Source organism: Hyla sarda, chromosome 5, assembly GCF_029499605.1.
Source record: "Hyla sarda isolate aHylSar1 chromosome 5, aHylSar1.hap1, whole genome shotgun sequence".
Classification (NCBI taxonomy): Eukaryota; Metazoa; Chordata; class Amphibia; order Anura; family Hylidae; genus Hyla; species Hyla sarda.
In genome coordinates, this window is record NC_079193.1 from 359,448,318 (window position 1) to 360,018,317 (window position 570,000).

Consider the following 570,000-nt stretch of genomic DNA (forward strand, 5'->3'; position numbering starts at 1 on the left):
GGATAGGAGGATGGGATAGGAGGTCGGGATGGGAGGACAGGATGGGAGGACGGGATGGGAGGTCGGGATAGGAGGTTGGGATATGACAACAATATATGAGGACAGGATATAAAGTCAAAAGCTTCCACTGTTGATTTTCCTCCACAACAAGGATTAGGAAGGAATAACCGGGCAACGCCAGGTACTCAGCTAGTATATATATACAAAGTTTGTTAGTGTACGTGATGATTATAAAATGCTGTAGCCAGTACCCATAGGGGGAATGGCCCAATGGAAATACAGATTTTTTTTCTTCCTCCTATATAAATTGGGTATCATTGTAACCGTATGGACTTACAGAATAAATATATGGTGTCATTTTTACATAAATGTGCACTGCGTAGAATCGGAAGCCACTAAAACTTACAAAATGGCATTTTTATTTCCAATTTTGCCCCACAAATATTTTTTTTTCAGGTTTTGCCATAAATTTTTGGGTGAAATGATTGATGATGATTGATGTCATTACAAAGTACAATTGGTAGCACAAAAAACAAGCCATCATATGAGTCTGTAGGTGCAAAAGTGTAGTTATTTTCTGTCTGACCACAGTGCTCTCTGCTGACACCTCTGTCCATGTCAGGAACTGTCCAGAGTAGGAGAGGTGTGCTATGGGGATTTGCTCCTACTCTGAAAATTTCTGACATGGACAGAGGTGTCAGCAGAGAACACTGTGGTCAGACAGAAAATAACTACACAACTTCCTGTGGAGCATACAGCAGCTAATAAGTACTGGAAGGATTAAGATTTTTAAATAGAAGTAATTTACAAATCTGTATAACTTTTTGGCACCAGTTGATTTTAGAAAAATTGTTTTCCTCCAAAGTACCCCTTTAAAGGACAACTGCAGCGGTATGACACTTATCCCCTATCCACAGGTGTGCATGCTGCAACGTCATGCTGCGGCCGGCACGCCCCCTGCACGGGACAGCCGCGGCCCCGTACAGGAGATCACAGGGGTCCCAGCGGTCGGACCCCCCGTGTGTTCGCTCTGGGTCTGATTACTGTCAATCACGCGGCCGGAGCATTGTGATGTTACGCTCCGCCCCCTCAATGCAAGCCTATGGGAGGGGGCGTGACAGCTGTCATGCCCCCTCCCATAGGCTTGCATTGAGGGGGCGGAGCGTGACGTCACACAGGGGCGGAGTCGTGAAGTCACGATCTTCCGTTCCCATGGTCAGGAGCCAGAACCTCCCGCACTGCTGGAGGCAGATACAAGTGGGTGCTGCATGCTATATTGCGGGGGTCCCCAGTGGCGGGACCCCCACGATCAGACATCTTATCCGCTATCCTTTGGATAGGGGATAAGATGTCTAGGGGTGGAGTACCCCTTTAAGGGGTTAATTTAAGGTTATACCAGATTTCTCCAAACTATGGTCCTGCAGATGTTGCAAAACTACAACTCCCAGGATGCCCGGACAGCCAGGGGCGGACAAATCACATGTGCAGCATGTTCAGCTGCACAGGGGCCCGCCACTACACATGGGCCCTCAGGCACTGGCCAAGGGCCCCCTTGAGAGAGAGGTGCAGCTGGTGAGGATCCAGGACAGTTGTCCCGATCCTCACTCAGACAAGCGCTATTTGTTTTTTTTTACAATCCCTGCGCTGCTCCTGCTCCGGTATCATTAGGGAGACAGGCAGTAGCGCAGGGATGAAGTCACCTGATTCATGGCTCCGCCCCCAGCACAGGAAGAGGACGGAGGCCGAGAGCTGAACGGCCTCCCAGGAGCACAGCGGCTGTGAGGGGAAGTGATGTCCCCTGTCCTGCCTCTCTTCTCACTAGCAGTATAACCTGGGGGGTAACAGCCCAGTGGGGTCACTTTCCCTGCTCCGGGGTCTACAGGTCGCCTACAGGTCACATTACAAGAACAATTTTTGGGAAAAATTGTGGCAAAAATGGCGCGGTTTTTACCATGATTTCGAAAAATCGCAGTAAAACTGCACCATTTTTGCCGCGATTTTTCAAAAAAAAATTCTTGTAATGTGACCTGTGGGTGACCTGTAGACCCTGGAGCAGGGAAAGTGACCCCACTGGGGCCACAACATGTGAACACACTGCTTGTTTATTTATCATTACTCCATTAAGGCAGTGTTTCCCAACCAGGGAGACTCCAGCTGTTGCAAAACTACAACTTTCGGACAGCTAAAGACTGTCCGGGCATGCTGGGAGTTGTAGTTTTGCAACAGCTGGAGGCACACTGGTTGGTCAACACTGAGATAGATTGACTGGGCATAGATCAGTGTTTTCCTACCATGGTGCCTCCAGATGTTGCAAAACTAAAAAACTACAACTCCTGGGCCTTTGGCTGTTGAGGTATGCTGGGAGTTGTAGTTTTGCAACAGCTGGAAACACCCTGGTTGGAAAACACTATCTATCTACCTATCGATCTATCCATCCCACAGGGTGCCTCCAGCTGTTGCAAAACTACACCTCCCAGCATACCTCAACAGCCAAAGGCCCAGGAGTTGTAGTTTTTTAGCTTTGCAACATCTGGAGGCACCCTGGTTGGTAACAAGATATCCATGTCCTATCATCTATCTTTCTATCTACTGTATCTATCTTTTATCTATCTATCTACTGTATCTATTTATCTATCTATCTATCTATCTATCTACTGTATCTATCGCATATCTATCTCTATCTATCCAGGTACTTGATGATTACCCTTATAAATTGTGTGATGTGCACATTGTATACTGAGCTTGAAAAAGACCAGGGAGCTGGTTGAAACGTTGTTCTGGACACCCTCACTGTGATGGAATAAAACGCATTTTTGGATTTTATCATTCAGTGTGCTGCGGATATTTTTTTTTTAGCTCTATCTATCATCTATCTAGCCATCTAATATCTTTCTATCTATCTCATATCTATCTATCTATCTCATATCTATTTATCTATCCATCTCATATCTATCTATCTATTTTTCTATCTAATATCTATCTATCTATTTCATCTTTCTATATCATATTTTTCTATCTCATATCTATCTATCTATCTATCTCATATCTATCTATCTAATATATATCTATCTCATATCTATCTATCTTATATCTATCTCATATCTATCTATCTATCTTATATCTATCTATGTCATATCTATCTATCTATCTCATATTTATCTCCTACCTGAACAATTGATGTATGGGGAGCCAGGCACGTTCTTTGCACAGGGGCCCTATGCTGTCTGTGTCCGTCCCTGTGGACAGCCAGCGGCTGTCCGGGCATGCTGGGAGTTGTAGTTTTGCAACATCTGGAGGACCATAGTTTGGAGACAACTGCGATATATATATATATATATATATATATATATATATATATATATATATATATGTGTGTGTGTGTGTTATGGCAAATGTCCAGGAATGCTTGGAGTTGTAGTTATGCAACATCTGAGGGCCACAGTTTGGAGACCACTGCGCTTATACATATACGGTACGTGTCCGGGCATGCTGGGACTTGTAGTTCTGCAACATCTGGAGGGCTGAAGTTTGGAGACCACTGCGTTATACATATAGGTTACGGTGTTATTTATAATGTAAGCCAATAGAAAACCGATCAAATACCGCAGCATACATTCTTTCTCCAGTATACTTTTTTTATTCCCCCTAAAATCATATTATGCTTCACGTGAATTCACCCTAACTGGGGAACCTGAATAATGAAAACTATAGGGAAGAGATTTATGTTTTCTTCAGAGAATAAGATTTTTACCTCAGAGAATAATTATTTTTTTTTTTTTACCTCAGAGAATAACTTTTTACCAGAGAATAAATGTTGCAGCTAAATTCTTATTCTCCCCTAAACCATACGGTACATGAAGGTAATTATTCCCATAAATGTTTCTTATTTCACTAAGCAGTCGCCATAACATCACTTCAATACCGTAAAATCCCGTAAAAAAAAGTCCCGCACTCCCCACGTGATGACCGCGCGCTGTCACACTCCCCTCATACAGCCTCCCATTCCCGCCTTCCCCGCTCGCCCCGCCCCCTCCCGTGACATCACATCGCACTACGGTTCTATGCGCTGAGCGAGATCTGGCCCGACCACTCCCATTGGCTGCTTCATCCATAGCGTGAGCTCTGCTCACCCTAGAGACGGTTTGCCATTGGCTAAAAATGGGCGATGGGCGGGACTTGGGAAACTTGCGCCCCGGGAAGCCACGCCTTCGCAGGTATCGTAACCACCGCCCCTGTGAGGTGACGTGTACTGGTTGCCGGGCAACCCTCGCCGCCGAATGCTGCTGAAGCTGAGCGCTGGCTCCGCCCCCGAACCTCTTCTCGTCCATCCTATGAGTGTGAGCGTACAGCAGGGGGGTAGTGGCCTGCAGAGCTGGTGATCCGGTGTGAGTGTGAGTGCACACCCCCTGCCTGTAACATTACCCAGCGCATCCAGGTGTCAGCTGTCACACTGCACCGTATCCTCACCTGTGTGCAGCTCAGCGCTTCTGGACTCGAAGAATCCTCCTTGTTACTAGCAACTCATTCTTAATTGGAAATATTTGGATTATTTATTTTGAATTCAGTTATTCTTTTTTTATATTGGTATTTTTTGCAGCTTTATTTTTATATATTTCTCTAGCTTTTAAAAAAATATATATATATTTTTTATTTTTTGCTATTTTTCTCCAATACATTTTTGCATATTTTTCCTTTTTTTTTAATTTTTTTTTTAAATTATTATTATTATTATTTTTACCTTGAATCGTTGGATCTCCAAAACGATGTGGACCTTCCTGGGGGTGGCCACCTTCACCTATGTATATAAGAAGTGTGATGAGCTGCTGAGCCCCCCCAGGCTGGAGGTGCTGCTGGCGCTGCTGGGGGTCTGCATTATAGGCCTGGTGCTGTCTGTGCTGCGATACCTGGGGAGAACCGGGGCACAGAAACAGGGGAGACCGGGGGTCATCCCCAGGATGCTGAACCCGGATGGCGGCCACAAGGATGTGGGGAGAAGTGGCGTGAATGGGCTGAGACAGGTAGGAGCCCGGTCCCCCCCCACCCCCCGGGTACAGGGTGTACTGTGAATGGGCTGAGACAGGTAGGAGCCCCCCGGGTACAGGGTGTACTGTGAATGGGCTGAGACAGGTAGGAGCCCCCCGGGTACAGGGTGTACTGTGAATGGGCTGAGACAGGTAGGAGCCCCCCGGGTACACGGTGTACTGTGAATGGGCTGAGACAGGTAGGAGCCCCCCGGGTACAGGGTGTACTGTGAATGGGCTGAGACAGGTAGGAGCCCCCCGGGTACAGGGTGTACTGTGAATGGGCTGAGACAGGTAGGAGCCCCCCGGGCACAGGGTGTACTGTGAATGGGCTGAGACAGGTAGGAGCCCCCCAGGTACAGGGTGTACTGTGAATGGGCTGAGACAGGTAGGAGCCCCCCGGGTACAGGGTGTACTGTGAATGGGCTGAGACAGGTAGGAGCCCCCCCGGGTACAGGGTGTACTGTGAATGGGCTGAGACAGGTAGGAGCCCCCCGGGTACAGGGTGTACTGTGAATGGGCTGAGACAGGTAGGAGCCCCCCGGGTACAGGGTGTACTGTGAATGGGCTGAGACAGGTAGGAGCCCCCCGGGTACACGGTGTACTGTGAATGGGCTGAGACAGGTAGGAGCCCCCCGGGTACACGGTGTACTGTGAATGGGCTGAGACAGGTAGGAGCCCCCCGGGTACAGGGTGTACTGTGAATGGGCTGAGACAGGTAGGAGCCCCCCGGGTACAGGGTGTACTGTGAATGGGCTGAGACAGGTAGGAGCCCCCCAGGTACAGGGTGTACTGTGAATGGGCTGAGACAGGTAGGAGCCCCCCGGGTACAGGGTGTACTGTGAATGGGCTGAGACAGGTAGGAGCCCCCCGGGTACAGGGTGTACTGTGAATGGGCTGAGACAGGTAGGAGCCCCCCGGGTACACGGTGTACTGTGAATGGGCTGAGACAGGTAGGAGACCCCCGGGTACAGGGTGTACTGTGAATGGGCTGAGACAGGTAGGAGCCCCCCGGGTACAGGGTGTACTGTGAATGGGCTGAGACAGGTAGGAGCCCCCCCCGGGTACAGGGTGTACTGTGAATGGGCTGAGACAGGTAGGAGCCCCCCGGGTACACGGTGTACTGTGAATGGGCTGAGACAGGTAGGAGACCCCCGGGTACAGGGTGTACTGTGAATGGGCTGAGACAGGTAGGAGCCCCCCGGGTACACGGTGTACTGTGAATGGGCTGAGACAGGTAGGAGCCCCCCCGGGTACAGGGTGTACTGTGAATGGGCTGAGACAGGTAGGAGCCCCCCGGGTACACGGTGTACTGTGAATGGGCTGAGACAGGTAGGAGCCCCCCCGGGTACACGGTGTACTGTGAATGGGCTGAGACAGGTAGGAGCCCCTTGGGTACAGGGTGTACTGTGAATGGGCTGAGACAGGTAGGAGCCCCCCGGGTACAGGGTGTACTGTGAATGGGCTGAGACAGGTAGGAGCCCCCCGGGTACAGGGTGTACTGTGAATGGGCTGAGACAGGTAGGAGCCCCTTGGGTACAGGGTGTACTGTGAATGGGCTGAGACAGGTAGGAGCCCCCCGGGTACAGGGTGTACTGTGAATGGGCTGAGACAGGTAGGAGCCCCCCGGGTACAGGGTGTACTGTGAATGGGCTGAGACAGGTAGGAGCCCCCCCGGGTACAGGGTGTACTGTGAATGGGCTGAGACAGGTAGGAGCCCCCCGGGTACAGGGTGTACTGTGAATGGGCTGAGACAGGTAGGAGCCCCCCCGGGTACAGGGTGTACTGTGAATGGGCTTAGACAGGTAGGAGCCCCCCGGGTACAGGGTGTACTGTGAATGGGCTGAGACAGGTAGGAGCCCCCCCGGGTACAGGGTGTACTGTATGGCGGGTGTACTGCTATGTATTGCAGTGTTTCTCAACCAGGGTGCCTCCGGCTGATGCAAAACTACAATTCCCAGCATGCCCTGTAGTTTTACGGCAGCTGCAGGCACCCTGGTTGGGAAACACTATATGAGTATGTGTACAATATATTTATGTTTCCACTCCAGGTCACATATACAAATGTACATATATATATATATATATATATATATATATATATATATATATATACCTATGGCTCTACAGTGGTTGTAGATCTAGTATAGCCAAGGAGCCTCAGGTGGGGGAGTGCTGGTATATATGTATATGGATGTATATAAGTGTATATAGATGTGTGTGACCTGCGTCCTGTCTGTAGTCACCAGAGCTAAAGCCGATCATGTTCTCACAGCGAAGATTATTCTAGAAATCAGAAGTCGCTGGAGATTACTGAGCTGAGAGCTTCACCGCATTGTATATGTGTAACTACAGGCTCATATTATCTATCTCCTATCTATCCATCTATTTATCTATCTATCTATCTCATATCTATCTATCTATCTATCTATCTTTTATGCATTTATCTGTCTTAAAGGGGTTCTCCGGTGCTTAAACATCTTATCCCCTATCCAAAGGATAGGGGATAAGATGCCTGATCGCGGGAGTCCTGCAGCTGGGGACCCCCAGGATCATGCACGTGACACCCCGTTTGTAATCAGTCCCCGGAGCGTGTTCGCTCCGGCACTGATTACCGGCGACTACAGGGCGGGCGGTGTGTGACGTCACGCTCCGCCCCTCAATGCAAGCCTACGGAAGGGGGCGTGATAGCTATAGCTACAGGGTGCCGCGTGCATGATCCCGGGGGTCCCCAGCTGCAGGACTCCAGCGATCAGGCATCTTATCCCCTATCCTTTGGATAGGGGATAAGATGTTTAAGCACCGGAGAACCCCTTTAATATTTCATATGTATTAATCAATATATCTATTATCTATCTCATATTTACCAATTTATCAATCTGTCTATCCATGTCATACCTAGCTTTTTATCTAATATCTATCTCATATCTATCTATCTCATATCTATCTATCTATCTATCTATCTATCTACCGTATATACTCGAGTATAAGCCGAGTTTTTCAGCACGATTTTTCGTGCTGAAAACACCCCCCTCGGCTTATACTCGAGTGAACTCTCCGCCTTCAGTGGTCTTCAACCTGCGGACCTCCAGATGCTTCAAAACTACAACTCCCAGCAAGCCCGGGCAACCATCGGCTTGTAGTTTTGAAACCTCTGGAGGTCCGCAGGTTGAAGACCACTGCGGCCTTCGACATCATCCAGACCCCCCACCCTCTCATCCCCTTTAGTTTTGTACTCGCCTCCGCTCGGCGGGACGTTAGGGTGCGCTGGTCCGGTGCTGCAGGACTGTCCGGTGGGGAGGTCGTCCAGTGGGATAGTCGTTCCGGGCTGTCCATCTTCACCGGGGGGGGGGGGGCCTCTTCTCCACGCTTCGGGCCCGGCCCCTGAATAGTCACGTTTCCTTGACGACGACGCACAGGGACTTTCATTAGCAACGTCCCTCTGCGTAGTCGTCAAGGCAACGCCTCTATTCCGGGCCCGAAGCGTGGAGAAGAGGCCCCCCCGGTGAAGATGGACAGCCCGGAACGACTATCCCTCCGGACGACCTCCCCACCGGACAGTCCTGCAGCACCGGACCAGTGCACACTAACGTCCCGCCGAGCGGAGGTGAGTACAGAACTAAAGGGGGTGAGAGGGTGGGGGGGGGCTGGATGATGTGGAAGGCCGCAGTGGTCTTCAACCTGCGGACCTCCAGATGTTTCAAAACTACAACTCCCAGCATGCCCGGACAGCCGATGGCTGCCCAGGCTTGCTGGGAGTTGTAGTTTTGAAACATCTGGAGGTCCGCAGGTTGAAGACCACTCTATCAGACATTGACAAGCGGTGATGATGATGAAGGGGGGGGGGGGGGGCTGATGACATGTGTTGATGATGACAAGGGGATGATGAAGGGGGGTGTGGGATGATGACAGGGGGATGATGACAAGGGGATGATGAAGGGGGGTGTGGGATGATGACAGGGGGATGATGAAGGGGGGTGTGTGGGATGATGACAGGCGGTGATGATGAAGGGGGGATGATGACAGGGTGATGATGATGAGGGTGTTAATGATGGGGGTCTGGATGATGACATGGGGGGATGATGTATTTCCCACCCTAGGCTTATACTCGAGTCAATAACTTTTCCTGGGATTTGGGGTGAAATTAGGGGCCTCGGCTTATACTCGAGTATATACGGTATCTATCTCATATCTATCTATCTATCTCCTATACATCTATCTCATATCTATCTATCTCATATCTATCTATCTCTAATATTTGACAGTCACAGTTCGGCCTTACAGTCTCCTCCATCTCTCGGACCCCCTCTTGTGTCTTTCATTCACTGTGCGGATCCTCAGGTCCAGGAATCCTTCTTATAATGTATATTCACTTTCTTGATAATAAATGTCACAATATGTCGGGTGACGTCTTCTGCACGCAGACCTGTAGAGGGCGCCTCCCCTCCTGGTTGTCAGCTGCTCCTATGTTGTGTGAACGATGGGGCATAAGGCCATCATGTACCTTTAACCCAATGGTTAAAGGGGTACTCCCCTGGAAAACATTTTTTTTTTAAATCAACTGGTGCCAGAAAGTTAAACAGATTTGTAAATTACTTGTATTAAAAAATCTTTATCCTTCCAGTACTTATCAGCTTCTGTATGCTCCACTGGAAGTTCTTTTATTTTTGAATTTCCTTTCTGTCTGACCACAGTGCTCTCTGCTGACACCTCTGTCCATTTTGGGAGCTGTCCGGAGCAGGAGAGGTTTGCTATGGGGATTTGCTCCTTCTCTGGACAGTTCCTAATATGGACAGAGGTGTCAGCAGAGAGCACTGTGGTCAGACAGAAGGGAAATTCAGAAAGAAAAGAACTTCCTGTGGAGCATACAGCAGCTGATAAGTACGGGAAGGATTAAGATTTTTTTTTAATACAAGTAATCAACAAATCTGTTTAACTTTCTGGCACCAGTTGATTTAAAAAAAAAAAATGTTTTCCAGTGGAGTACCCCTTTAAGTCTAATTCTAGTAAAAATAATTTCCTTGGTAGCTTTGGTGGTTCAAGATGTAACTGGAGCAATGCGGCATGTTTAGGATGGACTCTATGGCTCAGTTAATATTTGTTCTTCTCTTTATAACGATTTCGATTGATTTAATGGCAAGAATAGTTTTGCAAGTGGCAGCAAGTGATTCTCTAACAGTTTGTATGTAAAGCAGTGCTATATTACTAGCTAGGCATCACTGAAGCCAGGGGTTAAAGGGGTTCTCCACCATAAGGTGATTTTAGTACGTACCTGGCAGACAGTAATGGACATGCTTAGGAAGGATCTGCGCTTGTCTTGGGGCTAAATGGCTATGTTGTGAGATTACCATAACACTGTGGCTAGCTTTTTGTGAACTTGTATTTCCTGTTTGACTTTTCTTTTTTTTTTACAACAAATCCCACAATTCCATTTTCTCCCTCCCACACATCAGCCACCCCACCCACTGAAACATAAATGAGCTGCAGACCTGTGGTTTTCAATCAGGGTGCCTACAGCTGTTTCATTAGTTGCAGATTGATCGCTCCACCCATTGAAGCAGACAGGCTCCCTGTCATCAGCTGACTAGTGATGTAATGTCTCATCCGCATTGCAAGCTGGGAAAAATCTGAGACAGCAGTCATTTTGTATGCTGATAAAAATAAATATTGGGGTGAAAGTCACATAAGAATTGTGAGAAAACCATCGCCCACAGATACAGACATTATATTATGAACTACACTAACTTTACAGCCCCTGTAGCATAGTCAAATGAAAAAAATTCCTGGAATACCCCTTTAAAGACTCAGATAGAAAGAATTAATTCCCACTATAAACAATGCTGGCTTGCTACAGGGTTTCCCAGCCAAAAGCAGAATGTTTTAAGCAGCACTGTGGCTAGGGTGGTTGCCTGGCTGTGGTCTAAGGTGAAAATCCCACCAAGTTTGTGAATTTAGATTGTGAGCCCTAATGTGGAACAGGACAAATTTGAGTGATGGCAATCTCTGTACAGCACTGTGGAATATGTTGGTGCTATATATAGAAAGAACCTATTATTATTATTATTATTAGTTTGGGTGAGTTCACAGTATGATTGTGCACTTCTGAGTCAGAGTACAAACACGTATATTTGCGTATTATTGCCCGAATGTAGTCACTGGCTGACTACATTCATGCCACAAGAAGCCAATGGGGCCTGTACCTTTCCATGCATAGATATGTTAGTTTATGTGCCAGGGAAGCCATAATCCTGGTGTGAACCTACCCTTTAACTTGTGGAATCCTTGAAGTGAAATATTTGGTTGTGTTGTAGTTGTATAAAGGGGTTATCCAGGAAAAAAAATGTTTTAATATAGCAACTGTCTCCAGAAAGTTAAACAGATTTGTAAATTACTTCTATTAAAAAATCTTAATCCTTTCAGTACTTATGAGCTTCTGAAGTTAAGGTTGTTCTTTTCTGTCTAAGTGCTCTCTGATGACACCTGTCTCGGGAACCGCCCAGTTTAGAAGCAAATCCCCATAGCAAACCTGTTCTAAACTGGGCGTTTCCCGAGACATGTGTCATCAGAGAGCACTTAGACAGAAAAGAACAACCTTAACTTCAAAAGCTCATAAGTACTGAAAGGATTAAGATTTTTTAATAGAAGTAATTTACAAATCTGTTTAACTTTCTGAAGCCAGTTCATATATAAAAGAAAGTTTTTTCCTGGAATACCCCTTTAACATGTTTTGTGTCTCTTTTTTTTTTACAGAGGAAAACCGAAAACCACTTGGGGTCATCCACTGACAGTAATGGGGCCACTGTTTCTGCTACAAGAACTGGTGATGGCCCTGATGTCCTCATTGTGGGCTCTGGGGTCCTCGGCTCAGCTCTTGCTACAGTGTTATCCAGAGATGGGAGGAGGGTGACCGTCATCGAAAGAGATCTAAAGGAACCAGATCGTATTGTGGGGGAGTTACTGCAACCTGGGGGGTATCAAGCCCTGAAGGATCTCGGACTTGGTGGTAAGTGATGACACCGGGATCAGATATTGGGGAGGTCAGAATTGCAGTGGAAAAGAAAAGATCAGTGCTTCCCAACCAAGGTGCCTCCAGCTGTTGCAAAACTACAACTCCCAGCATGCCCGGACAGCCAACGGCTGTCCGGGCATGCTGGGAGTTGTAGCTTTGCAACAGCTGGGGGCACCTTGGTTGGGAAGCACTGATCTATGATATTCACAGTCCAGGCATGCTGGGAGTTGTAGTTTTGCAACAGCTGGAGGCACCCTGGTTGGGAAGCACTGTCATAGATTTAGTTACAGTTCTTTTAGTTGATGTTGGAAGGAGGAAAAATGGGCAAGTGTAAGGATCAGAGCGACTGTGACAAGGGCCGAATTGTGATATGTAGACCAGAGTTCACCAACCCGATCCTATTCTCTGGTCTATTCCAATGGAGTATCTGAAAAAATCAAAAATTTTGGAGGGCTTTAAAGGGGTACTCCACTGGAAAACATTTATTTATTTATTTAAATCAACTGGTGCCAGAAAGTTAAACAGCTTTGTAAATTACTTCTATTAAAAAATCTTAATCCTTCCAGTACTTATCAGCTGCTGTATGCTCCAGAGGAAGTTCTTTTCTTTTGGAATTTCCTTTCTGTCTGACCACAGTGCTCTCTGCTGACACCTCTGTCCTTGTCAGGAACAAATTCCCGTAGCAAACCTATTTTGCTCCGGACAGTTCCTGAAATGGACAGAGGTGTCAGCAGAGAGCACTGTGGTCAGACAGAAAGGAAATTCAAAACGAAAAGAACTTCCTGTGGAATATACAGAAGCTGATAAGTACTGGAAGGATTAAGATTTTTAAATAGAAGTGAGTTACAAATCTGATTAACTTTCTGGCATCAGTTGATTAAAAAAAAAAAAAGTTTCTCGGTCACTCTTCATTGGGGGACACCTATACTGATGGGTATATGCTCTTGCCTCCTCGTTTTCCAGGGGAGTACCCCTTTAAAGACTGGGTCGGGGGCCACTGGTCTAGATGAATAGCTCAGGCATCGCCCAGAATGGCCGGTCTTGTTGGATGGTCCCGGTATGTAGTTGCTAGTACCTACCAAATGTGCTCCAAGGGATGGCAAATGGTGACAGGGTGTTAGGTGCCTGTAATCTTAATGTACAGTGGTCCCTCAACATACAATGGTAATTCGTTCCAAATTAACCATCGTTACTTGAATCCATCGTATGTTGAGGGATCCGCACAATAATAATATACTAAGTTATACTCACGTATCCCCGCCGATCTGGACCGTCACCGCTGCCCTGGATCTTCGCTGTCATCACGTCCCCGGGGTGTCCTCGCCGCTCCGGACTGTCACCTCTGGCCAGGATCGTCGCTCTCCTTCGCCGTCATCACTTTGCTGCACACGCCGCTCCTATTGGATGACGGGACGGCGTGTGCGGTGACGTGATGACGACGAAGAAGAGCGGCGGCGATGCAGCGGAGCTTGAAGAGGACGGTCCGGAATAGGGCTGGGCGCTATACTGGTTCATACCGAATACCAAAATTTTTGTGCTGCACGATATGAATTTTAACCCATACCGCAATACCGGTTTTGCCCCTTCCCCTCGGGAATGAATGAATCAGCCCAGCGCTGCGCTGTCCCCACATAGGGGAACTAATCATATGTGACCTGCGAACTCTGTTCTGCTCCCCCCCCAATTAGTCACCCGCATGCGCTGCCCTCCTCGTCCTGTTTGTTGCGGCCGCCGGCGCTGACACTCTATACCAGTGGTCTCCAACCTGCGGACCTCCAGCCGTTGGCTGTCCGGGCATGCTGGGAGTTGTAGTTTTGCAACATCTGGAGGTCCGCAGGTTGGAGACCACTGCTTTATATTGTGCGGTATCCCTATGCCCGGGCGGCAAAAAATAAACTAAAAAAAACTATAACTCACCTCCCGTTGGTCCGGTACCGGCCTCACTTGTTTCCTGGGGACGGGAACATCGGACAGCAGTCAGCCTATCACCGGCCGCAGCGATGTTCCTCCTCGGCCAGTGATAGGCTGAGCGCATTGTCATGTAAGGAGCCGGCTTCTTACATGACAGTGGGCTCAGCCTATCACCGGCCGAGGCGGAACATCGCTGTGGCTGGTGTTAGGCTGACAGCTCTCCGACGTTCCCGTCCCCAGCGTAAGGCCGACGTAGGTGCGTTAAAGTTTATTTTGTTTACCTTCTGCAGTCCGGGCATAGGGATACCGCACAGTATAGAGTGCCAGCGCCGGTGGCCACAACAAACAGGACGAGGAGGGCAGCGTTGCTGGTGACATATGAGAGTAGTACCCTGATGGGGATGTGGGCTGATAATTAATATGGGGGGGGGGGGGGTGGAGGGGAGGGAGGAAATACCGTTATATACCGTGGAACCGCAAAAAGTAAAAAAAATACCGTGATACACATATTTGGTCATATCACCCAGCTCTAGTCCGGAACGGCCGGGACAGGTGAGTGATACTCACCGGACCACACAGGGCACATTAAATGGCTAACCGGTGGTAGCTGAAGCAGTCTGCGCTGCCGGATAGCTGTTTATGCGATGGCCCCGACATACAAAAAGCATCGTATGTTGATGCTGCCTGAGAGGCCATTGTATGTTGAAATGATCGTATGCCGGGGCCATCGTAGGTCGGGGGGTCACTTGTATATGCATATCGTTCCCTGGTAGATGCTTTCATGATGATCCGGTCTCTCTTCAGATGCGGTGGAAGGTCTGGATGCCCATGTGGTTCACGGATATGTCGTTCACGATATAGAAAGCAAAGCAGAAGTGGAGATCCCGTACCCTGTGAATGAGGAGAAGCAGCTGCAGTGCGGCAGAGCTTTTCATCATGGTCGCTTTATCATGGGGCTCCGTAAAATGGCCATGGCAGAACCCAAGTACGTGTCTCTGTTTATTCTCTTATGACGGCTTAATGGGGGGGGGAGATCTCTTGACGTGCGCTTCTACCTGGGTCTGGGAGCAATGTGGTCATGTGTACAGTGTTGGGGGATATGAAGACTTTCTATAACATATGGGGATTTAAATAAATATGAAGAACAGTACAGAGGGTGTTAAAGAGGCCGATAACTGTTCAGACCCTGACTCTTTACAATGTGGCTGTCTGGGTATTCTGCCAACTTCATTCAAGACAATTATTGCTTGTTTTACAGCGTGCAGTACATCGAGGGGACCGTTCTGCAGCTGATTGAAGAAAATGACACTGTCCTAGGAGTCCAGTACAGGGACAAAGAAACCGGAGATGTAAAGGTATCTAAATGGCTGTCTGTATCTCTATCTCATATCTATCTCATATCTATCTATCCATCTCATATTTTCTATGTATTTTCTATCTAATTTCTATCTATCTTTCTCATATCTATCTATCTATCTATCTATCTCATATCTGTCTCATATCTATCTATATCTATCTATCTCATATCTATCTATCTATCTATCTAATGCAAATAAAAACGGCACTACCAATATCCAGAGTAAAGAAGAAATTCGGGGTGCCCGCATATCTGGAACCTGGGTCCGCTGGTTCTTTAATCCAGACAAAGCAAATATGATGCAGCACTCCACAGATAGCAAAGAAGGTGGTTTTATTCCATCATGTGCATAGACAACGTTTCACCAGTCTCACACTGGCTTTTTCAAATCTATCTATCTCATAATTTATTTATTTATATAGCGCCTACAGATTCCGCAGCGCTTACAATTATGGGGTACAAACAAAGACAAGTATCAGACATAATATTACACAATAACTATTCATAATCTAATCTATCTATCTATCTCATATCTATCTACTTGAGAAAGCCAGTGAGAGACTGGTGAAACGTTGTCTTTGCACATGCTGGAATAAACACCACCTTATGCATTATTGTGGAGTGCTGCATCATCTTTACTTTTCATATCTATCTATCTATTTATTTCTCCTATCTATCTAATATCTATCTTTCTCCTATCTATCTCCTATCTATCTATCTCATATCTATCTATCTCCATCTATCTATCTGTATCTATCTATCTATCTCATATCTATCTATCTGTATCTATCTATCTCATAATCTAATCTATCTATCTATTTATTTCTCATATCTATCTTTCTCATATCTATCTAATATCTATCTTTCTTCTATCTATCTATCTCATATCTATCTTTCTAACATCTATCTATCTATCTATCTATCTATCTATCTATCTATCTCTTATCGATCTATATATCTTTCTTTCTCCTATCTATCTATCTATCTATCTATCTAGCAACAGAAGAATGCAGCAGCACACTGCCAGCACAAGGATATAGGTGCAACATGAATATGCAGTTAAAACATGGAGAGCTATACAGCTATGGTGTAATAGATGCAAATGTGAAACTATGAAATAGTGAGGCACTTAGCTCGCAAATTTGTCTCCGCCGGCGGTCAAATAGCTTGGACCGTCCCACCGCGATAAGGTAGCCTCCTGGGACGGATCGCGGTGGGACGGTCCAAGCTATTTGACCGCCGGCGGAGACAAATTTGCGAGCTAAGTGCCTCACTATTTCATAGTTTCACATTTGCATCTATTACACCATAGCTGTATAGCTCTCCATGTTTTATCTGCATATTCATGTTGCACCTATATCCTTGTGCTGGCAGTGTGCTGCTGCATTCTTCTGTTGCTGTATATCTAGCCTAGTAGCGTGCACCTGTAGGCCAGGTCCATATAATAGTTTGGTATCAACTAAAGTGCTGGCTGACTTATTCTTTGTCTGTATCTATCTATCTATCCAAACCAGTATTTTCCAAACAGCGTGTCTCCAGCTGTTGCAAAACTACAACTTCCAGCATGCCCGGACAGCCTTTGGCTGTCCGGGCATGCTGGGAGTTGTAGTTTTGCAACAGCTGGAGACACACTGTTTGGAAAATACTGATCTAAACACTATAGGGAAGATTTATCAAAACTTGTGTAGAGGAAGAGTTGTGCAGTTGCCCATAGCAACCAATCAGATCGCTTCTTTCCTTTTTAACAAGGCCTCTGCAAAATGAAAGAAGCGATCTGATTGGTTGCTATGGGCAACTCAGCAACTTTTCCTCTGGACAGGTTCTGATAAATCTCCCCCTATGTCCCAGATTTATTAATCTTTCACAGACAAAAAAACCCATCTGATTTTGGCCCATACCAACCAATCGCAGCTCAGCTGTCATATCTTGATGAGCTCCGGTAAAATGAAAGCTGAGCTGCGATTGGTTGTTATGCGCCAAAATCAGACGTTTTTTTGCCTGTGACAGGTTTATAAATCTCCCCCTATGAGCCTATTCATCCGGAGATGGAACCAGCCACCTCCTTCCCCTTGTGAATGTCGATAGGAAGTTTGTATTCTCTCACAGAGGGTCCAGCATATTGATTATTGATATATAAATATATTTTGCAGGAAATCCTCGCCGCTCTTACAGTCGTTGCTGATGGAGTTTTCTCAAAGTTTAGGAAAGATCTCATTTCTGGACAGGTCACTGTGTCCTCCCATTTCGTGGGTTGTATTTTAAAGGTAAGTACTTCAGATGTCAACAGGGAACACATAGGGGGAGATTTATCAGAACCTGTTGCTGAGTTGCCCATAGCAACCAATCAGATCACTACTTTCATTTTCAAAAAAAGGCCTCTGAAAAGTGAAAGAAGCGATCTGATTGGTTGCTATGGGCAACTCAGCAACAGGTTCTGATAAATCTTCCCCCGATAATGTTAGTTGAGCTGTTTCAGAGATTTGGGGGCCCTCCGACCAGAGGGGTTTTCAGACCCATCACTAATCGCAGCTTCTTATAATAAGAATTGCTGTACGTCTCATAAGACATCCTGGGGGAAATTTAACAACTGGCACGCAACTACGAAATTGCGCGCACAGTGGGGGAGATTGATCAAAACCTGTCCAGAGGTAAAGTTGCCCATAGCAACCAATCAGATTGCTTCTTTCATTTTTCATAAGCCCTTTTAAAAAAATTAAAGAAGCGATCTGATTGGTCAACTTTTCCTCTACACAGGTTTTGATAAATTTCGCCCGGTGTGCTTTCTTTCTGCTCATTGACTGGTGCCAAAAGTATCATCAAATTTTGCGCTATTTTTATGCTGTCATAACATTTTTGCATAAAATGGCCCTCATTTACTATTGCAAACCCAACATGTTTTGTCGGGTTGTGCGCCAGATTCTGTCGCATTGCGCCAGAAACTGTGTCTGCATCTGATTTTGCTCCAGAATTGAAAAAACCCCGACTAACTCTCCATTTTGCTAAGAAAACCCGAAAAAAGGGGCGTGGCCCACAGTGAAATTTCCTCAATTTCCGCACAAATTCTGTTAGCAAAGCTTGCTTAACGGAATTGTGGAATCCCGCCGAAATTCATGTTCCGATGACTTCAATAGGATTTTGGTGCGGAATTCCGCAAAATCTAAGACTGGTCTTACCATATTTTTCGCCGTATAAGACGCACTTTTTCTTCCCCAAAACTGGGGGGAAAAAGTCGGTGCGTCTTATACGGCGAATACACCCCTATCGCGGCGGTCCCTGCGGCCATCAACGGCCGGGACCCGCGGCTAATACAGGAAATCACCGATCACGGTGATGCCCTGTATTAACCCTTCAGACGCGGCGATCAAAGCTGACCGCCACGTCTGAAGGGAAAGTAACACTAACCCGGCTGTTCAGTCGGGCTGTTCGGGACCGCCGCGATTTCACCGTGGCGGTCCCGAACAGCCCGACTGAATAGCCGGGTTAGTGCTTACAGGACACCGGGAGGGACCTTACCTGCCTCCCCGGTGTCTTCTCCGTTCAGGGATCCCCTGTATGGCCGGCGCTCTCCTTCCTCGTCATCACGTTGTTGCGTACGTGCGTCAGCGTGCGTAACGACGTGATGGCGGCGACGGAGAGCGAGGATACCCGGCCGGCAGCAGAGACGTTCCGGAGCGACAGGGACACGGCGACAGTGATGGAGCGACATCCAGGGCAGCGGTGACGGTCCGGAGCGGCGGGGACATGTGAGTATTACCTCCTATGCAGTGGTCTTCAATCTACAGACCTCCAGATGTTGCAAAACTACAACTCCCAGCATGCCCGGACAGCCCGCAGGTTGAAGACCACTATTGGGTTCAAAATCTTTCTTTTTTTAGATTTTGCACCTATAAATTGGGTGCGTCTTATACGCCGGTGCGTCCTATAGGGCGAAAAATACGGTATATCTTTGCGGAAAATGGAATTTCCTCGCCGGAATGCCTTCCGCGAAAATTCTGCTGTCAGAATGTGACAGCAGAATCCCATTGAAATCAACGGGCAGTACATTTCGGCGTAATTCTTCCGCAGAATTCTGTACGGAAATTCCACGGCCTTAGGTAAATTTCAGCTCGTTCCGCTAATACTTGCCCCGTGTAATAGGGGCCCTAAGTGTGTTTGCACTAGGTGGTAGCATTATTTACGGATGTTTTCAATGGCAATTTTATTTAGGACAGTGTTTTCCAAACAGTAAGTGCAAAACTACAACTCCCAGCATGCCCGGACAACCAAAGGCTGTCCGGGCATGCTGGGAGTTGTAGTTTTGCAACAGCTGGAGACACACTGTTTGGAAAACACTGATGTAGGATGATAGTAGGGGATAGGGGGCGCTCTCTTTGCTAGGTTCAAAAACACTATTTTACTGTTTTAATTTTCGATTCTAGGACTCTCCGCAGTTTAAGGCCAATCACGCCGAGCTTGTTCTGGCCAATCCCAGCCCTGTCCTGATCTATCAGATATCGTCCAATGAGACTCGGGTCCTTGTTGATATCAGGGGAGAAATGCCCAAGAACCTTAAAGAATATATGCTGGAGAAGATCCTGTCGCAGCTTCCTGGTGAGGACCACATTCCTAAATTATCATGTCCTAGATATACAGTAGCCACCCTGCGAGCCCTAAAACGGGCGGAAAACGGAAATATATGGATTATATTGAAGTATATCACTGCTATATTTATTAGACATAGAAATGTAAGGTTCTTAAAGGATTAGAAAAATGCTTTTTTATTTTTTTTGCAAAAACAGCACCACTCTTGTCCACAGGTCATGTGAAGTACTGCAGCTCAGTCCCATTAAAGGGGTATTCCAGGAAAAAAACTTTTTTATTTATTTATATATTATTTTTTTTTATATCAACTGGCTCCAGAAAGTTAAACAGATTTGTAAATAACTTCTATAAAAAAAAAATCTTAATCCTTTCAATAATTATCAGCTGCTGAAGTTGAGTTGTTCTTTTCTGTCTGGCAACAGTGCTCTCTGCTGACATCTCTGCTTGTCGCGGGAACTGCACAGAGTAGAAGAGGTTTGCTATGTGGGATTTGCTTCTAAACTGAGCGGTTCCCGAGACACGTGTCATCAGAGAGCACTTAGACAGAAAAGAACAACTCAACTTCAGCAGCTCATAAGTACTGAAAGGATTAAGATTTTTTAATAGAAGTAATTTACAAATCTGTTTAACTTTCTGGAGCCAGTTGAGATATATATATATAAGTTTTTTTCCTGGATAACCCCTTTAACTTTAATGGAGCTGAGCTGCAATACCAGACACAATCTGTGGACAGAAGCGGTGCTGTTTTTGCAAGAAAGAAGCAGCATTTTTCTAATCCTGGACAACCCCTTTATTTTTTTAAAATCAACTGGTGCCAGAAAGATAAACAGATTTGTAAATTACTTCTATTTAAAAAATCTTAATCCTTACAGTACTTATCAGCTGCTGTATGCTGCACAGGAAGTTGTATTTCTTTCTGGAGTTCTTTTCTGTCTGACCACAGTGCTCTCTGCTGACACCTCTGACTGTATCAGGTACCGTCCAGAGCAGGATAGGTTTGCTATGGGGATTTGCATGTACTATGCTCAGTTCCTGACATGGACAGAGGTGTCAGCAGAGAGCACTGTGGTCAGACTGAAAAGAACTCCGAAAAGAACTTTCTCTGTAGCATGCAGCAGCTGATAAGTACTGGAAGGATTAAGATTTTTAAATAGAAGTAATTTACAAATCTGTTTAACTTTCTGCCACCAATTGATTTAAAAAAAAAAAAAATGTTTTCCAGTGGAGTACCCCTTTAAACTACGTGAACCTGTCTGTCCCCACAGGGCAATCTCATTAGTCAGGATCTTATACAAAACCCCACACTTGCACATTTACCTCAGTATTGTCCGGATATGGCGACTATGTTTGTTTCTTACCGTATATACTCGAGTATAAGCCGACCCGAATATAAGCCGAGGCCCCTAATTTCACCCCAAAAACCCAGGAAAAGTTATTGACTCGACTATAAGCCTAGGGTGGGAAATACATCATCCCCCCCCCCCCCTCTGTCATCATCCAGACCCCCTTCATCATCACCGCCTGTCAATCCCTTCATCAGTGGTCTTCAACCTGCGGACCTCCAGATGTTGCAAAACTACAACTCCCAGCATGCCCGGACAGCCATCGGCTGTCCGGGCATGCTGGGAGTTGTAGTTTTGAAACCTCTGGAGGTCCGCAGGTTGAAGACCACTGCGGCCTTTGTCATCATCCAGACCCCCGTCATCATCACCGCCTGTCAATCCCTTCATCAGCGGTCTTCAACCTGCGGACCTCCAGATGTTACAAAACTACAACTCCCAGCATGCCCGGACAGCTGTCAGACAGACATGCTGGGAGTTGTAGTTTTGCAACATCTGGAGGTCCGCAGGTTGAAGACCACTGAGAAGGGATTGACAGGCGGAGAGTTCACTGCATAAGCCGAGGGGGGGGGGGGGGTGTTTTTAGCACAAAAAAATCGTGCTGAAAAACTCTGCTTATACTCGAGTATATACGGTAGATTCTTAGATTTTTAATAACCCGACACTTAATGTCACCTGCTGTTTACCCTCCGACAAAGAATGTACAGAAGAGGCTTCTGAGTTCAGTGCAAATTCACCTACCAAAAGAACAAGGACGTGGCACTAGGAATTATTAACCTGTCACCGGGTTTAACCCCATATATCTGGTGGTGACACTTTATATAAGTTAAATTTAAGTTTTCTCACTATGTCTAGATAGAAAATCAGCTTTAAAGGGGTACTCCGGTGGAAAACTATTTGTTTTTTTTTTAAATCAACTGGTGCCAGAAAGTTAAACAGATTTGTAAATTACTTCTATTTAACCTGTTAAGGACGCAGGGCGTACAGGTAAGCCCTTGTGTCCCGGTCCTTAAAGGACAAGTATCATGTAGAAAAACTTGTCCCTTAGGGGATAAGTTTTAGATTGCGGGGGGTCAGAGTGCTGTGCCCCCCTCCCCCATGATCTCCTGTTTAGAGCCCCGGCTCTTCTATACAGCAGCGCGTCACAATCCCTGCCCGAAGCGGGGGACTGCCACGCCCCCTCTATATAGTTCTGTGAGGGCCGTTCGGCAATCTTCGGTTCTCTCATAGAACAATATGGAGCTGATCATGATATACAGCTTGCCATTGTTTGGCTGAAAATTGACTCCCCAAATCCTTTTCCCATTGTACTTGAAAATGAAGACTAGGTGTACTCATGATAAATCGCAATTGTGTATAAGCTTCTGAGATGCCACCTTACCTGGGTGCGGTGCCGATTATGTAGATGCCATATTTAAGATAAGAAAGCAGGTTATTTAATTGGATATATTTATTGAATTCATTTGATGATATAAAAGGGAATTAAAGAGTCACTAAAGGGAATTAATATGTCACCCTGAGATATGTCTGTCAATGAGGCAATAGCTTAAAAAAAATTAAATATATATATATATATATATATATATATATATATTATCTATCTCTCTCCATATATATATATTTATATTATTACATATATATATATTTATATTTTATAATATATATATTTATATTATACATGTGTGTGTATATATATATATATATATTTATATATATTATACATATGTATGTATGTGTATATATTATATATTAGTAAGAAATAATTGCAGCACAGCTCTGTTCCAATGCAAGATGGGTGCCAGCGTCCAAACTTGATCAGGGTCCCTTGTAGATAAAAAATTCCAATGGCGCAGCACTCCAGTAAACGTTTCAGCTCCTATGGAGCCATTATCAAGCCTTGATAATGGCTCCATAGGAGCTGAAACGTTGCGCTGTATTGAGATATGTGTGAATAAATGCACTTTTCTTTACTGGAGTGCTGCGCCATTGGAATTTTTTATATTTATATATAATATATATATATATATATATATATATATATATATATAAAAATTCTGTAATACCCCATTATCCTATTGCAGAAATTGGTGGATATCACTGTGTAGCTCGAGACGCTTGTATAACCTGATGTTACTGTATTACAGAACATTTACAAGATCCTTTCCACTATGCTGTTGAAAATGACCGCCTGAGGACGATGCCGGCCAGCTTCCTCCCACCTTCACCAGTCAACAAGAAAGGTAAGAGTACAACACAAAGTATACTAGGAGTCAGTGTTACTCAGTGTTTCCCAACCAGTGTGCCTCCAGCTGTTGCAAAACTACAACTCCCAGCATGCCCGGACAGCCGAAGGCTGTCCGGGCATGCTGGGAGTTGTAGTTTTGCGACAGCTGGAGGCACCCTGGTTGGGAAACATTGCTTTACTCGCTGCATACATGTATAGTGAAGAATAGATGAAACCATCATTTCTCATGCTTGCTGGTTGCAGGAGTGCTGCTCCTGGGAGATGCGTACAACATGAGGCATCCGCTGACCGGCGGGGGAATGAGCGTCGTCCTGAATGATGTGAAGATTTGGAGGAGTCTCCTTCAGGATCTGCCAGATCTGAACGAACACTCAAAAGTACTAAAGGTGAGACCCAACTATTCTCAATGTAGACTCATTAATCCCCTGCAAAGGATGGTGGGATTTTTTTTTTTTTTTTTTTTAATCAATCCCAGCATCCTTTTGTGAGACTAGGAAGATAACTGGCCAATAGATATCCTGATTATAGCAGGGGTAAGGGGTCACCATAAAACATTTCGGGAGATTAATCAAAACCTGTGCAAAGGGAAAGTGAAGCAGTTTCCCATAGCAACCAATCAGATCGCTTCTTTCATTTTCATTTTTAGAAAGGTCTCTAAAAGATAAAAGAAGCGATCTGATTGGTTGCTATGGGCAACTGCTTCACTTTTTCTCTACACAGGTTTTTATAAATCTCCGCAATAGAGACACAAGTAAGTTAATGGGGTACTCCAGTGGAAAACAGAAAGTTATACAGATTTGTAAATTACTTCTATTTAAAAATCTTAATCCTTCCAGTACTTATCAGCTGCTGTATGCTCCAGAGGAAATTGTGTAGTTATTTTCCAGTCTGACCACAGTGCTCTCTGCTGACACTAGAGATGAGCGAACTTACAGTAAATTCGATTCGTCACAAACTTCTCGGCTCGGCAGTTAATGACTTATCCTGCGTAAATTAGTTCAGCTTTCAGGTGCTCCGGTGGGCTGGAAAAGGTGGATACATTCCTAGGAAAGAGTCTCCTAGGACTGTATCTACCTTTTCCAGCCCACCGGAGCACCTGAAAGCTGAACTAATTTACGCAGGATAAGTCATCAACTGCCGAGCCGAGAAGTTCGCGACAAATCGAATTTACTGTAAGTTCGCTCATCTCTAATTGACATCTCTGTCTGTGTCAGGAACTGTCCGGAGTAGGAGCAAATCCCCATAGCAAACCTCTCCTGCTCTGGACAGTTCCTGACATGGACAGAGGTGTCAGCAGAGAGCACTGTGGTCAGACTGAAAAGAACTACACAACTTCCTCTGGATCATACAGCAGCTGATATGTACTGGAAGAATTACGATTTTTAAATAGAAGTCATTTACAAATCTGTATAACTCTCTGGTACCAGTTGATTTAAAAAAAATAATAATAATAATAATTGGAGTACTCCTTTTAACATTTACAAAGAATCGTAGGGATGCTATTTGGGCTCCCAGAAGCCCTGAGGCTTTGATGAAACCAAGAAATGTACAATGACAAAAGCTTGTGTATGTAAGATGCTGAGTTACTGATGCAATAAGGCAGATCATTGTTGGTGACACGCTTTTTAGACATGCATAGTTTGGTGACACATTCCTCGCTGTATCGCCGGTTGCACATATCACATTATGCGTCCTACGTTGTAGGAGGGGCCAACAGTAAGATGGCTACACCGTGCCAAAATAGTAGATTACATATGTCATATCTTAAAGAGTACCTGTCAACAAAAAATGTTTTTATATGTTGTTGATTATGTTACAAACAACTTTCTAGAAGAATGTCATAAAAAAAAAAAAGTATATTTATATCTTTAATTTCACTTTTAAAAACTGACCACTAGGGGGTTTTCCTACATGTCCCTGCCTGGCATGAGTCCGAACTCTCATAGCGCAGCCGGGACACTGACAAGCACAGCGCAGCTCCCTGCCTGTCAATGCTGTGCTAAAGAGAGAGGAGGAGACTCGGCAGCTGCCGTGTGCTGAGCCTCTATGCACGCTCCCTAGAGGGATCGTAGCAAAGCGAAAGAAGAAGGGCGGATGTGGGCCCAGGAAGGCTTCAGATGACATTGTGCCTGCCGGGCCACACCCCCTTCTGCCCTCACACACGGACAGCAGCATGAGCAGCCATACAGGGACAGGTTAAGGTGTTTAAAATGTGTTTTAGGGAAAAAAAACGCAGGGTTAGTTTCAGTAAGAGTCAGGGACAGATGGGGGGGGGGGGGGGTAGGGAATTAGGGGCAGTTTAGTTCATTATAGGTACTCTTTAAGTATCGGTATCAGCATTACCCCCCCCCCTGTGTCATTTAATCAACCCTCTTACTCACCCCCTGTGCCTATTTATCACTCCGTGTAATTTCATCACCCCCTGTGTGATTTTGTTACCCCCTTCATCACTCCGTGTAACTTTATCACCTTCATCACCCCCTGTACCATTTCATCACCCACCTTCATCACCCCCTGTACCATATCATCACCCCTCTTCATCACCCCCTGTACCATTTCATCACCCCTCTTCATTACGCTCTGTGCCATTTCACCCCAATCCCATTTCATCCCCCTCTTCCTTCCCCCATGCCATTTCATCACCCCTGGTGCCATTTCATCCCCCTTCATTACTCCCTGTGCCACTCCCCTCCCCCTCTTTGTTACCCCCTATGCCATTTCATCTAATTTAAAAATCCCACCCCTGGCCTGTGTCTCTCGGTCCGGCTCTGAGAGGCCCAGATGCAGGATCAGCGGCTCCTGCTGGCATCTAACAAGTGATGTCCTCTTTTTCCGCTCCTTGGGCTCGACGATCAGAAGCGTCACTCATCAGAAGTCCCGGCAGCCACCGCTGCTCACTGGCCATGGCCTTTAAGAACAGTGACCGACATAGGTTAAATCAGTCCAGGCAAAAAGTCCAGTCCAGGAGTTTTAAAACCTGATGACAAATTGACCATCATCTTGTTGCTTGTAGTGACGTCTTCTAATGCTTTTCAGGCCAAGCAGCAGTTCTACTGGTCAAGGAAGAAGTCGCACTCTTTCGTAGTGAATGTTCTGGCCCAGGCGCTCTACGAGCTCTTTGCTGCTACTGATGGTAAGTGGAACCGTAGAGGCACAGGACAAAGAATGATAGCAATAGGAAAAGACACTGGAATCAGGAGACTGAATGAAACCATATTGGATTATCTGGTCAACCTGCAAACCATTGCCATTTATTTATTTTTTGCAGTACTGAGGCTTTACAAAGTACATAAGGGGGAGATTTATCAAAACCTGCCCAGAGGAAAAGTTGCCCATAACAACCAATCAGATCGCTTCTTTCATTTTTAACAAGGGCCCTGCAAAATGAAAGGAGCAATCGGATTGGTTGCTATGGGCAACTGGGCATCTTTTCATAGGGTTTACTATAACCCCACCGGTCCACACGGTGTCTATCTACCCAGTAAAACGGCCTTAACCCGCTGCTCTTATATTATATTATCTGATGTTTATTTAGATGCTATTAGCTTAAAGGGGTTCTCCGCCCCTAGCCATCTTATCCCCTATCCAAAGGATAGGGGATAAGATGTCAGATCGCCGCAGTCCCGCTGCTGGGGACCCCCGGGATCGCCGCTGCGGTCATTACTGCACAGAGCGAGTTCGCTCTGCACGTAATGTAGGGCAATACAGGGGATGGAGCAGTGTGACGTCACGGCTCCGCCCCTCGTGACGTCACAGTCCGCCCCCTCAATACGAGTCTATGGGAGGGGGTGTGGCGGTAGTCACGCCCCTGCCATAGACTTGCATTAAGGGGGCAGGCCGTGACGTCACCAGGGGGGCGGAGCCATGACGTCACGCTGCTCCGTCCCCTGTATCGCCCGTCATTACGCACAGAGCGAACTCACTCTGTGCAGTAATGATGGCGCAGTGTCGCAGCGGGGATCCCGGGGGTCCCCAGCAGCGGGACCGCGGCGATCTGACATCTTATCCCCTATCCTTTGGATAGGGGATAAGATGTCTAGGGGCGGAGTACCCCTTTAAGGGTACATTCACACGAACATTCTCCTGCGCATATTTGATGCGCAGGATTTGAAGCTGCAGATTTCAGATTTGGCTTGTTTTGTAGCTCCAGATTTAGCTTCTTATCTCACAGGTTCCATGGCCTGTGGCATGCTGTAGCTCAGCGTTTTCCGACCAGTGTGCCCCCAGCTGTTGCAAAACTACAAATCACAGCATGCCCGGACAGCCTATGGCTGTCCGGGCATGCTAGGAGTTGTAGTTTTGCAACAGCTGGAGGCACACGCACACTGGTTGGGTAACATTTATACTCTACTGCTTAGCAACTCCATAGGAGCATTGCTTCTAGGGGGAATACAGTGCTTCTTGCAGGCAGCGCTCACAGAGACATGGAGGGTTCACTGCGCCCACCATATGCCGGAATCCTTACAATTCCACAGTAATGATGCCACATTTCATTAGTTTCTGGCTGCTTAATTCCAAGGACTGATAGTAACTAGAAAGTGACAACAGAAGTACAGTTTTTCCCAACCAGGGTGCTTCCAGCTGTTGCAAAACTACAACTCCCAGCATGCCCGGACAGCCGTTGGCTGTCCGGGCCTGCTGGGAGTTTTAGTTTTGCAACAGCTGGAGACACCCTGGTTGGAAAAACACATTTTAAAGGGGTACTCTGGTGGAAAACGTTTTTGTTTTAAATCAACTGGTGCCATAAAGTTAAGCAGATTTGTAAATTACTTCTATTAAAAAATCTTAATCCTTCCTGTACTTATTAGCTTCTGAATACTACAGAGGAAATTATTTTCTTTTTGGAACACAGAGCTCTCTGCTGATATCATGACCACAGTGCTCTCTGCTGACATCTCTGTCCATTTTAAGAACTGTCCAGAGTAGGAGAAAATCCCCAGAGCAAACATATATGCTGCTCTGGACAGTTCCTAAAATGGACAGAGATGTCAGCAGAGAGCACTGTGGTCATGATGTCAGCAGAGAGCACTGTGTTCCAAAAAGTAAAGAATTTCCTCTGTAGTATTCAGCAACTAATAAGTACTGGAAGGATTAAGATATTTTAATAGAAGTAATTTACAAATCTGTTTACCTATCTGGCACCAGTTGAATAATAAAAAAAAAATAATAATAATAAGTTTTCCACTGGAGTACCCCTTTAAGTAGCGTACAGTTTCCACTAATATGTATACCTTTTGTTCTCAGATTCCTTGTACCAGCTGAGGAGAGCCTGCTTCCATTACTTCAAGCTTGGAGGAGAATGTGTCGCTGGCCCCATAGGACTATTATCTGTGTAAGTCGTCACATTCTGTCCATGATACACTATCAATAAGGGAGCGTCATAAGTCGGCCTTCTTGTGGTTCCCCAGCTGTGACAAAAAAAACATAATTCCCAGCATGCTTTTATCACATCGGTAGGGTTGTAGTTCCAAAACATTACTGTAATTTAGTAATTTGCCACTGTATGTAAAGGAGTAGTGTAGCGGTTGTTTTTATGATCCCATTGTGCCTGGGCTGCAATGCAAAAAGTACAAAAACAAACATAACTCCTTCCATTGCTCCCCTGTTGCACCCATATAGCTCTTCGGTCCTCTGTTCCTGGTCTTCTTCCTGCATTCGGCCACAGCGATGTTCAGCCATGGCCGGTGATAGGCTAAACGCATCGTCACATAAGGAGCCGGGGCCCCGCCTTCTCCCTGCTGCCCGGGCCTGTTACATGACACTGCGCTCAGCCTATCACCGGCTGAGGCGGAACATCTCTGCGGCTGGAAGCAGGAAGAAGACCAGGAACAGAGGACCGAAGAGCTATAATGGCGCAACGGGGGGAGGGGCCGACGGCATGTTAAAGTTTGTTTTTTTACTATTTGCAGCCCGTGCACAATGGGATCATAAAAACAATCGCTACACTACTCCTTTAATATCAAGGACGCAGTACTTTACTTGTGCAACATGTGGTCCTGGGCTGTAAAGTCATGTCACTATAAATGTGCAGTGAGCTTTTAAGGGCCCATTCAGATGGTGAAATAAACCGCTGAAATTCTGCCATGTGCACAGTGCAGCAGAATCCCATTGAAAAGAATGTGAGGCTGCTGCATCAGAATTTAAGTGGAATTTTTTCCTGTGTTCTGCTCTGAAATTCTGCATTGTGAATGAGCCCTAAAGCTCCTGCCATGTAGCAGAAATATCTAAGAAGACAGGAGTAAATAGCCACTGTTGGTTTCCTCTACTGTTACACAATGTTCATCAATAAGTGCTACCGTATATACTCGAGTATAAGCTGAGTTTTTCAGCATGATTTTTTGTGCTGAAAACGCACCCCTCGGCTTATACTCAAGTGAACCAAAAAAAAATAATACCGGTGGGGGTGCTTTGGGTTTTGGTGGGCCGGGCTGTCCATCTTCTCTGCAGGAACCATCTGCTTTCCGGTGGGGAGGGTGAGCCGGTCCGGGCCATCCTTCTTCACCGGGAGGCCCTCTTCTCTATTCCAGGCCGGCCCCGCACTAGTGACGCTGCATTGACGCCGCTGTGCTGGGACGTCCGTGCGCAGGGACGCACCTGACGTCACGGACATCTGATCCGCACGTGCGCATAAGACGTCCGTGACGTCAGGGGCGTCCCTGCGCACAGACGTCCCAGCACGGCTCGGGTCGGCTTATACTAGAGTATATACGGTACAAAGTCAAAAGATGCTGCAACACTGTCGCTGCCTATTTTGGCCCAGACGATCATGTGATCACCAAATGCCTCCCCCCCACCTGGCATTGTGGCAGAGATACTGGGTCCAAAGAGACCTGGATCAGCTCTGCTAGTGACTCATCTGATCACAGGGAGCCTGCCTTGTATCTGCTTTCCTCCCTATCTACAGTCTGTGTAAGCTTCCCTTCATGTATGCTGTCCCAACTATCCACTCTATAAGCTGTTGTGCATGACTTCTTTCCCCTTCCTGTTATCTATAATATAGAAAGCATAGAGTGCTGCTGTGCACTTCATATGCTTTTTTTCTGTGATTGCAGCAGGTCTCAGGAGTGAGACTCAGAGCGATGTCATTATTTTTCCCATATCTGAACAACTTCTCAAAAGTTTATTCAAATGAAACATTCAGGAAAATTAAACCAGTAAAAAGCTGTGCCTGGCTTTAAAGGGGTTAATAGAGAAGTTAAAGGGGTACTCTGGCCCTAGACATCTTATCCCCCTATCCAAAGGATAGGGGATAAGCTGTCTGATCGCGAGGGGGCCCGCCTCTGGGGACCTCCGTGTTCTCGGTTGCCGCACCCCAGACTTCGCTCCGTGCTGGATGACTGGCGATGCGGAGGCTCGTAATGTCACGGTCACGCCCTGCTCGTGACGTCACGGCCATGCCCCCTCAATGCAAGTCTATGGGAGGGGGCGTGCATTGAGGGGGCATGGCCGTGACGTCATGAGCCTCCAGTGCTGCACTCGACGCTCTAAACGAATGCTGGGTGCGGAAGGGAGATCACAGGGGGTCCCAGCACCGGGGCCCCCCCCGCGATCAGACATCTTATAAGATCTCTAGGGGCAGAGTACCCCTTTAAACTACCAGGCATATACCAGAGCAGTGCATCCATGTATATTATGTTTATAATTGACATCCACTGTCTCCTCCTGCAGATTGTCCCCGAGACCCACGCTGCTTATTGGACATTTCTTCGCCGTCGCCTTATACGCCATCTACTTCTGCTTCAAGTCCGAACCCTGGTTGACCAAGCCCCGCGCCCTTGTCCGAAGCGCCGCCGTCTTTTACAGAGCGTGTTCCGTCATCTTCCCTCTCATATACTCGGAGATGAAGTATCTAGTCTACTGAATCCAGACACTGAACAGTTAAACCTTGCCACAGAGGCTACAAAATAGGCTAAGAGATACGTCATGGAGCCACGGCCGACTCGGGCTCCACCTGGTCACTGCTGGTTCACAATGATCCTAATCTATACAGGAAGAATGAATGCCCAGTACGGCACGACGGGCACGGGATCAGACCCGTTCTACGACTGCGCTAAAGATAGTGTTTTACTATCTGAATCCTTCGAGAACCATTAATGCCTTTATGTGCATTACTATAAATAAGAAACCTTCTCCGAGCGAGGAACGGACGCTTCTGGAATGAACCAATGATAAGACACGTCACCGGATATAGCATTCTCGTACATTCATAGATGGTTCATTCTCCGTCATGCAGCACTTATTGGTTTCAGTATTTATTTAATCCAAGACTATAGACAGAATACATGAGCTGGTGCAGTACCCTTTGGGTTCACTATGAGCACTTGGCAAACTGAGCGGGTATCATATACGCCCACCCTCTGCGTGCATTATTTATTAGACTGGTTCGCCTGTACGTGCCGCCATACGTGGTCTGTCTTATGTAGCCACTGCTCTAACGTCCTGGGGCCAGACGCCTCCAACCTGCCTGTAAAATTAATCGTAATATATTGTTAAAAGGGTACTCCACTGGCCAGCGTTCAGAACAGCTGTGCATGCGTTTTGCGAGGGGGTCAGCCATGCCCCCTTGTGACATCACATCCCGCCCCCTCAATGCAAGTCTATGGGAGGGGGCATGGCCCCCTCCCATAGACTTGCATTGAGGGGGCGGGATGTGACGTCAAGAGGGGCGTGGCTGACGCCCGCAGCGCATAGCGTTAGGAACTAAATGTTCCGAACGCTGGCCAGTGGAGTACCCCTTTAAAGGGGTACTCTGGTAGAGTATCAATCAACTGGTGCCAGAAAGTTAAACAGATTTGTAAATTACTTCTATTAAAAACAAATCTTAATCCTTTCAGTACTTATTAGCTGCTGAATACTACAGAGAATTTTTTTTTTCCTTTTGGAACACAGTGCTCTCTGCTGACATCACGAGCACAGTGCTCTCTGCTGGCATCTCTGTCGAATTTAGGAACTGTCCCGAGCAGCATATGTTTTCTATGGGGATTTTCTCTTACTCTGGACAGTTCTTAAAATGGACAGAGATGTCAGCAGAGAGCACTGTGGTCATGATGTCAGCAGTGAGCTCTGTGTTCCAAAAATAAAATAATTTCCTCTGCTGTATTCAGCAGCTAATAAGTACTGGAAGGATTAAAACTTTTTAATAGAAGTAATTTACAAATCTGTTTAACTTTCTGGCACAAGTTGATTAAAAAAGAAAATACAAAAAAAGTTTTCCACCGGAGTACCCCTTTAAATACTGGCGCCTTAAGCTAGTATTGTGCCTGGGCAACAACCCAAATGCATCTCACACCCCCCCCATTCCCTGTGCCAGTGTGGACTTATCAGTATCCCTCTGAGCCTGAGTTGAGTATCGGACTGAGATGTAAATGGTTAATTTGCATAGATTATGTTGCACATTGTTTCACGATTTTGAAATTCGCAACGGTGAAATAACATGAAATGTCTGACAGCGGCAGAAATAGAAAAGGCGTCACTGAAGGCATCAGTGGCCTATATGCAAATATTTTTGTACAGTATAATACATGTATTGTGGAAATGTTCTGTTTTTATATTTTATATTATTAAGAAGAATTTTATGTAAAAAGAAAAAAGTGAACTCGCAATTTAACAGAGTTGTTAATTTTACAAAATAAAATGTTTTTGTGAATGGTTTGTTGGTTGGTGTCGTAAAAAGATGTCGGTACCTCTGCAGCTCTGGAGTTTATCAGCAGTGACTCCACCAGCAGAATAGCGAGTGCAGCTCTGGAGTATAATACAGGATTTAACTCAGGATCAGTACAGGATAAGTAATGTAATATATGTACACAGTGACCTCACCAGCAGAATAGTGAGTACAGCTCTGGGGTATAATACAGGATATAACTCAGGATCAGTACAGGATAAGTAATGTAATATATGTACACAGTGACCTCACCAGCAGAATAGTGAGTACAGCTCTGGAGTATAATACAGGATATAACTCAGGATCAGTACAGGATAAGTAATGTAATATATGTACACTGTGACCTCACCAGCAGAATAGTGAGTACAGCTCTGGGGTATAATACAGGATATAACTCAGGATCAGTAACAGGATAAGTAATGTAATGTATGTACACAGTGACCTCACCAGCAGAATAGTGAGTACAGCTCTGGAGTATAATACAGGATATAACTCAGGATCAGTACAGGATAAGTAATGTAATGTATGTACACAGTGACCTCACCAGCAGAATAGTGAGTACAGCTCTGGAGAGAGGTTGGGTGTGTCTGAGCTCCTGTTACTTCCAGACTCTTCCAGTGAAGCAGTGATTTCCATCCGCCCCTCCCCAGGTGTGTGGCAGATACCTGGGTAGAGGGTTTTCCTGCTATGGAGCCCCAGGAGGCTTCATCTTGCACTCCCCGTACCCGGCCGGCGGTGGGTGCAAAGGAAAATGCGACGGCCAGCAGCCAGGATGGGGTGAGACGATCCACCAGGGCCCATCGCCATGTGGGGCCCCCTCCCCCATCCCCAGCTGGGAGCTGCAAGGCTTCCAGCAAAAGTTCCTCTGGGAAAAGAAGCTCATCCAGGCAGAGGAGTGGAGTGAAGGCTTCTACCTCAGGCTCCTCAGAACCCCAGCAATGGGGGGTAAAGGAGCCAAGGGAATCCCTGGAGACTTTTGGTTCAAGAATCCAGGCAAAGATGGCCCAATATGAACGTCTTGGGAAACAGCTACGAGGTCTAAGAGAAGACATAAAGTTCACAACTTACCAGGCGGATACAGCAGCCAAGGGCAAGAGAGCAGCGTTCACTGCAAAGGTGAGAGCACTAAAGAAAGAGGTGGAGGAGATTGTGCAGCTGAGAGCGGACATTGTGGCTGGAGCCGGCTTCTTCAGTGAGAAGATTCTTAATGAGGAGAGGTTCCCCAAAAAGGGGGTCTCCAGAGGTGCAGAAAAAGAAAGTCACCAAGATGAGAGTGAGGAGGAGATGGAGGGAGGTGAGGAGGGGGATGTGAGTGAGGGGGATATGGACACGGGTTCTGTTTGTACCACCACCACTGTTACCCCAGACCCCCCACTTACCCTCAGTGTGGACTACATAAACCCGGCTCAGGTGGCCTTACCTCCCTCCAGTGAGGACGATGAGGATGGCAGTGACTGTAGTGATTGCAGCGGCTCGGCAGATGGGGGTCTCCTGCGGGCGATTGTTATGCAGGAGTCCCCCACCCGTCTGGAGAACTTCACTTTTGGTGATGATTTGGGCCCAGAAGAGAAGGGGAAGAGGAAGAAAATGAAGGGCAAGAAGAGGAAGAAGGCACAAGGAGTGAAATTTGTATTTTCTTCTTTCCAGCAACCTGGGTCGGCTGAGAAGTCAGCTCAGGGTGCTGGGTCCCCCAATCTGCCAGACCCCGTTTCTGTAGTGGAGCGGGGCCAGCATGGGGGATACAGTAGTGCACCCAAAATGGCCGCGGGTGCTATAGAAAAAAAAGGGCACCCTCCTGTGAGGGGGGAGGGTGTCCAGGCACCAGAAAATGGCGGCAGTTTCTCCCGTTCAGGGGGCGGTCCCCGGGTTGAAGTGAGCGGTACAAGTCCTGGCGCTGCAGGGCACTCCCCTGTGAGGGGGGGGGAGTGTCCGGGCACCAGACCTTGGTGGTTCAGGGGGCGGTCCCCTATGTGCGGTTGGTACCATTTCTGGCGCTGCGGGGCACTCACCTGTAAAGGGGGAGGTTCCCTGCACGTCAGCTGCAGTAGGCGGGGCAGGAGTGCGTCCGGAGGGACAGCTCCTGCCAAAATCCATGACTTCGTGTGAGGGGGCGGTGCCATCCATATCAGAGGCGGAGCCTGTGTCTGCACCCCAGAAGACTGGAAATGCAACCTTAGTCCTGAAACCGGCGACCCTTATACATAATGCAATAGACCCAGCCAGCCCAGCCTGTAATATACAGAGTGTAGGCAAGAGTGAAAGTGAGAGCAAAAATGTGTGGAAAAATGGTAATGTCCAGAGTGTGAGTTATGGTAGTGCGCATGGGAGGAGTTGTAGTAGCAGTGTGGATGAGGGGTGTGCAAGTGGGGTGCAAGAGAGAGGTGCAAGGGGAGTGCAAGAGAGGGGTGCAAGGGGAGTGCAAGAGAGGGGTGCAAGGGGAGTGCAAGAGAGGGGTGCAAGGGGAGTGCAAGAGAGGGGTGCAAGTGGAGTGCAAGAGAGGGGTGCAAGTGGAGTGCAAGAGAGGGGTGCAAGTGGAGTGCAAGAGAGGGGTGCAAGTGGAGTGCAAGAGAGGGGTACAAGTGGAGTGCAAGAGAGGGGTACAAGTGGAGTGCAAGAGAGGGGTGTAAGTGGAGTGCAAGAGAGGGGTGCAAGTGGAATGCAGGTGAGGAGTGGTAGTGGAATGCCAGAGAGAGGTTTGACTGACACCTCAGCTAAGAACAAGGGTCCTGGTTTGGGATCTGGGTCAGGTCCTGGTTCGACTGCCCCCCCGGTAGTGGCTGCTTCTCCCAGAAGCTATGCCAGAGTCACTGCCGGGGGATCAGGGGGATCCCCATCTCCATCTGGCTCTGGGGGTCACTTGCAACAGCGCCTCCTGGAGGCTCTACGTAGGGGAGACAGGTCAATCCATGTAGAGGGGAGGGGTGAGGTTGACCTGTCTTTTTGGATAGAAAGACACGGCTTAGGCGCCTTCCGAGAACAAAACGGGGAGGTGGTCTGGTCCCTCCCGACATCCGGGCAGGAAAGTGGCCGTAGGAATGTGGTCCGTTTAGTGTGGAGGGGCGAAGATGCATGTCCGCCTCGGGGTAAGGTGGTTGAGCTCCTCCTCCGGATGGAATTCAGGGCAAGTGACATCTTTGCCCTGATCCACCCCTACGGTACTTCCGAATTTGACATCAGCTTCGTTCGGCCGGAGGGTTTGGAACTCTTCTGGTCGAACTATGAGGTGGTGAAGAGTGAGCCCGGCTGGCGGGATTTCGCCGTAAAGGCGATATCCCGTCAGAATCTGGCCAAGAAAGTGACCGTATTGACACGTAACGAGTCACTATCTTGCTATGACATCATGACCTGGCTCAGCCGATATGGGGATGTGACGGACATGCCAAAAAAGAACTATGACGAACATGGGATCTGGTCTGGGGCCTGGACGTTTTCCGTCAAACTGAAGCGTTCGGGGAGCACTGTTGCCCACATCCCATCAGCTGCTTTTCTTGGGAGAGACAGAATCCAAATTTTCTACCAGGGGCAGCCCAAGGTCTGTCACAGATGTGGCAGCCCCACCCACTTTAGCGCAGCTTGTACCGTGCAGGTCTGTGCACTGTGCGGTGGGGTAGGTCATCTTGCCGCATCCTGTAGGCAGATCAGGTGTCATCTGTGTGGTGTCTTAGGACACCCTTTCAGCCGTTGTCCTAGCGCCTTTGCCCGGGCAACTGTCACCTTGGCTGGGGAGAGCAGTAATGTTGCCTCAGCTGGGGAGGGCACGAGTGCGGGTGAAGGTGCAACAGGGTCAGTGAAGAGGAAAAGTCCCGCCAAGCTGAGGCGGGAGGCTAATCGCAGAAGGAGCAGGGAACTGGAGAGTTCCCATGTGGCAGGGGTAGCTTCTGACCCTGCTCCAGAGGTTAGTCCTGAAACTGCTGAGGCCCTGGAGGAAAATGTGCTGGAGGAGGAAGCGAGGAGAATCTGTGGAGAAGAGGGCAGCAAGGCCGATCTTTCCGATTCCTCCCACTTTGAAAGTGTGGATGAGGAGGGTGAAGAGCGGCCAAAAAAGAAGGGCAATAAAAGGGGAAAGAAGAGGTCGGAGCCCTCTAGTCCTCGTGCTACAGACCAGGTCCCAAGCGGAAGCCTACCTGCCCCCCCTCTGATTGATCTGTCTAACCGGTTCTCTGTCCTTGATGACATCTCCTCCCCCTCTTTGGAGGGGGTGGTCGAGGATGGGGTACCTGAAGTGGGGGAGCCTCCGGGGGGAACTGGGCCCTGTCCTGATGGGGCAATTTCCTCAGGGGATGGGGCCAAACCAGAGCCAGACGGAGATGGGGATTCAAAAATGGACCAATCAGAGTCTAAAAAAAGGCTAAAAGAGAAAGAAGCCTCCTCGTCTGGGGATGAGGGGGTAAAGAAAAGACAGAAGTGAGGGGGTTAGGGCCGTCTAACTCAATCACCCATGATGGCGGCACTCACCCCATTGACGATGGCATCTATTAACTGTGCCAGTATAAAGTCTGATACGGCTAGATTCGCAGCCTTTGATTTTCTCGGCCGTGTTGAAGCCGATATTTTGTATCTGCAGGAGACCAGGTTGTCAGATCTAGCCTCCCTGGTAAAAGCCAGGAGAGAGTGGAGGTGCGGGCTTTCCCACTGGTCTCTTGCGGCTGAGCCGTATAGTGGGGTGGCGGTCCTTTTTACCGCTCCGGTTGAATGCAGACGGGTTATTGAGTTAGAAATGGGGAGGTGCCTGATCTTAGATGTCCTCATGAAGGGACAGGAGCTCCGGCTCATTAACATCTACGCCCCACAAACCAAGTGGGGCCGCAAAGATCTCTTTATGAGGATCAAGCCCTTCCTTTTTACTAGCCGGCAAGTGATCTTTGGAGGGGACTTCAATACTGTCACAAGGTCCCAAGATAGGAGAGGTTCCAATGGTCCGCTGGCTTACGATAGCATAGCTCTCAATAATATAGTTAGGGAAGCTCGCCTAGAGGACGCCCACATCCGGAGCCCCTCAGGCCACGCGGGTTTCACCTATCATCGAGGTAGCTGCAGGTCTAGGATAGACAGGTTTTATTTAAAGGAGGAAGCCGTCTCTTCCACAGTGTCCGTGGTTGAGGTGGAGTTCTCCGATCACTGTATGATTTTGTTTTCCTTGAATGTTTCAGAGACCCCCCGGATGGGTAAAGGTTATTGGAAGCTGAATTCGTCCCTCCTGGAGGAAGCGGAGATAAGACAGTCCTTTGAGGATTTTCTTCAGAGTCAGGTACCTTTACTGGACCTTTGTAGTAGTAAGTCAGAGTGGTGGGAGATATTCAAGAAGCGGGTTGCGGGGTTCTTCCGCCAGCTCTCGAGCCTCAGGTCCCTGAACAGGTATCGCTTGTATCAGGGTCTGAGGAGGAAACTCGAGCTTCTCGTCTCGACTGGAGGTAGCCGGGAGGATATCTCCAGAGTGAAATCCTTGCTGATGGGGTGTCAGTATGATAGGCACGCATCTTTGGTTTTTGAGAGGGATTTTGGGAAGTACCGCTCGCCCGACCCTTACAGAAACTGCAAGATGTCAGTGAGTAGTAAAATCATCTCAGGACTGATTGATAGTACGGGATCTCTGAATCGGTCCAGATCAGGGATCCTGGAGGTCGTCAGATCCTTCTACTTGCACCTCTTGGGGAGGAAGGATCTAGATCGGGACAAGATGTCGGCTTTCCTGGCTGAAACCATTCCTGAGCCAGGGGTAGACCCCTCTCTTGGCGTTTTGGCAGAAGAGATTAAGGAAGAGGAAGTGAGACTGGCGATCGAGGGGCTTGCCCCCAAGAAGTCGCCAGGTCCGGATGGCTTAACATCCGAGTGGTACAAGACCTTTAAGGAGTCTTTAGCTCCCCTCTTGACTGTGGTATTCAATGAGTGTCTCTCCTCGGGCACTCTGCCTAGGTCAATGAGGAGGTCAGCCCTGATTCTTCTCTCAAAGGGTAAAGATCCTAGCCGGATAGAGAATTGGAGGCCCATAGCTCTTCTCAATACGGACAGGAAGCTTCTGGCCAAGATACTGTTTAATCGGTTGGTGGATTTTGCACCCCGACTCCTTTCGGGGGCCCAGCACTGCTCTGTTCCAGGCCGAAGCACGTTAAGTGCTGTCCTCAGTGTCAGGGAGGCAGTGGAGCGGAGCAGTGCAGGTCTCTGGAAGGGGTACTTACTGTCCTTGGATCAGGCAAAAGCATTTGATCGGGTGAACCATGACTACCTCTGGTCCGTCCTTCTAAGATATGGCTTACCGAGTACTTTTGTTAATTGGCTCAAGATCTTGTATGCAGGGGCAGAGAGTTTCCCGCTGGTGAACGGTTGGTCTGGCCGCTCTTTTGAGGTTGGGTCCGGAGTCCGTCAGGGTTGTCCTTTGAGCCCGCTGTTATACGTGTTCGCAATCGATCCCTTCGTCCGGAGGGTAGATTGTGGACCGTTGGCGGGAGTCGGGATGAGTCTGGCGGAGCCGGATGTCGCCCAGAGAGTTGTGGCGTATGCTGATGATGTCACCATTTTCGTCTCCTCGAGGGGGGAGGTCGATGTGGTGATGTCAGAGGTGGACCGCTACTCGGAGGCTTCCGGGTCTAAGATCAACCGGGATAAGTGTGAAAGTCTCTGGCTGGGAGGGGGGGATCCCACATTTGATCTCCCGGACACCCTTCCGGGGCCCCAAGAATCAGCAAAAGTTTTGGGCATCACATTCGGCCAGGATGATTATCCCACCAAAAACTGGGATGGTAAGCTCCAGGATGCCACTCAGAAGGTGAACCAGTGGAAGGGTTGGTCTATGATCCTCAGGGAAAGGGTACACCTGATCAAATCGTACCTGCTCCCCTTGTTTATCTACCTGGGCAGTGTATGTATCTTGCCAGAGGCTTACTACACTAGGGTCTACAGCCTGTTTTTCCAACTGTTATGGGGGAACAGGATGAACCTAGTCAAGAGGGAGGTTACGTACCGCACGAGGAGACTAGGGGGTTTATCTATGGTAAACCCTGTGGTGTTCTTAACAAACACCTTCTTGAAAGCCAACATCTCAAACCTCTGGTCAGAGAGGGCTTTTCCGTGGGTACTCTCCTGCAGGGAATGGTTTCGGCCTTTCTTCCAGGAATGGGAGACAGGAGGGCAAGTGAAGGACCTCCGTACGCCCCATGGATATCTTCCGGCTTATGCTACCCCGACTCTGAAGGCGATACGTCGGTGGGGTCTGGGAGTGTGGGAGATCAGGACCCAGTCAAGGCAGTTCCTTGACAAACGGGTTCTGTTGACCCACTTCCAGAAGCCTCTGGCGCTCAGGGACTGCCCAGGTCAGGATCTGAGGGTGGGGTTGTTTCTTTTAAACATGAAAAGGATCCCCCAGAAGTTTTGGGACTTGGCCTGGCGCTGCTTTCAGGGGAAGCTATATGTGAGGGACAATTTGAAGTGTAGGAGATCTGATGACCGGGACTGTCCCCGAGAAGAGTGTGTGGACACGCTGGAAAGCATGGACCATTTCCTCCTTCATTGTCCCTTTTAATATAGGGGTTTACAACAGGGTGGGCGCTTCCATTGGCTGGAGTCAACTTGCCGGCCTTACCTACCCGGAGTGGGCTTATGGGGCATTCAGGAACCTGGGTGGTCGAGACCGGGGCACTTTATTCTTAGTTAGCTTAGTGATTAGGTACCACACGTGGAACGCACGGTGTTTAGTGTCTACGCAGCGTAAAGTCCTCTCCGAGGTGGAGGTCTGTAGGAATATCACCGGTGACCTCGGGAAGATCAGGTCTTTGGAGTATGGCAGTCTTGGTACCAGTAGGGCTTCTCTCCTATGGAGAGGGTTTTCTTTTGATGTGCCCTAGGTACTAGACCTTCTGGGTAGAGTACCCTTGTTTTGGTTAGGGACAGTGATGTAAGGGGACAGGGTTAGGGTGATAGTAGGGTCAGTTTCTATTTTAGGGATAATGGTAGGGTGAGAGGTAGGGAGGTGTTAGGGAAAGTATGTAAATTTTTGTATGTATCAGGATTGCCATCCTTCTTCCTGGTGGTGGGCTAATGCATGTGTACCATAGCTTTTTGTTTTGTTTTCCGATGTTTAGGTTATGAAGGGCTTACAGGCACCGAACTTGGGCCTAGTGTGGGTTATATTGTTTATGTATGTTATAAAGTTGGTTATGGTTAAGTTGGTTGGGAGGAGTTCTAGGTTGGGTGGGTGTATTTGGTGGGTGGTGGTTTTCTTTTGGTGGACCTGGCAGGGGTCAGTCGTGGCTGGACATTGAGAACTGTGGACTTTGACCCATGTACAGAAGGGCGGGTGGTGTGGGTGAAGGGATAGTTTAGAGTAGGATGTTTTATTGTATATTTAGGTGTGTTTCCTGTATAATAATAGGTGTGTATATAGTGTATATAGTTTATATGTATAAATTGTGTACATTACATGTAATTACTATAAAAATATATATATACATTTTTTTTTTTTTTTTTTTAATCTTGATTTGTGAATTATATATTGTTTATATTGTGTTTATAGTAGAGATAGATATGGCAGTCGAACCAGATGTTATTTTTGTAGTAATTTTTGTATCCAGTTGTGGTTTAGGTCTTGTGGGATAACATAGAAAACTAATGTATATATGTGTGTGTGTGGAAGGGGAAAAAAAAAAGTGTGTGTGTGTGTGTATATATATATATATATAACATTTGGTGTGCAGTGGGAGTGTTTTCGGTTTGTAATATGTGATTTTTCCCAAGTTTGGGTGTTTTTTGAGTTGTAGATTAATTTATCTTTATGCCTTTGTAAAGTTATGGATCTGTGATGCATGTGTGTGGCATAGTATTATTATTATTATTAGTGTTATTATAAAAAAAAAAAATAATAATAATAGTTTACAAAAAAAAAAAAAAACATAAAAAAAAGGGGTGTGGTGTGTAGTGGGAGTGCTTGTTGTGTTTTCTGTGTGTTTGTGTTTTTCCCAAGTCTGGGTGTTTTTGAATTACAGCTAAATAGTGCTATTTTTATGTTTCTTTTTTGGTTATGTAAGTTGAGTATGCATGTGAGTGTGTTGTTAGATATTAGGTTATGTAAGGTGTGTTTCTTTTTGTTAGGAAAATTGGGCTGGCCGGTTAGGCAGGATTTATGTTCTTTTATTTTAAATGTAAAGTTTTGGTTTATGTTATTTCATGTTGCTGTTTTCAGTTATGGCCAAGTTGTGCTGGTTTTGTGTTTTTGTTATGATTTATATTTTTCTAATAAAAGATCTACAGGATATAACTCAGGATCAGTACAGGATAAGTAATGTAATGTATGTACACAGTGATCCCACCAGCAGAATAGTGAGTACAGCTCTGGAGTATAATACAGGATATAACTCAGGATCAGGACAGGATAAGTAATGTAATGTATGTACACAGTGATCCCACCAGCAGAATAGTGAGTACAGCTCTGGAGTATAATACAGGATATAACTCAGGATCAGTACAGGCTAAGTAATGTAATGTATGTACACAGTGACCCCACCAGCAGAATAGTGAGTACAGCTCTGGAGTATAATACAGGATATTACTCAGGATCAGTACAGGATAAATAATGTAATGTATGTACACAGTGACCTCACCAGCAGAATAGTGAGTACAGCTCTGGAGTATAATACAGGATATAACTCAGGATAAGTAATGTAATGTATGTACACAGTGACCTCACCAGCAGAATAGTGAGTACAGCTCTGGAGTATAATACAGGATATAACTCAGGATCAGTACAGGATAAGTAATGTAATGTATGTACACAGTGACCCCACCAGCAGAATAGTGAGTACAGCTCTGGAGTATAATACAGGATATAACTCAGGATCAGTACAGGATAAGTAATGTAATGTATGTACACAGTGACCCCACCAGCAGAATAGTGAGTACAGCTCTGGGGTATAATACAGGATATAACTCAGGATCAGTACAGGATAAGTAATGTAATGTATGTACACAGTGACCCCACCAGCAGAATAGTGAGTACAGCTCTGGAGTATAGGTTCAAACCACTATAGAGCTTCATCAAGAAGTCCCACCTCAAAGAGATACTTGGAAACTATATGATATAACCTCTGTAAAATTTTATTAAGAAAACAGTATTACTTTCTGGCGCAAAAGTCATTTAGAGATGAATATCCAAGGATGTATAAGTGCTATTGAAGAGATGTTCTTCTGTAGAGGGGTCTACAAGGGTTAAAGGGGTACTCCTGTGGAAAACTTTTTTTTTTTTTTTTTTTTTAATCAATTGGTGCCAGAAAGTTAAACAGATTCATAAATGACTTCTATAAAAAAAAAATCTTAATCCTTCCAGTACTTTTTAGGGGCTGTATACTACAGAAAAGAGGCTTTAATTTTTGGATTTCTCCACCACCACAGTGCTGACATCTCTGCTGACATCTGCTGTCCATTTTAGGATCTGTCCAGAGCAGGAGAAAATCCCCATAGCAAACATATGCTGCTCTGGACAGTTCCTGAAATGGATAGCAGAGGTCAGCAGAGAGCATAGCAGAAGAGAAATCCAAAAATTAAAGCATTTCCTCTGTAGTATACAGCCACTAAAAAGTACTGGAAGGATTAAGATTTTTTAATAGAAGTAATTTACAAATCTGTTTAACTTTCTGGCACAGGTTGATTTAAAAAAAAAAAAAAGTTTTCCACGGGAGTACCCCTTTAATCAGACTACCTACTGGGAGACGCTGATGTTCTTTAGGACAGGAGCGGTACAGAGGCTGGTCACGGGCCTGGGCCGCTGTATGGTCACGGGGATCGGATGTAAGCCTCATAGTCTTCCTGGCTCTCAAAGGATTGTTCTAAACTCATCAAAGATGAAGCTAGGCACATGAGCCTCCACCACCTGCAAGAGAAATAGACACTGTTCACCAAAAACCATCAGTAAAGGTGTAAGCAGGGGGTCCAGGCTCCTATTTCAGGGCCCCGTATGCAGTATAAGAAGCCTTCAGTCTATGCACGAAATTACTGTAAAACTGTCCTGCCCCTAGACCAGTGGTCTCCAACCTGCGGACCTCCAGATGTTGCAAAACTACAACTCCCAGCATGCCCGGACAGCCGTTGGCTGTCCGGGCATGCTGGGAGTTGTAGTTTTGCAACATCTGGAGGGCTGCAGGTTGGAGACCACTGCTGAGGGTGGGTTCACACCACGATTTTTCTATACGGTTTCATAAAAAAAAACGTATGCAACCGTACAGAAAACCGCGCCCATAGACTTCCCATTCAAAACCGTATGCACCATAATGTATACGGTTGTCTCCGTTTTTCAAACCATGCGGTTTTTTACTTTTTTTTACCGGACAGAAAACCGTGGCCTACCACTGTTTTTGGTCCGGGTGAAAAACTGTATTAAAAGGGGTTATCCAGGAAAAAACTTTTTTTTTTTTTAATATCAACTGGCTCCAGAAAGTTAAACAGATTTGTAAATGACTTCTATTAAAAAATCTTAATCCTTCCAATAATTATCAGCTGCTGAAGTTGAGTTTTTCTTTTCTGTAAGACAGGTGTCATCAGAGAGAACTTAGACAGAAAAGAACAACTCAACTTCAGCAGCTCATAAGTACTGAAAGGATTAAGATTTTTTAATAGAAGTCATTTACAAATCTGTTTAACTTTCTGGAGCCAGTTGATATATATATATAAAGTTTTCCCCCGGAGTACCCATTTAAGTTTAATTTCTTATATAGTGCATCTAGTATTACTAGGATTATTATTTTATTTTTTTAACTAATTAGAACCAAATACCTAAACATGTTATTTTTTACTAATCTGTTTCTATTCATTTCTATTCTGCTATTAGCTCAGGCAAGGCATCACCACATGCCCCCTTCATTGATGTCTATGGGAGGGGGCGTGACAAACGTCACGCCCCCTCCCATAGACATCAATGGAGGGGGCGTGGCACGACGTCACGTGGGGGCGTGGTCGTGACGATGTGACTGCGGACGCTACTCCAAGCCTTCTGAACCGAATGTTCAGAAGGCTGAGGCACGGGAGTACCCCTTTAAGTTTGGAACATCTCCAAATTCTGTGACCTTTGTAGAGGTTGTTCTAACGGAAAGGGGGAGGCTTAAGTCCTATTGTCTTTTCTATATACTGGGGTCACCTTTCACTGTCACGCTTTACACATTCCCTTTAAAAAGGCAGGATTTGAGGTTAAAGGGGTGGTCCAGAAAAAAACTATTTATCCACCTTTCCACAGGATGGGAATAAGTGTCTGATTTTAGGGGGCCCAACTGTTGGGACCCCCAGCGATCTCCTGAACGGGACCCGACTCTCTGTGAGCAGCATGTGCTACAGACGACACGCGCTCCATTCATTTCTGTGGGAGCAACAGAGATGCAGCACTCGGGTCCCTGCGGTGTTCCCATCGAGAATGAATGGAACACTTGTCATCTGTAGCACAAGCTCCTCTCAGAAAGTCGGGTCCCGTTCAGGAGATTGCGGGGGTCCCAACAGTTGGACCCCTGTGATCATGCACTTATTCCGATCCTGTGGATAGGGGATAAATAGTTTTTGCTGGACCACTCCTTTAAAGCGTTCCTCTCCGATCAAACAAAAAAAAAAAAAAAACATAAAAAAAGTAAATATGTTATTCAGTACCTCGTGCTGATAATGTACATATATTTTTCTCTCTCTATCACCCATATTTCACTAAAAAATAGCGTATTATAGCTGCTCGCTGTCTTTTCAATCCCTCTTGTGGAGGGGACGTGTCCTTCTCTTGCCTGCAAACCTGGAAGTCAGCCAATCACTGCACTCTGCTCTGTAACCCTTTCCTCTCTGGTTGTATGCTGTACATGTTAGGCTGGGTTCACCATGGTTTCGACTCCGGTTTAAAAACCGTACTGCAACCGCATACTTTTTTTTTTTAACATTGATGTCAATGGGAAACGCACATGTATACGGTTCCATACGGGAAACTGTATTAGGTTTCTACTTTGCACATGCATTTGCATGCTGAAGTCCCCACGGAACCGCATGCACTTTTAACCCCTTAACAATGCCGGACGTAAATGTACGTCCTGGTGAGCTGGTACTTAATGCACCAGGACATACATTTACGTCCTATACATAACCGCAAGCATTGCGATGCTCGGGTCATGAGCGGCAGGTCCCGGCTGTTGATAGCAGCCAGGGACCCGCCGGTAATGGCGGACATCCACGATCGCGCGGATGTCCGCCATTAACCCCTCAGATGGCGTGATCAATACAGATGATCAGATTGCCCGCAGCGCTGCCGCGGCGATCCGATCATCCAGAACGGCAGACGGAGGTCCCCTCACCTGCCTCCGCTTCCTTCCATGGGTCTTCTGCTCTGCTCTGTGATCGAGCAGACCAGAGCAGAAGATGACCGATAATACTGATCAGTGCTATGTCCTATGCATAGCACTGAACAGTATTAGCAATCGAATGATTGCTATAACTAGTCCCCTATTTGTTCCTTTGTCATTCATGTGTCATCCTTAGTGTGCAGTCCTGTAATGTTGGGACTTGTAGTTTTGGAATAATTGGAGGTACAGTGTTTGGATATCTCTTCTGCATCAGTGTTGCTGCAGGCTGTGTGCCTACTGCTTTTGCAAAACTACAACTTCCAGCATGCCCCAACATCCTTTGGCTGTCCAGGCATGCTTGGAGTTGTAGTTTTGCAACAGCTGGGGGCACATGATTGGTAAAACTCTGTGTAACAGCAGTGTTGCTGCTGGCGGTGTTCCTCCTGCAGCCTTGTCAATCAGTCATCTCGTGTCCATGACCCTTGGACAAGCTCATGCTGCTGTGGGACTCATTAGTGTTCCAAGAGGTATGGGGACCCCTAGTGGAGTGATTTTTAAAAGCAGTTTTCTTTAATAAAAAGGTGAATATTTTATAGAGTATAAAGAAAAAAAGTATAAAGTATAAAGAAGTATAATAGAAAAATTATTGTTTTGCCAAGATGTACAACATATAAATTTTTTATTAACTGGTGCCAGAAAGTTAAACAGATTTGTAAATTACTATTTAAAAAATCTTAACCCTTCCAGTACATCTCAGCTGCTGTATGCAACAGAGAAAGTTATTTTCTTTTTGAATTTCCTTTGTCTGACCACAGTGCTCTCTGCTGACACCTCTGTCCATTTTAGGAACTGTCCAGAGTAGGAGCAAATCCCCATAGCAAACATATGCTGCTCTGCACAGTTCCTAAAATGGACAGAGGTGTCAGCAGAGAGCACTGTGGTCAGACAGAAAGGACATTCAAAAAGAAAAGAACTTCCTGTGGAGCATAAAAACAGCTGATAAGTATTGGAAGAATTAAGATTTTTAGATTTTTAAATAGAAGTAATTTACAAATCTGTTTAACTTTCTGGCACCAGTTGATTTTAATTTTTTTTTTCCAGTGGAGTACCCCTTTAACCCCTTAAGGACGCAGGACGTAAATGTACGTCCTTGTGAGGTGGTACTTAACGCACCAGGACGTACATTTACGTCCTGTGCATAACCGCGGGCATCGGAGCAATGTGCGTGTCATGCGCGGCTGATCCCGGCTGCTGATCGCAGCCAGGGACCCGCCGGCGTCCGCCATTAACCCCTCAGGTGCCGGGATCAATACAGATCCCGGCATCTGCGGCAGTTCGCGATTTAAATGAACGATCGGATCGCCCGCAGCGCTGCTGCGGGGTTCCGATCATTCAGAACGCCGGACGGAGGTCCCCTCACCTTCCTCCGTCCGGCTCCCGGCGTCTCTTGCTCTGGTCTGTGATCGAGCAGACCAGAGCAGAAGATGACCGATAATACTGATCTGTTCTATGTCCTATACATAGAACAGATCAGTATTAGCAATCATGGTATGGGGACTATTCAAGTGTAAAAAAAAATGTAAAAAAATGTAAAAGTAACAGTAAAAAAAAAGTGAAAAATCCCCTCCCCCAATAAAAAAGTAAAACGTCCGTTTTTTCCTATTTTACCCCCAAAAAGCGTAAAAAATATTTTTTATAGACATATTTGGTATCGCCGCGTGCGTAAATGTCCGAACTATTAAAATAAAATGTTAATGATCCCGTACGGTGAACGGCGTGAATGAAAAAAAAAAAACAAGTCCAAAATTCCTACTTTTTTAATACATTTTATTAAAAAAAAAAATTATAAAAAATGTATTAAAAGTTTTTTAGATGCAAATGTGGTATCAAAAAAAAGTACAGATCATGATGCAAAAAATGAGCCCCCATACCGCCGCTTATACGGAAAAATAAAAAAGTTAGAGGTCATCAAAATAAAGGGATTATAAACGTACTAATTTGGTTAAAAAGTTTGTGATTTTTTTTAAGCACAACAATAATATAAAAGTATATAATAATGGGTATCATTTTAATCGTATTGACCCTCAGAATAAAGAACACATGTCATTTTTACCATAAATTGTACGGCGTGAATACAAAACCTTCCAAAATTAGCAAAATTGCGTTTTTCGTTTTAATTTCCCCACAAAAATAGTGTTTTTTGGTTGCGCCATACATTTTATGATATAATGAGTGATGTCATTACAAAGGAAAACTGGTCGCGCAAAAAACAAGCCCTCATACTAGTCTGTGGATGAAAATATAAAAGAGTTATGATTTTTAGAAGGCGAGGAGGAAAAAATGAAAACGTAAAAATTTAATTGTCTGAGTCCTTAACCCCTTAAGGACATAGGGCGTATCCATACGCCCCTGTTTCCAAGTCCTTAAGGACCGAGGGCGTATGGATACGCCCTGAGCATTTCCGGCCCCCACCGCTAGCCGGAGGGGAGCCGGAGCCGGATGCCTGCTGAAATCGTTCAGCAGGCATCCCGGCATATCGCCCAGGGGGGTCATTATGTCCCCCCATGTCGGCGATCGCGGCAGATCGCTGGACAATTCAGTCCAGCGATCTGCGGCGATTCCGGGTCAATTGGGTCTCCAGTGACCCGGTGACCCGGAATTACTGGCTGATCGGGGCCGTCTCTGACGGCCCCGAACAGCCAGAGTCTGCAGGAGTGAGGTGGCACTGGTGCCACCTCACGATCGCCCTGATTCGTCGGCCGGATTACCGGCCGACCAATCAGGGCGCCTGCTGCGGGTGTCACTCCCGCAACCCGCTCCGCCCCTCTTCCGGAGGACGTGAGCGGGAAGACGACCCCCGGTGCTGGGGACCCCGATCCCCGGCGTCCCTGTTGGGATCGGGGCCCCAGGAGCGACGGCGGCGGCGAGGGACTGACCTGTGCGGCGCCATCGTGGAGCATCAGCAGGAGGTGAGTGACAGCCTCCTGCTGTTGCTTATAGCAACAGCTCCCAGCATGCAACAAGGGCATGCTGGGAGCTGTAGTTATGCAACAGCAGGAGGCAGACCACCACAACTCCCAGCATGCCCTTATGGGCATGCTGGGACTTGTAGTTTTGCAACAGCTGGAGGCACATTCTTTCTATGGAAAAGTGTACCTTCAGCTGTTGTATAACTACAACTCCCAGCTTGCACAATCAGCTAAAGTGCATGCTGGGAGTTGTAGTGGTGCATCTGGTGGTTGCATAACTACAACTCCCAGCATGCCCGTTGGCTGTCGGTGACTGCTGAGAGTTGTAGTTTTGCAACAGCTGAAGGCACACTGAGTTAAGTAGTAAACCAGTGTGTCTCCAGCTGTTGCATAACTACAATCCCCAGCCAATGTAGTATGCCTCCGGCTGTTGCATAACTACAACACCCAGCATGCCCTTCCGCTGTCCGTACATGCTGGGGGTTGTAGCTTTTGCAACAGCTGAAGGCACACTGGTTGCAAAACACTGAGTTTGTTACCAAACTCGGTGTTTCACAACCTGTGTGTCTCCAGCTGTTGCAAAACTACAACTCCCAGCATGCACTGATAGACCGTACATGCTGGGAGTTGTAGTTTTGCAACAGCTGGATGTTTCCCCCCCAATGTGAACGTACAGGGTACACTCACATGGGCGGAGGATTACAGTAAGTATCCGGCTGCAAGTTTGAGCTGCGGCAAATTTTCTGTCGCAGCTCAAACTGCCAGCGAGAAACTACTGTGAACCCCCGCCCGTGCGACTGTACCCTAAAAACACTACACTACACTAACACTAAATAAAATAAAATAAAAAGTAAAAAACACTACATATACACATACCCCTACACAGCCCCCCTCCCCAATAAAAATGAAAAACGTCTGGTACATCACTGTTTCCAAAACGGAGCCTCCAGCGGTTGCAAAACTACAACTCCCAGCATGCACTGATAGACCGTACATGCTGGGAGTTGTAGTTTTGCAACAGCTGGATGTCCCCCCCCCCCCAATGTGAACGTACAGGGTACACTCACATGGGCGGAGGATTACAGTAAGTATCCGGCTGCAAGTTTGAGGTGCGGCAAATTTTCTGCTGCAGCTCAAGCTGCCAGCGAGAAACTACTGTGAACCCCCGCCCGTGTGACTGTACCCTAAAAACACTACACTACACTACCACAAAATAAAAAGTAAAAAACACTACATATACACATACCCCTACACAGCCCCCCTCCCCTCCCCAATAAAAATGAAAAACGTCTGGTACGCCACTGTTTCCAGAACGGAGCCTCCAACTGTTGCAAAACAACTACTCCCAGTATTGCCAGATAGCCACTGACTGTCCAGGCATGCTGGGAGTTTTACAACAGCTGGAGGCACCCTGTTTGGGAATCACTGGCGTAGAATACCCCTATGTCCACCCCTATGCAATCCCTAATTTAGGCCTCAAATGCGCATGGCGCTCTCACTTTGGAGCCCTGTCGTATTTCAAGGAAACAGTTTAGGGCCACATATGGGGTATCGCCGTACTCGGGAGAAATTGGGCTTCAAATTTTGTGGGGTATTTTCTGCTATTACCCTTTTTAAAAATGTAAAATTTTTGGGAAAACAAGCATTTTAGGTTAAAAAAAAATTTTTTTTTTACATATACAAAAGTCATGAAACACCTGTGGGGTATAAAGGTTCACTTAACCCCTTGTTACGTTCCCCGAGGGGTCTAGTTTCCAAAATGGTATGCCATGTGTTTTTTTTTTTGCTGTCGTGGCACCATAGGGGCTTCCTAAATGCGGCATGCCCCCAGAGCAAAATTTGCTTTCAAAAAGCCAAATGTGACTCCTTCTCTTCTGAGACATGTAGTGCGCCAGCAGAGCACTTTTCACCCCCATATGGGGTGTTTTCTGAATCGGGAGAAATTGGGCTTCAAATTTTGGGGGGTGTTTTCTGCTATTACCCTTTTTAAAAATGTAAAAATTTTGGGAAATCAAGCATTTTAGGTAAAAAAAAAAAAAAATTCACATATGCAAAAGTCGTGAAACACCTGTAGGGTATTAAGGTTCACATTACCCCTTGTTACGTTCCCCGAGGGGTCTAGTTTCCAAAATGGTATGCCATGTGTTTTTTTTGCTGTTCTGGCACCATAGGGGCTTCCTAAATGCGGCATGCCCCCAGAGCAAAATTTGCTTTCAAAAAGCCAAATGTGACTCCTTCTCTTCTGAGACCTGTAGTGCGCCAGCAGAGCAATTTTCACCCCCATATGGGGTGTTTTCTGAATCAGGAGAAATAGGGTTTCAAATTTTGGGGGGTATTTTCTGCTATTACACTTTTTAAAAATGTAAAATTTTTGGGAAACCAAGCATTTTAGGTAAAAAAAAATATATTTTTTTTACATATGCAAAAGTCGTGAAACACCTGTGGGGTATTAAGGTTCACTTTACCCCTTGTTACGTTCCCTGAGGGGTCTAGTTTCCAAAATGGTATGCCATGTGTGTTTTTTTGCTGTTCTGGCACCATAGGGGCTTCCTAAAGGTGACATGCCCCCCAAAAACCATTTGACGCTCCTTCCCTTCTGAGCCCTCTACTGGGCCCGCCGAACAATTAACATAGACATATGAGGTATGTGCTTACTCGAGAGAAATTGGGTTTCAAATACAAGTAAAAATTTTCACCTTTTTACCCCTTGCAAAATTTCAAAAATTGGGTCTACAAGAACATGCGAGTGTAAAAAATGAAGATTTTGAATTTTCTCCTTCACTTTGCTTCTATTCCTGTGAAACACCTAAAGGGTTAATACACTTACTGAATGTCATTTTGAATACTTTGGGGGGTGTAGTTTTTATAATGGGGTCTTTTATGGGGCATTTCTAATATGAAGGCCCTTCAAATCCACTTCAAACCTGAACTGGTCCATGAAAAATAGCGAGTTTGAAAATTTTGTGAAAAATTTCAAAATTGCTGCTGAACTTTGAAGCCCTCTGGTGTCTTCCAAAAGTAAAAACTCATAAATTTTATGATGCAAACATAAAGTAGACATATTGTATATGTGAACCCCAAAAAAAAATATTTTGAATATCCATTTTCCTTACAAGCAGAGAGCTTCAAAGTTAGAAAAATGCTAAATTTTCATTTTTTTCATCAAATTTGGTGATTTTTCACCAAGAAAGGATGCAAGTTACCATAAAATTTTACCACTAAGTTAAAGTAGAATATGTCACGAAAAAACAATCTCGGAATCAGAATGATAACTAAAAGCATTCCAGAGTTATTAATGTTTAAAGTGACAGTGGTCAGAATTGCAAAAAACGCTCCGGTCCTTAAGGTGAAAAAGGGCTTGGTCCTTAAGGGGTTAAGGCCAAAATGGGCTGAGTCCTTAAGGGGTTAATGTTATGCTAATAATAAGAATAATATATTCCCTCCTTACCCTCCTTGGCAGCTTAGTGAAGTGAACATAATCTTCAAGGAACATGAGAGCACTGACCACATCCGCTGGCATCTCTGGAATCTTCTGGCTGTCACCAAGATAACAAACAAAGAATAATGAGGCCTGTATAAATGAGGTAATGATACTTCTAGTCATACAGACTACGGCTCTAGTTGTCTCACCTAGTGCTCTGCTCCATGGAAGAGCGAATGAATTGCCCAATAAGTGCCAGAAACTGCTCAGTGTAGCGGGAATGGAACTGCTTCAGTAGCGTCAGGAGGCCAAGGACCAATGGCGGCCAATCAATGGCATCAGCCGGCTTCCTGCACGTCATACCTGGCAATAAGGAACAGTCCTATCAATGTCTGGAGTCATTTACTATTAGGAACTCTACATTTATGTGTGATGTCTGTAGGGGAATGATCATCCACACTGAAACCTGAGCAATGAAATCAATGACACGTTCCGCTCACTCCCTATCATGGACCCAATATCAGCCTTGATACATTTACAGAGGAACCTTTTATGGTTTGTGTGGGGCATTAAAGGGGTACTCCAGCGCTTAGACATCTTTTCCCCGTATCCAAAGGATAGGGGATAAGATGCCTGATCGCGGGAGTCCCGCCGCTAGGGACCCCCGTGATCTTGCACGCGGCACCCCGTATGTAATCAGTCCCCGGAGCGTGGGGACTCCGGGTTTGATTACCGGCGACCACACGGCCGGCGGCGTGCGACGTCACGCCTCCGCCCCCGTGTGACATCACGCTCCGCCTCTCAATGCAAGCCTACGGGAGGGGGCGTGGCAGCTATCACACCCCCTCCCATAGGCTTGCATTGAGAGGCGGAGCGTGACGTCACACGGGGGCAGAGGCGTGACGTCACACGCTGCCGGCCCGGTGGTCGCCTGTAATCAGACCCGGAGCGAACACGCTCCGGGGACTGATTATAAATGGGGTGCCGCGTGCAAGATCACGGGGGTCCCCAGCGGCGGGACTCCCGCGATCAGGCATCTTATCCCCTATCCTTTGGATATGGGAAAAGATGTGTAAGCACCGGAGTAGCCCTTTAAGGAACACCGATTGGGTATCAAAACTCTCTATGTCAGACATGTAAGACTCCATTTTGCCTCTGACAAGTCATCTTTGTGTAAAGTGTAAACTGCTTCATTGAAAGATCAGCTTTAAAATACATTAAATGGAGTTGCCTGAAATATGCTGATGCCAATTCCCACATGTTCCCAATTCTACAATAACAAAAGGCCGATAATGATAAAGTTCCAAAACAATCTAAAGGTCACAGCCAAATCTCGCGGTAAATGAGACCAGGTGGCCGCTACCGTCTAACAAAACCAAAATATATGAATATATGACTGTTGTTGATATACTGGTAGAAGTCACACGTCTCTCATTATATCTGTGTGGTCACTGGTAATTTTCCTGTAGACGGGTACTGCATAGCGCCATCTGCAGGGGAATTGGCACAATGCTGTCAAGGGGGGGGGTCTTCCTCTGTCCTATGGAGGCCATTTATTCCCATTGGTTAAGAAGTCCAGGGTCTACATGATTGACAACAAGAGATCATAAAAGCAATAGGGGATAGGAAGTGAGGGCGACTGATGGGAACAGAGGACACCAGTAGATGTCATGAGGTAGTAAGACGTCTCCACCCGCTCCAAGGGGGGGCGCATGCCAAGATGAAGGCCCTGAGAGACCGTCCCAGGAAAGATACCTGGTAACATTATAGTTATGTATTATGTCTTTTCCTCTTTTCTTTGTTCCTTTATACAATAGCCATTTTTTGACATGCAACTGGTAACAACAAGTTAACTTCTTAGATGATAAGAATCAGAGTTAAGAGGCGGATGTCATTATGGATAATGAGATAGCAAATAGATATATTAAATCTCCATTTAGAGATTGTAGTATGTTTAGTATATGGCGATCATCAAACTTTCATCTGCAGAGAAATGGGGCATGGCCTATGCATATCAATGCATCAACATTAGTGCACATTTAAAAAAAAAAATTAAAGAAAACACTTAAACACCACAATGTAACTCCGAGTCAATGACTGTGAATCCCACTGTCCACTCAGGAAGAACACTGATTGACAATCAATTTCACATGCTGTTGTGCAAATGGAACAGACAACAGGTGGAAACTATGGGCAATTAGCAAGACACCCCAATAAAGGAGTGGTTCTGCAGGTGGTGACCACAGACCACTTCTCAGTTCCTATGATTCCTGGCTGATGTGTTGGTCAATTTTGAATGCTGGCGGTGCTTTCAGTCTAGTGGTAGAATGAGACGGAGTCTACAATCCACACAAGTGGCTCAGGTAGTGCAGCTTATCCAGGATGGCATCAATGCGAGCTGTGGCAAGAAGGTTTGCTGTGTCTGTCAGTGTAGTGTCCAGAGCATGGAGGCGCTACCAGGAGACAGACCAGTACATCAGGAGACGTGGAGGAGGCCATTGGAGGGCAACAACCCAGCAGCAGGACCGCTACCTCTGCCTTTGTGCAAGGAGGAGCAGAAGGAGCACAGCCAGAGCCCTGCAAAATGACCTCCAGCAGACCACAAATGTGCATGTGTCCACTCAAACGGTCAGAAACAGACTCCATGAGGGTGGTATGAGGGCCCGACACTGTGCAGGACATGTTTGGCATTTGTCAGAGAACACCAAGATTGGCAAATTCGCCACTGGTGCCCTGTGCTCTTCACAGATGAAAGTAGGTACATACTGAGCACATGTGACAGACGTGACAGAGTCTGGAGACGCCGTGGAGAACATTCTGCTGCCTGCAACATCCTCCAGCATGACCAGTTTGGTGGTGGGTCAATAATAGTGTGGGGTTGCATTTCTTTGGGGGGCTCCCAACCAGTCCTGGCCGCAAGCCCTTTTTATAGATTTCAGACTCATGCTGGAGTCCTAAATCTCAGACTGCAGCTGGGACACAGACAAGCTCAGCTGGCAGCTCTGAATCTTCTCCTTTCTGTTTACAACTGCATGCGCAGAGAGAAGAAAGATCGGAGCTCAGATAGTAAAATTAATGAGGGTATGCAATAAGGCAGATTCAGGAGTATGCTCTGCTGTGCTATGAGCACAGTGCTGGCTCCTGCCTGTCTGATTGACAGGCAGGGAGCAGTGCTGAGCTTGTCTGTGTCCCGGCTGCAGTCTGAGATTTAGGACTCCAGCATGAGTCTGAAATCTATAAAAAGGACATGCGGCCAGAACTGGTAGGGAGACCTCTGGTGGTCATTTTTTCAAAGTGGAAAATTAAATAGAAAGAAGCATATTTTTTAATAACATGCAATTGGAAAGTTATTCTGCATACATTAATCTATAATATATTAAAAGTTTTTTTGATGAAAGGTACCCTTTGTGAAAATAAAAATAAAACACCATAAATTACCCTGACTTTTGTTATACTGCAACTTGGGCAACTGAACAACCAGGAATAGAAAGTTGACAATGGGAAAGAAGGACAGCTGCTTTGTGGTGATGTAAATCTGAAAGAAAAGGGAAATTCTGAGGTCAATGATAAGAGGTAGAATCGGACCAGACCGATCATAGTAGCACAATGTTTCTCACCCAGGGTGCCTCCAGCTGTTGCAAAACTACAACTCCCAGCATGCCCGGACAGCCGAAGGCTGTCCAGGCATGCTGGGAGTTGTAGTTTTGCAAAAGCTGGAGGATCTCTGGTTGGGAAATACTGGACTAGAAAAAATAATCTGAATAAGTAGACTACTTGTCACCTTGTTCAGGGGGTTGTGAGTACCGGCAGCTTCTAGGTAGGCAGTGATCTCATACAGGAGAGTGTTGTCCTCTTTGAGGCAGGGCAGGGAGGGGTCCTGGTAATGGGCCTGTATGTCCGATAGAATGGCTCTGGAATAGACAATAGCATCAATAAGTAAGGATCTAACATATTAACAATTCCTCTGCTCCCACCCTGACAAGCATGTGCCAGCTCAATTTACACACTTAGAAAGTGACTAAGACAACCACAACACCATATAGTTAAAGGGGTACTTTAAGGGGTACTATTTTTTTTTTTTTTTAAATCAACTGGTGCCAGAAAGTTAAACAGATTTGCAAATTACTTCTATTAAAAAAAATCTTAATCCTTCCAGTACTTATTAGCTGCTGAATACTATGGAAGTTCTTTTCTTTTCGGAACACCGTGCTCTCTGCTGACATCTCTGTCCATTTTAGGAACTGACCAGAGCAGCATATGTTTGCTATGGGGATTTTCTCCTATTCTGGACAGTTCTTAAAATGGACAGAGATGTCAGCAGAGAGCACTGTGTTCGTGATGTCAGCAGAGAGCTCTGTGTTCCAAAAAGAAAAGTATTTCCTTTGTAGTATTCAGTAGCTAATAAGTACTAGAAGGATTAATATTTAAATAAAATAAAATTTAAATAAAAAAAAAGTTTTCCACCGGAGTACCCCTTTAAAGAGTACCTGTCATCAAAATATTTTTTTTTAGATATTGTTAATTAATGTATTAGAAACAACTTTCTAATACCAGGTCATTAAAAAACAAAACAAAAAAAAAACAATTATATATATATATATATATATATATATATATATATATATATATATATATATATATATGTTTATTTATTTGGACTTGTAAAAACTTGTCTCCCTGCATGTCCTGGCCGCAAGTCTCTCATGCATGAACTCTCGTAATGAAGCTGGGACATTAACGAGCACTGCGCACAGTTCTTAAAATGGACAGAGATGTCAGAAGAGAGCACTGTGTTCCAAAAAGAAAATAATTTCCTCTGTAGTATTCAGCAGCTAATAAGTACTAGAAGGATTCATATTTTGTAATAGAAGTAATGTACAAATCTGTTTAACTTTCTGGCACCAGCTGATTAAAAAAAAAAAAAAAGTTTTCCATCAGAGTACCCCTTTAATGGTCGGAAGGTATAGTCATGATGCAGTCTTTATGGGTGTTGTAGAAACAGCAAGAGTAATAAGGCTTCGCTATTTCTATTATGGCTCCCATAGAGTTGTATAGGGCAGTGTTTCCCAACCCAGTCCTCAAGGCACACCAACATTCCGGGTTTTTTCACTTACTCCATTGGAATAGAACAGGGAAAAATAAAAATCCTGGACTGTTGGTGTGCCTTGAGGACTGGGTTGGGAAACACTGGTATAGGGCACCAGCATGCAGCTGGACTCTCACAATTACTCTATAAGTCCTAGAAGCAGTAATACAGCATTTATTTTGGAAATGTTGAATCAAATGATATAACACAATATATATCTATGAGCTCAGTGTCTCCCCATTGGCCTATACTACCCTCAGATAGATCCACTTTTACCATTCATTTATGATAGCTTCTAATGCAATGTCTATGCAAATAAAATCTCATTACTAAAATGAACCATCCAAACTCTGACGCTTTGTCATTTGTGAAACCTGGGCTGGATCATGACTCTGTCCATAACTATGGCTTGGCTCAGGATATGTCATGTTTAATCACATGACTTCCCCTTTTCTTACTCATTGAAGTTTTCCAGAGCTGCTGCAAGGTGTTTGGAATCAAATTTACAGGAGTAATTCAATTCGTTTGCAATTTGCTGCCGTAGGATCTGCATCTGCCCAACCTGCAATGACAAAGCAGAAGTTAAACCAAGACTATGAGTGGAAGACAAATGATCTTCTTACCAGCATGCTGGGTCAATAAACTTTCAACAAACTTTTCAGAATAAGCCATCATGTGTGTGCACGAGGGACAGCACTATTTCTAGCCATTGTATACAGCATTTTTCCCCAGTTTTTCCCATATGCAGGCACTATCTCATTGTTGTCTATTTCTAAGCTAGTGGGTGTAAACTAGCCTTTATGATGTTCCCCATACACTGCAGACACAAAAAAGACAATACTGCTCCCTTATATCTTTATAGCATACCCTCAGAAGCAGCAGCACAATGGAGGACATTATAGAGCAGTACTAAGCAGTGAACACTGAAGGGAAAGGGATACAATTTATTACTTAAAGTGTACCTGTCATTATAAAGAAACTTTTGATATGTCATAAAGACATGACATAAAAGTTTTTATTGTTTAGACCCCGACTGATCAGTAGAAAGCCAGGAGAAGTGCATCCACTTAGCACACTTTCTCCTCACTCTGTGGCACGTGGCCAGGATGGACATATAATGTAAGTCTAGGGAAACATCATGCTCAGATAGACACAAAGTGGAGAGAGAAGTGCAGATCAGTCTGCAACCTATGTGATTTCCCAGCATACCTAGGCAGCTTTCTTAGTATTTGGTAAGACCAGAAAGGGGGAACGGCAGAAGAGAGCTGCCAACTCAGAAACCCCCTAATGGTAGTGACTGCAATAAGGAAAGCCACCTTCCAGGAAAGGACACAAAAAGAGAGATGTCCCGGAGAGGTTCAAATGGAGCACCGTGTACCAGGTTCCGATCCCACGGCGAAGTGGGGATCTGTACAGTGGAGCCGCATGAGCTACACCCTAAAGAAAAGTGAGGATGTGAGGATCGGACGCCAGGGTGCGCTGAAAGAAAATAGAGAGAGACGACACCTGACCTTTAAGAGTACTGAGGGCCAAGCGTTGCTCCAGGCCAGACTGTAAAAAGGAAAGAAGACGCGGAAGGGGAAAAAACGACTGGTGAGAAAGATTGAGACTCACACCATCGGAAATACGCCCGCCAAGTACGGGGATAAATCTTCGCAGAGGAAGGCTTACGAGCCCTGATCATTGTTTGGATCACCTGGGGAGAAAAGCCCCTGGCCCTTAGAACCGCGGTTTTAACCGTCACACCGTCAAATGCAGCGGCAGTAAATTGGGGTGGCAAAGGGGACCTTAAAAGAGCAGGTCGAGATGAACTGGGAGACGCAATGGTACATCGGCTCCGAGGCGTATTAGGTCGGCAAACCACGCTCGTCCAGGCCAATCCGGAGCCACGAGAATGGCAGAGACGCCCTCCGCTTTGAGCTTCCTCACAACCCTGGGAAGGAGAGGAAGAGGAGGGAAGAGATAGGGGAGAACGAAGTGTGACCAGGAGATCACTAGAGTGTCCACGGCTAGAGCCTGATGATCGCAGGACTTTGCGACAAAGCGAGGAACTTTCCGGTTGTGGCGCAATGCAAAGAGGTCCATGTCTGTAGTCCCCCAGCTGTTGCAGATTTCCGCAAACACCGTCGGATGAAGGGACCACTTGCCGGGGTCGGCCGAGGAGCGGCTGAGGAAGTCCGCCTCCCAATTGTCCACCCCCTGGATGTGAATCGCCGAGATAGAGGGAACTCTGCGTTCCACCCAGAGCAGAATCCTGGAGACTTCGGCCATTGCCGAGGGGCTGCGAGTGCCACTCTGGCGATCGACATACGCCATGGCTGTGGCGTTGTCCGACTGGACAAGAACAGGATGGGATCACAGACACGCCCCGGACTCGAAGGATTGCAATCACCGCCGCCATGACCTTGGTCAAGTCCCTTGGGGCTGTGGCTAGGCCAAAGGGAAGAGCCACAAATTGAAAATGGCCCTCTGGGACGGCAAAGCGGAGATACCTCTGATGAGCCGGAAAAATCGGGATGTGAAGATACGTGTCTCGGATATCCACGGAGGAAAGATCCTCTCCCTGATCTATGGACGCCACCACAGAATGGAGAGACTCCATGCGGAAAGGTCACAGGAGTAAGTGGCGGTTGAGGAGCTTCAGATCCAGGATAGGGTGAACGGAGCCCCCCTTCTTGGGGATGAGTAATAGATTTGAGTAGAACCCCAAAAACCAGTGGGAGCAGCCTTAGATGAAGGTGAGGCTGACCTAGGATGGAGAGCCAGAGATCTTGGACGGTGACCAGGGGAGTGGCCCATAGGACAAGGGTGCTGCGGGGTGCTTGGGAAGAGCGAGACCCATGGGGGAGCGCCCGTCCCTAGCTCTTGACTCCAGTGGCAGCAAGATATACCCATGGTTTCTGTGTCCCCCAATGGAGCCGACCGAGAAATATATACATATATAATTTTTTTTTTCTAGCAACAGCTACACATCTGTACATGGAATGTGTCTATTATTGCATATCTGCACTAGTCAATAAATTAGTGAAATGCTGCAATACTAGCGACCATGCATGGACAATATTGCCATGGTTTATCCTTTTATCGAATCATGTGCAACCCCTTTAGACACACAGATCAGTAAATTAAAAAGCAGGTGATGGTTGCAATGTCATGTAAGAAAGTACCAGCGGCCTCACTTACCTTCATTATGGAATCCAGATATGGGGCCCAGATTTTTTGGGTTTTGGCAATAGCAGAAGAATAGATTTTGGCAGAATTTGCTGCAAAGAAACAGAAGAGGAAATTCTGACTACTTGCATTATTTTCCTGGTCATATTTGACAAAGAAATTATTTGTTGATTTTTTGGGTGAGAGAACAGGTCAGGAAGTAGAATTATGATACTATTTTGCATAGACAAGGGGTGATATGTTTTATTAGCTCAGGCTTATTTAGGTTTGCAAAATGGAGAAACAGATATCGGCACAACTTGCTCTGCTCTTATATGTGGGAAACTTTAACAACGCTTAGGAGTGGTTTGGTAGACTGTGAAGAAATAAAACATGGTGGTGCTCAAATCCCAGATGAAAAAAGAGGTGACAGCAAATGCATGGAAAAAGATGTCGGGAGGCCCTCACCATACTTCAGGTAATAGCAAATCTTTATTCTTCTTATACGTGCATTGAAAGAACAGCATGGCCAGGTACAGACACAGCAGACAGGGCTCTGTAACTACAGCTGTTTCACTCCGCCATGGAGTTTCATCAGGTTACGTTGTCTCACCTGTGTGACGGAGGTTAAGAACCTCCTAGGTCACGTGATCCAGGTGAGAGGCGCGTACAAACAAAGGAGATACCACAATCCATTAAAAACATAGAAAACCTCAGTACAAAACTTAAAAATGCAATTGTAAAATGAAGAAGGTGTTCAAATGAGCAAACTCAGATCAGATCTATCATTTAAAACCTAGATTACCTAATGCTCCCGTTTGGATAATCCAACAGGCTTCCTGCTGGAGTAGTTGCTTACGTCTGTCTATGCCTTCTACTGCATTAACTCTCTCAATGCCGCACATTTTTAAACAGTTATGATCGTTATTATGTGTTTCTTCTAAGTGTGCAATAAATCGAGGGGCACCTTTCTTTGTCTTCAGTGAATAAACGTGTTCTCTAAATCGAGTATGTAGAGCACATATGGTGCAACCAATATAAAAACGTTTGCATGGGCAGTAGATGGCATAGACTAGGTAAGAAGTACGACAACAGATACAATCTTTCAAGTTAATTGTAATTCCTTCCAGATTTAGGGTTTTACCACTAAAGGGCCACCTCGAGCAAGATCCACACTTTCCTTTTGGAGTAGCTTTATCCAGCTATGTTTTTCCAACATCTTTGTTGGAAAATTTACTGCAGATTACTACGTCTCCTAAATTTTTACATTTTTTAAAAGAAATGAAATGTTTCTTACTGTAAATGTCATTAAGATCTGGATCATTTTGAATGATGAACCAGTGTTTGTGGATAGTTTCTTTGATTTTATTGGCCATGGGACTGAAACGGAACAAAAAAGCAAGGTGTTTTTTCCTTTTCAATACTTTTGCTTCTGCATTTTTTCTGAAGCAATGACACACGATTCTTATAATGAGCTTTAGTCAGAGCTTGATCAAGGACCTCGGCAGGGTGGGGGGGCGGGGTAAGCCTCTGTCATGGAACTGATCATATAGATCATTGGCTTGCTTCAAGAATTCATTATCTGTGTGGCTGATCCTGCGAAGATGCAGAAACTGGCTATAAGGGACAGAAGATTTGGTGTAAAAAGGGCGATAGCTTTGATAGTGGAGAAGGGCATTACCGGCCGTGGGTTTTCTGTATCCTGTCACCTGAATACCTTCCTACTTTTTAGTAAGTAGAACGTCCAGAAATTCTAAGAAATGAGAACTGGTTTTATACGTAAATTTTAAATTCATATTGTTATTGTTTATGTGGTTAACAAATTCCTGAAAATTCTTTTCAGTATCAGTCCATATTATAAAAACGTCGTCCACGAAACGAAAATATCTGTGGACATGATGTAAATATGGAATACTAACGCTAAAAACTAATTTCTTCTCGAAAATGGTGACATAAAATTGGCGAGGGTACACGCAACAGGTGTTCCCATCGCCACTCTGCTAGTTTGGTCATACCAATCATCACTGAATTGGAACATATTGCAAGACAAATTCCAGGGAGTTGCAAACAAAATTAATGAAATCTTCACTCTTGCCTATGTCGACAAGGGGATCCCTAATACACGAGACCCCCAAATCTTGGGGGATACTCGTATATAGGGACTCCATATCGACAGAGGCAAGAATGTATTTACTTTTTTGTTCTGTTTCAGTCCCATCATTCAGAATGAACCAGATCTTAATGAAATTAACAGTATGTTAATAGTTAGTAGTTATGGAGCCCGGTCTGCTGTGTCTGTACCTGGCCGTGCTGTTCTTTTAATACACGTATAATAAGAATAAAGATTTGCTATAACCTTTAATCTCTTTTTAAAAAATGTCAAAATTTAGTCGAGTAATCCGCAGTACATTTTCCAACAAAGATGTTGGAAAAACATGGCTGGATAAAGCTACTCCAAAAGGGAATTTTAAGTGTGGATCTTGCTCGAGGTGGCCCTTTATGTTTAGTGGTAAAACCCTAAATCTGGGAGGAATCACAATTAACTTGAAAGATTGTATCTGTTGTCATACTACCTTACCTAGTCTATGCCATCTACTGCCCATGCAAACGTTTTTATATTGGTTGCACCATACGTGCTCTACATACTCGATTTAGAGAACACGTTTATTCTCTGAAGACAAAGAAAGGTGCCCCTCGATTTATTGCACATTTAGAAGACACACATAATAACGATCTTAACTGTTTAAAAATGTGCGGCATTGAGAGAGTTAATGCAATGGAAGGCATAGACAGACATAAGCAAGCAACTACTTCAGCAGGAAGCACGTTGGATTATCCGAATGGGAGCATTAGGTAATCTAGGTTTGAATGATAGATCTGATCTGAGTTTGTTCATTTGAACACCTTCTTCATTTTGCAACAGCTTTTTTGCATTGAGGTTTTCTGTTTTTAATGGATTGTGGTATCACCTTTGTCTGTACACGCTTCTCACCTGGATCACGTGACCTAGGATGTTATTAACCTCCGTCACACAGACAACGTAACCTTATGAAACTCCATGGCGGTGTGAAACAGCTGTAGTTATGGAGCCCGGTCTGCTGTGTCTGTACCTGGCCGTGCTGTTCTTTTAATACACGTATAATAAGAATAAAGATTTGCTATTACCTGAATTATGGTGAGGGCCTCCCGACATCATTTTCCATGCAGTTATTTAGGTTTGCACTGGGCAAATACTGTATATACTCGAGTATAAGCCGACCCGAATATAAGCCGAGGCCCCTAATTTCACCCCAAAAACCCAGGAAAAGTTATTGACTCAACTATAAGCCTAGGGTGGGAAATACATCATCCCCCCTGTCATTATCCAGACCCCCGTCATTAACACCCTCATCATCACCCTGTCATCATCACCTATCACCCCCCCTCTTCATCATTACCCTGTCATCATCCCCCCTTCATCATTACCCTGTCATCATCCCCCCTTCATCATTACCCTGTCATCATCCCCCTTCATCATTACCCTGTCATCATCCCCCCTTCATCATTACCCTGTCATCATCCCCCCTTCATCATTACCCTGTCATCATCCCCCCCTTCATCATTACCCTGTCATCATCCCCCCTTCATCATTACCCTGTCATCATCCCCCCCTTCATCATTACCCTGTCATCATCCCCCCCTTCATCATTACCCTGTCATCATCCCCCCCTTCATCATTACCCTGTCATCATCCCCCCCTTCATCATTACCCTGTCATCATCCCACACCACCCCCTTCATCATCACTGCTTGTCAATGTCTGATTTAACAGTTGTCTTCAACCTGCGGCCCTCCAGATGTTCCAAAACTACAACTCCCAGCATGCCCGGACAGCCATCGGCTGTCCGGGCATGCTGGGAGTTGTAGTTTTGAAACATCTGGAGGTCCGCAGGTTGAAGACCACTGCCCGGGCCTTCGTCCTCATCCAGCCCCCCCCCCCTCCCCACTTTAGTTTTGTACTCACCTCCGCTCGGCGGTACGTTCGGGTGAGCTGGTCCAGGCCATCTGTGCTGCAGGACCGTCCGGTGGGGAGGGATAGTCGTTCCGGGCTATCCCTCCCCACCGGACGGTCCTGCAGCACAGATGGCCCGGACCAGCTCACCCGAACGTCCCGCCGAGCGGAGGTGAGTACAAAGCTAAAGGGGGAGGGGGGACTGGATGATGAAGAAGGCCCGGGCAGTGGTCTTCAACCTGCGGACCTCCAGATGTTTCAAAACTACAACTTCCAGCATGCCCTGACAGCCGATGGCTGTCCGGGCATGCTGGGAGTTGTAGTTTTTAATCACCTGGAGGTCCGCAGGTTGAAGACTACTGAGGGCGGAGAGTTCACTCGAGTATAAGCCAAGGGGGGTGTTTTCAGCACGAAAAATCGTGCTGAAAAACTCGGCTTATACTCGAGTATATACGGTACTCAGAGGCTTTTAGGCTCCAGTGCTAAATATATCAAGAGCCCCACATCTTATTTTGCAATTTTAAACAGTGGAGTCTTTTTACATAGCAAGGGATATCCGGGCCTCCTCAGTCATAATACGCCTAGTATCAATGTTACTTCTGCCGCCCCCTATAGCTATGCCCCTGCAAACAATCATATCTAACCCTGTACTATGTATTTGGGCCAGGTTGTGCTGTGCCTTCCAATCAATCAAAACTTGTTCTGAAATGAATGTGGAATCTATGCTTTTATTCTGTCCAAATTGGAACCTTTTTAACATGACAACTGAACCCCCCCATCCCCCAACTGACTTCAACAGGAAATGGCTTTTTCCATGCACACAATTCTAAAAAATCTTAATAATTAATTCTTTACTCAAAATAGCAACATGGGTTTTTCAGAGCCAAAAATAAAGTCACTTTTCAGAGCGCGTCACTTGGTGTGAATATTTCCCACTATAATCAATGGGAGCTTTTCAATCTGTTTTGAAGCCAATTCATTTTCACATGGTTTTTAAAGCAGATCTGCATGCAAAATCTATATAAAATACCATGCTTAAAATCATTGGATTTCGAGGATGAAGAGGCCTCTTTATTTGCTGTGTGAACATTCCCTTGGCATGTCTGTACACATTAGATGAAAGTCAGCCTAACCACCAATCCTTTCTCCCTGCTATAGATAATCTGCTGCCCAGAGGGTATGGAATGGTTTGTCCTGCCCACAGCTATCTAAAAAGTGTATGGAAACCATCGGGTTTTCAGTGGTATTCCAACTTTACACATCTTATCCCCTATTCAAAGGATTGGGGATAAGATGTATGATCGTAGGGGTCCCGCTGCTGGGGACCCCCGCGATCTCGGTTCAGCCCCCGGTATTCTGTGCTGGGTGCTGCCATTGAGAAGGGGACGTGACGTCACGGCCATGCCCCCTAGTGACGTCACTCCACACCCCCTCCATTCATGTCTATGGGAGGGGGCATGACGGCCGGAATACCCCTTCTAATTTGACAGAACTCTGGGCTGGATGTCTCGGCACTTACCTATAATCCCCTTTATTGGGCTGACCACTTTCTGCAAGGCTCTGAGTGGTTCTTGAGCAGTTTTATCCTTCAGAATGACCCTCTGATAAAACCGGAGGAAGTTCTGGAGAAAGAAATTATGCAGAGTCTGGGTTACGTAATGTTGCATATTATATCTATCTATCTATATTAGAAAAATTGGAAAAAATTGCAGCACAGCTCTGTTCCACAAATACTGGTGCCAGCGTCCAAAAACCTGATCAGGGTTTCAGTTAAATAAAAAATTCCAATGGCACAGCACTCCAATAAAAAGTGTAGGTTTATTCACACATCTCTCATTACAGCAACGTTTCTGCTCCTATGGAGCCATTTTCAAGCCTCAGGCTTGAAAATGGCTCCATAGGAGCAAAAACGTTGCTGTAATGAGATATGTGTGAATAAACCTACACTTTTTATTGGAGTGCTGCGCCATTGGAATTTTATATATATATGATATATATATATGAGATATATATATATATATATATATATATATATATATATATATATATATATATATATACATACACACAACTGGGTTTCCAAAACAGCATGGATAGAGGTGGTATATCTGAGATATAAGTGAATGACCGTGGGCGCAGGGTATTTTCTGGACTTTCTTACATTCAAACTACTGAGCAACTTCACAGCTTGCTCCTCCAGGTTGAAATTTCTGATAGCAGAGAATAATAGGAAGCATTCACACTGTTCCATTGAAAGGCTCAAAAAAATGTTTTCTCTTTACCTGGAGTTCTTTCACAATCATGAAGCACAGTAACCTGTCCAGGCCATTTAATCCAAATGTCCCCAGAGAGTCTTGGATCTCAGAGAAGAGATGGTTGTTGATCACCTCTTGGTGAGTTCTTGTGTCGTACCAGGTGTTCATCTGGTTTATGTAACAAGTTACCCTAATATGTACGGACAAGACGGAATATTAGCAGGACACTAGAAGTTGAGTGCACAGAAAAAAGGTGTATATAGCTTTAAATAGAATGTGTAATTTTGATCAATTTGAACAACCAGGAATAAGTGCACAGTAGGGCCATCCACTACCAAGCTTGCAGCAATCTCTGTCCAGTTTCTTGGGCCTATAGACTTATAATGGGGCTGGAGGACAGAGATCGAGGAGTGAAGTGCATTACTGAGCTCTTTTACCCGCTCGTTGTCATGATCGGTAGGGGGTCTCAGCACTAAGCCCACCGTACATATTGTATCTGTACTTCCCTTTGATTTAGCTACATAATCAGAAACGTACACTGCTTACACCAAGGAGGTTAAATAAATATTTCAGCACTATCCAAAGAATAGGCGATAATTATGAGATTGTTGTGGGTCTGACTGCTGGGCACCTCTGCGATCTCCAGAATGGCTCCCTGACTCCTTTGTTTTGAAAGGAGCAGCAGGTTTACAAGGCCGATGGAGATTGCCAAGCGCTGTACTGAGAATAGGGCATAACTTCAGTCAGCATACCCCTTTAAATATGTCCTGACAAGGGTTTGTGTCAATATGGAAGAGCTGGGGAAGTCCCATAAGATTGATGTGCACCCATGTATGGAATAAAAGAGAACTCCGCTTCTGATATCACATACAAACTTATCTGATATCAGTTTACAAACTCCTATGACGCCATACTTCTGACTTACTTGGGATCGGTTATTCTCAAGATTTCACGACACAGCCGGCCAATGAATGTCACAGACTCGTCTACAGGAGGAAACTTTGGAATGGGGATGTGTGTGGACTGGTACATGCTCTGCCAATCCTGAATCTGAAAGAAAGAACAAGTCATTGGGTTACATGGGTTCAGAGAAAACATTGTATGGACAAGGGGGCAGCAGAAAAGCAGATTCAAGGGGGTACTCCACTGGAAAACATTTTTTTTTTTTTTTGTAAACCAACTAGTGCCGGAAAGTATAAAGATTTGTAAATTACTTCTATTAAAAAAATCTTAATCCTTCCAGTACTTATCAGCTGCTGTATGATCCACAGGAAGTTCCTTGCCTGACCACAGTGCTCTCTGCTGACACCTCTGTCCATTTCAGGAACTGTCCATAGTAGGAGCAAATGCCCATAGAAAACCTCTCCAGCTCTGGACAGTTCCTGACATGGACAGAGGTGTCAGCAGAGAGCACTGTGGTCAGGCAGAAACGAAACTCAAAAAGATAAGAACTTCATGTGGATCATAAAAGCAGCTGATACGTACTGGAAGGATGAAGATTTTTTAATAGAAGTAATTTACAAGTCTGTTTAACTTTCTGGCACCAGTTAATTTAAAAAAAATATGTTTTCCAGTAGAGTACCCCTTTAAAGGGGTATTTTGGCCAAATACATCTTATCCCCTATCCAAAGGGACCCCCTGCGATCTCTGTGCAGCACCCGCATTCTAAGCGGGGCTGTGTCACCAGTCTCGGAAACCTCTTTGTTTCCGGGACTGGAGACGTGACGTCACGCCCCCTTCATGATGTCACGCCAGGCCCCCTCCATTCATGTCTTTGAGAGGGGGCGTGACATCATGTCTCCAGTCCCGGAAACAAAGAGGTTTCCGAAACTGGAGATGCAGCCCCGCATAGAATACGGGTGCTGCACGGAGATCGCGGCAATCAGGCCACCAGCAATCAGATTCTACTTCCAGCCTTCTGAAGGGTCAGAATATTTTGCAACGGGGAACTAGTGATGGACTAACACAAGCCAGATGACCACAGATCTAATACAGAATGTATGTTTACACTGTGTAATCCCCTCAAAGACTTAAAGGAGATATCCAGTGCTGAAAAACTTATCCCCTATCCTAAGGATAGGGGATAAGTTTCAGATCGCGGGGGGTCAGACCGCTGGGGCCCCCCGCGATCTCCTGTACGGGGCCCCGGCAGCCCGCGGGAAGGGGGCGTGTTGACCACCGCACGAAGCTGCGGCTGACATGCCCCCTCAATACAAATCTATGGCAGAGCCGGAGCGATGCCTTCGGCAATCTCCGGCTCTGCCATAGCGATGTATTGAGGGGGCGTGTCGGCCGCGGCTTCGTGCGGGGGTCGACACCCACTATCTGGCCAGTGAGCAGGGGCTCCGTACAGGAGATCGCATGGGGGCCCCAGAGGTCGGACCCTCCGCAATCTGAAACTTATCCCCTATCCTTATGATAGGGGATAAGTATTTCAGTACTGGACTACCCCTTTAAAGGCATCACAGCTGTAGCCAGGAGTACTGTACCTTGGTGCGGAGGAAGTTATTGCACTCTTGTTCCACGTTATAGTTCACAATACGAGACACTTCTTCCTGCCAAATTTTCAGGCCATAAATGCTGACATAGTCCTGAATGTATTCAAAGGAGCGGTGAAATCCATCCATGGTGGCCGCCATTTCCTTAAGCTTCGGCAGCAGCTCGCTGGGCTAGATTAACAGAGAAGACAAACATAATCTCACCAGACTCCACAGGGGGATACAGACCGACTATAATACACGACTCCAACATCTGAATCTGACGCCACATAACATAGAATACTGCACAAAGAACGGTTTTGTAACTCTATAAAATACTTTGATTAAATATTTATCTACAGGTTAAAGGGGTACTCCGCCCCTAGACATCTTATTCCCTATCCAAAGGATAGGGGATAAGATGTCTGATCGCAGGGTCCCGCCGCTGGGGACCCCCGGGATCTCGGCTGCGGCACCCCGCTGTCATTACTGCACAGAGCAAACTCGCTCTGTGCGTAATGACGGGCAATACAGGGGCCAGAAACTAGTGATGTCATGGCTCCACCCCTCGTGATGTCACGGCCCGCCCCCTCAATATAAGTCTATGGGAGGGGGCGTGGCGGCCGTCACGCCCACTCCCACAGACTTGCTTTAAAGGGGCGTATCGTGATGTCATGATGCTCTGGCCCCTGTATCGCCCGTCATTACACACAGAGCAGAGAGGATAAGATGTCTAGGGCGGAGTACCCATTTAAGAAACTCAGCTTGGAGTAGGTGAATGGAAATATTCACTGTTTATATTAGACCAGTGTTTCCCAACCAGGGTGCCTCCAGCTGTTGCAAAACTACAACTCCCAGTCTCATTGTAGCTTTGCAACAGCTGGAGGCATCCTGGTTGGGAAACACTGCATTAGACTAAAATCTGTTCTGACCAGACAAGCCTTTCCAAACCAGGGTGCCTCCAGCTGTTGCAAAACTACAACTCCCAGTCTCATTGTAGCTCTAGAGGAGCCTCATTGTAGCTCTAGAGCAGTCTTTCCCAACCAGTGTGCCTCCAGCTGTTGCAAAACTACAACTCCCAGTCTCATTGTAGCTTTGCAACAGCTGGAGGCACCCTGGTTGGGAAACACTGCATTAGACTAAAATCTGTTCTGACCAGACAAGTCTTTCCCAACCAGTGTGCCTCCAGCTGTTGCAAAACTACAACTCCCAGCCTCATTGTAGCTCTAGAGCAGTCTTTCCCAACCAGTGTGCCTCCAGCTGTTGCAAAACTACAACTCCCAGCATGCCCAGACAGCCTCCGGCTGTCTGGGCATGCTGGGAGTTGTAGTTTTGCAACAGCTGGAGGCACCCTGGTTGGGAAACACTGCATTAGACTAAAATCTGTTCTGACCAGACAACCCCCTAAGTTTCTATCCAGTGACAGCAAACAGAGATGCAGATACACGTGTTTATGATTATGTTGCATAACATTTCATTATGCAGAGACTATGTTTATCTGAATAAAATGGTTTTAGGTTTTGTTCAAATAAAGCTTCATCTCTGCATTATGAAACGTTCGGCAAATTTCTAAATGTATTTCTATAACCATTTTTAAGATCAATTCTTGATGTTAGTGAACGGAACCAATCGAAATTCTTATACTTCTCAGAGATGAAGGTTTGATACAATTGTATCCAACTCTAAGCTTAGATCAAGAGTTCCCAGCCTCTCAGATGACCTATGGACTGCAGTATAGTGATGTAGGGTCAGGCAAGGTAAAGCTGACCCTAAAATGTACCAAACCCTCTAAGGCTGGGTTCACACCCCATTTTTGTAATAGAGTTCCCGTATACGTTTTCAATTTGAAAACCATATGGAACCGTATTGAAAACCGTATGCACTGACTCTCCATTGAAAACCGTATGCCAAAAGATGCATCCGGTTGCATCCGTTTTGCGTCTAGTACGACTTTGTCCAGTTTATACCTGTATCCAAAACCGTAGCCTACCACGATTTTTGGTCCGGGTAAAAAAAACGTATTGAAACCATATACATTTTTTTTTTGTTTTTTTTAACATGGGAGTCAATGGGAACCATAGAGAACCATATGTGCGTCCGGTTCCATCTGGTTTGCATCATACAGTTTTTGACTTTGCACAGTTTTTTTTCTTGGAATTTCAATCAAACAAGTGAAACTTTATTCATAATGGAGTGAAAAGTTAAAAACGTATGTGTTTTTTTCTTTAAAAAACGGATGCAACCGGACATCATTTTTCAAACCGTATACGGGTTATAATTTGTACACACGTTTTGATACAGTTTTGAGGAATACGTTTTTCATCTAAAACCTGATACGGGAACTGTATTGCAAAAACGTGGTGTGAATGCAGCCTGACATGTGAGGAGGGTTTCTGGACTCTCCTCTAATGGCAGATGTCATGGAAGAACATGGCCGCCATGTTGGATTTCAACATATTCAATAAACTTCTGTCAGAAGTCTGGTAGTGGCCTTCTCTTCTCCCTCCATTTAGAAACAGAAGCTAACCAAAAGCTATGAAATGTATGGCCAGCTTTATATACAGTAAGTACCTTTGCTCTGGGGTTGAAGATAAGACCTTTGTGTAACGCTAATGCCACGCGTCTCACCAGCTCCTTCCGTATCCCGTCTTCCAGAAGCTGCTTAGGATCCACCTGAAAAAAAAAAAAAAACAATCCTAAAATTACTAAACTCTTAAAGGGGTTATCCAGGGAAAAAACTTATATATCTATATCAACTGGCTCCAGAAAGTTAAACAGATTTGTAAATTACTGCTATTAAAAAATCTTAATCCTTCCAGTACTTATTGGCTGCTGAATGCTACAGAGGAAATTCCTTTCTTTTTGGAACACTGATGACATCACGAGCACAGTGCTCTCTGCTGACATCTCTGTCCATTTTAGCAACCATGCATAGCAGATGTATGCTAAGGGCAGCATGGTGGCTCAGTGGTTAGCACTGCTGCCTTGCAGTGCTGGGGACTTGGGTTCAAATCCCACTAAGGACAACAATAAATAAAGCGTTATTATTATTATTATAATAATAACGTCAGCAGAGAGAACTGTGCTCGTGATGTCATCGGAGAGCATTCCAAAAAGAAAAGAATTTCCTCTGTAGTATTCAGCAGCTAATAAGTACAGGAAGGATTAAGATTTTTTAATAGAAGTAATTTACAAATATGGTTAACTTTCTGCCACCAGTTGATTTAAAAGAAAAAAGGTTTTCACTGGAGTACCCCTTTAATCCTTTCAGTACTTATGAGCTGCTGGAGTTGTTATTTTCTGTCTAAGTGCTCACTGATGACACGTGTCTCGGGAACTCTCCAGAGTAGAAGCAACTCCCAATAGCAAACCTCTTCTACTCTGTGCAGTTCCTGAGACAGGAAGAGATGTCAGCAGAGAGCACTGTTGCCAGACAGAAAACAACAACTCAACTTCAGCTGCTGATAATTATTGATAAATATTTTTTTTAATAGAAGTAATCTACAAATCTGTTTAACTTTCTGGAGCCAGATGATTTATCGCAGGAAGATATCAGGCCAGGCTCCGATTTTGCTCTTTATAGGTGCACAGTAATGACAGTCATCTTTGCCCCCCCCCCCTAAAACAGGCTCCAAGCTGCAATGTGACCATACAAAGCAGGGGGACAGCAGGTGTATATATCACTGATTCACTACACTTCCCCATCGGGACGGTTTTTCTCTACATACCTTGATTATTCCAACCAGGGTGGTCTTCATCATGAGGATTCCTTCAGTAAAGATGGAGATGGCATGAGTCAGCCTGGCCACCTGAGGAGGAACACAAGATTAAAAAAATGTCCTATTTTCCAAAAAACTAAACAAAACGCCATGTGGTGAGTACTGTCCTTTTTTTTATAGTTTTTTTTTTTAATTACGGTATACTTTGCGTTCGTTTTTAGCCTCATGGAGACAGAGGTTTAGATCTGTAGGGGTTTTGCTGAAAACGGACAATACGGAAAATCTAAAAGCCTCGTCTCCAGGAATCAAGAAGAGATGGGCACTCAGCTGTTCATTTTCGTGATTGACAAAAGTCTCAGTACCCAGATCTCCCATTGTTTCTATGAAATCGTGAACGTTTTTTGAAAGAAGAGTTACACTTTAAAGGAGATATCCAGTGCTGAAAAACTTATTCCGTATCCTAGGGATAGGGGATAAGATTCAGATCGGCAGCCCGCGGGAAGGGGGCGTGTTGAGCACCGCACGAAGCGGCGGCTGACACGCCCCCTCAATACAACTCTATCCAGAGCGCTGCCTTCGGCAATCTCTGACTCTGCCATAGCGCTGTATTGAGGGGGCGTGTCAGCCGCCGCTTCGTGCGGTGCTCAACACGCCCCCTTCCCCCGCGCTGCCGGGTTCCCGTACAGGAGATCGCAGGGGGGCCCCAGCGGTCGGAACCCCTCAGCGATCTGATACTTTGGGATAAGTTTTTCAGGATTGGACTACTCCTTTAATTATAAGTCCATTGTAGACTCACAACTCACCTCATATCTGCCCCCGAGCTGAGCATAGTCTCTTAGTTTATCCTTGTCGAGGCGAGTGGGTACTTCTATTATATCGTGGGTTTGAAGCTTGATAATTTTAGCAAGAGATGTGAACATGCTCTCCGGAATGATCTGAAGAACCTGTGGAAATAATGCATAAAACGTATTCATTGATGCAGGAGTGAGTGTGTGAGTGTGTGTGTGTGAGAGTGTGTGTGGGAGTGTGTGAGTGTGTGTGTGTGAGAGTGTGTGTGGGAGTGTGTGTGTGTATGAGAGTGTGTATGAGAGTGAGTGTGTGTGTGAGAGAGTGTGTGTGTGAGTGTGTGTGAGAGTGTGTGTGAGTGTGTGTGAGAGTGTGTGTGTGTGAGTGTGTGAGAGTGTGTGAGAGTGTGTGAGAGTGTGTGTGTGTGAGTGTGTGTGTGTGAGTGTGTGTGAGAGTGTGTGTGTGTGTGAGTGAGTGAGTGTGTGTGTGTGAGAGTGTGTGTGTGTGTGAGAGTGTGTGTGTGTGAGAGTGTGTGTGTGTGAGTGTGTGTGTGTGAGTGTGTGTGAGAGTGTGTGTGTGAGTGAGTGTGTGTGTGTGAGAGTGTGTGTGTGTGAGAGTGTGTGTGTGTGAGAGTGTGTGTGTGTGAGAGTGTGTGTGTGTGAGAGTGTGTGTGTGAGAGTGTGTGTGAGAGTGTGTGTGTGCGCGAGTGTGTGTGTGCGCGAGTGTGTGTGTGCGCGAGTGTGTGTGTGCGAGTGTGTGTGTGTGTGAGTGAGTGTGTGTGAGAGTGTGTGTGTGAGTGAGAGTGTGAGTGAGAGTGTGAGTGAGAGTGTGTGTGAGTGTGTGTGTGAGAGTGTGTGTGAGAGTGTGTGTGAGTGTGTGTGTGAGAGTGTGTGTGAGAGTGTGTGTGAGAGTGTGTGTGAGAGTGTGTGTGAGAGTGTGTGTGAGAGTGTGTGTGTGAGAGTGTGTGTGAGTGTGTGTGTGTGAGAGTGTGTGTGTGAGTGTGTGTGTGAGTGTGTGTGGCGCGGTATCAAGGCCTAGCTGCCTAGTCCAGTTTTAAATGTCCATTTCAAATACACCGGAGAACTCTGAGATAATAGAAGTGGGGTAGCGGGGGTCTTCTGATCAGAAACCTCATTTTTTGGTCAGATCAGAAGGTGGTTATACAGAGCATTTTTTTGCTCAGGAGAATCTGTCCTATATTACACAGAGGACCCATTGATGTGACTGGAGACTGTTTAAAGGAGTACTCCGCTGCTCAGCGTTTGTAACAAACTGTTCTGAACGCTGGAGCCGGGAGCTCGTGAAGTCATAGCCCCGGCTCCCTCATGCCGTCACGCCCCTCCCCCTCAATGCAAGTCTATGGGAGGGGGCGTGACGGATGTCACGCCCCCTCCCATAGACTTGCATTGAGGGGGCAGGGCGGGGCGTGACAGCATAAGGGGGCAGGGCTATGAAGTCACGCGCTCCCGGCACCGGCTCCAGCGTTCAGAACAGTTTGTTACAAACGCTGAGCAGGAGAATACTCCTTTAAAAGGGGTACTCCAGTGGAACACTGTTCTTTTTATTAACTGGTGCCAGAAAGTTAAACAGATTTGTAAATTACTTCAATTAAAAAATCTTAATCCTTCCAGGACTTATCAGTTGCTGTATACTACAGAGAAGAGAAAGTTCTTTTCATTTTGAAGTTCTTTACAGTCTGACCACAGTGCTCTCTGCTGCCACCTCTGTCCATGTCAGGAACTGTCCCGAGCAGGAGAGGTTTGCTATGGGTATTTGCTCCTGCTCTGGACAGTTCCTGACACAGACAGAGGTGTCAGCAGAGAGCACTCTGGTCAGCCAGAAAAGAACAACTTAACTTCCTCTGTAGTATACAGCAGCTGATAAGTAATGGAAGGATGAAGATTTTTTAATAGAAGTCATTTACAAATCTGTTAAACTCTCTGGAACCAGCTACGAAAAAAAAAAAAAGTTTCCCACCAGAGTCCCCCTTTAATGATCACTGGAGGTCCCAGAAGGAGGACAATTTTTAATCAGCTTATGGTCTAAACACATCTTTATAACAAAATAGGGATTGTTATGTGACTACATATTAAATCCACATCTCAATGTAAATTGAGGAAATAACATTTTTTTGCTGCCAATCTACAACTTCTGCAACAATACATTTTGCATCGGCAACATAAACTGACATGATGTGGATTACAATTCTGTGCAGATTTTTTCCCTGCAACATGAGATTAAAATCTGTTAAAATCTCATCCTCTCAGCCGGTGCTGTAATCCATTGAAGATTTTCAGTGCGCAAACCCACATTGTATAAGCCTTATGTGAAAGGGCTCTTAAAAAGGGGTTATCCAGGCAAAAACACATTTATTTTTTTATTTATTTTTTATATATATATCAACCGGCTCCAGATAGTTAAACAGAATTGTAAATTACTTCTATTAAAAAATCTTAATCCTTTCAGTACTTATGAGCTTCTGAAGTTGAGTTGTTCTTTTCTGTCTAAGTGCTCTCTGATGACACGTGTCTCGGGAACCGCCCAGAGTAGAAGCAAATCCCCATAGCAAACCTCTTCTACTCTGTGCAGTTCCCGAGATAAGCAGAGATGTCAGCAGAGAGCACTGTTGCCAGACAGAAAAGAACAACTCAACTTCAGCAGCTGATAATTATTGGAAGTATTAAGATTTTTTCATGGAAGTAATTTACAAATCTGTTTAACTTTCTGGAGCCAGTTGATATATATATAATAAAAAAAAGTTTTTCCCTGGAATACCCCTTTGAGACGATTTAGTTGCTTGAATTAAACGAACGGGCTGGTTTGATAACTTACCTTCCTGACATAGGAGACCAACTCTCCAGAGTAATACTGAGAGACGCTCAGGAGATCAGGGCTGTTGGCCTGGTTGATACGCAATAAGGGTAAGTCAAGGGCAGATGCCAGCTGTAAAGCAAGACAAAAGGGTGTAAAAAAAATATTGGACTGCAGATCACACATTCCCAGTCAGTGCAAAAACCACTGCGGAAATGATGTGACTTTGCGCCTTACCACCATTTTTTCTCATGCAACAGAAAAATGAGTGACTTTGTGAAGAGGAGATTGACTAATTGTAGACAAAAGGGGCAGAAAATATTGTGTCAAGGACTAAGTGAATAATTCATGAGAGCAGCTTCTCACTTCTGAAATCATTACTGTTATAGGATTAGTTAAAACAATGGCTCCACCTGTGGGTAGATATTATGTACTGCAAGGGGTGCAGGCTCTTACCTTCAGGAATGTGGCTCTCAGTCTGGTGACCATGGCTGGATTGGCTCTTATACTCTCCTGCATAATCGAGGTGAAGCTAGAAGAAATAACATGTCACCATTTTACTCTCATGGAACAAGCAATGTTATATTAGTCGCAGGGTTGTAGTTATGGCGAGTGCAGAGGTAGCGGTCACACCTGGGAACGGGTGCCTAAGGGGGCCCAATACTCGTTCTACCAAATGAGTAAACACCAGTGTCACAAATGTTATATGGCAGGTGGGGGCCTTACTACAAATTTTATATTTTGGGTCCAGAAGCTTCAAATTACACCTAAAATCAACTGTGCTCCCCCCAGGGATGGATTCACTTGCCAGGGTTTATTTTCTACTGAATTCAAGTACAGAAAACAGACATTGTCGCATTTCCACAATTTGTATTTTGATCTAATTGCTTCTCAGCATAAACTCAAAAACTAACTGGTTGTATACATTTAGATAAAAAATTACAAGCCCACTCGCCACGTCAAGGCCACCTATTTAGAGTAAGTCCCTAATGTCCCTAGCATAAAATGGCGTAGCACCGGGTGGCGACCCCCACCGCCGCAACACCAATGTCCAAAGGGGGAATGACCCACTGGCAGAGCAGCCCCAATACCACTCAAACCAGTCCCAGGGCTGCGCCTCCCCACAGATAAGGCGCCGCGGCAGCAATGGACGCCGCACAGCACCACACCAGTGTGAACAAGGTGTAATAGCTCACTTACCATGTGCTCCCAGTCAGACTGGGAGGCTGCCAGAAAAGAAAGGGCCCTGAGCAGCTTCCTGATCATTTATATAGGGTTGGGCTGAGGGGGTGGGGTGGGGCAGAGTGCAGACCAAGTAAAAACAACTAAAAGTTTATTTTCTACTATTTCTCCCCCACGAGTGTTCTGTGTATGTAACTGCATTTTATATCTATTCTTTAGTTGAAAGGTGTTTTTTTTAGTCTTTCCTGAGGCTTGAACAATTGCGGTCAGAGGTCCCCAGAGGACACTCAAGGGACAAATCCTAGGTGTATAATTTCTTATTGAACCGCTCTGTACTATAGTAATAGAAGAAAAACCTATTATATCTATGCTTAAAGGGTTACTCCTCTGCACAGCGTTTGGAACAAACTGTTCCGAAGGCTGGAGCTGGCAGCTCGTGATGTCATAACCCCGCCCCTCATGACGTCGCACCCCACCCCCTCAATGCATGTCTATGGGAGTTGTCACGCCCCCTCCCATAGACTTGCATTGAGGGGGCGGGGCGTGACATCATGAGGGGCAGGGCTATGACCTCACGAGCTCCAGGCGCCGGCTTTAAGCATTCGGAACATTTTGTTCCAAACAGTGAGCAGCAGAGTACCCCTTTAAAGGGGTATTCCAGGAAAAACTTTTTTTTTTATATATATATATATATATATATATATATATCAGCTGGCTCCAGAAAGTTAAACATATTTGTAAATTACTTCTATGAAAAAATCTTAATCCTTCCAATAATTATCAGGTGCTGAAGTTGAGTTGTTCTTTTCTGTCTGGCCATAGTGCTCTCTGCTGACATCTCTGCTTGTCTTGGGAACTGCACAGAGTAGAAGAGGTTTGCTATGGGGATTTGCTTCTACTTTGGACAATTCCTGAGACACGTGTCATCAGAGAGCACTTAGACAGTAAAGAACAACTCAACTTCACCAGCTAAAAAGTACTGAAAGGATTAAGATTTTTTAACAGACGTAATTTACAATTCTGTTTAACTTTCTGGAGCCAGTTGATTATATATATATATATATATATATATATATATATATATATATATAAAAAGTTTTTTTCTGGATAACCCCTTTAAGTACATACATACATAAAGTGTCGCCATTGTACTCTCATCCTCCATCTTTTTGACATGCTCAGGAAAACAAGCCAGGATAACCTGCAGGAGCCGCTTTACTTTCCGGCTCTCAGTGATCTTTGTCTCGCTGCTCCATTATACATCTATAGGACGGTGAGACAAAGATTGCAGAGAGCTGGGAAGTAAAGCCACCGTGCTCTTATAAAACGTCTGTGACATGTCAAGAGTTTTTTTTTTTTAAATGACAGTGCCAAATTAAACACCAAAATACAGTGGTCCCTCAAGTTACAATATTAATTGGTTCTAGGACGACCATTGTATGTTGAAACCATTGTATGTGGAGACCAAAACTCTATGGAAACCTGGTAATTGGTTCTAAAGGCACCAAAATGTCATCCAAAAAAAGGAAAAAGTGAGGATTAAAGAAAAATAAGTAGATAACTAATATAGATAAAGCAAATCCTTATATATAAAAGTAAGTAGGATATGCTGGAAGCTGTAATCACTGTATATGTCAATGTTTCCACAGCAGGGAGCCTACAGCTGTTGTAAAACTACAACTCCCAGCATGCCCGGACAGCCAAAGGCTGTCCGGGCATGCTGGGAGTTGTAGTTTTGCAACAGCTGGGGGCGCCCTGCTAGGGAAACACTGGTCTATGTAGAGGACTGGAGCTTGTTCAGGGTACTATACAGTACAGACAATGTCCTAAAAAAGTAACATGGAGCCGTCCTCACCTGGTGTCCAAAGGAGCAGCTAACCCTGGCCCAGGTAAAGAGTACAGAACATGTAATACCTCCCTGTACTGTAGGGGGCACTACCAGACACCAGTCAGTGCATGCACTTCAGTAATACAGGTGTGTTACCAGTGAAATGTCCATTCTGATTGGTCAGATCTTCCAGCCAGTGACATGTTTCACAGATCTGGACTGTCTGTAGCATTGAATGTTGAGTCTGGTTTCAAGTTACAATGGTCCATAAAAGACCATTGTATGTTGAAACTATTGTATGTTGAGGCCATTGTAAGTTGAGGGATCACTGTAGATCAGGCCATCCTTCTTACCTGTCTATCAGTTGCCAGGCGTAGGACAGGTCCCCCACGATCTGCATGGTGATCAGCACCTCCTCTTTGATGTTTATTGTGCGAATCATCTGATGCAGAAACTTCCTGGAGTCTGCAAGGAACTGGCACACCTGAAGGTTACTCTCCAGCTGGTGAAATTCTTGTACCTGTAGAAAGGTCATAGTGATCACTTATGGTATAGTATAAAGGGAAAGATGAAGAGTTCTGGGATATATAGTTTTCTATGTATACAACAGCAAAAGGAAAATGCTCAACTCACCATCCACTACGTAGCATATTATGGACCCCCTTGCGGGGAAAACCCTACTAGAAACCCCCCGTAAAAATTAACTTCTTTATTAGTATTTCAATATAAAAACAAAAACCCTATAAACACTCTTTAAAACTATCAGTTGTGTCAGTGGGTAGAGAAGGAGAGGGTAGCCTCATGAGAACCATGAGGACAAAAGGGATCCAGCTCACAGGAATGAAGAGGGTAATTAAAACGTAGCTTTTACTAGATCATGTTAAAAGCATCAAAAACAACCACAAAAAGGGAAAAGGAGGAGGGGGACACACACCCCTAACCATAAAAACCGTACACCGACGCGTTTCGAGCTACTGGAGAGCTCTTAGTCATAGCTCAGAGACTAAGAGCTCTCCAGCAGCTTGAAACGCGTCGGCGTACTGTTTTTATGGTTAGGGGTGTGTGTCCCCTCCCCCTTTTTGTGGTTGTTTTTGATGCTTTTAACATGAGCTAGTAAAAGATTACCCTCTTCATTCCTGTGAGCTGGATCCCTTTTGTCCTTATAGTTTTCTATGCCTTGATTCAGTATTTTTATGTACAAAACTGTTTAGATAATAGATTGATAGAAAATGCCTGCAAGTCCAGTTTTTTTCCATCTACTTCTAGAGAAAGACTGTGAGTCTTTTTATCCTGGATAACACATAGGCTGGCATTTATCATTGTGTTTACCCTTTTTTTTTGTCTATATTTGGCGCTATTTTGGCGCAAGTGTCCTTTTTTTGGTGCCTTTTGGTTTACACATTTCTGCTGATTTTGAGTTGCAATCCTCTGGATTTTGGCAATACGCATGATCTGGACAGGTTTTGTGAACGGCGCCTTTTTGTGAAAAAGTCTCTAAACTACACCAGCCCAGACTTAAAGGGGTATTCCAGAATTTTTTTTTTATTTGACTATGCTACAGGGGCTGTAAAGTTAGTGTAGTTCATAATTTAGTGTCTGTACCTGTGTGTGATGGTTTTCTCACAATTCGTCTGTGATTTTCACCCCAATATTTATTTTTAACAGCATACAAAATGACTGTTGTCTCAGATTTTTCCCAGGTTACAATGCGGCCGAGACCTGACTCACTAGTCAGCTGATGACAGGGAGCCTGTCTGCTTCAATGGGTGGAGGGATCGCTTGGTGAGAGAAAGATCAGTCTGCAACTAATGCAACAGCTGTAGGCACCCTGATTGAAAACCACAGGTATTTTGAATGGATGCAGCTAATTTATGTTTCAATGGGGGGGGGGGGGGCTGATGTGTGGGAGGGAGGAAAATGGAATTATGGGATTTGTAGGCAAAAAAGAAAAACTAGAACAGGAAATACCAGTTCACAAAAAGCTAGCCACAGAGATATGGTAATCTCACAACATAGCCATTTAGCCCCAAGACAAGCACAGATGCTTCGTAAGCATGTCCATTACTGTCTGCCAGGTATGTACTAAAATCATCTTATGGTGGATAACCCCTTTAACTTTGCTTTTTGGTGTGAAGAGTGAAATTTCAGAAAATGTGACCTGCACAAAATTTATCAAATGCTCTTTGGTGCTCCTACACACTACCAGGACACAAAAAAGTGTAGAAAAATGCTTCACTTACACCTACAATGATGAATGCCCCCAATGTAATGGACATCACAGGCACTTTCTATCAGGAGTTGCAGGACTAACAGCATTTTACTATAAGTGATAAGGGGATGCAGGACTCCCCAGCTGTGTTAAACAAATCAGTAAATAATAACAAAAAAAAAAAAAAAAAAAAAAGCCACACACAGCAGATGAGACAATCTCAGGAGAGAGGACACAATAATTCATCTCCAGACTGAGACATCAGAGAGATCTTACCTCTTCCAAGGCTTGTATGAGCTGCACAGTCTTCCTGCCTGCAGCTGTGGAATCATCATAGTTTAAGGACGTGATCTGTTTGGAGATTTCCCGAAACCAGGCCTGCAGGTTTTCTATGGCGGAATGGGAGAAGGTTACATTGTGAAGGCTGAATCAGCAATAAATCCACTGTAGTTCATTGCTAAAATGGGAACTGTGACTTAAAAAAATAAAAAAATAAATAAAAAACTATCGATACGTGGAGAAATGATCGCCAACTGATCGCTAGGACGAGCCGAGAGAAAAGCGCACTAAACATATTCTCTCTTTTTATTAAGTCACAGGTACACTTTAATTCACCACTAACATCTCAAAAAAGAAGATTTTTTACGCTGCTGATCCGCCAATGACCGACCTTAGAGTGAGCCCCTGCCTGTGCCAGTGTGTCTGCTCATAGCACCAATCCGCTGCTAAGAGCACATACACAGGGATCTGCGCGACTGTACTAAACTGAGCAAGGCAGCGAGCGGCAGTAAACTGTGCATGTGTGTGCAGTTTACTACAGTCGCGCAGATCCCTGTGTGCTTGCTCTTAGCAGCAGATTGCTGCTATGAGCAGATACACGAGCACAGGCAGGGGGCTCACTCTAGGGTGGGTCATCGGCGGATCTGCAGCATAAAATACGCTGTGGACCCGTTACGTGTGACCCTACCCTTAAAGGAGTAGTGCAGCAAAACATAACTTATCCCCTATCCAAAGGATAGGGGATAAGTTACAGATCTGACGGCTGGGACCCCCCGCGATCTCCTGAATGGGCCCCAGCAGTCTGCTGCAAGCAGGATACATGGAGGGGCCGTGTCGGCCTCCGCTCTGTGAGGGGGTCGGCATGTCCCCTTCCAGCAGACTGCCGGGGCCCCGTTCAGGAGAACTTGGGGGGGTCCCAATGGTCGGACCCCCCGCGATCTATAACTTATCCCCTATCCTTTGTATAGGGGATAAGTTTTAGTACATAATTCCTTTAAAAAAGGAGATTTTTTATGCTTACCGTAAAATCTCTTTCTCGAAGGATCCATTGGGGGACACAGACCATGGGTGTATGCTGCTGTCACTAGGAGGTTCGACACTATGGCAACAAGAAAAGTCGGCTCCTCCCAGCAGGGTATACCCGCCCACAGGCACCTGAGGTAATCAGTTTTAGTCCCAGAGCAATAGGAGAAGACCGACAGGTCAAGAGAAAAACCCCAAACTGTCTGAGCAATCAGAAGAAAAGGCAACTGAACACACCCTCGGACAGATAACTGAAATAGGAACACCAGAAAAAAAGGGTGGGAGCTGTGTCCCCCAATGGATCCTTCGAGAAAAAGATTTTATGGTAAGCATAAAAAAATCTCCTTTTCTCTATATGCAAATACAAGAGGTTCTGAGGTGGCACCGCTTTCAATGAAATGCCCTACATCAGCAGTACTCACTGATAGTATAGCGAACAGACAGGTGTCCTTAGTGTAAAGTATAGACTGCGTGCGGAGGTGCTGGGAAAAGAGAAGGGGAAGTACCATTCAATGCATAGATTATGACACTGAGGCCAAACAGTACCCGCACTCACTGCTAATCAAGCGTCTTCAAGTTCCAAACGTGGACATCACACGGGGCTTGAAGACGCTTGATTAGCCCGTTCCAGGCCGGGACGGGTGGTGCTGAGGAAGGAGGCGACTGCCAGCGGTTTCACGCTAAGAAAAGCGCTTCATCACGCTAAGAAAAGCGCTTCACCTCCTTCCTGAGCGCCCCCCGTCCCTGCCTGGAGCCCCGCCGGGTGATGTCCACGTTTGGAACCTGAAGATGCTAGATTAGCGGTGAGTGTGGGTACTGTTTGGCCTCAGTGTCATAATCTATGCATTTAATGGTACTTCTCCTTTTCTCTATCGGCTCCATTGGGGGACACAGATCATGGGACGTACCAAAGCCATCCCTTGGGTGGGGAAGGAATCAGACAGGTGGACGGTGGGACCACCGCCGTCTGCAACATCTTACAGCCCAGAGTAGCATCAACTGATGCGAAGGTATGAACCTGGTAGCTCCTTGAGAAAGAGTGCAAAGATGACCACGCGGACGTCTTACAGAACTGCAAGGCCGAAGCCACATAGCGGAGGGCCCAGGATGCCCCAAAAAACGGGTGGAATGAGCCAAAACCCTGAAGCGTGGGATCTTCCCCTTGCAGCAGTAAGCTTCCCGAAAAAGTAGACCGGATCCACCGAAAAATAGTGGTCGTAGAAGCAGGTTGTCCTGTCCGACAACCTTCCGGGAACAAAAAAGGGGGAGTCACACTGCCGAAAGGAAAGAGTGACTGAGAGATAAGTCCGAACAGCCCTCACCACAACCAGATTTGGAACAAACGCTTCCAGGATGAGAAGGGGCCAGACAAAAGGGATGGTAGGACGATGTCCTCATTGAGATGAAAATGAGTGTCCTTATTGGATGGAAAACAACTTGTCCTGGTATACAACCAGGACGGGAGAACGGCATAAGAGAGCTACCAGCTCTGACACCCTCCTAACAGAGGTAATAGCAATAAGGAACGCCACCTTCTGGGGAAGGAGGCGAAGAGAAATGTCTCAGAAAGGTTCAAAAGGGGGCGCCTTGCAGGGCACCTAAGACCAAGTATAAGTCCCAGGGGAAAGAAAGGGACTAATAAGGTGGGGCAGCTTGTGCCACTCCCTGAACCAGGTTCGGACATGATAATTGAACGCCAGAGGACGTTGAAAACAGAATGGAAAGAGCCAAACCTTGACCCTTAAGGGAGCTGAAAACCTACCCTTGGGCCAGCCCCAACTGGAAAGGGGTCGGGAATGGAAAACCACGACCGGAGAAAAAGGCTGAGTTTCACACCAACAAAAATAAGACCGCCAGGTATGGTGGTAAATCTTGCAGAGGAAGGCTAGTGAGCCCTCAGCATGGTGTGAACCACTTGGGAAGAGAAAACCGCGGGTCCTCAGAACCGCTGTCTCAACCGTTGTCAAAAGCACAGACGGTAAATAGGGGTGGCACAGGAGACCTGAGATAAGAGGTCTGGACGATAGGGAAGGCGCAGCGTTAAGTCGTTCAGGAGCCTGACCACGACGACTTACCACGCCCACCTGAGCCAGGCTGGGCCACGAGAATGGCGGAAACGCCCCACTGTGAGTTTCCTCAGGACCCCGAAAAGAGATGAAGGGGAGGAAAAAGATAAGGTAGGGCAAAGCCCGACCACTAAACAGATAAGGTAGGGCAAAGCCCGACCAAGAGAGAGGAACGCTTCGGTTGTGGCGGGACACAAGAGACCCACGACTGGAGCGCCCCAGGGGGTGCAGATCACTGCAAACATCCCTGGATGTAGGGACCACTGGCCTTGGATGACTGAGGACCGGCCGAGAAGACCACATCTCAGGGACAGCCGGACTGAAGATAGCTGAGATGGCCGGAAACCTGAGTTCCGCCCATAAGGGAATTTCCCAAGAAGCAAGCAAAGAAATAATTGCCCTAGGCCCCAAAATGTTGAAGGGGAAAAGGGCTTCTCGGGGGGCCAAGACCCCAGACCGGCCGGTCCCTGAAAACACCTCCCCAGCCCAACAGACTGGCAGGGAGGGGCAAGAACTAGCGTTCCCAAAAAAAAGCAGGGGGGAACTAAGCCACCATAGAAGGGACCGACAAGACTGACAAAAGAGAACAATCTTGCGGTCGAGAGACAATGGAGACCTGCCCCACCGGAAGAGAATCACCAGTTGAAGAGGTCGGTGATGAAACTGGGGAAATGGCACAGCCTCCACGGCCGACGCCAACCGACCCAGGACATCCATGCAAAAGCGAATGGAAACTGGAGCAGGGTGCTGAAGTCATCGGACTCTTGATAAGAGAGTCAGCCGATCGGTCGGCGGAGTCGAAAAAGGGGGCAGAGGCCGCGTTGAACTGGAGCCCCATGAGAGCGGTTGGACTTGTCCCAATTGACCATCCAACCAAAGTGAGACAAGTTCTGGAGGTTAAGACAAAGACTCTCCAGGATCTGGGCCCTGGCTGGGGCTCTGATCAGGGGGTTGTCCAAGTAAGGAATCACGGAAACAACTGTTGTCCATAAAAGGGCGATCACAGGCGCCAGGACTTTGGTAAAGGTCCGCGGAGAAGTGGCCAGACCGAAACGGAGAGCCACAATAGAAAACGACCGTCCGGAAATGCAAAGCGGAGGTACCGCTGATGACCGGGAAACAATGAGATGTGGAGGCAGGCATCCTTGAAGTCCACCGAGGAACGAAAAACTCCCCTTGAACCATGGACGCCAGCACCGAACGGAGAGACTCCATTCGGGATGGGAAAGCAAGACGCTGGCTGAGATACCCGAGAACCAAGACTGGGCGAACAGAAACGCCTTTCTTGGGGACCACAAAGAGGTTGGAACAAACCTCGAAAACGTTCCCCTGAAGGAACCGGGACAATTACTCCCTGGATTAACAAAAAAAAAAAAGAGGAGCTGCATGGTCCAGGCATCCCGGAGAGTAAGAGGCGACCAACCACCCGAGAAAGGTCGGCGGGTGGGGGCGACCCTTCAGGCCGAGGAAGGCCTACGGGTGCCTGATGGGGCCGCAAAACGGCCGGAATGGATAGCCGACCTCTGGGAGGACCGGGCTCAGAAGGAGGGAGCCCTCTTCCCGAGAAGGCGCCTGGCTGGACCCTCTGTTGGTACCCTTTGTTGGTACCTAAGGTCCGCAGAACCGGAAGGAGGACTTACGACGGAAAGCGGTTCTGTGAGCCTTATCCAGAGGTAATAAAGCACTCTTTTCCGCCCACCGCATCACTTCCTGAAGGTGGCGTCCACATGCCAGGCTTTAAGCCACATGGAGGGACAGTGGCTACTAGGTAGCTTGTGGCAAAGGCAGCACAGTGGCTGCGCATGGAAGCAGAACACAGAAAATCTCCATCTGCGGAGCATTGGAGAGCCAGATTAAAGAAATACCCCGGAGGGATCTTGAAGACTACCCTGGCGGAGTTGGGAGACCATACTGAAAGGGCTTGACACCCAGGCAGAAGCAAAAACAGGAAGAACCTGCTGCCTCAAAAGGCAAAATTTGCCAAAGCCTCCACCTTCATGTCCGCTGGATCCTTGTAGGCAGCCGCATTAGCCAGCGGCCGGGTAGGCGCCTTAGAAAGGCAGGAGACCGGCGGATCCACAGTTGGAGAGGAGGTCCATGGCGAAGGAATACCACGCTTGAACCTTCTTCGTTTCCTGAAACTTCTTGTCAGGGTGCCTCCAGGCGGATACCAGCAGGACGTAAAATTCAGCTTGAGAGCTGAAAGTCTTGGGTGCCGGTCGGGCACAAAGAAAGGAGACTTCTGGAGCCAAGTCCGAAGTTCTTGGGTCCTTTAGATGGAAGGTGTCTCTTATGGCCGCAACCAATGAGTACACCACATCAGGCACATCCGTGCGGTCATCTGAGTCGGAGACCGAATCAGAAACCTCATCCACAAGTTCTCCAGGTGAATGGGAACGAGGTGAGGCAGCCCTGGAAGAGGTCGGGCACGATGAAAGGAAACTTCTGGACCACTTCCGAAGTTCCTGGGTCCTCTAGCTGGAAGGTGTCCCTTATGGCCGCAACCAATGAGTACACCACATTAGGCACATCCGTGCGGTCCTCTGAGTCGGAGGCCGAACCAGAAACTTCTTCCACAAGTTCTCCAGGTGAATGGGAACGTGTGAGGCGGCCCTGGAAGAGAGAGAGACGGACCTGGTACGCGGGTCTGGAGAGCCAAAGCGGCAACCCTGGGAGCATTCTCTAGAAGGAGTGACGCTTGCTACAGGTCGGAGTAACGGGGCGATCCTGCGAGGGGAGCACCCGTGCCTGCCAGAAGACTCGTGACATGAGTCAGATGACACACCCCTATGATGCTGAGAGAGCGTCAGAATAGGGGGAGAGCAGGGCCCTCCGGAGGGCCGGTGTAGGGAGGGCCTCTCCAAGGCAGTCACCACATAACGGGAGACCTGAGCCATGTCGGATATAGACTGGGAGAGGGAGGGAACCCAGGCTGGAGGGGCGGCCGAACCCACCGGGTCTGGAAGAACAACCGGGGTAGAGTAGCAGGGGGGTCTGGGGGAGCAGTGGAGCAGGCAGAACAAGTGGTTCAGCAGAACCAGACAGTTTAGAGATACAGTGTTAACAGATTAAAGGAGTGGCTAACACTCCAGTTAACTGTTTAGAGGGAGGCCGTTCTGGGCCTCTCTCACCCAAGACTGTGTTCCATTCCACTGTGTTGCTAATACAGTCTGCTTATCTTACTGTTTCACATGCCTTGAGATCCCCATAGACCACAATGGGCCTATTTTAAAATTAAACCACAACACTGTAACACTCTGTCCCACCCCAGGACTCGAACCCGTAGTGGTCTCCAGGCTGTCAGAGAGGAGAAATGCCGGCCAATAGCAAGGGAGGGGCGTGTTAGGAGCAGAGGGCACAGCTGATTGGCCCCTGCCACCATAATCGTGCGCACAGCGCTGATTGGTGGTCGGTTCGGGCCCTAAGAAGCTTCGGCGGCCCTGGGTGGGCGGAGCTAAAGCGCACCGGGCCGCCGAAGTATTAACAAGGAGTCCCGTAATGGCGCCCGTTCCTTGCCCCGAGCGCACACGCGAATGCATGTGCGCTCGCGGGGAACTGAGCGGACTAGACGCTGCCGGCAGCAGCCGCTGCTGAAAGTGAAAGTAAGCCGGCGCTCAGAGCGCCCGCATAGAAGAACGCTGCGGCTGTCAGCCGCTTCAATGTAAAAACACACACACAGTCGTTTCCACACACACACACAAACACACACACACACACATATATATATATATAATAAAGTGTAGAAAGCTGTGCCCCATCCAAACTGCCACTGCCACTGAAAGGTGGGCCAAAAACTGAGGGTCTCCAGATGTTGCAAATCAGCACCTAAGGGAGAAAGGGAAATATACTCACCTCAGTCAGAAGAACTTACCTCATGAAGTCTTCCTATGAAGTCTTCAGCCAGCTTTTATCACCTGCATCATGCCGAGCTACCATGAGGGAGCAAGGAGATAGGGTGACCCGGACCCATGAGGTACAAACCCAGGCGCTGACCGTTGGCGAGAGGGGGTGAACAACGCATATACGCAATGTCTGTGCCCCCTCAATCGCAATGGGGAAACAGTGAGCCGCAGTTCCTGAGTCCCCACCTGAAAACAGGAAAGAAAATGGAATAAAAAAATCTAACACATCCCTAACTCGGAAAATAATAAAACATAAGACCTGGTCTGGAGAAATCCAGACCATGTCCACCTCCTTCAGACACTAAGCTAAAACTGATTACCTCAGGTGCCTGTGGGCGGGTATACCCTGCTGGGAGGAGCCAACTTTTCTTGTTGCCATAGTGTCGAACCTCCTAGTGACAGCAGCATACACCCATGGTCTGTGTCCCCCATTGGAGCCGATAGAGAAAAAATTATTTTCATATTTATATACAACAGACATCTGCAGGGGAAACTTTCACTTATCTTCCTATGTTCCCCCGGAGCTCCGCAACAGCTGATTGGTTGGCCGGGCTGTCTACTACCTGTTTCCCTTAGCCTGATACGTCACACGGCGCTTCAGCCTATGACCGGCCAAGGCGGGACATCGCTGCGGCTGGTGATAGGCTGAAGCGCCGTGTAACGTACAAGGCTAAAGGGAAGTAGGTAGTAGACACCCGGCTGACCGATCAGCTGTGGCGGAGCTCGGGGGAATGTAGGAAGATAAGTGAAAGTTTGTTTTCTCTTTTTTTGCAGCCCAGGCAGGATGGAATAGGAAAAGTCTGCACTAGACATCTCCTTTAAGATAGTGGTCAGTGAATGGAAACCCATTTATGTTCATTGACGCAAAACCAGTAACGTAAAGCCGAAAAAGACCCAATACTGAGACATTTTCTACAGTTGTTTCTGTTCCCTGTACCCACCACCCTGAGATGATTGGTAACAGTAACTTTAGCGCCATCATACCATTCTTCTCCACTCTGGTGAGAGGTTTAACCCCAGAGAACACATCTGCTAGTTCCGTCATACGCTCTGAGCCTTCTTTCTTATAGTTCTCCCACTTGGTCTGTTTTTCTGACAACATTTGCTTAAACATCTGAAAAAAAAAAAAAATAATAATTAAATGAAGACACGTCCTGATATTTAGCAATAGCAGAAGATGGAGGTAACTTCTCTTGTTGGTGCTTGCCAATATGGTAGGCCAAGACTCCGGATATTCCAACCAGTAAGCTGATCTACATGGTCTACAGCAGTGTTTCCCAACCGGGGTGCCTCCAGCTGTTTCAAAACTACAACTCCCAGCATGCCTGGACAGCCAAAGGCTGTCCGGGCATGCTGGGAGTTGTAGTTTTGCAAAAGCTGGAGGCACCCTGGTTGGGAAACTCTGGTTTACAGCTTCACCAAACACCTCAACCTCTTCATTGTGCCATACATTTTATAGTGGCTGCATCTGGTACTGCAGCTCACTGCTGCTCCGACCCATTTTTAATTAACTGGTGCCAGAAAGTTAAACAGATTTGTAAATTACTTCTATTAAAAACATCTTTATCCTTCCAATACTTATTAGCGGCTGTATATTACAGAGAAAGTTCTTTTGTTTTTGGATTTCTTTTTTTTTTTTCTGTCCACAGTGCTCTCTGCTGACACCTCTGTCTGTATCAGGAACTGTCCAGAGCAGCATAGGCTTGCTATGGGGATTTGTTCCTGTTCTGGACAGTTCCTGACATGGACAGAAGTGTCAGCAGAGAGCACTGTGGACTGAAAAAATAAAAAAAGAAATAAAAAAAAAAAGAAAAGAACTTTCTCTGTAGTATATAGCAGCTAACAAGTACTGGAAGGATAAAGATTTTTTTTAATAGAAGCAATTAAAAAATCTGTTTAACTTTCTGGCACCAGTTGATAAAAAAAAATAATACGTTTTCCACCGGGAGTACCTGCACACGTGGATATTCCCACATGTCCCTCCTTGTCATTTATTCTTGGAAAAGCTTCTGTTTTTATTTTGTATGGACTGGGATACTCCGCTGGAATTTTTATCTTTTTTTTTTAAATCAACCGGTAGCAGAGAGTTAAACAGATTTGTAAATTACTTTTATTAAAAAATCTTAATCCTTCCAGTACTTATCTGCTGCTGTATGCTCCACAGGAAGTTTTTTTCTTTTTGGATTTCTTTTCTGTCTGACTACAATGCTCTCTGCTGACACCTCTGTCCATTTTAGGAACTGTCCAGAGCAGAAGCAAATCCCCATAGCAAACCTATCCTGCTCTGGACAGTTCCTAAAATGGACAGAGGTGTCAGCAGAGAGCACTTTGGTGGGCAGAAAGGAAATTAAAAAAGAAAAGAACTTCTTGTGGAGTATACAGCATCTGATAAGTACTAGAAGGATTAAGATTTTTAAATAGAAGTAATTTACAAATCTTTTTAACTTTCTGGCACCAGTTGATTAAAAAAAAAAATATATATATATATTGTCCAGTGGAGTATCCCTTAAGGATCAATACAATTACGCCTGTATGCTCCTTAAAGACCAAGCCTGTTTTTTCAAATCGGAGATGTACGACTTTATCAGAGAATAACTCTGGTAACAATTTGCAAATCACGATAATTCTGCCATTGTTTTTTTTGTCACAAGTTGCACTTCACGTACATAGTTAAAAGTAAGCCGATATCATTTGTAGTTTTTTTTTTTTTTTTACAATGCAAAAAATCATAACATTTTCCAAAAAAACAAAATTTGTTTTGCTATTTTAACACTAACGGTGCGTTCATACTGCGGAATCTCCGTTCGCTGACTTCCGCGAGCAGAGATTCCGTCTGATACTTCAGTGCTAGGGCAGCAGGGCACTGAGCCATCACCATTGATGGCTATTCAGTGCTCGCGGAAATCGGGCAAAGAATGAACATGTTCTTTCTTCGCGCGGAACAATTTCAGCGGTGGAATTGTCCACCGCTGAAATTCAGCAGTGTGAACGGCTCTCGCGGAAACCCTTTCACACTAATGTTAAGTTCACTCATGGAATTCTGTAGTGTGAACGCACCCTAATAGTTTATGAAACTGATACTTTGAGATGTATACTTTATTTTGACAGCATTGATTTATTTTTTAATTAACATTTTAAATGAATCAGAAGCCTAACAATTTTACTTGAAACTTTAAAAATTTTAAAAGTACTGTACATCTATTTTTGATTGTGCTATGCAAGGTTTGCAAAAACTTAGAGGTGGTAGAACATAGGGACACCCCCCCCCTTAAGGTATTCACTAGACCCCTTAAGGTATTCACTAGGGGGTACAGTGAGTATTTTAACACCATAGTTTTTTGGCAGGAATTATTACAAAGTCAGTGTTAAAAATTAGAAATTAGCTTTTTTTTTTTTTTTCACACAAATGCTTTATTTGTTGGACATATTTTTTGTACATTGCTTCTGATATTGAAAGAAATGCACTCTATTGTTTTTATTGAGATGCTTGTCCTGTGTTTGGAAATGTCCCCTGCTAAGGCCATATTTGGTTCCTTGGCCATGTGGTAGGACCCAGAAGGAGAGCAGCGCCATTTGGCTTTTAGGCCGAATGGATTATAGGCTGCACTTCATGCCTGCAAAGGGTTTTAGCTGCCAGAACCATAAAGGACCCCCAAAAGTGACCCCATTTTGGAAACTACACCCCACAAATTATTCGCCTAGACCAGAAGTGAGTACTTTGAGTCCTTTTTGTGTAGCTAGAATGGTTACAAAGTCAGTAGAAAAAATGAAATTAGTTTTTTTTTTTCACATATGCATTATTTGCGGGACATAAGGGGAGATTTATCAAAACTAGTGAAGAGGAAAAGTTGCTGATCGCTTCTTTCATTTTTCAGAGGCTTTGTTCTAAATGAAAGAAGCGATCTGATTGGTTGCTATGGTGCAACTGAGCAACTTTTCCTCCTGACAGGTTTTGATAAATCTCTCCCATAGTTTTTATAAATTGCATCTGAAAAGGCGGAAATGCACCCTATATTTTATTACGCTGTTCGTCCCATATTCGGCAATACCTCCACTTTGGCCATATTTGGTTGCTTTGCTACATGGAGGGACGAAGAATAAAAGGAACTCCATTTTGATTTCAGATTACCATTATAAAAATGATAGTTCCCACTCCATGCCTTCAAGGGATTGAAGCTGGTAGATCCATACCGCACCCCCACAAGTGACCCCTTTTTAAAAGGGCATTCTTTGAGGCCTTTTTGTGCTGATGAAATGCACTCCAAATGTTCTTACACTGCTTGTCTCATGTTAGGGAGTACCCCCCCCCCCCCCCCCCCGCCTTTGGCCATGTTTGGTTGCATGGCCACATGGTGGGACCCAAAAGGAGAGGAGCACATTTGGCTTTCAGGATGTCATTGTACAAATTATAGGCCGCATTTCATATTGCAAACCATTCTAGCTGTCAGAACAATACCACCCCCCCCCCCCCCCGAAGGGACCCCATTTTTGAAACTACACTCCCTTAAGTATTAACCTAGGGGAAAAACTAGATTTTTATGCTTACTGTAAAATCTCTTCCTCGGAGTATCCATTGGGGGTCACTGAGACCGTGGGTATATCTTGCTGCCACTAGGAGGCTGACACTAGGCAACAAAAAGAAAGTCAGACCCTCCTAGCAGGATATACCCCGCCTACAGACTCTGAGCTATCAGTTTTGTCCTAAAGCAGGAGAGGACCGACAGAGAAAGAACCAGCAGGTGTCCGAAGGAACCAGACAAAAAAAAAAAAAAAAAAAAAAAGAACCCAAATCAACCCCTCGGACAGAAAACCGACCCATAGTAACATATACCAATGGGTGGGTGCTGTGTCCCCCAATAGATCCTCTGAGAAAGAGATTTTATGGTAAGCATAAAAAAAATCTACTTTTCTCGATCGGTTCCATTGGGGGACACAGAGACCGTTGGACGTACCAAAAGCAGTCCCCGGTGTGGGAAAAATACCCAAAACAGAATCAGGAAGAAGACTGAGCCACTGCCGCCTGCAACACCTTGCGACCCAAACCGGCGTCAGCAGAAGCAAAAGTGTGCACCTGGTAGAATTTAGTGAAGGTGTGACGACCCAGTGGCCACTTTACAGACTAGTAAGGCTAAAGCCCTATTGCGTAGCGCCCAAGAAGCCCCAACGGAACACGTGGAATGCACAGTAACTTGAAAGGGTGTGACCTGCCTTTTACGACGGTGCAATTCCGAGATGGCAGAACGTATCCACTGTGAGATGGTCGCCTTGGAGGCCGGAAGACCCTTGAGACCACCCTTCGCAATCACAAAGAAGGAGTAACCCTGCCGGAAGGAGGAGGTTACGGAAAGATAGATCCGAACAGCTCGAACAACATCCAGACAATGTAGGGAATGTTCCGCAGAGTTGGATGGAGCCGGACAAAATTAAGGGAGAACGATCTCCTTGTTCACGTGAAAGGAGGAAACTACCTTGGGCAAGAAAGAGAGAGGCGGCCGAAAAACAACCTTGTCCTGATGAAGGATCAAGAAGTGAGAGAGACAAGAGAGAGTCGCCAGCTCGGAGACCCTCCTAATGGAGGCAATTCCACAAAAGAACCCGGAGAAGTTCGAACGGAGCCTCCCGCAAGGCGACAAGCACCAAGTTGAGATCCCAAGGAGGGGTGAGAGACCTGTAAGGCTGCGACGCGTGGGAAACGCCCTGCAGGAAGGTGCGGATGTGAGAGTTGGAAGCTAACGGCCGTTGAAACTGGAGGATAACCGAAGAAACGGACTGAGCATCGCACTACCGGAAATAGGCCCGCAAGAGCGATGGTAGATCCTAGTGGAAGAAGGCTTACTAGCCCGAAGCATGGTGCGAATCACCACGGTAGAAAACCCCTGAGCTCTCAAAACCGTGGTTTCAACCGCCACGCCGTCAAATGCAGAGACAGTAAATTGGGGTGGCAGAGACGACCCTGGGAGAGCAGATTGGGACTAATTGGAAGATGAAGAGGTAAGTCTGCGAGCAGCCGAATTACTTCGGCAGACCACATGCATCTGGGCCAGCCCTCTGCCTTGAGTTTCCTCAGAAACATGGGCAGGAGAGGGAGGGGAGGAAAGAGGTAAGGAAGGCTGAAGGATGACCATGGAATCACAAGTGCATCCAGTGCCAGAGCCAGAGGGTCGCGGGACTTTGCGACAAAGCAAGGAACCTGTCTGTTGTGGAGAGACGCAAAGAGATCCACGTCCGGGGTTCCCCAAAGATTGCAAAGACCTCCGGATGGAGAGACCACTCCCCTAGATCCGCAGAGGAGCTGTTGAGAAAGTCCAATTCCCAATTCTCCACTCCCCGGATGTGGATCGCCGAGATGGAGTGAACTCGAATCTCGGCCCAAAGTTGAATCTTGTTGACCTCCGCCATCGCTGAGCGATTGTGTGTGCTACCCTGGCGATTGATATACGCCACCGTGGTGGTGTTGTCCGACTGGACTCGAACAGGACTACCCTGTAGGAGTGTCTCCCGATGGAGGAGGCAAAGAAAAATGGCACAGAGCTCCAGAAGATTTATGGGGAGGAGAGCCTCCACAGAAGAGACTGATGAACGGAGGGGAGCAGAAGAATCTGGCGATTCAGCTGGAGAGGGCAACACAGGAACTGGGCAAAAGCAACTGCCTCCATGGCCACCACCATCCGGCCCAGCACCTCCATGAAGAAGCGAATTGGAATTGGAGAGGGGCGCAGTAAACGACGAATGCCCTCCGAAAGGAAGCGTCGCTTGTCCAACGGAAGAAGAACTTGTCCAACGGAAGACGAAGCTGTCTACCATATCAGAAACGGCAGAGTGGTCCTCATGATCCGAGATGGATTCCAACCTGTTATCCGTTAGTTCCCCGGGAGAGGTAGTGTTAGACTGAGGAATATTAGATCTGGAACGAGGAGTCTGAAACCTGGCATGGTCACCGGGAGGAGTAGCCCCTAGAGTGGAGGTGCTGCCGGTGAGCTGGAGACGAGGAGAGTGATCTATGGGAAGAATGTCTAACCCGATTACGCGACTCTGGAGAAGAGCCTGATGAAAGCACTTTAGGGCGCTTGTGAGAGTGCTGGAAGAGGGGTCAGGGGAGACTGAGCGGGACTCCCTGGAGGTCGTGTGGAGGGAAGACCACTCCAAGGCGGAAGCCACTGATCTTGAGACCCTAGCCAGGTCGGAAATCGACTGGGAAAGGGAAGAAACCAACTCTGGGGGAGGGGCAGACAATGCACGTTCCAGGGGAACATCCTGAGAAGCAGGCAGAGGAGGGATGGTGCGCGTGGTGGAGCAGGCAGAACAGATGGATTCAGTGGAACCACCAGGCATTTTGGTCTTGCAGCCCACACAAGAGTAGTAGGTGACTAAGGCTGCGGCCGCCTGTCTGGGGGGAGGTTCAGGTCTGGGGTCGGACATAGGTGCTAGTAAGAAAGAAGTCAGCAAATAAAATGGAGCAATCTCACCCAGGTCCTGTGGCTAGAGCTGGGAAGCAGACTGTATCTGTGCTATGTCCCGGCCGGAGCTGAAGAGGCAGGTAGCAGCTGAGAGGGGGGGGGGGGGAGGTGCCAGTGTCACTGACGCCTCAGAATCAGAAAGGTGTCCTATTGGAGCAGGGGAGGAAGGCACCCAGAAAATTACCCCCCAAAGCGCGAGCACCGACCTGATAGGATAATCAGGGACCCCTGGTGCGCGCACAGAGAGACTATTGGCAAAGTAAGGAAAAGATGAGGAGGGAGGGGGGAGGTGGAAGAGGGAAAGATATTCCCCCCAACATCCAGCACATACTTATCTAAGATGACTTCAGCCAGCTATGGTCACCTGTGTCATGTCAGGCTGAGACAGCAGGACGAGCAGGAAAGATAGGGATACCAAGGTGCAACCACAGGTGCTGGCTGTTGGCGGGAAGGGGTTAACGGAGCATACTCTATGCCCCATGTGCCTTAGCCGCATATGGGGGAACAGGTAGCGCCATGCTCCTGAACCCCCACCTCAAAACCAGAAAAGAAAAGGAGAAAGAACCTAAATACAGGCACTAACTAGAAAACAAAAAAAGAAGACAAGGTCTGGAGAACTCCAGACCTGTGTCTGCCTCCTACTGACACTAAGCTAAAACGGATTAGCTCATGGTAAGTATGCTGGGTATATCCTGCTAGGAGGGGCCGACTTTCTTTTTGTATGTGCCAGCCTCCTAGTGGCAGCAATATATACCCACGGTCTCTGTGTCCCCCAATGTAGCCAACCGAGAAAATGGGGATTTCCAGAACAAAGCCGATCCCTTGTACATGCCAGGTACGATAGATAGGCTTTGTTCTGGTAATCACCACCATTTGTATTTAGTGTACAAATGCGAGCACTGTCCTTTATACTATTGTCATGATTAAGAGCTTTGTCTAAGCTCGAAACACGTCGGCGATTGTTTTTAATGCACTTTAAATAGTTTTGCTGCTCCGTGTTTTAATCGGGATATATTGAGTCAAGTCTTTACAGTGACCTACATGCTTGAGAGCTGGACAACCATTCTATTAAAAACAGAAATTATGAAAGATGGCTACGCCCGTAATAATGGACTGAAATTAAATAAAAAAAACAACAGAAAATATAACCAGATTAGATAAAAAGAACAGCTGTATCTGACTTTAAAGTGGTACTCCGGCGCTAAGACATCTTATCCCCTATCCAAGGTCCCGCCACTGAGGACCCCTGTGATCTTCCACGCGGCACCCAGTTAGAATCAGCCCCCGAAGCGTGCTCACTCCGGGTCTGATTACTAGCGATCACTGGGACAGAGCATAGTGACGTCACGGCTCCGCCCCCGTGTGCCGTCACGATCCGCCCCCTCAATGCAAGCCTACAGGCTTGCATTGAGGGGGCGGATCGTGACGTCACACTGGGGCGGAGCCGTGACACCACTATGCTCCGCCCCCGTGATGTCACTATGCTCCGTCCCCGTGATCGCTAGTAATCAGACCCGGAGCGAGCACGCTTCGGGGGCTGATTCTAAAGGGGTGCAGCGTGGAAGATCACGGGGGTCCCCTGCGTCGGGACCCCCGCGATCAGGCATCTTATCCCCCTATCCTTTGTTTAGGGGATAAGATGACAGCGCCGGAGTACCCCTTTAAATCAGTAACAAAAAAAATCTAAGCAATAAAATACATTTCTAACTAAAACAGTTCTATAAAAGAAAATACATCCAGTTAGCCCAACCTGCTTCCCAAATAAAGCTCCCTATAGCGATCAGCTGATCCAGTCTTCTAGAATGGCTCTGTGCTCGGATAATGGGATGGAACCTCCTCTATAATGTCCATTTAAGAAAAATGAAATGTATCCAATAAATGGGAATGGTGTTCCTGATGTGTAACGAAATAGGCTGAAGTATTACAGGAACGTTTAGTTACTAACACAAATACTGAAGATACAGTGATAAATCCTCATAAGGATCACATTACCTCCTTCAAGAGGAATTCAAACTGAGCCGTGTCTAGCAGCAACTGGAACAGCATCTTGGGGTTGTACTTGGATTCAGCCAGGACTTGGTCTTTTACCTGTCGGAGTCTCTTATTATTTGGGTCATAAGCTGGAAGAGGAAACAGCACTTGGTTATTTAAAAATATAAAGAAGTTTCACGTTATGATGAACATAGAAACACATGAACATACGGCTTATAATATTAGAAGGGTATTCCAGAGAGCAAATCTCTACAATAAACATCTCCTGCTCTGCACAATTCCGGACACGGACTGAGGTGTCAGCAGAGAGCACTGTGGTCAGACTGGAAAGAACTACACAACCTCCTCTGTAGTATACAGCAGCTGATAAGTACTGGAAGGATTAAAGGGGTATTCCAGGCAAAACCTTTTTTTTATATATATCAACTGGCTCCGGAAAGATTTACAAACAGATTTGTAAATTACTTCTATTAAAAAAATCTTAATCCTTCCAATAGTTATTAGCTTCAGAAGTTTTCTGTCTAACTGCTCAATGATGATGTCACGTCCCGGGAGCTGTGCATGATGGGAGAATATCCCCATAGGAACTGCACAGCTCCCGGGACGTGAGTCATCAGAGAGCAGTTAGACAGCAAACAACAACTCAACTTCAGAAGCTAATAACTATTGGAAGGATTAAGATTTTTTTTATAGAAGTAATTTACAAATCTGTTTAACTTTCCGGAGCCAGTTGATATATAAAATAAAGTTTTGGCCTGGAATACCCCTTTAAGGTTTTTATATGGAAGTAATTTACAAATCTGTATAACTTTCTGGCACCAGCTGATTTAAAAACATTTTTTTTTCTGGAGTGCCCCTTTAAGAGAAATTTCTTCTACGCATCAGTAGGTACTATAATCTAAAAAACAGAAGTCAGTGAAAAGGTTATAGGGATTATTTTGCTTTCAGATTCCCTATACTGACAGGTCCCAGGTAAGTGACCCTTGATGTCCCCTCGCATAATCCGTTACTACCGACACAGGGGATAACGCCACACACCATTTGTACTCAGCATCCGATGTGACCTCTATTTGCTCCCCTAAGCCTCTGCCACCTTACAGTACTTCCTCATGCTCCATTTTTGATTCATATTTGTCCCTCTTTGCAAAAAAAAGCAACAAGCAGCCATACTGGAAGATACTTTTGTAATAGTTCTTTAGAAATTGTGATTTTATCAGCATATTCAGTCAATAACAAAGACAATTATCTCATCTGTCATTATTGTATGTATTTTGATACCAGAGTCTGCAGTGTGCAGCATCAGCCATCGGATGGCGACGTTACAGTCTCTAAGGCAGTTCAGCAGCTTGGGAATATTATCCAGTACAAATTCCTCTCTCAGGAATCCCTCCTTCAGGAACTGCTGCACTTGAGGGTGTAGACGTTCCATGATGGCAGCATATCGGCATGCCTGGTGTAAAAACAGACAAACGTACTGCATATGTTAATATTCTTTGAACATCATCTAAAGAAAAATCTATCAAAATCAGTGAATTCCGGACTTTAAAGGGTACCTTTCATCAAAAAAGCTTTTGACATATTATAGATTAATGTATGCAGAATAACTTTCCAATTGCATGTTATTAAAAAATATGCTTCTTTCTATTTAATTTTCCACTTTGAAAATGACCACTAGAGGTCTCCCTACCAGTTCTGGCCGCAAGCCCTTTTTTTTTTTTTTTTTTTTTTTATAGATTTCAGACTCATGCTGGAGTCCTAAATCTCAGACTGCAGCCAGGACACAGATAAGCTCAGCGCTGCTCCCTGCCTGTCATTCAGACAGGCAGGAGCCAGCACTGTGCTCATAGCACAGCAGAGCATACTCCTGATTCTGCCTCACTGCATGCCCTCATTTTACTACCTGAGCTCCGATCCTTCTTCTCTCTGCACATGCAGTTGTAAACAGAGAGGAGAAGATTTAGAGCTCCCAGCTGAGCTTGTCTGTGTCCTGGCTAGCTGCCAGCTGAGCTTGTCTGTGTCCCGTCTGAGATTTAGGACTGTGGCCAGGACTGGTAGGGAGACCTTTAGTGGTCATTTTTTCAAATTGAAAAATTAAATTGAAAGAAGCATATTTTTTAATAACATGCAAATGGAAAGTTATTCTGCATACATTAATCTATAATATATCAAAAGTTTTTTTGATTAAAAAGGTATCCTTTAAATCCACCAGGGGGAACATCTGCATGCAGTGTGTATGTCCTTTCTCTGTATGCTATGGCTTCCCCTGGGATCTTAGTTCTCCTATAGCAGTGTTTCCCAACCAGTGTGCCTCCAGCTGTTGCAAAACTACAACTCCCAGCATGCCCGGACAGCCTTTGGCTGTCCGGGCATGCTGAGAGTTGTAGTTTTGCAACTGCTGGAGGCACACTGGATGGGAAACACTGTGCTATAAAGCTGACTGCATGGCAGTCCCATATGGAGCCAAGTTATAATACCCCATACAGCCTGACGACGGGTGTTTGACCACTGGGACTCCAGCCATCTCCAGAATAGGGCCGGGTCTTTATTATAAATAGAGCATCGAGTTTTACATGCTGGCCACTGCATTATTTATACTTCCATGGGAGCTTCTGAAGGTAGCCAAGCATTGTAATCAACTATCTGTGGCAGCTCTACAGACAATGACTGCAGCAGCGGCGCAAATGCTCGACTTGCTGCTCCATTCATAATAAAAGACCTGACCCAATTCTGGAGATTATGTCCATGGCGTCACTATTTAGTCGGTGCTTCTCATTCATGTGGGGTTTTGGAGGAGTGACTGAGGTAAGCCCTTGCCCTCATCATGGACACAAGCAGCAATGGTTGTTCCCATCTTGTTACTATCCAAAACACTTTTTTTTACTCCTTTGGACCCCAATGTAGTAGTCACTATTAGTGCCCCACACAGTAAACAGATATTGCCCAACAAAAGTAGTTAAATTAAGTAGTTAAATAAGTATAGTAGACAGCAGCCAAATTGTGACTCCCACAGTAGTAAAATCCCTCAGTGGGGCCTTTAAAAGTTATTAGGCCCCCTCCAGACTTGTGCCTTCAAAACACTAAGATCCTTAAAGGGGTACTCCGCTGCTAGACACCTTATCCCCTATCTAAAGGAAATGGGATAAGATGTCTGATCGCAGGGGTCCTGTGGATGGGGCCCCCGCGATCTCCCGCACCACCCGGCGTTATACACGTCTCACCACACCCCCTCCATTCACGTCTTTGGAAGGTGGCGTGTCAGCTGACATGCCCCCTCCCATAGATATGAATGGAGTGGGTGTGGTGTGATGTCACGAGGGGGCGTGGCCGTGACGTCACGATTTCAGTCTCCTTCTCCAAGCGTTCTGAACAAAATGTACAGAACGCTGGAGCACCGGAGGACCCCTTTAAGTAACGTCCCTCTTAGGCCATGATCACATATTTACTGCCCATTATCTTTAATCTGGGTTTCTACTGCCCTATTCACACAGCAGAAATTCTATGTTCTGTAAAATTATAAGACATGCAGAATTCCATTTAGAGCCCTATTGAAGTTAATGGGACTCTGAATTCGAGCAGAATCTGTGTTTTAGAAGCACAGAAATTCCGCTCAAATTAAGCAAAAGTACAAAAAATCTGCAGTCTGCTTTTCTGCGGCATGTCAAACGTTTTCTATAATGATGCTAACTCTTTAAATGTCAAGCTTCTGGTATACTACATCTACCAATGGGGGATGTAGTAAAGAGTACCTCTCATGATCTTGTAATAATCCTCCGATTCACTGCCCCATCATGATAATCCACCCCCTACATTAATTTTTTATTATTTTTTTTAGTTTTCTACCTTGATATCGCTCTGTATTTTCTGCTCAGTCTCAGTCAGATTCACAGACTGGGAAGAGACGTTCCCCAGCAGGCGTGACATCATCTGAAGCCATACAGGGGAGAACTTCCTCCCTCAATCTGCTACACACAGCCCAGAGCAGTTCAGTGTGAGATGAGCTATGATTGGCTAAGGCTGCATACACCCTCTCAGCACTCCAGACTGCATTTCCTGTGTTTGGACTTCTGCCAGGCCAGCAGGAGTCCCAAGTATGTGCAAGAGATTGGGGAGAAATGTGCTTTGAACAAGTAGGGAGACACCTAGTGGCAGCTTTTTTTTTTTTAAACACAAATAAAACATAGAAAACTTCATTTTTTTTAAACAAAGTACATTAGAAAGATTTTTTATTTACATAGCAAACATTAGTTTTAATGACAGACCCCATTTAAGTTTCATTATTGAGTTTAGGGTATAGACACTATTCAGTCAATTCCCCCTAGTGGTGCCTGTAGGTGCCCCCTAGTGGTGGCTGTAGGTGCTGAAATTTAGTAATTTGCATCTCTGTATCATAAAATTTTCAGCCATATTAACAGATATACTAAAAGAATAAACTAAAACAACTGAAATACAGAACACGTGGAGAAAGCACAAGAGCATAGCAAACCACTGTACCTGCTCCTTGATGTTGGGCAGATCCAGAGTGTAATTCAGCGCAGTCTTTGCAGCTTTGTAGGGTTCCCAAGCCTCCATGAGATTGACTGTGATCCCCATGTAAATACTGATAACCTGGAGGCAAGACAAACGTCAGAAAGCTACGATGAATGGTGCAGTAAGCATCTCAAAGAAGATAGAATTTTCTAACATCAATGCTCAGAATAAACAAAAAAAAAATAAAATAAAATAAAGTCACTCAACATTCACTTTTATTCCTGAGTTTTAAAATTTTCGGAAACTTTCTAACATAATTTTTGTGTTTAGGTATTTGCAAGATTTATACTTTATGCTATTCCTATACTTGCTGACACTGTAGAGCAGTGTTTCCAAACCAGCGTGCCTCCAGCCGTTGCAAAACTACAACTCCCAGAATGCCCGGACAGCCAACGGCTGTCCGGGCATTCTGGGAGTTGTAGTTTTGCTACACTTATAGTTGATTTAATTTTATTTACTCAATGTGAATTCAAATAGAGAAAACAGACCTGGTCGCACATCCACAACATGCACAATGATCTAAGGCTTCTCAGCAACATTTATTAAACTAACAGGTTGTTATTGTACTGTATGATCATGAAGCGCAAGCCCGCTAGCTACGTCATGGCCACCTGTAAGTAGTGGGTCCCTAACATCCCTAGCATAAAAATGGCGCAGCACTGAGCGGCGACCACCACCACAACACCAGTGCCCAATGACCCACTGGCAGAGCAGCTCCAATGCCACCCACAACAGTCCCAGGGCCACACCTCCCCACAGACATGGCGCCGTGGCAGCAATGGACGCCGCACAGCACCACACCAGTGTGAACAGGTGTAAAAGCTCACTTACCATGTGCACCCAGCCAGGGACCGGGAGGCTGCCAGAAGGAATGGGGCCCTACGCAGCTTTCTGCTAATTTTGTGGATGTGCGACCATGTCTATTTTCTCTATTTGAATTCACATTGTGTTTTATATCCCCCTCTTTTTTTTGTTTTTACTTGGTAAGCACTCTGCTCTTCCCCCTCAGCCCAGCCCTATATATATTTGGCAGGAACCTGCATAGGGCCCCATTCTTTCTGTCAGTCTCCCAGTTTCTGACATGTTAAGTGAGCTTTTACACCTGTTCACACTGGTGTGGTGCTGTGCGGCGTCCATTGCTGCCGCGGCGCCGTGTCTGTGGGGAGGTGCGGCCCAGTGACTGGTTTGAGTGGCATTGGGGCTGCTCTGCCAGTGGGTCATTCCCCCTGTGGGCACTGGTGTTGTGGCGGTGGTGGTCACCGCTCAGTGCTGTGCCATTTTATGCAAGGGACTTTAGGGACCCGCTAATTACAGGTGGTGGTGACGTGGCTAGTGGGCCTGCACTACATGATCATAAAGTACAATAACGACCTGTTAATTTAATATATGTTGCTGAGAAGCCTTAGATTGTTGTGCATGTTGTGCGACCAGGTCTGTTTTCTATATTTGAATTCACATTATAATTTTATTTACTCTGACTCTCTAGAGCAGCGTTTCCCCAACCAGGGCACCTCCAGCTGTAGCAAAACTACAACTCCCAGCATGCCCAGACAGCCAAAGGCTGTCTGGGCATGCTGAGAGTTATAGTTTTGCAACAACTGGAGGCAGACTGTTTGGGAAACATAGTAACATGTGGTAACATAGTGACATAGTTCATAAGGTTGAAAAAAGACCAAAGTCCATCAAGTTCAATCTATAACCCTAATGAGTCCCTACTGAGTTGATCCAGAGGAAGGCAAAAAAAAAACTCATACTAGAGGTAAAAATTCCTTCCCGACTTCAAATATGGCATCAGAATAAATCCCTGGATCAACCTTCTGTCCTTATAAATCTAGAATCCATAACCTGTAGTGTTATTATTCTCCAAAAATGCATCCAGACTTTTGAACTCTTTTACCGAGTTCCCCATGACACCTCCTCAGGGAGAGAATTCCACTGTCTCACTGCTCTTACAGTAAAGAACCCCCGTCTGTGCTGGTGTAGAAACCTTCTTTCCTGTATACGTAGAGGATGCCCCCTTGTTATAGATACAGTCCTGGATATAAATAGATCATGGGAGAGATCTCTGTACTGTCCCCTGATATATTTATACATATGCTGGAGCTCTTCTTTATAAGCTTACAACTCACACCCTAAAGAGCAATGCGGCACTCACCCAGTTGTCAGGGAAATATTTGTCCACTATTTCCCTCATCTTGGCTTGATGAATATGTAGGGTAGAGGGGTGGAAATAAAGGATGACATACAGCATGGCTGCTTGTGTGGCAAGGGCAGTGCTCCGGTGTTCTGGTAAAGGGTAAGCCGACACCTAGAAAGGAATATTAAAAACTCTTTTAAACTGACTTACAACTTTTTTCTTTGCTATAATACATAAAAAAAACAAAAAAACTTTTCGCATTGTTTCAGGGATACATCAACATTTTTTATCCGTCAGGGTATGAGAGTTCAGACCCCGACTAATTACTAAAATGAGCCCACACTTCTACTACCGCTCGGTGTCTGTGTGACCGAGGCAATCCGGTAGACTTACATCATGTGACCGTATCGGTGAAGTGAAACAGAGACGGAAGAGAATGCACTAAAGCGTTCACTTCTCCCAGGACAGTCTACTGATTAGTCAGGGTCTGAACACTCAGACCCTGACTGATCAAAGTGTTTCATATGTTTCTCACTTTTTAAAAGTTTTTCTTTATCATGACAGTCCCTTTTTAAAGTTAGATTTTAGTGTGTCTAATCATTTAGTTCAGTGGTCTTCAACCTGTGGGCCTCCAGATGTTGCAAAACTACAACTCCCAGCATGCCTGGACAGCCAATGGCTGTCCGGGCACGCTGGGAGTTGTAGTTTTGCAACATCTGGAGGTCGACAGGTTGAAGACCACTGATTTGGTTCTTGGGGAGATAAGCCAGGACCAGAGATGTCTGGTGGTGTTTTTTTTTCCCCTCTCCATATTGAGAGCACATGCATTCTCAGTCAAGCTGATCATGAATGAAGGAGATCAGCATAGATGGCAGTCAGCCCATGAAACATTTGTTCGGCAGCAATGTAATATATACGACCAATTTAAAGGGGTACTGTGCTGGAAAACATTTTATTTTTTTTAAATCAACCAATGCCAGAAAGTTAAACAGATTTTTAAATTACTTCTATTTAAAAATCTTAACCCTTCAAGTGCTTATCAGCTGCTGTATACTACAGAGGAAGTTGTGAAGTTCTTCCCAGTCTGACCACAGTGCTCTCTGCTGACACCTCTGTCCGTGTCAGGAACTGTCCAGAGCAGGAGAGGTTTGCTATAGGGATTTGCTCCTACTCTGGACAGTTCTTGAAACGGACAGAGATGTCAGCAGAGCACTGTGGTCAGACAGAAAGGAAATTCAAAAAGAAAAGAGCATACAGCAGCCGATAAGTACTGGAAGGGTTAACATTTTTAAATAGAAGTCATTCACATATCTGTATAACTTTCTGGCATTAGTTGAATAAAAAATATATATAAAAATGTTTTTCACCGGAGTACCCCTTTAAAGCTGAACAGGTGTTTTGTCTCTGAATGCGACAAAGAGTGTTGCTATCATCTGACACATTGAAAATAGTGGAAAATTAAAACACTAAGGTCCCATAATGTATCAAGTTTTCTACCCTTTTTTCTAGAAGATTTTTTTTAGGGAAAATGTATTTAAATTCGAATTTCATATACCAGTCTTAAAGGGGTACTCCAACCCTAGACATCTTATGCCCTATCAAAAGGATAGGGGATAAGATGTCTGATCGCGGGGGTCCCGCCGCTGGGGACCCCCGCAATATAGCACGCAGCACCCACCTGTTACTGCTCCGGCAGCGTTGGAGGGTCTGGCTCCCGACCACGGGGACGGAAGATCGTGACGTCACTCCTCCGCCCCCCTGTGACGTCACGCCCCGCTACGCCCCCTCAATGCAAGTCTATGGGAGGGCCGTCACGCCCCCTACCCCGTGGTCGGGAGCCAGACCCTCGAGCGCTTTCGGAGCAGTAACAGGTGGGTGCTGCATGCTATATTGCAGGGGTCCCAATTAGCGGGACCCCTGCAATCAGATATCTTATCCCCTATGCTTTGGATAGGGGATAAGATGTCTAGGGGCGGAGTACCCCTTTAATACAAAAAAAATGCACCAAATTTAAGATGTACACGCCTCTTATTAAATATGGGGCATCTATTACTATATGAGCGCAGCACACCTTTTGTTATAATTCATGACAATTTCCTGGTATAAATAATGGCGTTAATGTGCCGGGCTGTGTGAGGACACGGCCTTCCACTATGTTGGACCACTTTTTTTTTTTTTTTTAAATAAAAGTGGCAAGGTTTAAAAATGACAGAAAAATTCCAAAATAATTCAAAAGAGCCGAGATGCTGCTGTAGGAACTAGTATTGTATAAGTTTTTCTCCTGAATATACTACCACTATTTTCCATCTTAGATACATGGTGTTAAAGGGTACCTGTCTCTTAGGAACATGTCAGAAGTTTTTGATCAATGTGGTCCAGGTGCTGAGACCCCCACTGATCCCTAAAATGAATAGGCAGCAACACTCCGATAAGTACATGCAAGAAGCATCTTAAAGACACAGATATCACTTTAACTTAATAGTAGAGAGTCACATGACTAATCATGGTCACTTGACTGTCTGAGGAATGCAATACTATGGACTATATCCTATACATAAAAAAATACTAAAAAGTGGACAACCCCCTTTAAAGGGGTATTCCAGGAAAAAACTTTTTTTTTATATATCAACTGACTCCAGAAAGTTAAACAGATTTGTAAATTACTTCTATTAAAAAATCAGTACTTATGAGCTTTAGAAGTTAAGGTTGTTCTTTTCTGTCTAAATCCTCTCTGATGACATCTGTCTCGGGAAACGCCCAGTTTAGAAGCAAATCCCCATAGAAAACCTCTTCTAAACTGGGCGGTTCCCGAGACGTGTGTCATCATAGAGGATTTAGACAGAAAAGAACAACCTTAACTTCAGAAGCTCATATGTACTGAAAGGATTAAGATGTTTTAATAGAAGTAATTTACAAATCTGTTTAACTTTCTGGAGCCAATTGATATATAAAAACAAGTTTTTTTCCTGGAATACTCCTTTAAGTTTGAATTACACCTTCAAACACTGTCAGCCAAACAATCATTCAGCTGGCAGAACACCCTTCTTATCCCCCATACACGTGCATGCTTTATTCAGCAGAGTGTGCATGATTTTTCAATGTGGAGAGGGAAATATCTGGAAATAAAGTATTGGGCATGGTCAGATACAGGAGGGAAATAGTCCTTGAAAAAGCAAAGATTGATGTCCAGCGCAGCTCCCATAAAACTTAGCTTTTATTGCATATTCATCCACAGGTACATAGACAGTGTAGACCGGTGATGCATTTCGGTTCGTCAAAGAACCTTAGTCATTAGGTTGAAGAACCGAAACGCGTCACCTGTCTACACTGTCTATGTACCTGTGGATGAATATGCAATAAAAGCTAAGTTTTATGGGAACTGTGCTAGACATCAATCTTTGCTTTTTCATTTACTTCACGGTGTATTCCACACCGGTCCGGGCGCACGGTGCTACGGAGGGGAGCTGGACTCTTTGTATGCTATCTCGGAAATAGTCCTTATATATTGAAATCACAAAAGAAAGGGTGCGGAGCAACTCACCCAGTCAACCGGAGACAGCGAAGTAAATCAGGTCACGATCAGGCGACGTAGAAGCGGGGAGGTGGCAGATGGAACGGGGGAATCAGGCCACAGACGTATCACACCGTGGGGTTCTTCCTCAGGCCCCTGCGGGCCTGACGAAGCACCACACGGTGTGATACGGCTGTGACCCAATGCCTGATTCCCCCGTTCCATCTTCCGCCTCCCCGCTTCTACGTCACCTGATCGTGACCTGATTTACTTCACTGTCTCCGGTTGACTGGGTGAGTTGCTCCGCACCCTTTCTTTTGTGATTTCAATATATAAGGACTATTTCCGAGATAGCATACAAAGAGTCCATCTCCCCTCCGTGTCACCGTGCGCCCGGACCGGTGTGGAATACACCGTGAAGTAAATGAAAAAGCAAAGATTGATGTCCAGCGCAGCTCCCATAAAACTTAGCTTTTATTGCATATTCATCCACAGGTACATAGACAGTGTAGACAGGTGACGCGTTTCGGTTCGTCAAAGAACCCTAGTCATGAGGTTGAAGAACCGAAACGCGTCACCTGTCTTCACTGTCTATGAGGTTGGGTCACAGCCGTATCACACCGTGTGGTGCTTCGTCAGGCCCGCAGGGGCCTGACGAAGCACCACACGGTGTGATACATCTGTGGCCTGATTCCTGATTCCCCTGTTCCAGCTGCCACCTCCCCGCTTCTATGTCACCTGATCGTGACCTGATTTACTTCGCTGTCTCCAGTTGACTGGGTGAGTTGCTCCGCAGCCTTTCTTTTGTGATTTCATTGCATCTGGTATCGCCTAGTGTGTAGCACCACTCATAGGAGAACACAGACTGCAAACGCTGGCTTTTCTATTGAAGATATCAGCAGGTTTAAAGGGACAGTACTGGATTTTTTCTTTTGTGACTACAGTCCTTATGTAATGATAACAATCTCACCTGGTTATAAATATCATCGGATCTCAGTCTGCCGATCACCATACTGATGAAGGTCTCATTTATAGGCACCCGGCTAAAGTAGCTCTCTGGATAGTTTGGAGGCCGCTTAGATCCCGGCTGGCTGGAATACCCTGTGCTGCGCAGCAGTTTGCAGATATCATCCATATTAGAATCCGCTGAAGATCTGGCGGCACTGAATAACGAAGAACAGATTGTAAAGGAGTTAATAAATTTGTAATGCAGGACAGATGAAAGATCAAAGACACCAATATCTCCAGGGTCCTGGCTTCCTAATCACCATCTTTTGACTTTATTTTTATTTTTTATTTATCTTTATTTTTTATTTATTTTTTTTGGGAGGAGTGAACATGTTTAAAGAAATTGTGTATTTAAAGTTTAAAGCAGTTGTCCAGTGAAATAAATAACCTGTGTATGGTGTCAAAGGGGGAGATTTCTCAAAACTTGACCAGAGGTGAAGTTGCTGAGTTGCACATAGCAACCAATCAGATCGCTTCTTTCATTTTTGAAAAGGCCTCTGAAAGAAGAAAGAAACAATCTGATTGGTTGCTATAGGCACACTGTCACACTCTATGAAAGCAGTCTGCTATGTCCTTGCTCCCGCCTCTACTTTTGTGTGCTGGGGACCAGACCATTAATGTAAAGAGGTGAGCTTATATTACTGCTTATTAGATTTTAAGGCAGCAAGAAGCTTATTTTCAGTCACAGTTTCCTCAGAACAGGCCCACTGTTTTCTAATCTAAGAAAGGCTCCCTGCTATTTTACAATCAAATGAGCAGTTATAGGAGGTCCTCTGTTCACATCAATGGTCTTATCCTGAGCAGACAGGAGGGATGGGGGAGCTCTGATATGATGTCACAGCTACAAGGGAGAATGTAGATCTAATAATGGAAGATCTGTGCAGTATGGCTAATAACATTATATTAGTAAGTTGCCTTATAATACTTTTTTGACACCATACATAGGATGTTTCTTTTGCTGGACAACTCCTTTAACCCCTTAAGGACTCAGCCCATTTTGGCCTTAAGGACCCTTAATTTTTACGTTTTCATTTTTTCCTCCTCGCCTTCTAAAAATCATAACTCTTTTATATTTTCATCCACAGACTAGTATGAGGGCTTGTTTTTTGCACGACCAGTTGTCCTTTGTAATGACAGCACTCATTATATCATAAAATGTATGGTGCAACCAAAAACATTATTTTTGTGGGGAAATTAAAAAGAAAAAACAGAATTTTGCTAATTTTGGAAGGTTTCGTTTTCACGCCGTACAATTTACGGTAAAAATGACGTGTGTTCTTTATTCTGAGGGTCAATACGATTAAAATGATACCCATTATTACTTACTTTTATATTAATGTTGTGCTTAAAAAAAATCACAAACTTTTTAACCAAATTAGTACGTTTATAATCCCTTTATTTTGATGACCTCTAACTTTTTTATTTTTCCGTATAAGCGGCGGTATGAGGGCTCATTTTTTGCGCCATGATCTGTACTTTTTTTGATACCACATTTGCATATAAAAAACTTTTTATAATTTTTTTTTTTATAAAATGTATTAAAAAAGTAGCAATTTTGGACTTTTATTTTTTTTTGATGTTCACGCTGTTCACCGTACGGGATCATTAACATTTAATTTTAATAGTTCGGACATTTACGCACGCGGCGATATCAAATATGTCTATAAATTATTTTTTTTAACGCTTTTTGGGGGTAAAATAGGAAAAAACTGACATTTTACTTTTTTATTGGGGGAGGGGATTTTTCACTTTTTTTTTACTTTTACTTTTACATTTTTTAACATTTTTTTTTACACTTGAATAGTCCCCATAGGGGACTATTCATAGCAATACCATGATTGCTAATACTGATCTGTTCTATGTATAGGACATAGAACAGATCAGTGTTATCGGCGATCTTCTGTTTTGGTCTGGTCTGCTCGATCTCAGACCAGAGCAGGAGACGCCGGGAGCCGGACGGAGGAAGGAGAGGGGACCTCCGTGCGGCGTTCTGAATGATCGGATCCTCGCAGCAGCGCTGCGGGCGATCCGATCATTCATTTTAATCGCGCACTGCCGCAGATGCCGGGATCTGTATTGATCCCGGCACCTGAGGGGTTAATGGCGGACGCCCGCGAGATTGCGGGCGTCGGCCATTGCCGGCGGGTCCCTGGCTGCGATCAGCAGCCGGGATCAGCCGCGCATGACACGGGCATCGCTCCGATGCCCGCGGTTATGCACAGGACGTAAATGTACGTCCTGGTGCGTTAAGTACCACCTCACCAGGACGTACATTTACGTCCTGCGTCCTTAAGGGGTTAAGTATCACCCCTTACATCAGATCTCAGGACTGATGCCCAGTGCAATCTAAACTTTTGGCATGTCTGGACAACATGTCTAATATGTATACAAATGACAGTAATTATTTAAATGCTTTCCACAGGTAGAGTGGGGAGAGGGGGAAGCTGCGAGTAACTTCAGGAAGAACGATCACAGCCTGTTACTGTCATCTCTCCCCTGTACAGCCTCCAGTGACCTCAGGGAAATATACAGGAACTTTTTTTTATCAGGTTATCGCCTCTCTAACCAATCAAGGAGGATATATACCTAAGACTCTAATAAAAGTGCTGGGTGGCATTTTCACATGGTGCTAGGTGTGTATTTTTGGGAAATATAAAACAATGGGGTAGAATATGATTTCTCTTGAATTGGTTCATTGTATAATTTAGAATTTATTTATGACTGCCCTGACAGCAAAAGATGCTCAAAGAGAGAAACAAAAATTCAGGCTTCTAGGCGCTGATCTGATTAATTAATTTGATGAGGACACAGGAATATTGTCCTAAAAACGGGTTTATTTGCACAAAAGCAGCTCATTGCCGGTCCGTAATTGACCCTTCGCCAACATGCACCTGCCTGACGAAGGGTCCATTACGGACCGAAAACGTGTTGCTTTTGTGCAAATAAACCCATTTTTAGGACAATATTCCTGTGCTGCATCAACATATTTCATCAGGTCAGTGCCTAGAAGCTTGAATTTTGTTTCTCTCTTTGAGCATCTTCCTAACGGATCAGCGCTGCTGACACTGGACAAGCCATGGCTGCAGATCCAAGCATATTTAACCAGACCTCTTCTGAGGTGTTGTGCTCTTAGCACAACCCCACATGGTAAGTGAAAATGCGCTAATCATTTATTACAAAATTACTTTGTACATTACACTAGGGGTGCGTATCCCTTTCTTTTGTGTATTTTTCTGTGGCTGACAGCAAAAGAGTCAATACAGAAATTAATCTTCTGTTGCAGGAAATATGACACAATACTAGCGCTGCAGTCCAGACGATGAACTGTAGTAGAAGAATTGTGTCCCTACTAGGGATCGACCGATATCGATTTTTTAGGGCCGATAATCTGTGGAGGTTAGGGCCGATATTCCGGTATAAGTTATCGGCTATTTAGCCCCCCCCCCAACAAAGATCATTGATTTAAAGCGGGCACTTTAAATAAATGAACTGCAGTGGCTTTTGCGGTGCCATAGGCCGCCACCGCCATCCGCTCCTCTCCCCCTGCCTGTCCAGGGGTCCTCCTATCACCGCGACCGCCACCACCGCGCCGCACCCACCAACGCACCGCCCCGGCCCCATTGCCTCCCCCATCCCCGGTTTTATAATTACGTGTTACCGGGGTCCAATCTACATCTGGCTCTGGTGGCGTCCTCCTGAGCTGTCACTGTGCGCACTGACGGTGACGTCGCGTTGAGGACGTCACTCGTCATTGCGCACAGCATAACGCAGGACGCAGCAGGAGCCAGAAGTAGCGTGGACACCGGCCCCTGGGAACAGGTAATTATAAAACTGGGGATGGGGGAGGCAATGGGGCCGGGGCGGTGCGGTGGGGGGTGCGACGCAGTGCTGTGGGGGTGCGTCGTGGTGCGGTGGGTAGTGCGGTACGGTGGGGGCGGTGCGGGGGCGGGGCATTATCGGATTATCGGCAAGGTAATTGCCGATACCGATAACGCCGAAAATCGTGAATATCGGCTGATAATATTGAGCAAACCGATAATCGGTCGATCCCTAGTCCCTACAAAGAACAGGTACTTCGTAAGCCCCCACCCCGTGATACAGAAATCGATAGAAGTTACAATGTACAAGACAGTAAGAAGACTTACACTGAAGGACACAAATTTACATTCCTGCAGGTCACAGGTAAATATAAAGCTGCGTATGTATAAGATGTACATACCTGTATCTGTAGTAAGAAACCAACATCCTCTCCCGCACTTCTCCCTCAATTTTTTGATCGATCACCAGCAGCATCACCCCGTACAGGTATAAGGCTTCACACTGTGCAGGAAGAATCAATGAGAGTTCACTCCCTAAACTATGTTATAATGTCTGACAAACAAAGGTTTTCTTAATACACCTTAATACAATCACCATCCATACCAATGACCACACACAGTCTAAATATATTTAAAGGGGTACTCCACCGCTAGACCTCTTATCCCCTATCCAAAAGGATAGGGGATAAGATGTCTTATCACGAGGGTCCTGCCGATGGGAACCCCCCGCGATCTTTCCTGCTGCACCCCCTGTCATTTGGTGCACGGAGCGAGCTTCGCTCTGTGTCTGATGACTGGCGATGCAGGGGCCGAAGGATCATGATGTCACCACCCCGCCCCCTTGTGACGTCACACCCCGCCCCCAATGCAAGTCTATGGGAGGGGACGTGGCGGCCGCCACGCCCCCTCCCATAGACTTGCATTGAGGGGACGGGGCTGTGATGTCAATATCTTCTGGCCCCTGCATTGTGCCAGTCAGAAATGGAGCGAAGCTCGCCCCGTGCACCAACTGACAGGGGGTGCTGCAGGAGAGATCGCGGGGGGTTCCCATCAGCAGGACCCTCGCGATCAGACATCTTATCCCCTATGCTTTGGATAGGGGATAAGATGTCTAAGGGCAGAGTACTTTAAGTCAATTAGACAGGATTCAAGGATCCACATCATGGTCCTTAGGACACAGGTAAACAAACAGAAAGTTCAGTCCTGGGGATTCAGGACAAGAGGAGCCACATGCATTGGACCTTAGCAGAGTTACGTTTTTTTTTTTTTTTTTTTTTATGCAGACACGTCAAAAATGTTTTTGATCGATCAGAGACCCCCACCGATCTCTAAATATAGCTAGAATCCGATTTGACTGGCTCCACTGACTTATAATGGAGCCTTTATCCTGCTGTGTGACTGAATGAGCACTGAGGTGAGGAGTGAAGAATCCTGCTTGTGCACATCTCCTGGCTATATCTAGAGGTAGGTGAAAGTCTCAGCACTAAGACCCTGACCGATCAAAACTTTTGACATGTCTGCGTAAAATGTCAAGTTATTTTTTCTTTTCAATTGACAGTAACAATTTAACTTTAAGCACTTACACCATACAAAAAATTAAGATGGTACTTTTCATATATGTTATTTACACTAAAGGAATGTTTAAATAAAAAATTATATATATTATATAAATAAATATAAAGGTATAACTATTACTCACTAATAGTTGCTTCCCATCTTCATTGAGAAGTACTGTTTCAAGAGTTTGCTGAATATAAATTCCTTCATTAAGATCATCCAAATATCTGAGAAGAGAATATACACAAACACCAGGATTCATTGGAAATGTAGGCAGGATTAGGAAATCATTTCTGTGATTCTATGTGCAATGAGTATGGCTGAAATCTCATGCCTGCCAAATCAGCTAAAACAGGTAAGCAAAAGGCATACAAAAGAACCGCTACATTATTCTATAATAATAGCCTGTACTGCACTATATGGAAAGAAAAGATAATTGAAAGAGTTCTTCTTTAGAGGCTGCAATATAATTGGACAGCACATACCTGTTTAAGTCGAGAATGTATTTGTGGACACTTTCAAAGGCCAAATAAAATCTTGTGAGGATTTCAATGTTGTTTTCTCTGAATTCCTCATCTAGATCTTGAAGTTCTGGTTTGGCCTCCAACTTCCCCTCCCAATTATCAGGGCCCTGTGAGGAAAAGATACATTCATGTGTATTGCTGGAAAAATGTTTTGGCATCAGTCCTGATTTTATATCTAAAGGCCCTGAACTACGCAGATACTAGAAAGGAGAGTGGGCACTGCTGTAAGTACACAGGGGAACTCTATTCTGACTATTTTGGATGCAAAATCTTAAAGGGGTACTCCAGTGGAAAACTTTTTTTTTTTTTAAATGAACTGGTGCCAGAGAGTTAAACAGATTAAAAAAATCTTTATCCTTCCAGTACTTATTAGCAGCTGTATGCTACAGAGGAAATTCTTTGCTTTTTTAATTTCTTTTTTGTCTTGTCCACAGTGCTCTCTGCTGACACCTGATGCCTGTATCAGGAACTGTCCAGAGCAGCATAGGTTTGCTATGGGGATTTTCTCCTGCTCTGGACAGTTCCTGATAGGGGCATCAGGTGTCAGCAGAGAGCACTGTGGACAAGACAAAAAAGAAATTCAAACAGAAAAGAATTTACTCTGAAGCATACAGCTGCTAAAAAGCACTAGAAGGATAAAGATTTTTTTAATAGAAGTAATTTACAAATCTGTTTAACTTTCTGGCACAGTTGATTTTAAACAAAAAAAATTCCCACCGGAGTACCCCTTTAAGGACACCAGCTCCTCCTTAAAAATCTCCTCCCTCAGATTTCTTTCTACATAGCACCATTGCCAAAATACAGTAAAACAACAAAGCCCTGATTTACTGGTGCAAGGTTAGGAGAGGCACCAAGTCACAAAAACCCAAAGAAACTGCAGCTCCTGTGGATGTCCATGTAGTTGTAACTATCCATAGAAACATAGAATGTGTCGGCAGATAAACCCATTCAGCCCATCTAGTCTGCCCAAAATTCTAAATACTATCAATAGTCCCTGGCCCTATCTTATATGAAGGATATCCTTATACCTATTTCTATCTTATATGAAGGATATCCTTATACCTATCCCTATCTTATATGAAGGATATCCTTATACCTATCCCTATCTTATATGAAGGATAGCCTTATACCTATCTCTATCTTATATGAAGGATAGCCTTATACCTATCCCTATCTTATATGAAGGATAGTCTTATACCTATCCCTATCTTATATGAAGGATATCCTTATACCTATCTCTATCTTATATGAAGGATAGCCTTATACCTATTTCTATCTTATATGAAGGATAGCCTTATATCTATTCCTATCTTATATGAAGGATAGTCTTATATCTATCTCTATCTCATATGAAGGATAGCCTTATACCCATCTCTATCCCTATCTTATATGAAGGATAGCCTTATACCTATCTCTATCCCTATCTTATATGAAGGATAGCCTTATACCTATCTCTATCTTATATGAAGGATAGCCTTATACCTATCTCTATCTTATATGAAGGATAGCCTTATGTCTATCTCTATCTTATATGAAGGATAGCCTTATACCTATCTATCTTATATGAAGGATAGCCTTATACCTATCTATCTTATATGAAGGATAGCCTTATACCTATCCCTATCTTATATGAAGGATAGTCTTATACCTATCTCTATCTCATATGAAGGATAGCCTTATACCTATCTCTATCCCTATCTCATATGAAGGATAGCCTTATATCTATCTCTATCCCTATCTTATATGAAGGATAGCCTTATACCTATCTGTTCCTATGTTATACACTGCTCAAAAAAAATAAAAGGAACACTAAGATAACACATCCTAGATCTGAATGAATGAACTAATCGTATGAAATACTTTCGTCTTTACATAGTTGAATGCGCTGAAAACAAAATCACACAAAAATTATCAATGGAAATCAAATGTATCAACCCCTGGAGGTCTGGATATGGAGTCACACTCAAAATCACAGTGGAAAACCCCACTACAGGCTGATCCAACTTTATGTAATGTCCTTAAAACAAGTCACAATGAGTCTCAGTAGTGTGTGTGGCCTCCACGTGCCCGTATGACCTCCCTACAACGCCTGGGCATGCTCCTGATGAGGTGGTGGATGGTCACCTGAGGGATGTCCTCCAGGACCTGGACTAAAGCATCCGCCAACTCCTGGACAGTCTGTGGTGGATGGAGCGAGAAATGATGTCCAAGATGTGCTCAATCAGATTCAGGTCAGGGGAACGGGCGGGCCAGTCCATAGCATCAATGCCTTCTTCTTGCAGGAACTGCTGACACACTCCAGCCACATGAGGTCTAGCATTGTCTTGTATTAGGAGGAACCCAGGGCCAACAGCACCAGCATATGGTCTCACAAGGGGTCTGAGGATCTCATCTTGGTACCTAATGGCAGTCAGGCTACCTCTGGCAAGCACATGGAGGGCTGTGCGGCCCCCCAAAGAAATGCCACCCCACACCATTACTGACCTACCGCCAAACCAGTCATGTTGGAGGATGTTGCAGGCAACAGAACGTTCTCCACGGCATCTCCAGACTCTATCACATGTGCTCAGTGTGAACCTGCTTTCATCTGTGAAGAGCACAGGGCGCCAGTGGCGAATTTGCCAATCTTGGTGTTCTCTGGCAAATGTCAAACGTCCTGCACGGTGTTGGGCTGTAAGCGCAACCCCCACCTGTGGACGTCGGACCCTCATACCACCCTCATGGAGTCTGTTTCTGACTGTTTGAGTGGACACATACACATTTGTGGCCTGCTGGAGGTCATTTTGCAGGGCTCTGGCAGTGCTCCTCCTTGCACAAAGGCGGAGGTAGCGGTCCTGCTGCTGAGTTGTTGCCCTCCTACAGCCTCCTCCACGTCTCCTGATGTACTGGCCTGTCTCCTGGTATTGGCTCCATGCTCTGGACACTATGCTGACAGACACAGCAAACCTTCTTGCCATCCTGGATGAGCTGCACTACCTGAGCCACTTGTGTGGGTTGTAGACTCCGTCTCTTGCTACCACTAGAGTGAAAACACCGCCAGTATTCAAAAGTGACCAAAACATCAGCCAGGAAGCAGAGGAACTGAGAAGTGGTCTCAGTTCCTATGCTTCCTGGCTGATGTTTTGGTCACTTTTGAATGTTTCACATTTGCACAACAGCATGTGAAATTGATTGTCAATCAGTGTTCTTCCTGAGTGGACAGTGTGATTTCCCAGAAGTGTCATTGACTTGGAGTTACATTGTGGTGTTTAAGTGTTCCCTTTATTTTTTGAGCCGTGTATGAAGGATAGCCTTATGTCTATCTCTATCTTATATGAAGGATAGCCTTATGTCTATCCCTATCTTATATGAAGGATAGCCTTATACCTATCTCTATCTTATATGAAGGATAGCCTTATACCTATCCCTATCTTATATGAAGGATAGCCTTATGTCTATATCTATCTTATATGAAGGATAGCCTTATACCTATCTCTATCTTATATGAAGGATAGCCTTATACCTATCTCTATCTTATATGAAGGATAGCCTTATGTCTATATCTATCTTATATGAAGGATAGCCTTATACCTATCTCTATCTTATATGAAGCATAGCCTTATACCTATCTCTATCTTATATGGAGGATAGTCTTATACCTATCCCTATCTTATATGAAGGATAGCCTTATGTCTATATCTATCTTATATGAAGGATAGCCTTATACCTATCTCTATCTTATATGAAGGATAGCCTTATACCTATCTCTATCTTATATGAAGGATAGCCTTATACCTATCTATCTTAATGAAGGATAGCCTTATACCTATCCCATAATGCTTAAACTCCTTCATTGTATTTGCAGCGACCATCTTAATGAATTCTTCACCAGAGGGATAACAGTGTCAGTGGTATCTGCTGCCTGTTCACCTTGAAGTAACTGAAGTCAAATATGATTTCGCCATATTTCTGCTGGTCCGCCTTGTCTTTCAGCCTGAAGACCCCCGGTACAAACTCAGAGAGTCTTAGCAGTTCAGCGATGATAGCGTTGCCCCGGGAGACGATGCGCAGGACGGCCTGTCCACAAAGGTTGTTCTCAGCCAGGAAGTCCACCATGGTCACGTCCTAGAGCCGGAGCTATAGCTGCGGGGAGAAACACTATACAAGTAAATCTTAGAAAGTATTAAGAGGTTCTGCAGCAGATGAGGTGTGTATTATAATGTTCTGCAGCAGCTGAGGTGTGTATTATGAGGTTCTGCAGCAGCGGAGGTGTGTATTATGAAGTTCTGCAGCAGATGAGGTGTATTATAATGTTCTGCAGCAGAAGAGGTGTGTATTATGATGTTCTGCAGCAGATGAGGTGTATTATAATGTTCTGCAGCAGAAGAGGTGTGTATTATGAAGTTCTGCAGCAGAAGAGGTGTGTATTATGAGGTTCTGCAGCAGAAGAGGTGTGTATTATGAGGTTCTGCAGCAGATGAGGTGTGTATTATGATGTTCTGCAGCAGATGAGGTGTGTATTATGAGGTTCTGCAGCAGATGAGGTGTGTATTATGAGGTTCTGCAGCAGATGAGGTGTGTATTATAATGTTCTGCAGCAGATGAGGTGTGTGTTATGAAGTTCTGCAGCAGATGAGGTGCTGTAGATGAGGTGTGTATTATAATGTTCTGCAGCAGATGAGGTGTGTATTATGAACTTCTGCAGCAGAAGAGGTGTGTATTATGAAGTTCTGCAGCAGATGAGGTGCTGTAGATGAGGTGTGTATTATGAAGTTCTGCAGCAGCTGAGGTGTGTATTATGAGGTTCTGCAGCAGCTGAGGTGTGTATTATGAAGTTCTGCAGCAGATGAGGTGTGTATTATAATGTTCTGCAGCAGATGTGTGTATTATGAAGTTCTGCAGCAGATGAGGTGTGTATTATGAGGTTCTGCAGCAGATGAGGTGTGTATTATAATGTTCTGCAGCAGATGAGGTGTGTATTATGAGGTTCTGCAGCAGATGAGGTGTATATTATAATGTTCTGCAGCAGATGAGGTGTGTATTATGAGGTTCTGCAGCAGATGAGGTGTGTATTATAATGTTCTGCAGCAGATGAGGTGTGTATTATGAACTTCTGCAGCAGATGAGGTGTGTATTATGAGGTTCTGCAGCAGATGAGGTGTGTATTATAATGTTCTGCAGCAGATGAGGTGTGTATTATGAGGTTCTGCAGCAGATGAGGTGTGTATTATAATGTTCTGCAGCAGATGAGGTGTGTATTATGATGTTCTGCAGCAGCTGAGGTGTGTATTATGATGATCTGCAGCAGATGAGGTGCTGTAGATGAGGTGTGTATTATGATGATCTGCAGCAGCTGAGGTGTGTATTATGATGTTCTGCAGCAGCTGAGGTGTGTATTATGATGTTCTGCAGCAGCTGAGGTGTGTATTATGATGTTCTGCAGCAGCTGAGGTGTGTATTATGAAGTTCTGCAGCAGATGAGGTGTGTATTATGAGGTTCTGCAGCAGATGAGGTGCTGTAGATGAGGTGTGTATTATGATGATCTGCAGCAGCTGAGGTGTGTTTTATGAAGTTCTGCAGCAGATGAGGTGTGTATTATGAAGTTCTGCAGCAGATGAGGTGTGTATTATGATGTTCTGCAGCAGCTGTGGTGTGTATTATGATGTTCTGCAGCAGCTGAGGTGTGTATTATGAAGTTCTGCAGCAGATGAGGTGTGTATTATGAGGTTCTGCAGCAGATGAGGTGCTGTAGATGAGGTGTGTATTATGATGATCTGCAGCAGCTGAGGTGTGTTTTATGAAGTTCTGCAGCAGATGAGGTGTGTATTATGAAGTTCTGCAGCAGATGAGGTGTGTATTATGATGTTCTGCAGCAGCTGATGTGTGTATTATGAAGTTCTGCAGCAGATGAGGTGTGTATTATGATGTTCTGCAGCAGCTGAGGTGTGTAAACTGGCTACTACAGCTGCTGAAGAACCTCTTGGAGTGGTATACACAGATATCTATCACCATTTCACTATATCCAAAGCATAAGCCATTCAACCTGTGACTCTGAGGCGCTGACAGGGCCTGCTGGGAGTTGTAGTCCCGTCCCTTCCATACCTGTCCCAGTGCTGCAGCCTTGTCCGGGGGCCTCTCTCCACCATACACCGCTCTCAGCACAGACCCCACAACAAGGAAACCGCTGTCATCTCTGCCGTCACATGACCCTCCATCCCCGCTGTCAGGTGATTGCGGCGCCCTCGGATGACGTCACGCACACCGCGCCATTTTCCATAGCAACAACCAGCCCAGTGGCAGGGGCGTGGCCAGGCGTGAGGTAAAGCGGCGCGCGCTAGTTCTGGAACAACGTGTGACGGACAGGTACGCGAACTACAAGTCTCAGCATGTTCTCCCAGCCTCGTCCCGCAGTAGCTCTAGTAGAGTTGTGGTGGCGCTGTTTCTGTGTGACTGATGCATTTTGTCACCCAGCTTTCCCTGGCTCCTGAATGTCAGGCTTGTGTAGTCTGTGCTGCCATGGTTTGGTAAAGAGTCCTATATCCACATCAGCTGTCACAGGGTCAGATAACTATTTCAGTTAAGAAACCGCTTGGGCTCTGTTCACACACACTAAAGTTTTCGTGGATTTCTGTGATGAAATCCTATTAATTCTGTTACAAACCGCGTCCTGTAGTGTCCAGCAGGAATGTTTGCTGTAGTTCAGGGTTTCCCAACCAGTCTGCCTCCAGCTGTTGCAAAACTACAACTCTCAGCCTCACTGTAGCTCTGGGACAGTGTTTTCCAACCAGGGTGCCTCCAGCTGTTGCAAAACTACAACTCTCAGCCTCATTGTAGCTCTAGGACAGTGTTTCCCAACCAGGGTGCCTCCAGCTGTTGCAAAACTACAACTCTCAGCCTCATTGTAGCTCTAGGACAGTGTTTCCCAACCAGGGTGCCTCCAGCTGTTGCAAAACTACAACTCTCAGCCTCATTGTAGCTCTAGGACAGTGTTTCCCAACCAGGGTGCCTCCAGCTGTTGCAAAACTACAACTCTCAGCCTCATTGTAGCTCTAGGACAGTGTTTCCCAACCAGGGTGCCTCCAGCTGTTGCAAAACTACAACTTTCAGCCTCACTGTAGCTCTAGGACAGTGTTTCCCAACCAGGGTGCCTCCAGCTGTTGCAAAACTACAACTCTCAGCCTCATTGTAGCTCTAGGACAGTGTTTCCCAACCAGGGTGCCTCCAGCTGTTGCAAAACTACAACTCTCAGCCTCATTGTAGCGCTAGGACCCTCGTTGGGAAACGCTGTCCTAGAGCTACAATGAGGTTAAGAGTTGTAGTTTTGCAACAGCTGGAGGCACCCTGGTTGGGTAACACTGCTGTAGTTTATATGGTGCAGACCTTTCTGATGGGGACACGATGCCTGAAAAAAACCTAAAAAGCACCATGTCACTTGTTTCTACCTGGAGACTGTGTTGGGTCACCACAATGTGTGTAAGCGCCAATTTATGGGTGTAAGGTGTATCCAAAACTGCGGCAAAATCTGTGTCAGAAATCCTAGAGCAGTGTTTCCCAACCAGGGTGCCTCCAGCTGTTGCAAAACTACGGCTGTCCGGGCATGCTGGGAGTTGTAGTTTTGCAACATCTGGAGGCACCCTGGTTGGGAAACACTGTCCTAGAGTATGGCGGAGAAGACTGAACTCATCCTATGTACTGTTTCCAATAAAGCTGGAGGCGTTCATCCGGGGCTGACAACTTGCATTTGACGTAATGTGACATCACTGCACAATGTGACATTATATGATTAGTGATTAAAGGGGTACTCCGGTGGAAAACATTTTTATTTTGATCAACTGGTGCCAGAAAGTTAATCAGATTATGTAAATTACTTCTATTAAAAAAATCTTTATCCTTCCAGTACTTATTAGCAGCTGTATATTACAGACCTAGTTCCTTTCTTTTTGGATTTCTTTTTTTTTTTTCTGCCCACAGTGCTCTCTGCTGACACCTCTGTCCGTATCAGGAACTGTCCAGAACAGGTTAGGTTTGCTATGATGATTTGCTCCTGCTCTGGACATTTCCTGATACAGACAGAGGTGTCAGCAGAGAGCACTGTGGTCAGAAAACAAAAAGAAAAGAACTTCCTCTGTAGTATTCAGCAGCTAATAAGTACTGGAAAGATAAAGATTTTTCAATAGAAGTAATTTACAAATCTGTTACTTTCTGGTACCAGATGATTAATAAAAAAAAAATTTCTAACGGAGTACCCCTTTAGGGTCTATTCACACGGCAGAATTTTCGCTTGCGGAATTCCGCCTCAAATTAAAGCCCATAAAGCGGAATTTCAGAAGTGTGAATGGGAGTGCGGAATCCCATAGAAGTCTATGGGATTTAAAGGGGTTATCCAGGAAAAAACTTTCTTATATATATATATATATATATATATATATATATTGTATATATATATAGCCACTGGCTCAAGAAAGTCAAACAGATTTGTAAATTACTTCTATTAAAAATCTTAATCCTTTCAGTACTTATGAGCTGCTGAAGTTGAGTTGTTCTTTTCTGTCTAAGTGCTCTCTGATGACACCTGTCTCGGGAACTGTCCAGAGTAGAAGCAAATCCCCATAGTAAACCTCTTCTACTCTGTGTAGTTCCCAAGACAAGCAGAGATGTCAGCAGAGAGCACTGTTGCCAGACAAAAAAGAACAACTCAACTTCAGCAGCTGATAATTATTGAAAGGATTAAGATTTTTTTAATAGAAGTAATTTACAAATCTGTTTAACTTTCTGGAGCCAGTTGATATAAAAAAAAAAGTTTTTTTCCTGGAATACCCCTTTAATTTGAGGCGGATTTCCGCAAGCGGAAATTCTGCCATGTGAATAGACCCTTAAAGGGATACTCCAGGGAACTAAACCCATAGCCCATCCTTTCCCTCTCACCGACCTATGTATTTGTCTAAATATCATTCATTAGCTATATAGAGCAGTTTCCCTCTTTCAGCTGTCACTTAGGCTGGGTTCACACTACGGTTTGTAATTACGATTCCCGTATACGGCTGGGAGGAGGGGGCGGGGCTTAATCGCGGCGCCCGCACTCAGCCGTATAGGGAACCGTATTTAATGTATGTCTATGAGCCAACTGGAGTGAACCGCAGCCTCCGGTCGGCTGCTTTTTCGGCCGTATGCGGTTTCCCGACCGCAGGCAAAAACGTGGTCGACCGCGGCTCATAAACATACATTATCTACGGTTCCCTATACGGCTGAGTGCGGGCGCCGCGATTAAGCCCCGCCCACCCCTCCTCCCAGCCGTATACGGGAACCGTAATGACAAACCGTAGTGTGAACCCAGCCTTACATGCAGGGAGTGAGAGAAAGACCTCATAATCAGATCCTGCTTGTCATTGTGTAAACCCCTCACTGAGACCTAGCCCCCACCCACCTGGAAGACAAACACCATGTGATTTCTGGATTCACAGCCACAGCTCCCCTCCCCGTGTGAGGATCTTGCGGGAGAGAAGCCTAGTGAAGATTCTCAGTCACAACTCAGCACATAACACTGCTCTTTTCCTGCTGTAGCTCTTATGGGTGCGTTCAAACTGAGTAATTCAAGAGGAATTTACTCGAGTAATTCCTCTTGAATTCTCCGCTAAGAAATAATTAACATCTGCTTTGCCATTGACTTCAGTGTATTTTACTCTGCACTGTTCACACTGCGCAAATTCCGCTCGCGGAATTTCGCTGCGGAATTCCGTTCCACTAGAAGAAAGAACATGTTCATTCTTCTTGTGGAATACACGAGCAGAAGTCCATTGAAGTCAATGGTATAAATGATTTCCTCTTGAAAACGTTTCCTCCTATATTTCGTGGGAAAAAAACGTATATTACGCGGCAGAATTTTTACGTGAGGATTCCTCAGTGTGAACGCACCCTATCACTGACTGCTGCCATTCAGAGTATAGCATGATTTATTGCTTGGGGGAGGGAAAGAAAAGACATGTACAGTGTGTGCTGCAGACAGTAACACAGCATGCACACATATAGTAAAAGCAATTGGTTGGCAGCCATTACTCAGAGCCACACTGACTGCTGGGAGTTGTAGTCTGGGCTGAAAGCGAGAAAAAAGAATATTTAAGAGACAACAGGGGCCATAGGAGCTGGCAAAATCACATTTTGTGGTGGCTTTGGGGCATTTTTATTTTTATTAACTTTCTCGTAGCACCCCTTTTAAAGGACATCTGTAGCAATAGACAACTTATCCCCTATCCACAGGGGGGATAAGTGTTTGATCGTGGGGGATCCGGCCGCTGGGACCCCCCACGATCTCCCCCCTAACCCACGACCCAGCCCCCCGCCCCGCGCGATCTCCTGCACGGGGCCACGGCTCTGTGCAGGAGGGCGTGCTGGCCACAGAGTGTCGACGCTACGCACATTAGCCGCTCACATAGAGCGGCAATGCGGGGGCCCCGTGCAGAAGACCCCCCCCACAATCAGACACTTATCCCTCATCTTGTGGATAGGGGAGAAGTTGTCTTTTGCTGCAGATGTCCTTTTATGTCTCCTCATCTCCCCCCCCCCCCCCCCATGTGTCACAGTCTGTGTCAGTTATTACTGTCCCCTCATCTCACTCCCTGTGTGTCACAGTCATAAGTGTCCCCTGTGCGTCAGTTATTACTGTCCCCTCATCTCACTCCCTGTGTGTCGCAGTCATAAGTGTACTCTCAACTTTAAAAAGAACAAACTGATTTAAAGGGGTTCTGCAGCCAAAATTAACTTGGCACACACTCAATTAATTTCTGTGGAAGTGCCGATGATGCCCGAGCTCTTAACTTGGGTCTCTACAGATCTCCCATAGAAATCAATGGAGTTTGTGCTCTCAGAACATTGCAACACAAAAAGAATACCAAACTTGTAGGACGAAGTAGAGTTCAGGGAAAAAAACAAATGATGCGTTTCGGAGAGTTTCCCTTCATCTGATTGGCTCATACAATGGGGGAGGTTTACTTTTCATATGCCGTATAAAGCTTCCAGTTTGCTGGATTTACTAAGAGGCACACGCTCCTTATTTAATGTCTCAGCACTGGCTTCTCTCTGTTCACCTCATTGACTCACAGTTGTGATCACATCTGCAGCGTCAGTGACTGGTAATAATGAAGAGGTGCCAGCGGCAGGGATAAGTGGCACAGTGCTGCAAAAGTGGATTGAATTTCTTTTTTCCCAATAAACTTGTGCTCCCCCCCTTTCCCCTGTGGTGCTCTAGGTGTCTGTCTATCTTATCCTGGGTCCTGCTTTGGAGAACCCCTTTAAAGAGAATCTCTATTGGCTTCAGACACTGTTGGCTAGCTGATAGTCCATACTGCTGAATCTCCACATGGAGATATTCCTAGTGGAGATTTTGTCTGGAGTGCGGGCGCCGGCAAAATCGTTGACAGGACTGTGTCAGTGTGCACCATCTTCATAGATGGCAATGCAGATAACAGAAAACCCCAAAACATATGTACCTAGAATAGCCCCAGTCCCCTACAGCTCTCGTTCACCTACATCCCACTCTTCGATATTCTCTCTTCTTTCTGCTTCCAAGACAAGCACTTGGAGCAGGACCTGCGCGCTCCGAATCACTAGCTGAGACGGCACCACAAATTGATAGGTGTCCGATACTCATCAGCCCTGCTGATCAGTTTAAGCATACACAGCGACTAGAGCCGAAGGGAGACAGCGCCATACATTGCGTAGTGGCCATGCACAGTTAGGCTAAGTTTCCACTTGGTTCTTTCTCTGGCAGTTTTCGGAAAACTACCACTGCAGTTTTTGAGCCAAAGTCAGAAGTGGATCCATAAGGGAGGAGAGGTGTAAGTCCTTCCTTTATATTTCCAATTCCTTTTGAATACATTTCTGGCTTTTGCTCAAAAACTGCATTGGTAGTTTTCCGAAAACTGCCAGAGAAAAAAACAAGTGGAAACTTAGCCTTACTGCAGCTCAGCTCCCATGCACTTCAATTACAACTGAGCTGCAGTAACCCTGCATAGCCACTACATCATGTATGGCGCTGTCTACCTCCAGCTCTGTTCTATGTATAAGCAGACTCCACAGCTGGAAAATAGTTGGTTGGGGGAGGTGTCTGGCGTCTGCCCCACTGATCTGATCGTGATGATCTATCCTGAAGATAAGTCATCAATAAATTTATTCCAGAAAACCCCTTTAAATACAGGCCTGCTTAAGATGTCTATAAGCATTTAGGAAAGCTGGCGAAGAGCTAACATATGGCACTGCTGATTGGTGGGCAGATCGTAATGGGCATCTTGTAGATTGTGTATATAACAATAACTTCCTTTCACCCTGCCGCCCTATGTGTAGTTGTATTTCATGCAGTATGTAGATAACTGTGTCCTGGGGACAGAAGGGAACACAGAATGTAGAGCTGCGTCATCACAGAGGGGGATGTGGGGGGTGTTTTCTCTCATTTATTTTTACTGCTTTTTTTCCCCAATTGTCTGTGATTTTATTACTGTAGATCATCTTAGTGATCAGTATATTTACTGTGTGTCCTTTCTTAGCTGGGTATCAGAACATGGCCGCCTCTCACAGTGCATCGCTGATCTCTGCCTCTGCTGTGGAGACCTCCCTGTCATCCCTCAAGAACTGCCAGGCTTATATCGACACCGGGATGGAAATCACCACTGGAGTCGCCCTGGATTTTATACAGAGTGGATGTAAGACGTCTTCTGATATTATTACATTCTTTTAGAACAGCTCCAGTCTACCTTTAAATTCCTCTCTTCAGGTTCAATGTTATTTTCCATTACAGGCAATAATATAGTAGTTATAAAAATACAGTAGAAAAACAACATAAGTGGCCTCTAAAATTACTGTTTTTAATGGAATGAAATAAAGATTTACATTTTAGAGGTAAGTGCCACTTTTGCCGTTTTTCTACTGTATTTTTTTTATTGTTTCATACTTATTTTTCCTGGCATTGTGCACCTCTCATTGTATGTTTTTGTATGGCATTTATTTCTGCTCTGGGTTTATTTAGTAGCTCTTCTTGCTTGCGTTCCACCAGTGGTGCCACCACAATCTATCCTCTATCGTGCCTAATATATAGTAGTTATTTCTCGGTCGCTCTTCATTGGGGGACACCTTACTTATGGGTATATGCTCTTGCCACTAGGAGGCGCTGACACTAGGGAAAAAAAGTCAGCTCCTCCCTGGCAGGATATACCCGCCCACCTGCAGTGAGATAATCCGTTTTAGCTTAGTGTCAGCAGGAGGCAAGACACAGGTCTGGGAGCTCTCCAGACCTGGTAATTTTTATTATTTTCTAGTAAGGGCTGTTTAGTTAGGTTCTTTACTCCCTTGTGTTTCCTTTTTTCAGGTGGGGGTTCAGGAGCATGGCGCTACCTGTTCATCCCATAAGCGGCTAAGGGGCACGGGACAAAGTATGCACCATTAACCCCTTCCCGCCAACGGCCAGCGCCTGGTGTTGCACCTAGGATCCCCCTATCTTCCCTGCTCGTCCTGTCTGTCATCATGGAAAGTTTGAAGTAAAGTTAAAAAAAAAAGTAAAGTTAAAAAAAAAAACAAAAAAAAAATTATATATTTCTTAGTCACTCAGACCATTTGGTGTAGGGATCGACCGATATCGTTTTTTTAGGGCCGATACCGATAATCGATGAAGGTTAAGGCCGATAGCCGATAACTTATACCGATATTGCGGTATAAGTTATCGGCTATTTATCCCCCTGCGACACCGCTGCAGATCATTGATTTAAAGTGGGCGCTTTAAATCAATGAATTGCAGTGACTTTTGCGGTGCCATAGGTGCCGCCGCCGCCACCCGCTTCTCTCCCCCTACCTGTCAGGGTGGTCCGGGCCATCCATCCTTCCTGTAGTGTCCGGCGGCATTCCGGGTGGAGGGTGAACCGGTCTGGGCGGTACTTCTTCTCCGGGGTCCTCTTCTCCACTCTGGGCAGGCTCCGGCCTAGTAACGCAGCATAGACGCCGCTGCGCAGTGACGCCCGTGCGCAGCGATGCACCTGACATCACGGCGTAGCGGCGTCTATGCAGCGTACTAGGCCGGAGACTGCCTGGAGTGGAGAAGAGGACCCCAGAGAAGGACAGCCCGGACCGGTTAACCCTCCACCTGGAATGCCGCCGTACAATACAGGAAGGATGGATGGCCCGGACCACCCCCATTACGGGTAAGTTTAATTTTTTTTATTGACTCGGGGGAGGGGCCCGACCGGTATAGCGGTATGGGCAAAAATCCATACCGTGGGAGAAAAAAAAAAAAACGGTATCCGGTTCATACCGGTATACCGCCCAGCACTACGATGGGGGGTGCGGTGGGTCGGGGGGGGGGGGCAGTCGCGGTGCGGGCGGGGCATTATCGGCTTATCGGCAAGGTAATTGCCGATACCGATAATGCCCAAAATCGTGATTATCGGCCGATAATATCGGCCATACCGATAATCCGTCGATCCCTAATTTGGTGGTGTTTGGCACCCTCTTTTGGCCAATACAGTGATCCCTCAACTTACAATGGCCTCAACATACAATGGTCTTTTCTGGACCATTGTAAGTTGAAACCAAACTCAACATACAATGTACGGACAGTCCAGATCTGTGAAACTTGTCAATAGCCGGAAGAAACGACCAATTAGAATGGGTATTCACTGGTAAAATTCCTGTATTCCTGAAGTGTATGCACTGACTGATGTCTGGTAGCGCCCCCTACAGTACAGAGAGGTATTACATGTTCTATTCACTTTACCTGTCCCAGGATTACCTGCTCCTTTGGACACCAGCTAAGGGCGACTCCATGTTACTTTTTTAGGACATTGCATGTACTGTACAGGACCCTGAAGAAGCTCCTGTCCTCTACATAGACCAGTGTTTCCCAAGCAGGGTGCCCCAGCTGTTGCAAAACTACAACTCCCAGCATGCCCGGACAGCCTTTGGCTGTCCGGGCATGCTGGGAGTTGTAGTTTTGCAACAGCTGAAGGCTCCCTGCTTGGAAAACACTGACATAGACAGTGATTACAGCTTCCAGCAGATCTTTATTACTTTTATATGTAAGGATTTGCTTGATCTATATTAGTTATCTCCTTATTTTTCTTTAATTCTCACTTTTCCTTATTTTTGGATGACATTTTGGATCTTTAGAACCAATTACCAGGTTTCCATAGAGTTCTGGTCTCAACATACAATGGTTTCAACATACAATGGTCGTCCCAGAACCAATTAATATTGTAACTTGAAGGACCACTGTACTTGTATTGGAATTTTATTTCTGTTGCAGCCTTAACCAGCCTTATCTATTCTAATCCAGCATTTTTGCTCCCTCTTGTGGAACATATGCAAACCGCTGTGGCGGATTGTTACCAGGGATTCAAGTTCCCTTGGAACCTATCGGGGTTGTATTCCACCAATCGGTTCTCTTCTACCACTGAGTACCATACAGTGCCATACAATGAGCAAGCTCTTTTGCGTTCCTGGCAGACACTCGGGTTTCTTTTAAGATTCCTCATCTGTCAGATCTGCCGGCTACCCATCCTGGGGGGTTCTTGGCATGTCGGGCTATGGGATTACCTTCTCCACAGGCTATCCCATCCGCGGCTAGTGCTACAGATCCCCTCATCCAGTGCACGGTCCTCATGGGAATATTCCTGCGTGGGCATGGATTACACCTAATATTATGCCAGACAGTAGTCTCACCTGTTTCATTTCACAGCTGCCGTGTCTGTGGCTGACACTCCGGTACCCCACTGCTGGTGTGAGGTTTCCGAAGGAATGACCAGTAGTATACTATGATCCATACCAGTGAACCACACAGTGGTCTACTCTGCATGGTTTTCTCTGCCGCCTGTCTCTCATCACACAGCTGATGTACCCGCGGCTGGAGTTCCGGTACCTCACTACTGTGTGAGGTGACCAACGGAATGACTTATTGTCTACTATGGACCCATACCAGTAAGTCAGACAGTGGTCTGCATGGTTTCCTACACCGCCTGTCACACGGCTGATGTATCTGTGACTGGAGTTCCGGTACCCCGCTGCTGTGCGCGATATACGTAGAACTGACCCAGCGGGTCCTACGGACTCTATACGGGATGACAGGGAGGCATTCCATGGTTCCTCAGCCTCCCCCTATCTCCCAGGGGGGCGGAGTCTCTATCCATGTCTCCTAGGTGTCCCTGTCTCCCATCTGTGACAAAGGGACACAGTTATCCCCTATCTGACTGTCCTCTTTTCGCCAGCACATGGAGGTATTCTTGTTCAGCCAGACTGTTGTCTGCACGGTTTCTGCCGCCATCGGTCTCTGATCTCAGGGCTGCCGTGGACATAGCCAGGTTTGCCGTACCTCACTGCTAGGGTGAGGGATCTAGAGGAGTGTCCCTATTGGTGCATGGGATTGATGCCAGACAGACAGTCCTTCGTCTGTTTGGTCTTTCACTCCACCAGGTCTCCCGTTGGATAGGCCGCACTTCAGTACCCCACTTTCTGTGGGAGGTTAAATGGAGTGACCCTGTGTGCTCAGGAATCATTTACCAGTAGGCCAGATGGTTCCCCGCATGGCTTATACTACGTCGGGTCAACTACCATACTCTTTCCACATCGTGGATGGTAGTTCAGGTAACCCTCTGCCGAGGTACAGTTCCGAGTAAGTCACCCCATGGGCCTTATACAATGCACCACATTCTGGTTGCAGGGTTCCTGGCTTTACCAGGACCCTCTCTGCATGCCTGCTACTCGGTCAGAAGGCTGATATCTCTCTTCACTGTGTATTTCTGTATGTGGGACTCAGCGTGGCCATGGTCCTATGCCATATAGCCAGACTGTCTAAATGGTTTGCTAATCCACCAGCCACCTTCCTGTTTCAGGCGATACCGCGGCTGCAGTTCGGTGTCTCTCTTTCCACGAAAATTTCCGCAAAGTGTGTTTCTGGGGGTTCAGGGGACCTTTTTTTCTCCCTGTACATCAGACTGTGTCGGCATTAGGGATCGACCGATATCGTTTTTTTAGGGCCGATACCGATAATCGGTGGAGGTTAGGGCCGATAGCCGATAACTTATACCGATATTCCGGTATAAGTTATCGGCTATTTATCCCCCTGCAACACCGCTGCAGATCATTGATTTAAAGCGGGCGCTTTAAATCAATGAAGCAAAAATGAGGAAAATCCGGCTCCCAGGACTGGATAAAAATAGTAGCTTTAATGAATCATATTAAAATCCAAAGTAGAAAAAAAAGAATGGGGTAAAAGCACAAACGAAACGCACCAACGCGTTTCGACTTGTTAACAAGTCTTAATCATGGTCAATGCTAAAGACAGCAGATATACCTTATATACTATTCCAAATGGTGACGTCACCCTCTAAGGTCAGGTGAACACAAGGCAAGAGGTAAAACAAGACATGGATATTACTTCACAGATGGTATATACTGGAGAATCATTATACAAAACAAACGTATACTTAGTAACCTCTAATAGATGTAGCTCAGGTCGTGTCTGAAATTAAGTCCATACGGGAAGCGAGTATCCAAAACCAAAATCCAATACGCCTCTCGTCTGAACACGGCCCTACTCCAGTCACCACCCCGTGATGGTGGGCGTACCCTCTCTAAGCCAGTCACAGTAATTTGGGGAATAGTACCTGCATGTTTATCAATGATGTGTTTCGTAAAACCTGACGTGGATCTGTTTGTGATCTTGTTACTGTCAGGTATATGGAGATGTTCTTGAATTCTAACCTTAAGTTTCCTGCTCGTGCAGCCCACATATTGTAGATTGCACAGTACGCAGGTAATGCTATAAACTACATGATGCGTTTGACAGTTAATAAAACTTTTTATATTATGTGTCTGCCCAGTAGTACATGAGTGAAATGTAGTTTGATTGGTCATATACTGGCATATAGAACATCTAGAATGGCTGCATTTATAGCTCCCTTTACAAGTCAACCAAGTGTCCTGTTTGGGTGAGGAGCTAAACTCACTGGGGGACAAAATGTTATGAAGTGATCTTGCCCTGCGGGGTATTACTCGGATGCCATCCTGAATAATATTAGACATGGTTTTGTCATAGTGAAGAACTGGTAAATGCTTGTAAATTATTTGCTTAATTTCATGAAATTTATCTCTCATCTTTACTTGTAATATTTCACCTGACCAAATTGATTTTTTGGATATTACTCTAATAGGAGATCATGAATCTCAGAGCATACATACTAAGATGATCCGTAAATCTTGTGCTGGTAATAGTCTTCTCCATTCATCCAGTTGACACCCAGAACATGTCACTCGCAATCTGCCCATAGGAGAATTTGTTAGGGCCAGACGTGCCTCATCAGATCATCATACATACACTCATACCTGTCTTGACATTAAAAAACGTCTTCGAGTCAGAGGTTATAAACCACAAGTCATAAATAGGGCTGAGAATATAGTTAATTCTAAACCTACTGGCCACTATTTACAGGACAAACAGAATGTCACATCCAATACACAGGTTTTACCCACATTTACCACACCATTTTCTGAACAATTTCATGAAATTAAGCAAATAATTTACAAGCATTTACCAGTTCTTCACTATGACAAAACCATGTCTAATATTATTCAGGATGGCATCCGAGTAATACCCCGCAGGGCAAGATCACTTCATAACATTTTGTCCCCCAGTGAGTTTAGCTCCTCACCCAAACAGGACACTTGGTTGACTTGTAAAGGGAGCTATAAATGCAGCCATTCTAGATGTTCTATATGCCAGTATATGACCAATCAAACTACATTTCACTCATGTACTACTGGGCAGACACATAATATAAAAAGTTTTATTAACTGTCAAACGCATCATGTAGTTTATAGCATTACCTGCGTACTGTGCAATCTACAATATGTGGGTTGCACGAGCAGGAAACTTAAGGTTAGAATTCAAGAACATCTCCATATACCTGACAGTAACAAGATCACAAACAGATCCACGTCAGGTTTTACGAAACACATCATTGATAAACATGCAGGTACTATTCCCCAAATTACTGTGACTGGCTTAGAGAGGGTACGCCCACCATCACGGGGTGGTGACTGGAGTAGGGCCGTGTTCAGACGAGAGGCGTATTGGATTTTGGTTTTGGATACTCGCTTCCCGTATGGACTTAATATCAGACACGACCTGAGCTACATCTATTAGAGGTTACTAAGTATACGTTTGTTTTGTATAATGATTCTCCAGTATATACCATCTGTGAAGTAATATCCATGTCTTGTTTTACCTCTTGCCTTGTGTTCACCTGACCTTAGAGGGTGACGTCACCATTTGGAATAGTATATAAGGTAAATCTGCTGTCTTTAGCATTGACCATGATTAAGACTTGTTAACAAGTCGAAACGCGTTGGTGCGTTTCGTTTGTGCTTTTACCCCATTCTTTTTTTTCTACTTTGGATTTTAATATGATTCATTAAAGCTACTATTTTTATCCAGTCCTGGGAGCCGGATTTTCCTCATTTTTGCTTCATCCTTTGTACCTGGGAACACGGCCCTTGCTCATTCCGTGGCTTCCGCTGGAAGGTGTGCTGAGTTCATTGTGATCTGGGTCTGCATGCTGCTTATGGTGAGCTGAACCTTTACCTATACTTTTTTGGGCTTTAAATCAATGCATTGCAGTGGCTTTTGCGGTGCCATAGGCCGCCGCCGCCACCTGCTTCTCTCCCCCTGCCTGTCCGTGGGTCCTGAGACCTATCACCGCCACCGCTCCCCCCGCCGCACCGCGCCTAGGGGTGCCTCCAGCTGTTGCAAAACTACTAGCGGCTTAGCGACGTCTATGCAGCGTACTAGGCCGGACCACCCCCATTACGGGTAAGTTTAATTTTTTTAATTGACTCGGAGGGTGGGGGAGGGGGCCTCTCCCCCACCCTCCGAGTCAATAAAAAAAATAAAACTTACCCGTTTAGCGGTATGGGCAAAAATCCATACCATGGGAGAAAAAAAAACGGTATCCGGTTCATACCGGTATACCGCCCAGCACTACGGTGGGGGGTGCCACGCGGTGCGGTTGGTCAGGGGGGGGGCGTGGCATTATCGGCTTATCGGCAAGGTAATTGCCGATACCGATAATGCCCAAAATCGTGATTATCGGTAATCGGTCGATCCCTAGTCGGCATGTTTCCTGCTCCACATATATTCTTCATCTCTTGAGTCTGCGCCTACAGTCTTGGTGTGTGCCACCATTAGGAGATGGGGTGTGGGTTTTTTCTGCTTGTTCCAGGGACTTTCTCAGCAACAGCAACATTACTCTGTTCTCCTTTCTAAGGTTGCAATGTGGTTCTACTAGGGGTATACCTCCCTTCCTATCGGTTTCCTTTGTGTCTGCAGTATTGCTACCCCACTTCTATCATGAGATACCCATGTCTGTGTTACTACATATGCTGAGGCCGCTCTGTAAGTGTAGAGCTCACCTTTCCTTCTGTCTGGTGTGCCTCGGGATTTTTACGGTCTAGGCTTGTGTGCTTACTATCCACCATTGCTGTCTGGCTCTCTTTTTCAGTTTTTTTTTTGGTTATCTTCTGCTGCTAACGCAGCCTTGCCTCTCTCCTTTGTTGGAGGAGTCTCTGTAATCTTGTATGGCCGGCGACAGATGGTTTAGCCACTGTCTGTTGTTCTGGTCCTACCATTGCTTTTCTCTCCCTTGGCGCAATCTCCCTGGAAGGGTGTGTTCTTCCTTCCTTTTTTGTCTGTGTCTGTTGTACTGCGCTGACTCCATGGTCTTCTGCAGTAACATTCCAGCTCCAGCTGGATCCCCCTTTGTTTCCCCCTTGTTTCCCCCTCCGTTTCCGTTCTGGCGGGGCATTCCTTCGGAGTGCTCTGGTCCGCTGGACTCCTGGGGTCCAAGTCCGGTTAGTCTCCTTGGCTTGGACTCTGTCCTAGGATGCTGTGGCGTACCTTCTTTTCAGGTGGCTCTTCCAGTTCTTTGGGCCTTGGTAATGGCTGAGGTCTCGGGCATGTATAGTGATCCGGCCTAGACTCCTCCGCGATCCCATTTGGTGGGGCGGTCTTTCTGTCCTCCACTTCTTCACTTCTTCATGTTTCCACATTGAAGTTGGTCGTCCGGAGAGTTTTCACGGACGTTTGTTTTCCTTACTCTTCAGGGGTTCGTCTTTCAGGTGACTCTGCCATCTCGTTTCCATGTCGGTCTTTCCAGTATCCGGGGTGCCCCCTTATTCAGGGTGTTCCGCTGCTTTCTTCCTTCGAGGTCCATGTCCTCCCGAGTAAGAGGGCACTCAGGTAATCCGGATTACACCAGTCAGGCTATTGTCGCCTTCTGGGTGCTCATGGCTGGCCCCTGGGACAGGTTGTTGGGTCTGCTGCTCTTCAAGTCTTTGTTCTCACGCACCAGACCTCTTTGGGGCAGATTTCCGTCTTTCCTTTTTTCTTGTAGTTTCTGGTCTCCACCTCCTGTGCTCGTCTTCTGCTCAGGAGTACACTGATCTCCCTGCTGGGTTCCTGAGAGTTGTTTCCTATCTGCTTCCGGGATGGTTCCGGCCTGTCTGGCTTCCTGATCGACCTTTTTCTTGTGTCTCTATATGGCCCGGGTGTCTTGAGTCACTACAGAGGAAGGTCTCTTCCTTTTGGCGTCCTAGTCCATCTCCATGGACAGGGATCTTCCGGGAGCTCAATCTCTGGGCCTGGTTTGTCTCTGGCCTGGGGTCTCGTCCGCAGGCCTTGTGGACACGTGAGTTTGGACTCGGGATTGATTCCTTTCCTCTGGTGGTTGTTTTTCCCACTCTAGGGGACTGCTTTGGTACGTCCCATTAGTAAGGTGTCCCCCAATGAAGAGCAACCGAGAAAAGGAGATTTTTTTGTTCTCACCGTAAAATCTCTTTCTTGTAGCTTTCATTGGGGGACACCTCTGGTAAGGCCAGACGAAGCGGTTTAACCGCAAAACTAGTCGCTTTCCCGCAGCCTTGGCTGCACTCTCTTCCAGTTCCCTTCCCACTATGGGCCTGCTGCTATTCCGATTGTGTATGCTGTTTCTGCAATAAACAAACCTGCTACGATCCTGGTGAGTGCTGGAGCTTTATTTTCTACCTTCCATTTACATTTACTGTATTTTCTGGCTTCATTTGCACCCCGGATCCACTGTACTTCCACCGCACCTGTAACTTATTGGATTACAAAGATATCGGACGACTCATACTGTAGTGGTGCAGTCTCGCTCTTTTCTCTTGCATGCATTATAATAGTTATATTCTTGTATATAGGAGCAGTATTATAGTAGTTATATTCTTGTACATAGGAGGCAGCATTACAGTAGTTATATTTTTGTATATAGGAGCAGTATTATAGTAGTTATATTCTTGTATATAGGAACAGTATTATAGTAGTTATATTCTTTTATATAGGAGCAGTATTATAGTAGTTATATTCTTGTATATAGGAGCAGTAGTATAATAGTTATACTACTGCTCCTATATACAAGAATATAACTATTATACTACTGCTCCTATATACAAGAATATAACTACTATAATACTGCTCCTATATAAAAGAATATAACTACTATAATACTGTTCCTATATACAAGAATATAACTACTATAATACTGCTCCTATATACAAAAATATAACTACTGTAATGCTGCCTCCTATGTACAAGAATATAACTACTATAATACTGCTCCTATATACAAGAATATAACTACTATAATACTGCTCCTATGTACAAGAATATAACTATTATACTACTGCTCCTATATACAAGAATATAATAGTTATATTCTTGTACATAGGAGCAGTATTATAGTAGTTATATTCTTGTATATAGGAGCAGTATTATAGTAGTTATATTCTTGTATATAGGAGGCAGCATTATAATAGTTATATTCTTGTATATAGGAGGCAGTATTATAGTAGTTATATTCTTGTATATAGGAACAGTATTATAGTAGTTATATTCTTGTACATAGGGGCAGTATTATAGTAGTTATATTCTTGTACATAGGAGCAGTATTATAGTAGTTATATTCTTGTACATAGGAGCAGTATTATAGTAGTTATATTGTTGTATATAGGAAGCAGTATTATAGTAGTTATATTCTTGTATATAGGAGCAGTATTATAGTAGTTATATTCTTGCACATAGGAGTAGTATTATAGTAGTTATATTCTTGTATATAGGAGCAGTATTATAGTAGTTATATTCTTGTATATAGGGGCAGTATTATAGTAGTTATATTCTTGTATATAGGAGCAGTATTATAGTAGTTATATTCTTGTATATAGGAGCAGTATTATAGTAGTTATATTCTTGTATATAGGAGCAGTATTATAGTAGTTATATTCTTGTATATAGGAAGCAGTATTATAGTAGTTATATTTTTGTATAAAGGAGCAGTATTATAGCAGTTATATTCTTGTATATAGGAGCAGTATTATAGTAGTTATATTCTTGTACATAGGAGCAGTATTATAGTAGTTATATTCTTGTACATAGGAGCAGTATTATAGTAGTTATATTCTTGTACATAGGAGCAGTATTATAGTAGTTATATTCTTGTACATAGGAGCAGTATTATAGTAGTTATATTCTTGTATATAGGAAGCAGTATTATAGTAGTTATATTCTTGTATATAGGAAGCAGTATTATAGTAGTTATATTCTTGTATATAGGAAGCAGTATTATAGTAGTTATATTCTTGTATATAGGAGCAGTATTATAGCAGTTATATTCTTGTATATAGGAGACAGTATTATAGTAGTTATATTCTTGTACATAGGAGCAGTAGTATAGTAGTTATATTCTTGTACATAGGGGCAGTATTATAGTAGTTATATTCTTGTATATAGGAGCAGTATTATAGTAGTTATATTCTTATATATAGGAAGCAGTATTATAGTAGTTATATTCTTGTATATAGGAGACAGTATTATAGTAGTTATATTCTTGTACATAGGAGGCAGTATTAAAGTAGTTATATTCTTGTATATAGAGGCAGTATTATAGTAGTTATATTCTTGTATATAGGGGCAGTATTATAGTAGTTATATTCTTGTATATAGGGGCAGTATTATAGTAGTTATATTCTTGTACATAGGGGCAGTATTATAGCAGTTATATTCTTGTATATAGGAGACAGTATTATAGCAGTTATATTCTTGTATATAGGAGCAGTATTATAGCAGTTATATTCTTGTATATAGGAGCTGTATTATAGCAGTTATATTCTTGTATATAGGAGACAGTATTATAGCAGTTATATTCTTGTATATAGGAGCAGTATTATTGTAGTTATATTCTTGTATATAGGAGCAGTATTATAGTAGTTATATTCTTGTATATAGGAGCAGTATTATAGTAGCTATATTGTTGTATATAGGAGCAGTATTATAGTAGCTATATTGTATATAGGAGCAGTATTATAGTAGTTATATTCTTGTACATAGGAGCAGTATTATAGTAGTTATATTATTGTATATAGGAGCAGTATTATAGTAGTTATATTCTTTTATATAGGGGCAGTATTATAGTAGTTATATTCTTGTATATAGGGGCAGTATTATAGCAGTTATATTCTTGTATATAGGGAGTAGTATTATAGTAGTTATATTCTTGTATATAGGAGCAGTATTATAGCAGTTATATTCTTGTATATAGGAGCAGTAGTATAGTAGTTATATTCTTGTACATAGGAGCAGTATTATAGTAGTTATATTCTTGTACATAGGAGCAGTAGTATAGTAGTTATATTCTTGTACATAGGGGCAGTATTTTATAGTAGTTATATTCTTGTATATAGGAGCAGTATTATAGTAGTTATATTCTTATATATAGGAAGCAGTATTATAGTAGTTATATTCTTGTATATAGGAGCAGTATTATAGCATTTATATTCTTGTATATAGGAGACAGTATTATAGTAGTTATATTCTTGTACATAGGAGGCAGTATTAAAGTAGTTATATTCTTGTATAGAGAGGCAGTATTATAGTAGTTATATTCTTGTATATAGGGGCAGTATTATAGTAGTTATATTCTTGTATATAGGGGCAGTATTATAGTAGTTATATTCTTGTACATAGGGGCAGTATTATAGCAGTTATATTCTTGTATATAGGAGACAGTATTATAGCAGTTATATTCTTGTATATAGGAGCAGTATTATAGCAGTTATATTCTTGTATATAGGAGCTGTATTATAGCAGTTATATTCTTGTATATAGGAGACAGTATTATAGCAGTTATATTCTTGTATATAGGAGCAGTATTATAGTAGTTATATTCTTGTATATAGGAGCAGTATTATAGTAGTTATATTCTTGTATATAGGAGCAGTATTATAGTAGCTATATTGTTGTATATAGGAGCAGTATTATAGTAGCTATATTCTTGTATATAGGAGCAGTATTATAGTAGTTATATTCTTGTACATAGGAGCAGTATTATAGTAGTTATATTCTTGTACATAGGAGCAGTATTATAGTAGTTATAATCTTGTATATAGGAGCAGTATTATAGTAGTTATATTCTTGTATATAGGGGCAGTATTATAGTAGTTATATTCTTGTATATAGGGGCAGTATTATAGTAGTTATATTCTTGTACATAGGGGCAGTATTATAGCAGTTATATTCTTGTATATAGGAGACAGTATTATAGCAGTTATATTCTTGTATATAGGAGCAGTATTATAGCAGTTATATTCTTGTATATAGGAGCTGTATTATAGCAGTTATATTCTTGTATATAGGAGACAGTATTATAGCAGTTATATTCTTGTATATAGGAGCAGTATTATTGTAGTTATATTCTTGTATATAGGAGCAGTATTATAGTAGTTATATTCTTGTATATAGGAGCAGTATTATAGTAGCTATATTGTTGTATATAGGAGCAGTATTATAGTAGCTATATTGTATATAGGAGCAGTATTATAGTAGTTATATTCTTGTACATAGGAGCAGTATTATAGTAGTTATATTATTGTATATAGGAGCAGTATTATAGTAGTTATATTCTTTTATATAGGGGCAGTATTATAGTAGTTATATTCTTGTATATAGGGGCAGTATTATAGCAGTTATATTCTTGTATATAGGGAGTAGTATTATAGTAGTTATATTCTTGTATATAGGAGCAGTATTATAGCAGTTATATTCTTGTATATAGGAGCAGTAGTATAGTAGTTATATTCTTGTACATAGGAGCAGTATTATAGTAGTTATATTCTTGTACATAGGAGCAGTAGTATAGTAGTTATATTCTTGTACATAGGGGCAGTATTTTATAGTAGTTATATTCTTGTATATAGGAGCAGTATTATAGTAGTTATATTCTTATATATAGGAAGCAGTATTATAGTAGTTATATTCTTGTATATAGGAGCAGTATTATAGCATTTATATTCTTGTATATAGGAGACAGTATTATAGTAGTTATATTCTTGTACATAGGAGGCAGTATTAAAGTAGTTATATTCTTGTATATAGAGGCAGTATTATAGTAGTTATATTCTTGTATATAGGGGCAGTATTATAGTAGTTATATTCTTGTATATAGGGGCAGTATTATAGTAGTTATATTCTTGTACATAGGGGCAGTATTATAGCAGTTATATTCTTGTATATAGGAGACAGTATTATAGCAGTTATATTCTTGTATATAGGAGCAGTATTATAGCAGTTATATTCTTGTATATAGGAGCTGTATTATAGCAGTTATATTCTTGTATATAGGAGACAGTATTATAGCAGTTATATTCTTGTATATAGGAGCAGTATTATAGTAGTTATATTCTTGTATATAGGAGCAGTATTATAGTAGTTATATTCTTGTATATAGGAGCAGTATTATAGTAGCTATATTGTTGTATATAGGAGCAGTATTATAGTAGCTATATTCTTGTATATAGGAGCAGTATTATAGTAGTTATATTCTTGTACATAGGAGCAGTATTATAGTAGTTATATTCTTGTACATAGGAGCAGTATTATAGTAGTTATAATCTTGTATATAGGAGCAGTATTATAGTAGTTATATTATTGTATATAGGAGCAGTATTATAGTAGTTATATTCTTTTATATAGGGGCAGTATTATAGTAGTTATATTCTTGTATATAGGGGCAGTATTATAGCAGTTATATTCTTGTATATAGGGAGTAGTATTATAGTAGTTATATTCTTGTACATAGGAGCAGTATTATAGTAGTTATATTCTTGTATATAGGGGCAGTATTATAGTAGTTATATTCTTGTATATAGGAGCAGTATTATAGTAGTTATATTCTTGTATATAGGGGCAGTATTATAGTAGTTATATTCTTGTATATAGGAGGTAGTATTATAGTAGTTATATTCTTGTATATAGGAGGCAGTATTATAGTAGTTATATTCTTGTATATAGGAGGCAGTATTATAGCAGTTATATTCTTGTATATAGGGAGTAGTATTATAGTAGTTATATTCTTGTACATAGGAGCAGTATTATAGTAGTTATAATCTTGTATATAGGAGCAGTATTATAGTAGTTATATTCTTGTATATAGGGGCAGTATTATAGTAGTTATATTCTTGTATATAGGGGCAGTATTATAGTAGTTATATTCTTGTACATAGGGGCAGTATTATAGCAGTTATATTCTTGTATATAGGAGACAGTATTATAGCAGTTATATTCTTGTATATAGGAGCAGTATTATAGCAGTTATATTCTTGTATATAGGAGCTGTATTATAGCAGTTATATTCTTGTATATAGGAGACAGTATTATAGCAGTTATATTCTTGTATATAGGAGCAGTATTATTGTAGTTATATTCTTGTATATAGGAGCAGTATTATAGTAGTTATATTCTTGTATATAGGAGCAGTATTATAGTAGCTATATTGTTGTATATAGGAGCAGTATTATAGTAGCTATATTGTATATAGGAGCAGTATTATAATAGTTATATTCTTGTACATAGGAGCAGTATTATAGTAGTTATATTATTGTATATAGGAGCAGTATTATAGTAGTTATATTCTTTTATATAGGGGCAGTATTATAGTAGTTATATTCTTGTATATAGGGGCAGTATTATAGCAGTTATATTCTTGTATATAGGGAGTAGTATTATAGTAGTTATATTCTTGTATATAGGAGCAGTATTATAGCAGTTATATTCTTGTATATAGGAGCAGTAGTATAGTAGTTATATTCTTGTACATAGGAGCAGTATTATAGTAGTTATATTCTTGTACATAGGAGCAGTAGTATAGTAGTTATATTCTTGTACATAGGGGCAGTATTTTATAGTAGTTATATTCTTGTATATAGGAGCAGTATTATAGTAGTTATATTCTTATATATAGGAAGCAGTATTATAGTAGTTATATTCTTGTATATAGGAGCAGTATTATAGCATTTATATTCTTGTATATAGGAGACAGTATTATAGTAGTTATATTCTTGTACATAGGAGGCAGTATTAAAGTAGTTATATTCTTGTATATAGAGGCAGTATTATAGTAGTTATATTCTTGTATATAGGGGCAGTATTATAGTAGTTATATTCTTGTATATAGGGGCAGTATTATAGTAGTTATATTCTTGTACATAGGGGCAGTATTATAGCAGTTATATTCTTGTATATAGGAGACAGTATTATAGCAGTTATATTCTTGTATATAGGAGCAGTATTATAGCAGTTATATTCTTGTATATAGGAGCTGTATTATAGCAGTTATATTCTTGTATATAGGAGACAGTATTATAGCAGTTATATTCTTGTATATAGGAGCAGTATTATAGTAGTTATATTCTTGTATATAGGAGCAGTATTATAGTAGTTATATTCTTGTATATAGGAGCAGTATTATAGTAGCTATATTGTTGTATATAGGAGCAGTATTATAGTAGCTATATTCTTGTATATAGGAGCAGTATTATAGTAGTTATATTCTTGTACATAGGAGCAGTATTATAGTAGTTATATTCTTGTACATAGGAGCAGTATTATAGTAGTTATAATCTTGTATATAGGAGCAGTATTATAGTAGTTATATTATTGTATATAGGAGCAGTATTATAGTAGTTATATTCTTTTATATAGGGGCAGTATTATAGTAGTTATATTCTTGTATATAGGGGCAGTATTATAGCAGTTATATTCTTGTATATAGGGAGTAGTATTATAGTAGTTATATTCTTGTACATAGGAGCAGTATTATAGTAGTTATATTCTTGTATATAGGGGCAGTATTATAGTAGTTATATTCTTGTATATAGGAGCAGTATTATAGTAGTTATATTCTTGTATATAGGGGCAGTATTATAGTAGTTATATTCTTGTATATAGGAGGTAGTATTATAGTAGTTATATTCTTGTATATAGGAGGCAGTATTATAGTAGTTATATTCTTGTATATAGGAGGCAGTATTATAGCAGTTATATTCTTGTATATAGGGAGTAGTATTATAGTAGTTATATTCTTGTACATAGGAGCAGTATTATAGTAGTTATAATCTTGTATATAGGAGCAGTATTATAGTAGTTATATTCTTGTATATAGGGGCAGTATTATAGTAGTTATATTCTTGTATATAGGGGCAGTATTATAGTAGTTATATTCTTGTACATAGGGGCAGTATTATAGCAGTTATATTCTTGTATATAGGAGACAGTATTATAGCAGTTATATTCTTGTATATAGGAGCAGTATTATAGCAGTTATATTCTTGTATATAGGAGCTGTATTATAGCAGTTATATTCTTGTATATAGGAGACAGTATTATAGCAGTTATATTCTTGTATATAGGAGCAGTATTATTGTAGTTATATTCTTGTATATAGGAGCAGTATTATAGTAGTTATATTCTTGTATATAGGAGCAGTATTATAGTAGCTATATTGTTGTATATAGGAGCAGTATTATAGTAGCTATATTGTACATAGGAGCAGTATTATAGTAGTTATATTCTTGTACATAGGAGCAGTATTATAGTAGTTATATTATTGTATATAGGAGCAGTATTATAGTAGTTATATTCTTTTATATAGGGGCAGTATTATAGTAGTTATATTCTTGTATATAGGGGCAGTATTATAGCAGTTATATTCTTGTATATAGGGAGTAGTATTATAGTAGTTATATTTTTGTATATAGGAGCAGTATTATAGCAGTTATATTCTTGTATATAGGAGCAGTAGTATAGTAGTTATATTCTTGTACATAGGAGCAGTATTATAGTAGTTATATTCTTGTACATAGGAGCAGTAGTATAGTAGTTATATTCTTGTACATAGGGGCAGTATTTTATAGTAGTTATATTCTTGTATATAGGAGCAGTATTATAGTAGTTATATTCTTATATATAGGAAGCAGTATTATAGTAGTTATATTCTTGTATATAGGAGCAGTATTATAGCATTTATATTCTTGTATATAGGAGACAGTATTATAGTAGTTATATTCTTGTACATAGGAGGCAGTATTAAAGTAGTTATATTCTTGTATATAGAGGCAGTATTATAGTAGTTATATTCTTGTATATAGGGGCAGTATTATAGTAGTTATATTCTTGTATATAGGGGCAGTATTATAGTAGTTATATTCTTGTACATAGGGGCAGTATTATAGCAGTTATATTCTTGTATATAGGAGACAGTATTATAGCAGTTATATTCTTGTATATAGGAGCAGTATTATAGCAGTTATATTCTTGTATATAGGAGCTGTATTATAGCAGTTATATTCTTGTATATAGGAGACAGTATTATAGCAGTTATATTCTTGTATATAGGAGCAGTATTATAGTAGTTATATTCTTGTATATAGGAGCAGTATTATAGTAGTTATATTCTTGTATATAGGAGCAGTATTATAGTAGCTATATTGTTGTATATAGGAGCAGTATTATAGTAGCTATATTCTTGTATATAGGAGCAGTATTATAGTAGTTATATTCTTGTACATAGGAGCAGTATTATAGTAGTTATATTCTTGTACATAGGAGCAGTATTATAGTAGTTATAATCTTGTATATAGGAGCAGTATTATAGTAGTTATATTATTGTATATAGGAGCAGTATTATAGTAGTTATATTCTTTTATATAGGGGCAGTATTATAGTAGTTATATTCTTGTATATAGGGGCAGTATTATAGCAGTTATATTCTTGTATATAGGGAGTAGTATTATAGTAGTTATATTCTTGTACATAGGAGCAGTATTATAGTAGTTATATTCTTGTATATAGGGGCAGTATTATAGCAGTTATATTCTTGTATATAGGGAGTAGTATTATAGTAGTTATATTCTTGTACATAGGAGCAGTATTAAATTACATTTTTTTGTACATAGGAGGCAGTCATATAGTAATTATATTCTTGTAATAAGAATAAGAAAAATAAGAACTGTTGTCGGTATTGACTACTACTCCTAACCTTATAGAGCCGGCTGCGTTTTTTGCTTCTGAAGGATATTATATTAGTTATTTTTCTAATGGGGTGGACTGTGCATTAATGGTCACTTTTGATGAAAATTAGAGTTATGGAGCTCAAAAATGCTCTGTTATGACAAATTCTGAAAAATATGTTTTCTTGATTTTTTTGTTGCTCTGCTTTAATGATTTCTTTTTTATTGTTTTCACATCCTCCGAGAGACCTTGTGAGAAGGTATCACACTCCTATAGTATTGATAGAGTATTGTGGTATATTAGATCCTTGCAGGGACAGGTTTATCTGTCAGTATACACACTGAAATCCTCTGTGGGTTTAGACAACAGGTTTTGTTTGCATTTATTTGTCCAGCATTTCAAGTGGCTTTCCCATAAAGTCTATTGGGTGTCTTTGTGAGGCCCATAGATATTCAATCGAGGGGAGAGCACTGCTGCTCTATTCAGATGCCTTCACATCATAGCAGTGTGGTGAGGGGGAATGGAAGATTCAAGGGGGGTCTCAGCTCTTTATTTAAAGGGGTACTCCGCTGCTCAGCATTTGGAACAAACTGTTCCGAACGCTGGAGCCGGCGCCAGGAGCTCTTGACGTCATAGCCCCGCCCCCTCATGACGTCACACCCCACCCCCTCAATGCAAGTCTATAGACTTGCATTGCTGGGTGTGACGTCATGAGGGTGCGGAGCTATGACGTCACGAGCGGCCGGCTCCAGCATTCGGAACAGTTTGTTCCAAATGCTGAGAAGCGGAGTACCCCTTTAAGGTGTACTTTTTGCAATGAAACCTTTTGACCTGTTTCTACAACATGTCAATACTTTTTTAAAGGGACAGTGCCCATTAAATTTTATATTTGCTTTTGAGGATACTGGCCAACATTAAGCTAATGCATTACTAGAGTTGCCACCCATGGCTTTTAGGTGTCCTGAGTGTGAGATTACTATAACACTGTGGCTAGCTTTTTTTGAACTGGTATTTCCTGTTTGACTTTTTTCTTTTTTGATTGCAAATCCCATAATTCCATTATCCTCCCTCCCACACATCAGCCACCCCACCCATTGAAACATAAATGAGCTGCATCCATTCAAAAGACCTGTGGTTTTCAATCAGGGTGCCTACAGCTGTTGCAGTAGTTGCAGATTCATCTCTCTCCCTCTAAGTGATCGCTCCACCCATTGAAGCAGACAGGCTCCCTGTCATCAGCTGACGAGTGATGTCAGGTCTCGGCCGCATTGCAACCTAGGAAAAATCTGAGACAACAGTTATTTTGTATGCTGTTAAAAATAAAAATAAATATTGGAGTGAAAATCATAGAATTGTGAGAAAACCGTCACATACAGGTACAGACATTATATTATGGACTACACTAACTTTACAGCCCCTGTAGCATAGTCAAATAAAAAAAAATCCTGGAATACCCCTTTAAGCTAATACTTTACATGGGTGGCCACCTATGGCTTTTAGGTGTCCTGACTACCTGACCCTGTTGTCAAACAGATTCCCTTTATGAAGAGTGGCAGTCCTAGATTCCTTTTTATTGTCTTAGAACAAAAGTGCCCATCTTATTGTCTCCAGTGCTTGTGCTTGACTAATTTCATCTTTGTAAGTGGCCTTTTTTTAGGGGTAGAGGGCAGTGCATGACCAGGGAGGGGAACTACAGGTTGTTTGTTCATGGCTTTGTAGGTGGTATGGGTTCTCTTATAGCCATATCTGTTCTTTGGGCACTTGTATGTGATTTGAAGGACACTATTATATTATGGATAGTTCTGGGTTGGTCTATATTACTGGGTTGGCAACTTGGCACTACTATTTTACTGCGTTTATTCACATGCTCAATGCTTGACAATATCTGGTTGTACCTGTCATATTGCTCCCCAGCTGTTGGGGATCAATGGTATAGGTTCCCTGTAACCCCTGTGTTTTTGATCTGCTATGAGCGGGACTATTGGTAACCATTTAGAAGTGTCACTAGCCATGGGCATTAAAGGGGTACTCCGGTGGAAAACTTTAATTTTATTTTTATGAACATGGTGCCAGAAAGTTGTACATTACTTCTATTTAAAAATCTCCATCCTTTCAGTACTTTTTAGCAGCTGTATGCTAAAGAGGAAATCCTTTTCTTTTTTAATTTTTTTTTTTGTCTTGTCCACAGTGCTCTCTGCTGACACCTCTGTCCGTGTCAGGAACTGTCCAGAGCAGCATAGATTTGCTATGGGGATTTTCTCCTGCTCTGGACAGTTCCTGATACGGGCATCAGATGTCAGCAGAGAGCACTGTGGACAAGACAAAAAAGAAATTCAGAAAGAAAAGAATTTCCTCTGTAGCATACAGCAGCCAATAAGTACTGGAAGGGTAAAGATTTTTTGATAGAAATAATTTACAAACCTGTTTAACTTTCTGGCACCAGTTGATTTAAAAAAAAAAAAAAAAATGTTTTCCACTGGAGTACCCCTTTAACTGTATTGTCTTGATTAATGCCTTATTAATGTATATGTTGACTTGTCTATTGACTTCTGTTAACAAAACATTTAACATATGCACCCGCTTTGGTCTGTTTACGTTTTTGCTCTTTTTTTTCTTTGGATGCAAAATCTTGTCTGACTTCGATTATTTTTGTTCCAATTCAAAATCTAATTTAAAAGTATCCTTTTTTTCTTTTTTATACATTATTATATTGTATTGAAGGGTAACATATGTTTATATTTATTCAGAGAGTAGTGGATGCATGGAATAGCCTTCCTGCAGAAGTGGTCGCTGCAAATACAGTGAAGGAGTTTAAACATGCATGGGATAAGCATAAGGCTCTCCTTCATATAAAATTGGGATAGGTATAAGGCTATCCTTCATATAAGATAGAGATAGACATAAGGCTATCCTTCATATAAGATAGAGATAGGTATAAGGCTATCCTTCATATAAGATAGAGATAGGTATAAGGCTATCCTTCATATAAGATAGAGATAGGTATAAGGCTATCCTTCATATAAGATAGAGATAGGTATAAGGCTATCCTTCATATAAGATAGAGATAGGTATAAGGTTATCCTTCATATAAGATAGGGATAGGTATAAGGCTATTCATCATATAAGATAGGGATAGGTATAAGGCTATCCTTCATATAAGATAGAGATACGTATAAGGCTATCCTTCATATAAGATAGGGATAAGCATAAGGCTATCCTTCATATAAGATAGGGATAAGCATAAGGCTTCCTTCATATAAGATAGGGATAGGTATAAGGCTATTCATCATATAAAATAGGGATAGGTATAAGGCTATCCTTCATATAAGATAGGGATAGGTATAAGGCTATCCTTCATATAAGGCTGGGTCCACACTACGTTTTGTCCCATACGGGAGCGCATACGGCAGGAGGGAGCTAAAACCTCGCGCTCCCGTATGTGACCGTATGCGCTCCCGTATGCCATTCACTTCAATGAGCCGACCGGAGTGAAACGTTCGGTCCGGTCGGCTCATTTTTGCGCCGTATGCGCTTTTACAACCGGACCTAAAACTGTGGTCAACCACGGTTTTAGGTCCGGTTGTAAAAGCGCATACGGCGCAAAAATGAGCCGACCGGATTGAACGTTTCACTCCGGTCGGCTCATTGAAGTGAATGGCATACGGGAGCGCATACGGTCACATACGGGAGCGCGAGGTTTTAGCTCCCTCCTGCCGTATGCGCTCCCGTATGGGACAAAACGTAGTGTGGACCCAGCCTAAGATAGGGATAGGTATAAGGCTATCCTTCATATAAGATAGGGATAGGTATAAGGCTATCCTTCATATAAGATAGGGATAGGTATAAGGCTATTCATCATATAAGATAGGGATAGGCATAAGGCTATCCTTCATATAAGATAGGGATAGGTATAAGGCTATTCATCATATAAGATAGGGATAGGGATAGGCATAAGGCTATCCTTCATATAAGATAGGGATAGGTATAAGGTTATCCTTCATATAAGATAGGGATAGGTATAAGGCTATCCTTCATATAAGATAGGGATAGGTATAAGGCTATCCTTCATATAAGATAGGGATAGGTATAAGGTTATCCTTCATATAAGATAGGGATAGGTATAAGGCTATCCTTCATATAAGATAGGGATAGGTATAAGGCTATCCTTCATATAAGATAGGGATAGGTATAAGGCTATCCTTTACATAAGATAGGGATAGGTATAAGGCTATCCTTCATATAAGATAGGGATAAGCATAAGGCTGTCCTTCATATAAGATAGGGATAGGTATAAGGCTATCCTTCATATAAGATAGGGATAGGTATAAGGCTATCCTTCATATAAGATAGGGATAGGTATAAGGCTATCCTTCATATAAGATAGGGATAGGCATAAGGCTATCCTTCATATAAGATAGGGATAGGTATAAGGCTATCCTTCATATAAGATAGGGATAGGTATAAGGCTATCCTTCATATAAGATAGGGATAGGTATAAGGCTATTCATCATATAAGATAGGGATAGGCATAAGGCTATCCTTCATATAAGATAGAGATAGGTATAAGGCTCTCCTTCATATAAGATAGAGATAGGTATAAGGCTATCCTTCATATAAGATAGAGATAGGTATAAGGCTATCCTTCATATAAGATAGAGATAGGTATAAGGCTATCCTTCATATAAGATAGAGATAGGTATAAGGTTATCCTTCATATAAGATAGGGATAGGTATAAGGCTATTCATCATATAAGATAGGGATAGGTATAAGGCTATCCTTCATATAAGATAGAGATACGTATAAGGCTATCCTTCATATAAGATAGGGATAAGCATAAGGCTATCCTTCATATAAGATAGGGATAAGCATAAGGCTTCCTTCATATAAGATAGGGATAGGTATAAGGCTATTCATCATATAAAATAGGGATAGGTATAAGGCTATCCTTCATATAAGATAGGGATAGGTATAAGGCTATCCTTCATATAAGGCTGGGTCCACACTACGTTTTGTCCCATACGGGAGCGCATACGGCAGGAGGGAGCTAAAACCTCGCGCTCCCGTATGTGACCGTATGCGCTCCCGTATGCCATTCACTTCAATGAGCCGACCGGAGTGAAACGTTCGGTCCGGTCGGCTCATTTTTGCGCCGTATGCGCTTTTACAACCGGACCTAAAACTGTGGTCAACCACGGTTTTAGGTCCGGTTGTAAAAGCGCATACGGCGCAAAAATGAGCCGACCGGATTGAACGTTTCACTCCGGTCGGCTCATTGAAGTGAATGGCATACGGGAGCGCATACGGTCACATACGGGAGCGCGAGGTTTTAGCTCCCTCCTGCCGTATGCGCTCCCGTATGGGACAAAACGTAGTGTGGACCCAGCCTAAGATAGGGATAGGTATAAGGCTATCCTTCATATAAGATAGGGATAGGTATAAGGCTATCCTTCATATAAGATAGGGATAGGTATAAGGCTATTCATCATATAAGATAGGGATAGGCATAAGGCTATCCTTCATATAAGATAGGGATAGGTATAAGGCTATTCATCATATAAGATAGGGATAGGCATAAGGCTATCCTTCATATAAGATAGGGATAGGTATAAGGTTATCCTTCATATAAGATAGGGATAGGTATAAGGCTATCCTTCATATAAGATAGGGATAGGTATAAGGCTATCCTTCATATAAGATAGGGATAGGTATAAGGCTATCCTTTACATAAGATAGGGATAGGTATAAGGCTATCCTTCATATAAGATAGGGATAAGCATAAGGCTGTCCTTCATATAAGATAGGGATAGGTATAAGGCTATCCTTCATATAAGATAACGATAGGTATAAGGCTATCCTTCATATAAGATAGGGATAGGTATAAGGCTATCCTTCATATAAGATAGGGATAGGCATAAGGCTATCCTTCATATAAGATAGGGATAGGTATAAGGCTATCCTTCATATAAGATAGGGATAGGTATAAGGCTATCCTTCATATAAGATAGGGATAGGTATAAGGCTATTCATCATATAAGATAGGGATAGGCATAAGGCTATCCTTCATATAAAATAGGGATAGGTATAAGGCTATCCTTCATATAAGATAGGGATAGGTATAAGGCTATCCTTCATATAAGATAGGGATAGGTATAAGGCTATCCTTCATATAAGATAGGGATAGGTATAAGGCTATCCTTCATATAAGATAGGGATAGGTATAAGGCTATCCTTCATATAAGATAGGGATAGGTATAAGGCTATTCATCATAGAAGATAGGGATAGGCATAAGGCTATCCTTCATATAAGATAGGGATAGGTATAAGGTTATCCTTCATATAAGATAGGGATAGGTATAAGGCTATCCTTCATATAAGATAGGGATAGGTATAAGGCTATCCTTCATATAAGATAGGGATAAGCATAAGACTATCCTTCATATAAGATAGGGCCAGGGACTATTTTTTGACATGTGAAAAAATGGAGCAACTCCTTCTTGTTTGAATTCCAAAACTTTATTTTTCCTGGAAAATATAAAAACATGAAAAACGTATCCAAAATTATTATTTTTTTTAAATAAAAATGGACAAAAACATGTTAAAATTTACTGATTTATATCTGAAGAATACGATTTTTCAATGCATCCGATTTAGATTTTTAAGTATACGACTTGAATACAATTTTTAGACAGTTTTTTTTTTTAATGTACACGTTCGACATATGGAATAATCGTGACGTGATTGAGGCCTAACAGGAACCTGTCAGCAGTTGTATGCCCCCTAAAAGGCTGTATTTTTAAGATACGATAAGATGCGTGTAGGTTTATAGTTGTCATCCTTCTCGGGCTGTATGGAAATGAACAGAGCAATGTATGCAGGATGCACCTTAAAGGGGTAGTCCTGTGGAAAACGTATTCTTTTTTTTCTTTTTTTTTTTTTTTTTCTTTTTTTTTTTTTTAAATCAAAAGGTGCCAGAGAGTTAAACAGATTTGTAAATTACTCCTATTAAAAAATCTTAATCCTTCCAGTACTTATTAGCTGCTGAATACTACATAGGAAATTATTTTATTTTTGGAGCACAGTGCTCTCTGCTGACATCTCTGTCCATTTTAAGAACTGACCAGAGTAGGAGAAAATCCCCATAGCAAACATATGTTGCTCTGGACAGTTCCTAATATGGACAGAGATGTCAGCAGAGAGCACTGTGGTCATGATGTCAGCAGAGAGCACTGTGTTCCAAAAAGAAAAGAAAATTCCCTCTGCAGTATTCAGCAGCTAATAAGTACTGGAAGGATTAAGATTTTTTAATAGAAGTAATTTACAAATCTGTTTAACTTTCTGGCACTAGTTGATTTATATATATAGATATATAAGCTTTCTACCAGAGTACCCCTTTAACCCCTTAATGACCAAGCCCATTTTCACCTTAAGGACCAGGCCAATTTTATTTTTGCGTTTTCGTTTTTCCTCCTCGCCTTCTATAATCCATAACTTTTATTTTTCCATCTACAGACCCATATAAGGGCTTGTTTTATGCGTGACCAATTGTACTTTGTAATGAAACCTCTCATTTTACCATAAAATGTACAGCGAACCCAAAAAATTTTTTTTTTAGGGAGGAGAGTTAAATAGTAAATAGTAAAAATATGTGTTCGTTCTTGTGTGGGTCAATACGATTAAAATGATACCCATGGCTAGATACTTTTATATTTTTGTACCACTTAAAAAATCTAAAATCTTTTTGTACAAAATCAGTAATCTAAAATCGCCCTATTTTGACCACCTATAACTTTTTCCTCCGCCATGCTGGATGATCGGATCGCCGCGGCAGCGCTGCGGCCGGTCCGATCATCCAATCAAAGTACCGCAATGCCGCAGATGCCGTGATCTGTACCGATCACAGCATCTGAGGGGTTAATGGCGGACATCCGCGCGATTGCTGATGTCGGCCATTACGGGCGGGTCCTCGGTTGCTGCTAGCAACCGGAACCTGGCGTGTATGACGTGAGCACCGTTCCGATGCTTGCGGTCATACACAGGACGTAAATGTACGTCCTGGTGCGGGAAGTCCCGCTAAACCAGGACGTACATTTACGTCCGTGGTCGTTAAGGGGTTAAACAGCAAAGTGCCTTAGCAGTAATCTGGGGTCTAATCCCTTCAAGCTTCCTCTGATTCATTCTCTAGCCTAGTGTTTCCCAACCAGGGTGCCTCCAGGTGTTGCAAAACTACAACTCCCAGAATGCCCGGACAGCCTTTGGCTGTCCGGGCATGCTGGGAGTTGTAGTTTTGCAACAGCTAGAGGCACCTTGATTGTTAATTACTGTTCTAGTTTTAGGCTACAACTCTGGCAGAAGCTCATTTTAATTTCACCTGCAGTTGATACAAATGTCCACAAGGTGGTGACAAAGCCTTATACACGAGCCGATAGAAGTTGTTTCCTAGTAAGTTTCCTTGACATTTCCACCTGGCTGCGGGAATATCAGACCTCAGGTATTTCGCATTCACTAGTCACTGAACTGTGGTAAGTCCGGGTGAAATTTGCTGAGCCGGTGAGACTCTCAGATGTTGTTATAGCTGTGCCGCGTCATGGATACTGCACTTTGCGGTCTCATAATTCAGAACACGTTAGGAATGTTGGATAGTGCCGTCCTCTGTTTTGGCAGAAATGTGAGAATTTCTGGATACACATTTAGTATGCGGTTGGCAAATTGAGTAAATTTCCAGGATTTAACTATTCATAGAAAGATTTCTGATGATCAATAATTACTAGCCTATTGATTAAGTGTCAGAGCCAGTTGAATTCTTTTACTTCTATACCTATTAAGGATGTGACTTTTCTTTGATTGTCCGATTCCCTAACACTTATATGTGGGAAAAATCTCAACTGCCTGCTGTCGCCACTAGGGGTCACTGTAGGGAGCTGTAGATGTATCCTATTTACCTGAATCACAGCTGCCTACAGATCACTCCCCAATAGTGGCAATTAGAGATGAGCGAACTTACAGTAAATTCGATTCGTCACGAACTTCTCCGCTCGGCAGTTGATGACTTATCCTGCGTAAATTAGTTCAGCCTTCAGGTGCTGCGGTGGGCTGGAAAAGGTGGATACAGTCCTAGGAAAGAGTCTCCTAGGACTGTATCCACCTTTTCCAGCCCACTGGAGCACCGGAAAGCTGAACTAATTTATGCAGGAAAAGTCATCAACTGCCGAGCGGAGAAGTTCGTGACAAATCGAATTTACTGTAAGTTCGCTCATCTCTAGTGGCAATTCCCAGAATGCATTGCAGTACTCACAGTACTTCCATCCTGCCTACTCCCCTCCCACAGCACTCCTGCCAGTTGTTCACCCAGAGCAGAACATCGCATTTCACAGTGGATGATCAGTGAGGTTTCAGCACCTGGTATTCATTCCCTGTCTGCTCCTCTGTCTGTTTCATTGCTAAGCACAAGGCAGCATGCTGTAACCACACCTCATTCTCCCCTAACTGTCCCTATAAGGGTATGTGTATGTGATAGGGACATGGTGATGTAGCTGTAGGGCCTGGTCATAGGTGATGTTATCACTCAGGCGGCGGGTCTAGAGTTCAGAGACAAGATTCAGCCACTCCTCCTGAGAAAGCAGAGGAAAATGCGTTGTCTCTGGAAAGATGGAGGAGTCTGGGAGCTGCTGAGACAACACCACACTGACCATGAGAGGACTGCACAACTTCCTGCCCTACACTGGCTGATCTTAAAGTGGTCTCTTAAATGTCAAGACAATCCTTGCTTCCTGACCAACTCCCCCCACACACACACTCCCTTGCACAGGCTGACAAAATCTGAATTTCTTACAAAGTGCTTGATGGTTTGGACTGTGTCATTGGGCTGTGTGCTAAGCTTCGGCAGGCTCATTGGCCGAGACATGGTAGTGGACGGCCGGGCAGTGAAGATGGTCATAATGTTTAGGTCCCTGTATGTCGGTGGCCAATAAATTAAATCTGTAATGGTTGTGTCCATATATACATAGATTATTATGATTCGGTGTCTTCGCTGTAGATTTCAGGTTCTCGTGTAGTATGTGTTAGTTACATCGCTCATTGTAGCCAGCTCTGCGCTTACATTTTAGAAACTTTAAGAAATAAAATGGTATGATATGAATCATAGAATGTGACTTACATGCCTGTTTTTGGGCATAAGTGCTCCATATAAGAGATTGCAGAGACAAGTTGAAGGATGTTTTTTGCTTGTGCTTAGAGCTGTTCCTTAGCAGATCCGACCAAAACTAATGTAAAAAAATGAAATCCATAGCTTACACTCAACTTTGAAAGAGAACCTGTCATCAAACCATATTTTCTAAACTAACTCCTATTATATTCCCTAACTACTCCTAACACCTCTGCTGCCTTAAGAAATATTTCCGAGCTTTAAAAAGCTGTGTATCATACCTTTTCCCCTTACTTAAATTTTGTGAGCACCTGGCTGGAGAATGTGGGCGTTCCTCAGCAGGCGTGACATCACTGAAGCCTGTGAGAGCTGTGCCTCCCCATGCCCCACGCGCACTTCTTGAGTTTGGTCTTCTGCCATGCCGAGAGGAGACCGAACTGTTTGACCTTGCGGCAGGGAACAGAACAGAGCCACCTAGTGGTCATTTTTTCAATCACTTTAAAAACATATAAAGGTTGAGAATTTTAACAGCAAAGTGTCTTAAAGGGATACTCCTGTGGAAAACTTTTTTTTTTACATTTTTTTTAAATCAACTGGTGCCAGAAAGTTAAACAGATCTGTAAATCACTTCTATTAAAAAAATCTTAATCCTTCCAGTACTTTTTAGGGGCTGTATACTAAAGAGAAATCCAAAAAAGGAAATGCATTTCCTCTGATGTCATGACCACAGTGCTCTCTGCTGACCTCTGCTGTCCATTTCAGGAACTATCCAGAGCAGGAGAAAATCCCCATATCAAACATTATGCTGCTACTGTCCATACGCGCGTGGCATTTATAATGCCCTTATGCTCGTGGCCAATTCACAGATCATATCTTCACGACATTCATTCCTCATACGATATTGTTCACATGCTTGTAGCATCTATATTGTTCATACTTTTCTCAACAGTTACTGGCAATTACTCGTGGCTTCGTGTTGTTCACATTTATGGTGTTTTTTTTGGTCTTGCGATCAGGGTATTTACACTGTTCATATGCTCCTGTTTCTTCATTCACTCATTCGTTGCGCTTGTGCGTTGGTTTCAGACACTTAGGACATGCATTACGCGCATGGCATTATACAGTTTATACGCATATAGTATGACGGTTCTTTTCCCAAGCATACCTTCCAATTCTGCGGGGGGTAGGTCGACACGATGGTTCTTTTCTCAAACATTTGCAGAGCAACAGCGTCATGACACATGGTGTATACCCCTCATATCTGCCACGACTGCAGAGGGATACATTGCATAATCGTTGCTACTGGCACGTTTCAGAGTGACAACATCACAACATGTACACTTTTTTTCCCCCCCAGAACAACATCATCACGTCACATAGGTGGTTGTATACCCTTTGTACCTGCCACGTCTGCAGGGGAATGCACCACGCTGTTGTTGTGTAGTAACACGTTTTCAGAGCAACAATATTTCGACACATAGGGGGGGTATCTTTCGTACCTGCCACATCCGCAGGGGGATACATTGCATAGTTGTTGTATACCCCTCATATCTGCCATGACTGCAGAGGGATACATTGCATAATCGTTGCTACTGGCACATTCAGAGTGACAACATCACAACACATAGGCGGTTGTATACCCAGTATACCTGCCACGTCTGCTGGGGATACATTGCATGTTGGTTACTGACATGTTTTTTTCAGAACAACAGCATCACGTCACATAGGTGGTTGTATACCCTTTGTACCTGCCACGTCTGCAGGGGGATGCACCACGCTGTTGTTGTGTACTGACACGTTTTCAGAGCAACAATATTTCGACACACAGGGCATGTATCTTTCGTACCTGCCACATTCGTAGGGGGGATACATTGCATAGTTGTTGGTACTGATGCATATTTAGGGCATCAACATCATGACACACAGGTGAGGGTGATCCTTCGTTCTTGACACCTCTGCAGGGGGATGCACTGTGCAGTTGTTGTTACTGATACGTCTTCAGAGCGTCAACTGCATGACAGTTATGCGGTGGTATTCCCATTATACCTGTCACCTCTGCAGGGGGACCCATTGCATAGTGGTCATTACTGACACATTTTTCAGAGCGACAACATCATCACACATAGGCGTTGTGTATTTAATTCGCTGAGCAGTTGTAGTCATTGTCGTCTTCAGTTCAACAACATAACGACACATAGGCGGGGGTATTCCCACCATACCTGCCACATTGCAGGGGGATACGTTGCACAGTCGCTGTCACTGACCTGTTTAGAGTAACTACACCAACGCACATAGGCGGTTGTATATTGATCATACGTGAATCGGCTGCAGGGTTAATTCATGGGGCAGTTGTCATGGTCATATCTCAGAGCAATAACCTCACAACACATAAGCGGGGTATTTCCATCATACCTGCCACGTCTGCAGGGGATACACTGCACAATCATTGGTACCGATACGTTTTCAGAGCAACAATATCACGACTCATAGATGGTAGACATAGATGGTACACACATCACAACTGACGCACTCGCAGAGGATTGCACTGTGCAGTTGTTGTCACTGTCACTTCTGCAGGGCAACAACCGCACGACATGCAGGTGACTGTATACTCTTTGTATCGAACACGGCTGGAGGAGGATGCACTACGGAGTTGCTGTTGATGACACGCTCTCTGAGTAACAATGGCATGGCACATTAGGGTTGTAGTCCCCGCATACTTCTCACTCCGTAGTTAGTGTCACCAATACACTTCCATAGTTCTAGTCCCATGATAAAAATAAAAAAAATGATGGTTGTGTTGGGCCTGTCACATGTACAGGCTTGAGGGTGCGCAAAAGAACTATCACACAGATACATTGATCACGAAAAGACCTGTCTTTTTTACAGGCACGTCGGTTACGAATAGTCCTGGTAAAGGTTCAGGTATGGTGGTTCTCAAATAGGACTACAGGTTCGAGGGTTACACAAGGCATTGTTACGGTCCCAGGCACAATGGATAGGAAGTTTTCTGTCAATCGCGGCAGCACGTCACCCCAGAGTTCAGTTTTCAGGCAGAAGTTTGGAGGTTTGAGGTTGGCACACTGTCTTAGCTAGTATTGGCCTGTCTACAGGCACAAGGGCGATGCAAGGCTCGATTACTCACAACAGGCCAATGCTTTGAAATACAGTGGATGGGTAGTTTATGGTATGGTTGTCGGACAGTGCGGGTAGTTTTCAGGTAAGTTCTCAAGCTTAGTCCTGGTTAGGTAATGAACTTATGAGGTTACTGTGTGTCTGTGGGCCAACAGTTTGGGGTCTTGGCCTTGTGTACAACTTGCAACTAGCTGTTCCCTCGGTTCAATGTCACACGTCAGGGTGTTTGGACTGTACGCTAGCATGGTCTAGGGTCAGGAGTGGTCCATTCTGCAGTGTAGATATAGTGGTTATAGCTATCCATCACTAGGTAGAGCCTTAGTGCAAATTAGTTTGTTGATTCCTCTGTTATAGGGTCTGTTTCAGGGGGTCAGGGGTAGTGAAGCTAGGGGGTGGGGTTGTCCACGAGGTTATGTATTCTACTACTTAACCTACCAGGTCAGGTTTTGCCCTCTAAAGGCCTGCCCTCGGTCGCGATAGGGACACAGTTCAACTGCTGTTTGTAGGGTAACCTTCCATGCAGGTCCGTAGGAAGTTTGTGACGTGAACTCTAGGGGGAAATTTACGCCAATCACGTTTCAGTTTGTTTCTCACAAAAGGTCGTTTAGCACCACTTTGGGAGATAATCATCGGGAATTCTCAGGTCACCCTTTCGCATTGGGGCAGCATCGACAGCGTCACGACACAAGGCTCTTCCGCACTTTATACAGTAGTTAGGCAGATGGAAGTAATACTGCATAGGGATCGACCGATTATCGTTATGGCCGATATTATCGGCCGATAATCACGATTTTGGGCATTATCGGTATCAGAAATTACCTTGCCGATAATGTCCCGCCCCCACCGACCCGCCGCACCGCGACCGACCCACCGCACCACGTCGCACCCCCCACCGTAGTGCTGGGCGGTATACCGGTATGGATTTTTGCCCATACCGCTATATCGGTCGGGCCCCTCCCCCACCCTCCGAGTCAATAAAAAAAATTAAACTTACCCGTAATGGGGGTGGTCCGGGACATCCATCCTTCCTTCCTGTAGTGGCGGCATTCCGGGTGGAGGGTGAACCAGGCAGGCTCCGGCCTAGTATGCTGCATAGACGCCGCTACGCCGTGACGTCAGGTGCGTCGCTGCGCTCGGGCGTAACTGCGCAGCAGCGTCTATGCTGCGTTACTAGGCCGGAGCCTGCCCGGAGTGGAGAAGATGACCCCCGGAGAAGGACAGCCCGGACCTGTTCACGCTCCACCCGGAATGCTGCCGGACACTACAGGAAGGAAGGATGGCCCGGACCACCCTGACAGGTAGGGGGAGAGAAGCGGGTGGCGATCAATCAATGATCTGCAGCGGTGTCGAGGGGCCCTAAAAAAAACATATCGGTCGATCCCTTCGTGCTATGCTACTTATGTACCAAATCCCCACAATAAAATGGCTGATGTTTTTAGGTACTTGGTATTGTAATTCCTGTAATTATTTTATTTCCTGCACGGTTTTGCTTTTTGCCCACTAAAGGCTAACCCTCGGTCGCGGTTTTGGGCACAGTTCAACCGCTTTACAGTGTTATGCATATGGGTTGAGCCCCGACCACAAGCCTTTTTTCTTTCAAAGACCTCTTTATGTTTGTCTCTAGGTTGGATGTGGTCCTGCAGCTCCGTTCCATTGAAGTGAATGGAGTCAAGTTGTAATACCACACCCAAAGTGGAGTAAAGAAATAATGCCTGTTTTTTGATTCCTGGAATACCCCTTTAACCAAACCCAGTATTGTCTATCAGACACCAGATAGAGAAGTGGGATCCATCATTCTGTAGAACGTTTCCTCTGCTCCAGAGTCCAGTGGTGGCGACTTTACTCCCCTCCATCTGACACTAGATTTGTGCTTGGTGAGGTAAAGCTGGCATGGAGCTGATCAGCCATGGAAATTCAAGCCATAAAGTTCACGGTGGGCCCAATTTTTGTGCTCATTTTATTCCAGAATGAGAAGAGCGATGGTGACTTTTATGCACTTTGCTCCTTAGCATTTGGTGGTCCTGCTCTGTAACATTACGTGGTCGCTGTGCTTCCTAAACGCTTCTACTTCTCAATAATACAAATCACAGCTGATGGAGGAAGATCTAGGAGGGAAGACGTTTCAGGATCTGCCTTATTGCAGTGGTCTCTCCTAGTACAGCACCGCTCTGGTATCAGCGAGCGCTATAGACCAGCCCATTCTATTACTAAGGTCTGTAAAGGCGACTGCAAGGTAGGGACTGGAGAATATACCCCTGAGGCAATGGAACTGCATGAAACTTAAGTTCAATTAGTAGTTGGGCCCCATACATCATTGTTACCAGTTCTCACAATTGTTTAGTGTGATTCCTGTTGTCTTATGGAATGTGACTCTCAGGATGCACAGAATCAGATTACCCTAAAGCTTCAGGTAATTACAGCTTTCTATTATTCTATTGTTTGTCTATCTTACTTTTTTACTATACATTGTTGCTTTAGATGTCAGATCTTGGTTCTTACAAACTAGTTGCATCTAATGTCATCCTCAAAGTGAATGTCCACCTTTTATAAGGATGTCACATGAAGGCCACGTTTACAGTAAGGAGATTCCATGCGGATTTCCTTGCAGCAGCCTCCCATTGATTTCACCGGAAATTCCACTGCTGTTTTCACACGTCAGAAGTTTTCTGACGAAACTTCCAACGAGGAATTGGATTCTGGCAAGAGATTGAACATGTTTTTCTGTTTAGGCAGTGATTTTCTCCAAATCGTGGCAAAAATGATGCCTACTTACTGTAAGTGTGCCGCATAGCTTCTAGGCAATCTCATCAAAAACACAGTCAAAACTTGGTGAAAATGAAGCACACTATGAATAAGAAAACGTGCCACGCCTGCATTTAGTGTGAACGGACACCAAACCACTCAGCAGTTTAATCTAGCCAGGTGATTAGGTTGGTCTCATTAAAGGGGAACTCCAGTACAGGATGATGTGGATAGGGGATAAGTGATCGCAAGGGGTAGGGTGTCTGATCGCTTTGACTTTCCCTATGCACAGAGAGACCTCCGCTCCGTGCATAGATTACTATAGACAATGAACTCTCTGCCTCTCCCTTAGAGATATAAGAAAGGATGTGTCAGCCACTACTACTTGCGGTGGTCAACAGTAATCTGTGCACAGACTTCAAGTCGCTCCGTCCATGGGAGAGCCAGAATGTTGGGTAGGAGATCGCGGGGGTTCCTAGCGGTCGGACACCCTGTGATCAGACACTTTCCCTCTATCCACAGGATCCTGTGGATTGTGGATAAGTAAGAGAACTGCAGTGATGAGACTCCACACCTGCCCTCTGCAAAGCTAGAGGATTCATAAGAATTGTAGACAGGGTGAGAAGATATTTTCTGTTTTGAAATAGAATATTACTGAAAACTCTATGCCTGCCACATCAGCTAGAACAGGTAAGCACAAGTCATACATAAGAACCTCTTTATTATTCTCTAATAGTCTATGCTGCACTATATATGCAAACATATCATTCATGTAGTGCTTTAATACAGTTCGATATTATCCGGATCTTATACCTCATGGCTGTTGACCAGATTTAGCAAATTCTACAGCGTCTACTGAGATTGACATTGAGAGTCTCATATAAATGACGGCTGTCAGTGAATGGTGGGAGTTGTACTTTTGCAGGAAGAGAGCTACTAGTTGGGAAATGCTGCCCTACACTTAGGTATAATCTTAAAATATCACAGCCCCCCCCCCCTTTTTTTTGGCTTCTACCTTTTCTATGTACTATTAGAGCCTTTGGGCTGCACACCATGATATGCCATTAATAGACCCCCCTATGGTTGAGGTGTCTGTATAGCGGATGTATGTGTTTTAGTTTTATTTTTTTCCCCCCTGTGATCCATAAGATGAGCGAGGAGGACGGAGTTGTTCCCTGCCGCTCCCGTCGCCTGACAGCTCTGCCGCATTAATAGACCCTTTTTTCTCGGGGTTATGAGTCACCTCCATAGAACCAAACCGCTAACTGTGATATTTTAAGGAAGTTCTAATGATTTATAGAGAATGTTCTGTACTTTAGAAATGTCAGGGACGCAATGTCACATGATCGATTTATTCATCCGCTGAGGTAATTTGTATCCTCTTACACCTCCGGAGAAGAACGGCTACAGAGTGACACTTAAATTCCCAGCCTGACAATGCTTCATGTCATGTAATGGCAGATAATGATGATGTTCACCGCCTGTCATTCAAAAGCTTTTCTTATCTTTAAAGCAGTGTTTCCTATTCAGTGGGCCTCCAGCTGTTGCAAAACTTGGCAACAGCTGGAGGCATGCTGGTTGAGAAATACTACTGTGCAGTTTGCATTGTTACCTTTCAGAAAGCCCCAGCACCCATGATCATTTATAATCCCCTAGATACACTTCCATCTGACTGATACTTGCATTAGGGCATGTTCACACAGCTAAAATATGCATTGCTTTGGATACATAATCCGCTCTGACTTTCATGTTTAAATTATCAAGTTTCTGCATGAAGATAAAAAGAATTCTTTATATATCGCACACATATTCTGTAGGGTTGTACACAATTATATCATATGTCTGTCTCTGTCTTTCTGTCTCTGTCTTTCTGTCTCTGTCTTTCTGTCTCTGTCTTTCTGTCTCTGTCTTTCTGTCTGTCTGCCTCTCTCTTTGTCTCTGTCTCTCTCAATCTATCTATCCATCCATCTATCTATCTATCTATCTATCAATTGAAAGGAGAGCAGCACCTGAACAATCAGGAATTGGTGCACGCAGAGTCCAGACCCGGGTCAGGGATCCATATATAAACAAAAATTGGAAATATCCGCAGCACACTGAATGATAAAATCCCCCCAAAAAATCACATCTGGAATAAAGCTTTTTTTTGGGGATTTTATCATTCAGTGTGCTGCGGATATTTCCAATTTTTATCTATCTATAGACAAAGAATAAGTCAGCCAGCACTTTAGTTGATACCAAACTATTATATGGACCTGGCCTACAGGTGCACGCTACTAGGCTAGATATACAGCTATATCTACGATCTACGAATAAGCACTCTGTAGTGCGCAAACGCGTCAGATCCTGTCCTGTGTTGGGCGTTGTGAATAAAGCCATACAAAGATTTTTACCTGCAAACACCTGAGTGCCGGACATTTCTTTCCTATGATATATATATATATATATATATATATATATATTTTGTACATCCTTATAATATTAATAGGTTGGAGGCCATTGACTAAGACCCTCCCCATGTCCACAGCGAGGCTGATCAGTGCAGGGCAGGCTGTTTACACAGAGCTTATCCATATCATATTCTACGCTGCGGATATGCCAATGGCAGTCAGGGCAGCAGATTTCCCGCTGTAGCAGCAGATTTCCCGCTGTAGACACAGTACCTTCTTGTAGCAGATGCGCAGCAGTAAACAGAGAGAAACAAACAGATCTGCCCAGCTCCAGCATGGAGCTCGCTCTTGTGACTGTCGTCGGCGCATCCGCAGCGTTAAATACGCTGCAGATGCACTCAGTGTGACCTACCCTCAAAACAACATTATTAATAAATTTTCACCATTGTGTTATGCCTAGTGCATAAGGGCCAAAGAGATAATACCTGTAGCATGCCCTGCCCACGTAAGGCCCTGTACTAGACATAACACAGTGTGTCAGTCTTACCTGGAGAACCCCTTTTAAACATCACGATTGTCAAATGTACAATCCATTGTTCATATGAATTCTTATAATCCATAAGTATCCAGCACTGGAAAGCACCTAGCGATGGCGGAGAGTCATCCTTCCTGCCATCCAGTGCCAGGTAAGGAATGTCCTGTACTTGGAGATTATGGGATTTGAGACAAGACAAAAGTATTGAGAGGTTTTTTAGTACAGACAGAACAATATCTGCACAGGATTCAATGACAGATGAGCGTAGACGTGTTAGAAATGTGTCTGGCACAAACAGATGACAAAAACTTCCACCATATCCTGGCGGTGTCTCCTCCTGCCATCTGCTGCCACCGCGCCAACTGTCTGAGCGCTGATCAGAAATCAGATTGTGGAAGCCATTTGTTATTCATCATTCATTTCCAGGAACATGTGAATGTGTTACAGCGATGCAATATATGTTTATACATATTATCAAAGAGAGTTTGCAATCCGAGAGTGCGGTCCGAGTGATGTCCTATCTAGGATGTTTCAATGGTAGATTTCAACCGACTGCAAAACTGTCGAAAAACTACAACTCCTAGCATGCCCGGACAGCCAACGGCTGTCCGGGCATGCTAAGAGTTTTAGTTTTCCAACCACTGAAGGCTCCCTGGTTGGGAAAAACTGTTATAACCACCAATGACCTATAGAATAAAGATAGGACAATAAATAGTATTGTGGGTGTTAGGATCTGTTTCTCCCTGTGATCAGTCAACTCCAGCCATGTTGATTAGCAGACAGATTTAATGCACATTCATCGATACAGGTGGATGTTCTCTTTCATGCAGAGAAACAGCTCCGCAGAAGAAAATCGTACCCCAAAATAGATTACAGCCTATTTATATGGGCAACACTCTTAAATGAAAACTGTCACATATTTTCTCCCGCACTATCCACAGGTATTGGTGGATAGTGCGGGACACGCTGATTAAAACGAGCCCTACCTTGGTCTGATCCGCGCCGCCGTTCGCCCGCAATTGTAGTTTTAATCTCTGTGTATATCCTGCTGTAACAGGCAAAGGCGGGGCTTCTGCGGGCTAATGGACACTGACATCAGCGCCGCTGATGAATATTCATCCCTCCTGTTCTCCCTCTCTTCGCCGCTCCTAACCATAGGGAGGGATGAATATTCATGAGCGGCGCTGACGTCAGTGTCTGTTAGCCCACAGAAGCCCCGCCTTTGCCAGTTACAGCAGGATATACACAGAGATTAAAACTACAATTGCGTGCGAACGGCAGCGCGGATCAGACCAAGGTAGGGCCTGTTTTAATCAGCATCTCCCGCACTATCCACCAATACCTGTGGATAGTGCGGGAGAATATGTGTGACATTTTTCCTTTTAAGTGTGAGCTGATTGGCTAAGGAACCCTGGTTGCTCATGGTGTAAAACTTTGTTACCAATCCCAAGGTTTCTGTTACACTTTCTTTCTTATCATAGAAAAAGCTTGTTATCCTACAAAAGCCTCATTATTTGCCAAGGTCATTTGGATAGTTTTCGAGTGCTGGCCAGAACCTAAGACAATGGTTAATAGAAACTAGATAAACCGGACAACACCATCTAAAGTTAGACAATATATATATATATATATATATATATATATATATATATATATATATATATATATAATATAAATAAGCGAACATAGGTATCAAAATATAATTTTACCAACAGTGGGATAACCCATTTGTTAATCTTGTAAACGCCTCTTGCATGTATTAGGCCTGATGAAGTGTTTATATTGGAACCCGAAACGCGTGGAGGTTTTATAATCTGTGTGTGAATAAAATAAGCTTCTTGTTAACCTTTTGTGACAGCCTGGACCTTGTTTTAACTATTGCACTAATGGATTATCTGCACAATACCATGAAGCTCGTATTTTGTGGAAGTATTGAATTCACATCTTACATGTATTATGGCCCTGTTTTGTACAGAACTGACACATAGATGGTATATAGGATAGATGGATACGAAATTGATAGATATGTAGAGAGAATCCCATTGCTGTCAATTGGTCATTCTTTCATCTTTGGGGGGCCGGCAATTTTTAAGCTGTCCAAGCGCTCACCGATTCAGAGAGAGTCCATAATATGAACCCAGCATTACAGTGAGTAGCCACTATATTAGGGCTCCCATCCAATAGCACATTTGTCTTTCTTTGGCCTTCAAAACTCGAGCAACTCATCGTGGCATTGAATTTCCTGGACAGGGGTCGGGAACATCTAGCTTGGCCCATAAAATCATGTGGTCTGGCCCTACCAAGGCTGGTAATGCAAGATTTTGCATCTAAACCCACAAACCACTAAGATCAATGGTTAAAAGAATTTGCATCTGTTTATGGTGAACATGGTGATGTGTATGGTGACCATTACCTGTAGGTCTGTGCATGGTGACCATCCCCTGTAGATCTGTGTATGGTGACAGTTGCCTGTAGATCTGTGTATGTTGACCGTCGCCTGGAGATCAGTGTATGGTGACCATCATCTGGAGATCAGTGTATGATGACCGCCACCTGGAGATCTGTTTATGGTAACAGTCATGTGGAGATCAGTGTATGGTGATCATCATCTGGAGATTTGTGTATGGTGACCGTCATCTGGAGATCAGTGTATGGTGACTGTCATCTGGAGACCAGTGTATGGTAACAGTCATGTGGAGATTTGTGTATGGTGACCATCAGCTGGGGATCAGTGTATGGTGGCTGTCGTCTGCTTTACAGTGGGGCAAAAAAGTATTTAGTCATCCACTTTGGTCCCAGCTCTCTGCAGGCCATTCACTAGGTCCCCCCGTGTGGTTCAGGGATTTTTACTCACCGTTCTTGTGATCATTTTGACACCACGGGATGAGATCTTGCGTGGAGCCCCAGTTCGAGGGAGATGATCAGTGGTCTTGTATGTCTTCCATTTTCTAATAATTGCTCCCACAGTTGATTTCTTCACACCAAGCTGCTTGCTTATTGCAGATTCAGTCTTCCCAGCCTGGTGCAGGTCTACAATTTTGTTTCTGGTGTCCTTCGACAGCTCTTTGGTCTTGGCATAGTGGAGTTTGGAGTGTGACTTTTTGAGGTTGTGGACAGGTGTCTTTTATACTGATAACACGCTCAAACAGGAGCCATTAATACAGGTAACGAGTGGAGGACAGAGGAGACTCTTAAAGAAGAAGTTACAGGTCTGTGAGAGCTTGAAATCTCGCTTGTTTGTAGGTGACCAAATACTTATTTTCCACCATAATTTGCAAGTAAATTATTAAAAAACCAGACAATGTGATTTTATGGATTTTTTTCTCATCTCATCTTTTTAAGTGGGAGAACTTGCACAAATGGTGGCTGACTAAATACTTTTTTGCCCCACTGTATATGTTTTCAATAATTCAGATTTACGCCCAGAATGCTCTTGTTCTGTAGAAAGCGGAGGCCATGGTTTAGTGAGGCGCTGTGATACGGTGACTCACGAGCCTTTTATTGTTAGTCCCGGCTGTTCCCCTGCAGAATAACAGGATGATTAACAGTAATAACAGACCCTGACTGCCGGCCCAGACTGAATCACTATTGTTCACTTCCTTACTGCCGGTCTTATGGCTAAACCAGATTTGCTGTAAGCTACATTTTATTTAGTATTTCTCATGTGACTATTTCACATGCTGCATTCTTAGCTGCGCTAGTCCGACAGACGTCTAAGGCCGCGTTCACACTGCCTTTGTAGGTTCCATTTATAGCAGAAAGCCATAGTGCTTTTTCCAGCTTTTACCATTTTTTTCCAATCCGTTTTTGATCCGTTATTACTTCTGAGCATGCTCAGAAGAGGTGTGAGGAACCAGGAGGTAGCTAGACAATAATTAAAATGGAAAATGAATGGATTAAAAACTGATGCAACTAAATGGCATCCTTTTGCATCCGTTTGCATCCGTTTGTTAGGCTGCATTCACACCACGTTTTTGCAGTACAGGTTTTTTGATGAAAAACGGATTCCTCAAAACTGTACTAAACTGTGTCAAAACGTGTGTCCAAATTTTAATCTGTATACGGTTTGAAAAATGATGTCCAGTTGCATCCATTTTTTAAGAAAAAAAAAACGTATACTTTTTTAACTTCATTATTAATAAAGTTTCACTTGTTTGATTGGAATTCCAAGAAAAAAAACTGTGCAAAGTCAAAAACCGTATGGCGAAAACCGGGTGGAACCGTACGCACATACGGTACTCTTCCCATTGACTCTCATGTTTAAAAAAAAGTATACGTTTTAATATGGTTTACACCCGGACCAAAAACCGTGGTAGGCTACGGTTTTGGATACGGGAAAAAAACTGACAAAACCGTACAGGATGCAAAACGGACACAACCTGATGCATCTTTTGGCATACAGTTTTCAATGGAGAGTCAATGCGTACGGTTTTCAATACGGTTCCATACAGTTTTCAATTTGAAAACGTATACGGGAACTGAATTACAAAAACATGGTGTGAATGCAGCCTTGGGCTGGTTCACACCACGTTTTTGCAATACAGTTCCCGAATACATTTTCAATTTGAAAACCTTACGGAACCGTATTAAAAACCGCATGCATTGACTCTACATTGAAAGCCGTACGCCAAAAGATTCATCAGGTTGTGTCTGTTTTGCATCCTGTACGGTTTTGTCAGTTTTTTTTTCCCATATCCAAAACCGTAGTCTACCGTGGTTTTTGGTCTGGGGGAAAAAACGTATTGAAATGTATACATTTTTTTAAAACATGGGAGTCAATGGGAACCGTACAGAGCTGTATGTGCGTACAGTTCCATACGGTTTTCACCATACGGTTTTTGACTTTGCACAGTTTTTTTCTTGGAATTTCAATCAAATAAGTCAAACTTTATTCATAATGCAGTGAAAAGATAATAACGTATGTTTTTTTTTCTTAAAAAACATATGCAACCGGACATCATTTTTTAAACCGTATACGGATTAAAATTTGTACACACGTTTTGATACAGTTTAGTCAGGTTTTGAGGAATCAGTTTTTTATCAAAAACCTGATACGGGAACTGTATTGCAAAAAGGCTTCTTTCACACTTCCGTTCAGTACATGGCAGTGTGACGGCCGTCGGGAGAGCCGGGCAGAATAGCGAGAGAAAAATTACTGCTTGTGCCCTCTTATTCTCCCGCTATTCATTATGGCGCCCGGCGGCCCCCATAATAGGAATTGGGAGCCGCCGGGACCCGTTGTTGCCCATTGCAAAAAATATGGAGCATCTGTGCGCATTTCCTCCTAAAATTATCTGCTATAGGAGACACTCAGAAAACCAGACAACACTTTCAAGTTTTTCTTGAGCCGTCGACTCTCCTCAGTGACAGAGACCGTGTTATTCTCTAAATGACAACTATTACAGGATGTTACTCTGCATTCCGGTCTATTACCAGGTTACACGTAGGACAAGTTATTATCTGTCTCGGTGCTGGAATGTCTAGATGTATAGAAGGGCTTTGTGCAGGAGAATATTCAGGTGACTGCGCAAATTTGGTTTACAGATACCTTAAGAAATCTGCAATTGGGGGCATCAGTTCCATATGTTTGCTATGTACAGTTCGCCTGTCAGGATGAATGCTCTTACTTTGTGCGGGATGCATGGACACTGTGTGATGATCATGATTTGCTATACACATGTTTAGTCCCTTTGTGTGTATTGGAACTAAACCAAAAAAGGGAGGGAAAAAAAACAAATTTAACATAATGTCACCAAACTCCAAAAATGGGCTGGACAAAATTATTGGTACCCTTAACTTAATATTTGGTTGCACACCCTTTGGAAAAAATAACTGAAATCTGTCTCTTCCTATAACCATCAATAAGCTTCTTACACCTCTCAGTCGGCATGTTGGACCACTTTTCCTTTGCAAACTGCTCCAGGTCTCTTATTGGAAGGCGCCTTTTCCCAACAGCAATTTTAAGATCTCTCCACAGGTGTTCAATGGGATTTAGATCTGGACTCATTGCTGCCACTTCAAAACTCTCCAGCGCTTTGTTGTCATCAATTTCTGGGGGCTTTTTATGTATGTTTGGGGTCATTGTCCTGCTGGAAGACCCAAGAACTTGAACGCAAACCCAGCTTTCTGACACTGGGCTGTACAGTGTGACCCAATATCCATTGGTAATCCTCAGATTTCATGATGCCTTGTACACATTCAAGGCCCCCAGTGCCAGAGACAGCAAAACAACCCCAAAACATCATTGACCTCCACCATATTTCACTGTAGGTACTGTGTTCTTTTCTTTGTAGGCCTCATTCTGTTTTCGGTAAACAGTAGAATGATGTGCTTTACCAAAAAGCTCTATCTTGGTCTCATCTGTCCACAAGATGTTTTCCCAGAAGGATTTCGGCTTACTCAAGTTCATTTTGGCGAAATGTAGTCTTGCTTTTTTATGTCTCTGTGTCAGCAGTGGGGTCCTCCTGGGTCTCCTCCATAGCGTTTCATTTCATTTATATATCGCCGGATAGTTCGCGCTGACACTGATGCTCCCAGAGCCTGCAGGACAGCTTGAATATCTTTGGAACTTGTTTGGGGCTGCTTATTCACCATCCGGACTATCCTGCATTGACACCTTCCATAAATGTTTCTCTTCCGTCCATGCCCAGGGAGATTAGCTACAGTGCCATGGGTTGCAAACTTCTTGATAATGTTGAGCACTGTGGACAAAGGCAAATCTAGATATCTGGAGATGGGCTTGTAACCTTGAGATTGTTGATATTTTTCCACAATTTTGGTTCTCAAGTCCTCAGACAGTTCTCTTCTCCTCTTTCTGTTGTCCATGCTTAGTGTGACACACATGGAAGAACATCGGTCCCATGAAAAAAAAAAGTGCTGCTATAGGCGCTCACCTCCGTCACAGATGTACTCCGTCACAGGTGTATTGATGTTTCCAAAAACTTGATAAAATAAAACCGCTTTGACACGGATGTATTGGAAAATAAAAAGAAGGTTTATTCCTTCAGCATGCAATACAGCGACGCGTTTCGAGGGGCGGGGACCCCCTCTTCGTCAGGCTATCTGAGATAGCCTGACGAAGAGGGGGTCCCCGCCCCTCGAAACGCGTCGCTGTATTGCATGCTGAAGGAATAAACCTTCTTTTTATTTTCCAATACATCCATGTCAAAGCGGTTTTATTTTATCAAGTTTTTGGAAACATCAATACACCTGTGACGGAGTACATCTGTGACGGAGGTGAGCGCCTATAGCAGCACTTCTTTTTTTTCTCGGGACCATGGGACCGATGTTCTTCCATTAAAGTGACCGTCCTTCGCAAGTGAGAACGGGTCTAGTGCCGGATGCCCACGGTACAACACAAAAAGGTGAGCAAACCCAATATATCATTCTGAAACTGCTGCTCCTTTTTGGAGCTGACATCTATTATAATTTTTCTTATACATCTAGAAAATCTATTTTACTACGCTTAGATGCGCATTGTGTCTCCTCTGTTTTTTTCTATATGTTTCTGTTTAGTGTGGCACACAGACACACAATGCAAAGACTAAGTGAACTTCTCTCCTTTTTATCTGCTTTCAGGTGTGATTTTTATATTGCCCACACCTGTTACTTTCCCCAGGTGAGTTTAAAGGAGCATCACATGCTTGAAGCAATCTTAATTATCCACAATTTTGAAAGGGTGCCAATAATTTTGTCCAGACCATTTTTGGAGTTTGGTGACATTATGTCCAATTTGCTTTTTTTCTCCCTTTTTTGGTCTAATTCCAATACACACAAAGGGAATAAACATATGTATAGCAAAACATGTTACTGCAATCCTTTTCTGTGAGAAATACTTCATTTTCTAGAAAAATTTCACAAGTGCCAACATTTACGGCCATGACTGTACTTTGGTGAGATGTGAACCTGCAGCTTCAATCCCCTCCTCCCTTACCTCTATGTACTTTATTACATTAGACATACATTTTAGTGAGGAGGAAACCTGCAGCTCCATCCCCCTCCTCCCTTTCTTTCTCTATGCTGTATTACATTAGCCATACACTTTAGAGAGGAGGGACCCTGCAGCTGCACCCCCATTTTTTCTTTCTTTACCCTATGTCAGTGTTTCCCAACCAGGGTGCCTCCAGATGTTGCAAAACTACAACTCCCAGCATGCCAGGACAGCCGAAGGCTGTCCGGGCATGCTGGGAGTTGTAGTTTGACAACAGCTGGACGCACACTGGTTGGGAAAGACTGATCTAAAGCTACAATGAGGCTGCTCTAGAGCTACAATGAAGCTGGGAGTTGTAGTTTTGCAACATCTGGAGGCACCCTGTTTGGGAAAGACTGCTCTAGAGCTACAATGAGGCTGGGAGTTGTAGTTTTGCAACAGCTGGAGGCACCCTGGTTTGGAAAGACTGCTGTAGAGCTACCATGAGGCTGGGAGTTGTAGTTTTTCAACAGCTGGAGGCACCCTGGTTTGGAAAGACTGCTCTAGAGCTACAATGAGGCTGGGAGAAGTAGTTTTGCAACATCTGGAGGCACCCTGGTTAGGAAAGACTCCTCTAGAGCTACAATGAGGCTGGGAGAAGTAGTTTTGCAACAGCTGGAGGCACCCTGGTTGGGAAACACTGCTCTACGTACTATAATACATTAGATTGATACTTTGTGCAGTTACCGCTGCCAGGAGTCTGCAAATACTCTCTTATAGCCAAAAGAAATTCTTTGTGATAAATTGTTGTTGCCAAATAAAATATTAAAAATAAAAGTCCACAAATGGGAGAAGTGAAAGTGTCATTTTATTAGCAATATTATCTGGGATTATTTCATCAATGCACAATATTATATTCCATTACCAGAGACCTCATCACTTCCAGTTATCGCTTCGTGTGCGGTCACTAGGAGTTCACCCATTGTTCCCACAATTGCATTATGATAATGATTATTATGAATAGTATATTGTGTCTCCTGCTGTATCACTTTGCCTACAGATATGTGGGGCGCTCTGACATGTGGGTGAGACTTGTGCGGCCCGTGCTATTTCCCTGTCACTGTGGGATGCTGTGATTCAGGGCACAGGCATCTCTCCCTGCACTAGTCACTGCACCGAGAAGCCATGATTTCTGTATCAGCTCAGCCTTTACCATTTATAAAGTCTATCAAAAATATCCACAAAAAATAGCTAAAAACATCTTTATTGAGATACAACATTACAAAAAGTCCAAAATATTAAAAACCACAAACCATTCAGGTTAAAGAGTCTCAAAAATCGGAGTACTCCAATGGGTCAATCCCCAAACATTAAACCCGACGCGTTTCCCCGTATATGGATAAAAATACGGTTCATCAGGGGTAATGAACCGATTTAATTATATCTTGGTTCATTACCCCTGATGAACCATATTCTCATCCAAATACAGGGAAACGCGTCTGGTTTAATGTTTGGGGATTGACCCATTGGAGTACTCTGATTTTTGAGATTCTTTAAAGGGGCATTCCAGGAAAAAACAGGTGGAAACTTAGCCTCAAGGGGATCAACTGGCTCCAGAAAGTTAAACAGATTTGTAAATTACTTCTATTAAAAAATCTTAATCCTTTCAGTACTTATGAGCTTCTGGAGTTAAGGTTGTTCTTTTCTGCCTAAGTCCTCTCTGATGACACCTGTCTCGGGAATCGTCCAGTTTAGAAGCAAATCCCCATAGCAAACCTCTTCTAAATTGGGCATTTCCCGAGACACGTGTCATCAGAGAGCACTTAGACAGAAAAGAACAACCTTAACTTCATAAATTCATAAGTACTGAAAGGATTAAGATTTTTTAATAGAAGTAATTTACAAATCTGTTTAACTTTCTGGAGCCAGTTGATATATATACAAAAGTTTTTGCCTGGAATACCCCTTTAACGTGAATGGTTTGTTGTTTTTAATATTTTGGACTTTCTGTAATTTTGTTACTCAATAAAGATATTTTTCCAGGTAGATTTTGAAGGGTTTTCATGTGTATGGTTTACATGCGGTATGGTGTGCCAGAATTTGTGTCAAAAAATGAAAAATAAAAACCTTACTAACTTCACTCAGAAAACACGAAAAAAAGGCAGTGGCTGCCAGGAAAGGGATGTGTTCCCGAGATTTTTTTTTTTACTAATGTTTCCATATAAAATGTGGTAGATTTCTACAGATTTGGAAAATCCTTTTATTAAAAAAATCTTAATCCTTCCAGTATTTATAAGCTGATGTATTCTCCAGAGGCAGTTGTGTAGTTCTTTCCAAATATATCCACAAAAAATAGCTAAAAATATCTTTATTGAGTAACAAAATTACAAAAAGTCCAAAATATTAAAAACAACAAACCATTCAGGTTAAAGAGTCTCAAAAATCAGAGTACTCCAATGGGTTAATCCCCAAACGTTAAACCCGACGCGTGTCGGCGTATATGGATAAAAATACGGTTCATCAGGGGTAATGAACAGATTTCATTATATCTCGGTTCATTACCCCTGATGAACCGTATTTTTATCCATATATGGGGAAACGCGTCGGGTTTAATGTTATAGGATTGACCCATTGGAGTACTCTGATTTTTGAGACTCTTTAACCTGAATGGTTTGTTGTTTTTAATATTTTGGACTTTTTTGTAATTTTGTTACTCAATAAAGATATTTTCAGCTATTTTTTGTGGATATAGTTGATAGAATTTAGCTATAGTGGACGTGAGAGTCCAGTTTTTGTCAGCGATTGGCACTTATAAAGTCTGGTGCACAGATGGCATATAGAACAGACTGTCCGAGCTTATTTCATAAAGGGGCTGCCAGGATTGTGAATTATACCTTGGGCACTGGGCGGCATTTACAATTGACTCGGTGGATCTAGACCATTTTTTTTTTCTAACCCATGTGCCTCCAGCTGTTGCACAACTACAACTCCCAGCATGCCTGGACAGCCAAAGGCTGTCCAGGCATGCTGGGAGTTGTAGTTTTGCAACAGCTGGAGGCAAATTGGTTGGGAAACACTGGTCTAGATGATGATTGCTTACTGTTAGATGCCCAAGGCCTTGTTCACACGGCAACATTTCTGAGCGAAATTCCGTCGAAAAATTCAGCATGGAAATTCCGCAAATTTTAGTGCACTTTGGGCCTTATTTTCTTAAACTGGAGTGTAGTTTTCTTTGTGGGTTCTTTTTTTCAAACAGGTATTTTTCCATGTTATTTACTAATGTTGCGCTTTTCCTTTTTATTTTTATTTTTTTTTTAACAAAGGGGTGAAACACTATTTTTTTCAAATCAGTTGGTGACAGATAGTTAAACAGATTTGTAAATTACTTCTATTAAAACATCTTAATCCTTCCAGTACTTATCAGCTGCTGTATGCTCCACAGGAAGTTTTGTAGTTCTTTTCTGTCTGACCACAGTGCTCTCTGCTGACACCTCTGTCCGTGTCAGGAACTGTCCAGAGCAGGAGAGGTTTTCTATGGGGATTTGCTCCTGCTCTGGACAGTTCCTGACATGGACAGAGGTGTCAGCAGAGAGCACTGTGGTCAGACTGGAAAGAACTACACAACTGCCTCTGGAGAATACAGCAGCTTATAAATACTGGAAGGATTAAGATTCTTTAATAAAAGGAATTTACAAATCTGTTGAAATCCACCACATTTTATATGGAAACTTTTGTAAAAAAATGTATTTTCCTCCCCAAAAAATTTGGGGAACACACCCCTTTCCTGGCAGCCACTGCCTTTTTTTTCGGGTTTTCTGATTGTTAGTAAGGTTTTTATTTTTCATTTTTTGACACAAATTCTGGCACACCATACCGCATGTAAACCATACACATGAAAACCCTTCAAAATCTACCTGGAAAAGCCTTAGTAAATGAGGCCCATTATCCTCTTCAATGGGAATTCCACTGTCCTATTTACAAATCCCGCATTCCGTTTTATGCAAACTTGTAAGACCTGTCCTTAAATGTTGTCAAATTCCGTTTAGAGCCCCATTGAAGTTAATGGGACTCTGAATTCGAATGAATTGGAATCTGTGTTTTGAAAGTGCAGGAATTCCGCACAAATTTCACAAAATTGGGAAAAATCTGCAGTTTACTTTTCATTACTGAATAGCAGAAATTCCAATGTGGGAACATAGCCTTAACCCTTTAAGGACTCAGACATTTTGGCCTTAAGGACTCCTTGCCTTCTAAAAATCATAACTCTTTTATATTTTCATCCACAGACTAGTATGAGGGCTTGTTTTTTGCGCGACCAGTTGTCCTTTGTAATGACATCACTCATTATATCATAAAATGTATGGCGCAACCAAAAAACACTATTTTTGTGGGGAAATTAAAAAGAAAAACGCAATTTTGCTAATTTTGGAAGGTTTCGTTTTCACGCCGTACAATTTATGGTAAAAATGACATGTGTTCTTTATTCTGAGGGTCAATACGATTAAAATGATACCCATTATTATATACTTTTATATTATTGTTGCGCTTAAAAAAAAATCACTAACTTTTTAACCAAATTAGTACGTTTATAATCCCTTTATTTTGATGACCTCTAACTTTTTTATTTTTCCGTATAAGCGGCGGTATGGGGGCTCATTTTTTGCGCCGTGATCTGTACTTTTTTTTTATACCACATTTGCATATAAAAAACTTTTAATACATTTTTTATAATTTTTTTTAATAAAATGTATTTAAAAAGTAGGAATTTTGGACTTTTTTTTTTTTTTTTCCGTTCACGCCGTTCACCGTACGGGATCATTAACATTTTATTTTAATATTTCGGACATTTACGCACGCGGCGATACCAAATATGTCTATAAAAAATTTTTTTTACGCTTTTTGGGGGTAAAATAGGATTTCATTCAAATCGCGCACTGCCGCAGATGCCGGGATGTGTATTAATCCCGGCACCTGAGGGGTTAATGGCGGACGCCCGCGAGATCGCGGGCGTCTGCCATTGCCGGCGGGTCCCTGGCTGCGATCAGCAGCCGGGATCAGCCGCGCATGACACGAGCATCGCTCCGATGCCCGCGGTTAGGCACAGGACGTAAATGTACGTCCTGGTGCGTTAAGTACCACCTCACCAGGACGTACATTTACGTCCTGCGTTCTTAAGCGGTTAAAGGGGTACTCCGCCCCAAGACATCTTATCCCCTATCCAACGGATAGGAGATAAAATGTCTGATCCTGGTGAGGTCTGGCCGATGGAACTCCCGCGATCTCTGTGCTAGCACCGCAGTGTTCTGAACATGGAAGCTTGGAGCTTCCATGTTCGTGATGTCATACCACGCCCTCTCCACGCTAGTATATAGCCGTCTTGCCTCCTCCCTTAGACATGAATAGAGAGGGCGTGATGGCTGTGGTCGCCCGTCATCCAGCACGGAGTGGAGTTCACTGGTTCATCGAATGACTGGGGTGCTGGGCCGGAGATCGTGGGGAGTCCCAGTGGCCAGACGCCCCGTGATCAGACATCTTATCCCCTATCCCAGTGTTTCCCAACCAGGGTGCCTCCAGCTGTTGCAAAACTACAACTCCCAGCATGCCCGGACAGCCAACGGCTGTCCGGGCATGCTGCGAGTTATAGTTTTGCAACAGCTGGAGGCACCCTGGTTGGGAAACACCACCCTATCCTTTGAAAAGGAGACACATTGTCCTACTTCTTTAAGAAGAATTTCTTTTGGAAATTGCAAGTATATGGCATCACTTAAGTACCATTGGGAGCCTGATCTATGGTATCCTTACTTATCGTAGGAATGGAGGGGGCTGCAACACCGATTCTGCACTGCAGCCGCTTCAGAATCTTGCCCCGCACAGCAGACTTCCCTTCCGCCAACTCCAATAGAATGAATGGGACCAGGTGAAATTCCCTGCGTAGCCAAGTGGCCGGGAGCCTGGAGAGTTTGTTCACATGATGCGTATCTGGTGTAGAAAAAGTTTAGCATTTCTGCACCTAATTAAACAAATGTAATTAAAGGGGTACTCCCCTGGAAAACATTTTCTTTTAAATCAACTGGTGCCAGAAAGTTAAACAGATTTGTAAATTACTTCTATTTAAAAATCTTAATCCTTCCAGGACTTATCAGCTGCTATATGCGCCACAGGAATTACTTTTCTTTTTGAATTTATTTTCTGTCTGACCACAGTGCTCTCTGCTGACACCTCTATTTCCATTTTGGGAACTGTCCGGATCAGGAGAGGTTTGCTGTGGGGATTTGCTCCTACTCTGGACAGTTCCTGAAATGGACAGAGGTGTCAGCAGAGAGCACTGTGGTCAGACTGGAAAGGACATAAAAAAAAGAAAATAACTTTCTCTGTAGTATACATATGCTGATAAGTACTGGAAGGATTAAGATTTTTAATTTGAAGTAATTTACAAATCTTTCACTTTCTGGCAAAAAAATTCCAACGGAGTACCCCTTTAAATTCAGTGAAAGGATTCTCCCTCCGTGACTGCTGCATTCTGCAGGTGTCTTGGATTGCATACATTTTTTTTTCTGCGAGAGTACCCCTTTAAAGTCATTGTGAACATACCCAAAGACAGTAACTTGGCTACAGTGTTCAATCAGCACTGTAGTCCTTCATTCTCAGGCTCTGTAGGGGTTCCAGAGGTGAGACCCCCCTCCCCCATTAGTCATAAATGTATGCATTATCCTTGCAATATACCATGTTTTTGTGGGATGTGGATAATCCTTTAAAGGGGTACTCCGCTGGAAAACTTTTTTAATTTTTTATTTTTTTTATCAACTGGTGACAGAAATTTAAACAGATTTGTAAATTACTTCTATTTAAAAATCTTAATCCTTCCAGTATTTATCAGCTGTTATTTTCTCCACAGGTAGTTCTCTTCTTTTTGAATTTCCTTTCTGTGTGACCACAGTGCTCTCTGCTGACCTCTGCTGTCCATTTTAGGAACCGTCCAGAGCAGCATATGTTTGCTATGGGGATTTGTTCCTGCTCTGGACAGTTCCTAAAATGGACAGGGGTGTCAGCAGAGAACACTGTGGTCAGACAGAAAGGAAATTCAAAAAGAAAAGAATTTCTTCTGGAGCATACAGCAGCTGATAAGTACTGGAAAGATTAAGATTTTTTTTAATAGAAATAATTTACAAATCTGTTTAACTTTCTGGGACCAGTTGATTTAAAGGACATCTGTACTGCATGAATTTTACATATTCCTGTGCCCGGGCTGCAAAAATAAACTTTAACTCACCTTCCTATGTTCCTCCTTTTCTCCGGTATCGGCCTCACGGTCCTCCGCCGCGATCCTCTTGCTGCTTCCCGCCTCGGCCGGTGATACGCTGACGGCTCTGTGAAGTTCCCGTCCCCAGGAAGCAGCCAGAGGATCGCAGTGGAGGAGCGTGGGGCCGATACCGGAGCAAAGGAGGAACATAGGAAGGTGAGTTAAAGTTTATTTTTGCAGCCCGGGCTCAGGAATATGTAAAATTCATGCAGTACAGATGTCCTTTAAAGAAAAATGTTTTCCAGCCGAGTACCCCTTTAAAGGGGTACTCCGGTGAAAACCTTTTTTCTTTTAAATCAACTGGTGGCAGAAAGTTAAACATATTTGTAAATTACTTCTATTAAAAAATCTTAATCCTTCCTGTACTTATTAGCTGCTGAATACTACAGAGGAAATTATTTTCTTTTTGGAATGCTCTCTGATGACCTCACGAGCACAGTTCTCTCTGCTGACATTATTATAATAATACTTTATTTATTGTTGTCCTTAGTGGGATTTGAACCCAAGTCCCCAGCACTGCAAGGCAGCAGTGCTAACCACTGAGCCACCATGCTGCCCTTAGCATACATCTGCTATGCATGGTTGCTAAAATGGACAGAGATGTCAGCAGAGAGCACTGTGCTCGTGATGTCATCAGTGTTCCAGAAAGAAAGGAATTTCCTCTGTAGCATTCAGCAGCTAATAAGTACTGGAAGGATTAAGATTTTTTAATAGAAGTAATTTACAAATTTGTTTTATTTTCTGCCACCAGTTGATTTAAAAGAAAAAAGGTTTTCACCGGAGTACCCCTTTAACACCTCTTCTTCTTGCCCCCTTGACTTCATGAGCAGGAGACATGGAGACATTTTTTTTTTTTCTTTTTTTTCTGCACAAATGAAATAAAAATATAATCTCCTTTTACAAGCATCTGTAGCAGCTTCTCCACAATCGCTCAGCGTTCTCGCTGTTTGGTCTGACTGTCGGGGTCTGGACACTTGGCGTACGGGTGGGCAGGGTCCTTGTTGTGTCAGTGTCAATCCTCCCCGAGCCGTACACATCCTGCTCCCTTTGATCCTCTGAGCTTCCCCTTCCCGTCTCTATATAATTACATACGCCCCGGACACTATTTTTGAGCCAAGATGAAGGCAGGTAATGGATTCATCTATTTTTATGTATTTCCAGGCCTCGGTTTATAGGAAGCTTGGAGATCATCTTCAATGGCTGGACGCGCTTTATGACTTGTTTTCTCACACCCGTCTGCAGTGATGTTCCTGACTCTTTGCGGGACATTCTCTCCTTTATGTATGATTGAAGCTTGCAGACATCTCCCTTTCTGCATAGGCCAATGTTTCCCAACCAGGGGGCCTCCAGCTGTTGCAAAACTACAATTCCCAGCACGCCCGGACAGCCGAAGGCTGTCCGGGCGTGCTGGGAATTGTAGTTTTGCAACAGCTGGAGGCACCCTGGTTGGGAAACACTGGTATAGGTGATGGCCAGATATGAAACTGATCTTTTTTTGAGGCTGTAATGTTACTTTCTGCAGCTCCTGGATCTGCATATGCTTTGCTGGATGTGTCTTATTGCTCAACCTCAGATGATCAGTTGCTCAATTTAATTAAAAAAAAAAAAAAAAAAAAAAAAAAATATATATATATATATATATATATATATATATATATATATATATATATTATATTATATTATATTTTGCTTTTGTTTTCACAATTTTACCATGGGAATTTAATTTTTTAGAACTTGTCTGTGACAAAGGCCTCAGAACGGCTCATGTCCCATCAGGTCCTGCTATGGACCAACCACCTTCTATTTATCAGAAAGGACCTGGTGTTTCCATATAGTAAATAAGAGGGCAGATTTATTGGATAAAACATATTTCCTGCCATTCCCCTTAGCAGTAAAAGCTAAAAGCTGGGGGCATGGGAAGCGGGACCTGCTCACATCTTTTCGGAAAGAGGTTTCTTCAATTGACAACTCCTTTAATAAGACTTGCATAGGATTACAAGGATTGCCTGTATTACTTGTGTGTGCTGCTGATTTAATTTTATAATAATAATAGTAATAAATATAAAAAATAATAATGTAAAAATATAAAAATAAATATATATCACACAATTGATAGAACTTTATTTTCCATGCATTCCACTAATTATATATCTATATTTTTTCCACATACAATGGACTTTCCTGAACCCTTAAAGGGGTACTCCGCCCCTAGACATCTTATCCCCTATCCAAAGGATAGGGGATAAGATGTCAGATCGCCGCGGTCCCCCTGCTGGGGACCCCCGGGATCCCCGCTGTGGCACCGCACTATCATTACAGCACAGAGCGAGTTCGCTCTGTGTGTAATGACGGGCGATACAGGGGACGGAGCAGCGTGGCGTCATGGCCCCGCCCCTCGTGACATCACAGCCCGTCCCCTTAATGCAAGTCTATGGCAGGGGGCGTGACGACCACCATGCCCCCTCCCATAGACTTGTATTGAAAGGGGCGGGGCTGTGACGTAACGATGCTCCGGCCCGTCATTACGTGCAGAGCGAACTCACTCTGTGCTGTAATGATAGCGCGGTCCCGCAGCGGGGATCCCCGGTGTCCCCAGCAGCGGGACCGTGGCGATCTGACATCTTATCCCCTATCCTTTGGATAGGGGATAAGATGTCTAGGGGCGGAGTACCCACTTGTTTTTTTTTCTGGCAGTTTTTGGATATCTTCCACTGCAGTTTTTGAGCCAAAGTCAGAAGTGGATCCATAAGGAAGGAGAGGTGTAAGTCCTTCCTTTATATGTCCTATCCCTTTTTAATTCATTTCTGGCTTTGGCTCAAAAACTGCAGTGGCAGATACCCAAAAACTGCCAGAAAAAAAAAACTGGTGGAAACTTAGCCTCAAGGGGCCTCAACTGGCTCCAGAAAGTTAAACAGATTTGTAAATTACTTCTATTAAAAACTCTTAATCCTTTCAGTACTTATGAGCTGCTGAAGTTGAGTTGCTCTTTTCTGTCTAAGTGCTCTCTGATGACACGTGTCTCGGGAACTGTCCAGTGTAGAAGCAAATCCCCATAGAAAACCTCTTCTATTCTGTGCAGTTCCCGAGACAAGCAGAGATGTCAGCAGAGAGCACTGTTGCCAGAGGGAAAAGAACAACTTAACTTCAGCAGCTGAAGTAATTTACAAATCTGTTTAACTTTCTGGAGCCAGTTGAGATATATATGTGTATATATATATATATATATATATATATATATAAAAATAGGTTTTTACCTGGAATACCCCTTTAACTTGACACCATACTCATCATACAATGTCAGAATTGGAATTTACGAAAACTTACCCCAAAGTAATAATAAAAAAAATTCCAAAAAAAAGACCCTGCAAATCTTTGTAGACATAAACAAAAGTTTTTATTTTAGTTTTTTTAGGGCCCCCAAAAAGTGTAGTGAACTGCTCAATCCCCTGCTGTCCTGACTGTGCACCGTCCTCTGGGATGAGCACTTCTTGGTCTCAATTTGACATAGAAATGTCCACTTAGCCGTAAAGTGATTATTTATCTGTTAAAAATAGTTTGCCTGTTTTCCGGCCATCAGTTTTTATTAAAATTTTTCGGCACACCAGTTGATCAGCTGGGAGTTGTAGTTTTTCAACAGCTGGAGGCACACTGTTTAGATAAGACTGGAGTAAAGGGTGTATCATCCTAAACAGAAGTGGTACATCATCGATGTGTCATACATCATTGATGTGTCACTAATGGTGGTGGTCTTCCTAAAAATTAGGAATAAAGGTCATCTTAAATATATTGCAATAAAAGAACAAGAGGCGCTTCCTCGTGTGATATCCCCCAAAAGCTAATAGCAAATTGAAAAGATGAGTCAAGAACGGATTCGCCTGTGGTGGTTGTGCTCATGCCGGCACAACACATACAAGGGCATAAATACAAGGCGGCACGTTAGGCTGCGTGTTCCGTAAGAAAATCCAAATCCACAATCGTACCACCAAGGAAGATAATGGAGCGCTGTCCACAACTTCTTGAATATTAATATTTATTTTAAAGTATTATAAAAATGTACAATGCGTTTCGAAGCCACACCGGCTTCGAAACGCGTATGTTTTTTTTACAAATTCTTTTAAATAAATTTAGATCGGTGGATGAATACCAATAAATTTAGGATCCAAATCCACAATCGTACCACCAAGGAGGATAATGAAGCGACTTTTTGAATAAAATGTATTTAAAAGGATTATAAAAATGTACAACGCGTTTCGAAGCCGGACTAGCTTCGAAACGCATTGTGCATTTTTATAATTCTTTTAAATAAATGTAGATGTATGGATGAATACCAATAAATCTTACAACCAAGGAGGATAATGGAGCGCTGCCCACGACTTCTTGAACAATAATATTTATTTAAAAGGATTATAAAAAACGTACAACGCGTTTCGAAGCCGGAACGGCTTCGAAACGCGTTGTATGTTTTTTATAATCCTTTTAAATAAATATTAATCAGGAAGTCGCGGGCAGCGCTCCATTATCCTCCTTGGTCCTACCATTGTGGATTTGGATCCTAAATTTATTGGTATTCATCCATACATCTACATCATGCACTGTGCTCAGCAGTACCTCGCCTTCCTGTAGGTGGCACTTTACAGGCCCCACGTACTCTCCTTATCTGTCCAGTGTTTCATCCCTTATATTTCTATTGCTGCCGTTTTTTTATTCTGCTTTCCCTCAGGTTCGTTGTTATGACATTTCTGTAAATTCTAGTTCTACCAGATGGAGAAAATAACACTGAATGAGTCACCTATTTCACAATAAAATGGTACAATGCAGACAGAACTCCAGCACATGAAACTATTCAGTGTTAGCTACAGACTATTGGACTTTCTTAGAAGAATCAGGAGAATTGGGATGAGCCTTGTAGACCATGGACGCGTAAAGCAATCCAAGACACCCGCAGAATGAAGCAGTCGCGGAGGGAGAGTCCTTTCACTGAATTTAAAGGGGTACTCTGGTGGAATTAAAAAAAAAAAATCAATTGGTTCCAGAAAGTTAAACAGATTTGTGAATTATTTCTATTTAAAAATCTTGATCCTTCCAGTACTTATCAGCTGCCGTATGGTCCAGAGGAAGTTATATAGTTCTTTTCAGTCTGACCACAGTGCTCTCTGCTGACACCTCTGTCCATGTCAGGAACTGTCCAGAGTAAGAGCAAATCCCCCCCATAGCCAACCTCTCCTGCTCTGGACAGTTCCGAACACAGACAGAGGTGTCAGCAGAGAGCACTGCGGTCAGACTGGATAGAACTACACAACTTCCGCTGGAGCATACAGCTGCTAAATACTGTAAGGGTTAAGATTTTTTTTTAATAAAAGTCATATACAAATCTGTATAACTTTCTGGCACCAGCTGATTTAAAATAAATTGTTTTCCCCCAGAGTACCCCTTTAAGGCTATGGTCATGCTACGGAATCCACAGGCGGAGAGCCTGTCTGCTGTGGCCGCCACCAAATTCCTTGGCACTTGGACCGCGCAGACATGCGTTGTCACCTTTGATGGCAGTTCAGTCCGATTGAATTTCTGCCCAAAAATAAATAAATAAATAAATTAAAAATAAAAAGTTCATTCCTCTGGCGGGTCCGGAGTTGGGAATTTCTGCAGAACAGCAGTGTATATGGGTCATCGGAAAACCTATTCACCCTTATACTAGATTCATGCAGGGAATTCTGCTTGGAGATTCTGTAGTGAGAACATAACCTTAAACGAGTACTCCGCTGAAGGGACACTTATCCCCTATCCAAAGGATAAGTGTTAAGTGTCTGGTGACCCCCGCGATCGCCTGCATGGCATCCTGGCAGTCCCCAGGAAGGGAGTGTGTCGATCCGTGCACGAAGCGGCGGCCAGCACTCCTCCTCCATGTATCTCTATAAGAGAGCTGGAGATGCAGCGTTCGGGTATCTCCAGATTTCCCATAGAGATGCATGGAAGGGGCGTGTCTGTCACCGCTTTGTGCCCGGGTTGACACGCTCCTTCTGGGGACTGCCGGGTGCCCTGCAGGAAATCGCAAGGGGTCCCATCAGTCAGACCCCCCCCCCCCCCATGATCAGACACTTATACCCTATTTTTTTTTGATAGGGGATAAGTGTTTCAGCACTGGAGTACTCCTTTAAGCTTGCCATACTCATTGTATTAGGCCTCATGCACACTATAATCACAGCAGTCACCAAAAATACTTCAAGCGGTCAAATTAGCAAGTATATCACAGCCCTTATAGACCCTTGTTTAGATTACTTAAAACAACTAAATTTATTGATAAGCATTAAAAAAAATCTAATGACATAATAAGTGTGAAAAAGTTGCGATCCATCAATCACAAACACACACCATCTCACAAAGAAAGATAGAACCAGGAGAACGGGATGAAATCTATTACTAATACCTTTGTGTATATCCATTGTTTCACTACCTGTCACCAGAGGAAACCAACATTGCCATTAGTTACTGTATCAATAGTGACCATATAGAACAGTTTCACTTCTCTCAATAGGTGTTTATTGTGGACCAAAGTCACTACAAGTATATGTGTCCAGGTATAGTGAAACCCACCCACCGGGCCTAGTCAGATAACCAACAATAACACCTCGTGATAAAGGAATAATTTAATTCATTCCGACGTGTTTCCCCCATGATGTCGGGGTTTCTCAAGGAACATTTAGGTTAGCTGTCCATTAGATAAGGACTGGTGCCAAGTGACAAGACTGACTTGGAAACAATAATCAGGTAAGACCCCTTTCACACTACAGGTATCATCCTGCTTTTTTACTGCCGTTATTTTACAATAACGGATAAAAAAAAATAAAAAAAAAATGGGTGCAATAACTGGTAACAGATGATAACTGATGACCATCATCCGTTTTCTTAAAAAACCTGAAGTTGTTCATCCGTTATCATCCGTTATTACCAGTTACATCCGCTTTTTTTTTTCAGGTTTTGAACCCTTTTTTGTAAAGCTGTACTGAGCATGCTCAGTACAAAAAACGGATGTTAAAAACCTGACAATAACTGATAACGGAAGTTTTTACAGGATGATACAAGTAGTATGAAAGGGGCCTTAATGAGGACATAGTCAGTCAAGCATTGGGGCGTCTTGCTGGATATGGCGCCCGTCAGTACGCCGGCATCCTCCTTATTTTATTGATATACATTAAAAAATTGTTGTTTTAAGGAATCTAAACCAGGGTCTATAAGGGCTGTGATATACTCATGCACACTTGGAAGCAACCCCTACCTCCATCTGAGATGGTTTTAGTGGCGAGAATTAGGGAGATTCGCTCTCCTGAATCCCTTACCTCCTCCCTTAATAATTCCACACCCCTTTTCCTGTCTGTATAGGAGCCCTGGGATAGGTTCTCCTTAATCCTTCTGCTTCTCCTGACGCTACTCTCCCCCCCCCCCCCCCCTTTCCCATTTTTTGATCCTATCCGCTCCCCTATTCCTTACTTTCCTTGTCTTATTTGTGTAGTCCTGTCTTCTGTCCTTGCCTGTTTGTTCTGTAGAGACTTGTATTTCTCTGTTTTGTAGGGGCCCAATAAAGGGTCCCCCCGGGGCTCACCTAGGAGTTCTCCTAATGTAGGAGCATTGTCTGACAGCTGGATGTTGTTTAGATCTCTGCTCATTATCTGCTTGTTACCTGATGTCTATTTTTCATGTTTTCTACTAGAAAATAACTTGTGTTTTATTTCTGTATCGAAAAACTTTAATACAAATTTACAGTTAAAATATACTCATGCACTCTAAGAAAATTAAGCGAGGAATTCCCTCATGGAATCAGCGTTCCGCTTATAATTTAACTGCGGGAAAAAGTATTGGAAATCAAAGTCCCATTGATTTATGGGCTTTCCAATGGAATTCCGCAAAAAGGTGAACTTGTCCATTCTTTCGGCAGAATCCGGATCTGTGTCGGAACTTCCGTAGTGTGCACCGAGCGGCAGTGTCCCATTGAGATCAATGGAATCTGCTGCAAGCCGATTCCACACAGAAATAATTCCTAGCAGGATATCCGTGGTGTGCAGGGGTCCTCAGGCTATGTTCACACAGCAGAATCTCCGTGCAGAATTCTGCAGCAGCAGACTCCCACTGAATTCAACAGGATTCTGCTACGAGTCGAGGAAATTTTAATCCCGGTGTTTGCAGAAAGAATAGACAGGTGTGTTCTTTCTGTGGACTCTGCACGGAATGCATTGCCGTCTGAGTTATGCCGGCGCTCAGCATTCAGGGGAAATATCCTCACAGAGATGCAGAAATTGCCTTGTTTAAAATAGCCTTAGGCTAGGGGGTCAACACTATGGATTTTCCGACCAGAATAACAGTTAAGAATTTTGGTTGGAAATTCCAGTGCGGCAGAATCCCATTGCCACGGAATGCCGCCAAAGGAATGGTCTGGTTCATTCCGCGCTCCAGACGTTGCCGTCTATGGGGACCTGATTCAGTCCCGATGGCTGCACTGCAAAGCACCGCCAGAATTTGGGCATGTTGGGAGTTGTAGTTTTTCAACAGCTGTTTAGGAAACACTGTATTAAAGTCAACCTGTCTTCACTTGTTACCTAAACCACAATTCATCAAGGTGGCATCTGGTGACTTCTCCTCACCCGCTCACCTTGACTAATAGATTCTATCTATTCTATCCTTCAAGAGATTTGCCATTTAAGGATATAGGGGCTAGGGAGAAGCTATTGGGGACCACCCAATCACTTGTGGCTATTAAAAGTGATGATGGGTTCTTTTTTATTTCCCTGCCTTCCTGATCCCTATATACAGCTCTCAATGAAAATCAGGTAATGTTAAAATCCCTCCCACCATTTTATATGAGCTTATGGGGGTACAATGTGTAGAATGAAAAAAAGAAAAAAAAAGTAAAAAATTCATAGAAAACATTAAAAAAATGTATTTGAATAACTGTATGAGAAGAAACATTATATCTTTTCTATCCATCTATAAAAAGAAAAAAAACAGCACTCCCAAGAACAATTGAATACAATGCAGGGTGCAGGCTACTGAAAAAGAACCAAGTCCAGGGATTCTTGTGCATCAATAAAAATGTAAAAACCAGTGCAGCACTCCTTGTCACATTTTCTGACGGAATATATCCACTTTTTTCACTTTAAAGGGGTTCTCCACTGCCCGGCCTTCCGGAGCTCCGCTCGCAGCGACAGGAAGTTTATTACGCTGTGTGCTGGCTTCCGTGACAGCGGTCGCGCCCCTTCCCATAGACTTTCATTGAGGGGGCGGGCGTGACGTCACGAGGGGGCGGCCTTGAACACGGAAGACCGCACACACAGCGTCCGGAGTAATAAACTTCCGGACGCTGCGAGCGGAGCTCTGGAAGGCCGGGCAGCGGAGAACCCCTTTAAAGTGAAAAAAGTGGATATATTCCATCAAAAAATGTGACAAAAGCAGCGACGTTTCGATCCTCTCCAGGATCTTTTTCAAGGAGTGCTGCACTGGTTTTTACATTTTTATTGATGCACAAGAATCCATGGACTTGGTTCTTTTTCAGTAGCCTGCACCCTGCATTGTATTCAATTGTTCTTGGGAGTGCTGTTGTTTTTTTCTTTTTATATAGATAGATAGTTTCTTCTCATACAGTTATTCAAATACATTTTTTTAATGTTTTCTATGAATTTAGTATTTACTTTTTTTATTTTTTCCATTCTACACATTGTACCCCCATAAGCTCATATAAAATGGTGGGAGGGATTTTAACATTACCTGATTTTTCATTGAGAGCTGTATATAGGGATCAGGAAGACAGAGACTTTTTTTTTCACTTTAAAGGAGTGCTGCACTGTTTTTTTACTTGTTTGTGTGTGTGTGTGTGTGTGTATGTATGTATGTATGTGTGTATGTGTATGTGTATGTATGTGTGTGTGTATGTATGTGTGTGTGTATGTATGTGTATGTATATATGTATGTGTATGTATATATGTATGTGTGTGTGTGTATGTATGTATGTATATATGTATGTATGTGTGTGTGTATGTATGTATGTATATATGTATGTGTGTGTATGTATGTATGTGTGTGTATGTATGTGTATGTATATATGTATGTATGTGTATGTATATATGTATGTATGTGTTTGTATATATGTATGTGTGTGTATGTATGTGTATGTATATATGAATATATGTATGTATGTGTGTATGTATGTGTATGTATATATGAATATATGTATGTATGTGTGTATGTATGTGTATGTATATATGTATGTATGTATGTGTGTATGTATGTGTATGTATATATGTATGCATGTGTGTATGTATGTATATGTGTGTGTGTGTTCCAGCATCACGTCCAAACGGCTGAAGATATTAACATGAATCTTGGCCACATGTTACTTATATGTCAACAACAAACATAGGATAGGTGATTTAACCCTTACTCACCCCCATTTGCCAGGGTCGGGGTTTGTTTAAAGTCCCATACAAGTCTATGGGAAATATATGTTACTACATAACTTCCAAACAGCTGGAGATATTTCTATAATACTTGGGTCACATGTTACTTATATGTCTACTTGAAATATAGGATAGTTAATTTAACCCTTAACTACCCCCATTTGTGAGGGTCGGCTTTTGGTTAAAAGTCCCATGCAAATCTATGGGAAATGTATGTTCCCACATAACTTCCGTACGGCTGGAGATATTTCAATAATACCTGGTACACATATTACTTATATGTCAAATAAAAATATATGATAGTTAAATTAACCCTTACCTACACCCTTACATAAAAGATGGGTTTTTGTTTCAAGTCCCATGCGTGTATATGGGACTTCCAGTACTTTACTCCACAAGCTCTGCATCTCCTGGTGAATGCGTCAATCCGGCTTGCAAGCCACACCCCATCGATATGAGGACGTGATAGGAGGTGGGGATATGAGGTCGAGATATGAGGACGGGATAGGAGGTTGAGAGATGTGGTCGGGATTGGAGGTCGGGATAGGAGGTTGAGATATGAGGCTAGGATATGGGGACGGGATATGGGGTTGGGATATGAAGTCAAAAGCTTCCTCCTTTGTTTATTTTCCTCCAAGGATGAGGAAGGAAAAACCGGGTACTCAGCTAGTGTGTATATATATATATATATATATATATATATATATATATACATATCAATGTGTGTGTATGTTCCAGCATCACTTCCAAACGGCTAAAGATATTAACATGAAACTTGGCGCACATGTTACTTATATGTCAGCAACAAACATAGGATAGGGGGTTTAACCCTTACTCACCCCCATTTGCCAGGGTCGGGGTTTATGTTTAAAGTCCTATACAAGTCTATGGAAAATATATGTTACTACATAACTTCCAAACGGCTGGAGATATTTCGATAATACTTGGTCACATGTTACTTATATGTCCAATAATAATATAAAAGAAGTGTTGTAGCAACAATCCTCCAGCTCACCGTGTATCCTGCCCGCAGCCCGGACGGTGCTATGGCAGGCAACAAAAACTTAGACAAAAGGGTGGGTGAGGGTTAACTTAACTATCCTATATTTTTAGTGCAAAGAGGTAAGAATGTCCAGTGCAGGTAAAGTGCAAAAATCTTTGTCTTTATTGTTTAAAAGCCAGCATTACAGGAAAATAAGTGACACTTTCAAGCGCTGATCTGCACCCTTAAATGGAGCAGAGCGGCACTTGAAAGTGTCACTTATTTTCCTGTAATGCTGGCTTTTAAACAATAAAGACAAAGATTTTTGCACTTTACCTGCACTGGACATTCTTACCTCTTTGCACTAAAAATATAGGATAGTTAAGTTAACCCTCACCTACCCTTATTGCGAGGTTCGGTGTTTTTGTTTAAAGTCCAATGCAAACTTACGTACGGCTGGAGATATTTTGATAATACTTGGTCACATATTACTTATATGTAAAAAAGAAAAAATATTTAATAGTTAAATTAACCCCTAACCTACCCCCATATGTGAAGGATGGGGTTTTTGTTTCAAGTCCCATGCAAGTATATATGACTTCCGTTACCTTACTCCACAAGCCCCGCTCTGCATCTCCTGGTGAATGTGTCAGTCACTGGCAAGCCACACCCTCCTCACATTCCACGCCCCATCTTGCAAAGACACGCCCACCATTTAAGCCACACCCCTTTTATTTTCATCTTACAATCTCTTTACCACAATGCAGCCCCAAGACGGGATATGAGGATTAGAAATTAGGTTTAGATATGAGGACGGGAAATAGAGTCAGGATTTAAGGACGGGATATGAGGACAAATGCTTTTCCCACAAGGAAAAGATAGGAAAAAACAGATAGCACCAGGTACTCAGCTAGTGTGTGTGTGTGTGTGTGTGTGTGTGTGTGTGTGTGTGTGTGTATATATATATATATATATATATATATATATATATATATATGTATGTGTATATATATATATTATCTGCGATCACTGACCTCATAGTGCAGAGGTCTCCACACTGTGGGTCTCCTGCTGTTGCAAAACTACAGCTCTCAGCATGCCCGGACAGTCGTTGGCTGTCTGGGCATGCTGGGAATTGTATTTTTGCAACAGCTGTAGGTCCATAGTGTGGAGCCCACTGTCATAGAGTATGTACTGACATACTAAAATATGTAGAACGTACCAACCATTTATAGTGTACTTAGCAGCAGCTTCAAGAAAGATACCCATACTCATGCGATGAACATGGGACTAACCTGCGGATGTGTATGGGGTCCTCCCGACTGTACACCAACATCCTTTTGATCTCACAGCATATAATTTACCACCAAAGATGTCTGGCAGTGGCGTCTTCTCCTCTCCCTATGAGAACACATCCATGCTTGGTGTATGGGCACCTTTGACTTACCTGCCGCAGGCTTTTTCTGTTTTAATTCTGTTAGATCAGATATGTTGCTGGTGTTTCTGAACTATATCCAACTTTAATTCTTCTGGGGGAGATATACTGTGCAGTATATGGTAATCAGTACTAACCCATCTAGACCTTAATATTCAGCCTTTTATGGTTTTGCATTGCATAGCGAGCTGAAGCGATTGTGCGCTTGGGTCCTTACTATTGTAAGTGGCTTAGGTTCACTTTATACCATGTGTGTACTAGATCAAGACTGCACAACTTAGCAATATTTAGGAGCCAAATCATGTGACTGCACTCACTGTGACCACTGTATGACTGCACTGCTGTATGACTGCACTCACTGTGACCGCTGTGTGACTGCACTGCTTTATGACTGCACTCACTGTGACTGCTGTATGACTGCACTGCTGTGTGACTGCACTCACTGTGACCGCTGTGTGACTGCACTGCTGTATGACTGCACTTACTGTGACTGCACTGCTGTGTGATTGCACCTACTGTGACTGCTGTGTGACTGCACTGCTCTGTGGCTGCACTGCTCTGACTGTACTGCTGTGACTGCACTGCTCTGACTGCACTGCTGCATGACTGCACCTACTGTGACTGCACTGCTCTGTGACTGCACTGCTCTGTGACTGCACTGCTGTGTGACTGCACTCAGTGACTGCACTGCTGTATGACTGCACCTACTGTGATTGCACCTACTGTGACTGCACTGCTCTGTGACTGCACTGCTGTATGACTGCACCTACTGTGACTGCACTACTCTGTGACTGCACTGCTGTATGACTGCACCCACTTTGACTGCACTGCTGTGTGACTGCACATACCACAAGGAATCCTAAGTAGACGGATACTTCCAGATCCACTGTGTTACACTTGCACACTCTGGCACTTCACACTCCGCACTTGAGTACAAAGAGAATCTAAGAGAGATTTCCTGTGTTTTTGCATCCGAGCAGAAAATCTGTGTTGTACATCCAAGAGACTATTCTTGTCGTGTTGTGTATCTAAGAGAGAATCACTGTGTTGGGCATGTGAAACAATCGCTGTGCATTATCATCCCTTTAGTCAGAGGGATATAGTATAAAAATAAGTAAGGTAGAATAGTGCAGTAGTTATCCATGGTAACCTACAATGTTGATACTTTCATTGTCCAAATGGCCAACGAGAAGTGATAGTAAGTACAGGTCAATAATGGACTATGGGGGGTATCAAGTGTGGTGTAGGTGCATGTCTTTTTACCTCATTAATTCGTGTGGTGAAAACTGTGTACCTGCCTCAAATTTATCACATGGTGCAGGGCATGTGATAAATCTTGTGCTGATCACGTTTCTTACTTCATTACTCTACTTTGTATGGTGCGTCCTCTGTGACTTTTTGTGGGACTTTTTAAAGGACATCTGCAGCAAAAGACAGGATAAGGGATAAGTGTCTGATCGCGGGTGGTTTCGACCGCTGGGACCCCCCCACCCCCCGCGATCTCTCAAACGGGGCCCAGCATTGCCGCTCTATGAGAGCGGCTAATGCGCGTAGCGTTGACCTCTCTAAGGCAGACCGTACGCCCCTCCACTCCCGCTCCCCATACAGTTCTGTGGGAGAGGCACGAACGCTGCCTCCCCGCCTCTCCCATAGCGATACATGAAGGAGGTGTGTCGGCCGTGATGTCACGCTGTGGCCGGCATGCCTCCTGCACGGGAGAGTGGGATCGCAGGGGGTCCCATCGGTCAGACCCCTCACGATCACACACTTATCCCCTACCCTGTGGATAAGTTGTCTTTTGCTGCAGATGTTCTTTAATAATGTTGTCCTCAGTCAGTTTTGTAAGCCAAGTCAGGGCTGGTATAGATTTGCACCTCAGTTAGCACAGTGGTGTCACAAAGATGTGACAAACTGAAAAGTCGCACATTATAAATTAATGACCACTGCATGATATCAACTCATATCACCACTTGGTATGTTCTTTTTGAAAAACCTTCCAAAGCAAAAGTTGCAATAAAAAGTCTCTAAACAGCTTCTGACACAAAATGTGCAAGAAATTTATATCGTAAAACCAGGGTAAAACCAATGATAACTTCCCCTTCAATCACTTTGCTTTTCTATTGCAGCAGTTGTCATGTATCATTCCGTGTTGTCAGTTTTGGCCAATGTGTAATTATAGTTGAATGCTAGCTGAGTACTTGGCGTTGCATGTTTTTCCTACTTAATCCTTGTGAAAGAGGAAATACAACTTAGGACAAAGCTCTTGTCCTCATATCCCGTCCCTATATCTTGGTCTCATAGTCCAACCTCATATCTTGTCTTCCTATGCCGTCCTTGTATTCTAATAAATCAGAGAATTCTGACGGGAGCTGCAGGTTTGAAGTACGGCGCTGACAGGAACAACCACAGGTAAGATGTACGATTTAATCTAAAACAATGCAACTCGTTTCACTGCGAATGCGTAATAAGAGCGGAAGGCCTCCAAAATCTCAGGCGTGAGACGTTTAAGGGAACCCGAGGATGTTCGAATGGCAGGAACAAAAAGCAGATCTCTTTTCTCTGAGAGCAAGTGCGAGAATACGACTCGATTTGTTCCCCATTCATAAAAAAAACTCTGCCTGTAATTTTCTTATAGGAACAGTGTTTGATATTTAAGTAGGCTAATAGGTCATGGCGAACGTGAATGAGTTCACGGAGGACCATCTCTTGACGGATCTGTTTGTGTAATGAATCCAGGGAATGGAGGCGATCAAGGAGAGTTTTATACTTGGCTGACGATTCCCTCTTCAGCCGAGCCCCATGTTTAACTAGAACTCCTTTGAGAACACATTTCAGGGTTTCCCATCGATTCATGGGAGAGGTAGTATTTGGCTAAAGTCAGGAATCGTGGATCTGAGTTCGCAGAGGCAGAGCTCATCCAGAAGGAGGGATTAATTTAATTTCCAAGAGGAGTGGGGCTTGGCAACAGAGGGAAGCGTGAAGGACATTTTCACTGGGGAATGGTCAGAAAAAGTCACCGCCTATATCTACCTTAGTGATTGAGGGAAGAAGGTGGTGTGGGCAAAACATATAATCTATGCGGGAATATGACAGGCGGGGGTGCGAGAAAATGGTGTGGGCAGGGTTAAGCGCCCGCCAAGCATCTCTCAATTGTAGGAGGTGGAGTTTCCTCTTCAGGGCCCTGAGTTTGTTGTATGATAAGTAAGTCTTACCAGTAGAGGTATCCTGAAGCGGTGAAAGGGGCAGGTTAAAGTCTCCACTGAGAAGGATTTGACCAGTGGCAAATGACGCTAGGAGATTCAGTGTTTCAAGGTGGAAGGGCACCTGGTCATACAAGGCGGCAACAGTGAGAGGTTTGCCCGCCAGGGTTCAAATGGCAAATACGTAATGGCCTTGACGGTCTACTAGAGAATCGAGAATTGAGATAGAGAGAAACTTATGGAATGCAATAGATACACCCTTCGTCTTGGCTTCAGGATTGGCGCTGTGTTAGCGATTGTTAATTTTAGGTAGGGAACTAGCTTTGAAATGGGTTTCTTGGAGACAGAGGATTTGAACCCTTTGTTTATGAAAGGAGTAGAGTAGTTGGGCAATTTTTTCAGGGACGTTAAGACCCTTGACATTAAGGGTCGCTAGTGTGCTGTTAGCTGCCATGGTAAGGGACGGGGAATGGTTAACACTCACCACAGTCCAGACGTCTTGGGTCGGACTGTCTCTGCAGTGCAGGTTGGTAGCGTAAGTCGGAATCCTGTTAAGGAAAGGGAGAAGAAAACAATAATGATGAAAGTTGAAAGAGGAAAATAGGAAAGAAAAAAGGGACAGCAACTGAAAGAAGACAGTCATGGGGGTGCTACAAGAGGTGGCCATAAGGTCTGGCAAAGGCATCAGAACCAGTCTGAGACCCAACCTAGTGGGGAAAATGTGGAAGAGGGACCAGTCGGTCATTAGACACAAAGCAACAAAAAATACATCAAAAACATAACACAGTATCGGAACATGGGCCTAAGGTGGGCCTAACATGGAAAAGCTGAGAATACGGGCATAATAGCCAAGTGTAGGTTAAAGACCTACCATAAAAGGGTAGATAGAGAGGCTCATGTTATCTCAATTGGGACAGGGGAGACAGAAACTTAGCAACAGGGAGTATGGTAGAGAGTCCTGAAAACGCTATGAAGACTGACATCCGCAACTGCGGTCACTTTCAGGTCACGGATGAGAACGAAGTCAGAGGTGCCGGAAGAAGGAAGTGTGGCAGGCTGAGGCAGCTGCGGAGTAAAAGGGTGGGTGGTCAAATGGTCCCAGGCTGGGAGTGAAATCATCGGGAACTTTAGTGTCTATTCACACATACAGTATTCTGCGCAGATTTGATGAGTAGGATTTCAAGCTGTGTCCAGTTTACGTTGAAATCTGCAGCAGAGAATACTGTGCGTGTGAATAGACCATAAAGGTTGTCAGGAATCCTGGTAGGTCTTCTGGATGACGCAGTGGGGCTGAGGTAGTTTCTTAGCGTGCTGTTAGAGAGAAGGGGTATCCCCAGCGGTATAGGATGCAGGCATTTTGGAGTAATTGTAGAAGTGGTTTTAAGGCGGCTCGTAGCCGTAGTGTGCGTAAGGATAAGTCCGGGTACAGTTGGACATTTAATCCTTTATAGGTCACGGTAGGCAGGGAGCGCGCTCTGTGCATAATTTCCCCTTTGATAAGATAGTGATAGACTCTGCAAATCACATCACTTGTTTTTTTCGGATCTGGATTTTTAGCTTTTAGCGCTCTATGAGCTCTATTAAGTTCCAGAGGAGTGTTCTGTGGTCTTTGTAGAATCTTGTTAAAAAGTCTTTGTAAGGTCCCTGCTAGATTTTGTGGTGCCACTGATTCAGGCAAACCTTTGATGCCTATGTTGTTCCTTCTGTTTCTATTATCAAGGTCATCCATGTGGTCAACAGTGGCTAGTTGATTGGCTTGGATGGTGGCGGTAGTAGATTGTAAGTCTTTTGTAAATGGTTAACATCTTTCAGTACAGGTTTCAAGTCTTGCTTCCAGTCCGTTTTAAGGTCGGAAACAAGGGTCAGCATGTCGGTTTTTGTTGGCAGCAGGGCCAGGAAGAGCTTGCAGTTCAGGGTGACCTTTCAGGGTATTGATTGCCATCTCCGGTGATGGTAGAGGAGGCATGGGAGCCATAGGAGTAGAAGCTGTAGTCCTGCCAGAGGGGGTTGATTTGGATTTGGTTTACAATCTGTGATCATGAGACAGGTCAGGTCCCCTGGAATCATCGGAAGAGGAGCAGGCGGAGCCAGAGCCCCTGCAGGGAGTGCGTTTAAGAGGTGTCTTGAATAATTCCTTCTTGGCAGGGTGGCTTTCACCCAAGTAGTCGGGTATGTCACTATCATCTGAAGAATTATTATTAGGCGTGGAGGCATCAGAGTCCATGGAGTCATGGGGGTCTGCCCTGTCTGTTATTGGAGAGTACAGAGGGGCAATGGGCTAGACATCACAAGATTAGCAGCTGCTGCAGGAGCAGACAGGTGAGGAGCAGCATGGAGGGGGTTGAGGTGCTGCCTGGGTATACATGGAGGGCGATTCCGGCAGGTGAGGGGAGATTAAGGGTGACATCCCCTGGGAAATAGGTGGCAGCTGTGAGGCGGACAAGCTCTCAAGCTGATTTTGTGAGGTTGCGGGGGCCTGAGGAGGAGTGGGGCCCACAGTGCATGGCGGCAGCGGTGCAACCTGGGTCTGGAGGTCTGACGGGGGAGTGAGCCACGCACCTGAGGCCTGGTCTGGGGGAACAGAGGAGGAGGATGTACTCATCTGAACTGTTGAGGAGCTCTGTAGGAGATCACGGTCGTGGAATGAGGGAGCCGACACATTCTCCTGGCTGGGGCTGCAGGAAGATGCGTGCGCAGCTGTAGTTTCCACTGCTGCGCATGAGGAAACTGAGTGGGGAGGAGAAAATGGCCGCGTCTGGTGCAGATGCCGTGGCGGAGTTGACGGCTGGGACGCCTGGAGGTAATTAGTAATGGGCTGCTGGAGGTCAGGGGGACCTATGGCTGGTTTTCCCTGTTTTTTTGGGTTTGTTTTGTTTCTGCCTCCCATAAGTGCTTTTAGAGCCTGTTTAGCTGTGGCCCAGGCAGGAGCGCTCAGTCCATGCTTGCAGCCACCAGCGCATCAAGCAACGCCCTATTCTATATTTTTATTTGACATAAAGTAGCATGTTTTCCCAGTATTATAGAAATATCTCTAGCTATTTGAAAGTTATGCTGGAGCTTTCATTTCCCATAGACTTGCATGGGACTTTAAGCAAAAACCCTGACTCTCGTAAATGGAGATGGGTTAGGATTAATTTACATATCCTATATTCTTAGTTGACATATTAATAACGTGCTAAGCGTCATTAAAATTTCTTTCCCCATATAGAAGTGATGCTGGAACATACAGGGACATTTCCAAAGACTGCTGTGAGTTTTGAGGTTGTTTAGAGCACAAATGTTGTGGAGAAAGTGGCGAACGTACAACAAATTTATCAAATGGCGCACGGACTTAGATGAATCCCTATAGAACTGTTCTACTTCATTCTGATTAAAGGTCGCAGAGAAGTTGGAGCCGTGCGACAAATTTATCAAATGGTGCATGTACCTTTTACATAATTGTCGCTGTAAGGATTCCTCCTTGGGGATTAGCTCTGGGATCGTCCTGGTCACTGCCACGGGACACGTTTCCTCGCAATAACTCACCAGACAACTGTTCAGCATACAAGTCTGGCACCTCGCCAGGTTTATTTACACAGGTTGCAGGTAAAACAAAACCTAACTCAGGAACAAACCAAAGTCCTAGACCGCCTGGTCACTGACTACACATGTAAGCATGCCCTGACTACTAACTGGTGAGCTACCCTCAGCCAGCATAAAACATGTGCCCCTGCAACCTGTTTTACTCACAGTTCACACTGTCACTTGGGACCACTCACAGATTCCAGCTGTGTGCTTCCTCAACAGGGCCCGAGTGTCTCCCCCCTTCAGCGACATGCTGTTTCCCAGGGAGAGCCCCGACTATTCTGATTCCTTTCCTTATATCCAGACTTCCCACATTTCTGCTGGCCTCATTAATTAGGCACCTGATGAGCATCTCTGCTAGCTCAGCTAGGATAAAGGACTGGGAAAAACACCCTTTCATTGCCCTCAAACCTGGCTCAATGGCACATTGCATAGAGCCTTTTCAATGGTTCTATAGGGCAGAGTTGACTTGCCCTGTTATAACTTCTAAATCTCACAATGTAAAATTTCCTCTAAAACAGCGATGGGAGTACAAGGGTGCAGGACACACAAACAGGGACAAAGAACGTTTATTCACCCATGATGCAACGCGTTTCACAGGTAGACTGCTTATTCAGGCACATCCAGATGAGCCATGGGTCTCTCCCACAGACAGGTTTTCTGTGTCCTAGGGTAAGCGTTGGTTTTACCTACTCACACGGGTCTTAACGATATTACACTACGGAGCGCTGTCGCTCTTCAATTTTAACTTCTAAATCTGGCCTGTGCAGCTTTTGTGCGACATTTCACAAAAAGTCGCACATGATAAATCAGTGACTACTGCACAAAGTGCTCTAAACTTCATTGTAATGAAATGTAAACGTTCTAAAGGAAATATCGCAGAAAATGTTGCACGGGCCAGCCTGCGACTTTTCATACAACATATTTATATGAAAAATGCAGTGTAAACGTTAGATAAAAGGTGGCAACTGCTGGGATGATGATACTCATGATGACCATGATGATACTCATGAGGGCTCCGTTAATTCCCTATGGGATATCCAAACATTGGCAAGTGTAAAACTTGACTGTGTTTAAAGGGGTTATCCAGGAAAAAACTTTTTTATATATATCAACTGGCTCCAGAAAGCTAAACAGATTTGTAAATTACTTCTATTAAAAAAATATTAATCCTTTGAGTACTTATGAGCTTCTGAAGTTGAGTTGTTCTTTTCTGTCTAAGTGCTCTCTGATGACACATGTCTCGGGAACCGCCCAGTTTAGAAGAGGTTTGCTATGGGGATTTTGTTCTAAACTGGGCGGTTCCCAAGACACGTGTCATCAGAGAGCACTTACTTATAAAAGAACAACTCAACTTCAGAAGCTCATAAGTACTGAAAGGATTAAGATTTTTTCATAGAAGTAATTTACAAATCTGTTTAACTTCTGTGAGCGTCTGAAGTTGAGTTGTTGTTTTCTGTCTAAGTGCTCTCTGATGACACGTGTCTCGGGAACCTCCCAGTTTTGAATAAAATCCCCATAGCAAACCTCTTCTAAACTGGGCGGTTCCCGAGACACGTGTCATCAGAGAGCACTTAGACAGAAAAGAACAACTCAACTTCAGAAGCTCATAAGTACTGAAAGGATTAAGATTTTTTTAATAGAAGTAATTTACAAATCTGTTTAACTTTCTGGAGCCAGTTGATATATATAAAAAAAAATTTTTCCTGGATAACCCCTTTAAAAGTTACGTAGACAATGAATAGAGCAATGGCCCAGCATGTATATACTGCCTTTCCCTCCATTCCCATGATCTAGGTTAGTTATTGGAATTTCCAGATACAGAAGATATACAGTGGTCCGATGGAGTTTTGGGGCCCCTTCAATTTTTTAAAACACTTCCCAAAATATGATTTATTTATGGGCTCCCCTTTAATTCAGCCCTGGATATGATCGGAGAAGATAAATGATGCAACATGAAATCTGTTCGTGTTAAGAAGAAAAAACTATTTGCGAAGTTACTCAACACTTAAGTGTAGATTTATCCCGTGAAAATGTTGCAAAAAGCAGAGGTCGGCTGTTCTCTCAGTCAGAAACCTGTAGATGTGCTGCCTCATGTCCAGCCTGTCGGATTGCTTACATTTCACGCTGCTTGTCACGCGCATGGCCTGTGACTATAGGGATGTGAAATCTCTTTGCACAACTAAATGAATCAGGATATTTCCTACACAATGGGATATTATCAGCAAGGTAAAAAACAAGGCAGTAACCAGTGTTTCCCAACCAATGTTCTCCTACTGTTGCAAAACTACAACTCTCAGCATGCCCGGACAGCCGAAGGCTGTCCGGGCATGCTGGGAGTTGTGGTTTTGCAACAGCTGAAGGCACCCTGCTTGGGAAGCTCTGCAGTAACAACTTAAAGGGGTATTCCAGTGACATTTATTTTTTTTAAATCTATTTTAGATCAACTGGCTCCAGAAAGTTTAACAGATTTGTAAATTACTTCTATTAAAAAATTCTTAATCCTTTCAGTACTTATCAGCTGCTGAAGTTGAGTTGTTCTTTTCTGTCTTGTCCACAGTGCTCTCTGCTGACACCTCTGTCTGTTCCAGGAACTGTCCAGAGCAGGATAGGTTAGCTATGGGGATTTGCTCCTGCTCTGGACAGTTCCTGAGACAGACAGACAGCTGTTAGCAGAGAGCACTGTGGTCAGACAGAAAATAACTCAACTTTAGCAGCTGATAAGTACTGAGAGGATTAAAGCGGTATTCCAGGGGAAAACTTTTTTTTTTTTAATATATATATCAACTGGCTTCAGAAAGTTATACAGATTTGCAAATTACTTCTATTAAAAAATCATAATCCTTTCAATAATTATCAGCTGCTGAAGTTGAGTTGTTGTTTTCTGTCTGGCAACAGTGCTCTCTGCTGACATCTCTGCTTGTCTCGGGAACTGCACAGAGTAGAAGAGGTTTGTATGGGGATTTGCTTCTAAACTGGGTGGTTCCCGAGACACGTGTCATCAGAGAGCACTTAGACAGAAAAGAACAACTCAACTTCAGCAGATCGTAAGTACTGAAAGGATTAATATTTTTTAATAGAAGTAATTTACAAATCTGTTTTACTTTCTGGAGCCAGTTGATATATAAAAAAAAGTTTTTTTCCTGGAATACCCCTTTAAGATTTTTTAATAGAAGTAATTTACAAATCTGTTTAACTTAATGGAGCCAGTTGATATAAAAATAGTTTTTCACTGGAATACCCCTTTAAAATCTGCCTCAATATGTGGATGTATCACACAATGTCACAGGTAAGTGAACATCAGTGCACACAACAGTGATGTCCAACTTGGGGCTCTTCCAGGAGCCACAGGAAAGTCCAAAAAATCGGATTCCATTGGACTATATTGATGCTGGATTATTAGATTATCGAGCCAATATAAATAAAGTACATTGTTATGATCCTGGGTGTCATTTGTCAAGTAATTCTTACTTCCGTCCTACTTTACCAGACCTTTCGTAGTGCAGATGAACAGGCTTATGGTAACTCTATGGTATATGCCTGGTAGGGGGCTGACGCCATCTTTTCTACCCCCATCTATTGGAAAAACCAAGGACCCTCCACCCGTTTCACTGTTGAGATTGGCTGCTTCCCTAGTAAAACATTTGTCTCACTAGTGTATGATCGTGAAATGGTTTGAGCACTGGGACCCCTGTGATTTCTAGAATGGGGGTCTCAACAGCCCCGTCGGACTGTAGCGAAGATCATAAGTGTGCACAACCACTCGGTATATTGTCTAGGGGAAAGCTAAACCTACTAAAGTACAGAGCTCTGGCATCCACACCAGCCGCCACAGACAATGAATAGAGCGTCTACAGCTCAGAGTCCCAGCGGTCAGACCCACTGCAATCCTACATTGAGGCTGAAATTCCACTGAGGATTTTTTTTTTAGCAAAAACGCGGAAAAAAAACGCCAATTTTTCCGTACGGTGTCTATTCAGTGACAAAACTAGTAAACTGCAAAATGCCAGATCCCCTTGGCATTTTTCAGTTTGGCGGGTTTTTTTTAATCCTTTTTTTCGTTTTTCAGCTATTTTGGGCTGAGAGGCTGGTTTTTCATAACGCCCAACAAAACCTAGTTTGGCGGTTTTTGCACAGAAATCGTAGTGTTTTTCCTCCATAGAAGTCTATGGGAGAGAAAAAACGCCATTTTGATTTTAACTTTGGCGTTTTTGCCAACGTTTTTTATTCTTTTTTTGGACTTTAGCGATCCAAAAAAGTGATGGAGATACCTTTTTTATTAAAATTCCGTAGGGTACCATTTAAAAATAAAAAAGATACAGTAGTGATGGAAACATTTTTATTTAACGAAATGTATCTTTTTTTATAACTATTTTTATTCATTTTTAAACAGGGATCAATTTATGTATGCGGGCAGGGCAATAAAAATGTAGCCAACAATAATAAAAATGTAGTGTTTGACCTTTTTTTTTTTCCAACATTTTTTAGGTAGTACTACTACTCCCAGCATGGAACACACTGTTCCATGATAGGAGTAGTAGAACCTGTACTAATTGACAGATAGTCCATTGCGATCCTCCTGTATAATGTATAGATGCGGCCGGCCGCTCTTCTATGGTCTCCTGCACTGACGTATATATACACATTCATATTTCCCGCAGAGCTGTGATTGTCCAGATGGTTCCAGCCAATCACAGCTCTCTGTGGGAAATATGAATAGGTGTATATATACGGCAGTGCAGGGGACCATAGAAGAGCGACCGCCTGCATCTATACATTATACAGGAGGATCACAGCGGGTGTCAGAAGTTACACTCGCTGCGATCTGTCTATTAATGCAGGTACTACAACTCCCAGCATAGAGCAGAGTATGCTACATGATGGGAGTAGTGGTACCTGCTGTTAAAGGACAGATCACAGTGGGTATCACTCCTGACACCCGCTGTGATCGTCCTTTCTTTTGCAGAGATGCATAGCGGCTTTCTCCTGCGCTCCGCATCTCTGCACTATATTCTGGCCAGTGTGAGATGGAAATTTGTGCCCTGTGCAGACTTGCCTCCGTTCCTCCCCTGAGCTCTCCGAAGTTACAGCTGAGGGCAGAGCAAAGGCAGAGCAGTGGGAAAGAGGAGGTACATGCCCCCCTCATCTCCCCTCTAACTGCTCTGTCTGTGTTCACTGAAAGGGAGGATGACAAAGTGCACAGGCTGGGGATTTATAGACTGCAGGGGCTGGGGGATAAATCTCAGTGATGTTAATAGAACATCACTCATTCATATTTCCCTCTGAGAGCTGTGATTGGCTGCAACCATCCAGCCAATGCCCACTCTGGGCGGATAATATAAATGAGTGATGTTCCATTCACATCACTGGCCGGAGCATAGTGCAGAGATGTGAGCCGCACCGCATCTCTGCTATATTTCAAATTGTTGTTAGGGATAAAACACCTCTTTAATATCAAAGCCGGTGGGATCCCATCAGCTGGCACTTTCTCCGATCATCTGTTTTCAGGAGTCATGGCACCCATGTATACAGAGAACAGATTCTGAAGTATACAGCTCTGTCCTCTGTGTAGTGCCCATGCTGGGTTGCTAAGATGTCCATACACTTAAGCGGCACAAGTCTCCGATATGCATAGGGAAGTGCTGATTCTTTCCTGAGAGATGTCGGGGGGGAATTAAGGATCTGACTGAACTTTAGTGCCATTTGCTCTTTTGGGGGAATAAGCTGCCGCTGAAGTTGCTTGTCAGTGACTTTGAGAACATATGCACATTTGGCACACTTAAGTCTTCATGTGTATGGGGGAGCAAGGAATGGTTGTTGGCTAAACAAGTGTATGGCCTCCTTTATTTGCTTGTAACAGGAGCCCCTCAAGCTGCGGAGCCCGGGTTGAGTTATCTGCTTCTTTTTTCCCACAATGGATTTATTGACTTGATGCCATAACCTGTTACTTGTACAATAAATGGAGGTGACTGACCCCTGAATCTCTCCGGGCGGGCATTGAAGTGTATTACACAGGAATACTAATGCCAGCCAGACTTCTTCTCCCTCCCTGATTCTTACACATCCTTGACACATCCTACACGATTGCAACACAGCTGAAGTAAAAGGGCTGACACTGGTTGCGTAAGTCAGGTTCCAGTTGCGTAACCCAAGTGTTTCATTTTGCTGTGTATGATAAATCTGCCCCACGCTGTATTGGCTCATCTAAGTCTGATGGCCAGAAGTTTGTCATAAACAAGACCTTCAGCTGACTTTCACAAATCCCATGAAAATAAAATGTGATGATAAAACCCTAGAACCATTACCGTCTGGGAACCAGTAACCAGCAATATGTTAAATGTAGTCCACAGTCATGTCTCCACCACTCACTTACTCAACACGTAATGTTTGTTGCATTCGGACATATTTGTTATGCATGTTTTCTTGCAGATTCCATCCTTGGGATTGGAACATACTTTGGCCATATATATTAGAGAAAGTCAGACAAACCACATTTTGGCAGGATCAGCCAACCATCTAATGGGCAAGAAGGCCTTCCAATTGCCTCAGGAAGGATTTTGGGGAGAGAAGGGTTGGGCATGTTGGGTTTCAATATGCATTATCCTTCTTGGTAGCTTTCTCCCCATACAGCATACATACCAATCATACCTATTTATTGGGGGATTGGGAGAGATAGCTGTTGGCTAAATGAGTGTACGGCTTACAGCTATGGGAAACCTGTATGTAGGGACTTGGCAGATGCTGGACGGGGTTAAGGCCATGAGTACTGGCAAAAGCACCTGGCATATACCCCATATGTATCCTCAGGGCCCCACTCCACTATTTGAGGGCAAAATAGTGTATTTTTGGTCTTGTCAAACTGATATACATTGGTATACAATGCATTGTCTTTGAGACAACCTTCTGGTGGGGGTCTTCTCAATGGCCAGATTGCATATATGGTGGAACAAAAAAATGTCACAGTAAATCTGTTCTGGACACAAGGGGGTGATCTTCTCAAAAAGGTGCTGAGGTTTTTGGAGGGGTTTCACGACTCTGATGTGCAGAGGCATACTGCAAATATGTTCTCTTTTTTTTTTTTTTTTTGGCATGCATTGGTCGAATCCATCCGGCAACCTTCCGAAAGTACAGTTAGACATCTCCAAAAGACCACCTGTTTGAGAAGACCATCCTATTATCCAGAATGAGTCCACCATTCCTATTGTCTATAGAAGACCACTTTTCAGTGAAATTTTGTTGGGGCTTCTCAAAGAGATTTCACTGTAGATGTCTCCTGCGTAATGTGAGCGTGACCCGAATCACTTACCTGATAACAGGCTCTAGGACTCCAAACAAATGGAGACGCATTAGGTCGAAAGGGACCTAATAGTTCACCATTGGTTTGGAGTCCTAGCGCCTGTCATCTGCTACGCGCTACCTACCCAAGTGCAGTGTATAAACTCTCTATAGTCTATGGCGTGTGGCGTTCGTTGACTTGTTGTCCTATGGTCATCTTTGGGTTTGTTGTCACTGGTTTTCAACTATATAGTTTCTGTTCCATTTTGAAAGTTTTCTTTTGATATTGTATTTTTGGGGGATCAGTTGCCTTTCTCTGATCTGTGGTCGTAGAGGGTGGATTTTTGTGACTTGCTATAGTACTATGTGGATTGTAAAATTGCGTTTAGGTTAGGGGGTTGCACGTTGTGAAAATTGGTCATATAATAGACTGGTTCCAGAACAGCAGTGTTATCCAACCTGCGGCTCTCTCTGGCTGTTGCAAAACTACAACTCCCAGCATGCCCAGACAGCCGTTGGCTGTCTGGGCATGCTGGGAATTGTAGTTTTGCAACAGCCGAAGAGCCACAGGTTGACGAACACCATTATAAAGCACCTGATCCAATGACAGCTGTTATAGCGGACGACGCTACAATGCGCTATACCTGGTCTGATCACTGTCCCCTGATGTTGTTTCATTGACTCCAGACTTCGAGGTTGCACACGGCTGTCTAGACCCGTCCCGTTCTTCTTCTGTCAAAAATAAAAACGGACTTTAGAAAAAACGGACAATAACGGATGCAAACGGATGTTATCTATTTGTATCTGTTTGTATCCATTATTGTTCCGGTAATAAACAAAAAAAATTATATATTTTTTTTGTTCTGAGCATGCTCAGAAGTAAAAACGGATCAAAAAACGTATTGAAAAAAAAAAACTATGCAAACGGATGATATTAATGGCTCATCCGTTTTCCATATACTTCAATGTTAAATTTACTGTCTCTGTTTTTTCTTCCGTTTTTTTGGCAGAAGAAAAAAATACTGCATGTGCCGTTTTTTCTGCCGTTAAAAAAACGGAAATGAGCGCAGACGGGTGTAAACGAATTGTAAAAAAAAAATTAAAAATCCCATTGACATGAATGGGATTTTTTCTAAAACTATTTTTAATCAGTTTACAGCCTGCAAGAACGGAACCGAAACGGGGATAAAAAAACGGGGACAATGTGAACGCACCCTAAGCCGGAGACCCAGGAATGTCCGGGCTGAGAGGATCTGGTGTCATTCCTGCAGATGCCGTGATTATAAGTGACAGGCCACAGTTTCCATTTTTCCTCTCTAGGTGTTTCTGAACAAATCCCCAAGGGAGTGTTGGGCTATGTTCACACGTCAGAATATTGGCGGAATGTCTGCCCGCTAACGGCGCGTCCCTCCATCGCTAGGACCGCTCAGAAATGCACAGTTTCAATAGACAGCAATGCATTTCCCAGCGTATTTCGCCGAAAGGATGAACGTGTTCATCTTTTCGACAGAGAGTGCAATCAGAATTTCCACACCGGAAACATCTCACCGCAGAGATTCTGGCATGTGCACGGTGTAGTAAAATCCCATTGAAATCATTGAGACTCTGCTGCAGCTGATTTTCAGAACTGAATTTTTCTCCAGATTCCACTTTGGTAATACTGTTGTGTGAACATGGCCTTACAGAGCAATGCAGCTGCATTTGGGATACTTGTTCTCCGCTTGGACAATCCCAAATTGTTGGAAGCCCCGTTTACAATAAGCTGATCACAGAAGTGTCCTCCTATCAAGAGCCCCAACAATCAGCTGTGATCTGTGGGTAAACCTGACAGCAAGTGTTCAGTTTCTCTGCAGCGCCACCACAGGATAAATCGAGTATTGCACATTGACCATTCATATCAGTGGGGTTACCAAACACAGGACCTCTGGAGCGAGAGATGCTTTTTGTAACCGCTTTCCTTTCTAGTTAAGGGATGAGAATCCTAAACAGGTGCCCCCCCCCCAACCCCTCCCCATTTACCCCAAATTCCCTAAAACATATCCCCCTCCCCGTATTAAGGGACAGTCGGGGCCCCATCCTGTAGATCGAGGGGTATTCCCAGAGGTTGAGCAAAACAAAAATCAGGAGTGCTTCTTTTAAAAGGTTGAATGAAATTAGTAAAACACATCTTGGGGGGGGGGGATTGGTGGCAATTTATCAAGGGTAGTGTGGGTGAAGTATTTTCTGCACTATTAAAGGGGAACTATAGTGCATTATAACTTATCCTGTTCGAAGAATAGGGGATAAGTTATATATCGTGGGGGGTCCGACCGCTGGGACTCCCTGTGACCTCCTGTACGGGGGCGCTGCAGTATACTGGAAGTGGTTGTTCTGTCCCCACATGAAGCGGCGGCTGACGCGCCTCCTCCATGTATCCATAGAGATACATGGCGGGGGTGTTTCTGCTGCTGCTTCCTGTTGGGGAAGACACGGCGCCTCCTGCAGACTGCTGCGGCCCCGTACAGGAGATCACAGGGAGTCCCAGCGTTCAGACCCCCAACGATATATAACTTATCCCCTATTCGAAGGATAGGGGATATGTTTTATTGCACTACAGTTCTCCTTTAAAGGGGTACTCTGCTTCTCAGCGTTTGGAACAAACTGTGCCGAACACTGAAACCGGCACCGGGAGCTCGTGATGTCATAGCCCCACCCCCTCATGACATCATGTCCCACCCCTCAATGCAAGTCTATTGGAGGGGGCGTGACGTCGTCACGTCCCCTCCCATAGACTTGCATTGAGGGAGCAAGGCGTGAGATCATGAAGGGGCGGGCCTATGACATCACAAGCTCATGGCTCCAGCGCTCGGAACAGTTTGTTCCAGACGCTGAGCAGCGGAGTACCCCTTTAATTTGTGTGGTGGTAATGTGTACGTACGCCATATTTATTGAGAGTAAACTTTTATTTTTTTTAAATTACATCCCTTTGTATGGTCCTTCCTTTTGTGACTTTTTCTGCAACTTTTTAACCCATTGTGACTTTTTCTGTGACTTTTCACAAAGGCTTTCTGCAGCCAGGTTTGTAAGCCAGGGCTGGGCTGGGGTGGATTTGCAAGAAATTGTGCGACTTTTCACCAGAATTGCACATGAAAACTTCATGACCGCTGCAGAAAAACAACTTGACCACACAACTATGAGAAAATTGTCTACTCGAAAAGTTGCATTAAAAATTAAAATTAAAAAAAGCGCTCAAAAAGTACCTGCAACAAATTTGGAACAAAAAATGTATCTAATTACAATAATAAATTCCCCCACCTCATTGTTCTTGCAGGCATAGTGCCTCTCTTATCCTGAGGCTGTCAGCATTATTGCAGCTCAGCTCTATTCCCTTCAGTAGAGCTGAGCTGTACTACCCCCCGTGGCCCATGCAGTAGAGTGGCGCTGTTCTAGAAGAAAGCCGCCTTGTTTCACTAATCTCATACACAGGTCTGTGTTATATTTCCCTGATCAGACGCATGGCCTACAGGCCGCAGGAAACCAATGTCGTGTCTCTGCCCTATAAACAGTACAGACAGGAATTCATAAATACACGGAATACCGTGACATGTTATACACGGCCCCTAGTGTTAGGGGATACTGGGAAAATGTTTTCCAAGAATAAGGAAATTTTCTTCTCAAAAATTGCCTTCATGTGTAATGGTCTTCAAAGTAATATTCCTACCCGGAGGACTGTGCAGACTCAGGTGCATCTCCCGGGAATCCAAACTGGTACCAGATGGTCTTACGGATACATTCCTGACCGAAACCTGCGCCGCACATGACTCCATCTGCAGATTCCTGCCTGCAGGGTGTAGGCTTTATTAAAAGCAAATCAGATGGCGACTATTTGCACGCCAGTCCTTCAGTCAGCTCCTCATATATTCGGTGTGCTGTATGTTATACTGATCCTGAGTGCAGTGTGCTGTATGTTATACTGATCCTGAGTGCAGTGTGCTGTATGATATACTGATCCTGAGTGCAGTGTGCTGTATGTTATATTGATCCTGAGTGCAGTGTGCTGTATGTTATACCGATCCTGACTGCTCAGTGCAGTGTGCTGTATGTTATGCTGATCCTGAGTGCAGTGTGCTGTATGTTGTACCGATCCTGACTGCTCAGTGCAGTGTGCTGTATGTTATACTGATCCTGAGTGCAGTGTGATGTATGTTATGCTGATCCTGAGGGCAGTGTGCTGTATGTTATACTGATCCTGAGTGCAGTGTGCTGTATGTTATGCTGATCCTGAGTGCAGTATGCTGTATGTTATACTGATTCTGAGTGCAGTGTGCTGTATGTTATGCTGATCCTGAGTGCAGTGTGCTGTATGTTGTACCGATCCTGGCTGCTGAGTGCAGTGTGCTGTATATTATACTGATCCTGAGTGCAGTGTGCTGTATGATATACTGATCCTGAGTGCAGTGTGCTGTATGTTATATTGATCCTGAGTGCAGTGTGCTGTATGTTATACCGATCCTGACTGCTCAGTGCAGTGTGCTGTATGTTATGCTGATCCTGAGTGCAGTGTGCTGTATGTTATACTGATCCTGAGTGCAGTGTGCTGTATGTTATACTGATCCTGAGTGCAGTGTGCTGTATGTTATGCTGATCCTGAGTGCAGTGTGCTGTATGTTATGCTGATCCTGAGTGCAGTGTGCTGTATTTTATACCGATCCTGACTGCTCAGTGCAGTGTGCTGTATGTTATGCTGATCCTGAGTGCAGTGTGCTGTATGTTATACTGATCCTGAGTGCAGTGTGCTGTATGTTATACCGATACTGACTGCTCAGTGCAGTGTGGTGTATGTTATTTAGTTGTTTAGCTTTGATTTTAACAGGGTTCAGCTTAGTTGACCATTCAGGAAAACACAGGATAAGGCTGGAGACTAAGCAGTCACTAGGCCCATCTGTTGGATTTGTAGGTGAATGACATTGAGCAGTGTTTTATGTATTATAATAGATGCAAGATGCACCAACAAACCTTGTAAAACTTTTAATAGAAAAAAAAAACTACAAAAACTTTTTTTTTTTGCCCAAAATACATGAAAAAAATTATCCAAAAGTGTTAACATAATGGTAAGTAGGTGGGCCTAGTGTTTTTCAACCTGTCGCTCTCCAGCTGTTTCAAAACTGCAACTCCCATCATGCCATGCCTTTACTATCAGGGCACTTTGATCCCTATTGGTGGGGGGCCTCCAGATGCCTTCTGATTTAGTACCCACAGACCTGTAGATTGGCAGCGTCTGTGCACAACATGACATGTACTTGTTTCACAGAACACACATACAGGTGAAACTTGAAAAATTTAAATATTGTGTATTTCATTAATTTAGCTTAAAAGGAAAGGAGACATGAAGTGCTCCAAAATCTCCTGGTAGACGGATGCGGTGACGCTGGTCATAATGAAGCCCAGTGGCCAACACCAGCAGATGACATGGCTCCCAAATCATGACTAGGGGATATTATAGCTGCTCTAGCCTACCTCCCATCCAACCACATTGTCCCCATAAAACCTCTTACCTTAAACACGACAGACACAATGTTGGTGGTAACAAGGCCACAGCAGCCCCTTTACAATTAAAACGTTGTAAGGCAACTATAGTATGAACATCATACATAAACATTGTATAAACATCCTTAAACATAATTTAACATAGGTTAACATGTCCCTAATACATGAGGAGGAGGACCTGAAGGCACTGTTACCGAGCCCAAACTAGAATGGGGCCTCCCTTACTCCTAGCCGTGAGCACCTGCACAGGAGCACCGTTTTTGTGAGGCCCCCCGACCATCCTGGGACCCATGTCCCCTTGAAGAATTTCTCCATCGGGCTGGGAACCGCTCCCAGCCCACCTCCACACTGTATCCCATTGCCTCCATGCCATCCACATGTACCTCCAGGTCTCTCTCCTGCCACCGCCACAACGGCGACAAGTGACACCTCACTTGTCCCCGTTCCTCCACAACCTAAGGGCTCTTTCCACCACCTCCTTAATCTCCAAAATCCACAGGTCCATTCCCAAAACATTGAGATGGACGCCATCCTCCGCCATGAACTCCAAAGGGCCCCCCTCCAATTCCCGATGGCGCACCACTAGTCCCCCATTCCGAGCCACGAATTTGCTAACAACTTTGTTAACCTTTATCCGAGCCCTATTTAAGGCCACAACCGAACGAGCCTGCCTCCACTTGCACCTAGCCACCATCTCGGACCACACAATAATCAGGCCAGGACAGGACGACCACAACCTGAGCAAGTCTAGTTTGATGTCCCTGATCAGATCGCGCGATCTCCGCACACCCAAATCATTCCCTCCCAGGTGTATGACAAGGACATCGGGGGCTCTGTCTAAATGGACAAAGAACTGAACCCTGGCCAACAACTCAGCCCACCTCATTCCGCCCTTCCCCAACCAGTGAACCTGTCCTGCCGAACTCTCCAAACCCAACTGCCGGCCCGCTGGTCGAACACCGGCCCTCACCCCACCCCTCACTACATAGGAGTGGCCGACAATCCAAATCAGTCCTGGGCCGTCACCTGAAAGACAAAAGAAACAAGAACGAACTACCAATCGCATTCCCACAACACACAGCAATCACACTAAATGAGGACGGACATACAGTTGAAACCTCTCCGACTCCCACCTCCCGATCCGCCGAATGACTTCGGGCCCCACCGAGACGCCTCGGTGGCCGCCCCGATGCGATACTCCCTTGCACCGCAACCCACCACCGCCAAACATTTCCAAAAAACCCCAACAAATTGAAAACGCGACAAGAAATCCCCATCCGCATGTACCAAAAGAGGACCCACAACCCCCACCCGAACTTCCAAAAACGCTGCATAACAAAAAAACGGACACATATCCGAGCCCCGCAAAGCCGCCAAACACACAGTCGCCCCACGACCCACCTGATCCGTTTTGGAACGGCGCAACAAACATCGCAACACCCCATCAGCCAGACCAAAATCGGATAAAAGTAAACCCCCAACTTACTAGGCGCCACCAGTTCCGAAATACGAAACGCCCCAAAAAACGCCAACGCAAACGCCAGCCGAAACAAGCGACACTCATAATCCGAAAAACATATCTCCCCTAACGCCACCCCCAACTGACACATAAGCGGAAAAGTCACCGGGCGCCTCAGGTCCCTGGACACCGCCCCCTTCCGAAACCCCAGTAACGCCTGTCGCACCAAAAACGACTTGGATACATCTGGCAAACCCCGAACTTTAAACCAAAATGCCAAGGCCGACATCCGTCGATCGATTCCCGCCGGAGACACCCCTTCGCAAAACGCTCTACCAACATAAAAGAACAAGGCCTCCTCCCAGTCCGCAGGGGGCGCCCGCAATTGACAACTGCCCCACCAGCTTCTCCCAGTCTGACCACCAGCGCCGATAAGATGACCAAGTGGCCTGGCACACTGAGCGGCCGACCAAAGCAAGCGCCACCTCTAAACCAGTCGCCACAGCCATTCCGGACACTGAAGGCCGGTCACCTCTGCCTCCGGCGCCAATTCCCGGAAACAGTCCCACTGTAGGCGAGAGAGAGCGTCAGCCACCGCATTATCCACCCCCGGTACATGCAACGTCACCACCTGTGAATTAAGTTCTAACACTCTCAACACCAAATGCCGCAGCAACGTAACCACGGGCGGAGAACTCGGCGTCTGGTTGTTAATGGCCAAGACCACCCCCATGTTATGACAATGGAAGCACACCTTCCGATTGCGAAACATCTCACCCCACACAAACACCGCCACCACAATCGGGAACAGCTCCAGGAATGCAAGATTTCTTGTCAACCCCGCCTCCTGCCACTCACCCGGCCATTGCCCCACGCACCACTGACCCTGAAGATAAGCCCCAAACCCGCAGCCCCCTGCCGCATCGGTATACAAGTCCAAATCCACACTAGACACCGGCTTCCCCATCACCACCGAACAGCCATTATACCGACTCAAAAAATCCTACCACACCCCCAGGTCCGCCCGCAACCCAGCCGACAGTCGCACATACTGGTTAGGCCGCGAGACACCCGCCGTAGCCGCAGTGAGACGCAAGCAAAAAAAACTCGCCCCATAGGCATGATCCGGCACGCAAAATTGAGACAGCCCAACAAAGATTGGACCTCCCGCAGTTGCAACTTGTGAACCCGGCATGCCCTCCCCACCGCCTCCCTCAGCTCTCCCAGCTTATCCTCGGGCAGCCGACACCACATGGCCACAGTGTCGATCACTATGCCCAAAAATTTCACCGACGTGGACGGGCCTTCCGTCTTTTCAGGCGCCAACGGGACGCCAAACCAACCCTACACCCTTCCATTTCCCGCAGCAAAATCGCACACACCCTAGACCCAGCCGGGCCCAAAAAAAGGAAGTTGTCCAGGTAGTGCAAAACTGACTCCAAACTCGACTCACTCCGCACTACCCACTCCAAAAAGAAGCTAAACTGCTCGAAAAACGCACAGGAAACGGAGTAGCCCATAGGTAAACACAAATCCACAAAAAACCGACCCCCCCCCCCCCAAACAGCACCCCAACAACGCAAAACTGTCCGGGTGTACCGGCAAAAGACGAAACGCAGCCTCAATATCCGTCTTAGCCAACAAAGCCCCTTTGCAGTACTTCCGAACCCACACCAGCGCCGCATCAAAAGAGGTGTAAGACAAAGCGCAAAGCGCCGGGTCAATGCCGTCATTCACCGACCCCCCAACCGGATGGGAGAGGTGATGAATAAGGCAAAACTTGTTGGGTTCTTTCTTAGGGACCAAACCCAATGGGGAGACCCGCAAGCCCTTTAACGGAGGCGACTCAAACGGTCCAGCCATCCGTCTTTTAACAACTTTTCCTCAACTAACTCCGCGCGGGCCAACGTCGAAACCAGATTCCGAACTGCCCCATTCCCCGACACCACCCCCTCGAAGGGGATACAAAAACCGTCCGTAAACCCAGACCGCAAAAATTCCGCTGCAACCCTATTTGGGTACCTGGCGAGAAAAGGTACCATCCTTCCCACCTGCATCGGGGTCGCCCCTCTTCGCGTCAACCTCTCCCTGCTTCCCTTTTCCCTGGCGGAAACAGCGCGACAGCCCGTGTCCTCCAACCCCGCAGCCAGAACATTCGTGTTTAAATCGGCACTCAGCGCCGAACTTGCAATTCCCTTCATTGAATTGCCAACACACCCCTTTACCTGACCCCGCCAGCCACCCAGACCCGGAACCAGCCACCCCGGCGCCGTCCCGAAAGGATTGCAAGCCACCCCCACGGTGCGGAGCGGCCATGAACCGCATCCACAGCCCAATATCTTTATGGTCCCACCGCAGTTCAGGACGCACCGCCATACGCTGCCAAAATTGTTCGTCGTTCCGAAGGCACGCTGAACCCCCGTACACCCTGTACGCCTCCCCCACTGCATCCATATAACAAAAGAGACCGGAGCAATGCTCAGGCGACTTTTCCCCCACCACACTGGCCAAAATAGCGTAAGCCTGAAGCCAATTCAAGAACGTCCGCGGTATCAGCCGATACCGCCGACGCTCCTCCTCCTCCACTTTCTCCATCCGCTTCGACTCATCCGGACGCACCTTATCCAGGTTAAATATTTTGAGCGGGAGTAGCGAAAAAATATCCACGTACTCCCGCTTCCAAATTTTTTCCCTCACCTCAGCCCTGAGGTGTGCGCCTAAGGGGCCCTCAAAGCACACATAAACCTCCCCCCGAGCAGCGTCAGCCAACCGAACCCCCCCACCGGACCCCGAAGCCGCCACCACCGGGGGAGTCCCCACCTGCTGAACCCCCGCGCCTCCAACAGAAGCCACACCCAGCGCTACCCCCCGGAGCCACCTGCCCCCCAGACCCGTCCGCTGCGCCCCACACAGGTAACGGCGACCCACCCGCATACAACCCGCTACCCCGCAGCAAAGCATGCAACCCATCAACAAAAAACTGCCCATCAACTATCTTGCTTTGCACGTAACGAGTCTCTCATATATTAGCTTCACCTTTTAAGTTGCATTACTGAAAAAAATGAACTTTGCGCGATATTCTAGCTTTTCGAGTTTCACCTGTATATACAGTCATGACCGTAAATGTTGGCACCCCTTAATTTTTTCTAGAAAATGAAGTATTTCTCACAGAAAAGGATTGCAGTGACACATGTTTTGCTATACACATGTTTATTCCACTTTGTGTGTATTGGAACTAAACCAAAAAATGGAGGAATAAAGCAAATTGGACATAATGTCACCAAACTCCCAAAAATGAGCTGGACAAAATTATTGGCACCCTTTCAAAATTGTGGAAAAATAAGATTGTTTCAAGCATGTGATGCTCCTTTAGGGTCTATTCATACGTACAGTATTCTGCGCAGATTTGATGCTCAGATTTTATTCACAGATTTGATGCGCAGGATTTTCTGCTGCAGATTTCAATGTAAACTGATTGACTTGAAATCCTGCGCATCAAATCTGCGAATCAAATCTGCGCAGAATACTGTACATGTGAATAGACCCTTAACCCCTTAACGACGAGCGCCGTAAATGTACGTCCTGGCGAGGTGGTACTTAACGCACCAGGACGTACATTTACGTCCTAAGCATAACCGCGGTCTTCGGAGCGATGCCCGGATAATGCGCGGCAGGTCCTGGCTGTTGATTGCAGCCAGGGACCCGCCGGTAATGGTGGACACCCGCGATCCCGCAGATGTCCGCCATTAACCCCTCAGATGCCGTGATCAATACAGATCACGGCATCTGCAGCATCGCGGTCACTTAATTGGATGATCGGATCGCCCGCAGCGCTGCCTCGACGATCCGATCATCCAGCACGGCAGACGGAGGTCCCCTCACCTGCCTCCGCTGTCTTCTGGGAGTCTTCTGCTCTGATCTGCCTTCCCGTAGACCAGAGCAGAAGATGACCGATAACCCTGATCACTGCTGTGTCATATACATAGCACTGAACAGAATTAGCAATCAAATGATTGCTTTAAATAGTCCCCTATGGGGACTATTAAAGTGTAAACAAAAAAAGTTAAAAAATTAAGTTAAAAAAATGTGAAAAACCCCCTCCCCCAATAAAAATGTAAATTGCCCCATTTTCCCTATTTCACCCCCAAAAAGTGTAAAAAAAAAAAAAAAATTTTATATACATATTTGGTATTGCCGCGTGCGTAAATATCTGAACTATTAAAATAAAATGTTAATGATACGGTTCGGTGAACGGCGTGAACGTAAAAAGAAAAAAAAAAGGCCAAAATAGCTGCTTTTTATAACATTTTATTCCCAAAAAAATGAATAAAAAATGTACTAAACATTTTATATAAGCAAATATGGTATCAATAAAAAATACAGATCACGGCGCAAAAAATGAGCCCTCATACCGTCGCTTATACGGAAAAATGAAAAAGTTATAGGCCTTCAAAATAGGGGGATCTTAAACGTACTAATTTGGTTAAAAAGTTTGTGATTTTTTTTAAGCACAACAGTAATAGAAAAGTATGTTATCATGGGTATCATTTTAATCGTATTGACCAAAAGAATAAAGAACACATGTCACTTTTACCGTAAATTGTACGGCGTGAAAACGAAACCTTCCAAAATTAGCAAAATTGCGGTTTTCTTTTTAATTTCCCCACACAAATAGTATTTTTTTGGGTTGCCATATTTTATGGTAAAGTGAGTGATGGCATTACAACGGACAACTGGTCGCGCAAAAAACAAGCCCTCATACTAGTCTGTGGATGAAAATATAAAAGAGTTATGATCTTTTGAAGGCGAGGAGGAAAAAATGAAAAAGTTAAAATAAAATTTTCTGCGTCCTTAAGGCCCAAATGAGCTGTGTCCTTAAGAGGTTAAACTCACCTGGCACAAGTAACAGTTGTGAGCAATATAAAAATCACACCTGAAAGCAGATAAAAAGGAGAGAAGTTCACTTTGCATTGTGTGTTTGTGTGTGCCACACTAAGCACGGACAACAGAAAGAGGAGAAGAGAACTGTGAGGATTTGAGAACCAAAATTGTGGAAAAATATCAACAATCTCAAGGTTACAAGTCCATCTCCAGAGATCTAGATTTGCCTTTGTCCACAGTGCCCAACATTATCAAGAAGTTTGCAACGAATGGCACTGTAGCTAATCTCCCTGGGCGTGGACAGAAGAGAAAAATTGATGGAAACGTGTCAACGCAGAATAGTCCGGATGGTGGATAAGCAGCCCCAAACAAGTTCCAAAGATATTCAAACTGTCCTGCAGGCTCAGGGAGTATCAGTGCCAGCGAGAACTATCTGTTGACATTTAAATGAAATGAGACACTATGGCAGGAGACTTAGGAGGACCCTACTGCTGACACAGAGACATAAAAAACCAAGACTACATTTTACCAAAATGAACTTGAGTAAACCAAAATCCTTCTGGGAAAATGTGTTGTGGACAGATGAGACCAAGATAGAGCTTTTTGGTAAAGCAAATCATTCTACTGTTTACTGAAAACGGAATGAGCACCTACAGTGAAATATGGTGGAGGTCAATGATGTTTTGGGGTTGTTTTGCTGCCTCTGGCACTGGGGGCCTTGAATGTGTACAAGGCATCATGAAATCTGAGGATTACCAACGGATTTTGGGTCGCACTGTACAGCCCAGTGTCAGAAAGCTGGGTTTGTGACCGAGATCTTGGGTCTTCCAGCAGGACAATGACCCCAAACATACGTCAAAAAGCCCCCAGGAATGGATGGCAACAAAGCGCTGGAGAGTTCTGAAGTGGCAGCAATGAGTCCAGATCTAAATCCCATTGATCACCTGTGGAGAGATCTTAAATTTCTGTTGGGAAAAGGCGCCGTCCAATAAGAGACCTGGAGCAGTTTGTAAAGGAAGAGTGGTCCAACATTCCGACTGAGAGGTGTAAGGAGCTTATTGATAGTTATAGGAAGCCACTGATTTCAGTTATTTTTTCCAAAGGGTGTGCAACCAAATATTAGGTTAAGGGTGCCAATAATTTTGTCCAGCCCATTTTTGGAGTTTGGTGACATTATGTCCAATTTGCCTTTTTTCCCTCCTTTTTTTGGTTTAGTTTCGATACACACAAAGGGAATAAACATGTGTATAGCAAAACATGTGTTACTGCCATTCTTTTCTGTGAGAAATACTTCATTTTCTTGAAAAATTTCAGGGGTGCCAACATTTACGGCCATGACTGTATATATATATATATATATATATATATTTTTTTTTACAGATACATGACATGAATAGAATCCCCACTTGTATCAGCGTTCAGTTCCATTACCATCAGCCTGCTCTCTTGTTGGGGGATGTTTCAGCGGATCCGACACGTTGTTATCCGCGGCCCCTGTAACGTTTTTGCCTTTCGTTGAATTCCAGCAATGTTACATTTACGGCTCCTCCTTCCAGGTTGTCAAGAAATCAGAGAATGCTGGAGTCATTTGGAAAGAATGCGGCACATACAACCATTGTTTTGTCTCAAGAAATTTGTTACGGCTGTACATGGAAGGATTTGTCTTCGTCTGCTGAAGCTATATTAGAGTTTCCCAACCAGGGTGCCTCCAGCTGTTGTAAAACTACAACTCCTAGCATGCCTGCACAGCCTTTGGCTGTGCAGGAATGCTAGGAGTTGTAGTTTTGCAACAGCTGCAGTCATGATGGTTGGAAAACACTGAGCTATATCCTTAAAGGGGTACTCTACTGGAAAACATGTATTTTTTTATTTTTTAAATCAACTGGTGCCAGAAAGTTAAACAGATTTGTAAATTACTTCAATTAAAAAAATCTTAATCCGTCCAGTACTTATCAGCTGCTGTTATGATCCACATGAAGTTCTTTTCTCTTTTAATTTATTTTCTGTCTATCCACAGTGCTCTCTGCTGACACCTCTGTCCATGTCAGGAACTGTCTAGAGTAGAAGCAAATCCCCAGAGAGAACCTATCCTGCTCTGGACAGTTCCTAAAATGGACAGAGGTGTCAGTAGAGAGCACTGTGGTCTTGCTGGAAAGGAAATTAAAAAAGAAAAGAACTTCCTGTGGATCATACAGCAGCTGATACGTACTGGAAGGATTAAGATTTTTTTAATAGAAGTCATTTAAAAATCTGTTTAACTTTCTGGCACCAGTTGATTAAAAAATAATAATAATAATTTTTTCCAGTGAAGTACCCCTTTAAAACCAATGGCCTAATATTGTGTTGGTTCCCTACAACAGCTCTGAACCATTGAGGTGTCGACTCCATAACACCTCTGTAAGTGTCCTGGAGTATCTGGCACCAAGTTGTTGATCCTTTAATGTGTACTACCATATAAAAAATATATTTAAAAGTTATGAGGTCCGGGTGATGAGGCCCTTGCAGGTCACTTAAATAAAGGGCCAGTGCTTTGTCCATTCAGCTCTTTTTGGCTCTTAAAGATATGAGCATGGGCATTTACGCAATGCCATACCCAATGCTGTATCTCTGGCATTAGGTACTGCACTTTGTATAGCTATGTAGAGATGCACTACACTGGGAGCATCAAGTGATAGTGCTGCTACTGTGTATGGACAGCAATGGCTGCTTAGGGTTAGGGTTTAAAGGGGTATTCCGCCCCTAGACATTTTATCCCCTATCCAAAGGATAGGGGATAAGATGTCAGATCGCTGCGGTCCCGCTGCTGGGGACCCCTGGGATACCCGCTGCGGCACCGCGCTATCATTACAGCACAGAGCGAGTTTGCTCTGCATGTAATGATGGGCGGTACAGGGGCTGGAGCATCGTTACGTCACGGCTCCGCCCCTCGTGATGTCACGGCCCACCCCTTTCAATACAAGTCTATGGGAGGGGGCGTGGCGGTCGTCGCGCCCCCTCCCATAGACTTGCATTAAGGGGACGGGCCGTGATGTCACGTGGCTCCGTCCCCTGTATCGCCCGTCAGAACTCGCTCTGTGCTGTAATGATCCGCGGCGATCTGACATCTTATCCCCTATCCTTTTGGATAGGGGATAAAATGTCTAGGGGCGGAGTACCCCTTTAAAGAGTTCCTGTCATATCACAGAAAAAAATGATGCTTCTATATGTTACTCACTAGGTCTTGCAGATGCATAAAATGTCTTTTTTATGTGTCTAGCTTCTGTTTTTTTGGCTCACAAATCCCTCTGTTCTGCTGCTCACTCATTCTGACATCCACTGCTCAGGAAGGGGCGTGTCCGAGGCAAGCACTGAGCCCGCCCTCACTCACCATACATTCACTTTCTCCCTGAGTCTGCTGTGCTGCGCTGGGTCTCTTCATCCAATCACTGCAGGCTGCTCTGTAACCCCCTCCTCTCTGTTTTCATGCTGCAGTCTGATAGGACAGGAGTGAGCAGAGAGGAGTGTTAGTCCCGCCCTCACTTCCTTGTCCCGGCCTGTGCTTTAGCTGGGAGAAAGATGATGCTGCAGCCGCACAGAATTATGTTCTGGATAAAAGGGGACCCCTAGTGGTTTCTTTTAATTTTTTTAATATATATATTTAAGCCATGATGCAATTTACTATGCTCTTTGACATAGTATGTGTAGCGTCTGGAGCAGAGTTTCCTCACCATTGTGCCCCCAGCTGTTGCAAAACTGCCATTGGCTATCCGGGCATGCTGGGAATTGTAGTTTTTCAGCAGCTGCTGCCACAATGGCTGGGAAACACTGCTCTGGAGGCAGTTTAAAGTTGTATTCCTATCTAGGATAACACATTAATGTCTGATAGATGTAGGCCCCACTGTTTATATGACTCCCATAGAAGGGGAAAAAAGAGACCTGCGAACCTGTGTGACCACCTCTCTATTTATTTCTAGCTTAGGGAACCCCCAATTTTCCACATAGGTATTGTATCAGCAGTAGGACCTTTAAAACTACTACATTGTGCTGTGTCATTACGTGAAAGCAGTCATCTAAAGGTATAAACATCATCTTACAGGTAGATACCTATAGGTGGCACTAGAGGGACGGTTTTCTTTATCCTGGGGGGTGAGCTGGTTTGCATACTACATGACTGTATGTGTTATACATTGGCTCATATTCAGTAGTGTATCCCCATTCCACATAGTAGTACAGTGTTTTCCAACCAGGGTGCCTCCAGCTGTTGCAAAAATACAACTCCCAGCATGCCCGGACAGCCAAAGGCTGTCCGGGCATGCTGGGAGTTGTAGTTTTGCAACAGCTGGAGGCACATTGGTTGGGAAATGCTGTTGTAGTAGTAGTCAGTCCACTGTCCAGAATCAGCACTATAATGTCCCTCGTCTCCTTTAGATTGTAATCTCTTCTTTATTATCAGATCTTCCTACAGCTCTATCATTTGTACGTTTATTGCTTCTCTTGATTTGTGAGGCGATGCAGAATATGTTGGTGCTATATAATCTGGAGCTACTATTTTTATTAAAGGGGTACTCCGGTGGAAAGCTTTTTTTTTTATTAATTTTTTTTTAAATCAACTGGTGCCAGAAAGTTAAAACAGATTTGTAAATTACTTCTATTAAAAAAAAATCTTAATACTTCCAGTACTTATCAGCTGCTGTATACTACAGAGGAAATTATTTTCTTTTTGGATTTCCATTCTGTCTGACCACAGTGCTCTCTGCTGACACCTCTGTCCATGAGAGCACTGTGGTCAGACAGAAAATAAATGCAAAAAGAAAATTATTTCCTCTGTAGTATACAGCAGCTGAAAAGTACTGAAAGGATTAAGATTTCTAAATAGAAGTAATTTACCAATCTGTTTATTGAAAAATGTAATCCTTCCAGTACTTTTCAGCTGCTGTATACTACAGAGGAAATTCTTTTCTTTTTTGAATTTCTTTTCTGTCTGACCACAGTGCTCTCTGCTTACACCTCTTTCCATGTCAGGAACTGTCCAGAGCAGGATAGGTTTGCTATGGAGATTTTCTCCTGATCTGGACAGTTCCTGACATGGACAGAGGTGTCAGTAGAGAGCACTGTGGTCAGACAGAAAAGAAATTCAAAAAAGAAAAGAATTTCCTCTGTAGTATACAGCAGCTGATAAGTACTGGAAGGATTACATTTTTTAATTAACAGATTGGTAAATTACTTCTATTTAGAAATCTTAATCCTTCCAGTACTTTTCAGCTGCTGTATACTACAGAGGAAATTCTTTTCTTTTTGCATTTATTTTCTGTGTGACCACAGTGCCCTCTGCTGACACCTCTGTCCATGTCAGGAACTGTTCAGAGCAGTAGAAAATCCCTGTAATATACCTCTCCTGCTCTTGACCGTTCCTGACATGGACTGAGGTGTCAGCAGAGAGCACTGTGGTCACACAGAAAAGAAATCCAAAAAGAAAATAATTTCCTCTGTAGTATACAGCCGCTAATAAGTACTGGAAGGATTAAGATTTTTTTTTTAATAGAAGTAATTTAAAAATCTATTTAACTTTCTGGATCCAGTTGATATGGAAAACATTGTTTTTCTAACCGGAGTACCCATTTAATGCAAGCTGGTTTAGGTGTAGGCCAGTGGCTGCCTGGGCATGCTGGGTGTTGTAGTTTTACAACAGCTTGAAGATGACTGGTGTTGGATTACGTAGAGAAGCAATAGTTACCTGCGCTCCTGTCCCGGACCGTATATAATTACAGGGTTGATAATTCTGCTCTTCTTTTGTCTGCCTCTATAAGAGCTCAGGAAGTGTCAAGGAAATGTGGGTTTGCGTGTGGAGAGATGAGTTTTCTTTCTAGGTTTTTTTTTTGCCACAATCAGCGGAGGACTCATCAGGAAGGAATGCCATGCACGTGGCCGCTCGGGATCTCTTATAAACACTCAGGTTTTTGCTCTGGGAGTGAGTGCTGAGCGACTGGCTAATGTTCTCTGAAGACGAAGCTGCGTATGAGAAGCGCATTCACCATTGTAGCCTGTCGCACTGGGATCTTTGTTTCTTCATTCTTTTCGGTTAGGGTGGGTTCACACCACGATTTTCTATACAGTTTTTGGATACGGTTTAAAAAAAAAACGTATGCAACTGTACAGAAAACCGTGCCCATAGACTTTCCATTCAAAACCGTATGCACCATATTGCATACGGTTGTCTCCGTTTTTCACACCACACGGTTTTTTTACTTTTTTTTTTTCTGGACAGAAAACCGTGGCCTACCACGGTTTTTGGTCCAGGTGAAAAACCGTATTGACCCGTATACGTTTTTTTTTTAACATGGGAGTCAATGGGAACCGTACAGAAGTGTATGTGTGTACAGTTCCATCCAGTTTTTACCATACGGTTTTTGACTTTGCACAGTTTTTTTTTTTCTTGGAATTTCAATCAAACAAGTGAAACTTTATTCATAATGGAGTGAAAAGTTCAAAACGTATGCGTTTTTTTTTCTTAAAAAAACGGATGCAACCGGACATCAGTTTTCAAACCGTATACAGATAAAACTTTGTACACACGTTTTGATACAGTTTAGTCAGGTTTTGAGGAATCCGTTTTTTTTATCAAAAACCTGAAAAAAAAAAACTATTGCAAAAACGTGGTGTGAACCCAGCCTTATAGTTTATAGATTTTAAAGGGGTACTCCAGAGGGGAAAAAAAGTTTTCAAACCAAAACAAATCAGATTTGTCAATTTTTTTTTTACTCTGGTAAGAATCACAATGGTTTCAGCACCTTTACATTAGAGATGAGGGAAGTTACAGTGATTCGATTCGTCACGAACTTCGCATCTCGGCGGTTGATGACTTTATCCTGCATAAATTAGTTCAGCAGGAAAAGGTGGATACAGTCCTACGAGAGTCTCCAGCCCACCAGAGCACGTGAAAGCTGCACTAATTTATTCAGGCTAAAGTCAGCAACCGCTGAGCCGAGAAGTTCGTGACAAATAGAATCACTGTAACTTTGCTCATCTCTACTTTCCATTAGGGATCGACCAATATCAATTTTTTTTAGGACCGATACTCTGTGGAGGTTAGGGCCGATAGCCGATAACTTATACCGATATTCCGGCATAAGTTATCGGCTACTTATCCCTCCCCCCCCCCCCCAGACGACACACCTGCAGATCATTGATTTAAAGCGGGCGCTTTAAATCAATGAACTGCAGTGGCTTTTCAGTGCCAGAGTCCGCCGCTGCCCGCTTCTCTTCCCCTGCCTGTCCTGGGGTCCTCCTGAGTCCTATGACCGCGACCGCTAACCCCCCCCACCCCACTCCCACCACCGCACTGCCCCAGCCAGAGACTGCCGCCGCCGCTGCCCCATTGCCTCCCCCATTCCCTGTTTTATGATTACCTGTTCCCGGGGTCCGCGCTACTTCTGCCTCCGGCGGAGTCCTCCTGAGCGGTCAATGTGAGCTGTCACTGATGGTGACGTCGCGTTGAGGACATCACTCATCATTGCGCAGCACACAGCGTAACACAGGGCCCCGGGAACAGGTAATTATAAACCCGGGGATGGGGGAGGTGATGGTTAAGCGCCAGCAGCGGTCTCTGGCCAGAGCGGTAGGGGGTGCGGGGCGTTATCGGATTATCGGCAAGGTAATTGCCGATACCAATAACGTAAAAAATCGTGAATATTGGCCGATTAATATCGGCCAAACCGATAATCGGTCGATCCCTACTTTCCATACTGATATTCAGGACTAAATTACACACTTTCCATAGCAGCTCAGTCTCCAACATTGCAGTCCCGTAATGAACTGATAGCTGTGCCACAACGTATAAACAGTATATAATTATCAATGGGGAAAGAGTAATGAAGACTGAGCACTAACCGGTAGTTCTTGAAGCAGAATCAACTTTATTCTTGATGCGGGTACACTGTGCAAGGGGGAGCGGACTGCCGGGAACGAAGTCGTTCCCGGCAGTCCGCTCCCCCTTGCACAGTGTACCCGCATCAAGAATAAAGTTGATTCTGCTTCAAGAACTACCGGTTAGTGCTCAGTCTTCATTTCTCTTTCCGCATTGATAGATTTGTAAATTACTTCTATTTAAAAATCTTAATCCTTCCAGTACTTATCAGCTGCTTTATGCCTCAGAGGAAGTTGTGTAGTTCTTACCACTCTGACCACAGTGCTCTCTACTGACTCCTCTGTCTGTGTCAGGAACTGTCTAGAGCAGGAGAGGTTTGCTATGGAGAGTTGCCCCTTCTCTGGACAATTCCTGACTCGGACAGAGGTAGCAGCAAAGAGCATCTAGTTTGATTGACAAAAACTTGTCATCACTTTCATCCTGCCTCAGTCACTAGTCGTCTTGGCAGTCTCTAGTGGCTTCTGACTGCCTCTCCATCCTTGATTGATAGATCTTTCTCTATACCCAATCAGAAAGTGATCTATCAATCATGGCTGGTGGGGTGGAGAGAAGCTGCCCAGGACTGTCCCAATGACTTGTGGGGCAGACAACAATGAGCAGTCGAAGCCCAACAATCACAGTAAGGCCCCTTTCACACTACAGGTGTCATCCTGTAAAAACCTACGTCATTACTCCCGTCAAATAGTCCTGAAGACGGCCGTCAAAAAAATCCTATTCATGTCAATGGGATTTTTTGACCATCCTTTTGCATCAGGTATATGTCAGTTTTTACTAATCTCCGTTATTTTTGCCTCCACAAAAGATTGATTTTTGTTCTGGCAAAAATAAAGGTGAAATAACATCCATTAAATTTTAAAGGGGTTATCCAGGGAAAAACTTTTTTTATATATATCAACTGGTTCCAGAAAGTTAAACAGATTTGTAAATTACTTCTATTAAAAAATCTTAATCCTTTCAGTACTTATGAGCTTCTGAAGTTAAGGTTGTTCTTTTCTGTCTAAGTGATCTCTAATGACACGTGTCTCGGGGAACACCCAGTTTAGAAGCAAATTCCCATAGCAAACCTCTTCTAAAGTGGGCAGATCCCGAGACACGTGTCATCAGAGATCACTTAGACAGAAAAGAACAACCTAAACTTCAGAAGCTCATAAGTACTGAAAGGATTAAGATTTTTTAATAGAAGTAATATACAAATCGGTTTAACTTTCTGGAGCCAGTTGATATATATATATAAAAAAAAGTTTTTTCCTGGAATACCACCTTAACATTGAAGTCTATGGGAAACGGATGTTCACAAAAAACATTCGTTATTGTCCGTTTTTTTTATGATGATCCATTTTTTGCACTGAGCGTGCCCAGTACAGCATTACAACCAGGAAGTCACATGAAAATAAAATAACGGACATAAAATAAAGGACTATTACGGGTGATAACGGATGGTAAATGTCTGTTATTTTGACAGAATGTCCGTTAAAATTGGTCATCAGTTATCATCCGTTGTATTCAGTTATTTGATCCATTTTTTCATGACCCGTTATTGCAGAATAACGGGTGTCAGAATGCCGGAACATGACGGTAGTGTGAAAGGGGCCTAACAAGGATCCCTTGCCCCTACATGTGACCAAAGCACTGCATCTCTATTCACTTATTATGGGAGATGGGTAAAGAAAGCGAATGTTGTACTCTGCTGCCTCCTATAACATGGGGGACAAAGTACCCCATTTCTCTTGATCGGTCAGGGTCTGATAGGTGATAAGGTTAAAAGGGGAACCCTAGGGTTAAAAAAAATTTCAAATCAACTGGTGCCAGAAAGTTATAGACATTTGTAAATTATTTCTATTTAAAAATCTTAACCCTTCCAGTACTTATCAGCTGCTGTATGCTCCAGAGGAAGTTGTGTAGTTATTTCCAGTCTGACCACAGTGCTCTCTGCTGACACCTCTGTCCATGTCAGGAACTGTCCAGAGTACAAGCAAATCCCCATAGCGAACCTCTCCTGCTCTGGACAATCCCTGACATGGACAGAGGTGGCAGCAGAGAGCACTGTGGTCAGACTGGAAAGAACTACACAACTTCCTCTGAAGCATACAGCAGCTGATAAGTACTGGAAGGGTTAATTTTCTGGCACCAGCTGATTTGAAAAACATTTTTTTTTTTTTTTACCTACAGAGTACCCCTTTAATCCACATCACCATCAATTTCTATTGAAGCCACTATTTCTATAACCTCCCAGGACACGCTCACCACCATCGCAACATCTGGAGACACACTGGTTGGGAAACACTGCACTAAAAGGGTTTATTTACCTACATTTTACCTCCATCTTACAGCTCAACCCGTATCTGCAATCGCAGATTTTACAACTTTAAAGGGGTACTCCACTGGAAAACAGAAAGTTAAACAGATTTGTAAATTACTTCTATTTAAAAATCTTAATCTTTCCAGTACTTATCAGCTGCTGTATGATCCACAGGAAGTTCTTTTCTGTTTGAACTTCCTTTCTGCCTGACTGTAGTGCTCTCTGCTGACACCTCTGTCCATTTTAGGAACTCTCCAGAATAGGAGCAAATCCCCATAGCAAACCTCTCCTGCTCTGGACACTTCCTGACATGGACAGAGGTGTCAGCAGAGAGCACTGTGGTCAGACAGAAAGGAAATTCAAAAAGAAAAGAACTTCCTGTGAATCATACAGCAGCTGGTAAGTGCGGGTAGAATTAAGATTTTTAAATAGAAGTAATTTACTAATTTGTTTAACTTTCTGGCACTAGTTGATTTAAAAGAAAAAAATGTTTTCCCAGTGGAGTATCCCTTTAAATCCACATCAATAAATTCACCCATAGGGCTTGTTCACACTTCATACATTCGGCCGGCGGAGTTGGGGCATGCTGGGAGTTGTAGTTTTGCAACAGGTGGAGGTACCCTAGTTGGAAAGCACTGGTCTAAGTAAATCTACCCTTTTAAGCGCCATTCACAGTTATAAATCTTCCTCCTCCATCCCTCTCATAAACCTGTCAGTGTTGTACATAGGGGAGTACCTGTAATTTGCACGTTCCTTTCCTCTCCCATTGTTTCATTGTGTACTTGAGGTTTGCTGAGCCTCCTCTTATTGACCTTTCTCGCTTCTCCTATTCTGCGGCTGAGACCCATGCAGAGTTTCTTTGACAGTCGTTCTTGCTGAGACCGGCCAAACAATAACTCCTCGTACCCGCGCGCCCCGTGTTTTTACCTGTAACTTAGCAGGCAGACAAATGTCAAGCGCTGGTATTGGGAAGGGAGTATTCAGAGTTGTGTTTGCTCAGGTCGAAGGAGAGAGGAGTCCCATACATCTGAATATTATATACATTTAAAGGGGTACTCCGGTGGAAAACTTTTTATTTTTTTTTAAATCAACTGGTGCCAGAAAGCTAAACAGATTTTGTAAATTACTTCTATAAAAAAATCTTAATCCTTCCAGTACTTACTAGCAGCTGTATACTACAGCGGAAATGCTTTTCATTTTGGATTTCTCTTCTGTCACAACCACAGTGCTCTCTGCTGACCTCTGCTGTCCATTTTAGGCTCTGTCCAGAGCAGGAGAAAATCCCTATAGCAAACATATGCTGCTCTGGACAATTCCTAAAATGGACAGCAGAGGTCAGCAGAAAGCACTGTGGTCATGACAGAAGAGAAATCCAAAAAGAAAAACATTTTCTCTGTAGTATACAGCCCCTAATAAGTACTGGAAGGATTACGTTTTTTTAATAGAAGTAATTTACAAATCTGTTTAACTTTTTGGCACCAGTTGATTTAAAAAAAATAAAATAAAAATTTCCACCTGAGTACCCCTTTAAAGCCTCACGGGTGACTCCTCTTTAAATGGATCTGTCAGCGCTTCTTACCAGCCCTGTGTGTTGTCTAGTTATATTAAAGGGTTATTTTAGTGTTTTATATTTAAAAAAAAAATGTTGTTGGAATGAGGGCAAAGTAGAAAAAAAATATCCTTACCTAGCCCTGGTTCCCCAATCTTCTGTCTTTCTGCTTTTGAAACAGGTGCTTGGAGCAGGACCTACTGGCTCAGCCATCCACTGTCTGCAGTGGTGTCTTATGATTGGCTCTTTGGCTTGTGATTGGCTAAGCCAGAAGGGCCTGCAGTGAGCGCTCGTCTTGGAACAGGAAGAAGAGAAAAGATCAGGAACCAGGGCTAGGTAAGGATAATTTTGTTTTCCTGCCCTGTCCCCTTTCCATTGCCTAGCTAATCTCACATCCCTCCCCCCCCCCCCCCCCCTTCCCCAAGGCACTCTTTCTACCTCATGCGTGCCGATGGAAGGTATGACATGAGTCTGGCCATGCTGGGAATTGTAGTTTTGCAATAGTTGATGAGCCACAGGTTAGAGAGTATTCAGTTGGGCAAGATAGAAATATATACAGTGTGTGAAGTAAGTATTGAACACATCACCATTTTTCTCACTAAATATATTTCCAAAGGTGCTATTGAAATGACATTTTCACCTGATGTTGGTAACAACTTGTCATTCATACATACAAAGAAACAAAAACAAATAACATCATAAATTATGTGTAATAATGTGAAAAGACACAGAGGAAAAGTATTAAACACATGAAGAAAAGGAGGTGCAAAAAGGCATGGAAAGCCAAGACAACAGCTGAAATCTACCAGTAATTAAAATGCAATCCAGCCCCTTGTCAGTGCAAATTAATATTAGCTTGTTCAATCCTAACTCATGGCTACAAATAGGTCTCATTGCCAAGGTGTTATACAAGACTCATCTCATGATGGGTAAAAGCAAAGAGCTGACTCAAGACCTTTTACAACATGTAAGACATAACAATGGTGTTCGTTACAGGCTCATTTCTAAGCTTCTGAATGTTCCAGTGAGCACTGCTGGGGCCATAATACGGAAGTGGAAAGACAATTATTTCACCATAAATTTGCCTCGACCAGGTGCTCCTCACAAGATGTCTGATAGAGGAGAAAGGAAAATAATCAGAAGAGTTGTCCAAGAGCCAAGGACACTTGTGGAGAACTTCAAAAAGACCTGGAATTAGCAGGTACTGTTGTTTCACAGAAAACAGTAAGTAATGCGCTCCACCGCCATGGCCTGTTTACACGCTCACCCCACATGATTCCGTTCTGAATATAAAGCATGGTGAAGCTCATGTAAAATCTGCTTCACAACATTAGGAAAAGCCTGTAAAATACTGGGAGAATATATGTGGTCACATAAGAGCAAAAAGGAACTGTTTGGTGCCATAGTACACACAATGTTTGGAGGAGAAATAGCACCTAACATTACCCTAAAACACCAACAGTGAAGTATGGGAACATCATGGTGTGGTGCGGCTTTTCAGCAAATGGTTCTGGCAAACTTCACATCATTAAAGAAAGGATGAATGGGCAAATTTACATTTTGACAAAAATCTGCTGCCGTCTATCAGGATGATAAAGCTAGAACAAGGGCGGATGTTTTAGCAAGGCAATAGTCCCAAATACACAAGGAAAAATGTAAATGGTTTCAAAGAAAGAAAATAAAGCTGCTAAAATGGTCCGGACGATCACCTGAATTATACCCCTTTGAAAATCTATGGAAAGAACTGAAATTCCTGATTCATAGAAGAAGCCCACAGAACCTTCAAGATTTGAAGACTGTGTGGAAGAATGGGCTAAAATCCCCACAGAACAATGCATGTCACTAGTTTCTCCATACAAGAGGCCTCTTGGAGCTGTCATCACCAACAAATGCTTATTTTTCCCTGTGCGTGTGTGTATATATATATATATATATATATATATATATATTAGTAGAAGTCCGCAGCACACAATCCGAATGAGTGGAAAAAAGTGAAGTTTATTCCATAAACAGGTGAAAGTTACAGCGACGTTTCAACCAGCTCTCCTGGTCTTTCTCAAGCATGCTTGAGAAAGACCAGGAGAGCTGGTTGAAACGTCGCTGTAACTTTCACCTGTTTATGGAATAAACTTCACTTTTTTCCACTCATTCGGATTGTGTGCTGCGGACTTCTACTAATTTGTATTACAGATAGGACCATTGACCAGGGTCCGGCTCTGCGTGCACCGCTACTTCCTTTTTTTTGGGGTGCTGTTTCCCTTGGATTATATATATATATATATATCTATATATATATATATATCTATCTATATATATATATATATATATATATATATATATATATATATATATGATAATCCTACAAAGAAATACAGGTAGACACAACAATTAATGAATAAAGCTTAATCCTTATTAAACATGGACAAATACAGATAAAAAACTTTAAAAACACACACAATTCAGCAAAAGGGCACTGTGCCTGAGATCAAGCAAAACGCGTTAGAATTAGGGATCGACCGATTATCGGTTTGGCCGTTATTATCGGCCGATATTCACGATTTTGGGCGTTATCGGTATCTGCAATTACCTTGCCGATAATCCGATAATGCCCCCCGCACCGTCCCCGCCGCGCCGCACCCCCCCACCGCACCTCGTCGCACCCCCCGCGTCCACTCTACTTCTGGCTCCTGCTATTTCCTGCGTTACGCTGTGCACAATGACGAGTGACATGACGCGACGTCACCGTCAGTGCGCACAGTGACAGCTCAGGAGGACGCCACCGGAGCCAGATGTAGAGAGGGCCCCGGGAACAGGTAATTTTAAAACCGGGGATGGGGGAGGCAATGGGGCCGGGGCGGTGCGATGGGGGGTGGGGCGGTGCTATGTGCGGGTGTGGCGGGGGGGGGGGGGGGAATTTGGTGAAGGTGATAGGACTCAGGACCCCCGGACAGGCAGGGGGAGAGAAGCGGGCGGCGGCGGCCTATGGTACCGCAAAAGCTGCTGCAAGTTCAATGATCTGCAGCGGTGTCGCAGGGGGGATTAATAGCCGATAACTTAAACCGGAATATCGGTATATCGGCCCTAACCTCCACAGATTATCGGTATCGGCCCTAAAAAAACGATATCGGTCGATCCCTAGTTAGGATGGTATCTTTCCTGCAGGTGATGGCTAGTGGATTGGTGGGCTCATTGTACATGCTGGGTGGTAGCATATGTTATAGGTGGTGAATTGTTATAGGATTTAATACTATATCTCCTTAGTTCATCTATACTTTGCAATTGCTGCTTTAAAAAAAAAAAAATGGATGCAGCACAAGGTATAGGTAGGGCTGGGCGGTATGGCCAAATATGTGTATCGCGGTATTATTGTAACTTATGGCGGTTCCTCGGTATATAACGTTATTCCCCACCACCCACCCCCCTCCCCCAAAATTTATTATTAGCCCAGCGCTGCACTGTCCCCATCGGGGTACTACTCATGTCACCCGCAAACACTGCTCCGGCGCGAACACTCCCTATACTGTGCGGTATCTCTATGCCCGGGCTGCAAAAAGTAAACAAAATAAACTGACGCATGTTCCGACGTTGGCCTTACGCTGGGGACGTGAACGTCGGCAGCCTATCACCGGCCGCGGCAATGTTTTGCCTCGGCTGGTGATAGGCTGAGCCCACTGTCATGTAAGGAGCCGGCTTCTTACATGACAGTGCGCTCAACCTATCAGCGGCTGAGGCAGAACATCGCTGCGGCCGGTGATAGGCTGACGACTGTCCGACGTTCCATTCCCTCGGAAACAAGTCCGGACCGACGGGGAAGGTGAGTTAAAGTTTATTTTGTTTACCTTTTGCAGCCCGGGCATAGGGATACAGTATAGAACAGTGGTTTGCAATCTGCGGACCTCCAGATGTTGCAAAACTACAACTCCCAGCATGCCCGGACATGCTGGGGGTTGCAGTTTTGCAACATCTGGAGGTTGAAGACCACTGGTATAGAGTGTCAGCCCCGGCGGCCGTAACAAACAGGAGGACGAGGAGGGCAGTGCTTGCTGGTGACATATGTCAATAGTAGTGCTGGGCTGATAATTAATTGGGGGGGGGGGGGGGGGGGGGCAGAACAGCGCTCGCAGGTCACATATGATTAGTTCCCTGATGTGGGGGACAGCGCAGTGCTGGGCTGATAATTAATTCATTCCCGAGGGGGAGGGGCCAAACCGGTATTGCGGTATGGGTTAAAATTCATATCATGCAGCACAAAAAATTCGGTATGAACCGGTATACCGCCCAGCCCTAGGTAGAGGTATGTTATAGGTGAGTATGTGAATAAAAAGTATTGGTACTTAGAACATTCCTAAATGTAAGGTTAGATTGTGAGCCCCAGTTGGGACAGGAACTTATGCAATTATCTCTGTTCAGTACTGCAGCCTATGTCGGCACTACAATAAATTATTAAAGGGGTAGTCCAGTGGTGAAAAACTTATCCCCTATCCTAAGGATAGGGGATAAGTTTGAGATCGCGGGGGGTCCGACCGCTGGGGCCCCCCGCGAGCTCTCTGTACGGGGCCCCGGCTCTCCGCCGAGATAGCGGGTGTCAACCCCCGCACGAAGCGGCGGCCGACACGCCCCCTCAATACATCTCAATGGCAGAGCCGGAGATTGCCGAAGGCAGCGCTTCGGCTCTGCCATAGAGTTGTATTGAGGGGGCGTGTCGGCCGCCGCTTCGTGCGGAGGTCGACACGCCCCCTTCCCGCGGGCTGTCGGGGCTCCGTACAGGAGATCGCGGGGGGCCCCAGGGGTCGGACCCCCCGCGATCTGCAACTTATCCCCTATCCTTAAGATAGGGGATAAGTTGTAAACCACTGAGTCACCACTGGACTACTCCTTTAAAGGGGTACTCCGGTGAAAAACTTTTTTTTTTTTCTTTTTTTTATCAACTGTTTGCTATGGGGGATTTCCTTTTACCCTGGACAGTTCCTAAAAATGGACAGAGATGTCAGCAGAGAGCTCTGTGTTTCAAACGGAAAAGAATTTCCACTGTAGTATTCAGCAGCTAATAAGTACAGGAAGGATTAAGATTTTTTAATAGAAGTAATTTACAAATCTGTTTAACTTTCTGGCATCAGTTGATTTAAAAGAAAAAAGTTTTTCACCGGAGTACCCCTTTAATAAAAGCTCTGAACACAGTGGCCCTCATTTACTATTTTAAACCCGACTTGTTTTGTCGTTTTTTTTTTGGGCGCATCTTTGTCTGCGACATGTCGCAGACATCGTGCGCCAGTCTGCGACACAATGCAACATTTTTTCCCGACGGACCCGATGTGGATTCTCCTAAACCCGAAAAAGGGGCGTAGCCCGACATTTCTGAGCTTTCCCACGTATTGATAAAGGTTTCCAACCCGAATTTGTTGAATTGTTGTGGATTTTTTCCCCGACAACTCGGAGTTGGAAACCAAAACCAACAAAACCCACGTGCGACAAACAGGATGCGACATAATAATAAATACCGGGGGAAAAATGCAGTCGGGTAAGAAAGCAACATAGACTTACAACCCGATTTTCTAAGTAAATGAGGGCCAATTGGGGACATGTATCATTATTTGTGTATGGTAGAAGCATTTTACCCCTTTTCCCGAATTCTAAATTATGTGCAGAAGCGCTAAATTTATCAATCAAGCGCAATGAGCTTCATAAATTGCGGGTAAATATAGTGATCTCCTCAATCCACTCTTTGAAAAATAGAATCGATCATTTAGAGCATCTTGCTACGTCAAGTCCAAGATGGCTTATATTTGCGCAAAAAAAACAGCTCTTGCGGCAAAATTTTTGGTGTAAAGGAAAAGTACACTGTTAATAAATCCATGTGTACTATAGATGTCACTCCAAGGTACCCCGATTCAGCCACATCTGGAGGACATGCTCTACCAAAACGTGCGCAAAAAAATGTGCAAAAAAAGGGCTTGCGCAAAATTTTGCGCAAAAAAAATACACACAAAACAGGGGTAAAATCTTTGATACATGTCCCCCCAATGTGTACGTAGCCCAACTTCACCAAAACTAAAGCCGCGGCCTGTGTCTCCACATTATAACCTCTCGATCTCCCGTGTCCTCTGTCCACCCCGCCGGTGAGTCACTTTATTGTTTACTCTCCGATAAAGCAAATCATAACCGCGTTTCACAACTCGCCAACAAGATCTTTTTTTTTTTTATTAGAGTTATTACCGTCCTGTTCTGCTGATTCTGGGCAGTGAGTCACATCATAAACACGATTGCCTCATTGTTAGGCGATGGTAAGAAAGATGAAAAAAGTGAATACAAATAAATGAAGGAAGTGTCCGAATGTGAACGGGCCCGATCGGATTGCGCAAGAAATAATGAAATAGCTTGCATCTTTTTTTTTTAAGGAACTTTGGAAAACACCTACAATTCAGATGCCGCAATCGAGATCTAATTTCATTCACAAAAGCCGAAATCCATTTACAGGAAATGTGAGTTGTCAGAATATGAAAGAGAGAGAATACACAATGTATAATGGCTACAGAGGGACACGTTGGGAGGACAGTATTAGTCTATGCATGCAAAACTACTGTTACCTGCTGCTGTGCTTCCTTTTCTTACAGGTAGAGGGCGCTATAAGCTGCTTTGCAGGTGATTGTCAAAAATCTGAAATGCTTAGAAACACTGATGACTTTGTATACTGGTAATTCTGCTCTCTCAAGGTTCAGTTCTCTGTGTTCTCCACATCTTGGGAATGTTTTTATAAATCTGAAGCAGCATATCTGCGAAAAAATTGTCTAGATCAGTGGTCTCCAACCTGCGGACCTCCAGATGTTTCAAAACTACAACTCCCAGCATGGCCGCGCTTCGAGCCCGACCCCCGGTCTAGTGACGTTGCCTTGACAACGACGCACAGGGACGTTCATGCGCAACGTCCCGGTGCGTCGTCGTCAAGGCAACGTCACTAGTCCAGGGGAAGCGCGGAGAAGAGGGCCCCCCCCCCCCCCCCGGTGAAAATGGACAGCCCGCAACGACTAACCATCCCCACCGGACGGTCCCTGCAGCATAGATGGCCGGGACCAGCTCACCCTAACTTCCCGCCGAGGGGAGTACAAAACAAAAGGGGGGGGGGGGGGGGTCTGGATGATGATGTAGGCCGCAGTGGTCTTCAACCTGCGGACCTCCAGAGGTTTCAAAACTACAACACCCAGCATGCCCGGACAGCCGACACTAACATTATAGTGCTGATTCTGGACAGCGGACTGACTACTACTACAACAGTATTTCCCAACCAGGGTGCCTCCAGCTGTTGCAAAACTACAACTCCCAGCATGCCCGGACAGCCTTCGGCTGTCCGGGCATGCTGGGAGTTGTAGTTTTGCAACATCTGGAGGTCCGCAGGTTGAAGACCACTGGTCTAAATTATGTTGTGCATTTATAGTAAAGTAAATGTAATTTAAAAGGGTGGTCCGGCGAAATGCAATTTTTCCCTTATCCACAGAATAGGGAAAAGTGTCTGATCGCAGGGGTCTAACCACTGGTACCACCCGCAAACTCCTGATCGGCCCCAGCTGCCTACAGAGCATGTGCTAAAGATGGCACCCACACTTATCCCCTATCCTGTGGCCACCCCTCTAAAGGAGTACTGCAATCTTAGACACTCATCCCCTTTTCGCAGGATAGGGGATAAGTGTCTGATCGCGGGGGGGTCCGACCGCTGGGACCCCCCGCCATCTCCCAGTCAGGGACCCGGCATTGCCTCGTCTCTGAGATCATTGACACCCCCCCTCCATACAGCTCTATAGGAGGGGCAGGGATGTACGAACGCTGCATCTCCGCCTCTCCCATAGAGATACATGGAGATCACGGCGGGTCCCAGCGTTTGGACCCCCCCCCCCCCCGCGATCAGACACTTATCCCCTAGGGTATAGGGGATAAGTATCTAGGGCTACAGATCTCCTTTAATTGGGCACTGTCACTTTAGATTTTAAGATTTTAAATGGGCACTGTCACTTTAAAATAAAAATATTGACATGTTACCGAGACTTTTCATAACTTTTTAAGTGGTTATCCAGGAAAAAACTTTTTTTTATATATCAACCGGCTCCAGAAAGTTAAACAGATTTGTAAATTACTTCTATTAAAAAAATCTTAATCCTTTCAGTACTTATGAGCTGCTGAAGTTGAGTTGTTCTTTTCTGTCTAAGTGCTCTCTGATGACACCTGTCTCGGGAACTGCCCAGTTAAGAAGCAAATCTCCATAGCAAACCTCTTCTACTCTGTGCAGTTCCCGAGACGAGCAGAGATGTCAGCAGAGAGCACTTAGCCAAACAGAAAACAACAACTCAACTTCAGCAGCTGATAATTATTGGAAGTATTAAGTTTGTTTTATAGAAGTAATTTACAAATCTGTTTAACTTTCTCGAGCCAGTTGATATAAAAAAAAAAAAGTTTTTTCCTGAAATACCCCTTTAGCTGGTCTGAGGGCAGATCCTAACCAATTGCAAGAACGAGCTGGGAGAAAGGTGCGCTAATGGTGGTCTCACCTGGCTCTGTGCCACTTGACCGAGACAAGTGTTTCCCAACCAGTGCGCTTCCAGCTGTTGCAAAACTATAACACCCAGCATGCCCGGACGGCGAACAGCTACATGAAAAGTGCGTAGATTTCACTTCCTGCTGTTGTCAATAGTAACGTGCGCTCTAGTGCACAACTAGGGGGCAGATTTTTTGTGTGGCATCCCATGACTAAAATACATTCAGTGCAAGTACCTGGAAGCAAAACAAATGTGTAGATAAAATGTTGTCATATATCAGTCATAATAAAGTAGTTTGCACAAAACTGATGTCAAGTGTTCATATAAATTTCATACAATGTCCAGTAGGGGCGCTGTGTGTTCACAATCCAAAATAGTCATTGGCAAGTACATTTTATGACACTCTACAGCGAGTCAATAAATAGGCTATCACTTTGCAGACATAGGTCCTAGGTCTCCAAAGTGTGGACCTCCAGCTGTTGCAAAACTACAACTCCTAGCATGCCCGGACAGCCAGCGGCTGTCCGGGCATGCTGGGAATTGTAGTTTTGCACTACTCTACTGAAATAAGCAAGAAGATGAAATCCTTTCATAAGGTCTTTGAAATAAATAAAAGTGACGTGCTATATCATTATACAACAGGCATAGTCAACCTTCAGCACTGCAGATGTTTTGTACTACATCTCCCATAATGCTCTTATAGGTAAAATGCTGCAAAAGCATCATGGGAGATGTATTCCAAAACATCTGCAGTGCCGAAGGTTTCCTATAGAGATGAGCGAGCTTACAGTAAATTCGATTCGTCACGAACTTCTCGGCTCGGCAGTTGATGACTTATCCTGCATAAATTAGTTCAGCTTTCCGGTGCTCCGGTGGGCTGGAAAAGGTGGATACAGTCCTAGGAGACTCTTTCCTAGGACTGTATCCACCTTTTCCAGCCCACCGGAGCACCGGAAAGCTGAACTAATTTACGTAGGAAAAGTCATCAACTGCCGAGCCGAGAAGTTCGTGACGAATCGAATTTACTGTAAGTTCGCTCATCTCTAGTTGCCTATGCCTGTTATATAGTAACAGTAACCCTTGTTGTGCTGTTCATACTTAGAAAATGGGTAAAATACCGTGATCATCTATAACATTCATTCAAGTGAAGTGAATAACATGGACTGAAATTGCGCTGATGCTGGAGTAACTCTGCCAGGTGCTTGTCCAGCAGGTCAAAAAAGTGCTGCTCAGGGGGCACCTCGGAGGGGTTTAACTCTTTTTGGGTCCCGGTCCGGGATAACGAAATGAGGGTACAGGAAGCATATATGACACAATACTTCTTTATTAGTTGTAAGTGACAACAGTCCTGCACCTCCTTTTCGGGACATCACATCCCCTTTGCGGGAAAGGATTCACATTTTGGTATAAATTTTAAGGGGTTCTCCACCATAAGGTGATTATAGTACGTACCTGGCAGACAGTAATGGACATGCTTAGGAAGGATCTGCGCTTGTCTTGGGGCTAAATGGCTATGTTGTGAGATTACCATAACACTGTGACTAGCTTTTTGTGAACTGGTATTTCCTGTTTGTTTTCTTTTTTGCCTAAAAATCCCATAATTCCATTTTCCTCCCTCCCACATATCAGCCACCCCACCCATTGAAATATAAATAAGCTGCATCCATTCAAAAGACCTGTGGTTTTCAATCAGGGTGCCTACAGCTGTTGCATTAGTTGCAGATTGATCTCTCTCCTACCAAGCGATCGCTCCACCCATTGAAGCAGACAGGCTCCCTGTCATCAGCTGACTAGTGATGTCAGGTCTCGGCCACATTGCAACCTGGGAAAAATCTGAGACAACAGTCATTTTGTTTGCTTGTAAAAATAAATATTGGGGTGAAAATCACAGAAGAATTGTGAGAAAACCGTCACACACAGGTACAGACACTATATTATGGACTACACTAACTTCACAGCCCCTGTAGCATAGTCCAAAAAATAAAATAAAAAATCCTGGAATACCCCTTTAACAAATATCTATCCATCCTCTCATCAGGTACCACATCAGCTGATGAGCTTATATCATGATCATTATGGAAATCCTAGACCCCCGGAGGGTGTTGCATATGCATACATCTTCAGCATGAGATATATTCCTCATGCATAAACCCGTACTTCCAATATGAGATACAGAAGCCCATCCACGTATAATTTATAATATAATTTGGACCATTTTTACATTCTACATTTTTATTTTTTCCATGATATGGCGACTACTGTCTCTAGTTCGTATATACTTTTTATTATTTTATGGTACAACATTGTGCCATATGACGAATAATTTGTAATTACCAATTTGCTGCTAATCCATTTCTCGCCATATAGAAGCTGCTGTTCCCAGCTTTCATTATTATTATTTTATCTTGTATATACGGTACCTCTTATTGTGTCATATATCACACAAGCTGCTTTTATCATGTCTCTCTGTGTATATATCTTCTATATACCTTTTAATATGTCATATACTATATATATATATATATTTTTTTTTTTAGATTATATTATATTACATGGTACACATTATGCTGCTATATATTCGACATGCCGTTACGGCACACACTCTTTTCGCATCAAACGTTTATTTCTCTGCCCACTACGGCAGCTGCTGTTTCTAGTAGTAACTATGTCTACTCTTCTGTGCAATATACCCTTGTATGGCATTTTCATATATATTTTTACATACCGGAAATACTCGAGTATAAGCCATCCCGAATATAAGCTGAGGCCCCTAATTAGAGATGAGCGAACTTACAGTAAATTCTATTCGTCACGAACTTCTCGGCTCGGCAGTTGATGACTTTTCCTGCATAAATTAGTTCAGCTTTCAGGTGCTCCTGTGGGCTGGAAAAGGTGGAAACAGTCCTAGGAAAGAGTCTACTAGGACTGTATCCACCTTTTCCAGCCCACCGGAGCACCGGAAAGCTGAACTAATTTATGCAGGAAAAGTTAGCGACCGCCGAGCCGAGAAGTTCGTGACGAATCGAATTTACTGTAAGTTCGCTCATCTCTACCCCTAATTTAACCCAAAAACCCAGGAAAAGTTATTGACTCAACTATAAGCCTAGTGGGAAATTCATCATCTCCCCATGTCATCATCCCCCCTGTCATCATCCAGACCCCCGTCATTAACACCCCCGTCATCATCACCCTGTCATTATCACCCTGTCATCATCCCCCTGTCATCATCCCCCCCCCTTCATCATCATCGCCTGTCCGGGCCTTCATCATCATCCAGACCCCCTTTAATTTTCTACTCACCTCCCCTCGGTGAAAAGGAAGGGTGAGCTGGTCCGGGCCATCCAAATTCGGTCATCTATGCTGCAGGGACCGTCCGGTGGGGAGGATTAGTCATTCCGGGCTGTCCATCTTAACCGGGAGGCCCTCTTCTCCGCTCCTGGCCGGCCCCGAACTAGTGACACTGCATTGACGCCACCGGGCAGGGATGTTCATGCGCACCGGACGTCCCTGCGCGTCGTCGTCAAGGCAACGTCACTAGTCCGGGGCAGGCCTGGAGCAGAGAAGAGGGCCTCCCGGTGAAGATGGACAGCCCGGAAAGACTATCCCTCCCCATCGGACGGTCCCTGTAGCATAGATGGCCCGGACCAGCTCACCCTTCCTTCCCAGCCGATGGCTGTCCGGGCATGCTGGGAGTTGTAGTTTTGCAACATCTGAGGTCCACAGGTTGAAGACCACTGATCTGAAGGGATTGACAGGCGGAGATGCACGGCCGGGACCATCCCCTCACAGCTAAAGCCAGAAAAGTTTTTTTGTTCACTCGAGTATAAGCCGAGGGGGCGTTTTCAGCACGAAAAATAGTGCTGAAAAACCCGGCTTATACTCGAGTATATACAGTATATGGTACACATCAGGTTACTGCAGCACACATTTTGCTGCTATATAAAACTATGAAGCAAAAAAAACAGGATAATGCAACTCCTCTCACTCACCATACAGACCAAGAATGAATGGACTGACCATGACTAAGAGCTTGAATTAAGCTCGAAACGTGTCGGCGTGTATGTTTTTATCTATGGATTCTCCATGTTTAAAATTATTCCATTAAAGCTTGAATTTTAAGTTTTTTTCTGCTGAGAAGCTGGATCCCCTATTGTCTATCTCTATATAAAACTAAGACTCCATGCCGATGCACTTTTTCATCTTGCCAATGTATCACATTATGCCACTACGGTACACATCATGCTGCTACATAATAACCAAGACACTATGCCGCTGCATCCTTTCATTCAGTCTGATGTATCTCCTCTCTTCTCTATGCCACCGCATTATGCTGCCACAACACGCATGATTCAATAAAACTAATACAAGAAATACACAGGAGTCGATGAATCCTTTCACCAATACCGATGCATCTTTTACATCTATTCCATCCATGCTACGGCATCTTCTTACTTTTATATTTTTCATTCTTCATCACATTTGTAGTATTCTCTAAGCTGCTTACTGTTCTTTACCAACAAATATTAATGAATACTAACAAATGCCGTGTTTCTCTGAAAATAAGACCGGGTCTTATATTAATTTTAGTCACAAAAAACACACTACGGCTTATTTTCAGGGTAGGGCTTATTTATTTAAGGTACAGTATGTACATTGAACAACATGGCGGATCCACGGTATGTACACCCCCTCCCCCATTATCATCATGTGATGGGCGCAGCTCTGCCCCCCAACATCCCTCCCCTATCCCCCCTGCCGGTTTATCAGCCCAGCGCTGCACCCCACATCGGGGGACTTATCGTTTGTCACCCGCGAGCGCAGCTTCTCTCCCCCCTGCCAAATAATTATCAGCCGCTGCGCTGTACTTCGTATTCCTGTGCCCGGGCTGCAAATATTAAAAAACAAACTTTAACTTACCTTCATCCTCAGTTCCCCCGTTGCTAAGGCACCGGCCTCATGGTTCTTGCTGCTTCCTGGTGTTGGGACGTCACAGAGCCTTCAGCCTATCACCGGCCGGCTTCTTACATGACAGTGGGCTCAGCCTATCATCGGCCGAGGCGGGACATCGCTGCGGCCGGTGATAGGCTGAAGGCTCTGTGACGTCCCAACACCAGGACCGCAGGGAGGACAGTGAGGCCGGTTCCTTAGCAACGGAGGACGAAGGTAAGTTAATGTTTGTTTTTTAATATTTGCAGCCCGGGCATTGTCTAGGTCAGTGGTCTTCAACCTGCGGACCTCCAGATGTTGCAAACATTTGCAACATCTGGAGGTCCGCAGGTTGGAGACCACTGGTCTAGGTCTTATTTTCGGGGTAGGGCTTATATTGCAGCCCACCCCGATAATCCAGCTAGGGCCTATTTTCGGGGAAGGGTGTATTTTCGGGGAAACACAGTACTAGTGATGTCTCATGTACCTGACAGTGTCATTGCCGGGATGCGATGCTACGGCCGATACACCACATCCGGCAATTAAGTGACGTCACTATTACGCTCCTTTTCCCGCACTTTTTCAAATGTGTACATGTATATAAAGTACGTCTGTATGTTATGTTAACATGACCTGATGAAGCAAGGGATTAGAAACCATCCTATGAATAACCTGACCTATCCTTGTATCTCTTGACAGGTGATGCCTCACACGTGGATGAGATGGAATCTGTAATGCTGCAATATGCTGCACTAAACAGGGATCTGAACCAGTATTTGGGTGCAGTGGAGGAAACCATGCGGAAGGTAAGGAATAGGGGGGACGTTTGGTGATTTTTCTTAGGTTTATTCTATTTATAATTTACTGCATTGCCTTTACTTGAACCTGGAACTGGTAAGTACAAGTCAGTCTGTAACCTGAGCGCCGGCAATGGCGACAAGTGCAAGAAGTATTGTACTTGTCTAGCTGTGAAAAAGTATTTGTTTAGTCTATTAGTTTTTGCATCTTTTTGGGAAATTTGATAGACAACCAATTTGAACACTGATAGGTCACCCGGCTTTATTTTCTGGAAAATCCTGGTGAAACATTATATGGAATAGTTTATCAGAAGACTAAGAAAGCTGGGTAACCACCTCTACACTATAAGTGTACGTTCACACGAGCGAACCCACAGTGTATTTTAACACTTCAGATCCGCTACTGAAGGTCCACTGCATGGTGGCTTTACTAGTGCCTACTTCGAGCGGCAATGCGCCACTGCGAGCAGACACACTGAAGCGATGTGCGAGTCGCCGCGCGTGCGCAGTGTACTTGCACACATCGCAGCCGCTTCCCCTTGTTCCATGAGCTAGGCCGAGAGCTGCCGCGATGTGGGAGTATACTGCACATGTGCACTGTTACTCGCACAATGCAGTGTGTCAGCTCACAGCGGCGTATTGCCGCTCCGAGCAGGCACATGTAAAGCCAACATGCAGAGGTCCTTCAGTGGCGGATCCGCAGTGTAAAATACGATGTGTGTCTGCTCGTGTGAATGTACCCTAATGGTAACCACATTATTTGGCCTAGATAGAGATATATAAATATAGGAAACAATTGATTTATTTTTTTATTTTTGTTCTTTTATTTAATGATAAATATTATTTCCTTAAAGTGTACCTGTCATTTAAAAAACAAAAAAACAGCATGATCTGCCAGCAACAGTTGAGAGACAAGATTGTGACATTGGAACCTTGCAAGTTTAAGGTTTTTTTTGTGGATTTTACGCAGCACTGAAGTTGCAAGGAGGGCAGGTGGTGATGGGCATTTCCTTGTACACTTTGATTGAAAAGTACATTCTTTAAAGGGGTACTCTGCCCCTAGACATCTTATCCCCTATCCAAGGGACGCTGGGTGTGGGCGGTGATGTTGCGACATCACTGCCTCACCTCTTGTGACATCACACCACGCACCCTCAATGAAAGTCTATGGGAGGGGGCGTGACAGCTGCCACGCCCCCTCTCATAGACTTACATTGAGGGGGTGTGATGTCACAAGGGGGCGTGGTCACACCCACGCCACCTGCGCCAAGCGTTCAGAACAAAATGTTCTGAATGCTGGGGCAGCGGAGTACCCCTTTAAAGGTTCCTGGTCACCTTTTGTGAGGACTTATTTTTTTTATAATGTTTCAAATGAGATCCAGCCTCCTGAATCCCCAGTGATCAGCACTATGAAGGGCACCTTCATTGTTTACAAAGGCACAGTGGCTTATTCTGCAAGGCTTCATTGCCTCGCATTGCAGGTCAGTCCTATTCAAGTGATAAACTGCAGTACTAGACACTACCACAGTAGGATGTATGGCACTGTTTATTAACAATGAAGGTGCTGTGGTTACTTAAAGTGTACCTGTCGTCAACAAAAACTTTTTATATAATGTAGATAATACCATTATATGTATATATATAATATACATTGGTTAAAAATGTGTGTATATTTTTGTCCCTACAGCTATTGTCTGTGTTTCTCTGTGAGGTGTCCAAATACAGGAAGTGTGGGTGGAGAAGCAGGGCTCTGTACACTGAGGACAAGCGGGGCTCTGTACACTGAGGACAAGCGGGGCTCTGTACACTGAGGACAAGCGGGACTCTGTACACTGAGGACAAGCGGGGCTCTGTACACTGAGGACAAGCGGGGCTCTGTACACTGAGGACAAGCGGGGCTCTGTACACTGAGGACAAGCGGGGCTCTGTACACTGAGGACAAGCGGGGCTCTGTACACTGAGGACAAGCGGGGCTCTGTACACTGAGGACAAGCGGGGCTCTGTACACTGAGGACAAGCGGGGCTCTGTACACTGAGGACAAGCGGGGCTCTGTACACTGAGGACAAGCGGGGCTCTGTACACTGAGGACAAGCGGGGCTCTGTACACTGAGGACGAGCGGGGCCCTGTACACTGAGGACGAGCGGGGCCCTGTACACTGAGACACTGAGGACGAGCGGGGCCCTGTACACTGAGGACGAGCGGGGCCCTGTACACTGAGGACGAGCGGGGCCCTGTACACTGAGGACGAGCGGGGCCCTGTACACTGAGGACGAGCGGGGCCCTGTACACTGAGGACGAGCGGGGCCCTGTACACTGAGGACGAGCGGGGCCCTGTACACTGAGGACGAGCGGGGCCCTGTACACTGAGGACGAGCGGGGCCCTGTACACTGAGGACGAGCGGGGCCCTGTACACTGAGGACGAGCGGGGCCCTGTACACTGAGGACGAGCGGGGCCCTGTACACTGAGGACGAGCGGGGCCCTGTACACTGAGGACGAGCGGGGGCCCTGTACACTGAGGACGAGCGAGGCCCTGTACACTGAGGACGAGCGGGGCCCTGTACACTGAGGACGAGCGGGGCCCTGTACACTGAGGACGAGCGGGGCCCTGTACACTGAGGACGAGCGGGGCCCTGTACACTGAGGACGAGCGGGGCTCTGTACACTGAGGACGAGCAGGGCTCTGTACACTGAGGACGAGCAGGGATCTGTACACTGAGGACAAGCAGGGCTCTGTACCTGAGGACAAGCAGGGCTCTGTGCACTGAGGCTCTATGACACGCCCCTGGCTCACACAGCAGGATGATTGACATTCCAGGAGCCTGCACAGAGCCCTGCTTATCCTGCCCTCACTTCCTGTATTTGGACTCCTCATAGACACACACAGGCAATAGCTGGAGAGACAGCATTTTTTCACCCAATAATGTACACATTTTTTAATCAATGTATATTACAAATATACATATAATGTATCCATTCACCCTTACAAATGCCAGCAGAATTGCAACAATTATAATATCAAAAAGGAGAAGTATTCCTTTACCAAGTGTCTGGTTTTCATTTGTGGTCTTCATAGAAAATTTTCTAAGACACCTTCTTCCCTTTCCCTTATACTGTAGGATAGTGAACCCCAACCATTGCCACTCCAGCTAATGCAAAACTACAGGTGTCAGGACGTGGTGGGAGTTGTAGATTTGCAACAGTTGAAGAATCAAAGCTTGTAGAACGTTGCTTTAGAGTGTCAGCTCTTATGTTCCAGGCTACATTACATCTGTGTCTCATTATATCTGAGTAGTTTACAATAGCCGTCATTGTTCAGTATTGTGTAATATCCACCCTGGATAATAACATGCTCCACCTACAGCTCTTGGTTTCTAAGAAATGCCCTGTGTATAGGCAGGTTATGATGGGAACCAGTGTTGTCAGCAGGCATGCAGATGTTCTCTGTAAATGTCAGCGGTGCTTGAAAGAATCCGGTCTGTCCTGATGTTTTTGATGGTTTGTGTCATTGCTGGTGATCAGAAATACAGGTCACAATGACATTTGTGAAATGACTTAACCCACTTTTGTTGTAGACACTCCCTCCACGTGGGAACTAAGAACTCTGTGCAACCTTCGGAGGCCATATTGGCCTAGTGGCCTATTGCAAAGAGCAACTATACCTTGCAAAAGATTCAACAAAGATCCACTGCAAAGAGCTCAGCAAAGAGCAAAGATCCACTGCAAAGAGCTCAGCAAAGATCCACTGCAAAGAGCTCAGCAAAGAGCAAAGATCCACTGCAAAGAGCTCAGCAAAGATCCACTGCAAAGAGCTCAGCAAAGATCCACTGTAAAGAGCTCAGCAAAGAGCAAAGATCCACTGTACAGAGCTCAGCAAAGAGCAAAGATCCACTGTACAGAGCTCATCAAAGAGCAAAGATCCACTGTACAGAGCTCAGCAAAGAGCAAAGATCCACTGCAAAGAGCTCCGCAAAGAGCAAAGATCCACTGCAAAGAGCTCAGCAAAGATCCACTGCAAAGAGCTCAGCAAAGAGCTCAGCAAAGAGCAAAGATCCACTGCAAAGAGCTCAGCAAAGATCCACTGCAAAGAGCTCAGCAAAGATCCACTGTAAAGAGCTCAGGAAAGAGCAAAGATCCACTGTACAGAGCTCAGGAAAGAGCAAAGATCCACTGTACTGAGCTCAGGAAAGAGCAAAGATCCACTGCAAAGAGCTCAGCAAAGACTCACTGCAAAGAGCAAAGATCCACTATAAAGAGCTCAGGAAAGAGCAAAGATCCACTATAAAGAGCTCAGGAAAGAGCAAAGATCCACTGTACAGAGCTCAGCAAAGAGCAAAGATCCACTGTAAAGAGCTCAAAGATCCACTGTAAAGAGCTCAGCCAAAAGGAAATACCCTCTGCAAAAAGCTCAGCAAAGATCCACTGTACAGAACTCAGCAAAAAAACACTTCAAAGAGCTCAGCGAAAAGCAAAGACCTACTGTAAAAAGCAAAGATCCACTATAAAGAGCTCAGCAAAGGTCAAAGACCCACTGCAAAGAGAGCAGAAAAGAACCACTGCATAGAGTTCAGCAAAGAGCTTGTCAAAAACCCACTGCATAGAGCCAAGCAATGGCCCACTGCATAGAGCCAAGCAATGACCCACTGCATAGAGCCAAGCAAAGACCCACTGCATAGAGCCAAGCAAAGACCCACTGCATAGAGCCAAGCAATGACCCACTGCATAGAGCCAAGCAATGACCCACTGCATAGACCCAAGCAATGACCCACTGCATAGAGCCAAGCAAAGACCCACTGCATAGAGCCAAGCAAAGACCCACTGCATAGAGCCAAGCAATGACCCACTGCATAGAGCCAAGCAATGACCCACTGCATAGAGCCAAGCAATGACCCACTGCATAGAGCCAAACAATGACCCACTGCATAGAGCCAAGCAAAGACCCACTGCATAGAGCCAAGCAATGACCCACTGCATAGAGCCAAGCAATGACCCACTGCATAGAGCCAAGCAATGACCCACTGCATAGAGCCAAACAATGACCCACTGCATAGAGCCAAGCAATGACCCACTGCATAGAGCAAAGCAATGACCCACTGCATAAAGCCAAGCAATGACCCACTGCATAGAGCCAAGCAATGACCCACTGCATAGAGCCAAGCAATGACCCACTGCATAGAGCCAAGCAATGACCCACTGCATAGAGCCAAGCAATGACCCACTGCATAGAGCCAAGCAATGACCCACTGCATAGAGCCAAGCAATGACCCACTGCGTAGAGCCAAGCAATGACCCACTGCGTAGAGCCAAGCAATGACCCACTGCGTAGAGCCAAGCAATGACCCACTGCATAGAGCCAAGCAATGACCCACTGCATAGAGCCAAGCAATGACCCACTGCATAGAGCCAAGCAAAGACCCACTGCATAGAGCCAAGCAAAGACCCACTGCATAGAGCCAAGCAAAGACCCACTGCATAGAGCCAAGCAATGACCCACTGCATAGAGCCAAGCAATGACCCACTGCATAGAGCCAAGCAATGACCCACTGCATAGAGCCAAGCAATGACCCACTGCATAGAGCCAAGCAATGACCCACTGCATAGAGCCAAGCAATGACCCACTGCATAGAGCCAAGCAATGACCCACTGCATAGAGCCAAGCAATGACCCACTGCATAGAGCCAAGCAATGACCCACTGCATAGAGCCAAGCAATGACCCACTGCATAGAGCCAAGCAATGACCCACTGCATAGAGCCAAGCAATGACCCACTGCATAGAGCCAAGCAATGACCCACTGCATAGAGCCAAGCAATGACCCACTGCATAGAGCCAAGCATTGACCCACTGCATAGAGCCAAGCAAAGAGCTCGGCAAAGACCCAAAAGGGGGGATAGCAATATGCCCCCCCCCTGCCTTGGCCAGTATATTTAGATACAGGATTACGTCAGCAAACTAAATCTTTGACCTGAGTGGGGGAAGGTTCAAAATGAATTCCAAATGGAAGGTTACGTGATATGAGAAAAAAAATGAGAGAAATGTAAGCTCTACTGAAATAAAGAACAGAAGCCTAATGTGGCCCTGATCTGGTTAGTATAGTGTGGCGGGTCATATGATGACTTGTGCTGTTATTGCCTATTGTGCAATCTGAATAGTTTTCTCGCTGCTAAGAGTCATGCCTTGAATTCTTATGTGTCCTGTATCATTGCATATAATGATGATCACCATAAGGCTGTCAGTTATATCTCTGCCGCTTCTCTTCCTATACCTATATAACTCCCTCTGTCTATTACTGCTGCACATGTCTCCATTGATGCCCTGATATAGTGTAAGGTCAGACAGTTTAGGCTTCACCCAAATGAAAACCTTGTTCTGATCAGACCTTGACTACAGGTTTCCTTGATACGTGTGTATGTGTGTCTATTACTGTAGTTGGCTCTATTACAGGGTCACTGTAGCCGGCTCTATTACACGGTCACTGTAGATGGCTCTATTACAGGGTCGCTGTAGATGGCTCTATTACAGGGTCGCTGTAGATGGCTCTATTACAGGGTCTCGGTAGGTGGCTCTATTACAGGGTCGCTGTAGATTGCTCTATTACAGGGTCTCGGTGGCTGGCTCTATTACAGGGTCTCTGTAGCTGGCTCTATTACAGGGTCTCTGTAGTTGGCTTTATTACAGGGTCGCTGTAGCTGGCTCTATTACACGGTCACTGTAGATGGCTCTATTACAGGGTCTCTGTAGATGGCTCTATTACAGGGTCGCTGTAGCTGGCTCTATTACAGGGTCGCTGTAGTTGGCTCTATTACAGGGTCGCTGTAGCTGGCTCTATTACAGGGTCGCTGTAGTTGGCTCTATTACAGGGTCTCTGTAGATGGCTCTATTACAGGGTCGCTGTAGATGGCTCTATTACATGGTCGCTGTAGATGGCTCTATTACAGGGTCGCTGTAGCTGGCTCTATTACAGGGTCGCTGTAGCTGGCTCTATTACAGGGTCTCTGTAGATGGCTCTATTACAGGGTCGCTGTAGCTGGCTCTATTACAGGGTCACTGTAGCTGGCTCTATTACAGGGTCGCTGTAGCTGGCTCTATTACAGGGTCGCTGTAGCTGGCTCTATTACAGGGTCGCTGTAGATGGCTCTATTACAGGGTCGCTGTAGATGGCTCTATTACAGGGTCGCTGTAGGTGGCTCTATTACAGGGTCGCTGTAGGTGGCTCTATTACAGGGTCGCTGTAGCTGGCTCTATTACAGGGTCGCTGTAGCTGGCTCTATTACAGGGTCGCTGTAGATGGCTCTATTACAGGGTCGCTGTAGATGGCTCTATTACAGGGTCGCTGTAGGTGGCTCTATTACAGGGTCGCTGTAGGTGGCTCTATTACAGGGTCGCTGTAGATGGCTCTACTACAGGGTCGCTGTAGCTGGCTCTATTACAGGATCGCTGTAGATGGCTCTATTACAGGATCGCTGTAGATGGCTCTATTACAGGGTCGCTGTAGCTTGCTCTATTACAGGGTCGCTGTGGCTGGCTCTATTACAGGGTCTCTGTAGATGGCTGTATTACAGGGTCTCTGTAGATGGCTCTATTACATGGTCGCTGTAGATGGCTCTATTACAGGGTCACTGTAGCTGGCTCTATTACAGGGTCTCTGTAGATGGCTCTATTACAGGGTCTCTGTAGATGGCTCTATTACAGGGTCGCTGTAGCTGGCTATATTACAGGGTCGCTGTAGCTGGCTTTATTACAGGGTCTCTGTAGCTGGCTCTATTACAGGGTCTCTGTAGATGGCTCTATTACAGGGTCGCTGTAGCTGGCTCTATTACAGGGTCGCTGTAGCTGGCTCTATTACAGGGTCTCTGTAGATGGCTCTATTACAGGGTCGCTGTAGCTGGCTCTATTACAGGGTCGCTGTAGTTGGCTCTATTACAGGGTCGCTGTAGCTGGCTCTATTACAGGGTCGCTGTAGTTGGCTCTATTACAGGGTCTCTGTAGATGGCTCTATTACAGGGTCGCTGTAGATGGCTCTATTACATGGTCGCTGTAGATGGCTCTATTACAGGGTCGCTGTAGCTGGCTCTATTACAGGGTCGCTGTAGCTGGCTCTATTACAGGGTCTCTGTAGATGGCTCTATTACAGGGTCGCTGTAGCTGGCTCTATTACAGGGTCTCTGTAGGTGGCTCTATTACAGGGTCGCTGTAGCTGGCTCTATTACAGGGTCGCTGTAGATGGCTCTATTACAGGGTCGCTGTAGCTGGCTCTATTACAGGGTCGCTGTAGATGGCGCTATTACAGGGTCGCTGTAGCTGGCTCTATTACAGGGTCGCTGTAGATGGCTCTATTACAGGGTCTCTGTAGATGGCTGTATTACAGGGTCTCTGTAGATGGCTCTATTACATGGTCGCTGTAGATGGCTCTATTACAGGGTCACTGTAGCTGGCTCTATTACAGGGTCTCTGTAGATGGCTCTATTACAGGGTCGCTGTAGATGGCTCTATTACAGGGTCGCTGTAGATGGCTCTATTACAGGGTCGCTGTAGATGGCTCTATTGCAGGGTCGCTGTAGCTGGCTCTATTACAGGGTCGCTGTAGCTGGCTCTATTACAGGGTCTCTGTAGATGGCTCTATTACAGGGTCGCTGTAGTTGGCTCTATTACAGGGTCGCTGTAGCTGGCTCTATTACAGGGTCGCTGTAGTTGGCTCTATTACAGGGTCTCTGTAGATGGCTCTATTACAGGGTCGCTGTAGATGGCTCTATTACATGGTCGCTGTAGATGGCTCTATTACAGGGTCGCTGTAGCTGGCTATATTACAGGGTCGCTGTAGCTGGCTCTATTACAGGGTCTCTGTAGATGGCTCTATTACAGGGTCTCTGTAGATGGCTCTATTACAGGGTCGCTGTAGCTGGCTCTATTACAGGGTCTCTGTAGATGGCTCTATTACAGGATCGCTGTAGATGGCTCTATTACAGGGTCTCTGTAGATGGCTCTATTACAGGGTCGCTGTAGCTGGCTCTATTACAGGTTTGTTGTGGCTTTTCTCTATTATGGCCTACAGAGTAAAACAGGTAGTAGCAGATAATATATTTGGTCTATTCATCTCTATGGGTAAACCATGGTATATATGCACACATCATATAGCGCTTAATCTGAACATAGTCTTAGTGCTTCCATAGTGCTGCTCTATCCTTCATATTTGCTCACTGTGACTATTGCAGAGACTTTATCAGAGGTCAGATGGCAGGAGTCACCATAACGCCTCGTTTCATCTACAGAACCCGGTCATGGGCCCATTAAAGGCTCCATCAGGTGCTGAGTCAGGGGTACCGGAGTGTTCTTAATCTGCGGTCCAGGGTACGTCAAGAAAAATCATTCTGGTTGATTCTAGAGAAGTACTTTAATGAAATCCGTCATTTTAAGCCAATAAATGTAGGATGAGCTGTATTACGGGAAATGCCCCACAGGCCAGTAAGTGCATTCCTGACAGGTTACTAACAGGCGATTTGGTTACAGGAAAAGCATTACTGTCATTATCTATCACCGCTACCAGTCGTGTAAACCAGGCTATTAACTACATGGTATCAGCTCAGACGGACAATGCCACATGGAATTTTGGACTCTCCATGGAATAAAGTCATAGCTGCATGTTATGCATTAACATTTTATCCTGGCCTTTCTTTTCAGGATGCCCAATTATATGACTATTCAGAACTACTAATAATCTGGCAACTATCAGGTTCCATGCTGTATTTAAAGGGGTACTCTGCCCCTAGACATCTTACACCCTATCGCGGCCACGCCACGCTCGTGACATCACGGCCACGCCCACTCAATGCAAGTTCTAGGGAGGGGGCGTGAACATTGCATGCCGGCTATTAGTGCCAGCTACAGTAATCAGGACCACCCGGAATCGAGCAGGCGTGAGCCAGGGGTCGCACCAAATCTCTTTTTAAAGGCCCCATGACATTTATACACATCAGGTCCTGTTAGGAGAGTGCTCCTAATCTCAGCTCCTTACCTGTGTGAAAGACACCTGGGAGCCAGAAATCTTGCTAAAAAGCTAATTAATTCTAAATTATTCTCTGTCTCACTGTTCAAATAAACCGACTATTAAAATTATAGACTGGTCATAATCTGTTTGTCGGGGTAAACGTACAAAATCAGCATCAATCCTTTTTTTTTTTTTTTCCTATACTGCAGTGATTCCCAACCAGGGTGCCTCCAGATTTTGCAAAACTACAACTCTCAGCATGCCTGGACAGCCTTCGGCTGTCCAGGCATGCTGGGAGTTGTAGTTTTGCAACACCTGGAGGCACCCTGGTTGGGAAACACTGCTATACTGTATAGAGCGCACAAGTGTATAAAACAAAGATGTCTTACAATAACTACCACCAACATAAAGAAGGGATACATCCAAATGATAAAGTCCTATGGTGCTTAAAACCACTATATAAATCTACCTTAAAGGGGTACTCCAGTGGAAACAAACATTTTTATCAACTGTTGCCAGAAAGTTAAACAGATTTGTAAATTACTTCTATAAAAAAATCTTTATCCTTCCAGTACTATTATTTGTATCATTATCACAATAAAGATTACCTACTTTTACATTTGGTCTGTTTTTGAGTGGTCTTTAAAGGGGTACTCTGATGGAAAACATTGTTTGTTTTTTTAATTAACTGGTGCCAGAAAGTTAAACAGATTTGTAAGTTACTTCTATTAAAAAAATCTTTATTCTTCCAGTATTTATTAGTGGCTGTATGTTCTTTTTGTTTTTGGATTTCCTTTTTTTTTGTCTGTCCACAGTGCTCTCTGCTGACACCTCTGTCCGTATCAGGAACTGTTCAGAACAAGAGCAAATCCCCATAGCAAACCTATCCTGCTCTGGACAGTTCCTGATACAGACAGAGGTGTCAGCAGAGGGCACTGTGGACAGAAAAAAAAAGAAATCCAAAAACAAAAGAACTTTCTCTGTAATATACAGCCAATAATAAGTACTTGAAGGATAAAGATTTTTTCTGTTTATCTGTTTAACTTTCTGGCACCAGTTGATAAAAAAAAAAAAATGTTTTCCACCGTAGTACCCCTTTAAATAGCACTCAAACGGACCATGTATAAAAATAGGTAATCTTGATTATGAAAATGATACAAAAAAATAGGTTAAAACCTATTAACCTATTTTTTGTATCATTTTCATAATAAAGATTACCTGTTTTTTATTTATATATGGTCCATTTTTGAGTGCTCCTTAAAAGGGGTATTCCAGGAAAAAAACTTATTTTTTTTTTATATCAACTGGCTCCAGAAAGTTAAACAAATTAGTAAATTACTTCTATTAAAAAAATCTTAATCCTTCCAATAATTAGCTGCTGAAGTTGAGTTGTTGTTTTCTGTCTGGCAACAGTGCTCTCTGCTGACATCTCTGCTTATCTCGGGAACTGCACAGAGTAGAAGAGGTTTGCTATGGGGATTTGCTTCTAAACTGGGCGGTTCCCGAGACAGGTGTCATCAGAGAGCACTTAGACAGAAAAGAACAACTCAACTTCAGCAGCTCATAAGTACTGAAAGGATTAAGATTTTTTAATAGAAGTAATTTAGAAATCTGTTTAACTTTTGTGATCCAGTTGATATATAAAAAAAACAGCTTTTTTCTGGATAACCCCTTTAAGGTTGATAGGTTATTTAAAGATGTCTTACAGCTGAAGTCTAGGGAAAAGTCCAACCATAGAACTAACATATCAAGCATCTAACCCAGTGTTCCCCAACATGTGGCTCTACAGCTGTTGCAAACCTATAACTCCCATCATGCCCTGACAGAGCTGAAGCGTCACTATAACTGTTCAGTTCTGTAAACCTCATTTATGATTTCTCTTGAGGGACTTGGATTGAACTTCCCTTTCAGCCCATCACACAGGCAGCATTATCAGCAATGGAGTTGCAACATTGACACAATATCTCTCTTCATGTGGCCCATAAAGTAATGGTGGCGAGTGATAACAGCTTCGTGTCCATCAGATGGATGGTTTGGACAGGTTGATAAATGTTCACAGTACATGACCCTTTGCACGGCGTTATCTTATAAGAGCACGAAGGCAGCCAAGTCAGTCTGGAGGAGCTCCTCGCTTTACGTAATAATATAATGTAGTCACGGGTCCGGGAGGTTAAAATTCTACCAAAGAAACACGTCTATCGGGGCAAGCTGGGAATTTTAGTTTTGCAACTGGTTGGGGATCCTAATATATCAATTATTTTTGCAATTTTCCCTGATAATAGAACCTGAAATCTGCTGAGAGTTTATATTCCTTGCAAGTTGCGAATCATCCACTGAGCAGACAAAGACAGAGCCTAGAAGAAAGCACTTACCTTCCTTATGGCTCTGCATACCGCTCAGTGTACATTAAAGGGGTATTGCAGGAATTTTTTTTCATTTGACTATGCTACAGGAGCTGTAAAGTTAGTGTAGTCCATAATATAGTGTCTGTACCTGTGTGTGACGGTTTTCTCACAATTCTTCTGTGATTTTCACCCCAATATTTATTTTTCACAGCATACAAAATGACTGTTGTCTCAGATTTTTTCCAGGTTGCAATGCAGCCGAGACCTGACCTCACTAGTCAGCTGATGACAGGGAGCCTCTCTGCTTCAATGGGTGGAGCGATGGCTTGGTGGGAGAGAGATCAATCTGCAACTCATGCAACAGCTGTAGGCACCCTGATTGAAAACTACAGGTCTTTTGAATGGATGCAGCTCAATGGGTGGGGTGGCTGATGTGTGGGAGGGAGGGAGGAAAATGGAATTATGGGATTTATAGTAAAAAAGAAAAAAAAAAGAAAACTCAAACAGGAAATACCAGTTCATAAAAAGCTAGCCACAGTGTTATGGTAATCTCACAACATAGCCATTTAGCCCCAAGACAAGCGCAGATCCTTCCTAAGCATGTCCATTACTGTCTGCCAGGTACGTACTAAAATCACCTTATGGTGGAGAACCCCTTTAAGGCCCTATAGCAGTGTTTCCTGACCAGGGTGCCTCCAGCTGTTGCAAAACTACAACTTCCAGCATGCCCGGACAGCCAACGGCTGTCCTGGCATGCTGGGAGTTGTAGTTTTGCAACAGCTGGAGGTGCCCTGGTTGGGAAATGCTGACCTGTACAATGGAGGCCAGAGGCACACTAGTTGGAAAACACTGGTATAAAATCACTGCATAAGGTAGTAGAGGATCTACTGGCAAGTAGGAATATCACAGAACTTAGATTACAACTTCACTTTTATTCATTATCCCTATAATTAAATCTATAATGCCAACAGGAAAACAAAATTATCAAAGCATGACAACGCAAAGGTTATCAAAGAAAAAGCCCTTTTCTGCCTCAGTATATACAATAAACTGACCGAATAGCAAAAAGGGCAAATACTCTGAGGCAAAAAGTTATACACAAAATTTAAAAAAATGAGTACAATATACCGTATCTACAATAGCTAGGTCCCTCAGGGTAGTGGGCAGTTGACCTATATGTCCCTAAAATATGTCCAAGGCTAATCCCTTAGCCTAGGTGGAGTTGTTGTCCTGAAAAGGACCGGAACCCTACCTCTATATCACTGTCAAACCCTACCCTGAGGCTATCTAACTAAGGGTTCATGCATTTCAAAATTGCCTGCTGATGTCAGTGGATCCCTGCAGTACCCCATTCATTTCAATGAACTGAGCAGAGTCAGCTAGTATTCAACCCCTATTGCTGCACCAATAGCAGAATATATAAAGGCAGTGCATATGCAAAATGTTAAACATAACTAGTGTGGTTGTCACAATCCACACACATATATTTATATGGAGTAATCTCCATTTATACCACTATAAGGTATACATTTATATAGACATGAAGAGGCCCAATATGCTACCATATACAAGTGCACCCTCACTGTTTTAGTATACATACGTAAATCACAGTAGCCAGAACTAGTACTAGCCAGAAGAATAATACTAAAGAAGAGATAGAATGTAGGGATACCAAGTTGGTATAATACTTACCGTATATTTGAGATGTCTGAATAATGTCAGGCTTTGTGTAACGCCTGCTTTGCCATCTACCAGTTTGTCATGCTTTGTGTGCATCACCTACCGGTTTGACTTTGGTTCAAACTTTAGAGTGGAAGCTAAGTATTCCCCTGGTTTTCACCCTTTATTCCGACCCAGGATGTTTAAGCTGCAGGGGAGATACCTTGTTGCTGTCGCATGAGTGGTATCGATTAGGGGGCAGCTGGTCAGCCTGGCCAGAACGCCCTGGTGCCAAGCATCGGGGTATAGGCAAGAGGGGCAAGTTGATGGTGTAGTTGGTAGTAGTGTCGCGCAGCACAGAACAGAGAAGCAGAGCTGAAATTCTGTTATAGTACGCTGAATCTGTAGCACAGTAGAGCTGAGAAGCTCAGAAGCAGCCAGGCGGTTCAGGCTTGGTGAGAGCACAGGCATGGTTGACAGTCTGGATCATACATTGGAGAATCAGCAATTTACTGAGAGAAAAGACAGAGACATCTTCCGGAAAACAGGCACGGGTCAGCAACATATGTTAGCAGGACAGAATTCAGACACCTTTTGCTAGTAGTAAACTACAGAGTTGCTCAGGCAACACAAGATGGGTGGAGCAACCATATATATGTGAAAACAATGTAAAAATGCAAAAGTAGGGTGCAGCTCACTTTACCTTCCTATAACTGAGGTAACTGCAGTTTTCCAATACCCAGGGAGAAAAGGGGAAAAAAATCAAATAAACTAGAAAGCAGTCCTCTAAGTTATTAGAAATAATTATTAGGTTTATTTTTTTAAATACTTGCTGCTGAAGAAAGGGCCGCCACGCCCTGAAATGCGTCCAGCACCTTTTATTTGAACATTTTAAATATCAAAATTTTCTAAATATATGAGCAGAATTCTATACTATACCTGTCAGAAAACATGTATGCTCCGGAGACAGGAGGATGCCACAAACATTACCAGTGTTTGCTGCCTCAAACCTGGTATTCAGAGACCCCAGCAAAACATCAGGGTGCACCCCAGTCACACTGCTATCTGACGATCTATTCCATTACAGAGCAAAGCTCCGCAGAACATCCTCAGTGCATGAGGGCACTGTTTGACTTGTAGTCCACTGCAATCCTATGAGCAGAACCCAGAGCTCAGCCGAACAATACTCCACATCTGTCCCCAGGTTGTGTGTGGTATTACAACTTTGCTCCATTAATTTCAATGGAACTGAGCTGCAGAACCACCCCCAACCTGGAGACAGACGTGAGTGGTTTTTCTATACCTGGATAACACCTTTAAGAAAACAAATTTTTATCTACATTGCTTTTTGTCCCAAAAAATTTTTTTTAAATAAAAAAAAAATTATAAACCTAATAATTATTCCTAATAACTTAGAGGACTGCTTTCTAGTTTTTTGGAACTTAACCTTATATGTGTGTCTGACAGGGATAAGTGAGGAAAACTTAAGAGACGCAAAGACTGACCCATTAAAAGGGTACTCCGCTGCTCAGTATTTGGAACAAAATGTTCCGAATGCTTAGAGCCTGCGCTGGGAGCTAGTGATGTCATAGCCCCACCTCTCATGACATCACGTCCTGCTCCCTCAATGCAAGTCTATGGGAGGGGGTGTGACAGCCGTCAGGCCCCCTCCCATAGACTTGCATTGAGGGGGCGTATGTGATGTCATGAGGGGCGTGGCTATGACGTCACGAGCTTCTGGCGCCAGATCTAAGCATTTGGAACATTTTGTTCCAAACGCTGAGCAGCGGAGTACCCTTTTAACAGCTAATACTCATGCATGACCCAAAGAGGCCAGAGCAGGAACTGCAGCAATGGTAGAAGCAGCATGAATGAGCCCAGAGGAGGTAGTCTTGGTCCTACAGAGGAGACGTGGAGCAGAGAACGCTGCTTGGGGCCACACAGTACGCTGCTGGAATTACACTTTAACCCCTTAAGGACGTGGAGCAGAGAATGCTGCTCGGGGCCACACAGTACGCTGCTGGAATTACACTTTAACCCCTTAAGGACCCAGCCATTTTACACCTTAGGACCTGGCCATTTTTTGCACATCTGACCACTGTCACTTTAAACATTAATAACTCTGGGATGCTTTTACTTATCAATCTGATTCCGAGATTGTTTTTTCGTGACATATTCTACTTTAACAAAGTGGTAACATTTTGTGGTAACTTGCATCCTTTCTTGGTGAAAAATCCCAAAATTTGATGAAAAATTGGAAAATTTAGCATTTTTCTAACTTTGAAGCTCTCTGCTTGTAAGGAAAATGGATATTCCAAATATTAATTTTATTTTTTTCACATTTACAATATGTCTACTTTATGTTTGCATCATAAAATTGACGAGTTTTTACTTTTGGAAGACACCAGAGGGCTTCAAAGTTCAGCAGCAATTTTCCAATTTTTCACAAAATTTTCAAACTCACTATTTTTCAGGGACCAGTTCAGGTTTGAAGTGGATTTGAAGGGTCTTCATATTAGAAATACCCCACAAATGACCCCATTGTAAAAACCGCACCCCCCAAAGTATTCAAAATGACATTCAGTCAGCGTTTTAACCCTTTAGGTGTTTCACAGGAATAGCAGCAAAGTGAAGGAGAAAATTCACAATCTTCATTTTTTACACTTGCATTTTCTTGTAGACCCAATTTTAGAATTTTTACAAGGGGTAAAAGGAGAAAATGTATACTTGTATTTGTAGCCCAATTTCTCTCGAGTAAGCACATACCTCATATGTCTATGTAAAGTGTTCGGCGGGCGCAGTAGAGGGCTCAGAAGCGAAGGAGCGACAAGGGGATTTTGGAGAGTACGTTTTTCAGAAATGGTTTTTGGGGGGCATGTTGCATTTAGGAAGCCCCTATGGTGCCAGAACAGCAAAAATAACCCACATGCCATACCATTTTGGAAACTAGACCCCATGAGGAACGTAACAAGGAATTAAGTGAGCCTTAATACCCCACAGGTGTTTCACGACTTTTGCATATGTGTTTCCCCCCAAATTTCACATTTTTGCAAGGGTTAATAGCAGAAAATACCCCCCAAAATTTGTAACCCCATCTCTTCTGAGTATAGAGGTACCCCATAAGTTGGCATGAAGTGCATTACGGGCGAACTACAATGCTCAGAAGAGAAGGAGTCATATTTGGCTTTTTGAGAGCAAATTTTGCTCGGGGGCATGTCGCATTTAGGAAGCCCCTATGGTGCCAGGACAGCAAAATAACCCCCCATGGCATACCATTTTGGAAACTAGACCCCTTGAGGAACTTAACAAGGGGTACAGCGAGCATTTACCCCCCACTGGTGTCTGTCAGATCTTTGGAACAGTGGACTGTACAAAAATTTTTATTTGCACAGCCCATTGTTCCAAAGATCCGTCAGACACCTGTGGGGTGTAAATTCTCACTGCACCCCTCATTACATTCTGTGAGTTCTGTAGTTTCCGAAATGGGGTCACATGTGTTTTTTTTTTCTTTTTTGCGTTTGTCAAAACCGCTGTAACAATCAGCCACCCCTGTGCAAATCACCTCAAATGTACATGGCACACTCTCCCTTCTGGGCCTTGTTGTGCGCCCCCAGAACACTTTACGCCCGCATATGTGGTATCTCCGTAGTCAGGAGAAACTGCATTACAAATTTTGGGGGGCTTTTTTCCCCTTTACCTCTTGTCAAAATGAAAAGTATAGGGCAACACCAGCATGTTAGTGTAAAATTTTTTTTTTTTACACCAACATGCTGGTGTAGACCCCAACTTCCCCTTTTCATAAGGGGTGAAAGGAGAAAAAGCCCCCCAAAATTTGTTATGCAATTTCTGCCGAGTACGGAGATACCCCATATGTGACCCTAAACTGTTTCCTTGAAATACGACAGGGCTCCGAAGTGAGAGAGCGCCATGCGCATTTGAGGCCTGAATTAGGGATTTGCATAGGGGTGGACATAGGGGTATTCTACGCCAGCGATTCCCAAACAGGGTGCCTCCAGCGGTTGCAAAACTCCCAGCATGCTTGGACAGTCAACGGCTGTCCGGCAATACTGGGAGTTGTTGTTTTGCAACAGCTGGAGGCTCCATTTTGGAAACAGTGGCGTACCAGACATTTTCATTTTTATTGGGGAGGGGGGCTGTGTAGGGGTATGTGTATATGTAGTGTTTTTTACTTTTTATTTTATTTTGTGTTAGTGTAGCGTAGTGTAGTGTTTTTAGGGTACAGTCACACGGGCGGGGGATTACAGCGAGTTTCCCGCTGCGAGTTTGAGCTGCCGCGCAAAATTTGCTGCATCACTCACTGTAAGCCCCCTGCCCATGTGAGTGTACCCTGTACATTCACAGGGGGGGGGGGGACCTCTAGCTGGTGCAAAACTACAACTCCCAGCATGCACAGTCTATCAGTGCATGCTGGCAGTTATAGTTTTGCAACAGCTGGAGGCACACGGGTTGGGAAACACTGAGTTAGGAAACAGACAATGTTTCCCAACCAGTGTGCCTCCAGTTGTTGCAAAACCACAACTCCCAGCATGCCCAGGCAGCCGAAGGGCATATTGGGAGTAGTGGTTACGTAACAGCTGGAGGAGAACAGTTTGGGGACCACTGTGTAGTGGTGTCCAAGCTGCAGCCCTCCAGATGTTGCAAAACTACAACTCCCAGTATGCCAAAACTGTCCAGGCATGCTGGGAGTTGTAGTTCTGCAACATCTGAAGGGCCAGATGTTACAGAACTACAACTCCCAGCATGCCTGGACAGTAAGGGCATGCTGAGGATGTGTAATTTTGCAACATCTGGAAGGGCACAGTGGTCTCCAAACTGTGGACCTCCAGATGTTGCAAAACTGCAACTCCCAGCATGCCCAGACGCCAAGGGCTGTCTGGGCATGCTGGGAGTTGTAGTTTACAGGGTCCCATTACAGCAATGCATGTCGCTTTACGGCGACGTGCATTGCTGTAAAGGGCCCGACCGCGGCTGAAGATCAACTCACCTATCGCCGCCGCCGCCATCTTCATCGCCGGGATCCAGGTCTTCAGGGACGAGGTAAGTAACGGGGCTGGGCCCCAGCACTCCCCCGTCCCCCGCCGCGTCCTCCGGTCTTCCTCCCGTCCTCTCCGGACTTCAAGGGGCCGGGCCTACATGGCCCCCCTCGACGTTTGCCCTGGATGCCTGCTGAAGCATTTCAGCAGGCATCCGCTTCCGATCTCTGCCCGGGGCGCGGCAGAGACCGGAGAAACACCAGGACGTACTAGTACGTCCTGGGTCCTTAAAGCCTAGGGTGCCAGGACGTTCTAGTACGTCCTGGGTCCTTAAGGGGTTAAGATTTGTTCCTATATCCAAACAGGGAGAGAGATATATCAATGAAGGCTGGAGGGGTGGGGGGGGGGGGGGGGGAGATGCTGCTGAGGACTGTCTCAATAACTTGTAGTTCGGGCTGCATAAGAGTGATGACAGGTCCCCTTTAAATATCCCTCCCTCCTGTCCTTAGTACTTAGATTCTTGGGACTGTACATGCGCAGACCTGAACATTCATTGTCCTTAAAGGATACTCATCATTTAAAAAAATAAATAAATAAAGTGTCATAGGGACATATCAGAAATTTTGAGTCCGGAGAACCCCATGATTAGAACTAGAGATGAGCAAACTTACAGTAAATTCGATTCGTCACAAACTTCTCGGCTCGGCAGTTGATGACTTTTCCTGCATAAATTAGTTCAGCTTTCAGGTGCTCCCGTAGGCCAGAAAAGGTGGATACAGTCCTAGGAGACTCTTTCCTAGGACTGTATCCACCTTTTCCAGCCCACCGGAGCACCTGAAAGCTGAACTAAAGTTCCCTCATCTCTAATTAGAACATTAGGGTACAAGCTCTTTCTCTGCAGTCATCTATGTACTGTCTTAGGTCTGTGTTTAGATCTTTTCACTATGGGGGAGATTCTCAAAAACGACTGTAATTTCTGTCCCAGCGATATTATTCAAACCTTTTTTTTTTTCTCCTCACATTTTCAAAGATCTTTTGTGCTGCTATGAAAATACGTGAGAATTCATTTTCGCACCACTTTTGTTTCTTTTTCGCGCCAATTATTATTTTTTGTTGCAGCCATATTGGATTTTTTTCTGCCAAAATTGTCGATTTTTTTTGCGCCAAATTTTACATCCCTGAAAATTCTCGCAGAAACATCTCATGAAATATTCCATGGTTACTAGTGTCCAGACAAGCGATAGCGGTGTAAATAAAACATTTCTGAGCTTAATGTGAGTGCAGGTGCAGTGACCAAGAAAAAAAATAAAAATAATAATTATATATATATATATTTTTTTTTTATAACATTTTTCAATAATAATTATTTCTTTTTTTAATAATTACTTAAATAACATGTTTTCCCCCAAAAAACTAAGAAAACAAAAACAATAAAACTACCACCATTTCTGTGATTTCTACACGATCAAAAAGCTGGTGTGAAATTTTTTATGTAAATTGGACTCTCGCCCCTTTGAAAATATCATGTAAAGCAGACAATATACGTGGACACGCCCACTTTTACAAAACTGACGTGAAGAGTGTAAACCGAGGCACAAAGCTCTTGTGAAAAATGTGATCAATACTTTTTGGGGGCCAAAATTTTGTCGCGAAATTGATATATATTTTTTTTGGCCCAAAATTCTATGAGAATCTCCCCCTATGCCTTTCAGGAGCAGATGACACATCATTCAACTAAAACTGCTCATACACTCAATAAATGTTGGACAAAATTTGCGCAGATTTTATTTGACCATCTTTTAAAATTATACGCAAATGACCATTCGCAGTGGTCGACTGCAGATCTGTCAAAAATAGAATGTGTCGGATTTTCTCTGGTGTGGTCAGATAGAAATGCTAACATATGGGATGATTGACCAAATTTAACCAATCGCTTACCATTTTTTTTTTTATGTTTTTTCCTGATCGACCTGTCTTCGTCTGTTACTCTATTTGGTTGGATTGACCATTGATGAATTTCAGTGGAGTTATCTAGGGTCTTGCGCAAGTTGACAAATGGACGACTAAATAGGTTATATCTATAGGGAATTTACTTTAATATGGGAACAGGGTATAAATAGTGATTATGACCCATAAAACTGGCCGTTTTTCTGTTAGGTTTATCTAATACCCTGAGCGCTCAGTGAGGATGTGGTGTGATATATACATTATGTGTATGAATAATCTGACCTTCTCATCTTTCAGTGTGGGGGAAGTATTTAGGACATGTTCTGAAAATGTTGTCTTTCCTGATAGGTTCTCTTGATCTGTTTCATAGCTGATAAGGGAAATTCACCTAAAACAACCCTCTAAGTATACACTCCCTCCACCCCTTGTGTCATAATAATACTAAGTGAAGACTATCCGTTCTTCTGTTCTTGTATGGTATCAATACTAATCTGTAAAAATGGAGATAGACTTCCGGCTCGCAATGAGGATAAAATCCCAAACTTTATTCCAAACGTATAAAATCCAAGTGTAGCATAACAGAAATTGTAATAAAAAACACACGAACGAAACGCGCCGACGCGTGACTCGGTGACTCGGACCCAGCATTTGTATCTTCCACGAGGAGAGGTTGTGCTGGAGACATGGATGCATGGAGCAAATGGTGAGCTGATCCAACTTTTGTATCAATACAGTAACCCCCCGACATGCGATGGCCCCGACATATGATCAAATCGACATACGATGGCCTCTCAGAGGCCATCGCATGTCGATGCCAGCATCGACATATGATGCCTTTATATGTCGGGGCCATCGTATTAACTGCTATCCGGCAGCGCAAAATGCTTAAGCTGCTGTCGGATAGCAGTTTAAGCATCCCGGACAGGTTCACTTACATATCCCCGCTGCTCCGGGTCCACTTCGCGATCCTCCGGCGTCTTCTGCATCTTCTCCGGGGTCCGGGCCTCGCTTTCCGGCGTCGTTATTACGTCCTGCGCACGCCGTGCCGGCGCAGCAACGTAATAACGTCACCAGAAAGCGAGGCCCGGACAACGGAGAAGATGCGGAAGAAGCCGGAGGATCCCGAAGAAGATGCCGGAGCAGCGGGACAGCATCGAGAGCCCCTGGGACAGCATCGGGAGCGGTGAGGACGCAGTCCGGAGCGGCAGGGACAGGTGAGTATTAAATGCACTTTTTACATTGCACGAATCCCTCAACATACGATGGATTCGACAAACGATGGGTCGTTTGGAACGAATTACCATCGTATGTTGAGGGACCACTGTACTAATCGTTGTTCAGTAAATCAATCTGCACTTAAAGGTGTACTCCCGTGGAAAACTTTTTTTTAAAATTTTTAAATCATCTGGTGCCAGAAATTTTAAACAGATTTGTAAATTACTTCTATTAAAAAATCTTAATCCTTCAAGTACATTTTAGGGGCTGTATACTACAGAGGAAATGCTTTTCTTTTTGGATTTCTCTGATGTCACGGCCACAGTGCTCTCTGTTGACCTCTGCTGTCCATTTTAGGAACTATCCAGAGCAGCATATGTTTGCTATGGGGATTTTCTCCTGCTCTGGACAGTTCCTAAAATGGACAGAGATGTCAGCAGAGAGCATTGTGGTTGTGACATCAGAGAAATCCAAAAATTAAAACATTTCCTCAGTAGTATACAGCCCCTAAAAAGTACTGGAAGGATTAAGATTTTTTAATAGAAGTAATTTACAAATCTGTTTAACTTTCTGCCACCAGATGATTAAAAAAAAAAAAAAAGTTTTTCATGGGAGTACCCTTTAATACCCAATACTGACAAAGCGAAAAACTAAAATTTATTAAAAAGGAAAAACTAAAATTTAGCATTTACATAAGTATTCAGTTCCTTTGCAACAACACTCACTTGAAATGGGTCTCTGGCTCCTCCCATTTCTCTTGATTATCTGGGAGATGTTTCTAAACCTCGATCGGAGTCACCTGGCAGAATTTGGAATGTCATCGCCCTGTCTATGTATAAGGTCTCATGGCTGAAAATGCATATCAGACCAAAAACCAAGCCACAACGGGGAAAAAACTGCTCGTGTGTGGAGGCATAGATCTGGAGAAGGATGTAATAGAAATTCTCAATAGAAGTTCCCAAGAGCAATAGAAGTTCACAAGAGAACAGCGTCCTCCATATGTCTTATATGATAGAAGTTTGGAACAACCAGGACTTTTCCGTGAGGTGGCTGCCCTATCAAATTTATCGGAAGAGAAGGGCCTTTTGTAAGAGCAGTGACCAAGAACCCAAAAATCCTGTGTGCAGATAGAAGAAACTTCCACCAATCTGGGCTTTATAGCAGAGTGGCATTAGACACATAAAAGCCATCTGGAGTTTGCAAAAATAAGAAAAGAACCTAAAAGTCTCTTATACTCATAGAAACAAGATTGTCTGGTCTAATGAAACCAAGATTGGCATAAAAGTGTCATGTCTGGGGGGATTCCGGCACTGCTCCTCACCTGCCCATAACCATCCCTACTGTAAAGCATGGTGGGGGCAGCATCCGAGCTCACAGTGTAGTAACACCTATTTGACTATTTATTCATACATTTTCAGGAGGAATAACAGAGGATAAGCTCAACATAAAGCCATAAGAAAAGATATTTCTGTTTTTGTTTTTTTTTTTTGCGCTTGAGCGATCAAGCGCAGAAAACCCTGATGAATGCATTCCCATGACAAAGCATTGAACAGTGCCTGCAATTAGTGTATGCAGTATTATAGCCCCTAGAGGGGGCTATAACACTGCATAAAAAAAAAGTTTAAAAAAAAAAACCGTTAATGTGATTTAACCCCTTCCCTAATAAAAATCAGACTCACCCCTATTTTCCCATTTGAAAAAAAGTGTGTAAATTAAAATAAACATATGTGGTATCGCCACGTGCGTAAATGTCTGAACCATAAAATATGTTGTTAATTAAACCGCACGGTCAATGGCGTACACGCAAAAAATTCCAAAGTCCAAAATAGCGTATTTTTGGTAACTGTTTATACCATAAAAAAATGTAATAAAAAGCGATCAAAAAGTCCAATCAAAACAAAAATGGTACCTACAGACTTAAGATAAGGTGTCATTTCTACCCAAAAAATTCGCTGCATAGAAACGGATGCCCCCAAAAGCTACAAAATAGTATTTTTTCTTCAATTTTGTCGCACAATGTTTTTTTTTCCCCGTTTTGCCGTAGATTTTTGGGTAAAATTACTGATGTCATTCCAAAGTTGAAATGGTGGCGCAAAAAAAAAAAAAAAAATTTTTAGGTGCAAAATTGAAAGGGTTATGATTTTTAAAATGTAAGGAGGAAAAAACGAAAGTGCAAAAACTGAAAAACGCTTGGTTCTTAAGGGGTTAACAACTGGTTGCTTCCGATGTCATTGGGGGTGTCTTCTCACCTTTTGATTAATCATTGCTGCTGGAGCTGTGTAGGGAAACATTCTGTGAACTAGGGGGATGGTGCCACTCAGTTGTCAATTTATGCCTACATATCCAAGAAGAATTACAAAGAAATAGCACATCCCAGGTTTCTAAGAAAAGAGGTTTCAAAATTAACCTTTTTATGGGGAATATAAATATTGAGTTGTACTAACATTTTTTCCATATTAATGCTGTACCAACGCATGTTAGAAGGAAAATTCTGGTTGCCCGTTTAGTTCAGGAGACGGGACACTTTGCCCTTTCAGTGAACCGAGTCATCAGGTTTCATGCGGATTCAGAGATTGAGTATAAATGAACTAAAGCTAATGTGTCGCATGGACCGAGCAGCTGTCACATGAATAGTCACTGAGCCAAGTTTGTTTCAGGAAATCTGGGGCTCTCGGATCAACATTTTCCTCCCATCGCTTGCAGTCATGCCCGAATGTCGAGAACGCTAAGTCCAAAGTCACAACTGGAAAACTTTCTCATAGCCTCACTGGCAGGGAAACAGGAAACGTTTGCTTCCTCTTTGGGGCGATCATCTGAGCGGACCTTTCTTGTGTTATCGTCACAGCGCAGTGGGGGCAACACACACGGGTCATTCAGGACATCAACAGCCCGAGCCAATGTTTATTTCTGGATGCATGGGAAGACTTACAACTTTATTTAAACGCCTTATTTTCATACAAAAGAGTTCAGAAGCCACATTCTTTGAACTTCCAAGGAAGGCTTCCTCTCCACAAGGCACAGATCTGTAGGGAAAGTCTTGTCATGTTAACATCAGGAAGGGTGGGAATGCACTCGAATGTGCACTATTCCAGGCATTTAGCTACATTCTCTACATTACTCCTCCTGCCCGCCATGTTTATGTCAGCAAACAGATCTTATACCTCGTACAAGATTCCTTCTCAAGGTAGCAGAAGCATGAACGCAAAGTGCTAGCGCCTTTATGTTATGTTTATCACTTTTTGATCCATATGTTATGCATGTATGTAAGCACCTTTGAGCCATATATGTATGGTAATGCAACATGGCCCAAAATACATGGGCTTAATACATATGTGAACTAGAGTGGCAGATCGTGCACCCTAGCGAGCGCTGGGATAGGTTAACTGGTCTAACTTTTATCCCCCGATCTGCAGCCCTACATTTTAGCTATATTTCCCCGTTGAGCTGTGCCATTGTGCAAATGGCACTTCGAAACACGTTGAATTTGGATTTTGGATTTTGATTAATTTAATACACAATATAAAAATAAAGGGGGTGGTTTTGTGGTCATTCTGCCATATTTATGTATGTTTTTGTTGTTAAATTACACAAAATGTTCCGAACGCTTAGAGCCGGTGCCGGTAGCTCGTGACATCATAGCCCCACCCCTCATTATGTCACGCCTCGCCCCCTCAATGCAAGTCTATGGGAGGGGGCGTGACGGATGTCACGCCCCCTCCCATAGACTTGCATTGAGGGGGCGGGGCGTGACATAATGAGGGGCGGCGCTATGACGCCACGAGCTGCCGGCTCTAAGCATTCGGAAAACATTTTGTTCCAAACGCTGAGCAGCGGAGTACCCCTTTAAGTTGTAGCTTTGACTAGGTTAGGTCCTTCAAATAGGAACCACTTGAGCATAGGGGCAGATAGTAGGTTCTTTATTAGGGTAGCAGCCTTGAATTGTTAGGTCGGGGGGTAAGGGAAAAGTAGGGCCAACTGAGGACTCCCCAAACCATAGCCATCCCACTTTCTACTGTCTATCATTATTAATAAGCATGTACTGCCCATCTCAACAATGACTTCATACCTTTTAGCTTATATTGGTAGTATCATTTTATTTTGCTTTGGTGATCTACAATAACGAGTTTTGGCTAATGAATAAAGGCTAAGTTTTAAGAGGTGTTAGTTTTTCTATTTGGTTAGTGCATTTATGGGCTCAATGGTGTCATAGTAGGGATGATTCCCACTTGAGATCGCACTTTGAGATGAGCCAAAGTGAAGGTACTCTATCAATGAGCAGCTTTTACTCTGGTGTACCGTATGTTTGTACCGTTATCATTTCCAAATGGAAATTGTTAAAAAGCTGTGGGAAAATAATCGTTTATGTGATATCACATCTTACAATTACTAGCCCTATTACAAGGAGAGGCAATATTTGGCTGAATAGGTCTATATCACCCTGTATCACACAAACACTTATTCGTCAGCTGTCGAAAAATCATTGCTCCCCATGCAGACCAACCATGGCAGCAAAGGGCTGCAGCGTTTAATTGGGCAGCCTTCCCGGCATGATGGTCTAACTTCGTAATACGCTTGTCAAACAAGATCTACAAGATTCGTGTCTGCTTAAAGCGTGTATGGACCAGTCTAATAGGGCCCTGAGTCTGCAAGAGAAGCGCCTACACAAAATGGTGCGTTTTCATTTTAATGTAATTGTCGTCTCAAGGTAACACAATCTCACATGTTACTGCAATGTTGAACCCTAAGGGTATGTTCACACTGAGTAATTCCTGCAGAATTCCTTGAGCGGAATTACGCGCAGTGAACATTCTTTGCACGGAAGTCCGCGGGCACTGCGTAGCCGTCAATGGTGATGGTGCAGTGCCGTGCGGTCCTACCGAAAAGTATTTCAGATGGAATCTCCGCTCGCTGAATTCTGCGAGCGAAGATTCCGGAGTGGGAACGTACCCAGTCTATAGCACAAATACCAGTTGTACATGGATTTAAAGGGGTACTCTGCTGCTCAACATTTCAAACAAACTGTTCTGAACGCTGGAGCCGGCACCGGGAGCTTGTGACATCATAGCCCTGGCCCCTCATGATGTCACACCCCGCCCCCTCAATGCAAGTCTATGGGAGGGGGCATGACAGCCGTCACGCCTCCTCCTATAGATTTGCATTGGGGGGGGGGGCTATGATGTCACAAGCTCCCGGTGGCGGCTCCAGCGTTCGGAACAGTTTGTTCCAAACGCTGAGCAGCGGAGTACCCCTTTAATTTTCCCTAGTTCTAAACCATAGCCTCCTGTCTCTTTTTACATACTACGCTTACAATTACCAGAATTTAGAAATAGTCTTTTGCACCCTCTTTCATGGTTATGTAATGGAATGTTAACCCGTTGGCCCAACACTGGTGGTCCTGGATTAATACAACTCTGCATGTCTCCAGTTACTAATGCTTGTGTGTCTCAGATTATGCAAGATTACATATAGAATGAGGTTATATGCCGAACAAGTAATTTATAGTAGTTCCCAGCTAGTTAAATCAAAGTTAGAAGGGGTAGTGCTTAAAACTGAATTTTATTGATATGCATTAAAATACCACCCTATATAGACAAGTGTATTCCCAAGAGAAAAGGTGCTCTCAAAATAATATAAATAGTACAAAAAGATACGGTTGCATCTATAAACAACGGCCAAAAGCTATAATGTATCAGTCATGCAAGATGGTATTACTTAATCGTATGTCAGTAAGGTATTTATGTAGTACCAAATATACTCAAGAAAAATCAGATAAGTACTTATGTATTGTCAGGTATACCCCCAAAAAAATATATCAATATCAAGTCCCAACATACGTTTCTGTCCCACAGTGCTGTTTAAAATATCCAGAGAGGGCGTCCTCAGGGGATCAATATATCTATACCAAGAAATACATATGGGTATATACATATATGCAAGGATACTCACAAGGAGTGCTCACTAGCACTCAGTGTGTGGGAGCATAGACTCACGTGTCTCCCGGATCCTAACAGACCTGCAGTGGCAGGTCAGCGAGTCCGTTCGCCCGCGTGGCGCCACGCGGGCGAACAGATTCGCTGACCTGCCACTGCAGGTCTGTTAGGAATGATTCGATCTGGGCGATACATGAGTCTATGCTCCCACACACTGAGTACTAGTGTGCACTCCCTCTGTATGTGGAAATGCTCCTGAACTGCGCCGAACAGTGTGAACTGGGGACATGTTTTACAATTGTGTTTTATATGCAGACATAACATTGGTCTGAGTCATGCATTAATTCATATGCAGAGAATGTGCTAATTGTTTACTTGTTAAGAGTTTACTCTATACAGCATTTGCTGTGGACTCCATTTATCTTGACATTTTTATTGAGTATCCTTGTATATATGTATATACCCATATGTATTTCTTGGTATAGAAATATTGATCCCCTGAGGACGCCCCCTGTGAATATTTTAAACAGCACTGTGGGACAGAAATGTACGTTGGGACTTGATATTGATATATATTTTTGGGGGTATACCTGACAATACATGAGTATTGATCTGATCTGATTTTTCTTGAGTATATTTGGTACTAAATAAATACCTTACTGACATACGATTGAGTAATACCATCTTGCATGACTGATACATTATAGCATTTGGCCATTGTTTATAGATGCAACTGTATCTTTTTGTACTATTTATATTATTTTGAGAGCACCTTTTCTCTTGGGAATACACTTGTCTTTATAGGGTGGTATTTTATGCATATCAATACAATTTAGTTTTAGGCACTTCCACTTCTAACTTTGGTGTCTCAGATTATGTGCAGAAATGTCCTGATGTCCATCTTTTTCTCACTGATGGTGTTGTCATTTTTCCCTGGCTGTAATAGAAATCTCTCCCCACCTTGACCTCCTACTGAATCCAGGGCTGTGGAGTCGGTAGATAAATGTTCCAACTCCGCAGTTTTTTGTACACCCGACTCTCCGACTCCTCTGTATTAATATGCAAATGTATTTGATACATTCCTTGAAGGAAAGAAAGGCAACATACGTGTCATTACCACAGGACTACTGGCTGGGAAGCCAACAGTCTACTGTATTGAACAGTTTGTGTGCTGATCTCCTGCTGAAGATAGGGCAGTGGGAGCATCTAGGAAGGGGCATTTATTATAAAACATGATTTCCCTAGTAGAATCCCATAGTCATGTTTAAAGTTTAAGCTAACAATCGAGTTTACAAGTTTTTATAGCCTTAGCTGAATGGCAGCAGTTTTTCCAATGGTTTACAGCTTCAGTCTTGAACTATTGACCCTCCATTCCCTTCACTTATACAAGTGTCTTTAGTCCTGCAAATAACATATTTCCTTAATCCCTTATCAGTGAGAGGCTAGGTTACCCATGGGTTCCCTGTAACAGCAGAACACAACACTATGGAAAGTATAAGTATTGCCGCTCCTAATTGTGCGTTGTGTGCCATATAGTGAAGCACATGAAAAGCTTCTTCACGGTCACTTAACGTGTTTGTTTTGCGGTTACGTGCGGCACTGCATACATTGGTCTTTATTCTTACAGTAGAGAAGTCATTAATTATAACTTTTTGTGAATTGGGACATTTAAACTTGCTTTTTTTAAATTACAATCTAAATTTTGTAGGAGTCGGAGTCGGTGCATTGTTAGCCGACTCTGACTCCAGGTACCCAAAGTTTTGTCCGACTCCACAGCACTGGCTGTATCTGTGTTAGATTTGTGTTACACTCATCAGCCAATCAGAAGGAGGCAGAGCCAGTGGAGCGGGAAAGCATTGGGATTAACTAATGATGATACTGGTGGGGGGTTCTCATACTACCTGTAGACAAACTTTAGTCACAGATCACAATGGAGTGATCGTTTCCTGTAGGTACAGACTTACATATGATTCTGGGGCTCTTGTTTAGACAGGTGCTTTCACTTTATTCACATGTTCATCAGAGGTTTAATCAAAAATGACATAATAGTGCAGCATGCAGAGCTTTTTTCGTTTGATTAAATGCTGGAGACCAAATAAACCCGATTGAGCTAGGGATGGACTAATGCCAATGGTGTCCAATATGTAAGGGATCCGACCCTACTGGTATTCTCAATGTTTTTTTTCCTATGACGGAGCAGAGCAGTAACAACACAAATGTGAACAGGACCTTAAACAAGTAGTGCAGTGAAATATAGGGGATAAGTTATAGACTGCTGTGGCCCCGGCATTCTGCCAGAAGCGGCCGTTCCAACCCCCACAGGAAGCCACGGCCGACATGACCCCTACAAGTATCTCTATGGATACATGGAGTGGGCATGTCGGCTGCTGCTCTGTGCTGGGTTGGCACGTCCCCTCCCAGCAGACTGCCAGGGCCCCATTCAGAAGATGGCGAAGGGGTCCCAGTGGATAGGGGATAAGTTATTCTTCACTACTCAGATTAATCAAACTCCTTTAAAGGGGTTATCCCAAGATATCTGGAAGCCCCATAGAGAACAAATGGAGCAGTGGCAATGAGGGTGGTGGGCATCCGACTAGAGATGAGCAAAGTTACAGTGATTCGATTAGTCGCGAACCTCTCGGCTCGGCGGTTGATGACTTTATCCTGCATAAATTAGTCCAGCTTTCAGGTGCTCCGGTGGCTGGAAACCCTCTCCTAGGACTGTAACCACCTTTTCCAGCCCACCGGAGCACCTAAAAGCTGGACTAATTTATTCAGGCTAAAGGCAGCAACCGCCGAGCCGAGAAGTTTGTGACGAATGGAATCACTGTAACCTCGCTCATCTCTACAGCCGACAACTATCTTTTAAAATGATGCACAAAAGATTCAATGACCCCACAAACAAGTGTTTGCTTATTCCTCGGCCGATCACTGTCCTTTTGATAAGGGCTGATTATCGGGAATGATCGTTCCATGGAACGTTAGCTTGCCCAATAATCGACCTATGTAAAAGAGCCTTTATTTGACGGCCGTGTTCCATAATGTCTCTATTGTTTTTGTTTAACGTTGTATGCAAACAAGCTCCCTGCAAAAGGAAGGAAAAAAACTGGACGAGACCTAATTTGCATACTTTATTATTCTCATTTTACACCTTCAGATCCCCTTAAAGGGGTACTCTGGTGGAAAACATTTTTTTCAAATCAACTGGCTCCGGAAAGTTATACAGATTTGTAAATGACTTTTGTTAAAAAATCTTAATATTCCAGTACTTATCAGCTGCTGTATGCTCCAGAGGAAGTTGTGTAGTTCTTTCCAGTCTGACCACAGTGCTCTCTACTGACACCTCTGTCCATGTCAGGAACTGTCCAGAGTAGGGGCAAATCCCCATAGCGAACCTCTCCTGCTCTGGACAGTTACTGGCATGGACAGAGGTGTCAGCAGAGAGCACTGTGGTCAGACTGGAAAGAACTACGCAACTTCCTCTGGAGCATACAGCAGCTGATAATTACTGGAAGGATTAAGATTTGTTTAATAGAAGTAATTTACAAATCTTTTTAACTTTCTGGCACCAGTAAATAATTGTTTTCCACCGGAGTACCCCTTTAACAAAAAAACAGTGCCCTGTAGAGTTTGTTCAGCATAGATCAGTGGTCTCAAACTGTGGCCCTCCTCAGGAAGTTGTGTAGTTCTTTCCAGTCTGACCACAGTGCTCTCTACTGACACCTCTGTCCATGTCAGGAACTGTCCAGAGTAGGGGGCAAATCCCCATAGCAAACCTCTCCTGCTCTATACAGTTAATGGCATGGACAGAGGTGTCAGCAGAGAGCACTGTGGTCAGACTGGAAAGAACTACACAACTTCCTCTGGAGCATACAGCAGCTGATAAGTACTGGAAGGATTAAGATTTTTTAATAGAAGTAATTTACAAATCTGCTTAAATTTCTGACACCAGTAAATAATTGTTTTCCACCGGAGTACCCCTTTAACAAAAATCAGTGCCCTGTGGAGTTTGTTCAGCATAGATCAGTGGTCTCAAACTGTGGCCCTCCAGATGTTGCAAAACGTCAACTCCCAGCATGCCCGGACAGCCGTTGGCTGTCCGGGCATGCTGGGAGTTGACGTTTTGCAACATCTGGAGGGCCACAGTTTGAGACAACTGGCATAGATTGTGCACATCTTTCATATTTTTGTCATATGTGCTTCACTTCAGTTGAATAGGAATAGCTCTTTATTAGATGTAATTTTTTCTATTTCCAGAGAAATCTAATTGCATTAGGAGAATGTGTGATTCCATCTCTGTACATTCGATATCTCACTTGTTACTGTGGAAATGTCCTCCAAGCTGAGCGTTGTGTTACTTGCTGTTCCCGGTTACCTTTTATTGGTGTACATTTGTGCTGCTTTTTCTTAGAAGTGAAATGTGATTCTTTCCATGTATTCATGGAGCTCAGCCTGTTCGCACCGTGACTGCTATTTTTTCATCACAGAAATGTCTAATTTCCTTTTACGTGTTACATGGTAGGAATACTCCTCTTGGTGCCAGAACATAGAGCCAATCTGTAATAGCGGCTCCCACTCTGGCAAACCTGGCACCAACTCTGGAGGCCTTTGGCTTCAGACCTTATTTCATTGACTAAATTCACCTTTTATTTCCCACCCTTAAAGGGGTATTCCAGGAAAAAAAAATCAACTTGCTCCAGAAAGTTAAACAGATTTGTAAATTACTTCTATTAAAAAATCTTAATCCTTTCAGTACTTATGAGTAGGGATCGACCGATTATCGGTATGGCCGATAATCACGATTTTGGGTATTATCGGTATCAGCAATTACCTTGCCGATAAGCCGATAATGCCCCGCCCCCCGCACCGCCCCCACCGCGCCGCGACCGCCACCCCCCCCCCCCGACCCGCCGCGTCGCACCCCCCACCGTGATGCTGGGCGGTATACCGGTATGGATTTTTGCCCATACCGCTATACCGGTCGGGCCCCTCCCCCACCCTCCGAGTCAATAAAAAAATTAAACTTACCCGTAATGGGGGTGGTTCGGGCCATCCATCCTTCCCTCCTGTAGTGTCCGGGGGCGTTCCGGGTGAAGAGTGAACCGGTCCGGGCTGTCCTTCTTCTCCGGCGGTCATCTTCTCCACTCCGGGCAGGCTCCGGCCTAGTACGCTGCATAGACGTCGCTACGCCGTGACGTCAGGTGCGTCGCTGCGCACGGGCATCACTGCGCAGCGGCGTCTATGCAGCGTACTAGGCCGGAGCCTTCCCGGAGTGGAGAAGATGACCGCCGGAGAAGAAGGACAGCCCGGACCGTTGCACCCTTCACCCGGAATGCCCCGGACACTACAGAAGGGAAGGATGGATGGCCCGGACCACCCTGACAGGTAGGGGGAGAGAAGTGGGTGGCGGCGGCGGCCTATGGCCCCGCAAAAGCCACTGCAGATCATTGATTTAAAGCGCCCGCTTTAAATCAATAATCTGCAGCGGTGTCGCAGGGGGTTAAATAGCCGATAACTTATACCGGAATATCGGTATAAGTTATCGGCTATCGGCCCTAAACTGCAACGATTATCGGTATCGGCCCTAAAAAAACGATATCGGTCGATCCCTACTTATGAGCTTCTGAAGTTAAGGTTGTTCTTTTCTGTCTAAGTGCTCTCTGATGACACGTGTCTCGGGAACCGCCCTGTTTAGAAGCAAATCCCCATAGCAAACCTCTTCTAAACTGGGCGGTTCCCGAGACAGGTGTCATCAGAGAGCACTTAGACAGAAAAGAACAACTTTAACTTCAGAAGCTCATAAGTACTGAAAGGATTAAGATTGTTTAATAGAAGTAATTTACAAATTTGTTTAACTTTCTGGAGCCAGTTGATATATAAAAAAAAGTTTTTTCCTGGATAACCCCTTTAACTCCTGGATCTGTATTAAATGGGCTGTGGAAAGGGGATAAATAACTGATAGGTGGGAGTCTGACTGCTGGCCCCCCCACCTTTCATTAGAGCAAAGGTCAGTGGCTCAGTAGGGCTCGTGCTATGCCGCTGCTCTTTTCGCGGTCTATGATACTTCTGAGTATTATTCAATGCTTGGCAATGAACTTGGTATGACTAAGGTTGTGAACTAGCAGCCGAAACGCGTCACCTGGTCTGTACCTGTATTTAAATGGGTTATCCAGGAAAAAACTTTTTTTTTTATATTGGGAACCGCCCAGTTTAGAAGCAAATCCCCATAGCAAACCTCTTCTTCTCTGTGCAGTTCCCGAGACAAGCAGAGATGTCAGCAGAGAGCACTGTTGCCAGACAGAAAACAACAACTCAACTTCAGCAGCTGATAATTATTGAAAGGATTAAGATTTTTTTTATAGAAGTAATTTACAAATCTGTTTAACTTTCTGGATCCAGTTGATATGAAAAAAATAGTTTTTTTTCCTGGAATACCCCTTTAATCTGCAAATAAATCCTCTTGAATTCACCGACTCAAGCGCTGGACCTTTTCGTTTTTGATTGACATTGCCTGGATTTGGTCTGCTCCGGTCTGAGACACTGGGGGCTATAAAGGGAGAGCTGGACACTGCAGCACTTTGGAGTGCTTGGCAATGTACAGGAGTCCCATAGAGAATGATTGGAACAGTGGTCAAGCATGATCGCTACCACTTCATTTATTGGGAGGACAGTTGACTCGGGGTCAGTGGGGGTCCAGCAGTCGGACACAGTCCCCCCCCCCCACCGGCAAACACACACACACACACAATATCAGTTAGTTATACCGTATGGATAAGGAACAATGGTTCATCTTTTGGATAAACCCTTAAGCGCAGACCTAGGAGGTAAGGGCAAGAGGCACTGGCTGATTCATTCAACGAAATAGGGTCCGAAGCCAAAGGCCTTTAGAGTTGGTCATAGGTAAATCTACTTTGGTGCCAGCATTATAGTAAAGAACTTAAATGTTCTAGTATAGGGGTCTAATCAGAGTTGTTTAGGAATAGTATGACAGACTTTGATTAGTGACAGCAATTCTGAATGGACTCCATGCAGAAAGATTGGTCTACCTATCGGCGAAATCCCTTAACAGCCCAAGCTCTGTGAGGTAAAATATAACCTGACAGGGAAGTAGAAAAAACAAGTCTCTTTAATATAGCTATAGCCTACAACGCATTTTGAAAGGACAAACTCTTCTTCAGGGTACGTTCACATGTTCAGGATCCTGCGCAGATTTGATGCGCAGGATTTGTAACTGCCGATTAGAAGTTGTGCTCAGTCATTTAGTTTTCATTGAAATGTGCAGCAGAAAATCCTGCGCATCAAATCCTGCGCATTAAATCTATGTACGTGTGAATGTACCCTCAACAGGTTTCCCTGATTAAGACTTTGGTCCGTAAATAACCCATTGTGTGGTTTGTACACGTTCTATAGAATTTTGAGTGCACAGAATTGGTTCCCACATGACTCATGGCAAGTTTGGGTACTTTCTGGTTCATATGAACATCATTTTTTTTTTTGTGGGGGGGGGGGGTCTTCTGTTGGAATGTAAGCCAGAGCAGAGAAAACTCTGAAAAAAACATCCTGTCTTAGCCATGGACAGCAAGACCCAACACTACAGTCGGGCACAGTTTCTCTGTTGCATTGTTTCTTCGCTGACAGGAGCTGTTGTACCCTATGAAATGTACATTAGTACATTTTTGACAAAAGAAAAAAAATATTTTGAAGGATCACATGGTTATGAGTAGTGTTTGACATCGCCTCCTTAAGAATTGATGTCTTTGATAGTAACAGTACAAATAGTGCTAGAAGGTAGAAGCCTCATTGTACACATGTCAGCCTGACCATTTTTTTCTACGTGTCATAAAATATTTTTTCTAGCATGATAAATTAGCGCAGGCGATTGTCGATTGTAATAATTGAGCTTACGAGCTTTCCTGTCCATGACCTGCTAAACGGAGCTGAATTCTTCTTTGTCGGGGACGAGTCATGAGCTCTGCGCCCCTGGCGCCTCTGACTCTCTCCTCGCAGTCCCTGCGGCTTCTGGTTGTTTATTAATTGGGCCGACATTTTCTTCCTTCCTCTGTCAGATAAAAGGAAGTGGCTTCCACATGCTGGACCTGGTGCTCTGTTCTCAGCCTGAAGAGTTCTGCTCTGTCGGAAACAGGATTGTGTTGTTCTTATGATCTCATACAGCACTGATCCGAAGTACAAAAAGGGCGGCTATGAAAATAAAATGGTATTTTTCTTTTATCTCTCATGCTACCGGGATCTCGTATTTTTCCTGTTTTTATTCTATAAACTTCATTATACTTTCCTGGAAAAAAAAACAACAAAAAAAACACGTTTCAGACTCAGGTTATTGTCTCACTGGCCTCATGGCTGTGCCAGGCTGATCTAAGGCTATGTTCACATCTACATTAGTGCTCTGTTGCAGAATCCATTTAGGGCTGCACTCGCATCAGATTTTGGACATATCACAGCCGGTAAAAGAATTAGAAAACCAGCTCCTGCTGTATCCCCACCAGACCCCTGCCATACCCCATTTATTTCATTGAGCTAGAAGGAGTTAGCTAATGACTCCAGTTCGGTAATTTTCAAACCATATTGTTTTTTTTTTTGTACTAAGAATTATAGTTGTGCAATATCTTGAGGTCCACAGTTTGGAGACCACTGATATATATGAACTAATGTCTCCCTTAGAGAAAAGGGCAATTCTGCAGACTGGCCCCCAAAGATATCCCAGTTCTCCCTAACATCTCCAGACACATTTTATTCCAGCTATGACTCTTGTTTTTTGACTTTGTTTCTCCGATATTGAGTGATGGAGCGAGTGTTAGCGTAGCATGTCGTACGGTGTATAGCTTAGGGAACCTGTGCTGTATATTGTACCGTCATGCTTTGTGCGATTGTAATTTATTGTATGATTTGTATTGACCACTGAATGACGAATAAAGCTCTTTCTGGATCCATCACTTGAGAGAAAATGGAAGAAGAGGAAAGTTACTAGTCTGTGCAAGAATGGTGTTGTAGCTGGTTTGACACTTGAACTACTAAGCAGGGAATGTGAAACCCTCCATAGCCCTAATTCTCCAAACACGGGAGCCTAGTGAAGGAGAATTTCAGTTTTCTATAACTGCTGAAAAAAGGGGTACTCCACTGGCCCACCGTCCGGAACATTTTGTTCCAAACGCTGGGTACGGGCTGCGAGGTTGAGACGTCACGGCCACACCCCTTGTGAAGTCACGTCACACTCCCTCAATGCAAGTCTATGAGACATCACGGCCACACCCCTTGTGACGTCACGTCACACTCCCTCAATGCAAGTCTATGGGAGGGGGCGTGGCGGCTGCCACGCCACCTCCCATAGACTTGCATTGAGGGGGTGTGACGTGACATCACAAGGAGTGTGGCCATGACTTCACGACCCCAGCAGCCCGCACCCAGCGTTCGGAACAAAATGTTCCGGGAGCTGGCCAGTGGAGTACCCCTTTAAAAGGTTGAATACAAAATAATTGGTGAAGTCCTAAGGCCCATGGAGCCAGGAACATTACATCTCTGGATTCACATTTTGGTTTGAGGCACATAGCTTTCTGTCTTGTCAGTCTAACGACCTGAAGAAGACGACATGGAAATGATGCAATAACCATTAAAGAGCAAAAAAGCAAACAGTTCACCTCCCTGCTTCAATGCACATTGGCAGCATCCTGGTATTGTTGATGGACTCGTGCCAGGCACCTCTTATGTTCTCACAAGATGTCCTGCGTGTTCACATCTGATATATCAGTGGAGTTCTTAAGAGAAACAGTCATCTAATTTGGCATAAAAAAAAAAGACCAAAGTTCTTAAGATATTACACACTACATAAAACATTTGCACTTTCTCATGGCATTGTTGAGACAGCTGCTTCTATGTTCAAGAACAAATATATGGACTAAAAAGACAGTGAATAATAATGCGTCAATACCTTTGGATTACATCACTGAAGGTGACTGCTGTGCTGGAGAGTGGAGGAAGCCATATGATCCCTAGTTGTTACTCTTCTCTTTCGATTGCATGGGTGGGTCTCCATCGGCTCCATTTAGCAGCCACATCTGGTTTGTCTATGGACATTACATGGCTGTGTACTGGATTTTATACACATTTTTGCAAAATGTCCCAAGATTTGAATTTAAATAGAATAGATAAGTAAAATTAAAAAAACTGAGAAAAACAAGCTGCCGAGCACTCACCTCTAACAATCTTCAATCTTTATTAGGTCAAATGGAGACAGGTTCCTGGCAGTAGAAAAATGAAAAAAAGGAGGCCTCGTGAACGCCCAACCATGCCGCGGCCCCTTTTTTTCATTTTTCTACTGCCAGGAACCTGTCTCCATTTTAATGACCTAATAAAGTTTGAAGATTTTTAGAGGTGAGTGCTCGGCAGCTAATTTTTCTCCGTTTTTTTATTTTCCTCATGCTGTATTTTCTTAGCTCCTTGCACCCCTCAGATTGCTATGACTTCCCAATATCTATATGATTAATTTCAGTTTGCTCAGTTAGCGTCCAGTGGTGCCATCCGCATCTTCCCTCAACATATGCCTCTTAGAATAGATAAGTATGTTATCAGTGGGGTCCGACCACTGGGACACCCATAGGATCACACAAACACTTGTGAGACAAGGGAATCCTGTTTTTAAGATCGGTGGAGGTCCCTGTGGTTCGACCTTTACCAATCAACTGCTTATCATCTATACCATAGGTAGGTGACAAGCATACATTTTGGGATAGCCCCCATAAAATGTTGTATTGTAATTAAAATTGTATTTAAATTAAACGATCATCGCAATACATCTAATTTACTGAGATAGGGGAATTTATCATATTATTTCGAAATCATAAATCACAATTGTACTGTTTTCAGCATTTTTTTTTGCTTGTGTAGTCCTCTTATTGTCAGTGTGGTATTGTCTCAGCAGCTTCTGACTCACCCCCCCCCTCCTTACAGGAAGTTGTGTAGTCTAGAGCTCTGAATCGGGATTGGCATCTCGCGGGACCTTATAAAAGAAATGACATGCACGGGCGGTAATGAGGTTGATGCAAGCAGGATTGTGCGGCCACAGAACATACTGGGGGTCTCACAAAATCCTGCACAGTCCCGCAAACCTCCCAAATGGCACAGGGTGCTGATGAAATGGCACAGGGGTGTGGAAATTTAAAGAAAAGACTACTTGTCCATGGGACTAAAGCGGAACACAATCTTCTTGTCCCTCAAGAAAATCTACAGGTACTTGTCCTGGTAGATAAAATAATTTCAAACAAAATAGTACGTAAATAATGTCTTTATTCATTTCTGCACTTTCATTTTTCCTCCTCGCCCTATAATAGCCATAACTCTTATTTTTCTATCTACAGACCCATATGAGGCTTGTTTTTTGCAGAGCCAAGTATACTTTGTAATGACACCTTTCATTTTTCCCTAACTTATGCTCTGAAGCAAAAATAAATAATGTGTAAGGTGAAATTGAAAAAAATGCTAATTAGTTTTTTTTTGTTTTTTTTCGCCATTCACCTTGTGGTCAAACCTACATATTATTTTGATACTTTAGGTCGGCCTGATAACACCAATACCAAATTTGTTTAGTTTCCTTCATGTTTTAATAATTACTATAATTTTTTTACTTTTTAATAAAAATAAAAAAATCGGACTTTTTGAACACTTTATTGCTTAATTTTTTCCGGGATATGATGTTATAAACAAAAAACGTCATTTACCGTACGGGATATAAAATGTTATTTTTTAATAGTTCAGACAATTACGCACGCGCTGATGCCAAATATGTTTATTTTTATTATGTTTACATATTTTTATATGGAAAAGGGGGGTGATATGAACTTTTAATATGGAAGGGGTTAATGGGTGTATTTAAACTTTTATTAAACTTTCTTTATTTAAATATATTTTTTAGGAGGAATAATTTACATTCCTCATACAGATCTATGCAGTTCTATTGAACTCCATTGTTCTGTGTTCATCTTGTTGAGCCTGCTCAAGGCAGGCTCAATCAAATGCAGATCTATCGGGGCTGCCATGAATGCAGAGGTAAGCCCTCCGGCTACCTCCACAGGGGAACGCTGCGGGGGGGCTATCCACCCCCGCTAGGTCGCCAGGGATGGTTAAAAGATCCCTTTAGACACCGCTGTCAACTTTGACAGTGGTGATCTAAAGAGTTAATAGGCAGCCACAGCCAGACTATTAGTAGCGGCCCCTGGCTAATGAAATCAGCCGTGGGTCGCCAAGTATGAAGAAGGCTCGAGTCAGGAGCCCACTCCATACACCCTTAGCGTCAGTGTGAGGTGCAGAGTTTTGTCCCATGCAAGTCTGCATCTGCTCCTGCATCTCTCTCTCTTTCTCTCTCTCTCCTTAGTTTCAGGTGCTGCACATCGTGTATCTTCACAGCATAGACAATTGCCTTCAGATGACCCCAAAGATAAAAGTCTAAGGGGGTCAGATCGGGAGACCCTGGAGGCCATTCAACTGGCCCATGATGGCCAATCCACTTTCCAGGAAACTAATCATCTAGGAATGCTCGGACCTGACACCCATAATGTGGTGGTGCACCATCTCTCTCTCTCTCTCTCTCTCTCTCTCTCTCGCTCCATAGTTTCAGGTGCTGCACATCTCGTATCTTCACAGCATAGACAATTGCTTCAGATGACCCAAAGATAAAAGTCTAAGGGGGTCAGATCGGGAGACCTTGGGGGCCATTCAACTGGCCCGCGACGACCAATCCACTTTCCAGGAAACGGCTCATCTAGGATTGCTCAGACCTGACACCCATAATGTGATGCTGCACCATCCTGCTGGAAAAACTCAGGGAACGTGCAGCTTCAGTGCATAAAGAGGGAAACACATCATCATGTAGCAATTTCACATATCCAGTGGCCTTGAGGTTTCCATTGATGAAGAATGGCCCCACTATCTTTGTACCCCATATACCACACCATACCATCAATTCTTGTGTTCCAACAGTCTTGGAGGTATCCAAGCAAGATACAGCTCACTCCTGCAATGCGCACACCTGTGTCTCGGACCTGCCGGCACCGCCCCGGCTTCCACAGTAAATCCAACACAAACGAATGTCCAGCACTTGGTATGCGAATAAAATAATCTTCGTTTATTGAAGTTGCACAGGACAAACAGGTACAAGTGGTCTTTCTGACGCGTTTCGCGCTTAGATGCGCTTAGTCATAGAATAAAGACTTCACATTAAAGACACATTAAAATAGTATTTGTGAGCAATCACGTGACTGATAGAAATCAGATATGTTGGAAAATGTGGTCCGGATTTTCTCTGGTACTTTCTCCGGGTTTTATTCACATTATGGTCCATCACTAATTAATACATACTATATTTTTAGATAAAAGACACACCGGGAAGATATATAAGATAGAGATATATGTATTGAGATCTTAGTCCTCATATTGTTATCAATGTGTTATTATGCTAGAAAACTGTTTTATAATATAAATCCCTTCCAATAAAGAGTTTTATATTTATTCATCAAAAAGGGGTTAATGAATTATATTTATACTATAAACCCAATAAGTAATAATTTTAATAAACAGTGATTAAATCCAATCTTCGATTCAATCCATCTGGATGTATCGTTTTAAGACAAAACATCCAGAAAGTTTCCCTGTTTAGCAAGTGTTTTGTAAGATCTCCCCCTCTTGGATGTTTTTTAACCCTCTCTATACCTTTGACGATCAGGGTGTCAGTGTTACCTCCATGAGATTCACTAAAGTGTTTGGTTAGGGCAGATACCCCTACCTTCATGCCCTTGGTATCTGAAATATGTCTGCGGACACGGACTTTTAATTGATTACTGGTAGATCCCACATATTGCAGTCTGCATTGTGTGCAGGCTGCAAGATATACTACATATTCCGTACTACAATTTATGTAGCTTAATATTGGATATGATATATTTGTAGTATAAGATGTAAAATGGTCTGTTTTTTCCATATAATTACATGTTATACATCTGCCGTGTCCACAGCCCACATTTCCTTTATATTTCAGCCAATTTGTATTGCCCTGTTCAGACTTGGGTTTACTGCTAAATAAGCTGGGTGAAAGCACTGACCCCAATGTTTGGCCTCTTCTAGGGATTACATTAATACCACCCGTGATGACTTCTCTCAATACTGTATCTACTTCAAGAACCGGTAGGTATTTAGTTACAATTTGTTTGATAGTAGAAAACTGTGCACTATATGCAGTTACGAACGTGGGTTTTTTCTTTTTTACAGAGTTTTTGTTCTCATTCTCATTTTTATTTTTACTTATTACCAGAGTGTTCCTATCTCTATCATATGCTCGCTTGTTAGCTATGTCTAGATTATTTTTTGTGTAGCCCCTTTCACTCATTCTTTGATTAAGTTGTTTCATTTCATCTAGAAAAATGGTATTGGACGTACAGTTTCTTTTAGTACGGCACAGTTCTCCATATGGGATGTTCCGTACCACATGTTTCGGGTGACATGATGTAGCCATTAACACAGAATTAGTCGCAGTATCTTTGCGATACGGTCTGAACATGACCCTATCATTATCCACATATAAGGTTACATCTAGAAAATTTATTTTTTCTTTATTTAATTGTACAGTGAACTGTAGATTTAGATCATTATTGTTAATATAATGAACAAATTGTTCAAACTGACTGTCTGTACCCTTCCATACCATGAGTAGGTCGTCTATATAACGCCCCACCCACTGTATGCACTCATGAAAAGGATTATTTTCTGTAAAAATATAATTGATTTCCCAAAATATCATATACAAATTTGCCAACGATGGCGAGTACTTAGCCCCCATCGGAGCTCCCCTGGCCTGAAGGAAAAACTTCTCATCAAACATAAAAAAATTGTGTTTTAATAAAAAATCTACTGCCAATACGAGAAATTCCTTCAGGACAGGGGAGTATGTACTAAATTGATCTAAACAAAAAGTGAGTGCATCTAATCCTTTATCCCATGGTATGGAAGGGTACAGAGCGACTACATCACATGTCACCCAAGTGTAACTTTTGTCCCATTGCATATTTTCTAGCATCATGATTGTGTGCCCCGTGTCTTTTATATACGTTGGGGTGATTTTTGTTAAGGATTGGAGGTGAAAATCCACCCATTCGCCCAACCTTTCCACAAGGGACCCTATACCCGCCACAATAGGTCTTAAAGGTGGGGGGAAGAGTCCCTTGTGGACCTTGGGCAATGAGTGAAACACAGGGACTGTCGGATTTTCTACATACAGGAATTTTTCCAATTTCTCAGTTAAGACACCCATCTCCACCCCCTCTTTCAGTATCTTTTTTAATTTACATTTTATCCATTGTATCGGATTTTCCTTTAATTTTCTATAGATGCTCACATTAGGACATTATGGATATAAAAAGAAATAAATTCAGTCGAGATACAAATGATTACAAAAAGGATCAGGTGTTTTCATGGTTCATGGATAAAGATAATAATAATGGACATAACCCTCGTTCCATTTTAAGAAAGTCAAAGAAACATAAAAAACGCAACAATAAAAACAAGAATAATGCCGCAAGACGTGTCAGTTTTTCTGATGTAGACACGTCCCAAGATGACTTTCACCATGGACTGTCAAGTGCATCTTCCGTGGACTCTATCTCCATGACTCAAAGAGATCCTGAGTCAATGGGAGCAAAACCCAAGGTTCACCCAAACGGGGCGCGAGACGAGCGGGGCGCAAACATAAGAGGGGAAGAAAGATACCCCTTGCGCTCACTTGTAACACGCAGGACATTCCCGTGCTAAACTTATCAGCTTGTATATTAACAGAAAGTCAAATATCCCTTCTTAGTAAGGGTTTGAATTTCGTTCCAACCCATAGATTTAATTTGTTTAAAACTATATTAGATGTCAATAAATTTGCAAGAGAACTGACGTTGCGGAGACACTTTTTTTCCAACAGCATAGAGGAGAGCTTAAATGATGATGAGAGCAATTATGTTGCAGATATAAATATGTGTGTAAATTTCACAGATCAGAAAAATTTGCTTAGTCTTAGGTTGTTGGAGGGAGAGTCTCTTAGCACGTCAGATAAAATTGAAGGACGTAAGTTCCATACCACCAACCCTGATTTCTATCCTGTGGCTTCCCGCTCTGAAGCCCTGGATAGATATCAGGAGTTGGTGGAAAAGGATCTGGTAGATTTGTACGGATCTAGCATCGAGAAAAATGGTATGGGCAATCTAAACAAGGCAGAAAAGATAGCGCTTAAACAACTCACTGATAACAATTATATAGTTGTACGCAATGCTGATAAGGGGGGCAATATCATAGTTCTCGATGCTGATCTCTATGCTAAATTGAACCTCGAAATGTTGGAAAATGTGAGCATCTATAGAAAATTAAAGGAAAATCCGATACAATGGATAAAATGTAAATTAAAAAAGATACTGAAAGAGGGGGTGGAGATGGGTGTCTTAACTGAGAAATTGGAAAAATTCCTGTATGTAGAAAATCCGACAGTCCCTGTGTTTCACTCATTGCCCAAGGTCCACAAGGGACTCTTCCCCCCACCTTTAAGACCTATTGTGGCGGGTATAGGGTCCCTTGTGGAAAGGTTGGGCGAATGGGTGGATTTTCACCTCCAATCCTTAACAAAAATCACCCCAACGTATATAAAAGACACGGGGCACACAATCATGATGCTAGAAAATATGCAATGGGACAAAAGTTACACTTGGGTGACATGTGATGTAGTCGCTCTGTACCCTTCCATACCATGGGATAAAGGATTAGATGCACTCACTTTTTGTTTAGATCAATTTAGTACATACTCCCCTGTCCTGAAGGAATTTCTCGTATTGGCAGTAGATTTTTTATTAAAACACAATTTTTTTATGTTTGATGAGAAGTTTTTCCTTCAGGCCAGGGGAGCTCCGATGGGGGCTAAGTACTCGCCATCGTTGGCAAATTTGTATATGATATTTTGGGAAATCAATTATATTTTTACAGAAAATAATCCTTTTCATGAGTGCATACAGTGGGTGGGGCGTTATATAGACGACCTACTCATGGTATGGAAGGGTACAGACAGTCAGTTTGAACAATTTGTTCATTATATTAACAATAATGATCTAAATCTACAGTTCACTGTACAATTGAATAAAGAAAAAATAAATTTTCTAGATGTAACCTTATATGTGGATAATGATAGGGTCATGTTCAGACCGTATCGCAAAGATACTGCGACTAATTCTGTGTTAATGGCTACATCATGTCACCCGAAACATGTGGTACGGAACATCCCATATGGAGAACTGTGCCGTACTAAAAGAAACTGTACGTCCAATACCATTTTTCTAGATGAAATGAAACAACTTAATCAAAGAATGAGTGAAAGGGGCTACACAAAAAATAATCTAGACATAGCTAACAAGCGAGCATATGATAGAGATAGGAACACTCTGGTAATAAGTAAAAATAAAAATGAGAATGAGAACAAAAACTCTGTAAAAAAGAAAAAACCCACGTTCGTAACTGCATATAGTGCACAGTTTTCTACTATCAAACAAATTGTAACTAAATACCTACCGGTTCTTGAAGTAGATACAGTATTGAGAGAAGTCATCACGGGTGGTATTAATGTAATCCCTAGAAGAGGCCAAACATTGGGGTCAGTGCTTTCACCCAGCTTATTTAGCAGTAAACCCAAGTCTGAACAGGGCAATACAAATTGGCTGAAATATAAAGGAAATGTGGGCTGTGGACACGGCAGATGTATAACATGTAATTATATGGAAAAAACAGACCATTTTACATCTTATACTACTAATATATCATATCCAATATTAAGCTACATAAATTGTAGTACGGAATATGTAGTATATCTTGCAGCCTGCACACAATGCAGACTGCAATATGTGGGATCTACCAGTAATCAATTAAAAGTCCGTGTCCGCAGACATATTTCAGATACCAAGGGCATGAAGGTAGGGGTATCTGCCCTAACCAAACACTTTAGTGAATCTCATGGAGGTAACACTGACACCCTGATCGTCAAAGGTATAGAGAGGGTTAAAAAACATCCAAGAGGGGGAGATCTTAGAAAACACTTGCTAAACAGGGAAACTTTCTGGATGTTTTGTCTTAAAACGATACATCCAGATGGATTGAATCGAAGATTGGATTTAATCACTGTTTATTAAAATTATTACTTATTGGGTTTATAGTATAAATATAATTCATTAACCCCTTTTTGATGAATAAATATAAAACTCTTTATTGGAAGGGATTTATATTATAAAACAGTTTTCTAGCATAATAACACATTGATAACAATATGAGGACTAAGATCTCAATACATATATCTCTATCTTATATATCTTCCCGGTGTGTCTTTTATCTAAAAATATAGTATGTATTAATTAGTGATGGACCATAATGTGAATAAAACCCGGAGAAAGTACCAGAGAAAATCCGGACCACATTTTCCAACATATCTGATTTCTATCAGTCACGTGATTGCTCACAAATACTATTTTAATGTGTCTTTAATGTGAAGTCTTTATTTTATGACTAAGCGCATCTAAGCGCGAAACGCGTCAGAAAGACCACTTGTACCTGTTTGTCCTGTGCAACTTCAATAAACGAAGATTATTTTATTCGCATACCAAGTGCTGGACATTCGTTTGTGTTGGATTAACAGTCTTGGAGGGATCTATCCAATGTGGGTTAGTGTCAGACCAATAGCGGTGGTTTTGTTTGTTAACTTCACCATTCACATAAAAGTTTCCTCATTACTGAACAAAATCTTCTGCGTAAACTGAGGGTCCTGTTCACATTTTTGTTTTGCCCATTCTGCAGCACCTGAAACTACAGATACTGGAAGCCTGTGCTAGCATTTCTCCTGCAGTGTATATAGTAGTATATAGCAGTGTATACGGATACTGGAAGCCTGTGCTAGCATTTCTCCTGCAGTGTATATAGTAGTATATAGCAGTGTATACGGATACTGGAAGCCTGTGCTAGCATTTCTCCTGCAGTGTATATAGTAGTATATAGCAGTGTATACGGATACTGGAAGCCTGTGCTAGCATTTCTCCTGCGGTGTATATAGTAGTATATAGCAGTGTATACGGATACTGGAAGCCTGTGCTAGCATTTCTCCTGCGGTGTTGCTATCAGTGTGTGAAGAGTGGGAGAAGAGGGTTGCATTGACAATCCAACACAATGGGCAGCACATTGAACTTGTAAATAACTCATGAAAGAATAAAGTTATGTTAAAACCAAGCACATCATTGTTTTTCTTGTGAAATTCCCTATGTTTGTTGTGTCACATGACCCTCTTCCTATTGAAAAAACAAAAGTTGGATTCAAAATGGCTGACTTCAAAATGGCCGCCATGGTCACCTCCCATCTTGAAAAGTTTTCCCGCTCACATATACTAATGTGCCTCAAACAGGAAGTTAATATCACAAACCATTCCCATTTTATTAAGGTGTATCCGTATAAATGGCCCACCCTGTATATTGAAGTGTGTATGAGTTCACCTATGTACATTAATATGTACAATAATATGCATGTGCATGGAGACTGAACAGTCTCTTATCTATAAACATGCCGCAGCGTTCTTTGTTATGATCCGCAGTCGTGGGTTTATTATGATATAAAACAAACATGTCATAAGTGAATGATTCCCTATGCACATAAGCTTTGAGGTGGCAACTCTGCCTGAACAGGTCAAGTCTGTATGTGCCAAAACATATAGACAATAGTGGAGACTACGTCATATCCGTTATAGAGGAATTACATAACAAACTAATCCCAGATGCTGAGCGCCGCTTAATGCCATAGGTTTAGTATTTGAGCATCGTTCTGGGACTAGGAAAGAGAACAAGTCCCCATAGACACATAGACTGGAACTGAATGCACACAAGGAGTCATGGTATAGAGCATTGGTCTCCAAACTGCAGACCTCCAGCTGTATCAAAACTACAACTCCCAGCATGCCCGGACAGCATGCTGGAAGTTGTAGTTTTGAAACAGCTACAACTCTTTGGAGGTTTGGATGTAGACAGTTCTAATTGCTGCAGCTGGAAATTGCATTTTTGAAATCTGAGATGTTTAAATTATCTGTTAAACAAACTCAGACTGGGACTGCTGCAATGCCACTGCCACAGAGGACCCCTAGAAATGCAGATGGGTTACTGTAGGTTCTGGAAGACTTAACATTTTGAATAGAAGACATGTCCCACAGTCTGTGGTTCTCCATAATTCATTTGCAGCACTCTCAGAATGTAAGGGCAACATGGATATTGGCTCAAGAGCAGAGGGTGAGGAACCATCGACTCTTATGTCTAATGTATGCAAAACTGCAGCCAAGGAGTAAAAGATAAAGTAAAGTTTGAAAGGAAGCAGCTGTTGCTGGGTGATTCAATCTTAAGAAGTGTGGAGCTTAAGGAAAATGGTTTTGTGAGATGTCTCCCGGGTGTTACTGCTAGAAGAGCTAGTAGTTGTATTCTTAATATTGTCAAGCAAGCAAAGCAGGAAGGGGACATGGATGTTCTTGTCCATCTAGGGACAAATTACCTGGCTTGCAATTAAGTTTCAGAGATGAAGGAATCTTTTATTACCCTTGGTAATGATGTACAGGATTTTGCATCCACTGTTTCATTTTCTAAAGTTCTGCCTGGGCATAACGTTCAGAATGATAGGCAGAGGCGCATTAAGGAGTTCAATTTATGGCTTAGTAAATGGTGTCAAGAGCAAGGATTTGGCTTTGTGTCTCATGATAGCTCTACTTGGAACAATTTCAAGAATTTGCTAAGGAGTATTTAGACTAGGAAGGAGGATGGGGCAAAAGAGTTAAAATCCATGAGTCCAATTGTCCCTCGAAACAATGCCAGAATATGCCAGTAGCACAAAGGTTAAGAAATGACAAGATTAGAGTCCTGTCTACAAATTCCCGCAGTTTAGGTAATAAAATGAAGTTGGGTCAATAATGGCATCTGAGAATGTAGATTTAGTGGCTGTTACTGAGACATGGTTTAATGAAAGTAATGACTGGGACATATCTATACCAGGGTACTCTTTATACAGAAGAGACAGAGAAGGCAAGAAAGGAGGAGGAGTGGCTATAAATGAGAAAGATAGCATAAAATCTAACCTAATACGAGTTAGTGAGGCAAACATAGAGTCAGTTTGGGTTACGTTGCAGTTTGGTAATCAGACAGGTACTTGTGTAGATGTGATATATAGACCACCTGGCCAAGTTAAAGAATTAGATGATACTACTAGTTGAAGAAATATCTAAAATTACAATGAAAGGAGAAGTTATTATTATGCGAGACTTCAATCTTCCGGATATAAACTGGAAAACCAAAATAGCTAGTTCTCCCTGGAGTACAGATATTCTAAATTCCCTACAACAAGTGGTTGAGGAGCCAACCCGGAGGGAGGCCATTTTGGATTTGGTATTCACAAATGGGGATTTGGTATATGATGTTATTGTAGGTGAAAGCTTGGGATCTAGTGATCACGAGTCAGTGTGGTTTAATATAAGAACAGTGAAGGAGTCACACCACACAAAAACTAAAGTTTTAGATTTTAGAAAAACAGACTTTAAAAAAATGAGATTAGTCATAAATGAGTCCCTATCAGACTGGACCGGATTACATGGAGTCCAGGAGAAATGGGACTACTTAAAAGACGCTTTATTGAAGGCAACAGAAAATTGCGTTAGACTTGTCAGTAAAAGCAGTAAAAGGAAGAGACACTATGGTACTCAGCAGAAGTGGCCAAAATCATAAAAAACAAAAAACTAGCATTTAGTAATTATAAAACAACCCAGACCAATGAAGATAGGGAAATCTACAAGACTAGGCAGAAAGAGGCCAAGCAAGTTATAAGAACTTCTAAAGCGCAGGCAGAAGAAAAACTAACTCAGTCTGTGAAAAAAGGGGATAAGACATTCTTCAGATATATAAATGAAAAAAGGAAATTAAAACAAGGAATAACTAAATTAAAAATGAAGGAAGGTATGTAGTAAAGTGTAACCTATACACATGAGGGATCATAGTACAGTGGTCCCTCAACATACGATGGTAATCCGTTCCAAACGACCCATCGTTTGTCGAATCCATCGTATGTTGAGGGATCCGTGCAATGTAAAAGTGCATTAAATACTCACCTGTCCCTGCCGCTCCGGACCGCGTCCTCACCGCTCCCGATGGTCTCCCAGGGCTCCCGATGGGGTCCCGCTGCTCCGGCGTCTTCTTCTGGGTCCTCCGGCATCTTCCGCATCTTCACCGGGGTCCGGGCTTCGCTTTCTGGTGACGTTATTACGTTGTTGCGCCGGGATGGCGTGCGCAGCTACGTAATAACGACACCGGAAAGCGAGGCCCAGACCCCGAAGAGGACCCGGAGTAGCAGGGATAGGTAAGTGAACCTGCTGGGGCACATTACACTGCTATCCGACAGCAGCTTAAGCATTTTGCGCTGTCGTATAGCAGTTAATGCGATGGCCCCGACATATAAAAGCATCGTATGTCGATGCTGACATCGACATGCGATGGCCTCTGTCGATTTGATCATATGTCGGGGCCATCGCATGTTGGGGGGTCACTGTATAAAGTGTAACCTATACACATGGAGGATCATATAATAAAGTGTAACCTATACACATGAGGGATCATATAGTATAAAGTGTAACCTATACACATGGAGGATCATATAATAAAGTGTAACCTATACACACAAGGGATCATATAGTATAAAGTGTAACCTATACACATGAGGGATCATATAGTATAAAGTGTAACCTATACACATGAGGGATCATATAGTATAAAGTGTAACCTATACACATGAGGGATCATAGTATAAAGTGTAACCTATATACACAAGGGATCATATAGTATAAAGTGTAACCTATACACACAAGGAATCATAGTATAAAGTGTAACCTATTCACAAAACCTAGATGTATGTGCAAATATACATACTGTACGTATAAATGCTGTCAAAATATAATAGACTTGTTATCCTGTAAGTTGTGTGGACATTGACCCCTTTATCATTTATAGTCCATTAAAAAATGCTGTAGATTTGGGAGGCACTTACCAGGAATTCCAAGAAACAGTCAGATGAAGCTCCTATACAGGTGTGAAACGGCTGTAACCTCGCCTCTATGTGTAATGGCATCTGGATTGTAACCCAGTAATCTGTGCTGTTTGCTAACCGCTAATAAAGAAAAGTTTCTTGAAATTCCCGGTGAGTGCATCTGTGTCTTTATGACCTCTTATTCCAGTGTACTGTGTGTAGATGCTATAATTGTTCGTAACTGTGCCGACTGCTGTGTCTACTTTGCTTATACAGTGGTCCCTCAAGTTACAATATTATTCGGTTCCAGGACGACCATTGTATGTTGAGACCATAACTCCATGGAAACCTGATAATTGCTTCTGAAGCCACCAAAATGTCATCCAAAAATAGGAAAAAGTGAGGATTAAACAAATATAAGTAACTAATACACATAAAGAAAGTCCTTACATATAAAAGTAAGAAAGATCTGCTGGGAGCTGTAATCACTGTCTATATAGAGGACAGGAGCTTCTTCAGGGTCCTGTACAGAACACAGGGTCCTAAAAAAGTAACATGGAGCCGCCCTCACCTGGTGTCCAAAGGAGCAGCTAACCCTGACACAGGTAAAGATGAGTACAGAACATGTAATACCTCCCTGTACTGTAGGGGGCGCTACCAGACACCGGTCAGTGCATGCACTTCAGTAATACATGAGTTTTACCAGTGAATGTCCATTCTGATTGGTCAGATCTTTCAGCCATTGACATGTATCACAGATCTGGACTGTCTGTACATTGTATGTTGAGTCTGGTCTCACGTTACAATGGTCCAGAAAAGACCATCATATGTTGAAAATATTGTAAGTTGAGGGATCACAGTATCATTTATCATGGCCTTGTTCTATTACAAGCTCACTGTTACTCCACTTCTGTCCCTTGTCTTAAAGGGGTATTCCAGGAAAAAAACTTTTTTATATATATCAACTGGCTCCAGAAGGTTAAACAGATTTGTAAATTACTTCTATTAAAAAATCTTAATCCTTTCAGTATTTATGAGCTTCTGAAGTTAAGGTTGTTCTTTTCTGTCTAAATCCTCTCTGATGACACCTGTCTCGGGAACCGCCCAGTTTAGAAGCAAATCCCCATAGCAATCCTCTTCTAAACTGGGCGTTTCCCGAGACAGGTGTCATCAGAGAGGATTTAGACAGAAAAGAACAACCTTAACTTCAGAAGCTCATAAGTACTGAAAGGATTAAGATTTTTTAATAGAAGTAATTTACAATTCTGTTTAACTTTCTGGAGCCAGTGGATATATATATATATATAATTTTTTTTTTTGCCTGGAATACCCCGTTAATGTTTTTCCTCCTCCTCCTCCGCAGGTGAGAAGAGACCCACCTGAGGAGATCCCGGATTTGAAGGAGCTTGTAAATATGACCTACAATGCCAGTCGGAAAAAGAACAAGGATGAAGCGCTAAAGAAAACCGATAAATTCATCCAGTTTAAAGAACAGGTCAGAGACCTAAGGAAGCAAAGTAAGAAAGATTCACCTTATTTTATCCATTTAATGGGAATGTATCCCCTAGAATTATTTTTTTTTTTTGACTGATTAGTGCCAAATAAGGAAATATGTCTTTGTTTCTTTTTCTAATCTGTTTCTATTTTAAGTACATAATTAAATGGGCAGCCATCTTGCCTGAGCTGTTATAAAGGGAAACTATCATCAGGTTAGCTCTCTGTAAATAGCATAAGGGGGTAACCCTTATGCTATTTACAGAGAGCTATAAAGGTTAAAGGGGTACTCCGCTGCCCCAGCGTTTGGAACATTTTGTTCCGAACGCTGGGTGCGGGCGCCGGGGGTCGTGACGTCACAGCCACGCCACCTCGTGACGTCACGCCATGCCCCCTCACTGCAAGTCTATGGGAGGGGGCGTGACTGATGTAATCCCTGATTGGCTCCTCAGTACCGGCCATTCAGGGATCCCCGCGGCGAATTTAAAAATTTAAGTCAAAAATACATTGTGATCGCAGGGTTGTGGAGCATGCCGCCCGCTTAATAACTTCTGATCGCATCGGGTTGCAGAAGTGAGACCCGCTGCGATCAATCCCTCAGCCCCTGTACTACAACCCCCATCATGGAACAGACTCTGTTCAATGATGGGAGTAGTAGTACAAACACTAATGTAGCCTCCCCAGCTGTCTGCAGACTCCCGCTACTAGGGATTTACTACTCCCATCATGGAAACAAGTCTGATCCATGATGGGAGTAGTAGTAGTCCTGGCTGTGGGAGTCTTTAGGCAGAGGTGTAAAAACGTCCGGTACATGACTGATGTTTTGTAGCATCCCTTAATTCACCTGTTATTAAACATCTGTTAATAATACATAATAACACACGTTTATTAACGGGTGAACTTCATAGTGTGAAAGCAGCCTAAACGGGATAGTTTACTAGACATGCTCTGTGACCTTTGCAGAGGTCATTCTACAAGGAAGAGGGAGGCTGATCTGTGATCATGATCTATTGTGAAGATTTTCTGTAATCTAAACACTAATGTCACCTTTCACGCCCCCGTGCACCAAAAAGGTAATTTGTATATGCAAAAACCGGGGATTACAGTGGAACCGGTCAGGGAACGGTAAGTCTGATTGTCATCAATATCACCCGCACTACAGGCCTCCACCAACCAAATCAGTATAGACTTGAAGTGCGGGTGACACTGATGACAATAGTATTTCCTGTGCTCTGATGTACAGCTGTACATTCGCAGTTGTCCCGGACTTACCATTATCATCAGTGTCACCCGCACTAGAAGTCTATACCAATAGATAAGTGTGGGTAATGTTAGTGATAGATTCCCTTAAAGGGAACCAATCAGCAGATTTAAGCGTATATAATGCTTTACAACGCGTTATACTTGCTAAAACCGTTATCCTCACCATCAATTATCTATTAAGTCATAAAGTCCCCCCGACACCCCTCCATACCCCCGCCCCAAGGGGGCCCCGCAAGTAGTCTTCTATTTATCAGCTCACGTTGCTCCCTTTTGCTCCGGCTTTGGCCCCGCCCCGTCGGCGTGATTGACGGCTTGTGTCATTGCTCTGCTCCGTAAGCAGAAGAAGCAGAACGGTGGTGACATGAGCCATCAATCAAGACGAGGGGACGGGACCGCGACGGCAGCTGGTAGGGGGGGGACACTTTATAACTTTATAACTTTAAGGGGTACTCCACTGCTCAGCATTTGGAACAAACTGTTCCGAACGCTGGTGCCGGCACCGTGAGCTCGTGACATCATAGACCCCGCCCCTTCATGGCATCACGCCCCACCCCCTCAATGCAAGTCTATGGGAGGGGACGTGACTGCCATCACGCCCCCTCCCATAGACTTGCATTGAGGGGGCGGGGCAGGATGTCATGAGGGGCGGGTCTATGACGTCACAAGCTCCCGGCTCCAACAGCGGAGTACCCCTTTAATATCTTTACTATCCCTTGGTGCAAAAACTCCCCCCCACCCCACCACGGAATGGTGAGGATAACAATTTTAGCATATATAACGTGCTGTCAAGTGTTATATACGCTAAAATCTGCTGATTTGTTCCTTTTAATGGGTGAAGTATCTGCTTTTATGTGAAATTGTATAACAAGTTTATTGGGTGTTTTGATGCATCAGAGACCTTTTATGTATAGAAATGAAGTATTATAGAAAGTGTCTGCTCTTCTGGATCTGTTTATCTGTAAGCAGCAAACACAGTGCGGCTATTTGTTATATATATATAATGTTTAGTGATATTGTAAACATTGTCAGTAGGGCAAAAGCAAACAAGAATGTATACTATGTCATTGTGTGTGTTTACAGTGGTCCCTCAAGTGACAACAATAATTGGCTCTGGGACGACCATTGTATGCTGAAACCATTGTATGTTGAGACCAGAACTCTATGGAAACCTGGTAATTGGTTCTGAAGCCCCAAAATGTCATCCAAAAATAGGAAAAAGTGAGGATTAAAGAAAAATAATTAGATAACTAATATAGATAAAGCAAATCCTTACATATAAAAGTAATAAAGATCTGCTGGGAGCTGTAAATCACTGTCAATGTAGAGGACATGAGCTTCTTCAGGGTCCTGTACAGTACACAGTGTCCTAAAAAAGTAACATGGAGCCGACCTCACCTGGTGTCCAAAGGAGCAGCTAACCCTGGTACAGGTAAAAGTACAGAACATGTAATAACTCCCTGTACTGTAGGGGGGCGCTACCAGACACCAGTCAGTGCATGCTCTACAGTAATACAGGTAAAGAGTACAGAACATGTAATACCTCCCTATACTGTAGGGGGGTGCTACCAGACACCAGTCAGTGCATACACTTCAGTAATACAGGTAAAGAGTACAGAACATGTAATACCTCCCTGTACTGTAGGGGGCACTACCAGACACCAGTCAGTGCATGCACTTCAGTAATACAGGTAAAGAGTACAGAACATGTAATACCTCCCTGTACTGTAGGGGGCGCTACCAGACACCAGTCAGTGCATACACTTCAGTAATACAGGTAAAGAGTACAGAACATGTAATACCTCCCTGTACTGTAGGGGGCGCTACCAGACACCAGTCAGTGCATACACTTCAGTAATACTGGTAAAGAGTACAGAACATGTAATACCTCCCTGTACTGTAGGGGGCGCTACCAGACAACAGGCAGTGCATATACTTCAGTAATACAGGTAAAGAGTACAGAACATGAAATACCTCCCTGTACTGTAGGGGGCGCTACCAGACACCAGTCAGTGCATGCACTTCAGGAATACAGGTGTTTTACCAGTGAAATGCCCATTCTGATTGGTCGGTTCTTCCAGCCATTCAAGTTATAATGGTCTAGAAAAGACTGAAAATATTGTAACCTGATGCCATTGTAAGTTGAGGGACCACTGTATGGGTATATTCAAAGCCTCACATGCACAGAAATATGTACAAAAAGGTTTTTCTAAGGGTTAATATTATCCATCCCGCAACTAAAATAACACTGAGAACTTGTTGCCAGCCTGTGGATCTTTTACACACGACTCCGGGACAAGGTTTTATCTACTTCCTGAGATGTTTATTTTCTGAAACACCACGGAAATGTAAAAGGAACAAATGATATAAAGAAGGAAGCGAGTGCAGCTCAGCAATTAGGAGAAAAATGTGCATTATAAATAGAAGCCGCACGCTTTTCAGAGAAATACCTTCTGGTCGTGACTGCAGCGTACCTGTCATTATCATGTTGCTTCCGTCAACAAAGGAGAGATATGTGAAAGGTTACTGTGTAGACAGAAAAGTGCGGGGGCAGATCACCACAGCACCCAGCGGGCTCCGCAGCACCCACCACCACCTTCTAATTTTATAGAACAGGATAATAGATGCTACAAAATAATAAAATGCTGATTATGAAGTGTGCGCCCGAGAAGTTAAGGGGGTACTCCACTGCTCAGCGTTTGGAACAAGCATTTCCGAATGCTAGAGCCAGCACCAGGAGCTTGTGACATCATAGCCCCGCCCCCTCATGACGTCACGCCCCACCCCTTCAATGCAAGTCTATGGGAGGGGGCGTGACTGTCGTCACGCCCCCTCCCATAGACTTGCATTGAGGGGGTGGGAGCGTGATGTCTAGAGATGAGCGAACTTAAAGTAAATTCGATTCGTCACGAACTTCTCGGCTCAGCAGTTGATGTCTTTTCCTGCATAAATTAGTTCAGCTTTCCGGTGCTCCGGTGGGCTGGAAAAGGTGGATACAGTCCTAGGAGACTCTTTCCTAGGAATGTATCCACCTTTTCCAGCCCACCGGAGCACCTGAAGGCTGAACTAATTTACGCAGGAAAAGTCATCAACTGCCGAGCCGAGAAGTTCGTGACGAATCGAATTTACTGTAACTTCGCTCATCTCTAGTGATGTCATGAGGGGGCGGGACTATGACGTCACAAGCTCCCGGCTCCAGCGTTCGGAACAGTTTGTTCCAAATGCTGAGCAGCGGAATACCCATTTAAAGGGGTCATCCGGGCTGCATGTTCTTGATGCATATGCTCAGGGAGGGGGTATTTAAGAGAAAAACAAACACACACACTTACCTTCCACGCCGCTGCTTATATTTCGGATCTTCAGTCCCTTCTATGCAGTACTTCCAGGATTGCGGATGTGACATCTCAAGTCGACTTAGCCAATAAGCATCTGTAACGTTGTCCCATCTTAGCCACTGATTGGCTGAGCAGTCCTGTCACATCCCCGAACCCGGATGTCCGGCACAGCAGGGGACTGGAGCTCCATGATAAAGTGATCCCACAGGTTACAATATTATCCACAATGGTCTTCACTGGAATGCATGCACTGACTGATGTCTGGTAGTGCCCCCCTACAGTACAGGGAGCTAATACATGTTCTGTACTCTTTACCTGTATTACTGAAGTGCATGCACTGCCTGGTGTCTGGTAAGCGCCCACTACAGTACAGGGAGGTATTACATGTTCTGTACTCTTTATCTGTATTACTTAAGTGAATGCACTGCCTGGTGTCTCTGGTAGCGCCCCCTACAGTACAGGGAGGTATTACTTGTTCTGTACTCTTTACCTGTATTACTGAAGTGTATGCACTGCCTGGTGTCTGGTAGGGCCCCCCTACATTACAGGGATTTATTACATGTTCTGTACTCTTTACCTGTATTACTGAAGTGCATGCACTGTCTGGTAGTGCCCCCTACAGTACAGGGGAGGTATTACATGTTCTGTACTTTTACCTGTACCAGGGTTAGCTGCTCCTTTGGACACCAGGTGAGGGCGGCTCCATGTTACTTTTTTAGGACACTGTGTGTTCTGTACAGGACCCTGAAGAAGCTCCTGTCCTCTACATAGACAGTGATTACAGCTCCCAGCAGATCTTTCTTACTTTTATTTGTAAGAATTTGTTTTATCTCTATTAGTTATCTACTTATTTTTCTTTAATCCTCACTTTTTCCTATTTTTAAATGACATTTTGGGGCTTCAGAACCAATTAACAGGTTTCCATAGAGTTTTGGTCTCATCATACAATGTTCGTCCTGGAACCAATTAAAGGGGTACTCCACTGGAAAACATATATATTTTTTTTTTATCAACTGGTGCCAGAAAGTTAAACAGATTTGTAAATGACTTCTATTAAAAAAAAATCTTAATCCTTCCAGTATTTATCAGCTGCTGTTATGATCCACAGAAAGTTCTTTTCTTTTTGAATTTCCTTTCTGTCTGACCACAGTGCTCTCTGTTGACACCTCTGTCCATTTTAGGAACTTTCCAGAGTAGGAGCAAATCCCCATAGAAAATCTCTCCTGTTTTGGACAGTTCCTAAAATGGACAGAGGTGTCAGCAGAGAGCACTGTGGTCAGACAGAAGGAAATTAAAAAAGAAAAGAACTTCCTGTGGATCATAACAGCAGCTGATAAATACTGGAAGGATTAAGATTGTTTAATAGAAGTCATTTACAAATCTGTTTAACTTTCCGGCACCAGTTGATTTAAAAAAAAAAAAAACTTTTCCAGTGGAGAAGCCCTTTAATATTGTAACTTGAGGGACCAATATACTGGCGGCGGCGAGGAGTGAGGTAAGTGTGTTTATTTTATTAGCATTCCCACTCCCTGAGCATATGCATCAATACCATGCAGCTCTGGATCACTCCTTGTGTCATAAATTCAAGTACAGTGAAGATACCTGTAGGGGACACTAGAGAGGGTTTTCTTCTACATGGTTATACAGATACGTGTCTGTTTACATCTTGTTATTTGAATACATTTGTGTTCCATGCACCTGGCGGATGCCCAAAATGTGCCCAACTAGTATATGCCAGGCTAGTCAAGTTTTTATTTAATTTTTTGTGCTAAAATAAGAAAAAAGACAAGTGGCACCGGTACCTTATCCACGCAGGTCCTCGAGATGGAGAAGGTACGACTCAGGCAGGATACCAGATATACCAGGTGCGGTGGTGCTAGGACAGATATATAGCAATCAATATAGTGACAAACGAAGACAAAGAAGGCGTCCAGCACTCACCGCTTGAGCTTTGGTTATACGGCTCCCATCTCGGGCTGCTCCTCCTGATCGGTGGACAAAGGTGGCGTGGGGCACTCAGTGCCCCACGCCACCTTTGTCCACCGATCCGGAGGAGCAGCCCGGGATGGGAGCCTTATAGCCAAAGCTGAAGCGGTGAGTGCTGGACGCCTTCTTTGTCTTCGTTTGTCACTTTTTATATATATATATATATATATTTTTTTATTTTATTTTTTTATTATTATTGTATCACCTATAAGCATGCTTTTGCTACACTTCCCATTGCGGAGGGATACTGTAAAAAGAAAGTAAATTTTTTTTTTTTTTAAGAATTTATTAATAAATATTTTTACAATAAGAGTCAATGAGGGATCTATGCAAATGTATACCTAGAAGTTGCGTACTTCGCCAAAGGTCTAGGAATTCTTTTGACATATACCTCTGACAGACAGATTAAATCCTATATGAATAGAACCTTATATCATTGTGAAAAAAATAAAAAGAGTTAAAATTCGCTTAAAGAAATAGCAGCCCGGAATGTCACTTTACTGCTCGGTTGGCGTGGCCCAGATGCAGACGTTCCGGTTCATCGCTGCACAGGGAGACAAGACAATGAGGCATCTTGTACAAGACTGTGAATGCAGCAAATAAACACAGTTTACTTCCCAGGGATGTTTTCACGCAATGTACACATGGGGGGGGGGGGGGGGGGGGGGGGGTTCGTCGCGCACGCCATCATCCGAGCGTTTACAGGTGGGAACAAAAAAAAAAAAAGGAGCTGAGCTAAGAAAAGCCCCGCAGGATGACAACAAAAGCTTCATTCATCATCCTGACAAAGGCAAAATGTAGACAGAAATTACACCGCCGCACAACACATCCGTAAACAACACAGAACCGTGACATTGTTTCGCCGTCATGCGTTGGACTTGCGCATAATAACTATGGGATGGAAGAAGCTCCACCAATGTTCCTCCAGTAGCGCCTATTATATAGACGTTAAATAGCAGAGGAAGTCGGGCAGCCTCGGTCTTTTCATCGCCGACATGGGAAACTACCGGGGGGCTGTTTTGACAAGAATATAAGCGAATACTTAGAGCAGTGTTTTCCAACCAGGGTGCCTCCAGCTGCTGTAAAACTACAACTCCCAGCATGCCCGGACAGCCTTTGGCTGTCCGGGCATGCTGGGAGTTGTAGTTTTGCAGCAGGTGGAGGCACCCTGGTTGGAAAACACTGACTTAGAGATTCCTCCGGTGGAAAACATTTTTTTTTTTTTTTTAAATCAACTGGTGCCAGAAAGTTAAATAGATTTGTAAATTACTTCTATTAAAAAATCTTAATCCTTCCAGTACTTATTAGCTGCTGGATACTACAGAGGAAATTATTTTCTTTTTGGAACACAGAGCTCTCTGCTGACATCATGAGCACAGTGCTCTCTGCTGACATCTCTGTCCATATTAAGAACTGTCCAGAGGAGGAGAAAATCCCAATAGCAAACATATGCTGCTCTGGAGAGTTCCTAAAATGGACAGAGGTGTCTGTAGTATTCAGCAGCTAATAAGTACTGGAAGGATTAAGATTTTTTAATAGAAGTCATTTACAAATCTGTTTAACTTTCTGGCACCAGTTGATTAAAAAAAATAAAGTTTTCCACTGGAGTACCCCTTTAACTGAGATATTCTCACACCCAGGGAGAAGTGCAAAATCTCGAAAAATAGGTTACTCAGTCCTCAGCACACCAACAACAAAAAAGCATGTATGATGGCTTATTGGTTAAAATGGAGAAAAAAAAATGGAATTTTTTTGAACCAATAAGCCATCATACATCCTTTTTTTTGTGGTTGGTGTCTGCATAGTTATCATGCTTCTTTAAATGCGGCAAACAGCTGGGACTTAGCAAAGGGATCGAATTCTGAATTTTTATAATAGGGAATTGCGTAAACAACAGTACCTTGCATCCTCGTTCTCTTGGGTATAATGGACCTGTGTTTATGGGTCTCTATGCTAGATGTAGAACCTGTTCCTACGGTCCTGTAGTGCAAGTAAAGATTTGGTGGTGGGAAAGTCTAGGTTTTACATCTAGAAAAGTTGTGCCCAAACTGTGGCCCTCTAATACAGTGTTTCCCCAGCAGTGTGCCCCCAGCTGTTGTATAACTGCCACTCCCAGCATGCCCGGACAGCCAAAGGCTGTCGGGGCTTGCTGGGAGTTGTAGTTTTGCAACAGCTGGACAAGCAGGACTCTGTACACCGAGGACAAGCAGGGCTCTGTACACTGAGGACAAGCAGGGCTCTGTACACCGAGGACAAGCAGGACTCTGTACACTGAGGACAAGCAGGGCTCTGTACACTGAGGACAAGCAGGGTTCTGTACACTGAGGACAAGCAGGGCTCTGTACACTGAGGACAAGCAGGGCTCTGTACACTGAGGACAAGCAGGGCTCTGCACACTAAGAAAAAGCAGGACAGTGTGCACTGAGGACAAGCAGGGTTCTGTACACTGAGGACAAGCAGGGCTCTGTACACTGAGGACAAGCAGGGCTCTGTACACTGGGGATAAGCAGGGATCTGTACACTGAGGACAAGCAGGGCTCTGTACACTGGGGATAAGCAGTGCTCTGTACACTGAGGACAAGCAGGGCTCTGTACACTAAGAAAAAGCAGGACAGTGTGCACTGAGGCTCTATAACATGCTCCGGGCTCATACATCAGGATGATTGACAAGCCAGGAGTCTGCACAGAGCACTGCTTGTCCTGCCCTCACTTCCTGTTTTTGGACTCCTCATAGAGACACACAGACAATAGCTGCAGGGACAGCATTTTTTAACCCAAAAATATACATCTAATGGTATTATCTACATTATATAAAAAGTATTTGTTGACGACAGGTATACTCTGTTTTCTTCTGCACAGGTTTTGATAAATTCACTTTTTTGCAGGAGTGTTCTTTCTTCCGCGGGACTCCTCTTCCTTCTCCACCCATCTCATCCTCTTTTCTCCCTGGTCCTCCTCTTCCACAGCATGCCATCTGATTGTCTTTCTGCCACGTCCCTTTTGTAGCCGCACCTACCAATGTTTTCGGCTGATAATTTTCTGCAGCTGAAATTTCAGTGCATCCCACATAGATAGGAATGAGAAAGATAGATGTAAAATAGATAGATTCAAATACCTGCAGCTAGGGATCAATAATCCGATAATGCCCCGCACAAATCCCCCCCCACCGCTCCGCACCACACCCTCCACCAGCCAGAGACCGCCGCCGTCCCATTGACTCCCCCATTCCCGGTTTTATAATTAACTGTTCCCGGGGTCCGCGCTACTTCTGGCTCCTGTGGCGTCCTGTGTTACGCTGTGCGCTGCGCAATGACGAGTGACGTCCTCAACGCGACGTCACCTTCAGTGCGCACAGTGACAGCTCAGGACGCCGCAGGAGCCAGAAGTAGCGCGGACCCCGGGAACAGTTAATTATAAAACCGGGAATGGGGGAGGCAATGGGGCAGCGGCGGTGGTTGGACTAAGGACCGGCAGGGGAAGAGTAGCGGGCGGCGGTCTCAGGCCAGAGGATAGGTGGGGGGGGGCAGCGGCGGTGGTAGGACTCAGGAGGACCCCAGTACAGGCAGGGGGAGAGAAGCGGGAGGTGGCGAAATGGTGGGTTTGTTTTATCCATTTCCAATGGTAATGTTTCCATCCATGGCTTCTATCAGGGAGAGACTAAAACTTCACCATTGGAACATGAGACAAACAAAAGAAACCCACCATTTCTCACCAGATAAGTGCTGCAATATTTTCTATATCTAGATCTACAAATAACCAACCTGCCAGTAATACTGTATATAGATATCAAGCACTTGTATATTTCTGCTTCAGTTTTACATCACTTTTTATGTCCTTATATGCGGTATTATATTATGTAGTTACCTACGTACATAAAGGCATGTACTTGTAAATAGTAATTACCAAACTATCGGGTCCTTTTCAAGGCTGTCACAGAGTTGTATAATATAATGTGGAGTCTGGATACCTCTGTGCGGCTGTCTTGTAAAGCATTCTATAAAGACCCATATGTAGATCTAATAAGCACCTTTTTTATAACATCTCTTAGCCTTAAAGGGGTACTCCACTAGAAACCATTTTTTTTTTAATCAACTGGTGCCAGAAAGTTAAACAGATTTGTAAATTACTTCTAATAAAAAATCTTAATCCTTCCTGTCCTATCAGCTGCTGTATGCTCCACAAGAAGTTTCTTTTTTTAATTTCTTTCCAGTCTGACCACCACAGTGCTCTCTGCTGACACCTCTGTCCATGTCAGGAACTGTCCAGAGCAGGAGAGGTTTTCTATGGGGATTTGCTCCTACTCTGGACAGTTCCTAAAATGGACAGAGGTGTCAGCAGAGAGCACTGTGGTCAGGTACAAAGGAAATTCAAAACGAAAAGAACATCCTGTGGATCATACAGCTGATAAGTACTGGAAGGATTGAGATTTTTTTAATAGAAGTAATTTACAAATCTGTTTAACTTTCAGGCACCATATGAATAAGGTTTATCGTAGAGTGACCTCCATTCTGTAAATCTGCTGCGGGTATTATCAGTATCTGCATCGTGATTTTATTCATAGAGCTGATGAGATCTTCCATCTTTTCTCAAGGTCTGCTCTCTGTGCGGGCTCTCGTATATCTCTGAGAAGCTGCTGCAGACGTGAAGTACAGCTGCAGATTGTGCTGTCCTCCCATATACACAGGACAAATATAGAAGTAAAATAATCAATGTCAGGATCTTTACTGAGGAACGTCACAGACGGCACATGAAAAACTATTAATACAGCTGCTGAGAAAGCAAACAACCCCTAGCCCTCGGGCCGCATATCCAAGATCGATTATTAAGAAGGTCATGACGTTTTTACTTCCAACTTGGATTTTACCCTGACTGGACAATACTACGATTTATTCCTTGTACCATAAAATACCTATAATGGGGCATGCTTAATGTTAATGGAGACAATTACAGAACTATAAGGAGTTCTCTGCTTTGAGCAATTTCTTTTATAGGTAGAACAGTCCCTTGACAATAAGCTGATCCCACAGTGTAGACCTGCCTGGACCTCCAGCGATCAGGTATAATCTATGGGAAAACATGGTAGTAAGCTCTTAAAGGAGAACTGTCAGCTTTCCCCCACCGAACTAACCAGTGGTACTGGCTGGTAGTGCGGGGGACACTGATCAGTTTGATGCCTACCGTGCCCGGATCCGCCCCGCCCCGGATTCGGCCGTAATCTTCAATTTTCTGTATATGCTAATTAGGTGCTATCTGGCACAGGCCGAGCTAACTGGCACTGTAACGTCAGTGCCGCCTGCCGCAGCGCCGCCCAGCTCATCAATATTCCTCCCCTCCCTCCGTCTCTCCCTCTTCATTACAGAGCAGGGAGAGGTGGAGGGAGGAATATTTATGAGCTAGGCGGTGATGCGGCAGGCGGCACTGACGTCACAGTGCCAGTTAGCTCAGCCTGTGCCAGATAGCACCTTATTAGCATATACAGAAAATTGAAGATTACGGCCGAACGGCGGTGCGGATCCGGGCACAGTAGGCATCAAACTGATCAGCGTCCCCTGCACTACCAGACAGTACCACTGGTTAGTGCGGGGGGGGAGCAAGCCTACAGTTTTCCTTTAAAGGGTTACTCCACTGGCCTTCGTTCGGAAGTAAATGTTCTGAATGCTGTTTTCACGCTGCGGGGGTCGGCCACTCCCTTTGTGACATCACAACTATGCCCCCTCAATGCACGTCTATGGAAGGGGGCGTGATGGTATTGAGGGGGCATGGGTGTGATGTCACAAGGGGCGTGACCGACCCATGCAGCGCGAAAACAGCGTTCAGTACATTTACTCAGCGGAGTACCCTTTTAAGTTTCTCTGCAGCATCACTACAGGAGAAATGAAGCATTACACTGTCCTATTTACACCAATGGGTTGTCTAGTTATTGCTGGACAGGACAGGTCCTCCAGAGCGAGAGACACTCTTTGTAGCTGTTTAACTCTTTACTCAGTATTCCCTAATATCATTTCTAAACAAGACAACCTCTTCTATGTGTCTTTTGTCACCACAGAATATACCATAAATGTCTCCCACCATCTAACACGTTCTAGTGGAGATGACTGTGAATATTCATGACTCTCTTTAGTCAAGTTGAGTCAAGTCATGGGAGTTACCATAGACTGGAATAGAGAAAGCAACACACATTCATGGCCATATCCTAGTGATATTAAAACTATTGAAGGAGCAATCACAAAAATCATTCATAATTACATTTAGGCTGCAAATATTAGGTCCTAGTCACCTGCCGCACCCTGTCAATATGCCATCACTTTATTACTTTACAATAGTCCTGCCACAGAGTATAGGGCATGACCGAAGAAACGCTATAACGTTCTGGTTCTTGGTGGTTATATACACACGGTATGGGTTAGGCTGGGTTCACACCACGTTTTTGCAATAAAGTTCTCGTATACGTTTGCAATGTGAAAACCGGACGGAACCGTATTGAAAACCGTATGCATTGACTCTCCATTGAAAACCTTATGCAAAACGATGCATCCGGTTGTGTCCGTTTTGGTTGTCCTTGTCCTTTTCCTTGTCCTTGTCCTTTTCTTTCCGGTACCCAAAACCGTAGCCTACCATGATTTTTAGTCCAGGTGAAAAACCGTATTGAAACCGTATACGTTTTTTTAACATGGGAGTCAGTGGGAACTATACAGAACTGTATGTGCGTACGGTTCCATCCGGTTTGCACCATACGGTTTTTGACTTTGCTCATGCACAGTGCACACCGAAAGTTTTTTTTCTTGGAATTTCAATCAAAAAAGTGAAACTTTATTCATAATGGAGTGAAAAGTTAAAAACGAATACGTTTTTTTTCTTAAAAAACTGATGTAACCGGACATAATTTTTCAAAGCGTATACGTGTTAAAATTTGTGCACACGTTTTGATACAGTTTAGTCCGATTTTGAGGAATCAGTTTTTCATTAAAAAAAATAAAAAACCTGTTACAGGAACTGTATTGCAATAACGTGGTGTGAACCCGGCCTTATCTTGTCTTTTTGGTTGTGAACGATTGTCAATAGTGCATGGTATATGCCTAGAAATCCTATTATGTCAACAGGCTGGAAGTGGAAGTGATGGTGTTAAAGGGGTATTCCACTGCTCAAAGTTTGAAACAAACTGTTCCGAATGCTGGAGCTGGGAGCTTGTGACATCATAGCCCCCTCATGATGTCACGCCCCACCCCCTCATTGCAAGTCTATGGGAGGGGCATGACAGCCATCACGCCCCCTCCCATAGACTTGCATTGAGGTGGCGGGCTGTGACATCATAAGGGGACGGGGCTATGACGTCACGAGCTCCCAGCTCCAGCGTTCGGATTAGTTTGTTCCAAACGCTGAGCAGCGGAGTACCCCTTTAAAGTATGGCCAACAGTCCAGCTTTTTAGCAAGAAAAGCCAATAAAGATAGACTGCAAACAAGATGTGGCTTATGCAGACCCTGCCCAAGAATCGTGGCCATTGTGGGGGCATTCTTCGTGGGTGAGCCAAAAATTCCTTGATTTTGGCTATTTAAATAGATCCTTCATTCTTATAACATGACTCCTACTGAGCAGATAAAGCCATAGGGGGAGATTTATCATTGAGTTTACCCCTTTTTCATGTGTATTTTTTTGCGCAAAAATTTTTGCAGTGATTTTCATTACGTCTTTTCTGTGCGTCTTTCTTGATAGAATATTTTCAGATGTTCCCTACGTGCTTGTGTACCGTAGAAACAAAAATGCTTTACACACTAATTTACTATTGCGCAGTTTTTGTTTATATATTAAAACTTAGCGCAAAGGCAACAGATTTTGTGATTCCCGCCTCCTCCCTCGGGCCAATCACCGTCAGGCGTCAGCCGCAAATCCCTCCTCCCTCCTTTGTCATCCTAAAGTCTCTCATCGAAACCTCGGTCATCCCTCAGACGAAAAAATTTCCTGTACACGCTATTCAGTGTCGGCTCTGCTATACAGACTCTGTAACACATGTAGTGTCTGTAGTACACATGTGCAAGTTTCACAGTTACGACTCTGCTATACATGCCGTGCAGCACCGGCTCTGCTATGCGGCAGAAAGTTGCGTCTGATGAAGAATCGTCTGAGGCATGACAGCGTTTCGGATGAGGGAGGATGGAGTTGTGGCTCAAGGAGGACGGCGATTGGTGTGAGGGAGGAGGCTGGACGCCGTTTCACATGACGGAGGATGGAGTTGTGGCTCAAGGAGGACGGCGATTGGTGTGAGGGAGGAGGCTGGACGCCGTTTCACATGACGGAGGATGGAGTTGTGGCTGACAACTGACGGCGATTGGTCTGAGGGAGGAGGCGGGACGCCATTTCACCTGAATTTTTTTTGTCTTGACCACAGTGCTCTCTGCTGACACCTCTGTTCTGGTCAGGAACTGTCCGGAGCAGCATAGGTTTGCTATGGGGATTTTCTCCTGCTCTGGACAGTATTCTTCCTTGGATGCTTATGTTGAAATGCCAACCACCACGCTGGAAAACCCAATGGATGACAGTAAAGTCAATGTCCATCAGGCACCATTGGTCTCCGGCGTGCAGCTCTTCCGCCAGCACACTTTTTTCTGTTGTTCTCCAGTGATGGAGTAAAACAAGAGAAGGGACAGTGCAGGTGTGAACCCAGCCCTATCGAGGCTCTTTTTATCTGCTCTGGCATATAGGAGACCTCCTTTATTGACTATAAAAATATAACTCCTTCTGTAGTCAACTTTGGTTCACTCTTTGAGAGGTCAACATTCATGTTTTTGTTTTCTACAAAGATTTTCACTTTTGGATGTTCTCGGACGATGGGTGTGCACAGAGGCGAGCCATGCGGGTACATCAAGGCCGCACCATGCGAACCGTACACATGCATTGTAGACTGGTCAGTTTCAGCATTTCCTTCTGGAGCTGGCACATGGTACTGCCGGTTTGTATTCCCAGGTCCCCGCCTTTCTGGCAGTACCACTCTCTGGTGCCGCTGTCAGGTTATGTCGGACGTAATGATGACATAACACACAGTGTTTAGCTTTGCTCATACCACATCTGTTTCCACTTCTAACACAAAATAAAGGGTGGACTGTTATGCGTAATCGCTCCACACCTTTTGTCTTTGGCAGCAGGACAGCAGTCGATGAATGGAACAATTGAGACGTGGAGCACAATAGACCTGCTCTGATGCCATAACAGCGTCCTATGTTTATTCCATGCGGCGCTGAGGGCAGAACAGGTTAATAATTTAGACAGGTGATAATTTAGATGTGCGCTCTGACACCTCGGTTGCACTTTGTTATGTATAATACTATATACATGTGCGGGGCTGGGTCACTATCCGGCTTGTGTTGTTACATGATTGTTAGGTGGAAATAGCATGGAACACTAGACAAAGACATAGCTTCTGTAATATATATGTAGTGGTTGTCATGCTGGCTGGGACATAGTAATTGTTTGTACCGGGCCCAGTACTATTGGAGTGTACAGTCTAATTTGTCTACTGAAAGGGGTACTCCGCCCCCTCCCATAGACTTGCATTGAGGGGGCGGGGCATGACATCACTATACTTCGTCCCCGTGGTCGAAAGGCATAACACTGAGAGCCTCCAGCGCTTTCAGCAGTGCTAAAAGGTGGATGCTGCATGCTAGATTTGGGGGGCCCCCAGCGAAGGGACCCCCGCAATTAGACATCTTATCCCCTATCCTTTAGTTCCCCGGAGTACCAGTTTAAAGGGGTTTTCCAGGAAAAAATGTTTTATATCAACTGGCTCCAGAAAGTTAAACAGATTTGGAAATTACTTCTATTAAAAAATCTTAATCCTTTCAATAATTATTAGCTGCTGACGTTGAGTTGTTGTTTTCTGTCTGGCAACAGTGCTCTCTGCTGACATCTCTGCTTGTCTCGGGAACTGCACAAAGTAGAAAAGGTTTGCTATGGGGATTTGCTTCAACTCTGGACAGTTCCCGAGACAGGTGTCATCAGAGAGCACTTAGACAGAAAAGAGCAACTCAACTTCAGCAGCTCATAAGTACTGAAAGGATTAAGATTTTTTAATAGAAGTAATTTACAAATCTGTTTAACTTTCTGGAGCCAGTTGAGATATATATATATATAATCCTGGATAACCCCTTTAATGTTTTGCCTAGATGTACAACACATAGTTTTTAAATCAGTGCCCATTTAAATATTCGCTGCACCTTTGTAGCCCAAACAACAGCGATCAGGTCATGGATTTGGCACATGTCCCATGCAAGTTTATGTAAATAAATAAATGCAGCCGCGTACTTAAAGGGGTACTCCGATGAAAAACTTTTTTCTTTTAAATAAACTGGTGGCAGAAAGTTAAACATATTTGTAAATTACTTCTATTAAAAAATCTTAATCCTTCCTGTACTTATTAGCTGCTGAATACTACAGAGGAAATTATTTTCTTTTTGGAATGCTCTCTGATGACATCACAACCACAGTTCTCTCTGCTGACGTTATTATAATAATAATAATAATAACGCTTTATTTATTGTTGTCCTTAGTGGGATTTGAACGGCAGCAGTGCTAACCACTGAGCCACCATGCTGCCCTTAGCATACATCTGCTATGCACGGTTGCTAAAATGGACAGAGAGAACTGTGTTCGTAATGTCATCAGTGTTCCAAAAAGAAAGGAATTTCCTCTGTAGCATTCAGCAGCTAATAAGTACTGGAAGGATTAAGATTTTTTAATAGAAGTAATATACAAATATGTTTAACTTTCTGCCACCAGTTGATTTAAAAGAAAAAAGGTTTTCACCGGAGTACCCCTTTAAGCATGGATACTTGTCACTGTGTTGGTACTGCAGTTCATGGTTCTTTACTATCCCACTGACTCCCTGTTCTGCTGATCTGTGGGGGTTTGGAGGGTTGGGTGGTCCCACCCATCAGTCACACGTTGATGGTCTGTCCTATGTTTAGCCATCAGTGTATGTATATGACCTAATCTGATGTTTAGCAATGCTAGGGTTGCTTTGCTGAAATTGTGTGTTTTTACCACAATTTATCTATTTTTCTTTTGTACGTACTAGTTAAATAGTTAGAACTTAAATGTTAGTATATACATAAAGAACTTTGTTTATTTTGTTTATTTTATTGTTCATTTTTACTAGTAATTTTATTTTAATTTTTTTTTACTTTTTTTTTTTTTACAATTAATTAATGAAAAGTCTGGTAAAGTTTGTTTGTGTTTTCAGCTTTTCGTGACAGCTTTATTTTTATATATTTTTTTTGTAAGTGGTGCATTATTAATTCGGCACCTTGGACTGCTGGAAAGAGAGAATTTGGGGTGGGGGAAGATTTATAAAACCAAAATAATACCAGATTTTATTTATAAAAATGTTTTAAACCCTCATATAAATCAACTTTGTTGGGTATTTGGATATGTCCAGGGAAGTGTATGATTTCAGATTTTTTTTTTTTGTGGGGGGGGGGGGGGTGATAAACCATACCTTGAGTCACAAAATAAGTGCAAAACCTGGGAAGAGTTTCATTTATTCCCCTTCTTAGTCTGGCTTAGTCATTCACAATTAGAGATGAGCGAACTTACAGTAAATTCGATTTGTCACGAACTTCTCAGCTCGGCGGTTGCTGTCTTTTCCTGCATAAATTAGTTCAGCTTTCCGGTGTGCTACGGTGGGCTGGAAAAGGTGGATACAGTCCTAGGAAAGAGTCTCCTAGGACTGTATCCACCTTTTCTAGCCCACGGGAGCACCGGAAAGCTGAACTAATTTATGCAGGAAAAGTCATCAACTGCCGAGCTGAGAAGTTCGTGACGAATCGAATTTACTGTAAGTTCGCTCATCTCTATTCACAATCATAGGAAATAACAGAACTGTCATGTTAGGGTACCTAGATCAGTGAGGATCAACCTTAGACCTTAGATCAGTTTTTCCCAACCATTGTGCCTCCAGCTGTTGCAAAACTACAACTCCCAGCATGCCCGGACAGCCTTTGGCTGTCCGGGCATGCTGGGAGTTGTAGTTTTGCAACAGCTGGACACACCCTGGTTGGGAAAAACTGGATTAGATGAATGAAGGGCTCTTGGCACAGCACCATACATTTTGTAGTGGCCATGCCCGGTACTGCAGTCCAGTCCCATTGAAGTGACATGCAGTACCAGACATAGCCAATTGTACTTCATTGCGCTTAGTTAAACATTGTTCATATTGAACTGTTGATAAATCAATGTATAACTAGACAGGTTTGTCTTCCAGGAGTCAGGCTGTGACCATATGAGGGCTTGTTTTTTGCGCAACCAATTGTACTTTGTATTGACACTTTTCATTTCCCCGTAAAATATTCCATGAAACCCCAAAAAAATATTATTGGTGTGAAAAAATTTGACAAATGAAATTTTGCTGCTTTATGAGAGTGTTCAGATATGTGGTGCATTAAAGGAGTACTGCAGTCTTAGACACTTATCTCCTATTCGCAGCGGTCGGACCCCTTGCGATCTCCCATACGGCTCTGTGCGGCTAATACGCATGTTATCGACCGCACAATCGACGACACGCCCCCTCCATACAGCTCTATGGGAGAGGCGGGGGGGGGGGGGGCGCACAAAGGCGGCATGTCAGCCCCGGGTCATGCTCCGGCCGACACACCTCCTGCACGGATGAGCTGGGGCCCCGTACAGGAGATCGCGGGGGGTCCCAGCGTTCGTACACCCCCCACGATCAGACACATTCCCTATCCTGCGGCTAGGGGATAAATGTCTATGGCAGCAGATCTCTTTTAAGGCCTAGGTAGCAAAGGCATACAAGTTCGCCCGATGTCACCAGTGGGTTAAAAATCCAACAGGTTACCAAACTGGTTTTTATTGTCCCAATTAGAGATGAGCGAACTTACAGTAAATTCGATTCGTCACGAACTTCTCGGCTCGGCAGTTGATGACTTTTCCTGCGTAAATTAGTTCAGCCTTCAGGTGCTCCGGTGGGCTGGAAAAGGTGGATACAGTCCTAGGAAAGAGTCTCCTAGAACTGTATCCACCTTTTCCAGCCCATCGGAGCACCGGAAAGCTGAACTAATTTATGCAGGAAAAGTCATCAACTGCCGAGCCGAGAAGTTCGTGACGAATCGAATTTACTGTAAATTCGCTCATCTCTAGTCCCAATCCTAGTAGCAGTAAAGGACTCAGGAGGAAAAATCTGCTGCTCACAGGACAGAGGAGATGTTTTCTTTTTGTTTGTTTGTTTGTTTTTGTTTAGTGTGTTTTCTTTTTGTTTGTTTGTTTTTGTTTAGTGTGTTTTTGCTTTGTTTGTTTTTGTTTAGTGTGTTTTCGCTTTGTTTTTTTTGTTTTTTTTCTAAAATCCTAATGAGGTCACAGGGGGCAGCGACTCCCAAAAAACACTACAATCCTTCCAAATTGTAATCTATGGAGTTCACACGTAGTATTTTGATCAGTATTTATAGCCAAAATCAGGATTGCGTCCAAAATACAGAGGAGAAATAGTTTGCATGTTGTTTCCTATGAAGAATTGTAGACCCCATAGAGCGGCTGGATCGCCTCAGTCAGAACCCGTAACCCCTCAGAACCACTTGTTTTAGAAATCAGTCCTCATAAGGGCGCCTGTAATTATAATGTTTATTGTAAAGTTTCCTATTTGAAATCCAAGCTGATGTGATTTCAGTTTCAAATCTTATTATTATTATTATTTTTTTATAAAGAATGTTGTGTATCCTGACATTTTTTTTTAGAAGGGTGAGGCATGTTCACATGTGGGAAGCCTCACCCGACTGACAGAACATTCATAGGATTTGTCATGAATATAATGATTAAATTGTAATTTAATGGAAAGCGTAATCTTGTTATATGCACTAATCCAGAGAATGTGTCTAGGCAACATTCTTATATGCATGATGCATCCTACTTTCCTCTTCGTGGCTGTTCCTGACAGAGCTTAAAGGGGTATTCCAGGAATATTTTGACTATGCTACAACTACTGTAAAATTAGTGTAGTTGATAATATAGTGTCTGTACCTGTGTTTGATGTCTGGTCTCGCAATTCATCTGTCATTTTCGCCCCAATATTTACTTTTAACAGCATACAAAATTACTCAGGTTGCAGTGTGGCCGAGACATGATATCACTAGTCAAATGTGCAAAGGGAGCTTGTCCTGCTTCAATGGGTGGCGCGACCGTTGGGTGGAAGAGAGATTATTTTGCAACAGCTGTGGGCACCCTGGTTAGAAAACACTGGTCTTTTGAAAGGATTACAGCTCATTTATCTTTCAATGGGTGGGGTAGCTGATGTATGGGAGGGAGGAAAGTGACCTCACACTTACAAACAAGGAACTATGGGATTTGTAGTTTGAGAGAATGAACTCCAACAGGAAATACCCAGTTCACAAAAAGATAGCCACAGCATTATGTAAGGGTACGTTCACATATGCATATTTTGCCATACATTTTTCCATTGCAGATTTGCTACCCAGTGAAGTCAATGAGTAGTAAAATGAGCTAGAGAAAGTCTGCAGCTAAATACGCACATGTGAACGTACCTTAAAGGGGTATTCCAGTATGAGAAAATTGTATTTAAATTGGACTATCTCCCCAAGACATATAACACACTAATATAGTGTTATCACAGATTGTACTGGCTTCAGCATTCTTCTGATTGATTTACCACTGACAGGAAGTTGTATAGTCCTCTAAGGCCATGTTGACACTACGGAATTCTCGCAGAATTCCACGAGTTAAACTCCGCGAGCGGTATTCCGCGGTGTGGACTTAACATTGGTGTGAATGGGTCTCCGCAAGACCCTTTTACACTGCGGATTTTCCACGGCGGACAATTCCGCCGCTGAAATTGTTCCGCGCAAAGAAAGAACATGTTCATTCTTTGCGTTGATTCCGCGAGCACTGCATAGCCGTCAATTGTGGCGGCTCAGTGCCCCGCGGCCCCAGTGCCGAAGTATTCTCAGCGGCGGCTGCCAGGCGGAATCTCCACTCACGAAATTCAGTGTGCGGAGATGTGAACGCACCCTAATTGTCAGTGCTAGATCTTGGCTCTAGCTCCACCCCTGAATGATGTCATCACTCGTGCCCAGTCCCTACAGCTTCATCACCATCTCCTTGTCATATACATGTATATCTTTTTTGGGGGCATTTAGTGAAGAATGAGGTGTGTTTACAGCATGCTGCCTTGTGCTAAACAATACAACAGGCAGCGGAGCAGACAGGGAATGAATACAGCAGGTGCTGCAACCTTACTGTGCAATAGTCTGCTCTGAAATGAGAGGTTCTGCAAAAGCTCAACCAGGATGTTCAGGACTTAGACCCCCAAAACAAATGTTTCTTTTGTTGCTTTCGGAATTGGGGCTCCCAGGTAAGCAATGCTATGTGTTTATGCAATTAGTTCTAACAAAAATCGCTTGGTTAGTGAGTTACATTTATTGACATTGTATGGAGTATGGCTTTATCATAGCTTTATGGTGAAGTTCTCCTTCAGGACAAGAAATTGATGAACACGGGATTAAGAAGACTTGTCAGAACAAGGGCGAAATGAAGAAAAACAACGTAGAACAAAGGTAAAAGAATATCGTTGGCGACTCACCAATTCTTCTTTCTTTTCTTTTATTGCAAAAACATACTCACAAATAATATCGGGGGTGGACTAGTCCAGGGGGGGGCGGGGGTGGTACAGGTAGGCGACAGCAGCCGTTGTTTCGCACTAGTTTCAACGGCTCTAGTTTCTACCTGTACCCCCCCCCCCCCCCCGGACTAGTCCACCCCCGATACTATTTGTATTTGTGAGTATGTTTTTGCAATAAAAGAAAAGAAAGACTAATTGGTGAGTTGCCGACGTTATTCTTTTACCTTTGTTCTACGTTGATTTCAGTGCGGTACTTCGTCTGAGCACCACCTTCAGCAATGGGGCAGTTTCCTAATAATAACACTCCGTATAGAGTATCCTTAGAGAGCAGAAGTAAGCAGCGCCGAATATTTATTTTTTGTGTTTCTAAAATGAAGAAAAAGAGGACATGTGGCCCTGATGTCAGTTTGGACTCATCACCTTATCCTCCTGTGATAGCCTGGGGGAGTAGGGAATATGAGGGTGTAGCTGTGCGGTTACTAAGGGTACTTGCTTAACCCTTTCTATTCGTGACGCCAGGGTGAGGGCTATTCTCTGTATGCTTGTCCTACCGCCACCCTTCCCAAGAGCGATAGGGAGATAGGAAATAATTGATTGTCCACAACCGGAGATTTGCAGAAACTTGTCGGAACTTTTACTGAAGATTTTAGGCAATAATGAACAGGAACAGTCCATACAACAGAGTCTATTAGAGCTTGACAAGTGGTTGGGACCTCGTGAGTCTATTGAGCTTAGGAAGATAATTGTTGCAGTGATCCACTGGATTTAGGGGTTTAGATTCGGTCCAGTAATCACGCTAGCTTTAGAGGGGATTGAGATTTTAACTCACGGTTTAGTTTAGGCTGAGGCCGGCCGGTTTTCTGGCCTGGCTTGTCTTTGAAAGTTGCGCAGATCCGTCCTGATAGTCCGGCATCCACGAGAACAGCAACCTAAGAGAGCGATAATTGGCTACAGCTCCCTTATATGGGCAGGGGCTGGACTAAAGCTCACTGGTCCATAACAACTGTCAATCTTCTGCACATAGTTATGGGTAATCATGTGACCCAAGGACCTCCAAAGATCCTCCAACATACCATAGAGGAATTAACATAGTCACATGACCGATGGTCCTGCTACCAAGGTAAGCACTAATATACATTTTGTTAAATATACACATTTAGACATTATAAAAGAGGCGACTGAGGGCCGTCCCACCTGGGAGACCCTACCTGAACGTAGTAACTCTGACTTTGGGGGCCACCATACAAGGTACGGTATGCAATACGGTACCGGGACACCACACTCCGCTTTATACAGCCTGAATATCTTTAGCTGCACCCATATGATGGCCGTCTGACTCGTCCCGCTTGGTACTCGCTGTATAGGTGGGGTTGTGCTGACAGTCATAAGGTAGAAGGGAATAGGCTGTGTATTCAATGCCTATGACATAAAGCCTCACGTATGATGAAACTCATGACAAGGCGCATTCATCGGCTTACGTAAGTCTTGCCTTGCAGCAAAACATACCTAATAAAATCAGATACATGATAATATGACTGTGGCTCTAATCTGATAGCAGAACATAAAATACTCTGCATGAATATGTCCATTCATGGAACAGAAATAACCCGTGGCAGAACAGGAAACTGAAGGCTTTTATATATATATATATATATATATATATATATATATATATATATAAATATAGCACAGTAATACATTGGCTGACCCCAGTGGTTATTCAGGATTAGAAAAAATATCTAACTTCTACTAAAAATAGCGCCATACCTTACCTCAGGTTGTGTGTGGTATTACAACTTGGCTCATCTAGTGCGCTGTTTCCCAACCAGGGTGCCTCCAGCTGTTGCAAAACTACAACTCCCAGCATGCCCGGACAGCCGTTGGCTGTCCGGGCATGCTGAGAGTTGTAGTTTTGCAACAGCTGGAGGCACCCTGGTTGGGAAACACTGATCTAGTGCGTTTTTCTTCTGGTTTCCTGTGGGATTAATCTGCAGTAAATCTGACCCTTGTGAATTTACCCTTATCCAGGAATAGAAAGAAGAAGAAGAAAAAAAAATAGTGGATTTTTTTTTCTTCCCAATACAGCACCACCTCTGTCCTCAGGTTGTGTGTGGTATTGCAGCTCGGTTCCATTGAAGTTAAAGGGGTACTCCGGTGGAAAACTGGTGCCAGAAAGTTAAACACATTTGTAAATTACTTCTATTAAAAAAATCTTAATCCTTCTAGTACTTATTAGCTGCTGAATACTACAGAGGAAATTCTTTTCTTTTTGGAACACAGAGCTCTCAGTGCTCTCTGCTGACATCTCTGTCCGTTTTAAGAACTGTCCAGAGTAGGAGAAAATCCCCATAGCAAACATATGCTGATCTAGACAGTTCCTAAAATGGACAGAGATGTCAGCAGAGAGCACTGTGCTCGTGATGTCAGCAGAGAGAACTGTGTTCCAAAAAGAAAAAAATATCCTCTGTAGCATAAGGAGTACCCCTTTAACTTCAATGGAACTGAGCTGCAATACCACACACAACCTGAGGACCGAGGTGGGGCTGTTTTTTTTCTTTCTATTCCTGGATAAAGGTAAATTCACAAGGGGCAGATTAATCCCACAGGAAACCAGAAGGAAAATGCACTAGATCAGTGTTTCCCAACCAAGGTGCCTCCAGCTGTTGCAAAACTACAACTACCAGCATGCCCGGACAGCCAAAGCCTTTGGCTCTCTGGGCATGCTGGGAGTTGTAGTTTTACAACAGCTGGAGGCACTCTGGTTGGGAAACAACGCATTAGATGAATCTCCATTGAACACCGTGGATTGGCTTCTGCAGACGCCACGCCTCCTTCCATAGACTTGCATTAATGGGGTGTTGCCTAGACGTCATGACCCCCCGCAGCCCACACCCAGCGTTTGGAACAAAATGTTCCAGACGTTAGGGCAGTGGAGTACCCCTTTAAAGGCATACATGGAGTATGTGATGAATATTTAAATGGGCACTGTCAGATACAAAAACTTTTGATATGTCGTAAAGCATGTATAACCAATAGGTTCTGCAATTGCTTTCATTAGAAAATTTTGCTTTTACTGAAAAATCCAGTCAAACAACTCCCCCCCCCCCCCCTGCCTGCTTGGACACATACTAGTCCTGCTGTGTCCATGAGTCATCACCTATGTCATGGACACACTTCCTTGATTGACAGCTGTGAGTGCAGGTCTCAGAGCTGGAGGAAAAATCCTCCCACTGTCAGCTTGTGTCCCGCTACTGTCAGTGAGGACATGCTGGGAGTTGTAGTTTTACTAATGCAAGGGGAGATGTGAGCAGACAGCATACTGAGGGAGGGGGCGGAGACCTGCACAGTGAGGCCACGCCCCCTCCCTTTGAGGAATTCAGACTAGTGAGCTAAATTAAAAGTGTAATAAAAAAAAAATAAAGGTGCTAGACACATAAAAAACATAAAAATTAGATGTACATGGTCAGGATTAGGTACTGAGTGATATATATAAAAAAAATGTTTTTTTGTTGGATCTGATGGGTACGCTTTAAGTCGTAAAGGCCTATTAGGTGGTCTCACTGACCACCACCTACTGGGAACTTGGATCCACCCTGTCATGTGGCCATTGTATTCAGGCTGTGGATGAATGGAGAGATCATCGGGCATCCGTGCAGCCCTCTTCATTCTAGAGTACAGGAGATTTAGAGTTTTTTATGAATAGCCTATCCTCAGTACAGTCAGGAGGGCCCCAAAGACATTCGACATTTGGCTGGTCCTGACAATATCAATTGATCAACCAACTTTTTCCTAATCTGTAATGGGACCTTAACCCCTTGGAGACAAAGCCCATTATGACCCCAAGGACCAGAGCAGAGCATTTTTTGCACATCTGACCACTGTCACTTTATGCATTAAAGGGGTACTCTGACACTAAGACATCTTATCCCCTATCCAAAGGATAGGGGATAAGATGCCTGATCGCGGGAGTCCCGCCGCTGGGGACCCCTGTGATCTTGCACGCCGCACCCCATTAGAATCAGTCCCCTGAGCGTATTCGCTCCGGGTCTGATTACTGGCGATCACGGGGACGGAGCATAATGATGTCACGGCTCCGCCCCCGTGTGACGTCATGCTCCGACCACCTCAATTCAAGTCTATTGGAGGGGCGTGACAGCTGTCATGCCCCCTCCCATAGACTTGCATTGAGGGTGCGAAACGTGACGACACACGGGGGCGGAGCCTTGACGTCACTATGCTCCGTCCTCGTGGTCGAGATGGACTCAGCCTGAGGACCTCCAGCGGTTCCGGAAGCCGCTAAAGGTGGGTGCTGCATGGTAGATCCCGGGGGTCCCCAGCGGCGGGCCCCCCGCGATCTGACATCTTATCCCCTATCCTTTGGATAGGGGATAAGATGTCTAGGGGTGGAGTACCCCTTTAATAACTCTGGGATGCTTTTACTTATGAATTTGATTCTGAGATAGTTTTTTTCGTGACATATTCTACTTTGTTAGTGTTAAATTTTCATTGATATTTGCATCATTTATTAGTGAAAAATTCCCAAATTTGATGAAAATTTTGAACATTTTACATTTTTCTCACTTTGAAGCTCTCTGCTTGTAAGGAAAATAGACATCCCAAATAAATTATATATTGATTCACATACACAATGGGGGAGATTTATCAAAACCCGTGCAGAGGCCTGCGGAAAATGAAAGAAGCAATCTGATTGGTTGCTATGGGCAACTGCACCACTCTTCCTCTGCACAGGTTTTGATAAATCTCCCCCAATATGTCTATGTTATGTTTGCATCATAAAGTTGACGTGTTTTTCCTTTCTGAAGACACCAGAGGGCTTCAAAGTTCAGCAGCAATTTTCTAATTTTTCATGAAAATTTCAAAATCTGAACTTTTCAGGGACCAGTTCAGTTTTGAAGTGAATTTGAGGGTCTTTATGTTAGAAATACCCCATAAATGACCCTATTATGAAAACTGCACCCCTCGACGTATTCAAAATGACATTCAAAAAGTTTGTTAACCCTTTAGGTGTTTCACAGGAATAGCAGAAAATTCAAAATCTTAAAATTTTTTACTATAACATGTTCGAGCAGACCCATATTTATTATTTTTACAAGGGGTAAAAGGAGAAAAAGCCCCTCATAATTTGTAACCCCATTTTCCTCTAGTATGAAAATACAGTGGCCCCTCAACATACGATGGTAATTCGTTCCAAACGAGCCATCGTTTGTCGAATCCATCGTATGTTGAGGGATTCGTGCAATGTAAAGTACAGGAAGCTGTACTCACCTGTCCCCGCCGCTCGAGATGGTGTCCCCTCCCCTCCCGATGGTGATCCCGGTTCTCCGGTCCTCTGCTGTCTTCTCCAGTCCTCCGCTTGGCTCTCCGATGTCTTCTCCGGTCCTCCGCTGTCTTCTCCGGTCCTCCGATGTCTTCTCCGGTCCTCCGCTGTCTTCTCCGGTCCTCTGCTGTCTTCTCCGGTCCTCTGCTGTCTTCTCCGGTCCTCCGCTTTTCTCTCCGCTGTCTTCTCCGGTCCTCCGCTGTCTTCTCCGGTCCTCCGCTGTCTTCTCCGATCCTCTGCTGTCTTCTCCGGTCCTCTGCTGGGCTCTCCTTCTCTTCTCTGGTCCTCCACTGTCTTCTCCGGTCCTCCGCTGTCTTCTCCGATCCTCCGCTGTCTTCTCCGGTCCTCTTCTGTCTTCCGCAAGGCCTTACTGGGCCTGCGTAGCGACGGCATTACGCCGCTGCGTACGCCATTCCTATTGGATGGCGTGCGCAGCAGCGTATTGACGTCATCGGAGAGGGCCGAGAAGACACCGGAAGACCAGCACTGGACCCGGAGGGCACCCCGGAGCATCGTGGAGGGGTAAGTAATACTTACCGCACCACACGGGGAACATTAAGCTGCTATCCGGCAGCAGCTTAAGCATTTGGCACTGCCGGATAGCACTTAATGCGATGGCCCCGACATAAAAAAGCATCATATGTCGATTTCATCATATGTCGGGGCCATCGTAGGTCAGGGGGTCACTGTACCTCATATGTGGATGTAAAGTGTTCTGTGGGTGCACTAGAGGGCTCCGAAGGGAAGGAGCGACAATGGCATTTTAGACAGCGAAATTTGCTGAAATGGTTTTTGGGAGGCAAATCTGTTTAACTCTCTGGCCCCTGTTGATTAAAAAAAAAAAAAAAAAAATTTTTTCCAGTGGAGTACCCCTTTAATGTTATTCCCCTGAAGAGCCCCTTTAACTGTATAGACAGCAGTCGGTCGCTGAGTAGCAACTAAACAAATAACATGTTTAAAGCTGAGCTAAAGCAAAGCTATGCCGTAACAATGAAACGCGTGGTAGAGCAGTTCGCACATTTTGCTCCAGTAATGCGTTTAAGCCGGTGGCAGCGTCCATGACCCGTCACCCCGCGATGAGCGCGCACATGTGTTCCTTATTGGTCTCATATGAATCTAGTGATGAGTAATTGCATTTGATGCGCATTGTTACAGAACACAGATAAAGCGATACATATGTCTCCTTCCATTGCCGTTAGTAAGGGAGACGTATGTCCAGGTACCCGCACAGTGCGGATTATTGTGATTGAACCCGGCTGTGGCTGGATCTCTGAGGCATGCCATTACTTCTAGTAACTTGCAGGAAACACGACCTCCAGATGTCCAGAACATTGTTTAATCCAGGGAAACATGTGTTTCTACTCACTTCTGCATGTACAAGGTTTTTACTGAAACATAGAATGTGTCGGCAGATAAGAACCATTTGGCCCATCTAGTCTGCCCAATAATCTGAATCCTATCAATAGTCCCTGGCTCTATCTTATATGAAGGATATCCTTATGCTTATCCCCATCTTATATGAAGGATAGCCTTATACCTATCCCTATCTTATATGAAGGATAGCCTTATACCTATCCCTATCTTATATGAAGGATAGCCTTATACCTATCTCTATCTTAAATGAAGGATAGCCTTATATCTATCTCTATCTTATATGAAGGATAGCCTTATACCTATCTCTATCTTAAATGAAGGATAGCCTTATACCTATCTCTATCTTATATGAAGGATAGCCTTATACCTATCCTTATCTTATATGAAGGATAGCCTTATATCAATCTCAATCTTATATGAAGGATAGCCTTATACCTATCCCTATCTTATATGAAGGATAGCCTTATACCTATCCCTATCTTATATGAAGGATAGCCTTATACCTATCCCTATCTTATATGAAGGGTAGCCTTATACCTATCTCTATCTTATATGAAGGATTGCCTTATACCAATCTTGATCTTATATGAAGGATAGCCTTATACCTATCTCTATCTTATATGAAGGATAGCCTTATTCCTATCCTTATCTTATATGAAGGATAGCCTTATACCAATCTCTATCTTATATGAAGAATAGTCTTATACCTATCTCTATCTTATATGGAGGATAGCCTTATAGCTATCTTATATGAAGGATAGCCTTATACCTATCCTTATCTTATATGAAGGATAGTCTTATGCTTATCACTATCTTATATGAAGGATAGCCTTATACCTATCCCTATCTTATATGAAGGATAGCCTTATTCCTATCCTTATCTTATATGAAGGATAGTCTTATGCTTATCACTATCTTATATGAAGGATAGCCTTATACCTATCCCTATCTTATATGAAGGATAACCTTATACCTATCCCTATCTTATATGAAGGATAGCCTTATACCTATCCCTATCTTATATGAAGGGTAGCCTTATACCTATCTCTATCTTATATGAAGGATTGCCTTATACCAATCTTGATCTTATATGAAGGATAGCCTTATACCTATCTCTATCTTATATGAAGGATAGCCTTATTCCTATCCTTATCTTATATGAAGGATAGTCTTATACCAATCTCTATCTTATATGAAGAATAGTCTTATACCTATCTCTATCTTATATGGAGGATAGCCTTATAGCTATCTTATATGAAGGATAACCTTATACCTATCTCTGTCTTATTTGAAGGATAGCCTTATTCCTATCCTTATCTTATATGAAGGATAGCCTTATACCTATCCCTATCTTATATGAAGGATAGTCTTATGCTTATCACTATCTTATATGAAGGATAGCTTTATACCTATCCCTATCTTATATGAAGGATAACCTTATACCTATCTCTGTCTTATATGAAGGATAGCCTTATACCTATCCCTATCTTATATGAAGGATAGCCTTATTCCTATCCTTATCTTATATGAAGGATAGTCTTATGCTTATCACTATCTTATATGAAGGATAGCCTTATACCTATCCCTATCTTATATGAAGGATAACCTTATACCTATCCCTATCTTATATGAAGGATAGCCTTATTCCTATCCTTATCTTATATGAAGGATAGTCTTATGCTTATCACTATCTTATATGAAGGATAGCCTTATACCTATCCCTATCTTATATGAAGGATAACCTTATACCTATCCCTATCTTATATGAAGGATAGCCTTATTCCTATCCTTATCTTATATGAAGGATAGTCTTATGCTTATCACTATCTTATATGAAGGATAGCCTTATACCTATCCCTATCTTATATGAAGGATAACCTTATACCTATCCCTATCTTATATGAAGGATAGCCTTATTCCTATCCTTATCTTATATGAAGGATAGTCTTATGCTTATCACTATCTTATATGAAGGATAGCCTTATACCTATCCCTATCTTATATGAAGGAGAACCTTATACCTATCCCTATCTTATATGAAGGATAGCCTTATACCTATCCCTATCTTATATGAAGGATAGCCTTATGCTTATCCCATGCATGTTTAAACTCCTTCACTGTATTTGCAGCGACCACTTCTGCAGGAAGGCTATTCCATGCATCCACTACTCTCTAATATAAACCTCTGTCCTCTTGTTGTAGTTTTTCTTCTTTTATATCTCCTCTCCTCCTTTACCGTGTAGATTCCCTTTATGTATATAAAAGTCTCTATCCTATCCCCTCCTACTGAATCTGGGACGTACAGTATATCGTCAGTATGTGATTAGATACCAGTTGTCTCTCATCTTTACATCTCTTTAGTCCTAAAAGAGTTTGTCTTTTACAGCTGAGAGTCTCTTACAATTGTATTCAGTCTAGACCACTGCTTTCCAGCTGTTGCAAAACTACAACTCCCAGTATGCCCCAACAGCCGAAGGCTGTTGGGGCATACTGGGAGTTGTAGTTTTGCAACAGCTGGAAAGCCTGCAGTTTGGGGAGCAATGTCTAGACAGTCGTTTTGCTTCAGTGTGTCGGAGCAGGTGAAATGCAAAGTCTGTCCAGGCATGCTGGGAGTTGTGGTTTTTCTACAGCTGGAGGCACACTGTTTGGAAAAAAAAACACTGGTGTAGAATAAAGTTAAAGGGGTACTCCGGGGAACTGAACTTATCAGGCATTTATATGTGTCTGATTGTGTGTGTGGAAGGGTGAGGGATTAATTGGGGGGGGGGGGGGGTCCAACCGATGTGGGCCCCCAATCCCCTGTATGGCGCTCGTCTTACTTACCCGTTCTCAGCCCTCCCCGGACCTCACCCTCCTGGACGTGCACAAGTGATAGTAAGTAAGACGGTCCCCATACAGGGGTTTGCAGGAAGCTCCAGCAGTCGGGACCCTCTGCGATCAAACACTTATTCCCTATCCTGTGAATAGTGGATAAGTGTCTGATAAGTTAAATTCCAGAGTACCCCTTTAACATGTTGTTTAAAAAAAAATTGCAAAATATAGTGGCAGAATTGCTGTTTTTTGTTGTTGTTTAGTTTTTTTGCAAAAAAAAATTGCGCAAAAAATTTAGAAAATGCAACTTGTCCTGCTAAATATACGCCCGCATTTTTTTTTTTTTTTTTTTTTAGTTAGACAACATTTTATTACAAAGATTGCAATTACGTAAAAGAAAAAAAGATATGACTTAGCAGTTATTTCAGAGATAATGATTACTGGAATTAACTATATCAACAGAAAAATACAAACATTATGGCTCTTCTGTTGGGTTCTTAAAGGGGTACTCTGGTGGAAAACATTTTTTTTATTAACTGGTGCCAGAAAGTTAAACAGATTTGTAAATTTCTTCTGTTAAAAAATCTTAATCCTTCTAGTACTTATCAGCTGCTGTGTACTACAAAGGAAGTTCTTTTTTCTTTTTTTAATTTATTTTCTGTCTGATCACAGTGCTTTACAAATCTGTTTAACTTTCTGGCACCAGTTTATTAAAGGGATTATCCAGGATAAAAAACTTTTAGATATTTATACAGGGGTCCCTCAACATATGATGGTAATCTGTTCCAAACGGACCATCGTTTGTTGAAACCATCGCATGTTGAGGGATCCGTGCAATGTAAAGTATAGGACAGTGGTCTACAACCTGCGGACCTCCAGATGTTGCAAAACTACAACACCCAGCATGCCCGGACAGCCAACGGCTGTCCGGGCATGCTGAGAGTTGTAGTTTTGCAACATCTGGAGGTCCGCAGGTTGTAGACCACTGTTAGAGAAAGTTGTACTCACCTGTCCGCTCCAGACCGTCACCGCTGCCCTGGATGTTGCCGTCCGTCGCTGTTGCTGCGTTCCCGGGTTGTCCCCGATGCTCCGGCAAGGCCTCTGCTTCCCCGGCATCCTCGCTCTCCGTCGCCACCATCACGTCGCTACGCACGCCGCTCCTATTGGATGACGGGACGGCTTGCGCAGCGACGTGATGACGACGATGGAGAGCGCCGACGATGCAGGTGATCCCGAAGAGGACGCGCCGGAGCCCCGAGGACAGGTAAGTGATCGTCAGCGGACCACACGGGGCACCGTAAACGGCTATCCGGTGGCAGCTGAAGCAGTCTGCGCTGCCGGTTAGCCGTTTATGCGATTGCCCCGACATACAAAAGCATCGTATGTTGATGCTGCCTTCAACATGCGATGGCGTCTGAGAGGCCATCGTATGGGGAAATGATTGTATGTCGGGGCCATCGTAGGTCGAGGGGTCACTGTATATATATATATATATATCTATCAATTGGCTCCACAAAGTTAAGAGATTTGTAAATTACTGCTATTAAAAAAATCTTAATCCTTCCAGCACTTATGAGCTGCTGAAGTTGAGTTGTTCTTTTCTGTCTGGCAATAGTGCTCTCTGATGACACCTGTCTCAGGAACTGTCTAGAGTAGAAGCAAATTCCCATAGCAAACCTCTTCTACTCTGTGCAGTTCCCGAGACAAGCAGAGATGTCAGCAGAGAGCACTGTTGCCAGACAGAAAAGAATAACTCAACTTCAGCAGTTGATAAGTACAGGAAGGATAAAAATTTCTTAATAGAAGTAATTTACAAATCTTTCTGGAGCCAGTTGATATACAGCATTTTTTTCCCCCTGAAATACAACTTAAAAAAAAATGTTTTTCACTGGAGTACCCTTTAAAGGGATAGTTAAGAGTTTATATCTTGGGTGAAATATTTATAGTTATGTCATGTGACAGCAGTAGCCAACTTATCACATCACTATGGATGGAGGGGAACAAGAGTAGTGTGTGTTGCACAAGAGGGAGAGTGGAAGTAAATAGGTAACAGACATTTACAGTGACCCCCCCCCGACCTACGATGGCCCCGACATATGATCATTTCAACATGCGATGTCCTCTCAGAGGCCATCGCATGTTGAAGGCAGCATCAACATACGATGCTTTTGTATGTCGGGGCCATCGCATAAACGGCTATCCGGCAGCGCAGACTGCTTCAGCTGCCACCGGATAGCCGTTTACGGTGCCCCATAAGCTCCGGTGATGGTGACTCACTTGTCCGCGGCGCTCCAGGACGTCATCTTCAGGATCCCCTGCATTGCCGGCGCTCTCCGTCGTCATCACGTCGCCGCACACTCCGTCCCGTCATCCAATAGGAGCGGCGTGTGTAGTTATGTGATGGTGGCGATGAGGAACGACGATCCCAGGCAACAGAGACGTTCCGGAGCGGCGGGTACACCCCGGGGACGTGGCGGCAGTGATGGACGGCGACATCCATGGCAGCAATGACGGCGGGAACAGGTGAGTACATCGTCCTATATTTAACATTGCACGGATCCCTCAACATACGATGGTTTCAACAAACGATGGTTCATTTGGAACGGATTACCATCGTATGTTGAGGGACCACTGTATTATGAGGTTTTCTTTGTTTATTTTTCTAATTTGAGCCTAAATACCGGTGAAACTCTAAAAATTAGAATATCATGCAAAAGTCCATTGTATTTCATTAATGCAACTTAAAAGGAAAGGAGACATGAAGTGCTCCAAAATCTCCTGGTAGACGGATGCGGTGACACTGGACTTAATAAAGCCCAGTGACCAACACCAGCAGAGGACATGGCTCCCAAATCATATCATATATTGGGGATTTGGGGTTTTCATGAGCTGTAACCATAATCATCACAATTATGACAAATCACGGTTTGAACTATCTTGCTTTGCATGTAACGAGTCTCTCATATATTAGTTTCACCTTTTAAGTTGCATTACTGAAAAAAATGAACTTTACACGATATTCAAATTTTTTCGAGTTTTACCTGTAGATATATGTATATATATTGATAATATTAAATTACTGAGGTGTTATTATCCACAGCGAGTTCAGCATTGTGTGTGAGTTCAGGTTGTTTTCCTAACGTGACCTCAGTTAGCATTGATCCTGATGTTCTCTGACCTGGCCAAACATAGGGCATGTTGTGTTCCTGACCCCATTCCAAGTTTGTCAACAAAGTTCTGCACCATGTAATCCATGTCCTCCAGACTTTGGCAACTTATTCAGGCATGTCCTAACATACTGTGAAAATAACAAAACGGCATTGGCACTTGTCATAGATCTAAAAGACACCTCTATTGATGGTCACTACAGCTCCTTGCACCAGTACTTTAAAGGGGTACTCCAGTGGGGGGAAAAAAAATTTAAATCATCGAAAGGTTAAAGGGGTATTCCAGGAAAAAAACTTTTTTTTTTTTTTCTATCAACTGGCTCCAGAAAGTTAAAGAGATTTGTAAATTGCTTCTATTAAAAAATCTTAATCCTTTCAATAATTATCAGTTGCTGAAGTTGAGTTGTTGTTTTCTGTCTGGCAACAGTTCTCTCTACTGACATCTCTGCTTGTCTCGGGAACTGCACAGAGTAGAAGAGGTTTGCTATGTGGATTTGCTTCTAAACTGGGCAGTTCCCGAGACAGGTGTCATCAGAGAGCAGAGAGACAGAAAAGAACAACTCAACTTCAGCAGTTTATTAGTTCTGAAAGGATTAAGATTTTTTAATAGAAGTAATTTACAAATCTGTTTAACTTTCTGGAGCCAGTTGATATATATATATAAAAAAGGTTTTTTCCTGGATAACCCCTTTAAGCAGGTTTGTAAATTACTTTGTAATTTAAAAATATTACTCCCTCCAGTACTTATCAGCTGCTGTATGCCCTTCAGGAAGTTTTGTAGTTCATTTCAGCCTGACCACAGTGCTCTCTGCAGACACCTCTGTCCATGTCAGGAACTGTCTAGATTAGGAGTAAACATATCCTGCTCTGGACAGTTCCTGACATGGACAGAGGTGTCAGCAGAGAGCACTGTGGTCAGGCTGGAAAGAACTACACAACTCTTGAGCAAACAGCAGCTGATAAGTACTGGAGGGGGTTAAAAAAAAATTAATAGAAGTAATTTACAAATCTGTTTAACTTTCTGGTAGTCCAAAAAATGTAAAAGTAATAGCGGTCAGAATAGGGTTATTTTAGGCATACTTATTTTTTATTTTGTTATTTAAGGAGTTCTGCAGTCTTAGACACAGGATAGGGGATAAGTGTCTGATCACGGGGGGGGGGGTCTGGCCGCTGGGACCCCCCACGATCTCCCATTCAGGTACCCAACACTGAAACGGCTCTGCACAGCTAATGTGCGTATCGTCGATCTTACTGAGGTCGACTACATGCCCCCTCCATTCAGCTCTCTGGGAGAGGCGGGGAGGCACGAATGCTGCATCTCTGCCTCTCTCATAGAGATAAATGGGGGGCGTGTCGGACATAGCATCATGCTGCGGCCGACACGCCTCCTGCACTGGAGATCCGGGACACCGTGCAGGAGATCGCGGAGGTTCAAAACGTTCGGCCCCCCCTGCGATCAGACACTTATCCATTATCCTTACGGATAGGGGATAAGTGTCTATGGCTGTCTCCTTTAAAGGGGTACTCCGCTGCTCAGCATTTGGAACAAACTGTTCGGAACGCTGGAGCTGACGCAGCGAGCTTGTGATGTCATAGCCCCGCCCCCGTAGTGACTTCACGCACCGCTCCCTCAATGCAAGTCTATGGGAGGTCATTCCCCCTACCATAGACTTGCATTGAGACGGCGGGGCGTGACATCATGAGGGGGCGGGGCTATGATGTCACGAGCTCCCGGCACCGCCTCCAGCATTCGGAACAGTTTGTTCCAAACGCCGAGTAGCGGAGTACCCCTTTAAACTATTTTTATATATATTTTTTTTATAGTAAATTAAATTAATTATAAATTTGGCCATCATTGTTATCCTACTGACCTGAAGAATACAAATTACATATCAGTCTTTACTGCACGGTAAACGGCGTACTCATTTTTTTTTTTTTTAAATTGATTTTCATTTAGAATTTTACCTTACAAAATAAATTTCCTCCCAGTTTCCCAGCATATTTTATAGAAAATGGAAGGAGGTCATTACTAAGTACAATTGGTCCTGCACAAAACAAGCTCTCCTATAGGTCTGTAGATGAAATAAAAAATAAGAGAAAAAAAAGAATGAGGCTTTTCCACTTTGAAAAAATGACCACTAGGGGTCTCCCTACCAGTCCTTCTTTATAGATTTCAGACTCATGCTGGAGTCCTAAATCTCAGACTGCAGCCGGGACACAGACAAACTCCCTGACAGGGAGCAGTGCTGAGCTTGTCTGTGTCCCGGCTGCAGTCTGAGATTTAGGACTCCAGCATGAGTCTGAAATCTATAAAGATGGACTGGTAGGGAGACCCCTAGTGGTCATTTTTCAAAGTGGAAAATTAAATAGAAAGAAGCATATTTTTTAATAACATGCTATTATAAAGTTATTCTGCATACATTAATCTATAATATATCAAAAGTTTTTTTGATGAAAGGTACCCTTTAAAAAAATACATAAATAAATTGGCCCAGTTATTAAAGGAATACTGTAGTGGAATATAACTTATTCTCTGTCCAAATGATAGGGGATAAGTTATAGATCGCGGAGGGTCCGACCACTGGGACCCCCGCGATCTCCTGTACAGGGCCGTAGCAGTCCACATGGAGGGGGCGTGTCGGCCACAGAGTCATGCGGGCCCCATACAGGGGATCGCGGGGGTCCCAGCGGATAGCGGATAAGTTATATTTACTACAGTATTGCTTTAAAGGGATACTCCGTTGTAAAACTTTTTTCTTTTTAAATCAACTGGTGCCTGAAAGCTTTGTAAATTACTTTGATTAAAAAAAATCTTAATCCTTCCAGTACTTATTAGCTGTTGAATAAATACTACAGAGGGAACTCTTTTCTTTTTGGAACACAGAGCTCTCTGCTGACATCACGAGCACAGTGCTCTCTGCTGACACCTCTGTCCAATTTCGGAACTGTCCAGAGCAGCATATTATGTTTGCTATGGGGATTTTCTCCTTCTCTGGACAGTTCTTAAAATGGACAGAGATGTCAGCAGAGAGCACTGTGCTCGTGATGTCAGCAGAGAGCTCTGTGTTCCAAAAAAAATAATAATAATAATTTACTCTGTAGTATTCAGCAGCTAATAAGTACTGGAAGGATTAATATTTTTTTTTATAGAAGTAATTTACAAATCTGTTTAACTTTCTGGCACCAGTTGATTTAAAAAAAATAAAAAATATAAATAAAAGGAACCGTCTTCCACCGGAGACCCCTTGGGGATAAATCATGTACAATTCTTGTAAAATCCCTTTTTTAGTAAAATGCTAGTAACGTAATAAATAATATTTTAGAGAAAAGTTCTGAAACAAAGTCTCTATTCACCACCCACTGGTCGGCCATGTAAGCACTGTACAAGGCACGTCAAATATTTGGTATTTTTTCTTCTTATTTTCTGAGTAGATGTTGCACATTGATCTCTGTCCTCCCCTCCTGCCTCCTGTTCTTTCCAGGAATCGTGGTCCAGTAAACAAGCACGTCTGATGATGAAACCCTGCTCGTTCCCGCTGCACATTGCCTATATTTGGTGGCAAAGTTTAACAGAGCCTGTTTGCTTAAGGGGAGGCTAAAAATAAGTGAACAGAGTGGCGGGGGTGTTTATATTCCCTACATAATGTTATTTGTCATAAAAATGTCACACGCAGCAATGATGGCGGCCACCGTTATTCTGCTTCCGCTAATAATATCATGTTAACCTTATTTTGAAGCATTGTTTCCCAACCAGTGTGCATCCAGCTGTTGAAAAACTACAACTACCAGCATGCCCGGACAGCCTTCGGCTGTCCGGGCATGCTGGGAGTTGTAGTTTTACATCAGCTGGGGGGATAAACACTGTTTAGGCGATTATTAGAAAATAATGTGAAGGTTCTTGTGTATGCCTTGTGCTCACCTATTTTAGCTGACGTAGCAGACATAAGATTGGCTCCACTTTAGTTTGCAATACCGTCACTGAAGAGCTTCCATAATGCAGCCTATATTTTCCAGCAATCCTCTGGCTGGGGATGTGGCATTTGATCACCGTACCTGGTCATCTAATTAGGCAGCTAGTGCTGGAGGGCACCTGTAGAAGTATACAGATAGAGCTGGAGGGAAGGTGTAGAACTACTATATATCCTGATCCCATAGAAATAGCAGCAGCAGTATACAGATAGAGCTGGAGGGGAGGTGTAGAACTACTATATATCCTGATCACATAGAGATAGCAGCAGTATACAGATAGAGCTGGAGAGGAGGTGTATAACTACTATATATCCTGATCCCATAGAGATAGCTGCAGCAGTATACAGATAGAGCTGGAGGGGAGGTGTATAACTACTATGCATCCTAATTCCATAGAGATAGCAGCAGCAGTATACAGATAGGGCTGGAGGGAAGGTGTATAACTACTATATATCCTGATCCCATAGATATCTGCAGCAGTATACAGATAGAATTGTAGGGGAGGTGTATAACTACTATATATCCTGATCCCATAGAGATAGCAGCAGCAGTATACAGATAGAGCTGTAGGGGAGGTGTATAACTACTATATATCCTGATCCCATAGAGATAGCAGCAGCAGTATACAGATAGAGCTGGAGGAAGGGTGTATAACTACTATATATCCTGATCATAGAGATAGCAGCAGTATACAGATAGAGCTGGAGGAGAGATGTATAACTACTATATATCCTGATCACATAGTGATAGCAGTAGTATACAGATAGAGCTGGAGGGAAGGTGTATAACTACTATATATCCTGATCACATAGAGATAGCAGCAGTATACAGATAGAGCTGGAGAGGAGGTGTATAACTACTATATATCTTGATCACATTGAGATAGCAGCAGTATACAGATAGAGCTGGAGGGGAGGTGTATAACTACTATATATCCTGATCCTATAGAGATAGCAGCAGTATACAGATAGCGCTGTAGGGGAGGTGTATAACTACTATATATCCTGATCCTATAGAGATAGCAGCGGTATACAGATGATAATGTCATCCTATAGTTCACAGGAAGTAAGATCTCATACATTTAACACTGTGATTTACTGTGGGTCATTCTGGTGATCACATGACCCAGTCATATAAATACAACAGCTGCACTGGAATAAAACAGGTGGGGCTGTATAACTAGTGATGGGCAAAACAAACCATAAGTTTTATTTCAGCCATCTTTTGTGTTTGATCAGTTTTTTCTCAGCCGGTGTGAACATGGCCTTATACTGAAATCCGACTTTGTTCATATGCTGCGCAGGATTTTTACTGTACAGAGCCTGCATTGCATTCTGGGATTTATAGGGGGAGATTTATTGAAACCTGTGCAGAGGAAAAGTTACCTATAGCAACCAATCAGATCGCTTCTTTCATTTTGCACAGGCCCTTTTAAAAATGAAAGAAGCGATCTGATTGGTTGCTATGGGCAACTTTTCCTCTGAACGGGTTTTGATAAATCTCCCCCATAATGTTAGTACTGTGTCAGCAACTGTCTGAAAAAATGCATCTCCCATTGTGCAAAATATAGAGTAGTGTTTTTTGTTTTTTGTTTTTGTTTTTTGCTCTGAGCAAACCAAGCCAAATGGTATAGTTTGTATCTTGGTAAAAAGAATATAGTGGACTTATTAAAAGGGGTCTCTAGGCTGGGTTCACACCACGTTTTGTTAAATACGGTTCCCGTATATGGCTGGGAGGAGGGGGCGGGGCTTAATCGCGGCGCCCGCACTCAGCCGTATTCGGGAACCGTATTTAATGCATGTCTATGAGTCGACTGGAGTGAACCGCAGCCTGCGGTCGGCTTCGTTTTCGGCCGTATGCGGTTTCCCGACCGTAGGCAAAAACGCGGTCGACCGCGTTTTTGCCTGCGGTCAGGAAACCGCATACGGCCATAAACGAAGCCGACCGGAGGCTGCGGTTCACTCCGGTCGGTTCATAGACATGCATTAAATACGGTTCCCGAATACGGCTGAGTGCGGGCGCCGCGATTAAGCCCCGCCCCCTCCTCCCAGCCATATACGGGAACCGTATTTAACAAAACGTGGTGTGAACCCAGCCTTAGATTACGTGTAGTCCAGGAGCAGCACCTTTTCCTGCAGACTTCATGATGTTTTGCAGCTCAGACATAAGTGATATTATTAGCCTTACCTATCAGAACACTTTTATTGGAATATATGTCTACGAGGATTTATTGGCTGGATTTGCCTTGTACCACCATTAACTACCTCAACTACCAATATTTCCTACATACAATTATCTTTTCTGGACCTTCATAACTTGAACCCAGACTCAACATACAATACTACAGACAGTCCAGATCTGTGAAACGTGTCAATGGCTGGAAGAACCGACCAATCAGAATGGGCATTCACTGGTAAAACCCCTGTATTACTGAAGTGCATGTACTGACTGGTGTCTGGTAGCGCCCCCTACAGTACAGGGAGGTATTACATGTTCTGTACAGTGACCCCTCGACCTACGATGGCCCCGACATACGATAATCTCAACATACGATGGACTCTCAGAGGCCTGGTGAAGGCAGCATCAACATACGATGCTTTTGTATGTCGGGGCCATCGCTTAAACGGCTATCCGACAGCGCAGACTGCTTCAGCTGCCACCGGATAGCCGTTTACGGTGCCCGTGTGGTCCGCTGACGATCACTTACCTGTCCTCAGGGCTCCGGCGCGTCCTCTTCGGGCTCCCCTGCATCGTCGGCGCTCTCCATCGTCGTCATCACGTCGCTGCGCACGCCGTTCCGTCATCCAATAGGAGCGGCGTGCGTAGCGACGTGATGGCGGCGACGGAGAGCGAGGATGCCGGGGAAGCAGAGGCCTTGCCGGAGCGTCGGGGACACCTCAGGGACGCGGCGACAGCGATGGATGGCGACATCCCGGGCAGCGGTGACGGTCCGGAGCGGCGGGGACAGGTGAGTACAACTTCCTCTAACAGTGGTCTTCAACCTGCGGACCTCCAGATGTTGCAAAACTATAACACCCAGCATGCCCGGACAGCCAACGGCTGTCCGGGCATGCTGGGTGTTGTAGTTTTGCAACATCTGGAGGTCCGCAGGTTGTAGACCACTGTCCTATACTTTACATTGCACGTATCCCTCAACATACGATGGTTTCACCAAAACGATGGTCCATTTGGAACGGATTACCATCGTATGTTGAGGGACCACTGTACTACTCTTTACCTGTGCCACGATTAGCTGCTCCTTTGGACACCAGGTGGGGGTGGCTCCATGTTACTTTTTTAGGACCCTGTGTTCTGTACAGGACCCTGAAGAAGCTCCTGTCCTCTACATAGACAGTGATTACAGCTCCCAGCAGATCTTTCTTACTTTTATATGTAAGGATTTGCTTTATCTATATTAGTTATCTACTTATTTTCTTTAATCCTCACTTTTTCCTATTTTTGGATGATATTTTGGGGCTTCAGAACCAATTACCAGGTTTCCATAGAGTTCTGGTCTCAACATACAATGGTTTCAACATACAATGGTCGTCCTGGAACCAATTCATATTGTAACTTGATGAAGCAGTGTTTTTGTCTATTGACCCAGCTGGGGGCCCCGTGTATACATTGTACCTGTGTGTACATGAGGAGTATTGTATGAGGTATTTGTTGTGTTTTATCAGCGGTCCCGACAATGCAATGCCAGGGGCTGTGAGATCACTTCCTGCAGGTAATACATTATTATCCCCTGTGTATGATTTGTTGCAATGTGACAGGTTATTACGTATTGTTCTTTCTGGCAGAGCGACGGTTACATTGTAATTACAGACAGGTGACAGGTGGATTGCACATATGGTTACTGAGGAACAATTCATCTGTGAAACCTGTCGGGCAGTGAGGCTTAGTAATTCTGATATTCTGCCTGTTTTGCATGTTGGGAGATGTAGTGTCAATAATAGAAATGTTTCACCAATGTTACAACAGACACAACTTTGGCCTCTTTTTTTTTTTTTTTTTTTTTTTGCCTGATCAAAAAAATGCAACAAAAAAAACCTTCTCCACTTATTTTTCTTCATGGTGGAGTTTTTGTGGTGTTATTTTTCAACAATATTGTGTATTAGTAAAGATGTTTTTTTTGTTTGGCACTTTTTTTTTTTAAAAGCATTTGTCTTAAAGGATTACTCCATCCCTAAACATCTAATCCCTTATCCAAAGGATAATGGATTAAGATGTCTGATTGGGGGGGTCTGGCTGCGGGGACTCGATCTCCGTGATCTCTGGCGTGGCACCCCAGGCATCCAGTGCACAAAGTGAACTCCCCGCACCCTTCTTGTCTATGGGAGTTGGCGTGACGCCACAAACATGGAAGCTCGAAGCTTCCGTGTTCAGAACGCCAGGAGGCTGGCCCGGAGATCATAACCCAGCGGCCTCACCCCCCCACGATCAGACATCTTATCACCTATGGATAAGATGTCTAGGGGTAGAGTACCCCCTTAAAGGGGTACTCCGCTGCTCAGCGTTTGGAACAAACTGTTCCGAACGCTGGATCCGGAAGCTTGTGACGTTATAGCCCCACCCCCTCATTATGTCAAACCCTGCCCCCTCAATGTAAGTCTATGGGAGGGGGCGTGTCACGAGGGGGGGGGGGGGCTATGACATCACGAGCTGACGGCTCCAGCGTTCGGAACAGTATGTTCCAAACGCTGAGCAGGGAAGTACCCCTTTAAGTCGTCTAAATCTTTTATGCCATATTTTTCAGCCTTAATTTGTTCAGTATTTTTACCAAAACCAGGAATAGGTCCAAAACACAGAAAAAGGTGCAAATCTTTCCATTTTTGTGTTTTCCTGTCTCAGTTTCACCTCTAGTTTTGGTTAAAAAATAAAAAGAAGAATTGCACAGTTTCCATTAATGGGCCTTGGGAATAATACACAAATGTGTCAGGTCTGGTCATGAGAAAACCATTTTTAAATCCATGTGGTCATGTCAGGGTATGCTGGGAATTGTAGTTTTGCAACAGCTGGAAAGCCACAGGTTGGAAACCACTCCTTTTATTCCAAAATTCTGAACCCCATTCACACTATAAGCTGCAGGCAGTTGTCTGCATAGTGACATAGAGAAGCCTCGTGGCATCTGGATTCCTCCAAGTCTATATACATTACATTATGTAATTACTATTTGAGCAATGTGCTAATATGTTATAATGGATGCCTCTAGACTCCACTAGTATAATCTGAGGTTATGGCTCGATATAACACAAATAAACGCCCCCCCCCCCCCCCCCCCCCCCCCAGTAACGTACGGCGTAGAGGACGGGGTGTGTTTATCCTGCAGCCTGTGTGATGTTCATATTATGTAAGAGGAGAGAATTTCAGCTATTATTTCACCGCCCAAATGGACATGTTCCAAGAACCTGGCCAGCGTGTTTAGTCTCCTAACCCGGTGCCTGTGTCAGCTGAGTATAATGCAGAAAAAGTCCTTGGAGCACTTAGACTATGTTCACACGTCTTGTATTTCCTTGGAAATAAAACCAAGGCGGACCATTGGATTTCTGCTGTGGATGTCAACTCTGCTGTGCTGAGGATCCGTAAAAGAATAAGTCCCATTGTCATCTATGGTTAAACCAGTTTTCCACCTGGAATCCGCAGCAAATATGTAATGTGATGGTTTTTGTTTTCTTTTCCACACATTACGTTGACAATTTCTAACGGGGCTTATGGAAATACCATTCGCTTGCGTTGGAAATAGATTGTCATCAGATTTCAGCATGGGACAACACCGCTTTAAAGGGGTATTCTGCCCATAGACATCTTGTGCCCTGTCCAAAGGATAGGGGATAAGAGGTCTGATCGTGGGGGCCCACCACTGGGACCCCCCACGATCTCCGTGCAGCACCCAGCATTTTGTGCCAGGCTTCTGCTCCAGTCTATGAAACCTCTGAGTTTCCTGGACTGGAGACATGACATCACGCCATGCCCCCTCCATTCATTTCTATGAGAGGTGGCGGAATACCCCTTTGTGTTCTGGTTTCATAAAATGGTGTTTAAGTAAGTTATATAACTTACTATAGCTTTGCAACAAATTGTACTGCCTTAGAATGCTTTTGAATGATTCACCTCTGACAGGAAGTTGTGTTGTCCTCTCATTTTCAGTGAAGTGTTGTCACAGCAGCTCCCATCTCCCAGTCTCGGGAGGCGTGGCTGGATCTTTACTCTGAGCTCTAGCCCTGCCCCCTCAGTGATGTTATCACCCCTGATCAGCCACCTACCGCCTACATCAGTCCTCAAGCATGGTCCTTAATTTCCCCCAACAGGTCATGTTTTCAGGATTTCCTTAGTCTTTCACAGGTGATGTAACTGTGGTGATGCCTGAAGCACTGATCATAATTATATCACCTGTGAAAGACTAAGGAAATCCAGAAAACATCACCTGTTGGGGGGACTTGAGGACCGCGCTTGAGAAACACTGGCCTACATGACCATCTCCCTGTCATATACACACATACATTTTTATTGGGACAAATAGAGAAAAATGAGGTGTGTTTATAGCATGTTGCCTTGTTCTGAGCAATGCCCCAGGCAGAGGAGCAGACATGGAATGAATAGTAGATGCTGCAACCTTATGGAAAGGGCTATACTCTGCTGTGAACTGAGATGTTCTGCAACAGCTCTGAGCAGTGAATTTGACACATCTGTTTGTGTAAGGAACTGTCCAGAGCAGCAGCAAATCCCCAGAGTGAACCTCTCCTGCCCTGGACAGTTCCTGACACGGACAGAGGTGTCAGCAGAGAGCACTGTGGTCTGACAGGAAAGAACTACACATCTTCTTCTGTAGTATACAGCAGCTGATAAGTACTGGAAGGGTTACATTTTTTATATAGAAGTAATTTACTAAATATGTATAACTTTGTGACACCAGTTGATTTGAAGTATGTACCATTTTAAGTTGCTTCTTGCTATTTGTCTAGCAGACCTGACTCCTATGTGTTATTTGGCTTACAAGCCAAGATGCAGAAAACTGTGTTCACAAAGTGGCCAAATAGCGCCGTCAACTCTGCTACATGTAACGGATAATGATCAAGTTGGAAGCCGCAGGACCTGGAATGACATAAGGAAGCCCTGTGCACTAGAATAGATATCCTTCATAAATGTGATTTGTGTTATTAGTGTTACCCCAATGAAATCTTTATTCCAATGATTGTTCTCCCGGGAAGCAGTAAATAATCCTAGACCTACAAGAGATGGAGCGGCAGTGTAATGGAATGAGAAGTCGTCCTCTCCCCACTCTCCCTCCTCTCGGCGGCTCCTATCTGATCGGATTATTAATACCACATTACATAACTTGGGTCGATGCCTGCAGACAGCTGGATTTGTGATTGTGGTTTTGTACATTTCAACAAACCTCAGGGCAGGACTAAATGTCAGAATACCATTCGGTAATGATTCTACGGGCGGCTCGATTACTGCGCAGACTGGAAATATGCAAGCGTATAGACACTGACTGGAAGCACACTCAATGGAAATTAGTAAATAGATGCAGCAGAGCTGGAACTGTCTTTAAAAATTGATAACTAGCTGGCATAAAGGGGTACTCCAATGAGAAGTATAAAACGTTTGCAAAAGGGGATTCCATAAACATGACAAACGGTTTCTCCCTCTAGAAACCCCACTTTTCTGATATTGTCTCAGAAGGGTAGTTCAGTATTGTAACATGATGGTATAGTATGTTGCTAGAACATGTCATCAGCTTATGACCTGTGCATGTCTGACCTTGGGGACCTCCATCAGATCTGAGAAAAAAAGGGGCTGCAAGGATGATGCAGTTGTGCTCATGGCCACCTGGTTGTGCACAGAACTGCATCCAAGAACTTTCCTACTGATAAAGACTGTAATCAGACTGTGCTTGCCTACCGCTAAAGACTGTGACTGAATTGTGCTTGCCTACTTCTAAAGACTGTGATCGGACTATGCTTTCCTACCGTTAAAGACTGTGATCAGACTGTGCTGGCCTTCACTTTATCAGTCCTGCAGTGCTTACCTATTGCTAAAAACTGTGATCGGACTGTGCTTGGCTACCGCTAAAGATTGTGATTGGACGGTGCTTTCCTACTGCTAAAGACTGTGATTGCACTGTGCTTGGCTACCGCTAAAGACTGTGATTGGACGGTGCTTTCCTACTGCTAAAGACTGTGATTGCACTGTGCTTGCCTACTGCTAAAGACAGCGATCGGACTGTTCTTGCCTACTGCTAAAGACAGCGATCGGGCTGTTCTTGCCTACCGCTAAAGACAGTGATCGGACTATTCTTGCCTACTTCTAAAGACAGTGATTGGACTATTCTTGCCTACTGCTAAAGACAGTGATCGGACTATTCTTGCCTACCACTAAAGACAGTGATCAGAGTGTTCTTGCCTACTTCTAAAGACTGTGATCGGACTATTCTTGCCTACTTCTAAAGACTGTGATCGGACTGTTCTTGCCTACTGCTAAAGACAGCGATCAGACTGTTCTTGCCTACTGCTTAAGACAGCGATCGGACTGTTCTTGCCTACTGCTAAAGACAGCGATCGGACTGTTCTTGCCTACTGCTAAAGACAGTGATCGGACTGTTCTTGCCTACTGCTAAAGACAGTGATCGGACTGTTCTTGCCTACTGCTAAAGACAGTGATCGGACTGTTCTTGCCTACTGCTAAAGACTGTGATCGGACTGTTCTTGCCTACTGCTAAAGACAGTGATCGGACTGTTCTTGCCTACTGCTAAAGACAGTGATTGGACTATTCTTGCCTACCACTAAAGACAGTGATCAGACTGTTCTTGCCTACTGCTAAAGACAGCGATCGGACTGTTCTTGCCTACTGCTAAAGACAGTGATCGGACTGTTCTTGCCTACTGCTAAAGACAGTGATCGGACTATTCTTGCCTACTGCTAAAGACAGTGATCGGACTATTCTTGCCCACCACTAAAGACTGTGATCGGACTGTTCTTGCCTACTGCTAAAGACAGTGATCGGACTGTTCTTGCCTACCTCTAAAGACTGTGATCGGACTGTTCTTGCCTACTGCTAAAGACAGTGATCGGACTGTTCTTGCCTACTGCTTAAGACAGCGATCGGACTGTTCTTGCCTACTGCTAAAGACAGCGATCAGACTGTTCTTGCCTACTGCTAAAGACAGTGATCGGACTGTTCTTGCCTACTGCTAAAGACAGTGATCGGACTATTCTTGCCTACTGCTAAAGACAGTGATCGGACTGTTCTTGCCTACCTCTAAAGACTGTGATCGGACTGTTCTTGCCTACTGCTAAAGACAGTGATCGGACTGTTCTTGCCTACTGCTAAAGACAGTGATTGGACTATTCTTGCCTACCACTAAAGACAGTGATCAGACTGTTCTTGCCTACTGCTAAAGACAGTGATCGGACTGTTCTTGCCTACTGCTAAAGACAGTGATCGGACTATTCTTGCCTACTGCTAAAGACAGTGATCGGACTATTCTTGCCTACCACTAAAGACAGTGATTAGGATCCCAGAGGTTGGACCACCTTGCCCTTTCAAAAAGCTACCATTAAAGGGGCACTGTCAGATATAAAAACTTTGGATGTGTTGTAAAGCATGCAAAACAGATAGGTTTTGCTATTGCTTTCATGAAAACATTTTCAGTATTTCATGCTGAAATGCTAGTCGAAAAACTGCCTCCTGGGTTACATACCAGCCTGGCTGTGTCCACTCGTCATCACCTAAGTCATGGACCCACTTCATGATTGACAGGTCTGCAGATCTAAAGCTGCTGTGATCAGCTCCCTCACTGTCTGTGTTTACTTCACAGTCTCTTCCTGTGAGAAGAAGGGGGGAGGGGCGGGTATACACTGCTGCCTGTGAGCAGATGATGAATGAAGCTGGGGACTGAATGGAGGATTTTTTGTTTAAAAAATAAGTGTCCCTGCATATATATATGTGTGTGTGGAATTTGTGGATATATATGTATGTGTATAAATCTGTGTTGTCTAGGTAATGTGTATGAATAAATGAAGTCAATGTGTGTGTAATACAGGGGGACTACAATCATATGCCTCCAGCTGTGGCAAAACTACAACTCCCAGCATGCCTGCACAGCCAAAAGATGTGTGGGCATGCTGGGAGTCGTAGTTTTGCAACAGTAGTAGGAACACAGCCTGCAGCAACACTGCTGTAAATCTGAGTTTTACCCATCATATGCCTCCAGCTGTTGCAAAACTAGAACTCATAGGATGTTTGGGCATGCTGGGAGCTGTTGTTTTGCAAAAGCTGTAAGCACACAGTGTGTGTATTGTAGGGATCGACCAAAATCGATTTTTTTAGGGCCGATACCGATACTCTGTGGAGGTTAGGGCCGATAGCCGATAACTTATACCGATATTCCGGTATAAGTTATCGGGCGCTTAACATCAATGAGCTGCAGCGGCTTTTGCGGTGCCAGAGACCGCCGCCGCCACTTGCTTCTCTCCCCCTGCCTGTCCTGGGGTTCTCCTGAGTCCTATCACCGCGACCAACCCACCACCACCACCGCGCCCCGGCCAGAGACCACCACCGCCGCTGCCCCATTGCCTCCCCCATTCCCGGTTTTATAATTACCTAATCCCGGGGTTCGTGGTACGTGCTACTTCTGGCTCCGGCGGCGTCCTCCTGAGCTGTCACTGTGTGCACTGACACTGACGTCGCGTTGAGGACGTCACTCGTCATTGCGCAGCGTACAGCGTAACACAGGAGCCAGGAGCCGCAGGAGCCAGAAGTAGCCCGGGCCCCGGGAACAGGTAATTATAAAACTGGGGATGGGGGAGGCAATGGGGCAGCGGCGGCGGTGGTCTCTGGCCGGGGCAGTGCGGGGGTGGGGGCGGTGCGGGGCATTATCGGTAAGGTAATTGCCGATAACGTCCAAAATCATTAATATCGGCCGATAATATCAGCCAAACCGATCGGTCGATCCCTAGTATATAGCATAAAACCAGAAAGGAAACGGTTACAGATGCTCTCTCCCGAGACCAGTGACTGACAAGAGTGAGGGAGGGGGAGTGGTTATCACCTGAGGAGAAGAAAGGGACCCGCCCCCCTGCTTCTGGTCGACAACATTAAGGTAATTCAGAAATAAAGCCAATTCTAAGAGAAATATAGGTCATAGACACATAAAAATGATATGGACATGATCAGGATGAGATACTGAGCAACATATAACACATTTTTTTTTGGGGGGTGATCTGCCAGGTAAACTTTAACACACAGTAGTATCTACATTCCGTTGTGCTCCATCTGACTAACCCAAAGTCAGCTCTGCGATATCTATGTTTACAAAAAGAATTTAAAACTATAACGTAAATTCACACATTACTCTTAAAGGCAACCTGTCACTTGTTCCGTGCTGCCCAAACCACAGGCTTCGGGATGTCGAGACACCATGATTTACTCTGGGATGCTCAGACTTTCCAGAGAAATCATAGTTTAAAACAGCCACTGGGACACGGGTAACTAGGCATTTCCCAGCGGCTGCTCGCTGCCCCTCTGGCCTTGAGTGACGCATCTTTTTCTAGAAGTGGCTACCCCCTCCCGTTACTACTTCCACTGGTCCCTGCAGCTAACCCTTCAGAATAAACTTATTTTGTCTCGGCATCTCACTGCCCAAACCACAGTGACAGGTTCCCTTTAAACTTTAAAGCATTCTGATGATTTTGTTGATAGCAAGATGAAATCTTAAAAATCTTTAACATAGTTTCTTAGAAAGTGGGCCAACTTTGTACAACCATTTTAGGGTTGTTTTGACAGCAAACATTATGGCATATCATTATTAGATGTGTCTTATTAGGGGTTCTTATAAAAAGGACACAGTGGGACTTAATTTTCCATCACCGTGTATAAAGCACAATTTTTATCTCTGTAATTCAGAGTGCTGTATACATACGCGGGTGACTGACTTCTCCAACCATTTGGGACCTAGATATAGGAGCCTCATTTTCCCATTCAGTGATATTCCTAATAGTGGGACCTTTGGTTAGCAGACTTTAAAGCGTACCTGTCATATCACAGAAAAAAATATTGCTTATATATGTTACCCACTAGATCATGCAGATGGTTTAGGTGTCTTTTTATTTGGCTCACAAATCCCTCTCTTCTGCTGCTCACTCATTCTGACATCCATTGCTCAGGAAGGAGTGTGTCCGGGGCAAGTACTGAGCCCGCCTCAGTCACTTCCCCCCTGAGTCTGCTGTTTTGATCTAGGTCTCCATATCCAATCACTGCAGGCCGCTCTTTAACCCCCTACTCTCTGTTATTATGCTGCATTCTGATAGGACAGGAGTGAGCACAGAGAAGTGCTAGTCATCACTTCCTGGATTTTGTCCCAGCCTGTGCTTCAGCTGGGACATAGTCTTGCCTACAATCATCCGTGGCTTCCACTTAATGCTTAATGTAGATAATACTATTTTATATATATTTGTAATATAGATTAGTTAAAAAATGTGTATGTTTTATTTCAAATTGTTTTTATTAGAATTTTTCAAGAAATATAACAAAGAATTATGTGAATAATAAGATATTACTCTTAAACATCAGTCTTTTACACAGTGGTGTGGAAATAAAAAAAATAAAAACTTGTCCAAGAAACTAAAATGGAGCACAATCTACTTAACTCTCATGAAAATCCACTTGTCCTGATACACTAAATAATTTCAACCAAAGTATTACGTAAATAAGGTCTTTATTAATTCATTTATTTAGTATTTACACTTAAATTTTTCCTTCTACTATAATAGCCATAACTCTTATTTTTCCATCTACGGACCCATATGAGGGCTTCTTTTTTGCGGGACCAGTTGTACTTTGTATTGACACCTTAATTTTTTCCATAACTTATGCTCCTAATTAGAGATGAGCGAATTTACAGTAAATTCGATTCGTCACGAACTTCTCGGCTCGGCAGTTGATGACTTTTCCTGCATAAATTGGTTCAGCCTTCAGGTGCTCCGGTGGGCTGGAAAAGGTGGATACATTCCTAGGAAAGAGTCTCCTAGGACTGTATCCACCTTTTCCAGCCCACCGGAGCACCGGAAAGCTGAACTAATTTATGCAGGAAAAGTCATCAACTGCTGAGCGGAGAAGTTCGTGACAAATCGAATTTACTGTAAGTTCGCTCATCTTTACTCCTAATAAAAAAAAAATATTATATATTATTATATAATATTATTGTATAAATTTGTGAGGTGAAATTGAAAACAAAAAAGCAATTTTGAAATGTTGTTGTTTGTTTTTTTATGCCATTCACCTTCTGGTTAAACTTACATGTTATTTTGATACTTAAGTCGGCCTGATTACAACAATACCAAATTAATAATTAAAAAAATATCTAAACTTTTTAATAAAAAAAAAAAAATTCTTACCCCTATAACATTGAAAAACATTTTTTTTTATTAGCGGGCTGTATGAGGGTTCATTTTTTTGTGCTTTAGTCTGCTCTATGTATTGGTACCATTTTGGTATTGATAAGACTTTTTAAACGCTTTATACTTAATTTTTTCTTGGCTATGATGTTTTTAAAAAAAATGCAATTCTGTGGGTTTTATTTATTTATTTATTTTTTAACGTTAACACCTAACACCATTGACCGTACGGGATGAATAATGTTATATTTTAATAGTTCGGACAATTACGCACTCGCCAATTTGAATATTCATTGTCTCGGGTCATGTGAGCACTGCGCCGACTGAGACTGGAAGTGTGGGTGGCTCTGTGCACTGAGGACAAGCAGGGCTCTGCGCACTAAGGACAAGCAGGGCTCTGCACACTGAGGACAAGCAGGGCTCTGCACACTGAGGACAAGCAGGGCTCTGTACACTGAGGACAGGCGGGGCTCTGTACACTGAGGACAAGCAGGGCTCTGTACACTGAAGACAAACAGGGATCTGTACACTGAGGACAAGCAGGTCTCTGTACACTGAGGACAAACAGGGATCTGTACACTGAGGACAAGCGGGACTCTGTACACTGAGGACAAGCAGGGCTCTGTGCACTGGGGACAAGCAGGGCTCTGTACACTGAGGACAAGCAGGGCTCTGTACACTGAGGACAAACAGGGATCTGTACACTGAGGACAAGCGGGACTCTGTACACTGAGGTCAAGCAGGGTTCTGTACACTGAGGACAAGCAGGGCTCTGTACACTGAGGACAAGCGGGGCTCTGTACACTGAGGACAAGCGGGGCTCTATACACTGAGGACAGGCAGGGCTCTGCGCACTGGGGACAAGCAGGGCTCTGTGCACTGAGGACAAGCAGGGCTCTGTATAGTGAGGTCAAGCAGGGCTCTGTACACTGAGGACAAGCAGGGCTCTGTACCTAAGGACGAGCAGGGCTCTGTACACTGAGGACGAGCAGGGCTCTGTACACTGAGGACAAGCAGGGCTCTGTACCTGAGGACAAGCGGGGCTCTGTACACTGAGGACAAGCGGGGCTCTGTACACTGAGGACAAGCGGGGCTCTGCACACTGAGGACAAGCGGGGCTCTGTACACTGAGGACAGTGTACAGCCCTGTGCACACCGGTTTTGATAAGTCTCCCCCATAATGTTATTATTTACATTATATAAAATGTTATTTCTAATAACAGGTACATTTTAACATTGCACCATTGTAGAGTACATATAAACAGCCTGTACCAAGTATAAAGAAAGCAGCGATAGATGATCCAATGCCTTCCTTGATTTGTTATGGCCAAGTCATTGATGTTCTAAAATAAGGAGCCGCCCAGGACTGCGCTGACTCCTTGTGGAGTACATTACAGTATTTCCTGTATGTCATGGAGTGATCTCAAGGTGCCTAATAGAGTGGAAGGCTCCGGGCTGATTCACCTCCTCAGGAAGAGCAAGCCTTGGCATGAGCGATGCCGAATCCTTCACATATCAAAGAAGAAGATGATATCATGAAACCTACCGAGGACAGAACGTCAAGATACCTGATTCAGCCATTCAGCAGAACACCACACTGCGTGACTTGTATCACTTTGCTGGTATTTGTGTGAGTACGCCATGAAATGCATCCACCTGTGGACTACACATCACCAGAGGAACGTGCTGTGTCTTCCAGTGGAAATCAGGGCATGTTATAGGGAAAAAAAATTAACCAGGCTATAAATGGGCACTGTCAGGATCAAAAACTTTTTATATGTTGTACATCTTAGCATATCATTAACCTTTTTAATTTGCTTCCTTAAAAATTATCTCCTTTTAATAGAAATCATGCCTTTCAATAGACCACTAGTGGTCCCCATACCATCCAGAGCATAATCCTGTCCGGCTGCAACATCATCTTTGTCCCAGCTGAAGCACCAGCTTGGACAAAATCCTGGAAGGGATGGCGAGACTAATATTCCTCTGTGCTCACTCCTGTCAGACTGCAGCATGAACACAGAGAGGAGGGGGGTTACAGAGCAGCTTGCAGTGATTGGTTGAAGAGGCACAGCAGACTCAGGGAGGAAGTGAATGCATGGTAAGTGAGGGCGGCTCAGTGCTTGCCTTGGACACACCCCTTCCTGAGCAGTGGATGTCAGAATGAGTGAGCAGCAGAACGGAGTGATTTGTGAGCAAAATACAGAAGCTAGACACATAAAAAAAAGACATGTAAAGCATTTGTTTGACTAAGGCTGGGTTCACACTACGTTTTGTACTTACGATTCCCGTATACGGCTGGGAGGAGGGGGGGGGGCTTAATCGCAGCGCCCTCACTCAGCCGTATAGGGGAACCGTATTTTTCGGCTGTATGCGGTTTCCCGACCGTAGGCAAAAACGCGGTCGACCACGTTTTTGCTGGCGGTTGGGAAACCGCATACGGCCGAAAACGCAGCCGACCGGAGGCTGCGGTTCACTCCGGTCGGCTCATAGACATGCATTAAATACTGTTCCCCTATACGGCTGAGTGCGGGCGCCGCGATTAAGCCCCACCCCACCCACCCCCCTCCTCCCAGCAGTATACGGGAACCGTAAGTACAAAACGTAGTGTGAACCCAGCCTTAGTGAGTAACATATAGAAGTATTATGTTTTTTCTGTGATATGACAGGTACACTTTAAGCTCCATCTTGTTCTGCAGACATTGTAAGAGGAAATATCTAGATAGTGTCCTGCTGGGGCTTTTCTCCTCAGTGACCTTACCAAAGATTACATTATAGAGATTATCTATAGCATGTAAAGTATGTTTCAATGGCATGGCCAAGTATGTTTTGTACAAATGGCACCTGTAGGAATCAGCCAGCTATTACTCTACCTCTAAATGCCTCTTATTGTTGGTCTTTGGAGTTTGGTGTGTTCCATCATGTCAAAGCATTACTCCAATGGGACCAAACATCACTTATCCTGTTGTTGGTAGGAAAACCTTTTTTAGGAAATTGTTACCAACAAAAGCTCTTTGTGATGTTTTTAAGTCAATGTACAGTGTTGAATCTATGCGTATATATATCAGAAGATCAAGCTAAGCATAGGGCATACAAGCCTTTAATCTGTTGAGAGTAAATATTACCCCCAGAATCAAAGGAACATTAATATGTTCTTCCATCCAGTAGCATCATGGTATTAACCTTTTTCTCTCCAGGAGCCACAGTATAAAGCAGTCAGGTGACTGGAGACCTGGAAAACCTTTATGCCAAAGCCTATCATGTCCAGAGTGCCCAGATATATACATACAGTCATGGCCGTAAATGTTGGCACTCCTGAAATTTTTCTAGAAAATGAAGTATTTCTCACAGAACAGGATTGCAGTAACACATGTTTTGCTATACATATGTTTATTCCCTTTGTATGTATTGGAAATAAACCAAAAAAAGGAGGAAAAAAAAAGCAAATTGAACATAATGTCACCAAACTCCAAAAATGGGCTGGACAAACTTATTGGCTCCCTTTCAAAATTGAGGAAAAATAAGATTGTTTTGAAGCATGTGATGCTCCTTTAAACTCACCTGTGTCAAGGAACAGGTGTGGGCAATATAAAAATCACACCTAAAAGCAAATAAAAAGGAGAGAAGTCCACGTAGTCTTTGTATTGTGTGTCTGTGTGTGCCACACTAAGCATGGACAACAGAAAGAGGAGAAGAGAACTGTCTGAGGACTTGAGGATCAAAATTGTGGAAAAATATAAAAAATCCCAAGGTTACAAGCCCATCTCCAATAATCTAGATTTGCCTTTGTCCATAGTGTGCAACATTATCAAGACGTTTGCAACCCATGGCACTGTAGCTAATCTCCCTGTGCGTGGATGGAAGAGAAAAATTGATGAAAGGTGTCAACGCAGGATAGTCCGGATGATGTATAAGCAACCCCAAACAAGTTCCAAAGATATTCAAGCTGTCCTGCAGGCTCAGGGAGCATCAGTGTCAGCGCAAACTATCAGTCGATATTTAAATGAAAGGAAACGCTATGGAGGAGACCCAGGAGGACCCCACTATGGAGGAGACCCAGGAGGACCACACTATGGAGGAGACCCAGGAGGACCCCACTGCTGACACATAGACAGAAAAAAGCAAGACTACATTTTACCAAAATGAACTGGAGTAAGCCAAAACCCTTCTGGGAAAACATCTTGTGGACAGATGAGACCAAGATAGAGCTTTTTGGTAAAGCACATCATTCTACTGTTTACCGAAAATAGAATGAGGCCTACAAAGAAAAGAACACAGTACCTACAGTGAAATATGGTGAAGGTTCAATGATGTTTTGGGTTCTTTTGCTGCCTCTGGCACTGGGTGCTTTGAATGTGTACAAGGCATCATGAAATCTGAGGATTACCAACAGATTTTGGGCCGCACTGTACAGCCCAGTGTCAGAAAGCTGGGTTTGTATCAGAGATCTTGGGTCTTCCAGCAGGACAATGATCCCAAACATACGTCAAAAAGCACCCAGAAATGGATGGCAACAAAGAGCTGGAGAGCTCTGAAGTGGCAGCAATGAGTCCAGATCTAAATCCCATTGATCACCTGTGGAGAGATCCTAAAATTGCTGTTGGGAAAAGGCGCCTTCCAATAAGAGAGACCTGGAGCAGTTTGTAAAGGAAGAGCGGTCCAACATTCCGGCTGAGAGGTGTAAGGAGCTTATTGATGGTTATAGGAAGCCACTGATTTCTGTTATTTTTACCAAAGGGTGTGCAACCAAATATTAAGTTAAGGGTGCCAATAATTTTGTCCAGCCCATTTTTTGAGTTTGGTGACATTATGTCCAATTTGCTTTTTTTCCTCCCCTTTTTTGTTTAGTTCCAATACACACAAAGGGAATAAACATGTGTATAGCAAAACATGTGTTGCTGCAATCCTTTCCTGTGAGAAATACTTCATTTTCTAAAAACATTTCAGGGGTGCCAACATTTACGGTCATGACTGTAGATATATATATATTTTTTTTTTTTTTGCATTTTGTCCTATATTTTCTCTTCTGTACCTTTTTACTGCACTAATAAAATATGAGCAATACCTGGAGCATGAATGGATACAAGTACATTATAGCAGGAGACAGTAGGTGTTCCCAGGTGAAAGAGCAGCTCATATAACGTTTATTATATAGCAGTAGGTGACATACAAAGTGCATTATATAGCAGGAGGTGACATACAAAGTGCATTATATAGCAGGAGGTGACATACAAAGTGCATTATATAGCAGGAGGTGATATACAAAGTGCATTATGTAGCAGGAGGTGACATACAAAGTGCATTATATAGCAGGAGGTGACATATACAAAGTGCATTATATAGCAGGGGGTGATATACAAAGTGCATTATATAGCAGGAGGTGACATACAAAGTGCATTATATAGCAGGAGGTGATATATACAAAGTGCATTATATAGCAGGGGGTGATATACAAAGTGCATTATATAGCAGGGGGTGATATACAAAGTGCATTATATAGCAGGAGGTGACATACAAAGTGCATTATATAGCAGGAGGTGACATACAAAGTGCATTATATAGCAGGAGGTGATATATACAAAGTGCATTATATAGCAGGAGGTGACATACAAAGTGCATTATATAGCAGGAGGTGACATACAAAGTGCATTATATAGCAGTAGGTGATATACAAAGTGCATTATATAGCAGGAGGTGACATACAAAGTGCATTATATAGCAGGAGGTGATATACAAAGTGCATTATATAGCAGGAGGTGATATACAAAGTGCATTATATAGCAGGAGGTGATATATACAAAGTGCATTATATAGCAGGAGGTGACATACAAAGAGCAGTATATAGCAGGAGGTGACATACAAAGAGCAGTATATAGCAGGAGGTGACATACAAAGTGCATTATATAGCAGGGGGTGACATACAAAGTGCATTATATAGCAGGAGGTAACATATACAAAGTGCATTATATAGCAGGAGGTGATATACAAAGTGCATTATATAGCAGGAGGTGACATACAAAGTGCATTATATAGCAAGTAGTGACATACAAAGTGCATTATATAGCAGGAGGTGACATACAAAGTGCATTATATAGCAAGAGGTGACATATACAAAGTGCATTATATAGCAGGAGGTGACATATACAAAGTGCATTATATAGCAGGAGGTGACATATACAAAGTGCATTATATAGCAGGAGGTGACATATACAAAGTGCATTATATAGCAGGAGGTGACATATACAAAGTGCATTATATAGCAGGAGGTGACATACAAAGTGCATTATATAGCAGGAGGTGACATATACAAAGTGCATTATATAGCAGGAGGTGACATACAAAGTGCATTATATAGCAGGAGGTGACATATACAAAGTGCATTATATAGCAGGAGGTGACATACAAAGTGCATTATATAGTAGGAGGTGACATATACAAAGTGCATTATATAGCAAGTAGTGACATACAAAGTGCACTATATAGCAGGAGGTGACAAAGTGCATTATATAGCAGGAGGTGATATACAAAGTGCATTATATAGCAGGAGGTGATATACAAAGTGCATTATATAGTAGGAGGTGACATATACAAAGTGCATTATATAGCAGGAGGTGACATACAAAGTGCATTATATAGTAGGAGGTGACATATACAAAGTGCATTATATAGCAGGAGGTGACATATACAAAGTGCACTATATAGCAGAAGGTGACATACAAAGAGCAGTATATAGCAGGAGGTGACATATACAAAGTGCATTATATAGCAGGAGGTGACATATACAAAGTGCATTATATAGCAGGAGGTGACATATACAAACTGCATTATATAGCAGGAGGTGACATATACAAAGTGCATTATATAGCAGGAGGTGACATATACAAAGTGCATTATATAGCAGGAGGTGATATACAAAGTGCATTATATAGCAGGAGGTGACATACAAAGTGAATTATTTGTCGCAGCTCAAAATTTATGTTCTCTTCCCTTTAGAGGTCACTCTGCTAAGTTCTCTGTCACCCCTGGCAAATGATGCACTTTATATGTCACCCCCTGCCAAATAATGTCCTGACAGCTGCTGGAAGTTGTAGTTTTGCAACAGCTGGAGAGCCTGTGACCTATTAAAATTTTAGAGAAATTCCATGTACAATTTCCAATGACACAACCATTGCTATAAGCATTACAGCAACAGGATAAAAATGTAACAAAAATACCACAAATCTTAAAAATAGCATTTATTTCATGTCACTCCTGTCATGCCTCAGCATACAGCACAGAATTTATGTTCTCTTCCTTTTAGCAGGCCTGGCAAATAATGCACTTTGTATATGTCACCCCCTGCTATATAATGCACTTTGTATGTCCCCCCTGCTATATAATGCACTTTGTATATGTCACCTCCTGCTATATAATGCACTTTGTATATCACCCCCTGCTATATAATGCACTTTGTATGTCACCCCCTGCTATATAATGCACTTTGTATGTCACCTCCTGCTATATAATGTACTTTGTATGTCACCTCATGCTATATAATGCACTTTGTATATGTCACCTCCTGCTATATAATGCACTTTGTATATGTCACCTCCTGCTATATAATGCACTTTGTATATGTCACCTCCTGCTATATAATGCACTTTGTATATCACCCCCTGCTATATAATGCACTTTGTATGTCACCCCCTGCTATATAATGCACTTTGTATGTCACCTCCTGCTATATAATGTACTTTGTATGTCACCTCCTGCTATATAATGCACTTTGTATGTCACCCCCTGCTATATAATGCACTTTGTATATCACCCCCTGCTATATAATGCACTTTGTATGTCACCTCCTGCTATATAATGCACTTTGTATGTCACCTCCTGCTATATAATGCACTTTGTATGTCACCTCCTGCTATATAATGCACATTGTATGTCACCTCCTGCTATATAATGCACTTTGTATGTCACCCCCTGCTATATAATGCACTTTGTATATCACCTCCTGCTATATAATGCACTTTGTATGTCACCTCCTGCTATATAATGCACTTTGTATGTCACCCCCTGCTACATAATGCACTTTGTATGTCACCTCCTGCTATATAATGCACTTTGTATGTCCCCCCTGCTATATAATGCACTTTGTATGTCACTCTTGCTATATAATGCACTTTGTATGTCACCTCCTGCTATATATTGCACTTTGTATGTCACCTCCTGCTATATAATACACTTTGTATGTCACTACTTGCTATATAATGCACTTTGTATGTCACCCCCTGCTATATAATGCACTTTGTATGTCACCTCCTGCTATATAATGCACTTTGTATGTCACCTCCTGCTATATAATGCACTTTGTATGTCACCTCCTGCTATATAATGCACTTTGTATATGTCACCTCCTGCTATATAATACACTTTGTATGTCACCTCCTGCTATATAATGCACTTTGTATGTCACCTCCTGCTATATAATGCACTTTGTATGTCACCTCCTGCTATATAATTCACTTTGTATGTCACCTCCTGCTGTATAATGCACTTTGTATGTCATCTCCTGCTATATATTGCACTTTGTATATATCACCTCCTGCTATATAATGCACTTTGTATGTCACCTCCTGCTATATAATGCACTTTGTATGTCATCTCCTGCTATATATTGCACTTTGTATGTCACCTCCTGCTATATAATACACTTTGTATGTCACTACTTGCTATATAATGCACTTTGTATGTCACCTCCTGCTATATACTGCACTTTGTATGTCACCTCCTGCTATATAATGCACTTTGTATGTCACCTCCTGCTATATAATGCACTTTGTATGTCACCTCCTGCTCTATAATGCACTTTGTATATGTCACCTCCTGCTCTATAATGCACTTTGTATGTCACCTACTGCTATATAATGCACTTTGTATGTCACCTACTGCTATATAATGCACTTTGTATGTCACCTCCTGCTATATAATGCACTTTGTATATATCACCTCCTGCTATATATTGCACTTTGTATGTCACCTCCTGCTATATAATGCACTTTGTATGTCACCCCCTGCTATATAATGCACTTTGTATGTCACCTCCTGCTATATAATTCACTTTGTATGTCACCCCCTGCTATATAATGCACTTTGTATGTCACCTCCTGCTATATAGTGCACTTTGTATATCACCTCCTGCTATATAATGCACTTTGTCACCTCCTGCTATATAATGCACTTTGTATGTCACCTCCTGCTATATAATGCACTTTGTATGTCACCCCCTGCTATATAATGCACTTTGTATGTCACCTCCTGCTATATAATTCACTTTGTATGTCACCTCCTGCTATATAATGCACTTTGTATATCACCTCCTGCTATATAATGCACTTTGTATATATCACCTCCTGCTATATAATGCACTTTGTATGTCACCTCCTGCTATATAATGCACTTTGTATATCACCTCCTGCTATATAATGCACTTTGTATGTCACCTCCTGCTATATAATGCACTTTGTATGTCACCTCCTGCTATATAATGCACTTTGTATGTCACCTCCTGCTATATAATGCACTTTGTATGTCACCTCCTGCTATATAATACACTTTGTATGTCACCTCCTGCTATATAATGCACTTTGTATGTCACCTCCTGCTATATAATGCACTTTGTATGTCACCTCCTGCTATATAATGCACTTTGTATATGTCACCTCCTGCTATATAATGCACTTTGTATATGTCACCTCCTGCTATATAATGCACTTTGTATATCACCTCCTGCTATATAATGCACTTTGTATGTCACCTCCTGCTATATAATGAACTTTGTATATCACCTCCTGCTATATAATGCACTTTGTATATGTCACCTCCTGCTATATAATGCACTTTGTATATCACCTCCTGCTATATAATGCACTTTGTATATCACCTCCTGCTATATAATGCACTTTGTATATCACCCCCTGCTATATAATGCACTTTGTATGTCACCTCCTGCTATATAATGCACTTTGTATATGTCACCTCCTGCTATATAATGCACTTTGTATATCACCTCCTGCTATATAATGCACTTTGTATATCACCTCCTGCTATATAATGCACTTTGTATGTCACCTCCTGCTATATAATGCACTTTGTATATCACCTCCTGCTATATAATGCACTTTGTATGTCACCTCCTGCTATATAATGCACTTTGTATATGTCACCTCCTGCTATATAATGCACTTTGTATGTCACCTCCTGCTATATAATGCACTTTGTATATCACCTCCTGCTATATAATGCACTTTGTATATGTCACCTCCTGCTATATAATGCACTTTGTATGTCACCTCCTGCTATATAATGCACTTTGTATGTCACCCCCTGCTATATAATGCACTTTGTATGTCACCCCCTGCTATATAATGCACTTTGTATGTCACCCCCTGCTATATAATGCACTTTGTATGTCACCCCCTGCTATATAATGCACTTTGTATGTCACCCCCTGCTATATAATGCACTTTGTATGTCACCTCCTGCTATATAATGCACTTTGTATGTCACCCCCTGCTATATAATGCACTTTGTATGTGACCCCCTGCTATATAATGCACTTTGTATGTCGCCCCCTGCTATATAATGCACTTTGTATGTGACCCCCTGCTATATAATGCACTTTGTATGTCACCTCCTGCTATATAATGCACTTTGTATGTCACCCCCTGCTATATAATGCACTTTGTATGTCACCCCCTGCTATATAATGCACTTTGTATGTCACCCCCTGCTATATAATGCACTTTGTATGTCACCCCCTGCTATATAATGCACTTTGTATGTCACCCCCTGCTATATAATGCACTTTGTATGTCACCCCCTGCTATATAATGCACTTTGTATGTCACCTCCTGCTATATAATGCACTTTGTATGTCACCCCCTGCTATATAATGCACTTTGTATGTGACCCCCTGCTATATAATGCACTTTGTATGTCGCCCCCTGCTATATAATGCACTTTGTATGTGACCCCCTGCTATATAATGCACTTTGTATGTCGCCCCCTGCTGTTTAATGCAGTTTGTATGTCGCCCCCTGCTGTTTAATGCATTTTTTTTTTTGTCGCCCCCTTCCAAATAATGCTCTTTGTATGATGCCCCCTGCCATATGATGTGTCATATGATGTGCATTATATGGCAGGGGGTGATACTAAGTGCATTATTCACCAGGGGTGACAGTCAGCATAGCAGAGTGCCCTCTAGAGGAAAGAGAACACACATTCTATGCTGTATCCTGAGGCATGATGGGAGTGACGGTATAAATGCTATACTTAAGATTTGTGGTATTTACCCTGTAGCTTTAATACTTATTGCACCTGATTATGTCATTGGAAATTGTACATGGAATTTCTCTGAAAACTCAACAGGACAGTGTTCTTCAACCTGTGGCCCTCCAGCTGTTTCAAAACTACTTCTCCTAGGGCAGTGGTCTCAAACTGTGGCTCTCCAGATGTTGCAAAACTTCAACTCCCAGCATGCCCGGACAGCCAACGGCTGTCCGGGCATGCTGGGAGTTGATGTTTTGCAACATCTGGAGGTCCACAGTTTGGAGACCACTGTTCTAGGGGCTGTCAGGACATGCTGGGAATCGTAGTTTTGCAACAGTAGAAGAGCCACAGGTTGGGGAACACTGTCCTAATGGCTCATTGCATTAAGGTCATTGCAGTCCAAAGTGGTTTATATGCCAAAAAAGTAACATTTTAGCTCCTGTATATATTAAAGCCAATACCGCCATAAACTTATTTTGATACATATGCCAAAAATAACTTGGCCAACAGTAGACCCATGAAGGCGTGTTGTGTGTACTCTGTACATTATCTTCACCTTCCGTCCCTCCATCAAAGGTGTCTTTTAGGTTATGGGTAAAGGATATTTTCCAGCACGTGATGTTTACAGTGTAAACTGGCAAGGTGATGTGTTTTTACGTTGACTGAGAGCCCAGTCTCCGTGTCAGGATTTCGCAACACCTCATTTAGTTCTCAGGGCCTGTGATTTGTGGCTGTGGACGTGACTGGAGGAAGGTTAATTATTCACCGGATGGAACGTGCTGCCCCGACACCGCGCCGCAAAAGGGACGATCTATCATAAACACTGAGCAATTTCGTGATAAACTCTCCACATCAATCATTCCTTAAAGGGGTTTTCCACCATAAGGTAATTTTAGTACGTACCTGGCAGACAGTAATGGACATGCTTAGGAAGGATCTGCGCTTGTCTTGGGGCTAAATGGCTATGTTGTGAGATTACCATAACACTGTGGCTAGCTTTTTGTGAACTGGTATTTCCTGTTTGAGTTTCTCTTTTTTGACTACAAATCCCATAATTCCATTTTCCTCCTTCTCACACATCAGCCACCCCACCCACTGAAACATAAATGAGCTGCATCCATTCAAAAGACCTGTGATTTTCAATCAGGGTGCCTACAGCTGTTGCATTAATTGCAGATTGATCTCTCTCCCACCAAGCGATCGCTCCACCCATTGAAGCAGACAGGCTCCCTGTCATCAGCTGACTAGTGAGTCAAGTCTCGGCCGCATTGCAAGCTGGGAAAACAGGGAGACAACAGTCATTTTGTTTGCTGGGAAAAATAAATATTGGGGTTAAAATCACAGAAGAATTGTGAGAAAACCGTCACACACAGGTACAGACACTATATTATGGACTACACTAACTTTACAGCCCCTGTAGCATAGTCAAATAAAAAAAAAAATTCCTGGAATACCCCTTTAAAGTATACCTGCAACGTGTGCCGCTGGGTTGTGCCCAAAATGCGGTATACGTTTCTTTGTGGCGGCCCATTGTATAGGCATGCACAGCAGAACATCACTTTTCTATCATTTTTACAATCATAAGAAAGGAACTTTTTTTTTTTAAGTTTTGCTTCAAATGGGGAAAAAAAAAATCACAACGATCACTAATACAAATGCGTTCAACTGAGTCCTGTGCCCCTTCGTTTCTGCCTGACTTTACACAGAGAGTGGAGCAAGCGGTGTTCCCATCCATACAAGGTCTATGAGACTTCCGCTTTGAAATTGAAGGCAGTAATTCCGCTTACTAAAATGTATAGTATAGTGAATGGGTTTCCGTTCACAAATTCACAATCCGCTTGAAAATTTCCGCCTGAAGAATGGCGTTGCTCATTTTTCAGGCGGAAATACCGTATTTTTCGCCCTATAGGACGCACCGGCGTATAAGACGCACCCAATTTATAGGTGCAAAATCTAAAAAAATTAAGATTTTGAACCCAATAGTGGTCTTCAACCTGCGGACCTCCAGATGTTGCAAAACTACAACTCCCAGCATGCCCGGACAGCCGTTGGCTCTCCGGGCATGCTGGGAGTTGTAGTTTTGCAACATCTGGAGGTCTGCAGATTGAAGACCACTGCATAGGAGGTAATACTCACGTGTGCCCGCCGCTCCGGACCCGTCACCGCTGCCCTGGATGTCGCTCCATCGCTGTCGCCGTGTCCCCGTCGCTCCGAAACGTCTCTGCTGCCGGCCGGGTATCCTCGCTCTCCGTCGCCGCCATCACGTCGTTATGCACGTCGACGCACGTACCCGACGTGATGACGAGGAAGGAGAGCGCCGGCCATACAGGGGATCCCTGAACGGAGAAGACACAGAGGAGGCAGGTAAGGTCCCTCCCGGTGTCCTGTAAGCACTAACCCGGCTATTCAGTCGGGCTGTTCGGGACCACCGCGGCGTCAAATCGCGGCGGTCCCAAACAGCCCGACTGAACAGCCGGGTTAGTGTCACTTTCGCTTCAGATGCGGCGGTCAGCTTTGATCGCCGCGTCGGAAGGGTTAATACAGGGCATCACCGCAATCGGTGATGTCCTGTATTAGCCGCGGGTCCCGGCCGTTGATGGCCGCAGGGACCGCCGCGATAGGGGTGTATTCGCCGTATAAGACGCACCGACTTTTTCCCCCCAGTTTTGGGGAAGAAAAAGTGCGTCTTATACGGTGAAAAATACGGTACTTGCAGAACACATTGCAGTCTATTGGAGACTGCGGTGTCTGCGTGGTCCTAGTGCCGACTGATTCAGTCAGCGCTGGCTGCACTCTGAATTTCCTGGCGGAAATTTTCTACCCGGAGATTCCGCAGTGTAAACCTAGCCTTAGGGTCTATTCACACCGCAGAATTTCCGCTTACGGAATTCAGTCTCACATGAAATAGTTACTCTGGCGCTAAGAAATCTTATCCCCTATCCAAAGCATAGGGGATAAGATGCCTGATGGGGAACCCCCGTGATCTTCCATGCCGCACCCCGTTAGAATCAGCCCCCGGAGCATGCTTGCTCCGGGTCTGATTACTGGCGATCACAGGGGCCGGAGCATAGTGACGTCACGGCTGCGCCCCCGTGTGACGTCACGCTCCGCCCCCTCAATGCAAGCCTATGGGAGGGGATAAGATGACTTGGCGCCGGAGTACCCCTATAAAGCGCATAGACTTCTATGGGATTCCGCACTCCCATTCACACTTCCGAATTTCCGCTCGCGGAAATTCGGAAGTGTGAATGGGAGTGTGGAATCCCATAGAAGTCTATGGGCTTTAGTTTGAAGCGGAAATTCTGCCGTGTGAATAGACCCTTAGAATTCTTCTTAAAGCCGAGCAGAAACAAAAATTAACAACACTGTTTTGTTCTTTATTTTTTATAAATTGTTGGGGTCTTAGCGCACAGACCCCAACAAATGAAAACTTCTGACTTGACACTATAGGGGGTAATTTATCAACTAGTGCGCCGCTGCAAAATTGCGTGTACAGTTATGGGGGGAAATTATCTTTAAAGGAGTACTCCGGTGGAAAACATTTTTTTTATAAATCGACTAATGCCAGAAAGTTAAACAGATTTGTAAATTACTTCTATTAAAAAAACTTTACCCTTCCAGTACTTTTTAGCAGCTGTATGCTACAGAAGAAATTCTTTTATTTTAAAATTTATTTTTTGCCTTGTCCACAGTGCTCTCTGTTGACACCTCTGTACATGTCAGGAACTGTCCAGAGCAGGAGAAAATCCCTATAGCAAACCTATGCTGCTATGGACAGTTCCTGACACGGACAGAGGTGTCAGCAGAGAGCACTGTAGACAAGACAAAAAAGGCATTCAAAAAGAAAAGAATTTCCTCTGTAGCATACAGCTGCTAAAAAGTACTGGAAGGGTAAAGATTTTTTAATAGATGTAATTTACAAATCTGTTTAACTTTCTGGCATCAGTTCATTTAAAAACAAAATAATTCCACCGAGCACCCCTTTAAGGGTGTGGTCACACATTGTGTATATGCTGTGTATTCTCCTATGAGCAGACACACAGGGCTGCCATGGGGGTGTGCAGTAAGATTTATGCCCTGTGTGCAGTGAGGTTTGGAGCCGGGCTTGTGCATCACAGTCATAGAGTGCTTGCCCCGCTTCCAAACCTCACTCGCTTCCAAACCTCACTCGCTTCCAAACCTCACTGCACACACAGGGTGTATTTCCCACTGTGCAGTGTGAAATACTCTGCATATATGCAATGTGTGACCCTACCCTCACACAAAGTCTGCTGCGCAAGTGCGTGCTTTTCCCAGTTGCTGCACAAAATGTATTATGTTGCCCGCGTCACTTCATAAATTTTGCACAAATAACTGGAAGCCCCCTGGATAGTACAAAAATGGCTGAACAGCTCATTCACATTCCTACGCCAGCTGATCACTGGATTAGATTGCGCAAAAATAAGTGATCAATTCATGGCCCCAACCAGTGCATCTGCGAGCTGTGAGCTATTAATCGCACAACAAGAACAATGATGAAGCCAGCGCAGACAACATTAAAATAGCGCTAAATTACACTCTCTCCTCAGTCCCACAAGTCCGCTACTTTGGAGTCACCTTCGATTCTGCACTGTATTTAAATTACACATCACCTACTTCTGCCTTCACCCCAAAAACATTTCTCAAATCCACTCATTCCTCAACTTAAAGGGGTTCTCCGCTGCACACATCTTATCCCCTATCTAAAGGATAGGGGGATAAGATGTTACATTTCTGCTGTTGCACCCCAGTCAATCGGTGCACGGAGCGATGACTGGCGATGTCAGCTGCCACGCCTCCTCCCTTCACCTTTATGGAAGGAGGCGTAATGGCTATGTTCTGGCCGTCACGCCTCCTACAATAGACATGAATGGAGAGGGTGTGACGTCACGAGTGCGGAAGCTGCAAACTTCCATGTTCCGGACGCGGACACTGCCGGCCCAGAGATTGCGTGGGTCCCGCCGCTGGGGACAGGGGATAACATGTGTACAGCGGAGTACCCCTTTAACTCCTGGTACCTGCCCTCATCATCTCCCACTTGGACTACAGCAACATCCTCCTCTGTGGCCTTCTATCAAACACTCTTGTTTTCCTTATATCCGTCTTTAAAAACTCTCTCTCTCACCTTGCTTTTCCTCTGCCTCTTTCCTGTGCCAATCCCTTCAATGGCTACCCGTTGCCCCATAAATACTGTTTAAACTGTTCACTATGACATACAAGGCCTTGTCTGTCCATACATCTCTGACCTGATCTCCTGAAGCCGCCCCTCACATAATCTCTGATCCTCTCAAGACCTTCTCAGCCTGTACTCTCCCCTCTTCTGCACCTCACACTATCGTATTCGAGACTTTCCCTGTGCTTCCCCCATACACCAGAACTCGCTTCCCCAAGATATCCGGCTCTCAGCCACCATCCAGACCTTCTAAAGCAACCTGACTGGAGGTGCAATCAGTAGTAAGGAGGGTTATAGGGTCCCACATTCCACTGTCAGCAGAAACATATCTTCTAAACATCCCACCCAGCGGGATTAGTAACATTCAATCTAAGCTCTTTTTACATATACTCCCTGCCGCCATGTGTCTTGGGGCTCAATGGTGGAGGAAAACTGAAAGCCCCCCATTCCAGGTGCTACTAGATAAAATCGCAGACATACGGAGAATGGAAAATATGTCCGCAGTGGTGGAAAACAGACTGGATGCTTTCCAGACATTGTGGTGTCAGTGGGATGAATATGTGGAATCCCTGAGAGTGGTCTGAGGAGGTGGACGGACCTCGAGGAGCTGGAGCCGAGCAGATACTTCATCTTTATTCTTTTTATCCTCCCTACCTACCTGTCTCTTTCTCTGTATAACCTCTCCCCCTTTCTGCCTCTTACAAACCTTCTACCTTCTACTTTTTTTATGTACATTATTTTATATCTTCTTCATTGCATGTTACCTGGATTATTGACCATAGGCTGAGGTGTAATAGATCCGGATTGTAAGGAAGTCTAAAGACATTACTAGTACTATCTTGACAGCCGCATCTATGCAGGTTACCATATTGTAACTTAATGTAGGATGAAGAACATAACCCTTGCGGTGGAGCTGCTAGTTCCAGTAAGAAGTAAAAGCCAGACCAGTTATAATATCAAACACTGGAGTGGTTTATTAAGAAGTATAAAAATGTTGATGACACGTTTCGGGGGAGCCACCCCTTCCTCAGATCATACTGATCTGAGGAAGGGGGTGGCTCCCCCGAAACGCGTCATCCACATTTTTATTGTTTTTATACTTCTTAATAAACCAATCCAATGTTTGATATTATCACTGGTCTGGCTTTTACTTCTTACTGGGACCAGCAGCTCCACCGCAAGGGTTATTTTCTTCTTCTTGTCATTGGCTTTCATCAGGATTAGATTATTACTTCTCCTGGAACCTGGGCATAGCAGCAGTTCCTCTTCATACTGGTAACCCACTTGTTGGTTTGATATGCAAATTTTTCATTCGCTCAAGGTGAGCGGCCATTACCTAAGGACAAGTTGTGCCCGCTAACTGCCTTATTCTACTCCACAAAAGGTTTAGTGGTAACACACGAGGCGCCTCCGTTGGTCTCTTTTTTTCCCTTCTATTCTTAGGTGCATATTGTAACTTGGTCTTGCTAATATGTAATGACCTTTGTTTATTATTTTATGTGCTTATATTTTCTTAAGTGTCAAATATCTGTTTTAATGAAAAAATGTTTAATAAAAAAAAAAATAGTTGAAATAAAAAAAAGAAAGCAACCTGAAGACCCATCTGTTCAAGAAAGCTTATTAGCTATACAATATCCCCTCTGCCACTGCACTAGGAACTAGGGATGTAAGAAAAAATCGATTTGCGCGATTATCGCGATTTTTCATTTGGCGATACTGAATCGATTTAAAATATTTTTGAATTGATCCTTTTAGGGATGTGGAATTTGTATCTCCTGATGCCCAGAACAGCATGTCCCGGGCGTCAGGAGATACAAATTGCACATTTGTGGAGCCGGGCAGGTGAATTTTTCCGGCTCGTGCAAGCAGGGCCGGATCTGACGCGGTGTCGCTATGGGTGTATGGAGCGGGCTCCCGACTCGTGTTCACTCCGTACTCTGCGGCCCCCGGCTGATTTCCGTAGCCGGGGGCCGCTGATGCATCTCCGCTGCTAATATCCAGCATGCGGCGCTCAGAGGGGTGTATGGAGCGGGCTCCGAACACCTGCCCGCTCCATACTCTGCAGCCCCCGGCTGTTTTCAATAGCCGGGGCCGCCGCTAATAGCCAGCATGTGGCGATCGCCACATCTGGCTATTAACCCTTTAGATCGCCACTGTCAAAGCTGACAGTGGCATCTAAAGGGATCTGTGAATGCTCCCTGGTTGGCTAGTGGGGTGGATCGCCCCCCCCCCCCCCCCCCGCAGTGCGATCGCATGCAGGCGATCCACTATAGAGGTAGCCGGAGGACTTACCTCTGCTTCCTGCTGTCCCGTGGCTCTGTCATTGATAGAGCCTGGCTTGACTAGGCTCTATCAATGGATCACAGATCAATGGAGTTCAGTAGAACTCTATTCATCTGTCCGAGGAATCTAATGATTCCTCCTAAAAGTCTAATAAAGTGTATAAAAAAAAAGTTTTAATAAAAGTGTAAAAGGCATTGTTTTTGAGACAGAATCGGGATATATCGCGATGTATAGGGATATATCGAATCGCCACACTTGTATCGCGATTTGAATCGTATCGCCAAATTCTTGGCGAATCATACCTCTACTAGGAACGGCTACTTCCCTAACTTCTCACCAATGACCTGCTTTCCCTTTCACCTACTGTTTCCCTCCCGTCCACCTATAGATTGCAAGCTCATATGGGCAAGGCCTGCTCTCTCCTATCAGTCATTTACTGTGTCATATTTACCATACTTGTGTCTGTTATATATTTTAATCCTTAACATATGTGCAGTGCCCTAGAACTAAGGGTGGTATAAAATTAATATAATAATAACAGGAATCTGTTTATCTAGGCCAATACCATCCGTGACATGTGGTAGTAATCTTATTTTTCTCGCTGGTGTCCTCTGAGGCTGCATTCACACCACGTTTTTGCAATACAGTTCCCGTATACGTTTTCAATGTGAAAACCGTATGGAACCGTATTGAAAACCGTTTTCCAAAAGATCCATCTGTCCGGTTTTTTTTCCTGTACCCAAAACCATAGCCTGCCACAGTTTTTGGTCCAGGTGATAAACCATATTGAAGCATATACTTTTTTTTGTGACATGGGAGTCAATGGGAACCGTACAGAACCGTATATGCGTACGGTTCCATCCGGATTGCACTATACTGTATTTAACTTTGCACAGTTTTTTTTTTCTTGGAATTTCAATCAAACTAGTGAAACTTTATTCATAATGGAGTGAGATTTAAAAACATATATATTTTTTTCTTAAAAAACGGATGCAACCGGACATCATTTTTCAAACCGTATACAGTTTTTAACCGTATGTGGGTTTCAATTTGTACACATGTTTTGATACAGCTTAGTCAGGTTTTGAGGAATCCGTTTTTCAACAAAAACCTGATACGGGAACTCTATTGCAAAAACGTGGTGTGAATGCAGCCTGAGAGGTGATATAGGGGGATCTGATGCCATTGAAGGCTCCTGTTTCTAGTAACCTGTACGGTGTCGGCTCTCATGACCTTCATTGTGTACAGATCACCTGTCACTTACCACCCTCAGAGCAGCATTTCTGGCCTGAGATAATATTACATGTTATTCAGGATAAAAAAAAATTAAGTCCATCAGGTTCAGGTGCATTTTCTCACTTTGCTGATACTGAAGGGGAAATCCCTGGAGAGTTTGCTGCATATTCACTAAAGGGAAAATATTCCTTCCTGGTTCCTTAGGTGACATATTAAATCAATCATCCGTAATACAAATAGATATAAATTTTGAAAAGGATTATGTTTTGTTGAAATAATCTCATACATTGCCCCTTAAAACTTAAAGGGGTACTCTGCCCCTAGACATCTTATCCCCTATACAAAGAATAGGGGAAAAGATGTCTGATCACGGGGGTCCCGCTGCTGGGGACCCTGGCGATCTCGGCTGCAGCACCCCAGACATCCGGTGCATGGAGCAAACCTCGCTCCGTGCCGGATGACTGGCGATGCAGGGCGAAACATTATGGTCAAGCCCCGCTCTTGACGTCACGGCCATCATGCCCCCTCCCATAGACTTGCATTGAGGGGGCGTGACCGTGACGTCACAAGCCTCCATGGCTGCACCCAATGCTCTAAACGAACGCCGGGTACAGTAGGGAGATTGCGGGGGTCCCCAGCGGCAGTCCCCACGATCAGACCTCTTATCCCCTTTCCTTTGAATAGGGGATAAGATGTCTAAGGGCTGAGTACCTCTTTAATAAGTATGTTATCCAGCATTAATTGATGTGGCAGACAGTTCTTAGTGCTTTATGGCACTTGCATATCCCATCAAGCAGAGGGACCTTTGCTTATAGACTTCCCTATGGGATTAAGCACCTGGTCTTTATTATTAGGCCCACATTACAGTTTATTCAGGTGCAGATAGTTGCAGTGGTCTCCAGATGAAAATAGGGGCAGTGGTCCCCAAACAAGTCCTCAATGTCCACCAATATCCCAGATTTTTTCAATTACTCCATTGGAATAGAACAGGCAAAAATAAAAATCCATTTATCATTGCCTTCTTGACATTTTATTGGCTAAAAGTTGGCAAAATTTTGCTCAATTTGCTCAAAACTGTGAAATCTCCCCCCATATTCCTTGTACTTACCTTCTTCTAGCTTAGTTTTCTTCCTAGTCAGTCCAATTAGTTCTTGGTCCAGTCTTGTGTAGTTTTTGTTGTTGTTATTTTTCCCAATTTGATATTGTTGCCCAATTTTGGTTTAAATTAGGGTTTTGTAGATTAGGGTTTTCTTTCGGATATTTTCAGGCACATTTAGGATCAGTGGGAACTTTTGTTTTTTCCTGTTCTTCCTCACACTGAGGAATTGGAGAGAAATTTACTCGAGTATTTCCGCTTGCTTATTCCACTCCGAATCATCCAACAATGAAAGTTCCATTGAAGTGAATAGGATGTGTTTTTTCTACTGAAAAAATGAGTTTTTCGCAGAATTTGTGCAGAATTCCATTCGCAAATTCCAGACAAATTGCACAAAATTCTGCGTAAATTCCTTGTAAATTCTGCACAAGGGAGAAAATGGCAAAAAAATTAATTTTTCTGACCAAAATGATTCCTTTTCCATTCCACCCCAAATCCCTAAAGGGATTTTACAGGATTAGACAACCAAAGCTGAATTTTTCAAATAACAGCACCACACTCTCCACACTGCTACGGTTGTGTGTGGTATTGCAGCTCAGTTCAAGGTAGAGTGAATTAAGTCAAGTTGAAATACCACACACAACCAGAGGAGAGTTGTGGTGCTGTTCATCATTTACTTGTACCATCATACAATGGTTTCTTAGGAGTCTTAGAAGTATCTGAGTACTAGGAGCCACTGTTAAGACCCAGGAAAGGTGACTTTGATAGATGAAGTCCAGTTCTGCTATGTTGTGACCAGCCGGTGTTGTCACACAGTGTTTCTGGAGTTCTGACCCACAGGCAGTGTTTTTTTTAACAGTGCTGAATCACAATATTTTAAAGTTAAAGAGCACCTTTCTGATCTTGTTATATTTTATAATCCTCCCAGTTCACTGCCCCCATCATGATAAACCACCCCCTGCCTTAATTTTTATTATTTTTTAGTTTTCTACCTTGATATTGCTCTGTATTTTCGGCTCAGTCTGATTCACAGACTGGGAAGGGGCGTTGCCCAGCAGGCGTGACATCATCTGAAGCCATACAGGGGAGAACTTCCTCCCTCACTGTGCTATAAACAGCCCAGAGCAGTTCAGTGTGAGATGAGCTATGATTGGCTAAGGCTGCACACAGGGGGGAGCTGGGGGAAAATGTGCTCTGGACAAGTAGGGAGACACCTAGTGTCCACAAATAAAACATAGAAAACTAAAAAAAAAAATTTAAACAAAGTACATAAGAAAGATTTTTTTATTTACCATATATATTCTACCTTGATATTGCTCTGTATTTTCTGCTCAGTCTGATTCACAGACTGGGAAGGGGCGTTGCCCAGCAGGACTGACATCATCTGAAGCCATACAGGGGAGAACTTCCTCCCTCACTCTGCTATAAACAGCCCAGAGCAGTTCAGTGTGAGATGAGCTATGATTGGCTAAGGCTGCACACAGGGGGGAGCTGGGGGGGAAATGTGCTCTGGACAAGTAGGGAGACACCTAGTGAACACAAATAAAACATAGAAAACTAAAAAAAAATTTAAACAAAGTACATTAGAAAGATTTTTTATTTACCATAAGGAGTGCAATAGTAAAAATTAGTTTTAATGACGTTGCCCCTTTAAATCCACTGTTGTAAGGAGCTTGCTGTGCACAATATACAGTCACATACTTCCTGGGTTACATCTCATGGACTTTTATACACAGGATATTAAAAAGCAGGATAATTTCTGCAGTCTTTCCTTTGCCCCTTCCTCTAATGTCCTTCTCTCTCTCCCGCAGTACTATCAATACATAAACAACATAGAAATGCACATGACTTACGTAGGCGTGCACAATGTTCAGCGTATTCGCACTTACATATTTCCTGACCTGTAGGACCTCCTGTGGGCATAGAACTATTGTGCCTATAAGTAAATGCTGGACTATAGCCAATGCAAGCGGTGATGAATCTGGTGGTTTCAGCTGGGTTACACATGGGGCTATACAACCACTGACTCATACTGACTGTATTTGCAGATCTATGCTTTTATTTTAGTTTATTATATGCCCACTATATTATTATGGGTGTATGCAACATCATGGCTTTGTAATTTTGGTAATACGTACCTAAGGTTTAATTTACATTATATGGAGATGAGTTCTGTCTGGCTCCCATTATTTTAGGATTGGGGGTCTGGACAGCATATATGGCAGATTCAAAGAGTATTCCAGTCTCAGCAAATAAAAGATGATCTTTGTATAATGAATAGTTCTACAAATAACAGTAATCATAGATCTAGAAAACCTTAAGGAATTGATAGCGAAATAATATTGGAAAATTCTAGACCTTTTTATTATACAGTACATAAAATAACCTGTTTTGGATGAAGCGGGAATGCCCCTTAAAGGGGTACTGCAGTGTAGGAAAATGTATGTAGGGGATAAGTGTCTGATCGGGGGGGGGGGGGGGGGCAACCTTTGGGACTTTGTGTGATCTCCTGTATGGGCTTCATCTCTTCTTACTCACGGAACGGGGGTTGGTATGCGCTCTCTGTTCATCTCTATGGGAGAGCAGGAGATACACGAGTTCAGCCCTTGGTTTTCTCTGGCTCTCCCATAGAGATGAATGGAGCGCATGTCCCAACCCCCAGTCCGTGCGTGAGGAGAGCCAGAGCGCCATATGGGAGATCATGGGGGATCCATGCTGTTGGACCCCTGGCAAACAGCCATTATCCCCTATCCTTTTTATAGGGGATGAATTTCCCTACACTGCAGTACTCCTTTAAATTGTTCCTGTCATTTCAATTATTTTTCAGCATAAGCTGTGATGTATCTACACTATTTTGGGCCATTAACTTGTATGGCACTTTTCACCAGTTTCCCCCTATGAAGGCTTTATTTCCAATTTTCGGTGGTCCCTCAGCTAGTAGATGGAGTTGCTATGATGACTGTCATACACAGCACACACAGAAGAGTGGCTCATGCTCCCATATATCTCTATAGTACACCTACAGCAGCAGCATGGAGGACACTATAGAGTAGTACTGAGCAGTGTAAGCTGTGACTGCTCTGAGATGTAACACTTACTAGAGCTTTCATTGTCTCTGTGTTTCTCTCTGCCTGTGTCTCCAACCATTCCCTCTCCTTCCTCTTTTTCTCTTTTTATTTCCATAGATGTCTGTAGGCAACACGTAACTTGAATCCTCAGTGATCTCTTATGTTGAAATGAGTCTAGGAGGGAAGGAGAGCAGAATAGGAGCCTGATAAGAGGATAAAGAGGCAATTTTCTCCAATAAGAAACTGTTCGAGAAAGGTTCCATTAAAGAACTAAAAATTGAATGCTGTAATAACTTGGATAGCTAATATATATATATATATATATATATATATATATATATATATATATATACAAAGTTGTTATTTTTTTAATTTGCTTATAATATTGATTAATGCAAAGTTTGTTGAAGGGACAGTGACCTTCAAAGTGAATAGTGAAAATTATTAGAGACCACGAGAATGTTTAAAGGACAGGCCAGTCAGATGTGGACATAAGAAGTCCGGAGTTTAATAGAAAGGAAAAGTGGCAACAACCGCTTCTCCAACTCAATGGGGGAGATTCATCAAAACCTGTGTAGAGGAAAAGTTGACCAGTTGCCCATAGCAACTAATCAGATCACTTCTTTAATTTTTAAAAGGGTCTCCCAAAAGTGAAAGAAGCGATCTGATTGGTTGCTGTGGGCAACTGGTAAACTTTTTCCTCTATACAGGTTTTGATGAATCTCCCCCAATGTGCTAAAATGATTTACCGCTTTCAGCCATCCGCACTTTTTCACAGGCCAGACATACAAGACAAAATGATGACATAATGAAGAGTTAAAAAATATGTGAAACTTAACGTGTGTGTGTTTGTTCCTGCGTTACGTCTGAACAGCAGGAGATATTTCAATTATCTTATATGTCAAGAGTTTAGGGATGTCATCATCATAGTATCAGTCTCCATAGCCAAAGAGTAACACAATGTAGGCCAGACAGTTAAATCATACTTTACCTCACAGTACCCAAAGCCCCATGAAAGTCTCTGGGCCTTCTAGTACATTTCCTGATCACATTACTCTCAGGCTGCGGAGTTTGCCCAGGAACTTAAAGGGGTATTCCAGGAAAAAACTTTTTTTATATATCAACTGGCTCCAGAAAGTTAAACAGATTTGTAAATGAATGAAAACCTATAGCTTATGCCTCTAGGACCTCACCAATGGTGCATAATGGTGTGGGCAAAGATAGATATAACAGTGTTTATTCAAAAAAAAATTTTAATTCAGATTTATAAAATATAAAATGTAATATATAAATGAATAAAACAGTAACAAAATATCACATTACACTGGCATTTGTCTAGTGAAAATCTCACTGGGCCCTAGTGAGATATCAAAAATATAAAAAATATGAATAAATTAATATTCAAAGAAGTCCATACATCTGCAGATAAAAAAAAATAAAAATACAAATAAAATAATTCCGTGAAAGGTGTTTGGATTTGTGTCAATAAAAAAATTAATAAAAAAGTTGATGTATGGATGATACAGAGTATATCTCACCACTGCTTCTGGCTTGATCTGTTGTAATAGATGAGTCGCAGCCTTGTGTTTCTCATGTGCCCCAATGAGTGGAAGGGGGCACAGGTTGATATGTCTCCCTTAGCAGCCCCGTTGGCAGGGGGGCGCAAATGAATGTGGCGTACCGTGTGCTCCGATAGCGGGGGAGCATGCAGCAGTTTCAGCGCTGGGGACCTCATTCGCTGACCGGCTTAGCACAGACGGCACTAGTCTGGCACTCCGGCAGGAGTGTCAGTCGGCTCAGGTGCGGCAACGGGTCTGATGGTGGTGGTACGCCGGGAGCGATGGAAGGTCCGGGATTGGCGTCCCACGTGGAAGCAGGAGATGAGGCTATGCGATGCAGTAGATGGTAAGGTTACAGCCAGGCAGGGCGGAGTAGGACAGATTTAACTCCTCTGTTGCCAAGATATTTGCAGACGGACACTGATGGTGACTGTGTGAATAGTGCCAGATTTCTAAACGCGTTTCGGGGTACTGGGAAACTAAGAACTCCGACCCCTTCCTCAGTAGAAATGTGTATATTGTGTGATATACCACACCTGAGCCGACTGACACTCCTGCCGGAGTGCCAGACTAGTGCCGTCTGCGCTAAGCCGGTCAGCGAACGAGGTCCCCAGTGCTGAAACTGCTGCATGCTCCCCCGCTATCGGAGCTCACGGTACGCCACATTCATTTGCGCCCCCCTGCCAACGGGGCTGCTAAGGGAGACATATCAACCTGTGCCCCCTTCCACTCATTGGGGCACATGAGAAACACAAGGCTGCGACTCATCTATTACAACAGATCAAGCCAGAAGCAGTGGTGAGATATACTCTGTATCATCCATACATCAACTTTTTTATTAATTTTTTTATTGACTTTATGTTATAATCATTTTGCCACAAATCCAAACACCTTTCACAGAATTATTTTATTTGTATTTTTATTTTATTTTATTTTTTTTTTTTATCTGCAGATGTATGGACTTATTTGAATATTAATTTATTCATATTTTTTATATTTTTGATATCTCACTAGGGCCCAGTGAGATTTTCACTAGACAAATGCCAGTGTAATGTGATATTTTGTTACTGTTTTATTCATTTATAGATTACATTTTATATTTTATAAATCTGCATTAAAAACAATTTTTGAATAAACGCTGTTATATCTATCTTTGCCCACACCATTATGCACCATTGGTGAGGTCCTAGAGGCATAAGCTATAGGTTTTCATTATTTTATATTATTGTTGCCGGTGGGGTCCGGCTTTAGCTTCAACTGCCTCGGTCCTTCTGTTGTGCACCTTATTTTTAAGATTTGTAAATTACTTCTATTAAAAATCTTAATCCTTTCAGTACTTATGAGCTTCTGAAGTTTAGGTTGTTCTTTTCTAAGTAATCTCTGATGACATGTGTCTCGGGAACCGCCCAGTTTAGAAGAGGTTTGCTATGGGAATTTGCTTCTAAACTGGGCGTTTCCCGAGACACGTGTCATCAGAGATTAGACAGAAAAGAACAACCTTAACTTCAGAAGCTCATAAGTACTGAAAGGATTAAGATTTTTTTAATAGAAGTAATTTACAAATCTGTTTAACTTTCTGGAACCAGTTGATATATAAAAAAAAAAAGTTTTTTCCTGGAATACCCCTTTAAGTATGATTTAACTGTCCCGCAGGCAGATGCAGAGAATAGTTTATCTGGGGCAGGTGGGGGAGTGAAGATTTATTGAGAGTTGAGAAAAGAGTAAGTTAGGAGAGAAGACATCACTGTGGGGGAGAAGGCATGACAGTACTGCTGCAGGGAGGACAAGCAGGCTGTCGCTGCTGGGGCTTTAGGAGTCTGGGAAAGCTGGGTGGCATGCAGTAATGTATACTGCTTGTCACCCAGCTTCCCCAGTCTCCTAAAGAGCTGCTTTACCAGAATATATTCTCCATTACAGTTTATAGGAGTTACAGGCTAGCTATAGGAGACAAAGCGCTTCCTGGTCCCCGTAGAATGTAATGGAGGCAGTGGTGAGTGTGAATAGCGGCGTCCATCAGGCATTGTCTATATATATATATATATATATATCAGTATGAATGCTCCCCTTATCTTCACTGAGCAAACAGCGATACTCCCATCATACTGAACACAATCTCTAGATGTCAAACGCTCGGCCTTGTAATTTTTAGTAGTACAGACTAAGTCTCCTATGATTGATCGTTCCTGATATTTGGTTATGGAGGTGATTTATATGACAGAAGAAATGCAATCTGTCAATATTTGCTTCAATAAATGTAAAATATTTCCACCCCCATGACAATATATATATAGGAGTGCAGCATATATATAGGAGCCTCCCTCCATGCCCCCCCCCCCCCCCCTTTTCTCCCTCCTCTTTTTTCTGTTCCCTACTCTTTTGACCTACTGGAATACACCGTGACTGTCTATATCAGTGGTCTCCAACCTTTTCGACTCAGAGATTGTCTCATTACATATCTTTTATGGGGGGGATGGGGGGGGGGGGTGTAACATGGCTGATAGAGATGAGCGAACTTACAGTAAATTTGATTCGTCACAAACTTCTCGGCTTGGCAGTTGATGCCTTTTCCTGCATAAATTAGTTCAGCTTTCAGGTGCTCCGGTGGGCTGGAAAAGGTGGATACAGTCCTAGGAGACTCTTTCCTAGGACTGTATCCACCTTTTCCAGTCCACCGGAGCACCGGAAAGCTGAACTAATTTATGCAGGAAAAGTCAGCAACCGCCGAGCCGAGAAGTTCATGACGAATCGAATTTACTGTAAGTTTGCTCATCTCTAATGGCTGTGTCTAATGAGGGGGGGGGGGGGGGGTAACATGACTGTGCCTAATGAGGGGGGGGGGGGGTAACATGGCTGTGCCTAATGAGGGGGGGGTAACATGGCTGTGCCTAATGAGGGGGGGTAACATGGCTGTGCCTAATTAGGGAGGGGGGTAACATGACTGTGCCTAATGAGGGGAGGGGGGGTAACATGGCTGTGCCTAATGAGGGGAGGGGGGGTAACATGGTTGTGCCTAATGAGGGGAGGGGGGTAACATGGCTGTGCCTAATGAGGGGGGGGGGGGTAACATGGCTGTGCCTAATGAGGGGGGATAACATGGCTGTGCCTACTGAGGGGAGGGGGGGGGGTAACATGGCTGTGCCTAATGAGGGGAGGGGGGGGGTAACATGGCTGTGCCTAATGAGGGGAGGGGGGGTAACATGGCTGTGCCTAATGAGGGGAGGGGGGGTAACATAACTGTACCTAATGAGGGGAGGTAACATGGCTGTGCCTAATGAGGGGAGGGGGGTAACATGGCTGTGCCTAATGAGGGGGGAGGTAACATGGCTGTGCCTAATGAGGGGGGGGGTAACATGGCTGTGCCTAATAAGGGGGCAGGTAACATGGCTGTGCCTAATGAGGGGAGGGGGGGTAACATGGCTGTGCCTAATGAGGGGGGGGGGGTAACATGGCTGTGCCTAATGAGGGGGGAGGTAACATGGCTGTGCCTAATGAGGGGAGGGGGGGTAACATGGCTGTGCCTAATGAGGGGAGGGGGGTAACATGGCTGTGCCTAATGAGGGGGGGGTAACATGGCTGTGCCTAATGAGGGGGGGGGGGGGGGGTAACATGGCTGTGCCTAATGAGGGGGAAGGTAACATGGCTGTGCCTAATGAGGGGAGGGGGGGTAACATGGCTGTGCCTAATGAGGGGGGAGGTAACATGGCTGTGCCTAATGAGGGGAGGGGGGGTAACATGGCTGTGCCTAATGAGGGGGGGTAACATGGCTGTGCCTAATGAGGGGGGGGGGGTAACATGGCTGTGCCTAATGAGGGGGGAGGTAACATGGCTGTGCCTAATGAGGGGAGGGGAGGTAACATGGCTGTGCCTAATGAGGAGAGGGGGGTAACATGGCTGTGCCTAATGAGGGGGGAGGTAACATGGCTGTGCTTAATGAGGGGGGAGGTAACATGGCTGTGCCTAATGAGGGGGGAAGTTACATGGCTGTGCCTAATGAGGGGAGGGGGGGGGGTAACATGGCTGTGCCTAATGAGGGGGGGGGGGTAACATGGCTGTGCCTAATGAGGGGGGGTAACATGGCTGTGCCTAATGAGGGGAGGGGAGGTAACATGGCTGTGCCTAATGAGGGGAGGGGGGGGTAACATGGCTGTGCCTAATGAGGGGGGAGGTAACATGGCTGTGCCTAATGAGGGGGGGGTAACATGGCTGTGCCTAATGAGGGGAGGTAACATGGCTGTGCCTAATGAGGGGAGGTAACATGTCTGTGCCTAATGAGGGGAGGGGGGGGTAACATGGCTGTGCCTAATGAGGGGAGGGGGGGTAACATGGCTGTGCCTAATGAGGGGGGGTAACATGGCTGTGCCTAATGAGGGGGGGTAACATGGCTGTGCCTAATGAGGGGGAGGTAACATGGCTGTGCCTAATGAGGGGAGGGGGGGTAACATGGCTGTGCCTAATGAGGGGGGGGGGTAACATGGCTGTGCCTAATGAGGGGGGGGGGGGTAACATGGCTGTGCCTAATGAGGGGGGGGGGGGTAACATGGCTGTGCCTAATGAGGGGGAGGTAACATGGCTGTGCCTAATGAGGGGAGGGGGGGTAACATGGCTGTGCCTAATGAGGGGGGAGGTAACATGGCTGTGCCTAATGAGGGGAGGGGGGTAACATGGCTGTGCCTAATGAGGGGAGGGGGGGTAACATGGCTGTGCCTAATGAGGGGAGGGGGGGTAACATGGCTGTGCCTAATGAGGGGGGGGGTAACATGGCTGTGCCTAATGAGGGGGGGTAACATGGCTGTGCCTAATGAGGGGGGGTAACATGGCTGTGCCTAATGAGGGGGGGTAACATGGCTGTGCCTAATGAGGGGGGGTAACATGGCTGTGCCTAATGAGGGGGTAGGTAACATGGCTGTGCCTAATGAGGGGGGGGGGTAACATGGCTGTGCCTAATGAGGGGGGGTAACATGGCTGTGCCTAATGAGGGGAGGGGAGGTAACATGGCTGTGCCTAATGAGGGGAGGGGGGGGTAACATGGCTGTGCCTAATGAGGGGGGAGGTAACATGGCTGTGCCTAATGAGGGGGGGGTAACATGGCTGTGCCTAATGAGGGGAGGTAACATGGCTGTGCCTAATGAGGGGAGGTAACATGTCTGTGCCTAATGAGGGGAGGGGGGGTAACATGGCTGTGCCTAATGAGGGGAGGGGGGTAACATGGCTGTGCCTAATGAGGGGGGGTAACATGGCTGTGCCTAATGAGGGGGGGTAACATGGCTGTGCCTAATGAGGGGGGAGGTAACATGGCTGTGCCTAATGAGGGGAGGGGGGGTAACATGGCTGTGCCTAATGAGGGGGGAGGTAACATGGCTGTGCCTAATGAGGGGAGGGGGGGTAACATGGCTGTGCCTAATGAGGGGGGGTAACATGGCTGTGCCTAATGAGGGGGGGGGGGTAACATGGCTGTGCCTAATGAGGGGGGAGGTAACATGGCTGTGCCTAATGAGGGGAGGGGAGGTAACATGGCTGTGCCTAATGAGGGGAGGGGGGGTAACATGGCTGTGCCTAATGAGGGGGGAGGTAACATGGCTGTGCTTAATGAGGGGGGGGGGTAACATGGCTGTGCCTAATGAGGGGGGAAGTTACATGGCTGTGCCTAATGAGGGGAGGGGGGGGTAACATGGCTGTGCCTAATGAGGGGGGGGGGGGTAACATGGCTGTGCCTAATGAGGGGGGGTAACATGGCTGTGCCTAATGAGGGGAGGGGAGGTAACATGGCTGTGCCTAATGAGGGGAGGGGGGGGTAACATGGCTGTGCCTAATGAGGGGGGAGGTAACATGGCTGTGCCTAATGAGGGGGGGTAACATGGCTGTGCCTAATGAGGGGAGGTAACATGGCTGTGCCTAATGAGGGGAGGTAACATGTCTGTGCCTAATGAGGGGAGGGGGGGTAACATGGCTGTGCCTAATGAGGGGAGGGGGGGTAACATGGCTGTGCCTAATGAGGGGGGGTAACATGGCTGTGCCTAATGAGGGGGGGGGGGGTAACATGGCTGTGCCTAATGAGGGGGGGAGTAACATGGCTGTGCCTAATGAGGGGAGGGGGGGTAACATGGCTGTGCCTAATGAGGGGGGGGGGGGTAACATGGCTGTGCCTAATGAGGAGGGGGGGTTACATGGCTGGGCCTAATGAGGGGGGGGGGGGGTCAGTATGTATCAAATCATCATTCCTGTCTGAAACCAGACAAGAGACAAGGTGGATATGTTTTTTTTTTTTTTTTTGTCAAAGAACCTCTTAGTGATGATTGATTTTAGAAAGGATTTAGAAGTAATAGTCATTTTAAAAAGTAAAACAATTAGTGTGTGGATGAAACTGCAGCCCCGGGAATGATTATGTCTCTGATCCTGTACCCTAAATCTGCTTCATTGTTATGTGCCCAGACTTGGCAGTAAAATAATATAAAAGCTTATACTTTCCTCCCTCCCTGACAGGCTCTGGTATTAGGAACGCTCTGTGGCCACTAACACAGTGGTACTGTGACCTACCTCACCTCTAGATGCTACAATCTGCAATTCAGAGAAGGCAAGTGCTAGCGGCCCCAGAGATAACATCATAATACCAAAGCCCAACTGTATAGGCTTTTTCTTTTATACCATTTTTGATACGCAGCCAAGGCACTTACCCTGAAGTTTTCACCATTTGTTTTGCAGACTGTGATGTTCCTTTTAAATCTCCCTCCCTGTTCGGACAATCTTATTTTAGTGAACACTTGTTTTGTTCTTTCCTGTTCTATGTATTTTATCTCTTCTGTGCTATTGAGAAAATGGCAAGTTTTGTATTTGTAGTATTAAATATGTTGTTTATTTAGTAATATAATTCGAATTTGAAAAACACTGCATTTCCCGTTCTTGAGTTGAACATAACCACATATTAGTATTATATTAGTAATCTGTGTTTCCTTTTGATTTGATAACTCAAGCAAATTTACTCCTAACACCATTTCCTTTATATATCACAATCGCATATCATTATCACAATATTTAGGTCCCTAATCGCAATCACCCAGAATCCCCATATCATGCAGCCCTAGTATACAAATAAAGCTGCAGGGGAGATGTATATATACTGATCCTATAGACATAGCAGCAGCAGTATACAGATAGAGCTATAGGGGAGATGTATATATACTGATCCTATAGACATAGCAGCAGCAGTATACAGATAGAGCTGGACGGGAGGTGTATTACTACTATATATCCTGATTCCATAGAGATAGCAGCAGTATACAGATAGAGCTGGAGGGGAGATGTATAACTACTATGTATCCTAATTCCATAGAGATAGCTGCAGCAGTATACAGATAGAGCTGGAGGGGAGGTGTATTACTACTATCTATCCTGATTCCATAGAGGTAGCAGCAGTATACAGATGCATAACTATTATGTATCCTAATTCTATAGAAATAGCAGCAGTATACAGATAGAGCTGGAGGGGAGATGTATAACTACTATATATCCTCATTCAATAGAGGTAGCAGTAGTATACAGATAGAGCTGGAGGGGAGATGTATAACTACTATTTTATCCTCATTCAATAGAGGTAGCAGTAGTATACAGATAGAGCTAGAAAGTGGCTGTATAACTACTACATATCCTAATTCCATAGAGATAGCAGCAGTATACAGATAGAGCTAGAGGGAAGGTGTATTACTACTATGTATCCTAATTTCATAGAGGTAGCAGTAGTATACAGATAGAGCTAGAGGCTGGCTGTATAACTACTATATATCCTAATTCCATAGAGATAGCAGCAGTATACAGATAGAGCTGGAGGGGAGATGTATAACTACTATGTATCCTAATTCCATAGAGATAGCTGCAGCAGTATACAGATAGAGCTGGAGGGGAGGTGTATTATTACTATATATCCTGATTCCATAGAGGTAGCAGCAGTATACAGATGCATAACTACTATGTATCCTAATTCCATAGAGAGAGCAGCAGTATACAGATAGAGCTGTAGGGGAGATGTATAACTACTATATATCCTCATTCAATAGAGGTAGCAGTAGTATACAGATAGAGCTGGAGGGGAGATGTATAACTACTATAAATCCTCATTCAATAGAGGTAGCAGTAGTATACAGATAGAGCTAGAGGGTGGCTGTATAACTACTACATATCCTAATTCCATAGAGATAGCAGCAGTATACAGATAGAGCTAGAGGTAAGGTGTATTACTACTATGTATCCTAATTCCATAGAGGTAGCAGTAGTATACAGATAGAGCTAGAGGGAAGGTGTATTACTACTATGTATCCTAATTCCATAGAGGTAGCAGGGGTATACAGATAGAGCTAGAGGCTGTCTGTATAACTACTATATATCCTAATTCCATAGAGAACGCAGCAGTATACAGGTAGAGCTGGGAGCTGCCAGGATAAATCTGATAGGAATAAAACAGATGGCGCTGTAGGACTAACAAACCCGGAGTGCTTCTTTAAAATCCCTCTGAATTGCTCCGGGCGGTACAGACTGATGATCCAGCACTATCCTACCCTTGATATGCTATCGTGAACCGAAACGAAACTTATATGCACCTTGAGCAATAAACTCGACGATACAATGTTTTTTAATTTTCTTCCCACCGTTTACGGCTGCGAATTCCTTCCGCCGATTACGGTCTATAGCATAAATATTATTCGCTCGCTGCCATGGTAACAGCTGTTTTCCCGGCTTGCTAAATTTACTCTTGAGTTGAATATTAACGTAGTGAGTGGCAGTACATGAAAAGCGAAGAATAACTTGAGCGTGACTCACCGTGACTCATCCCCTGTGAGCTGCCGCTCGGCTTTAGACACTGACATCTGACCAGCTGGCAGCCCAGTCTTGTTGCAGATTTTATTTTTTGTTTTTTTTCTAGGAAAACACTCAATACATTTCATTCTTGTAAAGACTTTTGTGCTATAGTTGGAGCCCGTCTAACGCCAAAATAGAGAAAAAAATGCCCACTCGATGCTTTGTATCCCTATATAAAGGTGTGCGTCCTGTCGCAAAACTACAACTCCCAGCATGCTCGGACAGCCAACGGCTGTCCGAGCATGCTGGGAGTTGTAGTTTTGCAACAGCTGGAGGCACACTGGTTGGGAAATTCTAGTTGAAGGCGCCACGGATTATACAAAATACAAAAATAGCACATCTAGACAGCTTTAAAGGGGCACTCCGCCTCAGACATCTTATCCCCTATCCAAAGGATAAGGGGGTAAGATGTCTGATCATGGGGGACCCCCCGCGATCTCCGTGCTGCACCCGGACTTCGTTTAGAGCGTTGGGTTCAAGGCCGGAGGCTTGTGACATTACGACTCCCATAGACTTGCATTGAGGGGGCACGGCCGTGACGTCACGAGCGGGGCGTGACCTTGACGTCACGAGACTCCGCCTCGCATGGCCATTCATCCGGCATGGAGCGATGTCTGGGTAGCCGCAGCCGAGTTTGCAGGGGTCCCCAGCTGCGAGACCCCCGCGATCGGACATCATATCCCCTATCCTTTGGATAAGGGGGTAAGATGTCTAGCGGCGGAGTACCCCTTTAAATTGGATTTAGGCTACATATTTGCTGCTGCAGAATTGATTCAGTGTTCAACTGTTTATTTACCAGCATCAAATCCACAACGAATACGGTGCGTGTGAATGTTCCCTTTAAGTGCCAAAAAAAAATCCTTTTGCCAAAAGAATGCGCTCGCTCATTCTTTCTGCAGAATCAGTGCAAGAAGACATTGCCATCTATGAGAAAAGCACCGTCCACACCGTCCTAGGACCGAATGATTCTGTTGGCCCAGGGTGCAAAAATCCAGCTATTCATTTCAATGGTATTCTGCTGCAAAGTTAACGCTACGAAAGTTCTGTAGCGGAACATCCCACGCGGAGAAGTAACAGCACTACGCTTTAGTGAATGGGACAGCATTACTGTCCATGGAAGATGGCCACCGACAGTAAGCACAATTTACGGTGTTAAGGGGGCCCCAAGGCACATGTTCCCCATAAAAGACCAGCAATATAATTGGAACATTTTGCATCGGGGCCCAGAATCTAAAAGTTACACCTCTGCATAAGATGGTTGGCGGATGCCAATATTAAAGGGGTAGTCCAGTGGTGAAAAACTTATCCCCTATCCTAAGGATAGGGGATAAGTTTGAGATCGCGGGGGATCCGACCGCTGGGGCCCCCTGCGATCTCTCTGTACGGGGCCCGGCTCTCCGCCCAGATAGCGGGTGTCGACCCCCGCACGAAGCGGCCGCCGACACGCCCCCTCAATACATCTCTATGGCAGAGCCGGAGATTGCCGAAGGCAGCGCTTCGGCTCTGCCATAGAGTTGTATTGAGGGGGCGTGTCGGCCGCCGCTTCGTGCGGAGGTCAACACGCCCCCTTCCCGCGGGCTGTCGGGGCTCCGTACAGGAGATCGCAGGGGGCCCCAGCGGTCGGACCCCCCGCGATCTGCAACTTATCCCCTATCCTTAGGATAGGGGATAAGTTGCTCACCACTGAGTCACCACTGGACTACTCCTTTAATCTGCACGTTTATCCAATATTAATGTAATCTCTGTGTGACCAGCTTATGTAGTTTGGTCTCTCTGTCTCCTAGAAGCTGTTTGCAGGGGTCCACCCCACTATTACAGCCCTTTGAGTATCGGGAGGTGCAGTATTTATGTTTAGGGGTATAGTTATAGGGGGTGCAGAGGTAGCAGTTGGATCCCACATAGAAAGATGTCAGCTTTGTAAGGATAGGTTCACACTACGGTCCCACTTTCCATTACAGGTATCATCCATTGGCATCTTCCCCAGAACAGAATGCTAGCATATACTATGGCGGAGAAAAGTGGGGTGCCATTTGTTTCATAATCCTGAACGCCATCACCTACTGATTCAGTTTATGCCCCTTTCTGCTGGTGTGCACTATTTAACAGGACCCAATAACATGGTCTGCTGCGCTGTTGAGTCCCGTTAGGTTAGTGTATATAGCTGGAATAGAGATACGAGGCAACTCCATTCAGACCAATGAAATGAATGACATCCGCTGCTCTCCTCCACAGTAGATATTGGAATCCTGTTCTCAGCGGGATGCTGACTGACACCCGGGATGGAAGGTGAAAACCCAGTGTGACCCTAACCTGGTGCCAGAAAGTTATACAGATTTGTAAATTACTTAAAAATCGTAATCCTTCCAGTACTTATCAGCTGTTGTATGCTCCAAAGGAAGTTGTGTAGTTCTTTCCAGTCTGACCACAGTGCTCTCTGCTGACACCTCTGTCCATATCAGGAAGTGTCCAGTGCAGGATAGGTTTTCTATAGGGATTTGTTTCTACCGTGGACAGTTCCTGGCATGGACAGTGGTGTCAGCAGAGAGCAATGTTGTTACAAAAAAATGAACTACACAACTTCCTCGTTAGTATACAGCCACTGATACGTACTGGAAGTATTTACATTTTTTAATAGAAGTCATTTATCTGTTTAACTTTTTGGCACCAGTTGATTTAAAAACATTGTTTTCCACCAATGTACCCCTTTAACAAAAACGGTTACCAAATCCCCATAGCAAACTCTCTCCTGCTCTCTACAGTTCCTGACACGAACAGAGGTGGCAGCAGAGAGCACTATATCTCTATTTTACATCAGTAGTGTTGCCTTGGCGGGAGCACGGGTTATAGAACCTATCGTCTGGTTCAGTGCATGTAAACTGTATATAAATTATGGTTGCAAAAGGGCAACTTTTATAGATCCCTCCTATAAACTCTTGCCGCGGTTCCTGCTTACTCTCTGCGTAATCTTTGAGTCATGTTAAACAGAAGATGTGCGCGGACTAATGCCAGATTGCAGGGGCTTGGCATGTGCAAGGTTTGCAGGGAGTCGGTCACATACCTTATCTCCATTCTGCTCTAACGTTGATCTAGATAGTTATTTTCCAAAGGCTGTCCGAGCATGCTGGGAGTTGTAGTTTTGCAACAGCTGGAGACACACTATATAGAAAACCCTGATCCAGCCAGCAGATATCTGTGACATTTCCCAGGCAGATCCTGAATTGTCAGCTTAAAGGGGTACTCCACTGGCCAGCGTTCGGAAATAAATCCTACGAACGCTGTTTTTGCGCTGCGGGGGGCCGGCCATACCCCTCGTGACGTCATGGTCATGCCCCCTCCCATTGACTTGCATTGAGGGGGCATGACCATGACGTCACGAGGGGGCGTGACCGACCCCCGCAGCGCGAAAACAGCGTTCAGAGTATTTATTTCCGATCTCTGGCCAGTGGAGTACCCCTTTAATGCTTCCTTTGAATTATATATTATTTCCATAATGTCCACAATTCTAATATCATCAGAAACCAAGCTCACTTCCACATGGTATTTGAGGGGAACTTACGAAGTTTCCTCTTATGTTTCCCTGTAAATTTGCGGGTTCCTTTTTTCTTAAAGGAGAACTCCAGCCAAAATGTACTTATCGCAGCGATCCTGGAATGGGACCCGGCTCTCACTGACGGCACACGCTCCATTAATTTCTATGGGACCACTGATAAGACCCAAGTACAGCCCTCAAGCATCACTGGCGCTCCCATACAAATGAATGGAGCATGTGAGATCTACCAGTTGACAACACACGGTCCTGCACTGACAGTTAAGGTCCTGTTCCAGAGATCGTGGAGGGTCCCAGCGGTCAGACCCTTCACAATCAGCCACTTATCCTGTGAATAGGTGAAGTTAATTTTGATTGGACTTCTTCTTCAATTGTAGTTCTGGTGCCTCCATTGGTCTTCATAGTCAATGTAGTTTTAGGAGCTGTTTTATAGAAAATAGTGGGAAATGTATTTAAAAAAAAAATGTGCTGAGGAAAAGTTGACCTGTTGCCCATAACAACCAATCAGATTGCTTCTTTTATTTAAAAGAAAAAAAAGCCTCTGAAAAAGTAAAAGAAGCACTCTTATTGGTTGCTATGGGCAACTGCACCACTTTTCCTCTGCACAGGTTTTGATAAATCTCCCCCATAGACTTTTATAGGGCTTTTCCTCTTATACATATCATGTTCATTGTAATGTTTGCTATTTATATGCTGTTAAAAAAACAAAACTTTTAAATGATGACAATTATTACATAATAGGCCCCCTAGTGTTCAGAGTGTATGACAATGTGCAGATCCACCTACTAAGCTGGGTGCAGGAAGACTCAAATGCTCAGTCACTCCCTGCCGGTTCTCTGCCCAGTGAAGAGACTCTGATTTACATGGCAGTGTAGCCGACTCCTTCTACAGGAATAGTAAGAAGGGACTACCGTATATACTCGAGTATAAGCCGAGTTTTTCAGCACGATTTTTCGTGCTGAAAACACCCCCCTCGGCTTATACTCGAGTGAACTCTCCACCCGCAGTGGTCTTCAACCTGCGGACCTCCAGAGGTTTCAAAACTACAACTCCCAGCAAGCCCGGGCAGCCATCGGCTGTCCGGGCTTGCTGGGAGTTGTAGTTTTGAAACCTCCGGAGGTCCGCAGGTTGAAGACCACTGCGGCCTTCGACATCATCCAGCCCCCTCTCACCCCCCTTTAGTTCTGTACAGTACTCACCTCCGCTCGGCGCTGGTCCGGTGCTGCAGGACTGTCCGGAGAGGTGGTGGTCCGGTGGGATAGTGGTTCCGGGCTGCTATCTTCACCGGGGAGGCCTCTTCTAAGCGCTTTGGGCCCGGCCTCAGAATAGTCAAGTTGCCTTGACAACGACGCAGAGGTGCGTTCATTGCCAACATACTTCTGCGTCATTGTCAAGGCAACGCCTCTATTCCGGGCCGGAAGCGCGGAGAAGAGGCGCCCCCGGTGAAGATAGCAGCCCGGGACCACTATCCCACCGGACCACCTCCTCTCCGGACAGTCCTGCAGCACCGGACCAACGCCGAGCGGAGGTGAGTACTGTACAGAACTAAAGGGGGTGAGAGGGGGCTGGATGATGTCGAAGGCCGCAGTGGTCTTCAACCTGCGGATCTCCGGAGGTTTCAAAACTACAACTCCCAGCAAGCCCGGACAGCCGATGGCTGCCCGGGCTTGCTGGGAGTTGTAGTTTTGAAACCTCTGGAGGTCCGCAGGTTGAAGACCACTGAGGGCGGATGATAAGAGGATGATGAAGGGGGGGTGTGGGATGATGAAGGGGGGGTGTGGGATGATGAAGGGGGGTGTGGGATGATGAAGGGGGGGTGTGGGATGATGACAAGAGGATGATGAAGGGGGGTGGGGATGATGACAAGGGGATGATGAAGGGGGGATGTGTGGGATGATGACAAGGGGATGATGAAGGGGGGATGTGTGGGATGATGACAAGGGGATGATGAAGGGGGGATGTGTGGGATGATGACAAGGGGATAATGAAGGGGGGATGTGTGGGATGATGACAAGGGGATGATGACAGGTGATGATGATGAGGGTCTGGATGATGACAGGCGGTGATGATGATGAGGATGTTAATGACGGGTCTGGATGATGACAGGGGGGATGATGTATTTCCCACCCTAGGCTTATACTCGAGTCAATAACTTTTCCTGGGATTTTGGGTTGAAATTAGGGGTCTCGGCTTATACTCGGGTCGGCTTATACTCGAGTATATACGGTATATAGCAGTGTTTCCCAACCAGTGTGCCATGCCAACCATGCTGGAAGTAGTTTTGCAACAGCTAGACACACACTTATTGGAAAACCCTGGACCATAGTGTCAGCTTCCAGAGGGGGAAGGAGACTGACTGTGTCCATGGTTCCCCCTAACCTCTACCAAGGGGGGCCCATGCAAGTAAAACATTTTTACAAATAAGGCGTTTTTGTATGCCACAAATGCTGTTATTTTAAAACAGGGTTTCAGTACTTTTGTCATGAAAATTAATTATTAGATAATTCTTCTGCAGGTATCATGTCATAGAGGAGGAGATCCTGAGCAGATGGATTTATAGTTTTTTTTTTAGAAAAGGTTCCGGGATAACCTGTCATTTTTTCATATAAATCTCTGCTCATTCTGGGCTAAATTGTAAGTATAAAAGTGAGAGGGACTTAAAATTAAGGGACTTTAAATTCAGGGAGTTTAATTGAAATATTTGATTGTTTTTTTACTGTTAATTTTTGCAATGGCATGGCCTCCATGTTGGAAAAGGCAGTCCAGTGTGCATCTTGCACAATGTATGCAATCTATGAACAGCAGGTTTGAGTTTTCATTTGGAAACCCAGATCCTGGATCTAGAGGAGCAACTGGCAACACTGAGACGCATTGAAACTTGAAGAGGAATCTCCTGCTCACTGAGCAAGTACTCTCTGAGGTAGAGGAGGGGGAGGATAGTGGGACGGAGGTGCAGGACAGTCAGGCAGATAGCTGGGTTACAGTTAGAGAACGGGGTAGAAGGAAAAGTGTCAGGGAGGCTAGTCCTGATCTGGCACACCCCAACAAGTTTGCCCGGTTGGCCGATGAGGGGGATGCCATTTCAGAGCTAGCAGTACTGCAGCAGGACTCTGCCTCTGACCACCAGGGGGGAGTCTGCTCCTGTTAGGAGGGAAGGAGGATTGCAGGGCAGGCTAGACAGGTACTGGTAGTGGGGGACTCAATTATTAAGGGGACAGATGGGACGATCTGTCTCAAAGACCGGGATCGCCAAACAGTGTGTTGTCTTCCTGGCGCTCAAGATCGGCGGATCGGGTTGACCGGTTGCTGGGTTGGGCTGGAGAGGACCCAGCAGTCATGGTACATATTGGCACCAATGACAAAGTAAGAGGTAGGAGGAGTGTCCTTTAAAATGATTTCAGGAACTTAGGCCGCAAGCTTAAGGTAAGGACCTCCAAGGTAATATTTTCTGAGATATTACCTGTACCACGAGCCACACCAGAGAGGCAGCGGGAGATTAGGGAGGTAAACAAGTGGCTCAGAAGCTGGTGTAGGAAGGAGGGGTTTGGGTTCATGGAGAACTGGGCCGACTTCGCTGTCGGTTACCGGCTCTACCGTAGGGACAGGCTGCACCTCAATGGGGAGGGTGCAGCTGTGCTTGGGGAGAGGAAGATTAGAAGGGTGGAGGAGTGTTTAAACTAGGGACTAGAGGGGAGTGTAGATAGAGAGGGGGATTTATTAATGTACTTGGAGGTGAAGCAGAGGGAGGGGTTAGAATAGTTAATAGGGATAGGCTTCATAGGAAGAAATAAAATACACCTTTGAATTGCATGTTGACTAATGCCAGAAGTCTGACCAATAAAACAGATGAACTGGAGTGGTTGATGTCTGAGGAGGATTATGACATAGCGGGTATAACAGAGACTTGGTTGGACGATAGTTGTGACTGGGCGGTCAACATACAGGGTTATAGTCTGTTCAGGAAGGATCGGACAAAACGGAAAGGGGGAGGAGTTTGTCTTTATGTAAAATCGAGTCTGAAGGCCGCACTGCGGGAGGATATATGGGAGGGAATTATGGGTAGAATTATATGAAGATAAAAATTTTAAAAAATATGATGGGGGTTTGCTATAAACCACCAAACATAATGGAAGAGGCAGAAGATCAGTTACTGAGGCAAATAAAAAAAAAGGCAGCAAATCAGAATGATGTGATAATAATGGGGGACTTTAACTATCCTGGTATAAACTGGGTGACTGAGACCTGTGAATCTCATAAAGGAAACAGGTTTCTGACTATAACTAAAGACAATTATCTGTCCCAAATGGTGCCGTGCCCGACCAGAAGGGGCGCCCTACTAGACTTATTATTAACCAACAGACCTGACAGAGTAACTAATGTGCAGGTAGAAGGACACCTAGGAAATAGTGATCATAATATAATATATTATAACTTGTTCTTCAATAATGGAATGTCTCGAGGGGCCACAAAAACAATGAACTTAAAGAAGCCAAAGTTTGATCAACTCAGAGAAGCCCTTAACAATATAAATTGGGATAATGTCCTCAAAAATAACAATACTGACACTAAATGGGAGACTTTTAAAAATATCTTAAATTCTCACTGTAAGATACCTTGTGGGAATAAAAGGGTCAGAAATAAAAGAAAACCAAAATGTTAAGGGGGCAATAAATGACAAAAATAAAGCATTTAAACTACTAAAACAGAATGGCAGTGAAGAAGCATTAAGAATCTATAGAGAAAAATTTAAAATATGTAAAACAAAAAAACAGATAAAAGTCGCAAAGAGACAGACTCCTTGCCAAAGAGAGTAAAACTAACCCCAAAATGTTCTTTAACTATATAAAACTATTAAAAAATGATGAGGAACAAATTATAAACGGGGATCAGGAAAAAGCAAATATATTAAACAAATTCTTCTCCACTGTACTCACCGAGGAAAAATGAAATGCCAGGTGAAATACAGCGAGATAAGGTAAACTCCCCAGTAGAGGTCACCTGTCTAACCCAGGAAGAAGTACAGGTCACCTGTCTAACCTAGGAAGAAGTACAGTGCTGCCTACAAAAAATCTAAATAGACAAATTGCCAGGTCCAGATGGCATTCACCCCTGTGTTCTAAAGGAATTAAGTAATGCAATAGACAAACCCCTATTTTTCATATTCAGGGACTGTAGTAGTAACAGGGACTGTTCCCCAGGACTGGCGCATGGCAATTGTGGTGCCAATATTTAAAAAGGGGTCAAAAGATGACCCCGGGAATTATAGGCCTGTTAGTTTAACCTCCGTTGTATGTAAATTGCTTGAGGGTTTTCAAAGGGATGAAATTCTGGAGTATCTTAATAAAAATGAATGTATGACCCCGTATCAACATGGCTTCATGAGGGATCGGTCCTGTCAAACTAACCTGATCGGCATTTGATACAGTGCCACATAAAAGGTTGGTGCATAAAATGAGCTGAAGGTTTGGGCTGGTGGAGAATGTGTGTAAGTGGGTAAGTAACTGGCTCAGTGATAGGAAACAGAGGGTGGTTATTAATGGTACTTATTCTGATTGGGTGACTGTTACTAGTGGGGACCACAGGGGTCAGTCTTAGGTCCTGTTCTATCTAATATATTAATTAATGAACTTGTAGAGGGGTTGAATAGTAAAGTAGCAATCTTTGCAGATGATACTAAACTCTGTTAAGCGGTAAACACTATAGAGGACAGTGCACTGTTACAAATGGATCTGGATAGGTTGGAGGTTTGGGATGGGAAGTGGCAAATGAGGTTCAACACTGATAAATGTAAGGTAATGCACATGGGGAGGAAAAATCCGGGCTGTGATTATGTATTAAATGGGAGAACACTTGGGACGACTGACCTGGAAAAGGACTTGGGAGTCTTAGTTAATAGTAAATTTAGCTGTAGTGATTAGTGTCGGGCAGCTGCTGCCAAGGCAAGTAAAATCATGGGGTGCATAGATGTCCACGACAAAGAAATAATTCTATCACTGTACAAATCACTAGTCAGACCACACATAGAATACTGTGTACAGTACTGGGCATCAGTGTACAAGAAAGAGATGGTGGAGCTGGAGAGGGTTCAAAGAGGGGCAACCAGGATAACACAGGGAATGGGAGGACTACAGTACCAAGAAAGATTGTCAGAATTAGGGTTATTTAGTTTAGAAAAAAGAAGGCTTAGGGGCGACCTAATAACTATGTATAAATATATCAGGGGACAATACAGAGATCTCTCCCATGATCTATTTATACCCAGGACAGTATCTATAACAAGGGGGCATCCTCTACGTCTAAAGGAAAGAAGGTTTCTACACCAGCACAGATGGGGGTTCTTTACTGTTAGAGCAGTGAGACTGTGGAATTCTCTCCCGGAGGAGGTGGTCATGGTTAACTCAGTAAAATAATTTAAAATGGGTTTGGATGCATTTTTGGAGAATAATAACATTACAGGTTATGGATTCTAGATCTATAGGGACAGATGGCTGATCCAGGGATCTATTCTGACTTCCATATTTGGAGTCAGGGAGGAATTTTTACCTAGAGTATGAGGGTTTTTGCCTTCCTCTGGATCAACTCAGTAGGGACTCATTAGGGTTTTCAACCTTATGAACTATGTTACTATGTGGGTGGTCTGCAGATTGTGGGTCTGCACTATGTGGGTGGTCTGTTTCCCCACATCCCAGCAGTGATCTATTGGATGAGATCAGGTGACTATGGAGGCCATTCGAGTCCAGTGACCTCATTGTCCTGTATGAGATGATGTCATGTGACATGGGGCATTATCCTGCTGGAAGTATCATCAGAAGATACAGGGGACACTGTGGTCATAAAGGGATGGACATGGTCAGTAACATACTCAGGTGGCTGCTGTGTTTATACCAGGCTCAATTGGCACTAAGGGACCCAAAGTGTGCCAAGAAAATGTCCCCCACAACATTACCACCAGCCTGAGCCGATGATACAAGGCAGGATGGATTTTTGCTTTCATGGTGTTTACACCAAATTCTGACCCTGCCATCTGAATGTCACAGCTGGAATTAAGACTTATTTGATCAGAAAACCTTCTTTCAGTCTTCTGTTATCAAGTTTTGGTGTCTGTGTAAATTGTAGGCTGTTTCCTGTTATTAGCTGACAGCAGTGGCCCGCGGTGTGGTCTTCCGCTGCTGTAGCCCATCTGCTTCAAGATTGGACGTGTTGTGTGTTCAGAGATAGTATTCTGCAGGCCTTGGTTTTACCCAGTGATTATTTCACATACTGTTGCCTTTCTGTCTTCTTAAACCAGTCTGCCCACTGACATCAACAAGGCTTTTTCATCCACTCAACTGTTGCACACTGGATTTTTTCTCTTTTTCGGACCAATAAAGGCATTCTCTAAGCTAAAACTTTTAACCCCCGCTGTGCCCGGGCTGTAAAACTATACATAATAAACTTTCTCTTACCTGCCTACGATCCCCCGTTGTTCCAATATCGCCGTCCTGTTCTCCGGTCCTGGTCTCTTCTACTTCCTGCGGGTCGGTGACTTCACTCTGCACTCAGCCTATCAGCGGCCGCGACGGAACATTGCTGCAGCCGCTGATAGGCTGAGCACAAAGTGAAGTCACCGACCCGCAGGAAGTGGAAGAGACCGGGACCGGAGAACGGGATGGCGATATCGGAACAACGGGGGATCGTAGGCAAGTAAGTGAAAGTTTATTATGTATAGTTTTACAGCCCGGGCACAGCGGGGGAGAAAAGATTTCAGTTGGAGAACTCCTTTAAAGTGACCAGCACATCTGGTCACCTAAAGTGGCTATTTAGCATTAGAAAATCAGAGCTGATTAATTAAAAAAAAAAAAAAAAAAAACTGCCCAGTATTTGTACTCTGTTTGTATTGGTTTTGCAGCTCAGTTCCATTCTTTTAGCTCACCTTTCTTTCCCATTCTGATGCTTGGTTTGAACTACAAGTGTTCTTGATCACGTCCACATGCCTAAATGCATTGAGTTTTTCCAGGTGATTGGCTGACCAGCTAAAAATGTCTATTTAGAAGATGCTTGCTAAATTGGCCACTCACTAACTTGCCCCCCTATCATGTTTAAAACAATGTGTATAATATGGCACCTCCAGGGAGACTACACCCAAGATGATAAGACCCACGTGCTGGATGAGGAACGTCTACAGATGGAAGAAACCATTTACAAGGACAGCTGTTCATGAAGAATAGCTTTGCTCACGGCACATTGTTAAAGACTATAAAAAACCTTGTAGCTGTCTTAAATACAGGAAGTATTATTTGCTGTCAGAGTTATTTTTTATTTTTTTCCTCGTGCATGCACTGATCCTGATACCAAATTAGGAAGGGTGATAAAGTGAGTATCTGCCCCCTTCCTAATAAAGTGGCCAGGGAGTGTTTCAGCCTTAAATTTCAGCCAGTATGTATCACTTCCCATAATGATCGGGTGCACCAATAACACATCTCGACTTTCTATAGAAAGAATTAAGCAACAAGTTGCATAAGTATTTTGACATCTGCTGTTTTGATCAGGCAGGAATGAGCTATACTTATTGTTGCATTTGGGAAATTTACATGTCAGTGCTATATTAGTATAGGAACCTTTCACTTTGCTAGTGACTAATTCTGTGAGATCATCTTAAAAGGGGAACTCCGGAAAAAGTTGTCTAGATCCTGATATGTCATTGGGGTAGATGGCATTGTTAAAGTTGGTATCCAGACTGATACAGCTGTGCACCCCCTTGGAGACAACACCAAGTATTCCCTGATAACATATTCACAGAAGCCAATAAATGCTGAGCATACACACGGTGATCACATGATTGCCAGGATGTCGGCAAAAGGAACCTATTAGGACAACTGGGGATGTGCTGCAAAAAATGATCACTTCCTGAATCCTGCCCCTCCATCATTGTCACAACACTATTCCCAAGCAGGTCACCATAAATCAGGTAATTGGTGTATGGGAATACAGTGGTCCCTCAACATACGATGGTAATCCATTCCAAACGGACATATCGTTTGTTGAAACCATCGTATGTTGAGGGATCCGTGCAATGTAAAGTATAGGACAGTGGTCTACAAGCTGCGGACCTCCAGATGTTGCAAAACTACAACACCCAGCATGCCCGGACAGCCAACGGCTGTCCGGGCATGCTGGGAGTTGTGGTTTTGCAACATCTGGAGGTCCGCAGGTTGAAGATTACCGGTATAGGAAGTTGTACTCACCTGTCCCCGAAGCTCCGGACCGTCACCGCTGCCCTGGATGTCGCCGTCCATCGCTGTCGCCGCATCCCCGAGGTGTCACCGGCGCTCCGGCAAGGCCTCTGCTTCCCCGGCATCCACGCTCTCCGTCGCCGCCATCACGTTGCTACACACGCCGCTCCTATTGGATGACGGGACGGCGTGCGCAGCGACGTGATGACTACGATGGAGAGCGCCGACGATGCAGGGGATCCCGAAGAGGACGCGCCGGAGCCCCGAGGACAGGTAAGTGATCGTCACCGGACCAAACGGGGCAAGGTAAATGGCTATCCGGTGGCAGCTGAAGCAGTCTGCGCTGCCGGATAGCCGTTTATGTGATGGCCCCGACATACAAAAGCATCGTATGTTGATGCTGCCTTCAACATGCGATCGTATGTTGAAATGATCATAGGTCTGGGGGGGGGGGGGGGGGGTCACTGTAATGGCGCATCTACAATACATGTCCTTAGGCTTTCTACTTCCAATGTGAATTCAAGTAGAGAAAAAACAGACAACATCCACAACATGCACCTTGATCTAAGGCTTCTCAGCAAAATGTATTAAACTAACAGGTTGTTATTGTACTTTATGATCATGTAGTGCAGGCCCACTAGCCACGTCACCACCACCTGTAATTAGCGGGTCCCTAACATCCCTAGCATAAAATGGCGCCGCACTGAGCGGCGACCACCACCGCCGCAACACCAGTGCCCACAGGGGGAATGACCCACTTGCAGAGCAGCCCCAATGCCACTCAAACCAGTCACTGGGCCGCTCCTCCCCACAGACACGGCGCCACGGCAGCAATGGACGCCGCACAGCACCACACCAGTGTGAACAGGTGTAAAAGCTCACTTACCATGTGCTCCCAGTCTATTTCTATTTCCAACTGTGTCTAAGAAGTGTTGCTTTGGTCTTAGGGATCACTGCGCTAAAAATGGCCCTCATACAGCCCCGGATATGAAAAAAATTATAGGGGTCAGAAGAGGACAATTTATATCTACAAATTTTCCTACATAAAGTAAAAAAAAAAATTTTTTAAAGTAGTGAATTAAAATAAAACCTTTTATAATTTGGGGTATCATTGTAATCAAATGGACCTACGGAATAATGATAACTTTTAATTTTTACCCAAAAGTGCAACACATTGAAACAGAAGTCCTCAACAGTTGCACAAAAGGGGTACTCCGCTGCCTGTGTTGTTTTTTGACCATGTTCCCTTGTTTCTCCTAGCTATGTGTTAGCCTGTGTTTGGTTTCATTATTCCTGAGGGTTTAGTGAGAATCCCACCTTTATTTTTGGCCGTATGTTGGGTAGTTCTGTTTAGACCTCTTTACTGGCGACCACTTTTTTTTCGGCTTGCCCTCTCATGTTGCGCTCGTGATGTGGTTTTCCTGGTTTGTGACGTTCATTGCGCCGTCCCACCATGTGATTAATTCTGCTCTGCCCCTTCTTGAATATTCATTTGTTATTATGCTTATCTCCTCCTTTCTTTTGCCCGTCACTATCCTGTGTCTGTTCTTATTGGTTGCTTCTCATCCAATCAGGTAGTTGCTGTGCCGCAGGCGCGCGTCTGCATCTCAGTGTCTTTTCTTCCTGTGTAGTTAGGTTGGCCTGAGTGTTCTCGCCGCGATCCTGCAGATGCCATTGGTTTAGTTTGCGTATGCGCACACCATGTTCCTCATCTTCATGACAGTACGTTACTGCCCCTAGACATCTTATCCCCCTATCCAAAGGACTGCCTCTGGGGACCCCCGCGATCTCTGCAGCAGCACCCCAGTCATCCGGTACACGGAGCGAACTTCACTCAATGCCAGATGACTGGCGGTGCAGGGCGGAGGCTCGTGATGTCACGGCCACACCCCTCAATGTAAGTCTATGGTAGGGGGCGTGACGTCCGTCATGGAGGGCGTGACTGTGACGTCATGGGCGGGGCGTGGCTGTTACGTCACGAGCCTCCGACGCTGCACCCGACGATCTAAACGACTGCCGGGTACAGCGGAAAATCACAGGGGGGGCCCAGCGGCAGGAACCCCGCGATCAGACATCTTATCCCCTATCCTTTGGATAGGAGATAAGATGTCTAGGGGCAGAGTACCCTTTAAAGGGGTTATCCAGGAAAAAAAACTTTTTTTTATATATCAACTGGCTCCAGAAAGTTAAACAGATTTGTAAATTACTTCTATTAAAAAATCTTAATCCTTTCAGTACTTATGAGCTGCTGAAGCTGAGTTGTTCCTTTCTGTCTAAGTCCTCTCTGATGACACCTGTCTCGGGAACCGCCCAGTTTAGAAGCAAATCCCCATAGCAAACCTCTTGCCGAGACAAGCAGAGATGTCAGCACAGAGTACTGTTGCCAGGCAGAAAACAACAACTCAACTTCAGCAGCTGATAATTATTGAAAGGATTAAGATTTTTTTAATAGAAGTAATTTACAAATCTGTTTAACTTCCTGGAGCCAGTTGATATAAAAAAAAGAAGTTTTTTCCTGGAATACCTCTTTAAGGAGTTAAAGGTTGTGTTCTCCGCTCTGTGGCCTTTCGGCTGTTTTGAACTACTGCTCCCAGCATGCTCAGACAGCTGTGACCGGTCATGCTTAGAGTATGCTGTCATGAATCCTAGCAGTTTGGGACTTGTAGTTCTGCAGTCGGGCGATTGTCACTAAGCTTCCCATTCTTCCAATGGCCTTCTGCCTAGAATGTGATGACTTGCATAGTGGAACATATCACTGTATCTTTTATATAGCATACTATAAACGTGATCTAGTTGACTTTACATAAATAATGCTGACTAATAATTATTAGTGTAATATAAGTGATATAGGGTGAGTAACATAGTTCATTGCATTATGGGATAGCTGTAGGTTATAGCTCAGGGATCATTTTACAGCCTTTATCTGCAGTGTGGTGCGAGGTTTATCTGCTCTTTTACGTCACTGATGCCATTTAATCATATAGAGAACGTGTGGGTCAAACTGCCAACATTTACTGGCTTCACTACAGTGTTAATAAATGTCGTATCATGTGTATATGTCATGTGTACCGTATATACTCGAGTATAAGCAGAGTTTTTCCAGCACGATTTTTCGTGCTAAAAACGCCCCCCCTCGGCTTATACTCGAGTGAACTCTCCTCCTGTCAATCCCTTCTCAGTGGTCTTCAACCTGCGGACCTCCAGATGTTGCAAAACTACAACTCCCAGCATGTCTGTCCGATGGCTGTCCGGGCATGCTTTGAGTTGTAGTTTTGCAACTTCTGGAGGTCCACAGGTTGAAGACCACTGATGAAGGGATTGACAGGCGGTGATGATGAAGGGGGGGGGATGATGATGGGGGTCTGGATGATGACGAAGGACGCAGTGGTCTTCAACCTGCGGACCTCCAGAGGTTCCAAAACTACAACTCCCAGCATGCCCGGACAGCCATCGGCTGTCCGGGCATGCTGGGAGTTGTAGTTTTGCAACTTCTGGAGGTCCGCAGGTGGAAGACCACTGATGAAGGGATGAAGGCGGTGATGATGAAGGGGGGGGGGATGATGACGGGGGTCTGAATGATGATTAAGGCCGCAGTGGTCTTCAACCTGCGGACTTCCAGAGGTTCCAAAAGTACAACTCCCAGCATGCCCGGACAGCCGATGGCTGTCCGGGCATGCTGGGAGTTGTAGTTTTGCAACATCTGGAGGTCCGCAGGTTGAAGACCACTGATGAAGGGATTGACAGGCGGTGATGATGACGGGGGTCTGGATGATGACAAAGGCCGCAGTGGTCTTCAACCTGCGGACCTCCAGAGAGTTCAAAACTACGACTCCCATGATATGATATGACATGGGAGTTGTAGTTTTGCAACTTCTGGAGGTCCGCAGGTTGAAGACCACTGATGAAGGGATTGACAGGCGGTGATGATGACAGGGGTCTGGATGATGACAAAGGCCGCAGTGGTCTTCAACCTGCGGACCTCCAGAGAGTTCAAAACTACGACTCCCATGATATGATATGACATGGGAGTTGTAGTTTTGCAACTTCTGGAGGTCCGCAGGTTGAAGACCACTGATGAAGGGATTGACAGGCGGTGATGATGACGGGGTCTGGATGATGATGGAGGCCGCAGTGGTCTTCAACCTGCGGACCTCCAGAGGTTCCAAAAGTACAACTCCCAGCATGTCTGTCCGATGGCTGTCCGGGCATGCTGGGAGTTGTAGTTTGGCAACTTCTGGAGGTCCGCAGGTTGAAGACCACTGATGAAGGGATTGACAGGCGTTGATGATGAAGGGGGGGGGGGGGCGATGATGACGGGGGTCTGGATGATGACATGGGGGGATGATGTATTTCCCACCCTAGGCTTATGGTCGAGTCAATAACTTTTCCTGGGTTTTTGGGGTGAAATTGGGGGCCTCGGCTTATATTCGGATCGGCTTATACTCGAGTATATACGGTATACCCACTGAATGGCATTGATATTCAGATTACTGGATAAGTACACTTCCAGCAATTTGTTTACTTTATTGCTGCAGTACATATGTAGTGACTTTGCAAATAGTCCTTTAAGAACCATCCGTTTTGAGTATACAGCTTATATGCCAGCTACAGTATGTGTCTCCATTGTTCAGGACTGTATTATGTGATCCTGCAATCAATTGCTTTTCTCAGCCATCTGCCCCCTTGTCTGCAGATAAGTAAGAAGGGGGAGCAAATGGAGGAATATACCACTTGGCTGCAGGATCAGACTACGCAGGATATGTTTGTAGTCTGTAACCATGGAGACATATAGATCTCTATAGAAGATGTATACACAATATGGTTGGCAGTTTGTAAAAACAAAAAAAAAAACTCTTTACACAGTTGCATTTTTTTTTATTTTAGATGAACTGGTGATATTGTTGTTTATTGACTATGCTACAGGGGCTGTAAATTTAGTGTCATTCATAATATAGTGTCTGTACCTGTGTTTGGTGGCTGGTCTTGCAATACTTATGTGATCTTTGTCCCGATGTTTATTTTTAGCAGCAAAAAAAATTAGTTTCTGAGTGTCGTCTCAGGTTTTCCCTGGTTGCAGTGCGACCTGAGACATTACATCACTAGTCAGGTGTTGAAAGGGAGCCTGTCTGCTTCGAACGCTGGGATGGGGGGGGGGGATCATTATCCACAGGGCTGCAGGGAATTGTCCTAGGTGTGCTTCAGTGGGTGGGGTAACTAATGTGTGGGAGGGAGGAAATGGGACCTCACACTTACCAATAAGGGATCCTGGGACTTGTAGTTAAAGGGAGGAGCTCCATCAGGAAATTTCGCAAAAAGAAAGCAGCATTGTTATGGTGGACTCACAACATGGCCATTTAGCCCGAAGACCAGCACGGATCCTTCCTAAGCATGTCCATTACTGTCTGGCAGGCAACTTATGGTAGATAACCTCTTTAAAGGGCTCCTCAAAACATTTTATTTATTTATTTATTTATTTTTAAATCAACTGGTGCCAGATAGTTAAACAGATTTCTAAATGACTTCTGTTAAAAAAATCTTTATCCTTCCAGTACTTATCAGCTGCTGTATACTACAGAGGAAGTACTTTTCTTTTTGAATTTATTTTCTATCCACGGTGCTCTCTGCTGACACCTCTGTCAATGTCAGGAACTGTCCAGAGCAGGAGACGTTTTCAATGAAGATTTGCTCCTGCTCTGGACAGTTCCTGACACAGACAGAGGTGTCAGCAGAGAGCACTGTGGTCAGACAGAAAAGAAATTCAAAAAGAAAAGAACTTCTTCTCTAATATACAGCAGCCGATAAGTACTGGAAGGATTAAGATTTTTTTATAGAAGCAATTTACAAATCTGTTTAACTTTCTGGCATCAGTTGATTTAAAGAAATAATAATTCCACCCGAGTACCCCTTAAAATATTTAATCACTTGTGTTATACAGTATTTTATAAATGAAGCAGCATTTCAACTAAAAGGATACAAGCCAATAACATTTTTTTTTTTAAATAAAATTCTTATTAATTAAGCAAAAAGGAAACAAAACATTAAGTTTCGACTTCCTGTAAGTGAACTGTAAACAAGTTTCTGGGTCGTCGTCTTGCATAACTCTTCTGCTGTATGTATATTAAGAAATTTTTTGGAGAACTGTCCCGCACTGACCTGCATAGATTGTCCTACCAATCATGTGTCACCGTGCTTTATCCATTTCGTCATACATGATTTCCATTATTAAATTATGTTGTAAGACTTGGGAATGTCTGCAGTAAGAGTTCAGCTCTGGTCTCCTGCAGGTGACGACGATTTATTGGGAAATCAACTAAGAATAATAGTAAATGGATGCTGGAAGGGGGAACCATCAGGGTTCCAGAAGTGTCAGAGTAACTCTGTTCCTCTTGAACTCCTATAGGAAATGTAAAAAATGAATTGACCACTGAGAATTATTTATTTATATTACTTCAAAGGAATAGTGTTGTTATTGTTATAAAGTAGTCAGGGTCACTGGGCTGCGGTACCTTTATCACAGCGGGAGACCGAAGTCCTGAGTGTGCGGGTCTGACGGTGCTGGGAACCAGAAAGAACTAAGTCACCAAATACAAATAGCACAGAAGAAACACGGTTACCCGCACTCACCGCTAGGCTGACTCCGCTTTAAGGGGGTATTCCAGGAGAAACTTTTTTTTATATATCAACTGGTTCCAGAAAGTTAAACCGATTTGTAAATTACTTCTATTAAAAAATCTTAATCCTTTCAGTACTTATGAGCTTCTGAAGTTAAGGTTGTTCTTTTCTGTCTAAATCCTCTCTGATGACACCTGTCTCGGGAAACGCCCAATTTAGAAGCAAATTCCCATAGCAAACCTCTTCTAAACTGGATGGTTCCTGAGACAGGTGTCATCAGAGAGCACTTAGACAGAAAAGAACAACCTAAACTTCAGAAGCTCATAAATACTGAAAGGATTAAGATTTTTTTAATAGAAGTAATTTACGAATCTGTTTAACTTTCTGGAGCCAGTTGATATATAAAAAAAAAGTTTTTTCCTGGATAACCCCTTTAACTGCTCGCACAGACATCACCGGTTCCAGATCTGATGCAGGGCGCTCAAAGCGCCCTGCATCAGGTCTGGAACCGGTGATGTCCGTGCGAGCAGTTGAAGCGGAGTCGGCCGACTGTTGCCTAACGGTGAGTGCAGGTAGACATGTTTCTTCTATGCTATTTGTATTATTAATTAAAGGGGTATTCCAGGAAAAAACTTTTTTTTTCTTTAGATCAACTGGCTCCAGAAAGTTAAACAGACTTGTAAATTGCTTCTATTAAAAAATCTTAATCCTTCCAATAATTATCAGCTGCTGAAGTTGAGTTGTTCTTTTCTGTCTAAGTGCTCTCTGATGACACGTGTCTCTGGAGCTTTCCAGACTAGAAGCAAATCCCCATAGTAAACCTATTCTGCTCTGTGCAGTTCCTATGGGAAATTGCTTCTACTCTGGACAGCTTCCGAGACAGGTGTCATCAGAGAGCACTTAGACAGAAAAGAGCAATTCAACTTCAGCAGCTCATAAGTACTGAAAGGATTAATATTTTTTAATAGAAGTAATTTACAAATCTGTTTAACTTTCTGGAGCCAGTTGATATATATATAAAAAAAAAAGTTTTATTCCTGGATAACCCCTTTAAGTAGACTATGTCTCTGCACCATACATATATCAGCTCTCTCCTACATATTATGTCTTGTTTTGTCTTTACTGTACTGTCTATTACAATCTGCCCAATGTGTTATTCCAGTATTGTGCCATGTGAAGCACTATGGAAGATGATAGCACTGTATAAATAAATGATCTCACACGATCACATAGATGTCTTAGCTGGACTGTGAATTTGGAGCACACCATCTATAAGTTTTCTTCTAATTCTGCTTTTAAAGAGTACCTGTCATTAAAGGGGTACTCCGGTGAAAAACTTTTTTTTTTTTTTTTTTTTAAATGAACTGGTGTCAGAAAGTTAAACAGATTTGTAAATTACTTCTATTAAACAATCTTAATCCTTTCAGTACTTTTTAGCAGCTGTTTGCTACAGAGGAAAATCTTTATTTTTTTAATTTCTTTTTTGTGTTGTTCACAGTGCTCTCTGCTGACTCCTGATGCCCGTATCAGGAATTGTCCAGAGCAGGAGAAAATCCCCATAGCAAACCTATGCTTCTCTGGACAATTCCTGACACGGACAGAGGTGTCAGCAGAGAGCACTGTGAACAAGATAAAAAGAAATTCAAAAAGTAAAGAATTACAGCATACAGCTGCTAATAAGTACTGGAAGGATAAAGATTTTTTTTTTAATAGAAGTCATTTACAAATCTGTTTTAACGTTCTGGCATCAGTTCATTAAAAAAAAAAAAAAAAGTTTTCCACCGGAGTACCCCTTTAAAGTATGTTTACTAAACTAACTCAGTTTATATTCCTTAACTACTCCTAACACCTCTCCTGCCCTTACATTTTTCTGAGCTTTAAAAAGCTGTGTATCATACCTTTCCCCTTGCTCACATTGTATGAGCTCCCAGCAGGAGAAAGTAGGCGTTCCCCAGCAGACGCAACGTCACTGAAGCCTGCGAGAGCTGTGCCTCACCATGCCCCACGCGCACTTCCTGAGTTTGGTCCCTTGCCAGGCCGGGAGGAGACCAAACTAATTGTTTGACTTGGGGGCAGGGAACAGAACAGAGACACCTAGTGGCCATTTTTTCAATCAATTTAAAAACATATAAAGGTTGAGAATTTTAACAGCAAGTAAATAGCAAAGTGTCTTATAATGATATAAGGAACAATATAATAAAAGTTTAGTTTGGTGACAGGTACTCTTTAACACTGTGGTCCATCGATACCTGAGCCTCAAGTTGTTTTTCATTTCGAAGCCTCCTTTAAAGGGGTATTCCAGGCAAAAACTTTTTTTTATATATATATCAACTGGATCCGGAAAGTTAAACAGATTTGTAAATTACTTCTATTAAAAAATCTTAATCCTTCCAATAGTTATTAGCTTCTGAAGTTGAGTTGCTGTTTTCTGTCTAACTGCTTTCTGATGACTCACGTCCCAGGAACTGTCCAGCTCCTATGGGGATATTCTCCCATCATGCACAGCTCCCGTGACGTGACATCATCATTGAGCAGTTAGACAGAAAACTTCAGAAGCTAATAACTATTGGAAGGATTAAGATTTTTTAATCGAAGTAATTTACTAGAGATGAGCGAACTTACAGTAAATTCGATTCGACACGAACTTCTCGGCTCGGCAGTTGATGACTTATCCTGAGAATGAGCTCAGTGACTGATCTCTGGATGTACAGAGACAACGCTGAGGCAAGATCTAAACAAGATGCCTTAAAGGGGTATTGCAGGCAAAAACTTTTTTTTATCTATCAACTGGCTCCGGAAAGTTAAACAGATTTGTAAATTATAGAGATGAGCGAACTTACAGTAAATTCGATTCGTCACAAACTTCTCGGCTCGGCAGTTGATGACTTATCCTGCATAAATGAGTTCAGCTTTCCGGTGCTCCGGTGGGCTGGAAAAGGTGAATACAGTCCTAGGAAAGAGTCTCCTAGGACTGTATCCACCTTTTCCAGCCCACCGGAGCACCGGAAAGCTGAACTAATTTATGCAGGAAAAGTCATCAACTGCCGAGCCGAGAAGTTCGTGACGAATCGAATTTACTGTAAGTTCGCTCATCTCTATAATTTACAAATCAGTTGATAGATAAAAAAAAAGTTTTTGCCTGCAATACCCCTTTAAGGCATCTTGTTTAGATCTTGCCTCACTCAGCGTTGTCTCTGTACATCCAGAGATCAGTCACTGAGCTCATTCTCATGGCTGCCAAGACGTCTTTGTGTTTATACCTGAAGTCCTTTTGCTCTTCCGCCGCTTCCTTCCAGACTCAATGACTTGTTCCTGTATCTGATCTTCACTCCCTTATCATTTTTAATTGAGTGGAAAAACATGGACAGGAAAGGAAATGCTCTGGAGAAGTTTGTGTCTTTGGTTAGAAGTAGCTTTGTTTTTTGTTTTTTTTTCCATCCTGATTAACAAGAAGGTTCGCGTTGTAATCTGGAAGGATTAATGTAACGGAGAACAGAGTTAAGTCTGTGGCGACCTGCTTTTTATGAGGACATCCTATACTCTAGTGTTACCAAGGTGATTGTGCCACTTACCTCCAGATCTTTCACAAGCACGAGGCCCGGTTTTCTGGGTCAGTCTTCCTTTTTATGTAAAGAAGGTGAATGACCTCACGTTACTGCTGACGAGCTTTGGTAATAGGTACCGTGATCCATATTTTAGCATTTTACTGCATATGGAGCATTAAAGGGGTACTCCACTGGAAAACATTTTTTTTTTTTTTTTTTTTAAATCAACTGATGACAGAAAGATTTGTAAATTACAGTGATCCCTCAACTTACAATGGCCTCAACATACAATAGTTTCAACATACGATGGTCTTTTCTGCACCATTGTAACTTGAAACCAGACTCAACATGCAATGCTACAGACAGTCCAGATCTGTGATACCTGTCACAACTTGAGGAACTGACCAATCAGAATGGGCATTTTACTGGTAAATCACCTCTATTACTGAAGTGCATGCACTGACTGGTGTCTGGTAGCGCCCCCTACAGTACAGGGAGGAACTACAAGTTCTTTACTACTTACCTGTGCCAGGGTTAGCTGCTCCTTTGGACACCAAGTAAGGGCGGCTCAATTTGGGACACTGTGTGTACTGTACAGGACCCTGAAGAAGCTCCTGTCCTCTACAAAAACCATTGCTCCTCAACCAGGGTGCCTCCAGCTGTTGCAAAACTACAACTTCCAGCATGCCCGGACAGCCGTTGGCTGTCCGGGCATGCTGGGAGTTGTAGTTTTGCAACAGCTGGAGGCACCCTGGTTGGGAAACACTGACATAGACAGTGATTACAGCTCCCAGCAGATATTTCTTACTTTTATATGTAAGGATTTGCTTTATCTATATTAGTTATCTACTTATTTTTCTTTAATCCTCACTTTTTCCTATTTTTGGATGACATTGGCTTCAGAACCAATTACCAGGTTTCCATAGAGTTATGGTCTCAACATACAATGGTTTCAACATACAATGGTCGTCCCGGAACCAATTAATATTGTAACTTGAAGGACCACTGTATTTCTATTAAAAAATCTTAAGCACGTATCAGCTTCTGTATGCTCCATAGAAAGTTCTTTTCTTTTTGAATTTCCTTTCTGTTTGACCACAGTGCTCTCTGCTGACACCTCTGTCCATGCCAGAGCAGGAGAGGTTTGCTATGGGCATTTGCTTCTACTCTGGACAGTTCCTAAAATGGACAGGGAGCACTGTGGTCAGACAGAAAGGAAATTCAAAAAGAAAAGAACTTCCTGTGGAGCATACAGAAGCTTAGAAGTACTGGAAGGATTAAGAATTTTTTTATAGAAGTAATTTACAAATCTATTAACTTTCTGGCACCAGTTGATTTAAAAAAAAAAATGTTTTCCAGTGGAGTACCCATTTAATGCTCCATATGCAGTAAAATGATAAAATATGGATCACTGTACATATTACCAAATGTACCCCTTTAAAGGGGTAGTCCAGTGGTGAAAAACTTATCCCCTATCCTAAGGATAGGGGATAAGTTTGAGAACGCGGGGGGTCTGACCGCTGGGGCCCCCTGCAATCTCTCTGTACAGGGGCCAGGCTCTCCGGCCAGATAGCGGGTGTTGACCTCCGCACGAAGCGGCGGCCGACACGCCCCCTCAATACATCTCTATGGCAGAGCCGGAGATTGCCGAAGGCAGCGCTTCGGCTCTGCCATAGAGTTGTATTGAGGGGGCGTGTCGGCCGCCGCTTCGTGCGGAGGTCAACACGCCCCCTTCCCGCGGGCTGTCGGGGCTCCGTACAGGAGATCGCAGGGGGCCCCAGAGGTCGGACCCCCGCAATCTGCAACTTATCCCCTATCCTTAGGATAGGGGATAAGTTGTTCACCACTGGGTCACCACTGGACTACTCCTTTAAAGGTACTTCACTGGCCAGCGTTCGGAAGTAAATGTTTAGAGCACTGTTCTCACGCTGCGGGGGTCGGACACACCCTTCGTGACATCACGGCGATGCCCCCTCATTGCAAGTCTATGGGAAGGGGCGTGACTGCCGTCACGCCCCCTCCCATAGACTTGCATTGAGGGGGCGTCGGCATGATGTCACGAGGGGCATGGTCTACCCCTGTAGTGCGAAAACAGCGTTCGAAACATTTACTTCCGAATGCTGGCCTGTGGAGTACCCCTTTAAGAAACATTTCCACCTCAAATTAGACTAACTGGATATATAAGTCCTGGAGTTCTTCAGCTATTACAGGTACTAACCATCTGGGACTGATTGGTGGCAAATAGTGTGGGCTGCCATTACTCCTCCCGGGTGTAGAGTCATTTTAGTGTCTGAGAATCCTTGGGGACCTCACTCATAGGAGCTGAAATGGTCACTGGTATTTGTAGAAACATATGAAGAAATCAAAAAGAGGAACATAAAATCAAAGCATACCTCCATTTATTCGGTCTCACACACTCTGCACAGTTCAGCCTGGAGAGACGCAGCTTATGCCGGGCGAATGGGCTCGTGCGGTGATCTCGCTGGGTATTGTACGAGTGCCCGATTGTCCATTGCATATGCATCTCTCTACACCAAACTGTGCAGATCACGTCAGACCACATAACTAAAGATACGCATTAAAGGGGTTATCCAGGAAAAAACTTTTTTTTATATATCAACTGGCTCCAGAAAGTGAAAGAGATTTGTAAATTACTTCTATTAAAAAATCTTAATCCTTTCAGTACTTATGAGCTTCTGAAGTTTAGGTTGTTCTTTACTGTCTAAGTGCTCTCTGATGACACGTGTCTCGGGAACCGCCCAGTTTAGAAGAGGTTTGCAATGGTAATTTGCTTCTAAGCTGGGCGTTTCCCGAGACACGTGTCATCAGAGAGCACTTAGACAGAAAAGAACAACCTTAAATTCAGAAGCTCATAAGTACTGAAAGGATTATGATTTTTTAATAGAAGTTTAATTTACAAATCTGTTTAACTTTCTGGAACCAGTTGATATATAAAAAAAAATGTTTTTTCTTGGAATACCCCTTTAAGAATTTTATGTCTGAAGGGGTTTAAATATGATCTATAGATATACAGAAAAAACTAGCATTAACATGTATCAAATCCTAATAACATGTCTCAAAAAGTGTCCCTTTCATTTCATAAAAAGTTAGATAGTTAGGGACCTCCTTGCTGAGACACCCACCGATCAGAAGAATGAACGGGGGAAGAGCTTATCTCCCCACCTCACAGCGATCTTCGACTTACCTTCCTATTTTAAACTATCCGGCCCATTATGAATAATTATTCTAGTTTTACATTTACTTGCTATACGGCTCTGCCGCGGATCGTCTTCTTTTTCTTCATTATATGGTCCCCCCCAGGACTGACGTTTCCTTTCAGGTCCTGATGACGTTCGTCTCGCAATCTTTTGCGGCTCGAGGCGGCAGCTGGTATACGGGGGCTTGGCTATTTCTTGTATTTCCTCACAAGCCAGCCCCCTGATGACGTATGCGGTCCATCTGTATGTCCTGACGTGCTGACGTTTCCTGCGCAGTTTAACCCCTTAAGGACCACGGGTTTTCCCGTTTTTGCACTTTAGTTTTTTCCTCCTCACCTTTTAAAAATCAGAACTCTTTCAATTTTGCACCTAAAAATCCATATTATGGCTTATTTTTTGCGCCACCAATTCTACTTTGCAGTGACATCAGTCATTTTACCCAAAAATCTACGGCGAAATGGGAAAAAAATCATTGTGCGACGAAATTGAAGAAAAAACACCATTTTGTAACTTTTGGGGGCTTCCGTTTCTATGCAGTAAATTTTTCAGTAAAAATGACACCTTATCTTTATTCTGTAGGTCCATACGATTAAAATGATACCCTACTTATATAGGTTTGATTTTGTCGCACTTCTGGAAAAAATCATAACTACATGCAGGAAAATTTATATGTTTAAAATTGTCATCTTCTGACCGCTATAACTTTTTTATTTTTCTGTGTATGGGGCGGTATGAGGGCTCATTTTTTGCGCTGTGATCTGATGTTTTTATTGGGACCTATAACAGGTCCATAGGGACATATAACACTGCACACACTGATTGCCAGCACTGTTCACTGGAAAGCCATAGCTTTGCAATTATTAGCGTTATTAGCTGAATCTCAGGCTTGGAGCAATCATTCGCCGAGGGGACACGCCGGAGGCAGGTAAGAGGACCTCCTCTCGTGTCCCAGCTGATCGGGACACCGCATTTTCACTGCGGTAGTCCCGATCAGCCCCGCTGAGCAGCCGAGCAGCTTTCATTTTCGTTTTAGACGCAGCGTTCAACTTTGAACGCCGCGTCTAAAGGGTTAATAGCGCGCGGCACCGCGATCGCTGCCGCGCTCTATTAGCTCCGGGTCCCGGCATCAGATACCGACCCGATATGACACGGGGTCACCGCGTGACCCCGCTTTATAGCGCGGGAGCCGGCCAAGGACGTAAATATACGTCCTTGGTCGTTAAGGGGTTAAACACTCAGAACTGCATCAATGTATCCCCAGTGACAACCTGACCCCAACCTTTTCTTACCCATCCATTCCTCTCCATCTTCAAGTGTGTAAAACAAAAACAAAAAAACTCACCCCTATCCTGAGGATAGGAGATTAGTGTCAGATCATGGAGGGCCCGACCACTGGGGACCCCGCACCCCCAATCTCCTGCTCGGCGCCCCATCTCTCCATGTGAAGGAAGTGTGTCGACCATGGCACGAAGCAGTGGCTGACATGCCCCCTCCATACATCTCTATGGGAGTGCAGGAGATTCCCGAACAGCAGTCGTAACCCCCCTTATCTGACACTTATCCCCTATTCTACGGATGGAGGATACTTATTTTTTTAAGACTGGAAAACTCCTTTAAAGTGAACAAAATCACCCTACTCCTCTTTTTCCTATCACAGTAATTTTTACATTCCTCCACCCCCCCCCCCCCCCCCACACACACACTCTTAGCCTAATATGAAGGCAGATGCATCTATTTAAAGGGGCACTCTGGCCCTATGACATCTTATCCCCTATCCAAAGGATAGGGGATAAGATGTCTGATCGCGGGGGTCCTGCGGCTGGGGAGCCCCGCAATCTTGCATTCCGCACCCACCTCTTTGAGCTGCACGCCGCGCTGCCAGCTCACAAACTGCCGAGTGCCGACCACGGGGCCGGAGTATCGTGACGTCACGACTCTGCACCCTTGTGATGTCACTCCCCCCCCTATGCAAGTCTATTGGAGGGGGCGTGACGGCCGTCACGCCCCCTCCAATAGACTTGCATAGGGGGGCGGAGTCGTGTCGTCACGATATTCCGGCCCAGTGGTCGGCACCCGGCAGTTTGTGAGCTGGCAGCGCGGCGTGCAGCTCAAAGAGGTAGGTGCCGAATGCAAGATCGCGGGGCTCCCCAGCAGTGGGACCCCTGTGGTCAGACATCTTATCCCCTATCCTTTGGATAGGGGATAAGATGTCTTTGGGCCGGAGTACCCCTTTAACCAGTTTATTGGGACATTTTGAGAAGACATTTCTGTAAGTCTTGTGTTGTTGCTTTGTAGTGTTTGTATAACGTTCGCATTATATGAGAACATCAGCTACGGGAAGAGGTCATGCGCTCCGGAACTTTCTTTCAGAAATAGGTTACTAACTGTTTAGTACAATGATATAAACTCCGTTATGTGACCTCCACGATGTAAGTGGAATATCAGCAGGAGCAAAGCTTTCAGGATAGGGATTTGCAGGCCAGATTCACTGAGCAATTTGTACCACCAAGCGATGCTGTAATGGACTTTATATAAATGTCTTATGCAAAGCTTTGTTTATTGTGAGGGAGGAAATTTGTGCCCTTGGCTCCAGGCCGCCGGTTCTTTTCCTTAAAGGACATTTGGATGAATTTAGATTTGCCTGTGTTTGTGGGTTTCTTTTCGTAATGTAAGTAAGTAGGGACAAGGGTTGTTTCCATGTAAAAACAAGTATTTTCCTCAAGTCAGTATGAAAAAAAAAAAGTGACATCTTGAAATTCTTTCCTTAAATCAATGTATAACAACATTTAACTCTGCAAAAAACAAACGTTTAATAGTAGCATATAAAAGAATGGATCGCCACCAAAGTGGCGAGTGACATGTCACCCCTTAAAAACGAGTGAACCACCGACACGTTTCGAGCTAGTGCTCTTAATCATGGCGTCATGCCATGATTAAGCGCACTAGCTTGAAACGCTTCAGGCGTTTCACTCGTTTTTAAGGGGTGACATGTCACTCGCAACTTTGGTGGCGATCCATTCTTTTATATGCTACTATTTTTAAAGGGTACCTCTCATCAAATAAACTTTTGATATATTTTAGATTAATGAATGTTGAATAACTTTCCAATAGCATGTTAATGAAAAATATGCTTCTTTCTATTGTATTTTTCCCGATCAGTCCTGTCAGCAAGCATTTCTGACTCATGCTGGAGTCCTAAACACTCAGAGCTGCCAGCCTGCTTTGTTCACAGCCAAACAGGCTGTGAACAAAGCAGGCTGGCAGCTCTGAGTGTTCTCCTTTGTGAACAAAGCAGACTGGCAGCTCGTAGTGTTTAGGACTCCAGCATGAGTCTGAAATGCTTGCTGCCAGGACTGGTAGGGAGACCCCTAGTGGTCATTTCTTCAAAGTGGAAAATTAAATAGAAAGAAGCATATTTTTTTAATAACATGCAATTGTAAAGTTATTCTACATACATTAATCTATAATATATCAAAAGTTTTTTGGATGAGAGGTACCCTTTAAGTTTTAATGCTTTTTTTCCCTGGGAGCTGGATCCTACCTTTTGTTTTCTCCATTACCACGAGGAGAGGTGGCTCCTTCATCCGCGCTTCCGGCATATATGTTACGGTGTCCAGATATGAACTTTAATTTGGTGAGCTGATCTTTTTTCTTCTGTTGAACATTTAGCTCTCCAGCTGTTGCAGCACTTCTACTCCCATCATGCTCTGACTGCCTTTGGCTGTCAGGGCATGATGGGAGCTAAAGTTTTTTAAACTTCTACAAAACTTTTTACAAAACTTATTGGCTTAAAGTGAACTACCAAACTTTCAGGGTGAATAGATGAAGCCCATGCTGGGCAGTTGCTAGTCACAGTAAGGTTGCCTCTACAACCCGACCTTCCACCCTGAACTTTGCAGAATGGGCAGGAGAGCCGGAGATATACTTCAATTTTTTTTCTCAGCCGTGATCATATAGTTTAGGGTCTAACCCTAAAGGAGATATATCATGGGGAAAACTTATACTCTATCCAAAGGGTAGGGAATACGTTTTAGAACACTGGGGGTCCAACAGCCGACGAAGCGGGGGCCATCACGCCCCCTTCATATATCTCTATGGCTATCTCTGGCACTTCCAGAGATGATGGGGGTTATAAAGCTCCGCTCCCGGGGAGGGCGGGACCGTACAAAAGATCCCCTTTTGATAGGGGATACGTTTTTCCCCAGTGATACTTTTTCTTCAAAGGCATTATCCCATAATTAATTTTCATACCTGAAGTCCTGGACTCCTAATAGTTGTCATTGCTATGAATTCTTGCTTCTAGGTGTTGCTACCGCTGCTAATTTTTGTTGTTGGGGACAGGATTTGGTCAAAATCAGTCTCCTTCCACTCTCTAAAACAAAAGAGAAGAGTGATCCATAGCGTAAAACCGCCACTGCAGGGTTCAGATTAAAGTAGTATGAAAACCTTACCGAAGGCGGTTGTGTGAACTCACACACAACAACGGTCTGCGTGGATGAGTAGATAAGCCCGGTCTGCAGCCTCCCCGACATGGACAGAAATTCGACAGGTGAAGACTTCCACAGGGCGCTGACTCTCCACATCCACCTACTGAGCTGGGTGCTGGAGGACCTACATGCTAAGTCACTCTCCACATCCACCTACTGATCTTGGTGCTGGAGGACCTACATGCTAAGTCACTCTCCACATCCACCTACTGATCTTGGTGCTGGAGGACCTACATGCTAAGTCACTCTCCACATCCACCTACTGAGCTGGGTGCTGGAGGACCTACATGCTAAGTCACTCTCCACATCCACCTACTGAGCTGGGTGCTGGAGGACCTACATGCTAAGTCACTCTCCACATCCACCTACTGAGCTGGGTGCTGGAGGACCTACATGCTAAGTCACTCTCCACATCCACCTACTGAGCTGGGTGCTGGAGGACCTACATGCTAAGTCACTCTCCACATCCACCTACTGAGCTGGGTGCTGGAGGACCTACATGCTAAGTCACTCTCCACATCCACCTACTGAGCTGGGTGCTGGAGGACCTACATGCTAAGTCACTCTCCACATCCACCTACTGAGCTTACGAATATTCTTTTTTTTTTTTCCCAGTACACATCACAGTGATCACCCCTCTCTGCTTCCAGCTTGTGTGGTGTAAAGAAGGCTCTAATACTACTGTGAATTTTCGCTTATGCAATTTTTTTTATATGCAAATTTTCACATACGTTAATTTTCGCGTGTGTGAAAATAAAATGAGAATATTACGAATATGCGAATTTAGCGAATATATGACGAATATTCCTCCATATATTCGCGACTATGCGCGAATTCGAATATGGCCTGTGCCGCTCAACACTATTAATGAGCTAAAGGTATGCTGTAAAGTGTCTCGGTGATGCTTCACGTTACACTCCTGAATCTACCTTCATATCAATAGTGTCGAAGGTCAGTGGCTAAAGTCTTCTAGAAGCAGAACATGGTGGTGGCTGTTGGATGTAAGGTTGTAGACAGGAGCTTAGTGTGCAGGAAGCTATCCAGAAGAACATGTCCCTGCTGAACCGTACCTAGGAGTTGTAGGCACTCCATAGGCTGCCATATAGTATGCAGTACTAAGCTGGGAAAGAATGCATCTGTAGTGCGGCACCCACCCAATTATACATACCCTGCATGACATTGTAGGCATAAAGTGATAAAGTAAACCCCATAGACTGTACTTTGTCACTTTCTAACTGTACAGAGCTTAAAGGGGGTAGTCCAGGAAAAAACTTTTTTCTTTTATATATATATATATATATATATATATATATATATATATATATATATATCAACTGGCTCCAGAAAGTTAAACAGATTTGTAAATTACTTCTATTAAAAAGTATTAATCCTTTCAGTACTTATGAACTTCTGAAGTTAAGGTTGTTCTTTTCTGTCTAAGTGATCTCTGATGACACGTGTCTCGGGAACCGCCCAGTTTAGAAGCAAATCCCCATAGCAAACCTCTTCTAAACTGGGCGGTTCCCGAGACACGTGTCATCAGAGAGCACTTAGACAGAAAAGAACAACCTTAACTTCAGAAGCTCATAAGTACTGAAAGGATTAAGATTGTTTAATAGAAGTAATTTACAAATCTGTTTAACTTTCTGGAGCCAGTTGATATATATATATAAAAAAGTTTTTTCCTGGATAAACCCTTTCACCATGTCCATGTGCATGAGGCTTAAAGGGGTACACTGGTGGAAAACTTAAGTTAAACAGATTTGTAAATGACTTCTATTAAAAAATCTTTATCCTTCCAGTACTTTTTAGCAGCTGTATGCTACAGAGGAAATTCTTTTCTTTTGAATTTCTTTTTTGTGTTGTCCACAGTGCTCTCTGCTGACACCTGATGTCCGTATCAGGAACTGTCCAAAACAGGAGAAAAACCCCATAGCAAACCTATGCTACTCTGGACAGTTCCTGACACGGACAGAGGTGTCAGCAGAGAGCACTGTGGACAAGACAAAAAAGAAATTCAAAAAGTAAAGCATTTCCTCTGTAGCATACAGCTGCTAAAAAGTACTAAAAGGATTAAGATTTTTTAATAGAAGTCATTTACAAATCTGTTTAACTTTCTGGCTCCAGTTCATTTAAAAAAAAAAAAAAAAAAAACTTTTCCACCGGAGTACCCCTTTATCTATCATGGATCTCCTGGTCGTGGGGAATGTAAGACACGCTGTACTCTGATAGACTCTGATATAGAAGAATGTTTATTTCTCTTATGCAATCCTGGCAAATGTAATACTTTTCATTTCTGTTCACACAAATGTCAGTCAAGAAGCTGGTGAACATGTGCTGGAACGTCAGGGAGATGTAAGTGGGGATGGACTGTTCTGCATCATGATTTATTGATACGTTTCCTTGAATTAGCTTTATTCATGTACTGAGAATTTATTTACATAAGATTGAAGGGATTTTCAAGAACAGTAGGATAGGCCATAAACGTTAGATAAGTGGTGGTCCTACAAAGTGCACTGTATCCTTCATTGTTTACTTGGCACTGTAAAAGGTGTGGACTTACTTAGCTACCAGTTTTAGCTTTAGGCCACGCTCAGCAGTGGAGGTAAAGGGGTACTCCGCTGGAAAACATTTTCTGTTAAATCAACTGGTGCCAGAAAGTTAAACAGATTTGTATATTACTTCGATTAAAAAGTCCCAATCCTTTCAGTACTTATCAGCTGCTGTATACTACAGAGGAAGTTATTCTCTTTTTGAATTTCCTTTCTGTCTGACCACAGTGCTCTCTGCTGACACCTCTGTCCATTTAAGGAACTGTCCAGAGTAGGAGCAAATCCCCATAGCAAACCTCTCCTGCTCTGGACGGTTCCTAACATGGACAGAGGTGTCAGCAGAGAGCACTGTGGTCAGACAGAAAGGAAATTCTGTAGTATACATCATCTAAATAGTACTGGAAGGATTGGGATTTTTTAAATAGAAGTAATTTACAAATCTGTTAAATTTTCTGGCACCAGTTGACTTAAAAGAAAATGTTTTCCAGTGGAGTACCCCTTTAATATACTCTCTAGGTGTATTCCCTTTATCTAGCTCCAGGATGTGAAAGCTCACTTCTCATGTGTGGTCCCGGTGTGGGTAGTGGCTGGTCAAGCAAACCAGATGGTACCATGGCACCAGGAGGATCAGGCAGGAAAGTGTAGTCAGTTGTTCAGGACAACCACAGGACAAACGGTATGGTCCTGGAGCATACAGACAGAGACAGAATGCAGAGGACAGGCAGGGGTTGATAGTTCATACATGGATACAGTAGACGTTTCGTAATGCATATTAGGGACCACAACAACACTTAGGCAAGGAAAAAGAAAGTAAATACTTATGCAGGTTACACTGGGAGATGTCTGGCCAGGGATGGATTTTGGGTTGCAAGCACTGGCACCATTATGCCCTCTTATGCCCTATGGACCTTGAGGCAGAGGGGAGATGGTGGTCACCTCCTATCCACAGAGCATAAGTGGTCTGATTGTGGGAAGCTAGACCACTGGGACCCCCCACAATCTAGATTATGGGACTCCTGAAGCTCCTGTCTGAATGGGGCAGGGGTGTATATACTTGACCATTGAAAGAGCTTTATTCATCATTCAATCATCATTACAAGTCATACAATAAATTACAATCACACATAGCATGACAGTACAATATACAGCACAGGTTCCCTAAGCTATACAACGTACCACATGCTACTCTAACACTTCGCTCCATCACTCGATATCGAAGAAACAAAGTCGAAAGACAACATATTACAGTCTGTGATCGGAGAGGGGCGTGGGATCACAGGGTCAAACTACTGGGCAAATGTATGGGGAGGTAGGGGAAGCAGAGGGGAATTAATCCTCTTCTTCATCGACGTCCGTACAGTCCAAGATGGAGCGGTCTCTAAGGCTGCGATCACATCACAATTTCTTCATCCGACTTGAGTACACGATTTTTATAGCTTAAAATCGTATGAAATCGTATATAAAGTTGGATCCATTGACCTCCATTAAAAAATCGGATCCATTACACACATCCGATTTGATGCACATCCGATTTCACACGATTTTTGTTCGAGTCTGAAATTGGGGTTGACCACAATTTTAGACCTGAACAAAAATCGTGTGAAATCGGATGCGGATCAAATCGGATGTGTGTAATGGATTCGATTTTTTAATGGAGGTCAATGGATCCGACTTTATATACGATTCCATACGATTTTAAGCTATAAAAATCGTGTACTCAAGTCGGATGGAGAAATCGTGATGTGAATGCAGCCTAAGCCGGCTGTGGACCAGCCTGCGGCAGTCCTAGACGGACATGTCCTCCCTGTTGTAGATGAGGCGATTCCTGGCCAGCCATATAGCTTCCTTAAAACAGTTCATAAGGTGCCATGTCTATACTTGACCATCGCTCCATTTATTGGCTATAATTAGCAATCCCAAAAACGACAAAGACTGTACTCCGCTATCTCCAGACCCCTCCACAATCAGACACCTATCCAATATCCTGTGGATAGGAAATAAGTGTCCTTAGTGGCAAAAAGCCCTTTAATAAATCTGAAACATCAAAATTTGCCTAGGCCACCAGACAGCCCTGTTGTGGTTTAAGCAACACATTGTACCAGTGTTTCATAACTTTTGTAATAAGAGTCAGTCTTAGTGCTGTATCTAGGAGGGACTTATTTGCATACATGAATCAATGCCTCTTAAGATTTCTGCTTAACAAAAACTTCCTAACAAACTGTAGAAAAGTTACACTGTTGAAAGGAAACATCCTCCTCATACTGAGTATAATAAAACAGTATAAAAAGAGTATAAAACAGTATGCAGTACACTCATAAGCTCCCCCTAGTGATGGCTGCAGACAAGACAGCTTTTTATCACTACAGCCTAAAGGCCCTTTTATGCTGCCAATTATCCTAGGAACACATGATCGTGATAATCAGCCTGTGTAAAAGGGCCATTGATTAGGTGACGAGTAAATCCTTGCTCTGCGGCTGATTGGATCTTTTGTGTGGCCATTTGAAGGGAACCCGTCACCTGTTTCAGAGTAAATCTTGGTGTCTTGGCATATCACTGCCTGTATCTTTTCCATGCTATCAGTTGTTCAGGCAGCAGGATACCATAACACTACGATTTACTCTGAAACGGTCCGGTGTTTTTGAGAAACCATTGTTTTAAAGAGCTGTCGGGACCCGGGTAACTAGTTATTGGGATGGTTCCCTGTGGCCGTTCCCTGCTCTGCCCGCCTTGAGCATATAGGTACAGATGTGTCCTTCAGTGCCTGTGGGGGCGGGGACCGCCACCGTGTCTACTTACCTGGGTCATGACGGTTTTATAGTTACATAGTTCATATGGAGTCTATCAAGTTCAACCTTTATCTCTATTGTGTCCCTACTTTGTTGATCCAGAAAAATGCAAAAAACCAAAACTATGAGACTGATGCCAATTTTCCTAAATATGGCGGTCAAAATAAATCCTGGATCAACATTTTCCCTACAAATCTAATACCCATAACCTGTAATGTAATTACTCTCCAAAAATGTGTCCAGGCCCCTATTGATTGTTTTTATTGAGTTCCCCAGGACCACTTCCTCCGGTAGAGCAGTGTTTCTCAAGCGTGTTCCTCAACTCCCCCCAACAGGTCATGTTTTCAGGATTTCCTTAGTCTTTCACAGGTGATATAACTGTGGTGATGCCTGATTCGCTGACCATATTTGTATCACCTGTGAAAGACTAAGGACCATGCTTGAGAATTCCATAGATTAACTGCTCTTATAGTAAAGAACCTCCGTCCTTGTGTAAACAGGTGATGTGCGGCCAACAGTGATATATCTCATGGGTCCCACAATGGATTAAGCCATGTAAAGGCTCAGAAAACAAGTGCCGATCACCGGATCGGCGATCAACATCTGCAGCCCATTGGCCTTTAAAGATGGTCCCTTAAACTGTACAGGGTATAAGTTCAGTTTTCCTGTAGTGTCCCCATAGGTAAAATTAAGTATTACACACTTCTCCCTAAAATCAAGGGACTCATCCCTTTTTCATACCCATTTTCATACACCCTATTAGAGTTAAAAGAGTGCGTTGTCTTCTGTTCAGGATCCTCATCTCTTGGCCAAAGTGAGAAGCAAATCCAAGAACATCTCTCCTAGTTGAGGACCCATTTTGTAGAACACTTACTGTTAGGTTTCCCTATAGATTACAGCTGATCGTTGGTGGTCTCTGTAAGGCACTTTGTGATGGGGTTGTCACTTTGTTAGCCCCACCACATTTGTGCTCCAAGTACCACACAATCTCAGCTACAGCATGGTTCATATAATTTAATGTTGGAGGTATGTCAGCACTTCCATGGAATCTGTAGTGGTGCACAATGTAGGGTCTGGTAAATAGTAATAAAAATGGTAAAGCACCCACCAATCTTGCAAATTTATTAAGCGATAACACGGTACAAGAGGGACGCGTTTCGGCGTAGGAGCCTTCCTCAGCTGTCTGCCTCAGGCAGACAGCTGAGGAAGGCTCCTACACCGAAACGCGTCCCTCTTGTACCGTTTTATGGCTTAATAAATCTTCACTTTGCAAGATTGGTGAGTGCTGGGTACCATCTTTATTACTGTTCATATAATTTAGTCATAATGTAATCTCAACATTAGACTTCCAAAAACTTTCTATAATACCAGAGGTTTTTTTTTAGGCCTTCAATGCAGGTGTCATAGGATGGTAAAGAGAGTTCCTTACTTGGAAGTAAAAAGTTCCTGAGAAACAGGTCGCCGTAAACTTTCATCCCTATTTGTCACCAAGATTTATGTAACAGATAAATATTGTTATGGGAAACATTGAGCAGTAACCATGGCAACAGTTATTTGATCTTGCAATAATTAGCCAAGCGTTGGGTTGCACAACACTTTTGCAATAGTCCTGCAATCGGCCCATTGCACAGAAGTAGCTTTTGTTTGCACAGTGATGTCATGCCGGGCTTACTCAGTGTCACCGTGTGGAAATCTCTTGTTGTTTTGTAACTCTGCTTTCAGTTTACATGTATCATCCAGCCATTATTATTATTATTATTATTAATCACAACGAGTGCGGCTGTAATGGAAGGATGTCACCAGGAACACGGCTCTATCCTTAAAGGGGTACTCCAGTGGAAAAAAAAAAATTTCAAATCAGCTGGTGCCATTAAGTTATACATATTTGTAAATTACGTGTATAAAAAAAATCTTAATCCTTCCGGTATTTATCAGCTGTTGTATGCTCCACTGGAAGTTGTGTAGGTCTTTTCTGTCTGACCACAGTGCTCTCTGCTGACACCTCCATCCATGTCAGGAACTGTCCAGAGCAGGAGAGGTTTGCTATGGGGATTTGCTCCTACTCTGGATCTTAAAGGAGAACTCCAGAATATAAAAATTGTTCCCCATACTGCGAGCAGTAAAAAAAAAATAAAGATGTACGTACCTTCCTCCGCTCCCCCGGGGCCTCCGGTAACGAACTCCGGTCTCCGCCGTGATCCTCTTCCTGGTTGCCGGTGGTCGGAGAGTCTTACTGCGCTCAGCTAATCACCAGCCGCAGCAAAGTCCCGACTCGGCCGGCGATAGGCTGAGCGGCAGTGTGACGTTTTCGGCCCTGGCAGCAGATGCCGATGTAGTGAAGAATTGTGTGTCCTGAAGCGTTCTCACACTGCCGCTCAGCCTATCGCTGGCCGAGTCGGACTTCGCTGCGGCTGGTGATTGGCTGAGCGCAGTATGATTTATCCAACCACTGGCAACAAGAAAGAGGATCACGGCGGAGACCGGAGACGGTTACCGGAGGCCTCGGGGAGCGGAGGAAGGTATGTACATCTTTATTTTTTTTACTGCCGGCAGTATGGAGGACAATTTTTATATTCTGGAGTTCTCCTTTAACAGATCAATATGAGCCATGAAAACTGAGCTGTAATTGGGCAACAAAGAGAATCTTACCAAAGCACAGTAACATAAATCTCTCCCTCAGTCAGTATATTTTCATTGCCTCTGCGCCACCTCATGGCTGAATTCCTCAGTGGATTGGTGCCCTTTCTTCCAAATGGTAAATAGAGCAGAAATGATGCTGAATCAGAGCTTTTTTTTCCCCTGCTGAATTTGCCGCAGAAATTAGCGCCAAAAATAGTCCTATTAACTATTGAACTATTAATACTGGATTGAAGGTGAATTTTGAACTTGTCTTCAGTGTGTGGGGTCGTCCTCTCTTTCCCCTAACAGATAATGTTGAATTTCAGTGCTCAATCCTTTTGTTCTCCCCAGTGATAGGCCACTTGCAGTGGTGTCAGGTTCGGGTTTTCTTTCCTTTCTCCATCGGAAAAACACACTCAGCAAAGTCCGTACACACTCAGTGAAGTCCTTTTCATCAGAAAAGAGCTTGCGTACTAGGGGTGTGAATTGCCAAGAATTTGGCGATACGATTCGAATCGCGATACCAGTGTGGTGATTCGATATATCCCGATATATCGCGATACCGTCTAGGTGACGATACATCGCGATATATCAATGACAGAGCCATGGGACAGCAGGAAGCAGAGGTAATCCACCCCACTAGCCCACCAAGGAGCATTCACAGATCCCTTTAGACACCGCTGTCAGCTTTGACAGCGGCGATCTAAAGGGTTAATAGCCATCCGCGGCAATCGCTGCATGCTGTCTATTAGCGGCGGCCCCCGACTACTGAAAACAGCCGGGGGCTGCAGAGTATGGAGCAGGCAGGACTCCGGAGCCCGCTCCATACAGACTGCTGAGAACAGCCGGGGGCTGCAGAGTATGGAGCGGGCAGGACTCCGGAGCCTTCTCCATACAGACTGCTGAGAACAGCCGGGGGCTGCAGAGTATGGAGCGGGCAGGAGTCCGGAGCCCGCTCCATACACCCCTCTGAGCGCCGCATGCTGGATATTAGCGGCGGTGATGCATCAGCGGCCCCCGGCTACTGAAATCAGCCGGGGGCCACAGAGTACGGAGCGGGCACAAGTCAGGAGCCCGCTCCAAACACCCAGAGCGCCGCCGCGTCAGATCCGGCCCTGCTTGCACGAGCCGTAAAAATTCACCTGCCCGGCTCCACAAATGTGGAATTTGTATCTTCTGACGCCTGGGACATGCTGTTCCGGGCGTCAGGAGATACAAATTCCACATCCCTAAAAGGATCGATTCAAAAATATTTTGAATCGATTCAGTATCGCCAAATGAAAAATCGCGATAATCGAATTTCTTCTTACATCCCTATTGCACACGGAACTTCACTAAGCGTGGTACAGTTGGCTCGGCAAGCACATCGCCCAGCATGACCTCCTTCACCAAAGGATAGGGGATAAGATGCCTGATGGCGGAGGGCCCGCTGCTGAGACCCCCGCGATCTCCCTGCAGCACCTGCATTCTATGCGGGTGCTGAATCTCCAGTTTCGGAAACATCCGGGTTTCCGGGACTGGGGATGTGATGTCACGCCACGCCCCGCCCCCTCCAGTCATGTCATGCCCCCTCCCATAGACATGAATGGAGGGGGCGTGGCGTCACGTCACGTCCCCAGAATGCGGGTGCTGCAGGGAGATCGCGGGGGTCTCAGCAGTGGGCCCCCCGCAATCAGACGTCTTATCCCCTATCCTTTGGATAGGGGATAAAATGTTTTTGCTCGGTATACCCATTTAAGTAGGGATTGGGAGGAATATCTCTTGGCAGTATAAGCGCCAAAGTTGATTTTATACACTGGTTTTCTATCCAGCTCATAACCATTGCCACCAGACACAAAAAACTGTTCACATAAGAAACTATATTAACAGGTGGTTACATCAGTTCCCCTCTTACGGCAGAGGGAATGATGCCTTGATAACAGCAATGTTCCTATCGAAATCCATTTGATTAATGGGAAATATTGCCTTTGCCTATTGGGACACTAGCCATAAAGATGTCTCATTATAAGGAGGAACCGTGTGACTTCCAAGACCTTCTCAGCTGTTAAAAAATGTTTTCCTAAGAATGTTGCAAGTCCATTGCTCCCATACTCACAATCTAAACAAATGGCAGGGCCTGAAATTAAATGGAAGTATAGTCATGCTGAATCAGGTGATATAGTCAATCTGCCCTACATCCGTCTTTAGCAATTATTTCTGGCTCTAGGCGAAGCAATGGCATATGATTCAGGGCGATGGAATCTACTTCATCACGGTCTTCTTTTCTTGTGCTCCATTTATGCTTAGCAATCTCGTGTATTCTTACTTTTCCTAATAAGAAATGGAAAGGAAATGTGGCAGGATATATGGCTGTGATGAAACGAAGGATAAGGAACATAAAAACTACGTATTCGTAATCACTGGGGGAGGACAGATCAAAAGGCATTCGATGGTTTTGCTCTTATCCAAAGCTTATTGCTTGATATATCTAAGCTTATTGGAATTTACCATAGTTAAAGGGATATTCCAATGTCAGGGGAAAAATAAAATGTTGCAGAAACCTATAGTATTGCTTACCGGTCTACCCTGGTTCTGAAACCATTTGTTTGTGGGTATGTAATCCTCTGCCCCATCATGTTCTCTTAATAATATTCAACGAGAAAAGTAGAAAGTCGGCACTGCCGCCTACCAAAAGCCGGAGGTGGTGTGAACTGCAACCAAATTCAGGTTACCAGGTGTAGCCGTGTTCACACGGTGCTCGATCCCAATAGGAACAAAAAGTCCAATACCAAGAAGGGGATCGACTGATTATCGGTATGGCCGATAATCACGATTTTGGGCATTATCGGTATTGGCAATTATCTAGACGATAATGCCCCGCCCCCCGCACCGCCCGCACCGCGACCGCCACCCCCTCGACCCGCCGCACCGCCGACCCACCGCACCCCCCACCGTGATGCTAGGCGGTATACCGATATGGATTTTTTCCCATACCGCTATACCGGTCGGGCCCCTCCCCCACCCTCCCAGTCAATAAAAAAATTAAACTTACCCGTAATGGGGGTGGTCCGGGCCATCCATCCATCGTTCCTGTATCGTCCGGGGGCGTTCCGGGTGGAGGGTGGTCCGGGCTGTCCTTCTTCTCCCACGGTCTTCTTCTCCACTCCGGGCAGGCTCCGGCCTAGTACGCTGCATAGATGCCGCTACGCCGTGACGTCAGGTGCGTCGCTGCGCACGGACGTCACTGCGCAGCGGCGTCTATGCAGCGTACTAGGCCGGAGCCTTCCCGGAGTGGAGAAGATGACCGCCGGAGAAGAAGGACAGCCCGGACCGGACCACCCTCCACCCGGAACGCCCCCGGACGCTACAGGAACGATGGATGGATGGCCCGGACCACCCTGACAGGTAAGGGGAGAGAAGCGGGTGGTGGCGGCGGCGGCCTATGGCCCCGCAAAAGCCACTGCAGATCATTGATTTAAAGCGCCCGCTTTAAATCAATGATCTGCAGCGGTGTCGCAGGGGGTTAAATAGCCGATAACTTATACCGGAATATCGGTATAAGTTATCGGCTATCGGCCCTAACCTGCACCGATTATCGGTATCGGCCCTAAAAAAACGATATCGGTCGATCCCTAGAAGGAAGCAAGCAGGAGGCACTCTTGGATGCAACACGTAAATTTATTCAGGTACCGTCACAGGATGCAACTTGATCAACCAGCCGTTTCACGATAAATGCGCTTATTCATGACCTATCAAGTCAGGAATAAGCGCATTTAGCGTGAAACGGCTGGTTGATCAAGTTGCATCCTGTGACCGTACCTGAATAAATCTACGTGTTGCATCCAAGAGTGCCTCCTGCTTGCTTCCTTCTTGGTATTGAATGTTCTCTTAATACTTTCTTGTTTAACAGTTGCTCAGTACTACAGTTCCCAGAATTCAGTGCTTTCCCTTAGCTCTTCATCTCAGACCTCCCATCCTATGACAATAATGGGTAAATTAGATACATGCTGTAGTTTGTAAAAAAGACACCCATCCAATAAAAAAAAAAAATGACACCCATCTAGTTGAACCTATTACCCTGCATTGTTGATCCAGAGGAAGGCAAAAAATACCATGAGGTACAAGTCAAATGTTCTCATCTTCCCTTCACAAATCAGAATAAATCCCTGGATCAATGACCCTTTTCCAGAATCTAGTGACTATAACCTTTAATATTATTACTCTCCAGAAATGCATCCAGGCCCCTTTTGGACTCTTTTGTTGAGTTCACTATGACCACCTCCTCTGACCGAGAGTTCCATAGTCTCACTGCTCTTACAGTAAAGAACCCCCGTCTGGACTGGTGTTAAATCTTCTTTCCTCTACTTGTAGAATATGTCTCTTTGTTATGGATACAGTCCTGGGTATAAACAGTTAATGGGAGAGATCTCTGTACTATAGGGTGGGCCATTTATATGGATACACCTTAACCCCTTAAGGACTCAGGGTTTTTCCGTTTCTGCACTTTCGTTTTTTCCTCCTTACCTTTTAAAAATCCTAACCCTTTCAATTTTCCACCTAAAAATCCATATTATGGCTTATTTTTTGCATCGCCAATTCTACTTTGCAGTGACATTAGTCATTTTACCCAAAAATGCACGGCGAAACGGGAAAAAAAATCATTGTGCGACAAAATCGAAAAAAAAAACGCCATTTTGTAACTTTTGGGGGCTTCCGTTTCTACGCAGTGCATATTTCGGTAAAAATTACACCTTATCATTATTCTGTAGGTCCATACGGTTAAAATGATACCCTACTTATATAGGTTTGATTTTGTCGCACTTCTGGAAAAAATCATAACTACATGCAGGAAAATGTATACGTTAAAAATGTCATATTCTGACCCCTATAACTTTTTTATTTTTCCACGTACAGGGCGGTATGGGGACTCATTTTTTGCGCCGTGATCCGAAGTTTTTATCGGTATGATTTTTGTTTTGATCGGACTTTTTGATCACTTTTTATTCATTTTTTAATGTTATAAAAAGTTACCAAAATACGCTTTTTTGGACTTTGGAATTTTTTTTCGCGTACGCCATTGACCGTACAGCTTAATTAATGATATATTTTTAGAGTTCGGACATTTACGCACGCGGCGATACCACATATGTTTATTTTTTATTTTTTTTTCACTGTTTTATTTTTTTTTATGGGAAAAGGGGGGTGATTCAAACTTTTATTAGGGAAGGGGTTAAATGACCTTTATTAACACTTTTTTTTTACTTTTTTTTTGCAGTGTTATAGGTCCCATAGGGACCTATAACACTGCACACACTGATCTCTCATCCTGATCACAGGCATGTATTAACACGCCTGTGATCAGCATTATCGGCGCTTGACTGCTCCTGCCTGGATCTCGGGCACGGAGCAGTCATTCGTCGATCGGACACCGAGGAGGCAGGTAAGGGCCCTTCCGGTGTCCGATCAGCTGTTTGGGACGCCGCGATTTCACCGCGGCGGTCCCGAACAGCCCGACTGAGCAGCCGGGATACTTTCAGTTTAACTTTAGAAGCGGCGGTCAGCTTTGACCGCCGCTTCTAAAGGGTTAATACCGCACATCGCCGCGATCGTCGATGTGTGGTATTAGCCGCGGGTCCCGGCCGTTGATTAGCGCCGGGACCGACGCGATATGATGCGGGATCGCGGCGCGATCCCACTTCATATCGCGGGAGCCGGCGCAGGACGTAAATATACGTCCTGCGTCGTTATGGGGTTAATAAAATGGGAATGGTTGGTGATATTAACTTCCTGTTTGTGGCACATTAGTATATGTGAGGGGGGAAACTTTTCAAGATGGGTGGTGACCATGGCGGCCATTTTGAATCCAACTTTTGTTTTTTCAATAGGAAGAGGGTCATGTGACACATGAACTTATTGGGAATTTCACAAGGAAAACAATGATGTGTTTGGTTTTAACGTAACTTTATTCTTAAATGAGTTATTTACAAGTTTCTGACCACTTATAAAATGTGTTCAATTTGCTGCCCATTGTGTTGGATTGTCAATGCAACCCTCTTCTCAATATACTGCTATATACTACGATATACACCGCAGGAGAAATGCTAGCACAGGCTTCCAGTATCTGTATACACTGCTATATACTACGATATACACCGCAGGAGAAATGCTAGCACAGGCTTCCAGTATCCGTATACACTGCTATATACTACTATATACACTGCAGGAGAAATGCTAGCACAGGCTTCCAGTATCCGTATACACTGCTATATACTACTATATACACCGCAGGAGAAATGCTAGCACAGGCTTCCAGTATCCGTATACACTGCTATATACTACTATATACACCGCAGGAGAAATGCTAGCACAGGCTTCCAGTATCCGTATACACTGCTATATACTACTATATACACCGCAGGAGAAATGCTAGCACAGGCTTCCAGTATCCATATACACTGCTATATACTACTATATACACTGCAGGAGAAATGCTAGCACAGGCTTCCAGTATCCGTATACACTCCTATATACTACTATATACACCGCAGGAGAAATGCTAGCACAGGCTTCCAGTATCCGTATACACTGCTATATACTACTATATACACCGCAGGAGAAATGCTAGCACAGGCTTCCAGTATCCGTATACACTGCTATATACTACTATATACACCGCAGGAGAAATGCTAGCACAGGCTTCCAGTATCCATATACACTGCTATATACTACTATATACACTGCAGGAGAAATGCAAGCACAGGCTTCCAGTATCCGTATACACTGCTATATACCACTATATACACCACAGGAGAAATGTTAGCACAGGCTTCCAGTATCCGTATACACTGCTATATACTACTATATACACCGCAGGAGAAATGCTAGCACAGGCTTCCAGTATCTGTAGTTTCAGGTGCTGCACATCTCGTATCTTCACAGCATAGACAATTGCCTTCAGATGACCCCAAAGATAAAAGTCTAAGGGGGTCAGATCGGGAGACCTTGGGGGCCATTCAACTGGCCCATGACGACCAATCCACTTTCCAGGAAACTGTTCATCTAGGAATGCTCGGACCTGACACCCATAATGTGGTGGTCACCATCTTGCTGGAAAAACTCAGGGAACGTGCAGCTTCAGTGCATAAAGAGGAAAACACATCATCATGTAGCAATTTCACATATCCAGTGGCCTTGAGGTTTCCATTGATGAAGAATGGCCCCACTATCTTTGTACCCCATATACCACACCATACCATCAATTCTTGTGTTCCAACAGTCTTGGAGGGATCTATCCAATGTGGGTTAGTGTCAGACCAATAGCGGTGGTTTTGTTTGTTAACTTCACCATTCACATAAAAGTTTCCTCATCACTGAACAAAATCTTCTGCATAAACTGAGGGTCCTGTTCCAATTTTTGTTTTGCCCATTCTGCAAATTCAGTTCCCCGATCTGGGTCATCCTCATTGAGATGCTGCAGTAGCTGGAATTTGTAAGGGTGCCATTTGTGAGTAACTAATATCTTCCAAAGGGATGTTTGACTAATGCCACTCTCCAGTGACATGCGGCGAGTGCTACGCTGTGGGCTCTTCCTGAATGAAGCTAGGACAGCCACTGATGTTTCTTCATTAGTGACAGATTTCATGCGTCCACATTTTGGCAAATCCAACACTGAACCAGTTTCACAAAACTTAGCAAGCAGTTTGCTAACTGTAGCATGGGAGATGGGTGGTCTCGTAGGGTGTCTTGCATTGAAATCTACTGCAATGACCCAGTTACTGCGTTCACCAGACATCAACACAACTTCTATCCGCTCCTCACGTGTTAACCTTGACGATATGTCAATGGCTGTAAACAAAGAGAAATTTGTAAATAACTCATGAAAGAATGAAGTTACGTTAAAACCTAGCACATCATTGTTTTTCTTATGAAATTCCCAATAAGTTTGATGTGTCACATGACCCTCTTCCTATTGAAAAAACAAAAGTTGTATTCAAAATGGCCGACTTCAAAATGGCCGTCATGGTCACCACCCATCTTGAAAAGTTTCCCCCCTCACATATACTAATGTGCCACAACAGGGAGTTAATATAACCAACCATTCCCATTTTATTAAGGTGTATCCATATAAATGGCGCTCCCTGTAGGATAAACAGACCCTTATTTCTATGATAGATTATGTTGCAGCACTGCTGGGAATGGAGAATTCTGTGACTATTTGTCATAGATGTTTTGCCACTATGGTATATACACCCTTGGGTACGTGAGTACTCCTGATGTCACAGAATTCTTGTAGATGGGTGGGGAGGATGACCTGTGTCTTCTAGCATTCCTCTATATACAGCTCACCAGTCATAGGGACTTACTAAACTGTGTCCATTAGATCACTGCCACCTAAATTTAGGGAATGCAGTAAGAGTTCAAACCAATCTTATTATCCATTCTGCCCTGGTAAGAATTTAAAAATAATTCAAGAACATATATTAAAATGAAAATGTTTTTGATGTGAACAGGATTCTGGAATATTGTTCCCATACCACAGGGTGCATGTTCCCAAATTGTGGGTCAGCCCTGTATCCTAATCAAAAGAACTTTGGAAATCCATGTTCAGAAGTAGGAAACAAGTAAGGCCAGTTCTTCGTGATTGACGTATCGCTCATGATATGATGCAGATTTGAGCATTGGCCGATGTCAATCGTATTTATCGTAATAATCTCCTCACACATGGCATGTCATTCCTGTTCCCCTATATATCTACTCTATAGCACATCGTAAGAAGCAGCAGCATAGAGGTCATTATAGAGCAGTACAGGCACTGGTGAGAGATATAACACTTACTACAAGTTCCTGCAGTATCTAAGGCTTTGTTCACATAGTGAAAATTCTGTCATTCCGCTCAAATTCCGTTCTGGATTTTATACAGTTTTGCGGAATTTGGATGGATTTCCGGCAGAATTTCTGCCGGAAATCCATCCAAATTCCACAACGGAATTTGACTTCGTTGAGATTCCACCACAAAATTAAAGAAAGGTTGAATATTTCTTCGGAATGCGGACATTCCACCTCAGAAATTGCGCTGTGTGAATGGGACAGCAGAGTCCCATTCAACATATAATGTGCAGTAAATTTTGGCGTAATTATTCTGCGCATTTCCGCTGGTTGAACATGACCTTACACCCGTCAGCCTTTTCCCCATCTTCTCTCTATAAACTTGTATATGTAGCACATAACCAGATCCCTCAGTGAGCCGATTTCTCTCAAAATGGACTTGAACCGTTGTTCAAAGTGAATGAAATGGAAAAGTAGCCTGAAAGAAGCGAAGAAACAATCATTTTAAAAAATATATATTTTAAATAGTTTTTTATACTCGCTTTTACTATTTATTTATCCAAAGTTTGTTGAAACAACATTTTATAATCAAACCAATATTTATATGTTATACAAGTGCAATTGACAGAGTGATGTAGGAGTGGATTGTGTTGTCAACACTAGTCTCCAAAATGTGGCATTCTAGACATTGCAAAACTACAACTCCCAGCATTCCCGGACAGCCGTTGGCTGTCCAGGCATGCTAGGAGTTGTAGTTTTGCAACATCTGGAGGGCCACAGTTTGGAGACCACCTATCTAGATGCTCAACTAGTTACGGTACCCCTAGTTGCTAAATTTGACCCGAATGTAATCTAGTAGTCGACCCCGCGCAATCTCAGAGGAGCTGTGTACACCTTTTATTCTTGCATTTTTTTTCTTATGCTTGAAACCAGAATGGGAAAACAATGAGCAGAATGGGCTGTTACTATTTACATACCAGCAGTCGCATTGTTTGTATGGTATGTGTGAGTATGTGGGGGGCCCCTATACTTCTAGTTGGCTCAGTGATAGGAATTGTTCATTGAGAAGTTTCCTTCCTCACTTCCTTCCATGCCTTAAAGAAAAAGGTCAGTCCCCACACCAGAAGTCTGCTTCTTACCTTTAGAAAGACAGACCCCCTATTTACTATGAAATCACCTTAAAGTCTAGTGTCTGTTTTTGTTTTGTTTTGATTTAGATGTTTTGCTTTGTTTTTGGAAACTACTTTCTAGTGCAGTGTTTCCCAACCAGTGTGCTCCAGCTGTTGCAAATCTACAACTTCCAGCATGCCCAGATAGCCTCATGTCCCATCCTCATATCTAATCCTCACATCCCGTCCTCACATCCCGTCCTCATAGCCCATCCTCATATCTAATCCTCATATCCCATCCTCATATTCCATCCTCACATCCCATCCTCATATTGCCATCCTTGTATCCCGTCATCCGCACTAACTATTCTCAGACAGTCGACAGGATGTTTAAAAATCTATGCCAATTTCTGAAGATGTACTGGAAGTCCCATAGACTTGCAAAACCTCTACCCTCGCATATCGGTTGATTTAACTTGTGTGTGTATATATATATATAAGGAATACACTGTGTCAGTGAATAGAAAGATGTTGAGGTGTGACAAAATGACACATACTAATTTAGGGGAGTGACCAGCCAATTATTTTCTGGATACCTTACCACCTTATCAGTTCTATATTCTTCTGGATACACTACCACCTTATCAGTTATATATTCTTCCAGATACAGCACAACCTTATAATTTCTATATTCTTCAGGATACCTTATCAGTTCCATATTCTTCTGGATACCTTACTCCCTTATCATTTTTATATTCTTCTTGATACACTACCACTTTATCAGTTACATATTCTTCTGGATACAGCACCACCTTATCAGTTACATATTCTTCTGGATACAGCACCACCTTATCAGTTACATATTCTTCTGGATACAGCACCACCTTATCAGTTACATATTCTTCTGGATACAGCACCACCTTATCAGTTACATATTCTTCTGGATACAGCACCACCTTATCAGTTACATATTCTTCTGGATACAGCACCACCTTATCAGTTACACATTCTTCTGGATACACTACCACCTTATCAGTTACATATTCTTCTGGATACAGCACCACCTTATCATTTCTATATTCTTCTGGATACACTACCACCTTATCAGTTACATATTCTTCTGGATACACTACCACCTTATCAGTTACACATTCTTCTGGATACACTACCACCTTATCAGTTACATATTCTCCTGGATACACTACCACCTTATCAGTTACATATTCTTCTGGATACACTACCACCTTATCAGTTACATATTCTTCTGGATACACTACCACCTTATTAGTTACATATTCTTCTGGATACACTACCACCTTATCAGTTACATATTCTTCTGGATACACTACCACCTTATCAGTTACATATTCTTCTGGATACACTACCACCTTATTAGTTACATATTCTTCTGGATACACTACCACCTTATCAGTTACATATTCTTCTGGATACACTACCACCTTATTAGTTACATATTCTTCTGGATACACTACCACCTTATCAGTTACATATTCTTCTGGATACACTACCACCTTATCAGTTACATATTCTTCTGGATACACTACCACCTTATTAGTTACATATTCTTCTGGATACAGCACCACCTTATCAGTTACATATTCTTCTGGATACACTACCACCTTATCAATTACATATTCTTCTGGATACACTACCACCTTATTAGTTACATATTCTTCTGGATACAGCACCACCTTATCAGTTACATATTCTTCTGGATACACTACCACCTTATCAGTTCCATGTTCTTCTGGATACAGCACAACCTTATCATTTCTATATTCTTCTGGATACCTTACCACCTTATCAGTTCCATAGTCTTCTGGATACATACCACCTTATCAGTTCCATGTTCTTCTGGATACAGTACCACCTTATCAGTTACATATTCTTCTGGATACAGCACCACCTTATCATTTTTATATTCTTCTGGATACACTACCACCTTATTGGTTACATATTCTTCGGGATACAGCACAACCTTATCATTTCTATATTCTTCTGGATACACTACCACCTTATCAGTTACATATTCTCCTGGATACACTACCACCTTATCAGTTACATATTCTTCTGGATACACTACCACCTTATCAGTTACACATTCTTCTGGATACACTACCACCTTATCAGTTACATATTCTTCTGGATACAGCACCACCTTATCAGTTACACATTCTTCTGGATACACTACCACCTTATCAGTTACATATTCTCCTGGATACACTACCACCTTATTAGTTACATATTCTTCTGGATACACTACCACCTTATCAGTTACATATTCTTCTGGATACACTACCACCTTATTAGTTACATATTCTTCTGGATACACTACCACCTTATCAGTTACATAATCTTCTGGATACACTACCACCTTATCAGTTCCATTTTCTTCTGGATACAGCACCACCTTATCAGTTACATATTCTTCTGGATACACTACCACCTTATCAGTTACATATTCTTCTGGATACACTACCACCTTATCAGTTCCATGTTCTTCTGGATACACTACCACCTTATCAGTTCCATGTTCTTCTGGATACAGTACCACCTTATCAGTTACATAATCTTCTGGATACAGCACCACCTTACCGGTTACATATTCTTCTGGATACAGCACCACCTTACCAGTTACATATTCTTCTGGATACACTACCACCTTATCAGTTACATATTCTTCTATAGTCCCTGCTGCACATTAATCTATTAAACTGATGACTATATCAGACAGGCTGATACCTGGGACATAACAATACATTTCTCAGTATGAAGATCAGACAGGATATTGTTCTATTAAATGTCTAAGTCTTTCAGACATTGCAGATACGTATAATATGTAACGCAAAGCAGAAGCCGCTGCACTGTCCAGGTCAAAGGTTACTTCCTTAACAGAATCCCAGGAGGCTTGTGAGGAATGGTGCGGCCTACAAGACGATCAGTGTTATATCTCCAGAATAGTAGCTTATTAGGTCACTGACATTTTGGGGACTTGTAGCAGCCTATAACTTTTTGCTTGTCTACCGTCGTATCAGTTCTGGTCACTGTAGGTCAATGAAGGGAATTGGCTTGTATCCAGCTCCACAATGTGCTTATTCATGCTGATTTTTGCAGGAATTTACCCCGGCTTTCTATAATGCAGGAGGTTACAGATAAACAGCAGATTGTGCAGTCACAGGTGAACTGGTTATTCTGTGATCAGAGAATGGTGAGGATTCTTCTACTATAACCTAGGGCTGGGCGGTATGACCAAATATGTGTATCACGGTATTTTTTTAACTTACAGCTGTTCCACGGTATATAACGGTATTTCCCCCCCCCCCCCCCCCCAAATCATGTGAACCGCCAGCGCTGTTCTGCCCCAATCAACTCCTGCACAGATTTGATAAATCTCCCCCTATATGTGAAGGGGGAGGGGGGGACTCCTGAATGACACATGCTGGGAGTTGTAGTCCCTGTTGTGTGTGTGTGTGTATGCTAGTGTTTACAAACCAGTGTGCCTCCAGCTGTTGCAAAACTACAGCTCCCAGCATGCCCTTACAGACTTTGGGCATGCTGGGAGTTGTAGATTTGCAACAGCTGGAGGTACACTGGTTGGGAAACACTGTTCTAGTCTATTCAGCATACACATCATGTTACACCAGTGTTTCCCAACCAGTGTGCCTCCAGCTGTTGCAAAACTACAACTCCTAGCATGCCCAAAGGCTGTCAGGGCATGCTGGGAGTTGTAGTTTAGAGGTGTGGTGAACTACAACCCCCAGGAGACTACAGAGGCAGCATGCTGGTGTTCTACCACAGACTTAAGACTCCTGAATGACACATGCTGGGAGTTGTAGTCCCTTTTGTGTGTGTATGCCAGTGTATCCCAACCAAGGCTGATTTATATTAGTGTGCTGTGTATAAGGGGGCTGACCCGGGAAAATAGTAGGGTGGGTATAGGGCGGAACAAAAAAAACAGGAGCCGCCCCAAACCAGCAAGGCATGTGGCATGCTGGGATTTGTAGTTTTCAGCACAGCAAGAAACAGGAAATAGAAGCAAAGATAGGAAAACAAAGGGGGGGGGATAAAAAGACAACAAAGAACGGAAATAGAGTAAGCTAAACAACAAGAATAGAAATGAAACAAAACAAATAGGGTAAGTCAAAAATGGAAAAACACGTTGACCACCGTAGTACCCCTTTAATTCAGAACCTGATAAGAGTAACGAAAACGTATGTCCACCTTTTATCACCAGTTTGCACATACAAAAAGTTGAGTCACTGTGTACAAACATCACATTACTTATCCTGCACTGATCCTGAGTTATATCCTGTATTATACTCCAGAGCTGTACTCACTATTCTGCTGGGGAGGTCACTGTGTACATACATTACATTACTTATCCTGTACTGATCCGGATTTATATCCTGTATTATACTCCAGAGCTGTACTCACTATTCTGCTGGTGTGGTCACTGTGTACATACATTACATTACTTATCCTGTACTGATCCTGAGTTATATCCTGTATTATACTCCAGAGTTGCACTCACTATTCTGCTGGTGGAGTCACTGTTAACTCATAGGATATATGGAAATGAGTTTTGTAGTCTGGACAACCCCTTTAACCTTGCTACCCACCTCTGCTGTAATAAGTCGTGCAGATGTGTGAGCAGAATATGGGTTCTCTTAGGCTTTGTTCACACGGCAGAAATCCACATGGAAATTCAGTATGTGTTTCAAGCCTATTGTGTTCATTGGGATTCTGCAGTCCCATTCACACACCAGAATGTTCGCTTAGGACATTCCGTAGCTAAAGTTCTGCCTTCCAAGTCATGTCTTATATTTTTGCTGACTTCAGCGGCTGAAGCCCATTGACATGAATGGGGCTTTTTTTTTCTCCGCTAAATGCGGATTTGGTGCACTATTCATTCACGCGGATACTCTGCATATGATTGAAAGATGCCGAATTCCTGGCCAAATTAATGCAGCTGGGGAATTTACGCATCTTTGCGGAATTTCTGCCGTCTGCACAAAGCCTTAGCATTAATGTTGTACATCCCAGGTATACATTGGACTTCCGTATAAAAAGAGATGCCAACGTATACCAAGGTGCACCACATCAGGTCCATTTAAAATTAAAGGGGTACCCCGCCCCTAGACATGTTGTCCCCTTTCACTACTGGAGACTGGCGCACAAATCGTATAAAATCTCTAAATGTTTCAATTTACGGACAACAAATAAAGATCATGACAACGGTGATAAAAACTGATAAAACAGTATAGCATTCCTGGAGCATCCCTTTAACGATAAGAAAAACGAAATGATCCAGCACTTGAAGAAACTGCAGCTTTATTGATAGATCCTCTTTAAAAACAGCATGGAACACTTCACAAAGTCTGACACACTTGACGCATTTTGAGCACAAAGTCTGACACATCTTGAGGCGTTTCGACGCCTTTTGGCTTTAAAGGAGTACTCCGCTGCTCAACGTTTAGAAAAAAACAATTCCGAATGTTGGAGCCGGCGTCGGGAGCTTGTGACGTCATAGCCCCGCCCCCTTATGACATCACACCCTGCCACCTCAATGCAAGTCCAATCGACTTGCATTGAGGGGTGGGGCTTGACGTCATAAGGGGGCGGGGCTATGAAGTCACAAGCTGCCGGCTGTAGCGTTCATAACAGTTTAAACGCCGAGCAGCGGAGTACCCCTTTAAAGCCAAGTTCATAGGGGAAAAAAAAACACAAAATGATTGGGCATTCTATGACCTGTTATGTGATATAGCGATGTTCAGCTATTGCGCTCCCCTTAGTTCATTGTGCTGTGGGCACAACACCAAAGACAGCATTGCCGTATTTAAATGTACAGACACAGCCTGTATCTAGCTGTAATCCCCGGAACGGAACAGTAAAATAACATATACCTGCAGGGTAACACACAGAGTCACTAACAAAAAAGAGGATACTACGTGGTGCCGAACCAGAGGAGGTTAGAAATTAATCCCGGCTCAACAAGTTGACACTATGACGGCTCAGAAAATATGTAGTGTGAATGGGCCCTTCGAGTCTTATTTATGTCAAACCATTTACATTTTTTTTTCTTTTATCAACAATGTTGGATTTTGTCCAATATCTTCATATGACAATACTAAAGGATAATTAATTAATAAAACCCATCCAGATAAAAGTCAATACTTGCCATAGAGCTGCCATAGATGCCATTTTGTAGACTATGTTTTGGTTAAAGGGGTCCCTCAGTAGACACTCATTAGGGTTATAGGTTGAACTTGATGGACTCTGGTCTTTTTTCAACCTTATGAACTATGTTACTATGTTACTTCGGTGGAAAACAATTTTTTTTAAATCAACTGGTGCCAAAAAGTTAAACAGATTTGTAAATTACTTCTATTCAAAAATCTAAATACTTCCAGTACGTATCAGCTGCTGTATAGTAACAAGGAAGTTGTGTTGTTCTTTTCTATGTAACAACATTTCTCTCTGCTGACACCTCTGTCCATGTCAGGAACTGTCCAGAGTAGGAACAAACCCCCATAGTAAACCTCTCCTACTCTGGACAGTCCTGACATGGGCAGAGGTGTCAGCAGAGAGCACTGTGGTCAGACTGAAAAGAAATTCAAAAAGAAAATAACTTCCTGTAGAGCATACAGCAGCTGAAAAGTACTGGAAGGATTACCGTATATACTCGAGTATAAGCCGAGGCCCCTAATTTCATCCCAAAAACCCAGAAAAAAAAGTTATTGACTCGACTATAAGCCTAGGGTGGGAAATACATCATCCCCCCATGTCATCATCCTCCCCTGTCATCATCCAGACCACAGTCATCATCACCATGTCATTTTCAATCCTGTCATCATCCCCCCGTCATCATCCCCCCGCCACTGTGGCCTTCTTCATCATTCAGACCCCCCTTTAGTTTTCTACTCACCTCCCCTCGGTGGGAAGGAAGGGTGAGCTGGTCCGGGCCATCTGTGCTGCAGGGACCGTCTGGTGGGGAGGGTTAGTCGTTCCGGGCTGTACATTTTGATCGGGAGGTCCTCTCCTCCGCTCCGGGCTGGCCCCAGCCTAGTGACATTGCCTTGATGACGACGCACAGGGGCGTCCCTGTGCGTCGTCGTCAAGGCAACGTCACTAGGCCGGGGCCGGCCCGGAGCGGAGGAGAGGACCTCCCGATCAAAATGTACAGCCCGGAACGACTAACCCTCCCCACCGGACAGTCTCTGCAGAATAGATGGCCTGGACCAGCTCACCCTTCCTTCCCACCGAGGGGAGGTGAGTAGCAAACTAAAGTGGAGTCTGGATGATGACGAAGGCCGCAGTGGTCTTCAACCTGCGGACCTCCAGATGTTTCAAAACTACAACTCCCAGCATGCCCGTACAGCCGATGGAAGAAATTGTTGGTGACACAGCAAATATGTAGCTGTCTGCTCCATACCGTCATGTAGACCTAACCTGCTAAACAACTCACAAACACCTCAAGTTGTGCATAGTACATATGAAGGAAATGGAAGGGACCAATATGTTTTCATACATGGCTCAAATCTTATGATACCAGAAACTTAGCCCAACACCCTTAGGCTCGGTTCACACTACATAATTTCCAAATAAAATTTCAAAGCTGAATTCCACTTGGAAGTTCCGGTGCAGTAGAATCCCCTTGCTGAGATTTCGTTGCACAGTGCACACTACGAAATTTTAGCGGTGGGTATTCTGCCGACAAAAGAATGAGCTTGCCCATTCTTGCAGCGGAATTTGCCCCACAGACATTGCCGTCTATGTAGAAGGCAATGTTTTGTGCGGTTCCAGCGCCGACTGATTCAGCCGTAGCTGGGCGCACACGAAATCTTATGCTGGATTTACGCTACATAATTGCTGCCCAGAATTATGCTTAGGAATTTCTGTTGTTGCAGAATCCCATTGCCGGCAGTGGGATTTCGCTGCCTGGTGCACACTGTGGAATTTTAGCGGCGGATATTCTGCCATTAAAATTTAGCCGCCAAAGGAATGGTCACGCTTATTCTCTAGACGGAATCTGTGGTGCAGATATTGGCGTCAGGGTGCACTTGAAATCTTAGGCTAGGTTCACGCGACTTAATTTATGGCCTGAATTCCGCTTAGGCATTTCAGTCGGAAATTCAGATGCAGCAGTGTGCCTCCAGCTGTTGCAGAACTCCAACTCCCAGCATGCCCGGACAGCCAAAGCTCAAACCGAGCAGATATGTGCATGGGGTGGGGTGATCAGTAATTGTAGCTGTCAGCTGGGTGTACATTAGATTTAGGCAGACGGCTATCTAACGTGTGTGGCTAGCCTTAGAGCCCGGGCACACTGGCATTTCCTTGCTGAATTCAGCCAACAGATCCACGTCGTGTTAGGCTAGATTCACAGCTGGGACCCCCCAAGCTCCCGCACGACCCTGTAACCCCCCCCCCCCCCCCGTCCTCGCCCCCGCCCCCCTGTATACGGCACGCACTCCATTCATTTCTATGGAGTTGCCGAAAAGACCCGTGAACAGGCGCTCTCATAGAATTTAATGGCGCGCGTGTGTGTGCACTGCTTTAACCCCTTAGACACCACAATCAAATTTGATTGTAGCGTCTAATATGCAAGTAAAAATGTCCCGGCAGTTCTGTGAATGTAAGTAAAAACACCAAACCTGCCAAATTCAGGACCCAGGAAAGTGTCTACTTCCCTCCCTCACAAGCATCTAGAAAAAGTGTATGTGGTAGAGCTTTTCCCACCACAGCAGAGCTGCACAAAGCTTATCATCCTGCTGCACCTTCTTGATAAATAAGATCCACGCTAGTCAAACCCACCACCCAAATAAACGTGGGAAAATAGCTCTACCGTAGACATTCTTTGATCAATCTGGGTCTATGTGATCACATATACTGTCCAGCAGGACTCTCCATCTTGCAGGAGTCTCCCAGACACGTCAGTAGAGTAGACACGCGCAGCGTCAATAATTCTTGTGCGGTCACTTCCCATTCATGTCTATGGAATACACATCTGAATAGCTGATCTGAGTGAAGGTTTTCGACTGTTTCCATGCCTCCCAAAGACGTTCACTTTTTGCACATTAAGTTTTTTCCTGGAATACCCATTTAAAAAAAAAAAAAGTTAAACAGATTTGTAAATTACTTCTATTAAAGAAATCTTAATCCTTTCAACAATTATCAGCTGCTGAAGTTGAGTTGTTGTTTTCTGTCTGGAAACAGTGCTCTCTGCTGACATCTCTGCTTGTCTCGGGAACTGCACAGAGTAGAAGAGGTTTGCTATGGGGATTTTCTTCTAAACTGGGCGGTTCCCGAGACAGGTGTCATTAGAGAGCACAGAAAAGAACAACTCAACTTCATCAGCTCATAAGTACTGAAAGTATTAAGATTTTTTAATAGAAGTAATTTACAAATCTGTTTAACATTCTGAAACCAGTTCATATATAAAAACCCCTTTAAGTAATATTTTTTTATTACTTTTAAAAGTTTACTTTTTCTATAAAACAAATGCAACTCTTAAAGGGGTACTCCGCCTCTAGATATCATATCCCCTATCCAAAGGATAGGGGATAAGATGTCAGATCGCCGGGGTCCCGCTTCTGCAACACCCCGCTATCATTACTGCGCAGAGCGAGTTCGCTCTGCACGTAATGACGGGCAATACAGGGGCCGGAGCATCGTTACGTCACGGCTCCGCCCCTCGTGACGTCACGGCCCGCCTCCGTCAATACAAGTCTATGGGAGGGGGCGTGGTGGTCGTCACGCCCCCTGCCATAGACTTGCATAAAGGGGACGGGCAGTGATGTCACGAGGGGCGGAGCCATGACGTCACGCTGCTCCGGCCCCTGTATCTCCCGTCATTACGCACAAAGCGAACTCGCTCTGTGCAGTAATGATGGCGGGGTGCCGCAGCAGCAATCCCCGGGGTCCCCAGCAGCGGGACCGCGGCGATCTGACATGTTATCCCCTATCCTTTGGATAGGGGATAAGATGCCAGGGGCGGAGTACCCCTTTAAAAGCAACATGTCATGTGTATTGCAGGAGCTTCTAAATAATTGCAGATAAAAAGAGAAAATGAAGTCCAGCAACTCAACGCAATGTGTAAAATCGGCGTCTTGAAGCCGCCATGGATGACCGGGATGGTGCGGGAAGCTCAGAGGCTACAAACCGGTAGGTTTCGCGCAAGTGCACTTCTTCCGGCCTCCTAGGAGGCCGGAAGAAGTGCACTTGCGCGAAACCTACCGGTTTGTAGCCTCTGAGCTTCCCGCACCATCCCGGTCATCCATGGCGGCTTCAAGAGTTTTTTTATCTTCCAGGTGGGTTAGTTAGGTGACTCTATTATTCTACGTTATGTGTAGCTTCTAAATAATTGTTTTTCCTTTAGGCAAACTCCAAATTTTTTATTTTTTTTTTATTTAGAAATGTTTTCTCTTTTTAAATACATACATTTACAAGAAATGACAACTGTCCACGAAGGAATGCCGTCCGGCAAGTCGAGCATATGTCCCCAGTGACACCGCTCAGGATGACACAGCACGAAGAGTTGCTTCACTTTTTTTCTCAGAGAAGAATTTTAGAGCTTTATGTTATCTACGGCCGAAGTCTTCCAGGAATCGCGCCAGTAAGTCCTAGCGACTGAACCCAGCTTCACTTGTTTTGAAAAGTATTATCAGCGATTGCCGATTGAGCAAGCACTTTTTCGGAGAACCTAGTAATATAGGTCACTTACCAGTTATACATTATACTCACACGGCCATAGACTTTATATTCTGTGCGGACGGGCGTAAAGGGCAGTTCCAATAATAATTCACTTTAATGTATACAGCAAACGTTGCTAAGAAAAATTCTGAACACAGTACCTTTAACCCTTTAATGACACCGCCCATTTTGGTCTTGAGGATGCAGCCGGTATTTATTTTTGCATTTTCGTTTTTTCCTCCTTACCTTTCAGTGATATAATTCTTACATTTTTCCCTTCCACAGAACTGTATAAGGGCTTGTTTTTTTTTTGCGTAAAAATAAAAAACATTTTTGTTCACTATTTTTCTTAACTCCCCATAGGGGACTATTACATGCAGTCGTTCAATAGCCTAGCAGTGATCAGTTAGGCTAGGTTCACACTACGGAATCTCTTGGCAGAATTTCTGCCGGAGATTTAGCCGGCGGCACTAAGACCGCACGGACTGCATTGCAGTCCCCATAGACGGCACTGCATTTCTGGTTGGATCTTTTGGGAGATCTGCTCAGAAATGCATTGACATCTTTGGGAACAGCAATGCAGTCCACGCGGTCCTTGTGCCGCCGGCTTGATCTCCAGCAGAAATTCTGCCCAGAAATTCCACAATGTGAACCCAGCCTTAGAGCTTTGCTTGTTCAGGTTGCCATTTTAAGTCATTGGACCCCCACGCAATCGCGCTGCAGGGTTCCAGTGAGAGCTCCAAACCTCTAATACCTGTCATTTTCAACTTTAGATACTGTGATCAGCATGGACCCTGGCATCTAAAGGGTCAATGGCGGACATCAGTGTGATAGCCGATGTCTGTCACTGACTGGGAAGCTTCGGCAGCTGATAGCAGGTGACACTTACTATCTATAAGGTGAGCGCAGCTCCTGTGGTCACTTTATAGACGATTAACACTGCAGGTCGTAAATATACATTGTATCACGTTAACATGCTCCAGCCTATGAGGTAAATACACATCGTAGGATGGGAAGAGGTTAAAGGCTATGGACACCTACTAAATGCTTTTTTTTTTCTTTTTTCTCTCTTGTTTTTGGTGCAAAAAAAGATTTTCTGTATAGATCTTTATTAAAAATTTTGCATGCTTGTGCAGCCTCTACAATGTGCTGTATGGGCTCCATTTTCTCTATGTACATGGCATATATGAATCTCTCTAGCAGGCCGCCTAGTTATCTCTGTTACTCTCTTTCCAGCCTTCCCTCCTTGGTTCTTTCTCCCCTATGCAGGGAGTTGTAGTTTTGCAACAGCTGGAGGCACATTGTTTGGGAAACACTGCTCTAAGCTGTTCTTTTAAAGGGGTACTCCGGTGGATAACAATTTTTTTAAATTCAACTGGTGCCAGAAAGTTATACAGATCTGTACATTGCTTCTATTTTAAAATCTTCCAGTACTTATCAGCTGCTGTATGCTCCAGAGGAAGTTCTTTTCTTTTTGAATTTCTTTCCAGTCTGATCACAGTGCTCTTTGCTGACACCTCTGTCCGTGTCAGGAACTGTCCAGAGCAGGAGAGGATTGCTATGGGCATTTGCTCCTGTTCTGGACAATTCCTGACATGGACAGAGGTGTCAGCAGAGAGCACTGTGGTCAGACAGAAAAGAAATTCAAAAAGAAAAGAACTTCTTCTGGAGCATACAGCAGATATGATAAGTACTGAAAAGAATAATATTTTTAAATAGAAGTAAATTACAAATCTGTATAACTGTCTGGCACCAGTTGATTTAAAAATAATAAAATATGTTTTCCACCGGAGTACCCCTTTAAGTCTCCCCCCTGCTGTTATCTCTAAGGCTACGTTCACACCGTATACAGGCATAATTTTGCTGTGGTAGTTGTGTTTTTTTATTTTTTTTTGCAGAGAATGTAAGTAAAATACGCTTGTATTTTTTACGCACTGTGAGCATACACTGAGAGAGCAGAAGTGCGTCTGTGATTAGCAGCTCAATGGTAGAAAATTTCTAATTAAGACTATTAAGAAAGTTTCTTCATTTTGCAAATGATCAACAAATAAACAATAAAAAAAAAATTCTGCACAAAAGTGTCCATACCGATCAGTGAGCAGCATGAAACAGAGTCAGGAAAGAGTGGTCCTGATCGAGCATATAGATATTTTTGTAAACCATCCGTCTGTCAGGTCATAAAGGTGAATTTGGTGGGGTCCAAACTCTGGAATGAACACCATTGCTAAGAATGAGAAGAATGGGGCCTGTCCTTAGTCAGAGTATAAGATGTGCACATAAAATAAAAGAAGCATCAGAAAGAGCAGTGTCCGTGTTCAATGATATTAATGCCCATTTTTTGTCTCCTAGTGGGCGTTTCTCAGGAGTCAGCAGATCAAGATTCGGAGGACGACGATGAAGACATTGCAGTAACGCAGAGCATTGCTAACTTCACCTGCCCGATAACACAGGTACACTGCTTAACTGAATGCTGCATGCCTATCTATGCCTGGGACCCCTGAAGGGAATCTGTCAGCACTCAGACGTGTTCCAAGCTGCTGACGGTGATCTGTTGCTGCTTGTACAATAAAGTGAATAAAACATTTGTCGTAGCTGTCCATGTTGTCAAAACAGATAAAATTGCACTTCATATCAGTGCACTTCAATGAAGAGTCAAAAAGGTGTTCACCATCCTTGGCACGCCCCACTGCTCCTTCAACCCTTCCTCTCCCTCCTTTATTAAAGGATTACTGTGGTGCCATACAACTTATCCCCTATCCAATGGATAGGGAATAAGTGTCTGATCGCGGTAAGTCTGACTGCCGGCATGAAGCAGAGAGCCACACGCCCCCTTAATGTATCTCTATGGGAGAGCTGGAGATACCTGAACGCTGTATCTCAGGCTCTACCATAGAGATACATTGTGGGTGTGTGTGCTCTCATGATCTTGTTAAATTTTATAATCCTCCCAGTTCACTGCCCCATCATGATAAACCATCCCCTGCCTTTATTTTTATTATTCTTTAGTTTTCTACCTTGATATTGCTCTATATTTTCTACTCAATCTCAGTCAGATTCACAGGCTGGGAAGGGGCGTTCCCCAGCAGACGTGACATCATCTGAAGCCATACAGGGGAGAACTTCAGCCCCTCATTCAAGGCTCACACCTTCCCCCCCATGTTGCAAACACAGGCACAGGTGGAGCCATATATATTAATCTTGGAGGAAGAGGGAGCAGTGAGGCATGCCTGGCTGCGGTACTGATGTGGATGGCATACACCTTTTTGGCTGTTCATATATAATAAAAAGTAAACTTTTCTTCTGTTTTGACAACACGGATGGCTACCACAAAGAAGTTTTTCACTTTATTGCACAGTCAACTACATAACACTTCCAGTTACAGTACAGAAAACCCCATTTACAGCCCCGTGATCTCCTGTGCGGGACCCCAGCGCTCCAGGGGAGAGCCGGGGCCCCCTAGTGATCTCCTGTACCGGACCCTGGCTCTCCCTTGGAGCGACGCGTCATGTCCCCTGCCCGAAGAGAGGGCCACCATGCCCCCTCCATATACAGTGGGGCAAAAAAGTATTTAGTCAGCCACCAATTGTGCAAGTTCTCCCACTTAAAAACATGAGAGCGGCCTGTAATTTTCATCATAGGTATACCTCAACTATGAGAGCCATAATCATATTGTCTGATTTTAAAAGAATTTATTTGCAAATTATGGTGGAAAATAAGTATTTGGTCACCTACAAACAAGCTAGATTTCTGCCTCTCACAGACCTGTAACTTCTTCTTTAAGAGTCTCCTCTGTCTTCCACGCGTTACCTGTATTAATGGCTCCTGTTTGAACTTGTTATCAGTATAAAAGACACCTGTCCACAACCTCAAACAGTCACACTTCAAACTCTACTATGACCAAGACTAATGAGTTGTCGAAGGACACCAAAAACAAAATTGTAGACCTGCACCAGGCTGTGAAGACTGAATCTGAACCACACGGGGGGACCTAGTGAATGACCTGCAGAGAGCTGGGACCAAAGTAACAAAGGCTACCATCAGTAACGCACTACGCCGCCAGGGAGTCAAATCATGCAGTGACAGACGTGTCCCCTACTTAAGCCAGTACATGTCCAGGCCAGTCTGACGTTTGCTAGAGAGCATTTGGATGATCCAGAAGAGGATTGGGAGAATGTCATATGGTCAGATAAAACCAAACTAGAGCTTTTTGGTAAAAACTCAACTCGTCGTGTTTGGAGGAGAAAGAATGCTGAGTTGCATCCAAAGAACACCATACCTACTGTGAAGCATGGGAGTGGAAACATCATGCTTTGGGTCTGTTTTTCTGCTAAGGGACCAGGACAACTGATCCGTGTAAAGGAAAGACTGAAATGGGCCATGTATCGTGAGATTTTGAGTGAAAACCTCCTTCCATCAGCAAGGGCATTGAAGATGAAACGTGGCTGGGTTTTTCAGTATGACAATGATCCCAAACACACCGCCCGGGCAACGAAGGAGTGGCTTCATAAGAAGCATTTCAAGGTCCTGGAGTGGCCTAGCCAGTCTCCAGATCTCAACCCCATAGAAAACCTTTGGAGGGAGTTGAAAGTCTGTGTTGCCCAGCGACAGCCTAAAACATCACTGCTCTAGAGGAGATCTGCATGGAGGAATGGGCCAAAATACCAGCAACAGTGTGTGAAAATCTTGTGAAGACTTACAGAAAACGTTTGACCTCTGTCATTACCAACAAAGGGGATATAACAAATATATTGAGATGAACTTTAGTTATTGACCAAATACTTATTTTCCACCATAATTTGCAAATAAATTCTTTAAAAATCAGACAATGTGATTTTATGGATTTTTTTTCTCATTATGTCTCTCATAGTTGAGGTATATCTATGATGAAAATTACAGGCCTCTCTAATCTTTTTTAAGTGGGAGAACTTGTACAATTGGTGGCTGACTAAATACTTTTTTGCCCCACTGTATTTCTATCTCCATTCGGCTATCCTCTGGATAGGGATACATTTGCACAAACCATTGTTACATTTCGTTTTCACATTGTCTATCCACGCTCCTTTTCCCTTCTGCTTTTAATGTAACTCAAATGGATCTTGGCCTTCACCATGCTGCACTGCAGTTATTGCGATCCACCCGCACATGGTTACATAATCGCACACTGTAACACATGCTGCATTCCAGGCGTGGATTGCACAACTTGTTTAGGTTCATTGACCTTCAGAGCAGCGATCGCAGTGCACTGTTTTTTGGTGCTCTTCAAGTTTTCATTAAAGTTTTATGGAGATCAAACTTCATCCACAGCAAATTCCAGAGCGGTGTTATGAGCGGGACATCAGGCTCCGTCTTCATGGTATCTCTTTTTAGAAACCATATTAGCATAGTTATCTAATGTAAAAAAAGAGACACCTGTCAGTCAGCGCACAGCATGAAAGATCGGCTCAACAGTGATTTATGGTGATCAAGAATAAGAGCTGCGCATGGACTGGAATTGGATTCTCACCCCTGTGAAATTGCCAAATTGACCATTGAGTTGCTTGAAATATTGGTATAATTAATGCTATTTGCAATCACTTTGTCTGTAAAAACTGAGAAGGGGGTCACTGCCGTACAGATGAGGCTGGAACAGTGTCAGAGTAATGTAAGTCAGATGTTATTCCCAGAATAGGCATTTATGAGACACATATAAGACTTCCTGCATATGCACAGTACACACTGCACAAAGACACACAAAATGAGTACACAATGTATTGGGAAAATCTTCAGAGCCTTTTACTTTTTTCACATTTTGTTCACATGATATTTACCTCTGGCTCCTCCCATTTCTTTACCTCTGGCTCCTCCCATTTCTCATGATCATCTCTGAGATGTTTCTGTACCTTGATTGGAGTTACTTGGGGTAAATTCAGCTGATTAGACAAGATTTGGGAAAGACACAGCCCAACTCACAGATGACAATACATATCAGAGAAAAAGCAAAGCCATGAGAGGGAAAGAACTGCCTGTATAGCTCAGAGATAGGATTGTGTGGGGGCACAGATCTGAGGAAAGGGACAAAGACATTTCTGCTGCACTGAAAGTCCCCAAGAGACCAACAACCCAATGGTCACTCTGGCGGAGCTCCAAAAATCATGTGTGCAAATGGAAGAAATTTCCATCTGGCCAAAAAGAAGCCTCCTCAGTAATAGACACATGAACGCTGCCTGGAGATTGCAAAAAAAAAATCTCCTAAGGACTCTCAGACTGTGAGAAATAAGATTGGCTGCTCTGATGAAACCTAGGTTGTTTTTGAGTGCAGAATGATGGGAAACTTGATTTTTATTTTTATTTTAGGACAAGGCTCAACATAACAAAATGTGAAAAAGTGAAAGGGGCTTTTTTTGGGGGGGTTTCTTGAACAAACCGTTCTATGGAATTATTCTAGAAATGGTTATATGCAAAAACCACATTGCAGCATTGTATTCCAGTGGGAATGGACAATGGAGATGCAGTAAAGGCAGATGACACGGCTGTGTGACGGCCGTCATGGGAGCCGGGGAGAACAGCGGGGAAAAAATACTGCTTGTGTCGTCTTTTTCTGCCGCTATTCCCGTCAAAAAACAACAGCGCCCGACGGACCCCATAACATTAAAAGGGAGGAAACCAGCACTCTAGTCCATACTTGGTGAATAGTATAAAAACTGCAAGCTTTATTTAATCCATGATAAATATTCATACAAAAAAGGAAAAGAGAGGTTAAAAATGTGCAAAAACACCGACGCGTTTTGGGGAAAACCCTTCTTTGAGGCATGACAGGTAAAGATATGAAGCCTGCATAAAAAGACACTATTCTAATAAGCAAACTCCCCTTTCCCACATTTCCAAAGGTCACCTGACTTCCTGTGTTCTAGATTTTAACCCTATTTTGCATGTTAGGCAAAACAGAAATGAAATAAAGCAAAAGACGTCACGAGCTTCCGGCGCCAGCTCCAGCGTTCGGAACAGTTTGTTCCAAATGCTGAGCAGCGGAGTACCCCTTTATCCTCTCTTTTCCCTTTATAGTATGAATTTTTATCATGGATTAAATAAAGCTTGACGCATTTATACTATTCACCAAGTATGGACTAGAGTGCTGGTTTCCTTCCTTGGCCAAAGGGATTCCTCTCATCATTCTCATCGTGCTTCCAGCAGCTACGCCCTTGCACCTGGCCAATTTGGACAATTGGAGCTACAATGTGGAGGGGTGGGCGAAACTTTTCTTTTGTTACTATCCAATTAAAAAACAAAGCTGATATCTTCCAGAAACTGCACCTTTTTTTGTCCTTAGTTCCATTAAACATAATTATGCCAAGTTGTAATACCAAACTCAACCTGAGTATAGGGGGGCGCTGTTTTTGGAAAAAAGTAACTATAGTATTCTAATCCTGGATAACATGCAAGAGCTGTCCCACAGCGCTTACTTCAAATTAATGGGTTTTTTTCATCTTAGGACCCTTCACATATATCTGTTGTCTGGCAGCGTTTCCCTCCAGCGTGAACCGAAGGAATACTGATGCAAGAACTGATCCCATTCATTTGAATGGGACAGTTCACAATCATCTGGCATCTCAATTTGGACGCCGGATGGTTGGACACGCTGGACCATCACCTACAGGGGAACGCATCTTGCTGTGTTCCCCCCTGTCCGGCATTGAGCAATAATAGATGCCAGGTGCTAAACAACTGATGACAACTGATGCACGTTGTCATCAGTTGTAGCATCCGTTGGGTTGAGTTTGAGGCTGGGTTCATGACGGACACACGTCAACCCAGTCTTTGAAAGCAAAGAAATGCCACTACATTCTGATTTAAACATAAGGGGAGAGGAAAAACGAAAGAGGGAAGTTGCGCCCCTAGTGAAGAACGTTTAAAAGTTTGAGTCTACACGTATTCAAGGTTAAACTCACCAGAAGGCTTTGCGCTCAGGGCACAACACCTAAAAAGCGTGGTATGGTACCAATTCCCAGGTCCGCAGCCTCAGTCCTCTGGTAGCAGGCACGCTGTCCCAGAGTAACGTAATTGCAGCTTTTTGTAGAAAATGAGGACGAATTTTGGCGCTGGAACTCTGGATATTAAGAAGATCAGGAACACATCTGCATTCCTTTGAAAGACTTTATTTGTGAACACATAAGCTACGCGTTTCTGGTCCGAAGCAGACCCTTCGTCAGGCAAAATATCTGACGAAGGGTCCGTTTCGGACCAGAAACGCGTAGCCTATGTATTCACAAATAAAGCCTTTCAAAGGAATGCAGATGTGTTCCTGATCTTAAATCCAGAGTTCCAGCGCCGAAATTTGTCCTCATTTTCTACAAAAACCTGCTATTACTTTGTAATTGATAGGGGTCTTACTACTGGGACCCCGAATGAACTCATAATAAAGGGGTGCAGGTATGGTTTACTGCTCTGGCCCCTCTTTGTCTGGAGAATGGGGAATACAGCCACCTGCTGTTCATATCGGCCCCTTCCCATGACATTCTAGCATCATGGATGACCATGTATTGTTCCACCAAGAGATGATTGTAATCGACCTAAACAAATGGACTTGTTCCGGGCTCGTCTTGTTTATTGTAAATATCCTTCTTATATCCTGCAGCAGTGGTTCCCAACCAGGATGCCTACAGCTGTTGCAAAACTACGACTCCCAGCATGCTAGGAGTTGTAGTTTTGCAACAGCAGGAGGCACCCTGGTTGGGAAACACTTCCCTACAGGGTGAGCGCTGCCATTGCTCTTGCTTTTATTGTATTAAAACGACCGTGGAATCTAATCTATTGCATTAAAGGGGTACTCCACTGGAAAACATTTTTTATTTTTTTTTAAATCAACCGGTACCAGAAAGTCAAACAGATTTGTAAATTACTTCTATTAAAAAGTCTTAATCCTTCCAGTACTTAACGGCTGTTGTATGTTCCAGAGGAAGTTCTTTTCTTTTTGAATTTCTTTTCTGTCTGACCACAGTGCTCTCTGCTGACACCTCTGTCCATTTTAGGAACTGTCCAAAGTAGGAGCAAATCCCCATAGCAAACCTATCCTGCTCCGGACAGTTCCTTAAAATGGACAGAGGGGTCAGCAGAGAGCACTGTGGTCAGACTGAAAGGAAATTCAAAAAGAAAAGAACTTCCTGTGGAGCATACAGCAGCTGATAAGTACTAGAAGGATTAAGATTTTTAAATAGAAGTAATTTACAAATTTGTTTAACTTTCTGGCACCAGTTGATTTAAATAAAAAATAAAATGTTTTCCTGGGGAGTACCCCTTTAAACAGCAATACCGTCACCATCGCAGCCCCGTACATTACCCACACGGTCACTAGTTCTGTCTGCTCTGATTGATAAAAAAAAAGTCCTAGTATTAACCTGTAGCTCAATCGCAGATGGAGATGGTGAACCCGGTGAAAAACAAAGTGTGCGGTCACACGTACGAGAAAGAAGCCATCGAAAGGACGATTCAGAGCCGGCACCAGAAGGATAAGAATGCCAGGTGGGTTCCCAAATTTTGTTTTTGTTCTTGATATTATATGGAAGTAAAAGCTGATGGACCCCCTGCTTCCCTATAACTAAAGCTTTAGAGTGTTTCCCTATTAAGTGGTTTAGTATGATTGTAATATTGCTGTTTGTTCCCCAGAAATGACCGGCTATATTTCTATTTGGGCTGGTGTAATTAAAGGGGGACCCCCCCTTCACAAACACCATAGAAGGAATCCCCTGCTTAAAATACCACTCCCTTTTTTTTTTTTCACCCAAGACCTTAAATGTGCACTGTCAGATACAAAAACTTTTGATATGCTGTAAAGCATGTATAACCAATAGGTTTTGCAATTGCTTTCATTAGAACATTTTCAGTATTTCATACTGAAAAAGCCAGTCAAACATCTGCCCCCCCTGCCTGCTTGGACACATACTAGTCCTGCTGTGTCCATGAGTCATCACCTATGTCATGGACACACTTCCTTGATTGACAGCTGTGAGTGCAGAAAAAATCCTCCCACTGTCAGCTTGTGTCCCGCTACTGTCAGTGAGGACAAGCTGGGAGTTGTAGTTTTGCTAATCCTAGGGGAGATGTGAGCAGACAGCATACTGAGGGAGGGGGCGGAGACCTGCACAGTGAGGCCACGCCCCCTCCCTTTGAGAGGAATTCAGACTAGTGAGCTAAACTAAAAGTGTAATAAATAAATATAGGTGGTAGACACATAAAAATTAGATGTACATGGTCAGGGTTAGGTACTGAGAGATATATAAAAAAAAATGTTTTTTTTGTTGGATCTGGGGGTACACTTTAACTTACAATGGCTCTCAGTCTGGTGGACATGGCCCTTAAAGGGGTATTCCAGTTTGTTTGTTTTTTTTGCTGTTTATTTGACTATGCTACAGGGGCTGTAAAGTTAGAGTAGTTCATAATATAGTGTCTGTACCTGTGTTTGATGGCTGGTCTTGCTATTCTTAAGTGATCTTTGCCCCGATGTTTATTTTTTACAGCATACAAAATGAGCGTTGTCTCAGCTTTTTCCAGGTTGCAAGACATTACATCACAAGTCAGGTGTTCAGATGGAGCTTGTCTGCTTCAGTACGTGAAGCGACCGCTAGGTAGTAGGGAGATCATTCTGCAGGGAATTGTTGTTTTGCAACAGCTGAAGGTACACTGGTTAGAAAACACTGGTCTATTGTTTACAGCTTAGCATGGAAGGCATCTCAGGTGTGCTTCAATAGGTGGGGTGGCTGATGTGTTGGAGGGAGAAAATAGACCTTACATAGAAATCCTGGGACTTGTAGCTTAAGGGAGGGAACTCCAACAGGAAATAGCCATTTAACAAAAAGAAATCAGCAGCATTATGATGGACTCACAACACAGCCATTTAGCCCCATAACGAGCATGGATCCTTTCTAAGCATGTCCATTACTGTCTGGCAGGTAAGTACTAAAATCACCATGAAGGAGATTTATCAAGGGGGTAATAATTAGGGGTTAGAGCTAGCTGTTAGAGATGAGCGAATTTACAGTAAATTTGATTCGTCACGAACTTCTCGGCTCGGCAGTTGATGACTTATTCTGCGTAAATTAGTTCAGCTTTCAGGTGTTCCGGTGGGCTGGAAAAGGTGGATACATTCCTAGGAAAGAGTCTCCTGGGTGCAGGGGAGCGGAGGTGCACAAAAAGTGTGTTTTGTTGTTTTTTTTTATACTTAATTATTTATACCAAAAATGTGTGAGGTTCCCCTGATTTTCATTCTCAATCAAATACCAACCAAGCAGCAACAGCCTGACGTTACCAGGGTGGGCAAGGACCATTGTTTCTGGCCCTCCCCAGCCTAAATAACGCCAGCCTATTACCGCCTAGGCCCAGGAGCGCCATTTTTGACGCTCCAGGCCTTTTGGTACCAGCTCTTCCCGACACCCATGTGGCGGTGGGTACCGGGGTAATAATTGGGGGTTAGCACTAGCTGTATTTGAGGATAACGATAAGCCCCAGGTTAGTAATGGACTCAATCTATAACAGTATTTCCCAACCAGGGTGCCTCCAGGTGTTGCAAAACTACAACTCCCAGCATGCCTGGACAGCCAAAGGCAATTTTTTTTCATGTTTTGAAGTCATTTATTGGTTTTTGCTTATGTATGCTAAAAAACGTTATTCTTAAAGGGTTACTCTGCTCCCCAGCGTCTGGAACATTGAGTTCCGAACGCTGGGTGCGGGCTTCCGTGTTCATGCCCGCCCCCTCAATGCAAGTCTATGGGAGGGGGCGTGACCGCCGTCGCGCTCCCTTCCCATAGACTTTCATTGAGGGGGCGGGACGTCACAAGGGGGCAGGCATGAACACGGAAGCCCTCACCCAGCATTGGGAACTCAGTGTTCCAGACGCTGGGGAGCGGAGTAACCCTTTAAGTGATTTATTGTTTTTTACTTATGTGAGCCAAATTTAACAACCCCCTGTGATAGTATGATAAATATCTCACACATAAGGAAAACCAAAGCAAGAAAAATGCCTACAGGAATCTATTACCAAAGCAACGATGATAAATGTCCTTCCTTATGGTGGATAACCACTTTAATGGTAGGGTTAATTAGAAGGGTTCCCTAATTATAGGCTGATACCTCCATAATTCAGCTGTAATCTGTGGAGGAACCTGGCAACAAGTGGTCCATTTTTCTTCAGCACCACCGCAGAATCTACAAAGCATTACAGTTTTATGTTGAAAACAATAGTACAATGCATGGATGCAGTGGGTACTCCAGAGAGAAAGAGGCGCTCTTTGTAGGTGTTCTCACCAATTTGATGTGGAATATGACTGGCCACCTACAAAATTCAAATTTCCCTAATCGTAAATTTGAGTGGGTTTTTCTTAACAGGACATCACATTAACACAGACCTTACATTCACAGTTATAATGTTTCATACATTTTACACATCCATTTTGGTTTCTTTTTCTGCACACAATGTAAGTAATTTTTTAATGTCTCCTGTCTGTATTTTCTATATAGGTGTCCCAAAATCGGCTGCGATGTCTTCGACATGAACGTATCAGATCTTGTTCCAGACTTGGCACTCAGAAGAGCCATTGACATCCATAAGAAACAAAGTCAATCCAAGCAATGACTCTAGAATGCAGGTTGGGGAACCACGTGGTGAGAGAAAGCAAAGCTGAGGGGGTGTGGAACCCAAAATATACAGGGTCAACTCTAATTTTTGTTTTCAATCTAAAAAATATATTTTTGTTAATAAAGTTGCTTGATGTTTTTCTGCTTTTTACTGTTTATTTTTTCCCTATCTCTAACCATCTTACAGTAGCAGAGTCTCCTCTGAATCATGTTCAACAAGTTAATACTTACATAAACTTATTATACTTATTACCTTATTATAGCATAATTACTAATCCCGTGTAATACATGCAGCCTACATCATACCATGTAATACACACAGCATACATCATACCATGTAATACACACAGCATACATCATACCATGTAATACACACAGCATACATCATACCATGTAATACACACAGCATACATCATACCGTGTAATACATACAGCATACATCATAGCGTGTAATACATACAGCATACATCATACCGTGTAATACATACAGCCTACATCATACCGTGTAATAGATGCAGCCTACATCATACAGTGTAATACATACAGCCTACATCATACCGTGTAATACATGCATCATACCGTGTAATACATGCATCATACCGTGTAATACATACAGCCTACATCATACCGTGTAATACATACAGCATACCTCATACTGTGTTATACATACAGCATACATCATACTGTGTAATACATACAGCCTACATCATACCGTGTAATACATACAGCCACATCATACCGTGTAATACATACATCATACCGTGTAATACATACAGCCTACATCATACCGTGTAATACATACATCATACCGTGTAGTACATACAGCATACCGTGTAATACATACAGCCTACATCATACCGTGTAATACATACAGCCTACATCATAACGTGTAATACATACATCATACCGTGTAATACATACAGCATACATCATACCGTGTAATACATACAGCCTACATCATACCGTGTAATACATACAGCCTACATCATACCGTGTAATACATACATCATACCGTGTAATACATACAGCCTACATCATACCGTGTAATACATACATCATACCGTGTAGTACATACAGCATACCGTGTAATACATACAGCCTACATCATACCGTGTAATACATACAGTCTACATCATACCGTGTAATACATACATCATACCGTGTAATACATACAGCATACATCATACCGTGTAATACATACAGCCTACATCATACCGTGTAATACATACATCATACCGTGTAATACATACAGCATACATCATACCGTGTAATACATACAGCCTACATCATACCGTGTAATACATACAGCCTACATCATACCTTGTAATACATACATCATATAGTGTAATACATACATCATACCGTGTAATACATACAGCCTACATCATACCGTGTAATACATACAGCATACATCATACTGTGTAATACATACAGCCACATCATACCGTGTAATACATACAGCATACATCATACCGTGTAATACATACAGCCTACATCATACCGTGTAATACATACATCATACCGTGTAATACATACAGCAATCATCATACCGTGTAATACATACATCATACCTCATGCTGTGTAATACATACATCATACCATGTAATCATACATCATACCGTGTAATACATACAGCCTACATCATACCATGTAATACATACAGCATACATCATACCGTGTAATACATACATGATACCATGTAATACATACATCATACAGTGTAATACATACATCATACAGTGTAATACATACAGCCTACATCATACCGTGTAATACATACATGATACCATGTAATACATACATCATACCGTGTAATACATACATGATACCATGTAATACATACATCATACAGTGTAATACATACATCATACCGTGTAATACATACATCATACCATGTAATACATACATCATACCATGTAATACATACATCATACAGTGTAATACATACAGCATACATCATACCATGTAATACATACATCATACCGTGTAATACATACATCATACCATGTAATACATACATCATACAGTGTAATACATACAGCCTACATCATACCGTGTAATACATACATCATACCATGTAATACATACATCATACAGTGTAATACATACATCATACCGTGTAATACATACAGCCTACATCATACCATGTAATACATACATCATACCTCATACTGTGTAATACATACATCATACCATGTAATACATACATCATACTGTGTAATACATACATCATACCATGTAATACATACAGCCTACACCATACCGTGTAATACATACATCATACAGTGTAATACATACATCATACCGTGTAATACATACATCATACCGTGTAATACATACATCATACCGTGTAATACATACAGCCTACATCATACCATGTAATACATACATCATACCTCATACTGTGTAATACATACATCATACCATGTAATACATACATCATACCGTGTAATACATACATCATACCATGATTATCGGTATGGCCGATATTATCGGCCGATAATCACGATTTTAGGCATTATCGGTATCGGCAATTACCTTGCCGATAATGCCCCGCACCGCGACCGCAACCCCGACCCGCCGCACTGCGACCGCCCCCCCCCCCCCCCCCCCCGACCCACTGCACCGCGTTGCACCCCCCACTGTAGTGCTGGGCGGTATACCGGTATGGATTTTTGCCCATACCGCTATACCGGTCGGGCCCCTCCCCCACCCTCCGAGTCAATAAAAAAAATTTAACTTAACCGTAATGGGGTTGGTCCGGGCCATCCATCCTTCCTGTAGTGTCCGGCGGCATTCCAGGTGGAGGGTGAACTGGGCCGGGCTGTCCTTCTTCTCCGGCGGTCATCTTCTCCATTCCGGGCAGGCTCCGGCCTAGTACGCTGCATAGACGCCGCTACGACGTGACGTCAGGTGCGTCGCTGCGCACGGGCGTCACTGCGCAGCGGCGTCTATGCTGCGTTACTAGGCCGGAGCCTGCCCGGAGTGGAGAAGATGACCGCCGGAGAAGAAGGACAGCCCGGCCCAGTTCACCCTCCACCCGGAATGCCGCCGGACACTACAGGAAGGATGGATGGCCCGGACCACCCTGACAGGTAGGGGGAGAGAAGCGGGTGGTGGCGGCGGCCTATGGCACCGCAAAAGCCACTGCAGTGCATTGATTTAAAGCGCCCGCTTTAAATCCATGATCTGCAGCGGTGTCGCGGGGGGGGGGGGGGAATAAATAGCCGATAACTTATACCGGAATATCGGTATAAGTTATCGGCTATCGGCCCTAACCTCCACCGATTATCGGTATCGGCCCTAAAAAAATGATATCAGTCGATCCCAATAATACATACAGCCTACATCATAATGGTAATACATACATCATACCGTGTAATTCATACCACATACTAATTTGGTTCATCTTTAGTCCTGTCTAACTTTTCATACTAAATGTTGTTCGGCCGTAATGTGCGCCAATATTTTTTGTCAGGGGTATCAAACTTATTTTTATCCAGGGCCACATCAGCTTTATGGTTGTCTTCAAAGAGCAAAATGTAATTGTAAGACTGTAAAAATATAAATACTGCTCAACACATTGTTAAAAAAAAACACCATATCACACACCAAACTACTTCGAATTGTTCCACCATAGATGTTGTAGTGCGTCACTTGGGTAATAGAGAACACAACAAGATCCGTCACTCCGAGGTAACTTTAGTGGCTGGATACAGAAGTAACGGTGTTGAGATTCTCTGGCTTTAGATCGGGGGTGCTTACTCATAGAAACACGTGGCTAGACAAATCCAACAAAGAACAGACTGTACAGCACTCACCAGATAGATGCCAGGATGGATGCTTTATTAATTCACCGGAGCATTACAGCAGCAGCAGGGGGAAGGAAGAAGTACGCGAGGTCCTCGGAGCATCCATCCTGGCATCTATCTGGTGAGTGCTGTACAGATAGTGTGCCACTTGGCCAAGATGTCCTTTAGCAGCAGGTTAGATAATATCCAGCCCCTTCCATGTCTTCAGCACTGAGCTGCCTTCCTAGTAGGGTGACCAGGGTGCCTGGATAGGTCTGTCAGAACTATCCCACCACTTGTGACTTACATAGCGGTGCAAACCCGAGCTCAGAATCTATGATGGCGCCCGCTCCTCGTACCCCAACTACCAATTACTGGTTCAATCCACGGCATTTGAGATGCAGCATACGCAGCCATATTCTGCAGGGCGGCTACAAGCTCTGAAATGCACCCAGACCTTGCGGGGACCATGAGTTTGACACATTTTCTTCTTTGACAGCAATCTGGGGGCGTGCTCAGTTCTCAGCCACGCCCTTCTCCCATCTTGTTCTTCGATGGGTCTGAAAACCCAGACTCCGACTGAACAAAACACGTGACCTGTCTTTGTGACAAAAGTTTTTCCCAAATGACACGGACAATTTAAGGGCACATTCACACTACGGAATTTCCGAGCTAAGTAATTCTGCTTGAATATTCTGATGTAGCAGCCTCCCATTGGCATTCCGTCGTGTGAATACCGCCTTACATGGCGGCTGCCAAACACAAATGCCCTGTTGCATTCTCTATTTAACAGTACCAGGAACTGGGTGTCTCCAATATGGTTGCATATTTTAAAAAATAAGAAAGCAAATATCTACAATGTTAAAAATAATTTTAAAAAAACACATCGGCTCAGTTTTATCAATCTACCAAAAAACAAAAAAAAATGATTTTTTTTAATTTTATTTTTATCTTAACCAACTTTGGTTTTGCCCAAATAGGGTTAGCTTTCAGTATACCAGATAATCTTGATTTCGGCAGATTGATAAACCTGGGCCATAATTTTTCTTCTTTAGACCTGCACCTAATTTTAATCCTTAAATTACATGAGGCATTCCTTTTAAAGGAGTACTCCGATGGAAAACAATTGTTTTCAAATTAACTGGTGCCAGAACGTTAAACAGATTTGTAAATTACTTCTATTAAAAATCTTAATCCTTCCAGTACTTATCAGCTGCTGTATGCTCCACAGGAAGTTGTGTAGTTCTTTCCAGTCTGACTACAGTGCTCTCTGCTGACACCTCTGTCCATGTCAGGAACTGTCCAGAGCAGGAGAGGTTTGCTATGGGGATTTGCTTCTACTCTGGACAGTTCCTGACATGGACAGAGGTGTCAGCAGAGAGCACTGTGGTCAGACTGGAAAGAACTACACAACTTCCTCTGTAGTATACAGCAGCTGATAAGTACTGGAAGGATTAAGATTTTTTAATAGAAGTAATTTACAAATCTGTATAACTTTCTGGAACCAGTTGATCTGAAATTTTTTTTCCCCAGCGGACTACCCCTTTAAAGAACTGACTCATCTGATACAGACTGTTCGGTATAGATGTACTGCCCAACAACCCTATTTATATCTCAGACCTTACAAGCTTGGTAACTGACTGCTCAGAGGCACATTCATAGTGTAGGGTCCGTCCCAATGAAGTCACCTTATCATGGTGGGATGGTACACACTATTTGGGCAAATGGTAAGCGAAGCACCTCAATTTTTCATTATAGCATTTCATATTTCATCTATATCTTTGTGCTAGAAGTGTGCTGCTGTATTCTCCTGAGTGTGTATATATATATATATATATATATATATATATATATATATATATAGCTGTAGCCATACACACAGATTCTGAAGTGCTGTACCCTCAAGTTGGTTCTCTGTCCCTATTAGGGCTCACAATTTAAATTCACCTATCAGTATGTTTTGAAGTGTGGGAGGAAACCGACACAAACACGGAAGAACATACAAACTCTTTGCAGATGTTGACCTTGGTAAGATTTGAACCCACCGCTGAAATACAACAGTGATGACCACTGAGCCTCCGTGCTGCTCATACCCAAACAGTGTGCCTCCAGCTGTTGCAAAATTACAACTCCCAGCATGCCTGTACTGTGAATATCATAGATCAGTGCTTCCCAACCAAGGTGCCTCCAGCTTTTGCAAAACTACAACTCCCAGCATGCCCGTACTGTGAATATCATAGATCAGTGCTTCCCGACCAAGGTGCCTCCAGCTGTTGCAAAACTACAACTCCCAGCATGCCCGTACTTTGAATGTCATAGATCAGTGCTTCCCAACCAAGGTGCTTCCAGCTGTTGCAAAACTACAACTCCCAGCATGCCCATACTGTGAATATCATAGATCAGTGCTTCCCAACCAAGGTGCCTCCAGCTGTTGCAAAACTACAACTCTCAGCATGCCCGTATTGTGAATATCATAGATCAGTGCTTCCCAACCAAGGTGCCTCCAGCTGTTGGAAAACTACAACTCCCAGCATGCCCGTACTGTGAATATCATAGATCAGTGCTTCCCAACCAAGGTGCCTCCAGCTGTTGCAAAACTACAACTCCCAGCTTGCCCGTACTGTGAATATCATAGATCAGTGCTTCCCAACCAAGGTGCCTCCAGCTGTTGCAAAACTACAACTCCCAGCATGCCCGTACTGTGAATATCATAGACCAGTGCTTCCCAACCAAGGTGCCTCCAGCTGTTGCAAAACTACAACTCTCAGCATGCCCGTATTGTGAATATCATAGATCAGTGCTTCCCAACCAAGGTGCCTCCAGCTGTTGCAAAACTACAACTCCCAGCATGCCCATACTGTGAATATCATAGATCAGTGCTTCCCAACCAAGGTGCCTCCAGCTGTTGCAAAACTACAACTCCCAGCTTGCCCGTACTGTGAATATCATAGATCAGTGCTTCCCAACCAAGGTGCCTCCAGCTGTTGCAAAACTACAACTCCCAGCATGCCCGTACTTTGAATGTCATAGATCAGTGATTCCCAACCAAAGTGCCTCCAGCTGTTGCAAAACTACAACTCCCAGCATGCACGTACTGTGAATATCATAGATCAGTGCTTCCCAACCAAGGTGCCTCCAGCTGTTGAAAAACTACAACTCCCACCATGCCCGGACAGCCGTTGGCTGTCCGGGCATGCTGGGAGTTGTAGTTTTGCAACAGCTGGAGCCACGCTGATTGGGATACGCTGAGATGAAAACTGTTTATAGTTGTTCTACGTGGTCACATTTTTCTCCCTGCCTGACTAAATTAGTAGAAATAGGGACCTCCTCATAGGGAAACGGGTTACTAATAAACTTACCTAAAAGCGCACAATTTATTACAGTATATTGATGTCACCCACATGACAGCCTTTCAGTGGAATATATGTGTTGCTCATGCTGAAAGTGACATACGTAGTTCCTGCCTGCCAGTGTGTCACAGCACAGAGCCAGGCAGGTGGAGCAGCCGTGTAATGCAGACTATGATTCACACACTGACAGGAGTGGGTGCGCAACCACACCATGCAGGAAGTGACCGCAAAACTGTAGTGAAAGTTCTATTTATACCTTTTCTTATAATAGACGTTCAGATATCAGGTATGTCACCAGCTGCCAACAGCTTCACAATCGCACAACTTGTACCATGCAGGATACTCCAAAGCTGTACTCACTATTCTGCTGGTGGGGTCACTGTGTACATACATTACATTACTTATCCTGTACTGATCCTGAGTTATATCCTGTATTATACTCCAGAGCTGTACTCACTATTCTGCTATTGGGGTCACTGTGTACATACATTACATTACTAATCCTGTACTGATCCTGAGTTATATCCTGTATTATACTCCCAGAGCTGTACTCACTATTCTGCTGGTGGGGTCACTGTGTACATACATTACTTATCCTGTACTGATCCTGAGTTATATCCTGTATTATACTCCAGAGCTGTACTCACTATTCTGCTGGTGAGGTCACTGTGTACATACATTACATTACTTATCCTGTACTGATCCTGAGTTATATCCTGTATTATACTCCAAAGCTGTACTCACTATTCTGCTGGTGGGGTCACTGTGTACATACATTACATTACTTATCCTGTACTGATCCTGAGTTATATTCTGTATTATACTCCAGAGCTGTACTCACTACTCTGCTGGTGAGGTCACTGTGTACATACATTACATTACTTATCCTGTACTGATCCACAGTTATATCCTGTATTATACTCTAGAGCTGTACTCACTATTCTGCTGGTGAGGCCACTGTGTACATACATTACATTACTTATCCTGTACTGATCCTGAGTTATATCCTGTATTATACCCCAGAGCTGTACTCACTATTCTGCTGGTGAGGTCACTGTGTACATACATTACATTACTTATCCTGTACTGATCCTGAGTTATATCCTGTATTATACCCCAGAGCTGTACTCACTATTCTGCTGGTGGGGTCACTGTGTACATACATAACATTACTTATCCTGTACTGATCCTGAGTTATATCCTGTATTATACTCCAGAGCTGTACTCACTTTTCTGCTGGTGAGGTCACTGTGTACATACATTACATTACTTATCCTGTACTGATCCTGAGTTATATCCTGTATTATACTCCAGAGCTGTACTCACTATTCTGCTGGTGGGGTCACTGTGCACATACATTACATTACTTATCCTGTACTGATCCTGAGTTATATCCTGTATTATATTCCAGAGCTGTACTCACTATTCTGCTGGTGAGGTCACTGTGTACATACATTACATTACTTATCTTGTACTGATCCTGAGTTATATCCTGTATTATACTCCAGAGCTGTACTCATTATTCTGCTGGTGGGGTCACGGTGTACATACATTACATTACTTATCCTGTACTGATCCTGAGTTATATCCTGTATTATACTCCAGAGCTGTACTCACTATTCTGCTGGTGGGGTCACTGTGCACATACATTACATTACTTATCCTGTACTGATCCTGAGTTATATCCTGTATTATATTCCAGAGCTGTACTCACTATTCTGCTGGTGAGGTCACTGTGTACATACATTACATTACTTATCTTGTACTGATCCTGAGTTATATCCTGTATTATACTCCAGAGCTGTACTCATTATTCTGCTGGTGGGGTCACGGTGTACATACATTACATTACTTATCCTGTACTGATCCTGAGTTATATCCTGTATTATACTCCAGAGCTGTACTCACTATTCTGCTGGTGGGGTCACTGTGTACATACATTACATTACTTATCCTGTACTGATCCTGAGTTATATCCAGTATTATACTCCAGAGCTGTACTCACTATTCTGCTGATGAGGTCACTGTGTACATACATTACATTACTTATCCTGTACTGATCCTGAGTTATATCCTGTATTATACTCCAGAGCTGTACTCACTATTCTGCTGGTGAGGTCACTGTGTACATACATTACATTACTTATCCTGTACTGATCCTGAGTTATATCCAGTATTATACTCCAGAGCTGTACTCACTATTCTGCTGATGAGGTCACTGTGTACATACATTACATTATTATCCTGTACTGATCCTGAGCTATATCCTGTAGATCTTTTATTAGAAAAATATAAATCATAACAAAAACACAAAACCAGCACAACTTGGCCATAACTGAAAACAGCAACATGAAATAACATAAACCAAAACTTTACATTTAAAATAAAAGAACATAAATCCTGCCTAACCGGCCAGCCCAGTTTTCCTAACAAAAAGAAAAACACACCTTACATAACCAAATATCTAACAACACACTCACATGCATACTCAACTTACATAACCAAAAAAGAAACATAAAAATAGCACTATTTAGCTGTAACTCAAAAACACCCAGACTTGGGAAAAACACACACTACAAAACCCACAGAAAACACAACCAGCACTCCCACTACACACCACCACCCCTTTTTTTTTATGTTTTATTTTTGTATTTTTTTTTTGTAAACTATTTTTTTTTTTTTTATTAATTTTTTTTTTATAATAACACTAATAATAATAATAATAATAATAATAATACTATGCCACACACATGCATCACAGATCCATAACTTTACAAAGGCATAAAGATAAATTAATCTACAACTCAAAAAACACCCAAACTTGGGAAAAATCACATATTACAAACCGAAAACACTCCCACTGCACACCAAATTTTATATATATATATATATATATATATATATATACACACACACACTTTTTTTTTTTTTCCCCTTCCACACACACATATATACATTAGTTTTCTACGTTATCCCACAAGACCTAAACCACAACTGGATACAAAAATTACTACAAAAATAACATCTGGTTCGACTGCCATATCTATCTCTACTATAAACACAATATAAACAATATATAATTCACAAATCAAGATTAAAAAAAAAAAAATAAATAAATAAGTAAAAAAAAAAAAAAAATTATATATATATATTTTTATAATAATTGCATGTAATGTACACAATTTATACATATAAACTATATACACTATATACACACCTATTATTATACAGGAAACACACCTAAATATACAATAAAACATCCTACTCTAAACTATCCCTTCACCCACACCACCCGCCCTTCTGTTCATGGGTCAGAGTCCACAGTTCTCAATGTCCAGCCACGACTGACCGATGCCAGGTCCACCAAAAGAAAACCACCACCCACCAAATACACCCACCCAACCTAGAACTCCTCCCAACCAACTTAACCATAACCAACTTTATAACATACATAAACAATATAACCCACACTAGGCCCAAGTTCGGTGCCTGTAAGCCCTTCATAACCTAAACATCGGAAAACAAAACAAAAAGCTATGGTACACATGCATTAGCCCACCACCAGGAAGAAGGATGGCAATCCTGATACATACAAAAATTTACATACTTTCCCTAACACCTCCCTACCTCTCACCCTACCATTATCCCTAAAATAGAAACTGACCCTACTATCACCCTAAACCTGTCCCCTTACATCACTGTCCCTAACCAAAACAAGGGTACTCTACCCAGAAGGTCTAGTACCTAGGGCACATCAAAAGAAAACCCTCTCCATAGGAGAGAAGCCCTACTGGTACCAAGACTGCCATACTCCAAAGACCTGATCTTCCCGAGGTCACCGGTGATATTCCTACAGACCTCCACCTCGGAGAGGACTTTACGCTGCGTAGACACTAAACACCGTGCGTTCCACGTGTGGTACCTAATCACTAAGCTAACTAAGAATAAAGTGCCCCGGTCTCGACCACCCAGGTTCCTGAATGCCCCATAAGCCCACTCCGGGTAGGTAAGGCCGGCAAGTTGACTCCAGCCAATGGTAGTGCCCACCCTGTTGTAAACCCCTATATTAAAGGGACAATGAAGGAGGAAATGGTCCATGCTTTCCAGCGTGTCCACACACTCTTCTCGGGGACAGTCCCGGTCATCAGATCTCCTACACTTCAAATTGTCCCTCACATATAGCTTCCCCTGAAAGCAGCGCCAGGCCAAGTCCCAAAACTTCTGGGGGATCCTTTTCATGTTTAAAAGAAACAACCCCACCCTCAGATCCTGACCTGGGCAGTCCCTGAGCGCCAGAGGCTTCTGGAAGTGGGTCAACAGAACCCGTTTGTCAAGGAACTGCCTTGACTGGGTCCTGATCTCCCACACTCCCAGACCCCACCGACGTATCGCCTTCAGAGTCGGGGTAGCGTAAGCCGGAAGATATCCATGTGGTGTACGGAGGTCCTTCACTTGCCCTCCTGTCTCCCATTCCTGGAAGAAAGGCCGAAACCATTCCCTGCAGGAGAGTACCCACGGAAAAGCCCTCTCTGACCAGAGGTTTGAGATGTTGGCTTTCAAGAAGGTGTTTGTTAAGAACACCACAGGGTTTACCATAGATAAACCCCCTAGTCTCCTCGTGCGGTACGTAACCTCCCTCTTGACTAGGTTCATCCTGTTCCCCCATAACAGTTGGAAAAACAGGCTGTAGACCCTAGTGTAGTAAGCCTCTGGCAAGATACATACGCTGCCCAGGTAGATAAACAAGGGGAGCAGGTACGATTTGATCAGGTGTACCCTTTCCCTGAGGATCATAGACCAACCCTTCCACTGGTTCACCTTCTGAGTGGCATCCTGGAGCTTACCATCCCAGTTTTTGGTGGGATAATCATCCTGGCCGAATGTGATGCCCAAAACTTTTGCTGATTCTTGGGGCCCCGGAAGGGTGTCCGGGAGATCAAACGTGGGATCCCCCCCTCCCAGCCAGAGACTTTCACACTTATCCCGGTTGATCTTAGACCCGGAAGCCTCCGAGTAGCGGTCCACCTCTGACATCACCACATCGACCTCCCCCCTCGAGGAGACGAAAATGGTGACATCATCAGCATACGCCACCACTCTCTGGGCGACATCCGGCTCCGCCAGACTCATCCCGACTCCCGCCAACGGTCCACAATCTACCCTCCGGACGAAGGGATCGATTGCGAACACGTATAACAGCGGGCTCAAAGGACAACCCTGACGGACTCCGGACCCAACCTCAAAAGAGCGGCCAGACCAACCGTTCACCAGCGGGAAACTCTCTGCCCCTGCATACAAGATCTTGAGCCAATTAACAAAAGTACTCGGTAAGCCATATCTTAGAAGGACGGACCAGAGGTAGTCATGGTTCACCCGATCAAATGCTTTTGCCTGATCCAAGGACAGTAAGTACCCCTTCCAGAGACCTGCACTGCTCCGCTCCACTGCCTCCCTGACACTGAGGACAGCACTTAACGTGCTTCGGCCTGGAACAGAGCAGTGCTGGGCCCCCGAAAGGAGTCGGGGTGCAAACTCCACCAACCGATTAAACAGTATCTTGGCCAGAAGCTTCCTGTCCGTATTGAGAAGAGCTATGGGCCTCCAATTCTCAATCCGGCTAGGATCTTTACCCTTTGAGAGAAGAATCAGGGCTGACCTCCTCATTGACCTAGGCAGAGTGCCCGAGGAGAGACACTCATTGAATACCACAGTCAAGAGGGGAGCTAAAGACTCCTTAAAGGTCTTGTACCACTCGGATGTTAAGCCATCCGGACCTGGCGACTTCTTGGGGGCAAGCCCCTCGATCGCCAGTCTCACTTCCTCTTCCTTAATCTCTTCTGCCAAAACGCCAAGAGAGGGGTCTACCCCTGGCTCAGGAATGGTTTCAGCCAGGAAAGCCGACATCTTGTCCCGATCTAGATCCTTCCTCCCCAAGAGGTGCAAGTAGAAGGATCTGACGACCTCCAGGATCCCTGATCTGGACCGATTCAGAGATCCCGTACTATCAATCAGTCCTGAGATGATTTTACTACTCACTGACATCTTGCAGTTTCTGTAAGGGTCGGGCGAGCGGTACTTCCCAAAATCCCTCTCAAAAACCAAAGATGTGTGCCTATCATACTGACACCTCATCAACAAGGACTTCACTCTGGAGATATCCTCCCGGCTACCTCCAGTCGAGACGAGAAGCTCGAGTTTCCTCCTCAGACCCTGATACAAGCGATACCTGTTCAGGGACCTGAGGCTCGAGAGCTGGCGGAAGAACCCCGCAACCCACTTCTTGAATATCTCCCACCACTCTGACTTACTACTACAAAGGTCCAGTAAAGGTACCTGACTTTGAAGAAAATCCTCAAAGGACTGTCTTATCTCCGCTTCCTCCAGGAGGGACGAATTCAGCTTCCAATAACCTTTACCCATCCGGGGGGTCTCTGAAACATTCAAGGAAAACAAAATCATACAGTGATCGGAGAACTCCACCTCAACCACGGACACTGCGGAAGAGACGGCTTCCTCCTTTAAATAAAACCTGTCTATCCTAGACCTGCAGCTACCTCGATGATAGGTGAAACCCGCGTGGCCTGAGGGGCTCCGGATGTGGGCGTCCTCTAGGCGAGCTTCCCTAACTATATTATTGAGAGCTATGCTATCGTAAGCCAGCGGACCATTGGAACCTCTCCTATCTTGGGACCTTGTGACAGTATTGAAGTCCCCTCCAAAGATCACTTGCCGGCTAGTAAAAAGGAAGGGCTTGATCCTCATAAAGAGATCTTTGCGGCCCCACTTGGTTTGTGGGGCGTAGATGTTAATGAGCCGGAGCTCCTGTCCCTTCATGAGGACATCTAAGATCAGGCACCTCCCCATTTCTAACTCAATAACCCGTCTGCATTCAACCGGAGCGGTAAAAAGGACCGCCACCCCACTATACGGCTCAGCCGCAAGAGACCAGTGGGAGGGCCCGCGCCTCCACTCTCTCCTGGCTTTTACCAGGGAGGCTAGATCTGACAACCTGGTCTCCTGCAGATACAAAATATCGGCTTCAACACGGCCGAGAAAATCAAAGGCTGCGAATCTAGCCGTATCAGACTTTATACTGGCACAGTTAATAGATGCCAGCGTCAATGGGGTGAGTGCCGCCATCATGGGTGATTGAGTTAGACGGCCCTAACCCCCTCATTTCTGTCTTTTCTTTACCCCCTCATCCCCAGATGAGGAGGCTTCTTTCTCTTTTAGCCTTTTTTTAGACTCTGATTGGTCCATTTTTGAATCCCCATCTCCGTCTGGCTCTGGTTTGGCCCCATCCCCTGAGGAAATTGCCCCATCAGGACAGGGCCCAGTTCCCCCCGGAGGCTCCCCCACTTCAGGTACCCCATCCTCGACCACCCCCTCCAAAGAGGGGGAGGAGATGTCATCAAGGACAGAGAACCGGTTAGACAGATCAATCAGAGGGGGGGCAGGTAGGCTTCCGCTTGGGACCTGGTCCGTAGCACGGGGACTAGAGGGCTCCGACCTCTTCTTTCCCCTTTTATTGCCCTTCTTTTTTGGCCGCTCTTCACCCTCCTCATCCACACTTTCAAAGTGGGAGGAATCGGAAAGATCGGCCTTGCTGCCCTCTTCTCCACAGATTCTCCTCGCTTCCTCCTCCAGCACATTTTCCTCCAGGGCCTCAGCAGTTTCAGGACTAACCTCTGGAGCAGGGTCAGAAGCTACCCCTGCCACATGGGAACTCTCCAGTTCCCTGCTCCTTCTGCGATTAGCCTCCCGCTTCAGCTTGGCGGGACTTTTCCTCTTCACTGACCCTGTTGCACCTTCACCCGCACTCGTGCCCTCCCCAGCTGAGGCAACATTACTGCTCTCCCCAGCCAAGGTGACAGTTGCCCGGGCAAAAGCGCTAGGACAACGGCTGAAAGGGTGTCCTAAGACACCACACAGATGACACCGGATCTGCCTACAGGATGCGGCAAGATGACCTACCCCACCGCACAGTGCACAGACCTGCACGGTACAAGCTGCGCTAAAGTGGGTGGGGCTGCCACATCTGTGACAGACCTTGGGCTGCCCCTGGTAGAAAACTTGGATTCTGTCTCTCCCAAGAAAAGCAGCTGATGGGATGTGGGCAACAGTGCTCCCCGAACGCTTCAGTTTGACGGAAAACGTCCAGGCCCCAGACCAGATCCCATGTTCGTCATAGTTCTTTTTTGGCATGTCCGTCACATCCCCATATCGGCTGAGCCAGGTCATGATGTCATAGCAAGATAGTGACTCGTTACGTGTCAATACGGTCACTTTCTTGGCCAGATTCTGACGGGATATCGCCTTTACGGCGAAATCCCGCCAGCCGGGCTCACTCTTCACCACCTCATAGTTCGACCAGAAGAGTTCCAAACCCTCCGGCCGAACGAAGCTGATGTCAAATTCGGAAGTACCGTAGGGGTGGATCAGGGCAAAGATGTCACTTGCCCTGAATTCCATCCGGAGGAGGAGCTCAACCACCTTACCCCGAGGCGGACACGCATCTTCGCCCCTCCACACTAAACGGACCACATTCCTACGGCCACTTTCCTGCCCGGATGTCGGGAGGGACCAGACCACATCCCCGTTTTGTTCTCGGAAGGCGCCTAAGCCGTGTCTTTCTATCCAAAAAGACAGGTCAACCTCACCCCTCCCCTCTACATGGATTGACCTGTCTCCCCTACGTAGAGCCTCCAGGAGGCGCTGTTGCAAGTGACCCCCAGAGCCAGATGGAGATGGGGATCCCCCTGATCCCCCGGCAGTGACGCTGGCATAGCTTCTGGGAGAAGCAGCCACTACCGGGGGGGCAGTCGAACCAGGACCTGACCCAGATCCCAAACCAGGACCCTTGTTCTTAGCTGAGGTGTCAGTCAAACCTCTCTCTGGCATTCCACTACCACTCCTCACCTGCATTCCACTTGCACCCCTCTCTTGCACTCCACTTACACCCCTCTCTTGCACTCCACTTGTACCCCTCTCTTGCACTCCACTTGTACCCCTCTCTTGCACTCCACTTGTACCCCTCTCTTGCACTCCACTTGCACCCCTCTCTTGCACTCCACTTACACCCCTCTCTTGCACTCCACTTGTACCCCTCTCTTGCACTCCACTTGTACCCCTCTCTTGCACTCCACTTGTACCCCTCTCTTGCACTCCACTTGTACCCCTCTCTTGCACTCCACTTGCACCCCTCTCTTGCACTCCACTTGCACCCCTCTCTTGCACTCCACTTGCACCCCTCTCTTGCACTCCACTTGCACCCCACTTGTACCCCTCTCTTGCACTCCCCTTGCACCCCTCTCTTGCACTCCCCTTGCACCCCTCTCTTGCACCCCACTTGCACAACCCTCATCCACACTGCTACTACAACTCCTCCCATGCGCACTACCATAACTCACACTCTGGACATTACCATTTTTCCACACATTTTTGCTCTCACTTTCACTCTTGCCTACACTCTGTATATTACAGGCTGGGCTGGCTGGGTCTATTGCATTATGTATAAGGGTCGCCGGTTTCAGGACTAAGGTTGCATTTCCAGTCTTCTGGGGTGCAGACACAGGCTCCGCCTCTGATATGGATGGCCCCGCCCCCTCAGACGAAGTCATGGATTTTGGCAGGAGCTGTCCCTCCGGACGCACTCCTGCCCCGCCTACTGCAGCTGACGTGCAGGGAACCTCCCCCTTTACAGGTGAGTGCCCCGCAGCGCCAGAAACGGTACCAACCGCACATAGGGGACCGCCCCCTAAACCACCAAGGTCCGGTGCCCGGACACTCCCCCCCCTCACAGGGGAGTGCCCTGCAGCGCCAGGACTTGTACCGCTCACTTCAACCCGGGGACCGCCCCCTGAACGGGAGAAACTGCCGCCATTTTCTGGTGCCTGGACACCCTCCCCCCTCACAGGAGGGTGCCCTTTATTTTCTATAGCACCCGCGGACATTTTGGGTGCACTACTGTATCCCCCATGCTGGCCCCGTTCCACTACAGAAACGGGGTCTGGCAGATTGGGGGACCCAGCACCCTGAACTGACTTCTCAGCCAGCCCAGACTGCTGGAGGGGAGAAAACACAAACTTTATCTGCCCTTCAGTTTTTTTCCTCTTCTTGCCCTTTTTTTTATTCCTCCTCTTCTCCTCTGGGCCCAGATCTTCTCCAAAAGAAAAATTTTCCAGACGGGTGGGGGACTCCTGCATCACAATCGCCCGCAGGAGACCCCCATCCGCCAAGCCGCTGCCTTCACCACAGTCACTGCCATCACCGTCCTCATCCTCGCTGGAGGGAGGTAAGGCCACCTGAGCTGCCATTATGTAGTCCTCACTCAGGGTAAGTGGGGGGTCAGGGGCAACATTGGTGGCACCAACAGAACCCATGTCCATATCCCCCCCACTCACATTGCCCTCCTCACCTCCATCACCTTCCTCCATCTCCTCCTCCTCGCTCTGGAAGTCATCATGCAGTTTTTCTGAACCTCTGGAGGCACGCATGTTGGAGAACCTTTCCTTATTGATCAGCTTCTCACTGAGGAATCCAGCTCCAGCCACAATGTCCGACCTCAGCTGCACCAGATCCTCCACCTCTTTCTTTAATGATCTCACCTTTGCAGTGAATGCTGTCCTCTTGGTCTTGGCTGCTGTATCTGCCTGGTAAGACACAAGCTTCAGCTCTTCCCTCAGGCCTCTGAGCTGTTTGCCGAGTTGCTCATATTCTGCCATCTTAGCCTGGATTCTGGATCCGAAGGTAGCCAGGGATTCTCTGGGCCCCTTTACTCCCCATTGCTGGGGTTCAGAGGAACCAGACACCTTAGCCTTTCCTGCACTCCTTTGCCTGGAGACACTTTTGCTGGAAGCTTTGCAGCTTCCAGCAGGGGAGGGGGGGGGATGTTGTGGGTCCTGGCTGAACGCCTCACCCCATCCTGGCTACTGGCCGTCGCATGCTCCCTCACACTCCCAGCCGGCCATAAACGGGGAGTGGACGATGGAATTCTGGGGTCCATAGCAGGAAAAACCTACCCAGGCGCCTGCCACACACCTGGGTAGGGGCGGATGGAAACGCTGCTTCACTGGAAGTCTCTGGAAGTCACAGGAGCTCAGACACACCCAACCTCTCTCCAGAGCTGTACTCACTATTCTGCTGGTGGGGTCACTGTGTACATACATTACATTACTTATCCTGTACTGATCCTGAGTTATATCCTGTATTATACCCCAGAGCTGTACTCACTATTCTGCTGGTGAGGTCACTGTGTACATACATTACATTACTTATCCTGTACTAATCCTGAGTTATATCCTGTATTATACTCCAGAGCTGTACTCACTATTCTGCTGGTGAGGTCACTGTGTACATACATTACATTACTTATCCTGTACTGATCCTGAGTTAGATCCTGTATTATACTCCAGAGCTGTACTCACTATTCTGCTGGTGATATGTACATACATTACATTACTGATCCTGATATATATCCTGTATTATGCTCCAGAGCTGTACTCACTATTCTGCTGGTGATATGTACATACATTACTGATCCTGTACTGATCCTGATATATATCCTGTATTATACTCCAGAGCTGTACTCACTATTCTGCTGGTGATATGTACATACATTACATTACTGATCCTGTACTATACTCCGGGTACAGTCAGGCCTCAGTCTGTGCAGTTTGCTGTGGTGATTTGCTGGTGTGCAGTTACCTGTATGTAGTAAATACTCTTCTTCAGTATTACAGGAGCTCATAATTCATAGTAAATCTGTAGGAAAATATTGTTAAGTAATTATATCTCAAAAATAAAAACCATCCCTTACCCACAATGCATATAATAGTTACCCCCTCCCCTTTCCTCTCTCCCTCTCATAATTTACAAATCTGTTTAACCTTTGTGTGGTTGCACTGCAGCGGCCACTGTGGGGGGGTGTGACCCAGAGCCGGGGGCTTGGTCGGGCAGCAGTGGGGCTGTCTGGCCACTGGGTCGTTACCCCTGTGGGTTTGGTGTTGCGGTGGTGGTGGCTGGCGCTTAGCACTATGCCAGTGTCAGGTTAGGGACCCACTCTAGATAGGCGGCCTTGACGTGGGTTTGGTGAGTGGGTTTGTACTTTTTGATCAAAATGTATAATAACAACTGGTTAGTTTTTTTAATTCATGCTGAGAAGCAAATAGATCAAAATACAAATGGTGGATGTGCGGCTGGGTTTATTTTTCTCTATTTTTGTTTTACAATCGGTTCAACCCCCCTTAACGACGCAGGACATATATTTACGTCCTGCGCCGGCTCCCGCGATATGAAGCTGGATCGCGCCGCGATCCCACATCATATTGGGTCAGTCCCGGCGCTCATCAACAGCCGGGACCCGCGGCTAATACCACACATCGCCAATCGCGGTGATGTGCGGTATTAACCCTTTAGAAGCGGCGGTCAAAGCTGACCGCCGCTTCTAAAGTGAAAGTGACCCGGCTGCTCAGTCGGGCTGTTCGGGACCGCCGCGGTGAAATCGCGGCGTCCCGAACAGCTGACCGGACACCGGGAGGGCCCTTACCTGCCTCCTCGGTGTCCGATCGCCGAATGACTGCTCCGTGCCTGAGATCCAGGCAGGAGCAGTCAAGCGCCGATAACACTGATCACAGGCGTGTTAATACACGCCAGTGATCAGCATGAGAGATCAGTGTGTGCAGTGTTATAGGTCCCTATGGGATAATAATGATCAGTATAAGAGATCAGCGTGTGCAGTGTTATAGGTCCCTATGGGATAATAATGATCAGTATAAGAGATCAGCGTGTGCAGTGTTATAGGTCCCTATGGGATAATAATGATCAGTATAAGAGATCAGCGTGTGCAGTGTTATAGGTCCCTATGGGATAATAATGATCAGTATAAGAGATCAGCGTGTGAAGTGTTATAGGTCCCTATGGGACCTATAACACTGCAAAAAAAAAAAGGTAAAAAAGAAGTGTTAAAGGTCATTTAACCCCTTCCCTAATAAAAGTAAAAATAAAACAGTGTAAAAAAAAATAAACATATGTGGTATCGCCGCGTGCGTAAATGTCCGAACTATAAAAATATAATTAATTAAGCCGTACGGTCAATGGCGTACGCGCAAAAAAATTCCAAAGTCAAAAAAAGCGGATTTTTGGTCACTTTTTATACCATTAAAAAATGAATAAAAAGTGAAAAAGTCCGATCAAAACAAAAATCATAGCGATAAAAACTTCAGATCACGGCGCAATAAATGAGTCCTCATACCGCCCTGTATGTGGAAAAATAAAAAGTTATAGGGGTCAGAAGATGACAATTTTTAACGTATAAATTTTCCTGCATGTAGTTATGATTTTTTCCAGAAGTGCGACAAAATCAAACCTATATAAGTAGGGTATCATTTTAACCGTATGGACCTACAGAATAATGATAAGGTGTAATTTTTTACCGAAATATGCACTGCGTAGAAACGGAAGCCCCCAAAAGTTACAAAATGGCGTTTTTTCTTCGATTTGGTCGCACAATGATTTTTTTTTCCGTTTCGCCGTGTATTTTTGGGTAAAATGACTAATGTCACTGCAAAGTAGAATTGGCGACGCAAAAAATAAGCCATAATATGGATTTTTTGGTGGAAAATTGAAAGGGTTAGGATTTTTAAAAGGTAAGGAGGAAAAAACGAAAGTGCAAAAACGGAAAAACCCTGAGTCCTTAAGGGGTTAATATAGTCTTGCCCAAATGAATACAGATTTTTAGTTATTTAGCTGTCGGAGGGATATAGAGGCCGTACAGTAGCTGCCGCAGGACGCTGGGTTTCTAGGCCGTCTGTTGCACATTTCGTATACAGACAGTTCAGACCATACTTGGGAGTTCGCATTACAGCTCGACACTCGTCCCCAGAAATGTGTGATAGACGCCGTTCTGTGCTTTTCATAGAAACTTGCTTCGGGGCGCAAACTTTAACGAAAAATCACCTCTCACCTTGACATGTTCGCAGTCTCCGGGTTTACTGTTTGTGTTGCGTACGTATCAGTGTAAGGTGTCGTAACTCTTGCACGTATGTAGAACTGCTCTTTCTCACCTGTGAACTTTCGAATACTTAAAAGTCAATAAAAGTAAATAATTTCGATGTATTGCACAAGGCAACTACATTCAGTACAGAATATTTCCCCCAGCACGTAAAGAATGTCGCTTTTCTTTATGTTACCAGTTACAAGCTCCTTTATGTCCCCAGCCTGGAGCCATTACGGAAGTTTATGACACTTAACTTTGGTTGTCTTGGGCCTTGTTCTTTTTGTTTTGTAAATATACAGTGGTCCCTCAAGTTACAATATTAATTGGTTCCGGGACGACCATTGTATGTTGAAACCATTGTATGTTGGGACCAGAACTCTATGGAAACCTGGTAATTGGTTCTGAAGCCCCAAAATGTCATCCAAAAATAAGAAAAAAAAGTGAGGATTAAAGAAAAATAAGTAGATAACTAATATAGATAAAGCAAATCCTTACATATAAAAGTAATAAAGATCTGCTGGGAGATGTAAATCACTGTCTATGTCAGTGTTTCCCAAGCAGGGAGCCTCCAGCTGTTGCAAAACTACAACTCCCAGCATGCCCGGACAGCCAAAGGCTGTCCGGGCATGCTGGGAGTTGTAGTTTTGCAACAGCTGGGGCCACCCTGCTTGGGAAACACTGGTCTATGTAGAGGACAGGAGCTTCTTCAGGGTCCTGTAAGTAAAAAAAAGTAATGGAGTCGCCCTCACCTGGTGTACAAAGGAGCAGCTAACCCTGGTACAGGTAAAGAGTACAGAACATGTAATACCTCCCTGTACTGTAGGGGGCGCTGCCAGACACCAGTCAGTGCATACACTTCAGTAATACAGGTAAAGAGTACAGAACATGTAATACCTCCCTGTACTGTAGGGGGCGCTACCAGACACCAGTCAGTGCATACACTTCAGTAATACAGGTAAAGAGTACAGAACATGTAATACCCCCCTGTACTGTAGGGGGCGCTACCAGACACCAGTCAGTGCATACACTTCAGTAATACAGGTAAAGAGTACAGAACATGTAATACCTCCCTGTACTGTAGGGGGCGCTACCAGACACCAGTCAGTGCATACACTTCAGTAATACAGGTAAAGAGTACAGAACATGTAATACCTCCCTGTACTGTAGGGGGCGCTACCAGACACCAGTCAGTGCATACACTTCAGTAATACAGGTAAAGAGTACAGAACATGTAATACCTCCCTGTACTGTAGGGGGCGCTACCAGACACCAGTCAGTGCATACACTTCAGTAATACAGGTAAAGAGTACAGAACATGTAATACCTCCCTGTACTGTAGGGGGCGCTACCAGACACCAGTCAGTGCATACACTTCAGTAATACAGGGGTTTTACCAGTGAATGCCCATTTTGATCGGTCGGTTCTTCCGGCCAATGACACGTTGCACAGATCTGGATTGTCCGTAGTATTGAATGTTGAGTCTGGTTTCAACTTACGATGGTCCAGAAAAGACCATTGTATGTTGAAACTATTGTATGTTGAGGCCATTGTAAGTTGAGGGATCACTGTAATAATGTAGAGCACTGTATAATTCATTGCATTCTTTGAGGCTGCGCTCTTTGTGAACCATGATGTATTAGGTAACCAGGGAAAGGGGTTATCCAGTCTAGAAAATGTATCCCCTATCCAAAAGGATAGAGGATAAGTGTAAGATGGCAGGGGGTCTGACTGCTGAGACCTCCCGCCATGAATGAAAACATTTTATGGGAGAATGTAATGGTACCGGTCCACGAAAAGATGCTCGGTAATACAGCAAGACAGTGACACAAAATATACGAAGAAATACCACAGAATGGTTGAAAAAGAAGTTTAGGTTATTAAATTCAAGGGTTCACTTTTTCTCCCTGCACTGTGGATGTTTACTCAATATTCTCAATAAAACGTGTATAGTACCACTGTGTGTATGTTATTAGTTTAGTTACATTGTGTTTGTCTCTAAGGGTAATTTCAAAGGGTTCACTTACTTATTTTGCAACTGTACATAGCTGATTCTTGACACTGTTCTGTAGGCTAGATACAAAGCATATATTGGGGAAAATTTGATTTAAAAAAAATAGTCATGATGATTTTGTGTAAGTTTGACTTTATTTCCCATGCTTCTTACATGTGTAGAATTAAGTGTTGTTTTTGAGGATGTTTTGCAGTTCATGCAGAAGACACAGGACCTGTGAGAAGTTGACATTTCTGCTAAAGTCAAATGAACCCGACACCTTTAGCAGGCTTATTTGACTGTCTAAGATGTATGACGGCTGCCCTTCTGATGGCGCTGACTGTGTTGTGTTACGCAGTGATGGCGCTGACTGTGTTGTGTTACGCAGTGATGGCGCTGACTGTCGTGTTGTGTTACACAGTGATGGCGCAGACTGTGTCATGTTGTGTTATGCAGTGATGGCGCTGTCTGTGTCGTGTTGTGTTACGCAGTGATGGCGCTGACTGTGTTGTGTTACGCAGTGATGGCGCTGACTGTGTTGTGTTGTGTTACGCAGTGATGGCGCAGACTGTGTCATGTTGTGTTACGCAGTGATGGCGCTGACTGTCGTGTTTTGCTATGCAGCGATGGCACTGACTGTGTTGTGTTACGCAGTGATGGCGCTGACTGTGTCATGTTGTGTTACGCAGTGATGGCGCAGACTGTGTCATGTTGTGTTACGCAGTGATGGCGCTGACTGTCGTGTTTTGCTATGCAGTGATGGCACTGACTGTGTTGTGTTACGCAGTGATGGCGCTGACTGTGTTGTGTTGTGTTACGCAGTGATGGCGCAGACTGTCATGTTGTGTTACGCAGTGATGGCGCTGACTGTGTTGTGTTGTGTTACGCATTGATGGCGCAGACTGTGTCATGTTGTGTTACGCAGTGATGGCGCTGACTGTGTCGTGTTGTGTTACGCAGTGATGGCGCTGACTGTGTCGTGTTGTGTTACGCAGTGATGGCGCTGACTGTCGTGTTTTGCTATGCAGTGATGGCACTGACTGTGTTGTGTTATGCAGTGGTGGCACTGACTGTGTTGTATTATGCAGTGGTGGCACTGACTGTGTTGTGTTATGCAGTGATGGCGCTGACTGTGTTGTGTTGTGTTACGCAGTGATGGCGCTGATTGTGTTGTGTTGTGTTACGCAGTGATGGCGCTGACTGTCGTGTTGTGTTACGCAGTGATGGCGCTGACTGTCATGTTTTGCTATGCAGTGATGGCACTGACTGTGTTGTGTTATGCAGTGATGGCACTGACTGTGTCGTGTTGTGTTACGCAATGATGGCGCTGACTGTCGTGTTGTGTTACGCAGTGATGGCACTGATTGTGTTGTGTTGTGTTACGCAGTGATGGCACTGACTGTGTCGTCTTGTGTGGCATGGTGGAGTTTCAGTGCCCAACCCTATTGTTCTCAGAGGAATATGCTGGCCCTGGAGCTTTCCATAGAGGAAACATGAACATTCAGCCGTAAGGAACGTTTATGTGTATTAGGAGGCCGGGAGACATAACTGTGTTCTGTGAAGTGCAGAGCAGCTCAGGTAGATTATGAGAGATGAACAAAGTCCAGTGCTGTAAATCAACAGATGTTTATTCCAGTCTAAAATGCAAGATACAAAACACGGTTAAGAAAATCTGACACATTTCAGGTGCACTTAGCACCCTTACTCATACTTAAATCAAGTTAGCAAAGTCCTATTTAAATAGGAGTCATGTGATATATCTGGACCAATCACATTAACCCCTCATAACCCCTTTTAGTATCCGATGCCCTTCTTTATACAGTAACACAGTAATACTACCATCCATACATGGTTTATCTTCTGCTCAGACCTGACATTCAGACTCCAGTTTTGAATCAGCTCCTCTCTGAGCCGTATACGATGCCATAATCCCACAACATATTAGGATAACAATCAGGTGTGAGGAGGTTGAACTTCAGTTTTGAGATGACACATAGACGGCAAGTTTGTCAGACAAGCTTGGTCATATTACAATCAGGTTCGTGGTAATTGTCTCCGCACTCAAATATTTTGGGGCAGTGCCAATGACAGTCTAATGTACATGGAGTATTCAGCAGACACCCTTCTGGGGAGTGGAATTGTCAGGTTGGATTTTACCATTTGATCGATTTGTCGATCCCTTATATAGGGAAGTAATGTACATGAACCAGATACAGTGACAGAGGCCATCGCATGTTGAAGGCAGCATCAACATACGATGCTTTTGTATGTCGGGGCCATCGCATAAATGGCTATCGTGCAGCGCAGACTGCTTCAGCTGCCACCGGATAGCCGTTTACGGTGCCCCGTGTGCTCCGCTGACGATCACTTACCTGTCCTCGGGGCTTCGGTGCATCCTCTTCGGGATCCCCTTCATCGTCGGCGCTCTCCATCGTCGTCATCATGTCGCTGCGCACGCCGTCCCGTCATCCAATAGGAGCGGCGTGCGTAGCGACGTGATGGCGGCGACGGAGAGCGAGGATGCCGGGGAAGCAGAGGCCTTGCCGGAGCGTCGGGGACACCCGGGGACGCGGCGACAGCGATGGAAGGCGACATCCAGGGCAGTGGTGACGAGCGGTGACGCTCCGGAGCGGCGGGGACAGGTGAGTACAACTTCCTATACCAGTGGTCTTCAACCTGCAGACCTCCAGATGTTGCAAAACTACAACTCCCAGCATGCCCGGACAGCCGTTGGCTGTCCGGGCATGCTGGGTGTTGTAGTTTTGCAGCATCTAGAGGTCCGCAGGTTGTAGACCACTGTCCTATACTTTACATTGCACGGATCCCTCAACATACGATGGTTTCAACAAACGATGGTCCATTTGGAAGGGATTACCATCGTATGTTGAGGGACCACTGTACTGTATATATTTAAAATACGATGAATAGATATTTCCATGAATACAATAACATGCGGTGAAGATAACCTGGGCCATGAGAATTTGCCTCTCATAGGACGTAAGGAAATGAATACAATGATATAGTGGCAGAGGTCAAGTAGGAGACAAACACTTGGGAAAAGTAAGGAACCCGAATGTCATCACTTGAGTGTTAAATAGCCTAACCACACAAGTGCTTGTTCATGTAGACGGCCATTGATGTATAGAATTAGTAGACAACTCGGACCTAAGGATCTAAACTCCACAGATCAGTAGTACAAGCAAATATAAGAAACTCTGTAAGATATCTTCTGAAACAAAAAAATGCTTCTTTCTCCTGTTATCACTTATTAGCACACTTATCCGCCCCTCCTGCTGCTCAAATCTTTTTTCTGAAAATAAGCCCAGCTGTATCCTGTGACTTCGAGACGAGTAATACAAGTCTATGAAAGAGGGAGCTCCGCCCACCAGCTCTGGGAGAACTGCAAATTAGAGATAAAGCCTGCATAGCAAAAATCTGCTGAAAAAATACCATATACAGTAGAATTGTCCAATTGCAGACACTCATGGGGAAAATAAGTGTCCGCTATTGAGAGATGCCCCCTAATGGGGGAAAAAAGGCTCAAAAATCTTTCTAAATGACCAAATACTGTCCTGTACTCACTCCAGAGTGTAATTATAAAACTTGCCATATTACAGTAGAATCTACAAGTGAAGTTTAATCACCCCTTATCAACCCCCTGTACCATTTCATCACCCCACCGTGCCTTTTTATTCCCCCTCTTGATCCCTCCAATTACACTTTATTCCCCCCCCCCTTGAATTCTGTGTCATTTAATTCCCCCATTTATTTCCCCTGTGCCAAATCATACCCCGCCCCCACACACACTCCTTGTGCCACATCACTTTCCCCCTCCCGTCCTCCCCCTGTTGTTTTTCCTATCTGGCCTGCAGGCTCAGGTGCAGGGGCTCTCAGCGAGGGTGACATTCTCCTGACTTCCTCTGTGCTGCACTCACTGAAAGGCTGTGAGCAGCGACGGCTGCCAGCAGTGACTCGTCAGTGCCCACAGCCACCGCTACTCTCAGTAAGTGCAGTACAGAGGATATCAGGAGAATGTCAGACTCACTGAGAGCCCCTGCACCTGAGCCTGCAGGCCAGGTAAGAAGAATAACAGGGAGGAGGGAAGGGAAAAACTGATTTGGTACAGTGGGGAATAAAGTTGCACAGAGGTAGGATAAAGGGGGAAAAGAAATGGCACCGGGCATGGTAAAGAGGGGGTGATAAATTTGCACAGAGGGTAATAAAGGGGGAAACAGCACAGGGGGGATCAAGGGGAAATTATTTTGCACAGGGGGTAATAAGGGGGGCAGCCCTGTGTACAAGGTAGGGCCGGCACATAAGCCTGGTTGTCCCCTATTGGGAGTGTTTGGTCCCCTTTTGGATGTGTCCACACCCGCTATTGGGAGTGTCCCCTATTCAGAGGGTGCAAATACATTAAAGGGGTACTTTGCCCCTAAACATCTTATCCCCCACGATCTCCCTGCTGCACCCGGCGTTCGTTTAGAGCGTCAGGTACAGCGTCGGTGGCTCGTGACATCACGGCAAAGCCCCCTCAATGCAAGTCTATGGGAGGGGGTGTGACGGCCATCATGCCCCCTCCCATAGACTTGCATTGAGGGGGCTTGGCCGTGACTTCACGAGCCTCCGCCCCGCATCACCAGTCATCTGGCATGGAGCAAAGTTCACTCAGTTCACTGGATGTCTGGGGTGCCACAGCCAAGTTCACGGGGGTCCTCAGCAGCGGTATTCCCACGATCAGACATCTTATCCCCTATCCTTCGGATAGGGGATAAGATGTCTATGTGCAGAGTACCCCATTAAGTCTTATGGGACTCTACCAGTGAATAAAACATTGTCCTCTATTGGGAGGTGTCCACTAAGGGAGATTTTACTGTACAAGTTATATGGTGGCCAGAAGTAGTGCTGCTCCTCATGATCACATACAGGACAAAAAAGTTTTCCAGCGGAGTACCCCTTTAACTAAATAAGTCTCTGATGATGCGCCCATAAAGATGAGTTAATTACATACATGTCTGTGTTTTTTCTTTACATTTTAAGATGAGAAAATCTTAATTTAAATTCAATTAGAAGTTATAAGGCAGAAGTTAGGGAAGCTGTAGGTAGCGTTGAAGAGATCCCATCACACTGAGGAAGTTGTGGGCACAAGTAAGTTGGCTGCAAAATATAAATGTTATTGAGGAAGATGTCATTATTTATATAGGTGGAGAGATTTCTTGATTAGTAAGAACCAGATTACAAAAGGAGAACCATGAATTTGGAGAAATGTCACCTGATTCTGGCAGCAGGAGAGAAAACCACAAAATATCTGCAAATCAGTGGGAACCGAGAAATACAAAACTCAAACAATTGCTATTATTCATATAACATGACAAATGCAAACCCTCCGAAACATGAGAAGAACTGGTCTCCGAGGCACCAAAACTAAAGCACAACTGGCATTGTTTGGCCATGACTGTGAAATACAGTATCTTAAAGGGGTACTTGATTTTTTTTTTTTTTTTTTTTTTTTTTAAATCATCTGGTGCCAGAAAGTTAAACAGATTTGTAAATCACTTCTATTAAACAATCTTAATCCTTCCAGTACTTTTTAGGGGCTGTATACTAAAGAGAAATCCAAAAAAGAAATGCATTTCCTGTGATGTCCTGACCACAGTGCTCTCTGTTGTCCATTTTAGGAACTGTCCAGAGAAGCATATGTTTGCTATGGGGATTTTCTCCAGTTCCTAAAATGGACAGCAGAAGTCAGTAGAGAGCACTGTGGTCATGACATCACAGGAAATGCATTTCTTTTTGGATTTCTCGCGGAGGCCTACATGCCCCCTCCATGTATCCCTTATAGATACATGGAGGGGGCGTGTCTGCCACGGCTTCCTGCTGGGGACAACACAGCGCTTCCTCCAGACTGCCGTGACCCCGTACAGGAGATCACGGGGGGCCCCAGGGGGTCCGACCCCCTCGCGATCTATAACTTATAGTTATATTGCACTACAGTTCTCCTTTAAAGTAACAAACTTAACCCTTCAGATACTTATCAGCTGCTGTATGCTCCAGAGGAAGTTGTATAGTCCTTTCCAGTCTGACCACAGTGCTCTCTGCTGCCACCTCTATCCATGTCAGGAACTTTCCTGGGAAGGAGAGGTTTGCTATGGGGATTTGCTCCTACTCTGGACAGTTCCTGACACGAACAGAGGTGGCTGGAAAGAACTAAGCTATCAGTTGTAATCTATGGTAAAACCTGGATGTAAGTGTTCAGTTTCCCTACAGTGCCCCCACAGGGGAAACTAGGTATTAACACAAGACCCATTCCCGTTAATGAATTGTCTAGGTCAGTGCTTTCCAAATCAGGGTGCCTCCGGCTGTTGCAAAACCACAACTCCCAGACATGCCCGGACAGCCGAAGGCTGTCCGGGCATGCTGGGAGTTGTAGTTTTGCAACAGCTAGAGGCACCCCGGTAAGGAAACACTGCTCCATGTATGACAGATCATCCAGACAAAGAGGAACTGAACAAATGAGGAGAATTCTATACCAGAATTGGGTTTTCTACAACTGGACAACCCCTTTACGAGAAGATGACAACTGAAGACTTCTATTTCCTGGTGGTCGCTTTTGTTGAAACGCCGTCTTGTTTCCCAGACGTTGCATAAATGCACTTTTTCCCCTTACATTTTGGATATGCTCCAAGCACAGATCAGACAACATTCCCACCATTATTTGGTGCTTTCCCAGCTTGCAGTATACTGTAGTAACCTTGGGAAGAGCCAGGTCCCTGCAGGGTAAATCTGAAGAATAGCTCCTCAGTTATATCTTTTTTAGTTCTCATTGCCCTGTAGGGTAAATACGAGATTGTTAGTCAGCTGCGTTTTCAGACTTCTCTTCCTTCCTGATACTAAAATTACATAAACGCGCAACAAACACAATGCACAATGGATACGGCGCTAGAAGGCTTCATGTATCCGAGCACATCTACGTGTGACGGCACTCTTGTGACTTGCTGGGGACCAGGCTTTTGCTGGGCCCCCATGAATGGCTATCCATTCTACATGTGTCAGCAACTGAGAATTTCCTTCCTAAGCAGAAATGTATATTTTGTATAATAATGAGGATTCTGACATCCCGGGAAAGGATGTGCCGCTGTACAAACAACCACATGACCCAGGACGCGATCTCCACCCCCTCCCCCCTTTTTACGTCATTTACTTAATTCTGGATATATTTTCCATTACTCTGCTCGATTCGTTTGCATCAATCTTATTTTAGGAGACAGCAGTTCCTACGTGTGAAGAGACTGATACTAGGACGGGACACTCCAAGAGCAAGACCATTTACCCGCGTGTCACTACAGAAGTATTTCCCAACCAGGGTGCTTCCAGCTGTTGCAAAACTACAACTTGCAGCTGAACTGTGATTCCAGAGTTTTCCGAACTTCATGTTGGTGACATCCTTTTTAGACATGTATAGTTTGGTGACACACGCTGTACCGTCAATTGCACATATCACGTCGCACATCCTACGACCAGTATTCAGTATCAGCATTACAAATGTGGCTGCTACCCCATGTGCCATTTCATCACCTCCTTGATCACCCCTGTGCCACTTCATTCCTTTCCCTCATTATCCCCTGTGCCCCTTCATATCCCTATTTCATCACCCCCTGTTCTATTTTATTTCCTACCTTCATCATCACTCCGTGTCCTTTCCTCCCCCCCCCTTATCATCCCCTATGCCACCTTATTCCCCAATTGACCCTCTTGTGCATCTTCATTCCCCCTTATCTCCCCCTCTGCCACTTCATTCCTCTCCCTTATCATTCCCTGTGACACTTCATTCCCCGACTTCATCACCCCCTGTGCCATTTCATTCATCCCCCTTATCACCCCCATGCCACCTTATTCCCCAATTCACCCCCATGCCACCTTATTCCCCAATTCACCCCTGTGCCACCTTATTCTCCAATTCACCCCTGTGCCACCTTATTCCACCCTTTATCCCCCCCCTGTGCCACTTCATTCACCTCCTTCATTCCCCCTGTGGCTCTGGTGCAGGCTCGGCGTGGGTCTGACGAGTGACATCCTCCCGTCCCCGATGCAACGTCAGGAGCGTCACGCATATGTCCCGGTGCATTGCAATAGAATGAGATTTGCCTTCGGACGAGATGCTCCGCCTCCATCACATCCTATTGGCTCACACTTGTCACGTGATATATTTAACCGTCACATATCGATGCGCACAGCAGTCTCAGTTTGGCTATCACAGGGAGAGGATCTCCTCTCCCTGTGATAGCTGAAGCTGCACAGAGCTGCACCGAGCTCGCTAACTTACAACCTACACTAATCTACGGCTACGCTACCTACCTACTTCCCTACGCTATTTGCGTAGTGCTGCGCATGCGCATTACTGCTTTAGCTGCGCAGTACTACTTTACCTGCACCCGATGCTCTACTTTCTGTTCCCCGCTCCCTGAGCATTAACGGGGGACGGGGAGTAGAGCTTCAGGCGTGGGGTGTAGTTAGCGCTGGCGGGAGGCTCGCTGACAGCGCTATCGGGCATAGGGATCCCGATAGCGCTGTGGATCTATCGCGCTCGCTGGGAGACAAAGCTGATGATAGCGCTATCGAGCATAGGGATCCCGATAGCGCTGTAGATCTATAAGTAAATGTAAATGTATGAGCCGTATGAGCTGAGCAAATGTATGAGCTTCTGTGGCCCGATTCCGCTCTCGGAATCGGGCCACAGAGCCTATGAGAGCTCCGTGCAGCTTCAGCTATCACAGGGAGAGGAGATCCTCTCCCTGTGATAGCCAAACTGAGACTGCTGTGCGCATCGATATGTGACGGTTAAATATGTCACGTGACAAGTGTGAGCCAAAAGGATGTGATGGAGGCGGAGCATCTCATCCGAAGGAAAATCTCATTCTATTGCAATGCACCGGCAGCCACCTCAGCCTACGAATATAAAGTGGTCACGGCACTGGCTGCCAGTTCAAGATCAGCAGCACGGGCAGTTCCCACTTAAGAACAGTGACCAGTGGCGGCTGCTCCTGGGATGGGATGGTCCCATGGCACACCTGGGGACTGCAGCCTACACACTAATGTGGAAAGCACCGTACTAGAATATAGAAACTATTTTCTCACCAGTTTCAATCATCTCATCTGCTGTCCGGGTGGGATTACAAGTACCAGCCCTGTTCCCGTGTCCACCTCAGTGGTCAACACACAAGGATAGCAACAAACCATAGTAAGAAAATCCTAACTGTACCCAGGTCTCTTCAGTTCCCTTATATGCTTGAGAGTCCTGCTCCCCCTCCCACCAATACAGAAAGCCTGAGAGTCCTGCTCCCCCTCCCACCAATACAGAAAGCCTGAGAGTCCTGCTCCCCTCCCACCAATACAGAAAGCCTGAGAGTCCTGCTCCCCCTCCCACCAATAGAGAAAGCCTGAGAGTCCTGCTCCCCTCCCACCAATACAGAAAGCCTGAGAGTCCTGCTCCCCCTCCCACCAATACAGAAAGCCTGAGAGTCCTGCTCCCCTCCCACCAATACAGAAAGCCTGAGAGTCCTGCTCCCCCTCCCACCAATAGAGAAAGCCTGAGAGTCCTGCTCCTCTCCCACCAATACAGAAAGCCTGAGAGTCCTGCTCCCCCTCCCACCAATAGAGAAAGCCTAAGAGTCCTGCTCCCCTCCCACCAATACAGAAAGCCTGAGAGTCCTGCTCCCCCTCCCACCAATACAGAAAGCCTGAGAGTCCTGCTCCCCCTCCCACCAATAGAGAAAGCCTGAGAGTCCTGCTCCCCCTCCCACCAATACAGAAAGCCTGAGAGTCCTGCTCCCCCTCCCACCAGTACAGAAAGCCTGTGAGTCCTGCTCCCCCTCCCACCAATACAGAAAGCCTGTGAGTCCTGCTCCCCCTCCCACCAATACAGAAAGCCTGAGAGTCCTGCTCCCCCCTCCCACCAATACAGAAAGCCTCAGAGTCCTGCTCCCCCTCCCACCAATACAGAAAGCCTGTGAGTCCTGCTCCCCCTCCCACCAATACAGAAAGCCTGTGAGTCCTGCCTTCCCTGCCCACCAATACAGAAAGCCTGTGAGTCCTGCCCCCCCTCCCACCAATACAGAAAGCCTGTGAGTCCTGCCTTCCCTGCCCACCAATACAGAAAGCCTGTGAGTCCTGCTTCCCCTCCCACCTATACAGAAAGCCTGTGAGTCCTGCCTTCCCTGGCCACTCATAGCCTGCCCCCCCCCCCCCCCCCTCCACCCCCAACCACTGATAGATGAAAACTTTAATCTACCCACCGGCAGTTCTTCCTTTATGAACACTCATACAGAGAAGCTGTCACTCACTGTGGGCGAGGGGAGTGTGACTCACAGGCTTTCTCACTGAGCCCTAGAAGCGTTTTTTTTTATTCATGAAAATACTGATAACTCATGGAAAACTGTATCCCTCCCCCGAGATCGGTGTCTCCCCATCTTCCCCGCACTGTCCTCAATTAAAAGAAATGACAGAAATTACTTTAATCCCCACATGCAAAGCCAAAGCTACAGTCACTAAAAAATTGGGAAAAAATCCTAAATAGTAAAAGCAAAATAAAGTCTGAAATGTATATATATATATTTCAGACTTTATATTGTTTTTACTGTGGTAGCCCTTGGGGGGATATAATACAGTGGGGGTGTTGCTTCGGTATATGAGGGCTTAATTTAACCCCTGTCACTCGTGACGCTAGGGTGAGGGTTAATACGCTGAGGTAATTCTTCGGCCTATCGCCACCCTTCCCAGAAACGATAGGTGCGTGCTTAAATGAATGAAGGTCCACAATAGGGATGAACTTGAACTTGCATAAACTTTACTGAAGTACTTGCGGTACATCCAATTAACAGTAACAGTCTTAGTAATACAGTCTCTATACAGCTCAGCAATGATTGACAGATGCTGCGGACCATTGACTTATCCAAGGATTAATAGAATTAGGATTTGTGCAGAGATCCGTCTGGATTTAGGGGTCCGTTTAGGTCCGGTGATCTTGCGAAGTTAACAGGGATTGAGATAACTCACAGTTTTGTATGAATGGCTGTTGACGCAAGGCTTGGGCCTAGTCACTGCGGAAGATAGCTGCGCAGATCCTCCTCTATCAGCAGCGCAGGAACAAGAGAGAGATTAATGGCCGCCACTGCCTTATATGGGCAGGGCCGTTTTGGATTGGTCTGTGTCAGCTGTCACTCACCGTTACAAGGCATGGTGGGTGAACACGTCACTGGGACCTCCTAAGGTCCTAAAGCAATATATACTGCTTATATAACTGTATAAATATCATATAGAACTATTATATATCTAGTGAGTAAGTGAGAGGTGACAAGGGGAAGACTAGAAAAGAGGGACCCCGACGTCCTAGGGACTCTGACTATGGGGACCACTACACAGGTAACGTATAAAATACGGTACCGGGACACCACATTACTATTTAGGATTTTTTCCTAATTTTTTAGTGACTGACCATTGTATAATCTGAAGGTCAGCAAAAGTAACTGAATGCTTTGTGGTCAATTCTGCAGTGGAAATTCCACAGCCAAAAATCTGCTGCGGACAGCCGCGGAGGAGCCGTCACCTTTCAAACACGCCGCGGGAAACCCACAAATAAATCCGTTGTTTATTTTGTTACCATTGACTTCAAAGAGTATGCAGAAAATCCACAAATCTGCTACTATTGCAGATTTTCTGCTGACCCATTGAAATCTATAATGACAAATACACTGCAGCAAATCCGTACAAATGCCGCCCTAAGGGTCTATTCACACGGGTGAAATTTCCTCACCAATTCCACTTCTGTTTCCTTGGGTGGTTTCTGGCTTGTGCGGATTTTGTGTGGGATTGGTGCGGAATTGATGTGGAAATTCTGCATGCGGAAATTCAGAAATGGCTATTGGGCTTCCAAATGAGGCAGAATTCTGCCCGTGTGAATAGACCCTAAGGGGCTGTTCAAATCCCACTTGGCTGCACCCTGTACACATGCACTGGGTTGCCCTAGAAAAGGTTTGGCCTTTTCTACCAAAGAACTCCAATTGTTAGTTTATCCCAGTGTCTCCCAACCAGTGTGACTCTAGCTGTAGCAAAACTACAACTCCCAGCATGCCACCGCATTCTCTCCCGGCTCTGTGTCACGTGACCTGGACAGACTCTTAATGTAAGCCTATGGGCCTGTCCAGGTCTCACAGACACAGAGTGGGGGAGAGAAGGACTCATTCTTGTCAATGGTCGGGGTCGGAACACTCCTAGGTCATGTGAATTTTTTTTTCCGGTAAAAGGTACACTTTAAATAATCTTTAATTTCCAGGGCTACACCCCCTATGAGGTCCTCAGTTGCACTAATGGTAGAAAACAGAAGGAAGACAAAAAAAACGGGGCGCTCTCTCGTATGCTGTCGTAAGATGGAAAAAGGGGGGGGGGGCCTGGGGACACAGAGGGCCACTGCCTGACAGGACAGGAAGGTACGGGGAAACACCATCCCGTACTGGGCCACTACATATATACGAACAGAGAAAAGCCATCACCGATTTCTTGATGATCCAAGCAGATAGGGGGACTCCCCTGTGTAACTTCAATGTGAACCAGTGGCAGCTCATACGGGACACCTGCCGTATTCTGAGGCCCTTTGAGGAAGCCACATTATTTGTGAGTCGCCTGGATTACTCCATGAACGACGTAATTCCACTCCTACATTTCCTACAACAAATGATTGAAACCACGGCTGGTCGCGGCAATGGAGACTTTGCGCCTACATCTGAAGGCTACATGAGCCCTATGGGGGCTGAACTGGAGGAGGATGATGAGGGGCCGAGCGGAATACAGTTTAGGTTGGATGAGATGGCCGGTGTTTCTAGTCTTCGGACAGGAGAGGAGGAGCAGGAGCAGCCAGAGGAGCTGGAGGGTTATTACTAGGGAGGCGAGACAGAGGACCCAGATACACCGTGGCAGTATGCAGTGGAGATGGAGGCAGGTAGTCCCTCTGAGTCACTGGCGCAAATGGCACGATGCATGCTCAGTTGCTTGCGTAGTGACCACTGAATTGTCACCTTTCGTCAGCGGGATGACTTCTGGATCTCCACCTTATTGGACCCTCGCTACCGGCACAAAATGGAGGCCTTTTTTACACCCACTGAGAGGGAGGACAAACTGACCTACTACAGAGAGATTCTACGTAGTCAGTTGGCCGATGCCTATTGGCCACATGGTCCATCCACTTGCAGGTCTGACTCGGGGGGGACTTTGCGCTCACCTTCCACTGCCATGGCTACTGGAGAGGGGTGGGGTGGCAGGAGCAGTACATCAGCTACATCAGCAGCAGCCTGAGTCTACAGTCACTGATGAGTAGCTTTCTTCACCCGCATAGTGAAGCAACTCATCAACAGCAGGTAGACCTGGAGCAGGACCTGAACCAGCAGGTGGTGACATACCTTGACATGACCCTGCCAACAACCATTGAAGATCCGCTGGACTTCTGGGCAGCCAAACTTGATTTGTGGCCGCAACTAGCAGAGTTTGCCCTGGAAAAGCTGTCCTGCCTGGCCAGTAGTGTGCCAACAGAGCGGGTGTGTAGTGCGGCGGGGGCCATAGTCACCCCAAGGAGAACCCGTCTGTCCACTAAAAATGTGGAGAGACTGACGTTTGTCAAGATGAATCAGGCATGGATGAGCCAGGATTTCCACCCACCAATGCCAGATGCCTCAGAGTAGATTGACCATGGTGCCACACCAACACTTCACAAATATGGAAAGTGCTAAATAGATTTAAGGTGCTGCTCCCCAGTTACAGACATTCCTTCGCATCAGACCACAACCAAGTATTGAGGATATGTATTAGTTAAAACTTAAGTTTTCAAAGGATAACATATATGTACCCAAAAATTTTTGAAATCAAACAAAAGGAAAGGTGTGCAAAAGAACACCATGTCCCACCTACACCACCAAGTATTGATGTGATGCAAAGACCTCTAAAAGGTGGAAGGGAACAACGTATGATCCATTGTAACCGGTGGGGGTAAAAACATCCCCTGTAAGGCCCTACTCTTGCATTATTAATTCCCTTCTTAGCAAGTGTTACTCGCCCTAAAATGGGCGGCTCCACACAGGAACCTCTCCCTATTTCCACCTACAAACACTGACATTTCACAGGGTTTTTAGGTGGAAATAGGCAGAGTTTCCTGTGTGGGGCCACCCTTTTAGGGCGAGTAACACTTGCTAAGAAGGGAATTAATAGGGCGAGAGTAGGGCCTTACAGGGGAATTTTTTTACCCCCACCTACTACAATGGACCATACGTTGTTCCCTTTCACCTTTTCGTGGAAAGTGTTACTCGTCTTAAAGAGGGCGGCCCACACAGAAACCTCTTCCTATTTCTACCTAAAAACCCTGGGAAATGGCAGTGTTTGTAGGTGGAAATAGGGAGAGGTTCCTGTGTGGGGCCGCCCTTTTTAGGGCGAGTAACACTTGCCAAGAAGGGAATTAATAGTGCGAGAGGAAGTTTTTACCCCCACCGGTAACAATGGACCATACGTTGTACCCTTCTACCTTTTGGAGGTCTTTGCATAAAATCAATACTTGGTGGTGTAGGTGGCACGTGGTGTTTTTTGCACACCTTTCCTTTTGTTTGATTTAAAAAAATGTTTGGGTCCATGTATTTTATCCTAAGAATATTATTAATTTAGTTAAGTTTTACGTAATGCATTTCCTCAATACTTACTTGTGCACGCTAACGCTTTTATAAAAGAGACTGTTTTCTTCTGCCTACCTGCCTCAGCTACTATTCTGATCCTGCCACCTGCCTGATGCCACACATCTGATACCAAGTTCTCCTCTTTTCACCCACCTTCGTCACTGGGTACTGGTATTGCCAACCACCCCCTACTATGTCACCGGGTCACTTTCAGGACTCCTGATGCTGCTGCCATCTCCAAGCTGTCTCATTCTGCCACATATTTTCTCCTCATGCTGATGCCAGCTCAGGCTGACTCATACTGCCACCATATGTTCTCCTCATGCTGATGCCAGCTGCAGCTTGTTTCATACTGCCACCGTATGTTCTCCTCATGCTGATGCCACTTCCAGGCTGTCTCATATTGCCACCATATGTTCTCCTCATGCTGATGCCAGCTCCAGGCTGTCTCATACTGCCATCATATGTTCTCCTCATGCTGATGCCAGCTCCAGGCTGTCTCATTCTGCCACATATGTTCTCCTCATGCGGCTGCCAGCTCCAGGCTGTCTCATACTGCCACCGTATGTTCTCCTCCTGCTGCTGCCAGCTCCAGGCTGTCTCATACTGCCACCATATGTTCTCCTCATGCTGATGCCACCTCCAGGCTGTCTCATATTGCCACCATATGTTCTCCTCATGCTGATGCCATCTCCAGGCTGTCTCATACTGCCATCATATGTTCTCCTCATGCTGATGCCAGCTCCAGGCTGTCTCATTCTGCCACCATATGTTCTCCTCCTGCTGCTGCCAGCTCCAGGCTGTCTCATACTGCCACCATATGTTCTCTTTATGCTGATGCCACCTCCAGGCTGTCTCGTACTGCCACCATATGTTCTCCTCATGCTGATGCCAGCTGAAGGCTGTCTCATAATGCCACCATATGTTCTCCTCATGCTGCTGCCAGCTCCAGGCTGTCTCATACTGCCACCATGTTCTCCTCATGCTGTTGCCAGTGCCAGGCTGTCTCATACTGCCACCATATGTTCTCTTCATGCTGATGCCACCTCCAGGCTGTCTCATACTGCCACCATATGTTCTCCTCATGCTGATGCAAGCTGCAGGTTGTTTCATACTGCCACTATATGTTCTCCTCATGCTGCTGCCACCTCCAGGCTGTCTCATTCAGCCCCTATATGGCCTTCTTATGCTTCCGCCACCTCCAGGCTGTGTCATTCAGCCACTATATAGTCTCCTCATTCTGCTGTTAACTCCAGGCTGTGTCATTCAGCCACTATATGGTCTCTTCATGCTGCCGCCTACTACAGGCTGTGTCATTCAGCCACTATATAGTCTCCTCAGGATTCCACCACCTCCAGGCTGTGTCATTCAGCCACTATATGGTCTACTCATGCTTCCACCACATCCAGGCTGTGTCATTCAGCCACTATGTGGTCTCCTCATGCTGCCGCCACCAGGGCCGGCATTAGGGCATGGCCAATCAGGCAATTGCCCAGGGCAAGTAGAAACTGATCCAGCACTTGGATAAAAAGTTGCAGCTTTATTTTGGTCCGAATCTATTTGCCCAGGGCCCCCGTCCTCAAGAGGGCCCACTGCAGCTGCTATAGTGTTTGTAGCTGGGGGAAGCAGTGTAGACCTGCAGCCAGCAGCATCCAAGATTGAGCCTCGCTGCAGAGTTCATTCACATAGTGCTGTCAGTGAGAGGCTCCTTTAACACCTCCCCGCTCCTCCCCCCCCGTCTCCTCCTCCTTCTGCTGTTAGGTGTCGCACAGTTTAGCTGCCTGTCGGCCGACAACGAGGTAGATAGTCTGTAGGCACCAGGAGGCATGAATATCTAGCAGCTCCTGAAGTATTTAATGCATCCAGCCAGCCTTTAATAAAAGTAAGTGGATGTAATGTGTAGATGTACATGTGTGATGTAAACAGTTAATCTGTTACATGTATTTGTGTATAGTGTGCTGTATGATATATGTGTGTGTGAGTATGTATGTGTTGTATGTATGCATGTGTATATATATATTTTTAATATATGTGATATACAGTGGTGCATCTGTCACTATCTGTCACTTGGCCTACATAAGGCCCAAACCTAGTGCAGCAAATATTGCAGCGGTGGCAAAATCTCATGGTGCTAACATTTGAGATATATATATATATATATATACATTGTTATGAGTGCTTCACAACCAGGGTGCCTCCAGCTGTATAGGCTGTTCAGGCATGCTGGGATTTGTAGTTTTGCAATAGCTGGGGCATCTTGACTGGGAAACACTGGTTTATGAATGTGTGTGTATATATCAATGTTTCACAACCAGGGTGCCTCCAGCTGTTGGAATACTACAAATCCCAGCATGCTGAGAGTTGTAGTTTTGCAACAGCTGGATACACTCTGGTTGGGAAATAAATAAATAAATATATATATATATATATATATATATATATATATATGAAGGAAAGAACAAGGTCCGGCACTAGGTTGCAGGTAAAAACTTCTTATTTCTTTATTTAAAGATTCTGCAGTACAGGGTAGAAAGTCTGACGCGTTTCGCTAAAGAGCTTAATCGTAGACTGAGTCTACGATTAAGCTCTTTAGCGAAACGCGTCAGACTTTCTACCCTGTACTGCAGAATCTTCAAATAAAGAAATAAGAAGTTTTTACCTGCAACCTAGTGCCGGACCTTGTTCTTTTCTTCACAAGTGAGCAGCCGGAGGCGATACCGGATGGTCTACGGCACAGGTGGCGAGGTGGGCGTGCACAGGGTGAGCGACTCACAAGTCAGCTTTTGAGATATATATATATATATATATATATAGTGCTGGCCAACTTATTCTTTGGTTGTATTACACATACGGGGGAGTGGCTACCTCCATGTTGGCTCTTGCACCCCACCCACCTCTATTAGGTGTATATAAGGTGCCTTGGATGTTTCAGACCTTGCAATGCCTGTTGTACTGTTCACACAGAGGCATAATCATAGTGTAGGGTCCGTCCCAGAATGAGGTCACCTTACCATGGTGGGATGGTCCACGCTATTTGGCCGCCAAATTCGCAAGCTAAGTACCTCATAATTTCATAGTTTCATATTTTCATTTATTGCAGTACAGCTGCATAGCTTTTCATGTTCTATCTATATCCTCATGTTTTATCTATATCTTTGTGCTAGCAGTGTGCTGCTGTATTCTCCTGTTGCTATATATACATATATATATTTTTTTTTTTTTCTTTCCCGTTTTATATATATATATATATATATATATATATATATACACACGCACAGAGGTGTATTTCAGGGGGTATAATCCAAACTTCTCTCTCCGGTGTGTCCAACCATCCGGCTTCATATATGTTACTGTATGTGAGAATATTGCTCTACGTATCATGGTTACATACAATTATTTGTGGGAAAAAAATGTAAAAAAAAAACCTTGAAGTTTTTAGCTGCTTCCGTTTCTACGCAGTGCACTGTGATAGCCTGGGGGAGTAGGGTATATGGGGTGTAGCTGTGCGGTGACTAAAGGGTGTCTGATTAACCCTTGCTATTCGTGATGTCAGGGTGAGGGCTCCTCTGTAATGCTTGTCCTACCGCCACCCTTCCCAAGAGCGATAGGGAGGTATAAAATAATTGAATGTCCACAACCGGAGAGTTTGCTGAAAACCGTTGGAACTTTTACTGAGGATTTTATGCAATTTCACAACAGGAACAGTCTCCACAAATGCAAATTCTCTTGGAGATTGACAAAGGTTGGGACCTTAAGCAATTTAGAGTCTTTAGATTGATATGTGCTGTCCCACTGGATTTAGTTGCAGTCCAGTAGTCATGCTAGCTTTAGCGGGGATTAGGTTAGAACTCACGGTTTAGTTTAGGCTGAGGCCGGTAGGTTTTCAGGCCTAGCGTGTCTTTGAAAGTTGCGCAGATCCGTCCTGCTAGTCCGGCATCCACGAGAGCAGCAACCCAAGAGAGCGATAATTGGCTACAGCTCCCTTATGTGGGCAGGGGCTGGACTAGTGCTAATTGGTCCAATACTTGTGTCAATCACCATTACAAAGGATTATGGGTAAACATGTGACCCCTATAACTTTTTTCTTTTTCCGTAGATGGGGATGTATGAGGGCTCATTTTTTTATGGGACTTTTTGATTGCTTTTCATAAAAATGTTTAGAGTATACAAAATGACCAAAAATACACAATTTTGGACTTTGCAATTCACATTATATTTTATAATTCGGACATTTATGCACGTGGCAATACCAAATATGTTTATTTTTGTTTACATATTTTTTTATGGGAAAAGGGGGATGATTTAAACTTTTATTAGGGAAGGGGTTAAATCACATTTATTAACTTTTTTAAAAACTTTTTTACACCATTTTTTTGTCCCCATAGTGGACTATTACATACAATCTTCTGATTGCATACACTGTTCAATGCTGTGCCATAGCATAGATCAGTGTTATCGGCGCTCTGCTGATCCAGTATTTTGCACTGCAGCGGTCCTGAACAGCCTGACTGAGCTGCTGGGAACAGTTTTACTTTCACGTTAGACGTGACGATCAACTTTGATCGCCATGTCTTAGGGGTTAATGCTGAGCATCAATGTGATCGTTGATGTACGGCATTAGACATGGGTCCTGGCGGCTGATAGCCGGCATCATAGCAGGGGATGATCCGGCGTCATAACAGGGGAGTGGGCGCAGGGCATACGGTATGCCCTGCATCCTTAATAAACTTGCAACACTCTTGGCATGCTACATCCGGAATTAACTAAATGTGACTGACTTGTTCGGCATTTGGGGCCCCACTTTTAATTTTGCCCAGGGCCACATTACATCTGAAACCGACCCTGGCCGCCACCTCCACGCTGTGTCATTTAGCCACTATATGGTCTCCTCATGCTGCCGCCACCTCCAAGCTGTGTCATTCAGCCACTATATGGTCTCCTCATGCTGCCGCCACCTCCAGGCTGCATCATTCAGCCACTATAGGGTCTCCTCATGCTGCTGCCACCTCCAGGTTGTGTCATTCAGCCACTCTATGGTCTCCTCATGCTTCTGCCACCTCCACGCTGTGTCATTCAGCCACTATATGGTCTCCTCATACTGATGCCACCTCCAGACAGTCATTGTGTCGCTCTGCTGCAGTGATTCTAATAGTAACGCCTGTAATCTGCATGTTATTCTAACAGTGTTCTATACCCCTCTTTAGTCTCTCTATAGGCCAGAAATAGCAGTTTTTAATACAGATTTACGGCAAATAAATTCGAAACAAACCAATTTTTTTCGGAAATTTGGCGAATCGGCCGAATTGATTTTTTTAAAAATTCGCTCATGTCTAGCCACTGCCCTGTGGTTACTCTGACTACGACTATGATTTAAAGGGTGTAATGACATATGGTGCAATATGTTGCTATAAGGTGTGCACCCACCCACTCAGGACTGGCGCCTAAGGGAGCTCCTCAGCCACATTAAACACTAGCATTATAAATGGCACCTAGTAGGGCACTGGATCCCATACAACAGCACCCACCACAAACCCTATATTTCTGTCATTGCCTGATGTATGTTGCACTAACAAAAATAACTTTGCAAAACCCTGGGAAATTATATAAGTTGTTCATAACACAAACATTGTGGGCAGCTTCACACTCCCTCCCCCTGTGAACCTGCGATGTGTAGGCAGAAGCTGAGAACAAGTGTCATATGATGTGAATATTTTATAGACTATAGAATATACCGTTCTGTACCCAGCGCTGCAAATCTGCTTCCCATCTGAAAATCTAATGTACAGATCAATGAATCACAATGGCCTGGAGGTTCTTCTCACAAATCGCTGCTAAGCTTCTTATAGTCACCGTCCTCCTTTATGGCACTTTTTTTTGGGGGGGGGGGGGGACTTGGAAAACAAAACACCACAATTTATATTTTATAGAACATGAAGAAATAGTTCCGGCTGGATAGGTCCCATAAAAAGTAATCCTTTATTAATACATAAAATATTAAAGCGATATCTACATAGCTAAAAAATCATGTAGGAACGGACGCGTTTTGGTTACTTGGACCTGAATCATAGACTGTTGTATAGTCCATGACTAAGGTCCAAGGGACCGAAACCCGTCAGATCCTACATAACCCCTAGCCATGTGCATATTGTTTTATTGTTATATGCTTTAATAGCTAGTGGTCACATAGGAGCTGACGCGTTTCGGTCACTTGGACCTTAGTCATAGAGCAGTCTTTGGTCTATGACTAAGGCCCCTTTTACACTCCCATTGTGCCCGTCAAGCAAAGCAAAAAAGTCTCTCTTTTTTTTGTGACAGGGAGCAACGGGCAACAACAGGTCCTGGCAGCTCCCAATTACTATTATGGGAGCCGCCGGGACCCATTGTTTTTTTACGGGAATACTGTTGTGTCATAACGGCAGTGTGAAAGTAGCCTAGGGTACAAGTAACTGAAACACGTCAGATCCTACGTAACCACATAGCTATGTGTATATTGTTTTATGCTTTAAAGGGGTACTCCGGTGCTTACACATCTTATCCCCTATCCAAAGGATAGGGGATAAGATGCCTGATCGCGGGAGTCCCACAGCTGGGGACGCCCGGGATCATGTATGCGGCACCCCGTTTGTAATCAGTCCCCGGAGCGTGTTCGCTCCGGGTCTGATTACGGTCGACCGCAGGGCCGGCGGCGTGTGACGTCACGTCTCCGCCCCCGTGGGATGTCACGCTCTGCCCCTCAATGCAAGCTTACGGGAGGGGGCGTGATAGCTATCTTTTTTTGCAGGATGAGTTGCAGAAGCTTATGGCATCACTTTGGGTAATTTCTATGTTAGTGCTTAATATATATGAATTTTTTTCCTAATGATGGCGTGCATTAAATTGGATCATACATTTCTAGTTTTTTTTTTCTCATTTACCATCTGCCTTAGGCTGGATTCCCATCACGATTAGCACCTCTGGGGCACGGCTACGGTTGAACCTCTCAATCGGATGGCAACGCATCTGTACTTGGATCCGCACAGGTTCTATTCAGGTTAATGACCCAAATGCCGTCCCCTTGTGAGCCGAAGGCTGTCCGGGCACGCTGGAAGTTGTAGTTTTGCAACAGCTGGAGGCACCCTCTTTGGGAAACATTGCACTGGTGGCTGCAGATGGTGATGGACCGGTTGTGCCCCCTACGCCCGCCATACCTCCCGTCTGTGATCACTGATAGATAACTCCACGATTTGAACAGGAGGCGGATGTCACATCTGATCTCGGTCCTGATGACATTTATGTAGATCTATCGTGCACAATGTGAAAAGGAGACGCTCAGAATAGATTTACCACATGTGATTTTTATTTTTTATTTTTTTTAGATTCAAATTTTTTTTTTTCTCTTTTTAACAGAAAAGGATTAAACGTTGCTCTGCAGACATGTAGGAAGATTCATCAAGTCGCTTCTAAGGGGATGTGGGAGGTTGAAGAGAGAATAAGTCGGAAACATTTAAGAATTAACAGGATGACTGTGCATTGTACGTGTCTAAATATACACATCTATATGTCTGCCGGCCCCGAGGAGCTTCCGTCAGTGCTGCACTTGTGGAATACATATACAGATATATATACATATATATATATATATATATATATATATTTATATATGTATATATATATATATATATATCTTATATTATATTAAAAGTATATTACATTTTATATTTTAATTACATATATATATATATATATATATATAAAGCAAAATCAGAGACAAGCTTTCGGGATTCCTCTCTTTATCAAGTCATAAGCATAAGCACGTGATAAAGGGAGGAATCCCGAAAGCTTGTCTCTACATAATCTTGTTAGTCCAATTAAAAAGGTATTACAAGATACTGCAACTACAGATGATTTAGCTTTTTGCATCACAGGACTAATACGGCTACTCCTAACTAATCTAGATATATATATATATATATATATATATATATATATATATATATATATATAGTGAAATTACCGTAATTTTCGCCCTATAGGACGCAGCGGCGTATAAGACGCACCCTATTTTTAGGTGCAAAATCTAAAAAATTAAAGATTTTGAACCCAATAGTGGTCTTCAACCTGCAGACCTCCAGATGTTGCAAAACTATAACTCCCAGCATGCCCAGACAGCCGTTGGCTGTCCGGGCATGCTGGGAGTTTTAGTTTTGCAACATCTGGAGGTCCGCAGATTGAAGACCACTGGTATAGGAGGTAATACTCACGTGTCCCCGCCGCTCCGGACCCGTCACCGCTGCCCTGGATGTCGCTCCATGGCTGTCGCCGTGTCCCCGTCGCTCCGGAACGTCTCTGCTGCCGGCCGGGTATCCTCGCTCTCCGTCGCCGCCATCATGTCGTTACGCACGCCGACGCACGTACGCGACGACGAGGAAGGAGAGCGCCGGCCATACAGGGGATCCCTGAACGGAGGGTAAGGTCCCTCCCGGTGTCCTGTAAGCACTAACCCGGCTATTCAGTCGGGCTGTTGGGGACCGCCGCGGTGAAATCGTGGTGAAATCCCGAACAGACCGACTGAACAGCTGGGTTAGTGTCACTTTCCCTTCAGGTTAGCTTTGATCGCCGAGTCTGAAGGGTTAATACAGGGCATCACCGCGATCGGTGATATCCTGTATTAGCCGCGGGTCCCGTCCGTTGATGGCCGCAGGGACCGCCGCTATAGGGGTGTATTCGCCGTATAAGACGCACCGACTTTTTCCCCCCAGTTTTGGGGAAGAAAAAGTGCGACTTATACGGCGAAAAATACAGTATATTATATTTTAATTTTCTATATATATATATATATATATATATATAGTAAAAACAATTTGTTTTTACTTTGTAAATTGGGGGGTGTGGCACCCTCTTTAGCCATGCACCCCACCCCTCTCAGTCTGGAGGTGGTTTAGTCAATGGCTGATCCAACATGTCACACAGTCAGAGGCTATATGCACAGCAGAGGTGAGTTATCATGTTAGGGTCCCATCCGATATGAGGCCACCTCCGCGTGGTGGATGGGGGGACACATTTTGATCAAAAAGTGCGCTGAGAGCCTCCATTTTTTGACCTAGAGTGCTGTTGCAACTTTCTTGTTTGTACATTTTATATATATATATATATATATATATATATATATATATATGAACTATATTACATTTTATATTTTAATAAAATATATATATATATATATATATATATATATATATATATATATATATATATATAGTGAAATAGTTAAAAAGTCTAATACTCCAACTCCAGTTTCCAGTACATTTCTGCAATGAAGTGTAGAACTTTACAAGATAGGAAGCCAGTCTATAGGCTCTAAACCTTTTTTATATACAAGAAATTCTGTGACCCTCTCATACTGTTTACCAACTAGAGTACCTCCAGCTGTTGCAAAACTACAACTCTCAGTATGCCTGGCAGTATGCCTAATAATTCAGAATAAAAGACTCTTTTAACCCCTTAACCCTTCAATGATGCAGCCTTTTTGGGCCTTGAAGACACATCCAATTTATTTATTTTTGTAACTTTGGTGTTTTTATTTTGTTCCTCCTCGACTTGAAGGTATTTGACTATACTACAGGGGCTGTAAAGTTAGTGTAGTTCATAATATAGTGTCTGTACCTGTGTGTGACGGTGGCCTTGAAATTCTTATGTGATTTTCACCCCAATATTTATTTTTAACAGCATACGAAATTACTCGGGTCTTGGGCTATCCCAGGTTGCAGTGCATCAAGACATGACATCACTAGTCAGATGTGCAAAGGGAGCCTGTCTGTGCTTCAATGGGCGGAGCAACCGCTGGATGGGAGAGATCATTATACAGTCTGTATCAAAGGGAGACCTCTATAATATAGGGAACACATTATGAAGGGGACGATAAAGAACTGGTTTGGGGGTTAACTATATATGGCTGCCATATTTTGATGATGCAATTTAGGCAACCAGGTAGGTGTTTTAGAAGTCAATTTGAAGAGTGTGAATAAGTAAAATTAATCTCTTTGATCCCTGCAGTGTAGTGTCTTCTGCGTCAGTCACGGCACGATGAGTGTTGTTATTGTGTAACAGTGGGAGAGAGATGCAGGATGAAGAACAATGGGCTATATGCTTAACTTTTTACTGCGTAAACTATAGCCCCTCCCACAGTAATCTGGTCAGCGCTGTAAATCATGGGGGCAGCAGCATGGAAAATCAATATATTTGCCTCCAGTTGCTGTTGAACCTGCTGCTAGGCCCGGACTGTACAATGCAAAATCGAGGTAAATTTACTGCTACAATTGCAACGTGTCCGCCATGTGACTACAGCAGGTTTTTATTTATCCTAAAAAAAAATAATTTTAAACAAAGAGAAAAGTTTTACATTTTTTTTTATATACCATTGTATTAATTGCTTGCATGTTTTGAAACTTGGAGACCATTGCACAGTCCATGCCACCGTGTTGTTGCAGCGAGCGCTCCAGCCACTCACTCTGGCCGTGGGCACTCTCCTCCTCCTTTCTCCGGCGGGTCCAGGATTCTCCTCGCGGGACATGCCCGCATGCGAATCTTGGGCCGTCACTTACAGTGGGGATCAAAAGTTTGGGCACCCCAGGTAAAAATTTGTATTAATGTGCATAAAGAAGCCAAGGAAAGATGGAAAAATCTCCAAAAGGCATCAAATTACAGATTAGACATTCTTATAATATGTCAACAAAAGTTAGATTTTATTTCCATCATTTACACTTTCAAAATAACAGAAAACAAAAAAATCGTGTCTGCAAAAGTTTGGGCACCCTGCAGAGTCAATATCTTGTACTGCCCCCTTTGGCAAGTATCACAGCTTGTAAACACTTTTTTTTAGCCAGCCAAGAGTCTTTCAATTCTTGTTTGAGGTATCTTTGCCCATTCTTCCTTACAAAAGTCTTCCAGTTCTTTGAGATTTCTGGGCTGTCTGTCACGCACTGCTCTTTTAAGGTCTATCCATAGACTTTCAATTATGTTGAGGTCAGGAGATTGTGAAGGCCATGGCAAAACCATCAGTTTACACCTCTTGATGTAATCCCCCGTGGATTTTGAGGTGTGTTTAGGATAATTATCTATTTGTAGAAGCCATCCTCTCTTTAACTTTTTCACAGATGGCATCAAGTTAGCATCCAAAATTTGCAGAAATTTTATTGAATCCATTTTTCCTTCTACTCGTGAGATGTTCTCTGTGCCACTGGCTGCAATACAACCCCAAAGCATGATTGATCCACCCCCAAGCTTAACAGTTGGACAGAGGTTCTTTTTTTATTAAATTCTGTTCCCCTTCTTCTCCAAACGTACCTTTGCTCATTCCGGCCAAAAAGTTCAATTTTAACCTCATCGGTCCACAGAACTTGTTTCCAAAATGCATCAGGCTTGTCTATATGTTCATTTGCAAAGTTCAAACGCTGACTTTTGTGGTGAGGACGTAGAAGAGGTTTTCTTCTGATGACTCTTCCATGAAGACCATATTTGTACAAGTATCTCTTTATAGTGGAATAGTGTACCACAACTCCAGTAGACATGTGCAATTTGTTTCGTAACGAACACGGAACGAAACAAATTTTCCCGTTTTCGGATGTTCGTTACGAAAAGAAGGCACGAAAAAAAATTACAAAATCCCGAAAAAGCATACGAATACGAATATACAGTTAATGAATGCATTCGTTAACTAACGCATAACGAATATGCATGTTAACGAACAACGAATGCATTCGTTATCAGTATACCGAATGTCGGGGCCATGCATCAACTGCTATCCGGCAGCGCATAATGCTTAAGATGCTGCCGGATAGCAGTTGAAGCAGCCCGGGCAGGTTCACTCACCTTTCCGCGCTGCTCCGGGCCCTCCTCCGGTGGGCCCTGGGCTGGTCCGGGGCCTTCATACGGGTCTCCCTCTGACGTCGTCATGACGCCGTCACGCACGCCGTTCCGTCATCCAATAGGAACGGCGTGCGGCAGCGACGTGATGACCTCGCTACGGAGGCCCAGTAAGGCCTTGCGGCAGACAACGGAGGACCGGAGAAGACCAGGAGAGCCCAGCGGAGTACCGAAGAGGACTAGGAGAGCCCAGCGGAGGCCCGGGTACACCATCGGGAGCAGCGGGGACAGGTGAGTAGGACTTTACTTTTTTACAGTGCACGAATCCCTCAACATACGAATTACCATCGTATGTTGAGGGATCACTAGACATGTGCAGAACCAAAAATCAGAATTAACGAATGCATTCGTTGTTTTTAACGAATGCATCCGTTTTTTAAACGAATGCATCCGAAAACGAAAAAAAAATTGCGGATGCATCCGAAAACCGAATATGACGAATGCACAGCATTCCAAATATTCTCAGAACCGAAAATTAAAAAAGAACGAAAACGTACAAAACGAAAAAAAAAGACATTTTTGGTTCTGCACATGTCGAAACTCCAGTGTCTGCCAGATCTTTCTGGAGGGATTGTGCAGTCAAACGTGGGTTTTGAATTGTTTTTCTCACAATCCTGCGAGCTGTTCTGTCTGATATTTTTCTTGGTCTTCCAGATCTTGCTTTAACTTCCACTGTTCCTGATGACTGCAATTTCTTAATTACATTCCGAACAGAGGATATTGACATCTGAAAACGTTTTGCTATCTTCTTATAGCCTTCTCCAGCTTTGTGAGCGTCAACTATTTTCAGTTTCAGATTTCTAGACAACTGCTTAGAAGAACCCCTGGTGCTGATTGTTGGGGCAAGGTCAGATGAGTCTGGGCATTTAAAACCTTTGAGATCGACATCACCTGGTCTTCCCAGATGATGATTGAGAACAATCCATGACACTGGCAGGTCTCAGCTTTGCAAAGGGGGCAGTGCATGCTATAAACTCTGCAGGGGGCCCAAACTTTTGCAGACCCCATTTTTTTGTTTTCTGTTATTTTGAAAGTGTAAATGATGGAAATAAAATCTAACTTTTGTTGACATATTATAAGAATGTCTAATCTGTAATTTGATGCCTTTTGGAGATTTTTCCATCTTTCTTTGACTTCTTTATGCACATTAATACAAATGTTTACCTGGGGTGCCCAAACTTTTGATCCCCACTGTACCCCTTGCTCATGCTGTCTTCTCCGCTGGTTCTGTTCCCCGGCACATGCACTGCTGCCTCCTAGGGTGCGTGCGCGCCCGGAGCTCTGAGATTTAAAGGGCCAGTGCGCCCTTAGTTAATGTTTGCACCTGTCCCTTCCTTATACGTATGTGCACCTCCCTCTACCTCTTGCAGAATCTTTGTGTTCCCTGTGCCCAAGAGAAAGCATTACTGTGTATAGCCCTGCCTGTGTTTTCTGACCTTCCGCTCCCTGACCTGACCTTGCTTCTGTGCCGCCTGCCTGCTGACCTCCTGTTATGTTTCCTGACCATGCATCTGTGCCATCTGCCCTGACCTTCTGCTAGTCCTGACTATGAGTTGTCTCATCCTTCCTGTGCTACGTTTCATTTCAGCCGCCTGTGTGGTCAAATTGTGCCAGGGATAGCGTCCTGGGTGCCACCTGCCGCAGCAAGTCCAAAGTCCATGCCGCTTTGTGGCGGGCTCTGGTGAAAACCAGTGGCACCTTAGACTCCCCCCCCTGGTACGGCCCACGTCCTCTTCCACACAGGTACAGGGGATCCACTACCTCCGTGAGTGTTACACATGTACCCCAGACCTTATATGAATTTATCTAACACTTTTTACACTTTTTAGTTTGCTGATGTTATCCTTTTATGCTGTGATCTCATCTAGGGATGCGCAGCTTTATGTCTGAAGAATAAACTACATTTCCCAGTGTTTGCTGCAGATGATAATAACATGGCTGTGGTTCTGTGTAAATCCCATATGGAGGAGACTCTGCTGACTACGATCATTGAGCCCGGAATGATGAGATGGTTAATTAGATAAGTCCAGGCCCGGCTCCTCCAGACCTAGACAGTAACATCACCGGAGGAACCGCTTATCTCACCATGATGACATCAGACACCGAAGAGGACAAGAGATCTCACATAAACAGATGAGGAGATCCAAGATAGAAACCAGTAAGTCATCCAGAGAATAGAACAACCATTAAAGGACAAGGACAGTCACAGTATTCTAGTACAAAGAACAAGCGGTATCCCGCACTCACCGCAAGGGGGTACTCCGTGGAATTATTATTTTTTTTAATCAACTGGTGCCAGAAAGTTATACAGATTTGTAAATGACTTCTATTAAAAAATCTTTATCTTTCCAGTACTTATTAGTGGCTGTATACTACAGAGGAAGTTCTTTTCTTTTGGGAATTCTTTTCTGTCATCTATGGCAGGATAAGTGTGTGATGCTGTATGCTCGCTGTAACACCTAGTATATTGTGATGATGGTTCTCACTATTTATACAGTGTACGTGGTGATGATTTACTCCCCATATCACTCATATTGTAAAATCCCTGCCATGTTATTGGTGGTATAGTGTGTAATGCTGCGCGCCTTAATGCACTATCATGCAGTATTTCTGTGCGGTTACCTCACATGAGATTATGTGTATTGGTGACTATGCGGGTTATGTCTTTCAGCTTATACTGTCTGTACGGATCACTGATGTCCAGCTACTCCCTGGTTGAGCCGGATGTATGTGTGTGTAATATATATATATATGCATACACACACACACATACACACATACACATACTGCTCCTGGGTACGAGTGGGGCCCCGGAGGAGCCTGTCAGTAAGTAATGCTGTATACTCACATTATACTGTATACTGATATATAATCCTGTCAGTAAGTAATGCTGTATACTCACATTAGACTGTATACATAACCCTGTCAGTAAGTGATGCTGTATGATCACATTATACTGTATACTGATATATAATCCTGTCAGTAAGTGATGCTGTATACTCACATTATACTGTATACTGGTATATAATCCTGCCAGTAAGTGATTCTGTATACTCACATTATACTGTGTTTCTATGATTTCTATATAGTCCTGTCAGTAGTGGTGTTGTACTCACTGTATACTGATGTTTTCTATGACTGCTGAGACACAATTAGCTCCTAGCAGGCTATATCTACCCCTCCCCCTTACTACAATAAATACTTTAATAATAACTGACACAACAACAATTTAACTTTTCCGTGGGTGGGGATCGGCCACAGCTTTATTTATAAAATTACTTATATAAATAACAATTTAACTGTAACAAAGACACCGATTGGCTTCTTACCAACCCGAGAGGTGCTGCCACACCGTCCTGTGTGGAGGTCTACCCCGGGTTGACCCCGCTTTCACCGTCTTCTTACCGCCAAGCTGTGACTTACAATAAACAGATACAAAAAAAAAAAGGGAGGGAGGGAGGGCAAAACTCCGGGTCCTGGGCAGATTGAGGGGGGAAGGGAGGCACCACAGCTATAAATACCCAGGGGAGGGCCTCTGAAAGCCCGGGAAACTATTAAAACCCCTGATTGGTGCACTCCTTCCCCCCCACCCATGGGACATACCACTGTAGCCATTGGCAAGTTTAACAGGCGGGGGAGGGGGCTAAAAACCTTGCCTGTATATTTCTTAACCTCTTACTGCTCACCAGTCAGGGGGCAAGCTAGTTATGCACAGCTTGCCCCTCCAGACTGTTGAGACCCAATTAGCTCCTAGCAGGCTATATCTACCCCTCCCCCTTACTACAATAAATACTTAAATAATAACTGACACAACAACAATTTAACTTTTCCGTGGGTGGGGATCGGCCACAGCTTTATTTATAAAATTACTTATATAAATAACAATTTAACTGTAACAAAGACACCGATTGGCTTCTTACCAACCCGAGAGGTGCTGCCACACCGTCCTGTGTGGAGGTCTACCCCGGGTTGACCCCGCTTTCACCGTCTTCTTACCGCCACGGAGGAGACCAGTTAGGCCTACACTGGGCTCCGACCCCCACCCAAGAGATAGTGGATAGCCAACACCTGGGGCCACCTCCAGCCCCCCGGCACACCCAACACATTTCCTCTCCAGGAAATCCGCTCAGCGCTTTTCCTCTCCAGGAAATCCACTCAACACTTTTCCTCTCCAGGAAATCCGCTCAACACTTTTCCTCTCCAGGAAATCCGCTCAACACTTTTCCTCTCCAGGAAATCCGCTCAACACTTTTCCTCTCCAGGAAATCCGGGTACCTGCCACCAGGACCAATTTTTTAAATTAATTTATTTATGTTTTTATAACCCGTGTGAACTCATCTCTCAGACTCGCCCATACACCGAAGAGCGCTGCAGCACTCGCACCACCTCGAAAGCCGCTCTCAAAACAAAAACACGCATGGGAAACATCAAACTGGGCGAATATAGCAACACAACATGCAGATCGCCCGCGGCCGTCGTGCAGCGCTACCCTCTCCGGAAACCCAGCCACCTCCGCAGGCCCCGATACAAAAAGAGAGCAAATCCAGAACTCACAAAACAGTCATTCGCGGACCCTCATGGAGCACGAGCTGCGTGTCCCGGATCGCCTAAACAGTCTCGGACCGACGGGCCTTTATTAGTTTTATTTTTATTTATTTATTTATTTTTTTAAACTTTTACCATGAAACGCACAAAATAGGAACCCAAAAACACAGACACCCAAGTCCCATGGAAGGAGACGAGGAGAAAGAAAAAGTGCCCCATCCACATAGCCCTGAAAAAAGCTAGCGCAAAACATCGGATCAGAACAACCAAAAACCTGCAGCCGCCACTAAGCGACCCAAAAACAGATAGGAAAAACCGGTCGCCGACAGCAAGGCCACCCACTCGCGGGCCCAGCCCCTAGGTATACACCACCCGCAAAGCAGAAAGAAAATCACCCCCTGCCATGTGCCGTGCAGCACAGCGGGAAAGCCACCCAACTTTTTATTTATTTATTTTTTTAAATTATTTATTATTTTTATTTTATTTTTATTTTTAGGTGATTCACATGAACAGGTGAAGATCCCAGCATCACATACTCAGAATGTTATTTGGATACACTGAGAACACCGCCCAAATCTCGAACCTCCTTGGAGAGGTGACACAGCAGATAACTTCCGTTATCACATCCTATTAAAACGAAACAGGAAATCAAACATTAGCCTCGTAAGGTCACTTCAAGGGGCATTCCAGGTACCGAAACCAATATTTATTTATTACTTTTTTTTTTTTTTTTTACTTCTTTATGTTTTTATCCCCTGTCCACAGACCCTTCAGAACCTCCGGGACCCTCCTCGACTGTAGATAGACATCCCGGCCTCCACACCAAAACCAACCACTCGCAAGTACCGTACCGTGAGTGCGACCAAGTCGCAGGAGCCACCAAAGCGGACCACAAATTACACCACTCTCCCCGATGACCCACGGGCCGGCCACACAAGCAACCCTCCGGAACTACAGCCAGAGAAAACAGGACAAAGCGTCAACACCCAATACCGACCCAGGGAGCATAGCCCTGAAAGAAATTGTAACTCCAAACAGCGAAGCACTAGATGCAACAGACAGAGCACAGGAAGAAAACACGCCCCGTGATCACTCAAATCACACACTAGAAAAGAAGAAAAGCATCACAAAATTAGCGCGCAACCAAGCGCAGGGGACTTTCAACCCACACAGTAACGTTACAAGTCTAGAACATGAGCTGCCGAAGCAAGCACCCAAAGTCCCACAACCAACACCAAGGGAGAAGCACAAACAAAACCCCAAGCATGGCAGAAACCCACTGACTACCAAGACCCAGGGGTAAACCACCCCACAGCACCACTGGAAAACCAAACACCACACCAACAACCGACCAAACCAGCCACATTCGAGAACAAAGCGAGCTCCCCGTGCAGGGAACTGAAAGCAGGCCAGGCCACCGCACGAACCTTGAGAAAAAAAAAAATTTAAATAAATAAATAAATAAAACCCAACCAACCGAAATGTCAGCCCAAAGCGTACCAGGGGCACATATGCGGGGGCCCAAATACCAGACACCCTCGGCGGCCAGAGACAACCTGCAGGAAAAAACTCCGCCCAGAACCATATTCCATGCGGAACTTACAGTAAACCAGCAAGGACCGGAACAGGGGAACCTAGCGAGCCCCGAGGAAACCAAAGCAGAGAAAACGCACTCACTCCCCGTCCACAGGAAAACTGCAGACCAACGCCAACGCGGCATGCGGAAGACAGCAACAAACCACACCCCAGCAAGCGTAGAGCACAGGAGAATCCCCCTCCGGAAAACCACCACAAACAAAAGAACCCACGAGGAAAGACAAACTGAGACTCAAAGCGAAACCTACCCACCGCCACATCAGCTAAAGCACCCAGCACGACATACAGGAGTCCCATGCCTACCAAAGATCGGGAGCAAAACAGGAGAAAACATCAGACAATACACTAGGACAAACAGAGCAGCGGAGAGGGACTACAACTAGTGACGGAGAGAAACACCAAACCAAGGGGGGAGAAAACCAAAAGAAACAAAACCGTAACTGGGTGCCACCGATTCAGGATAAGGAACAAGCCTCAGGAGCTAAGTCCACAAAACCCGGTCATCCAGAGCGTAAGGCCAAAAGACCACTCACCTAAGTGAGCACCGCAGAAAATGATACCACACCAAAGCCCCCCGTCAAGAAGAGACGTACCCAACTCACAACCAGAGACCAACATAGACATACACCTATATCCGAGACCCAAAACCAACAAACCCACAGGACGAAAGGTGGAAACTACCAGAACAGCCATAAGCACCCTAACCGGGGAAAGAGAGGGCACCAACCCAGCCTAGCCAGCTGAAGACAACTGGCCTGCCAAAGCACCAAGGGCAGGCACGAAAATAGAGCCCCCCCTGCCCCCCCCCCCCGCAACAGCACACTCACTAAGTCCAGAAGATGGAGAAGGCACAAAAGCAGGAGGAACCACTTCACCACCGCAGGCGTTGAACAAGGCACACCGGAGACCACCTGGTTGCGGGTACTCTGCCGCCGCCCGAAATGGCGCCGGGAAACCAGCAGCAGAGAACTCAGGAAGAGGGACAGCAGCGGCCGCAGTGGTGGTTTTTCGGGAAATCGGGGCGGAGAGGTGATGGAGGGTTTGGGGTGCAGTGGCTGCATGAACCATGCGCCGTGATCCAAAGTTTACAGCGATACAATTGTCGTGTCAAACAGAGTTGCGATATATATATATATATATATATATATATATATTTTATAGGTATGAAAAGCGACCAAAATACGCTATATGGGACTGTAGAATTTATATATTTAATTATTAATTCGCGCTTACACGCGGATCAAATGAGGATATATAACTTGACGCACGAACATTGACGCACGTGGCAATACCACATGTGCCTGTGTATTGAAATCTACACAGTTTGTACTTTTTTATTTTATTGTAATTTTTCTTTCCTTTTTTTTTTTTTTTATTTCTAAATTTTTTGGATTTTATTTATTTATTTATTTATATATATATATATATATATTTTTTTTTTTTTTTTTTAAATTAATTAATTAATTTTTTTGCGCATACGCCATTGAAGGAATGCTGCAATCGAAGACATATTTAGATAGTACGGACATGTACGCACGCAGCGATACCATATACATGCTTGATGTAATACAGTTTTTATTTTATTTATTTATTTAATTATTATTATTTATTTATTAATATTTTAATTCTTGTTTTTATGTATGGGGGAAAAAGGGGGGGGGGGGGAGGAGTGATCCAAACATTTATCATGGCAAGGGTAAAATTTTTTTTTTTTTTTTTTTTTTTTTTGTGCACAATGCTATAACTCCCATAGGGAGCTATAACACTGCACACACAAATCACTTGCCATGTATTAACATGGCAATGATCTGGGTTGTCAGTGATTGATTGCTCAAGCCTGAATTTCAGGCTTGGAGCAATCAATCCACGAGCGGACGCGCAGGAGGCAGGTGAGTGACCCTCCTGCTGCGTTCCAGCTGATCGGGACATCGCGATCTAATCACGATGGTCCCGATCAGCCCGACTGAGCAGCCGGGACGCCTATACCTACATTCAGATGCGGCGATCAACTTTGATCGCCGCATCCAAAAAGGTAATGCCGGACATCTGCCCGATCGGCGATGTCCGGCATTAGCACGGGTCCTGGTTGCTAATAGCAACTGGGACCCGACGGCTATGATGCGCGCTCGCCATGTGAGCGCGCATTATAGCTGAGAACACGCAAATGGACGTTAATAAACGTCCATTTGCGCAAGGCTATACAAAACAGCCCAGCAACCCAGGGGGCCGCCACCGCAGACGGAGGGGACAGCAACGGGGAAGGAGGCAAAGCGCGCACATAAGGAGCACGCCTGGCAAAGGGGCTCGGGCCAGGGGCAGAGAAGTGGATTGAAGGAACGGGCAGGGAAAAGGATTAAAGGTACTGGAAGGGGATTAAAGGAACGGGGCAGGGAAGAGGATTAAAGGAACGGGCAGGACGGGGGGGGGGGGGGGGCGAGAGGTCCGCCAGCCTCCCGAACCCAACGCCAGGGTGCAACAGGAGGGGAGGCCAGCTCAGCCACAAGCGAGCATGCCAACCCTCACCCTCCTGCTCCATCCGGGCCATAATATAAGGGGCAGATACATACCAACCGGCAGCCAAAACTCCGGGTCCTGGGCAGATTGAGGGGGGAAGGGAGGCACCACAGCTATAAATACCCAGGGGAGGGCCTCTGAAAGCCCGGGAAACTATTAAAACCCCTGATTGGTGCACTCCTTCCCCCCCCACCCATGGGACATACCACTGTAGCCATTGGCAAGTTTTACAGGCGGGGGAGGGGGCTAAAAACCTTGCCTGTATATTTCTTAACCTCTTACTGCTCACCAGTCAGGGGGCAAGCTAGTTATGCACAGCTTGCCCCTTCAATATTCTTGTCCGTGGTGAGGCTCTGCTCACTATATACTGATGTTTTCTATATATTCCTGTCAGTAGTGAGGCCTTTCTCACTATATACTGATGTTTTCTATACATTTCTATATAGTCCTGTCAGTAGTGAGGCCCTGCTCACTATATACTGATGTTTTCTATATATTCCTGTCAGTAGTGAGGTCCTGCTCACTATATACTGATGTTTTCTATATATTCCTGTCAGTAGTGAGGCCCTGCTCACTATATACTGATGTTTTCTATATATTCCTGTCAGTAGTGAGATCCTCCTCACTATATACTGATGTTTTCTATATATTCCTGTCAGTAGTGAGGTCCTGCTCACTGTATACTGATGTTTTCTATATATTCCTGTCAGTAGTGAGGCTCTGCTCACTATATACTGATGTTTTCTATACATTTCTGTTACGCCGAGCGCTCCTCCCCGGAGCGCTCGCAACATCCCCGCTACTGCAGCGCCCCGGTCAGATCTACTGACCGGGTGCGCTGCGATACCTCCCCCAGCCGGGATGCGATTCGCGATGCGAGTGGCGCCCGCTCGCGATGCGCACCCCGTCTCCCGTACCTGACTCGCTCTCCGTCGGTCCTGTCCCGGCGCGCGCGGCCCCGCTCCCTAGGGCGCGCGCGCGCCGGGTCTCTGCGATTTAAAGGGCCACTGCGCCAATCAGTTGGTCTAATTAGTGTGTTCACCTGTGCACTCCCTATGTATACCTCACTTCCCCTGCACTCCCTCGCCGGATCTTGTTGCCATTGTGCCAGTGAAAGCGTTTCCTTGTGTGTTCCTAGCCTGTGTTCCAGACCTCCTGCCGTTGCCCCTGACTACGATCCTTGCTGCCTGCCCCGACCTTCTGCTACGTCCGACCTTGCTCTTGTCTACTCCCTTGTACCGCGCCTATCTTCAGCAGTCAGAGAGGTTGAGCCGTTGCTAGTGGATACGACCTGGTTGCTACCGCCGCTGCAAGACCATCCCGCTTTGCGGCGGGCTCTGGTGAATACCAGTAGTAACTTAGAACCGGTCCACTAGCACGGTCCACGCCAATCCCTCTCTGGCACAGAGGATCCACCTCCTGCCAGCCGAACAGTGACAGTAGATCCGGCCATGGATCCCGCTGAAGTTCCACTGCCAGTTGTCGCCGACCTCACCACGGTGGTCGCCCAGCAGTCGCAACAGATAGCGCAACAAGGCCACCAGCTGTCTCAACTGACCGTGATGCTACAGCAGCTACTACCACAGCTTCAGCAATCATCTCCTCCGCCAGCTCCTGCACCTCCTCCGCAGCGAGTGGCCGCTTCCGGCCTACGACTATCCTTGCCGGATAAATTTGATGGGGACTCTAAGTTTTGCCGTGGCTTTCTTTCGCAATGTTCCCTGCACTTGGAGATGATGTCGGACCAGTTTCCTACTGAAAGGTCTAAGGTGGCTTTCGTAGTCAGCCTTCTGTCTGGGAAAGCTCTGTCATGGGCCACACCGCTCTGGGACCGCAATGACCCCGTTACTGCCTCTGTACACTCCTTCTTCTCGGAAATGCGAAGTGTCTTTGAGGAACCTGCCCGAGCCTCTTCTGCTGAGACTGCCCTGCTGAACCTGGTCCAGGGTAATTCTTCCGTTGGCGAGTACGCCATCCAATTCCGTACTCTTGCTTCCGAATTATCCTGGAATAATGAGGCCCTCTGCGCGACCTTTAAAAAAGGCCTATCCAGCAACATTAAAGATGTTCTGGCCGCACGAGAAATTCCTGCTAACCTGCATGAACTCATTCATCTAGCCACTCGCATTGACATGCGTTTTTCCGAAAGGCGTCAGGAGCTCCGCCAGGATATGGACTTTGTTCGCACGAGCCGTTTTTTCTCCCCGGCTCCTCTCTCCTCTGGTCCTCTGCAATCCGTTCCTGTGCCTCCCGCCGCGGAGGCTATGCAAGTTGACCGGTCTCGCTTGACACCTCAAGAGAGGACACGACGCCGTATGGGGAATCTCTGCCTGTACTGTGCCGGTACCGAACACTTCCTGAAGGATTGTCCTATCCGTCCTCCCCGCCTGGAAAGACGTACGCTGACTCCGCACAAAGGTGAGACAGTTCTTGATGTCAACTCTGCTTCTCCACGCCTTACTGTGCCTGTGCGGATATCTGCCTCTACCTTCTCCTTCTCTACTATGGCCTTCTTGGATTTCGGATCTGCAGGAAATTTTATTTTGGCCTCTCTCATCAACAGGTTCAACATCCCGGTGACCAGTCTCGCCAGACCCCTCTACATCAATTGTGTTAACAATGAAAGATTGGACTGTACCGTGCGTTACCGCACGGAGCCCCTCCTAATGTGCATGGGACCTCATCACGAAAAAATTGAGTTTTTGGTCCTCTCCAATTGCACTTCCGAAATTCTCCTTGGACTACCGTGGCTTCAACGCCATTCCCCAACCCTTGATTGGTCCACAGGAGAGATCAAGAGCTGGGGTACTTCTTGTTTCAAGGACTGTCTTAAACCGGTTCCCAGTACTCCCTGCCGTGACCCTGTGGGTCCCCCTGTAACCGGTCTCCCTAAGGCTTATATGGACTATGCTGACGTATTTTGCAAAAAACAAGCTGAGACTTTACCTCCTCACAGGCCTTATGACTGTCCTATTGACCTCCTCCCGGGCACTACTCCACCCCGGGGCAGAATTTATCCTCTGTCCGCCCCAGAGACTCTTGCTATGTCTGAATACATCCAGCAAAATTTAAAAAAGGGGTTTATCCGCAAATCCTCCTCTCCTGCCGGAGCTGGATTTTTCTTTGTGTCCAAAAAAGATGGCTCCCTACGTCCTTGCATTGATTACCGCGGACTTAATAAAATCACGGTAAAGAACCGCTACCCCCTACCTCTTATCTCAGAACTCTTTGATCGCCTTCAAGGTGCCCACATCTTTACCAAACTGGACTTAAGAGGTGCTTATAATCTCATCCGCATCAGGGAGGGGGACGAATGGAAGACTGCATTTAACACCAGAGATGGACACTTTGAGTATCTGGTCATGCCCTTTGGCCTGTGCAACGCCCCTGCCGTCTTCCAAGACTTTGTTAATGAAATTTTTCGTGATCTCTTATATTCCTGTGTTGTTGTGGTTTATCTGGACGATATTCTGATTTTTTCTGCCAACTTAGAAGAACATCGCCAGCATGTCCGCATGGTTCTTCAGAGACTTCGAGACAATCAACTTTATGCCAAAATGGAGAAATGTCTGTTTGAATGCCAATCTCTTCCTTTCCTAGGATACTTGGTCTCTGGCCAGGGACTACAAATGGACCCAGATAAACTCTCTGCCGTCTTAGATTGGCCACGCCCCTCCGGACTCCGTGCTATCCAACGTTTTTTGGGGTTCGCCAATTATTACAGACAATTTATTCCACATTTTTCCACTATTGTGGCTCCTATCGTGGCTTTAACCAAGAAGAATGCCAATCCTAAGTCCTGGTCTCCCCAAGCGGAAGACGCATTTAAACGGCTCAAGTCTGCCTTTTCTTCTGCTCCCGTGCTCTCCAGACCTGACCCATCTAAACCCTTCCTATTGGAGGTTGATGCCTTCTCAGTGGGAGCTGGAGCAGTCCTTCTACAAAAAAATTCTTCCGGGCATGCTGTTACTTGTGGGTTTTTTTCTAGGACCTTCTCTCCGGCGGAGAGGAACTACTCCATCGGGGATCGAGAACTACTGGCCATTAAATTGGCACTTGAGGAATGGAGGCATCTGCTGGAGGGATCAAAATTTCCAGTTATCATTTACACCGATCACAAGAATCTCTCCTATCTCCAGTCTGCCCAACGGCTGAATCCTCGCCAGGCCAGGTGGTCGTTGTTCTTTGCCCGTTTTAACTTTGAAATTCATTTTCGCCCTGCCGACAAGAACATTAGGGCCGATGCTCTCTATCGTTCCTCGGATGCCTCGGAAGTAGAGGTCTCTCCGCAACACATCATTCCTCCTGACTGTCTGATCTCCACTTCTCCAGTCTCCATCAGGCAAACTCCTCCAGGGAAGACCTTCGTTTCTCCACGCCAGCGTCTCGGGATTCTCAAATGGGGACACTCCTCCCACCTCGCAGGCCATGCGGGCATCAAAAAGTCCTTGCAACTCATCTCTCATTTCTATTGGTGGCCGACTCTGGAGACGGATGTTGTTGATTTTGTGCGGGCCTGTACTGTCTGTGCCCGGGATAAGACTCCTCGCCAGAAGCCTGCTGGTCTCCTTCATCCTCTGCCTGTCCCCGAACAGCCTTGGTCTCTGATTGGTATGGACTTTATTACAGACTTACCCCCATCCCGTGGCAACACTGTTGTTTGGGTGGTCGTTGATCGATTATCCAAGATGGCACATTTTATTCCTCTTCCTGGTCTTCCTTCAGCGCCTCAGTTGGCAAAACAATTTTTTGTACACATTTTTCGTCTTCACGGTTTGCCCACGCAGATCGTCTCGGATAGAGGCGTCCAATTCGTGTCAAAATTCTGGAGGGCTCTCTGTAAACAACTCAAGATTAAATTAAACTTCTCTTCTGCTTATCATCCTCAATCCAACGGGCAAGTAGAAAGAATTAACCAGGTCCTGGGTGACTATTTACGGCATTTTGTTTCCTCCCGCCAGGATGACTGGGCAGATCTTCTACCATGGGCCGAATTCTCGTACAACTTCAGAGTCTCTGAATCTTCTGCTAAATCCCCATTTTTCGTGGTGTACGGCCGTCACCCTCTTCCCCCCCTCCCTACTCCCTTGCCCTCTGGTTTGCCCGCTGTGGATGAAGTGACTCGTGCTCTTTCCACCATATGGAAAGAGACCCAAAATTCTCTTTTACAGGCTTCATCTCGCATGAAAAAGTTTGCCGATAAGAAAAGAAGAGCTTCCCCCATTTTTGCTCCCGGAGACAAGGTATGGCTCTCCGCTAAATATGTCCGCTTCCGTGTCCCCAGTTACAAACTGGGACCACGCTATCTGGGTCCTTTCAAAATCTTGTGCCAAATTAATCCTGTCTCTTACAAACTTCTTCTTCCTCCTTCTCTTCGTATTCCCAATGCCTTTCATGTCTCTCTCCTTAAACCACTCGTCATCAACCGTTTCTCTCCCAAACTTGTTTCTCCCACTCCTGTTTCCGGCTCTTCTGACATCTTCTCCGTGAAGGAGATACTGGCCTCCAAGACGGTCAGAGGGAAAAAAAATTTTTGGGTTGATTGGGAGGGCTGTGGTCCTGAAGAGAGATCCTGGGAACCTGAGGACAACATCCTAGACAAAAGTCTGCTCCTCAGGTTCTCAGGCTCCAAGAAGAGGGGGAGACCCAAGGGGGGGGGTACTGTTACGCCGAGCGCTCCGGGTCCCCGCTCCTCCCCGGAGCGCTCGCAACATCCCCGCTACTGCAGCGCCCCGGTCAGATCTACTGACCGGGTGCGCTGCGATACCGCCCCCAGCCGGGATGCGATTCGCGATGCGAGTGGCGCCCGCTCGCGATGCGCACCCCTGCTCCCGTACCTGACTCGCTCTCCGTCGGTCCTGTCCCGGCGCGCGCGGCCCCGCTCCCTAGGGCGCGCGCGCGCCGGGTCTCTGCGATTTAAAGGGCCACTGCGCCACTGATTGGCGCAGTTGGTCTAATTAGTGTGTTCACCTGTGCACTCTCTATGTATACCTTACTTCCCCTGCACTCCCTCGCTGGATCTTGTTGCCATTGTGCCAGTGAAAGCGTTTCCTTGTGTGTTCCTAGCCTGTGTTCCAGACCTCCTGCCGTTGCCCCTGACTACGATCCTTGCTGCCTGCCCCGACCTTCTGCTACGTCCGACCTTGCTCTTGTCTACTCCCTTGTACCGCGCCTATCTTCAGCAGTCAGAGAGGTTGAGCCGTTGCTAGTGGATACGACCTGGTTACTACCGCCGCTGCAAGACCATCCCGCTTTGCGGCGGGCTCTGGTGAATACCAGTAGTAACTTAGAACCGGTCCACTAGCACGGTCCACGCCAATCCCTCTCTGGCACAGAGGATCCACCTCCTGCCAGCCGAACCGTGACAATTTCTATATATTTCTCTCAGTAGTGAGGTCCTGCTCACTATATACTGATGTTTTCTATACATTTCTATATATTCCTGTCAGTAGTGAGGCCCTGCTCACTATATACTGATGTTTTCTATATATTCCTGTCAGTAGTGAGGCCCTGCTCACTATATACTGATGTTTTCTATATATTCCTGTCAGTAGTGAGGCCCTGCTCACTATACTGATGTTTTCTATATATTCCTGTCAGTAGTGAGGCCCTGCTCTCTATATACTGATGTTTTCTATATATTCCTGTCAGTAGTGAGGCCCTGCTCACTATATACTGATGTTTTCTATATATCCCTGTCAGTAGTTAGGCCCTGCTCACTGTATACTGATGTTTTCTATATATTCCTGTCAGTAGTGAGGCTCTGCTCCCTGTATACTGATGTTTTCTATATATTCCTGTCAGTAGTGAGGCCCTGCTCACTATATACTGATGTTTTCTATATATTCCTGTCAGTAGTGAGCCTCTGCTCCCTGTATACTGATGTTTTCTATACATTTCTATATATTCCTGTCAGTAGTGAGGCCCTGCTCACTATATACTGATGTTTTCTATACATTTCTATATATTCCTGTCAGTAGTGAGGCCCTGCTCACTATATACTGATGTTTTCTATATATTCCTGTCAGTAGTGAGGTCCTGCTCACTATATACTGATGTTTTCTATATATTCCTGTCAGTAGTGAGGCCCTGCTCACTGTATACTGATGTTTTCTATATATTCCTGTCAGTAGTGAGGCTCTGCTCACTGTATACTGATGTTTTCTATATATTCCTGTCAGTAGTGAGGCTCTGCTCACTGTATACTGATGTTTTCTATATATTCCTGTCAGTAGTGAGGCTCTGCTCACTGTATACTGATGTTTTCTATATATTCCTGTCAGTAGTGAGGCCCTGCTCACTGTATACTGATGTTTTCTCTATATTCCTGTCAGTAGTGAGGCCCTGCTCACTATATACTGATGTTTTCTATATATTCCTGTCAGTAGTGAGGCCCTGCTCACTGTATACTGATGTTTTCTATACATTTCTATATATTCCTGTCAGTAGTGAGGCCCTGCTCACTGTATACTGATGTTTTCTATATATTCCTGTCAGTAGTGAGGCTCTGCTCACTGTATACTGATGTTTTCTATATATTCCTGTCAGTAGTGAGGCCCTGCTCACTGTATACTGATGTTTTCTCTATATTCCTGTCAGTAGTGAGGCCCTGCTCACTATATACTGATGTTTTCTATATATTCCTGTCAGTAGTGAGGCCCTGCTCACTGTATACTGATGTTTTCTATACATTTCTATATATTCCTGTCAGTAGTGAGGCCCTGCTTACTTTATACTGATGTTTTCTATACATTTCTATATATTCCTGTCAGTAGTGAGGCCCTGCTCACTATATACTGATGTTTTCTATATAGTCCTGTCAGTAGTGAGGCCCTGCTCACTATATACTGATGTTTTCTATATATTCCTGTCAGTAGTGAGGCCCTGCTCTCTATATACTGATGTTTTCTATATATTCCTGTCAGTAGTGAGGCCCTGCTCACTATATACTGATGTTTTCTATACATTTCTATATATTCCTGTCAGTAGTGAGGCTCTGCTCACTATATACTGATGTGTTCTATACATTTCTTTATATTCCTGTCAGTAGTGAGGCCCTGCTCACTATATACTGATGTTTTCTATATATTCCTGTCAGTAGTTAGGCCCTGCTCACTGTATACTGATGTTTTCTATATATTCCTGTCAGTAGTGAGGCTCTGCTCCCTGTATACTGATGTTTTCTATATAGTCCTGTCAGTAGTGAGGCCCTGCTCACTATATACTGATGTTTTCTATATATTCCTGTCAGTAGTGAGGCCCTGCTCACTATATACTGATGTTTTCTATATATTCCTGTCAGTAGTGAGGCCCTGCTCACTATATACTGATGTTTTCTATATATTCCTGTCAGTAGTGAGGTCCTGCTCACTATATACTGATGTTTTCTATATATTCCTGTCAGTAGTGAGGCCCTGCTCACTATATACTGATGTTTTCTATATATTCCTGTCAGTAGTGAGGCCCTGCTCACTGTATACTGATGTTTTCTATATATTCCTGTCAGTAGTGAGGCTCTGCTCACTGTATACTGATGTTTTCTATATATTCCTGTCAGTAGTGAGGCTCTGCTCACTGTATACTGATGTTTTCTATATATTCCTGTCAGTAGTGAGGCCCTGCTCACTATATACTGATGTTTTCTATATATTCCTGTCAGTAGTAAGGCCCTGCTCACTGTATACTGATGTTTTCTATACATTTCTATATATTCCTGTCAGTAGTGAGGTCCTGCTCACTGTATACTGATGTTTTCTATATATTCCTGTCAGTAGTGAGGTCCTGCTCACTATATACTGATGTTTTCTATATATTCCTGTCAGTAGTAAGGCCCTGCTCACTGTATACTGATGTTTTCTCTATATTTCTGTCAGTAGTGAGGCCCTGCTCACTATATACTGATGTTTTCTATATATTCCTGTCAGTAGTGAGGCCCTGCTCACTGTATACTGATGTTTTCTATACATTTCTATATATTCCTGTCAGTAGTGGGGTCCTGCTCACTATATACTGATGTTTTCTATACATTTCTATATATTCCTGTCAGTAGTGAGGCCCTGCTCACTATATATTGATGTGTTCTATACATTTCTATATATTCCTGTCAGTAGTGAGGCCCTGCTCACTGTATACTGATGTTTTCTATATATTCCTGTCAGTAGTGAGGCTCTGCTCACTGTATACTGATGTTTTCTATACATTTCTATATATTTCTCTCAGTAGTGAGGCCCTGCTCACTGTATACTGATGTTTTCTATATAGTCCTGTCAGTAGTGAGGCCCTGCTCACTATATATTGATGTGTTCTATACATTTCTATATATTCCTGTCAGTAGTGAGGCCCTGCTCACTGTATACTGATGTTTTCTATATAGTCCTGTCAGTAGTGAGGCCCTGCTCACTATATACTGATGTTTTCTATACATTTCTATATATTCATGTCAGTAGTGAGGCTCTGCTCACTATATACTGATGTTTTCTATACATTTCTATATATTCCTGTCAGTAGTGAGGCCCTGCTCACTGTATACTGATGTTTTCTATATAGTCCTGTCAGTAGTGAGGCCCTGCTCACTATATATTGATGTGTTCTATACATTTCTATATATTCCTGTCAGTAGTGAGGCCCTGCTCACTGTATACTGATGTTTTCTATATATTCCTGTCAGTAGTGAGGCTCTGCTCACTATATACTGATGTTTTCTATATAGTCCTGTCAGTAGTGAGGCCCTGCTCACTATATATTGATGTGTTCTATACATTTCTATATATTCCTGTCAGTAGTGAGGCTCTGCTCACTGTATACTGATGTTTTCTATATATTCCTGTCAGTAGTGAGGCCCTGCTCACTGTATACTGATGTTTTCTCTATATTCCTGCCAGTAGTGAGGCCCTGCTCACTATATACTGATGTTTTCTATATATTCCTGTCAGTAGTGAGGCCCTGCTCACTGTATACTGATGTTTTCTATACATTTCTATATATTCCTGTCAGTAGTGAGGCCCTGCTCACTATATACTGATGTTTTCTATATAGTCCTGTCAGTAGTGAGGCCCTGCTCACTATATACTGATGTTTTCTATATATTCCTGTCAGTAGTGAGGCCCTGCTCTCTATATACTGATGTTTTCTATATATTCCTGTCAGTAGTGAGGCCCTGCTCACTATATACTGATGTTTTGTATATATTTCTGTCAGTAGTTAGGCCCTGCTCACTGTATACTGATGTTTTCTATATATTCCTGTCAGTAGTGAGGCTCTGCTCCCTGTATACTGATGTTTTCTATATAGTCCTGTCAGTAGTGAGGCCCTGCTCACTATATACTGATGTTTTCTATATATTCCTGTCAGTAGTGAGGCCCTGCTCACTATATACTGATGTTTTCTATATATTCCTGTCAGTAGTGAGGCCCTGCTCACTATATACTGATGTTTTCTATATATTCCTGTCAGTAGTGAGGTCCTGCTCACTATATACTGATGTTTTCTATATATTCCTGTCAGTAGTGAGGCCCTGCTCACTATATACTGATGTTTTCTATATATTCCTGTCAGTAGTGAGGCCCTGCTCACTGTATACTGATGTTTTCTATATATTCCTGTCAGTAGTGAGGCTCTGCTCACTGTATACTGATGTTTTCTATATATTCCTGTCAGTAGTGAGGCTCTGCTCACTGTATACTGATGTTTTCTATATATTCCTGTCAGTAGTGAGGCCCTGCTCACTGTATACTGATGTTTTCTCTATATTCCTGTCAGTAGTGAGGCCCTGCTCACTATATACTGATGTTTTCTATATATTCCTGTCAGTAGTGAGGCCCTGCTCACTGTATACTGATGTTTTCTATACATTTCTATATATTCCTGTCAGTAGTGAGGCCCTGCTCACTGTATACTGATGTTTTCTATATATTCCTGTCAGTAGTGAGGTCCTGCTCACTGTATACTGATGTTTTCTATATATTCCTGTCAGTAGTGAGGTCCTGCTCACTATATACTGATGTTTTCTATATATTCCTGTCAGTAGTAAGGCCCTGCTCACTGTATACTGATGTTTTCTCTATATTCCTGTCAGTAGTGAGGCCCTGCTCACTATATACTGATGTTTTCTATATATTCCTGTCAGTAGTGAGGCCCTGCTCACTGTATACTGATGTTTTCTATACATTTCTATATATTCCTGTCAGTAGTGAGGTCCTGCTCACTATATACTGATGTTTTCTATACATTTCTATATATTCCTGTCAGTAGTGAGGCCCTGCTCACTATATATTGATGTGTTCTATACATTTCTATATATTCCTGTCAGTAGTGAGGCCCTGCTCACTGTATACTGATGTTTTCTATATATTCCTGTCAGTAGTGAGGCTCTGCTCACTGTATACTGATGTTTTCTATATATTCCTGTCAGTAGTGAGGCTCTGCTCACTGTATACTGATGTTTTCTATATATTCCTGTCAGTAGTGAGGCTCTGCTCACTGTATACTGATGTTTTCTATACATTTCTATATATTTCTCTCAGTAGTGAGGCTCTGCTCACTATATACTGATGTTTTCTATACATTTCTATATATTCATGTCAGTAGTGAGGTTCTGCTCACTATATACTGATGTTTTCTATACATTTCTATATATTCCTGTCAGTAGTGAGGCCCTGCTCACTGTATACTGATGTTTTCTATATAGTCCTGTCAGTAGTGAGGCCCTGCTCACTATATATTGATGTGTTCTATACATTTCTATATATTCCTGTCAGTAGTGAGGCTCTGCTCACTATATACTGATGTTTTCTATATAGTCCTGTCAGTAGTGAGGCCCTGCTCACTATATATTGATGTGTTCTATACATTTCTATATATTCCTGTCAGTAGTGAGGCTCTGCTCACTGTATACTGATGTTTTCTATATATTCCTGTCAGTAGTGAGGCCCTGCTCCCTGTATACTGATGTTTTCTATATATTCCTGTCAGTAGTGAGGCTCTGCTCACTATATACTGATGTTTTCTATATATTCCTGTCAGTAGTGAGGTCCTGCTCACTATATACTGATGTTTTCTATATATTCCTGTCAGTAGTGAGGCCCTGCTCACTATATACTGATGTTTTCTATATAGTCCTGTCAGTAGTGAGGCCCTGCTCACTATATATTGATGTGTTCTATACATTTCTATATATTCCTGTCAGTAGTGAGGCTCTGCTCACTATATACTGATGTTTTCTATATATTCCTGTCAGTAGTGAGGCCCTGCTCACTATATACTGATGTTTTCTATATATTCCTGTCAGTAGTGAGGTCCTGCTCACTATATACTGATGTTTTCTATATATTTCTGTCAGTAGTGAGGCTCTGCTCACTATATACTGATGTTTTCTATATAGTCCTGTCAGTAGTGAGGCCCTGCTCACTATATATTGATGTGTTCTATACATTTCTATATATTCCTGTCAGTAGTGAGGCTCTGCTCAATATATACTGATGTTTTCTATATATTCCTGTCAGTAGTGAGGCCCTGCTCACTATATACTGATGTTTTCTATATATTCCTGTCAGTAGTGAGGCCCTGCTCACTATATACTGATGTTTTCCATACATTTCTATATATTCCTGTCAGTAGTGAGGCCCCGCTCCCTGTATACTGATGTTTTCTATATATTCCTGTCAGTAGTGAGGCTCTGCTCACTGTATACTGATGTTTTCTATATATTCCTGTCAGTAGTGAGGTCCTGCTCACTGTATACTGATGTTTTCTATATATTCCTGTCAGTAGTGAGGCCCTGCTCACTGTATACTGATGTTTTCTATATATTTCTATATATTCCTCTCAGTAGTGAGGCCCTGCTCACTGTATACTGATGTTTTCTATATATTCCTGTCAGTAGGGAGGCCCTGCTCACTGTATACTGATGTTTTCTATATATTCCTGTCAGTAGTGAGGCCCTGCTCACTGTATACTGATGTTTTCTATACATTTGTATATATTCCTGTCAGTAGTGAGGCTCTGCTCACTGTATACTGATGTTTTCTATATATTCCTGTCAGTAGTGAGGCCCTGCTCACTATATACTGATGTTTTCTATACATTTCTATATATTCCTGTCAGTAGTGAGGCCCGGCTCACTATGTACTGATGTTTTCTATACATTTCTATATATTCCTGTCAGTAGTGAGGCTCTGCTCACTATATACTGATGTTTTCTATATATTCCTGTCAGTAGTGAGGCTCTGCTCACTATATACTGATGTTTTCTATATATTCCTGTCAGTAGTGAGGCCCTGCTCACTGTATACTGATGTTTTCTATATATTCCTGTCAGTAGGGAGGCCCTGCTCACTATATACTGATGTTTTTCATGTACAAGGCTTTGCTGACATTTTTTCTTTTGAGTAGACACAAGAGTGGACAAAGCCAGAAAGGTACATGAGATGGACTCCAGGCTCATGTCAGAGTCCAAACATTGGGAGAATCCAGGTAAGACAGACTCTGCTGTTACTTTAACTCCTTAACGACGCAGGACACATATTTACGTCCTGCGCCGGCTCCCGCGATATGAAGCGGGGTCGCGCCGCGATCCCGCATCATATCGCATCGGTCCCGACACTCATCAACGGCCGGGACCCGCGGCTAATACCACACATTGCCGATCGCGGCGATGTGCGGTATTAACCCTTTAGAAGCCTTTAGACCGCTTCTAAAGTGAAAGTGAAACTATCCCGGCTAGTCAGTCGGGCTGTTCGGGACCGCCACGGTGAAATCGCGGCGTCTTGAACAGCGAGCAGGACATCGGGAGGGCTCTTACCTGCCTCCTCGGCGTCCGATCCCCGAATGGCTGCTCTGTGCCTGAGATCCAGACAGGAGCAGTCAAGTGCCGATAACACAAATCGCTGCCATGGTAACCCATGGCAGGGATCTGTGCAATGAATCAAAGAGTGCAGTACTATAGCCCTCTATGAGGGCTATAACACTGCAAAAAAAATAGTGTAAAAAAAGTTAAAAAAATATGTATTAACTTTTTCCTGAACAAAAGTTCAAAACACCCCCCTTTTCCCATAATAAAAAATTAAACATGTAAATAAAAATAAATATAAACATATGTGGTATCACCGCGTGCGTAAATGTCCGAACTACAAAACTATATCATTAAATAAACCACACAGTCAATGGCGTACGCGCAAAAAAATTCCAAAGTCCAAAATAGCGTATTTTTGGTCACATTTCAAACCATAAAAAAATGAATAAAAAGTGATCAAAAAGTCTGATCAAAACAAAAATGGTACCGATAAAACCTTCAGATCACGGCGCAAAAAATGAGCCCTCACACCGTCCCGTCCCCATAAAAATAAAAAAGTTATAGGGGTCAGAAAATGACAATTTTTAACATATACATTTTACTGCTTCTAGTTATGATTTTTTTCAGAAGTACGACAAAATCAAAAGTATACAAGTAGGGTATCATTTTAACCGTATGGACCTACAGAATAAAGATAGGGTGTCATTTTGACAGAAAAATGTACTGCGTAAAAACGGGAGCCCCCAAAAGTGACAAAATAGTGTTTTTTCTTCAATTTTGTCGCACAATGATTTTTTTCCCGTTTCGCTGTACATTTTTGGGTAAAATGACTGACAATGTCATTACAAAGTAGAATTGGTGGCGCAAAAAATAAGCTGTCACATAGAATTTTAGGTGAAAAACTGAAAGAGTTATGATTTTTTTAAGGTAAGGAGGAAAAATGTCAAATGAAAAAACAGAAAAACCCTGAGTCCTTAAGGGGTTAACTATGTAAAGTCACTGGTCAGGGCCGGATTGACGTAGGGGCTGATGGAGCTGCAGCTCCAGGTCCCTACAGTAAAATAGGCCCAGCCAGCCGCCAAAAAGGCCGCCGAGGTGCGTCCCCCCTCCCTGCCACTAAACTATGCTACATGCTGCAGCAACAGGCAGGGACCTCGGGCGCGGCCCGGGCCCACCGCTGCCAGCACTATTACCTGCAAACGGCGCGGGCCCCCTTGCCACAATCACATGATGGCCGGCACCACCATCTAGTTAATTAATCAGTAATGTGCATGGGTCTGCGGCCGCCACTAAGCAGCCCGCAGGGGCCGCCATCACATTCTGGACATCCCTGTGTCCCGAAAGATCTTTTGGGGACACAAGGATGTCTCGCTACCTCTCTGCGGCGCCCCCCCCCCGCGTTAACTTTAAAAACGTAGGGGCCGCTGGGAGATAGGGCACGCAGGGACGTCACTGACGTCCCGTGCGTGCGCCCATAGCAACAGCAGAGCAGCGAGGAAGAGGACGCGCGCGCATGGTAAGGTAAGTTAAGTTGCGAATAGCAACCCCCCCCCCCGTGAGAGTCACCCCCGCCGATAGCAATGCCCCCCCCCTCGTGAGAGTCACCCCCACCGATAGCAATGCCCCCCCCCCCCCCGTGAGAGTCACCCCCGCCGATAGCAATGCCCCCCCCCTCCCCTCCCCGGTCATGCCCGCTCCGCTGTCTGACATTACCTTGTTTCTCTTCTGCAAGGTCCCGGTCGCAAATCTTCATTTCTTCTGCGACCCGCGCGGGACGCTGATGGTGACGTCACTCACAGCCGCCGCCAGGGAGAATGAGCAAGGCATGGGCCGGGAGGGTAAGTCTATGTGTATATGTATGTGTGAGTATGGGGTGGGGGGTCCTATACTTATGTGGGAGCCTCCAGCTGTTGCAATACTACAACTGCCAGCATGCCCGGAGAGCCTTTGGCTGTCTGGGCATGCTGGGAGTTGTAGTTTTGCAACAGCAGGAGGCACCTGGGTTGGCAAACACTGCCCTAGGGCCTAACCCAGTGTTTCCCAACCAGGGAGCCTCCATCTGTTGCAAAACTACAACTCCCAGCCTGCCCGGACAGCCAAAGGCTCTCTGGGCATGCTGGGAGTTTTAGTTTTGCAACAGCTGGAGGCACCCTGGTTGGGAAACACTGGTCTATGTACATGTGTGTCTGTATGTGTGTGTGTGTCAATCTGTGTGGGGGGGCCTATGCTAATGTTGGGGGGGCTTGTGCTAATGTGGGGGGGGGGGGCTATGCTAATGTTCGAGGGCCTTTAGCTGTCTGCCTATCTAATGTGGGGGAACTATACTGCACCTAATGTGGGGGAGCTATACTGCCTATCTAATGTGGGGAACTATACTGCACCTAATGTGGGGAACTATACTGCACCTAATGTGGGGGAGCTATGCTGCACCTAATGTGGGGAACTATACTGCACCTAATGTGGGAGACCTATACTGCACCTAATGTGGGGGACTATACTGCACCTAATGTGGGGGAACTATACTGCACCTAATGTGGGGGAACTATACTGCACCTAATGTGGGGGAACTATACTGCACCTAATGTGGGGGAACTATAGTGCACCTAATGTGGGGGAACTATACTGCACCTAATGTAGGGGAATTATACTGCACCTAATGTGGGGGACTATACTGCACCTAATGTGGGGGAACTATACTGCCAACCTAATGTGGGGGGAACTATACTGCACCTAATGTGGGGGAACTATACTGCACCTAATGTGGGGGAACTATACTGCACCTAATGTGGGGGAACTATACTGCACCTAATGTGGGGGAACTATACTGCACCTAATGTGGGGGAACTATACTGCACCTAATGTGGAGAGCTATAATGCACCTAATGTGGGGAACTATACTGCACCTAATGTGGGAGAACTATACTGCACCTAATGTAGGGGAATTATACTGCACCTAATGTGGGGGACTATACTGCACCTAATGTGGGGGAACTATACTGCACCTAATGTGGGGGAACTATACTGCACCTAATGTGGGGGAACTATACTGCACCTAATGTGGGGGAACTATACTGCACCTAATGTGGGGGAACTATACTGCACCTAATGTGGGGCACTATACTGCACCTAATGTGGGGGGAACTATACTGCACCTAATGTGGGGGAACTATACTGCACCTAATGTGGGGAACTATACTGCACCTAAAGTGGGGAGCTATACTGCACCTAATGTGGGGAGCTATACTGCACCTAATGTGGGGGAACTATACTGCACCTAATGTGGGGAACTATACTGCACCTAATGTGGGGAACTATACTGCACCTAATGTGGGGGAACTATACTGCACCTAATGTGGGGGAACTATACTGCACCTAATGTGGGGAACTATACTGCACCTAATGTGGGGGAACTATACTGCACCTAATGTGGGGGAATTATACTGCACCTAATGTGGGGGAACTGTACTGCACCTAATGTGGGGGAACTGTACTGCACCTAATGTGGGGGAACTGTAATGCACCTAATGTGTGGGAACTGTACTGCACCTAATGTGGAGAGCTGTACTGCACCTAATGTGGAGAACTATACTGCACCTAATGTGGGGGAACTATACTGCACCTAATGTGGGGGAACTATACTGCACCTAATGTGGGGCACTATACTGCACCTAATGTGGGGGGAACTATACTGCACCTAATGTGGGGGAACTATACTGCACCTAATGTGGGGAGCTATACTGCACCTAATGTGGGGAGCTATACTGCACCTAATGTGGGGGAACTATACTGCACCTAATGTGGGGAACTATACTGCACCTAATGTGGGGAACTATACTGCACCTAATGTGGGGAACTATACTGCACCTAATGTGGGGGAACTATACTGCACCTAATGTGGGGAACTATACTGCACCTAATGTGGGGGAACTATACTGCACCTAATGTGGGGGAACTATACTGCACCTAATGTGGGGGAACTGTACTGCACCTAATGTGGGGGAACTGTACTGCACCTAATGTGGGGGAACTGTAATGCACCTAATGTGTGGGAACTGTACTGCACCTAATGTGGAGAGCTGTACTGCACCTAATGTGGAGAGCTATACTGCATCTGATTAAGGGGGGCAGGGGACTGGTGAAGGGGGACATGGGACTGATTAAATATTTAAAAAAATATTTGTTACAAAGATTTGTTCCTCTCTGTGTATGTTTATGGTGACATATATGTGTACATGGTGAGTTTGTGGTTTTATTGTACTGGGGGTGAATCCCACAGTTGGCTGGCTGTTGGTGGGTTGGTGGTGGAAAAAGATATGGGGGGGGGGGGGCAGGTTGACACCTTGCATCGGGGCCCACAAGAGTTTAGCTACGCCCCTGATGAGGAGACTGAGGATGGGGCTGGCGGGGGGGGCGGTTGCAATGATGAGGAGACTGAAGATGGGGCTGGGGGACGGTTGCAATGATGAGGAGACTGAGGATGGGGTGGGGGGGTATGCGATGATGAGGAGGAGGGGATGCTGTGGGGTGCAATGATGAGGAGGAGGGTGGAATGATGAGGAGACTGAGGATGGGGTGTGTGTGGGGGGGTGCAATGATGATCATGAGGAGGATGGTGGAATGATGAGGAGACTGAGGATGGGGTGTTGGGGGGGATGGAATGATAATGAGGAGGAGGGGAAGCTGGGGGGCATGCAATGATGAGAAGACTGAGGATGGGGTGTGTGGGAGGGGTGCAATGATGAGGAGGAGGATGGTGGAATGATGAGGAGACTCAGGATGGGGTGTGTGGGGGGGGGGGGGGTGCGATGATGATGATGTTGAGGGTGGAATGATGAGGAGACTGAGGATGGGGTGAGGGGGGTTCAATGATGATAAGGAGTCTGAGGATGAGGTGCGGGGGGGGGGGGGGTTGCAATGATGAGACTGAGGATGGGGGGTGGGGTTTGCAATGATGAGACTGAGGATTGGGGGGGGAGGGAATAATATGGAGTGCGGGAGTGAAGAGCCAAGGATGGGTGGGGTGTATGGAGTGATGAGAATAGCGAAGATGTGGAGGAGGGGAGGGGGCATTGGGGTGATAAGCTAACCAAGCATGGGGTGGGGGTGTTGATAAGACAGGGATGGGATGAAGGGTATGCAGTGTATGGCAGTATTATATTCGGGGGGTAAAGTGTGTGGCAGTATTATATTCAGAGGGTACAGTGTGTGGCAGTATTATATTCAGAGGGTACAGTGTGTGGCAGTATTATATTCAGAGGGTACAGTGTGTGGCAGTATTATATGCAGGGGGTACAGTGTGTGGCAGCATTATATTCAGAGGGTACAATGTGTGGCAGTATTATGTTCAGACGTACAGTGTGTGGCAGTATTATATTCAGGGGTACAGTGTGTGGCAGTATTATATTCAGGGGTACAGTGTGTGGCATTAATATATTTAGAGGGTTCAGTGTGTGGCAGTATTCTATTCAGGAGGTACAGTGTATGGCAGTATTATATTGAGAAGGTACAGTATGTGGCAATAATATATTTAGAGGGTACAGTACGTGGCAGTATCATATTCAGGGGGTACAGTGTGTGGCAATAATATATTTAGAGGATACAGTGTATGGCAGTATTATATTCAGAGGGTACAGTGTGTGGCAGTATTATATTCAGAGGGTACAGTGTGTGGCAGTATTATATGCAGGGGGTACAGTGTGTGGCAGCATTATATTCAGAGGGTACAATGTGTGGCAGTATTATGTTCAGACGTACAGTGTGTGGCAGTATTATATTCAGGGGTACAGTGTGTGGCAGTATTATATTCAGGGGTACAGTGTGTGGCATTAATATATTTAGAGGGTTCAGTGTGTGGCAGTATTCTATTCAGGAGGTACAGTGTATGGCAGTATTATATTAAGAGGGTACAGTATGTGGCAATAATATATTTAGAGGGTACAGTACGTGGCAGTATCATATTCAGGGGGTACAGTGTGTGGCAATAATATATTTAGAGGATACAGTGTATGGCAGTATTATATTCAGGGGGTACAGTGTGTGGAAATAATATATTTAGAGGGTACAGTGGTAGGCAGTATTATATTCAGGGGGTACAGTGTGTTGCAATAATATATTTAGAGGGAACAGTGCGTGGCAGTATTATATTCAGGGTGTACAGTATTTGGCAGAATTATAATGTGTTATTATGAATATTGTCTTTATATAGAGGATGAGGATCTGCTGACAATGTGAGGAGCCTATGATGTCCGGGTGTCGGACTCTGCAGAGAAGATGGTGCTGGAAGAAGTCCTGGCGTCTGGACCAGATAAAGAAGGAAAGGAAAGACAACAGAGAAGACATCACTCAGGTCACTGATATAATTGTGTGTTCTCCTGACTGTCCCATCAGCTCTTACAGTCACTTGTAAGTTTCGTAGTGATGATGGGTGACAATTTACCCCATTCTGTGGCTCTGCAGCTGTTTCAAAACGGCAACTTCCTTAATTCCTGAGTCTCTTCAGACATGATGGGAGTTGCAGCTTAGCAACAGCTGGAGAGCCACTTGAACCGAGGGGATTGGTGGGGGTCCCAGCAGTCTGACCCCCACCATAAAAATGGGCATCTTATTTTAAAATGCCCGGGCCTATTTTTGGTCCCAGTCCAGCCCTGCCTGTCAGTCACTTAAATCACTGTGTATTCTCCTGACTGTGTCCCATCAGTGCTGTAGTCACTGATATCTTTGTGCGGCCGAGTAATAAAATTGCTTTGCGTTTTCATTTTATATATTATGTAAATATTTTCATAAAAAGGCCCAGAAAAATTCTCAGCACCATGCCCATGATGCTCTTAATCCGGCCCTGTCACTGGTGTCCTCAGATATCCAACTCTGCCACCATGAGTAGTCCGGCTGAGCAGAGACATTGAGGACAAGGTACCTGGAGAAGAATTGTCTCCCAAGTGTCATCACTCAGGTCTGTATCAGACGTCCTATGTGCTTTCCCTTAGATGTGCTTAGAATCTCATCTGATTATAATCACCAAACCCATGGGCCGAAGCTCGGGGTAAAAAAAAAAAAAAACCCTATTAATGCAACCCTTAAAATCAGTTTGATGTCAAAAGTACAACCATGGTTGGTGCAAGACTTTCTGGATTCCTGTCAGCCTGAGAAAGGGTTGCATGTGTTATGGACACCTATCTTCAGCAGGAGAGGTCTACCTGATTACAAGGGGGCGACCATAGAAAACCGGAAGGTTGCTAAGTTTGCTTCTCTGAATTGTAGAAACCGACCAGACATCTTGGATGCACTGACAGTATCATAGAGAGGCCTCTACATCTATCTATTTCAGCCTCCAGTCAGATCCTGATGGACAAGCCAGACGTGATCCTGATAGCCCCATACTGTCCAAGATGGGTTTTATTTCCCTCCAATTGTCAAGGAACAATTAAAGGAAACTTCCTCCCCTCAGGGACATGCTGACACAGAACGGGTCCTTCATCCACAGCCGGAGCGGTTGCCTTTTGACTGTGTGGAGTTTGAGGAGGATGGATTCCATATGATGGGCTCATTGGAGGAGGTGATATCTACTCGTCTTTAAGCCGAAATAGAATCCTTAAATGCGCTCTACTCGACACTCTAGAGAAAGTTCATGTTCTGGAGTAGGGTCTAGAAGAGGTTTGCAGTCGTATTGCATTTCCTCCAAGATGGATTTGAGAAAAGCCAGGGAGCGAATACATTGAGGGTCCATGCCACAATAAATTCCTTCACAGATAGCAGATTAGTAGTCATCCAGCCATCACTCGACTCTTAACAGCACTAAGGCAGCTCAGACCAGTCTTATGTTTTCCTCAGACCAGTCATGTGTCTGCCTCAGACCAGTCATGTGTCTTCCTCAGACCAGTCATGTGTCTTCCTCAGACCAGTCTTGTGTCTTCCTCAGACCAGTCATGTGTCTTCCTCAGACCAGTCATGTGTCTTCCTCAGACCAGTTATGTGTCTTCCTCAGACCAGTCATGTGTCTTTTTCAGACCAGTCATGTGTCTTTTTCAGACCAGTCATGTGTCTTTTTCAGACCAGTCATGTGTCTTCCTCAGACCAGTCATGTGTCTTCCTCAGACCAGTTATGTGTCTTCCTCAGACCAGTCATGTGTCTTTTTCAGACCAGTCATGTGTCTTTTTCAGACCAGTCATGTGTCTTCCTCAGACCAGTCATGTGTCTTCCTCAGACCAGTCATGTGTCTTCCTCAGACCAGTCATGTGTCTTCCTCAGACCAGTCATGTGTCTTTTTCAGACCAGTCATGTGTCTTCCTCAGACCAGTCATGTGTCGTCCTCAGACCAGTCATGTGTCTTTTTCAGACCAATCATGTGTCTTCCTCAGACTAGTCATGTGTCTTCCTCAGACCAGTCATGTGTCTTCCTCAGACCAGTCATGTGTCTTCCTCAGACCAGTTATGTGTCTTCCTCAGACCAGTCATGTGTCTTTTTCAGACCAGTCATGTGTCTTTTTCAGACCAGTCATGTGTCTTCCTCAGACCAGTCATGTGTCTTCCTCAGACCAGTCATGTGTCTTCCTCAGACCAGTCATGTGTCTTCCTCAGACCAGTCATGTGTCTTCCTCAGACCAGTCATGTGTCTTCCTCAGACCAGTCATGTGTCTTCCTCAGACCAGTCTTGTGTCTTTTTCAGACCAGTCATGTGTCTTTTTCAGACCAGTCATGTGTCTTCCTCAGACCAGTCATGTGTCTTCCTCAGACCAGTCATGTGTCTTCCTCAGACCAGTCATGTGTCTTCCTCAGACCAGTCATGTGTCTTCCTCAGACCAGTCATGTGTCTTCCTCAGACCAGTCATGTGTCTTCCTCAGACCAGTCATGTGTCTTCCTCAGACCAGTCATGTGTCTTCCTCAGACCAGTCATGTGTCTTCCTCAGACCAGTCATGTGTCTTCCTCAGACCAGTCATGTGTCTTTTTCAGACCAGTCATGTGTCTTCCTCAGACCAGTCATGTGTCTTCCTCAGACCAGTCATGTGTCTTCCTCAGACCAGTCATGTGTCTTCCTCAGACCAGTCATGTGTCTTCCTCAGACCAGTCATGTGTCTTCCTCAGACCAGTCATGTGTCTTCCTCAGACCAGTCATGTGTCTTCCTCAGACCAGTCATGTGTCTTCCTCAGACCAGTCATGTGTCTTCCTCAGACCAGTCTTGTGTCTTTTTCAGACCAGTCATGTGTCTTTTTCAGACCAGTCATGTGTCTTCCTCAGACCAGTCATGTGTCTTCCTCAGACCAGTCATGTGTCTTCCTCAGACCAGTCATGTGTCTTCCTCAGACCAGTCATGTGTCTTCCTCAGACCAGTCATGTGTCTTCCTCAGACCAGTCATGTGTCTTCCTCAGACCAGTCATGTGTCTTCCTCAGACCAGTCATGTGTCTTCCTCAGACCAGTCATGTGTCTTTTTCAGACCAGTCATGTGTCTTCCTCAGACCAGTCATGTGTCTTCCTCAGACCAGTCATGTGTCTTCCTCAGACCAGTCATGTGTCTTCCTCAGACCAGTCATGTGTCTTTTTCAGACCAGTCATGTGTCTTCCTCAGACCAGTCATGTGTCTTCCTCAGACCAGTCATGTGTCTTCCTCAGACCAGTCATGTGTCTTCCTCAGACCAGTCATGTGTCTTCCTCAGACCAGTCATGTGTCTTCCTCAGACCAGTCGTATGTCTTCCTCGCTCGTGGTGTCTAAGCCTCTGCAGTAAGTCGACCTGAAGTGATTGTCCTACAAGTTCTTTCCTGATTGCGATAACATTCGCACACAGGTTGGGATAAAATACAAGCTCTCTCCTCATGAGATCCCTTTATAAGATTTGTACCAGAGGGAGTCCTGCTGAAGGTGTCATCTGAGGTGACATCATCAGGGAATTCGCTTGCTGAAGTTCTTACTGGATCCACTGATGAGGAGGACAAGATCTTCACCATCTGGATGGGTCTACAGCACTGATCTGCTACTACAATAGAACCAAGACGTTCTGGGTGGAAGAGAATCGTCTCCTACAGTGTGGTAAAGCAAAGAAAGGTGTCTAAGGCTACCTTGGTGGAATGGCTTAAGTTTATGATTCTGGACGCCTGTAAGATCACAGGAGTTGAGCCACCAAATTCCATCATAGCTCAATCTGCACTCTAGACAACCAAATCTGAGGTCCAGCCTCTAGCACAGCGGTGCTCTATGCTGTGTTCAATTAAGTATCCCCCCTTTATGTTGCTATTCAGCTCCCTTATGTGCTGCCTGAAGACGAAATGGAAAGGGAAAATTTGTACTTACCGTAATTTTACTTTCCATGAGTCTGAAGGCAGCACATACAAACCCTCCCTATTATATGTCATCTTTTTGCATCAGAACTGAGTCTATTCAATAACACAAGTGGATGAGGTTCTGATGGATGGTTATAGCCAGGCCAGGCCTGGGGATTGTTAATTCTCTTAATTGTTTGCTAGGTGGGCGGTCCGAGGATGAACTGAAAGGAGCTATTAACCCTTCTGTGCTGCCTTCAGACTCATGGAAAGTAAAATTACGGTAAGTGCAAATTTTCCCTATAATACTGCTCCTATATACAGGAATATAACTACTATAATACTGCTCCCTATATACAAGAATATAACTGCTATAATACTGCTCCTATGTACAAGAATATAACTACTATAATACTGCCCCCTATATACAAGAATATAACTACTATAATACTGCTCCCTATATACAAGAATATAACTACTATAATACTGCTCCTATATACAAGAATATAACTGCTATAATACTGCTCCTATATACAAGAATATAACTACTATAATACTGCTCCTATATACAAGAATATAACTACTATAATACTGCTCCTATATACAAGAATATAACTACTATAATACTGCTCCTATGTACAAGAATATAACTACTATAATCCGTGGTAAGAAAATCACATCTGCACTCACATGTGATAATACTTCTTTATTTCATCATCAAGGTAAAGGGGTACAAGCCGGCCTAGGTGGGATCGGGAAAAGAGAACGCAACAGCCGAGGCTGTGCGGGTGGGCGGCAACGAGTTGGTTTTGCGGGTATTCTGCTTCCTCTGGCCTGCTAGAGGAAGCGGAATACCCTCGAAACCAACTCGTTGCCGCCCACCCGCACAGCCTCGGCTGTTGCGTTCTCTTTTCCCGATCCCACCTAGGCCGGCTTGTACCCCTTTACCTTGATGATGAAATAAAGAAGTATTATCACATGTGAGTGCAGATGTGATTTTCTTACCCGGGATTCTATTTGGATTCCTGTCTGCTCTTCACACATCTGACACCCCTGTCCTCCGGACGTTGCGCTCCCCTTCTGTGACCATTGCTACCTGCTTCCTACTACCTGTACTGACTAGTGCCATCCTACCTCTCCTCTACTGCTCCTATATACAAGAATATAAATACTGCTCCTATGTATAAGGATATTAATATAGTAAATATGACACCATTTGGTATTCTTTGCTCTGCTGTAATATGGATATAATATTTGTATATAGATAATTGGGATTTTCACCTCCATTGACATATGTTGCAGATTTCAGTCCATTATCAGTGTGACAATCCTTTATGTTGGGTGTACCTGTCATATACATTGTTCTGTCGCTCTGTAGTTATCAGTGCAGTAAAGGTCGCTGTGGTTTCTATACATCTCGTGACAATGACATGACTCACTGATCACTTTAGGGTCTCTTTTCTACTTTTTAGTTCCGGCCTCCTCCCCTGCCCAGAGCAGTGCGCCTACCCTGTGTATCTAGGGTGTGATCATCCGGCATTATAAAAGAAGAGGATACATTTAGGATACCTTTAATCCCAGGAAAGGAAAAAGACATTTAATTATTTTAAGATACTTCCCATAAACACCTTCTTTTGTGAATACAGGTTTTTCTGAATACAGGGTCATTTAGGACATAGACAACAAGATGATGTTAAATGCCTCCATCACAGTCATCAGTATAGGGACAGCCCACCTATTATTGTGGGTATTCCAGTCCATTAAGTTTTTTCAAACCAGACTAAACTCACAGTAACCATTGTTTATCCTAAGCTTTGACTATTGGAACCAATAATGGAATGCTAAAAAAAATTTCTGTCCCACTAAATGTCGCATAATGGCTGGGGGTCATATTACAAGTTTTGGTTTAGGCCTAGTTACTTTATGTTACCTCCTATTTGTATTAGATTGACTGCATCAACCGGACGGTATATATTCCCAAGATCAATTATAAAGACATTCTAAAAACTATTACAATAACACTGCTAACTACTATAATAATGCCACTTTATATACATGAATATAACTACTACAATACTGCTCCCATATACAAGAATATAACCACTATAATACTTCCCTATATACAAGAATATAACTACCATAATACTGCTCCTATATACAAGAATATAACTGCTATAATACTGTCTCCTATATACAAGAATATAACTACTATAATACTGCTCCTATATACAAGAATATAACTACTATAATACTGCTCCTATATACAAGAATATAACTACTATAATACTGCTCCTATATACAAGAATATAACTACTATAATACTGCTCCTATATACAAGAATATAACTACTATAATACTGTTCCTATATACAAGAATATAACTACTATAATACTGCTCCTATATACAAGAATATAACTACTATAATACTGCTCCTATATACAAGAATATAACTACTATAATACTGCTCCTATATACAAGAATATAACTACTATAATACTGCTCCTATATACAAGAACATAACTACTATAATACTGCTCCTATATACAAGAATATAACTACTATAATACTGCTCCAATATACAAGAATATAACTACTATAATGCTGGTCCTATATACAAGAATATAACTACTATAATACTGCTCATATATACAAGAATATAACTACTATAATACTGCTCCTATATACAAGAATATAACTACTATAATACTGCTCCAAAATACAAGAATATAACTACTATAATGCTGCTCCTATATACAAGAATATAACTACTATAATACTGCCCCTATATACAAGAATATAACTACTATAATACTGCTCCTATATACAAGAATATAACTACTATAATACTGCCCCTATATACAAGAATATAACTACTATAATACTGCTCCTATATACAAGAATATAACTACTATAATACTGCCTCCTATATACAAGGATATAACTACTATAATACTGCTCCTATATACAAGAATATACCTACCATAATACTGCTCCTATATACAAGAATATAACTACTATAATACTGCTTCCTATATACAAGAATATAACTACTATAATACTGACTCCTATATACAAGAATATAACTACTATAATACTGCTCCTATATACAAGAATATAACTACTATAATACTGCCTCCTATATACAAGAATATAACTATTATAATACTGCTCCTATATACAAGAATATAACTACTATAATACTGCCCCTATATACAAGAATATAACTACTATAATACTGCTCCTATATACAAGAATATAACTACTATAATACTGCCTCCTATATACAAGGATATAACTACTATAATACTGCTCCTATATACAAGAATATACCTACCATAATACTGCTCCTATATACAAGAATATAACTACTATAATACTGCTTCCTATATACAAGAATATAACTACTATAATACTGACTCCTATATACAAGAATATAACTACTATAATACTGCTCCTATATACAAGAATATAACTACTATAATACTGCCTCCTATATACAAGAATATAACTATTATAATACTGCTCCTATATACAAGAATATAACTACTATAATACTGACTCCTATATACAAGAATATAACTACTATAATACTGCTCCTATATACAAGAATATAACTACTATAATACTGCTCGTATATACAAGAATATATCTACTATAATACTGCTCCTATATACAAGAATATAACTACTATAATACTGCCTCCTATATACAAGAATATAACTACTATAATACTGCTCCTATATACAAGAATATAACTACTATAATACTGCCTCCTATATACAAGAATATATCTACTATAATACTGCTCCTATATACAAGAATATAACTACTATAATACTGCTCCTATGTACAAGAATATAACTACTATATTACTGTCCCAAAGTACAAGAATACTATAATGCTACCCCCTACTTACAAATATATAACTTTATTTACTGCTTAACGTATTTTTCCTCCTTTTTTTTTTTTACGTAGATAAATCTATCTTCTTGTCCAGGTTGCTGATTTCAGCCCTTATCGGTGTAATAATGCCGTATGTCAGGTGTATGTGTCATATACATTGTTCTCTTACTCTGTAGTTATCAGTGCAGTAAAGGTCGGTGTGGTTTATACATACATCTCGTGACAATGACATGACTCACTGATCACTTATATAGGGTCTCCTCTCTAGTTTTTAGATCCGGCCTCCTCCCCTGCCCAGAGCAGTGCGCTCACCCTGTGTATCTAGGGTGTGATTACCAGACAAGAGGTTACGCTTAAGATTTATATTATCCAATCAGTGAAGGACAATGAGGGAGATTTATTAAAATCTGTCCAGAGGAAAAGTTGCCCAGTTGCCCATAGCAACCAATCAGATCGCTTATTTCATTTTTGAAAAGGCCTCTGCAAAATGAAAGAAGAGATCTGATTGGTTGCTATGGGCAACGAAATGACAGGTACGCTTTAAAGGGGTATTCCAGGATTTTTTATATATTTGACTATGCTACAGGCTAAAGTTAGAGTAGTTTATAGTATAGTGTTTGCACCTATGTTTGATGTTTCGCAATTCTTATGTGATCTTTGCCCCGATGGTAATTTTTTTAGCAGCATATAAAATGAGTGTTGTCTCAGCTTTTCTTAGGTTGCATTGCGGCCCGAGACATTACATCACTAGTCAGGTGTTGAAATGAAGCGTGTCTGTGCTTCAATGGGTGGAGTAACCGCTGGGTAGGAGGGAGATCATTCTCCACAGGGCTGCACGGACTTTTTAGTTTCAAGCACAGCATGCATGGAAGGGAGCTCAGGTGTGCTGCAACGGGGAGGGGGATTGATATCTGGGAGAGAGAGAAGTCCCTTTACACTTACAAATAAGGGATCCTGGGACTTGAAGTTGGAGGGAGGGAGCTCCAACAGGAAGTAGCCATTTCACAAAAAGAAAGCAGCAGCATTATGGTAATGGTAATCTAACAACATAGTCATTTAGCCCCAAGACAAGCACAGATTCTTCCTAAGCATGTCCATTACTGTCTGGCAGGTAAGTACTAAAGTCAACTTATGGTGGATAACCCCTTTAAAGGTACCGGAATAAAACCCTCCTCTGTTCATGCGTTTGAGCTGAGTATAAGCATAGTTTTAAAAATGTAAGAATTTTCCGCAATTTTTTATACATGACGTAATTTAGTGCAATTCTTAGGTGGAGGAAGCGTCCGATCAGCATTTATCTTTACTCCACATTCCTCCGGAGGACGTCAGTGCATGTGGGTTCCTGCATTCCAAACTTCTTGCATTTCAAAGATCAGCAAAACAAGCCTGGGGCCGGGGCCCGTCGTGATGCTGCCCACAGACTGGATCGACCACTGATCTTGTAATGTTTACGGGTTATACACCAGGAAACATCGATGTGATATAACACGGGGAAGCAGAGGGGAAATTATAGGGGGTTTTCCTCCATTCCTGAAGAAGAGTAGGTCAGGCCATCACCTGAAATCCACCAGAGATACAGAAATTGTTAAATTTAAAGTGTTTCCGTGGTTTAAAAAACATTTAGCCTTATAAAAGGTGTTCCACTTTCCGAATGTTCTAATTCCCTGGAGAAGACTGGAGTGAGGCAGTACAGAGTCCAGACTCCTCTGACTTCTCTGCTGCTCGGTGAATCCAGATATTCAGACTAGTTTCATTTAGTTGGAGAACAACAATAAAAGATGACATGTAACAAATTCTTGTACATGTTCAGGTATAAGCATATACATAGGAGCAATAATATAGTAGTCATATGCTTGTACATAGGAGCAGTATTATAGTAGTCATATGCTTGTACATAGGAGCAGTATTATAGTAGTTATATTCTTGTATATAAGAGGCAGTATTATAGTATTTATATTCTTGTATATAGGAGCAGTATTATAGCAGTTATATTCTTGTACATATGGGGCAGTATTATAGTAGTTATATTCTTGTATATAGGAGCAGTATTATAGTAGTTATATTCTTGTATATAGGAGCAGTATTATAGTAGATATATTCTTGTATATAGGAGCAGTATTATAGTAGTTATATTCTTGTATATAGGAGCAGTATTATAGTAGTTATATTCTTGTATATAGGAGCAGTATTATAGTAGATATATTCTTGTATATAGGAGCAGTATTATAGTAGTTATATTTTTGTATATAGGAGCAGTATTATAGTAGTTATATTCTTGTACATAGGAACAGTATTATAGTAGTAATTTTCTTGTATATAGGAGCAGTATTATAGTAGTTATATTCTTGTATATAGGAACAGTATTATAGTAGTTATATTCTTATATATATATATATGAGACAGTATTATAGCAGTTATAGTCTTGTACATAGGAGGCAGTATTATAGTAGTTATATTCTTGCACATAGGAGGCAGTATTATAGTAGTCATATTATTGTACATAGGAGGCAGTATTATAGCAGTTATAGTCTTGTACATTTATTCTTGTACATAGGAGCAGTATTATAGTAGTTATATTCTTGTATATAGGAGCAGTATTATAGTAGTTATATTCTTGTATATAGGGGCAGTATTATAGTAGTTATATTCTTGTATATAGGAGCAGTATTATCGTAGTTATATTCTTGTACATAGGAGCGGTATTATAGTAGTTATATTCTTGTATATAGGAGCAGTATTATAGTAGTTATATTTTTGTACATAGGAGCAGTATTATAGTAGTTATATTCTTGTATATAGAAGCAGTATTATAGTAGTTATATTCCTGTATATAGGTGGCAGTATTATAGTTGTTACCCTCAATAGATCGGGTGGTGGGTGGGGGGGGGGGGCAACCCCACGGGGCTTATAGATGGCCGCTCACCTTGAGATCTATGCAAAAAAGCATATCACCCACGATATAATCTGGGTACTTTAGTGCGAGTCGCTGCTATGCCGCTGGGTTGCAGGAGGAAACAAGTCGTCCTGGGAGTCAATATTAGAAGTAGAGCAGGAAAAATCCCTCAGGTATGGCGCTACAGACTCTTGTAGACAGATGAGGCAGATGCCAAAGGTAATAGGAAGGTACTCAGCAGGACATTTTATTAAAAAAATAATAAAATGGACAAGATTACGCTTTTCGGGATCCCTCCCTTCCTCAGATCAGGATAAGGACAGTACAACAATAGCAGGTTTATATAGCCCAATAATGGGCGCCAAAAACACATGGGAGGAGTAACAATCCAAACTTGAAAATCAAAGTACAGGAACAGAAACAGCACTTACATATAATATACAGTATGAATATACATTAGGAAGCAATACAATTACAAATTGTGGTAATATAAGGTCAGGTTATGCATTTATGTTGCTAGCCATGGTCCAACACATAACCTGACCTTATATTACCACAATTTGTAATTGTATTGCTTCCTAATGTATATTCATGTCTGATTTTTTAAGAATTTATTTGGAACTTACGGTGGAAAATAACTCTTTGGTCACGTACAATCAAGCAAGATTTCTGGCTCTCACAGACCTGAAACTTCTTCTTTAAGAGTCTCCTCTTTCCTCCACTCGTTACCTGTATTAATTGCTCCTGTTTGAACTTGTTATCAGTATAAAAGACACCTGTCCACAACCTCAAACAGTCACACTCCAAACTCCACTATGGCCAAGACCAAAGAACTGTCGAAGGACACCAGAAACAAAATTGTAGACCTGCACCAGGCTGGAAAGACTGAGTCTGCAATAGGTAAGCAGCTTGGTGTGAAGAAATCAACTGTGGGAGCAATTATTAGAAAATGGAAGACATACAAGACCACTGATAATCTCCCTCGATCTGGGGCTCCAAGCAAGATCTCATCCTGTGGTGTCAAAATGATCACAAGAACGGTGAGCAAAAATCCCAGAACCACGTGGGAGGACCTAGTGAATGACCTGCAGAGAGCTGGGACCAAAGTCACAAAGCTACCATCAGTAACACACTACGCCGCCAGGGACTCAAATCATGCAGTGCCAGACGTGTCCCCCTGCTTAAGCCAGTACATGTCCAGGCCAGTCTGAAGTTTGTTAGAGAGCATTTGGATCATCCAGAAGAGGATTGGGAGAATGTCATATGGTCAGATGAAACCAAAGTAGAACTTTTTGGTAAAAACTCAACTCGTCGTGTTTGAAGGAGAAAGAATGCTGAGTTGCATCCAAGGAACACCATACCTACTGTGAAGCATGGGGGTGGAAACATCATGCTTTGCGGCTGCTTTCAGCAAAGGGACCAGGACGACTTATCTGTGTAAAGGAAAGAATGAATGGGGCCATGTATCGTGAGATTTTGAGTTAAAACCTCCTTCCATCAGCAAGGGCATTGAAGATGAAACATGGCTGAGTCTTTCAGCATGACAATGATCCCAAACACACCGCCCGGGCAATGAAGGAGTGGCTTCGTAAGAAGCATTTCAAGGTCCTGGAGTGGTCAAGATCTCAACCCCATAGAAAACCATTGGAGGGAGTTGAAAGTCCATATTGCCTAGCGACAGCCCCATAACATCACTGCTCTAGAGGAGATCTGCATGGAGGAATGGGCCAAAATACCAGCAACAGTGTGTGAAAACCTTGTGAAGACTTACAGAAAACGTTTGACCTCTGTCATTGCCAACAAAGGGTATATAACAAAGTATTGAGATAAACTTTTGTTATTGACCAAATACTTATTTTCCACCATAATTTGCAAATAAATTCTTAAAAAATCAGTCAATGTGATTTTATGGATTTTTTTTCTCATTCTGTCTCTCATAGTTGAGGTTATACCTATGATGACAATTACAGCCTCTCATCTTTATAAGTGGGAGAACTTGCACAATTGGAGGCTGACTAAATACTTTTTTGTCCCACTGTAGTTGTCATTATTATAGCGGTTGTATTCTTGTGGATAGAGTCGTAACCTGACATCTTGCATTTTATTAATTGTACACAAAATAGAACCTCTGTATTTTCTCTTTCTATATGTTTTATTACTTATTAAATAAAACTGCAAACCATTCCGGAACTATTTTACGTTGTGTAGATTCGCCGTCTGCAAACTGCATATCTGTCCTATGGAAACGCCGTGTATTACGACACAGAGCAAAATAAAAAATGTTGCGTGCAAAGTTACATTTCCTGAAAAATCGCATTGTGCCCCAAGCAAAACAAATCTAAACAAAACATTTAGATTTCATCCCCAGAGCTGCATTCGTCATGTGCACGGTTAACCCCTCCATTGCCTGCCCTGAATTAGTTAATAGAAGCGAGGCTGGCGTTGCATTATCTCACCCGGGACCCCTTATTGGAGCCAGGAAACTGATGCAATATGTCTATGTAATGCAGAGTGAGGCCATTTAATTGTCTATGGATAATACTGGCAGTCACGGCGGCCGGAGTGATGTCACCGAGCTCACACAATACTCACGGTCACACCACCTTCTCCTCTACAAATAGTGTATTATTTGCTTTATTAGTAATGTACAATTAAATCCCCTGTCGCTTCTCCAGAAGGACGCGACAACCTCAAGTGACGAACGCTTACTAAGTTCTAGGACGCGGGACAAGACTTCACGAACCCTAAAGTTTTAATGGGATTTACTTGTCCCTGTACAGTGAGGCCTGAATACCGCACAACTGTGCAATAAGGGACATCGCATCCTTTGTTTTGGCTCCTCTCTTGCTTAGCCATGGCTGGTATGTTGTTGTTTTTTTTATTTTTTTATCATTTCTTTTTTATTTATTTATTTTTAGGAAAACTATAATTTCGCTGTCCTATAGTGAAATGCTGCAGAAAAAACCCACGGTGTATCTCCCCTGTGTGAACAAACCCTAATTGTTCCTAAAGCGTACCTGTCCTATCACAGAAATAAATAATGATTCTATATGTCACTCACTAGGTCATGCAGATTCTTTACATGTCTTTTTATGTGTCTAGCTTCTGTATTTAGCTCACAAATACCACCGTTCTACTGCTCACTTATTCTGACATCCACTGCTCAGAAAGGGGCATGTTCGAGGCAAGCACTGAGGCCGCCCTCACTCACCATACAATCACTTTCTCCCGGAGTCTGCTGTGCTGTGCTCGGTCTCTTCATCCAATTGAGGCAGACTGCTCTGTAACCCCCTCCTCTCTGTTTTAATTGGATTTAGTGGTCCCTGCGCAGTGAGTCCTCCCTACCGCACAACTGTGCAATAAAGGGCAAATTGTTCCCTTTCTTGTGGCTCCTCTCTTGCATAGTCACTCGCATGGCTGGTATTATTATTTTTTATTTTTATTTTGGAAAACTATATTCTCTCTATATGCTTTTTTTTTTTTTTTTACTTAAATGCTGCAAAAAAAAAACAAAAAACGTGTATCTCCCCTGTGTGAACATTTTACCTAAAGCGTAGCTGACACATATCACAACAAAAATAATTCTTCTATATGTTACTCACTAGATTATGCAGATTCTTTACGTGTCTTTTTTATGTGTCTAGCATCTGTATTTGGCTCACAAATCCCTCTGTTCTGCTGCTCACTTATTCAGACATCGACTGCTAAGCAAGCACTGACCCCGCCTTCACTTACAATGCATCTACTTCCTCCCTGAATCTGCTGTGCTGTGCTGGGTCTTTTTATTCAATCACTGCAGGCTGCTCTGTAACAACCTCATTTCTGATTCAGTGCTGAAGTGTGATATGACAGGAGTGAGCACAGAGGAGTGCTAGCCCCGCCCTCACTTCCTGGACTTTATCCCGGCCTGTGCTTCAGCTGGGACAAAGATGATGCTGCAGCCGGACAGGATTATGTTCTGGACGGTATGAGGACCCCTAGTGGTCTTTTTTTTTATAAGCTATGATTTTATAAAAAAGAAAATGCCATTTTTTTTAAGGAAGTATTTTAGATAGGTTGACATTTTTTTCAAGATGCACAAAATATAGAAACATTTTTGAAATCTGACAGTACCCATTTAAGGGGCAACCAACAAGGCCAAAGCAAAATTAGGCGTTGGTTTTATAGTTAAAGGGGTTATCCAGGAAAAAACTTTATATATATATATATATATATATATATATATATATATATATATATATATACTATATATCAACTGGCTCCAGAGAGTTAAACAGATTTGTAAATTACTTCTATTAAAAAAATCTTAATCCTTTCAGTACTTATGAGCTGCTGAAGTTGAGTTGTTCTTTTCTGTCTAAGTGCTCTCAGTTGACACCTGTCTCGGGAACTGCCAGTATAGAAGCAAATCCCCATAGCAAACCTCTTCTACTCTGTGCAGTTCCCGAGACAAGCAGAGATGTCAGCAGAGAGCACTGTTGCCAGACAGAAAACAACAACTCAACTTCAGCAGCTGATAATTATTGGAAGGAGTAAGATTTTATTAATAGAGGTAATTTACAAATCTGTTTAACTCTCTGGAGCCAGTTGATATATATATATATATATATATATATATATATATATATATATATATATATATAAAAGTTTTTTCCTGGAATACCCAATATATAGCTTATGAAGTGTTTCCCAAACAGGGTGCCTCCAGCTGTTGCAAAACTACAACTCCCAGCATGCCCGGACAGCCGAAGGCTGTCCGGGCATGCTGGGAGTTGTAGTTTTGCAACAGCTGGAGGCACCTTGGTTGGGAAACACCGCATATAAGACTTGTAATCGATGTAAAGATTATTTCTTTGTGTTTCATTGCGATGTTCTGCAGGATTCTATGAAAATCCTACATGTATATATTTATTTATTTTTTACAAGAAAGCAGATAATTCTCTCTCCTTTGACACATGACTTTGGAGTTCAGATACATTATCAGCGCTGCCATGGGATGAATCACCCAGCACAAGAGCCGCATGTGGTTCCCACAATGCACCGCTCTATAGCTGAAGGCATGTATGGAACAGCAGTGTAATTATGTGTACACGGCCTGCGCTCCACCACCACCGCCGCCGCCGCCGCCGCCAACCGAAGGCCGGATGACATTTACAGATAATTTTACCTTTGTGAACAATGTGAATAGTTGTTTTTTTTTTTTTACATCACTCATTGATAGCCTGAGATGTGTGGGCAACAATACCTGCGCGCTCAATGTGCGTCTATGATTGTGTAAAGTTCTCGACCGTAGACCCACGCCTGCCCAAAATAACTCCAGCGCGGGGGAAGGGAGGAGGGGGGGGGGTTAAAATACACGGTGACATCGAAAAATGGTAAGTTGAGTGTCCATGGTTTCAAGATGTTGTATGTTTGATAAAGGGTTAAAATACGTAAAACAAAGGCAAGTACAATGAGCAAATGACAGATTGACACAGAGGGATGGAGGGTCCTGCCCATGAGGGCTGCATGGGGAGGATACAGCAGGTTAGGGGTGTAGGTAATGGGCTCATGGGCCTCCGGGCAAAGGTTTAGCTTGGGTTCCCCTCATGCCCCTAATAATCTGTGCCACTGTGCCCCCTAGTGACCTGTGCCACCGGACTACTGATGATATGTTCCATCATGCCACTAATGTACTGTGCCACTATGCCCTCTGATCTGTGATCATGATCTGTGCCACAGTGTTCCCTAATGATCTGTGCCATCATGCCCCTAATGATTCGTGCCACTGTGTCCCCTAGTGATCTGTGCCATCATGACCCTAGTGATCTGTGCCACAGTGCTCCCTAATGATCTGTGCCATCATGCCCCTAATGATTTGTGCTACTGTGCCCCCTTATGATCTGTGCCATCATGACCCTAGTGATCTGTGCCATCAGGACCCTAGTGATCTGTGCCATCATGACCTTAGTGATCTGTGCCATCATGACCCTAGTGATCTGTGCCATCATGACCCTAGTGATCTGTGCCATCATGACCCTAATGATCTGTGCCACCAGGTCCCTAATGAACTGTGCTTCATGTTCCTAATTATCTGGTCCACCATGCCCATATAAAGTGTACCACCATGCCCCTTGTACTCTGTGCCCTCATGCTTCTAATGATCTGTGCCCTCTTATGATCTGTGCTTCCATGCCCCAATGAGCTTTACCACGGTGCTCCTAATGATCTGTGCCACTATGTCCCTAATGATCAGGGCCATCATACCCCTAGTGATCTGTGCCACCATGCCCTTAAAATATGTGCCCCCATGCCCCTAATGTACTGTGCCGTCATGCCCATAGTGATTTGTGCCGCCATGTTCCTAATGTTAAGTGCCACTATGCTTCCAATGTACTGTGCCACCATGTTCCTAATGTTCAGTGCCACTATGCCCCCAATGTACTGTGCCACCATATTCCTAATGTTCAGTGCCACTATGCCCCCAATGTACTGTGCCACCTTGTTTCTAATGTTCAGTGCCACTATGCCTCCAATGTACTGTGCCACCATGTTCTGTATGTTCAGTGCCACTATGCCCCAAATGTACTGTGCCACCATGTTCCTAATGTTCAGTGCCACTATCCCCCCAATGTACTGTGCCACCTTGCTCCTAATGTTCAGTCCCACTATGCCCCCAATGTACTGTGCCACCATGTTCTGTATGTTCAGTGCCACTATGCCCCCAATGTACTCTGCCACCATGTTCCTAATGTTCAGTGCCACTATGCCCCCAATGTACTGTGCCACCATGTTCCTAATGTTCAGTGCCACTATGCCCCCAATGTACTGTGCCACCTTGTTCCTAATGTTCAGTGCCACTATGCCTCCAATGTACTGTGCCACCATGTTCTGTATGTTCAGTGCCACTATGCCCCCAATGTACTGTGCCACCATGTTCCTAATGTTCAGTGCCACTATGCCCCCAATGTACTGTGCCACCATGTTCCTAATGTTCAGTGCCACTATGCCCCCAATGTACTGTGCCACCTTGTTCCTAATGTTCAGTGCCACTATCCCCCCAATGTATTGTGCCACCTTGTTCCTAATGTTCAGTCCCACTATGCCCCCAATGTACTGTGCCATCATGTTCTGTTTGTTCAGTGCCACTATGCCCCCAATGTACTGTGCCACCATGTTCCTAATGTTCAGTGCCACTATGCCCCCAATATACTGTGCCACCATGTTCCTAATGTTCAGTGCCACTATCCCCCCAATGTACTGTGCCACCATGTTCCTAATGTTCAGTGCCACTATGCCCCCAATATACTGTGCCACCATGTTCCTAATGTTCAGTGCCACTATGCCCCCAATGTACTGTGCCACCATGTTCTGTATGTTCAGTGCCACTATCCCCCAATGTACTGTGCCACCATGTTCCTAATGTTCAGTGCCACTATGCCCCCAATGTACTGTGCCACCATGTTCTGTATGTTCAGTGCCACTATGCCCCCAATGTACTGTGCCACCATGTCCCTAATGTTCAGTGCCACTATGCCCCAATGTACTGTGCCACCATGTTCTTAATGTTCAGTGCCACTATGCCCCCAATGTACTGTGCCACCATGTTCTGTATGTTCAGTGCCACTACGCCCCCAATGTACTGTGCCACCATGTTCCTAATGTTCAGTGCCACTATGCCCCAATGTACTGTGCCACGGTGCCCCCTAATGAATTTCTTCCACTGCACCCCTGTATGTATGTAATAAAGACCCCATTATTGTGTATATTGATGGAATCCCAGAGTTCAGACCTGTAGATTACTTATTCATGTAATGGACAGCTATTGTTTTCGATGGGAATCCATGCTGCAGTTCACACAGTCTTCTTGACTTTACACTGTTAAAACACCAGAATAAGTGACAAGTCCCGTATTTTCGAGAATATCGCTGATTGAGCATCAAAAATGCCCTGAAATGGGCCTCACCCTGAGGATTGGATGTCAATAATGGGGTCTTGGAGGAAAACCCTTTAAGAATTATATACATGAAAGTGGAAATTCCCCTTAAAGGACACAAGCGAGACGACGGCTCTGGTCATGACTTCATCCTTATGTGATTCAATATGACTGTCCTTATCCCAAAACGTAACCCATTCACTGCTGCAACACTACATGAACCTGGGTCTATATCAATGCAAGCAAGTGAGTGGCAGCGCTAGATCCTCCCCATACAAGGCTGTAACCCCAGATCCCCATAGAAAGGATCGACAATGCCAATACTACAACTCCCAGCATGTCCAGACTAAGGTGCCCATAGATCCTCTGCCACATACAGTAGGAAGGCACCAGTATTGTACATGGCAGGTGGGGGCCTAGTACTGCTTATACATTGGGCACCTCTGGGCACCCAGTTTGATATTAGGGCCACATCCTATACTATCAGCTGTCAGGTAATAGAAGCGGAATCCTTCCTACAGAACACAATGTTACTGTGTGTGGGTGATGTGTAATGTACATAAGAGAACAAGGTGTACGTGCTGCCTGGAATAGGAGAAAGACATTTGGAGGATTAGATACAGATAGATAGATAGATAGATATGAGATAGATAGATACATATGAGATAGATAGATAGATATGAGATAGATAGATATGAGATAGATATGAGATAGATATGATATAGATAGATAGATAGATAGATAGATAGATATGAGATAGATAGATAGATAGAAATGAGATAGATATGAGATTGATAGATATGAGATAGATAGATAGATATGAGATAGATAGAAATGAGATAGATAGATAGATAGATAGATAGATATGAGATAGATAGATATGAGATAGATAGATAGATATGAGATAGATATGAGATAGATAGATAGATAGATATGAGATAGATAGATATGAGATAGATAGATATGAGGTAGATAGATAGATATGAGATAGATAGATATGAGATAGATAGAAATGAGATAGATAGATATGAGATAGATAGATATGAGATAGATAGATAGATAGATATGAGATAGATAGAAATGAGATATTCCAAAATACCAACAGAGCAGCACATCCAAAAGGGTAGATAAATAAAGCGGTGCCAGCGGCGAAATAGCCCGGTCAAGGCGGTCACACATCCAAGGTAGTAATCCGCAGCACTCCAGGAGTAGGTGCAAAAATAAAGTGCTTTATTCCATACTAATACAGAGCAACGTTTCAGCTGCCATGCAGCCTTTCTCAAGCAATGAGATAGATAGATATGAGATAGATAGATAGATATGAGATAGATAGAAATGAGATAGATAGATAGATAGATATGAGATAGATAGATAGATAGATAGATATGAGATAGATAGAAATGAGATAGATAGATAGATAGATATGAGATAGATAGATATGAGATAGATAGATATGAGATAGATAGAAATGAGCCTTAGCCAATCATAGCTCATCTGGGAGGATTATAAAATTTAACAATATCATGACAGGTACTCTTTAATGGGTTGTGCTGTTCTTGATTTTTTCTTTATATATTTTTATTTAGATAGATAACATTTATTATATCTGATCACTATAACATCAGTAAATGATCCACACGGAACATTCCTGGGCTGGATGGAATATTCTGTCTCCATGTTCCTGTGAACGATCAGCTGCTGTTTATTTTATCCACAGACTCCGGTTGCCTCCTAATCATGTCAGTAATAATATCCTCCATATCCTCTGGTTCGTCTCCGTCTTGCCGTTTCCTCTTCCGCCGCAGTCGCTGGGATTACACACATACGCTGTATGGAGCCGGGGCAGGATGAGCGCTAATTTACATTAACCCCGGAGGTTTATATCAGCTGGAATGTCTGATTGAGGAATGGCAGCCGCTGCAGCCTTATATCTATCTGAGCTGGTGGTCTGCAGCCTCCAGCTGTTGCAAAACTACAACTCCCAGCATGCCAGGACAGCTGTTGCAGTTGTAGTTTTGCAACAGCTGGAGGTCTATACTTTGGAGACCACTGCTTATACAGATCTTGAGTCTTCTACTCCAGTCACATCCAGAGCTGCTTTCATAATTCTGCCCTACAGTGATTTGCACTAGAGATGAGCGAACTTACAGTAAATTCGATTCGTCACGAACTTCTCGGCTCGGCAGTTGATGACTTATCCTACGTAAATTAGTTCAGCTTTCAGGTGCTCCGGTGGGCTGGAAAAGGTGGATACAGTCCTAGGAAAGAGTCTCCTAGGACTGTATCCACCTTTTCCAGCCCACGGGAGCACCTGAAAGCTGAACTAATTTATGCAGGAAAAGCCATCAACTGCCGAGCCGAGAAGTTTGTGACGAATCGAATTTACTGTAAGTTCGCTCATCTCTAATTTGCTCTAATAGGAGTAAAAATAAAGCAGAAAACTTTACACAGTCACTCAGTATTTAACATAACTGTAACCCAATGTTTCCCAACCAGAGTGCTGTTGCAAAACTACAACTCCCAGCATGCCCGGACAGACGAAGGCTGTCCGTGCATGCTGGGAGTTGTAGTTTTGATACACCTGGAGGCACTCTGGTTGGGAAACACTGCTATAACCTATAGACATCAAGTCCCTTCTATCCATATATTCTTCTAGGGGTCCTGTGCAGACCACCAACTCAAATAGGCTCAGGGCGACTCTGCCCCAGCGTACGGGACCAACCCAGCAAACGCCAAAGATCGAAATGGTGCCTTCCCGGGGCCCTCGCCTGGAGAAGGCGTACCGATGCCTGGGCACGCGACCTGCCTCGGCCCCCTGCGGAGAACCAGGCCTGGGGGTCTTTGACGAGCTCCCTGAGGTCTCACTGATACATGCTGGAAGTTGTAGTTTTGCAACAGCTGGAGGCACCCTGGTTGGGAAACATTGGGTTACAGCTATGTTAAATACTGAGTGACTGTGCTTTATTTTCTTCCTATTAGTGCAAATCACTGTAGAGCAGAATTATGAAAGCAGCTCTGGATGTGACTGGAGTAGAAGACTCAAGATCTGTAAAGCAGTGGTCTTCAAAGTATAGACCTCCAGCTGTTGCAAAACTACAACTGCAACGGCTGTCCGGGCATGCTGGGAGTTGTAGTTTTGCAACAGCTGAAGGAACGCTGTTTGGAAAACACTGATGTCACCCTCCCTCCTGCTGCTCCACTTCTCACTGTTGTCACTCAATCTCCAAAAGAGTGTAATAAAAAAAAAAAAAGTAAAAAAAATAATTAAAAAAATTATCCCCCAAAAATAATAAAATAATCCCCAAAAAAAAAAAAATTTTAAAAATAATTTAAAAAAATTAAAATAAAATATTCTAATAAATAAACATATTTGTCCAAACTGCTAAATTACCGAATTTCTGATTCCACACGGTAAACAGTGTAAATGCAAAAATTGCTGCATTTTATTTTGCCTGTGCTGGGAGTTGTAGTTTTGCAACAGCTGGAGTCACCCTGGTTGGGAAACACTCCTACACAGTGGTCCTTAAGCAGAAGACAAAACCCCTTAAAAAGATAAATAAAACATTTACAATGATATAATAAAATAAAAACTTGTCTTGCTACTATTTAATGTAACAAAATGTAACATTACAAAACAACAATGTAACCTTACATCCGTCTCTGAAATAACACGCCCTCTACTCCCGCCCAGCGGCCGATAGGTGTAATTGCATCCTGACATTACAAGTTCTCACAGATGGAGCTGAGTTTGCATTTGACATTTCCTAGACCAGTCTTCTCTTTTGCAAAACTACCACTCCCAGCATGTCCTGATAGTTGCTGTTAGGGCATACTGGGGGTTGTAGTTTTGCACTAACTTCAGTTCCACTGAAGTCCATCACAGCCACAGTCCTTGTTGGATCTATCTGACTTGCAGTTCTATACATTGGGCCAAATACACATTCAGCTCTGCTGCAACTCTGAATATTTTAATGCAATGCAGGAGAGCTGACTTTGTCATTTGGCAGACTCAGCACTACCTTCAGTCCATCCATACAGTGCAAAGCATCTGCCAGGACAATGTTTCCCCAACCAGCTGTTGCAAAAACTACAACTCCCAGCATGACCTGGCAGCCAATGTGAGGGCATAATGGGAATTGTAGTGTTGCACTAGCTTCAGTTCCATCAAACTCCATCAGGTTGCATTGCAATAGCTAGAGAGTCACAGTCCTTACCTGATCAATCTGACCTGCAGTCCTATGCATTTGCACATTCGGCTCTGCCACCACTTTAAATGTTGCAGCAGTATTTTATTGCAATGTAGGAGAGCTGACTTTGTCATTTGGCACACACATCACTGTACTCAATTGACGCACACTGTGCAATGCATCTGCCAGGCCAGTGTTTTCCCAAACAGGGTGCCTCCAGCTGTTGCAAAACTAAAATTCCCAGCATGCCCGGACAGCCGAAGGCTGTCCGGGCATGCTGGGAGTTGTAGTTTTGCAACAGCTGGAGGCACACTGGTTGGGAAAGACTGCTCTAGAGCTATAATGAGGCTGGGAGTTGTAGTTTTGCAACAGCTGGAGACACACTGGTTGGGAAAGACTGCTCAAGAGCTACAATGAGGCTGGGAGTTGTAGTTTTGCAACAGCTGGAGGCACCCTGGTTGGGAAAGACTGCTCTAGAGCTACAATGAGGCTGGGAGTTGTCGTTTTGCAACAGCTGGAGCAAGCACTGGGCATGCTGGGAGTTGTAGTTTTGCAACAGCTGGAGGCACACTGGTTGGGAAAGACTGCTCTAGAGCTACAATGAGGCTGGGAGTTGTAGTTTTGCAACAGCTGGAGGCACACTGCTTGGGAAAGACTGCTCTAGAACTACAATGAGGCTGGGAGTTGTAATTTTGCCACAGCTGGAGGCACACTGGTTGGGAAAGACTTCTCTAGAGCTACAATGAGGCTGGGAGTTGTAGTTTTGCAACAGCTGGAGGCACACTGCTTGGGAAAGACTGCTCTAGAACTACAATGAGGCTGGGAGTTGTAATTTTGCCACAGCTGGAGGCACACTGGTTGGGAAAGACTTCTCTAGAGCTACAATGAGGCTGGGAGTTGTAGTTTTGCAACAGCTGGAGGCACACTGGTTGGGAAAGACTGCTCTAGAGCTACAATGAGGCTGGGAGTTGTAGTTTTGCAACAGCTGGAGGCACACTGGTTGGGAAAGACTGCTCTAGAGCTAAAATGAGGCTGCTCTAGAGTTACAATGAGGCTGGGAGTTGTAGTTTTGCAACAGCTGGAGGCACACTGGTTGAGGATACTGCTCTAGAGCTACATAATGAAGCTGCTCTAGAGCTACAATGAGGCTGGGAGTTGTAGTTTTGCAACAGCCGGAGGCACACTGGTCGGGAAAGACTGCTCTAGAGCTACAATGAGGTTGGTCAAGAGCTACAATGAGGCTGGGAGTTGTAGTTTTGCAACAGCTGGAGGCACACTGGTTGAGGATACTGCTCTAGAGCTACAATGAAGCTGTTCTAGAGCTACAATGAGGCTGCGAGTTGTTGTTTTTTGCAACAGCTGGAGGCACTCTTCTTGAGAAACCCTGTTCCAGGCTATCAGTCAGGGGCTGCATGATGAAAATGAAGGCAACTCAGTCCCAGGCAGTGAAGAGCCAGGAGGAATGATGCAACCAGAGGAATGAGCTTGGTCTCCTCCTCTTTCCATGACTGTAATGTGATTATGAATGTGTTGCACAAGCCCTGGAGGTGGGTCCCCTTACAATACACACACAGTGTGTCACAGGGGGTGAGTCACCCAGGAGGAGGGTGCTGGGAGCTGTGTGTGTGATAGTCAGTGTGATCCTGAAGCAGATGCAGTCAGGAGCTCACCCAGGCTGCACAGCCCATAGGAAAGACTGTGCAGGGAGCTGCAGGACCCTGGATGCCTAGAGTGCGCCCCTTGCTGCTGCCCTCCTCGGCTTGGACCTTTGCCCTCTTGCTGGATGCTTACTTCTGGTTCTTCTTAGGGCTCTTTGTTCTTTTGCATCACTCATGATTGCCAACGTGCAGAGGCAGAGCCGGCTGGGGGCCCCCCGACTGGGCACCTGCAGGGCGCCCCCCAAAAGGCTGGAGAGCGATGAGCCACCTGCCAAGTGCGCCCGGCTCAGTGAGTCCCCCCCGGACAGTGGACTGCTGCCCTCCCCGGGCTCCCCCCAGCCCCCATCCCTGCACAGCGCTTCACCCCAACACCAAGGACCTACCTGTATAGGGAACTACCTGCTGCTACCTGCTGGGGACCGGGAGAACGTGTCCAGAGCCCTCAACCTGCACACTGGAGAAGAGCTGCAGTGCAAGGTGAGCCCAGGACACTGTGTGATGCCAGGAGGGGCAGGATGCCAACTGTGCCCTCACTGCTTGCTCTCGATGTGCCCAGAACTTGGGGAGACCTCAGTGTGTTGTTTGCTGGGGGCCCCAAGCTCATTGTGCTTTGTAGGACCTGAGGTTTTGGGGTTCTGTAGTTCAGGGGTACTCAATCTATTGGCTCCAGGGAAGACCCAAGAAAAAGGGTGATCTTCAACCTGGTGTCTCATGGAAGCCCCAAGGCAGAAGGACCCCTATACTGTTATCTATGGGGTCCCATGGAAGCCCCAAGGCAGAAGGATCCCTATACTGTTATCTATGGGGTCCCATGGAAGCCCCAAGGCAGAAGGACCCCTATACTGTTATCTATGGGGTCCCATGGAAGCCCCAAGGCAGAAGGACCCCTATACTGTTATCTATGGGGTCCCATGGAAGCCCCAAGGCAGAAGGACCCCTATACTGTTATCTATGGGGTCCCATGGAAGCCCCAAGGCAGAAGGACCCCTATACTGTTATCTATGGGGTCCCATGGAAGCCCCAAGGCAGAAGAACCCCTATACTGTTATCTATGGGGTCCCATGGAAGCCCCAAGGCAGAAGGACCCCTATACTGTTATCTATTTAGTCTCATGGAAGCCCCAAGGCAGAAGGACCCCTATACTGTTATCTATTTGGTCTCATGGAAGCCCCAAGGCAGAAGGACCCCTATACTGTTATATTTGGGGTCCCATGGAAGCCCCAAGGCAGAAGGACACCTATACTGTTATCTATGGGGTCCCATGGAAGCCCCAAGGCAGAAGGACCCCTATACTGTTATCATTGGGGTCTCATGGAAGCCCCAAGGCAGAAGGACCCCTATACTGTTATATTTTGGGTCCCATGGAAGCCCCAAGGCAGAAGGACACCTATACTGTTATCTTTAGGTTCCCATGGTAAGCCCCAAGGCAGGGGTACCCCTATACTGTTATCTTTGGGGTGTCATGGAAGCCCCAAGGCAGAAGGACAGCTGTGCAAGGTCTGGGGTGACCTCAATCTATTATCTTTAGAGTTTTATGGGGAATGCAAGTTCTGGGGTTCATTCAGTCTGTTGTCTATAGAGTTCTAAGGTCGGGGAGGACCTGAATACAGTGTTTTGTTCTTTCAGTCTCATTGGAACCATAAGGTTGGAGAATGCAGAGTCTCGTAGGGAATGCTAGGTCTGGGGTCCCTTAGCCTTTTATCTTTATAGTCTTATGGGGGATTCAAGGTCTGGGGTGCCCTCAGTCTGTTGTCTTCAGGGTTTCATGGCATATGCAAGGTCTGGGGTGCTCTCAGCCTATTATCTTTAGGGTCTCATGAGGTATGCAAGGTCTGGGGTGCTCTCAGTCTATTATCTTAAGGGTCTCATGAAGTATGCAAGGTCTGGGGTGCTCTCAGTCTATTATCTTTAGGGTCTCATGAGGTATGCAAGGTCTGGGGTGCTCTCAGCCTATGATCTTTAGGGTCTCATGAGGTATGCAAGGTCTGGGGGGCTCTCAGCCTATTATCTTTAGGGTCTCATGAGGTATGCAAGGTCTGGGTGGCTCTCATTCTATTATCTTTAAGGTCTCATGAGGTATGCAAGGTCTGGGGTGCTCTCAGCCTATTATCTTTAGGGTTTCATGAGGTATGCAAGGTCTGGGGGGCTCTCAGTCTATTATCTTTAGGGTCTCATGAGGTATGCAAGGTCTGGGGTGCCCTCAGCCTATTATCTTTAGGGTCTCATGAGGTATGCAAGGTCTGGGGTGCTCTTGGTCTATTATCTTTAGGGTCTCATGAGGTATGCAAGGTCTGGGGGGCTCTTGGTCTATTATCTTTAGGGTCTCATGAGGTATGCAAGGTCTGGGGTGCCCACAGCCTGTTGTCTTATGGGAAGCATAAGGAAGCCTTGTGCCCTCAGTGTGTTGTCTGCAGTATTCCTAGGGGAACCTAAACGGAAAAGAACTTCCAGCATGTAGATGTCTCTATGGTCTCTCAGGAACCCTAACAGCTGTTGTGAGGACACCTTATGGGACTGGTGACCAGGCAATCCTGTCCTGCTTTTTATTTATGTTATATTATCCTGAGATCCCGGGTGAGATCTGTACTTAGTCTGAGCTTATTGTATTGTCTGATGTAGACAGCAGACCTCATTCCGGTGGTCTCCAGGGGCCATCACTCTGCTTCCTGCACTGCCTCAGGGGTACCCAGCTTCATGTTCCATGTGGTGTCCCTGGGGGGATGTGTGGGTTCTCTTCCTTCTCTCCCACTATTTCCTTTTGCAATTTCTGGAGATGTAGACCCCCTTTGACTATTTGAACTGCCACCTCCAGCGAGTGCTGCCGCTGCCACCTGACTGTGCCCTTTGTTGGCATGGCCTAGTTTCAGTGTTGACTGTGTACACAGCGCTGTCACCTCATCTGCCCTTCTCTGGAGTGAAGTTGGTTTGTCATGACATTTATGAAGAATCTTAAGACGAAGGGTCTCGTTCTGCCCCTAGGATCCCTTACACCGGTGGTCTCCAAACTGTGGACCACCAGATGTTGCAAAAGTACAACTCCCAGCATGCCCGGACAGCCAACGGCTGTCCGGGCATGCTGGGAGTTATACTTTTGCAGCATTTGGAGGTCCATAGTTTGGAGACCACTGCCCTATAGCTACTCTGACTACGACTACGACAACTAATTAAAGGGTGTAATGACCCCTGAATAGTGACTAGATGCAGTTACTGTACCTATGCTAGGAGATGTAGTTTTGCAACATCTGGGGGTCCGCAGTTTGGAGACCACTGCCCTAAAGCTACTCTGACTACGAGAGTGTAATGACACATGAATAGTGACTATTTGCAGTTACTGTACCTATGCTAGAAGTTGTAGTTTTGCAACATCTGGAGGTCCTCAGTTTGGAGACCACTGTCCTATAGCTACTCTGACTACGACTACGAATTAAAGGGTGTAATGACATATAAATGGTGGCTAGATGCGGTTACTGTATCTAAGCTGGGAGTTGCAGTTTTGCAACATCTGGAGGTCCACAGTTTGAAGACCGCTGTCCTAAAGCTACTCTGACTACGACTTAAAGGGCGTAATGACGTATGAATAGTGACTATTTGCAGTTACTGTACCTATGCTGGGAGTTGTAGTTTTTTTTTTCAACATCTGGAGGTCCGTAGTTTGGAGACCACTGCCCTATAGCTACTCTGACTACGACTACCAATTAAAGGGTGTAATGACATATAAATGGTGACTAGATGCAGTTACTGTACCTATGCTGGGAGATGTAGTGATGTCGTTTTGCAACATCTGGAGGTCCACAGTTTGGAGACCACTGCCCTAAAGCTACTCTGACTACGAGAGTATAATGACACATGAATTGTGACTATTTGCAGTTACTGTACCTATATTAGGAGTTGTAGTTTTGCACCATCTGGAGGTCCTCAGTTTGAAGACCACTGTCCTAAAGCTACTCTGACTACGATTTAAAGGGTATAATGATATATGAATAGTGACTATTTGCAGTTACTGTACCTATGCTTGGAGTTGTAGTTTTGCAACATCTGGAGGTCTGCAGTTTGGAGACCACTGTCCTATAGCTACTCTGACTACGACTACGAATTAAAGGGTATAATGACATATAAATGGTGACTAGATGCAGTTACTGTATCTAAGCTGGGAGTTGAAGTTTTGCAACATCTGGAGGTCCGCAGTATGAAGACCACTGTCCTAATGCTACTCTGTCTACGACTTAAAGGGTATAATGACATATGAATAGTGACTATTTGCAGTTACTGTACCTATGCTGGGAGTTGTAGTTTTTTTTTCAACATCTGGAGGTCCGCAGTTTGGAGACCACTTCCTTCCACTATACCTTGATGGCCCTGTAAGCCTCTGTGCACGGATGGTTAATCATTGCACACGGTTGGGTGAACCTTCCATGTGATGTTCGCCCGTTTCCCTCATACATCGGATCTGACACAATCACATTCTTGGGCTGACGTCCCATTTCGCTGATTTTTAATTGGAGCCGACAAGTTACGTCAATGCTGATCCCCCCCCCCCCTCCGGTAACCTTAATCCGGCCCTCTGAGTGACAGCGCAACGCGCGGACACACGGCTTTGTCTGATGCCTCATTAGATACTGAGAACATGGTTTTTTGGGGGGGGGCAATTCGTGCTCGATCAGAATGTGAATGAATGGGGGGAGGGTGTCCTTGAGGTTGGTGCACCTCCCTAAATTTTTGTCTTCTTTTCGGCAGGTGTTCCCCTTAACGCACTACCAGAAAAAGATCCAGCCTTACATCCATCTGCCCTGGCACCGGCACATCACCGGCATCGTGGAGATCATCCAAGGCGAGAGCAAGGCCTACGTCTTCTTTGAGAAGGAATTCGGGGACATGCACTCGTACGTGAGGAGCTGCAAGAGGCTGGGCGAGGAGGAGGCGGCCAAGTTGTTCAAGCAGATCATCGGCGCCGTGTCCCACTGCCACCGCTCGTCCATCGTCCTGGGGGACCTCAAGCTTAGGAAGTTCGTCTTCTCCGACAAAGAAAGGTGAGACCTTGGCGTGGGATCCTAAGTGTCCCGTGTCTCTCTATTGCTCAATATTACGGTTTGTCTGGTTACCGGAAAGTGCGGGTAGGAATCAACTGGTGCCAGAAAGTTAAACAGATTTGTAAATTACTTCTATTTCAAAATCTTAATCCTTCCAGTACTTACCAGCTGCTGAAGTTGAGTTGTTCTTTTCTGTTTGAAAACAGTGCTCTCTGCTGACACCTCTGTCTGTCTCAGGAACTGTCCAGGGTAGAAGCAAATCCCCATAGCAAACCTCTCCTGCTCTGGACAGTTCCTGACATGGACAGAGGTGTCAGCAGAGAACACTGTGGTCAGACAGAAAGGAACAACTCAACTTCCTCTGGAGCACACAGCAGCTGATAAGTACTGGAAGGATTAAGATTTTTAATAGAAGTAATTTACAAATCTGTTTAACTTTCTGGCACCAGTTAATTTAAAAAAAATAAATAAAAAAAATGTTTTCCAGTGGAGTACCCCTTTTTATCTGCCCCCGCCCCCTTCCCGTATTGCTTCCAAATATTAGTATTTCCATCGGCGTCTGTTTGCTCTGTCTGTTTACGCTCATACCGCTGCGGCGCAGGAGAAACAAGCAGATGTAGTTTTCCCTGAAACGTTCTAGATGTAGCAGAGCTGAATTTGCTATTGTAATTTAAAAAAATTATGAGATAGGTTTCCCTGCACAAAAAAAACTACAAATCCCAGCATGCCCATACAGCCAAAGGGTTGTGTCTCCTGCTAAGGACCACTGTATAGCAGTGTTTTACTACCAGGGTGCCTCCAGCTGTTGCAAGACGACAACTCCCAGTGTAATGTTAGGAGTTGTAGTTTTGCAACAGTATCAACACTGCTATATCTGTGTACGAACATCACTTTAAAACAGCATGCTGGGAGTTGTAGTTTTGCAACTTGTCTGCATCTAATCCTGGCTGGGGGGGGGGGGGAAGTGGTCATAGCGGACTAAAAATAAAATATAGAGTCAATCGGTATGGATTGAGAGTAGAGATGTAGCAGAGCTGAGTTTGTTGTTTTGCAATATTCTATATTTTTTTTTTATAATTTAATTAAAAAAAATATAATTCTAATAAAGAATAAACAAATAATTATTAGAGATGTAGGAGGCTGAGTATGTTGTTTCGAATGATTCTTTATTTATTTTTTTATTGAATAAAACATTTTTTTAAAATAATTTTTATATAATTCTTATGAAGAATTAAAAGAAGAAAAAAAAAGAGTAGAAATGTAGTAGAGCTGAGTTTGTTAATTTGCACGATTCTTTCTTTTTTGTTATAATTTAATATATTTTATTTTTTTATATTATTTATTTATTTTATTTATCATACACATTTTTCAATATATAAATAAATTTAAAAGAAAAGTAGAGATGTAGCAGAGCTGAGTTTGTTATTTTGCACGATTCTATATTTTTTTTATAATTTAATTAAAAAAATATATAATTCTAATAAAGAATAAAAAAATAATTATTAGAGATGTAGGAGGCTGAGTATGTTGTTTCAAACGATTCTTTATTTTTTTTTTTATTAAATAAAACATTTTTTTATAATTCTTATATAATTCTTATAAAGAATTAAAAGAAGAAAACAAAGAGTAGAAATGTAGCAGAGCTGAGTTTGTTGGTTTGCACGATTCTTAATATTTTTTTTATAATTTAATATATTTTATATTCATAATTTTTTTTTAAATAAATAAAAAAAAATAGTAGAGATGTAGCAGAGCCGATTTTGTTGTTTTGCATGATTCTTTATCTTTTTATAATTTAATATATTTAATATATTTTACTATCATAAAACATTTTTAATAAATAAATAAAAATAGTAGAGATATAGTAGTGTTGAGTTTGTTGATTTGCACGATTCTTTTTTTTATAATTTAATATATTTTATTATCATAAATTTTTTTTAAATATATAAATAAAAAAATAAAAAAGTAGAGATGTAGCAGAGCTGAGTTTGTTGTTTTCCATGATTCTTTATCTTTTTATAATTTAATATATTTTATCATAAAATGTTTTAAAATAAATAAATAAAAATAGTAGAGATGTAGCAGAGCTGAGTTTGTTGTTTTGCATGATTCTTTATCTTTTTATAATTTAATAGATTTCATATATTTTAGTATGATTTTTTTATAATAAATAAAAAAAAAATAGTAGAGATGTAGTAGAGCTGACTTTGTTGTTTTGCACGATTTTTTTGTAAGTGCATTCCGCCTATTGCTGCACTGCAGATAAAAAGGTCTGCTCTGCTACATCTACATGCATATTGGAGCAAAATTTGGGACAACAATGGGAACAAGACTGGTGCCCCAGGTTATAGTTGTTTGCCCACACTGGCCCATTGGCGTAGCTATAGGGGGTGCAGAGGTAGCAGTTGCATCGGGGGCCCTAGTGCCTAAGGAGGTCCTAAGCCACATCTGCCACATTAGAAACTAGTATTATAATGGGCACATGGGGCCCGTTTGAAGATTTCCCATAGGGGGCCCAGAAGCTACAAGTTACGCTTCTGCACCGGCCCATTGCTCATCGTCATGTTACATCCAGACGTCTTATATGGGCGCAAAAGAGCGCTGATATATGGCGGAAGGTATGAAATTCTCAGGCCAAACAGGCATAACATTCTGCTCATGGTGTTCCATTTGGGATATTCACCCACGTCATGTCTCTGGTATGTAAACTGATGTTACAGGGGAGCCATGCCAAGAGCGAGCGGAGGAGAAGAAGGGGGTAGACTTTGTGGTCACGGTGGTGATTTTAGAAGTCGGTTATAGACGTTTTGCCAGATGTATTTTTAAATGTTACTTTTTATTTATATCCGGCGGAGAGGAAAAGGCTGCGAGTCGTACAGCGCCGGCTGAGATTATAAAGCAAAAGTTATTTTTAAAAAAAATTCCAAAAAATTGCAGACATGAGAGTGTTAAAGTGAAATGATGCGGTAGGAAATTTTTGTATATCACCAGCACAGGTGCTCAGGTTTTTTCGGTGTGATACCCGTCACTTGCTGCCAGACTGCCGAGGCCCCTTGAGTCATTTTTTCCGTCCTCTCGATCGTAGCTATAACAAGAGTTCACCATGAGGACAGGACCAGGAACACTTTACAGGGTGAAATGAGCCTCTGGCGTCACCCGTCTTTTTTTAAATAGCCCTGGTTGACCGATGCCCTTTTATCTCAAGTTGCCTAAATTTTTTGGCCTTGACAGCCTAGAGTTCTGACGTGGGAAGGTCACATCTGTGGACTTTCATGGTCCATCGGTGCTCGTCCATCAACTCATAAAGCAAAAAGTTGAAGGGTCCACCAGGAGCTGGGCTTAAAGGGGTACTCCACCCCTAGACATCTTATCCCCAACCAAAGGTTAGGGGATAAGATGTCTGATCGCGGGGGGGGGGGTGTCCTACCACTGGGGACCGCCGTGATCTCCCTGCTGCACCCGGCGTTTGTTTAGATCGTCGGGTGCAGCACCGGAGTCTCGTGACATCACAGCCACGCCCCGCTCGTATCATCACGGTCACGCCCCTTCAATGCAAGTCTATGGGAGGGGGCGTGATAGGGGATAAGATGTCTAGGGGCTGAATACCCCTTTAAGTCCTGCAGGAACGCATGGGAAAGGAGTTCCTCCACTTTTTCCACAACATGAACACCATTCCCATTAGCAGGAGTCCTGCAGGAAATCTTGGTTGAGGTCCCACACTTCTTTTTTCCCAGGACTTGACCCCAGACCAGGAGGCTTTGGTGGCCTCACATTGGGTTGGTGCGTTTGATAGAACATTAATTTGTGGTCATTTGATGGAACATTTTTTGATGTTTTTGCTTTTCTCTTTTTTGTCTCCTAGGAACCAGCTCAGACTGGAAAGCTTGGAGGACGCTCACATCATAAAAGGGGAGGACGACGCTCTGTCGGACAAACACGGCTGCCCGGCCTACGTGAGTCCGGAGATCCTGAACACCACGGGGTCCTATTCGGGGAGATCGGCCGACGTTTGGAGCTTGGGGGTCATGCTCTTCACTCTGCTGGTGGGACGCTACCCTTTCCACGACTCGGACCCTAGTTCCCTCTTTTCAAAAATTCGACGCGGACAGTTCTGCATCCCGGACCACGTATCTCCGAAAGCCAGGTGCCTTATACGAAGCCTTTTGAGGAAGGAACCTTCAGAAAGACTCACGGCGGATGAGATTTTATTACATCCATGGTTCGAGGCGGCCATGCACCCCAGTTTAGCGGACCAGGCACCGAGTAACAACGACCAACTAGTACC

At 44.1% G+C, this 570,000-nt stretch overlaps 4 protein-coding genes and 2 long non-coding RNA genes across 9 annotated transcripts in view; 4 read left to right on the plus strand and 2 right to left on the minus strand.

Annotated features, from left to right (window-relative positions):
* Nucleotides 1–4,242: 4,242 nt before the first annotated feature.
* SQLE (squalene epoxidase) lies at nt 4,243–32,020 on the plus strand. Of its 2 annotated transcripts, none has more exons than XM_056522739.1 (11): nt 4,243–4,337; nt 11,772–12,024; nt 14,746–14,926; nt 15,200–15,296; nt 17,449–17,562; nt 19,717–19,888; nt 23,364–23,459; nt 23,708–23,850; nt 26,501–26,597; nt 28,709–28,796; nt 31,133–32,020. In XM_056522739.1, exons 1-11 carry the CDS (start codon nt 4,278–4,280, stop codon nt 31,323–31,325), a joined length of 1,494 nt encoding a protein of 497 aa, XP_056378714.1. In that variant the 5' UTR covers nt 4,243–4,277; the 3' UTR covers nt 31,326–32,020. The 2 variants fall into 2 exon arrangements, with proteins under 2 accessions (XP_056378714.1, XP_056378713.1); XM_056522738.1 differs by lacking the exon at nt 4,243–4,337 and adding an exon at nt 4,398–5,018.
* Nucleotides 32,021–43,721: 11,701 nt separating this feature from the next.
* WASHC5 (WASH complex subunit 5) lies at nt 43,722–122,314 on the minus strand. 2 transcript variants are annotated; one of them, XM_056522740.1, is made up of 29 exons: nt 122,175–122,314; nt 120,002–120,214; nt 116,054–116,199; nt 115,711–115,795; nt 114,413–114,513; nt 110,156–110,348; nt 105,693–105,845; nt 103,502–103,615; nt 100,289–100,460; nt 99,011–99,138; nt 90,546–90,675; nt 82,568–82,680; nt 80,436–80,602; nt 77,529–77,604; nt 77,094–77,204; nt 74,279–74,419; nt 73,485–73,565; nt 72,328–72,429; nt 69,769–69,948; nt 68,205–68,329; nt 67,307–67,469; nt 66,544–66,646; nt 61,068–61,147; nt 58,343–58,446; nt 56,580–56,709; nt 56,237–56,333; nt 53,008–53,161; nt 52,826–52,913; nt 43,722–43,980 (listed from the first exon to the last, which is right to left on the minus strand). In XM_056522740.1, the coding sequence occupies exons 2-29, from the start codon at nt 120,185–120,187 to the stop codon at nt 43,924–43,926; spliced, it is 3,480 nt and encodes a 1,159-aa protein (XP_056378715.1). In that variant the 5' UTR covers nt 120,188–120,214; nt 122,175–122,314; the 3' UTR covers nt 43,722–43,923. The 2 variants fall into 2 exon arrangements, with proteins under 2 accessions (XP_056378715.1, XP_056378716.1); XM_056522741.1 differs by having other exon boundaries at nt 122,116–122,250.
* On the plus strand, nt 122,312–457,843 carry NSMCE2 (NSE2 (MMS21) homolog, SMC5-SMC6 complex SUMO ligase). Of its 2 annotated transcripts, XM_056522742.1 has the most exons (7): nt 122,319–122,435; nt 128,609–128,764; nt 246,266–246,372; nt 298,902–299,055; nt 447,450–447,550; nt 454,489–454,595; nt 457,587–457,843. In XM_056522742.1, the coding sequence occupies exons 2-7, from the start codon at nt 128,623–128,625 to the stop codon at nt 457,699–457,701; spliced, it is 726 nt and encodes a 241-aa protein (XP_056378717.1). In that variant the 5' UTR covers nt 122,319–122,435; nt 128,609–128,622; the 3' UTR covers nt 457,702–457,843. The 2 variants fall into 2 exon arrangements, with proteins under 2 accessions (XP_056378718.1, XP_056378717.1); XM_056522743.1 differs by lacking the exon at nt 454,489–454,595 and having other exon boundaries at nt 122,312–122,435.
* Nucleotides 238,323–238,777, plus strand: LOC130274418 (uncharacterized). Its single transcript, XR_008844361.1, has 3 exons — nt 238,323–238,399; nt 238,514–238,597; nt 238,730–238,777. It is a non-coding gene; the product is annotated as an uncharacterized LOC130274418 (long non-coding RNA).
* On the minus strand, nt 281,366–297,656 carry LOC130274419 (uncharacterized). The gene is made up of 3 exons (XR_008844362.1): nt 297,560–297,656; nt 284,092–284,226; nt 281,366–282,731 (listed from the first exon to the last, which is right to left on the minus strand). It is a non-coding gene; the product is annotated as an uncharacterized LOC130274419 (long non-coding RNA).
* Nucleotides 457,844–560,658: 102,815 nt separating the features above from the next.
* The window catches only part of TRIB1 (tribbles pseudokinase 1), a 10,908-nt gene continuing 1,566 nt past the window's right edge, over nt 560,659–570,000 (plus strand). Inside the window, exons 1-3 of the mRNA XM_056522744.1 lie at nt 560,659–561,165; nt 565,423–565,715; nt 569,578–570,000. The exon at nt 569,578–570,000 is cut by the window's right edge and continues 1,566 nt beyond it. Coding sequence (XP_056378719.1) covers nt 560,863–561,165; nt 565,423–565,715; nt 569,578–570,000 — 1,019 coding nt within the window. The 5' untranslated portion in view covers nt 560,659–560,862. The remainder of the gene's footprint in view (nt 561,166–565,422; nt 565,716–569,577) is intronic.

What these genes read in the sequence shown, in the direction of transcription:
- SQLE (XM_056522738.1), top strand. Translation starts at nt 4,764, where the DNA reads ATGTGGACCTTCCTGGGGGTGGCCACCTTCACCTATGTATATAAGAAG. An exon ending in ATGGCCATGGCAGAACCCAA is followed by an intron (nt 14,927 to 15,199) that starts GTACGTGTCTCT and finishes CTTGTTTTACAG; the next exon opens with CGTGCAGTACATCGAGGGGA. An exon ending in GATCCTGTCGCAGCTTCCTG is followed by an intron (nt 19,889 to 23,363) that starts GTGAGGACCACA and finishes ACTGTATTACAG; the next exon opens with AACATTTACAAGATCCTTTC.
- WASHC5 (XM_056522740.1), bottom strand. Translation starts at nt 120,187, where the DNA reads ATGGTGGACTTCCTGGCTGAGAACAACCTTTGTGGACAGGCCGTCCTG. An exon ending in TGGTCTCCTATGTCAGGAAG is followed by an intron (nt 74,420 to 77,093) that starts GTAAGTTATCAA and finishes TTATTTCCACAG; the next exon opens with GTTCTTCAGATCATTCCGGA. An exon ending in AGCTCGGGGGCAGATATGAG is followed by an intron (nt 73,566 to 74,278) that starts GTGAGTTGTGAG and finishes GTTCCTCCTCAG; the next exon opens with GTGGCCAGGCTGACTCATGC.
- NSMCE2 (XM_056522742.1), top strand. Translation starts at nt 128,623, where the DNA reads ATGGCCGCCTCTCACAGTGCATCGCTGATCTCTGCCTCTGCTGTGGAG. An exon ending in GGATTTTATACAGAGTGGAT is followed by an intron (nt 128,765 to 246,265) that starts GTAAGACGTCTT and finishes ATCTCTTGACAG; the next exon opens with GTGATGCCTCACACGTGGAT. An exon ending in CAGAGACCTAAGGAAGCAAA is followed by an intron (nt 299,056 to 447,449) that starts GTAAGAAAGATT and finishes TTTGTCTCCTAG; the next exon opens with TGGGCGTTTCTCAGGAGTCA.